The sequence below is a fragment of the Balaenoptera musculus genome, chromosome 1 (assembly GCF_009873245.2).
Source record: "Balaenoptera musculus isolate JJ_BM4_2016_0621 chromosome 1, mBalMus1.pri.v3, whole genome shotgun sequence".
Lineage (NCBI taxonomy): Eukaryota > Metazoa > Chordata > Mammalia > Artiodactyla > Balaenopteridae > Balaenoptera > Balaenoptera musculus.
The window spans coordinates 103978956-104555671 of NC_045785.1; the positions used below are offsets into that span (position 1 = coordinate 103978956).

The 576716-nt window shown below is 38.9% G+C and overlaps 3 protein-coding genes across 4 annotated transcripts; 1 reads left to right on the top strand and 2 right to left on the bottom strand.

The window, feature by feature from the left end:
• Positions 1–73417: 73417 nt before the first annotated feature.
• GDAP2 (ganglioside induced differentiation associated protein 2) lies at positions 73418–145158 on the bottom strand. Its single transcript, XM_036849178.1, has 14 exons — positions 144936–145158; positions 135882–136124; positions 134313–134452; positions 116033–116186; positions 115523–115611; positions 109784–109860; positions 103245–103404; positions 101054–101210; positions 93243–93319; positions 92409–92485; positions 89407–89546; positions 89051–89105; positions 78162–78305; positions 73418–73978 (listed from the first exon to the last, which is right to left on the bottom strand). Exons 2-14 carry the CDS (start codon positions 136055–136057, stop codon positions 73931–73933), a joined length of 1494 nt encoding a protein of 497 aa, XP_036705073.1. The 5' UTR covers positions 136058–136124; positions 144936–145158; the 3' UTR covers positions 73418–73930.
• A 32-nt stretch (positions 145159–145190) lies between these two features.
• WDR3 (WD repeat domain 3) lies at positions 145191–192910 on the top strand. 2 transcript variants are annotated; one of them, XM_036849160.1, is made up of 27 exons: positions 145191–145269; positions 148804–149011; positions 150004–150213; positions 152856–152974; positions 154605–154683; positions 155870–155965; positions 157223–157336; positions 157495–157596; positions 158498–158595; positions 159526–159633; positions 160156–160386; positions 163201–163294; positions 165557–165658; positions 166915–167000; positions 167164–167299; positions 168021–168077; positions 169114–169214; positions 169441–169552; positions 169699–169833; positions 170120–170170; positions 170702–170767; positions 184697–184789; positions 185265–185312; positions 185986–186029; positions 187669–187797; positions 189203–189296; positions 189600–192910. In XM_036849160.1, exons 2-27 carry the CDS (start codon positions 148841–148843, stop codon positions 189753–189755), a joined length of 2832 nt encoding a protein of 943 aa, XP_036705055.1. In that variant the 5' UTR covers positions 145191–145269; positions 148804–148840; the 3' UTR covers positions 189756–192910. The 2 variants fall into 2 exon arrangements, with proteins under 2 accessions (XP_036705055.1, XP_036705064.1); XM_036849169.1 differs by lacking the exon at positions 145191–145269 and adding an exon at positions 145517–145537.
• Positions 192911–196562: 3652 nt separating this feature from the next.
• SPAG17 (sperm associated antigen 17) lies at positions 196563–418625 on the bottom strand. Its single transcript, XM_036865025.1, is given in 51 exon segments — positions 196563–197162; positions 199862–200006; positions 202758–202818; positions 204797–204981; positions 212686–212822; positions 220697–220828; positions 225994–226096; positions 226826–226925; positions 229444–229491; positions 229711–229810; positions 231755–231800; positions 232334–232447; positions 233411–233594; positions 241800–241926; positions 243717–243847; positions 243952–244097; positions 246049–246237; positions 261380–261534; positions 263210–263354; positions 267388–267605; positions 272217–272376; positions 272966–273144; positions 276982–277063; positions 277220–277241; positions 279024–279102; positions 279105–279197; positions 286792–286869; positions 286872–286904; positions 288252–288407; positions 290546–290657; positions 292175–292414; positions 300859–300950; positions 302492–302700; positions 314650–314804; positions 322197–322310; positions 322871–322932; positions 330126–330344; positions 330440–330667; positions 334099–334249; positions 334850–334963; positions 335052–335189; positions 339453–339565; positions 339772–339865; positions 341060–341221; positions 345330–345511; positions 347241–347435; positions 348945–349131; positions 362586–362717; positions 392158–392241; positions 392848–392988; positions 418539–418625. Coding segments are annotated over 51 exon segments (6699 nt in total). The 3' UTR covers positions 196563–197022.
• Positions 418626–576716: the final 158091 nt, after the last annotated feature.

The following is a 576716-nucleotide window of genomic DNA, read 5'->3' on the forward strand; positions in this document are numbered from 1 at the left end:
CTGGCTGAAAAAGAGCACCAAATATTGGACACTGATTCACAGCCTACTCAACCTACTGGAGAACTTTGCCCCAGCCTTGCCAGGTATTGCCACCTAGCTGGCACTATAACTGAGTCTTCAAAAGGTCATTTCATTGTTCTATCAAGCCAGCTGCGTCTTCTCTGCTTCTGAGCCCCGCTCAAAACTAGCAGCTTTTCAAGTCATGTGGTAAATGGACCAAAGCAACACACCCAAGTGAGGAATATGTTGTCCCCAAAAGAGGCCCACTAGGCATCATCCCTCTTTCTGGGCTGTAGATGGGACTGACTGTAACAACTTATCCTTTACTTTAGAAGGTATATCTCAACATGCCCCACACCACCAAATGCCTAGAAGTTTCACTGAAGTAGAACACCCCTACATTTTAGTCAGATTTATTTCCCACACCCTGACACACAAATCTCTTACCAATAAATCTAGAGTAGTTGCTACTTCTTGCTCTTTAGGTCCAATAGCAAAATGTCATCAATATAGTGGACCAGTGTGATATCTTGTGGAAGGGAAAGGTAATCAAGATCCCTGTGAATTAAACTATGACATAGGGCTGGAGAGTTGATATACCCCAAGGTAACACTGTGAAGGTGTATTGCTGGCCTTGCCAGCTGAAAGTAAACTGCTTCTGGTGGGCTTTGTGGACAGGTATGGAGAAAAAGGCATTTGCTAGATCTAAGCTGCATATCAGGTAACAGGGGATGTGTTAATTTGCTCAAGCAATGAAGCCATTTATTGTTATAAATAAACTTGCCTCTTAGAACTGCTTTTGCTGTGTCCCATAAGTTTTGGTATATTGTGTTTAAATTTTCATGTTTCTCATGATATTTTTGATTTCCCTTTTAATTTCGTTAACTCATTGGTTGTGCTGGAGCATGATGTTTAATTCCATATCTTTGTGAATATTCCAGTTTTCCTCTTGTTATTGATTTCTAGTTTCATACCATTGTGGTCAGAAAAGATGCTTCATGTGAATTCAATCTTCTTAAATTTTTTGACTTGCATTGTGACCCAGCATCTGATCTATCCTGAAGAATATTCAGTGCACTGGAGAATATGTATTCTCGTGCTGTTGGATGGGATGTTCTAAATATATATGTCTGTTAGGTCCCTTTGATTTAAAATGTAATAGTTTGGGGCTTCCCTGGTGGCGCAGTGGTTGGGAATCCACCTGCTAATGCAGGGGACACGGGTTTGAGCCCTGGTTCAGAAAGATCCCACATGCTGCAGAGCAGCTGGGCCTGTGCGCCACAGCTGCTGAGCCCACGTACCTAGAGCCAGTGCTCCAAGATGAGAGAGGCCACCACAATGAGAGGCCCGCGCACGGCAATGAAGAGTAGCCCCTGCTCACCGCAACTAAAAAGAAAGCCCACACACAGCAACGAAGACCCAACGCAGCCAAAAATTAATTAATTAAAAAAAAAAAAAAAGAAATGTATTTCCAATAAAATTTAACTTAAAAAAATGTAATAGTTTAAGTCCAATGTTTCTTAATTGACTCTGTCTGGATGATTTATTCATTGTTGAAAGTAGGGTATTGGTCCCCTACAATTATTGTACAGTTGCCTGTTTTTCCCTTCAAATCTGTTAGTAATTGCTGAATATATTTAGGTATTCCAATACTGGGTACATAAATATTTACAATTGTTATATTCTCTTGATGTATTGATCCCTTTATCCTCACATAATGACTTTGTCTCTTGTTATAGCTTTTGAGTTAAAGTCTATTTTGTCTGATATAAGTATAGCTACCCTTGCTCACCTTTGGTTTCTATTTGCATGAAATCTTTTCCTATTCCTTCACATTCAGTATATGTATTCTTAAAGGTGAAGTGAATCTCTAGTAAGTAACCTATAGTTGGGTCTTGTTTTAATCTATTCAGCTACTCTAAGTCTTTTGATTGGAGAATTTAACCCATTTATATTAAAGTAATTATTGGTGCATAAGCGCTTACTGTTGCCATTTAATTATTTTCTGGGTGTTTTGGAGATCATTTCTTCCTCTCTTGATGTTGTTCTTTGTAATTCAATGATATTCTGTAGTGTATATTATGACTCCTTACTAATTATCTTTTGTATATCTACTATAAGCTTTTGCTTTGTAGTTACCATGAGTCTTACATAAAACATCTTATTGAAGACGGCAGTGTGGGAAGATGCTGAGTTAGCATCTCCCCACAACTAGTGTGCCTGCCAGCCGCTGGTGGGGGACTCTGACGCCCAAGGAAATGGGAGGAACCCGTAGTGAACCAGTAGGACGTGGGGGGAAAGAGGGGGGTGGAGAAGTGGAGGCCAGACAGGATCAGTGCCCCTGAGGCCAGGGAGATCAGGAGAGGCAGGTGGGAGGGACCATGCAGGAAGAGCAGGAGAGGAGTGAGGGCAATCACCTGGCCCACTCAGGCACAGGGAGACTGCTGAGCTCCCAGACCAGTCCCCTGTCCTCAAAGGCCCACCTCTCACACCTGGCCGCATTGGCCTGGGGCCATAGGAGGGAGGCCAGGGAGATCAGGAGAGGCAGGTGGGAGGGGCCCTGTGGGAAGAGCAGGAGAGGAGCCAAGGGTGATTACCCCACCCATTCAGGCCCGGGGAGACTGCTGAGCTCCCAGGCCAATCCCCTGCCCTCCAAAACTCCCTCCAGGCTGCGTGGGTCCTTGGGGGAATAAGAGGGAGGCCAGGGAGATCAGGAGAGGCAGGTGGGAGGGACCCTATGGGACCGGAGGAGCAGGAGAGAAGAGGAGGGCATTTGCCCTGCCCACTCGAGCCCAGAAAGCCTGCTGGGCTCCCAGGTGAGGTTCCCTGTTCTCTGAGACCAGGGCTGGAGGGCCTGCCTGGGTCCCTTCTGTTCCTTGAGCCTAAGACCCACCCCCACAGCCCCCATGGCCTTTTCCAGCTCTGTGAATCCTAAGCATAGGCCCCGCCCACCACACAAACCTTGCCCTTGCTTAGGCTCCACCCTCCAGAGCTAAGGCCTTTCCCCCCCACATTTTTTTCTTTCTTTCTTTTTTCTTTTTCTCTTTTCTCTCCTCCTCTTTTTTACAATTGTGGTACTGATGTACCTTCCAGTTGGTGATTCATCTATATTTTTATTTTTATATTCTTTCTAACATATCTGTTAGTTTCCTAGTCTAATATTATTTTTTACTTTGTTATTGCTCTCCTTTTTTCTTTTTTTTTTTTTTTCCCACCGCATGCAGCTTGTGGGATCTTGGTTCGTGAGGTGGGAGTTGGGCTGAAGCTCCTGCAGTGGGAGCTCTGAGTCCAAACCACTGGACTAACAGAGAACCTCAGACTCCAGGGAATATTCACCAGAGTGAGGTCTCACAGAGGTCCTCATCTCAGCACCAAGACCCAGCTCTACCCAACAGCCTACAAACTCCAGTGTTGGAAGCCTCAGACCAAACAACAGGTAAGACAGGAACACAATCCCACTCAGAAAAAAAAAAAAAGAAATGGCAAAAAAATATGTCACAGATGAAGGAGCAAGGGAAAAACCTACAAGACCAAATAAATGAGAGGAAATAGGCAATCTACCTGAAAAAGAAATCAGAGTAATAATAGTAAAGATGATCCAGAATCTCGGAAATAGAATGGAGGCACGGATTGAGAAAATCAAGAAATGTTTAACAAAGATCTAGAAGAACTAAGGAACAAAGAAACAGAGATGAACAACACAATAACTGAAATGAAAAATACACTAGAAGGAATCAATAAGAGAATAACTGAGGCAGAAGACCGAATAAGTGAGCTGGAAGACAAAATGGTGGAAATAACTGGGAAGGAGCAGAATAAAGAAAAAAGAATGAAAAGAATTGAAGACAATTTCAGAGACCTCTGGGACAACACTACATGCACCAACACTCGAATTATAGGAGTCCCAGAAGAAGAAGAGAAAAAGAAAGGGTCTGAGAAAATACTTGAAGAGATTATACTTGAAAACTTCCCCAACATGGGAAAGGAAATAGTCAGCCAAGTCCAGGAAGCACAGAGAGTCCCATACAGGACAAATCCTAGGAAAATCACACCAAGACACATATTAAGCAAACTAACAAAAATTAAATTCAAAGAAAAAATTTAAGAAAAGCAAGGGAAAAATAAAAAGTAACATAAAAAGGAATCCCCATGAGGTTACCAGCTGATTTTTCAGCAGAAACACTGCAGGCCAGAGGGAGTGGCAGGATATATTTAAAGTGATGAAAGAGAAAAACCTACAAGCAAGATGACTCTACCCAGCAAGGATCTCATTCAGATTTGATGGAAAAATCAAAAGCTTTTCAGGCAAGCAAAAGCTAAGAGAATTCAGCACCACCAAACCATCTTTACAACAAATGCTAAAGAAACTTCTCTAGGCGGGAAACACAAGAGAAGAAAAAGGCCCACAAAAACAAACCCAAAACAATTAAGAAAATGGTAATAGGAATATACATATCGATAACAATCTTGAATGTAAATGGATTAAATACCACAACCAAAAGACACAGACTGGCTGAATGGATACAAAAACAAGACCCATATATATGCTCTCTACAAGAGACCCACTTGAGATCGAGGGACACATACAGACTGAAAGTGAAGGGATGGAAAAAGATATTCCATGCAAATGGAAATCAAAAGAAAGCTGGAGTAGCAATATTCGTATTAGATAAAATAGACTTTAAAATAAAGACTGTTAGAGTTGATAAGGAGGGACACTTCATAATGATCAAAGGATCAATCCAAGAAGAAGATATAACAATTATAAATGTTTATGCACCCAACATAGGAGCACCTCAATATATAAGGCAAACGCTAACAACCATGAAAGGAGAAATTGACATGAACACAATAATACGAGGGGACTTTAACATCCCACTTACACCAATGGACAGATCATCCAAACAGAAAATAAATAAGGAAACACAAGCTTTAAATGACACAATTGACTAAATAGATTTAATTAATATTTATAGAACATTCCACCCAAAAGTGGCACAATACACTTTCTTCTCAAGTGCACACGGAACATTCTCCAGGATAGATCACATCTTGGGTCACAAATCAAGCCTCAGAAAATTTAAGAAAATTGAAATCATATCAAGCATCTTTTCTCACCACAACACTATGAGATTGGAAATCAATTACAGGAAAAAAAACTGTAAAAAACACAAATACATGGAATCTAAACAGTGCACTACTAAATAATCAAGAAATCAAAGAAGAAATTAAAAAATACATAGAAATAATGATAATGAAAATATGACCACCCAAAACCTATAGGATGCAGCAAAAGCAGTTCTAAGAAGGAAGTTTATAGCAATTCAATCTCACTTCAAGAAACAAGAAAAATCTCAAATGCAATCTAACCCTACACTTAAAACAACTAGAGAAAGAAGAACAAAGAAAATCCAAAGTAAGTAGAAGGAAAGAAATCATAAAGATCAGAGCAGAAATAAATGAAATAGAAATGAAGGAAACAATAGCAAAGATCAATAAAACTAAAAGCTGGTTCTTTGAGAAGATAAACAAAATTGATAAACCCTTAGCCAGTCTCATCAAGAAAAAAAGGGGCAGGATGCAAATGAATAAAATTAGAAATGAAAAAGGAGAAATCACAACTGACACTGAGAAATACAAAGAATTATCAGAGACTACCACAAATGACTATATGCCATTAAAATGGACAACCACAAAGAAATGGAAAAATTCTTGGAAAGGTACAATTTCCTAAGAGTGAAACAGGAAGATTTAGAAAATATAAGCAGACCTATCACAAGTAGTGAAATTGAAACCATAATTAAAAATCTTCCAACAAACAAAAGTTAGGACCAGATGGCATCACAGGCGAGTTCTATCAAACATTTAGAGAAGAGCTAACACGGATTCTCCTCAAACTCTTCCAAAAAATTGCAGCTGGAGAAACACTCTCAAATTCATTCTAGGAAGCCACCATCACCCTGATAACAAAACAAGAAAAAGATATCACACACAAAAAAGAAAATTATAGACCAGTTATCACATAGATGCAAAAATCCTGAACAAAATACTTGCAAACAGAATGCAACAGCACATTAAAAAGGTCATACACCATCATCAAATGGGATTTATCCCAGGGATGCAAGGATTCTTTAATATATGCAAATCAATCAATGTGATACACCACATTAACAAATTAAGGAATAAAATTACATGACCATCTCAATAGATGCAGAAAAAGCTTTTGACAAAATTCAACACCCATTTATGATAAAAACTCTCCAGAAAATGGGCATAGAGGGAATCTACCTCAACATAATAAAGGCCATATATGACAAACCTACAGCAAACACCATATTCAATGGTGAAAAACTGAAAGCATTTCCACTAAGATCAAGAACAAGACAAGGATGTCCACTCTCGCCACTCTTATTCAACATAGTTTTGGAAGTCCTAGTCATGGCAATCAGGGAAGAAAAAGAAATTAAAGAATTCAAATTGGAAAAGAAGAATTAAAACTGTCACTTTTGCATATGACATGATACTATACATAGAAAATCCTTAAGATGCCACCAGAAAACTACTGGAGCTAATCAATGAATTTGGTAAAGTTGCAGGATACAAAATTAATGCACAGGAATTCCTATACACTAACAATGAAAGTTCAGAAAGAGAAATTAAGGAAACACTCCCATTCACCACTGCAACAAAAAGAATGAAATACTAGGAATAAATCTACCTAAGGAGATAAAAGACCTGTACTCAAAAAACTATAAGACACTGATGAAAGAAATCAAAGACTCAAACAGATGGAGAGATATACCATGTTCTTAGATTGGATGAATCAATATTGTGAAAATGACTATACTACCCAAAGCAATCTACAGATTCAGTACAATCCCTATCAAATTACCAATGGCATTCTTCACAGAATTAGAACAAAAAATTTTACAATTTGTATGGAAACACAAAAGACCCCGAATAGCCAAAGCAATCTTGAGAAAGAAAATGGAGTTGGACTAATCAGGCTCCCCAACTTCAAACTATACCACAAAGCTACAGTAATCAAGATAGTATGGTACTGGCACAATAACAAATATAGATCAATGGTACAGGATAGAATGCCCAGAGATAAACTCACACACATATGGGCACCTAATTTATGACAAAGGAAGCAAGAACATACAATGGAGAAAAGACAGCCTCTTCAATAAGTGGTGCTGGGAAAACTGGACAGCTACATGTAAAAGAATGAAATTAGAACACTACTTAACACCTTATGCAAAGATAAACTCAAAATGGACTAAAGGCTTAAATGTAAGACCAAATACTATAAAACTCTTAGAGGAAAACATAGGAAAAACACTCTTTGACATAAACCACAGCAAGATCTTTTTTGACCCACCTCCTAGAGTAATGGAAATTAAAACAAAAATAAACAAATGTGACTTAATTAAACTTAAAAGCTTTTGCACAGCAAAGGAAACCACAAACTAAACAAAAAGACAACCCTCAGAATGGGAGAACATATTTGCAAATGAAACAACAGACAAAGGACTAATCTCCAAAATATACAAACAGCTCATGGAGCTCAATATCAAAAAAAACCCAAACAATCCAGTTAAAAAATGGGCAGAAGACCTAAATAGACATTTCACTAAGGAGGACATACAGATGGCCAAGAGGCACATGAAAAGATGCTCAACATCACTAATTATTAGAGAAATGCAAATCAAATCTACAATGAGGTATCACCTCATGCCGGTCAGAATGGCCATTATCAAAAAATCTAGAAACAATAAATGCTGGAAAGGGTGTGGTGGAAAGGGAACCCTCCTGCACTGTTGGTGGGAATGTAAATTGATACAACCACTGTGGAAAACAGTATGGAGTTCCCTTAGAAAACTAAAAGTAGAACTACCACATGACCCAGCAGTCCCACTACTGGGCATATACCCTGAGAAAACCATAATTCAAAAAAGACACGTACCACAATGTTCATTACAGCACTATTTACAATAGCCAGGACATGGAACCAACCAAAATGTCCATCAACATGAATGGATAAAGATTTGGCACATATATACAATGGAATATTACTCAGCCATAAAAAGAAATGAAATTGAGTTATTTGTAGTGAGGTGGATGGGCCTAGAGTCTGTCACACAGAGTGAAGTAAGTCAGAAAGAGAAAAACAAATACTGTATGTTAATGCATGTATATGGAATCTAAAAAAAAAAATGGTACTGATGAACCTACTGGCGGAGCAGGAATAAGGATGTAGACACAGAGAATGGACTTGAGGACACGGGGTGGGGAAGGGGAAGCTGGGGTGAAGTTAGAGTAGCATTGACATATATACACTACCAAATGTAAAATAGTTAGCTAGTGAGAAGCAGCAGCATAAAACAGGGAGATCAGCTCGGTGCTTTGTGACCACCTAGAGGGGTGGGAAAGGCAGGATGGGAGGGAGGCTCAAGAGAGAGGGGATATGGGGACATATGTATGCATATGGCTGATTCACTTTGTTGTACAACAGAAACTAACACAGTATTGTGAAGCAGTTATACTCCAATAAAGATCTATTTTTAAAAATCTTATAGTATAGCAGTCTATTTTGAGCTAATAACAACTTAACTTTGATCACATACAAAAACTCAGCATTTTTACTCTCCTCCACATATTTCACGTTTTTAATGTCACACTTTACATCTTTTTATAATGTATGTTTATTTATAAGTTATTATATTTAGCTATAGTCCTTTTTAATACTTATGGTCTTTTATTTTTATACTAGAGTTATAAGTAATTTACCCAGCACCATTACAATAGTATTCTGAATGTGACTCTTAAGTTTACCTTTACCAGTAAGTTTTACACTTTCACATGTTTTCATGCTACTAATTAATGTCCTTTTATTTCAGCTTGAAGAGCTCCCTTTATCATTTCTTGTAAGTCAGGTCTACTGGTGATGAACTTCTTTAGATTTATTTGCCTGGGAATATCTTTCTCTCCCCTTCAATTTGAAGAACTTTTCCAGGTAAAGTATTCTTAGTTGATAGGTTTCTTCCCCCCAGCACTTTGACTATATTATCCCATCCCACCCACCCCCAAATCTGGGTAGTTTTCAGCCATTATTTCTTTGAATAAGTGTTCTGCCCCTCTCCCTCTCTTTTCTCCTTCTTGTACTCCCATAAGGTATATATTGGTCCACATAATAGTGTTTCATAAGTCCCTTAAGCTATATTCACTGTTTTTCATTCTTTTGCTTTTTGCTCCTCTGACTGGGTGATTTCCACTGACCTTTCATTGAGTTCACCAATCCTTTCTTCTGCTTGATCTAGTTTGCTGTTGAAACTCTCTATTAAATTTTTATGTTTGATTATGGTATTATTCAGCTCTATGATTTCTCTTTGGTACTTTTAAAATATTTTCTATCTCTTTGTTGAAATTTTTACTTTGTTTATACATTGTTCTCCTCACTTTGGTGACTGTTTTATGATCATTATTTAAAATTCTGTAATGAGTAAATCATTTACATTGACAAAATTTTAAAACAAAATTGATAAATCTGTCATCAAAGTAGACTTTAACATACCCCTCTCAAATATTATAGAACACACACGCCAAAAGAATATAGTAATGTAGATGATTTGAACACAATTAATGATCTAATATATAGATCACATATAAACTCTGCTTTTCAAGACTAGAGAATCATCTTTTTCCTCAACATTCACAAAAACTGATGATAAACATGTAAAGCAAACTACAATAAATTTTAAAATTGGTACATAGAAAACAAAATTCTCTGACAAGAATATAATTTGCTAAGAGTCAGTACAAAAAGTTTTAAAATCTTCATATATTTGAAAATTTAAAAACACCCTTCTAAATAAATCATGGGTCAAAGAACAAATCATATTAGATATTAAATTAATTAGATCTGAATAATAATAAAATTAACACATATCAAAACTTGTGACATGCAGTTAAAGCAGAAGTTGGAGGGTAACTTATAGCTTTAAATGTTTATTTTGGAAAAGAAGAAACTTGAAATATAATGAGCTTAAGAAAATGGAAAAGAACAAGGGAATAAACACAAAGGAAAAAAAGAGATAATGAAGAGTATAAATCAATGAAATAGGAAACAAGGATACAATAGAGCACATCAAGAAAGTCAAAAATTAAATCTTTGAAAAGGCTAATAAAATTCCTAAACCTCTGTTAATATTGATAAGGAAGAAAAATGAAATGCACAATTAAACAATATTACATATGGTAGGTAATGACTAAAAGGAAAATATACTATGAACTTTATGCCAATAAATTTGAAAATGTAGACAAAATGGACACATTTCTAGAACTGAAAACTGACTCTGGAAGAAATAGAAAGCCTTAATGGTCCTATCCTTATAGAATAAATTGAAGCAATATTTAAAACTCTTTCAATAATAAAGACTAGCTGTACAAGTGAATTCTACCAAATTTTCAAGGGATAGATCATTCCAGTCTTACAGAAGACTTTCTACAAAGCAGAAGACAAGGGAACATTCCCCCAATAAATCCTATGAGGCGAGAATAATCTTAGCACCAAAACCAGACAAGGACAGTAAAAGAAGTAAAATAATAGGAGAAAACCACTCATGAATTTACCCACAAAAACATTAAATAAAGCTAAATTCGTCTGTTTTTAAAAAAGAGAATACAGGGGATTGACTGCAAAGGACATGAGAGAATTTTATGGTGACAGAAAAGATCTACGTGTTGATGGTAGTAATGGTTAACGATTCCATATATTTGTTCAAGTTAATTGACTATACACCCTAAAAGGTGACTTTTGTTCTATGTAAATTATGCCTCAATAGCCTCTCTTTAAAAGAGATTTTATAGAATTCCACACTATTTCATCACAAAATTTTTGTAAATTACATGGATAAAAGACAACATTCTTCCTCTGGTATAGACTCCCTACCAAAAGTTTACATCAAGCATTATTCTTAATAAGAAAATTTAAAAGCATTACCTTTAAAATTCAAAAGAAGACAAAGATGTCCACCATTAAGACTTCTATTCAACATAGTACTGGAAATTCTAGCCAACATGGTAAGACAACAAAAGCAACTAGAGGCATAAGAATAGGAGGAAAATAGAAACAAAACTGATATTTCCAGATATATGTTTGTCTATACTGAAGGTCTCAAACAATAGAATTAGAAATAATAATAGAATTTGGCAAGGTGACTGGCTAAATGAGCAAGAAAAAAGATAAACTTGTATTTTTATGCCAGCAAGAATCAAAACCAATTTAAAAAGGAAACCATTTGTAATAACAATAACAAAATGAAGTATTTAAGAATAAATTTAATAAAAAATGTGCAAGACATCTGTAGAAATTTAAAAGTTTTTATTAGAAGAAAGGAGACAAATAAATGGAGAGATTATCTTTGTCTATGAATAGAATTCAGTATCATAAATATGTCAAGTATCAATATCTCCAAGTTAATTGACTGATTCCATGCAGTTTCAATCAGACTTCCAAGTAGTTTGGAATGCAACAAACTTATTCTAAAAATGTATACTTAAGAACAAAGGAATGAGAAAGAAAAAGAATACGTTGGGATCTTTGCCCTACCAGTTACCAAGACTTATTATAGGAATAGACAAATGGATAAATTGATTACTAGATAAAAATAATAAGCTTACACATACTTGGAACTTTGATACATGATATAGGCAGCATCTCAAAACAGTGGGGGAAAGAAAGACCATTCAAAAATGTACTGGGAAAGTAGATTATTCATATAAAAGGAAAAGTTATATTGGATCCTCAACCCACTCCATACCTAAAGTCAATTCTAGATGTATAACAAAATGAAATCTGAAAGGCTTTAAAAATGCAAATAAAATATGGTGAATGTCTTTCTGGCCTTGGGGTAAGAAAGAAAGTCTTAAGCAAGACAAAATGCAATAACCATAAAAGAAAAGATTACATTAAGATTAAAATTTTGTTTTCATCAAAAGATAGTAAAAAAAATAAAAGAAAGTGAAAACACAAACCACACGTTGTGGTAGTGGAGAATGATACAACTACTTTGAAAAATAATTTGATCCTTCTTATTAGCTGAACATCTATTTATTCTGTAGTTTAGCAATTGCATTCTTGCTTTTGTGCACTAGGAAACAAGTATAAGAACATTCATAGGGACACAATGTGTAAGAGCAAAAACCTGACAACCATTCAAGTGTCTTGTTGCACTTATCCTTCGCTGTGTAACAAACAGCCTCAAAGGTTAGTCACTTAAAATGACAACAACATGAGCCTGCAATTTTAGGAGGGCTTAGTCTCTCTCACCAAGAGTCAGCTAGGGCAGCTGGAAGACTAGGAGCTGGAATCATTTGAAGGCACACTTACACGTCTGGAGGTTGATGCTGGCTGTTTGCTGGGACCTCATTTACTGCTGCTCCATTTCACCTATGAGAGACTTTTCCAGTGATAGTTTGGCTTCCTCATAACATTGTAGCTTGGTTCCAAGTAGGGGGGAGGAAGTGAAGGAGAGAAAGAGAGAGAAAAAGAGAGGGAGAAAGGGAGAGAGAGAAGCGGGGAGGGAGAGAGGGGTAGGGGGAGAGAGGAAGGAAAGGAAGAGAGAAAATTATATAATAAGCAACATTTTACCTAGCTGCAGAAATCATACAGTATCATGTTTGCCACATTCATTAAATATATTCATCAAAGACAAGTTACTAAAGTCAGCCCCTATGCAAGAGAAGGAGAATTACCTTTTGAGAGGAGGAGTATCAAAGAATTTGCAGATATGTTTTAAAAACCACCACTTGTCCTGTAACAGAAGCATAGATAAAATATTTTAACAATTAAATATTATATATAACAGTGAATATAAATGAACTGTAGCTATCTGTCACAATATGGGTGAATTTTTGAAATATAATTTGAATTAAAAAAAAGCAGTCCCAGAAAATTACGTTAAGTATAATAATATGTTCAGAAAACCCAAAGTCAAATAAAAATAAATAGTATATAGTTTAAGCATATTTATATTAATGACAAAACTTATTTTTTAAAAGAGAATAACATAAAATTCAGAGTAGTCCTTTATCTAAGTGGGGAGAAGGAGGAGGCAGAAGGATGAAATGGGAAGAGCAAATAGGAAGCTATATGTTATTGAAGAGTTCTGGATTTTATACTGGTTGGTGGGCTTTCATTATATTACTATACATGATTATGTATGTATATATTTGTTTATAGTTTGCACATTTTTGATAAAAACTCTATTGAATGTACCAAGTATTTTATTAAACATAATAGAGGGGAACACTTAAAAAATAAATAAGGAAATGAAAGGCTGAGATGGGATAGGAACTAAAGAGGGATAGGAACTAAAAAAGTATCTAGTCAATTTAAATGAGCTGAATCTCTGTCCTAGAATGTTAAAAGAATTTTGTAGACGTGGTTGTTAAAAATCTTTAGGAAAATCATGTATGGGAGACATGATAGTAAATTATTTATTTATAGTTAAATAAACATCCTGAATTTCTAGATGCTAGGAAAGGTAGATTTTAAAAAATCATTGCAACCAACTTATTATTGATTTCTGTCACAAATTTCCAAAAGATGATATGTCGGCATTTAGAAAAGAATCATGTGTTCACCAGGAGCTTCATGGGTTATTGACAAATGTAATTTCCTGTTGTTATTGGCCAATTGAACTTGCAGCATGATTAGGGTAGGCATGAACATAGTGTAACATGACCTTAGTAAGGCTTTTGATATCTTGCTTGTTCTTGCAGACAAGATAGAGAGTTACGGGTTAAAAGCAGTAGAATGTTGGGGATATGTTGCTGATTGAACAATCCAAAGGATATTGGTCAGTATCAGCCTGAGTGGAGGTACAAGTGAGCTCTGTCTCAGGCCCACTTGTCTTTTTATGCAACCCTGAAATGTGGAGGGAGAGCTAATACACTGAGTGCCAGAACCAAGACTGAGAAAGACCTGGACAAGATAGAATGAATGTAGATTCAAAACAAAGCTCTCAATTTACATTGAAAATGTACTTGGAAAAACATGGTTTTGAGGAAGAGCTGAATTAGCAGCCATTGTCTGAAAAAAGATGGGGAGAGGCAGAGACAAGAGGTATTTACTCCAAGTTCAACGTGAGGAAATGGTCTGCTAGGGCTGCCAAAAGAGCTGTAAGACTCACATTCTATTTTGCTAATGGTTAGAATGCATCTGGAGTTTGGGTCCAATTTTGGGCACCATATTTTAAGAGGGACATTGACCAACTAGAAAGAATACCATGGAGGGCAGGTTGACTACGTATGAGTCACACCAGAAAGGGTCGAAGGGATTTTAGGATGTTAGGATTTTTTCCTTTCTAAAGGAAAAGCCTTGGGCAGTGATGGCTACCTTTAAATATTTAACCTACTATCATGTTAAGGAAAAGGATTAGACTTATTTAGGCTCCAGAAAAATCTAACTTGGTTTGGTAAAAGGAATCTTCAGGAAGGCAGATTTTCTTTCAAAGGGGGTGGGGGGAGAGAGAGCAAGAAAGAGAGAGAACTTTCTAACAAAACCATCCAAAGGCTGAATAGCTGCCTCTCACAGAAGTGTGTTCCCATAACTGGAAGTGATCAAGCAGTTCTGGATGTTTCAGGGAGAATTCAACCACTGGAAGGAAGGTTTTAGTACATGGCCATCAAGATCTTTACCAGCTGTTAAGGTTCAGGGATTCTCTACCTACCCCCTACCAAAACCCCTCAACCATGCTACTGAAATGATATTAGAAAACACTATTTGACTATCAGTGACTAAAAGTACAATTGCTTCTAGGAGTAGCAAGCTTTAAGCAATTAGCACATAACCCTAACCTAATTTGTCAGAGATTGGCAATATAGTGGTCTTAAAAATCTGGAGAGAAAGAACAAGAAATAAAAAAATATTACTTTTATTAACAAAATATGATCACAATAACTGTAAAGGAATTTTTATGGCAGGAAAAGAAGTCACCCTTGCCCTATTGTCTTAAAACTGATTTTACTTTGACATTTCCTGCCTGTGTTGCTCGGCACACTGGGGTCTTTCTTTCCTCCCTCCCTCCTTTCCTTCCTTCCTTCCTTTCTTCCTTTCTTTCTTTTTCTTTCCTTTTCTTTCTTTCTTTCTTTCTTTCTTTCTTTCTTTCTTTCTTTCTTTCTTTCTTTCTTTCTTTCTTTCTTTCTTTCTTTTTCTTTCTTTCTTTCTTTTTCTTCCTTCCTTTCTTTCTTTCTTTCTTTCTTTCTTTCTTTCTTTCTTTCTTTCTTTCTTTCTTTCTTTCTCTTCCTTCCTTCCTTCCTTCCTTCCTTCCTTCCTTCCTTCCTTCCTTCCTTCCTTCCTTCCTTCCTTCCTATTTTCCTTTTTCTGGGGGGGTGGTACATAGTGGTAGACATATTTTGATGAGAGAAGTTTGGAGGAATAGATTTAGAGTTAAAAGTTAGCAGCCTGATTCAGGGCAGAAGAGCTCCAAGAGCCTAGAAGGAAAGGGCTGGGGAGGCTGAAGGAGGAAAGGAACTGGCCAATTAAGACCCAGAACAGTGCAAAGTACCTGCTTTCAGGTGGTGATTCTCTACTTGCTGGGTCCTGCCTCAACCAGGAGGAATGGCTGCTCCCTCCTTAGGCAAAACCCACATGCCCTGCCCACTCCCACTGCCTCTGATACCCTCGCATCCTCTCTACTGCTCTGCCTCCGGGGCCTCTTCCTGCAGGGAAGCCCAGCCAAGCGAGCCTCCTTTTATTGCAATGTGACCAGATACACTCCCAGTTCCAGATGTTGCTGGCATCAGTTGAGCAAACCTCATGAAAACCATAAAGCCAAGCACAAACCCCAGATTAACTGTTTTAGACGTTTTTTCTTTCTGAGAACTGGGACAGAGGTCTCAATCTTCTTTACGCCTCTCTCAAGTGAAAGCTATGTGGAGGACAAGTAAAAGTCACAATTTTCAACCAATTGTTAATCATGATTGTGTAAGAAGAGCGTAGGGTCCAAGAGAACCTAGTGAATGTTACCAAGGTTTCCAGATATGATGCTGAGGGATCTGGCTCATTCCTGTTCAGCACAGTGGGGCTGTGGTCTAATTGGCCTAGAGGCCATGGAGCTTCTAGAAAAGTGACAAAAAGACATTTTGAGACTTGTTTCCTTAACGAAAGATAATGAAATTCATCAGAGTGAGTGGTGCAGAAAAATATCCCTCAGTTAATGCAAGGACCAACCCATTTCAGGGTTGGATGGACCCACAGCCCATGTCAGAGGCTTTAGAGGAGGAAAGACAGTGCCACAGTGGCACAACACCAGGAATCTGTTTTCCCAGGTAGGGTCTGGTCTGGGTTCCCATGGGGGAAGATGTCACCTGTAATGATAGGCTTCTGATAGGGTCTGGAGCCTTGGGTACATCGTTAGACCCCATAAGTTAAGACAAATATATACTTTTTTCAAATCTCTAACTTGTTCCTATGCCTCTGGGTCAATGTGTACGTTGCTCCTCCTGCCTAGAACTCCAGACCTATCCTAGATGCCTTTGTCTGGCTTCTACTCATCCTTTAAAGTGCTTCTCTATGTCATCCCTCTGCGAAGTCTTCCTGAGACATCACTTCCAAGTCCAAGTTTCTGTAGCTCCATGATTGTGTTATGTGTTTTTGTCTCTCTCCCACCCAGCCTGCAGGCCCCTCTGAAGTCAGGACTGTGTTTGTCCTCTCTGTCCATATAGGAAATACTCAGCACTGTTATTTCAATAAACAAATAAAGGAATGGCATCCTGGCATTCTGAAGAACAGCAGCAATAGTAGCAGAGATATCCTAAAGAGAGTATGACATCAGAAGAGAGTGGTGAGGCTTCTCCCAGGGACCTGAAGACCAACAGTTCCCATCAGGGTCAAGGATGCGAAAGAGAGTGGAGCCCCAAGAATGGCTTGGTGACCATGACATTATTAGAATTGAATAGGCAGAGTGGTGTAGCAGTTCAGAGGCAACTTCCAGAGCAATGATGATGAAGGCTTGTTTTCAGTTATGAAGTGCCTCAAAACAGCACTGGGAGGGGCCCCCTGAGACATCTGAACATGACATTGCCCCAGAGATGCTTCCAGAGCAGGACCAATAGGAGCTCGAGCTGACCTGTGTTCTGTTACCAGATACAGGGCAGCATCCAGACAACCATGGGGATAGTCACTATGGTGTGGGGCCTTGACATGAAAAAGCAACATGTGGGATCTGGCACTATTTTGAGTCAGTCGAGTTGCCATGCATGGCATAGAGCACATAATTCCTGGCAGAGTAAGCCCCATATATGGGAGAATTATAGTAGCCATTATATCATTATTATTATCAAGCCAAAAATTAAAACATCTCAAACAATAAATGGCCAATCATCTGTGGGTGGAGGGGTTGACTTTTTATGGCTCAAGTGGTTTCACTGTGAGATGAAAGGAATAGGAATTAAGTGGAAGCCATGAACTCTACCTACTAGGCTTGGTCATCAAAGGGCTGTGGGAATCTTGAGTTTTACCATTTGATATGTGTCACTTTAGACAAATATCACATAGACTTATGCTAATGGATGACTGTTTAGCTTCCATTACACTTCTTTGGTTTCTGTCCCTGTGGCACCAAGAAGCTCTCACTGAGAGGAGTTGTGAGAAAATTGAAAGGCTTTTTCCTGGAGAATTCTTGCCCTGCTTCAACCAGCAGATAAGGGCTCCTTGCTAGCTCTCTCCCAGAGCAGGAATATGCTCATCACTATGGGGTGTTGTGCTGTTTTGTGGGATCAACAAGGCAATTGTGTCTCCTTTTGTCACCAGCTTTCTGTTGTATGGCATTCACTAGTGTCTTTCAAAGGCTCAAGCAACTTCTGAAGAAAACACCCACTAACCACTTGAACACAGCAGAAACAATCCGGGGACCTTATTCAAACAAGCCTCAGACTAGGCAGGGGATATTCTAGGTCAGATGCTGGCACATTTTTTCTGTAAAAAGCCAGAGAGTAAATATTTTAGGCTTTATGCAGACCATGCCGTCTCTGTTCTGACTACTCTACTCTGTCCTTGAAGCATGAAAATAGCCATAGACACTATGTAAATGAATGGTGTGGCTATGTTTCAATAAAGTTTTCCTTACAAAATGGTGGGCCAGATTTGACCCATGGGCCACAGTTTGCTGACCCCTGAGTTAGATCAACAGAAGGCTGTCATTACTGAAATGGTACTTCCACATTACAGCAGGTTACGAGAGTGTTCTGGGTTCCTCTGGGGAACAAGGCTGAGGATGGTTGACTGGAGGGCAGGAGGTCAACTGCAGGTTAATAGTCCAGGACTATTGTTCTCAAGGCCAACCTGCTGAAGGAAGGAAGAGGAGGAGGGACTTGTCAGGGCATGAGGGGAGGAGAGAGAAGGAAAATTAGAATGGACGGTGAGAAAGGGAACTCTGTCCCCTGGATCTGAAAGAGTGGGACAGAGAAGGGATTGGGGAGAAGTGGGTGGATGGGGACCTCTGCTTTAGCCAATACCCTTTCTCTGGGGCTGGAAAACACCATTGCTTTGGGACACAGCTGACTTCTCCCAGCAGGTCCTAGACAAAACTTCCAACAGCTGGAGCTGAGTCGACCCTCACCTGGTCCATGGTTTTGAGGGGTAAATACCTGGTCCATTCTTTCTGCCATCTCAGTTCTTGCATCCCTCTCCCCCCAAACTCACTAACACATATTTACTTTCAACTGAATGTAATGAAAGAGGCGTGCTTAGGGGTGTCCCACGGCAGATCCTCTTTCACAGGCCTGCTCCTGCTCTCCACCATTGCAGAGCTAATCTTTAGAAGTATTGAGTCCCCAGGATTGTTATGGACTCCCTTTTGGGTGGGAGGAAACACTCAGTATTGTTTTCTTTCTTGTGCTTCTACCTCTTAGAATGCTGAGGATTCTGTTCTGTTTGCTGTTGACAGCTCCCAAATAATGGATGGTAGGGTCATGGGATGACTTCAGAAATGGCAGTCAGCTCAGTGACAAAGAGCAGGTCCTTCCAAGGATGCCTGCATGAGGACTTGGTGGAGGGATGCATGGGGTCTGTAGCTCTACAGTTAGAAATTTTGAACAAATATTGCCCTGGAAGGAAGCATACAGGAGGCTGAGTGGCGTTTTCTTCCCTCTCCCGGTCAAGGTTGTTTTCACACAGACATAGGGGAGAATAGCAGAGTGCTTAAGAAGGTGGGCTCTAGAGTCTGACGATCTGGACCCTAAATCCCTACCTGGACACCTTCTAGCTGTCAGTGACTTTAGGCAAATCATTTAACCCCTCTGAGCTGTATTTCCCTCATCTTTAAAATGAACATACTAATAATATCTAAATTAAAGGACTGATGTGAGGATTAATTGAAATAATCTGTGTGGATTGTTTAGGATAATAAATGCTTCTTTGTCTTCTTCGCCTTCTTGTTATTTTTGCATGGGCATGAATCAAAGGATGTAGACATATTCCCATAAAACCTCCAAACCTGCTCTGAGCCTCTTCTAGCTACATGAATTCTCCACTGGAGATTGCTTTGGATTAAAAGTAAATCTCTCTAGAGATAGAACAAGGTATATCATTACTAGCCATTTATATCTCAGGGAGAGATGATATATTCCTCTATGCATTTTTTTCTTCACTTTAATGAAACACTTTCAAATACATTACCGTGCTCAGTGCTTATACAGTCTTGGAAAAGTAAGGCTAGGGAGGGATCGTTCTCCTCATTTTACCAAGGGAAAAATAAGTCACAGAATCTAAGTCATTCTGCAGGAGGCTGGATAGAAACCAAGTGCTTATTGCACTAGAAGAGTGTTTCTCAGAGTGTGGTCCAAGGAGGCTCCCTGGTCCAGAAGTATTTTGGAGGCTTAGCTAAAAATGCACATTCCTGGCTTACATCCACCTGAGACCTACTTAATTAGACTCATGAGAGGTGGGGTCTGGGAAACTGTATTCCTAACACATTCCTTATGTAATTCTGATATGTGTTACAGCTTTGAAAAATCATTGCTCCAGAGTCTGCACCAGTGGTTCTCAACCCCAGCTAAACATCTAGATTACCTGTGGGGTTTACTTAACAAAATACACTCAAGCGTGCCTCAGCCCTATACTTCAGAACTCTGTTTCAGTAGGTTCAGGGTGGATCTCTGGCATCCATAGGATTCTGATTCTCAAACTAGAGTTGAAAGTTTCTGATCTAAATCAGCAGTTCTAAAACTTGGCTGTACATTAAAATGACCTGCACAGGCTGCACCCCAGACCAATGACACCAGGATCTCTGGGGATAGAACCTGACCATGGGTGTTTAAACATCTCTTCCAGGTGTTCCCAATGTACAGTCATGACTGAGAACCAGTGGTCTAGATCAGGGGTCAGTAAGCTTTTTCTGTAAGGTCCATGTAGTAAATATGTTTTGCTTTGTGGGCCAGGTGGTCTCTGTCACAAGTACTCAGTGCTACCATTGTAGCGTGAAAACAGCCCTGGACAATGCATAAATGAATGGGTGTGCCTGTGTTTCAATAAAACTTTATTTACAAATTCGATAGTAGGCTGGAGCTGGCTCATGGGCCATAGTGTGCTGACCTCTGGTCTGGAGCAATACTTCTCAAACCACCTGTGGTATAGGATCATTATTTTATAAAAATTTCTGGTCTGTGATAGACCAATTTTTTGTAAAATACAATGAAGGTGAATTGTAACAAAAATGAAATAAAAAATACAAAATGTAAGCCCACTGATTACAAAACTGGTTGTCATAACAATGTCAAATTGCTATCAAAGTTTCTGAGTACTTAAAATCAATTTCTTTACTTATCTTGCATGAACTGGCAACAAACATCTCAAGACTAGATCCATCCAGACTATACCTTGAGTTGTACTGATAAAATCACAATGTTTTTTCTATTTAATGGATAAAGGAACAGATCAGATAAATTAATCGGTGTAAACTTTGTAGCGAAAGGACCTTTGAGTCCAACTTTGAAAAAAGCAATGGGCCTTGATAGGTGAAGAAGGAAAGACAAGGCATCTTAGCATAATTCTTGCCACTTAAAATACATTTAGTAAAGTGAGCTGGATTTGAATCAGGCAGGGAAAAGCAAGCTTTATTTGTTAAACAGATAGAGAGAAGTGTTTTTGCCACTGTAAACAGAGTAGTGCCGAAGGACCCCTAAGTGAAAGCACATTGAGGGGCTTTGAAATCAGACAGGATTTGAAACCTGGCATTGTCACTTATTAGCTGAGTTGGGGCCATCATTGACTACACTCAGTGACTGCGTCTATGAAGGCAAGGATTTCACCAGCTTCCCAGGATTGGTGAGGGAATTCAAATCACACACACAAAGTACCTACCTCAGTACCCGGCACCCAATAGATGACAGTGATTGTTACTGAGAGCGCCAGGCCTGTGCAGCCAGGCAGACTTGAGTTCGAATTCTGACTCCACCACTTGTGTGACACTAGGCCATTTAAACCTCTGTGAGCCTGAGTTTCTTTATCTGTAAAACAGAGACATTAATACTCACATTTTAGGGTACACTAAGGATTTAGGGATTATAAAAATATGTAAAGTGCTGGCACAAAAAAATACTCAAAAAGTGGGAATTATTATTTTCCTCATATAATTTTTTATTGAGCTATATTCACATATCATAAAACTCACCTTTCAAAGTGTACAATTCGGTAACGTTTTAGTATATTCACAATGCTGTGCAGCCATCATCACTATCTAATTTCATAATAGCTATGATTTTTTAACTCATTTGACTTAATAACCCTGAAGTCGGCCTCTGCCCTCTCACACTCTGCTGAAGGCTTTACTAAATGAAGCTTGACAAGGGACAAATCGCGCCGTACGACACTCAGTACCAACACTCAGTACACTTTCTTTTTTTTTTTTTTTAACATCTTTATTGGAGTATAATTGCTTTACAATGGTGTGTTAGTTTCTGCTTTATAACAAAGTGAATCAGTTATACATATACATATATCCCTATATCTCCTCCCTCTTGCATCTCCCTCCCCCCCCCCCCCATCCCACCCCTCTAGGTGGTCACAAAGCACCGAGCTGATCTCCCTGTGCTATGTGGTTGCTTCCCACTAGCTATCTATTTTACGTTTGGTAGTGTATATATGTCCATGCCACTGTCTCACTTTGTCCCAGCTTACCCTTCCCCCTCCCCATGTCCTCAAGTCCATTCTCTAGTAAGTCTGTGTCTTTATTCCCATCTTACCACTAGGTTCTTCATGACCTTTTTTTTTTCTCCCCTTAGATTCCATATATATGTGTTAGCATACTGTATTTGTTTTTGTCTTTCTGACTTACTTCACTCTGTATGACAGACTCTAACTCCATCCCCCTCACTACAAATAACTCAATTTCGTTTCTTTTTATGGCTGAGTAATATTCCATTGTATATATGTGCCACATCTTCTTTATCCATTCATCTGATGATGGACACTTAGGTTGCTTCCATGTCCTGGCTATTGTAAATAGAGCTGCAGTGAACATTTTGGTACATGACTCTTTTTGAATTATGGTTTTCTCAGGGTATATGCCCAGTAGTGGGATTGCTGGGTCGTATGGTAGTTCTATTTTTTAGTTTTTTAAGGAACCTCCATACCGTTCTCATAGTAGCTGTATCAATTTACATTCCCACCAACAGTGCAAGAGTGTTCCCTTTTCTCCACACCCTCTCCAGCATTTATTGTTTCTAGATTTTTTGATGATGGCCATTCTGACCGGTGTAAGATGATGTCTCACTGTAGTTTTGATTTGCATTTCTCTAATGAGTACACTTTCTTAATAGTTTCTTTCCAAAGCCTCACACTGGACAGCAGCTGCTCCAATCTAGTCTCTGTCCTGCAGAACTCCATCTTGGCCAGCTCTCCTCCTCACCCCTTTCCCTTCTCTTAGAGCTTTTGTAATCCTTCCCCATAACTTCCATGTGCTTTTTCCTGTTGAGTGATGTATCCCATTCCTTCAGCTTCTTTCGTTTGCCACTGCTGATCATAACTTCGCTGTGTCGGGGTCGGCTAGCTGTTTTTCTGAGATCTGTGCTCCCCTCTCATAATGAGGAGGTCTGGCAGAGGGCTCTCAGTCTGGAGCTACATCTCTCAACCGCCCTTGCATCTGGGTGGAGCCCTGTGGATGAGGTAGACTAGTCTTCATCACTGGGATGTGAGCAGAAATCATGTGTGTCACTTCCAGATCAAAGTGATTAACAAGTGGGTATCTCTCTCCCCTACCTTCCCGTTCCTTGTCTGCCAGATAAGGGCAAAGGACTCCAAGGCCCAAGGGGATAGCTAAGCCTCAAGCAAGGAACACGGGTCCATGAACCACCACATGGGAGACTGTTATCAAATACCTGATTGGGACTGATGGGAGCAAAGAATAAAACTATTCTCGTTATGCTACTGACAATTGGAGGATTTGCTCATTACAGAAGCTAGTTTTGCCTTAACTAGTACACCTGGTCAGCCCAAAGGAAACAAAAGCTCTTTAAACCTCAGAAGCCCCCAGAGGGAGAACGGTTGTAAACATTATGCTTTATATAGATTTTTCTGTTTCATTTCTATTAATCTTATTACACACACCATTCCATTTAAGACTGGGACTTGCCGGAATAATATTAAGATGTCTTCACTGACAAAGAGAGATATTGAGTTGCTCCCCTGGGTGAGTGTTTCTGGAGCTGCTGGTGAGAGCCCTCCGCCGGCTGGGCCCATGTATCTGGGAGGCAGAAACAGTTGGCTGGCAGGTACTTTCCAAGGAGACCCAAGATCTCACGCAGAGAAGACAGGAGACAGGCAGAGAGGCCTTCACACTGACCCAAGGAGTAGAACCCGCTGTTGAATACAGGAAGGGTGGCCTGCAAATTAGTAGCACTATCTGCCTCAGGCTTGGGAAGACCTCATTCTGAGGGTTGGATGATGACTTGGGTGGTGGCTCAGGGAGGTCTTGGATGCGTGGGAAAGAAATGGGGGCCTGCAGGTGAAGCTCGGAAAGCTCAGAGCCTCAAAGGCCATCCATGAAAATCTTGCCCAAATTCCACATTCCCAGTGGTCATAGCAGCAGGGTGGGCATGGGGCACAGCCTCTTTTTCCTTATATACCCCACTCCCTATAGGATCCCTTTTACAATGTCTTTTTTATCCTCCAAGGCTACCTTTCATCCCTCTGTGTCCTTATTTCATCTTAGTGTTAGTGGAAAAGAACATGGTGTGTGAGTGGGCAGAGGATTTGACAAGAGTTGAGGATGTCAATAGCCCATCTTCCACCTCTACTCTAGGATGGGATGCTCTAGCTCAGCTCCCAACTCATTGGGAGCTCCAGTTAAATAGGTCTGTGATATCAGACCTTTCATAAGTCTTCATAAATGCATTTATTCATTTATGCATTTACTTGTTTGCCTACCAGACATCTCCTGAAACCTTACTTTGCAAATAGTATGATGTCAGGTGCCATGGGGCATGGAGAAATGAAGAGGTCATCATCCCTGTCCTTAAAAAGGAGAACACAAAGAAAAATGAGAGCAACGGCTTGTAATTCTCTGTCAAAGCAGTGGCAGCAACCCTCTGGCAGTGTACCAGGGAGGCCTGGGGATTTGGTGGGACCGAGAGAGCTGGAGACCTCTGATGTTCTAGGGCCTGTGGTCAAGAAAGACGAAGTCTTTGGCAGTGGCTGCTCCATCTTGCAGCAGGACTAGGGCGGAGCCCACTGGCATGGTGCTAAATCACAATAATGAGAAGGAGATGCCAGAATTCAGCTGGCCGCTCCGAAGCACTCGGGAGTGGGCTCTGGCTGACTCCAAAGAGAGATGACACCCGTCTCCCCGCAGTTGGCTGGAATAGTCCCAGAGAAGAGCAGAAAACCTTTCTTGGAGACCAGCATTCAGGCTGAATTCAGTGGTCAGGCGCTCTCCCCTTTCCACTTCTTCAGCCCTCAGCTCACTGGCCCCTAAACCAACAGTACGGGTGAAACATCAGCCAGACATGTCCTGTCAGAGAAACCTCCATGGTGTATCACCTGAAAGGAAGCCAGCGTGCCTTTCTCTAGTGTTAGAAGATGAACCTGATGTGTGTGTGTATTTGGGGGCAGTGGGGAGACCCCCGCCCATGAGCAGGACTCCTCTGGGCAGGTGCCAAGCTTTCAGGCCACTGCTACCTCTTCCCTTTCTCCCCAGGAAGGAAGTCAAGAGGGTCATATTTCCGATGGCCCAGTGGGTAGGCAAAACCAGTTTGAAATCCACCTGAGATCTAATCCTGGGGCAGCTCTGGGGCCAAGTCACCCAAGGATTTGGGTTGAAGTTCACAACCACAGAGGGGAACACCTAGTGTTTCCTCCTTACAAAAAGGTGAGAGATGGAATGGGAAATGAACATGGTTCTAGTGTCTCTCCATCTGCCCCTGTGACCAGAGGTTACAGAGCATGGCACCTAAACATTTGTGCTACAGGACTCAGATATCCCCACAGGGAGCCAACCCAAGGCTCACTGATCAGATGTCAGCCATCAAGGCTTCTCGAACTCCTTTCCATCCTGCCCAGTTCTAGACAGACCATGTAGCTCCAGAATTCTCACGTGTCCTGTGGCCAAATATTGCTTCTCTTATGGTCAGTCCCCTCTGTGTGAGATGTTGTCTTAGTGTGCTCATTAAATGACGCCTCTGGGAGAGAGCTTTGCCCAGGGTTTCCATACCTGGTCACCACAATCCAGAGGTTAGCTTTGCCAGTCTGGGAACTTAATTGCATCAGTTTCTCAAAGAGAAGGAGCCTATGGAGAGCTGGTTCCCTAAATAAGAGCCTGAATGACAAGTGAGATACAGACTTATCAATGAGGGGTATCAGGTAGGATCACTGGTACCCAGGCTTTCTTTAGAACGCTCCTAAGAATAATCCCACTGTGGATGCTGAAACATGAAGCAGATATTTTCCAAGAGGACAAAAGTAGAGCAAAGCTTCAAGAGTGCTCTTGTTTTAAGAACTATTTCATCATTCTTACTTGGATAAACTGTGCTTCTGCACTTTGGAGATGTTTCTGGGTAAACAGTGCTGCTTCTCAGAATTAGAGGGCTTATACTCTGGCACACAGAGCCACCTCCATCTGTGATGCCAGCAGTGCCTCACCATAATATGGTACAATTGAGTAGATAACAACTTTCTTTATAAGTGAGTGCTTTCCAACTTTTTGAGCGTCATTGCACCCATACTCAACAGCAATGTCTGTATGGCATACTGGGCTGAACTGATAAAGGGACTCCAGTCATCCCAAGTCCTGTTCTGCCACCCTAAGGTTCAAAGGAAGTAAAAGCCCCCACACATCTCTGACCCACTGTTGCCCATCAGTGGGCCTTAGCACATCCGCTGGAAAACTCTGGTACATACCATGATCTTCTTCACTAGATTTCGGAGTATTTAGTAGAGACGGTAAGTACTCTGGTCTCATCAGCAACACACCTTCTTTTAGGACCTGATTCTTTTAATGCTGTGTCTTGAGGTGTTTTGGTTTTACTTTCAGCTGGTGAATTTTTCTGACCCTACCACCCATCCCCCAAATCTGGAATGCCTTCTGTGGAGAATACTTTTATATTCTCTCCAGATCCATTATTCAGGGTTGATCCACCCAGCTCCCAGCTGCTGATGCCTCCCAACTGTGTCCCTCACTAGGCAATGCCCTTGGCAGATAACTGCCTGGTGCAAAATGAAGGCCCCTCCCAGAGGCAGCTCCCAGCCAATGACTGGCTAATGTAGCAATGTAAAGGTCGGACCTCTTTACTTCAATTGGAAATATTAATAATTCTGAAAGCTTATCCCAGCTCCAGAGCTCCCCATAGGATTGTCTAAGGCCCCAGTTACAACCATATTAGGGGTCAGTTTCTCCCTTTGACAAATTTTTATATGGAAACACACTCAATAAAACGTTTGCATGCAATTTTCTGTCACCAAATCTGCTTTCAGGGAACCCAATCTAAGCTACACTCTCTTTGAGGTCTCTTTAGCATTTTATGCACATAATGCCATATACCTTTTATTACATAAAATGACCCGATTTATATTGACAGACAGATTAAGTTGTTAAAAAAGTTACTTGATAATGTGAGGATTGGTGAGCAGCTAGAATGTCTGGGAAAGGACAATAATTCAAAAGGAAAAATTGAGTTTCCCTGTGGGAAGAGAGGGAGGGCTCAGAGGGACCAAAAGGTTATCTGTCTTCTACATCTTCCAGGAAAAGTCACCTTCTCTCTCTGGCCCTCACTTCTTTCATTCATCATATGGTCAGGTAACCACCTGATTGCTCTGCTCACACTTTCTATGCTTCTACATTGCTCTGTTTTTCTAAAACAGTAGTTCTCACGCTTGAACATGCATCAAAACCTCTTGAAAGACTTGTTAAAACACAGATTGCTGGGTTCCACCTCCATAGTTTCTCACTCAGTAGGTCAAGGATGAGGCCTGAGAATCTGCATTTCTCACAAATCCTTGGTGGTGCAGAAGTTAATGCTGTTGGTCGGGGGTCCACACTTTGAGAACTACAGCTCTCACGGCATGGTAAGGGCTGTCTGTTCTCTCAGATGGAAGAAGGACCATTTCACACATTGTAACATAGTGGCATTATTACTCAAGTGACTTTAAAAGAGCTAATTCAGCTTCTTTATTTGCTGGTGAGAACTTCTCTGTGAAAGAAAAAAATGTTCCCAGCCCAGTAGAGGCCTAACTATCTAAAGTTAGATCTTATGTGAAAAAGAGATCACTTTTTCCAGAGGAGACTACAAAGATCATAAACCAAATAGATGTGGATCCATGGCAAGTTCCTCTAAGCAGGAGAAAGGAGGAAGGGAAGGAATTGTCTTTTCGAGAGGGTCTTTCCTGAAGACCCTTGCCAACTGAACACTGTCTGGGATGCTGACAGCATCAGATGCTGAGCCTTGCTTGTGAGCAAGATCTCGGACTCCAGTCTCCTGGGATTCTGGGGCAAGTGCTATAACCTTCTAGGGTGTGCTCAGTGCCAGCAAGAGTCATCCGCCTAGGGTTGCACTGCTGGAAGCACTCTCCCTTCTCTGGCCCGGGGCCTCGCCACCCAGTCTGTTTTCACTGGACATCTTCGAGGTCTGAGAGTCCAGACGTCAGGGCACTTCCTTAAGAGTGTAGTATCTGGGATGCTGAACCCGGGCCTGCCAGTTCCCATGCATGCTTCCAGGCCATGACATAGCCCTGCTGGCTGGAGGAAGGCAGACTTTGCTGTTCTCACTGAGGATTTGGTGGGACAGTGCCCTGGAACTGTCCTCTGGAAGTACTGGGGCACTGCATGGGATCAGGAAAATCTTTGACTAAATTTCTCCTTTCTCCCCAAAGACAGTTTACCCATCTTTAAAGTATCAGAGGATCTCAGGACTCTGAGGGACCTTCAGAGACCATCCAGTCCAGCTCTCTTAATAATCATAAAGTCCTATTCATAATAATGATGATGACATTTTACAGTTGGCAAAGTTTACAAAGTGCTTCCGTATATATTACGTCTTTCCTCACATGCTACATTGAATCTGTTAGAAAGCCCTGTTGACTCTTCCTCAAAATTATGTCCCATTGATCTGTCTGCTCTTTCCATCTTTTCTGCCACCACCCTAGCCACAGTATCTCTTCAGCATCAGCCTCCAAACATATTTCTCCTTTTCCACTCTTGCTCCTCTACCATCCATTTCCCACACAGCAACCAGAATGATCTTGTAAAATATAAATTGGTGGTGACTGTACAACATTGTGAATGCCCTGAAATGTTCACTTTAGAATGATTAATTTTATGTTATGTGACTTTCACCTCAATTAAAAACGTGTGTGTGTGTGTGTGTGTGTGTAAATCAGAATATGTCATGTGCTGGCAGAAAACCCTTCGATGGTTTGCCACCGCACTTAGAATAAAAATTCAAATTCTTTACCATGAGAATGCTAGGCCTCCGTGATGGGCCTTGCAATCTTACTTACTTCATCTCCTGCCACTCTTTATCACACCTGCTCTATTCCCAGGCACACCAACTTCCCCTTTGCCCAAGCACACTGAGATCATTCCTAAGAACTTTTGCATTCCCCTGTCTATAATAACGCTTCACCCAGATACACTCAATCCAAGGGAGGTTCACCACTCACTATCAGCTCTCTGTTTTGTATTTTATTCACGTGATATTGTCTATTTATTGTCTGTCTCCTTCAACACTGTATCCCCAGGGCCTAGAACAGAGCTTGACTCATAGTAGGTGACTTATTATAAAGGATTGGCTCACATGATTATGGAGGTCGGCAAGTCCAAAAATCTGCAGTGTGGGCCGGCTGGCTGGAGACCCAGGAGAGCCGCTGGTGCAGGTGAAGTCTGAAGGCAATCTGCTGGAGGATTCCATCTTGCTGAGGGAGGCTGATCTTTTTGTTCTATTCAGGCCTTCGACTGATTGAATGAGACCCACCCACATTATGGTGGGCAATCTGCTTACTCAGAGTTCACCAATTTAAATGGTAATCTCATCCCAAAACATTCTCCAAGTTGACACAAATTAAGCATCACGGTGAGTATTTTATAGGTGTTTGTTAATTGAATTATCTAATTTGATCCTTGGAAATTCTGTGATGTAGGGATTACTAGCCCCACTTCATAGGTGTCCATGGAGCAAGGAGGTTAACTGATTTATTTAAGAACATAGAGCTGGAAAAGGGCAAAGGCAAGTCAAGCCCACTCTTCACCACCAAGTCTAGAGCTTGCTTTAACAATTTTCAGTGCACTCTGTATTCACATTGTCTCATGTGCTATTCATGGTAGGACTGCATCCAAAGAGATAAGAATCCTCTCAACTCTTCTCTCTGGAAGTTGTTCCTTGCATTTACAAAAATCATCCTGTTAGGAAAGTGGGCAAGAAGAGGAGTCTGAGAAACAAGTGTGGTGCTTTTCCCTAGGATTCAATGCATTTCTGTTTGTTGGGTCTTTGCCCTCCACCCCCTTTGCTTCAATCAAGTCAATCAACAATACATGCAAGGGAAAAACCAATCCACATTCCCACTCTAGCCCACTACTAGCTAAAGTCGCTACCATTCACCAGATGCCTACTATATGTCAGGAATCCTTAAAGAGTAGCTACTATTAACTCCCATTTTCCAGTTGAGAAAATGGAGGTTTGGAGGATAAGTAACTTGCCAAGGTCACAGCTTGTAAATAGCAAGAAAGATTCAAATCTTGTCTGACTCCAAAATTACAGTCATCTCACTATACCACAGGGCCTCTTAAAAGAAATCAAATCTGTGACTCATTCCCCCTGAACCCCCTCCCTACCCCTTCTCTTCCTCTGCCAAACTGAAGCAGTCTGGTGCAGTGGACAGATCATAAGTCCTGGAGAGAGAAGCCTTGGGCCCTTCCAGGCTGTCTGAACAGGTCATTTGGTCTCTCAATTATTCTACAGTTTATTCATGTATAAAATGAAGAAAAAAGTACCACTGTTCAGAAGAAAAGAGGTGATGTCTGTGATGCTCTCTGGGGACTAGAAAGTGCTGTATATGTCAGTTGGGACTGTTATAATCTAAATACATAGCTTTCTTTCTAGATCTGAAGGAAAAACTTAACTTGCAGGAATCCTTTTCCGATTGACACAAACCCATTTAATCACTTGATTTATACTCCTTGAGAATTAGCAACTAATTATGAGTTCATTTTCAAATAAATTGGGTGTTTGATTTAGCTCTTCAAATGGACTGTTCATCAAGGCAGGGATTGAATTTTCTATTTCTGTTTTATCCTCTTATCTTGCCCAATGCAGGGATCTTCATTTACCAGGAGCTCAATAAGTTCAGGGTGAAAGACTGACTCAAGAATGAGAATTTGTGGAGAAAGTCAAGAAGTCATTTTGCTTATGGAGAGTAAGACATTTGATAAAGACAAGTCTGGCAAATCCAGAAAGCGCAAATTAAATTGGGGAGATATGTCCCTAAATGGGTAAGTGAGAAATAATGGGGCCATGGAGAGGGGCAAAATCCCCAAATCCCAATGCTTATACATTTTGAGAGGATGGATATTGGTTCTTTCTGTTTTAGGGGTGGCCTGGTGAAGTGTAAAAATTACTAAACTAGGAGTCAAAATCCTGGGCTGCAGACTTGCAAGTCATTTAACATCTCTAAGTCAGTTTAAAAATTTGTAACATGATAGGCTGAACTAGATTACTGTCAGGTTATTATTTCTACTTCAAAAATGTTATGAAATCACAGACAAGAGGCTGACTTTCTTAACATATGAAGACCTCCTAAAAATGAAAATTTAAAAGCCAGTAACCTAACAGAGAGGGTGAAGGGTATAAGCAGACAGTTCACAGAAAAAAAAATATAGGCAACTTTTAAACAAAAAGAGCAATGCAAGTTAAAACTACAAAGAAATTCAATGTTTTCAACTATCAGATTGGAAATAATCAGAGTTCCACAACACATTGTGTTGCTGAGTGTAAGCCAATACTCTCAAAAAGTAGTGGGAGTGTATACTGGAATATCCTCTAGGGAGGACAATTTGGTAATTACTATTAAAATTAAAAGTACACTTTAATGTGGCTATTCTGCTCCTAGGTATTTATGCTGCAGATATACTCACACATTTAAGAAACAATCAGTGTAAAAGGGCATTCACTGCAGCATTTTTGTAGTATGAATGGATTTAAAACAACTTAAATGTCCACCTATGTATTGTTATTTAAGTAAATTATGGTATACTGTATTTCCATACAATGCAATTATAGCAATCTTTAAAAAGAATGAGGCATCTCTATATGTACTAGCATGAGCAGATCTTCAAGATATACTGCTTAATAAAAAAAGATAGGGGCCAGACAGTGTGTATAGTATAGTGCTATTTGAGTTATTAAACAGAAAATATATTTATTATATAATATGCATATTCCTTTTTACTTAGAAATACTTTAACACTTACAAAAGTTGTAAAAATAAAGAGTATAAATGACACCCATATACCCTTTAACAAGATTCACCTATTGTTAACATTTTACCCCTTTTGCTTTGTTGTTTGAATATATATATATAGATCTGAAACTATATATATAATTTTAATGTCTCTGGAAACGATCATAAGAAACTTGTAACAATGGCTGCCTCCAAGGAGGGAATTGATTGACTAGAGGCAGGGAAAGACATCTTACTTTTTACTCTCTGCCTTCTTGAACCTTTTGAATTTTGTATTATATACAAAAAAACAAATTTAAAGTTATATGAGCATCTCTGCATATATGAGATCTGAGGTCTGTACCTTCTGAGTAAAGATCACTATTCCAGTGAAGGAAGTCAGATACCTGAAAGGGTGAAAGGGTAAAAATGAAAGCCAAAAGGTAGCCAAGAGTGACCAAATAGTGATGAAGGATAGTTTCTCTTTATAGAAATCTTCCAGGTGATAGACAAAGAAAGAAGGATAAAATTATTTTATCAGCATTTGCAACCCCTATTGTGTCTGTGGATCAATAGCTATTAACACCAAAAGGATATTTATATCTGGATGCCCCCTGATGGAAGTACACACCACTGCCTGTGAAGGATTCATGCCAAAATAATTGATCCTGAATTGGATCAGCTTCTAGATCTATACAGCAGTTAAAGGATACACAGGGGTCAGAGGAACACACCATCCTGGGAAGGCTCACCCCTACAGGTTGTGCTCCCTGGCTCCTGTGTCAGCTGGCTTCTGGTACATTCAGGCAGTGGGAGGTGTGTAGGGGGCTGAAGTTAGGAGGAGGAGAGAAGCCAGGGTTTTATCTATTCCACTGTGCGCCTCATGGGGGCTCCCACACTGGACACCTCTTTTCTTCAGCCCAAGCTCCTGCTAGTTATACCAACATAATTCCCGCTTCCACCTCCTGACTTTGGCCCTTGGACTCCAGTAACACCTCCTCTTCCCTTTGTTCCCTCTGGATTAGGGGTAACCGTTGTTTCCTACTATTGCTAATTTCACTTTTTTGGTTTTTTGACTCCTTCCATCACCTGTGTAATTAATTCCCCTCTTTTTAAATACTCTGAGTGGTGTCTGTTTTCCTGATTGGACACTGACTAATACACATGGCTTTACTGATTAAGTATTTCAAACATATGTACCTTGGGACAAATAATTTCCAAAGTATCAATACTTATTTGTCAGAGCATAGAAAAGAGATCCTCTGGTCTGCTCTATTTTATGAGATTAGCACAATCTTGTTACAAAACCTGTAAAGATGGCAGACTAAAGCTATAAACAAGTCATAAGAAATGGTTGTCATATGGCCACCCGATTTGTGACAAAGATGCCATTGCACTTCAGTGCAGGAAAGGATCGTCTTTTCAGTAAATGGTGTTGGGTCAATTAGAATCCATTAAAATAAAAAAGAAACCTTGATCCTCTGGTTCACCATACCAAAAAAAAAAAAAAAAACAAAATTTTTGATGACCCATAGGCCTATATATAAATCCTAAGGCAACAAGTTTCTTAATAAAACTACAGGGGAATATCGCCATGATTTAAGGTAGACAAAAAATTTTAAAACAAGATGTAAAAACCACTAAACAAGAGGAAAGCTTAATACATTGGATTTCATTAAAATTAAGAACTATTTATCAAAAAACAACATTAAGAGACTGAAAAGGCAAGTGACAGACTGGGAGAAGATAACTTCTCTCTCTCTATGTCTCTCTCTCTCTCTCTCTCTCTCTCTCTGTGACCCCCTCCACCCCATGACAAGGGACTCATCCAGAATATATAAAGAACTACAAATCAAAGGAAAAAGACTTAGAATCCAATAGAAAAATGGGAAAAAACCTGAAGTAGGCACTTAACAAAAAAGGATATTCAAATGACCAATAAGCACATGAAAATGTGCTCAATGTCATCTGATCAGAAAAATGCAAATTAAAACCGTAATTTGATACCACCACAGTAATGCCAAAATCAAAAGGACTGGTTAAGACCAAATGTTGGGGTGGAGACCTTAAAGATGGTGGAGGAGTAAGACATGGAGATCACCCTCCTCCCCCAAAATACATCAGAAATACATCTATAATGTGGAACAACTCCTACCGAACACCTGGTGAATGCTGGCAGAAGACCTCAGACTTCCCAAAAGGCAAGAAACTCCCCACGTACCTGGGTAGGGCAAAAGAAAAAAGAAAAAACAGAGACAAAAGAATAGGGACGGGACCTGCACCAGTGGGAGGGAGCTGTGAAGGAGGAAAGGTTTCCACACACTAGGAAGCCCCTTCGCGGGCAGAGACTGTGGGTGGCGGAGGGGGGAAGCTTCGGAGCCATGGAGGAGAGCGCAGCAACAGGGGTGCAGAGGGCAAAGTGGAGAGATTCCCGCACAGAGGATCAGTGCCGACCAGCACTCACCAGCCCGAGAGGCTTGTCTGCTCACCCGCTGGGACTAGCGGGGGCTGGGAGCTGAGGCTCAGGCTTCGGTCAGATCCCAGGGAGAGGACTGGAGTTGGCTGCGTGAACACAGCCTGAAGTGGGCTAGTGCACCACAGTTAGCTGGGAGGAAGCCTGGGAAAAAGTCTGGAGCTGCTTAAGAGGCAAGAGACCATTGTTTCGGGGTGCACCAGGAGAGGGGATTCACAGCACCACTTAAACCAGCTCCAGAGATGGGCATGAGCCACGGCTATCAGCATGGACCCCAGAGATGGGCATGAAATGCTAATGCTGATGCTGCAGCCACCAAGAAGCCTGTGTGCAAGCACAGGTCACTATCCACACCTCCCCTCCCAGGAGCCTGTACAGCCTGCCACTGCCAGGGTCACGTGATCCAGGGACAACTTCCCCAGGAGAACACACAGCGTGCCTCAGGCTGTTGCAACATCACGCTGGCCTCTGCTTTCGCAGGCTCACCCTGCATTCCGTACCCCTCCCTCCCCCCAGTCTGAGTGAGCCAGAGCCCCCTAATCAGCCACTCTTTTAACCCCGTGCTGTCTGGGTGGGGAACAGATGCCCTCAGGTGACCTACACACAGAGGCAGGGTCAAATCCAAAGCCGAACCCCAGGAGCTGTGTGAACAAAGAAGAGAAAGAGAAATCTCTCCCAGCAGCCTCAGGAGCAGCAGATTAAATCTTCACAATCAACTTCATGTACCCTGCATCTGTGGAATACCTGAATAGGTAATGAATCATCCCAAAATTGAGGTGGTGGACTTTGGTAACAACTATAGACTTGGGGTTTGCTTTCTGCATCTAATTTGTTTCTGGTCTTATGTTTATCTTAGTTTAGTATTTAGAATTTATTATCCTTGGTAGATTTGTTTATTGATTTGGTTGCTCTCTTCCTTTTTTTTAAAATATAGATATAAATATATTTTTCCTTTTTCTCTTTTTGTGAGTGTGTATATATATATATGCTTCCTTGTGTGATTTTGTCTATATAGCTTTGCTTTTACCATTTGTCCTAGGGTTCTGTCTGTCCATTTTTGTTTTGTTTTGTTTTGTTTTTTAGTATAGTTTTTAGCACTTGCTATCATTGGTGGATTTGTTTTGTGGTTTGGTTGCTCTCTTCTTTCTTTCTTTTTTTTATTACTTTTTAATTTTTTATATTTTAATATTTTTTATTTTTTACTTTAATAACTATTTTATTTTATTATTTTTTCTTTCTTTCTTTTTTTCTCCCTTTTCTTCTGAGCTGTGGGGCTAACAGGGTTTTGGTGCTCCAGCCACGTGTCAGGTCTGTGCCTCTGAGGTGGGAGAGCCGAGTTCAGGACACTGGACCACCAGAGACCTCCCGGCTCCATGTAATATCAAACGGCAAAAGCTCTCCCAGAGACCTCCATCTCAACGCTAAAACCCAACTCCACTCAATGACCAGCAAGCTACAGTGCTGGACACCTTATGCCAAACAATCAGCAAGACAGGAACACAACATCACCCATTAGCAGAGAGGTTGCCTAAAATCATAATAAGGTCAAAGATACCACAAAACACACAACAGGATGTGGTCCTGCCCACCAGAAAGACAAGATCCAGCCTCATCCACCAGAACACAGGCACCAGTTCCCTCCAACAGGAAGCCTACAAAACCCATTGAACCAACCTTAGCCACTGGGGGCAGACACCAAAAACAATGAGAATTACGAACCTGCAGCTTGCAAAAAGGAGACCCCAAACACAGTAAGTTACGCAAAATGAGAAGACAGAGAAACACACAGCAGATGAAGGAGCAAGGTAAAAACCCACCAGACCAAACAAATGAACAGGAAATAGGCAGTCTACCTGAAAAAGAATTCAGAGTAATGATAGTAAAGATGATCCAAAATCTTGGAACTACAATGGAGAAAATACAAGAAGCATTTAACAAGGACCCAGAAGAACTAAAGAGCAAACAAACAATGATGAACAACACAATAAATGAAATAAAAAATTCTCTAGAAGGAATCAATAGCAGAATAATTGAGGGAGAAGAATGGATAAGTGACCTGGAAGATAAAATAGTGGTAATAACTACCACAGAGCAGAATAAAGAATGAAAAGAATTGAGGACAGTCTCCGATACCTCTGGGACAACATTAAATGCAATAACATTAGAAATATAGGGGTCCCAGAAGAAGAAGAGAAAAAGAAAGGGACTGAGAAAATATTTGAAGAGATTATAGTTGAAAACTTCCTTACTATGGGAAAGGAAATAGTCAATAAACTCCAGGAAGTGCAGAGAGTCCCATACAAGATAAATCCAAGGAGAAACACGCCAAGACACATATTAATCAAACTATCAAAAATTAAATACAAAGAAAAAATATTAAAAGCAGCAAGGGAAAAACAACAAAGAACATACAAGGGAATCCCCATAAGGTTAACAGCTGATCTTTCAGCAGAAACTCTGCAAGCCAGAAGGGAGTGGCAGGACTTATTCAAAGTGATGAAAGGGGAAAAGCTAAAACAAAGATTACTCTACCCAGCAAGGATTTCATTCAGATTTGATGGAGAAATTAAACATTTACAGACAAGCAAAATTTAAGAGAATTCAGTACCACCAAACCAGCTTTACAACAAATGCTAAAGGAACTTCTCTAGGAAGGAAACATAAGAGAAGGAAAAGACCTACAATAACAAACCCAAAACAATTAAGAAAATGGTAATATGAACATACATATCAACAACTACCTTAAATATAAATGGATTAAATGCTCCAACCAAAAGACATAGACTGATTGAATGGATACCAAAACAAGACCCGTATATATGCTTTCGACGAGAGACCCACTTCAGACCTAGGGAAACATACAGACTGAAAGTGAGGGGATGGAAAAAGATATTCCATGCAAATGGAAATGAAAAGAAAGCTGGAGTAGCAATTCTCAAATCAGACAAAATAGACTTTAAAATAAAGACTATTACAAGAGACAAAGAAGGACACTACATAATGATCAAAGGATCAATACAAGAAGAAGATATAACAATGGTAAATATTTATGCACCCAACATAGGAGCACCTCAATACATAAGGCAAATGCTAACAGCCACAAAAGGGGAAATTAACATTAACACAATCATAGTAGGGGACTTTGACACACCACTTTGACAAATGGACAGATCATCCAAAATGAAAATAAATAAGGAAACACAAGTTTTAAATGATGCATTAAACAAGATGGACTTAATTGATATTTATAGGATATTCCATCCAAAAACAACAGAATACACTTTCTTCTCAAGTGCTCATGGAACATTCCCCAGGATAGATCATAACTTGGGTCACAAATCTAGCCTTGGTAAATTTAAGAAAATTGAAATCGTATCAAGTATCTTTTCCGACCACAATGCTATGAGACTTCATATCAATTAGAGGAAAAAATCTGTAAAAAATACAAACACAAGGAGACTAAACAGTACATTGCTAAATAACCAAGAAATCACTGAAGAAATCAAAGAGGAAATCAAAAAATACCTAGAAACAAATGACAATGAAAACACGATGACCCAAAACCTATGGGATGCAGCAAAAGCAGTTCTAAGAGGGAAGTTTATAGCAATACAATCCTACCTCAAGAAACAAGAAATATCTCAAATAAGCAACCTAACCTTACACCTAAAGCAATTAGAGAAAGAAGAACAAAAAACCCTAAAATTTAGCAGAAGGAAAGAAATCATAAAGATCAGATCAGAAATAAATGAAAAAGAAATGAAGGAAACAATAGCAAAAATCAATAAAACGAAAAGCTGGTTCTTTGAGAAGATAAACAAAATTGTTAAACCATTAGCCAGACTCATCTAGAAAAAAAGGGAGAAGACGCAAATCAATAGAATTAGAAATGGAAAAAGAGAAGTAACAATTGACACTGCAGAAATACAAAGGATCATGAGAGATTACTACAAGCAACTATATGCTAACAAAATGGACAACCTGCAAGAAATGGACAAACTCTTAGAAAAGCACAATCTTCCAATACTGAACCAGGAAGAAATAGAAAATATAAACAGACCAACCACAAGTGCTGAAGTTGAGACTGTGATTAAAAAATTTTCCAAGAAACAAAAGCCCAGGACCAGGTGGCTTCACAGGCGAATTCTATCAAACATTTAGAGAAGAGCTAACTCTAAACTAACTCTAACTAACTCTAAACTAACTCTAAGCTAACTCTCAAGCTCTTCCAAAATACAGCAGAGGGAGGAACACTCCCAAACTCATTCTACGAGGCCACCATCACCCTGATACCAAAACCAGACAAAGATGTCACAAAGAAAGAAAACTACATGCCAATGTCACTGATGAACATAGATGCAAAAATCCTCAACAAAATACTAGCAAATAGAATACAACAGCACATTAAAAGGATCATACACCATGATCAAGTGGGGTTTATCCCAGGAATGTAAGGATTCTTCAATATATGCAAATCAATCAATGTGATAAACCATATTAACAAACTGAAGGAGAAAAACCATATGATCATCTCATTAGATGCAGAAAAAGGTTTTGACAAAATTCAACACCCATTTATGATAAAAAACCCTCCAGAAAGTAGGCATAGAGGGAACTTACCTCAACATAATAAAGTCCATATATGAGAAACCCACAGCCACCATCATTCTCAATGGTGAAAAACTGAAATCATTTCCTCTAAGATCAGGAACAAGACAAGGTTGTCCACTCTCACCACTATTATTCAATATAGTTTTGGAAGTTTTAGCCACAGCAATCAGAGAAGAAAAAGAAATAAAAGGAATCCAAATCAGAAAAGAAGAAGCAAAGCTGTCACTGTTTACAGATGACATGATACTACACATAGAGAATCCTAAAGATGTTACCAGAAAACTACTAGAGCTAATCAATGAGTTTGGTAAATTAGCAGGATACAACATTAATGCACAGAAATCTCTTGCATTCCTATACACTAATGATGAAAAATCTGAAAGAGAAATTAAGGAAACACTCCCATTTACCACTGCAACAAAAAGAACAAAATATCTAGGAATAAACCTACCTAGGGAGACAAAAGACCTGTATGCAGGAAACCAAAAGACACTGATGAAAGAAATTAAAGATAATACAAACAGATGGAGAGATATATCATGTTCTTGTATGGGAAGAATCAAAATTGTGAAAATGACTACAATACCCAAAGCAATCTACAGATTCAATGCAATCCCTATCAAACTACCAATGGCATTTTTCACAGAACTAGAACAAAAAATTTCACAATTTGTATGGAAACACAAAAGACCCCGAATAGCCAAATCACTCTTGAGAAAGAAAAATGGAGCTGGAGGAATCAGGCTCCCAGACTTCAGACTATACTACAAAGCTATAATAATCAAGACAATATGGTACTGGCACAAAAACAGAAATATAGATCAATGGAACAGGATAGAAAGCCCAGAGATAAACCCACACACATATAATCACCTTATTTTTGATAAAGGAGGCAAGAATATACATTGGAGAAAAGATAGCCCCTTCAATAAGTGGTGCTGGGAAAACTGGACAGGTACATGTAAAAGAATGAAATTGGAACACTCCCTAACACCACACACTAAAATAAACTCAAAATGGATTAAAGACCTAAGTGTAAGGCCAGACACTATAAAACTCTTAGAGGAAAACATAGGCAGAACACTCTATGACATAAATCATAGCAAGATCCTTTTTGACCCACCTCCTAAAGAAATGGAAATAAAAACAAAAATAAACAAATGGGACCTAAGGAAACTTAAAAGCTTTTGCACAGCAAAGGAAACCAGAAACAAGATGAAAAGACAACCCTTAGAATGGGGAAAATATTTGCAAATGAAGGAACTGACAAAGGATTAATCTCCAAAATTTACAAGCAGCTCATGTAGCTCAATATCAAAAAAACAAACAACCTAATCCAAAAATGGGCAGAAGACCTAAATAGACATTTCTCCAAAGAAGATATACAGATTGCCAACAAACACGTGAATGGATGCTCAACATCACTAATCATTAGAGAAATGCCAATCAAAACTACAATGAGGTATCACCTCACACCAGTCAGAATGGCCATCATCAAAAAATCTACAAACAAAAAATGTTGGAGTTTTTCACGGCCCAGCAATTACAACCCAGCAATCCCACTACTGGGCATATACCCTGAGAAAACCATAATTCAAAAAGAGTCATGTACCACAATGTTCATTGCAGCTCTATTTACAATAGCCAGGACAAGGAAGCAACGTAAGTGTCCATCAACAGATGAATGGATAAAGAACATGTGGCACAGATATACAATGGAATATTACTCAGCCCTTAAAATTAATGAAATTGAGTTATTTGTAGTGAGGTGGATGGAACTAGAGTCTGTCATACAGGGTGAAGTGAGTCAGAAAGAGAAAAACAAATACCGTATGCTAACACATATATATGGAATCTTAAAAAAAAAAACAAATGGTTTGGAAGAACCTAGGCACAGGACAGGAATAAAGATGCAGACATAGAGAATGGACTTGAGGACACGGGGAGGAGGAAGGGTAAGCTGGGACGAAGTGAGACAGTGGCATGGACATATATATACTACCAAATGTAAAATAGATAGCTAGTGGGAAGCAGTTGCATAGCACAGGTAGATCAGCTCGGTGCTTTGTGACCACCTAGAGGGGTGGGATAGGGAGGGTGGGAGGGAGATGCAAGAGAGAGGAGATATGGGGATATATGTATATGCATAGCTGATTCAATTTGTTATAAAGCAGAAACTTACACATCATGTAAAGCAATTATACTCCAATAAAGATGATAAAAAAAAAAAAGAGCTAATGTTGGTAAGGATGTGTTAGACAACTAGAATTCTTACACATTTCTGATGACGTATAAGTTAGTTTAACCACTTTGGAAAATTGTTCAGTAGGCTTTTTTAAATAGCTCTGAGGTGTGATTCATGTACAATAAATTGCACTTTTTTTTTTTTTTTGGCCACACTGTGTGACTTGTGGGATCTTAGTTCCCCGACCAGGGATTGAACCTAGGCCCCAGCAGTGAAAGCACGAAGTCCTAACCACTGGACCACCAGGAAACTCCTAAATTGAACATTTTTAATGTATGTAATTTGATGGATGAGTTTTGACATATGTATGCAACCATGAAGCAATGACCACAGTCAAGAATATGAACATATCCACCACCCCCAGAAGTTTCCTCATGCCCTGTGGAATCCATCCCTTCCTCTCTACTCCCCACCACCCCATTCTCAGGCAAGCACTGATATATTTTCTATCACTTTGAATTAGTTTGCATTTTCTAGAATGTTATGCATGGAATCATATAGTATTTTGTATCTAACCTCTTTTACTCAAACCATTATTTTGAGGTTCATCAATATTGTTGCATCTCAGTAGTTTGTTTTTTTATCACTGAGTAGTATTCCATTGCACAGCTATGCCTCAATTTGTTGATGCATTCATCTGTTGATGAATATTTTGGGTTGTTTCCAATTTTTTGCTATTACAAATAAAGCTGGTATGAACATTAATGTACAAGTCTTTATGTGGACAGATGACTGTTTTCTCTTAGGTAAATACTTGGAACAGAATGGCTGAGTCAGGTTGATGGATGTGCAGCTTTTAAAAAAAATGAGCAGAAGTTTTTAATTGAACTGAATATACGCATTCCCTGTGACCCATCAAATCTACCTTGGGTATATTCCCAAGAGAAATGAATGCATATGCCTGCCCCAAAATATGTATAAGAATATTCATAGTACTTTATTCACAATACCCAGAAATCGGTCATATGTCTTAACGTCTATGAATAGTAGCCAGGGATCCTCCACCACTGTTGCGTTCCTGAGTTGCCTTGGGCCAACAGCGGTACTTTGTTGTTCAGTAAATCTGACTATCATAATCAGCCCATGACATACACCATCGGTTCGCCTGCCCCCTCTCCTGTCACTGTTCTTGTCTGCCAAACCCAACACTCATCAATCCAGATTTCTGCCTGTTTCCTGCCAGCGCCTGAATAGCTGAATGTGACTGAAGAAAAGCATGCCACCTTGTGACTGGTCCCTAGTGCTTCTCAACTGGGAATGGTTCAGCTCCCTATGGGTATTCGGAAATGCGGTGGGGAGCATTTTTGATGATCACAATTAATGAGGGGTATTACTAAGGGCTAGGGATGCCAAATGCCGAGCAACATGCCTGCCCAAGAGGCCAAGAGCGTCTCCACTGAAAAACACTGCTTGACTACAAACCTAAAGTGTGAGTGCTTTCATAATCATACTCTGATTCTCTCACCCTTTCCCACTCCCCTGGGCAACTTTGATCTCTTCTCACTTCAAACTTCCAACACATTTTCCCTCCTCCTCATTTTCAGCTGAAAATCATACTTCTTATTCAATAGAAAAAACAGAAGAGTTCAGGGGGATTTCCCTGGTGGTCCAGTGGCTAAGACTCCACGCTCCCAAAGCAGGGGCCCTCGGTTCGATCTCTGGTCCCGCATGCCGCAATGAAAGATCCCACATGCTGCAACTAAGATCAGGCGCAGCCAAATAAATGAATAAATAAATAAATATTAAAACAAAACAAAACAAAACAGAAGAGCTCAGGAAAAAACTTCCACATGCTCTTGATATCTACCAGTATATCTACATATATACCCACATACTCAGTGTCCCTTATGGGACACTGTGGGTAAACTGCCCAGGCCATTTTCTAAGCCCTCTTTTTGCATACTGGATTCCATCCTCTCTCACTCAACAACTTTCCTCTTGCAACCGTTGTATCATCAATTTTCCTCTCTCTGCTCTACTATTCTCATCAGAATATAAATATTCCATATAATTGCACAACCCCCAAATATTTTCCCCTGACATCATGTTCCCCTCTACATTTTAGAAGGTGGTAATTTGCAGGGAGTCAGGTGTCCTGGCTCTGCCACCATCTCATCAATGACCTTGGGTGGCTGACCTCTGCACATCTCAGTTTTCCCACTTATAAAATGAAAAGGTGATACTAGTTAATCTCTAAGGTTCCTTCCCTGGTTAACATTTGACACCTTTGATGTATCACCTCACAATGTATATATCTGGCAAGGCACAGAGCAAAGCCAGGCTGTGTAAGAAAGGTGTCAGGCTAAAGAAGCACCACAGGGAGTGCAGGGATGGGTAAGACATTTTTCCACCTGAGAAAATGTGGGGGCCTGAGATAAGAACACAAATAATTCTGACTCCATATTAACAGAGATGGAGAGGCTCTGGGTGAGAGTCAGCCCAAACGTTTGAAGGTTAAGGAAAGGAAAGAAGATGAGGCTGCAAAAATAGGCTGGAGCCATGTTGTTGGGATCTTGAGGTCTGGATGAAAAGCTTGTATTCTTTACTTGCTTCGTGGAAACTAATGCTGGGAAAACTAAAGATGATGGAAACAAATACGTGTTGAAATTCAGCTTGAGTCCTACAGTCCTACATTCAACGTAAAATTGTGTAACTGAGGTTCCAGTCTTCAACGGAGTGAATGGGGCTGGAACAAAGAGAAAATCATCTTTCTGATTAATTTGGGCAAAACACAGTTGGAAATTATCAAAAGAGAATAAATAAGTTACCTTTAAGTATTATTATACAATATATATATATCTTTCTGATTGTATTGATAACTACATGCTGAACTCTGGAAACTGGCCTGGCCATATGAAAAACATTCTTTTCCAAGTTACCACAGGAGAATACCTACTTCTTGGTTCATGACATGCAGTTATTTGGATGGTGTCCAAGACAAGTCTTGTCACAGGAAGAGGAAATGTTTAATGACTGCACAAAATACTCAATTCTAAGACCAAATATACATTTCCATATAGTTGCTAGCATATTCTTGTTTGCTTTGTATAAAGCTCAACATTAAACACTTCAGTGCCTAACAGCCTTTAATATTGGTGCCAGTTGCGAGGTCCATAAAGCCGTGTGGGGAGCCTGAGAGCCTGAATTCCCATTGACCTCACCACCAATTCACAGGGTGTCCTTAGGGAAGGAACTGCCTCTCACAATTAGTTGGAAAGTTGGAAACCTAGAGACTTCAATACTAGGTTCAAATCCTGGCCCTTCTTCTAATGTGACTCAGAGCCTTAATTCTCATTGTGCCTCAATTTCCTCATCTGTAGAGTGGGGATAATAAAAGTTCTAGCCTCACAGGATTCTTGGGAGAATCAAATGTGTTCATATATAGAATAATGCCTGGCACGTGGTAAGGGATTATACGTACTGACTGTTATTATTCACTTCACCATGCTATTTCAGCCTCTCTCTGAGGTTATCACTGCTTACTGAAGATTTTAAGTCAAAAGGCAGGAGCATAGTTTCAGTAAACTCAAATGACTGTGAAACAGAATTCAAGATGCTCAGAAATGTGACCTTATACCTCCACTTCTTCTCCCAGATTCATTGGTGTGTATCCTATGATCAGAGACTCCTGGGAAGAAAGAAAGAAGTTCTATAAGTATTTTTCCTTTGAGGTGGCCATAGACCTCCTCCAATATAGCATGTTCTTCAGGAAAACTCTTCCGCCACCCACAATGTAATCTATTTCCATCTGCCTTCTTCAATGTCTTGTTAGTTCCTTTCCCCTTTTTCCTTTGCTTGGTTCACTGATACCAGTTTCTCTTTTCTTTCCTGCATAGCCCATTTTTCAAGTGTGCTGATGAATATATAAGGAAAACAGAGCAAATGTGCCAGAGGTCAAAGCCTGATAACTTGGGTCAGAATATCAGTTTCTCTCATAAGAGGCTGAGAAAAGAGTGCAGAGTGTTTTGGTTTACCCAGTGAAAGAAAGTGCTTTGGAAACCACGTAGGATATTTTCATCAACAAAATTTCCTATGGAGAACATGCATTTTCTATTCCTGTGTGCTTTCTTCACACTTGGAGCTAAGAGAGTTAAAATTTCAACTCAGGAGTGCCCATAGGAATGCTCTTAAGACACGTTAAAAATTCAGTCGAGTTCAACATACTCCCAGATCTGACTCTCTCTGGAAAATCTCTGCAAGGTCATACCTCTCTAGTACTGTGACCAAACAATGACATCCTCTGTAGCGTGATTACCATGTGGTGTCTCTGGAACAACCTCAAATTCAAATAAAGTTCTAGTCTCCACAAATGCTCACTTGCAACTTTCATACCACATATTCCCAAATATTTATTTGAAAAAAAGTATTAAAACTATAAGACATGAAAGTACTACATACTATTCCTGTCCGTAGGTCACCCAGAACAAAGGTCAGGACTGAAAATTCTCTGCTGGAAAGTGTTTGTTTTCAAGGCTTCACAGCGAAGTGGGATTCTTCAAAAAAAGATAGCAATAATTTGGTATGGAGATGGCCGGATCTCCTGGCCTTTATCACTGAATGCAATGTTCTTGTCTGCTCCAACTCATTCCATGACATATCTGCTTGAGGAATCTTGACATTTTCATCACTTCTTTTCTCTGTCTTCAGGTTGGTTGCCAGCCCTTGCTAACACTGCAGCAGGGTGTAATCACTGATCAAAACTCACAGAACTTTGTGAACTGCTTCTGTTGCACTGTGTTCGTTTCAGGAATTTGCTTGCCAAAGTCCTTGCGTTTATTACATTAGACTTGGGCGGGCAGAGGCCACTGCTAAAAGATATAATTCTAGTAAATCCTTACAATATCCAGAGTCAAAGTGTTGGTCTTGAATTTATAAAGGATGTGACAATGATACTTTACTAGTTGGATATTGTGCTTTACAGTTTACAGTTTATCTTCAGCTACATTTTGAGGTGATAAAGTAAAATTATAAGAAGAGAATAAGGCCCAGAGATAAAGGCCAGATAGATAAGAAAAACAGAGAGGCTGGGGTTTGAACCCAGGTCTTCTAATTTCAGAGCCCATGTTTTTTCTGCAACATTCTATCAAGTTAAGTGCTGTAAACAAGGAAGACTAGAAGAAGAAAAAGCATCTTCAACTCTTAAAACATATGATACAATTAAGCCTTTCTAAACAGGGACAGGCCCTTTCTCACTTACCAAAGAATGCATTGTTGGTGAAAATACATACATCCTTTATGTCTGTACAAATAACTCACACAATACCAAAAGTCATTTAGATATTTAAACAGAGCAAGACATTGGTTTTCCTGCCTCGTCTTCTTCCTACTTTCTCCACACCCCAGATATAATGCATGGCTTTGTGAATAAATGCCTTGTTTTTCATGATCGTATTACAGTATAAAGTCAAGAAAAACGTAAAAATGGGTATGAAACAGTTAAATACTGCCCATATCCCTGGCAACAAGTAGGCTATTCTTAAAATGTAGTGTAGTCAAGGAGTGAATATTTATACTGTCATGTCCAGAAGTAACTATAAAGGGCAGGGCTTCTGATTAATGTGAGAATCCAAGGTAGCACTTAGCCCAATCAGTTAGTGAAAAAAATACATAGTTAGTGCAGGTGTTGTGCTTAGCACTATGTATGCTGGGGTGTGCAAAACATGGTTTGCCCTGCTGCAGAGTACTGCCTAGGTGGGAAGCTGTTGTCTTTCACCAAAACCTACGTGGAAGGTTAATAAAACTCCTTTTGTTACTGCAGCAATGCGAAGGAAATATTTTGTAGCAGTCAGCACCCAAAGGCCTATTTGCAGAATTGACGAAGCTTGGCAAATCTGATTACTGAAAGGGTTTCCCAAGTAGCCAATAGGTAGAGAGATGGCTGCAGCAATAGAAATATAGCTGCTAAAGATTCCACACTTTCAAGGTTGAACTTAGAGCAATTGCTCACAGTGACAAGTAACTCTCTGAGATTAGTTGCTATGTGACAGGAAGGTCACCAGTCTCTTAACAGACCCACGAGTAGCTGCATGATGCAGACAACCACAGTGAGAAAGAATCTAGATAAAAACAGCGCTCTCATGAATCAGGTATTAGCCTCCTGATGATGATATTCTGCTGGGAGAGAAAGGGGTCATCAGGAACCGAATCATCATAAATACCAGTGGGGAGTTGGTGGCTCCCCTTCTGAGGATGGACATGTGGTCCCAAAACACATTCAAAGGATAGATGTTAGTATTTAAAGAAAGATCTCAGCAGTGACATGGAAAGTTCTAGACAAGGAAGATTTTCAGAATGATATGGAAAGTAGTGAAATGCATAGCAAGAGAGTCTAGAATCATGGTCTAGCCCCGATTAAGTAGAAAGTCTTTATGTATCACCATGCAGTAAGTGGATCAATGATTCCATGTGATTCCAAACATTCAAATATCAGGTTTATGACAGTTGTGGAAAATTGGGCAAATACATGGCACACCAGCTTTTACTATTAGACTTCAGTACTTTCTCCTGCTCAGCCCAGGAGGGTGTCACAGTCATTTTCATTGCACTGATGCAAGCAGCTGTGGTCAGAGTTAGTATCAAAAACATAACCTTCTTGCAACACTTGGACTAGACTTTTTCTAGACATCTCTTATGAGTGGGGAAGGACCTACAAACTTGTTGCCTATCAAGATTCTTGTCAGATGCAGGACTGTGAAGGGGAGCTTTCAGGTAGCTGATCACATCTTAGTGCAGAAAGGAGAAGGTCTGTCAGAATAGGTGAGCAAGAACGGACAGTATAGACATTTCCTTAGTCCCTCTGGCTAATAATTTCATCCATCCCGTGTTGTAAGAGAACTGGTCATTAATATCAGATTCATACTTGTCCCGCATGTTTACAAGAAACTTTAAAAATTTAATATCCCTACCAGGTTATAAAATGCATAAAGTTAAGAACTATGACCCTCTTGTACAAGACTATATTCTTGGAGTTCAGGGCATAGTTGCTGCTTGACAAGTTATTTTTTTGAGTAGGTAGTAAACTTGTGTCTATTAACTCTCTAGTAGGACACAGTAGCATGGATTCAGCTGCTCACAACTACAGTTGACTCGTATTACTTTTGGTAGTTATGTTCTATAAAGTTGCTGCAAATGCTAAATTAGTAAATCCTGAAACATTGCTCCTAGGAAAAATACAAGCTGAGGTTCCTTTGAGCCTCTGGTCACAAACTTTTCATCAACCAATCAATCCATAACTTTGTTTTATGTGTGTTTCTGTTTAAAGATCCCTTGTAATGATATATAGTTGATTCATTAACATTGAACTCATGGCCAACAGCACTATAACTGATGCCTGAATAAAGCTTATCTAACATGTTTCTCCATAAAGTACATCACAGCCTTCTTGCATTTAGGAACATGAGACAGCACTTCAGCACCATCCTGGGAGCCATTTTAAACAGAGAAATCAGCAAAGAGCAAAAATGCAAAATACAGAGAGACCTTCAAGATGGCAGAGGAGTAAGACGTGGAGATCACCTTCCTTCCTACAAATATATCAAAAATACATCTACATGTGGAACAACTCTTACAGTACACCTACTGCCAGAAAGCTGGCAGAAGACCTCAGACTTCCAAAAAGGCAAGAAATTCCCCACATACCTGGGTAGGGCAAAAGAAAAAAAGAGACAAAAGAATAGGGATGGGACCTGCGCCCATCCCTGGGAGGGACCTGGGAGGGAGCTGTGAAGGAGGAAAAGTTTCCACACACTGGGAAGCCCCCTCGCTGGTGGGGACAGCAGGGGGGGAGTTTTGGAACCACAGAGGAGAGTGCAGCAACATGGGTGTAGAGGGCAAAGTGGAGAGATTCCCACACAGAGGATTGGTGCTGACCAGCACTCACCAGCCTGAGAAGCCTGTTTGCTCACCTGCCTGGGTGGGTGGGGGCTGGGAGCTGCGGTTCGGGCTTTGGAGGTCAGATCCCAGGGAGAGGACTTGGGTTGGCTGTGTGAACACAGCCGGAAGGCGGCTAGTGCGCCACAGCTAGCCGGGAGGGAGTACCGGAAAAAGTCTGGACCTGTTGGAGAGGCAAGAGACCATTGTCTTGGGTGTGCGAGGAGAGGGGCTTCCTGCTCCATGTGTCCACAGACGACAGAGCACTGCCTAAGCAAGCTCCAGAGACGGGCATGAGCCGTAGTTATCATCCCAGACCCAGAGGCAGGCACGGACTGCTGACCCCACTGCCACCAAGGATCCTGTGTGTAAGCACAGGTCACTACCCACACCCTCCTGGGAGCCTGTGCAGCACATCACTGCCAGGGTTCCATGATGCAGGGTCAACTTCCCTGGGAGAACACATGGCGTGCCTCAGGCTGTTGCAACGTCATGCTGGCCTCTGCTGCAGCCATGCCCTGCACATTCCAATTGTGACTACTGTACCCCTCCCTCTCCCCAGCCTGAGAGAGCAAGAGAGCACTAATCAGCCGCAGCTTTAACTCCCTCTTGTCTGGGCAGGGAACAGAGGCCTGAGGGTGGTCTACACGCAGAGGCAGGGCCAAAATCAAAGCTGAACCCCAGGAGATGTGCGAACAAAGAAGAGAAAGGGAAATCTCTCCATGCAGCTTCAGGAGCAGTGGACTAAATCCCTGCAATCATCTTGGTAAACCCTACATGTGTGGAATACCTGAATAGACAAAGAGTGCTCCCAAAATTGAGACAGTCGACTTTGGGGGCAACTGTGGACTTGGGGTTTGCTTTCTGCATTTGATTTGTTTTTGGTTTTATATTTCTCTTAGTTTAGTCTTTAGTGATTACTTTCATCTGTGGGTTTGTTTATTGGTTTGGTTCCTCTCTTCCCTTTTTCTTCTTTTTTTTTTTCTCTTTTTGGGAGTATGTGTGTGTGTATATGCTTCTTTGTGTGATTTTGTCTGTTTAGTTTTGCTTTTACCATTTGCCTTGGGGTTCTGTCTGTTCGGTATTTTTTTGTTTTGTTTTTTCTTTTTCTGAGTGTGTGTGTATGTTTCTTTGTGTGATTTTGAGTGTTTAGTTTTGCTTTTACCATTTGTTTTGGAATTCTTTGTGTTCGTTTTTTGTTTTGTTTTTTTTCTTTTTTTCTTCCTTTTCTTCCAAGCCATGCATCTGGCAGGGTCTTGGTGCTCTGGCCAGGTGCTGGGACTGAGCCTCCGAGGTGGGAGAGCTGAGTCCAGGACGTTGGACCACCAGAGACTTCCTGGCCACATGTAATATTAATTGGTGAGAGGTCTCCCAGAGATCTCTGTCTCAACACTAAGAACCAGCTCCACCCAACGGCCAGCAAGCTCCAGTGCTGGATGCCCCATGCCAAACAACCAGCATGACAGGAACACAAACCCACCCATTAACAGAGAGGCTGCCTAAAGTCATACTAACTTCACAGACATCCCAAAACACAACACCAGACGTGGCCCTGCCCACCAGAGGGACAAGATCCAGCCCAAACCACCAGAACACAGGCATGAGTCCCCCCCACCAGGAAGCCTACACAAGCCACTGAACAAACCTCACTACTGGGGGCAAACACCAGAAATAAGAGGAACTACGAACCTGCAGCCTGTGAAAAGGAGACACCAAACACAGTAAGTTAAGCAAAATGAGAAGACAGAGAAACACACAGCAGATGAAGGAGCAAGGTAAAAACTCACTAGACCAAACAAATGAACAGGAAATAGACAGTCTACCTGAAAAAGAATTCAGAGTAATGATAGTAAAGATGATCCAGAATCTCAGAAGTAGAATGGCGAAAATACAAGAAACGTTTAACAAGGACCTAGAAGAACTAAAAAGCAAACAAACAATAATGAACAACACAATAAATGAAATTGAAAATACTCTAGAAGGAAGCAATAGCAGAATAACTGAGGCAGAAGAATGGATAAGTGATCTGGAAGATACAATAGTGGAAATAACTGCCAAAGAGCAGAATAAAGAAAAAAGAATGAAAAGAATTGAGGACAGTCTCAGAGACCTCAGGGACAACATTAAAGGCACCAACATTTGAATTGTAGGGGTACCAGAAGAAGATAAAAAGAAAGGGTTTGAGAAGATATTTGAAGAGTTATAGTCGAAAATTTCCCTAACATGGGAAAGGAAATAGTCAAGTCCAGGAAGCGCAGAGAGCCCCATACAGGATAAAACCAAGGAGAAACACTCCAAGACACATTAAATCACACTATTGAAAATTAAATACAAAGAAAAAATATTAGAAGCAGCAAGGGAAAAGCAACAAATAATATACAAGGGAATCCCCATAAGGTTAACAGCTGATCGTTCAGCAGAAACTCTGCAAGCCAGAAGGGAGTGGCAGGACTTATTCAAAGTGATGAAAGGGGAAAACCTAAAACAAAGATTAATCTACCCAGCAAGGATTTCATTCAGATTTGACGGAGAAATTAAAACGTTTACAGACAAGCAAAATTTAAGAGAATTCAGTACCACCAAACCAGCTTTACAACAAATGCTAAAGGAACTTCTCTATGTGGGAAACACAAGAGAAGGAAAAGACCTACAAAAACAAAACCAAAACAATTAAGACAATGGTAATAGTAACATACATATCCATAATTACCTTTAATGTAAATAGATTAGATGCTCCAACCAAAAGACATAGACTGGCTGAATGGATACAAAAACAAGACCAGTATATACGCTGTCCACAAGAGACCCACTTCAGACCTGGGGACACATATCGACAAAGTGAGGGGATGGAAAATGATATTCTATGCAAATGGAAATCAAAAGAAAGCTGGAGTAGCAATACTCATATTAGACAAGACAAACTTTAAAATGAAGACTATTACAAGAGACGAAGGACACTACATAATGATCAAGGGATCAATCCAAGAAGAAGATGTAACAATTGTAGATATTTATACACCCAACATAGGAGCACCTCAATACATAAGGCAAATGCTAACAGCCACAAAAGGGGAAATTAACAGTAACAAAATCATAGTAGGGGACTTTGACACACCACTTTCACCAGTGGACAGATCATCCAAAATGAAAATAAATAAGGAAACACAAACTTTAAATGACACAATACACCAGATGGACTTAATTGATATTCATAGGACATTCCATCCAAAACCAACAGAATACGCTTTCTTCTCAAGTGCACATGGAACATTCTCCAGATAGATCATATCTTGGGTCACAAATCAAGCCTTGGTAAATTTAAGAAAATTGAAATTATATCAAGTAACTTTTCAGATGACAACTCTATGAGACTAGATATCAATTACAGGAAAAAAACTGTAAAAAATACAAACACAAGGAGGCTAAACAATACATTGCTAAATAACCAAGAGATCACTGAAGAAATCAAAGAGGAAATCAAAAAATACCTAGAAACAAATGACAATGAAAACATGATGACCCAAACCTATGGGATGCAGCAAAAGCAGTTCTAAGAGGGAAGTTTATAGCAATAAAATCCTACTTCAAGAAACAAGAAATATCTCAAATAAACAACTTAACCTTACACCTAAAGCAATTAAAGAAAGAGGAACAAAAAAAACCCCAAAGTTAGCAGAAGGAAAGAAATCATAAAGATCAGATCAGAAATAAATGAAAAAGAAATGAAGGAAACAATAGCAAAGATCAATAAAACTAAAAGCTGGTTCTTTGAGAAGATAAACAAAATTGATAAACCATTAGCCAGACTTATCAAGAAAAAAAGGGAGAATACTCAAATCAACAGAATTAGAAATGAAAAAGAAGTAACAACTGACACTGCAGAAATACAAAGGATCATGACACATTACTACAAGCAACTATATGCCAATAAAATGGACAACCTGGAAAAAGGGACAAATTGTTAGAAAAGTACAACCTTCCAACACTGAACCAGGAAGAAATAGAAAATATGAAGAGACAAATCACAAGTACTGAAATTGAAACTGTGATTAAAAATCTTCCACCAAACAAAAGCCCAGGACCAGGTGGCTTCACACGTGAATTCTATCAAAATTTAGAGAAGAGCTAACACCTATCCTTCTTAAACTCTTCCCAAACTCATTCTATGAGGCCACCATCACCCTGATACCAAAACCAGACAAAGATGTCACAGAAAAAGAAAACTACAGGCCAATATCAATGATGAACATAGGTGCAAAAGTCCTCAACAAAATACTAGCAAACAGAATCGAACAGCACATTAAAAGGATCATACACCATGATCAAGTGGGGTTTATCTCAGGAATGCAAGGATTCTTCAATATACGCAAATCAATCAATGTGATACACCATATTAACAAACTGAAGGATAAAAACCATATGACAACCTCAACAGGTGCAGAAAAAGCTTTTGACAAAATTCAACACCCACTTATGATAAATACTCTCGAGAAAGGGAACCTACCTCAACATAATAAAGACCATATACGAGAAACCCACAGCCAACATCATTCTCAATGGTGGAAAACTGAAACCATTTCCTCTAAGATCAGGAACAAGACAAGGGTGCCTACTCTCACCACTATTATTCAACATAGTTTTGGAAGTTTTAGCCATGGCAATCAGAGAAGAAAAAGAAATAAAAGGAATACAAATTGGAAAAGAAGAAGTAAAACTGTCACTCTTTGCAGCTGACATGATACTATACATGGAGAATCTTAAAGATGCTACCAGTAAAATACTAGAGCTACCAATGAATTTGGTAAAGTAGCAGGATACAAAACTAATGTACAGAAATCTCTTTCATTCCTATACACTAACAATGAAAAATCTGAAAGAGAAATCAAAGAAACACTCCCATTTACCATTGCAACAAAAAGAATAAAATACCTAGGAATAAACCTACCTAGGGAGACAATAGACCTTGATGCAGAAAACTATAAGACACTGATGAAAGAAATTAAAGATGATACAAACAGATGGAGAGATATAACATGTTCTTGGATTGGAAGAATCATTATTGTGAAAATGACTATACTACTGAAAGCATTCTACAGATTCAGTGCAAACTCTAACAAACTACCAAGGACATTTTTCACAGAACTTGAACTAATAATTTTACAATTTGTATGGAACCATAAAAGACCCTGAGTAGCCAAAGCAATCTTGAGAAAGAAAAATGGAGCTGGAGGAATCAGACTCCCATACTTCAGACTATACTACAAAGCTACAGCAATCAGGGCAGTAATGTACTGGCACAAAAACAGAAATATAGATCAATGGAACAGGATAGAAAGCCCAGAGATATACCTACGCACATATGGTCACCTTATCTTTGACAAAGGAGGCAAGAATATACAATGGAGAAAAGACAGCCTCTTCAATAAATGGTGCTGGGAAAATTGGACAGCTATATGTAAAAGAATGAAATTAGAACACTTCCGAACACCGTACACAAAAATAAACTCCAAATGGATTAAAGACCTAAATGTAAGACCAGACACTACAAAACTCTTAGAGGAAAACATAGGCAGAACACTCTATGACATTAATCACAGCAAGATCCTTTTTGACCCACCTCCTAGAGTAATGGAAATAAAAACAAAAATAAACAAATGGGACCTAAGGAAAGTTAAAAACTTTTGCACAGCAAAGGAAACCATAAACAAGACAAAAAGACAACCCTTAGAATGGGAGAAAATATTTGCAAACGAAGCAACTGACAAAGGATTAATCTCCAAAATATACAAGCAGCTCATGTAGCTCAATATCAAATAAACAAACAACCCAATCCAAAAATAGGCAGAAGACACAAACAGACATTTCTCCAAAGAAGACATACAGATTGCCGACAAACATATGAAAGAATGCTCAACATCACTAATCATTAGAGAAATGCAAATCAAAACCCCAATGAGGTATCACCTCACACCTGTCAGAACGGCCATCATCAAAAAATCTACAAACAGTAAATGCTGGAGAGGGTGTGGAGAAAAGGGAACCCTCTTGCACTGTTGGTGGGAATGTAAATTGATACAGCCACTATGAGAACAGTATGGAGGTTCCTTAAAAAACCAAAAATAGAACTACCATATGACCCAGCAATCCCACTACTGGGCATATACCCTGAGAAAACCATAATTCAAAAAGAGATATGTACCACAATGTTCTTTGCAGCACTATTTACAATAGCTTGGACATGGAAGCAACCTAAGTGTCCGTCGACAGATGAATGGATAAAGAATATGTGGCACATATATACAATGGAATATACTCAGCCATAAAAAGAAACGAAATTGAGTTACTTGTAGTGAGGTGGATGGACCTAGAGTGTGTCATACAGAGCGAAGTAATTCAGAAAGAGAAAAACAAATACCGTGTGCTAACATATATATATGGAATTTAAAAAAAAATGGTTCTGATGAACCTAGGGGCAGGACAGGAATAAAGATGCAGATATAGAGAATGGACTTGAGGACACCGGGAGGGGGAAGGGAAGGGTAAGCTGGGACGAAATGAGAGAGTAGCATTGACATAAATACACTGCCAAATGTAAAATGGATGGCTATTGGGAAGCAGCCGCATAGCACAGGGAGATCAGTTCGGTGCTTTGTGACCACCCAGAGGAGTAGGATAGGGAGGGTGGGAGGGAGGCTCAAGAGGGAGGGGATATGGGGATATATGTGTACATATAGCTGATTCACTTTGTTAATACAGCAGAAACTAACACAACACTGTAAAACAATTATACTCCAATAAATATAAAAAAAAAAAAAAAAAAAGCAAAATACATGGCACCAAATAGAACACAGAAAGGAAACATGTTTATAGTATGAGACCTGAAATGAGAAGGCGGAAGTAACACTTTGTTCCACCTCAATTTTTTTGCTGTCCTGAGGAGGAAAACACAGAACCTCTTTGTTGTGATTAAGAAGAGTCATGGACCCAAAAGGTAGTTTGTGGTTACCTGGGTGCCCAGAAGTATCCCAAGAACATGGGGCCTGATCAAGAGCTATTTTCATCTGGGGATGGTTACATAGGACAGGAGACATTAGGAAAATGAGTATGGAAGAATTTGGTTTACAATTTAAACCAAACTGCAAAATGCTATGTTTAGCAGGTACTCCTTGAACCTTATAAAGGGCTTATTTAGGAAAAAAGTAGATGATTATCTATCACAGACCAAAAATAAAAAGTAAGAGACAGCATAGGCTGAAACTAGCTTCAGAAGAAGTTCAGGGACGTTCAGAGGTGGCTTTTAAGGACAGGCAGGAACTGGTAGAGAACTCACTGATGTAACACACTGAATATTTTGGATTCTGCTAAAGTGATGTGCAATGCACCTTTTTTCTCTGATTCCTAGCCTGACAAGAGACACATGCCGATGTGGTGCCCAGGTTTGTGCAGGTGTTTTACCTGAGAGTAGCTCCATGGGGAGACAGTGAGCCTCCATCAGTGCTCACTCTTTCTTTGTGTGTGTGTAGAGGCCCAGCTGTCAGGAAGGGCAGGAACAGCTCTGGCCATGTAGGCTTCATGGCTCATTTTAGTTATTATAGGTGACCCAAGTCTCCCCCCATCACAGAAGGCTGCACCAAACTCCTCGGCAAGCCTGCCTCATCACCTCACAGCCTTCTCTCAGGCTTCCTTGCCTTGTTGGCTTAGCTGCTACCTTCAGGTCTAGTATTTGGTCACTAATGAGGCAACTTGGGACCTGAAACCCAATCCTCACTTATATTCACCTTTCCTGGAAAAAAGCAAATTATTACAAGAGTTAATGTTGTGAAGCAAGGCTGCTCACCGAAGGGAAGATCATTTGGCTGTTCACAAAAAAGTTTTACATAGGGATCCACTTGACTCATGTCCTTCCTGCTCCTAGGACTCATCAAATCATTCCCAAATCCTGACTGAACAAGTGGTTCTGCTTTACATCTAACTCCTTTGATACCGTAAGCGCAAAACACTTTTACCTTTCTCTCTTTTTTTTTTTCTTTTTGGCTGCACTGAGCAGCATGTGGGATCTTAGTTCCCCGACCAGGGATCGAACCCGTGCCCCCCTGCAGTGGAAGTGTGGAGTCTTAACTACTGGACTGCCAGGGAAGTCCCTATTTTTTCTTTTAACAATTATTTAAAAGCCTACTACACATCAAGGACTGTTCAAGGAGACATTGGGAATACTGCAATGAACAAAATGGAAATGTTTATGCCCATAGTCATTCATTCATATATATCCATATATGTATTCATATACACCATATATATAGTAATAAATGTTATATTTAAACTGGTATGGCACTGGCACTGACCAGTCAGAAGAGATGCCAGCCATAGTCTTGGAGTGGGGTTCTAGAAAGGCAAGCGGTGTTAACCTTTTAGTTGCTAGACTGTGAGGAGATCCAGGGAAACTGGGGGAGGGATGGGATAACAAAGGACATTTGGAGGGCTCTGGATAGCAGCTATTTACCAACTCATATGGAGTATTCCAGTATTTTTAACAATTGATGTGGCTGAATATGATCCCTAGTAATAAGTACCATGGGGAAAAATTAAATGGCATGACATGACCAAAGTATGAATGGAGTGATGTCCCAGAAATAGTCAAAGAAAAAACTCGAGTTTCAGAATGGGATTTCTTTGGGGGAATGCAATGAAAAGAAAGTGGGAAGGGAGTAGTAGTGAATGTAGTACTTTAATGTTTTTAAGTCTCCATAAGCAACAGATTTTTTTTTAAATAAGTTTATTTTATTTTTATTTATTTTTGGCTGTGTTGGGTCTTTGTTGCTGCATGCAGGCTTTCTCTAGTTGCGGCGAGCGGGGGCTACTGTTCGTTGCAGTGCGTGGGCTTCTCATTGCGGTGGCTTCTCTTGCTGCAGAGCACGGGCTCTAGAGCGCAGGCTCAGTAGTTGTGGCCCATGGGCCCAGCTGCTCCATGGCATGTGGGATCTTCCCGGACCAGGGCTCGAACCCGTGTCCCCTGCATTGGCAGGCGGATTCTTAATCACTGCACCACCAGGGAAGCCCCAGATTTTGTTTTTATAACATTCTGTGAAAACAAAATATCCTTAATCTTACTATTTACCTGGAGTGAGTCATGATCTCAAGGTCCTGATGTAAATGGTAAGGGTATATAAAGAACAGATGCTTTATAGGAGAGAATAAAAATTGGTAACATCTGAATTTAATAATGTTGGAACATTAATATCTCCTTCTCATTGACTTAACAGGAGGCCACGGGGTAGAAAGTAAAGTTGTAAGTAAATGACAAGCAGCAGAAGCAGCAGCAGACCTATTCTGAGTAACATACTGGATTCAGATTTGGTTGGCCTTGGGTAGTAAGGAATAGATAATGCCCTCACAGCTGCATTTCTGAAGGCAAAAAAATGCATGTTAGTCTTTTTTTTTTTTTTTTTTTTTTATGAGTTGCCTGTCTTTTGATCACTGAGTTTACGAGCTTTTTTTTTTTTTTTTTTAACTTTTTGAGTTTATTTATTTATTTATTTATGGCTGTGTTGGGTCTTCGTTTCTGTGCAAGGGCTTTCTCTAGTTGTGGCAAGTGGGGGCCACTCTTCATCGCCGTGCGCGGGCCTCTCATTATCGTGGCCTCTCTTGTTGCGGAGCACAGGCTCCAGACGCGCAGGCTCAGCAACTGTGGCTCACGGGCCCAGTTGCTCCGTGTCACGTGGGATCTTCCCAGACCAGGGCTCGAACCCGCGTCCCCTGCATTGGCAGGCAGACTCTCAACCACTGCGCCACCAGGGAAGCCCGCATGTTAGTCTTAATAGGCTTTGGCTTCTCACTTTTCATGTTGAAGCAACTTGGACCCAATAAAAGTCTTTGGTTTTTTTTTTTGATTCACAGCATTACGTTCTATTTTTTTTTTTTCTATTTATTTTATTTATTTATTTATTCTTGGCTGCATGGGGTCTTTGTTGCTGCACGTGGGCCCCCTCCAGCTGCGGTGAGCAGGGGCCACTCCTCATTGCTGCACACGGGCTTCTCACCGCGGTGGCCTCTCCCACTGCAGAGCACGGGCTCTAGGCATGTGGGCTTCAGTAGTTGTGGTGCATGGGTTCGTGGGCTCAGTAGCTGTGGCTCACGAGCTCCAGAGCGCAAGCTCAGTAGTTTTGGTGCTCAGGCCTACCCGCTCTGCAGCATGTGGGATCTTCCTGGACCAGGGCCCTAACCTCCATCCCCTGTATTGGCAGGGGGACTCCCAACCTCTGTGCCACCAGGCAAGCCCCAAAAGTCATTTTTAAGTAACATTTTTTGAGAAAGTGATATTTAAGGGAATCAAGAGTTTTAAAAATTGTGCCTGGGAGCTATGAGCAACTGTAGAGAAGGAAACATTTTAGGCCTTGTTTAATGCCTTTAATATCATGATTTCAAGGGCAGAAAGAAACAAGACACCTCCAAATCCTGTTTCCATACTTATGGTAAGAATTATCATCAGTATTATTCGGAGTATGTGAACAGCATCTTCTTTCAGTAGTTGGCCAAATATTTAAGGCAAGTTTTCTAAGTCTGAAATTTGTCTGGAGAGATGGTCCAAAACTTTAATTTCTTTCCCAAAGGTATCCCTGATCTTAAAAAAGATTAAGGATCACTGGCATAATGGAAAAATCCATGCATTCGTTAATTCAATAAGCATTTATACAATGCCTATTATATACCAGGTACTAGTCTAGGTACTGGGGATTTAGCACAGAGCAAGTCCAATGAGGTCCCTACTCTCAGGGAGTTTGTATTGTATTGAGAGGGTTGGAGGGTTGATAAGTCAGACACCTGGGTTTAGACACTGGTATTGTAACCTTGAGCAGGTTATTTGCCTCTGAGCCTCCATTTCTTCATCTGTAAAGTGTGGATAATAAGAAGATTGGAACTAAAATGATTCAAAAATCTAGCACAAAGGTATAAATTCAATAAATGATAAGTATTATTAAACTCCCTTCCCCAGGAAGAAATAGGTATAGGTTAGAGAGCTATTACTAGTTCATTTTTATAGATAAAAACGTTACGCTCAAAGGGGTTGCATGATTGTGTTAGACCAGGGAGTGATTAATATAGCTATGATCTGGGCTAGCTAGTTGATAGATCAACTGGCTCTTAATTTTCTTCCTCCACATTGCTTTTCCCTAATGAGAACTTTGCTGGATTCATCAGCTTTAAAGAATCACTGAATTATTTTAAAAAGGGTTGGCAAAACTAAGGCCCACTACCTGTTTTCATATGGCCTTCAAGCTAATTGTGACTTTTACATTTTTTAACTGTTGAAAATGAAGAGAAATAGTATTTTAATATACATGAAAATTATTTAAATTTAAATTCCAGTCTCCATAAATAAAGTCTTATTGGAACATGGGCACACCCATTTGCTCAAGCATTGTCTCTGGCTGCTCTCACACTACAGCAGCACAGCTGAATAGTTGTGACAAGACACCATATGGCCTGAAAAACCTAAAATATTTACTATGTGGCCCTTTCGCAAAAATGTTTGCCAACCCCTGATTTAAAATGTTGTTTCCTCTGGAAGGAGAGACATACCAAATATATCATACGCCTTCTGAATTGGTAATATGCAACAACTTAAAATTAAGGCGCCAAGTGCATGTGATAAGTCTGCAAAGTGAGACACCTTGATCGTAGCAATTAGGATATTTAAATAAGACAACAGCTAATATTTATGAGAATTTTAGAACTATTAAGTCATTTGATCCTCAGAACGACTCTAAGAGGTAAGTACTCTTTACATATGAAAGAACTGAAATTCAAAGAGGTTGGGAAATGAGTCCAAGGTCACAGAGCAAGTAAATGGCTGAGATGTGATTTGAAGAGAAGCCTATGCTTCTATACACCAGACCAATACCGCTAATGGATAGCCCAAGAGTTTAAGAAGCTTTGTAATGGTAGAGTTACCAAATCTTCTCTGCCCTTCCAAAACCTATTACCTGATATTACCTATGGCTTGTTTCTTTACTTCAAGAACCTTTTCCCTTCCTGTAAAGTGGGGGAAATACCTACCTTGCAAGGTTATTGTAAGGATGAGAGATAATATATTTACAATGCCTGGTATCCTGTAGATGATAGCTGCTAGTATTTCATTACTATTGTGTAGGAAACATTTTTGTAAGATGCATGCACAGCAAATCTGCTGAGGCAACTCCGGGGTCAGAGGGAGGTGGTTGCTATATGAGAGAAAAAGACAGTTAAATATGTCCCCTAGTCCCTGTAAGGCCTGTCGATCAGCCCTAGGTTGCCTGTTGCCTAAATTAGGCAGCTTATCCTCCTGGAGAGGGTTTCTGCACCTATGGTGAAGGAAAGGAGCAATAAATGCTGCTGAAGTTCGGATGAGGGGTTGGTAATCCACCTTGGAAGGTCAGCTCTTTACAGCTGATGGACAGTGCGTGCTTCTATGCTAAGTATGGGCCCTCCATGAGACTCAGTATCAGCACGTGGAAAGGAAACAGCTGTCAATGCAGAAACAGGAGAGGCAGCAGTTGTGAGGTAAGGAAAGTAATTGTAAGTTGTACTCTAGAATTCTCTCTTGAGGGAGGAAATTGGGGAGACTGAGGCACAGGAAAGTGCTATGCCACTACTTTTTTTTTTTTAATGAAAGCTTCTTTTTATTTATTTATTTATTAATTTTTGGCTGTGTTGGGTCTTCGTTTCTGTGCGAGGGCTTTCTCTAGTTGCAGCGAGCGGGGGCCACTCTCATCGCGGTGCGCGGGCCTCTCACTATCGCGGCCTCTCTTGCTGCGGAGCACAGGCTCCAGACGCGCAGGCTCAGCAATTGTGGCTCACGGGCCTAGTTGCTCCGCGGCATGTGGGATCTTCCCAGACCAGGGCTCGAACCCGTGTAACCTGCATTGGCAGGCAGATTCTCAACCACTGCGCCACCAGGGAAGCCCTATGCCACTACTTTGAACCCCTAGGGTGGTGAACCAGGGGAAATATCTGCTACCAGATCAGACTTCAGAGCAATCTGGTGGCAGATATTTCCCTTGGTCACACCACCCTAGGGGTTTCTCTTTCATCGATGAATATTAATTGCCTTCCTAGTGTGGGTCAGGCAGTGTGCCAAGTGCTGTGACGGTATTTTCTCCAGTGATTCTCCAACCATCCTGTGAAGCAGATATTGCCATCTACATTTTATGGATGTGAAAACTGAGGGTTAGAAGAGCTAAGTGGCTCTAAACCCAGAACCGCACCGCTCGTGAGCATCAGTCAGGATTTGAATCCAGCCTTTTGACACCGATTCCACTGCCCTCTCAATTACTCCTTAGTTGCCACTCCTGGCTGGTGGCTTCTGTGGGTATTAATTTATTCAATGAATATCTGTTGAGACACTGTTCTACCACTGAGTGCAACATGAAGTGTCTTGGAGAACACACTGCAGTTAAGACCCAGACACAGGAGGGAGGCTGGAGGAGACTGGGAAGGGGGAATGACAGTGAATGGGTATGGGGTTTCCTGTTAGGATGTTGAAGATGTTCTAAAAGTAGATAATGGTGATGGTTGCGCAACTCTGAATGTACTAAAAACCACTGAACTGTACACTTTAAATACTTGAATTTTATGATACGTGAATTATATCTCATTAAAGCTGCTAAAAAAAGGAAAGAGAAAATAAACATACCAAAAAAGGATATACTCCATAAGATTAGAATAGAAATAGAAGTCTTTATATATTCAAAAAGAATATAATGTAGGATTGTATTATATTATAATTTGATTTTGGTACATATTACAATAAATCATAAACATAAAAATAAAACAAATAAAAAACCCCCAGATGCAGAGTGGTCTTACACTGTGTCACTTCACTACTGTGACTAAAAAATGGGATTTTTGCCTTTTCCCTGCTTCTTGTGCAACTCCAATGGGGGTTAGGTGAGGTTCAAAATTGGATTTGCTAAGACAGCACACCAACAAGATGGATTCAACAAGAAAGTGTTAGCAGCTCTTAGTTCTGGCCTGTACTAAGTGCTGTACAAAGAAAACAACATGCAGCATTTTGGACTTCACTTGTCAAATGTTAAGGCTGATTTCTCTATGAATTGGAAATCCAGGTCTAAATGTAGAGAGGCATATACAAATTTAGACTTAGATATTCCTATTTGAAAAAATGCAAGTGGTTCTTGGCTTGCTCCTTTCCTTGAGTGAAAGCCATAATAACTAAAGTCTTTCAATTTATTTTCCAATTTTGAAGAATTTGATGAGCTAGAGTAAACCACCCATAACATCAGTAAACATACCTTAATTAAACTGGAATTTTAAAACTGTAATTTACTTTAAGAGAAAGAGGAAAAAGTCAAATAAGCTGATATTAGGAACTGACTTTAAAGACGCTTTTAAGTCCCAGATTGTATTCTTATGGCGGTACATATTCAGCCCTATCTCTGATAACTTTCTATGCTAACCATATAGGATTAAAAGAAACAGTATTAAAAAGATAAACCCAAGGCATGAAAGATCTAGATATGCTTTCTAAATCATTACATAAAGCAAAAATTAACTTTAATGTGCATATATTATACTTACTAAATGAGGCACAAAGATTATACTACCGAAACACATTTCCAAAAGGTTGAAAACCAAGTTATTTTCTGGTTGAACAAAATTATTTGATATACAAATACTGGTGTTTCCTATTTCAATTAATCTAAGGTTACTATAAATGTTATGACTAAAGTCCCTTAGGAATTTAGTATCTCTCAAGGTTTGGCATATTAGTATATCATTTCTGTGTATACTTTAAAGTTTATACCTTGATAATTCATTGATTGAAATCATGGCTGCTGTCTATATTAGGACTTACTAGGCTAAACACCATTTGCTGACTCTGGAAATGTTTATTTTTTTCTGTGCTTACTCATTTCTAAGGAACACTAAACCATATGAATAAGAAACCCTTTCATCATTTCAAAGGGCTTAAGTCCTTAGTGTGACATAAATAAGGGTTGAAAGAGGATGAGTTCAAATAATTCCGGTTCAAAGAGCTGTGTCTCCTTTATTTAAAAAAATACTTAGCCTAAGAAAATAGCCAATGCTTGCTGTCAGGTGTTATTTAACATTTGTGTACATTATCTCTAGAGAGTACCCCGATATCCAAGAAGTGAAGGGACAGAGAGATCGAGCAATCTGGCTAAAGTCACACTAGTAAGTGCCAGAGCCAGGATTACAACAGTGACTCTCAAAATTAACGTAGATGCCAATCACCTGGGGGAACCTTGATAAAATGTACCGTCTGATTCCATAGTTCTGGGGTGAGGCCTGAGAGTCTGCATTTCTAACAGGTCAATACTCTTGATCCACAGACTTGAAGTAGTAAGGTATTAGTACAAGATTCAGTAAAGGGCATCTGGATGTCCCCCATTCTGTCTGCTCTAGAGCATATGCACATTTGGTGATAGAGGTTCTGGATACTAGGAGCTTCAGTTTACAGATATGTTCTAAGCTATGCCATGGGATTTTGTTCCAGGCAAAGCCGTGATCACGTGCCAATGCCTTTCTCTAACATTTGACATATCTCTAGTGGAGCGTTTCTTTCATTACAGAGTAATTTACTTCTATTTGGCTGGAATATACATATATATATATATTTTTTTTAAAATTGGAGTATAGTTGCTTTACAAAGTTGTGTTAGTTTCTGCTGTACAATGAAGTTAATCAGCTGTATGTATACATATATCCCCTCCCTCGTGAGCCTCCCTCCCCCCCCCCCCCCCATTCCCACCCATCTAGCATGTAGTAGACTGCCTGGATTATTGCCAAAAGCTGGGCACCAAATTCCTATCCTTCTCTTTCTGGGCCCACAGTTAGTCTACATTCCCTACCTCCTGACCTTGCAGTCAGGTGTAGCCGATGACTGAGTTCTAAATAGTGGAATATGAATGGAAATGATATGTGTCACCTCCAGGTCTGGCATAAAAAAATCTTGTGGGTAAGTCCTCCGGGTTCTTTCCCATCTGCCAGCTTGAAGTGGAAAAGCGTGTATCTTTCACATGTTGAAGATGATGGAGCCGTCTCTGAACCAGGACTTGGAGACGAGTGCTTGCTCACCAGTAATATCTGTTCAGGCTTCACGTGAGAACTAAATTTCTATTGTGTTTAAGCCATTATGCATGTTCAGTGTATCTGTTACAGCAGCTAGCACTGCTTTAACGTATAGATCCTTAGTAACTATTTACTAAGTGAGTGGAAGAAGTATAGTATTTCTCTGTATTGTGGTCTTGCTCATTGATTCAGGAACAAATAAAGGAGAGAATTTCTATGCTATAAAACTAAATGTCAGAAAATGGGTCCATAGATAAGAATTTACTTTTTCCTGCAAGAGCCTCCATAATTTTAATGTAGAGCTTATTTTGGCATGCTTTTGGCACTTGATAGGGTAGCAATGCCAAAGTCTGTGCAGTTTTCCAGGTGGTGTAAGATCATCATATTTGGATCAGCATGTCCTCAGTGTTATTTGATTTCCAAAGAGGTGGTTTTAAATGCTGCTTTCTTGTTCAACTTTGCTGGAAGGAGGAATTTTTATTCAAGAGGTGGACAGTGAATGGGAGTGAACGGATGGTTGGGTAAAAAACTAAAACCTCACACCTATAACTTCAAATGAACATTTACCTCCCACCCCCAAATGTTTTCACAGACCCTGATGATGACTGATAACCTCTGCTGTTAATTCCCGAACTTGGTCCTCCCCTGGAACTTGGCTAAGCCAAGTGCAACATAAATAAAAAATAAATGATAAAAAAAATAAACCCTACTTTGGAGGACATAAGAGGGAATGTGAAAGTCAAGCAACTGTGCAAACATAATTAAACCAAAGGGCTCTAGCTACAGATGGCAAGGTCATCCTCAAAGTACCTACAATTCCCATGATCTGGCTATGAGTCCAAGCTGCCTTAACCTGCCTGGGCCTCCATTTCTTCATCAGTAAAATGACAGGGTTCAGTGGTTCTCCACTGTTGGAGAACCAATGCCCCCTTTCATAATAAATTTTAACACCTACTTTACTATAAGAAATAAAATTCATAGAAAACATAACCCACCTTATTTTAAAAAAACAATGTTATAATTCATAATTAGCATTTCAAAATGAAAATGCCAGACACGTCTGAACTAGAAGATATAATTAAACAGTCAAATTCTTTATATACCTACTTATAAAGAATAAATTTGGATTTTAAAGAAGCAAAATATCAGAGGGCATTATATCCAAATAATAAAAGAAAAGTTAACCAGTCTTAAAATGAATAAGAGAAAGAGGAAAATAACTTGAACTGAAGTAGGGCTCACAACCCAAATCAAATAACAGACTGCTACAATGGAGAAAATCAGGTAGAACTGGGCTGTATCTATTATGTGAAGCCAGAAAAATTTTCTTATGCTGTGATATGGGATAGGCAGTGAATAACACAGAAAACATATCTTTTATCTTGATAACTCACATGTATGGAGAGGCATGCATTCATTGAACTTAAAAGATCTTGCTGGGGTTTCCCTGGTGGCACAGTAGTTAAGAATCAGCTTGCCAATGCAGGGGACATGGGTTCGAGCCCTGGTCCGGGAAGATCCCACATGCCGCAGAGCAACTAAGCCCGTGCGCCACAACTACTGAGTCTGCACTCTAGAGCCTGCGAGCCACAACTACTGAAGCCCGCACACCTAGAGCTCGTGCTCTGCAACGAGAAGCCACCGCAATGAGAAGCCCGTGCACTAAAATGAAGAGTAGCCCCCGCTCACCGCAACTAGAGAAAGCCCACGTGCAGCAACAAAGACCCAATGCAGCCAAAAATAAATAAATAAAATAAATAAATTTATTGCTGATGGCAGAAAGAGGCTGGAGTGGAAAAAGGATCAATAATTTCCACAACGTAGATTATTATCATGCTTCTACATAAGATGGCATAAAGGGAAGTATTTTTACAACAGATTTTAATAAAATTCAATGACAGCCTCACATTTCATGTGTCTCCACTACTCTAACAATTTCTGCAAATGTTTTAGTAAGTAGGGAAAGAATTTAAATTTGCTACATACTATCTTTGTTAATAAATGAGTTCCTCTTACAACTCCCTCCTGGTATTTTCTCCCAACACCTAATTAGAAAAAAGCTAAACAATAAATAAAAATTAAAAAAACCCAGCCAACAGGTATGCATGTTCAGTTTTCAAAAGTCCAGATTTTTTTTTAACAGAAAACTAGGAAATGATAGACTTCCTAGAAACTATTTTAAAGGACAGTTAGAACAATTTTTAAAAATATGTTTCACAGGTGAAAATTAAGATGTTTGCATATTATTTCTCAGACTATCAAGGAATATCAGGATAATACTGGTGGGGGGAAAATCATTTTTCTGCAAAAAAGCTATATTGAGATTCAGTGAGAATCTCATGCTACCATTAGTTATAGATCTTAAATGTGCAAGAGAACAATAATGCACAAGTGGAGCCTAATGGTCCTAGTATCTCTTCACTGGACCACAACCTAGCATGACAGCCTTTAAAAGAAACCTACATTTATTCTGTGTCAATTTGATTACATCAGCACATCACACAATCGTTAAAAGGAACCTTAGTCATTTCCCCTCCAGGGAAACATCATTAATTTTATAACAAAAATTTTGAGAAAATACAATTTAACATTAAATAACTTTTTAAATAAGCAACTTAAGTTGATGTTCTATATTAGATTATTTTTTATAAGGGCATGAGTTTTGGAGTCAGACTTGGATTTGAACCCCAGTCCTATAACTCAATATATAAGATAACATATATAAAGAGTTTAGCAAAGTTGAAGGCACATAGTAAGTCCTCAAATGGTAGTTATTATTATTTCTAATCAAAGCTATGGTAGCTACCATTTATAAACACTTACTATGCATGCTTTATTAACATGACTGCATTTATTTCTCTTAATTATTCAATGAGTATTATCATCCCTGAATAATACCTGAAAACAGTGAGGTTCAGAAAATGTTGAGAAACATGCCTGAACCCAGGTGTGTCAGAAGCCAAAGGACCAATGCTGTTAAACACCATGAAAAATCCTTGTTGGGAGGGAGAGAGAGAGAGAGAAGGAGAAAGGGGAATTAAGAGCCTGTGTATGTGTTTGCGGGATGGGAGATCCATGAGTTTACTATGAGAATTAGACATTTTTCATGTTGATGAAAATTCTAAAAAATTAATATTCATGTTCTGAATTATCTGGATAACTACCTTAAAACCAAATATTGCCAGAATGTTTCAGTGACTAGGTCTGCATTTGTCTTTACTTGAAAGTTAAAGCCGGGTTCTGCTTTAGTTGTGGAAAACTTATGGAGAACAGAGAATAACTTAATATAAGGGAAATGATGCATTCAAGCTAGATGAAGACCAAATAACATCACTACGTGCTAAACAAATGTAAGGAATAGTTTGAACAGAGAGAAAGAGTGGGAGAACTGAGTTACCACATAGCACGTGGTAGTAGGTGCATGCTAAACACAGAAGAACCTGTATTACAGTACTCAGTACTGTAATCATGTTACTGCTTCGTTTTGGCAAAACATCATCATCCGTCATACTTAGTTACTGTTATTCTAAACTGTATTAGTTTTATAGTTTTGCTTGTGTCTGATCTGTAAACTTCTTTTGGTTTTATAGTTGTGCGAGAGCTATAAGCATAAGGCATTTACATGTAGCTTTATGTTCATATATAGTTAGGTAACATTATAATAAACAAAACCTGAGGAGCTAAGAGAATTTTTCCATATTAAAAGGGGATGTGCATTATTCAAGTTTGAGAAACACTGGTCTATACTGCGCTGCTTGTGTGTTTGGGCTTCAGCAGCACTTAACCTCTATCACCACCTACCTCACAGGATTTGTAAGAGGATTAAATGAGATGAGGAATGTGTGAGTGCTTGGCCCACAGAAGGAATTACACTGATAGTTCTGTCTGCTTTACTGGAAACAAGGAAAATATGGAAGCTAAATATGGTCTTAGGCTCTTTTACTCTAAGTGTGGTCTTGGAACCAAGAGTATTGATATTTCCTAAGAGCTTGTTAGAAACGAAGAATTGGGGACTTCCCTGGAGGTCCAGTGGTTAAGACTCCACGCTTCCAATGCAGGGGGTGTGGGTTTGATCCCTGGTCAGGGAACTAAGGTCCCGCATGCCTTGTGGCATGGCCCCCCCGACAAAAAAAAAAAAAAAAAAGAAAGAAACTGAGAGTCCCAGGCTCCACCCCGACCTACTGTATCAGAATCTGCATTTTAACATATTCCCAGCTGATTTAATATATGCACATTAAAGTTTGAGAAGCACTAGTCTAGGTCTCCATAGAGATGGTCGACAATAAAATTCACTGCATTTTGAACTGCTCTGTAGGCTAATTTTGGTGGTTAGAGAAATGCCGGGTGTAAATGGCCAAAAAAGACTGTCCTATCCTGGGGTTCAATATAAACATTACCATTTTACTAACCGGTTCTTAATGGCTGTATGTGTATAGGGTGGGACTCTCTTTAAAAGGGATCTAACTTCTAATTCAGAAAGAACAAAGTATATTTTTAAGTGCAAAATATTCATAAAAACTTTCTGAATTTTGAATAAACAAGTTTTAACATCACATCAATCAAAACTTTGTTAGGTCTCTTTTGCCCAATTGCAAAACTTTGTTAGGTCTCCTTTGCCCAATAGCAATTAAAATCATTTACATATGTTAAGCTCTTATTTAAATATTTTGGTCCACAACATCTGGTTTGACAAAGTCTTGGCTCAGTTTATGATGATTGTGTGCTTATACTAACAAAACACATTACCAAAAAAAAATATGATTGTGTATACAAAATGTATTAGTGTTAACTGTTCAACAAAAATAGTAGATCACATTCACCACTTATGATTTTGTCAGTGTAATTCACCTAGAGAATACCTCTGCTTTTCTTCTTGAACTCAGAGGCCCTAAACATTTAAGTCATGTTGTATTTACTTAAAAAGATTCAAAGATACTGTTCTTGGAAGCATAGAAAACAAAGTTAACAACTAATATCCAAGAGAGCCACTAATATTTAAAATGACCTTGATATCATCTGTTCAAGGGTGATTTTGGTAGAATCAAAGCTTAAAGTAGGCTATTTATTGTTTTATGTTCTCTACTTATGGGCCATTTAAACCACATCCAAAGAATGAAAAGCAAAGCAGATTACTGTGTGTAAACATAAATATGTATGTAAATATGTATACATATACGTATATATGGTTAGACTTACTAGGCAATCCTTATAATCTCTGGGTTTATGATACGATTTAGATTACAGGTAGAACCCTCCTCTACCCTTCATGGTCTCAGGAAATAGCAAACCAAGAGTCCATCCCATAGCATGAAGTATATTAGCGCCAGTACAGGTGAAACACTCTAGTGCATGTTGATTATGGTGACCATAACTTAAGAGAACCACAATCTGAACCTCACTGGTTAACTCCAATATTAGAGGTCTACATGCTATCTTGCAGTCCTTTCGGTCCTTATTACACTCAATCCCTGTTCCTAGAACCATACAATTCTTCTCTTTCCAGTACTTCAAATTCCAATCATTTCTGTTCATATATTAAGCAATTTAAACTCTATATACATACATACACAATGTACCAGGGGAAACACAAAGAGTGAGTTTTAGCTTCTAACTACATTTTCTTGCTTTCCTATGAACTGCTGCAAAGAAAAGATTAAACCATTACCTACAGTTTGAATTTATTAAACAATATCTAGGCAAACAGAAGACAGGTAGAAATAGGCAAGCCACGTTTTTCTAATACAGTGATTACACTCATCTCTCTCTAGAAATAGGAGATATTTTAATCATTTTAAACTTCAGATATTTGATCAAAAATCTACATCCATTTATGCTACCAAAAATCCTGTTAATTAGTCTCAAACTACTGCAGATGGATTACTTTGCAAAAAATAAATATAATAGAGCACCAGCCGATGAACTAAGATATATATTAAAGAAAAGAAGATCTTTAAAATATCAACCACTTGGTCTCTAAGGGTTAAGAGTCTAATAAATACTGAGTTTTTTTCAAGAGGTCATTTTTGCTATCAAGAAATAATGAAATAAATATAGATTAATTAAGAATCCAAATATATGCTGAAGCAAGAAACATACTTGTTTTATAATTCACATTATGCCTTGCAAGAACTAATTAATGAATTAAATTAATATTTTGTAAGTAGTTTCTTCCTCAATTCAACTAGCATTTGGCATGACCCAAGTTTAACTAAATTAAGGACTTGAGGGTGCTCTGAATTAACATCAGATGCTAGTGGTCATCTCCACCCCTTTATCCTCCCTCTAATGTGTCCTTGAAGGTGGCATGTGTTACCCAGGCTATCCAACCTTCTGACAAAGGCAGATATATAGTGAACATTACTTTATCATTTCAATATCAAGGTCACTATGTTCCCCTCCTAGGATTTAGTATGTTGAAAGACCTTCATTACATAACACTTCAGACAGCTATAAAAGCATGTACTTGGTCCCATACCAAATTCAGTTTCACTGAGCAGAGCAACCTTATCTTTAGTCACCATTAAATTATAAAATGCAGTTGATATGTACATAGTCCCATACCACTTTTACACCCTAGGACAGCAATTGAACATTCTTGCTTATGTTACTAATCATTAGTATACTGCTGCGAATATACCAAAGGGACATCCTTTCAAAATTATTGCCTATAAGAAATTGTAAAATTTGCTCCCTTTCAAATAGTAAAGTAGCTTGCACCCTCTATTATCTATAGAGGAAATGATTCAGGCCAGATGCCAACGTGAGGTAGCCAAGTCCAGCTTTAACAGAGAAAAGATGGCATATTTCTACAACTGCTCCTAGTGAAACGACACCTCATATATACTGGAGAAGATGAAGCTAATTTTTCAGATTTCTAAAGGTCAAGGCTCAAGGGATGAAAGGAGTACTGTTTGAGATGAAGCTTAATACCAGACATTTGACTGGCTGTCTAGACCTGATGACTTAGGGAACATAACAGGAAGTCCTTAACAAGTAAGTATATGTAAGGAACACGTGGTTTTGATTTCTGGCACAAAGCAAATGTGTCCATTACATGCAAAAGATAAGACTGCTTATCTGAGAAATGTAAAGCCCCTTCTTGCTTATATGGGAAAACAGAGGATGGGGTTAACACAACTATGGGCGGGGGGGTTCTCTGGAATAAATGAAGAAATATGTTTCTTTTATCTCCACTGAAGAATTAATTTGGACATAGGGGAGTGGGACCCTTGGAAGCACCAATCCTGAGCACATTAGAAAAGAAGAGTTCTACTTTTTCTTCTCCGAACTGCCAGTGTACATGATGGGGTGAGAGAGATGGGGAGTGAATGTAGGATTCAAAAGGAATATGAAGAAACCCTGATGGAAATGATAATGGTTTGACCTTAATTCAAGAAGTAGTGTTTAAAACGGCTAACATATGCCTCTTGTTAAAGTGTAGCACTGAAAGAGGAGTAGGACAGAAGACATTCTGGACAAAGTAGGAAGGAGGTCCTAAGGGTTGGCATTTTGCACTAACAGCTGTTGTCCCAAGAAAACGGAAATCACTCAAAAGGTGCCAAAGACAAGAGGAGTGCCTTGTCGCACTCCCTCAAGGATATTTGTTATCATTTAAAAACTAACTAAAGACACCCCACCACACAAACTCTCCTAGCATTTTTCATCCAAAGACGTCAAAAACCCTTTCTAAATGTTATCCTCATGATACCTCTGTGAGGTAGGTAGCATAATTCTAATTTTTATTCAAGCTAAGGCACAAATAGAGCCTGAGTTGCAAAAGTGGTCTGGAATTTTGTTCACTGCAACACACTCCCTTCATTTTGATGTAGGCAACTCAAGACACACTGCTAGGAAATGTCCTTAGAGAAAGCAGACCCAAGAGCCAAACAAAATCATTCATGACTCTGGGAAAGCGGCACTCTCTCTAACACTCACTGATGGCGTCTTAGGAGACGCCCTCCACTTAAGAGTACTAATATGTGCAGTCCTGTTGAATAAGGAGACCAAACCATCTATGATGATAGGAAAAAGGCTGAAGAAACAGTCTTCTTGTTTTCCCCCACTGTTGAGACCAGAACAGTGACAATCTTAAATCATACCATCTAAGGAACTTTAGTCCTTAAGTCTCGGTCTTAACTGGTGCGGTAAAATTCTAAGACCTATATTTTGCTAACGATTTTGACGTTTTTGATCAGATACATTTCTACATCCTTGATCCCAGACAATTCTCTTTTATCATAACTGAATTATCTGTATAAAACGTAATGCCAGGGTCTGAAGCAAACAAGGCATCCATTCAGCATACATTGGTTCCATATATTTTGAGAAACACTTGAGTACACAAAGAAAGCGTGCAATGTTAAAGAGATGATGTGGACAATATTGTGGCTTGTCTAATGGAGAATCCAGTGTCCTTTCAGGAGACTGAAGATACTCAAAAGTTGCTCCCCAATTTCTATTAACAACCCTCGAAAAGTGAACATTTTCATTTGATACAAATATACAAATTTAAAATAAGTGCACAGTTCAGAATGGCCTACCATTTTCAGATTGCTTATGTGCCAGAAAATATACAGTCAATAAAAAAATACCAGAGAGGTGGGGACAAAAGGCTCTCTGGAGCTGTACAGCAAAAATGAATATCACTTCAATAGGTAGTGATCTCTGGAGAAAGTGGTGTCCTTAGAAACCAGCAGCACTGAAAGATAGCAGATCACAAATCTGGTGATGGGGGATAAGATGTATAATAAGGCCCATTTTCCTGCAGAAAGAAAAAAAGACAAGAACATTAAATAATAAGATCAATGTAATTGGGAATGTAAAAGAAAGGGATTTAGAGCCAATGAGCTAACGTATGGAAAATGTCTAGCACATGCCTGGCCCTGAGCAGGCCCTCAAGCCAACAGAGCAGTTCCACTGGAGTCAGTCAGAGTTGGTATAATGTAGGCAGAGGTAATCAGGATGATGATATTTAAAAATATTACCATTTATTGAACATTCTATATGCCAGACACTTAATCAGCACTTTTCTTTCATTATCCTTTTATATCCTCACAACATAATGCCACGAAGTAGGTAACATCCTCATTTTACAGAACAGGAAACTAAGGATCACACAGATGGCATAACTCACCTTAGGTCACCAAGCTGGCAACCAGGAGAGCCTGAATTTTAAATCCATGTCTATCCATATCTAAAGCCCAGATGATGATGATGATTATTTTTTAAACATCTTTATTGGAGTATAATTGCTTTACAATGGTGTGTTAGTTTCTGCTTTATAACAAAGTGAATTTTTTGTTAGGCTGTGTTGTCTTGCTGCGTGCCGAATCTTTGAGTTATGAAACAAAAATCATCATCAAGGAATTTAATAATTACAACTGTGTTGGCAGAAATGAGTCTTCTCCATGACATGCCTGAGTGGCGAGGCTTTTAACAATGACAGTTTTTAGGGCGTTCAAGATCAAGGTGGAGAAATGAATGCTAGAACTTTAATGTCAAATGTAGAAAGCAATAAATCAGTGTAAGGAAATTTTTTGACCTTATTTTGGCTAACTTTATCTTATAAAAGTCAAGACAGTTAGCTTTATGGTAGATAGACCCTAAATTACATTTATGAGACTTAAGATTCATTTCTTGTTACTTAGGAAAGTATTTCTTTGACAAGTAACTTGTTTTTCAGTAAACCATAAACAAAAAATGTTTAATATGAATGTAAGATAATAGTTAGATATGGAGAATGAAAGGTAGGATGAAAACAGCGTTGCTTTAGGGTATATTTACATTATAGTTATGGAGCATTAAATCCCTCCAGTCTTGAACATAATAGGCAGTTAAATGTTATTTGAGTGACTAAGTGAATCAAAAGCTCTGCCATTCTTCAGAGCAGATGCCCTGGAGGAGAAATTGATCCTGGGACCATAACCAGGAAAACAAGAGAATATCTAGGAAAACTTACTTTCTTCTTCTTTTTTTCTTTTCTTTCTTTTTTTTTTTTTTAACTTTCTGATTATAAATCTGACCAGGTTAAAAAAAAAATTTCAGTAGAAACAAATCCAAAGATTGGCTACATTTTAGGATACTTGACAAAAATTAATGAAAACATTTTTTTTTTGTATTTTAGAATTTCCTACCAGGATCTGTTATACTAATCACTCCAGTATCCTCAATATGCATAGAAGCTATGCTTAAGAAACATGCCTGAAGAGAGAAATCTATCCTGAAGTTCAACTGAAAAGAAATGGTTCACGATCCATCTTTAAGATTTCTCCATTCCATTCCACTACGGTATTTTTCTAGGCTTCCTGTATCTACATTAAATTGTGATAAAGTAAGAAGGGAAAATCTAATTCTTAATGCTATGAAATAAAGCTTTTATATTAGTCTCACACTGTGGAAGAGACTGCCGAGCAATCGAATACTTTCTCTATTTCTGGAAACAATCACAGAACTTTGAAGAATTGTTACCAGGTAAATCTCTACACTCTCTTCTTTGACTATAAGAATGCTGACTAGCTCCCTTTCTGAAATGATCTCAGTACCATTTTGATCTAGATAGATAAAAATTACCTTCTAATTACCGTCAAAGATTCCTTTTAATCCTATAAAATTTATGTCACTAAGTCACATAAGACCCAGAAAAATAGAAGCTCACTGCCAACAACCAACCACGTCATACCTTCACCAAGTAAAGGACTATGGGCAAAGCACACTTGAATACGATAATAAAACTGACCAACTCTACACTCGTTTCCTTTTCTCTAATCATATTTTTAATTCTTCCTAGCAAAGGAAAACTTTTCTTTACAAGGTACTATCCAACCACCTTCTAGACTTTCACCTCAGTGTCCCATGGGGCACCTCAAACCTAGTGTGTCACAAACTGAACAGACCACCTGTCTGTTTTCTCCAAGACCCCCCCCCCCCCCCCGCAGTGCTCTTCCTCCAAATTGCCTCTCTGGGATGGTGGCGACACCATTCTCCAAGTCTCCCAAAGCAGAAACTTTGTTAGTCACCTCGGGCTTCTTTCCTCTTTCATTCCTCCCAATGGCTGGCTGCTCAGTCACCATAATGCTGTGGATTCTATTCCCTAAAACGTCTACTTCTAACTATCTCTAAGATCTTCAAACCCTTGCCATTACCACTACCGCTGCCTGGCTCTAGTCTCATTTCTCCTCTGGCTTCCTCTGACAGCCTCTTATTTATCCTTGTCTACAGTTTTACCCTTGTCTGGTCCCTCTCTACACTGTTTCTTTAGCCATCTTTCTAAACAGGAACACAATGGCAGTTCTCCCTTGCTCAACACTCCCCACCAACTACGAAGGAGCCAAAGTACCGCAGCATAATGTGCAAAGCTGCAGTGTATCTAGGGCTCTGCCCTCTGACTGCCCTTTCCACATCATCTCCTGACACCTTCTTCTGTTTCTTCTCTCTTTTTATTCCTCTCTTTGGCCTTTATATATAGATGGCCTGATATCTCAGTTTTAGAAAGCTCTAATACAGGTACAGAAAGGTGATCCAGTGACCTAAGTGTTAGATTGTAGGTTATTTTATTTCACTTTGATTAATCACATTATTAATTAGGCCTGTATTTGATATACAAAATATTAAAAAAAAACACTAAAAACACATACACACAGAACAAAAAAACAAAACCAAGCTTGAGTGTGGTGTTGATATTTAATGAAAGCCTGCTTTGTAGGCCGTTAAGTATATAGAAAACGTGTTGGCTTAAAAACTGGTCTTTTGGGTTTCCTAACCAGTACATCCTAACTTATATATTTCTACACCAGAAAATAAATGATAAATCTAGACATTAGCTTTGAATCATCATTCCAAATTTTTGGTATCAAAATGTGTTTCAGTGCCTTTCACATTTCCAGCTATCCATTTTTTTTAAAATATTAAGAAGAGTGATATATAGTTCAAAAAAATAATAAGGCAATTTTCTGCTCTACCAATCTGCAAGAAATAAAACCGGATGCTCTTTTTTTCTGCCTCCCATATATTCAACAATCTTTGTATTTATGATCCAGCGACTCCAATTACAAATCCTCTTTGTGCAAAAGCAAAACATGACATTTTGTTAGCCATTAGAACACATTAAATACTTTGCTCTTCACATAAAGGGTAACAGAAATCATAACTGAAGTTGTAGAAACGTTAGAGAGAAAATGTCTTGTAGGATATTTACTTTACTGTACCTATGTTGTACAATAATTAAGGAAGAATAACTCATTTTAAGCTTAATATAACCTGCAAATATATTCTCTGATTCATGCATAAAAATATGCAATCAGCAATAATTAAATAAGGCAATTGATAACCTTTTGGCCAAGCGTGTTACTTACTTCTCTGTTTTTAACTACTAAAGTGATAGCGTGAATAAGTACAATGGAATAGAGCTTTGAAGAAATTCTAGAGTAGTCCTTTCTTACTGTTTAATAGATTCATAAATGTATCTGTAAGGAATAATGTATTGGTTGTCACTTATACAAACTTTTAGCAAAATGAAACTTCTCATAGGGGAAAGACTAGGATAGGCGACCTGGCTTACAATTAACGCTGAAAATGTCGGACACCAACAGATTCTTCTGGCTCTATTTATGCAGATGAAAAGCCATTCAGTCTTAACAAAATTAGGGAGAGGTGTATCTCAAAGGTGGTGGAAAACTGACAGCACAAGCAAGGATTGGCTATAAACCTACAGCAGAAATACTTCCCATTGAAAAGTTTACTGGGGGAAAGGCGCCCCCCTTAGAACCAAGCATTTTCCTAAAGTTACCACAGGAAAAGAATGTCAAACGATACTATCAAGTTTATTAAAAGACATTAATTGCATTATTATCATCTCACAATGAAAAGATGACGTGCTCAGACGCACTTGTGCTATAAAATAGTTAAGATAATACAGCAGGTAAGGGAGAATTCCTGCTACTTCTTACCCTGGCATCATATTCAAGGACAAAAGGAGGAAAGTCGATCTGTTCTGGCGAGATGGCAGAAAACAGCTGGTGGAGGCTGTCCACATGGTGGATTTTGTCCTTCAGTCCTGAGACAGAAAAGGTGGTAAAAAACCATGTTGATACCTGATTAATAGAAGAAAAAAAATAATTTAAGCCAGTGGCCTGAATTGGAAATACACACATGATTTTGAAAATTTATGCTAGGTAAAAACTATTTCAAAATTGAAATTGATATCAAAAAAATCTTGTAACAAGCAGTGTTTTTCAAAGTGCAGGTTGTAGTGCATCAGTGGATTATGCAATCAGTTTAGTGGATTGTGAACAGTATTAAAAACAACAGAAAGAAACATGCTAGAGCAACAATTACTAGGGAATGTAGTAAGATGAGCTTTGTCTCATGAAGCTTCAGTTTCTGTTACATGTCTATGTGCTCCAGTGCGTGTCATGTGTTGGGATGTAATATAATATGCTTCTTACTGTGGGCTGTGGTCAAAACCACTGCATTATTTGATGGAAGAACTGATTCACTGGTACTTTGAAAATGGTTAACATCTCCAAATCTCATAAACTCTTTTCATTACTTCAAATGAGACTGAAAATTTTTGCCAAGTTTTGAGACATTTATTTTTCAGTTGACACTTGGCATGCAGTCTCTTTCTCAGTCAAAGTGAATCTTCTGCAGACGTGGAGCCACCTTTGCTCATTTCACTTCATGATATTGCAATCTTTCTATAAAAGCTAGTCTGCAAAATTTGTTGGTTCCAAAAAAAGAGAGAATTCTTGATAGCAAACAATACTGGCATGAGCTAGGCAATAGCTAGAATTTACAAATTCTTGTTCATCTATCCAACCTGACAATCATAATTAGTCATGTTTACCAACAGCTTATACAACAGTTCTATGAGGTAGGTACAATGTTACTGCTATCCTCATTTTATTTGAAGAAGGTAACATATGCATATGAATTCTCAGTGCACTGGCATAGTACATTCCAGTATATAACTGGGTACATTATAAATACAGTACATGCCACTTTGGGCACTTGCCAATCATTTTTTAAATTTCTCTTTGACACCCTATCATGTTTTTCAGTGGTTGCTCCAAACCTTTCACGTATTCCTGGTCCCTAATACAACACACTGTCTTCATACCTACTTATGAGAAAAGGCATGGAATAACAGAGACAACATTACACTTATCTCTATCAGAATCTTATCCAAATTTCCAAGACTCGGTAGAGACTCATCTCTACCATTATTTCTCCCTTACAGCTCCAAACAGATTACCCCCTCTACTGAATTCACATAACCTTATGTTTAAATCTCATTTATAGCATTTATCTTACTTCATAGGAATATAAGTAGTTTCTTATATTCACTTCTATAAGTTCCCTAGTACTTGGCAGACAATCATAGAATGGTCTAAAGTTTTAGAAGGTACAGACAGACCATGCATTCTCAAGTATCTGAAAAAGAATGAATGAATGAAGATAAGGCCTATTTCATACTGAGTTTCATGGCCTGGGTCACTATTCTATTTCGGCTATACGACCAATGACTGGTATAAGGCCTCAGACACTAACATTACCCTCTGTATCCTCTCATCTTACCAAGCTTATTTGGAGGGTAGTGGAGGGGGCGGGGAGGCACTCAGCCTTTCTAGAACCAAGTGAGCTAATTTAACTCAGATTAGATTGTCACTTAATTACACTCCAATCCCCAGTGTTTTACATCAGTTTTTTTTTTTGTTTTCAAAGCACATGCTGTTTTATACCTAATTGATACAAACTTCTGGAAACTAGATTAGGAGCTCTACAACCAGTTAGCTGATAAACTAGTAAGTGCTACGGAGAGACCATGAAGATTTTAGAGACTCTAGGAAGAGTTTAAGAAAATAAAGATTGTAGAGTCAGAACGGAGAAGAACCTTGCGGATGTGTCAGGAGATACACTGTGCAAGGAGTTACACATCTACTGGGAATCTACTATGTGCTAAGCATTGGGCACAGCTGTAGGTGATACAGGGTAACAGTGACCTGGCCATTCCTCTAATGGGGGCTTAGACTCTAGAAAAGGAGCCAGCTTATAAGCATAATAACAACAACTTCCTAAGGCATAAAGTACTAAATGCAATGAATGGCCCAAAGAAACACATGAATACCTATCACAGGCAAGGAGCTGTGCTACGTGGAAAAAGGTATAAAATTACGGAACTAGAAGGGACTACACAGGGTATTTGTGTTCCACTGTCTCTTACCTCAGGACCTTTTTACATGCTGCTCGTTTAGTCCTGAAACCTTTTTCCTCAATTCTTTGCCTGGCTAAGAATTGTCCTTCAGAGTTCAGGTCAGAACTCACCTCTGTGAGGAAGCTTTCACTGAGTACCTACACTCCAGCCAAAGCTGGAGAAGCATCTTCCCTCTAAGCGTTCCAACAACTCCGTGTTTACTCATATTACTATATAACTGACACTCTGTGTGGTAGTAGCTGATTCTCTCAATAGACTAAGTTCCCCTGTGTGGGGATTCTCTTCTTCAATACCATATTTATAGGGATTTATAGGGTCTAACTAATGCTCAACATGAAAAGTAAGCAATTCAACATGTGTTGAGAGAATTAACAAATACTTCTGGACTTATTACTTTAGTACTATTTAGGGATGGTCAAATATTCCTTCATTCTACAAAAACAAGTTGTACTTCAATCTGGGCCTCAGTCTCTTCATCTACAAAACGAGCAAGTTGGACTTCAATGATTTTTAAAGTCCCTCTTAGTTACACAGTTCTATGAAAGGACCCTTGACTATGCTGCATGTACTGACACGGTGAGCTGGTGGTGGTAAATTCAAAGAGAAGACTGGGTTGGGGAAGAATGGGCAGTGATCTTAGGCACACACTCTTTGAAAGACAAACACATTTCTCTGTTGCATTTTCTCCCATTACCTCCTTTACATTCTTTAGGCATGAGCAAGAGAAAATTACTCAAAGTAGACAGAAGTGGAAACCCAGTTAAAAGTTTTCCATTCAGGGAGACCCAAGAGCATTGTCTTGAGTTATTTTCATTTTATTTTTATATAGCTCAGCTTTTAATTTTCAGTTATTTACAACATAAGTCATAGATATATATTTATTTAGGTAAACTTGCTCTACTCAGTATCTACTATTTTAAAAAACTGAAGAAAATTAAAAATTTGAAAAAAAGGCTGCTATGATATTCTGTGAATGCTAGAAATTCTTTCATCCAATTATTCACAAACGCACGGCCAAGAACATGGGATCACAAGACAACATAAACTAGGAAAAGATTGTTCACACATGTATGCACTTAGGTCATCTACTAGAGCCAGAATCAACAGTGGGTTTAAATACTATTAGTTCATGTTCTATTAGTGAACTTCAAGAAAGAAAAAGAGTAGTGATTTATATGAGCAGTCAACTTATCACATTGGGTGGAGTGCCCTGGAAAAGATCTGAGAAGTATGGAAATCAGAACAGTGATTCTATTGTTTTATTATCCCTTGATTTCATCTCATTATTTTATAATTACAACCACTCCATTTACAGTTTTCGACTTAGTATAAAATAATGGCGGATTTCATTACACATGGGTTTTATTTTCTCAATCCTCCATCATTTTCTCCATCCCAAAATATTATGGAAAGGTAACATAATGCTTTTCACTTTATACATCTGCTCTTCAGCCTCTGCCTACCTGCCATTCGCACTGACTTCTACCTGAAGCAATTCCAATGGTGTGACAACCAAAGCTAGTGGCTCTAACACTGAAATTTCTGGTAATGTCTATCCATTGGTGTCGCAGTGGGGGAAAGATAGCTATTCACTGACTCTCTTGTGTGGGGAAGGAGGGGTTAAAAGTCAGATCTTAGCAAACAGTGGCTATGTATTCTCGTAAGTCTGGTACAGAGGAACACTCTTCGGATAAGTCTGAATTTGTGACAAAAGTAAAAAAAGGTTTTTTTCCATTAAAAAAATTATGAAAATGTTCCAACATTCACTAAAGTTGAAAGAATTTTACAGGGAACACTGGTACAGAAATCACTCAGATGATCATTAACATTTTCCTTAAGTTTTCTTCATCACACATCTATCCGTTCCTCTGTGCATCTATTAACCCATCTTACTTTTTTGCTGCATCTCAAAGTAAACTGCAGACATCAGTAAACGTTCCCCAAATACAGCATTCATATCTTTAACTAGAGTTCAGTGTTTGTTCAGTTTGCTATAAAATTTACATTCGATGAAATACACAGATTTTAAGTGTACTTTTGCTGGTTAGACAAATGTACACACTTGTATTAGCAAAACTCCGATTGAGATACAAAACATTTTCATCACCCCAGAAAGTTCCCTCATGCCCCTCTTCCCAGAGGCAAACACTGTTTTGATTTTTTTTCTGCCATGCATTAGTTTTGCCTGCTCTAGAATCTCATATAAGTGGAATTATACAGTATGACTCTTTTACGTAAGGCTTCCTTCACTCAGCATAACGTTTTTAAGATTCCTTCATGCTGCTGTGTATATCAGTAGTATCTATATTCTCTTTTATTGCCAAGAAATATTCCATTACAAGTATACAGCAGAGTTTAATTATTCATAATCCTATTGATGGACACCTTGGCTGGCAGTCACTGGCTGCTATGATTAATGCTGCAGTGAACATTCCTGTAGAAGTCTTTTTATGCTCATATATTTCATTTCACTTGGGTAAATACCTAGTATTGGAATTGCTCAGTCACAGACTAGGTATATATTGAGTTTACAAGAAACTGTCATAACTTTTTTCAAAGTGGTCGCACAAATTCACATTGTGACTTATACTGTAGGAGAATTCCAGTTACTCCACATCATTGGTAATATCTGGTATTGTCAGTTTTTTAAACTTTAGCCATTCTGGTGGCAGTGCAGTGACATCTCATGCGGTTTAAAAATAAAGAAAAAAAAACACGTTTTATTAAGATATACCCGACTTACAATAAACTGCACATATTTAAAGGATAAAATTTGTTTAGTTGTGACATTACGTATACACCCATGATACCGTCATCACAATCAAGAAAATGAACACTGGGAGCTCCCCGGTGGCCTAGTGGTTCGGATTCTGGGCTTTCACTGCCGTGGCCTGGGTTCAACCCCTGCTTGGGGAACTGAGATCCCGCAAGCCACGCGGCGCAGCCAACGACAACAACAGCAAAAACAACAAAAAAAGAAAGAAAATGAACATACCCATCACTCCTACAGGTTCTCAAGGTCCTCTGTAACTCCTCCCTCCCGCCCCTCCTCCCTGTCCACAGATAACCACTGATCTACTTTCTGTAGAAAAATTATACATTAGTTCGTATTCCCTAGAATTTTATATGAAGGGAATTACATAGTATGGACACTCGTCTGTTATGTACACGCTTCTTTTATTCAGCGTAAATATGTTGAGATTCATTTGTGTTGTTGCATGTATCAACGGTTCATTCTTTTTTTATTGCTGAGTAGTATTCTACTGTATGGATATACCACAGTTTGGTTACCAATCCTCTCAGTGATGAGCATATGGGTTGCTTCTAATTTGGGGCTATAACAAATAAAACTGCTATGAGCATTTGTGTACAGGCAATGGATATGCTTTCATTTGTTTTGGGTAAATATCTATGAGTGGAATGGCTGGATCACACAGTAGGTGTATGTTTAACTCTTTAAATAAGCTGCTAAATTGTGTTCCAAACTTTCTATACCATTTAACGTTCTGATCAGCACTATTTGGGAGTTCCAGTTCTTCCACATTCTCACCAACATTTGATACACAGTCTTTTAAATTTTAGCCATTCTAATAGGAATGTAATATCTCGTTTTGGTTTCATTGGTACTTTCCTAATAACTAATTGTGCTGAACATCTTTTCATTTACTTATTTACCATCTGTATATTTTCTTTGGTGAAGTATTTTGCCCAAATCTTTTGTCCATTTCTAAATTGTTTCCTTATTATTAAGTTTTCAGATTTCTTTATATATTCTAAAGATAAGTCCTTTATCAGATAAATGTTTTATTTACAAAGATTTTCTCTCAGGCTGTGGTTGTGTGGTTGTTTTTTCATTCTCTTAGTTATCTTTAAAAGAGCAGAAGTTTTTAATTTTAATAAAGTTCAATTTCTTTTATGGATTGTGCTTTTGGTGTTGTATCTAAGAAATATTTGCTTTACTCAAGGTTACACAAAGCTTTTTCACCTATACTTTCTTCTAGAAGTTTAAAAAGTTTTGTTTTACATTTAGGTCCTTGATCCATTTATGTGATACAAGATATAGATCAAAGTTCATTTTTTTTTTTGGCATATGGATATCCAATTGGTCCAATATTGTTTGTTGAACAGACTATCCTTTTTCCACTGACCTGACTTTGCACTTTTGTAAAAAATCAGTTATCCATAAATACATGAATCTATTTCTGGATTCTTAATTCTGCTCCATTGATCTCTTTGTCTATCTTCATGCCAATACCTCACTGTCTTGAGTACTGTAGCTTTAGAATAAGCATTGAAAGCAGGTAGTGTTGGTCCTCCAACTTTGTTCTTCTTTTCCAAAGTTGTTTTGGCTATTTTAGATTCTTTGCATGTTAATTGAATTTCTACAGAAAAAACCTTGTTGAAATTTTGCTTGGGATTGAATTGAATCTATAGTTTTAGAAAGAACTGACAATTTAACAGTATTCAGTTTTCTAATCCATAAATACAGTATATGTCTTCATTTATTTAGGTCTCCTTTAATTTCTCTCATTAATGTTTTGCAGTATACATAACTTGTACAGTGTATTATACAAGTCTTTCATATCTTTTGTCATATTTATCCCTAAGTACTTAGTATTTTTGATGCTAGTTTAAATTATATTGCTTTTTAAATCTCAATTTGTTTCTTGCTAATATATATAATAGATTTTTGAATATTGATCTTAAACCCTGAAACCGTGCTAAAAGTTACTCATCAGTTCTAGTAGCATTCTTGAGGATACCATAGGGTTTTCTACATAGATAATCATGTCATCTGTTAATGACAATCAAGACAGCGTTATTTACTCCTTTCTAAAACTATATGCATTTTGTTTCTTTTTCTTGCCATATTACACTAGTTAAAACTTCCAGTACAATACTGAATACAAGTGGGGATAGCAGACATTCTTGCGAAGACATGCTAAAAACCGACATACTCTTCTGTTTGTCTCCATTAAAGAAAAAATTTCACTAGCTACTGGATGAATAAAAAAAATAAATGGATGATGAGATTTTGGGAAATAGTCAAGCACTTCTTCCTTATGTGCTATAGAAAGAAAAAATTAGCCACCTGCTGAGCATAACAAAATTAACTTTTCCAATAGTGGGAAGGTTAATAATATATTATCTGATAAGACCATGTAATCAGAACTCAACTGAAAGAAGAGTAGGAAAGACAAAGTGATTTAACTGACTGTTCACACATTTTACTTTATTTTTTTAAGCCTTGCCAAGCAGTGTTCCCATAAGCATAGCACTTTCTACTGTGCTGTTCTAACACTGAGGGACCTAAAAGAAATTTGCAATTTTTAAAAGAATTATTAAAATACTTCATGCAAAATTTAAAGATGGTATTTCAATGACAGACAACAATTTTGTAAACAGTGACAAATCCCAAAGTGGAAAACATTCTCACTGAAGCCTTCACTCATCTTAGTTATGAAATTTAATGAGGACTTTTCACTACTTATCTTACTTAATTTCTCCACAGTGCTTTAAAATAATAACTATTTCTACCATCTCTGATGCTTTTCCCATCCACTGGCTTCCACAGCATTAGCCAATCTTAGTTCTCCTGCTGCTTTTTGATTACTTCTTCTTGATCTCCTTCCCTGATCCCAGGGCTCTGTCTTTAGCTGTCCTCTTTGGTCTAAGTCTGTGATTTTATTCATTAACACTTTTTAAAGAGTTAAAGCTCTATTTACTTGATGATGCTCTCAAATTTACATCCCAATCCATGGTCCCTACATATGATGACACCTGGGAGTCATGGATGACACAGTCCTTTCTCTCACCTGTACTCATTTAATAAATCACTAAATCCTGGGATTTTACACCCAAAAAATAGTCATCTTTTCTCCAAACCTCACTGATATATTCAGGTTCTTCTTTTTTTTCTTAGCCTAGACCAGGGGTTGGCAAACTTTTACAAAAGCCCCTATAGTAAATAGTAAATATTTTTGACTTCTTATATTAATATTATAAGAAAATTTCACTAGGCAGGCCTGAAGGCACCTGGAATAGTGCTATACTGGAGGCAGGACAACGTGAATACTGATTAGGTTTTTGCTGCATCCTTTGAGGTAAGAGATGATGGTGGGATGAACTAAAGTAGAGGCAGTGGGACTAAAGACACAGGCATAGAATTGGACAATAGTAAGCACACAGAAGTGATGCAGTATGATGAGAATGAGGTAAGGCAAGTACCCAAGGATGCCTCCCTTGTTTCTGACTTAGGCATCTGGGTAGACAGTGGTCCCATTTACAAAGATAGGGAATACAAAAAGCAGTTTGGGAGGGAGTGGGAGATGACAACATGAGTAGTTCTGTTTTCAAAATGTTGAACTTCAGGGGCCTGTAAGACATCTAAGTGAAGATATCTGATCAGAAGTTCAACATGCAGGTCTAAGCACAGCAATGATGATGATGGCTAACATTTACTGAGTGTTTATTGTATGCCAGATAATGTTTTAAGCGTTTTACATGTATTAACTAATTTCATCCTTCTGACAACTACACAAGGTAGGTACTACTATTATCCCCACTTTACAGAAGATGAAATTAAAGCACAGAGAGGTTATATAACTTGCCTGAGAAAACAAGTTGGTAACTGGTAGAGCTGGGATTAGAACCTACGTTACCTGAATCTCAAATCCATGCTTTCAAACATTAGACTTTACGGCCTCTCCAGACGTATACTTGGGAATTGCATGTATTTTGGAGGGTTGTTGAAAGCACAGGAATGAAAAAGAAAGTACAGAATGAAAGAAGTCAGAGGATTTGGGGACACTAACACTCAAACGATGAGCAGAGAAAGAGGGAACCGCAAAGGAGACTGAGAAGGAGTGGCTAGAAGTAGAAGAAAAACTAGGCAGGGTAAGTTTCAAAGAAGCCAAGACAAAGTGTTTCAAGGCAGAAGTGATAACTGTGCTTAAGGGTATAGGGAAAACAGAAATTACTGGCATTTTTAGTGTGAGCAGCTTTAGTTGCCATAGTGGGATCTGACCCACACTGGAGTAATTTCAGGTGTATGACAAATGGAGATGGTGCACAGAGGGCACAGATTACACTAAAAAATTTTGGTTGTAAAGGGGAAGAGAGATAAGCGGAGGCTTTAGCATGTTTAAAAAGTGATGAGTTAGATCCAGAAAAATGGGAGATAAGAAAGAGGATAATTGCTGAAGAGAGGTTCCTGAGGACAGGGAAAATATTCAATATATGTGCAGAGAAGAGTGTAGGCTCTGGAATTCAAATGCCTAGATTCAAATCCAGCCTTTGCTACTTTACAGTCGCTTAGTTTGCAAAAGTTATTTAATCTCTCTAAGCATCAATTTATTTGCCTACCCAATGGGAATAATACTACTATCTACTTCATAGATAGATTATAAGGCTTAAACAAGATAACTCATGGGAAGAACTGGCACACAGTAAGTGTTTAGTAAACATTAGCTATTGTTATCACTATGGGACCCAGAGCACAGGTAGAGGGACTGCCCTTCATTAAGAAAGAACACACTTCTGTGACAGAATAAACGGAGGCAATGATAGGGAGAGATGGCATGTAAGTTTGGGGTGGGAGGGAGAAGACAGGGAGCTCCTCAGTGATGTGTTCTATGTTCTCAGCTAAGAATGAGGCAAGGCCATCTGTTGGAGTGAGGAACTGCTGGTAGGACAGAGCTTGAGGGGAGCAGACAGCTGTGCTGGGACACTGTTCAGTGAAGCATCAAAGGACCGCTAGCAGTGAATGCCCCGTGAGTCTGCTGAGAAGCCCAAATTCACATGGCTCTATGATTTCTCCATCACTGCTCAGCAACCCAGATATGGGAGTGAAGAAAGCAGAATGATGGAATAGCTCAAGATCAGGTCTGGATGGGCAAGTGTGATGGAAAGGTTAAGAGGTCATAGGTTATTTTAGACATAGGTTATTTATTGACAAGAGTGGCTGAAGTGATGGAACATGAGTTTTAGGCTGGATAGGGAAGAAAAATAAAGATTAAAAAAAAAAAAGAAGATATTTTCAGAAAAAGTAAAAGGACCAAAGGACTAGATATCTTGATGAAATCAAGATGCAGGATTAGATATTAGGGATGTAATTATGAGCAAGATAGCTATATAATAACTCTCACAGATCTGGCAGGCTAACACATAAGGTAGAAAATTAAACTAGTAATTAGAATTAAAAACAACAATGAAAGAAGACTAGAAAATCTTAAGGAAGTACAATGCAGGAGTACCTACTAGTGGCAGGATTGGTCAGAGAGGTTTGTTTACAGAAAGTAATTGTTGAGTTGAGATCTGAAGGATAAACAGGAGTTAGCCAGGAGCAAGGCCAGAAAAAAGCCCAGATTAACAAAGAGCACGAAGAGGCAAGGACTGAGGGACTAAAGGCCTGTAAAGGTCGCCTACAAAGATACTGGAGTTACATGGGACCAAAATATTAGGACCACAACTCAAGATCACTTAAAAAGGAAGGGTAAACAAAGAAATTAGCAGTCACAACACAATGGTGATAGCAAGAATTAAGATGATGAAATATATCTTATTATGCAGGCATGTAGTGCACTTAAATTCAAGATTTAGCTAAAAAGATAAATACCCTACCTTTGAACGAAATGTTGGATGAACAAAATAAACAGCCTTCAAATTCCTCTTGTACCTGATTCAAAATCAAAAAAAGGGTCAGTATAAGCCATGTCTAAAACCAGTCACCATTATGAACAATTAACTCTTTTTCCAGGTGTTTAAAAGCAGGAAAAAGTTTACATATGAATTTACTTTGATACAAAATAAACTGGAGTTAAGGAGGGCCTATTATTAAAATATCCAATCTAAGTAAAATAAAAATCTTAGTTACATGAACTATCCTTTCACAAAATACACAACGATGTTTGCTATTGCTTAATACTCGGAAAGGAAAAAGCTGCTTTCCCCCTTCATAATTCGAGAAGATAACTAACTTGACGTCAACAACATCGTAGAGTTTCTTCAGGAAGTCAGAGTCCAGGTGATTGTATTCGCTGGTCAGTGTGTGAAAATACACTAATACGTATTCCTTCACAGCAATGTGATCCATTACGTGGATAAAATATAAGAGCGCCTAGAAGAAAAATAAAGATAACGATCATTTTGTACAGTAGTCTATTTCACAGACGCCGAAAGAGAGAAAAAACCCAGAAGATTAACCTAATCTGTGCCCCAGGCACTGCAGAGAGACATCTCAGACTAATGAGTACCTCTTTAAAAAGATCTTCAGGGAAGTGTCTCATGCCAGTGTTTAGTAGTTCACATAATGCTACAGTATGGTCCCTTTCTGTCTTGTTCTAAGTGATGGAGGAGAACCACCAGTCTCCATCCTCTCAAACAACTCTTCATATACTCAAAAGAGCTCTTCAGTCAACTACCAGGTTTTCTCTCTCTGGAATAACGGTATCAAAACCTTGAGAGGGAGAATTTCTAGACTTTTAATTATTCTTGAAGGTTCTACCTGCATTCAGTGAAAGTCTTTGCAGTCTCCACTGAGGAACGGACTCATGGCTCTCACATAACCAAGAATTACTATAAAAGGCCATTAGAAGTGATGCCTCACATGGCTCACTTTGAGGGCTAATTTTGTTAGCATCTTTAACGTTGAACTGAACGAGGAAAATGAGAACAGGTTTAGTGGGCAGACGGCAGCGGGCTGGGCAGCACTTCTCTGCTCTGCCTCAAACTTAATGTGACCTGGATCAGTTAGGGGAATATGCCATTACAAGAAGGATGAAATTTAAGAGAAACATTAAACACAAAGCAGAGACACGATATGGGCAGGGCCAGCATGACCCAGTGGTGTAGCTATAAACCATGACAAAGAGGAAGCTAAGAGGTAACAACTGAAGGATTACTATCAAACAGGTTATTTCCCCATTCCTCCTCAGGGGAGTCCTTGGCATTAACTTGAATGGACTAACGTGGATTAGTTAGCATGGGTCCAACTGCTACCAGAGCAGACAGAGGAGGGCACTAAGGAAACACAGTATCTTTCCAGTTGCTACCTGGTTTGGACCTCACAATATATATGAAATGATACATCACGAACATCCAGAACACCATGCAAGTACACACCAGAATCAAAGGCAGGGGTTTATACTTTTATTGGTATCAATCACATTATGAATGCTGATAATGAATGTCATACTGATTATCAGTTGTTTTTTCCCCTGTGTGTATGTGTGTGTATTTTTATTATTATTTCTTATTAGCTATTTCTACTAGCTATTATTAGCTCTTACCAGACTGCTTCTGGTCCTCTTTCTATCCACTCACCACCTCCTCCCCAAGGCAATCAAGATATCCAATTTCAGCTTCAAACTTCCCGTCTTTAGCTTGAATCTTTTTCATTATAAAGAAGTATAGCCACATGACAGAAAAATGTAGAAAACAAATTCTCCCCAAAACTATGAAATCCATTTTGAGATACTGATATGCATAAACTCACACCATGCCCCCCTCCCCCACAAAAAGGTCAATGTACATACAAGCTGTCCTTTCTTCTCCTATTGATATTATACCATAAACATCTCTCTATAGTACTTGCCTCTATAGCCATAATTTTTCAGGGTCACAGAACATTCCATTTGTGGATGCATAATAATTACCTGTTAGGAATTTAAGTTATAATTTTGGGCCACAAATGAGCCTGTGAGTAACATGCCCGATCCAGGGCTTCCACAATTTTTTTTTACCCAAACACCAGTGACCAGGAGTTTAAGGGCTTAGCCAGATACAACTATCCGTTTTTGCACAACTGTGTTTTATCTTAAAATTGTATTTAATTTTTACACTTTTGAGTACATTTTTTTTTTTTTACTATGGTTAAGAATTATTTATTAAAGTGATTCTCCTCCTTTGCAGTCCATGTCTATTACAATTGATGTTCTAGGAAGATCTACATATTTATCCCGTGGATTCAGCTGTCCCTTGCCCAAGTATTCCAATTTGGGCAATTTCTGGGCCTACAGCTACTTGCAAACCTAGGATTATTTCCTTAGTACAAATTCTCAGAAATGGAATTAATGGGTCAATGGGTGTGACCACTTTGACAGTTTCAATTCATCTTTGGTAACAATGATTATTATTTAAAAGTAATGGCTAATTTTGATGACAGTCCCAGCTTGACCGTGTAGGGACAAGAAAACTCCCCCGCCTGACATGGAGGAGGAAATGATGACAGAAGCGTGACGTCTAGTCAAGAATGAGGAAGAAGGTGGTCTTCTCCCCCTCACCACTTTTCCTTTGATTATAAAACTGTAGCCCACTAAGGTCTCGGGGTGCGGCACCTTCTCGCCCACCCGCTTGTAAGTCTCACAAGTGTCCTATTCTAATAAATCACTTCTTATCTATCAAAAAACAAACAAAAAAACAAACAAAAAAAATAAAAGTAATGGCTAGTTTTGAAGGTGAAAAAAGAGATCTCATTTTAATTCACTTTTTTTTTTTTTACTACTAATCAGGTTGAACACTTTCTTGTTTACCAGTAATACCATTTCTTCTGCTATGAATCATCTATTCCTGTCCTTTACCTCCAAAAGAAGGGATTACGAAATTATAACATCTTGGGTTAACTACTACTTCCCTTCAGAGAGATAAAAGAGTTAATGTTTCAAGAAAAGCAGAATTTGATTATTAGTATAGTTATAATACAGAATGAGTCCAACCAAAAACTTGCCAGTTACATCATATCCAAAACAAAGCAGCTGCGTTTTTGGAGATCACAGTACGGCAATTCAGTATTTCCGTTCCTCCCAGAGCTCAAAACCAAACCCCTTACTGAAATGCTATGTGCCAACTTGCAGAATCAGGGCTGCTACTATATCACAGATACACAATTCTGTCTCATATTCTAAGCCCTGATTCCAAATTCATGTCCTACTTATTTTTTAAATCAACATTATTTATAAAACAAAGCTTTTTTGTGGCTTACCTTGTCCATATCTATTAATGTTACAGGAATGTTTCTTCCAACTACCACCATTACCGTGCGACCACAGTTATCAACACCTACAAACAGGAAATGTAATCAGCACCCAGAAACTTTATTCCAAGAATATTATCTGTCCTGGGCTCCGACCTTATAAAAATATTCTACACAAATGTAAAAGACTGAAAACCAGGAACATAAGTTTTTCAGATTTCATCTTCAGATTTCTTTTACTATGTGGAAAACATCGTCTTTCTTTTTTTTTTTTTCCAGCTTCATGAAGTTTTGATGTCTGCCCTTACTTTTAAGATAAGCCCTCTTACAAGTTTTAAATCAGGGACAGCCAAAGGTAAGGTTGAGGGTAAAGATTTTTTTATAAATAGCTTTTTGTTTAAGCACACTACAACTTTTAATAACATCAGTGATACAGGAAAAACTAAATGGAACTCAAATCTGAAAATTAACAAGTACTGCCTGGAAAAGAAATATAAAGGGGGAATCTGATAACTTGCACTGTCTCCGTTATATATTTATGTAAGGTTTGAATTTTGTATAGCAGGATTATGGTATTTTTAAAAGTAGAAAAAAAATTAAAAGATAGGAAAAGGACATTGAGAAGAAATGAAGTTGGCCAATGTAGAATTACTAGCTGAAAATCTTATAGCTTGAGATGCTATTTTGAAGATCTTGATGATGAGCAAAAACTATCTTCATTGTACAAAAAAAATCTATTCAGAGATAAAATGGACAAAATCAGAGAAAAGTGAAGTCTCTAATAGCATGCTAAGTAAGGTTCTTAATCAGTAAAAGAATAAGTTACCATATCCTTAAGCTCACCTGTTTGGTATAAGGCTTTTAGAGAAGCAATGTCAGATAGATCCTCAGATCTTGCTTGACACAACCAGCGATTATAACTAGAGAAATAAAGGATATAATTATTATAATAAACAGTTGTAAATTTATAAATGAGACCTGTTTTTATCTGTCTGTGTTCCTAAAGAATGATGTTTTATTATAATGAGAAAGGAGTTAAAGAGGCTGTTACACTATGCAGAATCTCTACTTTGTTATTCATTAAAAAAAAAAATGAGTTACTAAGAAAGGAAGGTATTCACACTAGATGATTTTTAAAAATCCTTTATGAGCAAATGAAGACTACTCATATAATTGGCTAAGATATCAAGTACTCAAACTAACATTGTTTTTAAATACTATTATCTTCCCCTACTAAAAAAAAAAAAAAAAAAAAAAATGCAAAGAAGGCCTAAAGCAATAGCAGTTCTCCACAACAGATGTTCACTCATTCAACAAAGACTTACTGAGTGCTTACTACACAAGAGGTATTGAGAATACTCTAGTGAACAGACATGGTCAGACCCTCAAGAAGTTTACATTTCAGAAGAAAAACAGGTAAGTATTGTACATGTTATGTTGGACCACAGAGAAAGTAGGTAATTTTTTCTGGGGAGTCCAGGCTTATTTAATGACTGGCTAATCAAAGTAGCTGTAATGATACCCCATATACCAGATCATAGAGATGGCAGTTTGGTTTTGGCTAAGAGGATATTAAAACTGGAAGAAACGTTAAAGATCTCAAAGAGTGGAAGCGATCTGAAAAAGGTCGAATTAATCTTAGAGTTACCAGTTAATGGTAGAGTTGAATTTGAAGTTGCACTCAGGTCTCCAGTTTGCTGGAAAGGTCAGTACTTTCTCTACTATTTCATACTTACTTTCTGAAAATTCAAAGTGCCACTTACTTGATTGTGAACAAAGCTTTCAAGGTACCTAAATGCATGAAAAGCAACTTTGAAGCATCTAGGTCACATATGGCAACATCCCACAACATAAAAACAAACACACAAACAAACAAAAAAAAACTAAACCAGAAGAGAGGATACTTGGGTCCTCACGCTATCACTTTCTATGCAATATCGGTAAAGTAGTTTCACCTCTATGGACCTCAGTTTCCTCATTTGCAAAACGGTGTTTATGTAGGACACCTTTCAGCTATGAAGTACAATCACACAACTAAGGATATTTAATAGGAAGTCTATTACATATGGATTGTAATCAACAAGTGATATGCCTGCTAGTTTCACAGAAACTGTTATTGTTTGTGAAAACAATACTTAGTATTGCATAGTTCTATAGTCTATGTTTTCAAATTTAGAAACGTCCCCACCTGTGCAAATTGAAGTCAAAGACAATAACTTTTAATTTTAGTTTAAGATATAATTTGCAAGTCAAGAAAGGATCTGTGTTTATTGTAGTTCTCCCTATTCATATGTGCTATTCCATATTTTCACACAGAGCTATCTCCTAGGTTATTTACACTAACTCCCCAATTGTCTTGCTTTCTAATTGTTTTATGATTAAGCCATCTCCACATCAAGACTAAACAGAATAATATGTCTTAAATGTCTTATGAGCACCACAGGTCATGGCACAAAACATGTAACAGGAATTCAGTAAATACCTGTTACTTTCTATAATCTCTGTGTATTCATTAGCTCATTTTCAAAGATTTATTGCATAAATGCAATGCCTGCATCATAGCAAGGACTCAAATCTTTGTTGACTAAAATAATAAACATGAGTATTATTCAAGGTATTTTGGAGGCCTGAGAAGAATAATAAAAGGCCCTTGGCTTCATAGTTTAAGGTTGAATATATGAGATAGACATATTACAAAGACAACTAACATGGTAATAAGACCCAGTGAGATAAGCAATACAGCAGACATCTAAATACTGTATCAATCAAGTATGTATGCTAAGATGGGGATTGGCAGAGGTAGGAGTAGGGGTCGGGGGTGGAGTGAGGGGAAGTGAAGGCAAGGTCCAGGCCTGTTATAGAACTAACTTCTCCCTTCTTTATATCACAAAGATCAGCACAAGGCTTTACCCACTCACTGCAATATTTGCTTCTACTCTGTTGGACCTCAAGATAGGGACTATGTCTTAGTTGTCTCTATATTTCTAGCAAATTTCTAGGGTAGTTCCCAACACTCAGTAACTATGTATTCAATGAACTCTAAAGAAAAAAAATTTTTTTAAACTGGAACTCAGATGTACAAAATAGAATTAATTAACAGAAGCTTTTCCTGACTTCATGCAACTATCCCACACTGGACTTAGTTAAAATCCTTGTTACACACTCTTATGGCACCCTGTAATGTAAATACATTTTTCATACAATAATTAGTTTAATATTTCTCTCCTTTGCAAGACCCTAAGCTCAATGAGGCCTGGGGCTGTATCTGCCTTGCGTGACACTTTATTATGTTTCTAGCTTGGCACATTAGTAAGGGCTCAATAAATATTTAATAATGAATGAGATAAAGTTTTTACTGTGAGAAATGACATAAGAGTTAGAGGCAACTGGATCTTAAGCCAACCAAGGAACGCTAATGAAAAAGAAGAAAGTTCTTGTGAAATAATTTTAAGAGTGATATGCCCAAATTGTGTCACAACTGGATGGAAGACCTGGAGATATTAATCAAGAATGAATTACTCAAGCGAATTATTACACAGAGACAAGGCAATGCTATGAAAGGAATGATCTAACCCTACAGCCGATCCATGTGACCATTAGCTTTGTTACTGAAGGAAGAATTGAAGGCTTTCAAAAAGATAATTCTAACTGAAGATCTACTTACTTCCTAAGAGATTAAAAAAGATATATCATTTGTTCAACTTGATCAACAAACATAACAGAAACCAAACTCAACCTGTGTAAATAAAATCCTGATTTAGAAAGAGTAAGAGAAATAAAAATTTAAAACTACAATCTTAAACATTTAGCCATGGCAGAGTATGTAAACAGATGACTTACAGCTCAGTTATATAGTAAACTCCTAAACGATCAGTCATCAGTTCCCAAACTTTTGAGTCTCAGGACCCTTTCATATTTATGTCAGTTACACCTACCAATATTTACCATTTTAGAAATAAAAAGAGAGATTTATAAAAAATACTTATTAATTCAAAAATAATAAAAACCTATTATGTGAACGCAAATAACTTTTTATTTTTAAATAAGCTATATTTAGGGAGAAGAGTTATACTCTTACATTTTTGCAAATCTCTTTAATTTCTGCTAGATTCTTACATCTGCTTCTGCATTTAACCTACTGCAATATCACACATTAAGCACTCTCTGGAAAACTCCATTGAACACTACAGGAATGAGAATGAAAAGAGCAAATAAGTCTTAGTAAGATTATAAAAAGGGTTTTGCCCTCATGGGCTCCCCGAAAGGGTCTAGGTTTCCTGGGTCACACTTCTGAGCTGCTGACAAGACCTCATCTTTAATTATCACAGACATGGGTCACATGAATAGGAAATCTGAAAATCTTTTGATTCAGATGTAACTTACCACTCAAGGGAAGTGAGTGGTAGGGGTACTACGCCTTTGTTTCTTGGTTCAAGCTCTGGGAACCATAGGCTGTGCTCTTCCCCAAGCCTGTAGTTATGTGTTAACTGGATGTGCGCAACAACCTGAGCACCGCACAGAACACACCATGACATGTGAAGGTAGTGTGGCTCACTCATGAATTTCTAGACTAGAGAGACTACTTTCTTTGTCTGTATATTTCAGTTCTAGAATATTATCTTGTACAGAGAAAATATCCAATGTTTCCTGAACCAACTGGAAACTGTCAACTATGTGACTAAATCATAATCAACATATGTCTACCAAAAAGAAGGACAATGCTTTCTTTACATGCTGTATTCATATTCCTTCCTAGAACCTACCCCTTTGCTGATGACCCCTTTCCAGAAAGCATGGACTCAGTAAATACAGATTCATTTTAAACTGGCTTGAACTAGTCATTATTAAGTGAAACAAATCTCATTAAAAAGAGAGAGAGATACAGACAGGCAAGTACCCAGTCCAGACACAAACAAATGCCACTTTATCTGTATCACTCATGCAGAAATGAAAAAGGGGTGTGTGTGTGTGTGTGTGTGTGTGTGTGTGTGTGTGAGAGAGAGAGAGAGAGAGAGGGAGAGAGACAGAGACAGAGACAGAGACAGAGACAGAGAGAGGGAAAAGAGAGACGAGAGAGTAGGGTAACTGATTTGAGAAAGGTGGTAACAAAGCAGTTCTCTGTATATGAAAACAAAACGTGTCTGGTCCTTTCCCAGCTTCTCTGAAGCTGGTCTGTGTAGGTGCCTGGAGATGGTAGTAGAGAAGGGAGATGAGCTGCAGTAGCCACCTTGAAGGCTCACCCTCAATTAGCTGTAACTCTGGTCAAGTCACTCTTGGTGATCAATTCACCCTTCTATAAATTAGAGGGATCAGACCAGATCAGGTACAAAATCATCTAAGAAATCATCTAAGAAACCTTAGAAGGATGATTCCTGAGCCCTTCCCACAGAGGTTCTGATTCAGGAAGTTTGGTGTGGGGCCTATGAATTTTTAGCAAGCACCCCTGGTAATTCTAATGCTTATACACTTTATACTACATTTCAGAAAACTGTATCACATAATTACCAAAACTCCTTTCAACTATAATGTACTGCTGAGAGACCACAGACCAGTGGTTCTCAAAGTGTGGTGCATAGTCCCAAGACTTTTTCAAGGGGTTTTGCAAGGTCAAAACTATTTTCATAATAACACTGAAACATCATTTGTTTTTTCACTGTGTTGACATCTGCACTGATGGTGCAAAAGCAACTGTTGGATAAAACTACTGCTGCTTTAGCATGAATTCAGGTGGAAACACCAGATTGTACTAGTAGTCATTGTATTCTTAATTGCCAAAATACTCACAGGAAAAAAAAAAAGCCAGTTTCATTTAAGAATGTCTTTGATGAGGAAGAAAAAATTATTAATTTTATTACATTAACCCTTGGAAATACATCTTTTTAATATTAATGTGTCACAAAATGGGAAGAACACACAAAGCATTTCTGCAGACCGAAGCATGAGGTTGTCCTGAAGAAAAGGTCTAATTGTTTGACTTGCAAGCTGAACCAGCTGCTTTTTTTCATGGAACACCATTTTTCTTCAACTAATGACTGGCAGACAAACTGTGGTTATTTAACATGAGTATTTGGCAGATGTTTTGTCAAAAATGAATGAAGTGACCCTGCCATTTCAAGAAAAACAACCAACACTATTTGTTACCAGTGATAAAGTTCGAGCTTTAAAATATAATGTTGGAAAATTTGTATCCACCACCAGAAGCTAACAGTTTCTAATACTTAAGGACATTTCTGACGAGATCAGTGGTGATATTATCAAACATAAATTTCTGATATTGTGTAATGTAATGTGTCAATATTTGGAACTGAATAATTCAGTGAGTCAATATTTTCCAAAAGACCAACACATCATGTTATAAATTCATGCTCTAAATTCCTATTATAAAATCTACTCAAAGTGCAGGATAAAACAACACATTTTAATATAACACATACAAAAATTCATAAATATGGTTTGAGATTCCATACTACAACATTATGAAACTACCGTTTACTGAGTTATGGTGTAATAACAAAGAATATCCCCAACTATTTGAAAAGGCTATTAAAATACTCCTTTTTCCAACTACGTATCTGAATGAGGGCAAATTTTCTTCATATACTTCACCCAAAACAATGTATTGCAACAGTTTGAATGCTGATATGAGAATCCAGCTGTCTTCTATTAAGTCAAACATTAAAATATCTGCAAAAATGTGAAACACTGCATTTCTCACTAACCTAAAAAATAGTATTTTTCATAAAAACATAATGAGTTATTTTTAAATGAATTAACAAATAAGTTATCATATGATAAATATTAGTGGGTGTAAGCCATGTAAAAACAAAAGCTCTTTGGGATCCTCAATAATTTTTAAGCATGCAAAGGGGACCTGAGACCAAACAGTTTGAGAACCACTGCCCTAGTCCAAAAAAAGGTACCCAAGTCTAGTTGTACATGAATCATGATGTGAAAAAGTTTTAAAATATATATAGAGGTCAAATCCCAGTCATGTGAGGGAAAGCCCAGTCACTGTATTTAAAGAAAAATGTTTGCCAGATGATTCGTACACATGGCCAAGTTCAGAAACCACTGAAACTGTCATTCGATTGTGCTTGCCTTTAGAAAAGCTGTTCATTGGTGCCCCCTAGTGGCTAATTAGCTTTTGTTTATGAAAATAAAAGGAGAACTGGACTTCCCTGGTGGTGCAGTGGTTAAAAATCCACCTGCCAATGCAGGGGACACGGGTTCGAGCCCTGGTCTGGGAAGATTCCCACATGCCACGGAACAACTAAGCCCGTGCACCACAACTACTGAGGCTGCATTCTAGAGCCCACGAGCCACAACTACTGAAGCCCACGTGCCTAGAGCCTGTGCTCCGCAGCAAGAGAAACCACCGCAGTGAGAAGCCTGTGCATTGCAACGAAGAGTAGCCCCCGCTTGCTGCAACTAGAGAAACGCCCGTGTGCAGCAATGAAGACCCAATGCAGCCAAAAATTAATAAATAAATTTATTTTTTAAAAAAAGGGACAATAAAGTGAAGACCAGGAACTCAGAAAAAACAAAATTCTAATTCTATAAGGGACTCTGGAGATCGTCTAGTCTGACTCCCACTTTATACATAGAGACTAACGACAACCACACATCATTACAGTATAGTGTGATAAGTGCTAGGCTATGGTTTGGTTAAGTACAGGGTGTAAAAAAAAAAAAAAAAAGGGAAAAAAAAGCATACGGAGGAGGCATTGATTCCAGACTTCTATTCCGTCTATTCCAACTTATCTCCAGGGAGATAAGTTTCTAGAGGCAATCACTTCTGAGCTGAAACCTGGAGAATGAGCAGGAATTGAAGAACGAGAGTGTTCCAGTCAAAAGGGATGGCAAGTACCAAAGCTCAAAGGTAAAATAGACCATAATTTGCTCAGTATTAAAGAGAACAGCAGTGACCAATTTTAAGAGCTTGCTAAGTACCAGGTACTGTGCTAAGCTCATTACATTATCTTATTTAACACTCACGACAACCCTATGAGATGTTACCCCCCTCAACCAACCCTATAAGATAATGAATATTAATCAATTATGGTGTATGATTTTTCCTTTAACATTTTTTGAAAAGCAGCTAGCTTTCCAAGGACTGTTTGTTAATCCTTGGACAAGCTTACCCAGAAGTACAAAAGCTGCTTCTCTTTATGTTTCAAAAAGGAGTTATTCAGAATTGCTTTAGAAAACACCTAAAAGAAATGGAATGGCTTTATAAGGTCCCTGGGATAAATCACGGGGAAATAAAGCTCTTTTAACGTTAATACAACCATAGATTATGCTTTAATTATAAATATAGTAATGTTAAGTAAAAACTTTGTAACTTGGTTTTTCCCTTCCCCTGTTTTCTGCTTTTAGAATATAATCTCACCCAAAGACACTACAATCGCAGTAGAAAGAATAGGAGCTCTGAAATCAGAGATGCATTTGAACGCTGACTTCATCACATACTAATGGTGTCCACTGATAAATTAACTTTGAATTTCTGCATCTACAAAGTGGGGACATATCTTTCTTAGTGGATTGTCATGAAGAATAAATGAGACCACGTTACGTGTAGATCATTTAGCAGAGGTAGGCCCTTTCTTGTTTCTCATGTCCTTATGTGTCTGTCAGTCTAAAGGGGTTTGCCTTACTTTCTTTGATGCTGCTTCTGCAGGGTTGCCTCTGATAACTGTCCTTGAAGGATCAGTCTTCTTTGCTTATCAATATCTCCTTCCATTCGAGCAAAAGCATGAGAGCCAATGAAAGACAGATCAACTCCCAAGCCTTCATCCTCCTCGTCTTGGTTGTCTGCAACAAAAATACTATCAATAGAGATGGCAAAACTTGACAGTAAATGCTACAAACAGATTGTGAATGCTGCTATAGGGATGATTGCGTGGAAACTCAAAAAACCAGGGTTAAGGTTATTTTTTGAGAATGAAACTGAAATCAGATTCAGGCGTTTGAAGAACTGAAATAATGAAAGAAACCACCTGTCCATGTGGGATGGAAGTTTTAGGAACACATGAAATCAAATCAAGGGGACCTAGGTGTAACCTTAGGAAGAAAAGAGTAGAATGTAATAATAAACAAAAAGATAGAAGCAATTATACTGTATGTGGGTTTAAAGATGAACTGTAGCACAACATCTAACGAAAGAGAAATATAAAGAAAAAATGTTTGGGGTCATTTATCCAGAATTGTTTAAGAAGGGAGTCCTTGACTGGCTGGTACATAATCTTCAGTCCTTTTGTCAGGTAACCCCTTAAGGAAGATGGATGGACCAGGATTTCAGGGTGTGATCCACAATCACTAAGATATGTCTTGACGAGCGTTCTGATTTTCTACACTGGTCATGCCTACATAATCATTCTGGTACATAAGAGTTACAGTTCTCACTACAAATTAATGTCACCTTTCTGATTTATCCAGATGATCATTTAACGTTTGGCTAGCAGCCAGTCCCTTGGAAATGGATCATCTCTTAATGTGTTCCCCACTGCCTCACTAGATCTGTTTTAAAAAAAATTCTTTTTTAAAGAAAGAAAAAGCAAACAAACAAAACCCTTGGACCACGGCAGGGGAGCTTCCCAAGGCAATGCCACCACCTGAAGCCGTTCAGCTGGGACCTTCTCACATCTATACCACTGCTCCTCAAACTGTGACAGGCAAGGGCTGAGTGTGCCTTTATTAAAAAAAATACCCATAAATGAATCTTCTCTCAATCCCTCAGGTAAGGCTGATTGTACATCTATTTTAACAGATTCTATATTCTAACTGAAAATATTTATGAACACTAGAGCCTATGAGGTAACAATATTTTCTGAGATATGGATGCAAATCAAGCAGTCTTTGAGGATGGGGGATAGAAGGGGACCTTTTGGCTAATGACTGCCCCGCACTGCCACCTCAACTGATTTTGCTTTTCATTACCCCTTGTCATATAAAACGCATTTTACGCGTTTAAGAAAAATTATATTCTATTGTGGTAGTCACAATTATGAGGATTTCCAAATGATGCTGGGCACATTTCAAGGCTGTACTCTATTGGTGGCTCCCTAAAAGTACATGACTACCCCTCCAGGAAAGCGTGGTTCACAGACATTTTCTGATAAAAATACTGGTGATAAAAAAGAGATTAGTAGCCTTCTATAGATTTTAACTTGATGCTCATTTAAAAGTGTTCACAGCAGGAATCTCACAGTAATTCTTAAACTGCTGAATTTTGAGATCAAGTTCCAGCAATGAAGCTTGTGAGACATGTCTCCAATAACACGTATCCAAGAAGATACATGTCTCTCTTAAACATGTATCCAAGAAGATCAGTACAAGCTGTCATACAGAACAGATTCAGAGGAGCTCCCATCCTACCCTGCTCTACTATCACTTCAATCTACAGGGGTATGTAACCTAAAGAAACAAAACAAAACAGCATTCTTGTTTCAGTATTTAATGTTAGGTATAGCTTTCAGAGGACACAGTTGAAGCTGTTGAAAATTTTAGATGATAATATACTTGATTGCTTCCTCAACAGTGTCCTGCATGAAACTATAAACTTTGTGAGGGTAAAAATGTTGTCATAGCCACCTCTGAATCTCTACTGCCTAACACAGACTTGACATTATATATAAATATATAAATATAATACATATATATATTTTTTAAATTTAAAGAGTAAACCTTAACAAGAATAAGACTCTAAAAACACCTAAGTTGGTCTTGATCTTAGTGTCACGCTAATAGCCTCCCAAGGGTCAGGCTGAACTTCCTACTTCTTTGGTGGCTGATGTTTACCAGAGTCTTTGCTTCCTTAAGAGGGAAAGTAAGAAAAGGAGAACTCACCCTCCGGGGCACCAGGTTTTTCACTTATTCTTATCTGCCGTTCGGGTACCACAGGCTCCCCTTCTGCATTTCCAATATCTGCAGGTAGGTACAGCAATGAGCAACTCTCCTCCTTTAATGACCTTGGAAAGTACAGAGGTAGCAGCTTTTGGTAAGTAGCCTGTGTGAGAAAAGCCAAACATCGTGTGAAAAATAACGAAGTAATGAAGCAGGCACCAGCAGTGCTTAGTGTTGTTCCTTACACCGTGAAGACAGCCTTCATCACGGAGAAAGACCACACCACTTCTAAGCTCAGACTGTATGCTGCCTGGGACCCTCAATCAGTTCTTGTGTTAAGGATCAGGGTTTGTTAGTCACTCAAGTTGAGCATGATTCCCATCCTGGCAGTTCCAGGTCACTGAACCTGGAATGAAAAGTTCTGTGACCCCTGTCCCCAACCCCTCCTTCACCTCACTAGTGATATTTGTCTTTCAAGATTCAGCTCAGACACCACTTCTTTAATCCTCAGTGTGCCATCAGGGTCCACTGGACCCAGGTTTAGTTTTTGAGATTTTTTTTTTTAACAGTTCTAACTCTTTGTGGAGGATTGCTATTTCATGACTTCCATTCTTTCTTAGAGATTTCTCAAAGAATAAAGACATATCTTACTTAAAAAAAAATAGAATAAAACTCATTCTATCTTATAATTTCCATATGGGTTGGTCCACTGGACTCATTCCTAAATCCATGATACATTATAGATACTTAGTGCTCTTAGTTTTCCTATATCTTGAAGCATTTTGCTTTTTCATCATCCTAGAATTATTTTATCGTTATTCATCAATTATTCCCAACTATACCAAAAAAGACTACAACAGAATAATAAGAAACCAGAAGAATGATGGAATTGCCTAGAAGGACAGAGAAATCATTATCTGTCACTTTTCCTATTATGTCACCTGCAATACTGTATCATCTTTCATGTAAATAAGTATATTATATGAGGCACATAAGACTGGATTGTTAAGTCAACTGTACTCAATTAAAAAAAAAAAAGACTAGAGACACCATCTTTGCAGCCTTTTTAAAAAACAGATATAATTCATGTACCATAAAATTCACGTTTTAAAGTATATGATTCACTGGTTTTTAGTATATTCACGAAGTTGTGGAATCATCACCACTATCTAATTCCAGAACATTTCATCATCTCAAATAGAAAATCTAAGCTCATTAGCTAGGTCATTCTCCATCCCTCCCTCCCCAAGCCCCTGGCAACCACTAACATGTCTGTCTGTATAGATTTACCTATTCCGCACATTTCATTAAAATGGAATACAGTATATGGTTTTTGTGTCTGGCTTTCTCTACCTAGCATAATGTTTCTAAGGTTCACCCATGCTACAGGATACATCAGTACTACATTCTTTTCATAGGTTAATATTCCATTGTAGGTATATACCATATTTTGTTTATCCATCTATCAGTTAGTCAGACATTTAGGTTGTTTCCACATTTTGGCTGTTATGAATAATGCTGATATGAATATTTGTGTACAGGTTTTAGTGTGGACATATGTTTTCAGTTCTATTCTGCATACACCTAAGAGCGGAATCTCTGTTTAACTTCTTGAGGAACTGCCAGGCTGTTTTCCAAAGCAGCTGCACAATTTTACATTCTCACTAGCCATGTATGAGGGTTCCAATTTCTCCACATCCTAACTCTTGTTATTGTCTGTCTTTGTAATTAAAGTCACACTAGTGAGTGTGAAGTGCTATCTCATTGTGATTTTGATTTATATTCCCTTAATGGTTAATGTTATAGAACATCTTCCCACGTGCTTGTCTATTCAAAACTTTTGCCCATTTTTTAAGATTTTATTTTTTCATAGCAGTTTAAGGCTCACAACAAAATTGGGAAGAAGGCAGAGAGATTTCCCATATCCCTTCAGCCCTCACACATGCAGTCTCCCTCACTATCACCAACCCCCACCAGAGTGGTACCTTTGTTATAACTGATGAACCTACACTGACACGTCTAATCACCCATAGATTATATTAGGGTTCAGTCTTGGTGTTGTACATTCTACAGGTTTACACAAATGTATAATGACTTGTATCCATCATTATAGCACCATACAGAGTATTTTCACTGCCCTAAGAATCCTCTGTGCTCTATTCATCCCTCCCCCATCCTCCAGCAACCACTGACCTTTTTATTGTCTTGGTAGTTTTGCCTTTTCCAGAACATCAGATGGTTGGAATCATGCAGTATGCAGCCTTTTCAGATAGGCTTCTTTTTTTTTTTTTTAATAAATTTATTTATTTATTTATTTTTGGCTGCACTGGGTCTTTGTTGCTGCACGTGGGCTTTCTCTAGTTGTGGCGAGCGGGGACTACTCTTTGTTGTGGTGCGTGGGCTTCTCATTGCAGTGGTTTCTCTTGTTGCGGAGCACGGGCTTCTAGGCATGCGGGCTTCAGTAATTGTGGCATGTGGGCTCTAGAGCGCAGGCTCAGTAGCTGTGGCATGTGGGCTCAGTAGTTGTGGCTCATGGGCTCTAGGCGCGTGGGCTTCAGTAGTTGTGGCACACGGGCTTAGTTGCTCCGCAGTATGTGGGATCTCCCCAGACCAGGGCTCGAACCTGTGTCCCCTGCATTGGCAGGTGGATTCTTAACCACTGCGCCACCAGGGAAGTCCCAGATAGGCTTCTTTCACTTAGTAATATGCACTTAACGTCCCTCCATATCTTTTTATAGCTTGATAGTTCATTTCTTCTCAGTGTTTAATAATATTCCATTGTCTGGATGTATTACAGTTTATTTGCCCATTCACCTACCAACATATTGGTGTTTCCAAGTTTTGGCAAATATTAATAAAGCTGCTATAAACATTCTTTGTAGTTTTTTGTGAGGACATAAATTTTCAACTCCTTTGGGTAAATACCAACTTTTGTCCATTTTAAAATTGGGTGATTTGTCTTTTTACTGTTGAATTGTAAGAGTGACCGATTTACCTATTTTTATTTTGGATGCTTGTGTCTTTGACATCACATCATATCTAAGAAACCACTGCCTAAGCCAAGGTCATGAAGATTTATACCTATGTTTTCTTCTAACAGTTTTATAGTTTTAGGTCTCATACTTAGTCCCTAGATACATTTTGAGCTAATTTCCTTTATATGGGTGAAGTAGGGGTTCAACTTCATTCTTTTGCATGTGGATAACCAGTTGCTCCAATACCATTTGTTAATAAGACTATTTATTCTTTCTTCATTGAATTGTCTTGGCAGCCATGTCAAAATTCTATTACACTGATCTATATGTTTATTCTTATGTCAGTACAACATAGTCTTGCTTACTGTGCTTGGAGTAAGTTTCAAAATAAGTTAAGTGTGAATCCTCCAACTTTGTTCTTTTTTTCCAAGGTGTTTTGACTATCCTGGGTCCCTTGCATATCCATGTGAAATTCAGGATCAACTTGTCAATTTCTACAAAAAACTCAGTTGGAATTTTGATAGGGATTTTGCTGAATCTGTAGAACAATTTGGGGAATACTGCCATCTTAACAACATTGTCTTTCAATCCATAAACAATCCATCCATTATTAAGGTCTTTTAAATTTTCCTTCAAATATATTTTGCAGTTTTCAATGTACAAGCCTTACACTTCTTTTGTTAAGTTTAGTCTTAAACATTTGATTCTTCTTAATGCTACTGTAAATGCAGCTGTTTTCTTAATTTCATTTTTGGATTATTCTTTGCTAGTGTGTAGAAACACTATTTTTTATATTGATCTTATGTCCTGTAACCCCGCTGAGCTCTATTAGTTCTAATAGTTTTTTTGTCGATGTCTTAGGATTTTTTTATATACAAAAACATAGCTAACATTCCTGGGATAAATTCCACTTGGTGATGTTATATTACATAATCCTTTTATATGTTGCTGGATTCAGTATGCTAATATTTTGTTAAGAATTTTTGCATCTCTATTCTTATGTGTAGTCTGTAATCTGTTTTTAATTTTCATTGGAAAGATTTGAGAATTCAGACTTTTTCATTTTCAGCCCAAAATAGCAAAGAGAAGACAACTGAACAAAGATGACATTTCAGAATTATTAAAGGAATCAAAGGTGAATGTAAAGACACAGACAGCAGCACTTTATTAAAGATGAGGTTAAGATTGATCATATGAAGTGAATCTCAGACACTGAGTCTTCAGAAGACAATATCCTAGATTAATCTTCTCCAATTCAAGAACCTATGAGTCAACAACATATTTCTATGGGCAAAGTAGAAATATGGCATTCTCATTCAGTGAGTCACTATAGGAAGGACTTGACCATACAGGATTTTGTGATAAGAACATTTTACTAGAAAGATGTGACAGTATTCTTTCATCTTTTACGATGTTTGTGCAACAAAATTTACTTGATATAAAAAGGTTGGTTACATTTCAATTCTTACTGAAATACCTTATCAAATTGTTTTTTATTATCCCTTTATTACTCAATAAATTATTCATAAAATGACCTTTAAAAAAAAGTCCATTGGACCTAGATGATAAACGTTAATGACTATTTTTTTCAGGTATACTGCAGGTGAAGAATTTTTCTCTGTTCCCCTGGGTCTGGCTTAGGTGCCCTGATAGACTGCCACAGCACTGTGATGTACACTCCCAGCACAGCACTTGCCACACCTCAGGGTGGTCTTTGTTTCTCTGGTTATCTAACTATTAGTCTACAAACTCCCTAGAACAGGGTATCTTATCTTGGTACCTTACTTGGTATCCTATTCTATGACATGGTCAAATCTCTAGCCCAGACTTCACTCCTCAGCTTTAGATTGAACAAGCACAATGGCCTGCTGATCATTAGCTGAATACACTGATCCCCTAGGATTCAACATGTTCAACATAGAACTTGTCTTCATCCCTTCTCCTCTCTCTAAAACTTTCCCCCCTTTCTACCTGCTGTCTCACTGGTAGCATCATTATCCAGTCATCCTAGCCAGAAACCTAGGAGTCATCCTTAACTTCCCTCTCTCTTTTCCCCTACATATTTGTGACCTACAACTCCAGCTGAATTTGTTTAATATTTTTTTTAAATTTCAACGCCTCCAGTGCCCTTGTTCAGGCCTGATCATTTCTCACTTGGAATATTACAACCGCTTATTATCTCTTCTTGTCATTTGTCACTTGTCTTTCTCCTTCAAAATCATCCTCCACATAGCTAATATACAAGTTAGACCACATCATTTGTCTGCTTGGAGCTCTTCTATGTTCTCCCATTGTATGATTGATAAAGTATGAGATACCAGGCCTTGAGTGATCTTGCCCCTGCCTAACTTTCATTTTTGCCACTCCTAGCCTCACATTTTATGCAATACACTACACCCGTTCTGCTATTTCTTACTTATATGACTGTGCTTATGCTTGTATGACTACTGTTATTTGCCCTTCCTTTGGAAAATTTTAGTTATCTTTTACAATGATTTCAACTTACATATCACCATCTATGGAAAGCATTTCCTAACCCCCTGCCAGGCTGGGGTTGTGTGCTCCTATCCTTCCCATACCTCCATTAATGCCCTTACCACAATTATCATAACTTATCTGACTTGTCTGTCCCCACCAACACAGTGGGTTCCTTGAGGACAATGATCATGACTCATTCACTGGTGTATTCCCAGAACCCAGTAGAGTAAACCTGATATATCCTAGACATTCAATCATAGGTCACTGAGAGAATGAATGAATAGGTAAACCAGGTGAAACAAGAAGAGATAGCAAACATGGTAAATGTGCCTTACTTCAGCAAATTCAAAATGGTTTATATCTCATATATGTACTTACATACACTTTGAATGGCTATTTCACATGTATTAATTCATTTATCACAAAACTCATATGATATAAGTACTGTTAGTATTCATTTTTTATCAAAGCACAGAGAGGGCACAAAACTTGCCCAAGGGCACAAAACTCAGAAATAATACAAGCTGAATGGGACAGAGCACACTAAAGCTAAATAAAACTTAATAAGATTTAAAAAAGAACTTGTTTCCTAAAATGGTTCTAAATTAAATTGAAACATACTAAACCTAACCACACATAACAAACCATAAACCTCACAACTTACTCAATACTAGCCACTAGGCTAGGCTGTCACCTGTTTCCAGGTCACAGAGACAACAGGGCTTTTCCAGCAGTGGTGGTTTTCCAGTTACGCTGCCCAGGCACCCAGTGCTTAGGTCATAAGGCAATGCCTTGAGCTGTCTTGAGAGCTAATATAGTGAATAAATCAGAACAATTCCACCTTATAAGATTTTACTGCATGATAACAGTTTACCAGTGAAAAACATGAACAAAATGCTCCTCTTGACTTGCTTTTAGTCTCCAGTATAGTCTTCTTCAACAAATGATGGTAAGCCCCACTACCAAATATGTGCACAGATAATTAGGATTTGCCTGCTGGCAATTCAGCTAACAGATAATGAAGAGACAGAGGCAAACACTTACAAGTGAAAATAAGATTTAAACAATGCAAGATAATTAGCAAAATACCTCTTCAAGTTCAGAGACAGCAAATACTACTTTTTCAATAGTCTCTCCGTGAATTTCGAGGAATCTCCTTACCGTGCCTAAGGAAAAGAATAGAAAGATTAATTCAATAAATAAGAAATTAATTGTGAAGAAAAATCCAACCCTTCAAAGTTTTATTTCTTTAAGGGATCACTCCTCGTATCATTCAGGTCTGGGCTCAGTGACACCTTATCAGTAAAGCCTCCCCAGGTCACCCTATTTAAAAACTCTTCCCTGATTTGCTTTCCTCCAGAGCAACTATTCTGGACATTTCGTGGAGTTTCCTGTTTATTGTATATCCTCCCCACCCTCCCTGCCCCATCCATTAGATGAAAGCTCCACAACAGCAAGGGCTCTATTTTATTTACTGCTTTATTGCCAGTAAATAGTGCCTGGCCATAGAAGATGTTGACTCCAGACAATTCTCCCTTATCCAGTATATTCTTTTTATTCTCTGGGGCCTCTCTCTCTGACCAGAATGGTCTAGCACAAGTGCCTTTCCATTAATCAGTTACTGTATTAGACGTCCTCCTCAGCTCTTTAGCCCTGTCAATATCCTATTGAACCAAAACTGAATTATTTTTTCTTAATTTCTATCTTATCCTTATTCTTTCTCTATAAACTTCTTAATAATGAAGTGGCCTTTTCTCAGTCCTTAACTTAACTGCAATCTCTCTCTAGATGCCCACACCCCACCTTTTAAAAATATTGTCCACTCCAGGTTTTGTCCTCCATATTTTTAATTTTCTTGGTATATATATTTTCTTGAGCTCACTAATTGATTGTTAGATAATACTCCACATGCTGATGGCTCCCAAATCTTTATACTCTGTTTTCTGAACAAAAGACCTGAAATTTCCTATAGCCTGCTGGGCATATTCACCCAGATAACTGAGACCTCAAACTCAACGTGTCCAAACCTGATCCCAACAGGTCCAAACCTGACTTCCATCTCTCCCCAGCACCTGCTCCTTTACCTGTACTCCTTATTTCAGTTGCACAGCAACATCCAACCACTCACCTAAGCTAGAATCCTGAATTCTTCTGACACTTCCTTCACTTCTTCCTTCATCCTGCATTTTCAATGTGTTATCATGTGCTTTAAATTCTATTGCTAATATTTTTAACAGCCATTCCTTTTCTCTTCCAGCTGCTCTCAGGCTCTCAATGCTAACAAAGACGTTAGCAATAAGTTTTCAACTGTTCTCCTGTTTCTCTTTCCAAGCCTACATATTCACTGTTGCCTGAGTTATCTTATGTTACCCTCCTTACTAACCATTTCCGATGGCTCTGCACTGCTTATAAGTTAAGATCCAAAGTCCCCACAGCATGGTTCTCCACACCCTGACAACTAACCACCCCTCCACCCCTGCCCCTTAGTCCTATTTCCAGCTATTCTTCCCACCTATCTTATGCTTTAGCCATTGGCTTCTTTGCTGTACTTCAAATATGCCACTTACTTTGATGCTACCCTACCTCTGCCTGCATGGTTGCCTTTGACTAGAATGCCTTTCATCCACCATGACCCTCTCTTAGTGAACTCCTACTCATTTTTCATGGCCCAGTCAAAAGCCATCTCCTTTGTATAGAACTCCATCCTTCTGTGTGCTCCTCCTATAATCTTTTAAACAGCCCTCTATTTGTGAACTTCTCATAGCATTTTATATCTAGACTGTGAGCTTTCTGAAGGCCAAGTAAACTTAACATTAATACTACTAGGGCCTTGGGACTTCCCTGGTGGTCCAGTGGTTAGGACGTTGCCTTCCAACGCAGTGCAGGTTTGATCTCTGGTAGGGGAGCTAGGATCGCACATGCCTCAGGGCCAAAAAACCAAAACATAAAACAGAAGCAGTACTGTAACAAATTCGATGAGGACTTTATAAATGGTCCACATTAAAAAAAAAATCTTTAAAATAAAATATATATATTACTAGGGCCTAGCACACCTTAGGAATATGGCAAGGAAATATTCAAAAGTAACTAGTAACTGAATGAATATTTTATGACTCTGGTTATCAACCTATTGCTTGCCTTGTTCATTACTGTGTCTTGAGAGCCTAACAGAGGAGATCCATTTGTTGAAGGACTGAACAAATCTTCCTAATTCTCTTTCTGTCAGGCGACAAATTTTTTCACTTCTCCCTCTATTCTGCTTTAATAATTTTTAAAAAATGAAATTAAAAAAAAAAAAAACAAACGATTTTCTTCCATCCTATTTACTTTGACACCAAGGTTTAATGTTTACACAAAATAGTTTCCCAGCATATAACTGTGGGATTTCCTTTGGAAGACAACATACGATGCCAACTAGTAACCAAGTTGAATTCCTTCAGCAGCACAGTTCGCTCAGAAAAGTAATTCTGCAAAAAGGAGGAAAAAAAAAAAAGAGTGATATCATGGCTATAAGGTTTTTGTACTGTGCACTATTCTCTGCAACCAACTAGGATGCCATGTGCCTAACTTGTAGTAAAAACTCTTTAACTGGTGAGAATGACATGTGTGACATTAAAATTTCCAAACTGGAAACACAATAAGAACAACACCATTGCCTTTTTTCTCACCACTGTATCCTCTTCTATACAGCACAGGGCCTAGCATATAGTAGTCATTCAGAGTTCTGTTGAATGAATAAATAACATGATAAATTTATCTAAATGTAGATGTTTCTTTAAGTTTCTTCTGGAGAAGAACTGAACTGCACATGAACTAAGAAAAAAAAGATAAATAACTTAGTACATCTATCAAGAAGATATTACTTAGATTTCAAATGAAATAAATTTCAATAATAGTTTAATAAGTAAGAAAGCTTTTGGAACTAAGGACTTAGAGTTACAGCCTCAGATTTGTTCTTGGCCAAAGCCTAGAAGCCATTTATTTCCCAGATGCTCAGAAAGTATGTGAGCAAAGGGCACAACTGTTTGTGTGTGTGTGTGTGTATTTTTTAATGAGATGCTATAGTTCTGCTATTAGATTTAAGGTGTAATAAGTCAAGCAGGTCTTATAACATACAAGTTAACCTGCTTATCTTAAAGCTTTACATTTCCTTTGTGCTAATTAAATTTCTAGAAATTGCGTCATCAAAGTCCCTTATACCTACTTTTTTTTTTTTTTTTTGTAATTTGAGGAGAATTTAATTGCGGGACCATTTACAAAAGCACACGCTGGGTTTCTGGTTGACAATTTCAAGGTAGGAAGAGTGGGCTGGCTTTCTACCCTGTGACAGGCAGAATTCTAAGATGACGTCCAAAGAGTCACAACCTGGTTGAATCTCCTGCCCTTGAATGTGGAAGGACCCTGCGACTTGCTTCTAGCCAACGGAATACAGCAGAAGTGAAGAATGTCACTCCTATGGTTGAGTTACATGGTGTGAGGCGCTGGCTGGCTGATGGAAGAAGAGGTTCTCCTGCTGGCCTGGAGGAAGTGGGCTGCCCTGTTGGGAAAGGGTCACGTAGCAGGGAAGTACAGGTGGCCTCTAAGTGCTGCGAGTGGCCCTCGGCTGCCAGGCAGCAAGAAAGCATGGACCTCCAGTCCCACAACTGCAAGAAACTGAATTCTGCCAATAACCACATGAACTTAGAAGTACCCCCCCAAGCTCCAGAGATGAACTGTCTGGCTCACACCTCAGTTGTTGCCATGGAAGACCCCGAGCAGAAGAGTCAGCCGAGGCAGACTCCTGACTCCTAGGAACTATGGCCTTATACCTACTTCTGATCTTTATCTGCTGTTACTACAATTACTGCTCAAAGCTGACTCCTCTGTGGTACCGTATCAAGTGACTTATCTGAGGGCCACACAGCCAGAGTTAGACTGGTAGAACTGGGACCAAATACCAGTCTTCTTGACTCCCTTTTCAGAGCCTATTCTACAAAATGACGGTGTCTCTTTAAATTCTAATCTATATAATTACTTTAATAAAAAATGGAGACATAAAAGGTCTACCTCAAGCTATGAGATATGGAGCACAGGCTAAGCGAAACCAGAGAAAGTTAAGACCTGCCAAAAGCCTTGTCAAGGAGAATTATATCAAGGTAGGAACTTTGCTTTGGTAAGGCACCATTCAGAATACATGCAGGCTAGCTATAACAGTAGTTTCCCACCGAAGCAGTCCTAACTCAAGCATAATGAATTATCTAGTGTAACACATAGGTTACTAGACATGGGAGTCAGAAGGCCTGGATATATGTTCTAAGTCTGCATAACCCTAAGAATATGATAAATTTCTGAGCCTCTTCATTTGTAAAACAAATACCTATAACACTACACTACCTAAAACACAAGGCTGTTGAAGAAGTGAAATGGAATTTCTTTTATCCCTTTTTAAAATACATATTTCTTCAGCAAGGACCATATGTAAAGCATTCCTGACATATGAAAGCATTGGAAATACAGAGATGAAAAGAAAAGATCTCTGGGACATCCCTGGTGGCGTAGTGGTTAAGAATCCTCCTGCCAATGCAGGGGATACGGGTTCGAGCCCTGGTCCAGGAAGATCCCACGTGCCGCGGGGCAACTAAGCCCGTGCGCCACAACTGCTGAGCCTGCGCTCTAGAGCCTGCAAGTCACAACTACTGAGCCGGTGTGCCACAACTACTGAAGTCTGTGCACCTGAAACCCATGCTCTGCAGCAAGAGAAGCCACCACAATGAGAAGCCCACGCACCACAACGAGGAGTGGCCCTCGCTCGCCCCAACTACAGAAAGTTTGCGCACAGCAACGAAGACCCGACGCAGCCAAAAATAAATAAATAAAATAAATAAATTTAGAAAAAAAACCTTTCTATTTCAGATAGTCCTATCTCAAAGGGGAACAAATCTTATTCCTTGTCACTTGGTCTTAGACCTGTCTTCTACAGTTGGAGATCTTATTTACAATCTTTACAAGGATCTGTGAACTTCCTGAAATAGCATGTAAATTCTCTCTATATGTGCATTCCTCTGGGAAAAGGGTCCACAGCTTTCTTTCATCAGATGCTCAGTGTAGTTTATGATGAATTCCAAAGAAGTCATAATAGTTAAGAACTATTGCTCTAAAAATACAGTATGGAATAAGTCCACATGAGACGACTCCATATATTTGGGCACCATATATGCTAAAAGCGTGTTCTTCTTTAGGAGAAACACCACTAATGTTTCAAACTGTTTGCCCTGCAGTTTGTCAGTCTCATGAGATATGACAGCCAGAACTAGATGCAAAATTCTAGGTGTGGTCTGAACCTGTATACAATACAGTGAGATCAGGGACTCCCTCGAGCTGAGCATCATATTTTTATATTACATATACAACATTCTGGCTCATAATGATTGAGCCCAGTCTTTTTAAAATCTAAATGCAGGGTTTTATATTCAAATAGCACATGTGAAAGCTACTGCTTAAACTGATAGTGCTATATCAATCTGATATTACAAAATCTGTTTTGACTTCATTGTTGCTGCCTGCTAAGATTATTCTGAATTATGATTCAAATACCCAATGCATTGGCCATACTTCTCAGTGGTATAATTTTCAAACTTAATAGGCAAATTTTCTAAGCCTTTATTCAAATGGATAAAAATGTCAAACCTAGAAAGTAAACTGAGAGCTCTGCAACTTGTCAACGCAAACTTCCCGCCAGAGTTCCATGATCAGTTAATCAACAAATCTTCTTTGGCTGCAACTATTTAACTAGTGATAAAAAACTTTTTTTAAATTTAATTTATGTACGGTACCCCCAACCTTACTTACGAAGTGCTATGTGTGTTGCATCCTCTAAAGGGTAACCTCGTTTTGCAGAATTGATGACACAGAATCCAACAGAAGACATGGACTGCTCTCTGCAATCAAACAGAAAACACAAAAACTATACTCTAAGCATTCATAATAAATAATAAAAAATGCAGCTTAACTTCTCCTTCCCTCTCCCTTCAATGAATCTACTGTAATATTTAACCCAACTGCACTATGTAAAAATTATATTAATATATAATTTAACTGCACCATTTGGGGGAAATACATTCTGAGTAAAATGGGAGTGAAATGGGAACTAAGTAAAATGGGAATGGGTTAAATTCTCAAGTCACCCAAATGTATTCCTCTTACTCTGCCGCGCTTGAGAAGATGATTAATTCTATCTTCAGGGTCCTCCTAAATTATTTAAGTCCCTCAAAATTTGACTTTCATAGCTAGGTTTCATTTTAAAACCAGGGCCTTTACCAATGTATGGCATGCTATGTCTAGGAACTGAGTTAGCCATACCTTGCCAGCTGAAGTACGTTTCTGTAGCAGCTGTATAGGGAACTCTCAGCGGCTGTGCGATAGCGGCTCTTGTACTTAGGTCCCACTGTGTGAATGATGAACCGGGCAGCTAGATTAAATCCTTTTGTCAATTTTGCTTCACCTGTCCGGCAACCTGGGAACAATGGAGAATATATAAGTCATGGAGCTGTTAGGAAAAAGAAAAACCAGCAAACCAACAGAACAACGCATGAAACAGAGAAAGTATTAAGAACTTTGAGAAATTCCAGTTAAAAATATGGATTGAATACAAACATTTGTCTCTGATCCCAAAATGACAGTGAAGCAACACAATAGGCACAAAAACAGAGACAAAGAGGATGGGAGAGAACATGAAGCAGAAAAGCATCATTAAAATCTTGGAAGGAATAAAGTCAATGGACTAGAAGCAAGTGATTTAGCAAAGCAGAGAAACATAACTGCTTGCAGAAATGGGGTGACCAATATGAAGCAAGCCGGTCTGTTCTGAAAGGCAGTGTTGGATTGAAGACAGACTGCTTTGATTCAAATCCTGAGTCCACCATGTTCCTGCTGTGACCCTTTGGACACGCGCTTGGCCTCTCCATGACTCAATTTCCTATATAAGGGGGATACTAGTAGTACTTACTTCACAGGATTAAATGAGTTAATATATGCAAAGTGCATTCATGCATTAGCTATTACTGTTGTTGTTATTATGACAGAACACTGAAAAGGCTCAGAAATTGGAGGTCCTAAGAACTTCTGAAGGCTATGATGTGAAGTGGGACTAAAAAGAGGAGGCTGAGTTAAAAGTCTGCATAAAAACATTCAAATCTGCAACAACCCCTCCCCCAGCCAGCACAGCAAGGTGATGATTCCTTTACCACCACAGCAACAGGAAGGTTTATTCTTCGGAGATGCTGCACTAGAGTTTCTGGACTCTAGAACCCCAGGCACAGCTGAAGAGAGGGGATTTGATTAAACTGTTATACTCAACAGTAATGGCTGTAGATCTCTGCTCCTAACTGGCTTCCAAGACAGACATCCATGCTTATACCCCTGGAAGATTCCCTTCTAGGAGACTAAGAGGCTCCAACCAAAGGACCTACAGATTCTGATAAATGAGGGATGTTCTCCCAATGAAACAGCAGGGCTCCTGCTCATCATCTGCTTCAAGATCCACCAAGCCCATGCACACAAAGCTTCCCAGTACCTTCTCAATTCCTCTCTCTTGAATATGCTGACACTCGAGGATCACCAGGAAGTGAGGAAAGCCTCTCATAAATGGGGGGGGGGGGGCACAAATGCTAAAAAAAAATAGGCAATTTAGGGAAGGAAACTTAAAAAACAAGCCAAAAAACTCCCAACACCATAATTACTACTCTCAGAGAGGTAAGAGAAGACATAGTATGTCTGAAATATAACCAGAATGTTATGAAAAACAGAATATTCAGAGAACAGGAAAAAGCACTTATCTAATTGTTATAGCCAAGTGAAAAATATGACAGCAGAAATAAAAAGTTCAATAGATGGGTTAAAGCTAAAGTTGAGGAAATCTTCCAGAAAATAAACAGATGGAAAATAAGAGGTAACAGATATAAAACTTGGAGGATGAAATGGGAGGTACAGCATCCAATAAAGTTTCTTCAAAGGCAGAACAGAGAATACAGAGGGAAGGAAATTATTAAACAAATAAAACAAGAAATTTCCCATAATAGAAAGATATGAGTTTCTAGACTCAAAGAGCCCATGGAATAACCAAACCAGACCAAGCCACATCACTTAAGTTGCTTAAATCACTTAAATTTCAATTAAAAAAACATCAGAAATAAAGATGAGATCATAAAGTTTCCAGAAAAGAAACCAGTAACATATGAAGAATCAGGAATAATAACATGAGATTTTTCAAGAGCAATAATGAAAATAGAAAACAATGGAGCAATGCCTTCAAAAATCTGGAAAATAATTTCTAACGTAGAATTTTATTTCCACCCAAACTACCAATTAAGTGTGAAGGCAGAAATAAGATCTCAATAGTTTTACTCCCTTTTATCTTTCTCATGGTAGATTTACTCACAAATCTCATGGTAGATTTACTCACAAAAATGAAGGAGTACATCAGAGAAAGGCATGAGATCTAGGAAACAGGGGGGGATCCAATCCATTAAATAGACAAAAGGATTTTCCAGGAAAGTAACTGTGCAGCAGACACAGAAAGCACTATAGACAGGAAGGAGGATGGGAGGAGAGGATGGGAGGAGAGGCGGGGTGTTCCTGGAGGGCCATTATCAAGAAAACAACAGAGCTGAAGGATAAACAGAAGTGTTTGACTTTACTGAGAGGAGGCTTATAGTTATATTTAAAAGACTGACTCAACGATAGGTACATAGAAAATTAATTAATCAAATCAATTAATAATCTAGAGGAAAAATAGCTGTTCAGAAAGAATACTAATCTGTTTTCTAATCAACTGGGAGCAGTATTTATATTGTCACAATGTTAATGCTGATTTAATAAAAATCTGACAGACCAGTTTGGGAAGGTGGTGAAGGGGGAACAAAATGTTTGAGTGTTGTATGTATATGTAAAAGAGGGGAGTGGATGAAAGAGAGTTTCATCTTTAATTTCCACAATAAGAAGTCAGCAGATAGTGAAAAAAAAAGGAAAAAAAAATTATAGTAGTTTTAACATACTATTTATAAACAGAAAGTAAATAAGACAAGGAACTTAAAGGTTTGAGTATCTGCCCCTGGAGAACAGGAATTAAAGCAGGAAGGGAAGGGCAGGGCAGAGGACTGTGGCTTTCCTTCACACGTTTTGACATAAAATTCTTTGACTTTTAAAACTACAGACATTGATCAATGAAAAGTTTTAAGCACAAAATGATACTCAGAAAAGAGAGAGGCAGAAAAAACTCATCTGGCACCATTCAAGACAGCTATTAAACCAATTATTTATTTTGAAAAATGGCAATTAAAAGAATCAAGCATTTATCCTGCCCCTCTAACAGAAACTACAATTCGAACTAACCACATAATGTCAGTTAATGAGGAAAGGTTCTACTTTACAGAAGAATGGCAGCTCGTAAACATGGATGGAATGATAGATTTTAGAAAAACATAACTTCATAATCTTAACGAAATTACCGATTCAGGTTAGGACTATAAATTGTTGCTAAAACCATTATGTGAATGTACAATGAGGAACTAGATACTCATAGAGCCTAAACACCATCTTATTGATTACTTTTCAGCCACAAAGGATAAAATATAACTGTACAAATGGAAGGATCAAACTGTCATCACTCTAATCTGGAGAGCCTCTTAGTAATGGTCCACTAACAGGTCAATAAGATTTCAGGTATCTTCTAATATGAGACAATATTAAGTACACAACACAACATCACCTATGAAATATTTTAGCCAAACTTGATTCCATTAGATATAACTTTCAGTTTAGAGGAAATACAAGGGCTAAAGCAATAAACTAAATGGCACCTCAGGTGAATCAGATATATCCAGAAGGTGGGATATCTTGAAAAACATCTTGGCCTAATTCACTCAAACAAGTCATATTTCCCTCAAATCTTCTTTTCTCTATGCTAATCCTAGCTCTTTAAACTATTCCTTAAAATAATATGGTTTCCACAACGTCTACTATGCTAACCATTTTCTTTTAGGTATATCCCAGTTTATCACTCTTAAAAAGTAATAACTTTTAGGGAAAGATGAAACTATAAGATGAAGGGGTCCTAACAGGACAGAATAAATAACAGCCTCTCTTGACTTTGATGCTGTACTTTTCCCCTCAGCTTTACTGAGGCATAATTGACATATAACATTGTATAATTATTTTGGTAACCATTTCACAATATATACATATATCAAATGACCATGTTTAAGGTGTACAACATGGTCATTTGATGTATGTATGTATTGGGAAATGATTACCACAATAAGGTTAGTTAACACATCTATCACCTCAAATAACTACTTTTCTTTATAGAGAGAACACTTCAGATCTACTCTCTTAACAACCTTGATGTAATAGTGTTATTAATTATAATCACCAAGCTGTACAACTTTAGTATTCATATTATAGCCTGAAGTTTGTTCCTTTGACCAACATCTCATTTCCCCCACCCCTGTCAACCACCATTCTATTCTGTTTCTATGACTTCAGCTTTTTTCAGATTCCATATATAAATGAGATCATTCAATATGCTTTTGTCTGACTTTATTTCACTTAGCATAACACCATCAAAGTCCATGCATATTGTTGCAAATGGCAGGATTTCCTTTTTTATGGCTGAATAATATTCCCCTGTGTATATTATATATTATATAATATGTACACACACATAGTTTATACATACACACACCACCACTATCACCACCACATTTTCTTTATTTGTTCATCCATCAATGGATACTTAGGTTGTTTCCATGTCTTGGCTATCATAAATAATGCTGCAATGAACATTGGGGTGCAGATACCTCTTTGAGATAATGATTTCATTTCCTTTGGATTTATACCCAGAAGTGGAATTGCTGGACTATACAGTAATTCCATTTAAATTTTTTTGAGGAACCTCCATACCGTTTTCCATAACAGCTAACCCAATTTACATGCTTACCATGAGTGCACAAGGGTTCCCTTTTCTCCACATCCTTAACAGCATGTTATCTCATTTTTTAAATAATAGCCATTCTAACAGGTGTGTGGTGATATTTCACTGTGGTTTTTATTGAGCACCTTTGTATGTACCTATTGGCCATCTGTGTCTTATTTGGGAAAATGCCTCTTCTTTTGCTGCACAGAAGCTTTTTAGTTTGATGTAGTCCCATTTGTTACTGTTCTGATTATTATAGCCTTGTAGTATAGTTGGAAATCAGTAAGTGTGTTGCTTCTGGCTTTGCTCCTCTTTCTCAAGATTGCTTTGCCTATTTGGGGTCTTCTGTAGTCCCATACAAATTTTAGGATTCTTTTATCTATTTCTGTGAAAAATACCATCGGAGTTTTGATAGGGATTGCATTGAATCTATAGATGGCTTTGAGTAGTATGGATATTTTAACAATAGTAGTTCTTTCAATCAATGAACACAGGCTATCTTTCCATTTATGTCTTATGTCTTCTTCAATTTCTTTCATCAATGTTTTATACTTCTCAGTGTACCGATCTTTCACCTACTCACTAAATTTATTAAGAATTTTATTCTTTTTGATGCTACTGTAAAATGGGATTGTTTTCAGAATTTCACTTTCAGGTGGTTCATTGTTACTGTATAGAGATGCAACTGATGTTTGCATGTTGATTTTGTATCCTGCAACTTTACTGGATTTACTAGTTCTAAAAGTTTTTTGGTGGAGTCTTTACAATTCTCTCTATATAAGATCAAGATACCTGCAAAAAGTAATAATTTTACTTCTTTTCTGATTTGGATGCCTTTTGTTTCATTTTCTTCCCTAACTGCTCTGGCTATGTTGACGTATGTTCCCTCTACATTGAACATGTTTAGAATTTTTATCATGAAAAAGGTGATGAATTTTGTCAAATGTTTTTTCTTCATCAATTGAGAGGATTATGTAATTTTCAATCTTCATTCCATTAATGTGGTGTATCACATTTATTGATTTGTGTACGTTGAACCATCCTTTCATCGCAAGGATAAACCCCACTTGATCACAGTGTGTGATTATTTTAAAGTGCTATTGTATTCTGTTTGCTACTATTTTGTTGAGAATTTTTGCATCTATATTCATCAGAGATATAGGCCTGTAGTTTTCTTTTCTTGCAGTGTCTTTTTTTTTCATAGAATTAGAAAAACTTTATTATGCAATCATACATCAATTTTTTCCATATTTAATGAACAAATGAAAATCCCCTGTAAAATTATAACTACTACTGATTCCTTTTATAGGAACGTTATTTTAGAATTAATTATTATTTTATTTAAATATCTTTATTGGAGTATAATTGCTTTACAATATTGTGTTAGTTTCTGTTGCACAATAAAGTGAATTAGCTATAAGTATACATATATACCCATATCTCCTCCCTCCTCAGCCTCCCTCCCACCCTCCCTATCCCACCTCTCTAGGTCATCACAAAGCATCGAACTGATCTCCCTTTGCTATGCAGCAGCTTCCCAACAGCCATCCATTTTACATTTGGTAGTGTATATATGTCAATGCAACTCTTTCACTTAATCCCAGTTTCCCCTTCCCCCCCATGTCCTCAAGTCCATTCTCTATGTCTGGTTCTTTATTCCTGTCCTGCCACTAGGTTCATCAGTACCATTTTTTAGATTCCATATATGTGCGTTAGCATACGCTATTTGTTTTTCTCTTTCTGACTTACTTCACTCTGTATGACAGACTCTAGGTCCATCCACCTCACTACAAATAACTCAATTCATTCCTTTGTATGGCTAATATTCCATTGTATATATGTGACACATCTTCTTTATCCATTCATCTGTCGATGGACACATAGGTTGCTTCAATGTCCTAGCTATTGTAAACAGAGCCACAATGAACATTGGGGAACATGTCTCTTTTTGAATTATGGTTTTCTCAGGGTATATGCTCTGTAGTGGGATTGCTGGGTCATATGGTAGTACTTATTTTAGTTTTTTAAGGAATCTCCATACTGTTCTCCATAGTGGCTGTATCAATTTACATTCCCATCAACAGTGCAAAAGTGTTCCCTTTTCTCCATACCTTCTCCAGCATTTATTGTTTGTAGATTTTTTGATGATGGCCATCCTGACGGGTGTGAGGTGATACCTCATTGTGGTTTTGATTTGCATTTCTCTAATGATTAGTGATGCTGAGCATCTTTTCATGTGTTTGTTGGTAATCTGTATGTCTTCTTTGGAGAAATGTCCATTTAGGTCTTCTGCCCATTTTTGGATTGGGTTGTTTGTTTTTTTGATATTGAGCTGCATGAGCTGCTTGTATATTTTGGAGATTAACCCTTTGTCAGTTGCTTCGTTTGCAAATATTTTCTTCCATTCTGAGGGCTGTCTTTTCGTCTTGTTTATGGTTTCCTTTGCTGTGCAAAAGCTTTTAAGTTTCCTTAGGTCCCATTTGTTTATTTTTTATTTTATTTCCATTACGCTGGGGGGGGGGGTCAAAAAAAAACCTTGCTGTGATTTATGTCAAAGGGTGTTGTGCCTATGTTTTCCTCTAAGAGTTTTATAGTGCCTGGCCTTACATTTAGGTCTTCAATCAATTTTGAGTTTATTTTTGTGTATGGTGTTAGGAATTGTTCTAATTTCATTCTTTTACATGTAGCTGTCCAGTTTTCCAAGCACCACTTATTGAAGAGGCTGTCTTTTCTCCATTGTATATTCTTGCCTCCTTTGTCAACGATAAGGTGGCCAGATGTGCGTGGGTTTCTCTTTGGGCTTTCCATCCTGTTCCATTGATCTATATTTCTGTTTTTGTACCAGTACCATACTGTCTTGATTACAGTAGCTTTGTAGTATAGTCTGAAGACAGGGAGCCTGATTCCTCCAGCTCCATTTTTCTTCCTCAAGATTGCTTTGGCTATTCAGGGTCTTTTGTGTTTCTATGCAAATTGTAAAACTTTTTGTTCTAGTTCTGTGAAAAATGTCATTGGTAATTTGATAGGGATTGCATTGAATCTGTAGATTGCTTTGGGTAGTATAGTCATTTTCACAATGTTGATTCTTCCAGTCCAAGAACGTGGTATACCTTTCCATCTGTTTGTATTGTCTTTGATTTCTTTCATCAGTGTCTTATAGTTTTCTGCATACAGGTCTGTCGCTTTAGGTAGGTTTATTCCTAGGTATTTTATTCTTTTTGTTGCAATAGTAAATGGGAGTGTTTCTTTGATTTCTCTTTCTGATTTTTCATTGTTAGTGTATAGGAATGCAAGCGATTTCTGTGCATTAATTTTGTATCCTGCTACTTTACCAAATTCATTGATTAGCTCTAGTAGTTAACTGGTAGCATCTTTAGGATTTTCTATGTATAGTATCCTGTCAGCTGCAAAGAGTGACAGTTCTACTTCTTCTTTTCCAATTTGTATTCCTTTTATTTCTTTTTCTTCTCTGATTGCTCTGGCTAAAACTTCCAAAACTATGTTGAATAATAGTGGTGAGAGTGGACATCCTTGTCTTGTTCCTGATCTAGAGGAAATGCTTTAAGTTTTTCACCACTGAGGATGATGTTGGCTGTGGGTTTGTCATATATGGCCTTTATTATTTTGAGGTAGGTTCCCTCTATGCCTACTTTCTGGAGAGTTTTATCATTAATGGGTGTTGAATTTTGTCGAAAGCTTTTTCTGCATCTACTGAGATTATCCTACGGTTTTTATCCTTCAGTTTGTTAATATAGTGTATCACATTGATTGATTTGTGTATACTGAAGAATCCTTCCATTCACGGGATAAACCCCACTTGATCATGGTGTATGCTCCTTTTAATGTGCTGCTGGATTCTGTTTGCTATTATTTTGTTGAGGATTTTTGCATTTATGTTGATCAGTGATATTGGCCTGTAGTTTTCTTTTTTTGTGACATCTTTGTCTGGTTTTGGTATCAGGGTGATGGTGGCCTCGTAGAATGAGTTTGGGAGTGTTCCTCTCTCTGCTATATTTTGGAAGAGTTTGAGAAGGATAGGTGTTAGCTCTTCTCTACATGTTTGATAGAATTCACCTGTGAAGCCATCTGGGTTTTTGTTTGTTGGAAGATTTTTAATCACAGTTTCAATTTCAGTGCTTGTGATTGGTCTGTTCATGTTTTCTATTTCTTCCTGGATCAGTCTTGGAAGGTTGTACTTTTCTAAGAATTTGTCCATTTCTTCCAGGTTGTCCATTTTATTGGCATATAGTTGATTGTAGTAGTCTCTCATGATCCTTTGTATTTCTGCAGTGTCACTATTACTTCTCCTTTTTCATTTCTAATTCTGTTGATTTGAGTCTTCTCCCTTTTTTTCCTGATGAGTCTGGGTAATGGTTTATCAATTTTGTTTATCTTCTCAAAGAACCAGCTTTTAGTTTCATTGATCTTTGCTACTGTTTCCTTCATTTCTTTTTCAGTTATTTCTGATCTGATCTGTATGATTTCTTTCCTTCTGCTAAATTTGGGGGTTTTTTGTTCTTCTTTGTCTAACTGCTTTAGGTGTAAGGTTAAGTTGTTTATTTGAGATTTTTCTTGTTTCTTGAGGTAGGATTGTATTGCTGTAAATTTCCCTCTTAGAACTGCTTTTGCTGCATCCCATAGGTTTTGAGTCATTGTGTTTTCATTGTCATTTGTTTCTAGGTATTTTTTAATTTCCTCTTTGACTTCTTCAGTGATCTCTTGGTTGTCTAGTAGCATATTGTCTAGCCTCCATGTGTTTGTATTTTTTACAGTTTTTTTCCTGTAGTTGATATCTAGTCTCACAGCATTGTGGTTGGAAAAGATGCTTGATATTTCAATATTCTTAAGTTTACCAAGGCTTGATTTGTGACCCAAGATGTGATCTATCCTGGAGAATGTTCTGTGTCCACTTGAGAAGAAAGCGTATTCTATTGGTTTTGGATGGAATGTCCTATAAATATCAAATTAAGTCCATCTGGTCTAATGTGTCATTTAAAGCTTGCGTTTCCTTATTTATTTTCTGTTTGGATGATGTGTCCATAGGTGTAAGTGGGGTGTTAAAGTCACCTATTACTGTGTTACTGTTATTTCCCCTTTTATGGCTGTTATCATTTGCCTTATGGATTCAGGTGCTCCTATGCTGGGTGCATAGATATTTACAATTGTTATATCTTCTTCTTGGATTGATCCCTTGATCTTTGTCCTTCCTGGTCTCTTGTAGTAGTCTTTATTTTAAAGTCTATTTTGTCTGGTATGAGTATTATTACTCCAGCTCTCTTTTGATTTCCATTTGCATGGAGTATCTTTTTCCATCCCCTCACTTTATGTGTCCCTAGGTGTGAAGTATGTCTCTTGTAGATAGCATATATATGGATCTTGTTTTTGTATCCATTCAGCCAGTCTGTGTCTTTTGGTTAGGGCATTTAATCCATTTACATTTAAGGTAATTATCAATATGTATGTTCCTATTTCCATTTTTTAAATTGTTTTGGGTTTGTTTTTGTAAGTCTTTTCCTTCTCTTGTATTTCCTGCCTAGAGAAGTTCCTTTAGAATTTGTTGTAAAGTTGGTTTGGTGGTGCTGAATTCTCTTTACTTTTGCTTGTCTGTAAAGGTTTTAATTTATCCGTTCAATCTGAATGAGATCCTTGCTGGGTAATCTTGGTTGTAGGTGTTTCCCTTTCATTACTATAAATATATCTTGCCACTCCCTTCTGGTCTGTAGAGTTTCTGCTGAAAGATCAGCTGTTAACCTTATGGGGATTCCCTTGTATGTTATTTGTTGCTTTTCCCTTGATGCTTTTAATATTTTTTTGTGTGTTTAATCTTTGTTAGTTTGATTAATATGTGTCTTGACATGTTTCTCCTTGGGTTTATCCTGTATGGGACTCTCTGCTTCCTGGACTTGATTGACTACTTCCTTTCCTATGCTGGGGAAGTTTTCAACTCTAATCTCTTCAAATATTTTCTCAGACCCTTTCTTTTTTTTTCTTCTGGGACACCTATAATTCGAATGTTGGTATGCTTAATGTTGTCCCAGATGTCTCTGAGACTGTCCTCCATTTTCATTCTTTTTTCTTTATTCTGCTCTGTGGCAGTTATCTCCATCATTCTATCTTCCAGCTCACTTCTCCGTTTTTCTGCCTCAGTTATTCTGCTATTGATTCCTTCTAGAGTATTTTTGATTTCAGTTTTTGTGTTGTTCGTTACTGTTTGTTTGCTCTTTAGTTCTTCTAGGTTCTAGTTAAACGTTTCTTGTATTTTCTCTATTCTATTTTCTAGATTGTGGATCATCTTTACTATGATTACTCTCAATTCTTTTTCAGGTAGTTTGCCTATTTCCTCTTTATTTATTTGGTCTTGTGGGTTTTTACCTTGCTTCTTTACCTGTAAGATATTTCTCTGTCTTCTCATTTTACCTAATTTACAGTGTTTGAGGTCTCCTTTCCCTAGGCTGCAGGGTCATAGTTCCTCTTGCTTCTGTTCTCTGCCCCCAGTGGCTAAGGTTGGTCCAGTGTCTTGTGTAGGTTTCCTGATAGGAGGGACTGGTGCCTGCGCTCTGGTGGGTGGAGCTGAGTCTTTTTTCCTCTGATGAGCAGGGCTAGGTCAGGTGGTGTGTTTTGGGGTGTCTGTGAGCTTAGTATGACTTTAGGTAGTCTGTGTGCTGATGGGTGGGTTTGTGTTTCTGTCTTGCTTGTTGTTTGTTGTGAGCTGCTGGCAGTTGGGTGGAGATGGGTCTTGGATTCAGATGGAGGCTACCGTGAGATCTCTCAGTGATTAATTTTCCTTGGGGCCGGGAATTCTGTAGTGTTCCAGCATCCTGGACTCAGTGCTCCCACTCCAGAGCCTCTGGCCCAACTTCTGGTCGAGGGACCAAGACCCCACAAGTCACTCATCCTGGCAATAAAGGGGATTAAAAAAAAATACTAACAAAGCCCCAGACAAATGCTATAAAGTAAAATCAAACAATCAGAAACAGAAACAAGGTAACACACACACAAAAGAAAGAAAAATAGAACCAAATAAATCAAATAGCAAGAGAACCACCAGACAAACAAAAGAACCCAAGAATGAATGAAATCAAACAATTAAGAAGAAAGCTAACAAAAACCAAGAAAGAAAACCAAAGCAGAGTGCCAACTGAAGAATGAAGCAAAGAAACAGAACTGACAAAAATGATATAAAAAAAGAAAAAGAGAAAGGGGAAAGAAGACAGAACAACAGAAAAGCAATGTAGAAACAAATATTAAAAAAAAAAAAGTAGAAAGTATATTTAAGGAAAAAAAAGACAAACAAAACCCTGGAGAAATGGTAAAAACAAAATCAAACAAAAAGAGAAACAAGGAACACACACACACACATAAAAGAAACAAAAACAGAGCCAAATAAAACAAAAAGCAAGAGAACAACCAGACAAACAGAACTCAAAAATGAAATCAAACAATTAGGATTAAAACTAACAAAAACACATAAGCTAAAGACAAAACCAAAGCGTGTGACCACTGAAGAATAAAGCAAGGAAACAGAACTTACAAAAATGATTAAAAAATAATAATAAAATAAAATAAAAAGGGAAAAAGCACAGACCACAGAAAAGCAAAGTAGAAACAAACATATATATTAAAAAAAAGGAAAATAATATTAAAGAAAAGGGAAAAAAATTAGGGAAAAGAACACAGAAAAGAAAAACAAAGTAAAAATAGAAATGTATAAAAAAAATAGAAAGTAAAAATATGTTATAAAATATGGAGATCCCAAAAGAGTAAAAAAAAAACCTAAAACCAAAAAAAAGCTAGAACCAAGAACAGAATGAATCAAAACATAATAAAATTAATAGCAATAATTATGTGTCCCTGGCATCTCTGCTGTAAGTGTCCTTGCACACGCCGTGAGCCACAGCCCACCTCCGCCTCCCCAAGAGGCTCTCCTCTGCCTCTGGGCTGGTCTCTAGACCTTCTGTGGGCCCTGTGGGCACCACTCAGACTCTGATCTGGCCCAATTCCTGCATGTGCTGCCCTCAATGTCCACAGCTGCCAGAGCTAGACCATTTTCATTTGTGGGAACACTCATTGTCTACTCAGACATTCCTTAGACGCAGGATCTACCTAGCTGATCGGAGGGATTTAATCTGCAGCTTGTACAGCTGATGGAAGGATTTTTGATCTTCCTTAGTCACCCCGTCCCTGGGGTTCAGCTCTGGTTTTATCCCCACCTCTGCGTGTGGTCCACCCACAGGAGTCTGGTCCTGAGGTTGCCTTGGAGCTCTAGGGTCTGCCCCCATGAGGACCGGGTGCAGAGGTGGTATGACTGCTTGGATCGTGGGAGCCCCGACAGCCCCAAATGCACAGGGAAGCTGGCAGCCACAGGCACAAGAGATATGGCCCTAGTGAGGGCTTTTTCTGGTGCCCGGCATAAGGCACATGAGGGCCAGCCTTAGCCAGGGTTTTTCTGGCACCCGGCAGCAGGCGTGCAAGGGCCAGCCCTGAGAGGGCTTTTTTTTCCCCTTATTTTTTGCCCTGCAGCCAGCATGTGAGGGCCAGCTCTGATGGGGCTTTTTTTATTGCTCAGCAGCCAGCGCACAGAGCCAGCCTTGAGTGGGCTTCTTTTATTGTCGTCAGCAGGCACTGGCATGTGGGGAGAGAGAAGTTACAATGGTGGCTCCTCCCCCCTCTTGTGACTCAGCAATAGCGCCCTGCTTCCATGGCAGTCCAGTCTTCCTCCACAGGCATTCCCTGCTGCAGATTTCCTCCCTCCCGTCCCTTCAGTCTGTCTCCTCACAACCAACAGCAGTTCTCTCTGGGCCTGTTCTCCAATCCCCATGTGCCAGCTCCCAGCCCCCTTGCACACCTGTGAATACACATCCCAGTCCGGGGCACATAGGGCTGAGGTATGGACCATCTGTGTATTTCTCACTCTGCCCCGTCTGCCAGAGACTGGCCACTTCACCTTCTTCTGACAGCCTCAAATGCTGCCCTTCTGTCCCAATCGATTTCCCCGTCGGAGAGGGGGTTTCCCCAAATTCGGGCATCTCTCCTCTGCTTCAGCTCCCCCGACCCAGAGTGCAGGTCCTGTCCTAATTCCTCTCCTTCTCCTTCTCTCTTTTTTTTTCCGTCCTACCAGTTATGCAGGGATCTTTATAGTCCGTTCCGGTGTCCAAGGTCTTCTGCTAGTTTTCAGCCAGTGTTCTGTGAGAATTGTTGCATCTACAGATGTATTCCTGATGCATCCATAGAGAGAGATGAACTCCATGCCCACTTACTCCTCCGCCATCTTGAATCTCTCTTCTTGTAGCGTCCTTATCTGGCTTTGGTATCGGGGTAGTGCTGTCCCTGTAAAATGAATTTGGAAGTGTTCACTCCTCTTCAACTTTTTCACAGAAGAAACTGAGAAGAATTGGTATTAATTCTTCTCTATATGTATATGTATGGTAGAATTCACCAGGGAAGCCATCAGGTTGTGGGCTTATTTTTGTTGGGAAGTCTTTGATTGTTGATTCAGTCTCCTTACTCCTTCCGTCTGTTCAGATTTTCTGTTCCATCATGGTTCAGTCTTGTTAGGTTGCATGTTTGCTAGGAAGTTATCTGTTTCTTCTAGGTTATCCAATATGTTGGCAAATAATTGTTCATAGTAGTCTCTTATAATCTTTTGTCTTTCTATGGTGTTAGCTGTAATATCTCCACTTTCATTTAGAATTTTGAGTCCTTTTTTTCCCCTTGGTTAGTCTAGCTAAACATTTGTCTCTCTTTTTTAAAAGCCAACTTTTTTTGTTGCTTTTTTCCTATTGTCTTTCTAGTTTCTATTTCTTTAATTTCTGCTCTAATATTTACTATTTCCTTCCCTCTGCTAACTATAGGCTTAGACTGATCTTTATTTTCTAACTCCTTGAGGTTTAAAATTAGGTTGTTTGAGCTGTTCTTTTCTCTTAATGTAGTCATTTAGTGATATAAATTTCTCTTAGAACTGGTTTAAAAAAATTTTTTTTTACATCCCATAAGTTTGGCATGTTGTATTTTCCTTTTCATTGTCTCAAGATAATTTCTGATTTCCCTTTTGATTTCTTCTTTGATCCAATGGTTTTTCAGGAGCATATTGTTAAATTTCCACATATTTGTGATTTTTTTCATTTTCTTTTTGTTATTGATTTCTAGTTTCACACGATTGTGGTTAGAAAAGATTCCTGACATGATCTCAGTCTTCTTAAATTTGATAAGATTTGCTTTCTGGCCCAATATGATTTATACTGGAGAATGTCTCATGTATGCTTGAGAAGAATGTATATTCTGGCGCTGTTGGATGGAATATTCTGTATATGTCTTAGGTTCATTTGGACCATAGTGGTATTCAGGCCTTCTGTTTCCTTATTAATTTTCTGTCTGGATGATCTATCCAATATTTAAAGTGGGGTACTGAGGTCCCTAATTATTACTGTATTGCCATCTATTTCTCCATTCAGTTCTATTAGTATTTGCCTTAAATACTTAGGTGCTCCAATGTTGGGTGCACACATATTTACAATTGTTATATTCCCTTGATGAATTGACCCCTGGACCATATAGTGACCTCTGTCTCTTGTGACCAATTCTGACTGAAAGTCTATTTTATCTGATGTAAGTATAGCCATTCCTACTCTCTTTTGGTTTCCATTTACATGGAATATCTTTTATAATCCCTTCACTTTCAGCCTGTATGTGTCATTAAAGCTAAAGTGAGTCTCTTGTAGGCAGCATATTGTTGGATTTGTTTTTCTTTTCTTTTTTTTATCCTTCATCCACTCTGTGTCTTTTCGTTGGAGAATTTAGTCCTTTTGCATTTAAAATAATTATTAATAGGTAATTACTGTCATTTTGTTAATTGTTTTCTGAGGTTTTTTTTTAAGTCTTTTATCCTTTATTCCTCTCTTGCTGTCTTACTTTAATTTTTTTTTTAAAACTGGTATGCTTTAACTCCTTTCTCTTTATCTTTTTTGTATCTATGATAGGTTTTATTCTTTGTGGTTACCATGAGGTTTACATTAAACATCTTATAAATATAACAGTTTATTTTAAGCTGATTACAAACCTTCACTTGTGATGTTGTGTAATGATGCATCTGATACTGTTAGTGTTTTCAGTAGCGATGCATTATCACCTCAGAGTCTAGTCAGTTAAAATCCCAGGGAACTTCTATTTATTCATTTCTCAGCTACTGAAAGGATGCCTTTACTATACTTGGTACTGGGAATATGGAGGCCAGTAAGACATACGGTTCCTGTCCTCAAGGAGTTTAAAGTTTAATGGGGACATAATAATTATATAAACAATTTACAAAATTACAATTGTGTTAAGAGCACCAAAGAGAAGTACCACAGGTTGGGAGCATACACCATGAGCGATTCTGAAGCAAAAGGAAATAGCGCTTTGAGGAAGAGATATAAGCAAAGACTTAAGATTAAGAGTTAAGAATTGAGAGAAAGAACAACAGCACATGCAAAATTGAAAAGGAGCTGGATGACATGGCAATGAGAGATCAGTCTGGTTCAAGTACATTGAGGAAGGTAAAAGGGGACCTGGAAGTAAGTGAGTGAGACCTTGCAAGAACTTGGAGACCAGTTTAAGGAGTTAGGACTTAAAGTGTAATGAGAGGCCACTAAATGGTTTGAAGCAGGGGAGTAATAAGAAGAGATTTACAGTTTAAAAAGCAAATACTTACTACGTGTGGAAAACAGATTCAAGTAAAGAATGGTTGTAGGAGACCAACTGGGAGGGAGGCAATGGCTGTAGTCCAGGCAGGGGATGATGCAGCACAGGCTAGGCTGGAGGTGGTGGTAATACAGAGAGATTCAAGATCTATTTAGGGCTTGATGACAGACTTTATGTGGGGAATAAGGAAGAGGAAAGTGTTAACCCTAAAGTTTTTTTGCATGAAAAATGGAGGAGATGATAATGCCGTTTTACTGAGACAGCAAATTCTTATATAAAAAGTGTTGTCAGACTGGGCTTCCCCATCCTGAACTTGGGTAATTAATGTTTTCAACTTACTGCAAGACTTTTATATTCATCCCTGTTGATTTTTTCATTTCTTTGGCTCATACTTCCAGTCGGTTCGGATGTTTAAAAATCTTTAGTCTATCATCCAACATCTCCTGTAAATCCTCCCAGCTTTTTATCATCTACAAATTTGGTAAGTCATACTTTGTAATCATTTACTAAGTTGTTATTAAGCATGTAAAAAGAGAACAGAATTAAGTACAGTGCATCCTTAATAATCTCTCTTCAGGTTGGCACTGGTTCATTAAGCAATACAACTGAGGTGTGTAACTAGCACCAGCAATAACACTGAACACTGAGGATGTGCCTAGCACTTAATGTCCATTATTTAATTTATTCTTCATGAAGTTAATTTTTTCCATCCTCAAATACTCATTGAGCTCTTGTTATATGTCAGGAACTGAGGTAGGCACTATAATCATCCCCATTTTAGAGATAAGGAAACTCAGGCTCAGAGGTGAAGTAACTGGTCCTAAGTAACACAGTTAGTAAAGGACAGAGTTATAATATGAACCCCAGCTTGGAGACCCTCCAAACACATGCTGCTAAAAATTGAGTTTTTATTTTGTATACTTAAATTTTATATTTTTTTAATTCATAAGTCCAGATCTAAGGTGTAAGTGAGCGCGCGCTCATTAGGAATTTTTCCAGACCAGTTTCTCTGTTACTTATATCAAAGAACTTCTCAGTATTATCTCTAATACATATTATAATTTCTACATATTTTTCATGGCATCACATTTTTAGTTAAACTGAGGGCTTTTTCCCACACCTATCCTCACAAAGTTCAGTTTGTTGATCAGATAATACAATTCTTCTCTCTTCATCTCTTCTTTCATGGTCAGCATTATAAATGATCCTGTTCAAATTCTAATATCTTTATTAGGTTAGAAACCAATTGTAGAAGTCTAAGAAATGAAGATTTTTTTTATATAGGTGGGATTTGCTATTTACATTTTAAGAAAAATTGCTGTATTTCAAAAATATTTTTTATAAAATGGGATAATTGAATTTCACAATATTCCCTTTGCACACAAATAATAATAACAAAAAGTTGCGAAGTTGGTAATTTAAGAAAATAAATGCAAATAAGGTAAACAAGATTCTGAACAAACAGGACTCCTCCTGTCTCCAATTCCAAAGAAATATTCCCAGAAGAAGAATGTTCTGGTTTAAAAAAAAAAAGAAAGCAAGTAAGAATTAACCCAGAACGCACTTGGTTTTTACCAGTAAGTCAATTTCATTTCAGAAGTGTGACACTCTATGTCCAGGAGGTATATAAAAAAATTCTCTGCCAATATCAAAACTCAATAAAAAATTTTCAGTTTAGACAAAGAATAGTTGTTTTATAAGGCTTATCAGTGCAAGACATTATACAGCCAAGAAAATGTTACCAAAAATCTAACTGGCTAGGATGACTGTCATTTTAAAATTCAGGAACACAACAGAGGGGTTTTACCAAGTAAAGTCTCAGCACTCAGCTTCTAACACATTGTAGGTTTTTCAAAGGCTGCATTTATTTAGTTTTAACAACAACAAAAGAGCCACATCTACTTAGTTTCTCACTTACATGCAAAACATACTTCTTCAAACATCAAAATAAATGTTTCCTAAGCACTAACATACCTAAGAAAATTCACTCACCTCTAAGTTTCTGGAGGTCCTCCTTCAAATCAGGCCCTGCCAGCATGAAGATACTTTCTGACACAGGATTCTTATCAGTAAGGCTTTCATTGCTGGTATTCACAATAGCTGTACAGTTTAGTAATGCCACATCTCCTTTCCTGAGGAAAATAAATAAATAAGAGCAAGTGTGGGGAAGAGGAGGCAGATAAGAAAGCTAGTTTCTAATTGTTTCAAAACATTCTATCTTCACTCCCTTCACAACATTGGTTTTACCAGTTCACAGGCTTAAGCAATAGTAAAAAGTTGTTCCTGATTCGGAAAGGCTAATATGGCATCTCAGCTAGATCTTGAACGCAACTGCTATAACCCTGAAACCCACAAAACCATCATGTCATTCCTTTGCTTCTTTCATATTCCTCTTACATTGTAACAGAGTCTTACAGAGCTGAAAGTAGGTGGTTTAAAGAGTTAAAACACAGCAACATTATTCATAATAGCCAAAAAGTGGAAACAACCCAAATATCTATCAACTAATGAACTGATAAACTGAATGTGGTATACCCATGCAGTGGAATATTACTTGGCCATAAAAAGGAATAAAGTACTGATTCATACTACAACACAGATGAATCTTAAGAACATTATGCTAAGTCACAATTGATTCCATTTATACGAAATGTCCAGAATAGGCAAATCTATAGAGATAGAAAGTAGATTAGTGGTTGGCTAGAGCAGAGAGTTGGGGGCGGGGGCATATACTAGCACACAAGCTTAAACAGTAGTAAAAAAAAAGTTGTTCCTGACTCAGAAACGCTAATATAGCATCTCAGATAGATCTTGGATGCAAGTGCTACAACCCTGAAACTCACAAAACCATCACGTCATTCCTTTGCTTCTTACGTAAGAGATGTGTGTGAGATGGGGAGTGACAGCTAATGGGAACAGGACTTTGGGGTGATGAAAATGTTCTAAAATTGACTCTGGTGACGGTTGCACAATTTTGTGAATATACTAAAAACCACTGACTTGTACAATTTAAACTAGTGCATTTGTATGGTATATGAATTACATCTCTAAAGCTTTTTTTAAAAACAGAAATGTACTACTACTACTACATGCAACAACATGGACGAACTTTCAAATAATTGTGCTGAATGAAAGAGGTCAGACTAAAAAAAGAGTACACGATTCCATTTATATAAAGCTCTAGAAAATGCATACTAATCCATAGTGACAGAAAGATGAATGATTGCTTGGGGATGTTGAGGCACGGAGGGGCAGGAGAGAGGGATTACCAAGGGACACAAAAAAACTTCTGGGGTGATAAATATATTCCCTATCTTGATTCTGGTGATGGGTTCATGGGTGTATACATGTCAAAATTTACCAAACTGTACACTCTAAATATATGCAGTTTATTGTATGTTAATTATGTGTCAATAAAGCTGTAAATGTGTATGCAAAGTAATATTTCAATAATGCAAGGGTTCACTAAAAAGAATCTAGAAAAAATTATGAAAAAAAGAATCTAGAAGAAATTATGAGAAAGTATTATTATATCATGATATGATTTAAACAAGGAATTACCAGAGAACCACTTTTCCATTGATATTCTTATTGTAAAGAAAAGGTGATCTAATAGTCTCTTCCTGATATGTTTCAGCTGCAGTATCAGAAGTAGTTAATTGTTCTTCACAAGAATTGCCCCAGCTTGGTAGTGTATCCACATCCACAAACTGGGAAGGTGCACCCAAGGGATCCATGGAATGGGAACTTCAGCTTGTCTTTTCCCAAATTCCTCAGCAGTTCAATATTCACTGTAGACTTTAGCTTAAGAGAAAAGAAAGAAGCATTTTAATAGAGAAGCACAAGTATTACTTTACTTCTATTAGAGTAAAAAACAAAACTCTGCTGTGAAATGCTCCAATAGTACACTGTGTGATTATAGTCACTTAAACAGTCCATTAAAAAATCAAACGTACAACAATGAATTACTACAGCTTTTTTAAAACAGGAAGAAAGAGGGATTATTTAAACACAAATTATTTTCAAAGAATTACAGTCATTTAAATAATCACATGGCCCATCAATTCTACTTTCCAGAAACACAGGACTATTCATTCAACATTCATTGAGTGTCTGCTATTGGCGGGGTAGGGGGAGTGTCAGGTGCTGCAAGAGATACAAAGATAAATACTATGTACAACTTACAAAGTTCAGTCTAATACGGAGGACGAGAAGCAGGGAGGTTACTGCAATCAGGTAGTAAGAGATAAAGGTCTGAACTATGTAGAGAAACAGATGGAGAGGAAGGCATAGATTTGTGAGGCAATATACAAAGGAAAAATTAACAGGATTTGACAATTTATAGACTATAGTATATGAGACACTGATGTGGTATAAGGTTGGTTGTCCAGAAATGTAGAATTAGAAGAGAAGGGTGATAGGAAGACACATAGTGTCAAGTACCACAGAAACTCATGGGAAATTTAACATGATACTTCATTTGGCAATAAGTCAGATAGCTATTTCAGTAAATAGCTAGATTCGTTCATTCAGTAAACGAATGGTAGATTCGTTCATTCAGTAAATCTTTATAAGCACCTATATGTGTCAGGTATTGTTCTAGTCACTGGGGATATGGTGAATAAGACAGAGCAAGTCCCTACCCTTAGAGAGCTGATGCTTCCTTGAAAGCAGATGAAAAACGATAAACAAACAAGCAAGCAGGTATCTAATAGAACGACTGGAGGCAGTGAGTATTATAAGAAAAAGGTTATATCTGAGTAGAGAGCTAAATAAAGTGAGAGAGCAAGCCATGTGAAGCTCTGGAGGGTGCGTCAGGCAGAGGGAATGGCAAGTACAAAGGCCAAAAGGGCAGGGAAGAGCTTGGTCTATTCCAGAAGAGCGCAGAGGCTGGTTTGGCTAGAGTACAGCGAGCTAGGTAATGAGTAGCAGGTGATGAGGCTGGTGAGCCAAGGAAAGGCCAGATGATCTAGTTTGTAAGCCATGGTGAGAAGTTTAGATCTTAATGTAAATGAGGGCGAGCTATTAGAGGGTCCCTATAAGGATAATGACTTAATATAAATATTTGAAAAGATTACTCTAGCTACAGTGAAACTGAGTGGGGGCGAGAGTAAACGCAGAGACCAGTAGAAAACGACTGGAGCAATCTAGGTGATGGTGATGAAGGTGGTGAGGAATGATTAGAATTGGAATGAATTTTGAAGGTAGGGTCAACAAGACTTTCTAAATGCACCTGAGGGGGTGAGGGAAAAGAACAGAATCAAAGGTTACTCCTAGATTTCCTGCTTGAGCAATTAAATAGATGGTAATGCTACTTATAGAGAAGGAAAAGACTGGAGTAGGTTGCAGGTGGAGTAATAATCAAGGTACTTTTTTCCTTATGTTTTGCACATGTTAGTTTGAGATGCCCATTATATGCCCAAGTATGTATATCAAACATGCAGTTGGCTGGCTACATGAGGCTAGAGCCCAGAGGAGAGGTCAGGCTAAAGATGTAAATTTGGAAGTCTCAGCATATGGATGGTATTTAAGACCACCAAGAGAGAAAATGCAAATAGAGAATAGATCCAAGGACTCAGTTCTAAGGCCAAATTTAGAGGCTGGAAAGACGAAAAGTTAAAAAAAAAAAAGAGAGAGAAAAGCATTGATAAGAATGGAAGGAAGATCTGGAAAGTGTGGTACCCTAAAAGCCAAGTGAAGGAAGTAATTTTAGACAGAATGCTCAAGAGGGATCATCTAGGGTTAAATGCTACTGAAAGGTTGAGTAAGGACTAAGAACTAATTAGTCGGTTTGTTAAATTGGAGATCGCTGGTAACACTGAACATACATGAGAGCAGAGAGATGATTAGGGAATGACAGCTGGTATGTGAACTTCCTGAGAAGCTTTTCTGTATGATCCTAATGTTTGTTAAGACTCAAGGAGAAAAAGCATGCCTTTCTATACCTAATTTCTTGCTGTTTCTTGCTGAGAGACATGGGATACTAATTGGAATGAACCATGGATTTGACACAATATTCTAATTCCTGCACCAACACTGTGTGCTAGGAAATGTGCTCATTTATATAACAATTTCAGAAAGGCCTTGTAGATGATACCAGGATAAAACTGTATCCGAGGATTATTCTTATTTGTTACTAAGTACTCCTTTGATATTATTTTGAAATAAAGAAACTAATTTAATCTAGAAGTTGGTGTTTAGTCCCTCCAATTGGCCTTTGAAACTAGAGGCAACCACAAGTCCTGTTGATCTGTTCACAAGTATTCAGCCTGGAACTGGACAAGCTGAACAGAGTACAAGTGAAGGCTACAGTCACTGTCTATGGCTGAACTGCCTTGAGCTCAATGGAATGACACCCTGCAGAAATTCATAATTTCAAAAAATTATCCACAGGTTTTTGGTGACGACTCATGCTGAAATTTCTTAACCATAATATTAAAAATTCCATTAAAAACAAACTTAGTTTTCATTTTGCAAACTTGAATGTCAAATTACAGGACAAAACTACTTCTTTAAAATAACTTTTCTTTCCAATTCTAAGTAATACTCACTTACAGAACATTTGAAAGATACCAAAAAGTAGTTCCTACCTTTTTCTGTGATAGGTAAAATCATAAGGTACGTACAATTTTGAATCCAGTTTCTTTAGTATTTTAAGGTAAATATTTCCATATGCAATTACACTTTGAGGCAGAAGCAGAATGGTAAAAGCTTGGGCTCTGTTATCGGAAGGCCTGAGTTTGGGTTGAGGACCTACCACCTAATAGTCATATTATCCTTGACTCTAAACCAGAGTTTTCTTATTTCTAAAATAGGAGTAATGTACTACTATGGTTATTGTGAGAATTAAATGATATAATCTGTATTAAAATTGCACAGCAGGGACTTCCCTGGCAGTCCAGTGGTTAAGACTCTGCCTTCCAATGCAGGGGGTGCAGGTTTGATCCCTGGTTGGGGAGTTAAGATCCCACATGCCTCTCGGCTAAAAATCCAAAAATACATAAAATAGAAGCAATATTGTAACAAATTCAATAAAGACTTTAAAAAAATGGTCCATATCAAAAGAATCTTTAAAAAAAACTGCATAGCAGAGCACCTGGCACCAAGCAAGGCACAATGAATGTTATGTTATAACTTTCTCAGAGCCAATGTGAAAGTCACCTGCACCACTGTTGAGATAAAGAGATGTTTTCATGTGTGGCAAAGACCAAGACACTCACTGTCAAAGACCCTCTAACGAGCATCAGATAAACCAAAAACAAATTGGTGAATTAAGATACACTCTTATTTATCTCAATGTCTGCCCTTGTAATGACTTGTTAATCCCTAACACCTAGATCAACCCTACATCTGTTTTCTCTGATCTGCTCCTGTGCCAGTAGGGGAAAAAAAAAAAAAATCAGAAGTTATCCTCTCTGCTGTCAAAACAAATACCTGGTTTCCTATGTTAGCTTGGCCCTCCATCAACACTAACAGAAAATTGTTTTGAGTCATTCTTGGATGACTCTATGCTATTCCACACAGCATCTGTGATAGACAGCCTCCAAGATGTCCTTCAATGATACCTGCCTCCTGATATTAATGCCCTTGTGTAGATGCCTCCCATACTGAATAAGGCGGGCCAGTGTACCCAACTGGATATTGCAGAAATGACAGCGTGTGACTTCCAAGGATGGATCATAAAAGATATTGTGGCTTCTGCCATGCTCTCTTGGACTGCTTGCTCTGGGGAAGTGAGCTCTCGTGACATGGGGACACTCATGCAGCTCATGGAAAGGCCCCTGTGGGAAGAAACTGAGAGTTCCTGCCAACAACCAGCATGCACTTCCAGACATAGGAATGAATCACCTTGGATCCTCCAGCGCCAGCTGACATCTTGACCACAACCTCATGAGAAACCCTGAGCCAGAACCACACGACTAAGCAACTTTTGAATTCCTGACCCATAAAAACTGTGAGGTAATAAATGCTTATTTGCCTATTATGTCCCAGGCATTCATTCATTCAAGCACTGTTAAGTGCTGAGTCTCTGTCTAATGGAAGAGATAGCCCCACAAAAATCACACAAAGATATAAATACGTAGAAATACATACAGTTAAAATCTGTGATAAGTGTCCTACAACAAAGAAGGGGCTACTTAAATTGAAGAGGCAGAGAATGTCTCTTGCAGACAGTGAGAGTTGAGACCAAAAGTAGAAGAGTTTTACAGGCTGCGGAAAGGGTACACCTGAGCGCCTTAAGGCAGGAAAGAACCTAAGACACTAAAGGAACAAAAGAAAGCCAACTGTGGAAGTTACAGTGAACCACAGGGTATTAGATATGTTACAAATATGCTTTCTAATCCTTACAATAATCCTGCAAAGTAGGTATTATAACACTTATTTTACAGTGAGGGCACCAAGACCCAGAGGTTCAATTACCAGCTCAAGGTAACAGAACTAGTAAGTGGTACCTTGAGATCCAAATCAAAGACCAGCTGGCACTAAAACCCGTGCCATTTCCATTACATCATATCACATTGCCTTCCGTCTTTTCCTGATGCTCTGAGAAAAGAGAAGTCATTGTTCAAATTATCTTAATTTCTCTCCAACTCAAAATGTCTCTATCTTCATTCACTCTTTCCAACTTCCAAGTGATTTTCGGGTATATTCCACACTTTTAAGCCTGCCAAATCACCTTCATTTAAGCATTTTACTGCACCTGACTAGCTTTCCTCTAAGAGAATGTAATGACATCAAGTATTCCTTCACTACATCTGATCTCTCCTTCCCCTGAGTCTCCTACTCTCAAATTTTTTCCCTACCCCATTTCTTCAGAATACCAACAAACTCCTCTTTTCACCATTTAACTTTAAGAGTAATCTGTTTCGCAGCTCTACTTCCTTTCCCTCCATTTATTCAACCCACTGCAATTCTGCTTCCATCTCTATAGCAATACTAAAGCTGCTTTTTCAAGGTCAACAATAATTCTCCAAATGTCAAGTCCAAGAGCTAATCAAATTTTAGCTGCAACCACTATTGATTATTCCCTCCCTGAAACTCTATTATCTTCTTTGACAGTACACTCTGGTGGTTCTCCTATATGTCCAACCACGTCTTGTCAGTATAGTTTGTTGGATCTTCTTCCAAGATCTTAAAAGTCATTGTGACACACAAGATACTGAGTGTTGAATGAGTAATAGGTAATGTTCAGAGCTCTTATTGTAGAGCAAAATTTAATGGCATTATATGAAAGTGTCATGGCATTTAACAATGAATTCTTTTTCAGCTCCAACTCTAAGCAGAAATGTATTTTTGTCATCAAAGAGATTTAAATCTCCCCCTCCCCCAACACACACACCTTGGCAATAAAGCAAATGGAGCAGCAAAGCCAAGCTAGGCAGGAAAATCTGATCCCTGATCCTTAAGCAACAGTGGTTCTTAACATTCTTGGAGTCACAGACCCCTTGGAGAATTACATGAAATATAAAAACCCTTTCATCACCCAAATTGTGACTACATGAGCTCATACAAGCACAGGTCTGGAAAAAAATCTGAGGGGTTTCCCAGACTCAAATTAGGAATCCCAGTGATAGAATACAGAGTGCTCAGGTAAGGAAAGGAGGAGGGGAAGGCTACAATAATCTACAGCTTTAGTCAGAATTTTGGATAACATTAAAGAGGAACAGGACTTTCCACTGAAAATCAATTGATCAGTTCTGTATTTTGAACAGGTTCATAAGCAAACACAAAACCTTAGTAAAAACACTCCTGAAGCAAGACATTTACGTCCCAGGATCTCAAAGTTTACATGTAACAAACAGAAGGTTGCAGAATCAGATCTATTTCCTTAGCCATACTATCTTAAGGGTTATCATCAGTACCTCCCTAGATGAGGATAAAGAGAATCCACTATGTACCTTTTACAATTCAAATTCATAATGAGTATATAACAGTTCTTATTACACTATAGCTCATCTTTTTTTTTCTCAAAATCTTGTCATCTTCTAGTTTAAGAAGTCCTCCAAATAGTGCTTTATATGATTAATTGGATTGGTTAGAGGGATTAGACTTTTATTGTTCAAGACAGGGCAGAATCAGGCAGAACGTCTTGGATCACTGTCTCAAAAAAATCTGATTTTTTGTCTGAATAAACAGAAAATGATATCATTTAAAAGAGAAAAGAACTTTAAATCTGTTTTCTTATTTTTCAAAATGCTTACGTTGATTAGATAGGCCTGGATAAAAGTACAAAGAGAGCTGGTCCATGCTTTTGATCTGCATTCATTACCAGCTCTATTTCACTGTTTTTGTATAAATTATAGGTTTACCATTCTTTATGTCTTTATGTCTTCGTATTTCAATATTTTAAACTTCAAGGTACTTAAATATTTCTGCACAATACCCCTATCCCAACACCAAATCTATTATATTAAGAATCATTCTATGCAAATAGAAAGAATGACTTTTTCTTTTTAGAAAGTTACTTAGATGGAAAAACAAATGGAAGAAGTCAAATATGTCAACAATAAATACAGTATAACAAAAAGATTTCTAAGTTGTGTCAACAGCCCAGGTCAAATTTAACACCATCATTCAAAACCAGCCAAACACATGCTCTAATGGTGAGTTAGTGGTACCACCTTCATATTAAAAGAACTTTACTGTGTTTCGTCTGTCGATGTCTAAACTGAAGAAGATAATTCCTGTGTACTGGTTTACATGTGTGTGAGTGGCAGATTCTGGGTCTGCTGTGCTGTGTCGTGACTGTCAGTGTTTCTCTAGTTTTGCAGTAATGCCGTGTTGTTATTTACGCTCTGACAGACGTCACGTGGTAGGTTCTTTCTCAGGAACTCAATTTAACTATTATTTATTGATATATCATTGCCTGTGAAACGCTTCTACTGGCACAACTTATTGTTAAAGTTTTGAATCCAAAAAAAAGAAAAAGAACTTTACTATGTTTCAATTATAAAATTAATACATTGAGCAATTCTGAAACTTCAGAAACTAAGGTTATGCTCTTGAAGTAGTGCATTGGGAAGTTATAAGATGCATTATCTTAGCACTCAATCAAAGTTGCTTACAACAACTTTCATTAAAATTATTTTTTCTGGGAATTCCCTGGCGGTCCAATGGTTAGGACTGGAGAGGGCGTGGGTTTGATCCCTGGTCAAGGAACTGAGATCTGGTAAGCCACGCGATGCAGCCAAAACATAATAATAATAAATAAAACAAAATGATTTTTTTCCATTTGTGATTGTCCTTTCCCATAATATTTAATAATGTTAAATTAATTTTTTTAAAAGATAAAATCATGACTCATTCTAATACAAAAATGAACATGGTTCAAGATTTTATTTAACTCACAAAGGAACCAGCCAGATGGTTGATAAAGGGAGTCCCAAAATTGGGCTCATTAAGAGATCAGGAATACTGAAATGAATGTACGTGAGGCAAAACTTCCACTCAACCGCTAAAAGACATGTAGAATTTTCATGTCTACAGATAAAATGATTTAGTATTGACAGTAGTTATCTACAGTTTATACAGCTGTAAAATAACTTTCTTAGAATCAGATAATACAAGGGGTGTCATCGATATGGAATCTAGACTATGTATTAAAGCACGTTTTTTCCTCATATATATACACATTTTTTCGTATATTAGCCATACACGCTCACCTAAATGCTCCCTTCCCCATCAAACTTACTGAAATAAATCTATTGCCACAATTTCCTCCCTTCTCATTCATCCAACCCACCGTAGGCTTGTTTCAAACACCTACACTGTTACATCTATTTACAGCCTGATCATATTAATTCTCTACTCTTGTCATTTTCTTGAATATGGAAGACTAGGTGAACATGTCTTAAAAACTCAAGAAACGCCTGAAGAAAATCAGGTAATATAGATAAAAGTCTATTTTCTAAGCTGGCTGCAGCTATCTTGAAGGCACAGGCTTATTTCTTTTATATACCTATATGTTAGCTTTAATCTTCCACAGCTACAGACATCAGAACTCCTTTCTAAACACTTTTATGCAGCCCAAGAATAAAATCGGACAAAACTGCAAGAAAGAAAAGCTAATTCCCACTTGGTGACAGAGCACCTAAAGCCTCAATTACCAAGCAAGGAGGAGTCAGCCCTGATCACTTCCCCCTCTGGCGACCAAGGAGCGGAAACCCAAAGCCAGACCAATGTCACTCCAGGGACTGCGGAGATCCAGACAGCTCAGCATCCTAGGCTCAGCGCCTACCCAGCCCTGATTCGAGCAGCTCTCAGTCCGTGAAACGCCCAGTCCACACTAGCGACCAGACAAACTCGACTCCTGCACCCCAGGGCGCGCGCCTCCCCAGGGGCTAGAGCACCACTGTCCCTTGTGCCCGGGTCTGCCTATCCTCTATCTTCTGGTGGGTAACTTCTCCCCGACAGCGCCTCGGGCGAGAGGAACCAGACCAACAGCGGGGGTGAGGGGGTGGGGCCTGTGAGCGCCAGGCTCATTTTTGCGGAGAACTGACAAAACCAGCCCTCTATGCCCGCACCCCTAGCCCTGGCCGAGTCCCGTGCGCCTCCCGCCGCGCCCCCGGCCCGCTCCGCCCCGCCTTCCTTCCCGGCCTCCGTCCCGCCTCTCACAGCATTCCGGCGGTCCCATCCGTTAGGTAGGCACGGCGGGTTAAGTTCCTCGTGGAAAGCGGCCGAGCGGCATCCCCAGACAACCCTTGCCAGGAGCTCGGCGGGTAAAGCAAGCCAAAGTCCCAGGAGGCTGGAAGGACCAGCCGCAGGAGCCCTGGCAGGCGAAACACCGCCTTCCGCTCCCGGCCGGCGCTCACCAATCAGAGCCCTGCTCTTACGTCATTTCCCCCAGAAGGCAAACGGAACGTCGGGCGGAAGAGGCTCCTTGAGCGGACCCGGAAGGGGTGGGTTCGACGGGTGAGTCCAATCAGTCCGGAGCCTCGTGGAGGCCAAGGTAGGTACCGTAGGTGCGCGGCGGCTGAGCGCCTTTGTTCTGCTCCTCGGGTTTGTTTGGTCCTGGCTGAGACCTTCCTGGTGCCAGCCGCAGGCAAGGCAGGGGGATTTGGGGCCGGTCTCGAGGGTGGAGGGGCACCTGGGCCACTGCGGGAGGCCCACCGCCGTCCCCGGGAAGCCGGCCGCGGACACCCGAAGCTGGTGCGTGCGGTGTTGAGCTCGTTCACCCGGCGCCTGCAGGGCTCGCCTGAGGATGGTCTGGCAGCGTGGTGGGTGTGCGGAACCCCCACTTCACCCTCTCCTGATTGAAAAATTGGTTTAGGGACATCTGACAGGTCTGTTCCGGCGGTCCAGCCTTTCAGCGCATCATAGAAGCATGTTTTCGGGGGCTGTGGCTTAAGAAGCAGGGATGGTAGGGGCATAGAGGGAGGTTAGGTCGTGAATTCTCTCCGAAAAGCGTCATATACACACATGCGTGTGAGACACAAGTGACCAGTACCAAGTTGTATGGAAGATCGTTGAAGTTTTGAGGCAATGGAAAAGGCTTCCAAAGGAAGTGGGCCTCAGAGGGTAACACTTAGGTAGACGGACGAATGCATGTTATTCTAAGGGAGAGGAACAGTTTGAAGAAGGCAGGGTGACAGGACAAGGAGGGAAACCAGCTAACCTGACAGAAAATTTTATGCGAGAACTGAAGAGGAACAGATAGGTTGAGTTCTTGGGAAGTGCACACAGTTTAGCTCTTAAAGGGTTTTGGGGTAGGATTAGTGCGTTTGAAAAGATTAGTCAAGTAGTATTAATGACTTTTAAAAGAAAAGAATGAAAAACATGGAGGTGGAGGTGCTACATAGTGCAGGAACCCAGTGATAAAGAGCTGGAACAGAAAGTAGTGGAGAGAAAAGGATCCTCCTTCAGAGAAACAGGTAGAAGTAGTTTCTGACAAAAGAGAGGACGGAGGCAAAGAGAAATAGTTTAGTGGTTAAAAGAAGAAATTTTGGAGTTTGGTTTGTAATCTGGCTTTGGCAGTTAAAACCAGCTGAATGACTTTGAGCTAGCTATTTCACATCTCTGTGTCTAGTTTCCTTGTCTGTAAAATAGGGATAAGAATAGTACCTATCTTGCAAGGTAACTGTGAAGGATCCTTTTAAGCACTTTACATGTATTAATCCACTTAATTCAATTAATTATGATTAATCCAATTAATAAATATGAAATTAACTTCATATGTTTACTCGGTTATATACATTTTAATGTATCAGTTACCATATAGTAAGCACTCTTTCAGTATTGGCTGTCTAAATAATATTAATGAGCCAAAGGTTACTACAAGGTTTTGAGCCTGAATGGCTTGGAGAGCTGTGTGTTTTAGAGTCAGAAAAAAATGAGCAGGGTTCAGGAAGCAAGGTAGGTTTGGTTTTATACATGTTAAATGTGATACTGCAAGGTATTCCGATGGGGATGTCTGGTAAGCTCTTGGAGCTATATAGTTAGTATTCAGGTATGTGGGCCGGACTGGAAGTAGGGATGTGATGGGTCCCTGGGCCTAGGCATGCTGTATGAAGCCTCCAAGGAAAATATTGTGGTAGATGGCGGAAGACTACCATGAACAACAATTACAGTTAAGGGGCTGGGGCCAGAGGAGTAAGATGAATTGGTAAAGAATTGATCAAATGGCCCAGGTTAAGAGCGTTTTTGCCATGTTAATATTATCTTCCCTTCACTTTTAACTGGCTTTATGTTGGTTCCTAGGAGAAGAAAAATGAGGCCTCTAAGTGGTCATTAAAAGAAAGTATTAGTACAGGCATTGAATATTTTCCTGTTAAAGTAGACTAAAACATCAGGTTGTAATAGAAAGAGACCCTGTAGCATTAAACCAAACAAACTGAACCAACAACAACAACAAACAAAAACAGCTCCAGAAGAAGGCTGTAACTTCTGTTTAGTATTCTTGTGTTTTTTAAGTTGCACCGGTGTTTGGGGGGAATACCTTTCACATTTCCATATTAAGAGCAGGCAAGCTTAATTTATCTCCTTCACCAGTTGTCTCTTATGGTAACCAAGTGTTTTCAGTGAATTTGATTTAGTGCAGTTGTTAAAACCAAAGCTGGGTCCGCCCCCCCTGTGGGCAGTCAAGCCAGTCTACTGACACCAGGTTGTGGTGAAGGAAAGTGCAGCATTTATTGCAGGGCCCTCAGGAGAAGGTGCAGCTAATGCTCAGAAGACACCCCTCCCACCCACTGGCTTTCAGGGAAAGGTTTTTAAAGTCAAGGTGAGGGAGAGAGGGTGGGGCAAGTGATCAGCTGGTGGGCATTCTTCTGATTGGTTGGTGATGAGGTAATTGGGAGTCAACACCATCAACCTTCTAGTTCCAACTGGCCTGGAGTCTACGTGCCGGTGGTCGGCATTCAGTTAACTTCTTCCACCTGGTTGGGGTTTCAGTATCTGCAAAACAGCTCAAGAATATGGTTCAGAATATTATCTCCATAGCCCTAGAGGAGGAACCTAAAGATCCTTGATTTTGTTTAATGGCTAAAACTATTTTTATTTTGTCTTACTTGATTCCTTTGTTTCTGCATTTTCTCACTTCTCTGATTACATTTGCTCTTTGGAACTCAGGGAAGGCTTAGGAGGCTAAAGGTTTTCTACTAACGGGAGGCAGGTGGAGGACACGGTGCGGGGTGGAGGGGTGGGGGGCGAGGTGGGGGTGGGGGGCGGCGGTGGTGTCTGACCTGGGAAGGCCCTGTAGTGTCCTGCTCGGTTACACAGGAACTATGGCAACTTTGAAAAACAGTGTGCCAAGTTGTGGTAGTAGTTTTTGTGTGCCAAGCGGAGGTGGCTGCCCTGCTTTGGAAGTCCAGGACAGACCTGCACGTATTAGTTACAGTAGTTCTCAAAGCGGGGAACTCAGCAGCAGCATTACTTAAGAACTTGTTAGAAATGAAAAATCTCGGGCCCCACCCCAGACCTACTGAATCAGAAACAGGCCCTGGGGATGTGCGGTGTAGGTGGTTCCCAGCAATTTGTTTTCATAATCCCTTGGGTGATTTAGATACATTCTGGAGTTTGAGAGCCGCTGTGCTCCAAGGTAAGTGCCACAAGGTCAGGGATTTTGTTTTACTCAACACTATATCTCTAGCATCTAGATCAGTGCCTGTCTCATTATTAGTAGGTTTACAATAAATGCTCACCAATAAATATTTTCAGTCTCAGGCTGTCCGTCTCCGTGTAAAAACCTTGATGGTAGTTGAATGGGCAGAAGCAAATTGTTGAGCTGCATTGAGGCCACATGTCAGAATTTGTGAGGTGGCCATGACAGTGTGACCAATGCGAAACTTGAGGAGTGAGAGATTACACGTTGAGTCGGCAGTGAATAAAAAATGGAGATGTCTGGGTATTTTATGTCAGTAATATATTCAGAGTAAATGAAGGTTAAGCAACCACAGGTCATGTACTTTTAACCACATGATACACAGTCGGTGTTTGCCAGCCTAGCAGAACCAAGGTGCCCAAAGAACTCAGTTTTCTTTGTTTGCAGGTGCAGCTGCCTCACTTGTGGTGTCAGATGTTCGAACATGGGGCTCACCAGGCAGTACCTACGCTATGTTGCCAGTGCAGTCTTTGGCCTTATTGGCAGCCAGAAGGGTAATATTGTCTTTGTGACACTTCGTGGTGAAAAAGGACGCTATGTGGCAGTACCAGCCTGTGAACATGTTTTCATCTGGGACTTAAGGAAAGGAGAGAAGGTACGTGAGGAATCACCTAGATTGATATTGATGTATGGGTATTTGAGGGTGGAGGCAGAAGTGGGAGAGCTCTGCTTTGTCATGCACAGATTTTTTTTTTTTAAGTGTGTGCCTCTAGAAATTTTTTTTTTCCTTTGGGTCTAGATAGCCAAGTATCACATTCTATTGTGCTCTTCTACACTAAATTCTGAAAATCACAACCAAAAGAGCTTACCTCTTAGGTATTTATTTGTAGTGATATTTACAGGTAATTATTTGTAATCATTATTCCCAACATGTTTGTTTTTCTCTACTTCACCAGTTCTCCATTTTTCAAGTTATTCTACTTGCCCTCACAACTAGTTATAGAATATTAGGCATTTAAAAGGAATATTGCTGTGTTGACTGAATCTTTTTCTTACCTATGCAGATGAGGCCCAACGGTTGTTAAACTAGCCTTTGAAATTTTGTATGACTCTGAATTCCCAAGCCTACCACTTCTGCCAAACAAAATACAGGCAGTTTGATCTTGTCCACTCACTTTGTGACCTCCAAGAGGTTAATACTTTGATACTTAGTGTCCCCCAGAGTCCCTTGGGGATACATCACTGTAGCACTCCAGTGCCATGCAGGTTGGTTTCTGGGATGGGGCTAAGTTAAATCAAGGATGTGTTTATAACCCCTTTTGGAAAATCATTTGGTGTTGACATAGAATAAGGACTTAGTAATTTATCCCATTGCCTGGGAAAATTTGGCATGTATTATGCTAATGTAGAGCTTTGGAGAAACAGTATAGTATAGCTTTACCTTTTCTTGAATGTTTCATTACCCAGTACAAATAATAATTTCTGTATTAAAGAACTTGAGATAAGTGTCCAAAGTCTCATTATTATTCATAAGAGCGATTTGGAATTATTGATGCTCTTAATTTTACTGTGCCTGATTTTTCCCACACTTTTTCCTTGATGACATGCTTAACTCCTCTACATTGTTTTTAATTCTTATTATTTCAGATTCTCATCCTGCAGGGGCTTAAACACGAAGTCACTTTCTTGTGCCCCTCCCCAGATGGGCTGCACTTAGCTGTTGGTTATGAGGATGGGTCTATCCGAATCTTCAGTCTCCTGAGTGGGGAAGGAAATGTGACCTTCAATGGACACAAAGCAGCAATCACTTCCTTGAAGTATGATCAGCTAGGAGGCAGGCTGGCATCTGGGTCCAAGGTGAGACCTTGAATTAGGTGCCCTGACTTTAATCCAGAAAGGAGTGTAAGGCTACTGCTGAAGCAGGTTATTCACAAACATTGTTGCGTGAAACAGTGGGCACTCGGTGTACAAAATAGTATAGGCAGTAGAATAGAGTGAGAAGGATGGATATGAATTGGGTGGTTCATTTTGTTTCCTGTCAGATTCACTGATAAAAGACTATTAAATACAGGAACAAGATGAGGATGCCCATGATAGTTACTATGTAACATCATTGTGGATATGCTACCCAAAACAGTACACAAGTTGGGGGAACAAAACAAATTGGAAGAGGAGAGTCAAAATGATGATTCTTGGCCATTTGTTTTGGTAAAATCGGTAGCCTTCTTATGTCTCAGTCATCAGAAAATAGAATGTAAATGATTCCATTTACAAAAGTATGTTAAGTAATGGACACAAAAATACTGTGAAACTTGACTAAAGAATGTAACAGAAGACTTGAGTGAATAGAGATACAAACCATGTTCTTGAATGGCAAGACAGTATTGAAAAGATGCTCGTATGTTCTAATTAGTTTATACAGATAAAGCAATTTAAATATCCCAAAGGTCTTTTTGTTGTTTTTTTAGAATATGACCAAATGATTTAAAAGAATATATGGAAAAACAAATGAATAATAAATAGCAGAATTTTGGGAAAAAATAAAAGGGTTTCAGATTTCTTTTTTCAGGGTTAGATTTAAGAAGTTTCAGATATTAAAATGCATTATGAAGTCATAACTTATAATGTGTTATATTAGCCTGGCATTAATACAAAATAGTCAGATAGATTACTGCAACCAAATGGGAATCCAAGAAACAAATCCACTTGATATACCTAATTAGTATATTTTAAAGATGACATTTTTGACGAGTAGAAAAATGATGGATTACTTATGAAACAGGACTTAAACAGTTGGCTATTTGGGGGGAAATTTAAAGTTAAAACTTTACCTCATGCTGTGTACCAAAGAGTCACGGATTAAAGACTTAAATATTAAACCATGATATTTTAAGTAAACTAGAAGATATATAAATAAATATTTATTTGATATCAAGGTGGAAAAAGACTTCAAGCATATCAGCAAGGAAAGAAATTATAAAGGAAAAGACTGATAAATTTGAATGCTTGATATTTGAATATTTAAAACATTTGTGCATTAAAACACTATAAAGAAGTTGTCAAGGGCTTCCCTGGTGGCGCAGTGGTTGAGAATCTGCCTGCCAATGCAGGGGACACGGGTTCGAGCCCTGGTCTGGGAAGATCCCACATGCCGCGGAGCAACTAGGCCCGTGAGCCACAACTACTGAGCCTGCGCGTCTGGAGCCTGTGCTCCGCAACAAGAGAGGCCGCGATAATGAGAGGCCCGCGCACCGCGATGAAGAGTGGCCCCCGCATGCCGCAACTAGAGAAAGCCCTCACACAGAAACGAAGACCCAACACAGCCAAAAATAAATAAATAAATAAATAATAAAAATAAAAGAATTCCTTTAAAAAAAAAAAAAAGAAGTTGTCAAGAGTAAATCCTAAGAGTTCTCATCACAAGGAGAAATTTTTTTTCCTTTTTTTCTTTTTATTATATCTATATGAGAAGATGGGTATTAGCTGAACCTATTATGGTAATCATTTCACAATATATGTAAATTAAACTGTCATGCCGTATGCCTTAAACTTATACAATGATGTATGTCAATTATTTTTTCAATAAAACTGGAAAAAATAAAGTTAAAGGACAATGAAAAAGGGAAAGTATTTAATAGTTCCACTATAAAAGGGAAGGATTAATATCATGTCTTAATAACCAACAAACAAGTAAAAAATAAGACCCAAAGGAAGATAAAAGACATGACTTGGCAGTTCAAAGGAGGTGCAGAACGGCCAGTAATCACCATAGAGCATGTACAGAATTTCTCATTGGTATTTAGAAATGCAAATCAGATAAGCATTGAGACAGCCTTTCAACTTGTGAAACTGGCAGTGTTTTTTGAGCAACTGATAATATCCAGAGATGAAGGGATGGGAAAACTGGCATTGTCATACGTATCCCTGGTGGACCTTTAGATTGGTGCACCCTTTCTGGAGATCACCCTGAATTGCAGACTTAAGATAGAAATACCTTTTAACCCAAGAATTTCCCTTTTTAGTCTTTATTCTGATCAGAGATATGTACAAAGATAGAGGTACAAGAATGTTCATTTCCACATATTTATAATAGCAGAAAATTGGAAACTGCCTAAATGGCTGAAATAGAAAAAATTTAAAGTAAATTATGGTATATCCTTAAGGTTGGTTATTATGTGACCATTAAAAATGAGAACAGTCTGGAAGGACATGGAAATATATTAAATGAGAAAAAGAAGGAGAGTTATACAATGATAGGAATAGCATGATCTCAGTTAACAACATGTATGTATACATAAAGACTAGAATAGTGTACAACAAAATATCTATGGTGATTATATCTGGATGGTGAAATCAACTGGTGTTTGGTTCCTCTGTGCTTTTCTGTATGTTTTCCAAATTTTCTATAAGGACTACATATCAACTTTGTAATAAAAATATTGTGTGTCAAGTTAGGCCTTATGTGGTAAAGAAAATTCTTCTGTATTTGATTCCTTTAGGACACAGATATTATCGTGTGGGATGTGATCAATGAAAGTGGCCTCTACCGTCTAAAGGGGCACAAGGACGCTGTTACACAAGCATTGTTTCTACGAGACAAGAATCTGCTAGTTACCAGGTAAAGAAATAATAAGTTTTGTTTCCATTTCTTTCTCTAGGTGAATTCATTGGAGAGGTTTTCACAGAGGGAATTTGTTTCATTCCTTACTCATATCTCCACACTATACTCAAGCTCATGTGCTAGTTTCCTCTTCTCTCTGCTTTTCCTCTCTCTACCCCTCCCTTCCCCTCCCCTCCCTTCCCAAACAGTGTCATAGATGCTATCCAGAGTTATTTATAGCATTTTTTAATTCCCTTTTCTGATTTGTCATTATTTTCCCCTGATACCAGCTTTTCCATATTCCTTAACTCTTCGACAGACGTTGTATAGGATGAACTGTCTACTTTCTGGATCCCTAGAAAGTCAGAAAAGCCGAATATGGAGGAGTGGGCAGATGCAAATACCAAATGTTTGTTTCAGCCTGCCTCTTCAGAAGAGACATACTCCATACTTAGGCCTTCTGAACATCTCATAGGTTGAACCGTTTGAAATTTCCATTTGTATGGGTTAAAAATGATAGGTCAGATATCAGCAATTTCATATATCAGCAATTTCATATAGTTCAACCTATATAATAGTTATCATTCCTAAGGAATGGCCACCCAGGAAAGTTTGGGATCTTAAGTTTTGCCAGGCAGTAATTAGAAGAACCGTAGTAATTAGAACCACAGAAGAACCAGAAGGCAGTGTAGAGGAGCAGCACGAAATGCTGTACCAGTGGTGGATTTGTTCCTGTGGGATAGGATACAGGGACGTTAGTGTGTCTTGTTCAGACAACACACGTTCTGTGAGGCAATGACTACTGTTCTACTAGACTATACGTACACCTTATAGCTTAGGGAATGTAAGGGAAAGGAAATAACACCGTGAGGTGGGATTATATAGGAAAGACTTCGTAAACTGGGTTTCTGTTTTTTTCCAGTTTTGTCATGAAGCAGGATTATATTAGATTTACATTGGTGAAGAAGCAGGGAACAGACATTTGAGGCAGGAAGAGTAGAGCCCATTGGCAGGGAGATTAAGTGCCAATTAATGGGAAGTTTTGGGAATCGTGCTGAAGAACTTGATTTTGAATCCATAGAGAACCTTGAGTTAGTGCAAATTTAGAAGAGTAAGATTATCTGACAGTAGTGTATTGGATGTGGTGAGGGAACAGAATAGACAAAGAGACCAGATAAGTTATTAAAATAATTTGGGCAGTAGGACCTAACTTCAGGTTTGCGTACAGAAATGGATTGGGAGGAATCAAGGCTTGGAGACTTCCCAGAGGAGGCATTTTCTGGACCTAGAGACTAGCTGGACGTGGGAGACAAGGGAGCAGGAGAGGTCTAAGATGTTTGTGTGTTAGAATGAAGGAATGTTGATGCTGTGGCGATGGAAATGATGGTCAACTGGTCAAGTTCTGTTTTGTAGCACTCTGAATTCAAGGTTATTTTTGTGCTTACAGATGGAACATTTTATTTTTCTACCTGAGAATAGCCATGTAAAGAGTTAGGATTCTTTACTTTTTAAAAGAAAGGTCAGGTAAATAGTAGCATTAGACATCATTGCTGTGTATTGTCTTTTTAAGGCAACAAATAAGTCTTTGATTTTCCTGTTAGTTCAGTGATTCTTCCTAATAATATTTTTTTCCTATTTCTTCTTCTAGTGGGAAAGATACCATGGTGAAATGGTGGGACCTTGATACCCAGCACTGCTTCAAAACAATGGTTGGCCACCGAACTGAGGTATATGTAGGGTCATGGGCCCAGGGAAAGAATAGCAAGGCAGAAAGGAAAAGATGGTTTCTTCCCTGGCCCTTTCATGGCTCTTTGTTTTTACTGCTAAGAGTAATCAACATGTACTGTCTTTAGAGAGAGAAGTTGGAGTGGTGGACAAAGTGCCAACCGTCAGAGCAGATGAATCTGCTCTGGCATTTAGTAGAAATTGGCCTCGGATAAGTTTTTAACCCATGAATATGGGTTTCATCACTTTTAAATTATAAGTATCCACCTTTATGATCGTAGGGAAGTTTAATGATACTGTGTATACAGTGCCTGGCCCGGTGACATGTAAATAGCGAATTATAGCCATTATAATAATTACCTGAACATAGATCTGTTCAATATAGATCAGGGAATATTTTACATCTTTGCATCCTCCTTTGTGCTTTGTTCATACCAGGCATAGGTGAAGGTGATTAAGGGGTACAAACTTCCAGCTATAAAATACGTAAGCCATGGGATTGAATCTACACATAGGGTATATAGTCAATAATATTTTAACAACTTTGTATGGTGATGGATGGTAACTGGTCTTATTTTGGTGATCGTTTCATAATGTATAAAAATATTGAATCACTGTGTTGTATGCCTTAAACTAATTTAACATTGTATGTTAATTATAACTCAATTATATATATTTTTGTATATATATGCCCTAGAATATATGAGGAATATACACACCCTAGAATTAATGAGGAGGAAAAGCAGACTCTTTCTTGATTTGCAACAGTACTGTTATTTTCATTGTTTAGTTCATGGATGTTTGAGGCTAAAAATTATGCTCTGATAGACGTTAATGGAGCACCTTTCATTTGCAAGGCACTGCTGAAATCAAAGAAGTGCCACACTTGAAATCATTATTTTGAGTGGCTTCTAGTTAGGATTTATTCTGAACAGCCATTATCTAAATTTAAGGATAGGAAATTACAGAGAAACTGCTAGTTACCCCATAAACAACACTTCCACCACAGATCATTTTCTCTCTCAAAGTGAGCTTTCTCGTAGTGTATTTTGAAAGGGTTGTCTTAATAGTAGACTTTGCAGTGCCAAAGAGATTTCACTACAGTGTACTTAGACTTTTGGAATGTCATGTCATGCATCCTGGAGTCCCTTAATAACCATATTATTTGAATCTTTTTATACCCTGTAGGTGTGGGGTTTGGTTCTGGTCTCAGAAGAAAAGCGACTCATCACTGGGGCTTCTGACAGTGAACTGAGGGCTTGGGACATAGCTTACCTGCAAGAGGTAATTGCTTTTTTTCTGATCATGGGCAGTGTCATGTTTTAGCAATTTCATAGGCTTGTTGAATTTAGAATCAGATGTAATTTTTGAGTACTTCACATAGTATTGGAATTCTCTCTTACTGAGATTTCTAAACAATTTTTTTCTTCATTCTATGGTCCATTGCCCTCATTTGCACTTGGCAGAAGGATAGCTTTAGGCTGACAGCTCTTGGTAATAATGTTAATGTTTTAGTCTGTAGGGCTCTTAGCTTGATATTCCTTGACCTTTGGGTGTCCACGGATGGACTTCCGAATATCTGTGACCCTCTTCCCTCAAACAAAAATCTATGTAAAATTTGTGTATGTTTATGTAAATATGTATATTCTGAGAAGATCTGTCACATTTTCTCAGATCATCAAAGATTTTGCGTGGATGAAAGGTTATAGACCTTAGGTTTAGCTGGAGTTAGGTGTGTGGTGTTGTGTCCAGTAGCCATTTTGATGGGTTCTTCATTAGTAGGCTAGGGTTTATCTTTTTTTTATTTAAGGAGAAAATGTAACCTCTCTTGCAATGTCTTTGCAATTCGTAATGCCAATTTGAATCTTTCCCTCTAGAATATGGTAGATCTTTCACCTAAGAAGGTTTTAAAATTAATGAGGTCATCATTTTTTCACCTTGTTATGAAACAATAGTCCTTATACTGTGGAAAGTTATTGGAGCTGGTATAATGAATAATGTTTTGTTTGTGTTCTTGATGTGGTCAGTTTTTAATACATTCTGATGAATGTGCTGTCGTTGAAGAGGTTTGGTCAGAGAGATCACTAAATGGAATTTATCAGTGGCTATAAGGACAAGTTTCTAAGTCATTAGGGGTGAAAATCACCTCCTGGAACAAATTATTTCAGCTTTTTTGTTTTTTTTTAAAATTTATTTATTTATTTTTGGCTGCGTTGGGTCTTCATTGCTGCATGTGGGCTTTCTCTAGTTGCGGCGAGCAGGGGCCACTCTTCATTGCGGTGCGCAAGCTTCTCATTGCGGTGGCTTCTCTTGTTGAGGAGCATGGGCTCTAGGCGCGCGGGCTTCTGTAGTTGTGGCTCACGGGCTCTAGAGCGCAGGCTCAGTACTTGTGGCGCACGGGCTTAGTTGCTCTGCGGCATGTGGGATCTCCCTGGACCAGGGCTCGAACCCATGTCCCCTGCATTAGCAGGCGGATTCTTAACCACTGCGCCACCTGGCAAGCCCTATTTCAGCTTTTATTTTCCCATTTTTATAAAACAGATGGAAGACCCAGAAGAACCAGAGCCCAAGAAAGTCAAAGGGTCTTCCCCTGGAATACAGGACACACGTGAAGCAGAGGATGGTACCCTTGAGATGGATGAAGCTCCTGAGGATGTAATTCATTTTTGTTTCTTCTTACCTTCAGTGGAGTTGAGTGGTGGGGAAGTGTTCATTTTAGGGAAGATCTTTGTCACCTGCATTTCTTGGAATCACGTCTTTTCAGGGGTCAACAGAACTATTAACCTTCATCTTTTCTCTTGCTTCCTCTGCAGCGCATCCTTACGTGTAGAAAAGCTGGTTCCATAATGCGGGAAGGAAGGGACAGAGTTGTGAACCTTGCAGTCGACAGGACAGGCAGGATTCTTGCTTGCCATGTGAGTACCAGGCTTAGGAGAAAATAACAAGGACTTGGCTGTTCCTTTAGAGACTTGTTCTTCTTTCGTATTCAGTGTGGAGGTGAATTTTTCTTTGGTCCTGTTAAGATTTCCTTATATGGTATTGTGTGGACCTATATTCCCTAACTTCTGTTAGCCCAACAACAGTAATTGCTCTTATTCTTCTTATTATTAGCAAACATTTATTAAATCCCTGCCTTTCTAAACAATTTAAAAGCATTAACTTCTTTTTTCTGTTTTTTTTTTTAACATCTTTATTGGAGTATAATTGCTTTACATTGTTCTGTTAGTTGCTGCTGTATAACAAAGTGAATTAGCTATACGTATACATATATCACCATATCTCCTCCGTCTTGTGTCTTCCTCCCACCCTCCCTATCCCACCCCTCTAGGTGGACACAAAGCACCGAGCTGATCTCCCTGTGCTATGCGGCTGCTTCCCACTAGCTATCTATTTTACATTTGGTAGTGTTTATATGTCCATGCCACTCTCTCACTTCGTCCCAGCTTACCCTTCCCCCTCCCCATGTCCTCAAGTCCATTCTCTATGTCTGCGTCGTTATTCCTGTCCTGCCCCTAGGTTTTTCAGAACAAATTTTTTTTTTTTAAGATTCCATATATATGTGTTAGCATATGGTATTTGTTTTTCTCTTTCTGACTTACTTCACTCTGTAAAAAGCATTAACTTCCTATTTAGTCTCAGAGTAACATTGTAGAAAGTGGTGAATTCCCACTTTACAGATGAGACAACAATCCCAGCGATTTTAAGTTCTCCATGGTAATACAACTAGTAAGGGAAGAAAGAGAAATGTTCTTACAGAGAAAAAGCTGAATTACAAATTGCCTCTCCTGGACTCACATCAACCTTTTGCCTTTCTAGGGGACTGATTCTGTGCTAGAAGTGTTTCGTATCCTTTCCAAGGAGGAAATTCAGAAGAAAATAGACAAGAAGATGAAGAAAGCTAAAAAGAAAGCAAAGTGTGTTTTCTTAATATTTACTACTAGTCAAGTATCGTGGGTGGGCCACATAGTACTGAAGGAAAAACTATGGCTTCTTTAAAGGAGTATTTACTCTGTTTTCAATTACCATTAAATGCTAGGGAAGATTTTATGGAGCACTGGTAGTCCAAGTTTTTAATTTCTAAATACAGCTTCATAACTATCATATTCCTAGGTCTTGCACTCAGAGCCACACAGAACGAGAAAGGCAGTACAGATATTTAAACATAGCTTCTAAATGATTTAATTCTGAGAGGCTAGCAGTGTGTCTTCAGTGACAGCAGCCTATACAGAAGGAATCCTGGTTGCATAGTGCTGACCTTTGGGACTGTGAGAAGGAAGACCGGTTGGACAGTTACATAATTGGAGTTTGAGGGCAGGTATAACCTTACAATAAATAGGTCATTATAGCTATAGAAATCAGTTTCTCAGTGGTTGAAATTTATCAAGTCTCAAAGAAATAAAGTCACCAGTTTTTAAAATTTTTTATTTGCCAAAGCAAATCTTTTGAGACCTCTGGGTTTTTTTGGCATGGTTGGGTTATAAGTGCAGAGTAATGGATTTTCTGAAAAGTCCTGAAGTTAGAGAAGTTTACCAGAAACACTTCAATGGGATAGTTTGAACTACAAAGACTTGTCCCCAGAAATTTTATGGGCTATTGTATTCAGAATCTGTTTATTGAGGGTACCCATTGGATGGAATAACACTTCATATTAATTGCACTGTGGTTCACAAAGCATTTTTACGTACACTACATTGTTTAATTCTCACAGTAATCCGTGTGGTTAAGTGACTCTTCCAGGTTCAAAAAGGTTGTTGGTCTCAGACCAGAACTTGACTCAAGTAATAGCAAAGCTTCTTCTAGAAAAGTGATAGCATGATAGTCTTTTTTTTTTTTTTCTCCTCTAGATTAAATTCTTGCAAAGAGGAGGAGGAAGACCTTGAAGTCAATGTTGAAATGACTCTGCAAGGTGAAATCCAACGGGTGACGAATATCAAAACTTCTGCCAAAATCAAGTGAGTGAAAATGTAGTAGCTGAAGTATCTGAGAGAAGTATCTGAAGTGTTGCTACAAAATTGTATTGGCTTTTCATGCTATTTGTAAGCAGTCTCTACGAATTGTATGTCTGGAGACAGTGATCGTGGGCCTCACCTCCCACTGCTCACCATGGGCTCACTTGTTCATCATCTCATATTTGTTTTATTATGATAGCTTTTTACCTTTTTACTTACAGTTCTTTGCTGCCAGTTAGAAAGAAAAATGTATACCCCACATTCCAAAAGGATTTGCAGTCACTTATAAAAAAGAATACATGCACAGAAACAAATCAGAGTCAGTATCTGAGCTCAGGTTTCTTGGACTTAAAAGCCTATACTAGACCACTGTCCAATGCTCAGAGCACTCTTATTTGTAAAATCCTTTATACTTGTTCAAACTTTGTATAGATGGAGGGCATTGCAAAGCTTTTCTCCTAGAAAAAAATTAACCTTGTGAGCTAAGATGGTTGCTGGAACATTTATGAATATTTTCTCATGCAGATCCTTTGACTTGATTCATACTCCTCAAGGAGAGTTAAAGGCTGTCTTCCTGCTGCAGAACAACTTGGTGGAATTATATTCACTGAATCCATCCATGTCAACTCCTCAGACTGTCAGGACAAACAGAATTACCATCGGGGGTCATCGCAGTGACGTGCGGACTTTGTCATTCAGCTCAGACAATATCGCTGTCCTTTCAGCAGCAGCTGATTCCATTAAGATATGGAACAGGTTTGTGAAATGATGCTTTCTATAGCTTTATCCAATAGTGTTTTCTTCCCTTTGAGTTAGTTTTTAATACTCTTGATGGTTAGTTATTCTTAGGGCCCTAAATACAGTTCCCTCAAAATGTATCTTCAGTGCATTTTGACTGTAGGCCTGTGGAGTTTAGGGTAGAAAAAATTGCCTTTTCAGATTTGGTACAAAAAATGTAAGTTTATTCCATGTCTGAAGCTTATTGCTGTACTTGGCTAGAGAAAAACACAAGCATACTTCCTACTCTAAATTCAAATAGGCTCTTAGTGCTTTCCAGGAATTTTACCATGATTTCTCATTCCCCACTTTCCTAGATGACTATTTCACATGTTCTTACCTCTCCTCACACCTCACACCTCACACCTCACACCTCACACCTCACACCTCACACCTCACACCTCTAGCCCCTTTAAGCTGATGACCTTGCTTCCTAGTTCACTGAAGAAATGGAATCATCTAGAAAATGTTCATATGCTTCCACCTTAGCTGCATCTGTATCCACATAATCTTTCTTCCTATGACTGTTGGTGCTCCTAACCAAAAGGTAATCACAAGCTGTATTTCTCCTTCTAGCAATTTTCCTCCCTCTCTTGCATCATTAATCTTCCCTCTCCGTTGGGTCGTTTGCATCAGCATACAGATATGCTGTAATATCTCCCATCTTGAAGGAAATAATCCTGTCTCATCCTTATCTCTCTCCTCAATTATCTCCCCCCATCCTCTGACTCCTTTTCTCCATCAGGCCTTTATCCCCACCATTTCACCAAAACAGCTCTTGTCATCTCATCAGTGGTGTTCATGTTTCTAAATCCAGTGACCTATAAGCTTCGTTTGACACTCTCTTTGAATTGATAACTTTTCTCCTCTTTGAAACAGTATGAATTTCATTACTTCCTCTTTCTCTGTGGGCTGTTTTTTTTTTCTCAGTCTTGGCTAGACCCTTCTTATTTTGCTGACCTCTAACTGTTGGAATACTTAAGGGCAGAGTCTTTGAACCTTTTCTCTGTCTACCCTCACTTTCTTTGATCTCTGGTCAGGTGGCTTTCTATATGCTGATGACGCTTAAATTTCTATCTCTAGCCATAGCCTCTCCCTGAACTTCAGACTCATATGTCCAAATCTTTTGTTTGTATCACCCTTGGATGTCTAATTAGGCATCTCAGATTTTTATATGTCCAAACCATACTTGTGATCTTCATTTCTTCAATAGTCTCCCCACCCTCTGTTCCTACAGACTTCCCCATATTAGTAAATAATTACTTTCTGTGGTTTTTCTAGCCCAAATCCTTGTAGCCATTCTTGATTCTCTCATGTCCAGTGCATTAGCAAATCCTATCAGCTCTACCTTCAAAACTTCCCTGGTGGTCCAGTGGTTAAGAATACACCCACCAATGCAGAGGACACAGGTTCGATCCCTGGTCCGGGAAGATCCCACATGCCACGGGGCAACTAAGTCCGTGTGCCACAACTACTGAGCCTGCGCTCTAGAGCCTGCGAGCTGCAACTACTGAGCCTGCCTGCCACAACTACTGAAGCCCGCGCACTCTAGAGCCTGTGCACTGCAACTCCTGAGCCCACATGCCGCAACTACTGAAGCCAACGTGCCTAGAGCCCATGCTCTGCAACGAGAAGCCACCGCAATGAGAAGCCCGCGTGCTGCAATGAAGAGTAGCCCCTGCTCGCCACAACTAGGGAAAGCCAAGATGCAGCAACGAAGACCCAGTGCAGCCAAAAATTAAAAAAAAAAAAAAATGAGTATTTAAGAAAAAAAAAACTTACCTGGAATTCAACCACATCTCATCACCTGCACTGCCACGACCTGGTTCAAACTACCAACATCTCTTATCTGTATTGTAATAGCTTTCTGACCGGTCTTCCATGCTTCCTTACTTGCCCCTCTGTGGTCTGTTCTCAACACAGCAGCCATTGTAATCTTTTTATAATGGAAGTTATATCACTTCCAGGAGCTCCATCTCACAAGGACTAACTACAAGCCACAGTCCTTACAGACATTGTCTCTTACCACTCTCCCCTTCTCCAGTGGAGCCCCCCTGGCCTTTTCATTATCCCTTACAGGCGACAAGAACATTCCTGTGTCATGGCTGTTGTGCTCCCTTTCTGCGTGGAACCATCTTCCCCTTTTGGCTAAGGCTTTCTCCCTCTCTTCTCATCACATGGCCATCCTGCTATCTCCTTCCCACCCTTGTACTCTTGGTCCCCTTCCCCCAGTGCTGTGTTTCTCCATAGCACCTGCTAGCACCTGATACACCAATATTTGTCTCATTCCCAGAGGATGTTAAACTTTATGAGATTTGGGGCCTCTTCTGTTTAATTCACTGTTATATCTCCAGCACCTAGAACGGTACCTGGCATTCAGTAAATGTTGAAGGAAGTGGGCATTTGATATCTGTTTGTTGCGTGCATGAATGTTTATGGTCCAATAAAATGAACTTTACTTGTAAGGATACAGTATGCTAATTGGACTTGCAGTCCTCTGGCCTCACTTCTTTGTAGTGGCAGATCGGGGTCTGTTGAGCCCAGCAGATGCTTTTCTCGGCTCTTTTGTAGAATCTGTTCTTAGGATTGGGAGCCGCTATGAAAGAAAACAAAGTTAGGTGCCACTTACTAATTTCTCCCTTCACTGTAATAAGCCAGGGTTATTCAGACTTTATCCTTTCTCATATTGATCACTCTGTGTGGCTAAGTGTGTATGAAACGTACATGCTGACCTCTCAGATGGAGAAGCAGGTTCTCATAACATACAAGTTCTTTATTCCTTCTTTCTCACAGGTCTACACTGCAGTGTATTCGCACGATGACCTGCGAATATGCACTTTGCTCATTCTTTGTACCTGGTGATCGGCAGGTGGTCATAGGAACAAAGGTAAACAGGCTTTTCCATGGATTTGGGGGACTTTTTCTACTCAGTATTCTTAAAGTTGTTTGAGAAATCTGCTTCCTTTTTTAGCATATGGGAAACGTATTAGAGCCAGATAGTATGAGAGGGTGTTAGTTCATTGCCCTTTTTTTTTGAGGTTTTTATTTTTATTTAATTTATTTATTTTGGGCTGCATTGGGTTTTTGTTGCCGCGCGCAGGCTTTCTCTAGTTGCAGCGTGAGCAGGGGCCAATCTTCGTCACGGTGCGTGGGCTTCTCTCGGGCTCTAGACACACGGGCTTCAGTAGTTGTGGCTCACGGGCTCCTGAGCGCAGGCTCAGTAGTTGTGGCTTGCAGGCTCTAGAGCGCAGGCTCAGTGGTTGTGGCGCATGGGCTTAGTTGCTCCGTGGCATGTGGGATCTTCCTGGACCAGGAATCGAACCCGTGTCCCCTGCATCAGCAGGTGGATTCTTAACCACTGCACCACCAGGGAAGTGTGAGGTTTTTATTTTTAAGTTTTGTTTTCTTTGTGTGTGTTTTTTTTTAAACCAAACCTTATGTCAAATTATGAAGAAAATTAAAATCATGACCTTGAGATAACTGTCACTAACATTTTGGAGATCAGCCTTTCATGCATCTTTTTATGAGCACACGTGTAATTGTGTTTTGAGAAGACTGATGATAAAAGACATTAACTACCAGCATCATGCGTGGCAGATAGAAGCATTTGGTAAAGACAGCCTGACTGATGAAGTCTTCAGCTGCTAATCAGATTGGGAGATAACCATGAGGGAATAAGCAGACGTGGATTTGGATTCAGGTTCTTCCCCTTACGAAATGGGTAATTTGGAACAAGTCATATAACTTCTCTTAGTGTGTTTCATTATCTATACAATGGAATGGTGACACTTGCTTTTTGGCAGAGCCTTCTGTGCCAGATGGGCCTAGGTTTGAATCCCAGCTCTTCCACTTACTGGCTATAAGACCTTTTGGGCAAGTTACTCAACCCTGTGAGCCTTAGTTTTTTCATGTAAAATGATGTAAATAACCTGCCTCACAGTCTGCAAAGCACTTAGCACAGAGACTGGCTCCCAGCAAGTAACTAATAAATAAGAACTGGTAGCAGAAGTAGCACAAATGGTAGTAGTCGGGGTGGTAGTGGGAATAAAGTGGAGTAAGGTCTATGGAATATTTTGAAAAGTGCTTTGCAAGTATTTGTCATTATTATCCCCCTAAACTAATGCCATGTGTGCATGATTATTTTATTAGAAAAACCTATGTTATCATAATGGATATTTTTGGTCCAGCAAAAAGTGTAAAATAAGCTGGAGAGATTTTAGGGTCAATGTCAGTGAAAGAACATTAAATTTCAGTTAAAAGTTTTCCTCATTTTTCATTCATTCTTTTAACAAATGTCCATCCACTATCTGCTATTGGGAAAACATTTTGCAAATTGCTTCAAAGACTATTTGTATGACTCAGACAGAACCCCTAGCCTAGTCTCTGTACCATGCTGCTGACATACATGATCTCATTTAATCCCCACAACAGCTTAGAGGGGTTGGTGATATAAAGTCCATTTTTCAGATGGAAAAACGGGCTCATGGAGATGAATTTACCCACAGTCAGAGTTAGAGAGAGGCAGCCCTGGGATTCAAGTCTTCCACTTACGTTCTTTCCACCACACGTGCACAGGCTTGTCATAGAGCAGGCGTTGCCACTGTGTGTGTTCCGTGCTGGCACCATGACCACAGCATATACATGGTCTAAACAGGAAGCGTGGCTGATAGTTTTCTAAGCTACTGTGATTTGTTTTTTTCAAGTTCATTGCCCTCCCTAGCATTGTAGGTAGTATTTCTCGTTATCAGTGTATTCTAGAGGGGGAAATCAAGAGTTGGTTAAGCCAACTACCATAGAGGATAGCCCACTTAAAGGATTGATTAAGTTTTTTAAAGGTTTTTAAGTTCCCCATTTGCTCTTACGTTTATTCTGATATGCCTGTGGCCATGCTATTTCCCTTTTGAAGTTGAGGAAACCAGTGGAAGTGACAGTAGTCCTGTACTACAAGGTTGTACTGTTCCTTAGTTGTACAGTATAGCAACCCTGCCAGGATTAACCCAACATGTCAGTAGGGGATTTAACAACATTTATTCACAGAGGAAGTACAGAGCATGGACCGTGGAAGCCCGTTTCCTGAGCAGTTAGCTACATTGTTGCTGCTTGGCTATGAAACGGTGTAGGTTGTGTGTTCATTTTGTGTCTTCCAAAGACAGGAAAGCTGCAGCTTTATGACTTGGCCTCAGGAAATCTGCTGGAGACAATAGATGCACATGATGGAGCTTTATGGTCCTTGTCGCTCTCTCCAGATCAGGTAACTAAACCAGATGTTAAGATCTGGGCTTCAGTACTCTGGCTGTACTTCCCATTTCTTATATCAAGTTCTACTGCTGCCTAACAGGGATTTCTCTCAGGGTTTCTTTAAAGAAAGCCCACTTTTGTCTAATCTCTAGATTTTATGTATGGTGCCGTATCTTGTGCCTGATAATATGAATAGCTGTCATTATGATTTGAGTTCTTGTTCAGCTGCTGTTGATCATCAGCTCCATGACATCAAATTGCTTACCCTCCTGACTTTTTACCAGTGGTTTGTGATACTTCTTAAGAGGAAATACTTCCTGGGGCAACACAATGTGGAGGATAGAGTAGACTTTTCTGCTCCCCTTGTAGTCCATACATCTCTGACTATATAAATCTAGTGATTTTTTAGTAAATATGTGAACCTTTTCAAGTCAATAACAGTGTATTTCCCTTCAAAGGAGTCACCCTGGAGAACCGTGTACTTAATTCCAGTAATGGTGCTGTTGCTCAGAGCATTTTGAGATATTTTTTTGACAACACCTTAAGGGATTGTGGCCCATTTATTTGAATACTCCCAATGGTGGCAAACCTTCATTCATTGAAAGTAGATATTTTTGGAAAAAAACGGAACCTGGAATTTAGACTGGGTAATGCCACTTGGGGTCAGAAATGAAACAGCATTTAAAATTTAAATAGTAGTAACATCTAGCGTTTGTAGAGTGTTCTCTTTTCCAAAGTGTTTTCACATCCATCATGTCATTATTGTTTTTTTCACAATGATTTTATGAACTAGGTAGTCTTTACAACTGCACCAACACTGAGGGTCATTATAAGGTTATTTTCCCATGTTACAAATCTCTGAAATGGCAGAATAGACATTTGAGATCTAGTTTTCTGACTCTGTGGTCCTTATAGTTTACACTAACACTAAAATGTGATAAAACCAATTGAATACTTCATAGCAAATTCTTTTGACTGTTGCCTTACCCTGCAGTGTTCACTGAGTCTTTCTTCCTGATGCTGAATGAAAGTATAACTAGAACTTTACACTAGTTATCATCTGACTACATTAGTCTCTGCTAGGAGTTCTCCAATAGGATCTGTGGTGGCATCCCCTAAAGAGCAGTGAAGGGAGTTAAGGAAAAACCACATATCCTAATTCTTACCCCATGCCATTAAATAAAAATGGTCTTTTATACTATTTTGAGGTGTCTTATTAAAGTTTCTGTACTAAGATTTTTTTTAACGGAAATGTCATTTGATTTTCAGCGTGGCTTTGTGACAGGTGGTGCAGATAAATCTGTCAAGTTCTGGGATTTTGAGTTGGTGAAAGATGAAAACAGTACCCAGAAGAGGTGAGTGGACATTTTTTATTTGTGTTCATTTTTGGGGAGCGAAAATGGGGAACCATTGAATGGGTTTTTGACGTGTATTGATATTTCTGTTGAGCTCCAGAGGGTTTTTGGAATTTTTTTGTGCCTTTGTACTCATTTTTCTTGATGCTTTCTGTAATGCTAGGCTTTCTGTGAAGCAAACCCGAACCTTGCAACTAGATGAAGAAGTTCTGTGTGTCAGTTACTCTCCCAATCAAAAGCTGTTGGCTGTGTCTTTGCTGGACTGTACTGTGAAAATTTTCTATGTTGATACTTTAAAGGTACAGTGGTTATGCCTATGGATATTTGCTTTCTTTCTGACTGACCTTGGGTTGAGACTATAAAGAAGTGGCTTTGACTGTTCCCAGCAATAGTATGTTTCTAAAAATTTGTGAATCAAAACATTGCAAGTGCACTGGGAAGGCTAGGGTTTTAAAAGAATCCTTTGGTTCATAAATTTTGTTTAAAGCAAGTTGTATTTCATATGTTCAGAAAATCTGTGGACAGAAAATCCTGTCGTAGCCAGTAGTTTTAAGAGCATTGCTAGGTGTCTTAGGCAGTGATTCCACACTTGGCTGTAAGTCAGGATCATTTGGGTTGCTTTTAAAAATATAGATTACTGGGCTCTACGCCCAGAGTCTCAGTGGGACTGGATTGGGCCTGGAAATATTGTTGTGAAACAAGTGCTCCAGAGACTTTTCAGCTAAGAGATCCAGAGAACATCTCTGTTCCATATTCTGACTGAGGGAATAGGCTTCTGCAGCAGCCCTGGCTCCACTATATTGCAGCATTCTTGGCAAGTGCATGCAGGGGTTGTATGCTAGATATGGGTACAAGTCGCCTTCAGTGGTTTGACTGTCTTCTTTGAAACTACAGACATAAAGCAATCCAGAACAGTCTTAGCATTGTATTTAAAGTTATATTTTAGATCTACAGGTAATAAATTATGCCTGTATTTTATAGACATGAGTTATTTATATTCTTTTTTTTTTTAATGTTTAGTTTTTTCTCTCACTATATGGACACAAACTGCCTGTCATATGCATGGACATCTCTTATGTAAGTAAAATTTAAATAGTGTCTCAGTAACAAGTTGTCTTTTCTAAAATGCTATCTTAGTTCTTGGCTTGATAGCTTCATTTTAGTGTTTTTCAGTTTGTTGTATAACTGACTATCCTAAAAAAAATTATAAAAATATATATTACAATCATACCTTAAATATATATATTTCTTTAATGCTTTTAGAATATTTTCACAGATACCTGAATTAATCCTCATAACCAGCTCCCTGTTTTGGATTCCCCAAATAGTATTTTCTTGTAGAAAAGTAATATAATTGGTAGAACACCCTAAAATATGAAGAACTTTCAAAAAGGCAGCCCCCTTTGTTCTGAAGTATAATGTTCGTAAGGAAAATGGAACTTCTCAATATTTACGGTATTTTGCATTATGTATACTTCCAGTCTCTTGACCAAAGTCATATTTTTTGCAATGTCTAGTTATGTTTAGGAGTGGCAATATATATTTAAAAACAATGTCTAGTCTGTGTAAAAGGAATTGGCCCCTGCTCTAGCTGTCTGCACTCAGTGCATTAACAGAATAAATTGGTGTCAGAAAATATTTTCAGTTTTCTTGTTATGTTGACAGCAATTTGAACTAGGTGCTAAAACAGGAAAGATAAGAGAATCAGTGATAGGAGACATGGCATAAAAAGGGCTAGGTCGTAAACATTCTATATAGTAGATTCTTTCCCAGCCTCATTTTTCTCTTTCCCTCTTCTCTCCCCCCAAACTCTATGACAGAGATTAGAGATTCTTTATTCTATCTATTGAACAAAGTAAACATAACCTACATCAAGGCACAACACTGTCCTGTAGCAGGACCAAAACATCTAAGCCACAGAGTTCTAGCTCACTTACAAGCTTTTTAAGTAGATCTGTAGGTAAAAGCAAGGATGTAGGTGCTCTTGGTAAAGAGATGAAATTAATTTTTTGGCATTAATGTTTTTGAAAGAAATGGGATACATGTTCTGGTTAGCTTTGCTCCAATTAGAGTTTCAGATAATCAAGTAATGTTTTACTTCTCTTCCTCCTAGGATGGAGCGCTGATAGCAACTGGTTCTGCCGACAGGAACGTGAAGATCTGGGGTCTGGACTTTGGGGACTGCCACAAGTCTCTGTTTGCACATGATGACAGGTAGGTGTCATCTCTTCAAAGACCTCCCGTTGAGTCACCTGTAGGTATCATTTCCCGGGAGCATCTGTGTCTATTATTTAGTGTTCTCAGATAGTCAGAAATGAAAAATTCTAAAATGTAAATAGTCAGACACTCTAGAACTAGCTGTTCAAAAGCTATTTATGTGTATAAGACTCTTTAATGATGAGGAATTTGATGACATTTGAGTACTTCTCTCACTTTTCAGTGTGATGTACCTAAAGTTTGTACCCAAGTCTCACCTCTTCTTCACTGCTGGGAAAGACCATAAGATTAAGCAGTGGGATGCAGACAAATTTGAACACATACAAACTCTGGAGGTAACCTCTTGCCTGCTTTGCTTGCTCGGTACTTAAGAACTTCTTTTAAGATCAAGTGTTGATTTCCCACTAACGTAAGCAGTTAGCGGTCTATGAATAAGGTATTCTTACTCAGGATTTTTGGTTTTTGTCCTTTCTCTCCGCAGGGGCATCACCAAGAAATATGGTGCTTGGCTGTAAGCCCCAGTGGGGACTATATTGTATCATCGTCCCATGACAAATCTCTGAGACTTTGGGAGAGAACAAGGGAGCCTCTTATTCTTGAGGAAGAAAGGGAGATGGTAAGGAGTTCAGCCTTGGTTACAAATGTGCTGGTGGGTGTCAGTATCTGACACGCTGTCTCAGCTCGAGCTTCCTGTCTAGTGCTGTCACACCTCAGTCAGTGCAAGTCCATTGAGCTCCAAAAGATGTTTCCAAGACTGCTGACACCACTTCGGCAGCCAAGCGGAGACAGAGATGCCATAAGGGGGTTGGATTGTGAAAGAAGCAGCTTCTCACTGTCTCATTTCACTTCACATAGGGGTCATGTTTTTTCTTTGAAATTAATTCATATCTATCTCTTGTCAGCAAAGGGAAGCAGAATATGAGGAGAGTGTGGCCAAAGAAGACCAACCAGTAGTAAGTCAATCTTTTGGGACCCTCAGACTGTGTCCTGTAATTATCTTATTGGAATTTACTGTGATTTCAAGAATTTCTAATGGGATTAGAATTGGGACTAGATGCCAAAGTCGTCCACAGCTGATATGGGAAGGAATCTGTGTAGTCCTTCTTAATCCAGCTGTATATCCTGATTTTATGGGACAAATGATTGACCAGATTTGGTATTGAATGATTGTCGTTCTGGCTTTTTTTCTTTAAGGAGGCTTTAGGCAGTTGTTTCACTGTAAATGAGAAATCAGAAAAAATTTGAGAAATTGGGCATTCTCTTTAAACATGTGTTGTAGAGCAGGGTATTCTTCTGATAATGCATATAACACATTTAACATAGTGTCTGGCACTTACTAAGTACTCAGTTAATGGTAGCTGATAACACCATGTAACAGTCATTGTAACATAGTAATGTCTATTCTTTTCTGGATATAAGATTAATTTATTGGCTCTTTAACACCTGTCAATGATATTGTTAAAGGATCTCTTTGTTCCTGGCAGGTTCCAGGAGAGACTCAAGGTGACAATTACTTTACTGGAAAGAAAACTATTGAAACGGTCAAAGCGGTAAGTTGATACTAGAATTCAGTATCTCATTTTTATTTTTATTTTTTTATTTCCAAAAAGTATTTTATTAAAATCTAAAGAAAAACACAAAGGAAACAATTATAAGAAATAAAAACAGCATGAAATTGCCCTTTTCCTAGATTTGACCCTAAAATCACCAAATAAGTGTTACGAGCCCCTATTCTAATCTCTTCACTTTATGGCAGTAGTTCTCAAAGTGGAGCCCCCAGACCAGAAGCATCAGCATCCCCTGAGAACTTGTTAGAAAAGGAATTTCCCAGGCCCTAGCCCAAACCTGCTGAATCTGAATCACAGGGGTGGGGTGAGCAATAAGTGGGGGTTTTTTTGTTTGTTTGCTTTTTTGATTATAGACTCTTTTTTTAAATTGAAGTGTAGTTGATTTACAATGTTGTGTGAATTTTTGCTGTACAGCAAAGTAATTCAGTTATATATACATTCTTATAAATTCTTTTCCATTATGGTTTATCATAGGATACTGACTATAGTTCCCTGTGCTATACAGTAGGACCTTGATGTTTATCCATTCCATATATAATAGTTTACATCTGCTAACCCCAACCTTCTACTCCATCCCTCTCCCAAAGCAGCCACAAGTCTGTTCTCTATGTCTGTGAGTCTGTCTCTGTTTTGTAGATAGGTTCATTTGTGTCATGTTTTATTTAGATTCTACATATAAGGGATATCATATGGTATTTGTCTTTCTGACTTCACTTAGTATGATAATCTCTAGTTGCATCCATGTTGCTGCAAATGGCATATTTTGTTCTTTTTTATGGTTCAGTAGTATTCCATTGTACATTTGTACCACATCTTTTTTTTTTTAACATCTTGATTGGGGTATAATGGCTTTACATTTTTGTGTTAGTTTCTGCTGTATAACAAAGTGAATCAGCTATACGTATATATATATCCCCATATCCCCTCCCTCTTGCGTCTCCCTCCCACCCTCCCTATCCCACCCCTCTAGTGTACCACATCTTCTTTATCCATTCATCTGTTGATGGACATTTAGGTTGTTTCCATGTCTTGGATATTGTGAATAGTGCTGCTATGAACATAAGGGTGCACGTATCTTTTTGGATTAGAGTTTTGTCTGGATATATGCCCAGGAGTGGGATTGATGGATCATATGGTAATTCTAGTTTTAGTTTCTTGAGGAACCTCCATACTGTTTTCCATAGTGGCTGTACCAACTTACATTTCCACCAACAGTGTAAGAGGGTTCCCTTTTCTTCACATCCTCTCCAACGTTTGTTATTTGTAGAGTTTTTAATGTGGCCATTCTGACCACTGTGAGGTAGTACCTCATTGTAGTTCTGATTTGTATTTCTCTAATAATTAGCAGTGTTGAGCATCTTTTCATGTGCCTATTGGCCATCTGTATTTCTTTGGAGAAATGTCTGTTTAGGTCTTCTGCCCATTTTTCGAATGGGATGTTTGTTTTTTTGTTGTAGAGTTGTATGAGCTGTTTGTATGTTTTGGAAATTAAGTCCTTCTCAGTCACATCGTTCACAAATATTTTCTCCCATTCTGTAGGTTGTCTTTTCGTTTTTTTTATGGTTTCCGTTGCTGTGCAGAAGCTTGTAAGTTTGATTATGTCCCATTTAATTATTTTTGTTTTTATTTCTATTGCCTTGGGAGACTGACCTAAGAAAACATTGGTACTATTTATGTCAGAGAATGTTTTGTCTGTGATCTCTTCTAGGAATTTTATGGTGTCATGCCTTATGTTTAAGTCTTTAAGCCATTTTGAGTTTATTTCTTTGTATGGTGAGCGGGTTCTAACTTCATCAGTTTACATGCAGCTGTCCAGCTTTCCCAACACCACTTGCTGAAGAGACTTTTTCCCATTGTATGTTCTTGCCTCCTTTGTTAAAGGTTACTTGACAGTAGGTGTGTGGGTTTATTTCTGAGCTCTCTATTCTGTTCCATTGATCCATATGTCTGTTTTTGTGCCAATACCATGCTGTTTTGATTACTGTAGCTTTGTAGTATTGTCTGAAGTCTGGGAGGGTTATGCCTCCTGCTTTGTTCTTTTTCTTCAGGATTGCTTTGGCAATTCTGGGTCTTTTATGGTTCCATATAAATTTTAGGATTATTTGTTCTAGTTCTGTGAAAAATGTCATGGGTAATTTGATAGGGATCGCATTAAATCTGTAAATTGCCTTGGGTAGTATGCCCATTTTAACAGTATTAATTCTTCCAGTCCAAGAACATGGGATATCTTTCCATTTCTTTTCTTAAAAAATTTATTTATTTATTTATTTATTTATTTATTTATTTATTTATTTATTTATTTCTGCCTGCATTGGGTCTTCATTGCTGCATGCGGGCTTTCTCTAGTTGTGGTGAGTGGGGGGCTACTCTTCATTGCAGTGCATGGGCTCTAGGCGCGCAGGCTACAGTAGTTGTGGCATGTGGGCTCAGTAGTTGTGGCTTGCAGGCTCTAGAGCGTGGGCTCAGTAGTTGTGGCGCATGGACTTAGTTGCTCCGCGGCATGTGGGATCTTCCTGGACCAGGGCTCGAACCCGTGTGCCCTGTGTTGGCAGACAGATTCTTAACCACTGTGCCACCAGGGAAGTCCCTATCTTTCCATTTCATTGAATCATCTTCAATTTTCTTTATTAAGGTTTTATAGTTCTCAGTGTAGAAGTCTTTCACTTTTTTGGTCAGGTCTATTGCTAAGTATTTTATTTTTGGGTTGTGATTTTGAAAGGTATTTTGGTTTTTTTGGATGTAATGTCCTGAAAATAGCAATTAAGTCTAACTCTTCTATTGTGTCATTTAAGATCTCTGTTGCCTTGATTTTCTGTCTAGAAGATCTGTCCATTGATGTGAGTAGGGTGTTAAAGTCTCCTACTATTATTGTATTGTCAGTTTTTCCCTTTATGTGTATTAGTATTTTCTTTTTATTTAAATTTATTTTTTTTTATTTTTGGCTGCGTTGGGTCTTTGTTGCTGCACGTGGGGTTTCTCTAGTTGCAGCGAGTGGGGGCTACTCATCGTTGCGGTGCATGGGCTTCTCATTGCGTTAGCTTCTCTTTGTTGTGGAGCCCAGGCTCTAGGTGCACAGGCTTCAGTGGTTGTGGCACCTAGGCTCAGTAGTTGTGGCTCGCGGGCTCTAGAGCGCAGGCTCAGTAGTGGCGCATGGTCTTAGTTGCTCCGCGGCATGTGGGATCTTCCCGTACCAGGGCTCGAACTCGTGTCCCCTGCATTGGCAGGCGGACACTTAACCACTGCGTCACCAGGGAAGTCCCTGTATATTAGTATTTGTTTTATATATTTGGGTGCTCCTATATTGGGTGCATATATGTTGATGAGTGTAAACTCCTTTTCTTGTATTGATCCTTTTATTATTATATAGTGTCCTTCTTTATCTTTCTTTATGGGCTTTGTTTTAAAGTCTGTTTTGTCCAATATGAGTATTGCAAACCCAGCTTTCTTGTCATTTCTGTTTGCATGAAATATCTTTTCACATCCCCTCCCTTTGAGTATTTCGTCTTTGTCCCTTTTTCTTTGTTTTTCCTTTTGTGGTTGATGATTTTCTTTCGTATTATGTTCTTTTTGGTTTTTGTGAATCTGTTGTATGTTTTTCATTTGAAGTTATCCTGTTTTTCAAGCATGTTAACCCCATCCTATATCTACTTGCCTTAGACTGGTAGTCATATAGGCTCAAACACATTCTAGGATATGAAAAAAAGAAAAATCTACCTTTTCTTACTCTCCTCACCCACATTTTATGATTTTGATGTCCTGTTTTACATCTTGATGTTCATGCTTTTGCTGTTCATTGTGATATCATCACGTTCACAAATATTTTAATTTTTTTTTTAATCTGTGTATTGGCTTATTTATGTGAGTTGCTTTCCAATTGTGGATTTTCTCTTTCCAATATATTCTTCCTGCTTTTTCTGCTTAGAGAGTACCCTTCAATATTTGCTTTAGGATAGGTTTAGTATTGCTATATTCTTTTAGTTTTTGCTTGTCTGAGAAATTCTTTATCCCTCCTTCTATTCTAAATGATAATCTTGCTGGCTAGAGTATCCTCGGATGCACATTCTTCCCTTTCAGGACTTCACATATATCTTGCCACTCCCTTCTGGCCTGCAGTGTTTCTGTAGAGAAATCTGCTGATAGCCTTATGGGGGTTCCCTTGTAATTAACTGGTTTTTTCTTGCTGCCTTGAGAATCCTCTCTTCGTCTTTAACTTGTGCCTTTTTTTTGTTTTTTTTAACATCTTTATTGGAATATAATTGCTTTACAATGGTGTGTTAGTTTCTGCTTTATAACAAAGTGAATCAGTTATACATATACATCTGTTCCCATATCTCTTCCCTCTTGCATCTCCCTCCCTCCCACCCTCCCTATCCCACCCCTCTAGGTGGTCACAAAGCACCAAGCTGATCTCCCTGCGCTATGCGGTTGCTTCCCACTAGCTATCTATTTTACGTTTGGTAGTGTATATATGTCCATGCCACTCTCTCACTTTGTTACAGCTTACCCTTCCCCCTCCCCATATCCTCAAGTCCATTCTCTAATAGGTCTGTGTCTTTATTCCCGTCTTGCCACCAGGTTCTTCATGAGCTTTTTTTTTTTTTCCCCCTTAGATTCCATATATATGTGTTAGCATACTGTATTTGTTTTTCTCTTTCTGACTTACTTCACTCTGTATGACAGACTCTAACTCCATCCACCTCACTACAAATAACTCCATTTCGTTTCTTCTTATGGCTGACTAATATTCCATTGTATATATGTGCCACATCTTCTTTATCCATTCATCTGATGATGGACACTTAGGTTGCTTCCATGTCCTGGCTATTGTAAATAGAGCTGCAATGAACATTTTGGTACATGACTCTTTTTGAATTATGGTTTTCTCAGGGTATATGCCCAGTAGTGGGATTGCGGGGTCGTATGGTAGTTCTATTTTTAGTTTTTTAAGGAACCTCCATACTGTTCTCCATAGTGGCTGTATCAATTTACATTCCCACCAGCAGTGCAAGAGTGTTCCCTTTTCTCCACACCCTCTCCAGCATTTATTGTTTCTAGATTTTATGATGATGGCCATTCTGACCGGTGTGAGATGACATCTCATTGTAGTTTTGATTTGCATTTCTCTAATGATTAATGATGTTGAGCATTCTTTCATGTGTTTGTTGGCAATCTGTATAGCTTCTTTGGAGAAATGTCTATTTAGGTCTTCTGCCCATTTTTGGATTGGGTTGTTTGTTTTTTTGTTATTGAGCTGCATGAGCTGTTTGTAAATTTTGGAGATTAATCGTTTGTCAGTTGCTTCATTTGCAGATATTTTCTCCCATTCTGAGGGTTGTCTTTTGGTCTTGTTTATGGTTTCCTTTGCTGTGCAAAAGCTTTTAAGTTTCATTAGGTCCCATTTGTTTATTTTTGTTTTTATTTCCATTTCTCTAGGAGCTGGGTCAAAAAGGATCTTGCTGTGATTTATGTCATAGAGTGTTCTGCCTATGCTTTCCTCTAAGAGTTTGATAGTGTCTGGCCTTACATTTAGGTCTTTAATCCATTTTGAGTTTATTTTTGTGTATGGTGTCAGGGAGTGTTCTAATTTCATACTTTTACATGTAGCTGTCCAGTTTTCCCAGCACCACTTATTGAAGAGGCTGTCTTTTCTCCACTGTATATGCTTGCCTCCTTTATCAAAGATAAGGTGACCATATGTGCATGGGTTTATCTCTGGGCTTTCTATCCTGTTCCATTGATCTATATTTCTGTTTTTGTGCCTGTACCATACTGTCTTGATTACTGTAGCTTTGTAGTATAGTCTGAAGTCAGGAAGCCTGATTCCTCCAGCTCCGTTTTTCGTTCTCAAGATTGCTTTGGCTATTCGGGGTCTTTTGCGTTTCCATACAAATTTTGAAATTTTTTGTTCTAGTTCTGTGAAAAATGCCAGTGGTAGTTTGATAGGGATTGCATTGAATCTGTAGATTGCTTTGGGTAGTAGAGTCATTTTCACAACGTTGATTCTTCCAATCCAAGAACATGGTATATCTCTCCATCTATTTGTATCATCTTTGATTTCTTTTATCAGTGTCTTATAATTTCCTGCATACAGGTTTTTTGTCTCCTTAGGTAGGTTTATTCCTAGATATTTTATTCTTTTTGTTGCAGTGGTAAATGGGAGTATTTTCTTAATTTCACTTTCAGATTTTCCATCATTAGTGTATAGGAATGCAAGAGATTTCTGTGCATTAATTTTGTATCCTGCTACTTTTCCAAATTCATTGCTTAGCTCTAGTAGTTTTCTGGTAGCATCTTTAGGATTCTCTGTGTGTAGTATCATGTCATCTGCAAACAGTGACAGCTTTACTCTTCTTTTCCGATTTGGATTCCTTTTATCTCTTTTTCTTCTCTGATTGCTGTGGCTAAAACTTCCAAAACTATGTTGAATAATAGTGGTGAGAGTGGGCAACCTTGTCTTGTTCCTGATCTTAGTGGAAATGGTTTCAGTTTTTCACCATTGAGGACGATGTTGGCTGTGGGTTTGTCATATATGGCCTTTATTATGATGAGGAAAGTTTCCTCTATGCCTACTTTCTGCAGGGCTTTTATCACAAATGGGTGTTGAATTTTGTCGAAAGCTTTCTCTGCATCTATTGAGATGATCATATGGTTTTCCTCCTTCAATTTGTTAATATGGTGTATCACGTTGATTGATTTGCGTATATTGAAGAATCCTTGCATTCCTGGAATAAACCCCACTTGATCATGGTGTATGATCCTTTTAATGTGCTGTTGGATTCTGTTTGCTAGTATTTTGTTCAGGATTTTTGCATCTATGTTCATCAGTGATATTGGCCTGTAGTTTTCTTTCTTTGTGACATCTCTTTCTGGTTTTGGTATCAGGGTGATGTTGGCCTCGTAGAATGAGTTGGGGAGTGTTCCTCCCTCTGCAATATTTTGGAATAGTTTGAGAAGGATAGGTGTTAGCTCTTCTCTAAATGTTTCATAGAATTCTCCTGTGAAGCCATCTGGTCCTAGGCTTTTGTTTGTTGGAAGATTTTTAATCACAGTTTCAATTTCAGTGCTTGTGATTGGTCTGTTCATGTTTTCTATTTCTTCCTGGTTCAGTCTTGGCAGGTTGTGCATTTCTAAGAATCTGTCCATTTCTTCCAGGTTGTCCATTTTATTGGCATAGAGTTGCTTGTAGTAATCTCTAATGATCGTTTGTATTTCTGCAGTGTCAGTTGTTACTTCTCCTTTTTCATTTCTAATTCTATTGATTTGAGTCTTCCCCCTTTTTTTCTTGATGAGTCTGGCTAATGGTTTATCAATTTTGTCTTCTCAAAGAACCAGCTTTTAGTTTTATTCATCTTTGCTATCGTTTCCTTCATTTCTTTTTCATTTATTTCTGATCTGCTCTTTGTGATTTCTTTCCTTCTGCTAACTTTGGGGGTTTTTTGTTCTTCTTTCTCTAATTGCTTTAGGTGCAAGGTTAGGTTGTTTATTTGAGATGTTTCCTGTTTCTTAAGGTAGGATTGTATTGCTATAAACTTCCCTCTTAGAACTGCTTTTGCTGCATCCCATAGGTTTTGGGTCATCATGTCTCCATTGTCATTTGTTTCTAGGTATTTTTTGATTTCCCCTTTGATTTCTTCAGTGATCACTTCGTTATTAAGTGGTGTATTGTTTAGCCTCCATGTGTTTGTATTTTTTACAGACCTTTTCGTGTAATTGATATCCAGTCTCATAGCGTTGTGGTCGGAAAAGATACTTGATACAATTTCAATTTTCTTAAATTTACCAAGACTTGATTTGTGACCCAAGATATGATCTACCTGGAGAATGTTCCCTGAGCACTTGAGACGAAAGTGTATTCTGTTGTTTTTGGATGGAATGTCCTATAAATATCAGTTAAGTCCATCTTGTTTAATGTGTCGTTTAAAGCTTGTGTTTCTTTATTTTCATTTTGGATGATCTGTCCATTGGTGAAAGTGGGGTGTTAAAATCCCCTACTATGATTGTGTTACTGTTGATTTCCCTTTTTATGGCTGTTAGCACTTGCCTTATTTATTGAGGTGCTCCTATGTTGGGTGCATAAATTTTTACAATTGTCATATCTTCTTGGATCGATCCCTTGATCATTATGTAGTGTCCTTCTTTGTCTCTTGTAATAGTCTTTATTTTAAAATCTATTTTGTCTGATATGAGAATTGCTACTCCAGCTTTCTTTTGATTTCCATTTGCATGTAATGTGTTTTTCCATCCCCTCACTTTTAGTCTCTATGTGTCCCTCGGTCTGAAGTGGGTCTCTTGTAGACAGCATATATACGGGTCTTGTTTTTGTATCCATTCAGCCAGTCTGTGTCTTTTGGTTGGAGCATTTAATCCATTTACATTTAAGGTAGTTATCGATATGTATGGTCCTATTCCCATTTTCTTAAATGTTTTGGGTTTGTTATTGTAGGTATTTTCCTTCTCTTGTGTTTCTTGCCTAGAGAAGATCCTTTAGCATTTGTTGTAAAGCTGGTTTCGTGGTGCTGAACTCTCTCAGCTTTTGCTTGTCTGTAAAGTTTTAATTTCTCCATCAAATCTGAGTGAGATCCTTGCTGGGTAGAGTAATCTTGGTTGTGGGTTTTTCTCCTTCATCACTTTAAATATGTACTGCCACTCCTGGCTTGCAGAGTTTCTGCTGAAAGATCAGCTGTTAACCTTATGGGGATTCCCTTGTGTGTTATTTGTTGTTTTTCCCTTGCTGCTTTTAGTATGTTTTATTTATATTTAATTTTTGATAGTTTGATTAACATGTGTCTTGGCATGTTTCCCCTTGGCTTTATCCTGTATGGGACTCTCTGTGCTTCCAGGACTTGATTAACTATTTCCTTTCCCATATTAGGGAAGTTTTCAACTATAATTTCTTCAAATATTTTCTCAGTCCCTTTCTTTTTCTCTTCTTCTTCTGGCAACTCTATAATTCGAATGTTGGTGTGTTTAATGTTGTCCCAGAGGTGTCTGAGACTGTCCTCAGTTCTTTTCATTCTTTTTTCTTTATTCTGGTCTGCAGTAGTTATTTCCACTATTTTTTCTTCCAGGTCACTTACCCGTTCTTCTGCCTCAGTTATTCTGCTATTGATCCCTTCTAGAGTATTTTTAATTTCATTTATTGTGTTGTTCATCGTTGCTTGTTTCCTCTTTAGTTCTTCTAGGTCCTTGTTAAATGTTTCTTGCATTTTGTCTATTCTATTTACTAGATTGTGGATCATCTTTACTATCGTTATTCTGAATTCTTTTTCAGGTAGACTGCCTATTTCCTCTTCATTTGTTAGGTCTGGTGTGTTTTTACCTTGCTCCTTCATCTGCTGTGTGTTTTTCTGTCTTCTCATTTTGCTTATCTTACTGTGTTTGGGGTCTCCTTTTCGCAGGCTGCAGGTTCATAGTTCCTGTTGTTTTTCATGTCTGTCCCCAGTGGCTAAGGTTGGTTCAGTGGGTTGTGTAGGCTTCCTGGTGGAGGGGACTAGTGCCTGTGTTCTGGTGGATGAGGCTGGATCTTGTCTTTCTGGTGGCCACGTCCACATCTGGTGGTGTGTTTTGGAGTGTCTGTGGCCTTATTATGATTTTAGGCAGCCTCTCTGCTAATGGATGGGGCTGTGTTCCTGTCTTGCTAGTTGTTTGTCATAGGGTGTCCAGCACTGTAGCTTGCTGGTCGTTGAGTGAAGCTGGATCTTGGTGTTTAGATGGAGATCTCTGGAAGATTTTTGCCGTTTGGTATTACATGGAGCTGGGAGGTCTCTTGTGGACCAGTGTCCTGAAGTTGGCTCTCCCACCTCAGAGGTACGGCCCTGATGCCTGGCTGGAGCACCAAGAGCCTTTCATCCACACGGCTCAGAATAAAAGGGAGAAAAAATAGACAGAAAGAAAGAAAGAGGATAAAATAAAAGTAATATAAAAAAAGTAAAGTTATTAAAATAAAAAAATAAAAATTATTAAGAAAAAAAATTTTATTTTAAAGTAAAAACAAAACAAAACAAACAAAAACGGACGGACAGGGGCTTCCCTGGTGGCGCAGTAGTTGAGAATCTGCCTGCCAATGCAGGGGACAAGTGTTCGAGCCCTGGTCTGGGAAGATCCCACATGCCGCGGAGCAACTAGGCCCGTGAGCCACAATTGCTGAGCCTGTGCGTCTGGAGCCTGTGCTCCACAACAAGAGAGGCCGCGATAGTGAGAGGCCCGCGCACCGTGATGAAGAGTGGCCCCCACTTGCCACAACTACAGAAAGCCCTCGCACAGAAATGAAGACCCAACACAGCCATAAATAAATAAAAATAATAAATAAATAAAAATTAAAAAAAAAAAAACAAAAAACGGACGGACAGAACCGTAGGACAAATGGTGAAAGCAAAGCTATACAGACAAAATCTCACACAGAAGCATACACATACACACTCACAAAAAGATGAAAAGGGGAAAAAATAATATATCTTGCTCCCAATGTCCACCTCCTCAATTTGGGATGATTTGTTGTCTATTCAGGTATTCCACAGATGCAGGGTACATCAAGTTGATTGTGGAGCTTTAATCCACTGCTTCTGAGGCTGCACAGAGAGATTCCCCTTTCTCTTCTTTGTTCGCACAGCTCCCGGGGTTCAGCTTTGGATTTGGCCCCGCCTCTGCGTGTAGGTCGCCTGAGGGCGTCTGTTTTTCGCTCAGACAGGACAGGGTTAAAGGAGCAGCTGCTTCAGGGGCTCTGGGTCACTCAGGCCAGGGGGAGGGAGGGGTACGGATGCGGGGCGAGCCTGCGGCGGCAGAGGCCGGCGTGACGTTGCAGCAGCCTGAGGCGCGCAGTGCGTTCTCCCGGGGAAGTTGTCCCTGGATCACGGGACCCTGGCAGTGGCGGGCTGCACAGGTTCCCGGGAGGGGCGGTGTGGAGAGTGACCTGTGCTCGCACACAGGCTTTCTGGAGGCGGCAGCAGCAGCCTTAGTGTCTCATGCCCGTCTCTCGTGTCCTCGCTGATAGCCACGGCTTGCACCCGTCTCTGGAGCTCCTTTAAGCAGTGCTCTTAATCCCCTCTCCTCGCGCACCGGGAAAAAAAGAGGCAAGAAAAAGTCTCTTGCCTCTTCGGCAGCTCCAGACTTTCCCGGACTCTCTCCTGGCTAGCTGTGGTGCACTAACCCCTTCAGGCTGTGTTCACGCCACCAACCCCAGTCCTGTCCCTGCGATCCGACTGAAGCCCGAGCCTCAGCTCCCAGCTCCCAGCTCCCAGCCCCCGCCCGCCCCAGGGGGTGAGCAGACAAGCCTCTCGGGCTGGTGAGTGCTGTTCGGCACCAATCCTCTGTGCGGGAATCTCTCCGCTTTGCCCTCCGCACCCCTGTTGCTGCGCTCTCCTCCACGGCTCCGAAGCTCCCCCCTCTGCCACCCTCAGTCTCCGCCTGTGAAGGGGCTTCCTAGTGTGTGGAAATATTTCCTCCTTCACAGCTCCCTCCCACTGGTGCAGGTCCCATCCCTATTCTTTGTCTCTGTTTTTTCTTTTTTCTTTTGCCCTACCCAGGTACGTGGGAGTTTCTTGCCTTTTGGGAGGTCTGAGTTCTTTTACCAGCGTTCAGTGGGTATTCTGTAGGAGCAGTTCCACGTGTACATGTATTTCTGATGTATCTGTGGGGAGGAAGGTGGAGGAAGGTGATCTCCACATCTTACTCTTCCACCATCTTCTCCTCTCTGCCTTTTTTATTATAATATGTCTTGGTGTAGGTCTGTTTGGGTTTACCTTGTTTGGGAACCTCTGTGCTTCCTGTACCTGCTTATCTGTTTCCTTCTTTAGGTTTTGGAAGTTTTCAGCTGTAATTTTTCAAATACATTTTCAATCTCCTTTTCTCTTCCCTTTGTGGAATCCCGATTATGTGTAGATTGGTACACTTTATATTATCCCATAGGTCTCTTGTATTGCTTTCATTTTTTCTCATTTGGCTTTCTGTCTGCTGTCCTGATGGGTGATTTCCATCATTCTATCTTCCAGGTCAGTTATTCGTTTTGCATTATTTATTCTGCTGTTCATTGCCTGTAGTTCAGTTTTTGTCTCGACAAATGAGTTTTCTAATTTTTTTGGTTCCTCTTTATTGTTTCTAGTTCCTTTTTATAGTACTCTACATTTCTGTTGATAGCCTTTCTTAATCCCTTCAGTATTTTCATTATCTCCTTTTTGAAATCAGTGTCTGTTAGACTGAAGAGGTCTATCTACTGTGGTCTTGGGGGGCTGTTTATATCTGGGAGCATCGCTGTGTAGCCTGCGTGGGTTTAATATTTTTGGTGCAAGGGCTCATTTTCGTATGGATGCCTGTTGCCTCTTTTCTCAACGTGTGCTGGCCATTATCCCCTTAATAGAGGGTGTGCAGATGCAGTGGCTGGTGCCTGGTCGTGGGGTTCTCAGCAGCAGTGGTGGCTCATGTGTGCCCCCGGAGCACACGATGGGAGCAGAGGCGGCTCGTGATCACTCCTGGAGCTCATGTAGGTAGGCAGTGTCCTGCTGCCTGAGAGCTCGCTCAGGGAAATCGGCTGCAGGGTGGCTTCCGCGCCTCCCCTCGCACACTGCCCACACAACAGCACCTCTCCAAAGCCCAAGTTTTCCCACCCAGCCCTCGCCCATACTGGCAGACGTGTCTCAGGCTGGGGAGTGTAGAGCAGTTGCGCTGACCCTCTGTGCAGGTCTCTATTCTAGCTGCTGCAGATCAGTTGCTGTGTTCTTCTCCAAGGCTCTGAAGCTCTTCCTCTGTCCTGGCTGATCTCCCTGCCGGTGAGGGGACTTCCCAGGGTGCAGGAACCTTTCTTGTTTCACAGCTCCCTGCCTGGGGCGCAGGTCCCAACCTGATGACTTCCTTACTTTCTTTTTTTTTTTTTTTTAACTTCTGTCCTACCTGGTTACATGGAGATTTTCTTGCCCATTCAGGGGTCTAAGGTCTCCTGCCAGCATTCAGTAGACATTCTGTGAGAACTGTTCGACATGTAGATATGTTTTTGATGTATTTGTGGGAGGGGGTGAGCTTCACGTCCTTCTACTCCGCTGTCTTGATTGTTCCCCTGTATCTCATCTTTAAATAGGATCCCAACCAGATAGGCCTTTTGTGGCAAAAAGTTGATGAAATTTACAAATGAAGAGCATAACCTCTGTTTTCCTCCCTTGTAACCAAGGACAGAAGTAGTGCTGAATCTGTTGGATCAGCGCCTGGTTTCTAGAAAGGAAGGTTTGATCTCCTGAAAGTGGCGCCTCTCAGGTGTTCCTGGGAGTTGCCCTACTCAGTGTGTCCACTTGTAGTCTCACCTGAATCCATGACCCAGTCTCCTTGTAAATTAAAAAACAAAAATCAGGGACTTCCCTCTGGCACAGTGGTTAAGAATCCGCCTGCCATAGTAGGGGACATGGGTTCAGTCCCTGGTCTGGGAAGATCCCACATGCTATGGAACAACGAAGCCCATGCACCACAACTACTGAGCCTGTGCTCTAGAGCCCACGAGCCAAAACTGCTGAACCCCATGTGCTACAACTACTGAAGCCTGCATGCTGTAGGGCCTGCATGCTGCAGCTAAGCCCGTGTGCTGCGACTACTGAGTCCACACAGTTAGAGCCTATGCTCTGCAACAAGAGAAGTCACTGCAATGAGAAGCCCACGCACTGCAAAGAAGAGTAGCCCCCACTTGCCGCAACTAGAGAAAGCCTGTGCGCAGCAACAAAGACCTAACGCAGCCAAAAATAAGTAAAATTTAAAACAAAACAAAACAAAACCCGAAGACATCTTTGAATGCTGTTTGGCACACTGTTGGCACATCTTTATTAAACTGATTCAAGCAATTTCATTTGGTAACTTTTCATCAGGCCTTCCATTTGCAGTGTTGTGGGATGGTGAGTTTGTTGTGATGATTTCTGTCCTTTGCCATCATCTGTGTAGGCTGAGAGGATCATGGAGGCTATTGAGCTGTACCGAGAAGAAACTGCAAAAATGAGAGAACACAAAGCCATTTGTAAAGCTGCAGGGAAAGAGGTAAGACAGTCCATTAAGTTACGGTCTGAGAAACATTTATAAATGGAGACAATTCCTGAGGGAAAAAACATCATTTGGGGATTTATTAACTCAGGAAATGAGATAAATGTAGTAAAATCTTTTCTAATTCAAACATTAGAAAGAAGGAATTGAGAAGCTTTGTCTTAATAAAAAGCCAAGGATAGTTAATTTGAGATCATGGTGATTATTGTATTGAGTTAAAAACTCAGATTCCTGCTTTCGTTTGGGAGGCAGGTAAACATTTCAGATTTCTAGATGAAATGTATTGCCCAGACTCATTGATAAATAAGCACTATTGAAACTAAAAGTTGTTATTAAATAATTTAATAATTCTTTAGGGTCAGTTTTTAGGGTCTCTCTTTTCAAAACTGTAAAATATTGTTATGACCCTGCCTGTGATAAGCACTATCAAAGGCTTGTTTTTTAATGACTTGATTTAATAATTTCTTCGTAGGTTCCTCTTCCCATCAACCCCATCCTGATGGCTTATGGCAGTATCTCTGTGAGTAGACTAATGGTTTCCCCTTGGTTATTCTAAGGTTACTTTCAGGCACAAGAGAGGAGTGAAGAGGCATTTTGATTTTAGAATAGACGTATTGGGAAATACTTTGTCATTAAAAATCTCTTGAATGCTGGAATCCTCTAAGACATTTTGTATTTCAAAAGGACCATTTTAGTGTAACTTCAGGTCATCCTTTCTGGTTGGACTGGACTGGCATTCTTTTTTTAGTGCTTATTTATGTTTAGTATCCACAGCCCTCTGAAGATTCTATTCATTGAAACTGAAGTTTTTGGAGGAAAAGTTGATATAAATTAGTCAGATAAAAGAGGAGAGAGGGAGAATACTGGGACAATGTATGCTTTTAGTGATCTTTAATTACTCAATACTTTACTTGCATGTTTCATTCATCACAATAGTAATGTGAGTCAGTGTGTCTTCATTTTATAGATAGGAGACTGTTCTGACTTACAGATTGAAGGGAACATAGTTGATAAGTGGCAGAGCTGGATTGTGAACCCAGATCTGACTCAGTCTAAGCCCATGCATGTAGTGCCATTTTTAGAACAGTTTCTCATAAGAAGGAGAGATATCCCTGGTTTTTAGGAGATGGAAATTAGAGAGCTTCAGTTAAGAAATCAAGAGTATCACTAATGCTGTCACACTTCCTTTATAGCCTTCAGCTTATGTGTTGGAGATTTTTAAAGGAATCAAGTCAAGGTGAGTGCCGGTGCACAGTTATTACAGCTAATACCATTTACCGAACATGAGATAAACAGACATTATAATTGATGGTTATCTTCTTTAGAGGCTTAACTATGTCAAAATTTTGATGGAAAATAATTCATTATAATGTTCTTTTTGAATTAGAACTAGAAGGTTCCTCCTAAAATATGAAGGGAGATATTGAATAGTTTTAAAAAGGACAAATGAAGGGCAGTGCTACTTTATATCCTAGGTAATGAAATCATCTATAATTCAGTCACAGGTACCAACTGTTAACATTTTTTGTTGTATATTTCCTTTGGCTTATTTTCTGTGTACATACACAGTTGGAATCATATGTATACATTTTTATATCCTGTCCTTTTTCACAGAATATTTCCTGAGCACTTGCTCACTTTAGTAATATTCTTCAAAAACACATCATTGAATTAGTTCAAAATATTCCATTGTACGTATAGTTACTATTGGGTGGTGCATATGTGTTTGGCTGTTATCAATACTGCTTCAGTAAACACCTTTATATATAAATCTTTGTCGTCATCATTGATTATTTTTCTTAAGGGTCCTATCAGTCTATTAACTAATCAATGGACATGAGCTTTTTAAAGGTTTATGTTGCTTAATTACTGTCAGAGTGCCTGTAATGACTTTTACCAGCTTTTAAAAAGTTCTTTGCTGGTTTGAGAGGCAAAAGGTGGTACTGTGTTATTTTCCTTTTTAATTAACAAAGTTAAAATTTTATTATATTTGTTGGCCATTTGTAGTTTTTCCTGTGAATTTTTACTTTCCCTTTCTTGTGCTTTATAGTTGTTTCTCTTACCATTTTTTTAAGAATTTTTTTATATCTTTTGTCATTCATTTTTGGAATAATATCTGAGTTTGATCTACTGAGAGTTATCATTTTTTAATAACAAATCACAATATCTGAATATATCCCATACAAGAAACAAACAGGACCTATCTAAGATAATGAAACTTTGCTAGAGAAAGGTAAAAGAAAATTTAGAGTAATGGAGGTACGATGTATTCCTAGATGGGAAGATTCTGTGTTTTAAAGATTTGGTTTTTCTTAAACTAATCTGTAGGTTTGTGATCCCAATTGAAATCCTCTTGAGAGTTCTAGTTGGAATTGATGAAATAATAGAACTAGCTCAAGAAAAGTAAAACAAACCAAAACCAGAACAAGAGGGAGCTGTTCTCCTAGATTAAAAAACTGTAAAAATGCAAAATTAAAACAGTACAGGATTGTTGTCAGAATCAGTTATCAAAACAGACTCTAGAGCCCTAGAACACTCTATGATATAGAAGGACTCAATAAATGGTAAAAGAAGTATCATGTAAAGATGGGATATACAACAAAAGGCTTTAAAGAAATTGGTTATCTGAAAAAAAAAAGTTAGATTCTCCTACCATGCCATGGACCAGAATGCATCAAGTAGGTTAAAATACTAAATATAAAAAACCAAAATGTTGAAAAGAGAGAACCATTCATAATACAGATGTATGTTTAACTCTGGATGGGTAAGATCTACTCAAGTATAAAAGTAGAAGAAAAAAATAGGAGAGGAAAAGATTTTTAAATTGACCATGTTAAGAAACGTGGCATTTTTAATGTTTATTTTTTCCTCTTCAGTGAGCTGGAAGAATCTCTGCTTGTGCTGCCTTTCTCTTACATCCCAGACATTCTTAAGCTCTTTAATGAATTCATCCAGCTGGGCTCTGAGGTTGAACTTCTATGTAGGTGCCTCTTCTTTCTCCTCAGGTAACGTCCTTTCCAAAAGTATATCATGTCTCATCCGCATAACTGCTCCAGTAGTGCCTCACCTGAAGCTGTCCATGCTTTGGGATTAAGAAATGTGATGTTCCCGTTTCAGAGACTGTTGGGAATTTCAGTGCTGCCTGACATAATTCTTATCCTTTGGAATCAGTCTCGCTCGTAAAACGCAGATAGTGATGACCCAACTCTTTAAGTAGCATGAGGTACTATGTTGCTAAGGCTGCTCAGGCAGGCAGAGGTCTCCAGGTTACAGTCTAAGGTAGCAGCTCCGGTTCTAGTCAGTTTGCCGAAAGCCCATCTCTGAATGGCCAGTCTGCCTCGGTGTTTCTTTTTGACTACTGAGTTTAAACTAAATGGTTTTGTTTTCATAACAGCATTTTAAGGAGTAGTCAGTTTATTTCCCAGGTCTCTACAAGTACAAATAGAAGAATAGGGGCATATTTGGAGGGAACTAAGAAACATAAAGAAAATGTTCATTAGATTATATTCTAGGAAGAATTCTTATTAGTATGTAACAGAGGGAAAATATATTTACAAAGGCGTGATATATTCTTATCTCCCACTCTGTCCCCCAGTCTCAGGCTGTTATATCAGAGGACAGGAATAGAGGCAAATTTGAACATTCCTTAAAATGCTATTAGGAAAACAGAAACTGCTCAGCCAATACCAAATAGTTAAAAAGAAGAAAACAGGTGTATTTGGTGAACTGGCCTTTTTTCATGATCAGTAACCCTTCATTCCTTTATTTCTTTCAGGATAGTAGCAAATGAAGAACAATGATATGTTTATATTATTCTGTTGTCATATTTACAGTTTATTTTTTATTGCTATGGCATATGTGCTATTGAATCGGGGTTACTGATTCTAAGAGAAACACAGTGAATATTTCTAGCATATTGGGATGGTAGATGGGTGCTACCTCTACCAGGTAGATATGGCAGGTCACAACTGAGGGTGAGGGTGAATGTGGAGGTTAAAGGAGCATGAATCATCAAGGGCACCTTGGTACTCTAGGTCAGAGTTTGATCATCTCTTTTTTTATGGCTGAAATATTAATAAATCTTTGAGTTAGCAATTCTTAGAAGGCTCATTTTCCTCTGATCTTTCCATAGAATACCATTGTCAAAATCTGTGGCCACCTGGTAGATTGCAAAGTCAGCTTTGCAAATGAGTTGAATGTTAGGATAGTATTTTAAAAATTGTTATTGGATAGAACTGAATAGTAGGAAGAAACTTCTTTAGTTTTTTTTCCTAGAAGCATTTCTGTATTTCCATGATTGGCGAAATGATTTTTTTTTGGATATTTTGTCTGTTTGCTAGTTCTAGAAGGGATAGGTAGAGCTAGAACCACTATCCTTCTTTGTGACATGCCTGGTTTTATTTTTGTTAGGATTCACTTTGGCCAGATCACTAGCAACGAAATGCTTGTGCCAGTGATTGAAAAATTAAAGGAAACAACTATTTCAAAAGTCAGCCAAGTCCGGGTAAGTATCATCTTTGTAGAGACAGAACAAGGAGGGGAAAATTCTAGTGTGTATGTTACTTACAAGTAGCATAGTGTGCTATGCCCTGTCTTTGGTGATATTGACCTGACATGCATGTGTATTTAAGATGAGGTTTTCGTTGGAGCTAGTAGACATAAGGAAAACAAACAAACAAACCAGGAAAAACCTTAGGGAAGGATGAGTAACAACACATGAAGCTTTGGTTCCCCTGACTCACATATGCTGCGATATTGAACTGAATTGAGAGGAAGTTTATTTCATCTCTCTTGTATTCTTTCTCAGGATGTTATCGGCTTCAACCTGGCAGGTCTTGATTATCTCAAGAGGGAATGTGAGGCAAAAAGTGAAGTTATGTTTTTTGCTGATGCTACCAGCCACTTGGAAGAAAAGAAGAGGAAAAAGAAAAAGAGGGAGAAGCTGATTTTAACATTGACTTAGAACTGAAATGTGGTGCCTTTTTCAACTTTTTCTTGAAAAGGACTTCCAAACTAAGCAGCAGTAGAGTTGGTGTAATCTTTGAAATAAATAAGAGGTTATCATGTTGCAAAAGAAAGATCCTAGGATGTGTTTCCTAACTTTGCCTGAGGGAATTCCAACATAGCAGTATGGGCTCCATTTCTTGGCCTGAAACACAGACTAGTTTAAAATCTGTGCTCTGAATGGCAAGCCCTGCAGGAGTTGTTCCCTTCTAGCAGGAAGCAAAGAACTTTTTAAAAATCAAGTATTTGTTTCACTAGAGTTGAAATTAACATTTCAGAAGTTTTCCTTATTTCTTTTATGTCAGAAGATTTGTTGGGTAATTTGTTGCCTCTCTGTATTAGGTTTTACTGCCTACTGAGACAATCAGGTATGTAACTGATTGCCCTCTGCCCATAAATGCAGAGTCTTGGACTTACAGAACTGAAAGGGACCATAAAAGTTATCTAGAACAGCCTCTTTAAACTTAACCTCTTGTAGGTGGTTTTATCTGTGTATAAAAAGCTCCTAATTAATTGCTGTTTATACTTCTCTAAGTAGTTGTTTCTAATTAAAGAGTAGTCAAGTAGAGATGCCTTGCTGTGCACTAATCAAAGAGAAGGGGAACTTACCTCAGATAAAGTGAAATGTACAGTAAGTAACTGAGCTATATAGCTTTTGGTCAAAGTATCTGAAACTCCTTACCTAAAGGTTTGAGGTTAACAGGTGAGTTTAAAAAAAAATTCTAAGCCAAGCTAATTTCTAGTCATTAAGTCAGAATTTATTGGTTTAGCCAGCCATTGGCTACATACAATCCTTTGTACTGAAACCATTTAATGAATAATCTCTTGCAAATGATGCATTGTTACCTATGGAAGCCTGTAATGCCATAAAGAGGAGGCTCATGAATGGTTTATTAGGAGTATACCATCTAAGCTTAACTTAAAATAGAAATAAATAAATCTCCATATGTCTATATATATTTATTTCAAATAAGCTTAGATGGTATACTCCTAATACGAAGTATATGCTTAACAATTTGAGATTCCCTGGCTAGAAGTTAGGTGCTTAGTGTAGTAATTGTATTAATTAAAGTGTTTCTCTGTGACAAGTATCATAAGTCATATCTCATCCCAAAGAAGTCTAGCAGAGCATCTAGGACAGTGACCAAGGAGACAGTGGCGTCTGTCACTGGCATGTAGGGTTCTACTCACCTATCCGTCAGTGCAGCCTTTCCAGGCCAGACCAGGCAGGAGCTTAGGAGGAAGCCACCTGGCCTACAAACAGTATCTACAATCCATCCCCTTTCCTCATAATCTAAGAGCCTTAGTTTTGAGATAGGACTGAGGCTCTTAAGGATAACATCACCTTATATTCTAAGTCCTATCTATCTCTTTATTTCTGAGGTTGTGAGATGCGAGCAGCTCTGATGTGTACCGCAGTCACTGGCCCGATCCTTGGTAGGGCCGAGTGCTAGCTGCCCTTGTATAATCCCTACCCACCCAAGCGTAGGCTGGGCCTAGTGACCTGCTTCTAAAGAATAGACTACAACAAATGTAATAGGATATCTCTTCCAAGGTTAGGTTATAAAACCCTGAATTCTGCCTTGCTCGTGCTCTCTCAGGTCTTCTTGATCACTCTGGTAAACACAAGCTGCCATGTTGTGAGATGCCCTGAGGGCAATCTCCAGACAACAGCCAGTGAGGGACTGAGGTCCTCAGTCTAACAGCCTGTAAGAAGCTGCATCCTGCCAACGACTGCTTGAGTGAACTGAAAGCAGGTTCACCCCTAGTTAAGCCAGAGTACCCAACAGCTCTATGCCTGGATTCCTGACCCACACAAGCTATGAGATCATAATGTCTGTTGCTTTAAGCTTACTGAGTTTTGGGGTAATTTGTTACGTAGCAATAGATAACTAATACAGCTTCTGTAGAGCAAATTACCTAACCTGGTTATGTTTCAGATTACTCATCTACAAAATGGCATGATGCTACCTACACTGAAGTTATTATAAAGTACTTACCACTGGCTCAGAGTAAACACAGAATATGTTACTTTTACTGTGTGAGACATACAAGGTATAAACCTATAGAATGATTCCAATATATACATAGATAAGATTGGAAAGAAATGGACTAAAATGTTATCTGTCAGATATTACAGAGAATCTTTACAATAGATGTCTAATATGAGTAAGTACATTGGGCATCTTGTAATCTCATTAACTCTGATAATATGAACAAAGAGGCATAAAGACAACATCACTTAAGACATTTCTTCTATTAGGTACATTCATGTTGTTACTTTTTTTTTTTTTTGAGTGCTTATTCATTCTTTACTTATTTCCAAACCTTCCCAGGGTTGAAAAGATATTTATTCAGCTATGGGACAGTTTAATCTCTAGTTGGCTAAGGTTACTGGAACAGTAATTCATACTCATGTTACAGTCACCATCGTAGACAGGCTAAGGAAATAGTCCTACTTACTGGTCAAGATTTTGAGACTACAGAGGAGATATAGGGACTAAATTAACCCATGTCATTCTTTCTGAAGCATATAAGGATATGTTTAGTTCTTTTTCAAAACTATTTCCTATATCAGTAGGAGACTCAAAGATCATACCTCTTCCAATTCTTTCATGTGATTTGGGTAACAGGAATCCTATATTTGCACTCAGGTTTCAGTTAACTTCTCTCAATTCTTGATTGAGTTCTGAACTTCTTTAGCAATGAGTCACAATTTTGAAGCATGTTATTACTTTTGATAGATTGGTGCCAGCAGACATTACGAATATTTGAAAGCTCTTCTGTAGTTTTCAGAATTGTCCAGCTAGAGTTTCAAACTTCACCACTGCTTAGTTTAAGATAACTTCTGAAAGGCATGGACTAGAACCGAGATAAATCACATCTTAATCAGTGGTTCCCAAAGTATATTCCAAGACCCCTAGGGGTCTGAAGACTCTTCCGAGTAGTCCACAAGGTCAAAAATATTTCAAAACAATAAATTTAATAATGTCCTCCAGGAATTCATGTCCACCCAGAGCCTATGAATGTGACCTTATTTGGAATTTGGATCTTTACAAATATAATTAGTTAAGATTAGGTCATTCTAGATAAGATTAAATCCAATGATTTGCTTTTATAAGAATGCCATGTGATGGACAGCTACATGTAAAAGAATGAAATTAGAACATTCTCTAACACCATACCCAAAAATAAACTCAAAATGGATCAAAGACCTAAATGTAAGGCCGGACACTATAAAACTCTTAGGGGAAGATAGAGAACACCCTTTGACATAAATCTCAGCAATATCTTTTTGGATCCACCTAATAGAGTAAGGAAAATAAAAACAAAAATAAACAAATGGGACCTAATTAAACTTAAAGCTTTTGCACAACAAAGGAAACCATAAACAAAATGAAGAGACAGCCCCCAGAATGGGAGAAAATATCTTCAAACGAAGCAACCAACAAGGGATTAATCTGTAAACTAAACTATACGACAGCTCATGCAGCTCTACGTTAAAAAAAAACAAACACAAGAGGCACATGAAAAGATGCTCAACATCACTAATTATCAGAGCAATGCAAATCAAAACTACAATGAGGTACTACCTCACATCAATCAGAATGTCCATCATCAAAAAGTCTACACACAATAAATGCTGGAGAGGATGTGGAGAAAAGGGAACCCCCCTACACTGTTGGTACCACCACTATGGAGAACAGTATGGAGGTTCCTTAAAAGACTAAAAATATAGAACTACCATATGATCCAGTAATCCCACTCCCGGGCATATATCTGGAGAAAACCATAATTCAAAAAGATACATGCACCCCAATGTTCAGTGCAGCACTATTTACAATAGCCAAGACATGGAAGCAACCTAAAAGTCCATTGACAGATGAATGGATAAAGAAGATGTGGTACATACATACAATGGAATATTAGCCGTAAAAAAGAATGAAATAATGCCATTTGCAGCAACATGGATGAACCGAGAGATTATCATCCTAAATGAAGTAAGTCAGACAGAGAAAGACAAATATCATACGATATCACTCATATGTGGAATTAATTTAAAAATGATACAAATGAACTTATTTACAAAACAGAAACAGACTTACAGATATCAAAACAAACTTATGGTTTCCAAAGGGGAAATGTGGCGGGGAGGGATAAATCAGGAGCTTGGGATAAACATACATACACTACTATATATAAGGTAGATGGCCAACAAGGACCTGCTGTATAGCATAGGGAACTCTACTCAATGTTGTGTGATGACCTGTATGAGAAAAGAATCTAAAAAAGAATAATACACGTATATGTATCTTAATCACTTTTCTGTACACCTGAAACTAACACAACATTGTACATCAACTATACTCCAGTAAAATTAAAATTAAAAAAAAAAAAAGAAAATGCCATGTGAGGACACACAGGGAGGGAGGCCACGGGACAGCAGAGGCAGAGATTGGGATTGGAGTGACAGCAGCTACAACCCTAGGAACACCAAGGATTCTACCACCAGAAACTAGGAGAGAGGCATGGAACAAATTCCCTCAGTGCTTCCAGAGGGAACTAACTCTCTAATAGGTCTTGGTTTCAGACCTCCTAAACTGCAAGAGAATAAATATCCATTGTTTTAAGCCACCCAGTGTGGTCATTTGTTAACAGCAGCCTCAGGAAACTGATAACAAATTTTGGTATCAGGAAGTGAGGTACTGCTATAGCAAATACCTAAAAATATGGAAGTGGCTTTGGAATCAAGTAATGGGTGAAAGCGGGAAGAATTTTGAGCTACATGATAGAAGAAAGTCTAGATTACCTTGAGGAGACTGTTGGTAGAGATAATGAACAGTAAAAGCACTTTTGGTGAGGGTTCAGAAGGAAGTGATGGGGAAAGTAAAGAACACTTCAAGCGTCTTAGAGAATTCCTACATCATGAACAGAATGTTGGTATAAATATGAACATTAAAGGTGCTTTTGCTAAGACCTCAGATGGAAATGAAGAACATGTTATTGGACAGTGGAGGAAGTGATCCTTGTTACGAAGTGGCAGAAAACTTGGCTGAATTGTGTTCTGCTTTTGGGTAAAAAGTAGAACTTATAAACAATGAAATTAGATTTCCAGCTGACGTTTCCAAGCAAAACATGGAAGATGTGTCCTGGTTTCTTGCTGCTTATAGTAAAATACAAGAGGAAAGAGATAAACTGAGGAAGGAAATGGTCAGCAAAAAGGAACCTGAACATGATGATTTGGAAAATTCACAGCCTGTCCATATTGCAGGGAATGCTAAGGCATGCTCTGGAGAGTTCATCAAGGGTGCAGCTGGAAAACCTAGTGGAGAAATTAGGTTTGTGACCATGAGTATAATCAACCATCTCAGCAGAAGCTAGGAACAGAGGTGAGACTATCCAGGAAGGACCTGTGGAGAACCCTCACGTCTAATGGCGTGGATCTCCTTGACATCCACGAAGACTGATGGCTTTTGAGAATGTTCTATCAGCAAAAACTGCCTGCTTGGCCTGGGGGACAGAGACAAGAAATGAAGGAAGGCTGCCAGACTTCTGGGCTTCTGTAAGCAGGAAATGGGCTGCCCAGAGGATAAGACTGTATCCCAGGCTAACAACTGAGAGGGTGGGGCCCACAAGGCATCTGTGGGTCTAGAGGGGGGTGCTGATGAAGCCTCTGGCCCAGAGGGCAGATCAAGACACAATTATGCTCAGGTTTTGAAACCTTAGGAAATCCGCCCCTCTGCACTGCAAACAAACACTTAAATCGGTGACTCCTTTATTCTTTCCATTTTCTCCTTTTAGAATGGGAATGCCTTCTTATGCTATTTTGCAAGCTGACAACTTGTTTCTAGTTTCACAAGTCCATAGATGGAGAGGGCACCATGATAGGTGAAGACTTTGGGGAATATTGGGATAGAGTGAGTGCATTTTGCATGTGAGATGGGTATGAATTTTGGGGAACCAGAGGGTGGACTGTACTGAGTTTATCCCCACAAAACTCATGTCTACCAGGACTTATGAATGTGATCTTATTTGTAAATAGGGTCTTTACAGATGCAATCAAGTTAAGATGAGGTCATTCAAGATTAGAGTAGCCCCTAAAACCAATGACTATTGTTCTTATAAGGAGAGGCATACAGAAATACACAGGGAAGAATGCCATTGGGGACAGAGGCAGAGATCAGAGTGAGTTATAAGCTAAGGAACACCAAGGACTGCTGGCAACCACCAGAAGTTAGGAAAGAGGCATAGAACAAATTCTCCCTCAGAGCCTCCAGAAGGAACCAACCCTGCTGACACCTCGATTTCAAATGTCTGGCCCCCCAAACTGCAAGAGAATAAATATCTATTGTTTTAAGCCACCTGGTCTGCGGTACTTTGTTATGGCAGCCTCGAGACACAAACACAGATTTATTACAGCAGCCCTAGGAAACTAATGCAAGATGCTATTTGCCTTTTTCTCTCATGAGCGTACAGTGGAGTTTTCCAGAGACTATGTGATGTGTGATATGGTGACAGATTGAATACAGAGCAGATGTGAGAATCCAGCTATGTCCTATTAAGCCAGACATTGAAAAGATTTGCAAAAATGTAATACTCCCCTTCTTATTAATTTTTGTTTGGAAAAGTTATTTTTCATTAACAATTTATTTATGGTAATATACTGGGTTTATTTTTTTAATAAATTATAAGTTTTTCCCAGTTTTAATTCTAATTTGGTAAATATTGATAAATATGACCCACATAAACGAAAGGTTTTTGGGATCCTCAATAATTTTTAAGAATACATGAGGAGTCTTGAGTCCAAAAAATTTAAGAACCACTGGCCTAACTAAATTCTCAAGTCCAAAAGGGCATCCTGCTGTTTGTGTTTGTACCCTTGCTTTTTGGAGAGTCCGATCAACATCAAAAATAGCACTTGAAAGAGTGAACTTTAGAATCACATTGAAGTAGGTTAGATTTTTACTTCTTCAAGATTCTCTCAGCCTCAGTTTCCTTATTTATAAAGTGGGAAAAATATCTATCTTGTAGATAGTATGAGGATTAAATAGTTTATGACTATGAAGGGGTAGTTGTTATAATTATTAAAAACAAATATTTTCATTCCACCAGACTAAGTGGCTCATTGGTTGCTGGCTGTATGAAGATGGGAACAAATGCAAGGTCTAAGGCCTCAAGTTTGAATGGATGACAATCAAATTACAAATTTGTTACTTACCTAACACCTAATGTGGAGAAACTTTACGAGACATGAAGACTCCAAGTGCAGAGGAAGAAACTGTAGAAATCTTCTGGACCATAGGATTTTCTTTTCCCTGGGGAAAATCTTTTGGTCTCTTATCATAATTGCTGCTTGTTAAAACTGGTAAAATACCCATTAAGGACTATTATTTTCATGAACAAATGATTTGTATATGCAAACTCAGATAACATTTTAGAATTAGAATCTCTAGCACATTTAGCTCAATTGTAGGTATTTTCTGTCTAATGCAAATTCTACACACCAGGTTTAGGGGATGAAGGATGGCTATTGATCTCCTGTAATTTCTTCTGTTCCCCCTAGAGTATGTTTTCTGCTAAGGGTGACTGGCCTTTCTATAGGTGCCATCAATCACCATAACCAGGTCCCAGACCACATCAACATCCAGATTTCATGGTTTTTTGGTGGGGAGGGGCAGGGGAACAGGCCTTGGGAAATGGACTGTGAACTATCATTGTTGTCATTGGAAGTAGAGTAAGGATTTAATAAAACTCTTTTCCCCTCTCTCTGTGCCTGCCAGATGGTCTCTATAAGCAAGGAAATAGAAATTTTATTAACATAAATGCAAAATTATTTAATTGCTGTGATCAGCCACAGGGATTCAGTTAGTCTGGATCAGCATCTAATAACTTGTGTGAAGAGGATTTAAGAGGACTTGATTTAATTCCCAGAGTGGGGAAAATTGTTCCCAGTGAGGTCTTTCGTGACCACCCTGCTATAAACTGCAATCCTTAATACTCCCTATACTTCCTTTCCTACTTTACATTTTCTCCCTTGTACTTATCACCATTGTAGTCCATGTTTCACTTCTTTTGTCTACTGTCTGTCCTCCCACTGGAATGTTCAGTTTACATAAAGGCAGAAATTTGTGTCTCTTGTTCATTGCTGTATCCCCAATGCCTAGCACATTAGAAAAACTTATGATCTTTGAAAGAATGAACAAATGAATCCAACTCCATTTCTATCGAAATCAATGTCATCTGACACAAGTTCCCCTAAATTTCTTTCACCTCAGAATGTCTGGATCCTTAGCCACCTTTGTTCTCTCCCTTGCCAAGACTAACACTTCAGCTCTATTCTTGATTATTCTCTTGCCCTCTTGTGGATACTGCTGGTTCAGTCCTCTCATTCATATTTCTAATGTTTCTCTTCTGCTCTACCCTTTCCAGCCCACAAACACACTAAACTGAAAATCTCTCCTTTTCTCTGTTGCCTCCCTGAGGTACTCTCTCAGGTACCATATACTCTTGCTCTTTCCTTTAATAATAAATTGAAAATGTATCCATACTCAATATTTCTGCTTTCTTAACACCCAGCCATTCTTCACGTTCTGCAGTTTGGTTTTTGTCCCAACCGAATCTAGTGATTCTATTTAAATCTGAAGTCTCCTTGATATCTCTATAGCATCTTTCAACTGTGTCCATAGTTTCCTTGAAATTCTTTGAGATATTTCATGTTTTGCTAATTGCTTCTTCTGTCTCCACTGGCGCCTCTTTTTTTCTCCTGCTCCCTAAACAGACTCCAAATTTCTTCTCCTTCCCCATACCTTCTATCATCACCTCTGTAGCTGACACTTAAAATTATTATATCTCCAGCTCTGACTTCTCAATTGAGATCCACTCCTGAATCTCCATGTTTCATTACCTGAGCCCCAAACCTTTCAGATGAACTCTTATGTCCTCTTACCTCCTTTTCTCAATGGGTCCCACCTTAGATTTTACAGTACCCCCTGGCAAATGTCTTTCATCCACGTCCCTCTTTCCTAACTATAGTTGCCACACTATAGTTCTTATCCTTACACTTGGCCTGTTGATGTAGCCTTCCAATGGTTCTTTGCATATCCAGTAGCTCTTCTCCTTCAGCATATCCTGTACAATAACACTGGATTCATTTTTATAAAGATATGCTGATTATATCACCCACTGGATCAGAATTTCAGTGATTCACTGTTGCTTATATAATAAAGTCAAGCCAAGGATTCAAAATCTCCCATAACTTGATTCCAACCAACTTTCCCACTATATTACTAATACTCTAATCTCTCAACAAATTGAACTCCCTGCTTCCCCTCCTGAACACCTGGAGACTTCCTATTGCTACACTTTTGTTCATTCTTCCTATTTTAAGTCTCCTTTCATCAAAAGTTTTTGCATTCTATAAGACCCAGCTCAAATATCAAATTGATATAACTGTAACACAAAGTAGTATATGATTCATGCTGTTGGAGTACAATATAGGAATCAAGTGTGAAAACTTTATTTCTGCTACCAGACTATGTAAGTCTTTTAGGATAGAGTCCAATTTTCATTTTTATATTTGATAAAATATTTCATACAGTACCTTGCATATAATAGGTTCTCGATATCTGTATATTCTATCTGCAAGAGACACCAGTATGAAGGAATGTATTGTAATTCAGTGTATATCCATTCAACTTCTATAATAAGGTATCTCCTATCCCCCAACAAGATTACAAGTTGTTTTTTATTTTTATGACAAAGACTTGCTTTTTAAAAAAATTCTGATTGTCTGATACCCCATAGATGGCCAATAATATTGAGATTTATCCAACTTACAGTCACATGTACTATGTTAGCACTTTGCTAGATGCTTTCAAAGATGAATGAAGATACAAGTCTTTGTCCTAAGAAATTTAACTCTATGGTTTTAAAAATAGAATAAATGAAGCTACAGAGTACAGATGTGAGGGGATTAGAAAATAGCATTTTGACTTTTGTATTCTCCTTGCTCAAATGTAATTTTTGCGCTATATATGACTACTCAAAGTGAACTTTAAAGGATATTTGCTTCCACAGGTAAGAACAGGACATCATGCTCAGTCATAATCTCTATATTGTGAAAGATGTGTGCTGATCCCTTGGCACCATCCTCTCCAACAGCCATGGCAAATAACTCCACTTTCAGTTCTGCCTGCAAACCAGCCGCCACCTATAAGACACAATGTAGCTTTAGAATCAGACATGTATGAGTTCAAATCTTGATTTTTAACATGACTGTGGGCAAGTTACTCAAACTCTCTAATCTTGTTTCCTCATCTATAAATTTGGCACAAATGAATGATTGCTGTTCTAGCATTTAGAAGAATTACTTCATGGATTAGTTAGGTTGAATTCCATTGAGTAAGTGGGACCCAGGAAAAATTGCTGAAGGAGAACATCAGGTGCTATTTAGGAAAAAGCATAAGGAAACTAAATGCCAGGATGCTGGAGGGCAAACTTTCATGATGTCTGTAACTGTGCTATTTCTTGAATATCAGTAGCAAGTTTCTATTTATTGTCATCCTTGTAGATAAAGATAAATTTAATCTGAGATAAATATAAGTTTCATCTTAAATTTAATCTAAGAGACTGGGTGAATCCCACAATTCCCCTGCCCTGCCCCTTGGTTTATAGTATTCCTAATGTAGGACCTGCAACGTGGCAAAGCCAGTAGAGGGAGACAGAATTAGTTTAAATGCCAAACTGCTTAGATCTGAAAGCTACGTGGAAGAGGTTTGTACCAACAAAAAAGAAACCTGATATATAAAGAAGAAGAAACAGCAAGGAATAGGCTTCTTGCCTTGCTCCTTGAAAAGAACACTAGCCAGGAAAGAAAGAATTGTTTATGTTTCTAAGCTGCCTCTCTAGGAGGTGGGTTAAAAAGCAGACTTGAGAACAGTTATCTGGAAAAAATAAATCAGAAGAAACTACCACATGGAAAGCAGTTAGGTACGAATGGAATTTTTTTTCTTCAATAGAGTTTTATAAATGATAGAATTGAAGAATGTTTCAGTTTTTTCAACAGTGTGCTTGTGAGCATCTATCTGCACACTGGAGAGTATCCAACAGCTCTGTTCTGAGACCCGGGCCCTTAGCCCTCCAAGCCCAACAACCAGAGCAGGGCTGGGGAATGACGACATTCTGCACAAGGGCAGCTGGAGGACTGTTATCACACAGGTTTACCCAGGCTTGGAGTACATTCATTCAGTGTTGGCAACGAACCAAGCTGAACAGTGGTGAGATTTAGATATGGAGAAGTCTAGAGGTTACATTCTTTGCCAGAGCCAAAACCTACTATCAAAAAGAAAAATAAATAAATAAATAACAAACAGTATAGAGTGAGCTTCGAAGAATACAAGCTGGGTTTTTAGTACGTATCAAGGTTCATCCAGCAGTCGTTTGGCTTTTGGCTAATCCCTACTTTAAATGAAAAAGATTTGCTAACTTCCCAGAACAGTGGGAGAAAAGCTTGCTTTAACTGTGTTTTTGCTTTATGTTGTGAAGATTCTGAAATTTCGACACAGTACAATGATGAATTGTTTCGGAGAGGTACTCATGAATTAGTGGATCTAATCCCAAAATGTATTTCTGTTTGGAAATTGCAGCCTGCATACTACAATTTTATATAGATCATAAGATACTGGAGCTGGAAGAGGGCTAAGAAATCATCAGTCTAAGCTGCTCCTTTTATAGACGAGGAAAGCAAGGTGCAGAGGATTAATTAACCAAAAACATCACTGAGCTGCTTGGTAGCATAGTCAGGACAAGAAGCCAACTTTCTTTGCACTATAGCCAACCGATGCTTCTGTGTCAACGTATAACAACTGTGGCTGCTTTAAGATCTTGGGATTCAGTGAGCACTGTGTGCTGCTTATGGGACTGAACGCCCTTGCTCAGAGTTCCCATGAGCCTTTGGGAATCTCTGGGAACTCCCATGAGTTCCCAGTCCCCATCTGTGACGAATGGTTCATGTACCTACCAGACTTCCTCACATCATCTGTCACTCAATCACACATCTCTCGAGTGCCCACCATGTGTCCTGCTCTGTAAGCTCCTTATGTGTCTCACTCATCTTTAACATCCCCTGTACCCTGGCACTATCACTGGCATATGGGAGGAACTCAAAGCTTGTCGACTGAAATGAAAGGTGTGTTAAAGCAGCAAGACGATATACTGACCAAGAAATAAAAGTTAAGATTGAAAGTGTGATTTTATTATCTTTTGAGACAACCTTTTGTTTATAACATACTACACTTCTGAAATTCTAATTTGAAGTAAGTGGCAGTGTACACATTTTATGCTAAACACCCTATTTGGGGGAATGTATCAAATAAAATCAGAACAGGTTGACATTTTAAAATTTGTATTTTCAGAGATTTTTGGAGAAATGAGACAGATGGTGACTTTAAATATACTACTATTTCTTAATATGTTATTAAATAATATTCTCTGACAAATACCAAGAGAACAAACCAGATTTACATAAAATGTAAACAATGAAATATTTGTTTTTCAAGTGAGTTTTCACTTTGCAGAAGGATTTGTCACAGGATATCTTTAGGTAATCAGTTTACCAAGTGCATGTTAAATCGTATTTAATGTTTTAAAAGGTATTTTCAGACAATTGTATAGAACTGCAGTATTGGGACAAGTGAAGTGAACTTCAGAAATGGTTCCATAGCTGGAAGTTTAACTCTGTTTACACACAGATCTGCTCATGGTTGTTACATGAAGTAAGTGACATCAAGCCAGATGTCGAACCAATACCAGGAATCTTTTGTTTATGATACTAGAAAAAGTAGACTTAAACATGGTTTAAACTGAAACAGGTAGAACGACTTAAAAATCACTTGACTGGAAACATATACATATTTGTATGCACACACATGGACACACACAACAGATAGCACATAGGACTTACAGGGCCAGGTTTGTAAGTCACTTTCAGTCCTGTGCTGGGTGGGGGCTGCTTCACCCTAAACCTACCAGGAAAAAAGATGGGAATAAATTGATGCCATAATGAAAAACAGCACGAATGAACTGGGAAGTAATAAAATCAGGAAGGTGTTAATATTCCCTACACAGGAGCAAGGGGTCCAGACTAGTAGAAAAACAACCTAATATCCAGTTGGAAAAAGAATCTGGGGCCTGTTTCACAACTGCCTTTCCAACAGTTTTCATCGGCGTCAAACTGACTCCAACCTGAGTTTCCACCCTTTGTTATCGGATGCTGACGAGCAGCTCGGGTCTGGGCAGAAGGTGGCGAAGGTTTGGCTGGCGCGTGCACTGCCGCGTAGCTGCCAGCGTGAACACACATACTGACTGCCAGGTCATTAAGCTGAAGAATAAAGGCTCCTTTGGAAAGCAGCGGAGCATGGGAGACAGTCTTTCTCTGCCGTGGTATGGGGTTTGCAAGTTTGGGGAGAAGAGAAACAGAAAAGGCTCAGAAAATGTTGGTTAACTTGAAAAGCCCAGTGCTCACACGTGGTGCCTATTGATCTCTTCCTCTTCCTGTGGTTTGTGGGTTCTGCCTGAAGGTTAAAGACCTGGAGTAAATTAAAATGCCAAGGGAAGCCTACCTCCATCTACCCCACTCCCTCTACCAGCCACTTTGCTGTCTGCCCTGTGGTGGCTGAGTTGAACAAGCTGAGGATTGAAATCTATAAAACTAAAATTCTGTACTGGACACACAGGGTCTGCATGGGTGGTTTTAATTCGTTTGAGGTTGACTCTCCATTTCTCCCCACCCACTTTGTGGCAACAACCTAAAAAAACAATAATGTCTGATCTGGCGGCTTGGGTCCCTCAACAGGTTGTTTGTGAGGAAGTAAATGTGATTCCTGAAGTTGAGAATTCACCTCAATTAAAATGGGACGGTGATCTTTTCAATCAATCAGATGCTCCTGTAGCTTTGCTCCATCTGACTTCCAATCCTGAATTTAGAATCACAAACATTCTCAAACTTGCTACTGACCCTGAGAATAACTCCGCACTTGAAATAAACATGTATCCCATTTTTATGGGGGAAAAAACTCGAAATAATCCTGAAGCTTAATTCAAAATAGTATAGAGAAGATTTTGTGATTGGGAGTTGTCTTGGCATAGAAACATGGTATATTGACCCAGTGGGAAGGACTGATCTCCCACAAGAAGCAGTGACCACAGCTGTGTTGATAAAGCAAGGTGCTCCAATGAGCTGGTACTCAGGAGATCTGAGATCTACCCTTGCTGTAGCCTACAAGACCTTAAAACAAGTTACTCAGTTTGTTCCTTTATATAATAGTCTCTAAGGTTCTACACACTCTAAAATTCTATTGGTTTTGATCTGAAAATGAAGGGCTAAGGTGACTTTCTTGTAACTTAATGCCAGATACAGTATAGTTCTTATTTGGAGTACAGGCTGTGAGTTAAGGTACTTGTTTATAATTCCAAGTCACATCATCAGAGTCAAAATGACCCTGATGATTAAGGGTTAATTTTTTTTCCTTTTTGCCTCAATTATGCAGAATTAATGTAATTAAAATCATGTTTAGATCACAAAGTGCCAACCAATGTTAGCTGGTATTATAGTTGGTGGTAGATTTGAGAAATAGACTTTCAAGTTTTGTGCATTAGTTATTGTTTTGTGTATTAGTTATTGTAACACTGTACAACTTCCCTTTCATTTTTTGCTAGTACAGATCAGGTCTTGAGGTGCTTCTAACCAAAGTATGGATAAAAATTAATGGAAAGGCAATGAAATACCTACTCTATAGTTGAGGCTTGGTAAGTACTAATATTTTGAATAATGAATGAATAGATGAATTAGTGAGTAAATGATTGAATGAATGACGTTAAGATTCAAGAGTTCAGGTGTAATTACAGTTCAGTTCAATAAACATTCACTGATGTTGGCAACCAAAGAAAAGCCACAGAGTAGGGGAAGGTGATCTGAGCATACACTTGGAGCCTTGGCCTCACCTGCAGAAGTCCACTCCAACATTCTTGAGCTTTACAGTGGTTGCATAGGTGTGTCCTTCTTCAAGCACTCCAAACGTCACTGAGGGTGGGAGAAGATGGAATCCAAAGGGGGATGAATTTACATTATTAATGGCAGCAGATGCAACAGAGGATGTTTTCACTCTTCCTCCAACAGAATCTTGCACCTTGCATTGAGAAAAAAAGCAATAAAGCATAATAAAATGGTTCTATTTTGCATTCCCAAGATAATAAAAAGACTCTGACCCCACACATCACCCAACTAGACCATGCAGCAAAGCATGCAAGAAACTTACCCCACCCTCCAGCCAGCCTACAGCCACTGCACAAGGCAAGGCCTTGCAGCCAACCAAGCCAAAGCCGGCTTTGCCCCCAGCATGCCCACAGTAGTAGACTCTACCACAACAGAAAGGCACCTACAGCCCACATAAGGGCACCCCTTGACTACACAGCTCTGGTGACCAGAGGGGAGCATGCTGCTGGGCCCATGGGACATCTCCTACATGAGGCTACTTCTCCAATATTGGGCAATGTAACCATCATTAGAAATAAACACAGAGAATTGGGAAAAATGAAGAGACAGAAGAATATGTTCCAAACAAAGGAACAACACATAACCTCAGAAAAAGAAGTAAACAAAGTGGAGGTAAGCAATCTGGCCAATAAAGAGTCAAGATAATGATCATAAAGATGCTCACTAAACTCAGGAGAAGAATGAATGAATATGGTGAAAATTTCAATAAAAAGTTAGAAAAATGAAAAACCAAACAGAGCTGAAGAATACAATAAGTGAAATAAAAACTGCACTAGAAGGAATCAACAGTAGATTAGATGTACAGAGGAATCAATCAGCAATGGATCAGAGGAATGGATCAGACAGTAGTAAAAAAATCACCTAAACTGAACAGAAAAAAGAAAAAACAATTTAAAAAAATGAAGACAGTTTAAGAGACCTCTGGGACAATATCAAGCACACTAACATTTGCAAATAGGGGACCCAGATGGAGAGAGAAAGGGGCAGAGAATTTACTTGAAGAAATAATAGCTGAAAACTTCCCTAACCTGGGAAAGAAAACAGACATTCAGGTCCAGGAAGCACAGAGAGTCCCAAACAGAATTAACTCAAAAAGTCCACACCATGACACATTAAATGAAATTAAAATGGCAATTAAAATGGCAAAAATTAAAGATAAAGAGAGAATCTTAAAGAAGCAAGAGAATAGCAACTAGTTATGTACAAGGGAATACCATAAGGCCATCAGCTGACTTTTCAGCAGAAATTGTGTAGACTAGAAGGGAGTGGCATGATATATTCAAAGTGATGAAAGGGAAAAACATACAACCAAGAATATTCTACCTGTTAAGGTTACCATTCATGTTTGAAAGAGAGATAAACAGTTTTACAGACAAACAAAAGCTAAGAGAGTTCAGCGCCACTAAACTGGCTTTACAAGAAATGCTAAAGGGACTTCTCTAAGCAGAAAAGGCCACAACTAGACATACAAAAATTATGCAAGGAAAAATTTCACTGGTAAAGGCAAACTACTACAGTAAAGGTAGTAGATCAACCACTTATAAAGCCAGCAGGACAGAAGGTCAAAGGACAAATGCATAAAATTATATATATCCACAATGAGTAGTTAAGGGATACTCAAAACAAAAAGATGTAAAATATGACATCAAAAACAATAAATGTGTGTGGGGGGAAGATGAAGAGTTGTTAGAATTTATTCAAACTTAGGAGATTATCAACTTAAAATAATCATATACATGATTATATGTTGTTATATATGAACCTCATGATAGCCACAAACCAAAAACCTGTAATAGATACACACACAAAAAAGAGAAAGGAATCCAAACATAACACTAAAGATAGTAATCAAATTACAAGGGAAGAGTCTAAAAGAAGAAGGAACAAAAAAGAACTACAAAAACAACATGAAAACAATTAACAAAAGGTCTATAAGTACATACCTATCAATAATTACTTTAATGTAAATGGTCTAAATGCTCCAATCAAAAGACAGAGAGTGGCTTAATGGATAAAAATCAAGACCCATATATATGTTGCTTACAAGAGACTCACTTCATATCTAAAGACACACACAGACTGAAAGTGAAGGGATGGGAAAAGGCATTCCATGTAACTGAAAACAAAAAGAAAGCCCAGGTAGCAATACTTATATCAGAAAAAGTAGATATTAAAACAAAGACTGTAACAAGAGACACAGAAGGACATTATATAATGATGAAGGGATCAATCCAACAAGAAGATATAACAATTGTAAATACATATGAACACAACATAGGAGCACCTAAATACATAAACAAATATTAACAGACATAAAGGGAGAAATTCACAGTTACATAATAATATATAATAATAGTAGGCAACTTTAATACCCCACTTACATCAATGGACAGATCATCCAGACAGAAAATCAATAAGGAAACACTGGCCTATATGACAAGTTATAGTGGATGGACTTAATAGATACATACAGAACATTTCATCCCTGAACAGCAGAATACACATTCTTTTAAAGTGTACATGGAACATTCTCCAGGATAGATCACATAATAGGCCACAAAACAAGTCTTAATGAAATTGAGAATACTGAAATCATATCAAGCATCTTTTCCAACCACAACACTATGAGATTAGAAATCAACTACCAGGAAAAAACTGCAGACAGCACAAACATGTAGAGGCTAAACAACATGCTACTAAACAACCAATGGATCACTGCAGAAATCAAACAGGAAAAAATACCTAAAGACAGATAACAACCACACAACGATCCAAACCTATGGGACACAGCAAAAGCTGTTCTAAGAGGGAAGTTTATAGTGATACAAGCTTAACTCAGGAAATAAGAAAAATCTCAAATAAACAACCTAACCTTACATCTAAAGGAATTAGAAAGAGAAGAATAAACAAAACCCAAAGTTAGGAGAAGGAAAGAAATAATAAAGATGAGAATGGAAATAAGTGAAATATAGACCAAAATTTCAATACAAAGACCAATGAAACTAAGAGCTAGTTCTTTGAAAAGATAAACAAAACAAGCCTTTAGCCAGACTCATCAAGAAAAGAGAGAGAGAAAGCCCAAATAAATAAATTCAGAAATGAAAGAGAAGTTACAACCAACACCACAGAAATAAAAAGGACCATGAGAGATTACTACAAACAATTATATGCCAATAAAATGGACAACCTAGAAGAAATGGATAAATTTCTAGAAACATAATCTCCTAAAACTGAATTAAGAAGAAATAAAAAATATGAACAGATTGATTACCAGTAATGAAACTTAATCAGTAATTTTAAAAATCCCAACAAAAGTGCAGGATCAGATGGCTTCACACGTGAATTCTACCACACATTTAAAGAAGAGGTAGCACCTATCATTCTCAAACTGTTCCAAAAAGTTGAAGAGGAAGGAATGCTTCTGAACTCATTCTATGAGGCTGGCATAAATCTGATGCCAGAACCAGACAAAGATACCACAAAAAGAAAATTATATATCAATATCACTGATAAACATAGATATAAAAATCTTCAATAAAGTATTAGGAAACCATATTCAGAAATACATTAAAACACTCAAACATCATGATCAAGTGGTATATCAAATTATATGATCATCTCAAAAGATGCAAAAAAGCTTTTGGCAAAATTCAACATCTACGTTTATGATAAAAATTCTTAACAGAGTGAGTATAGAGGCAACATGCCTCAACATAATAAAGGCCATATATAACAAGCCCACAGTTAACATCATACTCAATGATAAAAAGCTGAAAGCATTTCCTCTAAGATCAGGAACAAGAAAAGGATGCCCACTCCTGCCACTTTGATTCAACATAGTACTGGAAGTTTTAGCCACAGCAATCAGACAAGAAAACAAAATAAAAGGACTCCAAATTGGAATGGAAGCAGTTAAACTGTCACTACTTGCAGATGACATGATACTATATATAAAGAATCCTAAAGATGTTACCAAAAAACTATTAGAACTTGGTAATGATCCATATCTTAATAAGAATTTGAGTTACATGAGTATATGCATTTATCAAAACTTAGCAAATACATGCTTAAAATTTGTGCACTTTATTGTATGTATGTATATTATATATCAAAGGAAAAATATAAACAAATATTGAACTCTACTTAGTGATATGTATGTTAGAATATTTAGAGATAAATGTAGTAATCTCTGCAACTTACTTTTAAGTGCACCCAAAACAAGATGGATTAATGGATAGATATAAGGATAGATATGTGATAAAGCAAGTATAATAAAATGTTACTGGTAGAATCTAGAAAAAATTACGCACTATTAGGACTGATAACTTAATTCAGTGAAGTTGAATGTTACAAAATTAATATACAGATATCTGTATCTGTTGCATTTTTATACACTAATAATTAACTATCAGAAAGAGAAATTAAATAAACAATCCCATTTACAATTGCATCAAAAAGAATAAAATACCTAGGAATAAATGTAAACAAAGAGGTAAAAGACTTGTACTCTGAAAACTATAAGGCACTGACAAAAGAAATTGAAGATGACACAAATAAATGGAAAGATATACTGTACTCATGGATTGAAAGAATATTGTTAAAATGACCATACTATCCAAGGCAATCTACAGATTTGATGCAATCCCAATCAAAATACCAAAGGCAATTTTCACAGAACCAGATCAAATATAACTAGATGATTTAATTCTAAAATTTGTATGGAAACACAAAAGCAATCTTGAGAAAGAACAGAGCTGGAGGTATCATGCTCTCTGATTTCAAACTACACTACAGAGCTATGGTAATGAAAACAGTATGGTACTGGCATAAAAAGAGACACATAGATCAATGGAACAGAATAGAGAGCTCAGAAATAAACCCATGCTTTTATGGCTAGTCAATCTATGACTAAGGAGGCAAGAATTACAATGGGAAAAAGATAGCCTTTTCAATAAATGGTGTTGGGAAAACAGGACAGCTCCACGCAAAATAATCAAACTGGACTACTTTCTCACACCATATACAAAAATACTCAAAATGTATTCAATACTTAAATGTAAGACCCGAAACCATAAAACTAGAATAAAACATAAGCAATAAGCTCTTTGCCATCAATCTTAGTAACTTTTTTTGGATCTGTTTCCTCACACAAGGGAAACAAAAGCAAAAATAAACAAATGAGACTACATCAAACTAAAAAACTTTTTGCACCATGAAGGAAACTATCAATAAAATGAAAAGGCAGACTACTGAATGGGAAAAGATATTTGCAAACAATATATCTGATAAGGGGTTAATAACCAAAATATACAAAAAACTCAAACAGCTTAACATCAAAAAACCAAACAACCCAATTAAAAAATGGTCAGAGGACCTGAGTAAGATTTTTATCAAAGACATAAAGATGGCCAACAGACAACATGAACAGATGCTTAGCATAAAAACATACAAAAAACTCAAACAACTCAACATCAAAAAGCCAAACAACCCAATTAAAAACTGGCCACAGGACCTCAATAGACTTTTTTCAAAGAAGACATACAGATGGCCAACAGACACATGAAAAGATGCTCAGCAGTAACTAATTAGCAGGTAAATGCCAATCAAAACCACAGTGAGATACTGCCTCACACCTGTCAGAATGGCTATCATTGAGAAGACAACAAATAACAAGTGTTGGCGAGGATGTGGAGAAAAGGGAACCCTCAGGCACTGTTGATGGGATTGTAAATTGTTGTAGCCATTATGGAAAACAGTATGAAAGATCGTCAAAAAATTAACAGAAACTACCATATGATCCAGCAATTTCACTTCTGGGTATTTACCTGAAGAAAACAAAAATACTAATTAGAAAGAATATATCCACACCAATATTCATTGCAGAATTGTTTACAATAGCTGATGTATGGAAGCAACCTATATGTCTAAATGTCCATCGATAGATGAACGAATAAAGAGGATGTGATATATATGTGTGTGTGTGTGTGTGTGTATGTGTATACAGAATATTATTCAGCCATAAAAAAAGAAATCTTGTCATTTGCAACAACATGGATGGATCTAGAGGGAATTATACTAAGTGAAATAATTTTATAAAAAGGCAATACTGTATGATCTCACTTATATGTGGAGTCTAAAAAACAAAACAATCAAAACAAAACGAAAACAGACTCATAGATACAGAGGACAAATGGGTGGTTGCCAGAAGGGAGGGGATTAGGGGGGGACGAAATAGGTGAAGGGGATTAAGAGGTACAAACATCCAGTTATAGAATAAATAAGGCACAGGGATGTAATATAAGGAATATAGTCAATAATACTGTACTAACTTTGTATGGGACAGATGGTTACTAGACTTATGGTGGTGATCATTTCATAATGTATGCAAATGTCAAATCTCTATGTACACCTGAAACTAACATAATATTGTATGTCAACTATATTTCAATTTTAAGAAAAGGTTCCGTCACCAGAAAAAAATAACTGCTTGGTTGGGAGAGGAAATGAACATTTATGGTCTATGTAATCCTTACCACAGCACTGTAAGGAAGTATGTTAGGCTTTGTTTTAAGGATAAAGAAGCTCAAGTTCAGAGAATTGAAAGACAGCTAACTTGCTCAAGTGTTAAGTGGCAAAGTTTCAAACTCAAGTTTGCCTGATTCTAAAGTTTGTACCCTTTCTTCTGTGCCAGTGATGATCAAACTTTAGCTCCCATCAGAATCACCTGGAGGACTGGTTAAGACACCAACTGCCGACTCCACTCCCAGAGTTTCTCCATTAGTAAGTCTGGGATGGGGTGGAGTAGAAAGTAGGTAGGTGGGGAGGGGAAGTGTCTACAAAGATAAAGAAAACCTGCTCTGGAGAGGAGCACAGTCTAGTGAGGATTCCTTAAGACACAAATTGCTGACTCCAACCCCAGAGTGTCTCCATCAGTACATCTGGGATGGGGCCCATGAATTTGCATTTATAACAAGTTCTCAGGTGTTGCCAATGCTGCCAGTCAGGTAATCATGCTTTGAGAACCATTGCCCTATGCTGTTATTTCCTGACCTCACCTGGGAGCCTGTTAAAACTGCAGAATCTCGGGCCCCACACCAGAGCCAATAAGTCGGAATCTATATTTTAACTAAGTCCCCAAATAACTCACGTGCACATTAAAGTTTGAGAAGCACTTCTATCACATGTCACTTATATACATTGCAATACCTTCTCTGATGTAATGAACACAGTGTGCCATGAAATTTCTAAAGGATAACTACCAAAACTTGATTGGTGGGCTCAAGGAAACCTTTACAACAGAACTGAGATGGAATCTTAATCTTAGAGGCTCTGAGGAAGGAGCTTGGTGCTTTCAAAGAGCTAAGAGAAGTCCACAACGGGTGAAGTGTAGTGAGTTTGAGACAAAGTGAGGGTAGAGAAGCAAATGGAGCCATGCCTTGGAGTCATGCTAGGTCATCTGGATTTTATCCTAAGAGTCACGAGAAGGGTGCCCAACGATCCCCTCAGCCAACAGTGTGCTGGTAAACTGGCTCTCAGAAAAGAGCCTTTATCAGTAGCATTTGCCGATTTCTATGGCATAAGAACTCCCAGCATGGCTGACTGCAAGCTAGTGATGGTTTAACAGCTGGCTCATAAAGTTTCTCTCATGAGTGTATATAAGCTGGCTCCAGCAAAGCACTGCCCTGGTTTATCTCTGTGTGACCTGAAGGGATTCATGCTGAGATGGTTCTTGTATTAAAGAGTAGTACACAGTGGCTGGAAATCAATAGCCTCAATCAACCAGGAATACATAAAATGCTAACTGGCTCTGGGAAATTTCTTCCCATGTCTGTTTTACCTTTTTGAGAGGTTGAGACTTGGGCTTGGAACTCAGCAAATAGTGAGGTAACCTCACTTTCTCTTTTCTTGCTTGTCCTGCCACATCCTGCAGCAGTGACTGGGTTGGAATTTTCAGAGGCACACACGATTCTGGTTCTGTTAAGAGGGAACATTGAAATTACACCACGTGGGTGTTGCTTCCAAAGACATTCAAGATCATACCAGAGCATAGAAGAACATAGAACCAACTTGGGAAATTTTCTTCTTTCCTTCTTAAAGAGATTATTTACAGGAATAAAGGCGTTTTATTAATTCTAGTGTTCTATCTTTGCATTTTACAAAGAGATTTTACCTAAAATTAGTCTTCACAACAATCCTATGAGATGGGCAGGGCAGATGCTATTAGCATCACCTTTTTTTTCAATAAATGAGAAAAGTCAGATTCTAAGAAATCGAGTGACTTGCCTGTAAATCAACAAGGTACAGTTCAATAAAATGTTGACTCTCAAAGATTTCTTAAAACTAATGAGGAAAAAAATCTTAAGAATTTCTTTGTTTCAACTAGTAAATTTATAGTTCGAAAAAGTGGTGTAGTAATCATAGATAAATTAAGCCAAGGAATTAAATCCCCAGATCACTAAATTTAGTGGAGGGAGTAAAAGTAGATAATCTACACAGCTGCAATTTTATGTATTTCTCCAAATATCCAGGAAGTTTAATAAGAATTGTGTTTTAGATCAGCATATTTAAACATCGTTTCTTGAATTTAAATCATCAAGAGAGGAAAGGGAAGGGAACCAATATCTGAGTGTCCACTGTCTGCAGGCAAGCACCACATGCATGTTTTTACATTTAGCATCTGACTTAGTTCTCATAAAGTCCTCTGAGCTGAAGGTAATGGTAACTGTAATCTTTGTATGCTGAGCGTTCTCCCCATTGCCCACCTCCACACCCACCCCTAGCACACACACTTCTAGTGCCACAACATCCCTGGCCCCAGCCATCAGGATGGTACACGACCCATGCAAAGCCAACATACGTCCTTCACCTGGATATTTCCTGAAGCTGACCAGGATGATCCCATCTTGTCCATTGGGTTATGGGTCTGGAAGAATCAGAACCTTGGACCTCTCTGATAATGTCCCTGCCACATGGGCATAGCCTGTCCTTTGTAGGAGAGGATAAAACCAAACAGGGCAGCAGTCCCTAATGTTTTGGCACCAGGGACCGGTTTTGTGAAAGACAATTTTTCCATGTACGGTGGTGGCGGGGGTGGGGGGATGGTCGGCGGTAACGCGAGCGATGGGGAGCGGCAGATGAAGCTTCACTCGCTTGCCCGCCACTCACCTCCTGCTGTGCGGCCCGGTTCCTAACAGGGATTTGGGGACCCCTGAAACAGGGACAAGTAAGGATGTGACAACACAGAGGCGGGGAGGATGCCCAGAGAGACAGACAATCAGATGCAAACACTCCCCTGAAAAGCCTGAGTGCCCACATCCAGTCATCCCTGGGCTAGCACCATAGCCACTCTTCTGTGGTTTGCTTCTGCGCATCAATAAACACCACCCCACCCACTGGCTTTTTTGTTGTTGTTCAATGGGTTTGAGTTTCAGTTCTCAAACTGAAGAGTCCTGACTAATACAACAGTAGTATCTCTTTTCTACAGATGAGGAGACTGAAGTTAAAAAAACTTGTCCTGGAAACTGAAAAGTGGCAAGGTGGGACGTATACCCAGGTGTGTCAGATTCCACAAGGATCACACTCCTGATAGTGTAAGATAATAGAAAATGAGTATTCGTCTCTGCCCCTGGTTCCTGGCATGGCACTCCTAAATCCCTTGTGATTTCCTAAGTGATAAGAGTGTTAGAAGTATCTTTAAATATTTGGTCTTTGACCCTGATTCCTGACACAGAGCTCCTAAATCCCTTGGAAATTCCTGGGTGATAGGTGTGTCTTTTGACCTGAATGAAGTGACTCTTGGTGGGCTCCTGGATAGCTTCAGGATGGGGGCTGGTCATCAGGAAAACCAAGCCATGATTAGAAGCTTGGAACTTTCAGCCCCACCCTGCCCCCATCTTCTGGGAAGGAGAGGGGACATGGAGATGGAGTTAATCATGCCTACATGATGAAGTCTCCACAAAAGTCCCTACAGCACAGAGTTCGGAGAGCTTCCAAGTTGGTGAGCACATCCACAGGCCGGGAGGGTGGTGCACCACAACACCACAGGGACAGAAGCTACCGTGCTAAACCCTTCCAGACCTTGCCCTGTGTACCTCTTCCTCTGGCTATTCATCTCTGCCATTTATCATGTCGCCTATTATATAATAATATATGAGTTCTGTGAACTGTCCTAGTAAATTATGGAACCATAATAGGAGGTCATGGGAACCCCAATTTATAGCTGATTGGTCAAAAGCACAAGTGACAACCTGTACCTGTGGCTGGCATCTGAAGTGGGTGGTGGGCAGCCTTGTGAGACTGAGCCCTTAACCTGTAGAGTCTGTGCTAACTCTGGTTAGTGTCAGAATTGAATTGTAGGACACTCAGCTGGTGTTGCAGAATTGCTTAGTGTGAGAAAAAAACATGCATATCTGGTCACAGAAGTGTTCCATATGAGTAGTGAGTTTTTTCTAGACAACTACCCAGTGTGTCCCAAATTCACCTGTGCTTCATAATCCCCTGGGCTGACTCCGATAAAATAGAGATTCCCTAGCCATATACCAGATAAGCTGTATTTCAGACCAGAACAGAATCAGAATCTCTGGGAATGGAGCTCAGTGATCAGTGTTCTAATGTATTTATTCTCTTTGGTCACTACTGCCTACATAGGCAACCATTCTAACGACCTGATGTGTCTTTTTGTTTGTATTCTTAGCATATGCATATTACTGTCTTATATGAATGCATTTTACCAGTCTAATGGGTACCAAATAATCTCTCATACTATTATTATTAATAGTAAATACTGATATGGAGTTTCTCATGTGCCAGGCACTGCTGTAAGCATTTTACATATACTAACTAATTTAATCCTCACAACCCTATAATGTATATACCATTATACCCCCTTTACAGAAGAGGAAACAGGAATATATAGAGGGGTTAAAGAGCATGCCCACTGTAACATAGTTATTATATGAGGAGTCAGGTAGAGCCTTACATAGGTTATTATATAAGTCATATTATATATATGTCATTACATAATTATATATTATATAAGTCATAAGCTATTATATAAGGAGTCAGGTAGAGTCTTAGCTCTGCTGTATACCATACTGCCTCCCATAATAGACGGATTATTATCCACTGAAGCCTACCCAGGGCTTCCCTAGGGATGGGGGGTGGAGGAGGGAGTACTTGAGGGGCTTGGAACAGCTGCTGGTCACCAGCTGATACAGAAGTATTTTAATACTTAAACAACTGGGTGACTTCCCTGGTGGTCCAGTGGTAAAGAATCTGCCTTACAATGCAGGGGAAGCAGGTTCGATACCTGGTCAGGGAACTAAGATCCCACATGCCATGGGGCAACTAAGCCCGCCCGCCTCAACTACTGAGCTCGCGAGCCTCAACTAGAGAGCCCACATGCTCTGGAACCTGCGTGCCACAACTACAGAGCCCACACGCCCTGGAGCCTCCACACCACAACCAGAGAGAGAAAACCCGCACGCCACAACTAGAGAGAAGCCCGGGCACCACAACGAAGAGCTCATGTGCTACAAGGAAAGATCGCGCGTGCTGCAACTAAGACCCAATGCAGCCAAAAATAAATAAATTAAATAAATAAATAAACAAACAAATAAATAAATAATCTTTAAACAACTGGGATGGTCCAACTAGTGGAATCATCTGAAATTATGGCTGAATCCGACACAACTGAAGAACAAGTAATGGTTCCCTGTTTCTATGCTGAGGTCGACTGTGGTATTTATGCACAATAATGTTTTGGTTTTGGTTTTTTGCTTCCTCTCAGAGCATAGCTTTATTTACTTCTTCTCTGAGCACAGCTTCCCTGTAGATGGAGTGTATTTCTCTGCCCCGTTGACTCTGAGCTCAGCCTTAGGACTTGCTCTGACCCATAAATGTAGGTGGAAGCGGCTGCGCCAGTTCTGAGCAGAGGCTGAGAGCGGCAGCCCGCAATCCATCTCTCTTGATCCTCCTGATTCACCTCTCCTGAGCTCCGACCCTGTGTCCTGAGGACAGCCAGCCACAGAGGGTGGGGCTCCTTCAGCTCGGGAGTGGAATACACCTGAGCTCTGCCTGCGGCCGCGGGTGTACTGAAGAAAAGCTTAACCACTGCCTCCCTGGAGAAAAACCGCCCTGGTTGGTACACTTTGCAAGTGTGTGGCATCGGCTGATTTCTCACGGTGGCTGACTCACGCTCTCAACGTGGTGTCATTGAATGTGGGGCTGGGAAGAGACAGATCTCAGGGGCCTGGTGCCGACTCCAGCATGTGCTGCCTGCAGTCTGGAGCAGGCTGCACAATCAGCTCACAGCCCCCAAAACTGGTTGTTTAGCCACTATAGGATTTATGCAGTGTTATCATAGCGAATGCTGACAAGTTCATTTTTATTTCACCAAATCCAAACCTCCTCTGACTCTCTTTTATTTCCCAAACATTTCTTGTACTATTACCAAATAAGAATACTCTGATCTACTTACAATGGCTCCCAGTTCATTTCTACTCAGGCTTTTGAACACATTCTTTCTTTTTTTTTTTTTTTTTGTATAAAATACTCTTTTCTCTTCCCTACATCTGGAGGGTAGTGTAGTAAACTATAGAGAATTCAGAGTCAAAAACTCATTTTCTGGCCCTGGCGCAGTCCCAGATTTGCTGTATGATTTTAGATGTTGCTTGACTTTCTCTAGGTTTCAGTTTCCTCAAGTGAAATGAGGGTTGTCTCAGGTGATCCAATCTTAAACTTTAAAATCTGTGCAATTGTATTTATTCTTTAAGACCACCTCTCCCATAAAGTTTTCCCCACTGCTTGTGTTCATCTCTTCCTACCCTGAACTTCTTTAAACTTCATTGTTTATATCAAAATTTAATTCACCACTTATAGTGGAATCACATTATTTTCTCTTATTAGCTCAAGTATTTCAGCGTGTAGGGGTGCTGTAGGTGTCCCTCTTGTTTCAAAACAATTTTTTTCCTCCTTCAAACACTCCCATTCCTTTGAATCTCAAGCCATCGTACTGTTTTACCTACGACATCTCCAAGTAGTTGTCATTTACTGACCTTCTCAATCATTCCCTTGATTCATTGCAGATCTTGACATCTTGGATGGTCTTCCACTTCATGGCTCTTGGTGACACCCCCTGGATGACCCATCCAACACCCTGTCTGCTCTGATTTTTCCACCACCCTGTTTCTTCATCTCTTCCTCTTCTCCATCTCAGAAACTCCCATGGTCATATCTTTGCCCTTGGCAACACCAATAATTTTACCACTTTCCAAATCTGTTTCAAGCTACCCTCTCTAGACCACTACTTCCTATTCTTCTAGCTTATTACTCTATCATATCTGTCCAGCAATTATTTGACCTTTTTGAGACCTCTAATCAATGGACACTGTCACTTTAAACAATCAGTCACCCTTTCTTGTTTTGCTTTCCTGTTTCTCTGGAATGGATTTTATACTCTTATCGTTATATCCACTCCTTTGCCATCACACTCATTCATTTCCCCAATACCATGTATCTGTATTCTTTCTCCTCTCTCCTGTCACTGTGGATAAGGTGACCCTACTCACATCCGAGGTCAAATCTGCCACTCAGGGTCTGCCCCAAATGTCATGTTCTCTCACCTTCTTTAACACTTTGCTATCCTGCAATCAGGCTCCCTTCTCCTGCATCATAAGTTCTCTCTTCCTACAGAATTATCATCATTTGCAAATCAACATGCTCTAGTATGTCTAATTTTCAAAAAAACCTCTCACTTGGCCACACACCTCCCTCCAGCTGCAGTCCCACTACTTTATTCTTTTCCGCAAAACTCTTGGTTACATCTATGTATTCCTGCTGCTGCTGCTTCCTCTTTAGCCATTCTATACATAAGCGGCTTCAGTTGGCTTTGGTCTCCCCCGTGCCCTGGAACTGCTCTTGTCTAGATCACCAGTGATCACTATTGCCCAATTCCATGGTTATTCTTTATCTTACTCGACTTTTGAGGAGCATTTAATATACTCGAAACACTCAGTCATTTTCACACTCCTATTTTTCATCTACCTTGCTGGCTTTTTCTTCTTAGCTGCCTTAACTGGTTCCTCCTCTGCCTGATTTTTACATTCTAGAGTTTGCCTTAGGTTGGTTCTCAAAGCATGACCCTGTTTCAGCAACATCTGCCCCATCTGGAAACCTGGTACAACTACCAATTCTAAGCCTCACAACTGGTCACATTAGTTAACTTAGGAATCACCCTTGATTCCTCTTATTTCTCACCCTCATGTCCAGTCAACCAGCAAGCCCTGTTGTCTCTACCTCCAGGATATATTTCCAATCAATTTGCTTCTCACCGTCTCCACCTCGAGCTCCTTAGTCCAGGTCTCTGTCCACACTCACACGTATCTTCTGTTGTTTCCTCCCTTCTTCCACCTTCCCCACTTCTCCCTTCCCTTGCCACGAGCTATTGGCCACACAACTACCAGAGGGATCTTTTTCAAATATAAATTAGTCAGGTAACGACCCTGCTGCTCAAAACCTTCCAGTGGTGTTTGACTACAACTCCACTTAGAATAAAACTCAAAGTTCCCTATGCAGCATCACGGGATCTCACTGCTGTCCCTCTCTCTGACCTCATCTTCTACTTGTTCTGATGCCCATTTTCTTCCAGCTCCATGCCTTATTTTCTGTGTCTTCTCTCCTCAGGGCCTTCATATTTGCTGTTCCCACTACCTGGAATATTCCTTCCCCCCCAGTCTTTGAATGGCTGCCTCCTTCTTGTCCCTCTTGTCTCAGCTCAAATGTCCCTTCACAGAGGGGCCTTCAAACCCCCTAATGGAGTGCTGTCTCTCTGCCTGAGACACCCTCCATACATTATACTGTTACATGATGTGACACCATTTATTATAATCTGAATTTGATGTGTTTACTTATTTATTGTCTAGGTTTGCCCATAGCATGTTCAGCTGCATATGTCTTTGGCTTTTTAATTGCTGTATTTCCATGCCTAGAACAACGCCTGGCATTGAGTAAATCACCCCCTAAATGAATAAACCTTATAAGAGAGATAAGATTAAAGTCATGAAGGCAAAAGGCTTGTACAAGGTAAATCCCTAATTCACCCATAAATGTGGCAAGATACTCCCTCTATAAGAGGTAACTAAGACCCATCAGCAGATTCCCAGCTCACTTTCAATATGGAACATGCCCACAGGAATCAAGGGGTGCAAAGTATCTACACAATTTAAATTACTCTGTTTTTCTTTCTTTCTTTCTTTTTTTACCACCCATATTTAGTTGAATTAACTGCTGTGAAATCAGTGTAATATGACTTCACGGGAACTAGATATTATTCTGTAGTATTCCACACTTCAGTTTCTGCTACCCCAATAAGACGATGTGCTGTGCAAGACAGAGACTACATCTTACGTTTCTCTTCTAGCACCTGCAGACCAAGGAAGTAATAGGTAAATCTAAGTCCAACTACCAAATCACTGGCTGCTCAAACAAAGCTACCAGGTTCCTGAGTTTCAGTAAATCACACAAGCTCTTAGAACCATGAGGGATAAAATAAAATAATAAATGAATCAAAATAAAATAAAATGAAGAAATAAAATAACAAATATTAAAAAAAATTTTGTCATCTCTTTCCTTCAATGTGGGACTTGTAGTCATTCTCAAAATAGTTTTTGAGATACTTTGATGTGCTAAGAAGCCTTACAAAGTCCCATAGGTTCAGGATACATGACCCTCTAGAATTTTTTCTGTAACCGCCAACCATGCCCTCAGCTCCCAGGGCCATTTCCCATACTCCAAAAAGACATGATGTTCAGTGTTGAGAAACAATGAGATGAAGCAAATGACTGCCATACCTTTGATAGATACTGTTAAATTTTCAGTTTGTTTCTGGCTAGCAGACTCCTTGGTATTCGCAAAGTTCTCCGATTTTGGAAGACTAAGTGTATCTGAGGATTCCTGTTCTGAAACTTTATTTTTCTGGGAATCTTAAAAAAAAAAACCCAGAACAAATATTTTAAAGTGATATTCTGGACAATGATACAATGACTACTAATGTTTGTATTTTGTATTACAATGAACAAGGGGCCTTTCCCCCCACCCTCTTTAGAAAGACTAAATGGAAGAAAGCCATGAAGAGGCTGGGATTATCATTATATGACAAATGTTTGCCATTAACAAACAGGACAGTATCTGTAAGACTCAAACTCCCAAGGAGCTAGCTGGTTCTTTCCGGGTCTTATGACCACATAATAGTTGTTACCTTGTTGGCTAATGAAACAGGGACCAGGTAATTTGGCCTACTTTTACTTGGCAAGAGTAACTAAAATGTGATATTTTTTAAAAAGTTTCCACTCTTAAATCCATTTATTACTATGAACATGTAGCTCTTTATTAAAATGCACTCTAAGAAATCAGTGCAATATGAAACAAGTTTTAAATAAATATATCAAGGACTGGGGATGCAAACACATTTCAACTTGTGTGTACGCCAACCCTGGTTAAATGGTGGTGGCTGCCTGGAGGACTGTGTTGAAAAAATTGTGGCCTCGCCCCCTTTCAAGGGGAGAGTGGGTTTCATTGGTTAGTGTCGTCTGCCCAGGGTGCAGGTGGCAGCACAAGCACCATCAGACTTCATCCCTGATTTAGCCCCATCACATCTACAAGCCATTGTTCCAGCCTTAATCTTTGCTTTGCAAACTCTGTGGTAATTGGCTGTGCTCATTCCAGGCAGCTGAATTTGTGGTATTGTACAGTAGAAAATCCCTCTATCTGGGCATTTTAACCACCCAGTTTGTTAAAGAGAAGCACTAAATTTCATTTCATCCCTAAATTCTTCAACATGCATCTCCTGAAATGAAGACATTCCCCTACACGTTCACAACACCATCACCAAACCCGAAAAAACTTACAGTAATCCAACAATGCCCTCTCATATAGAGTCTCTAAATCAAACTCATGTAATTCATCCAAAAATTTTCGATAGCTGTTTTTTTCTCAATCCAGCATTCAAAATGTATGTATCACAAGTAGTTTTTATGCCTCTTTTGTCTTTTTTATTAGAGAACAATCACCTCATCTTCAAAAAAATTTTTTAATGACATTTACTTTTTTTTTTAACATCTTGATTGGAGTATAATTGCTTTACATTGTTGTGTTAGTTTCTGCTATATAACAAAGTGAATCAGCTATACGTATACATATATCCCCATAAACCCTCTCTCTTGTGTCTCCCTCCCACCCTCCCTATCCCACCCCTCTAGATGGTCACAAAGCACTGAGTTGATCTCCCTGTGCTATGCAGCTGCTTCCCACTAGCTATCTATTTTACATTTGGTAGTGTATATATGCCAATGGTACTCTCTTACTTTGTCCCAGCTTATACTTCCCCCTCCCCGTGGGTACATCTCTGGGCTTCCTATCCTGTTCCATTGATCTATATTTTTGTTTTTGTGCCAGTACCATACTGTCTTGATTACTGTAGCTTTGTAGTATAGTCTGAAGTCAGGAAGCCTTATTCCTCCAGCTGTTTTTCTTTCTCAAGATTGCTTTGGCTATTCGGGGTCTTTTGTGTTTCCATACAAATTGTGAAATTTTTTGTTCTAGTTCTGTGAAAAATGCCATTGGTAGTTTGATAGAGATTGCATTGAATCTGTAGATTGCTTTGGGTAGTATAGTCATTTTCACAATGTTGATTCTTCCAATCCAAGAATATGGTATATCTCTCCATCTGTTTGTATCATCTTTAATTTCTTTCATCAGTGTCTTATAGTTTTCTGCATACATGTCTTTTGTCTCCTTAGGTAGCTTTATTCCTAGGTATTTTATTCTTTTTGTTGCAATGGTAAATGGGAGTGTTTTCTTAATTTCTCTTTCAGATTTTCCATCGTTAGTGTATAGGAATGCCAGAGATTTCTATGCATTAATTTTGTATCCTGCTACTTTACCAAATTCATTGATTAGCTCTAGTAGTTTTCTGGTAGCATCTTTAGGATTCTCTGTGTATAGTATCATGTCATCTGCAAACAGTGACAGTTTTACTTTTTCTTTTCTGATTTGGATTCCTTTTATTTCTTTTTTATCTCTGATTGCTGTGGCTAAAACTTCCAAAACTATGTTGAATAATGGTGGTGAGAGTGGGTAACCTTGTCTTGTTCCTGATCTTAGAAGAAAGTGTGTTCTGTTGGTTTTGGATGGAATGTCCTATAAATATCAATTAAATCTATCTGGCCTAATGTCTCATTTAAAGCTTGTGTTTCCTTATTTATTTTCATTTTGGATGATCTGTGCATTGGTGAAAGTGGGGTGTTAAAGTCCCCTACTATTATTGTGTTACTCTCGATTTCCTCTTTTATGGCTGTTAGCATTTGTCTTATGAATTAAGGTACTCCTATGTTGGATGCATAAATATTTACAATTGGTATATCTTCTCCTTGGATTGATCCCTTGATCATTATGTAGTTTCCTTCTTTGTCTCTTGTAATGGTCTTTATTTTAAAGTCTGTTTTGTCTGATATGAGAATTGCTACTCCAGCTTTCTTTTGACTTCCGTTTGCATGGAATATCTTTTTCCATCCCCTCACTTTCAGTCTGTATGTGTCCCTAGGTCTGAAGCGGGTCTCTTGTATACAGCATATATATATGGGTCTTGTTTTTGTATCCATTCAGCCAGTCTGTGTCTTTTGGTTGGAGCATTTAATCCATTTGCATTTGAGGTAATTATCGATATGTATGTTCCTATTACCATTTTCTTAATTGTTTGTTATTGTAAGTCTTTTCCTTCTCTTGTGTTTCCTGCCTAGAGAAGTTCCTTTAGCATCTGTTGTAAAGCTGGTTTGGTGGTGCTGAATTCTCTTAGCTTTTGCTTGTCTGTAAAGGTTTTAATTTCTCTGTCGAATCTGAATGAGATCCTTGCTGCATAGAGTAATCTTGGTTGTAGGTTTTTCCTTTTCATCACTTTAAATAAGTCCTGCCACTCCCTTCTGGTTTGCAGAGTTTTTGCTGAAAGATCAGCTGTTATCCTTATGGGGATTCCCCTGTATGTTATTTGTTGCTTTTCCCTTGCTGCTTTTAATATTTTTTCTTTATATTTAATTTTTGATAGTTTGATTAACATGTGTCTTGGCGTGTTTCTCCTTGGACTTATCCTGTATGGGACTCTGTGTGCTTCCTGGACTTGATTGACTATTTCCTTTCCCATATTAGGGAAGTTTTCAACTACAATCTCTTCAGATATTTTCTGAGTCCCTTTCTTTTTCTTCTCTTCTTCTTCTGGGAGCCCTATAATTCGAATGTTGGTGCGTTTAATGTTGTCCCAGAGGTCTCTGAGACTGTCCTCCATTCTTTTTTATTATTCTGCTCTGCGGCAGTTATTTCCACTATTCTATCTTCCAGGTCACTTACCCGTTCTTCTGCCTCACTTATTCTGCTATTGATTCCTTCTAGAGAATTTTTAATTTCATTTATTGTGTTGTTCATCATTGTTTGTTTGCTCTTTAGTTCTTCAAGTTCCTTGTTAAACATTTCTTGTATTTTCTCCATTCTATTTCCAAGATTTTGGATCATCTTTACTATCATTATTCTGAATTCTTTTTCAGGTAGACTGCCTATTTCCTCTTCATTTGTTTGGTCTGGTGGGTTTTTACCTTTCTCCTTCATATGCTGCATATTTCTGTGTCGTCTCATTTTGCTTAACTTACTGGGTTTGGGGTCTCCTTTTAGCAGGCTGCAGGTTCATAGTTCCTGTTGTTTTTGGTGTCTGTCCCCAGTCGGTAAGGTTGGTTCAGTGGGTTGTTTAGGCTTCCTGGTGGAGGGGACTGGTGCCTGTGTTCTGGTGGATGAGGCTGGCTCTTGTCTTTCTGGTGGGCAGGACCGAGTCCTGTGGTGTGTTTTGGGGTGTCTGTGAACTTAGTATGATTTTAGGCAGCCTCTCTGCTAATGGGTGGGGTTGTGTTCCTGTCTTGCTAGTTGTTTGGCATGGGGTGTCCAGCACTGGAGCTTGCTGCTCTTTGAGTGGAGCTGTCTTAGCATTGAGACGGAGATCTCTGGGAGAGGTCTCGCCAATTGATATTATGTGGGACCAGGAGGTCTCTGGTGGTCCAGTGTCCTGAACTCAGCTCTCTCACCTCTGAGGCTCAGGCCTGACACCCGGCCAGAGCACCAAGACCCTGTCAGCCATACGGAATTATCAAGATAGTGGTCACTGGCAAGTGAAACCACAAGAGAATAGGCCCATGCTGTGCCTGGTTCTGCTGAGCAATTTTCAGACATCAGCTCATTCTGGCAACAGGGCGACTGGGTCAGTGAGGCAGGATGGTGTCTGTGAGGTGGGCGGCGCTCAGCAGATGCGAGGCCTGAGGGGCCCTGTTGAAGCCCTCGGGGAAGGCCGACGGCGGCCAGGACTCCGGTCTCCTGCGGCTGCGGCCTCTTTAGCATCTCCTTCCCGGCGTCACGTTGCTCTCATTCCTGCTTTGGTGGCCGTGCCTTTACCCTGAGGTTCTTCATGAGGTAAGCGCTCCCTGAGGTGATGCGTGAAAAGTGCGGGCCTCGCTGAAGCGTGAAAAATGGGAGTGGAGTCATGGGGCCAATGACATTGACTTTTTTGAAGAGTCTGGGTCAGTTGTCTTATTAAAAGTCTACATTCTGGTTTATCTGATTGTTTCCTTTTGATTAAATTCAGGTTAAGGATTTTTGGTGAGAATTCTACACAGGTTCTAGCAACAATACTCATAATGCATTATATGAGAAAACATCTAATGCTAGGTTGTCTCACACATGGTAGAAGTTTGATCACTTGGTTAAGGTGGAAAATGCCATCTCCCTCCATTGTAAAGGCATATTCTACTCCTCATAATTAGCATGAAATACATGAGGTGATACTTGGAGACCATGTAAATGTCCTGTTCTCCAACAACCTTTCATTACTCCCTTGATTTTTAAATTAGTCAGGTCTTCTTAATGCTTTTAGGTAAATTTTAAGCACACAGGATGAAAACTAAATTTTATTTACATTTTAGTTTCCTCATATAACTCAGCCAAATCTATAATATATAGGTCACACTGTGTTATGTCATTAGCTGTTACTGAGACAAAAAGTGGTAGGAACTAGTTATGTTCTACATTAACAGGAATAAAAGCTACATGAACATATTACCTGGAGGAAGACTGGATGTATTTTGAAGAGCTGTTTTGCTTGCATCCTCGTCTTTCTTGGTAAAAGAAGGCAAGTTTTTGGAAAGGGTGTCCAGATAATTAAACTTAAAGGAAAAAGCAAAGATTTATTTTAGACTTACACGTGGCTGAAAGGCAAGTGCTACAAGCATGCTAAGTTGGTAAGCAGTGATAAAAGCATATTTTTTAAGGTCCTGAAAAGAAAGTTTGCAAACTACAAGTTGTTCAAGAAACTGATTAACTCAATTCTGGATTTTGTTAATTAGTCATAATTTCCCATAATTTCTTGTCAGGCAGCCTCTGGTTAATAAAAACATCTGGAATTTTCATAGAAGCACAAGGAGTTCTCAACACATGAAAATCCTCCCTTTGCTTGAGAGTTTCAAGGTTTCATAGGAGAGGAGAGCCATGCTCTCCTTCCATGGGCTTCCAAGAACTCACAATCTCTCAGTGTTGCCTCACCAGCTGATGGGTGAGGACATTTTAATAGAATAAAAACTTCAAAATGGGATTTTTCAGTGGATAATCATCAGTAGGGATAATTCAACCCAAAAAAGAGCTTAAAATAGATGGGAGAACGTAATTAATAGTGATAATGCAAGGCAGGGAGGTAGAGCTGTAGGAATACACTGGCAAAGAATTTCCCTCTCACATGCTAGTGAGGACATGATTTGGAGAGTATGGGTTAGTCAATTGGGTTGATGCTTGAAGCAGGAAAGAAACAACATCAAGATAGATAGGTTACATTAAAAGCATAGGCATTGTATCAACTTTTATGAAGACTCATTCAATTTTTGTTAATTACATTCAATTACCTGAGACTGATATAACTTGCTTAGTTCAGATTTGCAGTAGGGCGATATTGTTTTGTTCCTAATTTCCTTTAGATAGTTTTGTGTCTTTTCAATTTCCTTCCTGGTGGATATTTCCATAACGATGTAAAACAAGACACAGAACATTAACAAAAACTGTTATTTTCTTTTGTTTCAGCTCTAAATCCCACAGAAAATGGGGATCACTAACAAAACTGATAAGAATTAACTCAGGCATTTTTTTGTCAACTTGTTTCAGTTCATTTTCTGCTTCTTCTAGAACCAGTCACATTTCTGACCTCAGAAATTAGACTTTCATGTAAGATAGGAAATAATGATACCAGCTAGTAGTCTGGTTTTACAGTTGATCTCAAAAGGCTACAAACCACATGGATGACCTTTTTGCATGTCTTTCCATTTCTCTGAGGTTTGAATGGCTTATGGATAATGCAATTAATGATCACAAAGTAAAATAAAAACAATCATAATCTTGCTAGCTGACTTTTCATGTTAGAAAATGTACTGGGGAGGCAATAGTCCAGCTAAAAACTACACTTCCCAGCCTTCCCTCTATATACGGATAGCCAGTAAGATGTAAACTGAAGTCACTGGGTAAGACTTCAGAAAGCTTTTAAAGAGGGCTAACTCAGCTGGAGGGCTTTCCCTTTGTCCTTGCTTCATCTCTTTTCCTACTTCCTAAAATATGAATGAAATGGCTGTAGCTGCAGCAGTCATTTTGCAACTATGAAGCAAACTTGAGGATGGAAATCATGTGCTAAGAATGATGGAACAGAAAAAAGGAAGGAATCTTAGTTCCTGATGATGATGTGGCACTGCCTGCCGTGGACTGCCCACTTCTGACTTCTTTTACATTAGGAAAAATAAACTTCTTTCTTGTAAAACACTGATTTGGGGGTTGTCCGTTAAATGCAGCCAAACCTAACCCTATCTGAAATAACTTTCATTTTTAAGTGCTTATTGCATGCCAGGAAAACTTTGCAAAGTACTTTACATTTAATCTTACAATAACTTTATGAGTTACTATTGTTATCCCCATTTTATTTGTCAAAAATTCAAGGCATAGAGAAGTAACTACTAAGAGGTAAAGTCTGAATCAAAATCCAGGTTGCCTGCACCAAAGCCCGTGATCTTGAGAAGTGCTTATGCAAGTCAGCTATTAGTGAACTGACAGAGATCTTAGATACTCGGTGGTCTAATCATCCTCATTTTATAGATAAGCAAACCGAATTCCTGAAGTAAATTTTACTGAAGTAAAACAACCAGCTGGAATCATACAGTCTGCAAATAATCAAATTGGAGCTGATTCTAGGTCTGCTGGCTCTAAGACCAGTGCTCTTTCTCTTATACTAGATGGTCTCTCTGGAAATACTGGCTGAATGAAAATCCTCTTATTTAAACAACTTGAATTTCTCATTAAATATCTCTACTGCATCACTGGATTCATTCATCAATCTATGGCAGTCTGGCTACTGCCTATCACTCTCTTAAAATTGTTCTCACAAAAGAAATCAATAAACCTTCCAACCGATAAGCACAAATTCCTCTTTTCATTCTCCTTTCTGATTCTTCCATGGCATCTGACATTTGTTGACTACCTTCTATTTCCTTGAAACTTTCTCCTTCCTTAACCCTCCTCCCTTGTGCATTTTCCATGTTGCCAGACCTTCTCTTTCTAGGACACATATCTAATTATGTGTTTCACTTTCTTCTTCAAAAACTTTTGTTGGCTTGCCATTCCTACCTATGGGTTAAAATTCGAAATTGTTAATGTTTCAAAAAATTTTAAAAATGTGAATGGATAACACATGCAAATGTAATTAATTCAAAAAGTAGAAAAGAGTACATAATGAAAAGGAAGTCCATCTTGCACTATCCCCTAACCTCTCAGTCTCCTTCTCCACAGGCACCCACTGTCACCAGGCTCTTGGATATCCTTTCAGGGATATTCTATAGGACAGTATATACTTCTAGTTTGACCTTGTATAGAGGGGTGGCCCATGAGACCTAAGGTCTTATCTCACCACTTCTCCAACACATTCCACAAGGTAGCCCAGACGTTTTTATTAAGAAGCATATTCATCCTGGGAGTCATTCTGGAGAGGAGCCATGCAAATGTGTACAGTGGTACCATATGTACTACTATACACTCTATAAATATATCTGGCTTCCTTTCTTTAGGGCAAGAGGGCTGGGGTTGGAATCCTCAGCTAGGATTGAAAGGAAACCAGAGCACATAATGCTTAGAGAACATTCCTCGTGTGCATTATAAGAATCCTTGCATGTTTACAACTATGCTCTGCATTAAGTTCTAGAATATTTATTAGTATATTAGAATTACCAAAGCACAGAGAATACCTGAGAGCTTCCTTGCTTATGAGAGAGAGAGGATCTACCTAATGGTCAAATGGGCTTCCTCAAGAGATAATAACGTCACTGCCCAAAAGATGAATGACTGCTGGGCAGAAATGTAGTAGAATTTAAAGAACATCGGGTAGCCTGAATGGTAGGACTTTGCAACCCACCCCATTCTAAAATTCTATGACTCCACCAAACTGGGTCTTTCACATGCTTATTTTATGTATAGTTCAGGGTAGAATTACCTCTTTTGAGCTAACTTTTCTTTCCAGTGTTTTGTTGTTTCTTTGTGCCTGTGTAAAAGGAAAGGAAAAAAAATATGATGAAAAAGGGCAATGTTCTCAGCTTACAGATAATAAAAGAAAACCCACCCCTGTATGATAAATTGTTAACAGCATGGAAGATGAAAGGCTAATTCCTTGATGTAGTCACCCACTGTATGACACCCGCACCTCTCCATTTCCTCATCATTTCCTTAATACTGATTGGAACACATTATTGGATCAGCTTACCTCCATTTCTTTTCAGAGAAATCTGTCTCAAAGGTTTCTGGTGGACATTCTGTAGTATTAGCCAAAGACTGCTTGAATAAATCGGTTAGGTGGGCTGCAACTTTAAAAACAGATGCATTTAACTTTTATCCTCACTTCTTGACAGCCCAACACACAATCAGTACCCAATTACTCATTTGAGATGTTTTCTAAGAGCCTATATTGAGTCTATCAAGTGATTACTAGAATTTCCATGACCAAGCTATAATATAACAGGAAACCAGGTATCTCTATGAAATACCCTCTTAGAGAATACACATCTTATAGTCAAATGTAAAATGTAAGTGACACCTCATTGTCCCACATCACTGGGGGCATCAGTGTTCTACCTAACGGAATTTCTTCACATCTGAAGCACCAAAGCTCAAAAAAATTAAACACTTTATTGAAATTGTTTTTCTAAAAAAATATCTAAAGATCTAAATCAAAGAATATGAATATAATACAACAGTTATTTGATAATTCGGGCAGTGGTTCTCAGAGGTTATTCCAGAGAACATGGTCTTGGCGGGATGTTTAACAGGAGATTAAAAAAGAAAGAAGGTTCCATGTTCCATGGTTATATGAGTTTGGGAAACACTGATTTTTACAAGGTTAAATATGTTTCATTACTGTAGAGTTTTTCTGGACCCTTAATTAGTTCATGTACCTTGTGGCTGTCTAAGAAAATAAGGCAATATGCAGCATTATGCAAACTTATGTTAGCATAGAACTCACTTTTTTTTTCTGGAGCTGTCTCATAGACTAGTGTTTTAGGAAGTAATTTGGGGAGCAGTGACTTAGGATCACCACTATTAATGTGTCAGGGGCAGCTGTAAACATGCAAGACTCTGTTTGATTCCTGCATCTGTTTGTCTGTTTGAAAAATACGTTTGATTTGTCCTTCACTATTAGGCAGCCTGTGCATTTACCTTACAGTGATTGTTCCCTCACACCAGAGGTTAAAAATTCAAATGCTACAATGTAGGGTCACCAGATAAAGTATAGGGCATCTAGTTAAATTTGAATTTCAGATAAACAACAAAAAATCTTTAGTATAAGTATGCTCCATGTTATTTTGGGACATACTTATAACAAAAAAAAATTGTTGTTTGTCTGAAATTCAAATTTAACTTGGCCTTCTGTATTTTTATGTGCTAAATCTGGCAACCCTAACATAAGAGGCCACCCAGGAAAAAGAGTGACAACAGAGTGTAAGGACAGGAGACACCGGTGGCTGTGATGGATTCTTTTGTTCATGGCAGTTCTAAAGGGGCAGCTGCTAATCATCTTCAGCTACATGTCACTGTGTGGTAATGGGACATTTCAAGATAAGGAAAATTCAGATTCAGAAACAACTAAAGCAACTGTGCAAGACAACACTGTGGGGGACACATAAACACATATGTGGGCTGAATGGAGCCCGTGGCTGCCAGTTTCTGACTTTTGTCATATGACCAAAATAGAAAAGAAAACCCCAAACCACAGAAATTCTCCACTGCTTGTCTTCTGTGAACTATGGAACCATATAACCAAGTTTGTTGGGGCTGTATATATCCCCAAATAATAAGCTTTCCAAGAGTAGACTGCTTGGGCCACATATAGTGCAAACAGTGCAAGGTTTTGGTGATACCTGTGTAGTTGCTCCAAAGTTCTGTGTGTGTGTGTGTGTGTGGTGTGTGTGTGGTATTGGGAGTAGAGTGTTGGTTGGTTGACTGTTTCCTTCCTGTATGTTTGCTATGTTTAAATGCAAGTTGAGGCTAACTTAAAAGCCAAATGTCAACTTTTTTCATTCAAAATGTGATAGTTAAAGATAAATTAGAGGCAATCATGGTTTGAAGGATCTCACAATTTAGGCAGGGAAAAAATATATAAATAAATCATTACAATACAACATGGCCAATATGACAACAGAAATATGTACACGGTACTTTGCTATCAGATGAGAGAATAACTGAGAAGTGTATTTAAGATTGTTCCTTTGCAATCTGTAACTATTTTGCAGAAAAATATTAAATGTAATTACCTTCAGTAACACAACTTTTTGTAGTTTCCTCCATTTTAGGGAAAGACTGAAATGAAGACAGAATTCCTTAATGATGATGATTATATTACATACAAAATTTACTTTGTTTAGAAGGATTCCGTATGTGATCAAATTGATCTTTTATGGAACTTACTATAAAATGAATTAGTTTTTTAATGCCAATACAAAAGTGACTTGATTTTTTAGTAATTTCTTTCACTTAGCAAATTTCTAAAAATGGAAATCATTTTAAGTGTAGAAAATTGATTTTTCTTCCTTCTTCCTATTCATTCATTAATTCATAAGACATTTCAATGAATGTCAGTTTCTCTGAAGACAATAAAAACTTTTACTTAAGAGCCTTCAGAATTAGTTATGATTTAAGGAAGAGCCTAAAAAGCTTTTGGAAAATTCGATATATATAAGGGATCAGAGTTCCACAGAAATAAGAAATTATAAGGAGGGAGAAAATGCTTCATAGAAGTGGCAGAAACAGCTATTATTTACAATATTTTGTCTCGAAGCATTTAATATTGAAACAATAGTAAAACCACTAGAGTAAAAACATTTCTTTCTCACCATAACTAGCTTGAGGAGATCTGCAGCATTGGCTCTCTCCTCCTCAGTTCTGGAATCTTTAACTGTCATTTCCTGTAGCTCATCTTCTTTCTTTAGAATATGGTTTATATAATCCTAAATCAGTAGAATAAAAGAAATCAATAAAATGCAGAAATATGGTAGAGAGAGACACAGAATAGTCAACATCAGCTTGAAATATTACAAAAAGGTTAAGAATATGTAAGTTCACAAGGCTCAACAACCAGTTACTGGTCAAGCAATCTGGAAAGGCTTTTCATTAATACATTAATAAACAAAGACCTGAAAAGTCCAAAAGCAAAGCTTTAAGAGCCACAGGACATTATAATTGTCTGAGGACCTCAGAGAGGCCCAACTTCTCATTCAGTGCTCCAGTGTCCTCATTAATAAAATGGAGAGAGTTGGCTTAGATGATTTCTAGAGTCCTTTCCAGGTATAGCCTTTATGATGAGATCTATGAATGTAAGTTACTCAGTTCATGCCTTTGCTTCCAAGAGAAATATACTTTACCTTTTGCATAAATATTTGATCTGTTTTCACAAATAACGGTCCCCTGCTGTAATGCCAGGTATTGGGTATATAACCATAAACAAAACACATATGATACCTGTTCTGAGAGAGCTGACACACTTGACAGTGAGAAGTTATAGATATGCTTATACAGTTAACTATATATGTACAAATTCTTAGACTATTTCCAAAAACCAACAATCCTTTTCTTCCTCAGACAAGTATCAGGTTAATATGCAGTTCTACCTTTTTCCAGAGGTTACTAGATCAGTTTTCCATATAGTGAGAGAGGAGGAGGATGATATTGCAATCACAAATAAAAGTTACTTATCTTCTCAATGTCTTTGGGGCCTCAATACTTCCTATACCTTATGGGAACCATTAAGCATTTTCTGCCTTTCAACCTCTTACCCTCTAGAAGATTGACATTTACGTGTTTCATTAGATAAATATTGGCAGAATTACATAATTTCACGTTCCTCAGGAAACCAAGAAGAATGATTGCTCTGTTCCTGATTCTTTTGGGTCAGGTTACCTGAATTCCATTACCTTCAGGGAAATCTGCAGTTTCAATTTCACCTCATTCTTAATGACCTCGTGCTGGATGAACTGGCGTATCTGTAGCACACTGGGGCTCTTCCGTATAGGGGCTGGGGCGCTCACTAACTGTTTGGACCCAACGTCGAGGCCCTTCCAAATCTGAGTGCCAAATGGAGGTCCTGGAGTTTTTTTTCTATTAACAAAATAAAGCAAAACAACCACCAAACAAATGAGAATATTTTACCATTAGAATTTTTTTTTCCACCGAGTACTTATTATGTAGACACTGCATGCTAGGAACCACTCATTAGGGAATACCACAGTGAAAAAATGGATCCCTGCTCTCAAAAAGGTTTGCAAATATAAGGGAAATTGGGAACAGAACTGGGCAAGTTTTCCTCTTTAAATATGTTACTAAGAATAAGGATATTTAAAAATCCTGTTGCCTGATGTCCCACTGGATAGTGTTTAGGGGAATGCTAAGCCATGCTGTTGCCATGGTGATGCAGCAGCAGCATCGTTTATGCCAAATGCATGCAACTATTCCTTAAAATCCACAGGGAGCCTAAGACACTTGGAATTAACAATCTTTAACTTTTTGGTTCCATGTTCATTTTGACCTGGAGAGATCCTTTGAGAGAGAAATCATCCCATAGATCTGGGAGGTCTTTGAGCTCTTTCTAGATTAAGCATGCCACTAGAATCTTCCCAGGATCTCTTGGGCAGAAACATGTGCCTTGAGCAGACTCACATCTCTATGTTCTCCTTGTAATTGATTTTCAGGAGTGGTGTGCTTTGATGTGTTTCATTTTAAATTGCTCTTCAATTTCGTTCCTTTTTATAGCTGAGTAATATTCCATTGTATACATATGCCACATCTCTTTATCCATTCACCTGTTGATGGACATTTAGGTTGCTTCCATGTCCTGGCTATTGAAAATAGTGCTTCAATGAACATTGTGGTACATGTATCTTCTTGAATTATGGTTTTCTGAGGGTATATGCCCAGTAGTGGGATTGCTGGGTCGTATGGTAGTTCTTTTTTTAGTTTTTTAAGGAACCTCCATACTGCTCTCCATAGTGGCTGTATCAATTTACATTCCCACCAACAGGGCAGGAGGGTTGGGTTCCCTTTTCTCCACACCCTCTCCAGCTTTTATGAAAAAAATAAAATAAAATAAATTGTTCTTCAGTGTCAAATGCCTGGTCAGTGATAGCTACTCAGAGGCTTGCCTGGGTGGCCACTCCACTGGGCATAGAAGGTCATAGCTATAGGAGCTGTGAAGGAAGAGAATGAACTTCCTTCATTAATCTCAGGTGTGGTATATTATTTCTCACAGTGCAGTATTTTCAACTTGGAGATAGTTTTAGTAAACCATTTGGTGTGGTCTTTTCATTTTTCAGATAAGGAGTTAGACATGCAGTGTGACTTTTCCCAAATCCCACATTAATAATTGATAGAGCCAAGACTAGAATTCAGATCATCTTCATTCACCATGTTGATTATAGGCACCAAACTGAAATATAGGGTCCTGTGTGCAAGCACAGGTCACTACCCACACCCTGCCGGGAGCCTGTGCAGCATGCCAGGGCCAACTTCCCCAGGAGAACACACGGCACGCCTCAGGCTGTTGCAACGTCATGCCAGCCTCTGCTGCCGCAAGCACTCCCAGCATCTCAATTGTGACTACTGTACCCCTCGCTCTCCCCGGCCTGAGTGAGCAAGAGAGCCCTAATTAGCCGCTGCTTTAACCGCCTACTCTCTGGCCAGGGAACAGATGCCTGAGGGCAGCCTACATGCAGAGATGGGGCCAAAACCAAAGCTGAACCCCAGGAGCTGTGCGAACAAAGAAGAGAAAGGGAAAGCTCTCTGTGCAGCCTCAAGAGCAGCAGACTAAATCCCTGCAATCGACTTGGTAAACACTGCAACTGTAGAATACCTGAATAGACAACGAGTGCTCCCAAAATTGAGGCAGTGGACTTTGGGGGAAACTGTTGGCTTGGGTTTGCTTTCTGCGTTTGATTTGTTTTTGGTTTTATGTTTATCTTAGTTTAGTTTTTAGTGTTTGTTTTCATTGGTGGGTTTGTTTATTGGTTTAGTTGATCTTTTACTTTTTTGTTTCTCTTTCTGTGAGCGTGTGTGTGTTTCTATGTGTGATTTTGTCTGTTTAGTTTTGCTGTTACCATTTCTTTTGGCATTCTGTTTGTTCTTGTTTTTTTTTTTTCTCTTCCTTTTCTTCCATGCCGTGTGGCTGTCAGGGTCTTGGTGCTCCAGCTGGGTGTTGGGCTGGAGCCTCTGAGGTGAGAGAGCCAAGTCCAGGATGTTGGACCACCAGAGACCTCCTGACCCCATGTAATATTAAGTGGTGAGAGCTCTCCCAAAGATATCCATCTCAACACCAAGACCCAGCTGCACCCAACAGCCAGCAAGCTCCAGTGCTGATGCCCATGCCAAACACTAGCAAGACAGGAACACACCCCCCATCCATTAGCAGAGAGGCTGCTTAAAGTCATACTAAGTTCACAGACACTCCAAAGCACACCACTGGATGCAGCGCTGCCCACCAGAGGGATAAGCTCCAGCCCCAACCACCAGAACACAGGGCAATGGTCCCTGCACCAGGAAGCCTACACAACCCACTGAACCAACCTCACCCACTGGGGGCAGACAACAGAAATAAAGGAAATAGGAACTGCAGCCTGAGAAAAGGAGACCCCAAACACAGTAAGTTAAACAACATGAGAAGACAGAGAGTATGCAGCAGAAAGGAGCAAGGTAAAACCCACCAGACCAAACAAATGAAGAGGAAATTCAGAGAATTTCAGAGTAATGATAGTAAAAATGATCCAAAATCTCAGAAATACAATGGAGAAAAATACAAGAAATGTTTAACAATGACCTAGAAGAATTAAAGAGCAAACAAACAATGATGAACAACACAATAAATGAAATTAAAATACACTAGAAGGAATCAATAGAAGAATAAGTGAGGCAGAGAATGGATAAGTGACTTGGAAGATAGAATAGTGGAAAATAACTGCCACCTAGCAGAATAAAGAAAAAAGAAGAAAGGAATTGAGGACAGCCTCAGAGACCTCTGGGACAACAGTAAATGCACCAACATTTGAATTATAGGGGTCCCAGAAGAAGAAGAGAAAAAGAAAGGGACTGAGAAAATATTTGAAGAGATTATAGTTGAAAACTTCCCTAATATGGGAAAGGAAATAGTCAATCAAGTGCAGGAAGCACAGAGACTCCCATACTGGATAAATCCAAGGATAAACATGCCAAGACACATAATCAAACTGTCAAAAATTAAATATAAAGAAAAAACATTAAAAACAGCAAGGGAAAAGCAACAAATAACATACAAGGGAATCCCCATAAGGTTAACAGCTGATCTTTCAGCAAAAACTCTGCAAGCAGAAGGGAGTGGCAGGACATATTAAAGTGATGAAAGGGAGAAACCTACAACCAAGATTACTCTCCCCAGCAAGGGTCTCATTCAGATTCGACGGAGAAATTACAACCTTTACAGACAAGCAAAAGCTAAGAGAATTCAGCACCACCAAACCAGCTTTACAACAAATGCTAAAGGAACTTCTCTAGGCAGGAAAAACAAGAGAAGGAAAAGACCTACAAAAACAAACCCCAAACAATTAAGAAAATGGTAATAGGAACATACATATCCATAATTACTTTAAATGCAAATGGATTAAATGCTCCAACCAAAAGACACAGACTGGCTGAATGGATACAAAAACAAGACCCATATATATGCTGTCTACAAGAGACCCCTTCAGATCTGAGGAAACATACAGACTGAAAGGGAGGGGGTGGAAAAAGATATTCCATGCAAATGGAAATCAAAAGAAAGGTGGAGTAGCAATTCTCATATCAGACAAAATAGACTTTAAAATAAAGACTGTTACAAGAGACAAAGGACACTACATAATGATCAAGGGATCAATCCAAGAAGATATGACAATTGTAAAAATTTATGCACCCAACATAGGAGCACCTCAATACATAAGGCAAATGCTAACAGCCATAAAAAGGGAAATCGACAGTGACACAATCATAGTAGGGGACTTTAACACCCCACTTTCACCAATGGACAGATCATCCAAAATGAAAATAAATAAGGAAACACAAGCTTTAAATGACACATTAGACCAGATGGACTTAATTGATATTTATAGGACATTCCATCCAAAACCAAGAGAATACACTTTCTTCTCAAGTGCACATGGACCATTCTCCAGGAGAGATCATATCTTGGGTCACAAATCAAGCCTCAGTAAATTTAAGAAAATTGAAATCTTATCAAGTATCTTTTCTGACCACAATGCTATGAGACTAGATATCAATTACAGGAAAAAAACTGTAAAAGTACAAACACATGGATGCTAAACAATACGCTACTAAACAACCAAGAGATCACTGAAAAAATCAAAGAGGATATCAAAAAATGCCTAGAAACAAATGACAATGAAAACACGATGACCGAAAACCTATGGGATGCAGCAAAAGCAGTTCTAAGAGGGAAGTTTATAGCAGTACAATCCTACCTCAAGAAACAAGAAAAATCTCAAATAAACAACCTAACTTTACACTTAAATCACTTAGAGAAAGAAGAACAGAAAACCCCAAAGTTAGCAGAAGGAAAGAAATCATAAAGATCAGATAAGAAATAAATGAAAAAGAAATGAAGAAAACAATAGCAAAGATCAATAAAACTAAAAGCTGGTTCTTTGAGAAGATAAACAAAATTAATAAACCATTAGCCAGACTCATCAAGCAAAACAGGGAGAAGACTCAAATTAACAGAATTAGAAATGTAAAAGAAGTAACAACTGACACTGCAGAAATACAAAGTATCATGAGAGACTACTACAAGCAACTATATGCCAATAAAATGGACAATCTTTAAGAAATGGACAAATGCTGAGAGAAAAGTACAACCTTCTAAGACTGATCCAGGAAGAAATAGAAAATATGAACAGACCAATCACAAGTAATGAAATTGAAACTGTGATTAAAAATCTTCCAACAAACAAAGGCCCAAGACCAGATGGCTTCACAGGTGAATTTTATCAAACATTTAGAGAAGAGCTAACACCTATCCTTCTTAAACTCTTCCAAAACATAGAAGAGGGAGGAACACTCCCAAACTCATTCTACGAGGCCACCATCACCCTGATACCAAAACCAGACAAAGATGTCACAAAAAAAGAAAACTACAGGCCAATATCACTGACGAACATAGATGCAAAAATCCTCAACAAAATACTAGGCAACAGAATCCAGCAGCACATTAAAAGGATCATACACAATGATCAAGTGGGGTTTATCCCAGGAATGCAAGGATTCCTCAATATATGCAAATCAATCAATGTGATACAGCAAGCATATTAACAAATTGAAGGATAAAAACCACCTGATAGTCTCAATAGATGCAGAAAAGGCTTTTGACAAAATTCAACACTCATTTATGATAAAAACCATCCAGAAAGTAGGCATAGTGGGAACTTACCTAAACATAATAAAGGCCATATATGACAAACCCACAGCCAACATCATTCTCAATGGTGAAAAACTGAAACCATTTCCTCTAATATCAGGAACAAGACATTGGTGTCCACTTTTATCACTATTATTCAACATAGTTTTGGAAGTTTTAGCCACAGCAATCAGAGAAGAAAAAGAAATAAAAGGAATACAAATCAGAAAAGAAGTAAAACTGTCACTATTTGCAGGTGACATGATACTATACAAAGAGAATTCTAAAGATGCTAACAGAAAACTACTAGAGCTAATCAATGAATTTGGTAAAGTAGCAGGACACAAATTAATGCACAGAAATCTCTTGCATTCCTATACACTAGCAACAAAAAATCTGAAAGAGAAATTATGGAAACACTCCCATTTACGATTGTAACAAAATGGATAAAATACCTAGGAATAAACCTACCTAAGGAGACAAAAGACCTGTATGCAGAAAACCATAAGACACTGAAGAAAGAAATCAAAGACGATACAAACAGATGGAAAGGTATAGCATGTTCTTGGATTGGAAGAATCAACATTGTGAAAATGACTATACTACCCAAAGCAATCTACAGATTCAATGCAATCCCTATCAAACTACCAATGGTATTTTTCACAGAACTAGAGCAAAAAATCTTACAATTTGTATGGAAACACAGAAGACCCCGAATAGTCAAAGCAATCTTGGGAAAGAAAAACAGAGATGGAGAAATCAGGCTTCCTGATTTCAGACTATACTACAAACTACAGTAACCAAGACAGTATAGTACTGGCACAAAAACAGAAATATAGATCAGTGGAACAGGATAGAAAGCCTAGAGATAAACCAATGCACATATGGTCAACTAATCCATGAAAAAGGAGGCAAGAATATACAATGGAGAAAAGATATCCTCTTCAATAAGTGGTGCTGGGAAAACTGGACAGCTACATGTAAAAGAATGAAATTAGAACACTCCCTAACACCATAAACAAAAATAAACTCAAAATGGATTAAAGACCTAAATGTAAGGCCAGACTCTATAAAACTCTTAGAGGAAAACATAGGCAGAACGCTTTATGACATAAATCACAGCAAGATCCTTTTTGATCCACCTCCTAGAGTAATGGAAATAAAAACAAAAATAAACAAATGGGGCCTAATGAAAGTTAAAAACTTTTGCACAGCAAAGGAAACCATAAACAAGATGAAAAGACAACTCTCAGAATGGGAGAAAATATTTGCAAACTAAGCAACTGACAAAGGAGTAATCTCCAAAATATACAAGCAGCTCATGCAGCTCAATATCAAATAAACTAACAACCCTGTCCAAAAGTGGGCGGAAGACCTAAATAGACATTTCTCCAAAGAAGATATACAGATTGCCAACAAACATATGAAAGGATGCTCAACATCACTAATCATTAGAGAAATGCAAATCAAAACCACAATGAGGTATCACCTCACACCGGTCAGAATGGCCATTATCAAAATATCTACATAGGATAAATGCTGGAGAGGATGTGGAGAAAAGGGAACCCTCTTGCACTGTTGGTGGGAATGTAAATTGATACAGCTACTATGGAGAACAGCATGTAGGTTCCTTTAAAAACTAAAAATAGAACTCCCAAACGACCCAGCAATACCACTACAGGGCATACACGCTGAGAAAACCATAATTCGAAGAGTCATGTACCACAATGTTCATTGCAGCTCTATTTACAATAGCCAGGACTTGGAAGCAACCTCAGTGTCCATCGACAGATGAATGGATAAAGAAGATGTGGCATATATATACAATGGAATATTACTCAGCTATAAAAAGAAACAAAATTGAGTTATTTGTAGCGAGATGGATGGACCTAGAGTCTGTCATACAGAGTGAAGTAAGTCAGAAAGAGAAAAACAAATACTGTATGCTAACACATATATATGGAATCTAAAAAAAGAAAAATGGTTCTGATGAACCTGGGGGCAGGACAGGAATAAAGACACAGACGTAGAGAATGGACTTGAAGACACGGGTCGGGGTTGGGGGAGGGAAAGCTGGGACGAAGTGAGAGAGTAGCGTTGACATATATACACTACCAAATGTAAAATAGCTAGCTAGTGGGAAGCAGTTGCATACCATAGTGAGATCAGCTTGGTGCTTTGTGACCACCTAGAGGGGTGGGATAGGGAGGGTGGGAGGGAGGCTCAAGAGGGACAGGATATGGGGATATATGTATACGTACAGCTGATTCACTTTGTTATACAGCAGAAACTAACACAACATTGTAAAGCAATTATACTCCAATAAATTTGTAAAAAAATGAAATGGCAAATCTGGCAAGATGCAGGACTTTATGATTCTTCTTGCTTAAGATATTTTTCTTTCACTCTTTAAAACCTCAGGTGGGGCCTTTCTCTAAGCTGCCACAATTACAATGCTTACTTTTTAACACGCAGTTGCAAGTCCCTGTATTTAATATTTCACATTATTCTTACATACTCAGTTTGTGCATTAATAAATTAAGACTAAAGGGGAAAGTGAAAGACCTAAGATTGTGTGTTAAAACTAACAAATAAATATTGGGAGAGGGAAGGTTTCTGTATTGCAAAATATCAGTAATGGGTTTACTCAAACTGAATATTTTTCATACTATAGGAAGACGTTCAAGCCTGCAATGTAGGCTAAAAGAAATAAAACTGAGATAAACTAGTCAGGGTATATTTCTCTAAAATCTACAAATATTAAAACTCCTTGAGCCCATTAACAATTTACAAAAGAAGGAAAATATGTGAATATACAGGAGAAGAGCTGAACTCTGGTCCATAGGTAGATGGATATGCAAATATAGTTACTTTATAGCAGAAAAATTTATACCTCAACCGAGGGAAATGTCTCCCATGTCCTTGACTGGAGATTAGGAGGAACAATTGTATCTAATTCTTTCTTCATTAGCCATGGTGAAGCTTCATGGAAAGGGCGAAGCACAGTGATGCTCAGGGCACCTGGTTCACAAAGAGTTATCAGAGGATCATTTCTCTTTGAGAAATATTCTGAGAAATTCAATAGGTATTCACCAAATCGAAAACTTTTGAGAAGCCAGACACAATGACCATGCTTAAGGACCTTACAGTCTAACAAGAAAGGAGAGTCTCAGTCATGGTAACACCTAAAAAAGCTGGATTTAGATCGCCTGAAAGTATTAATGGACACTTCACTGTCCTTCGGAAACCACATCCAAGTCCTGTCAGTTCTACCACTAAACATTTCTTGAGTTCATCTATCTCTTCCCCCTCCAGTGACCCTACCTTAGACTATTCCCCTCAGAGCCATCCTGTTTTGGACTACAATGACAACTAACTTTTCTGCCCACACCTACTCTGAATGAACCTCCCTCTGCAGTCAGGGTGACTGATTATGCTAGCCCATGATGTAAAATCTTCTTTGAGTTCCCATTGCTTATGGGATAAAACAGAGGCCTTAACGTTTTCTCACCCCTGACTCAACTTGCGCTATTTTCCCTTCTGTACTTTGGCTACTTTAGCCTTTTTTCCCCTACTCTCTAAAGCTTTAAGCTTCCTGCTTTGTATTCTCTCTTCCAAGAAAGCTCCTCCTCCTATTTTAATTAATGCCTACTTATCCAGTAGCTCTTGGCTCCAGTGTTTTCAGGGAAGCCTTCTAGACTATGTCAGGCTCCTCTGTTAGATGTTCTCACAGAATCATATTCCTTTACTTCATAGATCTTATCCTAATTTATAATGATACAGTTATTTGTGTGACTATACATTTAATGCCTATCTCTCTCATTAAAGTCTAAGCTCCGTGAAAGCAGGGTCCATTGCTGTCTTAGCTCACCATTGTATTCCTAACACCCAGCCAGTGTTTGGCACATGGTGGTTTTTCACGTAGATGCTAGTTAAACAACTAACAAAGCAATTTGAGATGAATTCCTATTCTCTTACAGTTCCACACACAGACTGCACAACCAGTCAGAGCTCCCCACTCCCCATATTCACACAGAAAGAGCAAATTTATAACATCACACAATGTACATTGACACATTCAAAGATACAATTGTACATAGATGCAGACATATTCATAAATGAGCACAAAATACATCCCACCAACCAGAGAAAAGATAAAAAGGAAACACACACATAAACCTAGATATAGCACATTGCTTTGGTACACAGATAACATGAAAGTTTTTTTTCTTCCTGTGTTTAAATACACGTTACATATACAGTGGCTCTTGCTTAGTGCAATATATGTCTCTAACCTTTAATCACACACTAATTTCTTTCAAATTGATGAAAACATGTAAATGCCCAATGAATATAATATGTAACTTATCCTATATTTCAGGTTGATTTTCTAACTGACACGTGAAATGTACTTTCTCCTCTCGTTGTACTAAATTCACCAAGGCAACACATTCAAAATGATAAAAAGTGAACTTATGAAAGATAACTCACTTTTGTTTTTCCCTACCAAGATGAAACAAACACATAAATAGGAACCTAGGTACATAACTAAACATAACTAACAGATATAAATGCAGATACAAATCTGCTTATAGGTAGGAGGGGGACCATACACAATTTACATAGGTTGATGCTTAGATAAAGCGTGGTACAAACATAAATCACTGTATAAATAGGTTGACATGGCCAGGTGAAAAGTAGAGTTGAAAAGCGAGCAAAGGGGAAAAAGTAGAGATGACACCGGGGTAGATTGGATAAGGAGGATGAGAGCTGGGAAAGGGACACAGCGAGTTCCAGTCTGGATTCTCTACCTGGCTGTTCCTGTACTGGCTCTTGAAGAACGACGGTAGTTGATTCTCCGTATGCCAAGGAGAGGTATTCTTCTATGTCACTGTCCCGAAGAAGTTCCACTCCTGATCCATCAGCATAGACAACAAAAAACCTGTTTGAAGAAATAAAAATCTAATCCCTTGACGTATTCAGCTAAAATGCTCCTTGAACTTGGAACTGAAAATAAAAGTCATGATGTTATTTTTATCGTATTACCTGGGGACATGTTCACCATAGATTTGCAGATGATTCTTATGAAGGTGAGTGGATGATAACGTGTCATAGCCTTCAGCTTTTGCATTTAAATCATCTTCCAAATTGTTTTCAGGTAGGATAGTTGATGCACTACCATCAGCCATGACCTAAGGGACATAGTATATAAGCAACTAAGAAAAGAAAAATGCCATAAACTTGCATTTCTTTTGATCTCATTTGAGAAAGCAGGTGATCTTTTGGATACTCAGAAAATCAGGGATATTTCTTTGTAAGGAACTGAGCACTAAGCATAGATTGCATTAATAAGAGTGAAAACCTAGTAGCACATCTCCACTTACAAACCACACCTAGACTGTGAAAACAAACAGGAAGACAAACCTGAATACATTCAGAGGAAGGTGACTAGGATGGCAGGGGACTCACTTATCTTCTGAGGATAAGTTCAGGGAACTGGGAATTTAAACATGGAGGGAAGGCTATTTATGTGACGGTTGTCTTGAAATATTAAGAGTGACAGTATGGATTCTAAGCACAGAATTAGGACTCATGGATATATAGGGAGACAGATTGAGTCTCACTATAAGAACTGTTCTAGCCGTTACTACTGTCTAGATATGGTGTGGTCAGGCTGAAAGGCCACTGAAGGGAATGCCCAAGAAGAGCATCAATGTCTAGAATAACGTTTGGCTTGCGTGTTTCAACTTAGAGGGTTTGGCCTTTAGTTTTCAATTTCAATTGATCGCACATTGAAATCTCTTAGCAGCCTGAACTCATGCTGTGAAGTCTTACTGACTTCGCACAGAAAAACTAAGTTGGATCAGGGCTTGTCTGAATCCCAAACAAAGTTGGGGACTCTGTGGTACGGTTCCAAATCTAAAAAGTAACTTCACCACCCGCCAGCCAACACATGAAATTCCACCGCTGGGTGAGGAGTGAAAAAAAAAGTGCCTAGAGAAGGGGCTGGCAAACATCTTTTTGTCAAGGGCCAGATAGTAAATATTTTAGGGTTTGTTGGCTGTAGAGTTTCTGTTGCAACTACTCAACTCTGCCATTATATGCAAAAGCAGCCAGACATAATGTGTAAACAAATGAGCGTGGCTATGTTGCAGTAAAACTTTATAGTGGCACTGAAATTTGAATTTCTTATAATTTTTATGTGTCATGAAATATTCTTCTCCTTTTGATTTCCTCCAACCATTTAAAAATGTAAAATGCAGTCACTCTGCATTTTTACCTCATGGGCCCATATAAACAAGTGGCCATGGTTTGCCAATGCCTGGCTTAGAGATAAGAGGAAGGACAGAGAAACAGAAGATGGAGCTCTACCACTGAATAGCTAAGCACCTCTCCAGGCTTCTCAACACCCATCCTCAGCCCTACTGGAACCCTCACACTAACTGATAGTTCTCAGTTTGGATTCTCTGCCTAGTGAAGCAGACTTGCCTGCTGCCCCATGTAATTTCTCTCACTTGAACCCAGATACAGAGCATTTATATCACTCCTCTTTGTTGGCATTCTTTTTAGATGGTTAGTAACTTTTTTCCCTTTTGTTCTAATTACTTATTTGGCTTTAGCATTTCAACCATCCTCATTGTTGGACTTGCTATCTCCTAATGAAGTACACTTGAGAATTGAAGATACTGACATTCATTGCTGCTGTTCAAAGTATTGGCAGTCAGTGGATAACTAATCCCAAGGCAGCGAAGATAAAATGCTATAGGGAGGGCTTCCCTGGTGGCGCAGTGGTTGAGAATCTGCCTGCCAATGCAGGGGACATGGGTTCGAGCCCTGGTCTGGGAGGATCCCACATGCCGCGGAGCAACTGGGCCCGTGAGCCAAAATTACTGAGCCTGCGCGTCTGGAGCCTGTGCTCCGCAATAAGAGAGGCTGCGATAGTGAAAGGCCCGCGCGCTGTGATGAGGAGTGGCCCCCGCTCGCCGCAGCTGGAGAGAGCCCTCGCACGGAAACGAAGACCCAACACAGCCATAAATAAATAAATTAATTAATTTAAAAAAAATGCTATAGGGAGCTCTCTTGTGTGAAATATCTCAAAAGCAAAGCCATAGCCTCTCTCTCCGTAATAATGATGCACTTTACCTGAAAGGTGTTTCCTTCGGGATCCATGACCTCACAGATAACCTCTGATGTGTGCTTCATGATGTACCTGCTAGCTCTCAGCTGCTCACGTTTTTGAAAAGGATGGTATATATCACTGCTTGATTCATGGCAATATATAGCTGAACAGTCCCTATCAATATGAAGACAGCCTGTGTTTGGAGGTAACACCTGGAAGGGTAACAGGAAGAGAGATATTATTAAAAATTTCTTGTTTGATTTGAGGGATTTATAAAATCATTTAAGGAAAAAATTATCCATAGAACCCAGACACAAACTGTGTTTCCAGAAAGAAAACAAGAGAAGACTTAAGTTTTGGGAAGGACTACTTAATAAGGAGTCAAACTGATTAGGATATAATTGCTCCTGTGTCTCATATTTTATCTACTCACTTTAATATTTCTTCCAAGTAATTGCTTCGTGCCTTATTTCAGATGTTTAACATAAAATATTAAAACATATTTTAACTTAAGTAAACACACTTGGCACTATTCAAAACAATTGGAATCCTTTTATGTTCTTCGGCAAGAAGCATCTCCAAGAGAGTAAAAGCTATGGGACAAATGCTTTTAGAAGCTTTTATTTATTGTTATTCCTATGGTGGTTGACACAGTCCTTAAGTAATAGCTTTTGTATAATGACTTCTGGTTCAGATAGACTCTTTTTTTGAGATATAATTCACATGGCATAAATTCACTATTTTAAAGTGTATATTCAGTGGATTTTGTATATTCAAAAACTTGTGCAAACATTATCACTAATTCCAGAACATTTTCATCACCCCCCAAAGAAACCCTGATTCCATTAGCAGTCACTCTGCATCACTCCTGCCCCTGACAACCACTGATCTGCTGTCTCTATGGATTTGACTATTTCAGACATTTCATATAAATGGAAGCACGTGATATGTGGCCTCTTTTGTCTGGTTTCTTTTACTTAGCATGATGTTTTCAAGATACATCTATGTTGTAGCATGTATCAATACTTCATTCTGTTTATTTTCACCTGAGTTTAGATGTGTGAGATTTGGAAGTTTTTCTGCTAACATATCCAGATCTCCATAGATTCTATTGTCACTGAGCTCAAGCTTTTTCAATTTAGGTAGTTTGCGGAGATTTGAAACTGAAATCAAGCCTACATTTATTAAACTGAGGAACTCTAAGTTCACAAATTCAGCCATTAAGCCCTCAATTTTCCCATCATTTGATTTGAAGTTGTCCCGGACAAGTTCTTGAACAGCTGCCGGCGTTCAGTTCCTCAGCTCCAGATGGATCTTCCTCTTCATGTCCGTGTTTCTCTCTTCCCCCCTCTTCAAACTTAACTTTCCACGGTGGGGGCAGAGCGGGGAGAGGCGTCCCAGCCTGAGCAGCGAGGGCCGTCGGAAGGGGTTGGCTTGTGGCAGACAGATCAAAACTACAATGAGGTATCACTTCACACAGGTCAGAATGGCCATCGCCAAAAGTCTACAAACAATAAATGCTGGAGATGGTGTGGAGAAAAGGGGACCCTCCTACACTGTTGGTGGGAATGTAAATTGGTACAACCACTATGGAGAACAGTATGGAGGTTCCTTCAAAAGCTAAAAATAGAACTACCATATGATCCAGCAATCCCATTCCTGGGCATATATCTGGAGAAAACTATACTTCAAAAAGATACATGCACCCCAATATTCACTGCAGCACTATTTACAATAGCCAAGACATAGAAACAACCTAAATGTCTACCAACAGAGGAATGGATAAAGAAGATGTGGTACATATATAGAATGGAATATTACTCAGCCATAAAAAAGAATGAAATAATGCCATTTGCAGCAACATGCATGGACTTGGAGATTGTTATACTAAGTAAAGTAAGTCAGACAGAGAAAGACAAATATCATTTATATGTGGAATCTAAAAAGAAGATACAAATGAACTTATTAACAAAACAGAAACAGATTCACAGACTTTGAAAACAAACTTATGGTTATCAAAGGGGAAAGGTTGGAGGAGGGATAAATTAGGAGTTTGGGATTAATATATACACACTAATATATATAAAACAGATAATAAACAAGGACCTACTGTATAGCACAGGGAACTCTACTCAATATTCTGTAATAACCTATATGGGAAAAGAATCTGAGAAAGAAAGAATATATGTATATGTATTCACTTTGCTGTACATCTGAAACTAACACAATATTTTAAATCAACTATACTCTAATAGAAAATAAAAATGAAACTATAAAATAAAAATTGAATTAAAATCAATAAAATCTAAAAAGAACTTCATTCTGCTTTATGGATGAATAATATTCCATTGTATGGATATATCAAATTTTGTTTATTCATGAGTTGATGGACATTTGAGTTGTTTTCACAGTCTTGTTATTATTAAAAATGCTGTAATCAACATCTGTGTATAAGTTTTGTGTGGATATATGTTTAATTTCCCTTGGATATCTACCCAGGAGTAGAACTGCTGGGTCGTATGAGAACTCTATTTTTAATTTTTGGCAGAACTGCCAAACTGTTTTCCAAAGTGACTGCACCATTATACATTCTCATTAGCAATTAATGAGGGTTTTACATTTCTTCACATCCTCACTAACACTTATTACTGTCTGTCTCTTCTATATTTTGGAAGAGTTTGTGAAAGATTGTTCAGTGTTAATTCTTCCATAGATGTTTGGTATAATTTACCAATGAAGCCATCTGGGCCTGGGCTTTGCTGTCTGCCAAGTTTTAAAATTATTAATTCAATCTCTTTACTTGTTTTAGGTCTATTCTGATATTTTATTTTTTCTCGAGTTATGTTAGGTAGTTTGTGCCTTTCCAGAAATCTATCCATTTTATCTAGGTTATCTAATTTGTTGATGTATAACTGTTCACAGTATTTCTTTATAATCTTTTTTATTTCTGTAAGGTTGGTAGTAATGTCTTCTCTTTCATTTCTAATTTTAGTAATTTGAGTCTTCTCTCTCCCCACCCCTTCTTTCTCTTTCTGTTTGTCTGTCTATCTCTCCCTGTAAGTCCAGCTAAAGATTTATCAGAGAACCAACTTCTGGTTTTGCTGATTTTTCTCTATTGTTTTCTATTTTTTCATTTATTTCTACTCTAATCTTTACTATTTACTTCCATATGCTTGCTTTGGGTTTAGTTTGCCTTCTTTTTTCTAGTTTCTTAGGGTGGAAAGTTAGGTTATTGATTCAAGATCTTCATTTTTAATATGGGCATTTTGACATTTAAAGCTACATATATATATATACATATATATATAGAGAGAGAGAGAGACATTTAAAGATATATATATATATGTATATATATAGACATTTAAAGCTATATATATATATATAGCTTTTGCTACTTCAATTAAGTTTTGGTATGTTAATTTTATTTTTAGTCATTTTTAGTCATCTCAAAGTATTTTTAAATTTCCTTGTGATTTATTCTTTGTGTTATTTTTCACATATTTGTGCATTTCCCAAACTTCCTTTTGTTATTGATTCCATTGTGTGTTATTTCATTCCACTGTGGTAGGAGAACATATTTTGTATGATTTCAATCCTTTTTAATCTATTGAGACTTGTTTTGTGGTGTAACACATGGTCTTTCCTGGAGAATGTTCCATTTACACTTGAGCATAATGTATTCTATTACTGAGTGGAGTGTTCTATACTTGTCTAGGAGGTCTGCATGGTTTATTCTGCTGATTAAGTCTTTTATTCTCTTGATCTTATCTATTCTTTTATCCATTACTGAAAGTGAGGTACTAATGTCTCCAAATATTATTGTTGAATTGTCTATTTTTCCTTTTAAATATGCCAACTTTTACTATTTAACTGGACATTTTAATTTGTATAGTGCACAACTCTGGAAATACACATGTGTTTTGGGCTCTGTTGTTAGTGTATAATATGTTTGTAGTTGCCGTCTTCTTGATGGAGTAATCTGTTTATTATTATAACATACCCTCTTTGTTTCTGGTAATATTTTGTTGTAAAGTCTATTTTGTCTGATATTTGTATAGCCACTCAAGTTCCCTTTCAATTACTTATTGCAGGTATATCTTTTTTATCCTTTTACTCTCAACTGATTTGTGTCTTTGACCATAAAGTGTATCTCTCGTTGACAGCATACAGCTGCATCATGCTTTGTAATCCATTCTTCCAATATCTATATTTTGATTGGGTTGTTTAATCCATTTATATTTAATGTAATTACTGATTAGGTCAGATTTGAATCTTCCAAATTTCTATTTGTTTTCTATTTCTTTTTTTTTTAACATCTTGATTGGGGTATGATGGCTTTACATTGTTGTGTTAGTTGCTGCTGTATCACAAAGTGAATCAGCTATATGTATACATATATCCCCATATCCTCTCCCTCTTGCATCTCCCTCCCACCCTCCCTATCCCACCCCTCTAGGTGGCCACAAAACACTGAACTGATCTCCCTGTGCTATGTGGCTGCTTTCCACAAGCTATTTTACATTTGGTAGTGTATATATGTAAATACCACTCTGTCACTTTGTCCCAGGTTTCCCTTCTCCCACCCCGTATCCTCAAGTCCATTCTCTACGTCTGCATCTTTATTCCTGTCATGCCACTAGGTTCATCAGAACCATTCTTTTTTTTTTAGATTCCATGTATATGTGTTAGCATATGGTATTTGTTTTCTCTTTCTGACTTACTTCACTCTGTATGACAGACTCTAGGTCCATCCATCTCGCTACAAATAACTCAATTTCATTTCTTTTTATGAGTGAATAATAGTCCATTGTATATATATGCCACATCTTCTTTATCCATTCATCTGTCAATGGACACTTAGGCTGCTTGCAAGTCCTGGCTATTATAAATAGAGCTGCAATGAACATTGTGGTACATGACTCTTTTTGAATTATGGTTTTCTCAGGGTATATGCCCTGTAGTGGGATTGCTGGGTCGTATGGGAGTTCTATTTTTAGTTTTCAAAGGAACCTACATGCTGTTCTCCATAGTAGCTGCATCAATTTACATTCCCACCAACAGTGCAAGAGGGTTCGCTTTTCTCCACACCCTCTCCAGCATTTATTCTTTGTAGATATTTTGATAATGGTCATTCTGACCGGTGTGAGGTGATACCTCATTGTGGTTTTGATTTGCATTTCTCTAATGATTAGTGATGTTGAGCATCCTTTCATATGTTTGTTGGCAATCTGTATATCTTCTTTGGAGAAATGTCTATTTAGGTCTTCCGCCCACTTTTGGACAGGGTTGTTAGTTTTTTTGATATTGAGCTGCATGAGCTGCTTGTATATTTTGGAGATTAATCCTTTGTCAGTTGCTTCGTTTGCAAATATTTTCTCCGATTCTGAGGGTTGTCTTTTCGTCTTGTTTATGGTTTCCTTTGCTGTACAAAAGCTTTTAAGTTTCATTAGGTCCCATTTGTTTATTTTTTATTTTATTTCCATTACACAAGGAGGTGGGTCAAAAAGGATCTTGCTGTGATTTATGTCATAGAGTGTTCTGCCTATGTTTTCCTCTAAGAGTTTTATAGTGTCTGGCCTTACATTTAGGTTTTTAATCCATTTTGAGTTTATTTTTGTGTATGGTGTTAGGGAGTGTTCCAATTTCATTCTTTTACATGTAGCTGTCCAGTTTTCCAAGCACCACTTATTGAAGAGGATGTCTTTTCTCCATTGTATATTCATGCCCCTTTTATCAAAGATAAGGTGACCATATGTGAATGGGTTTTTCTCTGGGCTTTCTATCCTGTCCATTGATTTATATTTCTGTTTTTGTGCCAGTACCATACTGTCTTGACTACTGTAGCTTTGTATTATAGTCTGAAGTGCAGGAGCCTGATTCCTCCAGCTCCGTTTTTCTTTCTCAAGATTGCTTTGGCTATTCGAGGTCTTTTGTGTTTCCATACAGATTGTGAAATTTTTTGTTCTAGTTCTGTGAAAAATGCCATTGGTAGTTTGATGGGGATTGCACTGAATCTGTAGATTGCTTTGGGTAGTATAGTCATTTTAACAACATTGATTCTTCCAATCCAAGAACATGGTATATCTCTCCATCTGTTTGTATCATCTTTAATTTCTTTCATCAGTGTCTTATAGTTTTCTGCATACAGGTGTTTTGTCTCCTTAAGTAAGTTTATTCCTAGGTATTTTATTCTTTTTGTTGCAATGGTAAATGGGAGTGTTTCCTTAATTTCTCTTTCAGATTTTTCATCATTAGTATATAGGAATGCAAGAGATTTCTATGCATTAATTTTGTATCCTTCTACTTTACCAAATTCATTGATTAGCTCTAGTAGTTTTCTGTTAGCATCTTTAGAATTCTCTATGTATAGTATCATGTCATCTCCAAACAGTGACAATTTTACTTCTTCATTTCAAATTTGGATTCTTTTTATTTCTTTTTCTTCTCTGATTGCTGTGGCTAAAACTTCCAGAACTATGTTGAATAATAGTGGTGAGAGTGGGCAACCTGTCTTGTTCCTGATCTTAATAGAAATCGTTTCAATTTTTCAACATTGAGAACAATGTTGGTTGTGGGTTTGTCATGTTTGGCCTTTATTATGTTGAGGTAAGTTCCCTCAATGCCTACTTTCTGGAGAGTTTTTATCATAAATGGATGTTGAATTTTGTCGAAAGCTTTTTCTGCATCTATTGAGATACTCATATGGGTTTTCTCCTTCAGTTTGTTAATATGGTTTATCACATTGATTGTGCATATACTGAAGAATCCTTGCATTCCTGGGATAAACCCCACTTGATCATGGTGTGTGATCCTTTTAATGTGCTGTTGGATTCTGTTTGCTAGTATTCTGTTGAGGATTTTTGCATCTATGTTCACCAGTGATATGGTGGCTTGTAGTTTTCTTTAATTGTGACATCTCTGTCTGGTTTTGGTATCAGGGTGATGGTGGCCTCGTATAATGAGTTTGGGAGTGTTCCTCCCTCTGCTACATTTTGGAAGTGTTTGAGAAGGAGAGGTGTTAGCTCTTCTCAAAATGTTTGATAGCATTCGCCTGTGAAGCCATCTGGTCCTGGGCTTTTGTTTGCTGGAATATTTTCTTTTTTTTAAAAACATCTTTATTGGAGTATAATTGCTTTACAATAGTGTGTTAGTTTCTTCTTTATAACAAAGTGAATCAGTTATACATATACATATGTCCCCATATCTCTTCCCTCTTGCATCTCCCTCCCTCCCATCCTCCCTATCCCACCCCTCTAAGTGATCACAAAGCACCGAGCTGATCACCCTGTGCTATGCGGCTGCTTCCCACTAGCTATCTATTTTACGTTTGGTAGTGTATATATGTCCATGCCACTCTCTCACTTTGTCCCAACTTACCCTTCCCCCTCCCCGTATCCTCAAGTCCATTCTCTAGTAGGTCTGTGTCTTTATTCCCATCTGGCCCCTAGGTTCTTCATGACCACTATTTTTATTATTATTATTTTTAGATTCCATATATATGTGTTAGCATATGGTATTTGTTTTTCTCTTTCTGACTTACTTCACTCTGTATGACAGACTCTAGGTCCATCCACCTCACTACAAATAACTCAATTTCGTTTCTTTTTATGGCTGAGTAATATTCCATTGTATATATTTGCCACAAATCACAGTTTCAATTTCAGCACTTGTGTTTGTTCTGTATACATTTTCTATTTCTTCCTGGTTCAGTCTTGGAAGGCTGTGCTTTTCTAAAAATTTGTCCATTTTTTCCAGGTTGTCCATTTTCTTGGCATATAGTTGCTTGTAGTAATCTCTCATGATCCTTTGTATTTCTGCAGTGTCAGTTGTTACTTCTCCTTTTTCATTCCTAATTATGTTGATTTGAGTCTTCTCCCTTTTTTTCTTGACGAGTCTGGCTAATGGTTTATCAATTTGTTTATCTTCTCAAAGAACCAGCTTTTAGTTTTATTGATCTTTGCTATCGTTTCCTTCATTTCTTTTTCATTTATTTCTGATCTGATCTTTATGATTTCTTTTCTTTGGCTAACTTTGGGGTTTTTCTGTTCTTCTTTCTCTAATTGCTTTAGGTGTAAGATTATGTTGTTCATTTGAGATTTTTCGTGTTTCTTGCAGTAGGATTGTATTGTCATAAACTTCCCTCTTAGAACAGCTTTTGCTGCATCCCATAGGTTTTGGGTCATCATGATTTCATTGTCCTTTGTTTCTAGGTAATTTTGATTTTGTCTTTGATTTCTTCAGTGATCTCCTGGTTATTTTGTTTAGCCTCCATGTGTTTGTATTTTTTACAGGTTTTTTTCCTGTAATTGCTATCTAGTCTCATAGTGTTGTTGTTGGAAAAGATACTTGATATGAATTCAATTTTCCTAAATTTACTGAGGCCTGATTTGTGACCCAAGATATGATCTATCCTGGAGAATGGTCCATGAGCTCTTGAGAAGAAAGTGTATTCTATTGTTTTTGGATACAATGTCCTATAAATATCAATTAAGTCTATCTTGTTTAAAGTGTCATTTAAAGCTTGTGTTTCCTTATTTATTTTCATTTTGGTTGATCTGTCCATTGGTGAAAGTGGGTGTTAAAGTCCCCTACTATGATTGTGCTACTGTCGAATTCCCTTTTATGGCTGTTAGCATTTGCCTTATGTATTGAGGTCCTGCTATGTTGGGTGCATAAATATTTACAATTGTTATATCTTCTTCTTGGATCGATCCCTTGATCATTATGTAGTGTCCTTCTTTGTCTCTTGTAATAGTCTTTATGTTAAAGTCTACTTTGTCTGATATGAGAATTGCTACTCCACCTTTCTTTTGATTTCCATTTGCATGGAATATCTTTTTCCATCCCCTCCCTTTCAATCTGTATGTTTCCTCAGGTCTGAAGAGGTCTCTTGTAGGCAGCATATATATGGGTCTTGTTTTTGTATCCTTTCAGCCAGTCTGTGTCTTTTGGTTGGAACATTTAATCCATTTACATTTAAGGTAATTATCAATATGTATGTTCCTATTACCATTTTCTTAATTGTTTTGGGTTTGTTTTTGTAGGTCGTCTCTTCTCTTGTGTTTCCTGCCTAGAGAAGTTCCTTTAGCATTTGTTGTAAAGCTGGTTTGCTGGTGCTGAATTCTCTTAGCTTTTGCTTGTCTGTAAACGTTTTAATTTCTCCATCGAATCTGAATGAGATCCTTGCTGGGTAGAGTAACCTTGGTTGTAGGTCTTTCCCTTTTATCACTTTAAATATGTCCTGCCACTCCCTTCTGGCTTGCAGAGTTTCTGCTGAAAGATCAGCTGTTAACCTTATGGGGATTCCCCTGTATGTTATTTGTTGCTTTTCCCTTGCTGCTTTTAACATTTTTTCTTTGTATTTAATTTTTGAGAGTTTGATTAACATGTGTCTTGGCGTGTTTCTCCTTGGATTTATCCTGTATGGGACTCTCTGCAGTTCCTGGACTTGATTGACTATTTCCTTTCCCATATAGGGAAGTTTTCAACTAATCTCTTCAGATATTTTCTCAGTCCCTTTCTTTTTCTCTTCTTCTTCTGAGACCCCTATAATTCGAATGTTGGTGCATTTAATGTTGTCTCAGAGGTGTCTGAGACTGTCCTCCATTCTTTTCATTCTTTTTTTTTATTCTGCTCTGCTGTAGTTATTTCCACTACTTTAACTTCTAGGTCACTTATCCATTCTTCTCCCTCAGTTATTCTGCTATTGATTCCTTCTAGAGAATTTTTAATTTCATTTACTGTGTTGTTAATCATTGTTTGTTTGCTCTTTAGTTCTTCTAAGTCCTTGTTAAACGTTTCCTGTATTTTCTCCATTCTATTTCCAAGATTTTGGATCATCTTTACTATCATTACTCTGAATTCTTTTTCAGGTAGAATGCCTATTTCCTCTTCATTTGTTTGGCCTGGTGGGTTTTTACCTTGCTCCTTCATGTGCTGCATATTTCTCTGTCTTCTCATTTTGCTTAACTTACTGAGTTTGGGGGTCTCCTTTTTGCAGGCTGCAGGTTTGTAGTTCCTGTTGTTATTGGTGTCTGCCCCCAGTGTGTAAGGTTAGTTCAGTGGGTTGTTTTGGCTTCCTTTTGGAAAGGACTGGTGCCTGTGTTCTGGTGGTTGAGACTGGATCTTGTCTTTCTGGTGGGCAGGACCGCGTCCAGTGGTGTGTTTTGTGGTGTCTGTGAACTTATTATGACTTTAAGGCAGCCCTCTCTTTAATGGGTGGTGTTGTGTCCTGTCTTGCTAGTTTTTTGGCATGGAGTGTCCAGCACTGGAGCTTGCTGGTCGTTGGAGCTGTGTCTTAGCATTGAGATGGAGATCTCTGGGAGAGTTCTCACCGATTGATATAACAAGGGGCCGGGAGGTCTCTGGTGGTCCAATATCCTGTCCAGAGTGCTCAGGCCTGTCCGGTGTCAGGCCTGAGCTCTTCCACCTCAGAGGCTCAGGCCTGACTCCCGGTCAGAGCACCAAGACCCTGTCAGCCACACAGCTTGATGAAGAAGGCTGCAACACGATGATGGCATGAATGTAAGTCTCTATTTGTTTTCTATATGTCTTATGTCTCTGGTTTCCCCTCTATTCATCCATTACTGCTTTCTTTTGTTTTAAATAGATATCTTGAAGTGTGCCATTTCAATTCCCTTGTTTCTTTTATATATATTTTTGAGTTGTTTTCTTAGTTTTTCTTGGGTATTACAAACAACATCTCAATTTATAACTATCTAGATTAAATTGATACTAAGAATTTCAATATTATACAAAATCTTTGCTCCATATAGCTCTATTCCTCTTCCCTTCATGTTATTATTATCGAAAATTTCATCTTTATACATTATAAGCACATAAATATACTTTTATAATTATTGCCTTATGCAGTTGACTTTTAAATCCAAATGAAAAAAAAGTCACAAAAATACATGTATACTGTCTTTTATATTTACCTATGTAGTTACCTTTACCATTGCTCTTTATTTATTTGTGTGTATTTGAGTTACTGTGTAAGGTTCTTTCATTTCGGCCTGAAGGATTCCCTTTAGATTTTCTTGTAGGGGATGTCTAAGAGCAATGAATTTTCTCAGTTTTTGTTTTTTCTGGAACTATCTTGATTTTTCATTTTTAGAAGGATAATTTTACTGAATGAGTTTTTGTTGATGATTTTTTCTTTAAGCATTTTGAATATGTCATCTCACTGCCTTCTAGACTCCATAGTTCTGATGAGAAATCAGCTATTAATCTTATTGGAGATCCCTCATATTTGATGAGTCTTTTCTCATTGCTTTCAAGATTCTCTCTTTGTCTTTGACAGTTTGATTATGATGTGTTTAGGTGTGGAACTCTGAGTTTATCCTACTTGAAGTTTGTCGAGATTCTTGCATGTATAGACAGTTTTTATCAAATTTGGGAAGTTTTAAGCCATTATTTCTTCAAATAATATTTCTGCCCTTCTCTCTTTTCCTTCTCAGACTCTCAATACGCATGTGTTAGTAGGCCTTATGGTTGTCCCACAGGTCTCTGAGGCTCTGTTCATTTTTCTTCATTTTTTTTTCTCTCTCTTCCTCAGATTGGTTAATCTCAACTGACCTATTTTCAAGTTTGCTGATTATTTCCTCTGGCAGCTAAAATTTGATGTTGAGCCTCATTAGTAAATTTTTCATTACAGTTATTATGCTTTCCAACTCCGAATTCTATGTGGTCTTTCTTAAAAAAAAACTAATTTCTATGTTTGATATTCTATACTTGGCGGAAAAACCATTCTCATACTTTGCTTTAGTTTTCTTACACAAGGTTTCTCTCAGTTTTTTCAACATAACAGCTGACTTAATTTCTTTGTCTATTTAAGTGCAAAGTTCTGGGTTTCCTCAGGGGTAGTTTCTATTGATTGCTTCCTCACTCCCCATCCTGTTTATGGGCCATAATTTCCCTTTTTCCCCCCCATGTCTCATAATTTTTTGTTTGACAAACTGGACATTTCAAGTAGTATCATGCTACAACTCTGGAAATTAGATCCTTTCCCCAGGGCTTGTTATTGTTGCTTTGTTGTTGTTGCTGTTTATTCAGTGATTTCCCTGAACTATTTTTTTAAAGTTTATGTTTACTGTATGAGTGGGCCTAATAGTTTGTTTGGTTGCTTAGAGGTCTGCTCATAAGTGGGCAGATATTTTCTTAAGTACTTTACACTAATAGGTCTTTCAGCTTCTGCTGAGGGCTCCATTTGCATATTGACGTATTTTTTCAGTGCTCTAGCAGGAAGTTTGTAATTCCACCTTAGCTTCACCCCCTGCTTGTGCAGAGCCTCTTGATCAGCAAGAGTGAAAGATCAGGGCTTTCTGAGTTCTTTTATGGGCATGCACACAGCCCTGCACTTGAGTATGGCTTTTCAGATTCCAGGGAATACCTCAGAGCTTTTCAAAGACCTCTGTGGACTTCTTGTTCCCCTTCTTTTCCTTTTAACTCTTTTGTTCAGCCTCTTGTTTGTTATTGCCACTTCAACAGCTATAATGTTAAGTAATTATCTCTGTTTGGGGAAAAGGCTGCTTTTAGGGAGTGAGCTCAGAGTCGGATCAGATAAAGACTACCCCTGTGAGTGGGTGTTTCCAGGGAACGGCCAGACAGTTCAAACACTGACAATATTTTGTGGAGCTCTAAATCTTTTCTTCTTCTTTCAGTGGCTGCTGGCTTGATGGCTTTCACTGCTATTTTGCATGTAAGAGCATTGATTTTCAAGGCTACCATGGAGCTGGGGGAGGGGAGGGGAATATGGCAAGTGAAATCACCACAATTCTTGCTGTTCTTCCCAAGATTCAGTCTTTTTCTTTTCTTTTTTTTTTTGTCTTTAAATAAACAATCCTCAGAATATTGTAATCCTTTGGTTAATTTCTAGACTTCTGAAAAAGTTGATTTTGACAATACTTCCAGGTTTCTAGTTGTTTTTAGGGAGAGTAGATTTTCAGAAGTCCTTACTCCACCCTTCTGGAAGTTTCTCAAATTGACTCTTCACCATTCTCCAGGCCCAGAGAACTCCACTGGACCTTGATGAGTTCTGAGGCTTCTCTGTGGTTTCAGGCACATTTTAGAGTAGGCACTGGTGGCTGGTTAAATTTTCAGTTTTCCCAGCCTCCACAGGTCCTCATCAAAATGGATCCAAACTGTCAGATTGACTCTGTAATTTACTGAAAGCTGCTCTGGACAGAAAAAGATGGCCTATAACTTCCACAATTAAGACATACCATAGGTGAAGGAACCATATAGAAGAGCCAAAAAGAAAACCTATAAAAAGGAGATGCCCTGCCTTCTAGGAAGTTAATCTGGGGAAACAGCTGTGCTGAAGCATAGAGACTCAACATGAAAAATACAGCAATGACTCACATATGTATGTATGTTAGCAAATAAAATTCTCATGGTTTTACATACCTATATGCTCAGAATTTACTATAAATTTGCCTCTTTCAACTGATTTCACACACTGAGTAGAGGACAAGGCACCCTCCATTATGATGTTTGTTTGTGGTAGTACTGATAAAGACAAGGACTTTAAAGTCCTTTTCAGTAGTATTCCTAAGAATGCTCCTTACATTTCTCTATCTTCCCCCAAAGGAGTCAGGATCAGACTGGTATAGAAGAGTTAGTCAAAGCTTAGTCTAACACACGCACACATACACAGACACACCTTTCCCCAGAAGACAGTAGGTCTTCTGGTCTAGGGAAACAGGTTTTAGTTCCTAAACCCAGGACAGAGAAAGATTTCCCATGGGAGATAACAGACCCATTATTTGTCATCTTGTCTTCTTGAAACCCTCCAGCTGGGTGGATGTTCCCACCCCCACTTGTGGCACATTATAATCATAGAAGTAAACAATTGTTATACCCCCCTCCTTTCTTTCTGATGTTTTGAATAATCTTTTTAGTGCTGCCAAGGTACAATAGTGGCCAATATCAAGCTCTACTCTCTCTTTCATACATTGCCCTAAAATCCGGCCTCCCTCATCACACTGCCCAATATTCTCATGCTGGTGAGTGAGGAATAAATGACAAATGTGCCAAGTCCAACAGAGGACAGGCAGAAGGTATTTTTGAACGTCAGCTTTCAATTCTATAAAACCACAGAATTACAAAATAGGTGCAGCTAAACTTACTTAGAGGTTTTTTTTCCAGTTGGGAACTAAGATATGTGTGTTTCTCAATAAGGAGCCATCAAGGTTGATCCTTCCTTAGTCTGTGTTTCAGGAGATTGGGCAAACAAGCGGCTATACAATAGTGTCAGGCACTGAAGGTCTCCAAGTTGGATCTCTTTTCTGTTATGTCTCTTCGTTCAGTGGTAACTGTCATTGGTGCTAAAATTCCTTTGCCCCCATAGTTGTAACGATTAGAGTCTGGGGCCATGATAAAAATAAGGCCTCATCACAGCATCTTAGGAGAGTCCCATCATATCTGGTAGGACATATGATACTGGCACATGGATGCTGCCTAAAAAGTTGGACGTTCTGAATGCTATATAGGAAAAAAAGCACCCCCTTCTCCAACTGCAACATTTCACAGTCATCTCTCACTTTCAGCACCTTCCTTGCCACACAAGGATCTGCACAGGGTAAAGACGGGGTAGGATAACATTATCGGGAGAGATGGGAGGGATAAACTGGCTTCAACAGCTTTCACAGCAACAAACATTTGTCACTAAGGTCTTTGTCCATCATCTTCTGGCTTCGAGCTCTCAGTATCCTATGACCTTAGATGCGACACCCTGGCACTTGTGTTCCTTCTCCAGCAAGTGGAAAGGCAAAGGCAAATCCTTCTAAGACTGAAGGGACTGCAGGCTGAACCCGGGTGATTGTGTTTAATGGGGAAATGTAAGGAGGCAGAGGAGTTTCTAACAGTGCTCCTCCCCAGCCCTCCAAAGACAAAGCTGTGCTTCAGCTGGGCTAGCTGTCCTTCCATCCTGTGGGGACATGAGGTAGAGTGGGGACAGACTGGAGGTGGCAAGGATGGGAGAGAGAGAATGAATAAGAGGTGGCAGGAGGTGAAGCTGGTCTGGTAGGGACAGGCCAGCACTGAATGCTTCTAACACCCACGGTGCCCATCACCTACCACATAAAGGATCCCCAGCAAATACACTCTGGTTTATAAGCTTGATCCCCAAATACCCAAGAATTTAAAGACAAGCAGGACTATGTTTTTCTGGAATGGATTGTAAAAAGACAGTGAATAAATGAAAAGAGATTGAGAAGTGTGTTCTCAGATCCGCTGAGACAAGAGAGCAACAGTCGTGCACGTGGCAGGACTGGTCACTGCCCCCCGAGGAGTGGGTTTTCTTAGTCAAATTGACACTTACCTTTGGCACCCCTCATCCTCCCCCAGACCCACCTGGTACGTTCCCTGTGGCTTTGCAATGATAGACGTCCCATCCCCAAAGGTGGTGCAGCAGCTACTGTCCTCGCAGTTGGTGATGACAGTGGCGTAGTGTGAACTTTCAATCCGCATGCACTTCACCTGCCTAGTGATCCTCGGAGGACCTTCGTCTGTGGGCAAATGCAAGGGAAGCAGGTCTGATAGGACGCACACATGGGGAACATGCCTGCCGTCTGACTCTGACTGCGCTCCTGCCTCCTGGCTACCTGGACTCGAAGTCATCCAGTGCTGAGAACTCACTCCATGGGGCTGGAGTGCGGGCTACTCTCTATGTCAACGCAGTCATTCTTCCAGAATATCTCTTAATTTAGTGTGCTCTTTTGTTCTCACCATTCTTTTTATTTTGAGAAATTGAAAACATCCAGAAAAGCACAAAATATAATTTAACTATTCATGCTCACTAACCAAAATTAACACTTGTTAATATTTTGCCATATTTTCTTCATTTTTAATATGTACATAAGAGAAAAAATACAGATAAAGTTGAAGTTTACTGCTCTCCTTATCTCTGGGTTTATTCCTTTTTCTCACAATCCATTTTTATACTTTTATAAAAATGTATGTATCAAAAACAACATATAGTATTTTGTACACTTTAAATTTGCATAAGTTATATATTACTCTATGTATCATTCTACACCTGAATTTTTAACTTAACAATGTTTTGAGACCTTTAGCCATCTTGATATATATATGTGTGTGTGTAAATAGGTGCATGTATGTGTGTACTTCATTTCCTTTAATTGCTATATAGTACTCCTTTGTAAGCATATACCACATTTTATTTTTCTATTCTGCTGTTGATGGACATTTGTTTTCCCAATATTTTAATATTAAACTTGGTGTTGCAAGTAGCACCCCTATACCTGTTTCCTTGTTCAAATGTATAAGAGTGTCTTTCTATATATACCCAGAAGTAGAGTTAGTGTATCATATGATATGCACATTTTCAATTTACCAGATATTTTAAAATTGCCCACCCAAGTGGCTCTTTTAATTTTCACTCTAACTAGCAGGGTGGAAAGGTTCCTCTTTTTCCAGTCACTTGCCCATTTGTTGCACTTAATTTGGCAATGAAGCATTTAAACAAACTCTGGAATTAAAGAAAAGTGAGTCGGAATAATTTTTATTTAAAAATCTTTTTAAAACTTAGCTTAGGAAGGGTGGTAGGCTTTTAGATAATATGAAAGACTCTGGTTCGTTAGTAGCTGCTGCTGGCTTTTCTCTTATATCACCTTTCTGATAATGAGAATTGTCAGAAAGAATTGAAGGAGGACCTACCTGAGGTCACCTATGTATGCAAATTAGATTCCTTAAGGATCAAAGGAAACAGGTCTGAGATCTAATGTGCAGGACAGTTGAGTCATGATTATTAACTTTTAGTTGCTACCAATCCAGGCTGTAAGTTTTTAGTGGTAAAAATGGAAAAGGCACTATTACTATCCATCAGCTAACTAGAGCCGTTATCACTTCCACGTCAGCTTAGGCTAAAGAGCATAATAAAGGGCCTCATTTGGATTGCATGAGTATTCTTTGGTTGACGTGAATTCTTCAAAAAAATTATTTTTCTTATGTGTATTTTCAAAAATCAGTGAGGTTTCTACCTACCTTATTGTAAAGACATAGAATATTGTAATCTACTGGAAAAAGAATTTGAAAAAGAAGAGATACATGTATATGTATAACTGAATCACTCTGCTGTACACCTGAAACTAACACGACATTGTTAATCAACTATACTCCAATATAAAAGAAAAATTTTAAAAAAAGAAAAAAAAAACTTACCTGTCTCTTGATCATCCGGAGAAATAATCTGATCTTCATAAACTTGATAAAAGGTTGTGATTCTGGTACCATCAGCATGATCCACTATCCGAGTACCATCTTTCTTTTCAATGATAATCACTTTGTCTTCTCGAGTTGTCATAACCTGAACATACAAAGGCAGAACACCATTAGTTGGTCAGGTGGTTAATCCCAAGTGTGCTTATTTTTACACCCCATTGATTACCATCAAAATCCTGGTTATTTAGAAGTAAAAGTTTTATCTCATCTACTTGATCTAATATTTATAACAATCCTGGGAGGCAGGCAACGATATCCCCATTTTATGGATGAGGAAATTCAGGCTTAGAGAAGTTACGAAACTTGCTGAAGGTCACTCAGCACGTGCCAGAGCTGATGCTGTACTAAGACTGTCTGACTTCAAAACTGGTGCTTCTTCCATGGTCGCACATTTGACATACCTGATCTGACCCAGGTATGTCCAGGAAAATTGTCCCAGGTCCTGCTCCCTTGGAAACTACAGGTTTAAGATAAGCAAGGGACCACTGGTGTCTGTAGTGAGGGTTCTGATGTGGTCTGGTCTCCCCTGAGGAAGCAATGCCAGAGCTTGGATTTTGTGTGTCGGTGCAGGGGGCGCAGCATGGGTGAAAGGGGTACTAGACACAAAGGACCCCAGAGAGCAATGGGCAGAGCGGTGAGAGCAAGGTTAGGAGTGAGGGACCAAACTGGGAAGATTATTAAGGACACAGTCTTTATCCCAAGGCAGGCAAATCAGTAGTGAAGGGTTTTAAACTTAATGTGGACTAGAGTAAGAAACACAGAAAAAATTCATTTAGTCTTAGCAAGTACTTCAGTCTGAAAGAACACTCAGACCTTTGTATCCTGTAGCTAAATGGTTCACCAGAGAAGCTCTAAACCCCCAGATGTGTATGTGTGTGTGAAGATGTGGCAGGCATGGAGATGCATAGCCCAGATCTTCCTTCAAGACAGGATTTGCTCCCCAGCTGTGTGGAGTGAAGTTGGCAAACAGCCTCCAGATGTCAGCTCTTCCAGCATCTGCCTCAGCTGCAGAGAGATGCTTTGCCTGACTCACATTGTTCCAGGTGAACTGGGCCCAGTGACTGAGTGAGGCAGGGGTACACTGATATGGTTCCTGCTCCCAGACTTGGGACATTGGGACAGATGACACTGGCTTCTGAGCTCCTGCCAGCTAACCAAGGCTTTGTGGGGTCTGCATCACAGCTCAGCTTCTCCCTCTGTCCAATCCTGCTGTCTCCCCATTCCTTTCACAAATGGTGTCCCTTATAAATATCTTGTACCAAAAATTTCATTTCAGTGTTTGCTCTGGAGACCCCAACTGTCAACAATGTATTAAAATATCTTTTTATAGTAGGCAGAAATCACTATAAGAGAGAAGTGCACACTGATCATTATTTTAAGTTCTTATCTTTGGCACTCTCAGCCAGTGGTAGATACAGATATGTATATCTGTCTATCTATCTATATCTATCTATCTATCTATCTATCTATCTATCTATCTATCTATCTATCTATCTATCTATTGAATATGTATAACGAGAAATACTGCTGTAGAATGCAGTGACTGAGAGCATGGACTCTGCAGTTAAGCTGCCTGAGTTCAAATTCTGGTTCCACAGCTGGCTGGGTGATTTAGGCAAGTTGCTTACCTTCTCTGGGCCCTAGTTTCCTTATCTGCAAAATGGAGCCAACACTAGTATTCCTCAGAGATGTTATATGGATTAAATGAGATAATGCTGGTAAAGTAATTCACACTTAATTGGTCATCAAGTTAGCAATGATAAATACTAGCTCTTTAACTCATTTATTTATTTTGGCTGTGCCGCATAGCTTGTGGGATCTTAGTTTCTCAACCAGGGATCGAACTTGGGCCCTTGGCAGTGAAAGTGCAGAGTCCTAACCACTGGACCGCCAGGGAATTCCCTATCTAGTTTAGATATTCACAAATTATTACTTAGAATTATTCCAACATTTTATAACACCACATAACATTGACATTTTCTGATCACCATAGGGTAAGATAATCATTATTTTTAGTGGTGGCAAGAACACAATAGAAAGAATATTTACTGAACACCTGATGGTGCTAAATCTGGTATTAATCTTTTCAACTATTTTAGGTAATGACTATTATTTCCATTTTAGGAGTAAAGAAACCTAGATTAGAAACATCCAAAGTCATATATCTAGTAAGAAGTGTGACTTGGGGTTCAAACCCATGATTGCCTCACAGCAAGGTCAGTGCCACTCCTCTAAAATGTGATACTTCATGTCAGATATCATGAAAACACACATCCATTCTCAATTTTGTTTCATATGATTATTGCCCCTTATTTGCATAATGGTTAAGCATATGAGACCTAGAATACAACCTGGGGGTCCACATTCTGAATCTACCACCTGCTGTGTGATCTTGGAAAAATTATTTAGCCTGTCTGTAGCTTAGTTGTCTCATATGTAAAATGGAAACAACAATAGTTTGTTGTGAGAATTAAGCAAGTTAGGATGTGGAAAACACCAAGAACAGGGCCTGGCACACAGTGAGCGCTCAATAAATATTATTACTATTGTTGTGATTGCAATTTCACTATTGGGTGTCTATGCTTGAATCCAGGCTCCTGGATCTTGGTTTGTGCTTCCATAATGGTGCTAGGTATCAGTAAAGGAAATTGAGTGTCATTAACTAAGAAATATTAATCAAATTTGCATATTAAGCCAAATAATCTGTATCAGGGCTGAATTAAAGTGAGTCATTTAGGGCTTCCCTGGTGGCGCAGTGGTTGAGAATCTGCCTGCCAATGCAGGGGACACGGGTTCGAGCCCTGGTCTGGGAAGATCCCACATGCCGCGGAGCAACTAGACCCGTGAGCCACAATTACTGAGCCTGCGCGTCTGGAGCCTGTGCTCCGCAACAAGAGAGGCCACGATAGTGAGAGGCCCGCACACCGCGATGAAGAGTGGCCCCCACTTGCCGCAACTGGAGGAAGCCCTCGCAGAAACGAGACCCAACACAGCCATAAATAAATAAAAAAAAAAAAAAAAAAAAAGTGAGTCATTTGAAGTGACCAAAAAAAAACCATCCTGAGATGATATGTATCTTGAGTCTCACAACAAAGAACTAGCAAACAATGTAAGAGATTATGAAATTATTTCAGAAGTAGGCTGAAGAAGAAAGGAAAACACATTTGGTTAGATAATGGAATTTATCTCAATAGCAAGCAGACATTTTGCTTTCGACTATCAGCATGTGGTTGTAAACAAGTGCTGGAAGTCCAGAAACCAGAAATAAGGCATGCAGGAAATTCTTTGTCTTGTTAGATTTAGAGGGTGCTGCAAAGCTCCACATAAGATATTAGAGGAATAGCTGAGGAATGGAAAGAGCCCAGTTTTTAGTCCCAACGACTGGTTCTAAACCTGGCTCCAGCACTTCCTGGTTACATTACTTAACTTGCTGAGGCCCAGCTTCCTCATCTGTATAATATACACTGGTGTGAGGCCTGAATGAGAGAATGTATGCAAACCCCCTAACAGAAAGCCTATAGAAAATGCTATTGTGCATCCCAGGGGTTTCAATTTCACATCCACTTGACAGATAAACAAAACCATTATTTACTATACCACTCATTTGTCACTTTTTCTTAAGTTATAAATAAAATCTTTTTTATAGTTGCTTTGTGGTGGTGTTGAATTTTTGAGTTATTTAATGTGGGCATCTCATTAAATATACCATAAATTATTTGAAGTCAAGGATCATGAACAAATTTCTATAATTCATGTCAGGTACACACAAAAAGTAGGAATAAATCATAGCCCCTCACTTCTAGAAGATAAGACATATAAACAAATACATTCAACATAAAGAAATATAGGATATCATTAATCATATGTCCTAAAAGTGGAATAGAAAATTCATGATTTGTCTCTCACTTCAAGAATTAGTATTTCATGATACACTATGCTGGTCAAATGAACCACACAATATTTTTAGATTTGGAAAGATGGATCCATCCATTCATCCATACATCCACTACTTAACAAATAGTTATTGAAAATTTATTATTTGACAGGTATTCCTCCATGGGTTGTTTCAGAATCCTAACGATTTAGAAAAATTTGTAATATATAATAGTTTGCCATACCGTTCCATTGACAGGATCTGTGGTTTTAAAGGATAAACATGGGGCCAAGTCTGCTATTCTTTCTAATCCTTTGGTGCCAATCCGATTTCCTTGAGGTGTAGTTGTAAACCAGGTGCCTAAGTGAACCTCCATAGGAGTTACTGTTTGAATTGTTTCTGGGGGAGGTTCATGGCTTTCATTTTTATGTGCCATTGATGACTGATTTTTCTGACTTTTTCCTGTGGAAGTTCAAGTAAAATCAAATACAACAAATCAATTATACTCCAACAAAAATTTTAAAATTTTTAAAAAAATTTAAAAAAATCAAATGCAACAATATAACTATAATATCGCTTATATAGAATTATTCATTAAGTTTTAATACAGTGTAGGTTACCTCAGACACATAGAAATTCTAAGTGGTATTCATCAATTATATTATTTCTCAAGAAGCAAAAATTTCAGGTTATAAATATCTTAATCTTGGCACTTGAACCTTGGCTGGATTCCCATCACCTTCCACAAACATACACGTGCATACACAGCTCACTCTCCATGGCACAATACCCATTCTTGTCAATTTCTGTACACTTTTAGGTCTTGCTTACATCTCCCAGATTCCAGATTTGGGGTCCTGTACCCTGGTTTTCAAAGCCTCCATTTTCTCCTGTGTATCTCTGAAATTTTCAGATTCCTTTTTTTGACTTATTATATTCTAGTATAATAGGGTATAATTTTAACTCTTCATTCCTCTGATTTTGTCATTTTTTTCAGTCACAGGAAACATCTTTCTTCAGCCCTGGATCTGGAGAACATTACCAATCAAGCATATCCTTGGCCTCTCATATGGAGAGGATTTGTACAGTTTAATTACTACATTGATAATCATCTGATACACATCCCCCTGTCAACCCCTCCCCACACCCATTCAATTAGAACAGGAAGATAGAACTGAAGAAACCCTCATGGAACCCTGTAAATATTATCTCAATCCCTCTATCAAGGTAGATTTACTCCATTTGTATGAATAATAATGAGTAATCTGTAGGCAAAATTTGCCAGTGTTGCCAAGCCTCGATGATGAAGTAAACTCAGACTGAGAAAAAAATTGCAAAAAATATAGTAAAGGATTGTTGTCTCCGGGAGGATCCTTTAGATTCAGACCATGAAATGTGCATCGGGGCATGGATCTTGGTGTAAGATGCAGACTCAACTAATTGGGGGAACCAAAGAAGACAGATATATTTAGCTAAGCCTTTCCATTGCCCTAAGATTTAATTTGGACCTATTTGTATTTCCAGAGCATTAAAAGAGAACTGAAAGATAGACCTGTAGAAATTATTTAGAATGAAGCTCAGAGAGCCAATGTGATAGAAGTAATGAAAGAGAGGTAAAAGCTCTCTAATACACATTTAATTGGAATTCTAGAAGAAGAGAAAGAAATGGATCATAAACAATATTTGAAAAGATAATATTGAGAAAGTTCCACAAGGAAAGAAAGATACTAATTTACAGATTCAAGAAGCCCAATGTATTCTCACTTGGATAAATAAAAAGAAATCCACACCTAGTTAAATCATATTGATATTATAATAAAAAAGAAAATATTTTAAAGGCAGTTAGATTGTCTAACAACAATTAGACTTACAGCCAACTTTTCAACAGCAACAGTGGAAGCAAGAAAAATATGAAGAGTTATTGTCCACATACTGAGAGAAAATACCTGTCAATCTAGAATTCTACACCCAGTGAAATTATTTTTCAAGAATGAGGACAACATAAAGACATTTTCAGAAAATATCTGTTATGCAATAAATAGCTTAAAACTTCCAGTTAAAACACAAAAATGTCTAATTTTTAAAACATACACCTATATGCTGCTCACAAGACACACTTTTAAACACAAACCATAGAAAGTAAAATAAAGTGTGGAAAAAGTTATACTGGAAAAGTATTAAACAATAGCTGATGTAGCTATAATAATATAAGCAAAATCAACATTAGAGTAAAAAAGAATCCTAGAATAAAAAGTCATTGTGTACTGATAAAAAGTTAAATTCCCCATGAAGATAAAACAATTCTAAATTTGTAAGTATCTAAAATCATATCCTCAAAATATATAAAGGCAAAGCTGAGGACTATAAAAAAGACATAATTATTTCAGAGAAAATAAATATGGATTAAACTATAAGGAGTGAAGAGGCTATTCTACCCTTTCAGGAAATTTAAACATACTTCTGCTGAATAAGTTGACATTGTACATTAAAAAGTCCATAAGGATATAGAATAAGAAATGTCAAAGTTTGAATGTGAGGCAAATATGGCCTACTGTCTGTTTTTGTACAGTCTGTGAAGTAATAATTCTTTGTACATTTCTGCATAATTAAAAAATCAAAAGAATAATATTTTGTTATGTATGAAAATTATATTAAATTCAAATTTTAGTGACCATGTAAAAGTTTTATTGGAACACAACACAGCATGCTCATTTGATTATGTATTTTCTAAGGCTACTTTTACACTACAATAGCAGAGTTAGTAGTTGTGATGGAGACCATATGGTTCGCAGTGTCTAAAATATTTACTATCTTGCCCTTTACAGAGAAGTTTGCTGAACCTGGATATAAATTGGACAACACAACTAACAAATTTGATCTAACAGATATAAAGAGAACTCTGTAACCTGCTGCATAAATATATATATATAAATAAATAAATTAAATTAAATTAAAAAAAGAGAACTCCGTACTCAATAGCTGCAGGATATATGCAGTTTTCAACTTTTCAAACACAGACAGAATTTTTTTAAAAACTTGACCATATCCATTCCTCTGTCAATGGACATTTAGGTTGCTTCCATGTCCTGGCTATTGTAAACAGTGCTGCAATGAACATTGGGTACATGTATCTTTTCGAATTATGGTTTTCTCCAGATATATGACCAGGAGTGGGATTGCTACTTCATACGATAGTTCTATTTTTAGTTTTTTAAGGAACCTCCATACTGTTCTCCATAGTGGTTTTACCAATTTACATTCCCACTGACAATGTAGGAGAGTTCCCTTTTCTCCACACCTTCTCCAGCATGTATTGTTTGTAGACTTTTTGATGACGGCCATTCTGACTGGTGTGAAGATGTCATACATGTATACCATGGAATATTACTTAGCCATAAAAAAGAATGAAATAATGCCATTTGCAGCAACATGGATGGACCTAGAGATTATCATACTAAGTGAAGTAAGTCAAAGACAAATATCATATGATATCACATATGAAAAGATGCTCAACATTCCTAATCATCAGAGAAATGCAAATCAACCACAATGATGTACTATCTCACACCTCTCAGAATGGCTATCATCAAACAGAACACAAATAACAAATGTTGGAGAGGATGTGGAGAAAAAGGAACACTTGTACACTGTTGGTGGGAATGTAAATTGGTGCAGTCACTGTGGAAAATGTTATGGAGGTTTCTCAAAAAACTAAAAATAGAACTACCATATGACCTAGTATATCATTTCACTAAATTTTGAGTTATCAAAAAAAGAATTCACTTTGCCTCTATACAATGTTACTGGATATCGTGGTGAGATGTGTGAATCTGAGAGAAAAAGACTAAATCTTAGTCTCACAGATCATTAAAGCCATGTGAGAAATTGAGAAAAATTTGTAATGCCTGAGAGACAGTGTAATTTAGGGGTTAGTTGCCCAGACTCAAATCCGAGCTTTACCACTTACTAGCTGAGAGACTTCAAGGAGGTTAGTTAACCTCTTTGTGTCTCAATTTTCTCATCTGTAAATTGAGATTATTAAGATACACACCTCACAGAGTTGTTGTGAGTATTCACTGATTTAATATTTTGAAGTATCCAGAATTGTGCCTGGTACACAAGCACACGTCTCCTATACATACAGATCTCTTAAAATGAAAATGATGAACATCCCACAGTAAACCAAGGAAAGATGTGAATAGAAAATTAACAAAAAGAAAAAAAAAAGCAACAAACATCTTTAAATGTTTAATCTCATCAGTAATCAATGAAATGCAAATTAATATAATAATAAGATGCATTAATTGTCTATCAGACTGAGTAACATGAAAAGAATGACAATACCCGGCATTGGCAAGGGTATGAGGAAGCAGACATTTTCATACTGTGCTGGAGGTAGGGGTATAAATTGCAAGTGTCGTGGAGGGGAGCAAGTCTGTAATTTAGATTATGGCAGACATGGTTGATTGCTTACACGACTCTTCTCCACCTTCCTTTTTCCTTACTAGTAGTACTCATCTCCTGAGAAAAAAGCCAAAAGTTTCAGATGCTGTTTTCCCAGCCTAGGTCCCCAACCAGGTCTAGTCAATGACATATAAGAGGAGACCCACTGGGGGTGGGGGAGACTGGTGTAATCTGGGGCTATTTTCCTTCCTGATAAAGAGAGACACTTGAAAGCTCTTGTGTTCACCCTCTTTCCTTTCTGCTTTGGAAGTTACGACATGAGGCCCTCGTGCCTGGAGCTGATGTGGCCCTCTTGCGATTTCGGGGAAAAGAGTAGGACAGAGAAGCCTACACAGAGACTTGATATCACTGATCACTCACCTAACCCTAAAAGAGTAGTGTAGGCATTAGAGCTAATGTCGTGTCAGAGTACATGATGACGTAGGAAAATGTTTGCTATTTATTACATAGAGATAAAAGCAATTCATGAAACAATGTGTAATGCTGTGATTCCCACTGAAATTTGCATGTATTCAATGAAAAGATAAGTGTAATAATAATAATATTGAGCATTTATTAAGCCCTTGGATTTATTAAATCCATGATAAATTGAGAGGCTTCGGTTATTACCTTTCTTTGTGATGACAGTCTCTGATGGTGCTGTTTCTGATTTTTGCTGAGAAACCGTGTCCATCAAGTCCCCGCTGTGAGGGCTTGCTGGTGCATCAGCAGGAAGACCAACAGGCCCTGAATTGGGACTACTGCTCACAGTACCATCTGCGAAGAGAATCTGAAGAAAAAGCAAAAAATTTCAGCATTCTCAGAAACGAGGAAGAAACTGGTTAACAATACTGTGTGTCAAACTGAAATAGGTTAAAAATAACTCAAAGGAATGCTATTTGCCGACATCCAGACTCAGCAGCATAAAGCATGTTATAGAAGGGTAGATTTGGAGCTCAGAGACAACAGATTAATAACCAGCACAATAATATTACTTTGTTTTCCATTTACTTTCTATTTTGTTTCATTTCCTATCTTTTATCAGATTGACTTGTTTTACGTTTTCCCATTCTTCACCCTTCCCCTATGTAATTGGGAAATTATTTACCCTATTTCAATTTTTCTAATGACTACATTTAAAACTTTATCACGTATTTAAACATTTAGTTTCTATCAATATCTATCTAGTATGTATAGTATGTATAGCATCTAAGGCAGTGTTTTTTCTTCCAACTATATTATTCTTTGCCATTTTAAGGCATCATTCATTTTCAAATGAGTTGTTTCTCTTCTCTGTCATAGTACTGTCCCTCACCTTTAGCTTGTTTGCATTTTATTTTGCAGCAGGAAAGAGTAACTTATCTAACATATTCTTTTACCTGTGTGGATCCATCCAACAGGTATTTGACAACAGTGCCTTGACTGGTGATAACTCTTGATGCCTCCTGCTCCAGAGGTGGCATCACTGTTTTACAGAATTCATAGTGTTTCACCTTCTGGGGGTAGCTCTGTCGGACCATGATGTCCCAAGTGGGTTCCTCGTCTATAACATATTGATCTTAAAAAGAAAAAAGAGCTTACTGAGAACTGTGCAATGCTGTATGCCTGGGATCTTATCTTCCTGCTTCATTGTTTTCATTCTTTTGTCTACATCTGGTTACTAGGGCAGTTTTCATGTCATGACAGATGGCCCAGAGTACTGGTTCTTTGCTGCCTTTCTTATAGTCGCATGTAGTAAATAAGGTCATTTACAAGTACTTAATACATACTTTCTCCATATATAAGCCAGTGTTTCTAATGATGTCCAGAACATTTCAGGGCAAAATTAGGAAGGGAGAGAGTTATTCTGTCTTAGATGTTGCCTTTTATCCTCATTGGTATTTTTCTCTCACCCTGGATGCACAATGTTCCCCTGGGGTCCCCCAGTTCCCTGGAGCCCCAGGGGAAGTCCCTCACTCAGGCTTGCCCTTCTTAAATCATTTATCATCTTTCAAAGTTAACACGACCCTCTCATCTCTAACCAAGTCCAGATTTTTCTCAGAGTTCTACTCTTAGCTGGCAATCAAGGAGAAAACACCTAATAAATTCCTCCAAAAGAAAGTATTATTATTGAGAATTTCTGGTACACAGCAGCTACTCAGATTTCGCTAACTGAATAATTTCCTCTTCTCCATTAAAAAGTGGTTTAATAACATAAAATCCAATGTCTGTCAGTGATGGAGTCTATTAAAAAATCACAGTCTATTTATTTATGAGATGTTATCTAGATTTTAAAAGAAATACATTCGATAAATGTGTATCACCTTGAATATCCAAAATAGAGATTGAATAAAAAGGCTATTTGCAGAAAAATATTTACAATAAAATATAATTTATGTAAATTTTGCATTATCTACAACTTAACATTACTTGTTATTTTGAAGGCATACATATAGCACATTTGTATAAACCTATTTGCACAAAAATCTAAGTCTTGTTAGTGTTCACTATAGGAGAAAGAGAAGGAATAGACTGTAGAGGGAAATTTGGGGTTACAGCCGTGTCTGTAATTTTAAAAATATATTTTGATTAAAGTATGACAAAAAGAAATCTTTATTTTGTCTGATCAGCACATCAGTACTTGTTATATTATGTATTATATTTTTCTGTATTAAAAGTTAAAATAAAATGGCATTGGTTCAGGAGGAAAAAGAAGTGGTTTATTAACATGAAATGATGGTATTTCAAGGACTATATCAGGCTGGTGGGAAAATATTTTGGAATAAGCACACTTCATGGTACCCTTCAAGTCACAGAAGTAATAATAAAATAATAAACATTTGTTGAGATATTTCTATATGTTAATTGCTTTGTGTATTTATTTTATTCAGCCCACCTCAACAACCCTTTAAGGTAGACACTTTCATTTTCCAGAGTTTCCCGATGAATAAATGGAGGCTATCTTCTCCAAGGTCACACAGCTGGTAAGAGCAGAGCTGAGATTTGAACCAAGTCTCTGTGCTTAACTATTTTCTTATGCTGTAAAAACAACCACTGCTACCATGACCAAAAAACAAAAGCAAAAACCTAACACTGGAATAATACTTTCCAAATTAGAAAGTATTTTCTCATTTAATATTTATAGCAACTCTGTTTAGTAGATGACGTTATTTTATAAATGAAGAAATTCAGGTGGGGAGGGGTTATGACTTGTCCAAGGTCACCCTGGCAAGAACTCAAATCTAGGCTCTTTCTTCTTACACCCTGTGACCTTCTCTCCCTTGCCCAAGGCTGACCCTATGAAGACAGTGCTACTTTGATATTTATGCTGTAATTATATTCAGACTTGAATTAGGATAATCATAATATATGGAGGGTTTTAAAAAGATTATTTGTTACAGAGTTATTATTATTATTATTTTTTAAAGGCTCCAACAGCATTTTTAAAAATTTATTTATTTATTTATTTATTTTTGGCTGCATTGTGTCTTTGTTGCTGCACGTGGGTTTTCTCTGATTGTGGTGAGCAGGGGCTACTCTGTCGCGGTGCGTGGGCTTCTCATTGCGGTGGCTTCTCTTGTTGCGGAGCACGGACTCTAGAGCTCAGGCTCAGTAGCTTTGGCTCACGGGCTTAGTTGGCACGCGGTATGTGGGATCTTCCTGGACGAGGGATTGAACCCATGTCCCCTGCATTGGCAGGCGGATTCTTAACCACTGCACCACCAGGGAAGTCCCCAGGCAGAGTTATTATTAACCACATTGTCTACCCTGACATAAAGGTGAAAACATCAGACTAGGAAATGAAACTAATGGAAAGACCGGTGAAACAAGTATTAAGCTGTGGTTTTGCTAACAGAATCAAGAAAACAAGCAGAGAAACAAATATGTACTTAAACTTAAAAAAGAATATCCCTCTCAGTTCCCTCATAGAATCTGACCTTTGGAAGACTGTCAGTGGCCTTCAGTCTTAGCACACACAGTTGGTCCCATCATGGAAAACCTGGATCACTAGGAATCCATGGAAATAGAAACAAGGGTTCATGGTCTATTTTTAAATAATTCAGAAAGCCCAGTGAAAAGAAAAATTGAGATGAAATAGATCGACTGCAAACATTAAGTTTCTTCTCATTTGGCTGGCAAGTGAATACAACATTGAAATATTTTCAATAAGCATACTCTTTTTCTTTGATACACTTTTTAAATATGGGGTAGATAAGGAAATTATAATAAAGATAGATTTGGTTGTGAAAATAGGATTCCACTGATATAATGTAACATTTATCAGATGAAAGAACATGGTCCAAAGACAGTAAGTTACTCTGAAAGGGCCCATACAGTCCAATTAGAACTCAAGTCCCGGCTCCGTGCTTGCTTTGTTGCCTCTCCTACTTCTACTGAAAGAGGGGTCTTCATTTAAATGATGTTCAAATCAATCACCAATGTGGATGCCCCCCTGCATCAGGTTAATTAAAGGAGTCCTGTTGTACTTATTTATTCATCTTAATAGGTTAGGAGCCACGTACAGAATCAACAGAAGTAAGAGACCCTATAAAAGTATATACTGGGGCTTCCCCGGTGGCGCAGTGGTTGAGAGTCCGCCTGCCAATGCAGGGGACACGGGTTTGAGCCCTGGTCTGGGAAGATCCCACATGCCGCAGGGCAGCTAGGCCTGTGAGCCACAACTACTGAGCCTGCGCGTCTGGAGCCTGTGCTCCGCAACAAGAGAGGCCACGATAGTGAGAGGCCTGCGCACCGCGATGAAGAGTGGCCCCCGCTTGCCGCAACTGGAGAAAGCCCTCGCACAGAAACGAAGACCCAACACAGCCAAAAATAAAAAAAAAAAAAAAAAAAAAAAAAAGTATATACTGATACCTGGGAACGAGACTGGTTTTCTTCATCCATTTAACCTGCACTTATCTTTACCTACTCTGTGCTCACTGTCCTTTGTTTTGATCAGACCAGCAAAGTTCTGTTCCTGTGGCCCTTTGTAGAGGAAGGACACAGGACCACACAGTAGTTATTAAGAGCATTGGCTTTGCCACCACTGGACCAAGAATGGCATTTTATCTCTGCCACTTAGGAACTGAGTGACCTGGGGTAAGTTACTGAATCTTCTGATGCCTTGATTTCTTTATTTTGTGAAAGGAAATTATTAGGACTTAGCTTATAGTAGTTGTATTTTGTCATGTATGTTAAGTATTTAGATAGTGCCTGGCCCATAGTAAGTGCTCAAAAATGGTGGTCATTATTATTATTAGCCTATTATTCATTATCAACAAGTTTATTTAACTGGTAGGAAAATACACAATTTCAATGGTGATTGAAGTGTTTTCTATATGACTTTTTTCCCCCTGCCTCCTCATCCTCCTGGCCAGCACTCACCTGGGGACTCTTGCCAATGAAGGTCACTTGGAGCCCATTGGGCAAGACACGTTCAGGTTTTGGAAAGTGGGAACATAAAGAGTCTCTTGTAAAACAGGTTCTGGTTCTACTTCTTCCTGTAAATAGTTCAACATTAATAATTTCCTGTCAATTTTCTAAATGAGATATTGATTTATTATGACTAAACAAAGACTTGCTGAATGCTTAGACTATGAATTGCCCAGGACTAGTGAGCCCTGCAGTGGAGCCCATAAGGATGCATGAGTCTCTACCTTTGTGCAATTGATCTTTTGCCTGTAGAATGGCACCCAGAACATATGAAACAGCTAAATACCAGTACCAAATGGTTGGCACATCTTTTCCTCAGAAAAGGGAGATATCAAAGTTAATGAGACTAATTAGGAAAGGATCATGGAAGAGCTGAAGCTTGAACTAGGCCTTGAAAGATGCCTCAGTTTGGACATGTAGGTGTAAGGGCTGACCAGATCCCCACCACCTTCCTTGTGTGATTCTTACAGTTTGGATGCTAGAGACATTATGCTATTAGGATATGTTCCTTTATTTTTCTATAATGAGCATACATTGACTTTTGTAGTAAGTAAAATAATAAAAGACAATAACAAAGATTATTATAAGTTTTAATGAGGGTTTGGTTGTGTCTACTTAACAAATTCTAAATAATTTTATGCTCACTATGCCTTGTTTGGTTATATATGTACTCCAGGATGAAAATTATTCGGTATATTCCAACCCACCCCTAACGATAATCCTTTCAGTTTTTCCAGTTGACTTGCTTAGCAGCTCGCCACTAAAATCATTCCAACTGATCCCCCAGTGTTGCATCTTTAATTTATTCTCTCTAGTCCTCTATTGTTGATCATTTAGGTTGTTTCTGCCTTTTGTTATTAATAGAGAATAAAATCTGGATCATTGGCTGAAAATCAATTAAAAACACAAAGCAAATTAAGAGGTAAAATCTTATGAAATTCTGTAAAATGAACAATACTGCTCAAAACACAAACACGCCATGACAAATCTATCATTACACTCAAAACCAGTAATTATCCCCCACCCTTTCATTGTCATCAATTTAGAAAAATGTTGGGTGGACCAATGGGTTTGCCACCAAATTGCTTTCAGCTAAATTAATGAGTTACCTGGGGATATTCTACTCAGTACTTGAACATTTCTACTTAAGGGTCAAGTGTCCTAGCTTGAGAAAACTCATCTAGTAAGCTGTGTAAATATGGTGCGGAGGCTAAGTACATTCAAACCCCATAACTTTCAAAGGGTCAGGCTCTGAAAGCCAGGTCCCTGATCACTTTTATTACACTTTTTTTTCCTAATAAGTTGAGAATTTGTACATTGTACCAACCTGTACAACTGTACTGAGTAAAACTGGAAGAGTCAAGATTTGATCAGTAGGTTTCCTTCTTGTCCTTCTTTTAGAACCTCTTTTGATCTATTTACTTCTATTAGGAAAATGTTTAGAGTCAAAGAGCTCTCAAGTGTGTGAGTGTGTGTGTGAGTGTGTGTGTTATGTGTGTGCTTTGTTTGCATAGGTGAAGGGTGAGAGGTAGAGGGTGGACTGCTCTTTAAACTGGAAGTGGGTTGTCCTTTAGTCTTGCTGAAGTCTTAGTAACATCAATATCTAAGTCCAGATCTACCTAACAGAAGTGTTTTCCACTATTTAGTTAGAGATCCTCCCCTTCCAATTGTTGTTTATCTCAATGGAATTAAATTGCAGTATTGAAAATAAGGAATGGTAGGAACTTGACCATCTAAGCAAAGAACATCCAAGATCCAATGTGGAAAATGTTGAACTACGTTATCCTGAGTTTGAAGTGAATGACCTGAGATAGTTTGTTTAAGACAGTATGTCTCCTGGTGTGGGAATTCAACTTCTGTGTGCAGACCTCTTCTTGTCCATTCAAAACCGAAAGTATAAGGAGTGTTACTGATCTGCACAGTAAAATATACACACTGTAATAATACTATTGACATAACTCATGATTAATTAAAAATCTTAACACTGAGCGAGCAGAGTTCGGGAATACATGGCAAGGTCACAATTACCTTTTTCTCTTCTTCCTTTGGCGCTCCTCTTCTTTAAGAGATTCTTTGGGTTTTTCTTTGCTTATTGTTTTCCCTTTTCCTTGCCTTCAGGAATACTCACTATAACAGGAATTACTGTTGGAGTATGTGCTGATGGGATATTCAACATTGCTTCCAAGTTAGGATCCTTATCCTCTATAAAGAGAAAGAGGAGAAATCAAGTAAATTAGACATTTATATTTGATATGTTTGTTAAATAAATTTACATCTCAAACATTTATACCACTTGGCAATTTTTACCTTGCTGAGTAGGACTGATTGGTTGGATAGGTTTCAGGGGTAATGTAGTTGATTTCGAAATCAAAATTGTAGCTTAGAAATTTGAGGCACTTAATACTTTGATGTATTTGATTGAGTCATGATTTCACACACTCTTGCCTCCCTATCTAGATTGTCTCCTAATGATAGGGCAGTAACCATCTCTTCATTTTTTTGAGAAATATTTATTGAGGCTCATATGTAAAACGTGTGGAGCAGTGGATAATAATGAAAAAGAAAAATAAAGGACCTTATGAAGTCAAAATAGTCTAAATAAGATCTGTACTCAAATAGTTTCAATACAAGGACATATTAAACAGAAACATCAAGGGATACAAACAAGGAAATTTAGAAAAGAAATAGATTATTTCTGGCTGAGATGATAAAAGAAGTTTTCTTATTGAAGACTGATTTTATTCTGGGTTTAATGGATTGTCAGAATTCTAAAGGAGAGCCAATCCATGAGAAACTATGTTGGAAACTTCCAAGCATCCCTTACGTCTTAGGTTATATTTCTCTTCTGGGTTCCAGGGTAACACTCCCACCTGGATCTCCTCTTACCTCTTTGGTCATTTTTTCTCAGTCTCCTTTACTAACTCTTCCTCTTTGTTAAATGTTGGTAGGTCCCAGTTTTTTTCCCCCTCTCATTACACAACAGATGTCTCAACTCTGGCTGCCCCTAATCATTTTTCATGGAATTAAACGAAATGCTCAGGCCCCCACCTTGACTCTCTGGGGATGAGGCCCAGGCATTTATAGTTGTGAAACACAATCACATGTGATTGTGATACACATTCAGGGCTGAGAGCCTTTATTATCTCTATTAGATCTGAGTATCTTGTTGACTACTGGGGCTCCAGCTGTCATCTACATTTGAATGACTGCAAAATTCACATCTCCGGGCACAAGCTTTCTTCTCAGCCCCAGATCTGTATTTCCAGCTGCTCTTACACATCTCCCCCTGCTTGTGGTACTGGAGACATTTCAAAATCAGTAAGTCTCTCCTCTTCCAAGCAGATACCCTCCCTCCTATGTTCTCAACCTCAGTCAATGCCATGACCATCATGCACTTTGTTTCTCAAGTGAGACATTGAGATTGTATCCATTTTCTCTTTCTGACTCACCCTATACATCCAACCAGTCACAGAGCCTCAGAAATTTCTCTCAAATCATGCCTCTCCTATGTATTCCTACCACCTTAGTTCATATTCTTATTCTCTTGCTTGATTTTTTGTAGCAGTTTCCTAATACCACCACCTCAGTGTACTTTCCAAACTACCACTATGATTATGTTCCTAAAATGAAATCTTTTCATGTCACTTCCCTTTTCATACTTAAAAAACTCTGGCGCTCACAAATCTTATAGACACACAACGCTCACCCTCCTCCACTCCAGTCACACTCAACTTCTCATTTTTCTGTAAAGATGTCATGCTTTACCCAATTGTGTATTTATACAAATGGTTCTTACTGTCTAGAATTCCCTTTCCTTGCTGCTTGGTCAGGATAGTTCTACTCATCTACAAGTCTCATCTCAGATGCTATGCTTTTCTCTCTCAAGTATTTTCTGGCTGTCCCTAGTACTTGGTTTGTATATAATTTCTAGCACTTATGCAGTTATTTCACTATTTATGGTTTCTGTTCCATTAGACAGTGAATTCTTGAGTAGATGTAACATGGTTTTATTCATCTTAGTGACTCAGTGCCAGCAAGATGCCTGACTCATAGCAAGTACAGAATATAAATAGTGAATGGCATCTAGTTAGAGGCAGCTGGAAACTCCTCCCTCTCATCCCCATCCATTTACTCAATCAGTAATATTTACTGAGTACCTACTACTATGTACCATGCATTGGGTAACCAGTGATGAATGAGACATCAGGAACTTGTAATGTAATGAGAAGTTCAGATGAAGAGAACCTCAGGTATTCAGTGTCGTGTGTTAAGTCTGTGATAGGAAAAGTACAGAGCGACAGGGGAACCCAAAAGAAAGGCATTTGCCACAAAAACACTTCCATACAAGCTGTACTTTATACAGTTGTCCTTCAGTATACACAGGGGGTTGGTCCCAGGACACCCCATGGATACCAATATCTGTGGATGCTCAAATCCCTTATATAAAATAGTGTAGTATTTATTTGCATATAACCTATGGACATTCTCCCATATACTTAAATCATTTCTAGATTACTTATAATACCTAATACAATATAAATGCTATAAAATAGTTATTATACTGCATCATTTAGGAAATAATGACAAAAAATAATGACAAAAAATTACATGTTCAGTACAGACAGAATCATGCAACCATCATGGGCTTAACTACATGGTACACGTCAGCAACAACATAACATTATCTGTCTTTCAACACTTACGGATGGCTTTTGCTTAATGACCCAAAAGAGAAATACATGGAATAAAACACAGAATATTTAAAATACATACAAAAAATATAATCATAGAGAAATTATTAATTAATTAATTAATTCTCTCTCTCTCTCACCCACACACACACACACACACACACAGTGTTAACAATCACCAAAACCCTGGTTCTCCTGTCTTGATTACCCTTGTAGGATGATGATGATGATGATGATGATGATGATGATGATTGCTATATGGTGTCTATGGTACCAATGTGGCAAGGCGGTGAGATGTGTGGCACTCTAGGTAAGTGGGGAGACATTAGGCTGAGTTAAGTCTTCTGACAGGATGTCAGAAGGATTATCTAGTCAGGAGAACTGGGTTCCAATTGCAGACACTGTCACTTTGGAGGAGGCTCAATAATACTAATGTCAGGATATCTGGAGGTTGAGGGCTGAGGATCTTCAAGCATTGAAGTTCTAGGCTTCACAACTGCAGATGCTTTAGTTAGAAACACTGTTATAGGAAGCTGTTTCTTCCTTTTCTTTGCATCATCAAACAAGTCTTGCAATGATTGTTGGCATACTGCTATACCTTGGATACCACAGAGGCTTCAGTCCGTCAAAGGATTGTACTTGACGATCATATCCTTTAACACTTGCACCTATTGAAAAACCACTGCAATATTTTTCACGTGTCCAAATTGATGGCTCTGCTTCCTCTAAATTTCTGTATTATCATAATCATCTGTAGATGACTTCAGCAGATCTTTGAGTTCCTTGTTGGTAAGGATTCCTCTATACTCTTCTATGTGCTCCTCGATGTCACCCTAGATCATGTCAAAGAAGCCTCTTCCCCCCCAACTTCCCTTGCAACATTCAAGATATTACTGATTTCTACATCAATAGTGGGGAAGCCCCTGAGATCATTGACTACCCTCACTCCATAATGGCTTCCAACATGCATTGACTGTCTTAGGCTTTAGGGCACATACAGCCTATGTGCAGTAAGCACAGTTCCAACCACAATTGTGAAGCTCTTCCATAATCCACTATTTTTTTAAATAAATTTATTTATTTACTTATTTTTGGCTGCATTGGGTCTTTGTTGCTGTGCGTGGGCTTTCTCTAGTTGTGGCGAGTGGGGGGCTACTCTTCGTTGCGGTGCACAGGCTTCTCATTGTGGTGGCTTCTCTTGTTGCCAAGTGTGGGCTCTAGGCGCATGGGCTCAGTAGTTGCAGCACGCGGGCTCAGTAGTTGTGGTGCACGGGCCTTAATTGCTCTGCAGCATGTGGGATCTTCCTGGACCAGGGATGGAACCCGTGTCCCCTGCATTGGCAGGCGGATTCTTAACCACTGCACCATGAGGGAAGTCCCTAAAATCCACAATGTTTGCAATCAGGGTTAGCACCAAGGGCAGCATGAATCTTCCTGAAGGTGAGGCAGGTATAAGTTCCTTAATGTCCTTGATGATGCCTTGATTGAGTGGCTGCAGCAGTGATACAGTGTTAGGAGGCAGGAACATCACTTCCACTTCCTTTTCAATGAGGCAGAGAAATTGAGTTAGTTGGGAGCATTGTCCAATTATGAGGAGCAACCTTGAAGGGTAGCCCCTTCTCTTTGAGGTATTTCTTCATTTTGGGATGAAGCACTGTGGAACCAATTCCAACAACAAAAGACGGCTGTCACCCAGCTTTCCCTGGTGTGCTGCCAGAACAGCATAGGCAATTTTGTTTTTGTTCTTTTGGGCCCAGGAGTTGTTTTGCTCATAGACTAGGCTTGATCATGTAGACCTGCTGCATTGCCACATAGCCCGAGAGTAAGGTAAGCTTTCCAGTCCTTGAACCCCAGGGCCTGCTTGCATTCTGATGATTAGGTACGACTGGCATCAGCCTGTTTTATCACAATTGAAGACTTGCTCTAGAAGGTAGCCTTTCTCTTCTTGAGCTCTTCTGGACACTGATATTGCTTTGGCACTGGCTGATGTTGATTCTCCTGTGATCTTTAAGTTCTTGAGGGTGTAGCATTTTACCAGCTAACCATCCATCTATTAGTACCCTTAACTCCTTCCTCTCACTCTCCTCACCCTCACAACAGTGCTCACAGAGGCTAAGTGCTCTTTCATGCGTAATTTTGCCATCCAAAGGGACACGCTTCTGGAACATGTCCCCCTAGACACATACAAAATACAAGCACTTTGTAAGCACTTTGTCATGAACCTGCGAGACCATTTTTGGCCACATTGTAGGGGCAGTTCTAACCCTTCCATGAATTTCGGCTTCTTTCTGCTTTAACTGTGAGAAGTTCCATTCGTTCTTTTTTTTAAAATTTTATTTATTTATTTAGTTATTTATTTTTGGCTGTGTTGGGTGTTCGTTTCTGTGCGAGGGCTTTCTCTAGTTGAAGCGAGCGGGGGCAACTCCTCATCGCAGTGCGCGGGCCTCTCACTGTCGCGGCCTCTCTGGTTGCAGAGCACAAGCTCCAGACGTGCAGGCTCAGTAGTTGTGGCTCACGGGCCTAGTTGCTCCGCGGCATGCAGGATCTTCCCAACAGGGGCTCGAACCCGTGTCCCCTGCATTGGCAGGAGGATTCTCAACCACTGCGCACCAGGGAAGCCCTCCATTTCGTTCTTAGTGACCTTACATCCCACTTCAGCCACGCCCACACACGCCACTTTTCGAAGATCAAGATTTGTATTTTCCTTGTCGAGAGACAGCACTTTTCTGCTCCCTCTTGGCATTTGAGGGATGGGTTTGACCACTTAACTGCTTTTTGGGAGCCATTTTTCACAGAAACCAAGCATGAACACACAATACCAGTAGCAAACGAACAGACACCAGACCAGCAATGCTCAGACAATGAGCACTGGAGAGAGTGCAGATCTGTGACGTGGTAGGCGGCCACAGTAGGGTGTGCCTACACATCACTTCATTCACGTGGCTTCAGCATAGTGATCGGCATGGGGCAAATTTGGGGGCAAAATTTTGCTTTTTGCAACTTTCTGGAATTTTTTTTTAAATAATATTTTCAATTCAAGGTTGGTCGAATCTGCAAATTCAGAACCCATGGACATGGGATACAGAGGACTGACTGTACTGCACAGTTTGCTTTTCCACAAACGTGTCATGCTTTTATACTACTGAGCTTTTGCACATGCTATTCCTGGTAGAGAATTCCCTTCCTTTGATTCTTTGCCTAAGCAACTTCCACTCACCTCCAAAGACCCAGTTCACATGGGTGAAGCATTTCTCAGAGCAAGTAACCTGTAAGCTGAGTCCTGAAGTACAGGAGGAAGTTCATTGTTGAAAGTGGTGATATACGTAGCAAGAGAAAGAATTCTGAGCAAGGGGCACAGCATGGGCAATTGGTCAGAGATAAGAGAGAGCACAGTTCATCAAGGAACTGAAAGGCACAAAAAAGACTAGGGTAGCCAAGAGCTGGAGATAACCTAAATGTCCACTGACAGATGACTGGATAAATAAAATGTGCTGTATACATGCAGTGGAATGCTGTTCAGTCTTAAGAAAGAAATTCTGTAATGTGTAACAATGTGGATGATCCTTGAGCACATTATGCTAAGTGAAATAAGCCAGTCATAAAAAAACAAACACTGCATGATTCCACTTATGTGAGGTATCTAAAATAGTTGAATTCATAGAATCAAAGAGTAGAATGGTGGTTGCCAGGGGCTGGGGAGAGAAGGCAATTGGAAGCATAAATTAATATCATAATCAACGGGCATAAGTTTCAGTTAGCAAGATCAGTAAGCTCTAGAGAGCTGTATATATTGAATTAAGAGGGGGGAATTGAATTGGAAATTTGTTTAGCCGCTAGCAGATAAACGTTCTTAAATATTAGTATTATATGCATCCTTAAGGAATTTATAATATATTTTTTACAAAGACTCATGCCTTCAACTTTTTTAATATACAGGAAGTGAAACATTACTTATTATCTACACTATAAACATTTTCAAATGCAGTACCTATAAACTGAAATTAGGAACATCTGTATTAAATGGAAAGATTACATATTAATTTAAGGATTAGATCAAGAATAAGTAAATCACTTAGGAAATAGCAGCAACACAGTTGATAGAGAGTAGAGTGTAAATATCTTAATGTAAAATAATGATAACCTTGTTCAGTAGGGGTATGGTTGTTAGTGATTGTGTGTGATTGTGGATTTTAATACATAATTTTTAGGCAAGAAATGACTTTTCCAAGTGCTGGATTAAAATGAATCAACTACAAATAAAGTCAAAACCCCAAATAAAGGAAAAATACTAACAAATTTAATGGGCTCTTTAACTCACTAAAGTACTACAATACTTGGCACAAGGTAAGAAACATGGATTAATGATCCATGGGAATATTGTCTCTAGAGAAATGAAACTACATAGTACGGCAGATAATTGGATCACCACAATTCACATGTAGTTTAAGGTCACACAACATAGGGATTACCTTTTGATTTTATAAAGCTTTTTTTTTTTTTAATCTCTTATGGTTAGATCCCTGTAAAATGCATGAGAACCCACAAGATTTCCTAACTGGTTCTTGGTAAAGTGACAGGTCATTTTGTGGTTTGTAAGGAAATAGCTTCCAGTTGGAGAATTTATTTATTAAGAGTAGGGTAAATAAATCCTTCAGATGTCCAATGAATGGCTCCTTTAAGATTAATGTTCTGAAGCACATTGAGGAGTTCCATAAACACAGGATTCATAGAAATATTATTCTGTAGAAAATCAAGAGGATTCTTTGGCAAATCATGTTTTTTTCTGGTACCAACTAACAGACTTATTTTCATGGGTTTAGTTAACAAAGATAACTTATATGGTATGTACATGTGGTTATATGTGAGATTATATGTATGAAAACTGCTGTTTAAAATGTCAAACTATTGTTATTTTCTACTATGAAAGATTATATATGGTACATACATATGTACACACACATATGTAGGTACACACACATATATTTCCACTGCTCAGGAAATGGAGGGCATTAAATCAGAACATGTTTATCAACAAGTAAGCTGATGGAGGGTGGGCAGCTGCCCTTGGTCACGGACACTTATCCTTTCTGTTGTGTTTAATTCACCTGGCGCCATTCCCTCGATCCATAGTAACTTATTGAGAGGGCAGATTCCATTTTCCAAGGTGGCATAAAAAGATCCAACTTGCTGACAGCTTTATTTCTCTGCATTGATTCTTCTAAAAGATAAATCAAATCAAGGACATTTTTGTTTTTATCAAAAAGAAATGTAAGCAAACTCAGTGTGAAGTGGAAATCACCCAAAGATGTAAAAGCATTGATATGATTAAGTAAATTATGATATGTACATATACCAATTAATTATTATGAATCATTAAAAGTCTTGTTTTTTTAATCTTTAGATATCTTTTTTTTTTAATCAAAGTATAATTGACTTACAATATTACATTAGTTTCAGGTACACAGCATAGTGGTTTGATATTTTTATAGATTATGCACCATACAGTTATTATAATATTATTTTTAAAAATATTTAATGAATAGGAAACTGATCATCATGAGAAAGTGAAAGAAATATACTGTGAATAGTGGTTACTGCTGGGGTGGTAGAATTATGAGCAACTGTCGTCTTTTTAAAGTATTCCTATATTTCCTAATTTTTATACTAAACCATATATTTTTATATCAGATAAAACAAAGAAAAGTAATTTTTAAATTTCTGTTTTTAAGTTCTTGGGTACATTCAAACTTGTCAAACATTGTATTCTTACCTTGAACGTAGAAAACACTGTGACTATAACTAAATTTATTAGCAAGATTTAGTTACTGATCTTATTACTTATTATAACTTGAGTCCAAAAGCATTTTATTAATTAATTCATCTCCATTTGCAGGTATAACCTACACTGGGCAAGAAGCAATTAATTTTTCCAGCTGGTATTGCCGGGACATGTTAAATGGTGTTATCAGGAAGTTTCATGGTGTATGATCAATGGACATCCACTTGGAACTCTCATCTACAAGCAGGTAGAGATGCTCATGGCCAAATTTAGGATTTTTTTATTGTTCTTGCAGTTTAAGAAAATTGATACTACATGGAGATCTAAGTGATAGAGCATAGATAGAAACCCTATCATTCACAGTCAATATTGCAGAGAGGCCAAACCTTCAGTAGGAATCAATTAATGAGGACCTGAGTCCTAGAGATTGCACTTGGTACAGTGCATAAAACAAAATTCAGGCCAGAAAGGACATTGCAAACTCTATGTTGCTACAAAAAGGTAGCCAGGCGAGATAGACTCTGCATGTCAGCTGGAATCAAGAGCTGGGTTCCCAGAGGAGGCAAAACCAAGTAAGCAGCCCACTATAGATGGGCTATGTATACGATGTATATCCCTTTTACATTAAGGAAAGTGTATATAAACAAGATGGCAAAACACTTCAGTTATCATCTGTAAGAATTACACATGCTACCTGCCAGGGATGCATGTGTTTCTGTTAGGTGGATAGGTTTGACCTATGGCAGAAGAACTGATACCCACTGCCACAAAGATGCAGCTGCTTACCTTTTTCAAAATGTTGCTCTCCTTCTCTTTCTTCTTTCTCATCTTCTAAAGGATAATCCGCTTTTTCCTCCTTTTTCACAATTTTCTTAGGGTCTCTTAAATGAATTAAAAAATTGTGCTTGTCCTTTTTCACTTTCACTTTGATAAAAGTTGGGCCTGCAGAAGAATCATAGGATAGAAAATGGGCTGATTTTGATGCCCCAATTAAGCTCTGTGATAAGACCGTTAAATAATGCAGCATAGCATTTAAGTCAGGGACTAGAAATACCTAGGGATGTCACCACTTTTATAAAAAGATACCTAAAAGAATAAAGTGATGGTGGAATTCCAGGAAGAAACAGCAGGTGGATCAGGGAGATGTTTGCAGACTTTCTGCTCATACCTAAAACCAAATTACAGAAGGGAGAGTAAATTGGCTAAGGTATACCTATACTCAACTTTATGATCAATCACACATGATGGTTAATGTGAAAGGATTTTGTAATTGATAAAGAGTTGCATAAATGTTAGTTACAGTAGTTATTATTGTTAGTAGGAACATATAAGAGTTTCCCAAACAACACATTTTCTGCTAGTGTTCTGACTCATTCTTTGTCTCCTCTTCCAGCTTTTTTCTTTTTTTTTTTAAATCCAGCCTTTTCTTTTCAACATTCGTTGAATGATCATATCTCAAAGTTGATAGAATTAAGATAAAAATATACTTACTATGAACCATCTGAAACATATATATTATATGCATTTGCAAATATTGATAAGAGTAAAGAATGGTTACTGAAAATAGAACATAGCGTTTTAAAACTTGAGTCCAGTGCTTTTCTCAGTTCTGTGATTCTGAGTTCTATTTTTAATTACTACTATTTGTACCCTACACCCAGGGTTGATATTCAAAATATTAAATATTTAAAAATATGGTAATATAAATAAATATGTACACCTATCTATTAATAAAAATCCCTTTCATGTTTTAAATGTCTTTATTTTTATTTTTAATTTTTGGCTGCACCAAGTGGCCTGTCGGATCTCAGTTCCCTGACCAGGGATCGAAGCCCCGCCCCCTGCAGTGGAAGGGTGGAGTCCTCACCACTGGACCGCCAGGGAAGTTCCCCCTTTCATGTTTTAAATAAACAAACCTTATATAATACAACAGTCTGGCATTTGATATGAGTTGTACCACAAACCATTCTTTAAATAATTTGAATAATTTGTAGGCCTTTTTATTTTAAAAATCATTGGTAGGATCTTTTGTTTGATGTGGCAGTTACTATCTAATGATGCTTGAGCCATGATTCCACATAGGGAATAGCATTCTCACTCTTGTAATGATTTCCTCATTAAATTGATAGTCATTTAATGATAGGAAGGAAGGAAGGGAGGGAAGAAGGGAAGAAGGGAGGAAGGGAGAAAGGGAGGGAGGAAGGGAGAAAGGGAGGAAGGAAGGAAAATTAAGAGAGGGCTGGAGGAAGGGTAGGGAGTGAGAAGGGGTGGGCTGGTGTCACAGGCAGAGTGTGGGTGGGAGGAGCCCTGGCGTCCCCTGTTGGGTTGCATAATCTTGTGGACATTAAACAGGATCCTGCTCACACCACCTCCCCACTGACTCTTCCCAGCTCTCAGAGACCACAGCTCCCTACTAGACAATAAGCTGTCAAATAAAACCCAGGTTCTCAAACCCATCCTAAGAAATCTTTAAAGCACAGTGAAAAGAGAAGCTCTACAAGATGTCTCCAATAAGGTCCCCAGAGCCCAGATCTGCTCTTCCCCTGGTGAGAATGAAGCATTTCCTTTTTCCAGACTAGGTCCTCCTCAGCTCATGTCCAAGACCTCCCTCCCACTTACTGACTTCTGAATCCAGAGGCAATTTCTTTATAGCAAAAATAACTGGATATCGGCAGCAGGCCCCCAAACTCTGTGCTCCAGAAACCAAATCAGGAATTTGCTCTAAATTCACAGTATGTGCTTAGTTTCTGAGATAACACTATGTGTTGTAATTAACATTATTAAGTAACGATTTGCTTATTGCAGTTACTATTATACTATTTTCCAATCCTATGGAAATATTTTAACAACTGGAATGTTTGTCTTGGTGTGCCCAGGTAACCTCACGGCTGGCCTGTGCCTTGCAGAGGCTATTATAACAGAAGAGTGTGAAGTCTGAAAGTGGGGAACATTGTGCATAAATGAATCACTGGGGGCACATTACTACTCTCACCTATCATACTCAGGAGTACAAGGCCCCAGGATTATCTGAAATAGTTTAATATCTTCCAAACCATTAACCAGCTGCTTTCAAAATGTACCTTTTTCAAATGTTGTCTTTTCTACTTCAATCTGCCCTCCATCGGAAGGATACAGATAATAATTTGTTCCTGAGATTTGGACTGGTGTTTCTCCCATGTTGTATCCACGAAACTAGAAAAGAAAACATCATGCTTTGAGTGTGGAATGGCAATTGACAAAAATTAGGTCATCCATGTGAGCCAGTTAAAGCTGCCATAAGCCTAATTTCTGCTAAATGATTTGTCTGTCACTTTGTAGACTCAGAGGCCAGTGTCCATCTTATCTTTGGCACCTCCTGTAGTGTTATAATGACACGTAGAATTAAAGGAGGTCCATGATTTTAAACTCTGTTCATTGGAGCATCCTCATAACCCAGTGCAAATCAAATCATTGGACTATTGCCAAGGCAGTGTGAAAAGTTATCAATTTCTCTTTCATTGGCTGTTAATTTTCTGTTTAAAGAGAGCTAATATACTGAGGAGTATTGATACTTTATATTTTAGAAGGTCATATGTTAAAGACTTCTTTTTTTTTTTTTTTTTTACTAAGTGTTGCTTATAGAGCTCCAAGTGATACTGATGCATGCTAAAGCTTGAGAACAACTGGCTCAGAGTAGTAACTAGAAATGACAAGGGCTGTTACTTTTTTTCCCATCTTTTCCTGATTAGGTTTTTCTCATAAAATGGCTTGAGGGAGAGACTGGCAAAGGGAAGGTTTCACAAAAGCATACAGGCAAGAAACGTGGGTACATACAGAGAGATAACCCAATGTACTCAGCAAGTCCCATCATCTGAGACAGAAAAAGCCAACCTCTTTGTCCACTATTGTAACTGAGCAGGACCCTATGGGGCCTTCCTGGGACAGACCCCTCCCCCATATCCTCTGCTTTAGCTCCTCTGAAGTACCTAGATAATAGTATTTGAGGCACATTTCCTGAGTTGCCTTACAGATACTAAAACCAGCACCAAATGGAAGAAATGAACTATTGTACTTGATGACCATGAGCACCATAGCCCCCAGACCTACTGGTGCCTAAGGATTGATAATGTTAACCCCTGTGACACTGCCCTGTTACCTCACCATCAACCAATCAGAGAATTCTTCAGGAGATGGTCACATACCCTGCGACTTCCCTCCCTCACCTGGCCTTTAAAAATGCTTTCCTGAAACCCATCGGGAAGTTGGTTGTTTTGAGCACTAGCTACCCAGGACTCCTTGCTTGGTGCCCTGTGATAAACGCTGCACTCTCATTCCCCACAACCCGGTGTCAGTAGATTGGCGTTACTGTGTGCAGGCAAGTGGACCCAAGTTTGGTTTGATAACGTGTTGACCTATCACAGTTGCTTATTTACATACACCTAAGTGAATACTTTTGTGTCAAATTTCCATCTTTACCACCCCTAGAAACCTGGTTTCATGGCACTCAAGAAAAACTGGCCTAAGGGTGTTCCTGTCTTGGTGATCGGCTGCGAAGAAGGTCCTAGGTATCACAGGGTGGACTGCAGGTCTGAGATCTTCTATACTAGAAGAAACCCCAAGCCCTCTGTGGTGGCAGTGAAGACTGAAAACCTTATGTTTCCACAGAAGCTGTGTTCTTCCCCAAACAATTAGGAATGACCCAAAGGAGCTTTTTAGAAAATTGATTTTACCGAGTAAACTATCTCAGGTTCTGGTTCCTGGAGGGGATCCTCTGTTATTTCCGGGATCTTTATTTGCTCTTCTTTCAATTTCTCCTTTAAAAAATCTTTTCTCTTGAAATTCCTACTATCTTCTTTCTCTAGTTTTTCCTTGCCTTTCTTTTTACCAGATTCCTTACTCTTCTTTTCTGCTTTTTTTTCTTCCTTTAAGCATTCTTCTTCAGCTAACCTATCTTGTTCATCTTTCCATGCCTGTAAACACATTTAAAAAAAATTAATAGGATTTTGAAACAAATCTGATCCTATTCAGGTTCACTTTGGAGAATATTTAATATGATTTTTATACACTGTATCTCTGATGGATCAAAATACTGAGCTAGAAATTGTGGTGTCATCCTTGACTCTTTCTCTCACCCAACTTCTGTATGCTAAACACTGCCAATGCTCTTCAGAGATCTCTCTTCACTGCAGCTTTTTCTCTCACCCTCTGTTGAAATTTTCTTTACTTCAGGTCTTTTTATCTTTAACCTGAACTATTGCATCAGCCTCTTAGCTGGTCTCCCTGGCTCTTATAATTTTCCACAAGAATCCAATCCCCAGTTTAGGTTCTAAACATGGTTAATCAGCAGTATGGTAGACTAGATGTCCAAAGAAACATTCCTGGCATAAAATATTTCAGAAATGATGGATAAAATATCAAATCATCATTGTAATGCATAGCAGTGCTGGCAGCAAAGTAAAAAATATGAGAAAGCACTAATTCAATGAGGGAAGGAAGCACTGAAAATAGCAGTTTCCCAGGGCTATCTGCCCATCTCTGGAAGCCAAGAACTTGGGTTTTGGGAGTTATAGGGACTAGAGCCAGAACCCAGGAGATCAGAGACCTGTGAATAGCATGGGTATTTTTTTAAAATGACACCTTCACTGAGTGAAGTAGAAAAAAATCTTGCCCCATAGAATAAAATCATGAAATCTAGCCAGCTTCCCTGGCCCTGAGTTAAAGTAGGAGCAGAGAGGGCAGGAGGAAATTGGCCCTGAGAACTCTTAACCACAAGCCTGTCCTCACATAGATTTGTGGCCAAAATGTACATCACCTTAAAAGTATTCTGAAAAGATTGTGGGCAAAATGTGAGTTCACAAAGGAAAATCACAAAATGTGAGGAACTAAGTCAAAATCAATAACCTGAAGAAACAAGCTCTGAAATTATACTTGCAAAGACTGCAGATATTGGAATTATCAAACAGAGAATATAAAATAAGTATTTTAATATGCTTAAAGAAAGAAAAGGAGGCATCAAAAGTATCAGTAAAAACAAGAGAGTATCAAAAATCAGTGAGTTTGAAGGCCCTATTGGAAATGGAATAGGATTTTTGAAAAGGCAGTATTTGAATAGATAATGGATGAGACATTTCCAGAGCTGATGAAAGACACTAATCCTAAGATTTAGGAAGGCCAGTGAATCAAACCCAGGAAATGATAGTGGTGTGCTGGACCTGGGTCATATTGACTTGGAAGAGTTTACTGTTAAATTTTCAGGAATTTTGCGAGCCAGTTTTAACCACATCCATTATTAAAATCAAATGATACAAATGCACAATAAAATACCATTAAAAACAAAGGCAATAAATACTCAAAACTTACCACTTTCCTAACTATTTTGTTACATTGAACTATGATTTATGCCAGCGGTCCCCAACCTTTTTGGCACCAGGGACCGGTTTCGTGGAAGACAATTTTTCCATGGACAGGGCTGGGTCGGGGGTGGTTCAGGCGGTAACACGAGTGACAGTTCAGGCATTAATATGAGTGATGGGGAGTGAAAGGGAGCAGCAAATGAAGCTTCCCTCGCTTGCCCGCCCACAGCTCACCTCCTGCTGTGCGGCCCAGTTCCTAACAGGCCGCGGACCAGTAGTGGTCCGCGGCCCGGGGGTTGGGGAGCCCTGATCTATGCCCTTGGGGTTATCTATGTAAATTGTATCTGTATGGTAGAACTATAACAGTGTGCTACTGCATATTGTTTCCAACTCCGCATACAGTGACATCTTATCAGTAGCTTGAAGTCAGCCATGATGGGAGTATTTACACTACAGAGATCAGCAAATGCTACAAATCAGGGATTTATTGACTACTCGTTGATTATATAGACTTTAAAAAATGATGGAGAAGATGTTAATAATGCAGTGTGTTGTGTTTTGAGATGTTACACTGTAAGTAGCACAAAAAAAAATTGAGGAAATATTCTTCCAGTATTTAAAAACTATTACCTGATTCAGCAAAGCAGTTGCTAATGTCATTGGTGAATAAGCAAGACATATCCCTCTGTTGTTCACTTTTGTCTTACTTGTTCATGTAAATGAAAATATCAATCAGCATTCATTGTGGAATTACACTTGTTTGTCAATTGCAACTATAGGCTGGCTAAAGATGTAAGAGCTTAGTAAAAATCAATGAAAGCAATTCTGTGAGAATCAACTGGCTAAATGGAATTTACAATAAAGAGTATTACATATTTTATTATTTGTAAATTGTGTGCTATACATACCATATATCAGTAAAATTTAGAATAAACTATCTATCTATACAGAATTTTTTTTCTTAGAGAGCTAATGCTAAACATTTACCAGCACACCACTGCACGTTTTCAAAGCATCTAGAGAGAAAAGATGAACTGTCTAAAAAAGAATGACAAGTTAGATCGACAATCAATTTATTGGGTTGGCCAAAAAGTCTGTTCCATAGCAACTTATGGAAAAACCTGAACAAAATTTTGGCCAACCCAATATTAACAACTACAACATCAGGTACAAAAATGTGGAACAAAATCTTGAGAGTATAACAGGATACAAAAAAGTCAACCAAGAATTTTATAAATTAAAACTATGTTTAATGAATAAGGGTAAAGTAAAACCATTTTTCAGACATGTAAAACTGAGGTCCATTAGCAACAAACCCCCACTAAAGGAAGTTCTAAAGGAAATACTCCCAAAATAGAAGATGTGAGAAGAAATGCTCAACAAAACAAATGGTAAGCATGGGGCTAAATCTCAATAGCATTGACTGTATAAAGCAATGACAATAATAATGTCTAATTTGTGGGAACAAAAAAAATCAAGATAAAACAAACACAGGTTGGGAGAGAGGAAGCAATTTTAATAATTCCTTGTATTGTTCTGTAAAAAAGATATTTTATTGAGACTTCATTAAATTATATATATAAGTTGAAAATCTAGAGCAACCACTAGTAGAATACAAATAAAGTGTATACATTATAAACTTTTCCTATTAAGGGCCAGATAGTAAATATTTTAGGCTTTTTGGGTCAAAAGACAATATCAAGGATATTGTGTAGGTATTTATGTAACAAGCAAGAAAAGTAATTTCCGAAAATATTTTATTGACAACTCACTGAGTACAATTTTTCCCCATAATACAGTCTACTAATACGAAAAATAGAATTCTTCGGGTGAGGGAGGATAGCATTTTACTTAGAGTTAAAATTAGTGTTCCCTATCATCAAATTGATTGCAAGTAAAAAAGAAAAAAAACATACAAAAGAAAACAAGAAGAAAGAAAAAAGGATCACAGAAAAGGTAGGAAAATAGAAATCAGATTGAAAATCGAAAATAATCTATATGTCTTAATATATAGTTTATTAGAATAGATATAAATGGATTCAAGTCTTCTGCTAAAAGAAAAATCATCAGTATAATTTTTTAAAAAAATCTAGTTTATAATCCCTGTTTACAAGAGACACACTTAAATTATAAAGCCACAGAAAGGTAAAAATAAAGAGATAGAATTTGCCAGTAAAATACTATCTGAAAGACAGCTCCTATCCCTTTGTTTTTCTTTATTAATTTTAGAATCAGCTTTCCAAGGTTCATAAAAAAACTGCTGAAATTTTGATAGGAATATATTTCTATTTCCCATTGTGGTCACAGTGACTCTAGCCCTTGGTGTTATGAGAATGGTGAACAAAAGGGCCATTGTGAAAAAACTACCTATTGTTGAAACTCTGGGCTGCTGTAACATGATTTGTTCAGATAAAACTAGAACCCTGACAAAGAATGAAATGACCGTTACCCACATATTTACTTCAGATGGCCTGCATGCTGAGGTTACTGGAGTTGGCTACAGTCCATTTGGGGAAGTGATTGTTGATGGTGATGTTGTTCATGGATTCTATAACCCATCTGTTAGCAGAATTTTTGAGGCGGGCTGTGTGTGCAATGATGCTGTAATTAGAAACAACACTCTAATGGGGAAACCAATGGAAGGAGCCTTAATTGCTCTTGCAATGAAGATGGGTCTTGATGGACTTCAACAGGATTATATCAGAAAAGCTGAATACCCTTTTAGCTCTGAGCAGAAGTGGATGGCTGTTAAGTGTGTGCACCAAACACAGCAGAAAACAAAATCAACCAATGTAACTAACAAAACCCAAACCCGCTGACCTAACTCAGGATCTAGAAGAGGTCAGCCTGGCACAGATATGAAAAACGTACCAATTTAAAAACAACCCCACGGGACTTCCCTGGTGGTGCAGTGGTTAAGAATCCACCTACCAATGCAGGGGACACGGGTTCGATCCGTAGTCTGGGAAGATCCCACATGCAGTGGAGCAAATAAGCCCATGTGCCACAACTACTGAGCCTGTGCTCTAGAGCCAGTGAGCCACAACTACCGAGCCCATGTGCCGCAACTGCTAAAGCCTGCGTGCCTAGAGCCCTGCTCTGCAACGACAAGCCCACACACCGCAAAGAAGAGTAGCCCCTGCTCGCCGCAACTAGAGACAGCCCGCAGGCCGCAACGAAGACCCAACGCAACCAAAAATAAATAAATAAATAAATAAATAATTCTAAAAAAAAACAAAAGAAAGTATGAGTATATACTTTTAAAGGTATATGAGTATATTTCACATCCTAAACTGTGTCTTTTCATCCATGACCATGGTATATTTTCCCACTTATTCAGGTGTTTATTGTCCTTCAATAATATGTTGTAATTTTCTCCATAAAGAAAAATCTTTTATTAATTTATTTTTCTTGGCACCTTATAGTTTTTGTTGCTCTTGTGAATGATATTGATTTTATGTTACATTTTCTAATCGGTTATTGCTGGTGAATAGGAACTCCAGTGATTTTTTTCTATGTTAATCTTGCATAGAGTAACCTTGCTGCACTTCCTTAATTCATTTTAAAAGCCAACATGCACCCCAATTTCATAGCAGCATTATTTAAAATAGCCAAGATATGGAAGCAACCTAAGTGTCCCTCAACAGATGAACAGCTAAAGTAGATGTGATATATATATATACAATGGAATACTACTCAGCCGTAAAAAGAATGAAATTTTGCCATTTGCAACAACATGGATAGACTTGGAGGGTATTACGCTACGTGAAATAAGTCAGAGAAAGACAAATACTGTATGATATCACTTACATGTAGAATCTAAAAAATACAAAAAAACTAGTGAATATAACAAAAAGAAACAGACTAGACTCACAGATATAGAGAACAGATTAGTAGTTACCAGTGGGGAGAGGGAGGGGGAGGGGCAATATAGGGGAAGGAGATTAAGAGGTACAAAGTATTATGTATAAAATAAACTACATGGATCTATTGTACAACACAGGGAATATAGCCAATATTTTGTAACAACTATAAATGTAGTGATTTTTTTTTTTTAGTTACAGTCAGATCTTTATTTGAAAATCTCATCTGCCAACTTAGTGCTTTCCACCAACTCGGGGTGCAGAAACCTTCACAGGCTTCACAATCTTTTGATTAGGTGCTGCCTTTGTAGTAGTCATTGCTGTCTTTATAAAATTGTGAATCACTATATTGAACACCTGTAGCTTATATAATACTGTACATCAACTATACTTAAATTAAAAAAAAGAGCCAATACATGGTGTCTCCCTGGTGGTCTGGTGGTTAAGATTCCACGCTTCCACTACAGGAGGCGTGGGTTCGATCCCTGTTCAGGGAAAGTTCCACATACTGTGAGGTGCAGCGCCCCCCCACCAAAAAAAAGGAAGCCAACATAACCTTAATAGTAATGCTTGTTAAGAACAACACAAAAGCCTATCATTTCATTCATCATAGACACAAAAATTCTAGATAAAATACTATCAGAACAAAGCCAGTTGTTTATTAAAATAATTATTAATTAAATATTAAATTATTAATTAAAATATTATTAAAATAATAACATTCCATGAAAAAAATGGTGCTATAATTTTTAATCAATAATGTACATAAAGATGGACCCAGGGGCTTACTAAAAATTAAAATTCCTAGGTTCTATTCCAAATAATAGATAGAATTTTAATAATTCCTTGTATTGTTAGGATGGAGTGAAAACATGTATATTTTAAGTCTCTCCTCCCCCCAGAGATACCTAGGCAATTATGGCATATGTGGTTTTGTGGGATAAGGACTAAACTTTAGGAAATGCTGAAGAGAAGTTTGTTTTAGAAGTACAAAGGTTATTCATATTATTAAATCAATCTCCATAATTCAATATATCTCCTAAATAAAGGGGAAAAAACCCCAATAGATATTAGTTTCAATACCAACAGACACTTTAAAAATTTAATAAGATTAAGCAGCAAATAATAATAAACTTAAAGATTTGCCATGTAATTATCTTTACCATTAATACCAAGAAGTCAGGGAGGCTCACCAATCTTAACCAATGCTGTTTTGAGGGTTACTGCATACTGATGGAGGTGGGGAAATCAGCTCCTGCCTGCCCAATCTATAAGCTTACAACAAAGCTACTGTGATTAAAATAGTATGGTACTCGTATAAGAATAATTAAGTGGGTGACTGAAACAGAATACAGCGTTCAAAAATGGTTTAAAATACCATCACATTGGGATTAGGTTTTCAACACATGAATTTTGAAGGACACGAACACTCAGTAGACACTATAGTGTTCAGAAGAGTTCAGAATATCTCTTATCATTTTATAGGGATCTTTAAAAATGGATTAAAAAAATAAATGGGTACCTAATATGTGACATACCAACATTACAATTTGTTTAAGGGGTGGGGATTAATATTACATTTAATTAAATGGTACTAGTAAAACGACAGTCCATCTGGGCAGAGAAAAAGACCCTTACATTATGCTACAAAACATGTATTTCAGATAGATTAGATCAAGACCCTTACATTATGCTACAAAACATGTATTTTAGACAGATTAGATCTCTGAATATAAAAAGAATGTCTATGAAAATATTCTAAGAGAGTGCAGGAAAATTAACATACAAACTCAAGGTGGAATCAACCTGATGGAACCAAAAACACAGAAGCCCTAAAACCATAAAAAAAAAAATGACCGATTTTTAAAACCCTTTTTTTGACAAGCTGTAACATACATACAAAAAGAGCACAAATCCTAAGTGAACAGCTGAATGAATTACCACCAAGTAAGTGCTCCTGTAAAACTACCACCAGGTTAAGAAATAGACGATCTCCAGGTCCCCAGAAGCCCTCCTCACGCTTCTCCTCAATTACCACCCACTTGTACTGCCCCAAAGGCAAACATCATCCTAATTTTTAATACATTAGTTTAGCTTTGCCTATTTAAAAACTTATGTAAACGAAATCCTACATAAGGTATATAGTCTTTTAACTTTCTCTTCTTTTGCTTAACATGTTGTGTGTGAGATTCATCCATATTTCTGTGTGTAGCTATATGTCATTTATTTCCAGAGCTGCATAATATTTCATCACATGAACCATTCTAGGCATTCTACTGATGAATCTTTGAATTGTTTCCAGTTTGGGAGAATTAAAAATAATGCTGCAAGAAAAACTGTGTCCATGTGTCTTGGTGAACACATGCATGCATAAGTATATTAGGTATATATATAGGAGTGAAACTATTTGGTTAAAGAGAAATCATATGCTTAACTTTAGTAGCTATGTCCAATTTTCCAAAGTAGAAGTACCAACTTATACTTCAATCAGCAGTGTATGAGAATTTGCTTTACTTCACATCCTTGACAAAATCTGGCATTGTGTCTTTTAAATTTTGGCCAAAGATGATTGATTTGACTACATAAAAGTTAAATATTTCTGTATAAATAGAAAAAATGGTATTTATTACTGAGGAAATTGTTTAATAAATTAAGGTACAACCAAATCATAGACTAATATAATGCTGTGAAAATAAGTTAGATCTCTAGATATTGTTCGGAAGTGATATTCATGATGTGTTGCCAAGAGAAAAAAAGCATGTAGCAGAGTTAAAAAGAAACATACCAACCTAAACCAAAACCAACATGAATACTCTCTTTATATTTGTGCATGCATGCTTGTATGAGCATAGAACATGCGAATCATTAATATTTCTGACTTCAGGGTCTTAGGACAGCCAGGTTAAGTGTGAGTTCTTATAAAAGCATGTATTACTTTTGTTATTAAAATTCCAATAAAAATGCAACAAAAACAACTCCCTGCAGCAGATGCAGACAGTTTACCAACTATGAACAAGGCACTGCCCTGGATTTGGCACAATTTCCTAAAGGCTTATCATCTGGTGGAGGAGACAGCTTGGTGGAGAGACTGTCATTTCAAGTTTAGCAAAAGATTATTTCCTATTATACCACACAAACTAGCACAAAATAACTTTGAACTTGTGATTTGTCAGTGTCATTTGTCTTTCCTTGGATTACCTTCAGAGAGCCTTCTAAAATAAAAGGAATCTTTTCCTTCTCTTTTTCTTTTTCTTGATCTGATATCTCTGTTTTGCTCATTCCTTTGTTACCTATAACCAGAGAAAATTAAACTTCTTAGTAAAACTCTCTAAAATAAGGTTTCATAGAAGGACCAAGCATCTGGCTTGTAGGGGATCCCCATTCACTCATCTCTGAATTCTTTTTTTGCCATCTCTAGAGCGGACATCTGAAGTGGAACTGAGCTCTTTTAGGGATGAACAACTCACCATCTGTGGAGGCAGTACATTCCATTCTCAAAGTGTTGAGATTTTCAAGATCTTAGTGAACTGGACTCTCTCTCACTAGAGTTTTAACCTAATTAATCCTAATTTAACCCCTTAAGACCACACAGGACAAATTTAACTTTTCTTTCTATACTGAAGCCCTCCTCTTGCCATTATAGTTATTCTGTTGTGAAGATTTACATCTGTCCTGACTTGAGAGGCCTCAAACTGAATGCAATACCTACCAGGTGTATTCCAATCCCAATTCCAAATAAACCATTTTCTGAATTTGGCCCATAGACACCCAGATAATTATTAAGCTTTTGGTTCTGCTCAGAAGCAGAATAAAGAAAAGGCAGTCAACCCACAATTTTTGTTACTAACAGTAAAGTATGGCCTGGACACGATTGTGAGAGGGCAGCCCTACCTGTCTTTTTAGATAGTCCCATCGAGTATTCCAATTACCTAGTACTGTCCTGCTGCACCCCCATCAGGAGGAAGGCTGAGTTGATGGATGGATTATGTAACCATTTTGGTGAAAGGTGAATGCTTCATCTTTGACTTGGTTTTCCAAGTTTTATTTTAGAATCAACCAAGCACAAATTCCTTTGGTAGTTTACAGAGGTTGCAAAAACTTTGGAAATTATATAGTTTTGCTTCTTTATAGGAAATCACTCTCAACTTGGTTATCAGAAACAATGAGTATTATTCACACAGAGTTAATTTCCTTTGTATGAACCCAGTGAAATATCTTTATTTTCCAGATGAATTACCTCGACATTTCACTTATTTATCAAGTATCCTTCCTCTTTTTCTCACCCTCTTCTCTCTGACTGACAGCATCAAAGCCATGAAAATTGACAACAACAAAAATGAAAATATCTATTGATCCAACATCCTGTTGAGTCCATGTCACAGGCCCCCAATAATCCGTTTTTCCTTCATTTTTAAATTCTAACTCCCAGTTAGTCTTGGGACTCTTCTGTTTATTCTTCTAAGGAAGGTCTTGTTTTAATCTCACTTTGGAAGCCATAATGATTCTTATGGAGACATACTGACTCTGAATCTAACTCATGTATGCCAACAAAACTTAGATAGGCAACCTATCAACCCCAGCAAAATAAAGACACTTGGCATTTCTCAGCATCACACTGGCTCTGAATAGATTGAATCTTCAGATCTGCAGGAAGTGTGGTCAATATAAGACAAGTATCAATCAATATACAACAAATATTCTCATCATATTTAGAATGCAGCTATTCTATTTTTTAGGGAAAGTGAAGAGTCACAGAAATTTTGTGGACAACTCTTTTTAATCCTGAAATGTTCACTGTCTGATTAAATTAATAAATAGAATGTCTTTGGACTTATGTATAAGTTCAACTGGTACTTATTTTTAGATTTTTTAATAGAATAAATTTTGCTAGTAGAAGAAATTTTGGTACCAGCAGAAGATTTTATTTCCAGCTCATTCTTGGTCCTACTGATTTCCTCAGCCATTTTAGCTTCCTGATATACAGCTTCTTCTTTTATGATCCAATCTTGAATGGATTTTGCAACAAGTTCCAAATAATTCCTAAAAAAAAAGCAAAGAACAGCAGGTGACAATTGAGTTAATATTAGTTAAAGTAAACAAGTGCTTAAGATACTGATTGTGCAAATAACTTTTAAAAAATGAACTGATTCTAAATTGCCCATGTAACAAATGTAATAGCAATATATCCTAGAATATATTTTGTACAAATATATTTTGTACAAATATATTTTGTATATTTATATATATGTCATATATAAATATCCAATAAACATTTGAAAAGTTTTCAGCTTCCTTCATGATTAAAGATGTATAAAATTAAAAATTAGATATTTCCATCCAAACCAAAGATTAAAATGCTTGATAATACCAAGAGTTGATGACGGTTTGGAGAAACAGTCATTCTCAATGTTATTAATTGGAGAGTTATATGGCAAAATCTCTTTTCGGGCAATTTTATAGCACAATAGGTACTATCTTAATTGACTGACAGCTAAGTGACTCACTGGATTAGCTGAAACACTGCACTCTTGCTATAAAACTTACTGGCCCTTGAATACCCACATCCTAATACTACACCCTAAGCTGCTTGTGCATTTATGTAACATCAGCATCTTATTGCTTACCAGGATTCAGTAATATTTGCTCCCAAATCCATTTATTCTATTTATACTGATTATTGTAATTATTTTAACTAAATGTTATGTACACTTACAATATATGAATATCCAAAGAAAGTTGTTGCTAGGGAAAAATGTTGAAATATTTAGGCTTGACAATAAAGATTAGTTAATGTCAAATTGTATGAAAGTGAGGAAAAAAGTTCTGAAAAAATAAAACTAGGTGAATTCTATACTCAAGTTGCTTCATTATTTTCTTTAATTCTTGATCTCTTTTAAAGAAAAGAAATGCAAATTGGAAAAGAAGTAGTAAAACTGTCACTGTTTGCAAATGACATGGTACTATACATAGAAAATCCTAAAGATACTACCAGAAAACTACTAGACCTCATCAGTTAATTTGGTAAAGTTGCAGGATACAAAATTAATACACAGAAATCTGTTGCATTTCTATACACTAAAAACAAAATAGCAGAAAGAGAAATTAAGTAAACAATCCCACTTACCATTGCATCAAAAAAGAATAAAATACCTAGGAATAAACCTACCTAAGGAGGCAAAAAACCTATACTCCAAAAACTATAAGACACTGATGAAAGAAATTGAAGAGGACACAAACAGATGGAAAGATATACTGTGTTCTTGGATTGGAAGAACCAATATGGTTAAAATGACCATACTAACCAAGGCTATCTATAGATCCAATGCAACCCCTATCAAATGCCCAATGGCATTTTTCACAGAACTAGAACAAAATTTTTAAAATTTGTATGGAAATACAAAAGACCCTGAATAGCCAAAGCAATCTTGAAAAAGAAGAATGGAGCTGGAGGAATCAGGCTCCCTGACTTCAGACTATACTACAAAACTACAGTCATCAAAACAGTATGGCACTGGCAGAATATAGACCAATGGAACAGGATAGAAAGCCCAGAAATAAACCCACACACTTATGGGCAATTAATCTATGGCAAAGGAGGCAAGAATATACAAAACAATGGAGAAAAGATAGTCTCTTCAATAAGTGGTGCTGGGAAAACTGGACAGCTACATGTAAAAAGATGAAATTAGAACACTCCCTAACACCATACACAAAAATAAACTCAAAATGGATTAAAGACCTAAATGTAAGGTCAGACACTATAAAACTCTTAGAGGAAAACATAGGAAGAACACTCTTTGATATAAATTGCAGCAATATTTTTCTGGATCTGTCTCCTAGAATAATGGAAATAAAAACAAAAATAAACAAATGGCTCCTAATTAAACTTAAAAGCTTTTGCGCAGCAAAGGAAACCATAAACAAAATGAAAAGAAAACCTATGGAATGGAGAAAATATTTGCAAACTATGTGATGGAGAAGGGATTGATTTCCAAAATATACAAACAACACATACAGCTCAATAAAAAAAAAACAAACACCCAATCAAAAAAATGGGCGGCAGAAGATGTAAATAGTTATTTCTCCAATGAAGACATAAGATGGTCAATAGGCACATGAAAAAATGCTCAATGTTGTTAATTACTAGAGAAATGCAAATCAAAACTACAATGAGGTATCACCTCATACCAGTCAGAATGACCATCATCAAAAAGTCTACAAATAATAAATGCTGGAGAGGGTGTGGAGAAAAGGGAACTCTCCTGCACTGTTTGTGGGAATGTAAATTGGTACAGCCACTATGGGGAACAGTATGGAGTTTCCTTAAAAAACTAAAAATAGAGTAACCATAAGATCCAGCAATCCCACTCCTGGGCATATATCCAGAGAAACCATACTTTGAAAAGACACATGTGCCCCAGTGTTCACTGCAGCACTATTTAAAATAGCCAGGACATGGAAACAACCTAAATGTCCATCAACAGAGAAATGGATGAAGAAGATGTGGTACATATATACAATGGAATATTACTCAGCCATAAAAAGGAACAAAACTGGTCATTTATAGAGATGTTGATAGACATAGAGAGTATCATACAGACCGAAGTCAGAAAGAGAGAAACAAATATCATATATTAATGCATATATATGGAATCTAGAAAAATGGTATAGATGATCTTATTTGCAAAGCAGAAATAGAGACACAGACATAGAGAACAAATGTATGGATACCAAGGGAGAAAGGGGTGGGGTGGGAGGAACTGGGAGATTGGGATTGACACATATACACTATTGATACTAGATATAAAATAGACAACTAATGAGAACATACGGTATAGCACAGGGAACTCTACTTAATGCACTGTGGTGACCTAAATGGGAAGGAAAATCCAAAAAAAGAGGGGATGTATGTATATGTCATAGCTGATTCATTTGCTCTACCAGCAGAAAGTAACACCACATGGTAAAGCAACTATACTCCAATAAAAATTAACTTAAAAATAATAAAAAAATTTAATAATACAATACCTTATTTGCCTAAAAAAAGAGAAAGAAATCAACTGAAAATTGTAGACTATGAATTATGGTTACACAACATCTTCATTTGGAAGGTAAAAGATATCTCAAACTCAACATGCCCCAATCAAACCCCTGATCTTCCACTCCAAACGCTCATCAAGCCCTTTGCCTCTTAGCTGATGGCAAGTCTGCACTTGTCATCAGGTTGTGTTGAATAGGTCAAATACCCTGAAGTTATCTTTGACTACTCTTGTTTCTCATGTTCTTCTTCCAATATGTCAGGAAATCCAATGATTTTTTAAAACATATTTGAAATACATTCAGAATCTGATCACTTCTCACTCCCTTTACCACTATCGTCCTGGTCTGTCACTACCACCTTTTGCTAGGATTGCTGCCATAGACTCCCAACAAGTCTCCTTGTTCCTACCCTCGACCCCCTGTAGTCTATTCTAGAGAGAGCGAGTAGGAAGATCCCTTTCATCCTTAAGTCATATCATGTCTCTCTCTTTGCTCAGGACATTTCAGTAAGTCTGCATTTCAAACAAAAACCCAGAATCATTAGTACTAATCTGTGATGAGAGAACACAGATATGTATATTTCAAATGAGATAACAAAATAAGGAATATTTTAGCATTCAATGATTCAGGAAATTTTGCCACCCACAGATACTTTCTGAAAGAATTACTCACAAATGTATTCCAGCTGCGTTAAGAAAAAACATCCAAGACAACACGGGATATAAGTAAGAGTTGAGAAATAATAATACTTACAATTAAATGTAGGTAACTATGTATGCCACTTATTTTATGATTAAAAAATATTACTTTACAATTGGAAATAAAATTTTTCGGCAATTTCTAAATGGGAGGTAGGAGATTTGTTGGGAGTAAGTGAAATATGTTAAAGATTTTAACATTTTCTGTGAAATGATATTAATATTCTTTAAACCCTAGCTATTATATAAAAATGTTTAAATATGTGATTTAAAAGGATAAGTGTAACTTCTAGAAGAATATAAATACAATGTATGACTTTTAAAAATCACATGCTAAGAATGAACTAAGAAAATTGAATCTAACAAAAGGAAGGAAAGGGATTAATCCTGAAGTAAAAATGTGTGTTTATAAATTAATGGCAAGACACGGCCCCCGGCTGCCATCTTGGATGCAGTGTCTTTTGTCTCACTTCTACAGACGGCCTGCCTGAGCTGAAGTGGTGGTGGCAGCCATTCGGCACTAGGAACTCTGGTCGGAAGAGCTGGGTGCAAGGCCTCTGCACGTGGCCCCCTGTGAGCAAGGGAAACCTGACTAAGCACAAAGGAAAAAAAAGCCATCTCAGAGCTGTGACTACTTTCAAGGCTATTGTTTTTCTCTGTGGAACACTGCCTTTGGGCAAAACAAAGAAGCAGCAGCTGATTCTAATGTGCAGCGCAGAAGGAGAGACACTGCAAGCCAGCTTCTCCAACTCTGAAGGCACTCAACAGCCGTTGGGCTGACAGGGTCTTGGTGCTCCGGCTGGGTGTCAGGCCCTGACCCTCTGAGGTGTGAGAGCCAAGTTCAGGACACTGGACCACCACAGGCCTCCTGGCCCCACATAATACCAAATCGGTGAGAGCTCTCCCAGAGATCTCCATCTCAATGCTAAGACCCAGCTCCAATCACGACTAGCAAACTCCAGTGGTTGGACACCCACGCCAAACAGCTAGCAAGATGGGAACACAACCCCACCCATTAGCAGAGAGGCTGCCTAAAAATCATATTGAGTTCACAGACACCCCAAAACACACCACCAGATGTGGTCCTGCCCACCAGAAAGGACAAGATCCAACTTATACCACCAGAAACACATGTACTAGTCTACTCCCACCAGGAAGCCCACACAACCCACTGAACCAACCTTAGCCACTGGGGGCAGACACCCAAAAACAACAGGAACTATGAACCTGCAGCCTGCGAAAAAGAGACCTCAAACACAGTAAGTTAAGAAAAATGAGAAGACAGAGAAAACACACAGCAGATGAAGGAGCAAGGTAAAAACCCACCAGACCAAACAAATGAGAGGAAATAGGCAGTCTACCTGAAAAGAATTCAGAGTAATGATAGTAAAATATGATAAAAAAATCTTGGAAACAGAATGGAGAAAATACAAGAACCACTTAACAAGGACCTATAAGAACTAAAGAGCAAACAAATAATGATGAACACCACAATAAATGAAATGAAAAATTCTCTAGAAGGAATCAATAGCAGAATAACTGAGGCAGAAGAACGGATAGTGACCTGGAAGATAAATAGTGGAAAAAACTACTGCAGAGCAGAATAAAGAAAAAAGAATGAAAAGAATTGAGGACAGTCTTAGAGACCTCTGGACAACATTAAATGCACCAACATTCGAATTTATAGGGGTCCCAGAAGAAGAAGAGGAAAAGAAAGGGACTGAGAAAATATTTGAAGAGACCATAGTTGAAAACTTCCCTAATATGGGAAAGGAAATAGTCAATCAAGTCCAGGAAGTACAGAGAGTCCCATACAAGATAAATCCAAGGAGAAACACGCCAAGACACATATTAATCAAACTATCAAGAATTAAATACTAAGAAAAAAATATTAAAAGCAGCAAGGGAAAAACAACAAATAAAATACAAAGGAATCCCCATAAGGTTAAGAGCTGATCTTACAGCAGAAACTCTGCAAGCCAGAAGGTAGTGGCAGGACATATTTAAAGTGATGAAAGGGAAAAACCAACAACCAAGATGACTCTACCCAGCAAGGATCTCATTCAGATTGCACGGAGAAATTAAAACCTTTTCAGACAAGCAAAACCTAAGAGAATTCAGCACCACCAAACCAGCTTTACAACAAATGCTGAAGGAACTTCTCTAGGCAGGAAACACAAGAGAAGGAAAAGTCCTACATAAACAAAACAAAACAAGTATGAAAATGGTAATAGGAACATACATATCGATAATTACCTTAAATGCAAATGGATTAAATGCTCTAACCAAAAGACACACACTGGCTGAATGGATACAAAAACAAGACCCATATATATGTTGTCTACAAGAGACCATTTCAGACCTAAGGAAACATATAGACTGAAAGGGAGGGGATGGAAACAGATATTCATGCAAATGGAAATCAAAAGAAAGGGTGGAGTAGCAATTGTCATATAAGAAAAAAGTACACTTTAACATAAAGACTATTACAAGAGAAAAAGAAGGACACTACATAATGATCAAGGGACCAATCCAAGAAGAAGATATAATAACAATTGTAAATATTTATGCACCCAACATAGCAGTACCTCAATACATAAGGCAAATGCTAACAGCCATAAAAGGGGAATTTGACAGGAGCACAATCATAGTAGGGGACTTTAACACCCCACTTTCACCAATGGACAGATCAAGCAAAATGAAAATAAGTAAGGAAAAACAAGCTTTAAATGACACCTTAAACAAGATGGACTTAATTGATATTTATAGGACATTGTATCCAAAAAAAAACAGAATACACTTTCTTCTCAAGAGCTCATGGAGCATTCTCCAGGATAGATCATATCTTGGGTCACAAATCAAGCCTAGGTAAATTTACGAAAACTGAAATCGTTTCATGTATCTTTTTTGACCACAACACTATGAGACTAGATATCAATTACAGGAAAAGAAACTGTAAAAAATACAAACACATGGAGGCTAAACAAAATAACCAGGAGATCACTGAAGGAATCAAAGACGAAATCAAAAAATACCTAGAAACAAAGGACAATGAAAACATGATGACCCAAAACCTATGGGATGCAGCAAAAGTAGTTCTAAGAGGGAAGTTTATAGCAATACAATCTTACCTCAAGAAACAAGAAACATCTCAAATAAACACCTAAACTTACATCTAAAGTAATTAGAGAAAGAAGAACAAAACCCTAAACTTAGCAGAAGGAAAGAAATCATAACTATCAAATCAGAAATAAATGAAAAGAGATGAAGAAAACAATTACAAAGATCAATAAAACTAAAAGCTGGTTCTTTGAGCAGATAAACAAAATTGATAAACCATTAGCCAGACTCATCAAGAAAAAGAGGAAGAAGATTCAAATCAACATAATTAGAAATGAAAAAGGAGAAGTAACAACTGACACTGCAGAAATACAAAGGATCATGAGAGATTACTACAAGCATCTATATGCCAATAAAATGGACAACCTGGAAGAAATGGACCAATTCTTAGAAAAGCACAACCTTCTGAGACTAAACGAGGAAGAAATAGAAAATATAAACAGACCGATCACAAGCAGTGAAATTGAAACTGTGATTAAAAATCTTCCAACAAACAAAAGCCCAGGACCAGATGGCTTCACAGGTGAATTCTATCAAATATTTAGAGAAGAGCTAACACCCATCCTTCTCCAATTCTTCCAAAAAATAGCAGAGGGAGGAAGACTCCCTAACTCATTCTACAAGACCACAATCACCCTGATACCAAAACCAAAGATGTTACAAAAAAAGAAAACTACAGGCCAATATCACTGATGAACATAGATGCAAAAATCCTCAACAAAATACTAGCAAACAGAATCCAGCAGCACATTAAAAAGATCATACACCATGATCAAGTGGGGTTTATCCCAGGAATGCAAGGATTCTTTAATATGCGCAAATCAATCAATGTGATACACCATATTAACAAATTGAAAGATGAAAACCATATGATAATCTCAATAGATGCAGAAAAAGCTTTTGACAAAATTCAACACCCATTTATGATAAAAACTCTCCAGAAAGTAGTCATAGAGGGAACTTACATCAACATAATAAAGGCCATATATGACAAACCCACAGCCAACATCATTCTCAATGGTAAAAAACTGAAACCATTTCCACTAAGATTAGGAAACAAGGTTGCCCACTCTCATCACTATTATTCAACATAGTTTGGAAGTTTTAGCCACAGCAGTCAGAGAAGAAATGAAATAAAAGGAATCCAACTGGAAAAGAAGAAGTAAAGCTGTCACTGTTTGCAGAGGACATGATACTATATATAGAGCATCCTAAAGATGTTACCAGAAACTACTAGAGCTAATCAATGAATATGGTAAAGTAGCAGGGTACAAAATTAATGCACAGAAATCTCTTGCATTCGTATACACTAATGATGAAAAATCTGAAAGAGAAATTAAGGAAACGCTCCCATTTACCACTGCAACAAAAAGAACAAAATACCTAGGAATAAACCTACCTAAGGAGAAAAAAGACCTATAGCAGAAAACTATAAGACACTGATGAAAGAAATTAAAGATGATACAAACAGATGGAGAGATATACCATACTCTTGGACTGGAAGAATCAACATTGTGAAAATGACTATACTACCCAAAGCAATCTGCAGAGTCAATGCAACCCCTATCAAATTACAAATGGCATTTTTCACAGAACTAGAAGAAAAAATATCACAATTTGTTTGGAGACACAAAAGACCCCGAATAGCCAAAGCAATCTTGAGAAAGTAAAATGGAGCTGGAGGAATCAGGCTGCCAGACTTCAGGCTGTACTACAAAGCTACAGTAATCAAGACAGTATGGTACTGGCACAAAAACAAATATAGATCAATGGAACAGGCTAGAAAGCCCAGAGAGAAACCCATGCACATATAGTCACCTTATGTTTGATAAAGGAGGCAAGAATATACAATGAAGAAAAGACAGCCTCTTCAATAAGTGGTGCTGGGAAAACTGGACAGCTATATGTAAAAGAATGAAATTAGAACACTCCCTAACACCATACACAAAAGCCAACTCAAAATGGATTAAAGACCTAAATGTAAAGCCAGACACTATAAAACTCTTAGAGGAAAATATAGGCAGAACACTCTATGACATAAATCACAGCAAGGTCCTTTTTGACCCACCTCCTAGAGAAATGGAACTAAAAACAAAAATAAACAAATGGGACCTAATGAAACTTAAAAGCTTTTGCACAGCAAAGGAAACCAGAAACAAGATGAAAAGACAACCCTCAAAATGGGAGAAAATATTTACAAATGAAGCAACTGACAAAGGATTAATCTCCAAAATATACAAGCAGCTCATGCAGCTCAATATCAAAAAAACAAACAGCCCAATCCAAAAATGGGCAGAAGACCTAAATAGACATTTCTCCATAGAAGATATACAGATTGCCAACAAACACATGAAAGGATGCTCAACATCACTAATCATTAAAGAAATGCAAATCAAAACTACAGTGAGGTATCACCTTATACCAGTCAGAATGGCCATCATCAAAAAATCTACAAACAATAAATGCTGGAGAGGGTGTGGAGAAAAGGGAATCCTCTTGCATTGTTGGTGGGAATGTAAATTGATACAGCCACTATGGAGAACAGTATGGAGGTTCCTTAAAAAACTAAAAATAGAACTACCATATGACCCAGGAATCCCACTACTAGGCATATACCCTGAGAAAACCATAATTCAAAAAGAGACATGTAGGGCTTCCTTGGTGGCGCAGTGGTTAAGAATCTGCCTGCCAATGCAGGGGATACGGGTTCGAGCCCTGGTCCGGGAAGATGCCACATGCCGCAGAGCAACTAAGCCCGTGCACCACAACTACTGAGCCTGTTCTCTAGAGCCCGTGAGCAACAATTACTGAGCCAACGTGCCACAACTACTGAAGCCCGCGTGCCTAGAGTCCGTGCTCCGCAACAAGAGAAGCCACCGCAATAAGAAGCCCGTGCACTGCAACGAAGAGTAGCCCCCGCTCGCCGCAACTAGAGAAAGCCTGCACCCAGCAACGAAGACCCAACACAGCCAAAAATAAATAAATAAAATAAATAAATTTATTTTAAAAAAGTAAATAAAATAAAATAAAATAAAAAGAGCCATGTACCATAAGTTCATTGCAGCACTATTTACAATAGCCAGGACATGGAAGCAAGCTAAGTGTCCATCGACAGATGTGGCACATATATATAGAATGGAATATTACTCAGCCATAAAAAGAAACGAAATTGAGTTATTTGTAGTGAGGTGGATGGACCTAGAGTCTGTCATACAGAGTGAAGTAAGTCAGAAAGAGAAAAACAAATACCATATGCTAATACATATATATGGAATCTAAAAAAATAAAGAGGTTCTGAAGAACCTAGAGGCAGGACAGGAACAAAAACTCAGATGTAGAGAATGGACTTGAGGACACGGAGAGGGGGGAGGGCAAGCTGAGACGAAGTGAGAGAGTGGCATTGACATATACACACTACCAAATGTAAAATAGATAGCTAGTGGGAAGCAGCCGCATAGCACAGGGAGATCAACTCGGTGCTTTGTGACCACCTAGAGGGGTGGGGTAGGGAGGGTGGAAGGGAGACACAAGAGGGAGGAGATATGGGGATATATGTATATGTATAGCTGATTCACTTTGTTATAAAGCAGAAACTAACACACAATTGTAAAGCAATTATACTCTAATAAAGATGTTAAAATAAATAAATGAATAAGTAAATAAGTAAATAAATAAATAGAAAACCCAAAGAGTCTAATAACCATGACAGACGTTGTATCAGTAATTAAACATTGTCCCAGGTCCAGATGTTCTTATTTGGAAGTTTTACCAAATGCCAAAGGAACATATACCTTAGTCTTGCACAAACTCATTCAGAAAATCAAAATATAGAAATGAAAAAGGAGAACATCTGCCCATTAATTTACGAGGCTAATAAAATCCCAATATGAAAGCCAGACAAGAACGTTTAAAGAAGGGGAAATTATAGCTGAGTCTTACCCACGAATACAGATCCAAATATTGTAAATAATCTATTAGCAAACCTAATGCAGTAATTTATAAAAAAAGATAACATAATGGACAAATTGGATTTTCACAGGAATAAGGTTGAACACTAGAATATCTATTAATAAAATTCAGCACTTTAACGAATAAAAAAGAACACCTAAATTGATGCAGAAAAATCATTTGATATGATTTAATAGTCACTTATGATTAAGAACTCAGAGCAAACTAGTACAGGAGGAACTTTTCTAACCTAATAAGGAGTATTTACATAAACCCTACAGCAGAAAAACAAAAGCAAAAACATACTTAATAGATGAATATTCAAAACCTAGAGCAAGACAATGATGTTCTCAAAAACTGTATTGGAAGTCCTAGTCGGCAAAGAAAATGAAAAGTATAATTACTGGAATGAGAAACAAAACAAAGAAAAGCACAGTTTAAGATATTAGCTTGGTACATCTGTTGTGTGCCTTAATTTTGAAAAATCATCTCATGACTTTAAAATGTGTGTTCCCGTGTATGCATATATGTGTGCACACAACCTGTTTCCCCAATTATTCTATAAGACCATGTTCGTCCTCTCTATTTTTCTGTATCCCTTAGACTAAAACAATTCTATACAAATAATAAATACTGAATATACATTAACCAGTATTGAAAAATAATTAAAAGTCCTCATTATTAATAAGAAGAGAAAGCAAAATTTTAAGTTAGCAATGGAATAAGGATCTGGGAAGAAAAAAAAATCACTGATTCCTAGAGGCCTCAGTTTGCTGGGAACCTGACTGCATGTGTCACTCAGCTGCCCTACTTTTGAGTCTTCCCTAGATCAAGTGGAGTTACCACAAACCAGCATGCGGAATGTCATGTTTTGTAGTTCCTACTTTAAATCTTTCAGAGGCTGTTTTATTGGAGTCTAAATGAATCAAATGTAATTTAATAATATCCCCACTAGATCCAACGGGATAGGGAATGACGTCTGTCTTCCTCAGGGAGATAGTTTCAATGCCTATCACAGTGCCTGGCACACACGTTCAACTTGGTGAGCTGAATTGAATCTATAGTATCACACAAATGTTTTTATCAAGTTGAACCACCCAGCTTAGGCTATAAGAACTAAAAACTAGGTAACTAACAAACTAAGCTAAGACAACTAACTAAACAAACTATCTAAGTTGGTTACCTGAATCCAACATTAGAGTGAAGAGCAATGTTCCAATGTTCACAGCGCAGACGTTGCAAATTCATTGGATTATGAAAGACCAACAGTAAAGAGTTATCTTGGGTGTGGTAATAAGAATCAATACACCTGTATTGCTCATTGGCTTCTTGAAGAACCTGAAAATCAAAACAATCCATTGTTGTGTCTTTTTTTCCCAAGAGAAAGGTCTCCTGCTAGGGCATTTTCTCTGCCCCCTTCTTTTTTCTCCACTTATCTCCATGATGTTAGTCAAGGTGAGAGCATAGATGGCAGACGTTTTCAGGAGCATTTTAGCAACTTTTAAAGAAAAACAAATCCTAGGCTCCAGGCATAGAGGCATTTGCTCAAGTGTTCTTCATTAACGCTGGGAGATAATAATTAAGTCTAGGAGTTATTTATTTAACGTTTTCCATGCCTTCATATAGATCATCTCATTTTGTCATCATAAAAGCCCCAGATAAATAGGTATGATTATTTTTTCCATTTCAAAATATTAAAAGCTGCATTTTTCAGCATCAGTTGTGGCCAAGAGGGGATAAGATACTTGTCCAAGAATATGGAGTCCCTAAGTTCTGGTGCCAGGGCTCATACCAGTCTTTCGGCTCTACATGTCACATTTCACACTCCACACAGTGCTCTCCACTACACCACGCTGTAGTACAGAGACATGCTGTGAGTGGTCCTCTTGATACATATTGTTTCTACACAACTTCTATCCCTGGCCCTTTCCAAAACATTCTATCTTCAGCATTGCAATTGCAGCCACAGAGGGGCAGAGTAGGCAGCTCGCTGTCCTGTTGCCTTTTCCTTATGCCAATCAACATAAAGAAATATGTGCATAGGGAAAGCAATTAGACAGCTGTGGGTTTTTGTTTTTGTTTTCCTTGTCCATATCAATTCGGTGGCAGCAGCTTTCTGTTCTCTACCTTTTGGATGATCTGAAGGCATGGAATTGCGTATTAGGTCAGGAAAGGACTGCTTTACTTTTGCTTTCAATTTTACACTGGTAGCATAACGAAAATGATACATGTACTTCCCCAATCTAGTCCCTTCTATGAGTGTCTTTATGAAGTGGAATTTAAATTTTTACATCTGTTCCCTGAGAGCCAACACAAGAAACACACATGTGGTAAATATTTTTGCGTTAAAAAAATTTTGCTATGTGGGGTGCTATCCATTACTTTACTTTTTTGGCAAATTCCTTTCATATTTTAAGTCCAAAAAACAAATATTTTTATTTCTGATGAACGTGTATTCTTCCTTGTATTAGAGAGCTCCACAATCTTTGTGTTTTCACATTTACTTTGACTGCTGGGGTAGACATCTATTAAGTATGTTTTTGTTTTTGTTTTTTTGCTGTAGGGTTTATGTAACCTAATACTCCTCATTAGGTCAGAAAAGTTCCTCCTGTTACTAGTTTGCTCTGAGTTCTTAATCATTAGTGACTATTAAATCATATCAAATGATTTTTCTGCATCAATTTAGGTGCTCTTTTTTATTCTTTAATCTGTTAAAGTGTTAAATTTTATTAATAGATATTCTAGTGTTCAACCTTACATTCCTGTGAAAATCCAAATTGTACATTATGTTATATATATATATATTTTATAAATTACTGCATTTGGTTTGCTAATAGCACTAAGTTTCTCAGAGCTGTAGTTGTTCTTAATATTTGATAAGCTTTCATACAATGTATTTCCTGTCGTTTTTAGAAACTTGGCCACAACACTGTAAATCAACTATACTCCAATAAAATAAATTTTAAAAACTTGGCTTTTACCTATTATTCTGCATTAATATTGTTGTTCTCATTAACTACTTTTTTCATTAAAAATGAAGACCTACTATGTGCCAGGCACCATGTAGGTTCTAGAAAAACAAAATGAACAAGATAGGTAAGATTCTTCTCCAAAATCTGATTAAGATTTTTATAGAGAATTCTGGAGTTCAGAGATGTGTGTCTAAGAAGATGAAATTGATGGAACATCTGATATGGACAGAATGGATTGGCATGGACCAAGAGTGGAGCAGGCTGATGACTAGGAGGATATTACAGTAGATGGAGAGGATGGTACTTGAATTAAAGTAGCAGCAGTGGAGATGGTGAAGAGCTTGAAGATATATTTTGAGGTTATACCCTCGAAACTTGATGGATCAGACATGCAGGACAAAGGAAAAGCTCAAGTAAGGAATGACTTAGCCTTTTGGCTTGATGGTGACATTTTCTGAGATGGATGAGGGGAGAAACATGCTTAAGGTGGGAATATTATCTGCTTCATGTGGGACACTAAATATTTAAGAGGCCTATCAGAAATTCAAGTGGAATTTAGAGGTAGGTACACTAATGTGGAGCTCAAGATAGAGATAATTTGGAAGATAAAATTTTATGAGTCATTAGGGTTAGACATATATAATAGATGAAATCATTAAAAGAATGTTTACAGAGGAAAGAAGACAATTCAGGACTGAGACTTGAGGCATTTCAATATTTAGATATTAGGTGGAGGAGAAGTATTCAACAAAATTCCAAATGGAGCACTGAGGAGGAATCCAGTATGGTGTCTTGGAAACCAAGAGTGAAGAGTGTTTCACAGGGAATTGATCAGCTTTGTGATGAAAAGGTCAAGGAAGATGAACAGAGGTAAGTGTTCATTTAGGTTTGGCAGGACAATTATGTGTGACCTTGAAAAGTGAAGCTTCATGGAGTGGGAAGGACAGAGCTAAATTGAAATAAAGTCTGAAGTGAACTTCCAGTTAAAAATGGAAGATTAAACACATGTACTCTTTAACCCCTCAGTAAAGGAACTGTAAAAATTTTGAGTTTTAATATCATGAAGTTGAAGGCCACAGAAGAGGAGACAAAAGCAACAGCATTTTAGAAGCTAGAAAGCAGAAGGATAAGTGGTAACTGATTTAGCAGAACATGGAAAGCCAAATCCTAAGAGTAGTTTTAAGAGAGACCAGACGGAACTTTATTTGTGTGCAGAAATACAGAAAGGCTCAAGAAATGGCAGAGTGAGGTACCTCTGAAAGTGGAGTGAAAGTGGCATTGAAAATAGGAAGATTAAAGTCTTTTAAGAAGCCTCAATAGTTCTGAGCAGCCGGGGGACTGTCCATCTCCCACCTCAGCAGAAGGGAGGATTATTACCAACAGAAGGTGACCCTGTGGATTCTAAGAAGAGGGACCCTAGCCACCACTGAAGGGGACCTATACCACAGAAAAAAGAGAATTCTGTAAAAGTCTAAATTGGCATGGTCCAAGAGAAATATAAGGTAATCCACAAATGTGAGCCATGTGTGTAATATAAAATTTTATAGTAGCCATATTTTAAAAGTTAAAAAAAGGTAAAATTATAACTGTATATTTTATTTAACCTAATATGTCAAAAATATATTATCATTTCAATATGTAATCAATGTAAAAATTGCTAATGAAATGTATCACCTTCTTTTTCAACTAAATCCTTGAAATCTGGTGTGCATAGCGTTTATATAGCTATACTTATGTAGTGTATAGCCTACTTAGAGCCCATCTCACTTTAACTCGCAACATTTCAAGTACTCAGAAGCTACATGTGACTAGTGGTTACCACATTGTACAACGCAGATCTGGAGGCTGAGTGGGAAGACACCTTAAACTCTTTCCCTCTATCACTCAGCTCCTAAAACCCTACTGGTAAGTTATATCTTGAAGACAGGAGATTAGATTTTTCTTTTTTTCCTGGAGACTCTAGATGGCCCAAGAGTACAGAACTCAATATATCAACACTGATGGGTCTCCCAAGAAAACCCCCCAGCCAAATCACCCAACAACGAAGTCCGGTTATTGACAACTTCCCCCCACCCTGACCTCAGGTAGCACTTCCTATCATATTTTTAGTATCTCATTATTAATATGAACAAAGAGGCAAATATCACTAGATATTATTCTCCAATATGAAAAATGAAGATCTCCCCTCCTCTCCCCAAAAAACAAGAAATTCAAAAAAAAATTTGAGGAAAAGAGACAATGCAGGGAGAAGACACTATGACTTCAAAGGACTTTAATATCCTCATAGAGACAAGAGAAGATATGGTACCAGAGAATGTGAACAGTATGCTCTATAAAGGTAATTTTTAATTATAAATAGAACTTTAGGAAATTAACATTATAACAACAGACACAGAAGATGCAATAGAAAAATTGAATGAAAGCAGAGCCATATTTCCAGAATAAGAAGAAAAGGTGTTGTAAACTAGGAGGTAAAAGGTAAAGAAACTGGAAGTTCAGTCCAGGAAGTCCAACACCAGAATAACAGGAGTTTCAGGAAGAAAGACTAAAGAAAACAGAGGGGAGATGATTATTAGAGTGATGATTGTATAACATTTCCCAGAATATAAAGACAGGAGCCTCTGGATTATACTGGGCTCCCCAGTACAATATGAGGAATAGAACCACACACCAAGGCACATCAACAGGAAATCTAGAACACTGGAACAAAGGGAAAATCTTAAAAACCTCACAGAGAGAAGAAAAAAAACAAAAACAAAAACCAGACTCAAGTGATCAGGAATCAGAATTTCATTGTTTTTTCTCAAGGACAATCTGGAAAGGTAAAAGACTATTGAGGAATGCCTTCAAAATGTCAAAGGAAAATATTTTTTAACTTAGCATTTTATATAAAGCCAAACTGGCAGTCAAATGTAAGGATAGAATTAAGATACTTTCAAACATCCAATGCCTCAAAAATCTATGGAAGCAACTTGAAGAGACGGTCCCCTACAAGAAGAGAGTAACCCAAGAGAGAGGACAACATGGGATTCAGAGGACAGAGTATCTAACTGGAAATAGAGGCAAAGGATGTGGCCATGATAGTGAAGGGAGATCGCAGGACCACAGCTGTGCAGCAGGCTTTCTCTGAAAAGTGGTAGAATTTTCTTTGCTGCTCTGTAGCTTCTGGCAGTAGCCATCAATCCTTGGCGTATTTTGGCTTACATCTGCATCATTCTAATCTCCGCCTCTCTGGTCACAAAATATTCTCCCTGTGTGTCTTTGTCTTTACTTGGTATTTTCTTCTTCTTACAAGGACGTCAGTCATATTTGATTAGAGCTCACCATAATGCCCTCATCCTAACTTGATTACATCTTTTAGACACCCTAATTCCAAATAAGGTAACACTTTTAGGTCCTGGGTGTAAGGATTCTAAAAAATCCTTTCAGGGACACTGTTCAACACATAACAATCCACACTGCGGCCTCTCAAATTCATATCCTCCCCATATGTAAAATATATTCACCCAATCCCAATATCCCTCAAAGTTTTAACCCTTTCCAGCATCAACTCTAAGGCCCAAATTTTATCTAAATATCTTCTAAATCAGTTATGGGTGAGACTCAGTTCCTGGTCCCTCCTTGGGCAAAATTCCTATTCATGTGTGACCCTGTGAACCCAGAAGACAAGTAGAGAGCAAGCAGAGGTTGAGAGCACACAGGAAAGGCATTGCTTAGACAACAAAACTGATAGAATACCTGTTAGGTTTGAATGTATTGAGAGGAGATTTACTCTTTGGTAGAGAATTTGGGGGGTAGTAATGATAAATGCATAACAAACTAAACAAATGAAAAGGAAATGTAATCATAGAATACTATACAGTTCAGTTGTGAATAGTTTTTATATAATTGAAATAAGGTAAATCTTGAAATCTAACCAAAAATTATCATATAGTTAACAGTGTTGGAGAATGGCAAGGAGAAATGCTGCTGTGAGTGTAGGAGTGTATGAGTGAGTGTATGTGCATTTGCATGTGTGTGTGTATGTGTCTGAGTGTGTGTTATATGCGGGGTGGGCAAGCTGTTTTCTCAAGAAGCAGTTAATTGATGATGATGCCCCAAACTAAAACTAAGACTAAATATACTTGTTATTTAGAGACAATTAACTAACAAAAGAAACAGGTAAATACCTTGAAGATTTTTACCTCTGGGAATTTTGGCATGGGAGTGGGAGGGAGCTTCTATTTTTCGTAAGACTCTTTATACAATTTTTTGGCTTTAAAAATATGTGGATGACTATGGAGAACAGTACGGAGGTTCCTTAAAAAACTAAAAATAGAACTACCATATGATCCAGCAATCCCACTACTGGGCATATACCCTGAGAAAACCATAATTCGAAAAGAGTCATGTACCACAATGTTCATTGCAGCTCTATTTCCAATAGCCAGGACATGGAAGCAACCTTAGTGTCCATCAACAGATGAATGGATAAAGAAGATGTGGCACATATATACAATGGAACATTACTCAGCCATAAAAAGAAATGAAATTGAGTTATTTGTAGTGAGGTGGATGGACCTAGAGTCTGTCATACAGAGTGAAGTAAGTCAGAAAGAGAAAACAAATACCGTATGCTAACACATATATATGGAATCTAAAAAAAAAAAAAAAAGGTTCTGAAGAACCTAGGGGCAGGACAGGAATAAAGACGCAGACGTAGAGAATGGATTTGAGGACACGGGGAGGGGGAAGGGTAAGCTGAGACGAAGTGAGAGAGTGGCATGGACATATATACACTACCAAATATAAAACAGATAGCTAGTGGGAAGCAGCTGCATAGCACAGGGAGATCAGCTCGGTGCTTTGTGACCACATAGAGGGGTGGGATAGGGAGGGTGGGAGGGAGACACAAGAGGGAGGAGATATGGGGATATATGTATAGCTAATTCACTTTGTTATAAAGCAGAAAGTAACACACCACTGTAAAGCAATTATACTCCAATAAAGATGTTAAAAAAATATGTGGATGTAAAACTTTGATAAAAGTAAAACTGAAATTAAAAAGATAAAACAAAAGAGTACAGGTTTTTGCATAAAACGTAAAAGCAACAAAAAGAGTTCATTTTAGCGTTACTCATTTTTTGGCATAGTGGTTAAGGGCACAAGTTCTGGGGCCGGATTTCTTGGGTTCGTATCTTGCTTCTCTCACTCATCAGCCATGTGACCTTGGACAAAAGTTACTGTTGGTCAAGGTGCCTCAGTTTCCTACTATTTAAATAGTTTCTACTTCACAGGATTACTGAAGAGATTAAATAAGCTAATAATACATATTAATCATTGACTAGCATATGGTAAGTGCTCAGTAAATGTTAGCTATCACAGCTTCCATTGACCTGTTAATTGTATCAGAAAATACCTTGAAACGTTGTGAAAACTGAAGAGAACTGACAGGCAATATGGGGAAAAATAAGGTTGCTTCCCAATGTCTTACTTTTATTACTATGTTTTTTAAAAAAAAAAAATGTGCAACAGTCATGCATATATTTTTTTTTCCCTTAAAAGACTTTATAAAAAACATCCTTTTAGAAAGTATATTTTAAACTATTTTGGGCATGCAAAGCTCAATCTGGGATTAAACTTACTTTATAGGTGAAGTAAATGGGAATATTGATCTGAACTAGATCTGAGAGTGACCTAGAAGTGAACTGTTCTAAATCACACCATGCCTCTCCAGACCCATCTGACCGTCTTCCAGAGACTCACAGACCATTAATACCTGAAGCAGAACTTTTGGCTTGAAATGTTCAGTAAAACTCCAGTCCATTAGATTGCGTTGCTGCATTTTCTTTATGTCCTGTAACTCTGCTTCCACAGTCATCTTCTTGGGTTTCTAAAAAATCATAGGAATCCAATTTCAGCCTTAATTTGTTTAAGTCCAAATGGAGCCCTCTTGGACTCCATCAACTAACCAGCATGCACTCCATCTAATTGGGGAAATCTGCATATGTATAAATCCATATGGCAACACTTTAAGAGAACTGCTGCCAGAAAGAGTATGCCTTTGACTTTTTTTTTCATGGGCAACATAATCTAAATATTTTTATTGTTAGGTTATACTCTTCTGAGTCCTGTTAGCAATTATAGGCAGGTTTTCTGAACTCACTTCAAGACAGCATTAGTTCTACATGGCTGTATGGTCAGCAGGTGTTCGTGACGTTGCCAAGCCACACTGTCTAGAGAGGAGCATGGAGCCTGGAAGTTTTGCTTGAGCGGCTGGTGAAATTAACTCCTTTCTCTCCAGCTGGAGCTGGTCAGGGGATGTCTGAATAGTCCTTTCTCCTCTAGCATCAGCATTCTCCTGCTAAGTTTCTCTCTCTCTCCTTTTTTTAGTTCATGGTTTTCTCAGATCATCTTACTTGCATCTACACGTTTAGAATAATAATTTCCTACCTTTTCAAGAGGATCAGCATTTGTGACCGCTTTATCTTTGATCTCATTGTTCATGGTCTGCTCTGTAAATCAAAGACACCAACATCCAGTTGTGTTTGGGCTTTGTTCTCATTTTAGTCAACGTTGTGCATTTTTGTTGCCATATGATCTAGGTTTCTGTGCTGAAAAGGTAATTCCTAAAAGGCATGTTTCATGCCTCCAAAAAGGTGTCTGTGTCAATAATTCTAAACCAGTGTCTACCTAGAAAATTTATGCTAAGTCCGTTGAAAAGAACCCAGCTTCCTATACAATACATTCCTAAATCATGTTAGATAGTCTGCCTTCAGACTGTATGGCTCAGTTCTAACAATGTACCTTTACCTTACAAGCTGCAAATATTTACTGATTAAACTATGTCACCTGCTCACTACACACTGTTGTATCTTGTCATGCTGGCAACTATCACAAAGGCTTTTCAAACTTCTTGGTCATATCTTATGGGTGACAGACTAGGACAGGGGCAGGGGAGGTATGGAAAGGATAACTACCAGATAAAGGCAACTCCTACCAGAAAAAATAATACTATACACCATCCTGTAAAGCTTTTTTTCCATTCATTAATCATTTATTAATTTTAAACCCATTTAGTGGGCATCTGCAGATTTATAGAGTTTTTAAAAGTTAAATGAATAAAATGAATCGGGAGCTGGACTCCACAGCCCCATACCATGGACCAATGTGAGTCATGCACATTAGTTCTCCCTGTGACCAAACAGTAGACTTATACGATAATTGGGATTGTGATATCCTTCTTGAGTACCGAGCAAACAGCCATATAAATGGACAGAGAGGAAACAGAATCATGCTGTTGATTTCTGAATCACCATGCTTCAGTAATTACTAAAGTTAACAAATGTTACGTAGAAGAGTTCCAGGATATATGTTTCACACGGATAGACATCTTTACTGTGACTGTCTCAGAGTTTGTAATGGCTCTTGTGACTGTGAATCTCTACAAAGCAACGGAAATACATAGCATAGCATATTCCAAATTTGACCCAAGTAATAGAGTAAGGGGATGAATCTTGTAACATACCTGTCATTCTGCTGAATAACAGCCAGCCAGACTTTTTAGCACCCTTAGAATAATAGCAAATTAATCCCTACAAAGTCATATATGAAATGACTCCAGCTTAACTCTCCAGTCACATCTCCTTCCACTCTCCCTTGCTCATTCCACACCAGACTCACTGGCTTGCTTGTTGTGTCTTGAAGTTTTTGAACTTGCTTTTCTCTGTCTGGCATGCTTTGCCTTAGACAGTCATCTGTTTCAAACCCTTACTTCATTCACATTGCTGCTCAAATGTCACCTCCTCAAGAGACTTCTGCTTCTTACCCTGCTTTAGTTTTGATCATGGTGTTTATCAGTGCCTAATAATATTTGTTTATGTCTGTCTCTCCATATCAAATGTGAATTCCTGGAGAATAAGAACTTTATCTTATTTCCCCTAACTGTATTCTGAGCAACCAACACATGGTAGGAACTCAGTAAATATATATGTTTTTTGATCGAATGAGAGAAATCTATACCATATCCTGAAACTGGAAATAAATATAGAGCCATATAGAGAGAGCAGAAAGGTGGAAGAAATCCTACAACAAAAGCTTATTTGGGGGTAAGCATAAGATTTAAGTTTTCATTCTGTGACAAAGAGAACCATATCTGGGCTTCTAGAGGGAGTAGTTAATTACGTCTAAGCAGGATAGGCCAATGTTTTCCTTGCTTTTAGGAGCATAGCTACATATATTTTTGCTACTAGTTCCACCTTGCCTTGGGCTGGTGAGGGTGACAGCATGAATGTTCCATTTTGAGTTAGAAGAAAACTATAAAGACAATTCAGTATTTATATAAATACAGCCACTCAAGAGGAAACTCAGGCCAACTATAACTCTAAATAGACCATGATGTCCCATGTGTCCTTGAAGCAATTGATATGAAATCTGTGGAATAAAAATTATTCTATTCTGTGGGCTGCCAGATTTCCGGGAGATTTGATATTCCCTCTTGCGTCTAAGGATCCAGCAGAAAAAAGTCTCCAGTTTAAAAAATATGTTCTAAAAATTTGTGCACCAGTTATTTCGTCAAAGGAAAGAACATTCTAAGACTAATCTAAACTCTCTATTTAATAGTAAAGCAAGAGTCATTTTTTCTTTCTTCCTGATTTCTTCCTTCAACCGCATAATCCCTTGACAGTGTGATTCAGTAGTTTTTGACACATCTGGAAAGGGATGCATTCTCATCCCTTTGAAAAACAACTTTCCTAATCTGTTTTACTTTAGAGATAACAAGATCCCTCTGCAAAGCAGTTACTTTATTAAAAAAACACCCAACAAGCATAAAGGACACATCTAAACCTATAGCCTCACAGTTATCAACTCTCAGGTTTTTCATAAATATCCAATAGGCCCTGTCAAGTTCAAAAACAGTCTCAGATGGATGTTTGGTTGAGAAAAGCACAAATACTCACGCCCTTCATGTCCAGGAACAGGCTTTTATATATCTGATGTTAAGGTGGTTGTGCAGGAAATACATGAACAATTTCTGCTTTGTTTAAAGAGATCTAAAGCCGATGCTTTAGAAATGTGACTCAGGGTTAGGGGAAAAAGCAAAAAAAAAAAAAAAAAAAAAAAATTTAGCAACAACAAACAAAAATTCCCTTACATATAACAGCTGCAGTGAGGCACCAAGGCTCAGCTGCCCTCCCCCACCCAAATGTAACAGTTTCTTGATGTAGGCCAGCCTACACCCTGTAGAATCCCTTACAGGCCAACCCTTACAGGGTTCAGCTCTCAGGATTGCTCGGCCTCTAGGATACATTGTCCATCACAGCATTTTCAGTCTTGATGATTTAGGGAGCTGCTGTAGACATTCACTTTGCACCAGGATTCAGAACACCAACTTATGTGGTTTGACCACCAGGTGGCAAAAGTTGCCTGAGAAAAAACTATATACCAACTGCTCTAAAAAAAAAAAATTAAAAAAGCAAAATAAAACAAAAAACAACCCTCAGGCCTTATATCTCTCCTGGCTTATACTGGCTCTACATTAACTCAAAATGACTTCTTTGGAACTTCCTTGGTGGTCCAGTGGCTAAGACTCTGCACTCCCAGTGCAGGGGGCCCAGGTTCGATCCCTGGTCAGGAAACTAGATCCCACATGCTGCAACTATGAGTTCGCATGCCCCAACTAAAGATCCTGCATGCCGCAAGGAAGATCACAAATGCCGCAAGGAAGATCCTGCATGCCACAACTAAGATCAGGTGCAGCCAAATAAATAAATAAATAAAGTATTTAAAAGAAAAAATGACTTCTGTGTCATACATGTACATTCCCATAGGATTCACTAATGCCATAACATCTCAGGCTAACTTATTTGGTTTAATTTTTTGTGAGCTAGGCTAATAGGTAAGGGTATTTAGAACAGAGAAATAGGGAACCAGCCCTAATGGTAAGGAACCAGCCTTAGGAAGACCCGAAGGCAACAAAATCAGGTTAAGTATTACCATGAAGAAGAGACTATGAATATGGCTAAACTATCAGATGCATCACAAGGAATTTCTGGAACTGAGGAAGCCACAAGACACAGTGGAGGAAGCACTGATTTGGAGTTAGATAGTCCTCTTTGGAATCCTGACTTCCTGCTTGTATGTGGTTGAAAAAGTTACTTAACCACTCTGAGTCTTTGTTTCCTTGTCTTCAGAATTAGGCTAATAGTAACTTCCTCATAGGCTTGATGTTTATATAAAGTATTAGTTAATATATGTAAAATAGCACAGTGCTTGGAATATAGCAGGCAATATTAAATAAATGTTATCTCCCTCCCTCCTCTGTCCCCCTCATCCTCACTTAGCTGCTCTGCTAACAGGCAAGGAGATTTTCCCTAATTCCACTCCATTGATGACTTTCTCATCTACCCTCATTTAAGTAAATGAAAATGGTAAGATGACCATTTAGTCAATACTGACTTAACACCTATTCTTCTGTGACACTGACCATTTTTTAATGCTTTTTAAAATTATGAAATATAACAACACAGAAAAGTACAAACAACATAAATGCTTGGTATAATGAATAATGATAAAGAAAAGTCCCAGCACTCCAGACATCTTATGCATGTTCTTTCACAATCACACTTCTTTATTAAACTTTCATATTATTCCTGATTTTTTTTTGTGGATTATTTTGGGTTTTCTACATACACACTATTTACAAATAATAACAGTTTTGTTTCTTCCTTTTCAACCTTTACAATATTATCTTTTTCTTGCCTTACTGAGTTGGCTAGCATCTCCAGTGTAATCTTAAATATGAGTGTTTATAGTGGATAGCCTCCTGATCCAGGGAAATCTTTCAACTTTTCATCTTGATATATAATGTTTATTATAGTAATTTAAAAAATAACATTTGTAAGGTAGAGAAATTTTCTTTCTATTGCTAGTTTGTTAAATTGACTTCATAAATTGCTGTAGAATTTTAAGTGCTTTTTCTACATCTATTGAGATTATATTTTTCTTACTGTGTTAATTGATAAATGGTGTTGATTTTACAATGTATGTTTTTTCCTTCAATCTTGTATAAAAACTTATACTTGATTATTATCATTTTGTATATTGCTAGATCAGTTTGCTTATGTTTTATTCAGGATTTTGGCCTATATGTTCATGAATAACTTTGATTTATAATTTTCTTTTATCGTACTATCCTTGACAGTTTTATTATAAGGCTGATGTTAGTTTCATAAAATGAGTGGGAGAGAATATCCCTTCTATAGTTCCTGGAATTAATTTTTGTTAAGATTAGAACTGTTTCTTTTTTTGAGTGTTGAATATCACTAGCCAATGACATTATTTGGGTTTAGCATGCCCTATTTGGGAAGATTTTAAATTATTGATTTAATTTATTTAAATAGTTACAAGACTATTCAGGTTCTCTATTTCTTCTTGAGTGAATGTTAGTAAGTTATACTCTTCTAGTAATTTGCTCATTTCATTTTTAGACTTAGTGGAATAAAGTTGTTTATATCCTTTTACTGTCTTTTAAATTTCTATAGTATTAAAAGGAAGCCCATTTCTTTATTCCTAATGATTTTTATTCCTGATACAGCTTTATTTCTAATATGGCTATTCATGCTTCTTTTTGTGATCAGCCTTTTGTAAAAAAAATTCTCAATTTAAAAAATCTTTTCAAAGAACTGAACTTTTTCATTTTATTTGCTCTACCTATTGCATCTATATTTTCCATAATTTCTTTGTGGTTTGAGAGCACACTCTGTAGTTTTGATCTGGGAAAATTTGTTTTAGGACTTGTTTTCTGATGTAGTATATGATTAATATTTTTAAGATAAACATACTTATGACCTCTAAGAAGCTATAGTATTAAGGAGGCCTTAATATAGGAATATATGAATAATGGTAGTAAATAGTAGGAAATGATAACTGATGCCATAAAGGAAGCATAGATTAATTATGACCATGGGAATGGTAAGGGAGGCATTTCCTGGTGAACACATGTAACAAAGCTTCATGGAGGTGCCATTCAAGCCTAATAATAATCAAAGAGAGAACTCTCGTTGGAGGGTATTGTGGGGAAAAGTCACAGAGATTGAAAAGAGCAGGCTGCCTAGAGGAAATAGGGCCTAATTCTGTTTGGCTAGAGCATAGGATAAGTGAGCAAAAGGGAAAAAGTAGAAAGGGTTTGGGAAAAGTAATTTGGTACTGCTGAAGAAGCACGTAAAGCAGGCCAAGAAGTTGGGTTCTATATTGCAGGTAGCAGGGAGCCACTGAAGGTTAGAAGCAGGGTCATAACAGAAGTGTATTTTAAGTAATTAATCTGACAGTTGTGTGTAAGATAGCTCAATAAAAATTTAGCCTAATATTCTTCTATGCTTCTATACCTCCTAATATAACAATATTTATTATGCTTTATTCTAGAATGAGAGTAACTGCCTAAGCCATGAGGAGGAGGGAAGGGAACTGATGTTCATTGAGCACTGATTTTGTACCAAGCTCTGCACTGGGCAGTTCATTATGTTACTGCAGGTAATTTTTAATAATTTTTGCAAATAATCACAATAGCCTTGTGAAATACTAATGATGAAAGTTTTAATTATGTTCACTGTACTACATTTATGAAGGTAAGAGTGGACTAAGAGGCTTTATGATATTTTGGAAAATAAAGGGTTGAAATAATGAGGACTTACTCTACAAATAATAAATGCTGGAGAGGGTGTGGAGAAAAGGGAACCCTCCTACACTGTTGGTGGGAATGGAAATTGGTACACCCACTATGGAGAACAGTATGGAGGTTCCTTAAAAAACGAAAAATAGAGCTACCATAGGATACAGCAATCCCACTCCTGGGCATATACTGTATCCAGACACAACTATAATTCAAAGAGATACCCGCACTCCTATGTTCATAGCAGCACTATTTTCAATAGCCAAGACGTGGAAGCAACCTAAATGTCTATTGAAAGATGAAAGGATAAAGAAGATATGTATACACACACACACACACACGGGAATATTACTCAGTCATAAAAAAGAATAAAATAATGCCATTTGCAACAACATGGATGGACCTAGATCATATTAAATGAAGTAAGTCAGACAGAGAAAGACAAATATCATATGATATCATTTATATGTGGAGTCTAAAAAATGATACAAATGAACTTATTTACAAAACAGAAAGAGGCTCACATAGAAAACAAACTTGGGGAGGGGAGGAATAAATTAGGTGTTTGGGATCAACAGATACACACAATTATATATAAAATAGATAAACAACAAGGACCAACTGATAGCACAGGGAACTATATTCAATATCTTGTAATAACCTATAATGGAAAAGAATCTGAAAGAGAATATATATATAATATATATATATATATATATATATATATAATATATATATATATATATATATATATAACTGAACACTTGTTATATATCAGAAACATTGTAAATCAACACTACTTCAATAAAAAAAATTTTTTTTAAATAATGAGGACTTACTAACAACACTCAGTAACAAAGTTTAATTAAGCAAATAATTTAGATATTAAACAGTTTTTCAACTGAAATAGGGAGGCATTTAAATAATGCATCTTGAATTTTTTTTTTTTCGGTTTATACATTCTCTAGTAGCGTCTATACACACGCACGCACACACATACAGACACACATACACACACAGAGACACAAGTTTACTTACTCAAAGGCTGAGGTTGGAGCTGCGACTTCAAGCTGTTCTCCTGCTCTGATGGTTCTCTGTAATCGGAGTCTAAGGATTTCCTATTATCCAGGTCAGAATACTTCATATTGTTAGTATGAGGCTGACTAGGATCGGAAGGTTCTTTGTTGATCTCATCATCTTGCATAGATGTTGACCAATTCTGATCCAGAAATAAAATTCTGTCTTTGATTCCACTATCTAGGTAGTGTAAAGAGGATCCATAAGATACAATGCTAGACAAATGGACAATCATACAATGCGAGAATGCTTTTTGTTCCTTCCAGGCAGTGTACCTGTTTGCTGTCTGGTCTCTTGGGTATTCATTTTCATGATGTATTTTTGTCTTATCTGTTTAGCAAATCTGGCAGGGTTGTCCCATGGTATGTTGAACATCTCAGAATCTGTCCCATACATCATTCTAGAATGCTTCAGTTTCCCTTCTTCATCAACCTCAGAGAGTTTCAGGCTCTCAAAAGTAAACACTTTGAAGGCTCGTTCTACTTCATTCCAGCTCAAGACTTCTGTAAGAAAGTAGGACAAGTGCTGCTAGGAATGCTCTTTATTACCACATGGTACAGGGCTAAAAGAGGGACAACCAGGGAGTCAGTCCACCAAAATGACAAAGGAGTCACGCCATGATGGGTGTTGACCTGACTTTACACACGGGCTCCACAATTCTGCAACAAATACCAAAGGTAACTAATAATAAGAAAGCTGCACAATCAAGATATAATTTATCAAGATAATGCTCACAAACTGCTTCATAGCTGAATGAATATTAGGTGTCCAGATTAATTCACATGGACTTTCTGGGGTATCACATTGGTTGAATATATTTAAAACTTGTCATTTTTCATAGAGAGCAGACTTGTGGTTGCCAAGGGGGAGGGGGTAGGAGAGGGATGGACTGGGAGTTTGGGGTTAGTAGATGCCAACTATTACATGCAGAATGGATAAACAACAAGGTCCTACTGTATAGCACAGGGAACTACATTCAATATCCTTGGATAAACCATAACAGAAAAGAATGTAAAAAAGAATGTGTGTGTATAACTGAGCCACTTTGCTGTACAGCAGAAATTAACATAACATTGTAAATCAACTATACTTCAATAAATAAATTAAGAAAACGTCATTTTTAAGCAAAAGCACCTTTTGCTGCTGTTGTAATTTAAAACAGAGAAATCACTCACTCGTGTCTAACATAGGCTGTTATGTTCAGTAGGCTTTTCTGTTCACTCAGGCTAAGAAAAGGCCTCTTTCCACCCAATGAACTGGTACAGTACCTTTCATAATTTTACTTTAAAGGTTATGAGCCTTCCAGGGGCTATATTAACTTGTGTATTTATTCTTCTATAGCATTTATTCATGCGTTCAATTACTCACCTGTTTTTGTTTTCTATGTATTAGGCTTTGTACTCTATGTATTTTTCTTTGCCTGAGATTCAAAGAAAAGATTTGGTTCTTGTGCTTTAGAAGTTCAAGATAGAGAGGTGGGAGGTAGGTGTTAACAAATAACCATTGAATTCAGTGAGGGAAGGTGAAATGATAGTGACAGATCAATGAATCAGAGGTCACCTACACTTCCTCTCCAACAGAGGTGAGGGCAGCGGGAAGGTTCCTTTTGGAAAAAATACAAGGAAATTCAGAAGAGAGACAGGAAGGAGGTAAAAGTGACAGAATTAAGTTTGTTCATTCATTCATTTCAAAAATATTTTTTGAGCACCTACTAGTTGCCAGTGACTTTAGTAAAGGGACCACAGCAGTAAACAAATCAACGAACTCCTGATTTTATGGAGTACCCATTGTAGCAGTTAGAAACAGAATAAACAGGTAAGTGTATAGTGTATCAGAGATGATAAGAAGAATAAAGCCAGGTGAGGGGATAAGAAGTGATAATGGTTGGGGAGAGGCTTCTATTTTATATAAGGTAGCCAGAAAAAAGCCCTCTGAACAAGTAAAGCAAAAATGTGAAAGAAGTGGGGGAGCCATATCGATATCTGGAAAAGAGCAAATGCAGAGATGGAGGCAGGGGTGCAAGTGACTTGTCCAAGGAATCACAGTAAGGCCAACTAGATAGAGTGGAGTAGAACAACGAGAGCTTGACAGATGATGAGCTCCAAAAGTGGGCGGCAGAACAGTTTAGATTTTATTAATACTTTGAGGGAAATGGGTGATCACTAGAGGGTTTTGGGCTAAGAAGGCACATGATCTGACTGACATTTTAGAAGGGTCATTCCCATTATTGTGTGAAGAAAAGACTGTAGGTAAAATGGGGAAAGCCTGGAGACCAACTGCAAAGCTACTGAAATAGTCCAAGTGAGAGGTGGTGCTGGACTGGCCTGGTAGTGAGGGATGTGGTGGGATTGGTTGTGGGGCGTGAGAAAAAAGAGGAACCAGGGATGACTCCAAGGTTTTGGTAGAAAATAGACGCCATTTACTGAAATAAGGAGGACCACGAAGGGACACGTTTTGAGGAAATCAAGAGCTTGGTTTTGGACGTGTTAAGCATGAGGAAAGAGAAAAGGAGAAGAGGCAGAGGGACAAGGGTTTGGGATGGGATATGGGAGCAGGATATGTGGGCAGTTTCAGTGGTGGCAACACAAACAAGAATCTTGTGTATTGTATAACACAGGGAATATAGCTCATATTTTGTAGTAACTGGAGTGTGACCTTTAAAAATTGTATAAAAAAGAATGTGTACATATTCTCCCATAAAAGACAAAAGCAAATGTGAGCATACGAATCATACTCTTCTTATCTTTTGTTTCCTTTCCTTTTATAACTTAATTATCTGGGAGACTGTTCCACATCATGATATAGATATGCCTCATTGTTGTTAAGTCGCATGATTTTGTACCACATAGGTGTCTGATATTTTAATGAGAGCTTTTGATGGACATTCAATTTGTTTCCAGTATTTTGCTACTGTAAAAAAAATGATTCAATAAATGTGCTTGTTCATATAAAAAACCCCCAAGAATCCTGTGCTGTGGAGGGTAGAACTGAGGTGGAGAGAGAAGAAATCATATCACGGGGCAGAAGGAGAATAGGAGTGTGGCAGGATAGAGGTAAAGGCCAGATGTTCTCAGGACACCAGGAAGAGGGTGATCATGTAAACAATAGACATGACATACCCAGGCCCACTAGGCTACACCCCACATTTCCATGAGGTGAAGGCATGGCAGTATTAAAAATTTTAGCTTTTTCTATTACTAAGCCTACTAAAAAAATGAGAAAAGAAATCAAGATTAAAATATTTCATAATTTGCTTAGAGTTAGAAATGAAAGGAGAAGGAAGAATCTGCACATGCTTTTTTCTTTTCTAGGTCAAATCAAGATGTCTATGTAATTTCATATTTCTTCTTATAAGCAGGAAGGTATTTGCATATCGCCTCAAGTGGAAATAGGATATGTTTTAGGAAATGACTGTCTATATCATAAAATTCCCATGAACTCTGCAATGAGAAGCTGATTTTTGATATTTTTAATGACCCCTCTTTCCATTGTCCTCAAAGAGCAGAAAATGGCCCTTCCTGTTTTGAGAGGAGGTGAACTAGTATTAACACTCTCAGCACCACACCACAGGGGGTACTCTAAGTTCTCCTCTTAACCAGGATGGGGACCACCATGTCATCTCCAATGATGTCAATGAGGGGATGTGGGATTTGGGAGGCGGGGAGGAGGAATAAAGAAGGGGATTATGCTTGTTGTAGAAACACAGTGGAAAGAAAAGCCAGGGCATCAAACTGAAGAATGTTATGCATCATAGCTATCATCCTATTGCTAATGACATTATTCAAGATAAGAAAAGTGCAGTCAATCAAAATACTCACCACAGCCTCTGAAAGGTCAATAATCAAAATACTTTTTGCAGATGGGGGTGTAATCGTTAGAGGCACACGTGACCATAAATGAATGAATTTAAGCTACGATAAAGCAATGTACTCACCACTTGTACAAAAGTGCATGAGCTCATGAATTGTAGCTAGACGTTTCGTGCTGTTCCATGGCGGGGGCAGAGGGAATTCAAGGAATTCCCACAGTGGCAACTTAGACTGCATCTTCTGCTCAATTTGAACCAGGTCAAAATTCTTTAGGTCCTGATGAAAAAGAGCAACATGACAGAAGACATTAAAATAAGCTGTCAAGTGCCTTATGCATATGGAGAAGGCAAAACATGATACCCTTGCTCTCATTATTTGGGAACAGGGGAAATCAATGGTAATTGGGGAAGACAAACTGTTGGTATTTTGCTGAAGGTCAAAAAAGCTAGTTCTCACTTTGCCAGAGGTTCTTGGTGCACACAAATGATGGATTCCTCATTCACAGTGACAAACTGCCAAAGTCTCAAATGTATTCCTCCCTCCCTTCTGAGATCCTTTTCTGGCCTCCACTAGTTTTTTCATATTAGCAGATGTATAAAGCAAATAACTACAAGGCTTTAATGCGAATTTGGTGTAGTCGCAATCAATTTAATGGTCCATTGGACCTCTGTACTTAGGCCAGTTTTCTTGGCTGATGTAATTTCTCCTTTATTCATTTCCATTTTCTGAGATCTTACTTTGCAAGCAGGTATCTACTTCGTACATTACTGGTTATTAGCATTGGTAAAGCTATCTCATTAAGATTTCTTCAACTGAATAATTACTAATGCGCTTTTTTGCATCCATTATCCTCAGGGTAACCTGGTTACTTATTACCTTTAGCACGTATTTCTTGTGGGCGAGGGCATCGTGATAGTTCAGTAGGAGAGGGCCTCTGGGCACTGGTTTGCTTTCATTTTCCTCTTCAGATAAGAATATTTCATGGAGATTCTGTTCAAATTAAAACAGTATTGATGTAAAGAGACAGTTCATACTTTTCAAAGCACGCACACTTTTTGGTTTTCTCACACCATCTGACCTTTTTCTCCCTCTCTGTCAGACAGAGAGAGGGCAGGATGGACATGATGTGAGCTGCGATTCTGTGGTCCAGCCCATCTGCTCTGGGAGGCGGCTCCACCAGACTCGGTGGGACAAGGTCTTCTTCACTTGCCACAACCTGTTGATATAAAGAGTTGGGAGGAATCGGTTTAATGGTCAGTTCCTTACTGATAGTCATGTATTTCCATTGCTTTTAGTAAAAACAAGGCAGTTTCTACCAAAAAGTTTGGTGATTATACAAAGTGGCAGTATAATTACCAGTGACTACCAAAATAAAAGGGAAAACATTTATAATCCATTAAAACATTAATTTATATATAAGTATATATATATTAAATTATTAATGTATATATAATTTTCATACATGTACTAGAATAGATAACACAAAATGCAAATGGTAAACAGGAAAATTTACCATGGTAGAAATCAAACTAACAATATTAATATAATTTTCCTTAATGATTTACTCTTTCTTTTAAAGCACTCAAAACTGTGCTCTCACATCTTTGGATTCAATAAGTATTTATTGAGTGCCTACCACATGCCAAGCACTGTGTGGGCCACCCTCACATACATTATCTCATAAGCCTCACAGCAATATTGCTGAGTAGCTATTATTTTCCATTTTACAGAAATGGAATTAGGGTGAGGGAAATTATGTGACTGCCCCAAGCCCAAGGCTGCTTACCAGGAGGAACTGGGGTTCAGGTCAAGTCCTTAAGATAGAAAAGTTATACATGGTGAGATCAGTGAAGGGTAATATTCCCCTTAATATGGAGAAAATGAGGCCTAGAAAGATTAAATGCCTTGTTCAATTTTACGTGGTAAACAAGAAGTTGAAATATAATCAAGATAGGCACCTAATTTATAATTGTTCTCTTCACCTTAAATACCAAAATCATCCTCTATGATTTCACACCACTCTACAGGATTTTTCAACCTTGAAATTTAAAGACATTTGGACTAGATTTTTGTCATGGGGGCTATCTTGGGCACTACAGAATGTTTAGCAGCATCCCTGGCCTCTACCCATTTGATGCCAGTAGTACCCCTCCAATTGTGGCAGCCAAAAGTATCTCCAGACGTTGCCAAATGTCCTCTGGGAGGCAACCCCCCCTGTTGAGAACAATAACAAAATAGTCGTATACTCTTCACTGTTTATCAACACATTACTTTTAAAAGAGGCACTCCTGTCTCCACTTTCTCTCTTCCTACCATCTCTTGGACCCTCTCCAATCACAAGGGACCATGCAGAACTGTTGCATCTCTGAAATGTTAAACTATAATATCCCCTCCTATAAAATCCCACCTGATTCCTCTTATATTTCAATTTTTCATCCCTGTATTATTAAGCACTTATTCAGTCAACATGTATCTCTTATTGGAGCCTTCTATGTGTCAGGCACTGAGGTCATCAACTGTCCCCTTTGGTACACAGAAAACAGTAGATGGTTAATAAATATTTGTTGCTTTGAGTTGAGTTGAATAAAATAAGTAAGATTAAGATAAATAAAATGATGATACTGTAAGCCATATAGGGCTATTAAACTTTTACAAATTTATTGATATAATAAAACTATTGGTCTTCCAAAAGCCTTACAGGGTAATAATTAAAGGCAAATATGAGTGTGCTTACCTAATTGGTTAGAAAACTAAAGAAGTCAACAGCATAAAAATGTATGTTGGAGGGGGCTTCCCTGGTGGCGCAGTGGTTGAGAGTCTGCCTGCCAATGCAGGGGACGCGGGCTCGAGCCCTGGTCTGGGAAGATCCCACATGACGCGGAGCAAGTGGGCCCGTGAGCCACAACTGCTGAGCCTGCGCGTCTGGAGCCTGTGCTCCGCAACAAGAGAGGCCGCGATGGTGAGAGACCCGCGCACCGCGATGAAGAGTGGCCCCCGCTTGTCACAACTAGAGAAAGCCCTTGCACAGAAACGAAGACCCAACACAACTAAAATAAATAAATAAATAAATAATTAAAAAAAAAAATGTATGTTGGAGGTAACAGATGATTAGAGTCTAAAACTATTTTAATATTCAGTGAGATAAAGGAATATGTTACATACATGAAATAAGAAGGACAGTTATTAAAAGAAATTAGAGAATTTATAAATTAAAAATGTTACTGTTGAAACAAAACTTCAGTAGCAGACTAGACTCCACCTAAGAATAAATTAGTTGGAAGTTAAGCTGAAATTCCCAAAGGGGTAAAATTGAAAGAAAATTTAAAATACATGGAGGAAAAAACTAGAAATTCCAACATCTGTCTAATAATAATTAGGATAAATCAAAAGAAATAATATTTGAAGATATAATTTAATTGAACAAATATATATTCAGGGTCTACTATGGGCTAGGTGTGGTTACTGTGTGCTGAGCAGAGAGCAATGAACAAGACTAGATTAGGTCCCTGCTTGCATGGAGCTTACCTTCTAGTGAGAAGAAGGTAATACATAAAGCAAATAAACATTCTTTTTTTTTAAAGAGCAGTTGTTGATAAGCAAATAAAACAAGGTGAAGTGGTAGAGAGCACTCTGTGTTGTTGTGGGCCTTCTTTAGATCAGGTGGTCAGAGAAAGCCTATCTCAGACATGCCACTTTCACTGGGGACTGAATGACAAGGAGTATCTACCAGGCAGACAGACATGTGGGAACAAAACTTTCTAGGAAGAGAAGTTAGTGTAAAAAAACTAAGGTGTAATTAGTGAATGTGAGGAAAAACCAGAAGGTCTATGTAGATGACCAGTAGTGAGAGAGAGAGAGAGAGATGTGGGGAGAGAGAGAGAGAGATGGGGGGTAGGAGATGAGATGACAAACATTCCAGAACCATAGTTTTAGGGTCTTTATGGACCAGCACAAGGAATTTTGATTTAACTCAGAATGTGATCAGAAACCAGATTATAATCCTTTAGATCACAGAGGCAATGAAAAAACAAAGCCATAACTATACGTAGCCTTGGAGGGAGGAGATATGGGGATATATGTATATGTGTAGCTGATTCACTTTGTTATAAAGCAGAAACTAACACACCATTGTAAAGCAATTATACTCCAGTAAAGATGTTAAAAAAAAAAAAGAAAAAGAAAAAACTCTAATAACTGCCAGAAAGAAAAAATAGATTACCTACAAAGGAAAAAGTATCAGATTGACATCAGACTTCTCATGAGCAGCGTTAGAAGTGAAGACCACAACAGAGCAATGCTATCAAAATACTTTTCCACTTAGACTGACGAGGTTCAAAAGCGGTTTCTGTCACTTACTACTTGGATAATTTACTTAACTTTTTAGGCCTCAGTTTCCTTATCTGAGAAATGAGGGATAAAAATAGTTCCTGCTCCATAGGGCTGTTCTAAGGATTAAATGAGTTAATTAACAGCAAATTCTTTTCAAATGCATATACAGTACTCACAAGAATTGACCATGTACACCAGGTCACACAGGAAGCCCAGGAAATTAAAAAATATTTTTAACATCCAGATCATGCTTATTGACCATAATGCAATAAAATTAGAAATGGACAATAAACAGTGGAAATTAAAAGATTTAGAACTGAATACATTAAAAGCATCATGATGCAGCCAAAGAAATACTCAAAAGGAAATGCATAGCCTTAGGTAAAGTGAAATAGACTAAAAATAAACAAAGTGAGCTTTCAGTAAAAGTGAAATACGAAATAAACCCAAACAAAGTAGGAAGAAGGAAGTAATAAAGATAAATGAAGAAATTCATAAAATAAAAAGTAAAAAGGAGTGGATCGGTGAAACAAAATGCTGGTTCTTTGAAAAGACCAATAATCGATATACAATTGACATCCATGATCAAAAAAAAGAGGGCACCAATAAATAACATCAGTCATAGGAAAAGAACATAACTAGATACAGAGGAAAACTTTTCAATGTATATTAGTGAATAAAGAACTTTTATGATATTGAAAACAAATAAAATGGACATGTTCATTTAAAAATATGAATGACTAAAATTGCCCTCAGAAATAGAAAAATCTGATTAAATCTACAAGTGTAAAAGAAATTTTAAATGCAGTTGAGGACCATTAACCACCCCACCCACCTGCCCAACTCCTTTCTCTTTCATTAAAACAACACCTGATGGTTTTAAAGATATGCCTACCAAAACTTCAGTGAAAGTTATATAAAATCATTCCAAAATGTAGCAAGAAAAAGAGGATTGAAGCTGATAAAGCAGATTTTAGCTTTATCTAAAATGTTGTAATCTTTGCAAAGGAGAATGCATTCAGGTATTATGAGCGTAATTTTAAAACAGTTTAAAAAAAAAACAAAAAAACCCCAGAAGCAAAAGAGAGATGAAGTGATTGACTCAAGGTTGCCCACCTGGGAAGAAAGCTTCAGCGTGTAATCCACTTACCTGTTCCAGCATACAATGCAGTATCAAGGGCACAGAAATGAATTCTTCTGGAATTGGATTCAGCAAATCATTGTAATATCGCATGTCTACTTCATTTGTGATGACGGAAGCCACTGTAAAAGATACAAATACCGCTGTTCAATTAAGATGTGTTCTCTGTTTCTCCCATCAAAATTTCATCCACAGATTCAAACTCTGATCATGCACTGATAAATGTAGGATCTTGAGGTGGAGAGAGATGTGGAAAGCAACACCAAGGACAGTCATTCCTCAAAGCACCAGCTCCTGGCCTGATCCTCCAGGCAACAGGTTTTCATACATGCCTGGTGGTGGTGGTGGTGGAGCTGGAGCTTGCAGCTCTTCATATTGTTGTGTTTTCTTCTTTCAGGGGTTACAGCAACAGTTTGTGGGGGCTAAAATAGAATAATTATAAAAACAATTGAAACATCCAGCTGAGAGATGCTTTCATTCAATGCTGGTATAATGGGACTCTGACGGGATTCCGGGATCTGAGATTGTATGATTATGTTCACACCACAAAATCATTTGCTAATATTAGGATCAAATAAATGGGTTTTGTCTGAGGAAGGAAGAGGTTAATGTATGGACACTTTTCAGTTTTTCCTAACAGAGCCCACTGAGAAATTGCCAGGAAAGAGATGGGAAGATGGGGCATCTCTCTTCTCTTGTGTGTCACCCCGGGGTGACACAGAATCATGCCTCTAAGAAGCCTTCAATGGTTCTCCCACAACCTTCAGGATAAAACCGAAACTCTTGAGCTCAGCACCAAAGAACATTCTGGCTCCCGCCTTTCCAGCTCGTGTTGCTGCTCTCCACTTTGCATGTATGACCTGAGAGCACTGCCCTACACCGTGGTGTGGTCCTGGACGCAATACTTCTTTTCTTTGACCTCCATGTCTTTGTACGTCTTTGCCCTACCCCACCCCCCTTCTTGAGAATAACACTCTGTCCCTCTCCCCAGTCAGGTTTTGCCCAGGCAATTCATCCTCAGCCTTCAGCACATTACTTACCCTGCCTGCTAACATCTTCCCGACTCCCGTCTCTCCATCCTACTCTGCTCAGGAGCAGGTTAGGTGCCGTATTTATAGCTTCTCCTGCAAGCTCAGTTGACTGTCCTCACAGCGCTCATCATGCTAAATTGAAACCACCTTTGACTTGACTGCCATTCCCCTTTAAAGGTTAACCACAATGAGGAGGAGAGAGGATGGGTCTTGTTCATTACAGTATCGCCAGCACCTGCTACAGTGCCAGCACACGGTAGGTGCTAAAATAACATGGTGATTAACTTATCAGTAGCCCTCCTTGTTCCAGATGTTATTTATTGCTCCATGGCTGAAAAGTGGGTTCTATCATCCCCTCTGTGTGTGGCAGGTAGTTGGGGGTTTCATAAAGCCCCCATCACATGGATGCCCTTTAATGCTGTGCCTGGGGGCCTGGATCCCACCCTCACCCATTAAATCCCAGCAGGCAGTGTTCCCTTGCTACCAGTATTTATGTGATTTTTTTTCTTCATGTTTTATAAACGTGAAAATTAAGTTGTTCAGCAAATCATTCGGCCAACTAAAGACATTCTAGCATATGCCTACCTCAGAAGTCAACGTAGCTTCTAAGACAGGTTTCTCACTAACCACCTGTGGGACGTTAATAAGCTGCATGTTTTCCAAATAGTGCTGGTGCTGCCTTTTCCAATCCAGGCTGTCGTACATCAAACAGGCAATATTTTCAAAAATGTTGGTGCCCAATTCCAGCTACAGGTGAGAGAATTCATGACAATTAGTCCTTAGTTTCATATTGTTGGAATCAGATGCATGATTTATATCTCCCTTATAGCCAAACCTATCACTTTTTACAGGGAAGCCCTTCCCCAGCTGGTCCCCAAACCACTGAATCCCAGTCATGGAGACCAAGTCTTCATTTGCTGAACCCTTCGGGCCCTTCTCGTTCACCACAATGAGACTGTTCCCTTTGGAGGGCCTATGGCTGCCTAGTATTGTTAAGAGCCTAATTAATGCTTCAACGAGGTGAAAAGTGCCCTATTCATTCATTTCAGCAATGTGGCCTATTTTCTAGGTATCTCCATTCCTAAAGCAACTCATGAGATAGGTAATTTCCATATCCTCAGCCCAAGACAAGCTGGGGATGAGCTCTTGCTTGGCGACAGACACAAGAATCGCAATGGAAATCACCCTCTCGGCTTTGCGCACCATCCCCACAAGTCCACTGCAGTATGTGTGCAATCAGGATTTCTTCCTTTCCTCACCTGTGCTACCTTTAGGGAAAAAAAAACCCCTAAGACATCCTGATAGACTAGTACTACTATAATACCCACAAGTTTTATGATCTGGCAAGCGGGTTATGGATCAGATACTTCTATTACCTAGGCTTTCATTTCCAGAAGTGGAAAAGCACTGTTATCACTAGGTGTGTCTGCTTGAAAGCAAAGAAGGACTAAATAGGCTCCTCCTATGTCCGAGCCGCAGCGGTAAGGTAGGGCGAGAAAGCACCTGGTGGGAGCCAGTGAATCACAGTCTGGCGTGAGACCAGGCAAGTGCCAAACCTCGCCCATCCTCACAGCACAGCTGTCAGTCTGGACTTCACGAGTCCCCTCTAAGACTGAGAATTCTTCAGTTAAGCTTCAAGCTGATATTCTTTGCCCACATTCTGGCATATAAACACCTTTTGGTTTGTTCGTATTTATAAGAAATATAGTAAAAACTTCTGCCCTATTATCTCTTAGGGTAACTAGCTAATGTCTTTTTAAATCAAATAGCAACTCGCATGTGAAAAGCCAGAAAATTATTTCAGCAACCAAGGGCTTAACTTGAGATGTCGCAGATGTCGTTCATAGGTGGTTAGCACTTCTTGATGGGCATTTATTTGATATAAAGCTTTCGTTACCTGGGTTCAGCAGAAATACAGCTTGCCTGCCTGCAGCCAAGGGTACTAATGCTTTCCTTCTTCCAGAGAGGAAGAAGGACTACGAATACTTGGCTGGCTCCTGGCTCGGATATGAGGCCATTATCGACTTACAGATATAGTGGAGAGTGCGACACCATGTATCTACACCATGTATTTAGGCTACTGGCATTAGAAATAGGTTTATTACTTTTATATTTCGTAAGTAATCCCAAGTTTAAAATGAATTTTGACCTTCAATATTAAATCCAATGGCCTTTTCTTCTGTAACCCAAGTCTATTACTGAATCACTTTCAAGGCTTTCTTTCCCCGTCATCCTCCGTGCTGGGCTGTTCACTCACAAACCATACCTTACAGAGGCATGCCTTGGCCAAAAAGTCTACTGCAGTTGGACCCAGACTGCAGCCCTGGCGTGAAGGAGATGTTCAATAAATATTTGCAAAGTGACCGATAGAAGATCGGTGTGTTCAGTTGGGCAGCATAGCTAAATGGTCTCATTCCTCAGTTACCTTCATGGCCCAACTAGAGACCCTAGACATTAATCCTCTAGTTCTGAAGTCAGTATTTCAACGAAGCTGATACTATTTTTTTCAACATGAAATTTATGAACTTTAATTGCCATTTAAACTCTTCCACTCTCTATTTTTAAAAAGGAAAATATAGTCACATTTATTGTCTTTAAAAATGGAGGGATTAAAATCTTCTGATGAACACTAAGTTGTTAACACTGGAATAAGAAACAGGATGCTGGGAATGGTGCTGGGTCTTTTGGAGCTGCAATTGTGTGCCTTGCTGTTCACATCTATGTACTGATGATGCAACAGAATGTCTTCTACCTTGGGCTCAATGCACATCAGCTCTTCTCAGTCTATGCCTGGGGAGTAAATAAGACACATGGAAGGCAGCCCTAGTTAGAGCAGGAGCAAAAGGTTCTTGGTTTGAGGTTGCCTTAGAAGACTCTTGGTATTGCCTCCTCTGAATTAGGATTCCAGATCTGTATGGCTGGGATCTCCTAGGCCTTATTGAACCAAAATTGCATATAAGTTCTTTACAAGGTATGTGGCCAGAACTTGGCCCAAATGAGAGGAGGACTGTTTCCACAAAACTTAAATTTGTGGATGTGGGTTTTTAAGTTAGGCATAGATTTTTATGTTCTCGGGAGAAGAGCTGGTCTATTATAGAGCAAGAGTAGAAAGCTGTCTTTCAGATGGTGTTTCAGGATCCCAGGGATATGACCTCTTTCTCAAACATATCTCACGTTTGCTGGGCATAATCTGGAATTCCAATAAATAGGATGGAATAGTCATGGTATGACGGTACCTGGTATGCCAGTATCTCTGGGATAGAGAAACACGGCCCAACTTAACACGAAGTAGTAGAGGACAGATGGACTCTTTTCTGAGCTCAGGTTTAGAGGCAGGGGAGTGAAAGACAAAGCAGGAAAGAGGAAGGTATCTAGATGAAGGAGTGGGACGACACAAAGCAAAGGGAGTCCACAGTAACCGGTTTTGCCTACAACAAGCTCTGCCTTCAGCCACAGCTTTTCTATGTTCAGCGTTGCTTCCACATATAGGTCAAGGCTTATATTTATTCTTACTATTGCCAAGGTATCAGACTTAAGTGTTCTGTTTCTATGTGGTGACCTCTAACGCCTTATGTTGACAGTCTTTGTAACTCAAACTGATCTCTCCATTGCTACTAATTCAAATCCTGCCCATCCTTCAAGGTCCAGATCTAGGCTTCCCTCCTCAGTGTTTTCACTTACTTCACCCGGTGCACCTCCATTTCAAGGTAACAGAATCAGGGACTCTCATAGTGAGAACTGTCCACGCTCCAATCCATGGCCGTGGGCAGCCTACCCTTTGGCTCGGAAACTGCTCCCGGCTTTGGTGTCGTTCTCCTCCTCTTACACAGCCAGGTTTGGTTGTTTGTTTGGCAGCTACCCACAGTCATTGCCCACAGACACCTATCCCCCTCCTCCACCCTGCTTTTCCCGGCTCCCTTCACGGCACACTTGGTGTGGTCCATCTCCAAGACTCTGCTTTCGGTTCAATTCCCTTTAATGCTGATATATATCACCCTGCAAGGGATTCAACACTCCTGGGCCCCTGTTTGTTGGGACAGGGGGTCAACCAGAAAGAGAGCTGAGAGGTTTCTTTTTTTTTTTTTTTACAACAGGAATGCCTGGATAACTTCCCCAACAATGATAAATAGTTACTCAATGTTCTTTTTAAAAACACCCTCATGTATTTAGCATTTGTTACTTTTCAAAGCATCCCATGTCTTCTTTTTCTGGATTAACAGGAAACTTAGAGCGTGTTTCACATAACACATAGGTGCGTGGCACTTTGAACACTGCCTCTCTGTTTCACGGTTTTGGTCTTGCCTCTCTGGGAGCACCTCAATAGCAGGGGCCAATAAATACTCTCAGGAAATGTCTGCTAACTGTTGGGCTGGGATCAAGTCATTCTATTAAGATAGACCTTGCTGGGAAAATACATGAAAAATACAATTTTGGCAATAAAAGCAAGGGCCTAGAAGAACAATGTTTTGAACTGATACATAAAAAAAAAAGACAATGTAATTTGACAAACTGTAAAATTTACTATCTTCACAATTAATGTATATTAAGACTCTGTTGCCTAGAACATTGTTAAGGTATGAAGCAAAGCCACGTCACCAAATAAAATAACTACCATCCTTTATCTTCATCTCATCTTATTCCTTTATCATTAATTCATACACTAAAAGCTGAAGAATCAGGCTATAGCCATTATGGGACGTTCAATGTGATCACTGTCTTGGAGATAAAGGAACCTAACACAAAGCCTTCTCTGTAGACAGTGATTAATAAATATCTGTGGAATGAATGAATGGAGTAAATGGAACCACAGTGTCACATGTTCAAACTAGTCACTCTCATTAATGCGTGTACTAACCAACATCTCGCTGTCCGACCAGTAGGAAGGAAACTTGTCAGCCTTGACTATGTATTCAAGCCGAGCGACATCAAAGAGATTTGTTTCCGGTTTCTCATTATTCAGGATTGGTTCCAAGTACTTCCAGAAGATTTCAAGTTCTTTTATGTCATTCTCTTTCTTCAATTTTTCAGCTTCTATATCTAATAAGAGCAACATGTTTATACTACAAAATGAGAATGTCGAATTTCTTCCCACTTTAAGTGTTTGTGGTGAGTCATATGCATTGCACGATGTCTGTACAGTACCAGAAAATGCAAATAAAGAAATGTAATTTTGGGAAGTGTTTGGACCTAGACTATATAGCTAAATATCAGAGGATTTTACTCCTGAAATTGTTATTAACTATGAGCTTTTTCCACCCCTTTATTTTATAGTTGAGGCCCAGAAAGATTATAAGGTCACACATTTGGGGAGCTAAATACGGTCAATACTTCCATCACTCTGAGATTGTATCTATATAGGAGCAGTTTTTCTGCCAGATCACTTTTTGACTATTTTAGCATTTGTTTGCTGCATAACTGGTTAGAAATGCAGTTGATCCAGTTCTCCTTCCCACGTGGGTAAAAACAGACTGGATCCATGATTTCTGCTTCAGTTAACTTTTGGTCACATTGAAATAGTTACTGGCTTCTCTGGGCATTTGTGCTCTGACTGTATAAAATAATGACAGTTTTCCATAAAGTTACACTTGACAATTTGTCTGACATGGTTTGGTTTTTCCATCTGTAACTAAATAGGTTCTACTACTAAGATCTCACTATTCTACTGTAAAGTCTCTTTTTCTATGATTTTATTTTTATATATTAAATATTTTTAACATAAAGACTATGGAGCTTATGCAGCATTTTCTCACTGGCTTCAATAATAAGTTATTGAATGTTACAACTAGCCTTTGAGATAGAAATAGCTAGGTTTGAATCTCAACTCTTTTACATAATAGCTGCCTCTAGACAGGGTCGTTTTTGGTAAAATGGAAATAATAAAACATACTTCCGAGGGTTGTCATGGAAACTACATGAATCAACACACTTGAAGCCCTTAGCATTGAGGCTAGTCCCAAGGCCTGTGCCCAATAAATGGTAGCTATTATTATTATCAGGGGTAGCCATTTCTAACCTGGAACAGCAACTTAAAAAATGTTGTGTTATAGAAATCCAGATGCGGCTGTATAAGTTACAAAGCCCTGTGAAAGGATATTACTAATAAATGACAAAAAAGCACAATAGCATATGGCAAAAAGAGCTTGGACTTCCAGGTCACACAGGCTTATACTGCATCCTAATTTTACTATCTGAAGTAGACAGTAGACTTTGTTCCCATCCCACAGAGGGAGTCTAGTACGATTCCCTTAGATGAAGACCCTGAGGTCTGAATAGTAGTGTAGTGGCTGAATAGTAGTGTAGTTGGGACTTCATCCCACAGCTTCCTGGTCTAAGGCCTGGAAGATAAGCGTCCCCTCTGATTTATCAGAATAAGCCAGTAGCAAAGCTGAGCAAGAATCCAAGGCTATGACCTCCCTTGGGCCATTTGGTGACTGTGGCTTCTGGCAGAATAGATTATCTACAGATGGTCCATCCCATTCACGCTTTAGGTAAAAGTTATAGAGCAAAGTTCCTGAGAAATATAGTTGGATAACCAAGTCTATGTTCTCTGTGGCTACACAGGGATAGAAACACAGGGTATGATTTGAATTTGCAAAATTTACAACACCTGGCTAGTGCAAGTGGCATAAATAGCAACTCAAAGTCTCGAAAGGATTTAATAATGTATGTATTGTATGACTATGGTTTGGGCAGAAAATTGTATTTGTACCTTAAGGACAGTGGGTAATATTGAAGGATTCAGTAAGTTGTGTAGCAGACTGCATACCTTCTGGCTGAAGAAAACTTTCCTGCTGCTGGCTAACTGCTGCCAGGTGTGTCTGCAGAGGTTCATAATTCTCTGATGATATTTTAATCACGCTGCTTATGGGAATGCCCAGCTCAGTCATGATCGCTAATAACTGAGGATTGTTGAAGCCCACAACTATAATGTAATGCTGGGCACCGTCATCTGGCTCATCGTCTGTTCAAAATACCGTAGAGAAGAGCAGCCGTCATTTTAAAAGAGAACAGGTTGCACTCAGCCAGTTCAATGGCTCTATACATTATGCATGCGTTTGTCATCCCTCGGGCTTGCCAAAAGCAGTCCGGTTGGCTGGAATGCAGTCATGTTGACTGGTTTTCATTATTGCCCTTCCAGTAAGAAGGCTGCGGCCATTTTACAAAATATTAAATCACTTTTGCAAATGAGACATAGGCGTAATAGGAGGACAAACATACAGAGGGCCTGTCGTCATGGAAAATGTGTGCTTGGGTTTTTCTAAAAAAAAAAAAAAAAGTCTAGGCTGTAATTTTTCTTGGTTCTAATCTCTTTTGAGCAACATCTGGCTTTACTCCTGAATTACAAGTAGCTGCAGCTTTGTGGTATTTTATATGCAGAGGTGTTTACAGAAGAGGGAAATATTGACTATGAACAAACTCCCTACCAAAGCATTCTGTGTGTTTATGCCAATAGGTGTGCATGCTGAGTATGGGTTATGTAGCAACTATATATTTATTGTATTCAAATTAAAAAATATATATTGCTCACTTTCCTAAAATTTTTCTCCTCGATTTTGTCCTGGCTATACTGTTCTATAAGTGTCAAAACATGAGTTTATATTAGAATGTGAGATACTGGGGGGTGACAATAATTGTTGTACTTTAATATCAATACTAGATGGTACACAAAAACATGATGTCTCACAATGGTTCATCAAGATCAATTTAAAAATAGAGCAACAGATGCACAAACTTTTTATCTTCAAGCAGTGATTTTTCTTCAGCCACTAAAACAAATCAGTATTGATACTGCTCACGGAATCCATAATATAATTGCTTCTATGTCTAGTGGGTTTAGAGCAGAGATATATTAGGGGAGTCAAACTGTCAAAGGATGTGAAGAGGTGCCATCTCATTTAAATACGATGCAAATAAAAAACAGCAGCTCCACTTGGGTTCATGGGAAGGTGGCAATGAATTACTCATAGCTGCCCAAGTCAAATCATTTTTTTATATGAATAATCTAAATGAAAGAAAATTCTGGTTGTTCTATCTAGGACAGACGGTGGGAGAAGCTGAGGTCAGGAAGACACGTGCTCTGAGTCACAAGTTAACAGGTCTGATTTTATTACCACTGTATTACACTCGTGACAATAATCACTTTTTACTTTGCCTTATAAGTGTTTCTGACTTTCTCAAATGTTCCCAACAAGATAGTAAGCTCCTCGGTGGCACAGTCAGCTAGTTAATTCATCTTTTATCTGCACTATGAAAATGTGCCTATAGAAAGACACATGCTAAAGAAATATTGGCTGAAAACAAAAATGTATTGCAAATAGAAATATTTTTCTATTAGGGTGTCATGGGGAGTATAGGATTTATGCTTTTAGAAAGGTGAAAAGGCTGGGGAAGATTAAGCATAGTGTTTGGAATGATGAATTTTCAAGTTTGTAGGTCATCAGGCAAGAAGTGAAAGGAGCATCTTACTGACCAATGTAATGTTTGGTGTCATCCTCTTCTCCCCTTCTTACTAACTGGGTGGTCTTTTTTACTGCTGTGTTTGCCTCAGGCTGGTCCTTTCCCTTTCCTTTGGCAACCTTGGCCACTGGGGACTTTTTCTCCTTGGGAGATTTTGCTTTCCCTTTATCCTTTTCTACCTTAAATCTGTCTTCTATCACCTGGAAAGACAGAATACTTTTGATTAAACCATACAGTGAGCAGGCAATGGCTTTTCTACTGTCAGGTAAATTAAATCTTTATTTCATTCAATCACTCCTTTACTCACTGATTCATTCTTCAAGCCAGGATAGTGGAGATTCCAGGTTGAGCCTAAGCTGTGAGAAGGCACATCAAGCACAGAGACGAGAGGGGTGGATGCTAGGAGACTGTCACACACACACATCTTTCTGGAAGGGAATTCATCTTAAAGGAGCCCCCCTTGGCCTAATAAACAACCTCAGTTAGTGGCTGGCAGGGAGAGTGGTGGGTTCTGAGTACATTGTGATGGCAGGGACTTAAGTTTATCAAGTAGCCTAACCCTGGGGTCTCTATCTGTGTCTAACAAAGGTTTTCCTTTCAAACAATTGCCAAAACCTTTGTACATTACGTCATAATGTAATTACACTTTCCATTCATGTGTTATAAATACATATAGGTTGAGTTCATTGAAATGACGTGGTAGTATTGGACCATACAGAAGATCCAGAATATGCTTATGTTATTTATTTTTCCCATGTTCAACAAAGTTGGGCACAAAAATAACTAAACTAAATTACTGTAGCAACATTGAGGGTTCTGTATTTTCCTGAGGTCGTGAAACCAAATTTGAAGAACTCAGTCCTAAGACGTTAGAGACAAGGAAAGTAGAAGATATATTGCTTTGGCACCCAGCTAACAGAAGGTAGCACAGGAGGGGAGAGAAGCATCTGCCTCCTGTACGTGGCTTCTGGATGTTGACGGTTCCAGAGAACCCAGTTGTTGTTTTTTTTTTTTAATCTTTTTCACCACTCCGCGTGGCATGTGGGATCTTTGTTCCTTGACCAGGGATCGAACCCATGCCCCCTGCAGTAGAAGCGTGGGGTCTTAACCACTGGACTGCCAGGGAAGTCCCAAACCCAGTTTAGCTGTAGCACCCGGAGGAAGCATCAGAGGTGCCCATGGACCCTCCGTGCATGCCTGGCACCTGTGGCTCCAGTGGTGGGGAAACTCGACCTCCCCACCACCTGCTCCTCAACAGAGGGAAATATCAGTGGAGGCTGCAGATGTCACTAATAGCCTTGGATAGAGGCAGCAAGGAAAGCACAAGGGAAAGTACAGAGGTATGAAAAGCCCCAGTGTTTCTCTCTGCACCAGATACAAATTGGCCCATAAAAATAGGGTTGGCATATGCTAATGCATATATATGGAATCTCAAAAAACGGTACTGATGAACCTAGTGGCAGGGCAGGAATAAAGATGCAGACGTAGAGAACGGACTTGAGGACACACTGGGGAAAGGGGAAGCTGGGATGAAGTGAGACAGTAGCATTGACATATATACATTACCAAATGTAAAATGGATGGCTAGTGGGAAGCTGCTGCAGAGCACAGGGAGATCAACTCGATGTCTTGTGACCACCTAGAGGGGTGGAGTAGGGAGGGTGGGAGGGAGGCTCAGGAGGGAGGGGATATGGGGATATATGTATACATATAGCTGATTCACTTTGTTGCACAGCAGAAACTAACACAACATTGTAAAGTAATTACACTCCAATAAAGACGTGAAAAAAAAATAGGGTTGAGCTCTATCCCCTTGAGTTCCTACTCTACTGGGGAAGAAAGAGATAAAAGCATATGAACAGAGAAACAAAAGTATGATTGAAAATTTTCATGAATTTTATGAAGGATAAAACCCAATGTAGTAATAGACACACAATTCACCACTCGCTAGTAAGCTGGTGATGGAAGGCCTCTGAGGGAGTGACGTTTGAGTGAAGACCTCAAGGATGAGGAGCGTCCATGTGAGAAGCAGGGGAAAGGTGAAGTGTGTGCCAGAGGCCCTGAGTTATAAAGGAGATGGGTATGCGCAGGGAACTGAAAGGAGGTGAGTATAGCAGGAGAATAGTGGGCAAGGGAGAGAGTGGCCAGGATGAGGCGGGGAAGGCAGGGCATGGGCCAGGTCATCCAGGGCTTTGGTGGGGGCTGGTTCACAAGTTTATATTTTATTAAAAGTGCACTGGAAAGACCATAAAGGGTTTAAATGGAGGACTACTGTGATTTTGCAAGACAGGAAACCAGAAGACCGGTAAGGAAACTCTAGTAATAGTCCAGATAAGACCTAACAGTAACTCAGTTTAAAGTGTTGGTAGAGTGGAGAAATGTAGATGGATTTAAGATCTATTGTGGATGCTGAAATTACAGGGGTTGAAAGATTAGAGACAAGGAATGAAGGAGGAGGCAACAAAGATAATGCTCTGGATTTAGTTTGAATAACAAGTTGGTTGATGGCGCCACTCACAGAGACAGAAGCATTGGGGTGAGAAATAATGTTTACTTAAGGTGGGCGGACTATTCAGAAAGATCTTGTTAAATCCAAGATGCTCCTGAGATGACAAGGAGACAATTGAATACACATGTTCTCCTCTCAGAAGAGAGATGTGGCTGGAGTTACAAATTCAGGTGTGGGTAACATAGAGATAGTAGTTAACTGTACAGGAAGAGATTAGACCCCCTGGGGAAAGAGGTCTCAAGAAATATGAGAATTGAACCTGGGATCATGCTGGAAACTCCAATACTTACCAACTGGGTATAGGAGGGGATGTGGGTAAAAGAGAGAAGTGACTTAGAAGGTAGGAAAAATTACAGAGTATGCAGCTAGAGAACCAAGGGACTGAAAAGTATGGGGAGTTATAGGCGACATTATGGGAGCAGTTATGGTGGAGTGTGGAGGTAGTGAACACAGAGGCAGGAACAGTTGGGCAACCACTTGTGTGGACAACGGTTTCAAGAAGTTTCCTTGTGAGCACTATGCACAATAGCCAAGACATGGAAACAACCTAAATGTCCATCAACAGATGAATGGATAAAGAAGATGTGGTGCATATATACAGTGGAATACTACTCAACCATAAGAAAGAACGAAATAATGCCATTTGCAGTATGGATGGACCTAGAGATTATCATGCTAAGTAATGTAAGTCAGAAAGAGAAAGACAAATACCGTATGATATCACTTATATGTGGACTCTAAAATATGGCACAAATGAACCTATCTATGAAACAGAAACAGACTCATGGACATAGAGAACAGACTTGTTGTTGCCAAGGGGGAGGGGGTGGGGGAGGGAGGGAGTGGGAGTTTGGGGTTAGCAGAGGTGAGCTATTATATAGAGAATGGATAAACAACAAGGTCCTACTGTATAGCACAGGGAACTAGATGCAATATCTTTTGATAAACCATATTGGAAAAGAATATTTAAAAATGCATGTATATATGTATAACTGAATCACTTTGCTGTATAGCAGAGATTAACACAACATTGTAAATCAACTATACTTCAATAAAAAAGTAAAAAACTAAACTAATGTAAATGCATCAAAAAAAAAAAAAGAAAAAGAGAACAGCCTTAAAAGAAAAAAAAAAAAAAAGACGTTTGCTTGTAAAGGGGAACTTGGGATCTGAGATTGTTCAGTGGATGAGTGGGCAGAAGGGGAGTATAACATCAAGCTATGTATGTATGTAAGTAAATTCAGGAGATATTGTGTTTGCAGGCTGATGGAATGATCCAGCAGAGAGGGGGACACTGAAAACATGGGGGAGACTAAAGTCCTTGAGGAGAAAAGATGGGATAAGATGAAGAGAATGTGTCAATAACTGGACTTTGATAGGAAGAAAGGCAGTTTCTCAGTTTAATGAAAGGAGCAAAGAGGGGATGAGTGGCTGGGTGTAGGTGCAAGAAAGAGAGAGGTCTTGATGGTGTTTGGGGAATGTTTCAATGTTTTCAAGTGAAGGATGAGGCAAGGTTATCAACTCAAGATGGGCAGGTATGAGGTAGGAGGTTTGACTAGAGAAGATAATGTGAGTCATCTCAGAAAGTGGGAGAGCAAGCTTACTGAAGAAATATGGTAGAACTCTCTGCCAACGTGGAGAGCTTATTGGAAATTTTGAGATTGTTCATTGAAAATGAAACCAGAGCCCAGATCAGTGCCCCTGACTGCAATCAGCTCGGAGGTACCGGTGAGACTCGTACAAGCAGGCGCTCTCCCAGCCACACCTTGGATCATGGTGATTCCACTAGAGGGAAAAACACCTGTGCAGCTGTGAGGTGGACAGCTAGCCTCACCACAGAGAAGTCCCAACTTGGCCAAAAAAAATCTGCCAGAAACTTCTACAGCTATCATTTGAAATAAAATCTCAGGGTGATCTTTAGAACTGAAGAGAAGAAACTGTTTTAGATTAAATTATTGTGAAGTTCACCTTCATTCATTTCATTCACCTTTATACATGCATTCATATTCCATCATTCCAAAAAACATTTCCTGACTGCAGGGGACATTTGTGTCCCAGTAAGGCAGTAAAAGGGCCCTCTGGCCCTGCAGGGTCTCCTAGGTGGGGTGTAGGACCTGTGCAGACACATAGCTCTCATTCCTTTGGAGTCTCTCTAGCAAAGATTGGGGTTCTATAAGGTAAGCAACTTCCTGAGCCCTTTCTCCTGTAAGGTTTCTTAGGATCCTAGAGAAAGCAAGGCTGATCACAACCAAAATTTCAAAGTAAGTGGTAACTTAGCAGAGACACAGCTATACAGTGTGATACATGCTTTCCAGACGTCATCGTCTTTAATTTGTTCTCACAAAGCAACATGCCAAATCGGTAATTTTATTCCCATTGTATAAATTAAGACCCACAGTTTCCCTCACAAACACACAGCTGTGGTAGAGACACAAGTTGGTGTGACTCCAAACCTCAAACTCATTTTATTTCCATGGTTCTCCTGTAATCTCAGCCTTCGACGTCCTCGCAACCTTCTTTACCATGCTTGTCTGCCCTCTCTCTACTCCATCTTTCCAAGGGCTGAATAATACTAGCTGAATGCTCTTCTGTTTCTCCGTGTGCTTCACCTCCCTCAGCTCCTTTTTCTGCTCCGTGCCCTCTTTCCCTCTCTTTCTTTTTGCTTTTGTATTCCCTTAGCAAGGCCACACTTGGTACCCTGGAGACAAGCATCTTTTAAACTAATTTCCAGTAACACTGAAATTAGCAATATCAATCTCCCTCCTTTCACAAAAGCATTTAAAAAGTACTTCTAGACCTACTAGAGAATGGACTTGAGGACACAGGGAGGGGGAAGGGTAAGCTGGGACGAAGTGAGAGAGTGGCATGGACATGTATACAGTACCAAACGTAAAATAGATAGCTAGTGGGAAGCAACCGCATAACACAGGGAGATCAGCTCGGTGCTTTGTGACCACCTAGAGGGGTGGGATAGGGAGGGTGGGAGGGAGACGCAAGAGGGAGGAGATATGGGAACATATGTATATGTATTACTGATTCACTTTGTTATAAAGCAGAAACTAACACACCATTTTAAAGTAATTATACTCCAATAAAGATGTTAAAAAATTTTTTTTAAATAAAATAAAATAAAATAAAAAGTACTTCTAAATTCTGATTTACTTCTTTAAGTATGTTTTTAAATTCTAAAAATAATCATTATTGAAAAATTGGAAAAAAACATAGAGAACTTACAAAAATCACAATTCCACCATCCAGAGAAGATGAGTGAAGAGGCTATTATAAATGCATTCTTTCAAATTATGTTTAGGCATCATTTTAATGTAATCGTTATTGTTGTCTCTATATAACCTAGTGTTCTGCATTTTCCATTTAACAGTGGATGTATGTTTAATTGGTAGCATATCAAGAAGTATTGCTATGTAAAGTATTTCTCATAGCGACTATATATGCGATTTCCTGGTGTGCAGAGACACTAAATGGTGGAGAACAGAAGCAAATGGAAGCACCTGGGTCCTCCTGGGTGCCAGGGGCAGGCAGAGAAGTCCTTGGTAAATTTCTGAACATGTTCTTTGCCTTACCCAGTCCCCACTACTCCCCTGTGCCTGACTCTAGTGGTGGTCTCCCTAATCCTCTCCTGTATCCAGTCTGTATCTCCCAACCTCCACACCTGAGCTGAACCAGGACAGTCCCTTTGTTCCTCTGCTTCTGAACAATGATTGACTACTTGGCCCCTTAGAATTCTACTCTGGTCAAAAGGTCCATCCTTTTCTACTAAGTCCCAATTGCAGGAAAATCACCTCCTATCTCCTTCCCTTTCCCTCTCTTCTCTCACATTCTGAATAAGCCCCTCCCCTCTATGGGTTTACGTCTTGGGATTTGAGGGCGGGAGTGGGGAGAAGTGAACCAGGTTTGCTGAGCCCCCTCCTAAATCATAAGCTAAAATTTGTTCAACACCAACCTCTTTTGCCTTTCTTGCTTTTGGGTAGCATAACATGCGTGTTCCCATTTAGGGTCATCTACTTACAACTGAAAGAACTCAGAGGAAACTCTTGCCAATTCGAGATAAAAATTTAGGAGGTGTGTATCTAACAGGCCCCTCTTTCTACCGTGTTTGGGGAACACATGCTCCCCAGCATATGAAGGGAGAGTCAAGTTCCTTACAGAGTACATTTTCTTTAAAATGCACTGTGTACCAAAAGCATCTGGATGCCTCCTCGTCCTGTGGGAAGGCTTTGGGTAGGCACGGAGGTTTCTTACCAGTTAAGCTACATAGCAGATGTGGGGCTCTTGTCTTAGCAACAAACAAAAATGTATTAGGGTTTCACACACTCGCTTGAGTATTAACGTGACACCTACCTAGAATCCTTAATCTTGTTATTCCCACCTCTTAAAGGGAAAAATACAAAATTCTCCCTCTCTGGAATTGGGCAACCTAGTTATTTGATGCTTCAAAAATATTTTAGACTGTATTTTATTTCTAAATTACTTCTTAATACCAAAATTCAAATACCTCGATGGGTATTCATTCTGTTGTTCTTCACAGTGAAAGGGAAGTAAATGGTAAAAGTCAGTGGAACTGGTGGTAAATACCTATACTTCCTCTTACTTTTATAGATAATAGCACATCTACATATTTGTGTATAACTTTGTGTTTCATATATGTTCTATCATAAGATTCCCACAATAATATTATTAAGGATATAGATAAGAAAAGATGTCACGGCAGTTAAATGACTAAGTCACTCCACTATTATGTGACTTATGAGAAACAGGGTCTATCTTCTGAGTGCTACTCAGTTCTCTTTCAAGATATCACTCTATCTCATAAACAATCTATTGGTCACAGATGATGAGAGGACAATAGATGGACTAAAAGAAATGTATGGTGTCAAGTAAGTTTGAGAGACAATAGATTAAACAATATTAAAGAGATTTGTTTTCATGAAACTCCTCCATCTTTAATAAGCTAATATAAAGTTAATTTGAACAGGGGGTCATTTGTTATCTTTTTTAATGGAGAACTGGGTCTAAATGGTTCCAGAACCTATTTTGGAAAGAAAAGGTTGTGGAACATTTGAGGACCCAATTAATCCATTTCTATAAACGTATGCTAAGGAAATTATCCAAAATATGAAGAATTGTATATGGTAAGGTTGTTCATCACAACATTGTTTATTATGAAACAACACAGAAATAATGGAAATGTTCAACAGTAAAGGAACTTTAAGAAAAGTATGGTAGTCAATAGAATGTCACCTAGCCAATAACAACGATAGATGTGGATGCTGTGATAATGAGAAAAAATCATGGTGTATTTTAATTGAAAAAACTGGATTAAAATTTCTTTTTACAATGATTACAGCTATGTAAAGAAATCCACAGAAACAAAGGAAATATACCAAAATGTTAACATTAGTTATAACAGGGTTATGGCATTATGAACATTTTGTTTTTCCTTTTCTATATTTTCTACTTCTTTCCCCTCCCTGCTTACCTGCCACATAGAAAATATAATATATGGGATTGAGTTAGGAGCTTGCTTTTCTAGAGAGTGGCTGAGGTGTAGAAAACGTAAGCCTACGAATATACTGGGTTCACTTGACCAAATGATGCAATCTAAAGATTGCACAAAGTCCTGGGGTGCCACATTGCCATCTTCAGGGTGCAATTCTTCATCCACAGACTCTGAACATGGCCCTGTCTGTGTGTGGTGGTGGTGAGGGGGTGGGTCTGATGTCTACCTGATGTCTGTCTCCCGCACGATCCTACGTGATTTAGAGGTTTTAGCAGCGGATCAGCCAATGCTATCCAACTTCAACATCCAGAAGGGCAGAGAGAAGGGCTAAGGATGTTTGAAATAATCCCAGGAAGTCTCTTTCTAAGAGATTCCCCCAGAGACCAGCTCATTTCTGGGCAGGGGGTTGGGACTGGCCAAGAAGTCAGGATTCCCTTGGGAATTGGTGGTTGGTTAGCTCAGTGGCCTTTGTCTTTGGTGGGCTTTGTTCCTTTCTTTGAAGAGTCCCCCCCGCTTAACCTCAGGATGTTTTATGCAACATGGAATTACGTGATATAATTAGCGAGTTGGTAGATCCCACTGAGCAAAGCCATTTGCTCCTTTAAAGAAGCGTCCCTGGGAAGTTCTCTACTGATTGTGAGCCAAGAGTGCTGTTTTGCGTAATTATTGAGACACACTCAGAAGGGGTATGTACAGTGGTTAAGAACATAATCTTAGAGTCTGACGGTTCTGGATTTAAATCCTGAGTAGCTATTTAGCCTTGGGAAAGTTACTTAGCTTTTCACACCCTCAGTTTCCCCATCTGCAAATTGAGAATAATACTCTGTAACTCATAAAGTCATTTAAAACATTAAATGTTAAAGCATATGTAAAGAGCTTAGTATAGTGGCAAGCAGTCAATAATGGTAGCTAATTACTATTATTAGCTGCTGTTAACTGTAGCTATTTGTATTTCAAAATACTGCTCTAGGGCTTCCCTGGTGGCGCAGTGGTTGAGAATCTGCCTGCCAATGCAGGGGACATGGGTTCGAGCCCTGGTCTGGGAAGATCCCACATGCCGCGGAGCAACTAGGCCCGTGAGCCACAACTACTGAGCCTGCGCGTCTGGAGCCTGTGCTCCGCAACAAGAGAGGCTGCGATAGTGAGAGACCCGCGCACCGCGATGAAGAGTGGCCCCCGCTTGCCGCAACTAGAGAAAGCCCTTGCACAGAAACGAAGACCCAACACAGCCAAAAATAAATAAATAAATAAATAAAAGTAAATAAAAATAAAGGAATTCCTTTAAAAAAAAATACTGCTCTATTTTAAATGTGTGTGTTTCTTTACATTTTTCCTGAAGTCTGTAAAAAGGTTTCATTAATTAATAGCATCCCAATTAGGAAAGCACTGCTCTAGTTTACAGATAAGCCAGCCAGGGAATCAGTTATAATTTACCCTGAATTGTTGAATTTTGTAGCTCTTCAGATCCAACAGTTTTGTTGGTAGTATCCTCATTTCGATAATCCAGCCTCAAAGAATTCCATCCAGTTAGTGAGGCAAGTTATTCCTTTCCTGAAACCACACGGGTCCCTCTAAACTGAGTTTCTGCTCTTCCTCTATTTGATTTCTTAGAATAGTTTCTGAAGATTTTAACCACAACTGAATCAAAACTAACCAGCCTGTAATTTCCTGGTATGTCCCTATGGCCTTTCTTTTAAAACAAAACACACATACAAAATGGCATTACATTGGCTGGTTTCCAGTGTTTCGGGGTTTTAACTGGAGTAAGCTGGAAAACGTCTGTGAAATTTACCCTAATTTCTCTTTGTCGGTCCTTTGGAGCAGGCTCTGGGTTGTTTGGGCTTCATCATGATATCTGATCAAATTTAGGTGCTTTTAATTTTGAGATGTTTTAAGAAAAGTTTACCAATACCATCTGTCCATATTCTTTACTGCCTGTCTTCCATCTATTCAATTCTAGGACATTGAAAAATAAGGCAACTTGTACTAAGTAGATAAGCCAGAAAGAGAAAGAACTGTTCTGCTTTTATATAAAAGATATGCTAAAAATATCCAAGAAAATATGGACTGGTTATTTGAATTCACAAATTAAAAGCACAGTTAGAATATATTTGGATCTTTTCCTAAAACCTATCCAAATGTTCTGAACTCAACTCAGAGGCACAGACTAGATTTAGTTTGGCTGATTATTTAAATGGGTTAACTTTGCTTGTATTATAGCCATTTTTAATTTTTTGATGATTAAATGTTTTCTTTTAGCTGAATTCTCAATATATTTTAAATATTTTGATTCACAATGAAGTGTTTTGGTTTTAAAAAATGTTTATAATTAATATATAACGTAAAAGTTGGAGTTAAAAAGAAGTAAAAATGTGAAAAATACTGTAATATTCAGATAATGACTAAATTAAAACATGGTCAGAATAGAAACCAAGCAGTTTATTTTAAAGTTATAATGAACCTTACAAAAATATATGTGCCCAATACATTGTTTCTCTAAATGTTTGTTAAGTTAATGAATTAACAACAAATTGATAATGATATAACTAAAAATGCAGAATAAATGTTGAGATAATGATGTGCACAAGGAAAACTTATTTCTAAACAAAACACTCTCTCATTCAGATTTTAAGATATAATAAAATCTAATTCGGGATTAATTATATGAAAGAATCATATTCAGAAGTTCTGAAATGCTGAAATACATTTCGAGAAATAAAGTGTATTTTCTTCACTATATGTATATTTGGAAGTAATCCACAAGATGCTTCTGAATATATAAAAGTTTTGAAATATATTCAACTTATTACAATTAGAGGCAGGGATTTGCCTCTCAGAAATTTATATGCTAAAGGCTTCTAAACTGTACTTCTAAGAAATATCTTCCTTGTGTTATTTTTTATAATATTAATTATCCAGCAAACTTTCTTCATGGACAAAGCAAATGCAATGTTAAGCATAGCCCGGACTAAAGTGTTATAAATTATTAAAATTAGTGGAATCTAAAATAATGATATTTTCACTGTATCTGGCTATTGTAACTATATTCTTAAGAAAAGTTTTGATGGTTAAAACAGAATCAAATATGTAGTATACATTACATTTTTTTCCATTGGGTTAAAAGGACAAGGACGTACTCATATTAGTAGCTTTTGTCCTCACCGTCACCCTAGTATTTTCTGTAATTACTGCTATGGATGTTTTTCAAGCATTCATTTTTAAAAATTCAATTCCAAAAATTCAACAGAGAAGATACAAAACACTCTGGGTTGTACAGATGTAGACATATAACTAGTATTTGAGAGAAAGCAACCACATATATCTCATGTTGATGTTAAAAAGCCGAAGAGACAGTCACTCCCTGTGCAGGAATCTCAGAATCTCACCCGGGGTTCAGAAAGAGGAAGAAATTGGGTAAAGTCCTCTTTCCTTTTTTTCCATTTTCTAAACCACAGCGTGGTGTCAGTTTTACATACTTTATACTTATTTTGCTTTCTGCTAAACTCCCTGGCTGAGAAGCATTAACCTCCGTTGTTCCAAATGACCTGCTGGGCAGTGTTGTTGAAATGAACACAGATTATATCATCCCTCCAACAACTCCCTTAGTCTTGCCTTTACCGAGAATATTTTTCTGGAGAGTTCTCCCTTCCAATCAGTTTTCATCAATTTATTTAGTACTGACTCGTGTGGTTGCAACTCAGAGATTTGGGGCTGGTGTTTTGGGAACCCAATCTAATGAAGACATCAAATTAGATTATGTAATTGCTGGCTCTTAATTGCTCAAAGAGTCCTCTTATGCATCTATTACTTTTTTATTTTTATAAATCTAAAATTCAACTCCCAATTCCTTAAGACTCTTGAATTTTCAACAAATAAAGATTATTTCCGTATCTTCAGCATCTCATAACTGTATTATATTGTTCACATTTCAAAAAAAAATGCTGAGCAAAATAACAGTGCAGAAATATCTTTATACTGTTAGTTTTAAAAACGTTTCCTCGGTTGCCAGGATATTCCATTTATTGTTACTTAAAATTTGTTAACTGAAATCTAAAACCTACTCCTATTACAAACAATTACCGACTTAAAGCAGGTGGCAAACAAAGAAATTGACACTCTTAATGTGTTATGTATATTTGTAGGTGCTGTGGGAAAGCACAAAGCAAACACAAGGTGCAAGAATTTTTGCAGGACTCACAGTCTACTTTTTGTAATTCAGATTCCCATGTGACATTTGAATTTTAAAAAGACAAGAAAAGATCTTTCTATACTAGTTTCAAATTTTCCAATTTTTCTTCTGCCAAGTCTTAACGTCCCTGAGTATTTTTTAAGGTATGAATCTCCTGTATACGTTGGAAAGAGCTTCATATAGATGGAAAACTATACCATCAACTATTTTCAAATAAGTAGAATTTTTCTGGGGACAATATACACCACCCTAGTAAGATGCTAAATGCGGAATCTCTTTGAAAAACATAAAGCCCTATATTACAAATTTAAGGTGGCATTATTATTTTTTTCTACAGTTACCCTGTCAAGAGTTCAATTCAAATAGGAAAGCCAGATTTGGGGGGTTCTTACAAAGGGGAAGTAGGTATTATTGGAACATGTTCACTTTTCTCTTTCTTCTTCCATGACTTGGTTTTGCCTCTCCCACTTAGAGGCATAAAGAAACAATTTACTTATAAATCCGTTTCATACATACACACGCACACATACACATTACACATGTACATACAGAAGCATTTGGCTTTCCAAAAATATTTCAGCATGATTTGGAAAATAAGAAAAACATCTCTCATTTTGACTAAGGTTAAATAGTAAATGGACTTGAAACTGGCATCACTTTGCTAAAACTATTTTAAAATATTTTTTCAGATGAAAAATACAAATCTTTGATGGGGAGGGTGGGAGGGAGGGAGATGCAAGAGGGAAGAGATATGGGAACATATTGTATATGTATAACTGATTAACTTTGTTATAAAGCAGAAGCTAACACACCATTGTAAGGCAATTATACTTCAATAAAGATGTTTAAAAAAAAAAAATACAAATCTTTGGAAAACACACAGATTGATTTCCATAGGCAAATTAAACGAAAAATCTACACATGAAGAAATAAGCAGGTATATAATATAGGAGTAGAAGTAATGGAGCGCTGCTGAAATATTTAGATTATTAGGAAGGTGCAGATGTAGCCCATTATTTTAATAGGTACTCCTATTGAATATCATGTAAAATATTTAAAATAGTTAGACCCTAACTTTGTGGGGTTTTCTCACCTTTTTATATTTACTTCTCCTGACTCTGTGTCTCTCCTTTGGTCCCCTAATTTGTTCCTAACATATAAATAGACTACCATAAAAACAACCTCAGCCACATGCCCTGGGATACTGTCACATTTCTGCATAGGAGCACTTATTTTTAATGGGTTTGTCTTTGAGAAAATGTAATTCCTCCAACAGCTCTTTGGATAGGCTTTTCCCTAAAAAGTTGAGGCAACAGTTAAATGTGCTAGGTAACACATCGTGGCAGGCTTACGGAGAGAGGAAGTGCCCCAGAGAACCTGGCTGCAGTTCACTCACTCCTTGCCGTCTTTAGAAAACCCACCATCGCCCTCCCAGTACCTTCTTCTCGTTTTCCCGTCGCTGTTGGTCCTTCAATTTAACCTGGAGAAGCTGAAATTTCAAGAGTTTCCCTATCAGTGGTAAGGTGAATTTCTCTCCGCTGTCCATAATTGCTTTTGCTGCCGTTAAAACCTATGAAGAAACACAATTATTAGGAAAGTGGCATTTTATAACCTTTGGCATGTCTGCCAGTGATGAAAAGATGAAATGGTATTTTGAGTTTTGTAATATTTGTCTTGCCGCAAAGGTGCCTCATTGCGGGCCAAAAAAATTAGGGGAAAATGCCCCAATGCCATAAAGAGAGGCATTTACCCTCTACTCTAAGTAGATTGGGTTGTCTGAAAATGAACTTTTTCCAATAAGTGCTTCCCATGATGGTGCTAGACTCAGACTCCCAAACATGGGTGGAGGAAAGACAGGTGGAGCTCTGTGTTAGGATGACCGGTAGGTCAGTTTCATGCTACAGAAAGTCTGTTGTTTGGCACAGCCAATAGTCCAAACTGTCAAACCCTGACTTCTTAGGACGCTATAAATTAAATAGGGTTTTATAAAAATGGAAATGGCTATGTTAGCAGTCTTTCATTTCTTGGTGACCAAATTCACATGAAAGATAAAAGCTGTTTGACACAGAGGTGCCCTGCGAACGCTGCTCCCCCACCCCCTTGCAATTTAAGGTTGATCCTGTTGGTATGCAGCCTAATTGGGGTGAAATAAGGTTACTGAGTTTTCTTTGGGTGACGACAGCCACTAGGAACATACAGCTGTATTGTCCAGATGTGTGGCACTGACAGCCTGTTTTATAACTGCATTTTTTACAGCTTGTTTCCTCTGAATTTCACACAACTTCTCTAACATCTGGGCCCTTTTCCTTGGAGCCCTAGAACCACTTTATTTACTGCAAAAAAATAAAAAATAAAATCATGTAAAATATACCGTAAGAAGTTGTTATGTATTTCTCTTTCTTCATGTTGTCTCCCTAATAAAGTTCACCTCGGCCAGAAGCACTGTCACAAAAGTAATCTAGTCAAACTGTTTTTCGACTTTTGTTTTCAAGCAAGCATCAGATTTATTTATAGCCTCGGGATGAATTAGGTGTTACTAAAATGTCCTGACATGTTGCTTTTCTCCCCCCTTGGTGCAATTACTCCTCCGGGCGCATATGGTGTCAATTTCACAGCCTCAGTCTCAGATAATGACGGCGCACACTGCATCTCATCCGGCTGCGTCTTGTCTGAGGTTCATACCAGCCCTTGGTCTAGGGCTTTCCTGACCAATCCGGTTCCTTATGACTTTTCACTTTGCCAAGGGAAATAGCTGAAAGAAAGGGAGATGGCTATTTTGCTTCTAACTGCAGATGGCCCTGTGGATTATCATATGCCAAAATGTAATCGGACCGCCTCGAGACCACATCGGGGTTTCCTGCATTGCAACGCAGGAGGGAAAAGCCAGGGAAAGGACTCCTTTAAAGCTGCCGTTTCCAAAAACCAAAGGAACAAACCAAATGTCAGAAAGCTTTGCATGTGTCTAAGCAAACACCCTCCATGAAACAGAGCTCTTTGCTTTTTATGGCAGTTCTGCTCCTGCTAACACGATTTAGGGAAAGGGACATGGTGGCTATGATTTCTGGGAGCTGGAAAACATAAGGGTACACCTGTAGAATCTCACCACTTAATGATGACCAGACTCAAGAGAGAAGGGAATCCTAAGGGGACGGACAGTCACACATAAAATGAAAGCTGTCCGATTGGATCCAGCCTCAAAGGGTAGGTGTATTTGGTTTGAAATGTTATTTTTCAATACCAGCTAAACAGTGTGTCGACTATCAGGCTTCTCTGTGACATCTGGTTCAAAATACACAGTTTTGAGTTTCGAAGCTCACAGCAGTCTAGTATGGGGCGTCTCCCTGTGATACAAATATAATGACAGCGTTGAAGGGAAGTCAACACTGGACTGGGTCTCTTTTCCTGATGACCTGTGAAAACAGAATATTTACCTATGTCTCGGGTGGTGTGGGTGAAGCCTGCCTGCCGTCACGGTGATGGATGGGATGTCTCTGGAGTTGTTTTCTATCCCTGTGTACCTATTAGGCTACGAATGTTACCTCACTGTGTTAAAATGTACTCAAAGCACAACAAAATGTCCCAAGAGAAAGGTGTTTTGCGGGCCATAAATGTTATTTCTGGTCAATCGAAAACTGTCCGTAGAGAGCTGGGTTTAAAACAAAAATCTGGCACAGCCTCAAAATAAGAATGATACCCTACTGTGAAATGGGGAGATTAGGAATAGCTGGGCACCCGTGATCTCATGGACACAGAGCCAGTAAGAGCAGTGGCGGGGCGAGCCCGGAGGACGCTCCCTCCTCCCTGAGCAGCCCAGGGCGGCCCAGTCGGAGGCAGACTCAGTGCCGATGCCCACAGTCCCGGAGAAGGGCACAGCGCTGCACGTGGCACTGTGGCAATGGCAGAAACCGGCACGCTTGTCTTTCTCAGAGGAGGTTGCTCGGAGGAGGTTTGACTGCCACGCATGCCATTTTCTCTCTGTGCTTCTCCCGAAGGGAATGGTAATGTGAATCCTTGGGATAATTAATGTAAATGAAAGTCTCTGCTGAAAAACATCTTAGACTGAAATTTTTTAATGGAATGTGGGTCATCTCCAGGAGAGGCAGAAAAAGAAAAATGTTTATAAGTGAATTTCTACTGAAAAGTCTTTCTTCTCACACCCCCTAGTTCACACTTCCAGCCAGTCAACAGCCAGTAGTTTGGGCTCAGATGAAAAACAAATCCTTAGAGGGCCTTTGTTTGAAGGATATGTCTTTGAGGGAAGAAAAATCATCTGCAGAAGACACAGATTTTAAGAGGTAGTGCAGCTTCTCACGTGACATTCCAGAAAGGCTTCCCTTCCCTTGCCTTACTCGTATTAACTGAGATAATAATCAAATCTTCAACCTTCCAGCATTGTAAGGGTTACTTGTCCAGTATCTAGTCCATGTGTGTGTGTCTCTGTGTGTGTCTGTGTATCTGTACATCTCTGTGTGTGTCTGTGTATCTGTACATCTCTGTGTGTCTGTGTGTATCTATGTGTCTGTGTATCTTTACATCTCTGTGTGTGTCTGTGTATCTGTACATCTCTGTGTGTCTGTGTGTATCTATGTGTCTGTGTATCTGTGTGTCTGTGTGTCTGTGTATCTGTGTGTCTGTGTGTCTGTGTATCTGTATGTCTCTGTGTGTCTGTCTGTGCATCTGTGTGTCTCTGTGTGTGTCTGTGTGCCTGTGTGCTGGGGAGGCAAGCCGACAAGGGCAGTAGGTCTTGGGAGGATGAGGGATACAAGAGAAAAAGGGAGCTGTGAGCTGATCAGGGTTGAGGAGTAATTAGACAAACCCCAAAGTTTCCAGAACTAGGCAGAAAAACAGCCCTAAGTGGGTTAAAACCTGGGTACTCAACAAGCCAAAATACCAAATAAATGAGCCTGGCATGAGTCAGAAACTTAAAAAATACATCTTATGGGCAAATGAGACTTATTAAATGGAGAAAAACTGTTCCCAGACGAGGCCTGTACATGTCTCCTGGACCTACTCAGGCCAGGCCTCGGGGCCTGCCAGGGCTGGGGGACATCCAGGCCAAGCTACCCGAGGTGCTTAGTTCTGGGAAAGACTGGTGTAGGAGGAAATTTAGCATCTAAGAGTGCAGCTGAGGCAGGAAGACACGACTGTAAAGATCTTATTTTGAGGGTGGATGCCCTTTGTCTGTTCGGAAGTTTGTGATTCTGAGCACACTAAGAAATAAAAACATTTCTCTCTTTATCACTGACCTGATTCAAAGACTTATGTCATATTTACTATCTAATGATCTGATCCAACAAAAATACACCAAATGAACCAAATTCTTTCCTTGCCTGGGGATCAGGCCCACCCACAGACACTAATGCCCTCCCTTCCCCTCTTCCATCCTCCTCTCTGTGGATCCTCCCCACATTAGTAGTAAGCACGGCATCGGTTGGGACAAACACTTAGAACTCCTCCACAGATTCCCATGAAGACCAAATGTATGTGTGTGCACAAGTGCATGTATACATACAGACATATAAACACATATGCATACCTATATGTATGTGTATACATGATACATAAATAGATAGATGATAGATAGATAGATAGTTAGATAGTTAGATAGATAGATAGATAGGACTTCCATGAGGTCTGCAGGTCTGCTGCCTGGCTTCCCTGGTGTGCTTACAACGAGGCACAAGGAACAGCTTGAATCGTTGCTTAACCTGCTGCATGTTCAATCCAGGTGAGTTCTGAGGAAGGGTAAAGATTTTGGATCTGCATTTCTCTTGCCTGGAACAAACCAGGGAAAAGAGGTGGTGGAGGAGAGGGAAAGGTGTGGTTATGTGGGGCAGAGAAGGGAAGGATGATGGGAGAGGGATGGGATGAGGAAAGGCTTTTCCTCCAGGAACTCCAAATATAGTCACCATTTTTCCTAAAAGTCTTTTGGTTTCAGGGCCCTCCTTGAGGGTCCATGGTATTTGTTACAGTAGCTGTAACAATGCATAAGATATGATTTCACATTTAACCCATTATTCTTGGGTCAATGACTTAGGATTGGTTTGGATATGTAAAGACCTCAGCAAATAGGAACAGAATCCATAAACTTGGCTCAGTCCGAACTAGCCTAGGGCTGAGCAAACAGGTTTTTGACATGCAGATCTAATTCGCTTTGTTTCTTTCTTTGTTCATTCATTCATTTGGTACCACATTCTTTTGTTTCTCTCATTTCCTTAATATATGACCAAGTGCAATAGTTCCTCATCATGGTAAAAAGTGCAAGCAGTACCAGAAGGAAGTACAATGAAAAGAAAATGCTTCCCCAATCTCCTGCATTCCATTAACCAATTCTTGTGTATCCTTACGTAATTTCCTATGCATATATAGACATATATGTATATCTTTTTATATTTTAATACAAATAGTATCACACTTTCATATTGTCAAGTGGTTTGTGTTTTTACATCCAAAGTTATCTAGGACACCTCTGTATGAGAGAAGAGACCATTTATTACTCATAGCCCAAAGGTAGCTGTGTATGTGTTTATGTGTCTTCATGTATAAATAGTCTTTGCATAAATGTAATTATGACTGTTAATAGAATTCAGGCCAATCTCAAGGTAAAAATCAGTCTTACTCACTGACTGAGTAAGTGAGTAAGTACATTATATTTGGGTTTCTTGAAATTATATTCTAAAACTAAGAATTAAAGTATGCCCAAATAAATATGTTTTTTAAAAAAAGTTATCTAGGACAGCTTTCTGTGCTGACACGTATTGTTTACACATGTATTTTTAAATTATTGGCATAACCTCCTATTGTATGGGTGTTTGGTCATTTATTTATAACCAGTTTCCTATTGATGGACATTTAGGTAATTTCAGGGTTTTTTCCTACTAAGTGCATGTGTATTTTAAATATTTATTGATACTTCCAAATTGACATTTGAAAAGTTAGCAGCATTTTTATTTCCACCACCACTATACGAAAGGGTCTGTTTCCCCACCGCCCGCATTAACGCTGGATATTCTCCAACTTTTCTTTGTCTATATCACTGCTGACAGATCTTCCTGTGATCATGGAAGTGTTCTTTACCTGTACCGTACGAAAGAGTAGCCACCAGCCACTCGTGGTTATTGAGCACTTGAATATTGCTAGTGTGACTGAGGAACTGAAGTTTTAATTTTATTTTTTAATGGATTAAATTAAAACATAAATAGCCACATGTAACTAGTGGCTCCTGTTTTGGTCAGAACATGTCTGTGTGATAGTGAAAAGTGATTCAGTTTTATATATATATACATACATATATATATATATATATATATATATATATAACTGAATCACTCTGCTGTACACCTGAAACTAACACAATACTGTAAATCAACTATACTTCAATATATAAAATAAAATAATGTTTGTTTAATCATCCTATCACTTTGTCCCTTAGATTTTATGCCAAAACTGAAAGGAAAGATATCCTATTTGGCACCATCCTTGGCAAAGTTTATTAATGTAGGAAATGCTTACCTGCCTTATAAAATAGTAATGGTGCACTCAGATATTACACAGTGAAACGTAATGGAAATCTGTGACTTCCAGGCTAAGACATTTTTTCCTGGTCATTTAAGAAATGTGCCCTTGTATAGGTGAGGATAAGCAGGGCTGGTCCAAGGCAAAATTCAGGAAGATACAGAGCACCTTTTTGCTTTCTAAATCCCTCCTGCTGCTAAAATAGAAAAGATTTAACTTGGTAACTCACTTTGAATGAATTTTACTCATACCAGTGAGTAAGCTGTATTATAAAATTTTATCCCTTATTTATAGAATGAAAGGGACTAGCAACTGATGATAGAATTTCAAGCAATAAGTCACAGATGTGGCATTTGAGAACTTAGGACGGGAGGTAGCTATTCTCTCTAACCTGAAAGCTTGCAATGCCTAAGGCTGGCTCTGAAGATAAATATGGTTTCACCTTTGTGGCACTGGGAGGCTGCAGTGTGACAGCAGTCTTGCGGCCATGACTAGTTTCCCATGCATCCAACTCCAAGTTCACTGCCTGAAGTTGCTCTTATACACCAGGGCTAGGTCATTCTGAGGAAGGGCTCTGAAGGGAAAATGGAAATACCCTTCAGATTACTGTCAGAGGAGAAGCATCAGAGAGGGTGAGTGGGTAGGTGGGGCAGAAAACGGGTGAGACAGCAGCTCTGTATTGTGAGGGAGGAGTAAAGGCAAAGGAAACTGCTCTGGGGGGTAAGACCAGGGACTTGTCTGTGTGTGATTGTGTCCAAGTGTGTGTGGCTATGTGGTGTGTGACTGTGTGTGACCACGAGACTGTGCACAGACTCATGGGTCTGTGTACATGCATGTGCCTGTGTGTGCATGTCTGCACAAGAGTATGTGTGTTTTGGTAGCTGCCTTTGGGGATGATTAAGATTATTAAAAGATACTCAGTTTCTCAAAACATTGGCAAAACTGAGATTGTAGATACTGAAGAATTAATAAAAAGAGAAGAATACTAACATCTTTGATTGACACCTTAAAAGTAATACTGCTGTTTACCATTTTTAGCTAATTATTCTGCAGAACACAAGTGCTTATGTTTATCATTAAACACATGTCAGATTAAATATGTATAATCTATTCATCAAACTGTAACTATATATGCCATCTTCAAAGTTTGTTGCTTATGCATTCTGCTTTTGTCTTATATATGCTATATCTGCTTATAAAATGACAAAGTCAGAGGAAGTATTGCCCCAGAGTGTGTGTGTGTGTGTGTGTGTGTGTATGTACGAGTGTGTTTTTCACAAAATTTTCAATGTTTAGAGTGAAGGGCTGCTTTAGATGGGACTGATTCTGCATATTTGATGAAAAGGATGGATGAGCAGGTGATTTCAAGTGACTGAAAAGTGACATATGGAGATGCCCTCATAGGAAAAGATTCCTGTTGGGAATTTTAGGTCCTCTGGTACAAGGGATGATGAACCAGCTGCTGAAGCCATAACTACTCACGGGCAGCGTAAAGCAGAAGCACAGGCTGCGTCTGTATTCCAGTCTTCTCAAATACCACTGGGTGGCCTTGGGAAAGTTACTCAACTCCTTTAAACTTCAGCTTTTTAAGCTACAGCAGGGTTTCTCAACAGTGGCACTATTGACATTTTGAGCCAGCTAATTCTTTATTGCAGGAGGTTTTTGCATGCACTAGAGGATGCTTTTAGCACATCCCTGGCTACCCCACTGTGACAACCAAAGGTGTCTCCAGACATTGTCAAATATCCCTGGGGGACAAAACTGTCCCTGGTTGAGAACCACTGATGTACAGAAAGAGAATATGAAGAGTGCTGATCTCACAAGACTGTATCGAGCACCGCATGAAGAAACACATAAAAAGACTTAGCATGGAATGGTCTATGCACAGTAAACCCTCACTAAAGTGAGCTCTTACTGTTGTTATGCTTACATCCAGGGCAGGATTGGAATTCTTGAAGACCTTTCAGCTCAGGCTGGGGGAAAGACAAAAGTAATGGAGAGATGTGCATTTGGGCGGGCAGAAGGGGAACCTTAATTTATTATCAGCTGGTGGTAACCTGGTTGCTTTCATTTAACCCTTTCTCTGCTCTGACAAGGACAGATCAAGATGCATTTAGGGAAAGCAGAGATAAAAAGAAAAGGTGTAAAACAGATTCCGTCATGGTGCAGTGTATTCTGGGAGGGGGAGAGGAGGAAGTCTGTTATTCTTTTTGTTTTAAAGGAATTCCTTTATTTTTATTATTTATTTATTTTTAGCTGTGTTGGGTCTTCATTTCTGTGCGAGGGCTTTCTCTAGTTGCGGCAAGCGGGGCCACCTCTTCATCGCGGTGCGTGGGCCTCTCACTATCGCGGCCTCTCTTGTTGCAGAGCACAGGCTCCAGATGCGCAGGCTCAGTAGTTGTGGCTCACAGGCCCAGTTGCTCCGCGGCACGTGGGATCTTCCCAGACCAGGGCTCGAACCCATGTCCCCTGCATTGGCAGGCAGATTCTCAACCACTGCGCCACCAGGGAAGCCCTGTTATTCTTAATTTCTTCTAAAATGAGACAGAGTAATGATCTGAGTGTTCTGCAACTCCTCAGCGTCCCTTCCTGTTCCCTCCACTCTCTTCCCTCCTTCATTCCTCCTGCATTTACTGGGTGCCAACTACATTGCAGTCATTGCATTGCTTGATCCTTTATGTGTCTAGTCTATCCAGTTCACATTCTTTAAGTAATGAATAATTTCCAATGAGGCATAATTGGAAAAACAGCTGGAAGGAGCAGGGTAGCAGTGAGAGAAGGCAATGGAGAGAGACAAGAGGAAAGAAAAAGAATAGGAATGACTGAAACATATTTTCTCACTTTGAGCAGAGGAAAAGAAAATAATCAAGCAATATGAAGCTGTCCCTACATCAATTTCAAGGTGACAGAAGATCTGGGTTCCATGTAGGTCATCCTGTCTGTCGAACGCAAATGGAACGTTATGAAAGGGCTCAGACAACAGCTTGGTGAGAAGTTCATAATGATGATAAATATCCATAGCAGGTGACTCCTGGATCATTTTCAGCTGTCCATAATTAAACTGGTATCCATCTCTCGACAATGTCAGGGCTGTGAAATAATTCCAGTCATTGGACCCCTTACATCTGGGCTGAAATGAAATAATATTTGGCAGTAACAAGGAGTCACTGAAACTAAATAAACAACCCCTTTCAAGACTATATAAAAGTCGGTAACATAATAACATTTGACAGGGATTAAGACCTCTTTGGGGCCATAAGGAAGTTTCAGAAGCAGCAATAACAAATACGTAGAAGGTAGAACAGATCTATGCTTTAACAGACATGTATAATTTGAAATGTGATGAATTTCCCAAGGGAGAGGTACATTTTGAACATCTAGTATGCTCATGTCAAAAAGCACAGGACTTATCTTAGAAACGTTTGTTGGACTTACTCTTCCAAAGAAGGAAAAAGCAAAAACTTTCCTTTTTTTTTAATTTAAATTTATTTATTTTTTATTTATTTATTTTTGGCTGCATTGGGCCTTTGTTGCTGCGCGTGGGCTTTCTCTAGTTGCGGCGAGCGGGGGCTACTCTTTGTTGCGGTGCACGGGCTTCTCATTGCCGTGGCTTCTCTTGTTGCGGAGCACGGGCTCTAGATGCACGGGCCTCAGTACTTGTGGCTGTCAGGCTCAGTAGTTGTGGCTCATGGGCTCTAGAGCGCAGGCTCAGTAGTTGTGGCACACAGGCTTAGTTGCTCCATGGAATGCGGGATCTTCCCGGACCAGGGATCGAACCCATGTCCCCTGCACTGGCAGGCGGATTCTTAACCACTGCGCCAACAGGGAAGTCCCTAAACCTTTCCTTTTTTAAGTAGCATTTGGGTTTTTGTATACCCACAAAATAAAGGCACATGAAGCTGAATGTGATAATATGGGGAAGGATGATATAGAAAGTTCAGATATATATTAGCTTTAGGTGTATATTAGTAGCATATGATTCTATTATCATGGTAATCCTTTTTTTATTTTAGATCAAGCTCTTTTCCTCAGTCCCAAGATGCCCCCACCCCTCTGAAGTCATTCTTGGTTCTTTCAGCTTGTCATGAAAGCTACAACTGAACAACCTTATGATTTTTGAAACTTCCCTAAGGGAGTTGGCTCTCTTGTTTTGGAATTATTTGTGTGCAGGGTTTGTAATCTCTAGGAGCTTGGAAGAGCTGATCCTGATCTGATTCATCTGTCTCCAACCCCGCATAGAATCGATGCACATGTCATTCAATAAATTTAAAATGGCTTTTGGAGTTATTTCTTGTTTGACTTGACGTTGGGTGTTTTCCAATATTCATAGCTACCATCACAAAGGTCTAGGAGTAGACTGCAAGTAGCAGTAGGTTCTCAGGCTAAATAAGTAACACATAAGCAGCTACATAGCACACACTGTGCCAGATAAGGACTGTTCCAACAGTGGCACTAAAATAATCTAAGGATTGCACTTTAGATAGTCTACCTCATTTAACTTTCACCTTCCCTCCGAGGTGGGGACTCATCACCCCATTTTATAGATAAAGAAACTGAGGCCTGGTGATCACAAGTAAGTAGTAGCTGTGGGATCTGAACTCAGGCCACCTAGTTCCAAGGTCTTACTCCTCATCACCATATTCGGTGGCCTCACAGAAGCCTTTTCACCCCTGAAATGGAGCTACCGGGCTCCCACCTAGTATCCCAGCCCCTCCCCAGTTTCTATACCCAGTCCCCATCTTAGCTGGAGGGATGTAGAGCTTTGTAGCTTTGTAGCTTTTTTTTTTTTATGTTTAAATACTCTTGACTCTCTTACTAGTTTTGTCTTTACCTGGTGCCTCCACTCTAGAGAGCTGTCCTTCTTTTTTTTCCTGAGACCTAGTGGGGATCTGAGACCCCTCAGATCCTAAAATAGCTCTGAAAGGTAGCAGAATGTGCCACTTTGGCATAAGGATTATTCTGAACTAAAGGCACTTGAAAAACGGCAGATGCAAGAAGGGCATTCTAATCTCCCTTTTTCTTCACGAAAACAGGAGATAAAAGCTTCCATATGAAAGATGCCCTCCCTGTACCAGAAGGAAATTAACATCATCGTCACTGAGGACCAGAAGTTGACACAGAGAATTCTATACATGAAGACCTTGCTAAAATAATTCTTAACTTCCTTTAGCCTCCTCACATAGTTTACCTACTTTTCCACACTGCCTCTCTCTGTTCAACCCAATATAAAGGTCCATAGTTCTTGCCATTTCTTTGGGAGTGGGGCTTCATTTCCTTACGAGGGCTCCTGTGTCAGGTAAAATGTATGCAAATTTGCATGCTTTTCTCCTGTCCATCTGTCCAACGTCAATTTAATTCTTGGACCCTGCCGAGAAGAAGCCTAAAAGGGTGAAGGTAAAAAGTTACCTCCCCTGTACGTCATCTGTCTCTCGTCCCCTGGCCTGAACTCATGTCTTAGAAACTTAGAAACTCAGGCTGGCATCCACCTTCCTTTCCTAGTCATCTTCTCCTTCGATCCTAGACCATTCCCCTAAAATCCTGCCTCAGTCTGAGTCCAGTGACTGATACCCTGCTAGTCACTGACTGGCCTAGATACCCGAGTACGGCTGGTCCCCGAACTTCCTGCACCCCAACACCAGACCACTAGGTGAGTCATTTGCCATTTAGTTGGATTCTACGTTCCACTTCCTAGACTGGAGGTTGCTGGGTGCCCCACCCACACCTTCCTTCCTTTCTGGGAGAATCTGACCCTTTTTAGGCATTCACGCCTCTCCCAATTGGCTTGTGTGCCTCTGGGGACTTGCAGCTCCAGGGGTGGACCCCTTTGCACTAGAAATAATCCTTACCTCCCTGGTCCAGGATTGGTTCCGGATGAGCTTGTGACCTAGTTCAGGCCAGTGGGCTGTGAGGAGTTGTCTCCTGGGGTTGCCGGATCCCATTTCCTCAGTCCTGACGCTTTCGGAAGAGGCTGCAGCCATCCCAACTCCATAGGAAGCTGGAGCCGCCACACAGATGGAGGAAGGGTCGCTCCTCACAGATGCAGGAAGTGGGGCTGGAGCCTGCGGGCTAAGCTGACCCCAAAACCTGTCTAGACTTCTAGTTACACAAGCCAGTACACTCCCTTTTGTTTAAGCCAGTTTTAATTTTTTTCTGGTGAATTTAGAAGTAAGGTGACCAAGCTGGTACCGATATGGTGAGATTCATGCCTTCAAACTAATAGGGACTTTTTTTAAAAACCAGTGATTATGTGTCTTTCAGGTCAGCAGCATCAGCATCACCTGGGAACTTGTTAGTTATGCGAATTCTTGGGCTCGGCCCAGACCTGTTGCATCTGAGGCTCTGGGGGTGGGCCCAGCAGTCTGTGGTTTAACAAGCCCTCAGGTGATCCTCATGTACTCGAGGTTTGAGAGCCACTGCTTTCTGGTTTCTTTGGTGGCCTTTCATACTAACGTACTTAACTCACATAGTATCAGCACCGCTGCGTCCCTTGTTCTTAGTAATGTGCATCTATATTGCTTAATTTTTTATATCTATCTTTCTAAAATATAGAGTCACCAAGCTGCTCATTTCAGAGGACAGCCTGGAGTGGGATTTCTGCTAATGTCCTGCTGGGCAAAGAATGTATTCAGTGTGTCAACTGTCTCCTCTTTCTCCCTCAAATCTCTACTCCTTTGCAATTATAAAAAAGGTGTAGTGTTTCTCTAGCTTGGTTGTGGACAGTATTCTTCAAGGCTATTGCTGCCTCCTAACTTTCAATCGATTCCAAACCTGTCCCCTAAAGAGGCTTGCTTTTTAAGTTTCCCGTGTCCTCTCCTAATCTCTTGGACTCATAGAGGAAGCATACAGGGTACTGATGTCTCCTGGCTGGCTACTGGGAGAGCCCTTTGTGCGCAGACGGGTGCTGCCTAGTTTCCCATAAGTGTTCCTCTGTGTGCCCTGTGGACCACCTGCCCCATAATCCCTGGGACCCTAGTTAAAGATACAGATTACCAGGGATCTACCCCCAGAACCACCAAATCAATCTCTGGAGGTGAGGTTCTAGGAGCATAAAGTTTCAACAAGCATTCTAGAGATTCTTAAATACCCTTGAGTTTAAGAACTGGGGCAAAGGTCATTTACATATTGACTCTAGGATGACTAACCGAGGGTTTTCCCAGGGCTTGGTACTTTCAGTGCTAAAACTGAAAGTCTCTGGCACCCAGGACAGTTGGTCACCCTAAGATAGCAAGTTCTCAAGGCGAACCATTCTGAGACTGTCAGAGCTAAGGCGATAGTGTCATTAGTCTGACTTTATACCTTGCTTTGCTTTCCCCAGTCTTTCTAGCCCATAGAACAGTTGTGTATTCCGGAAACTGAGAGTGATTGAAAGCACTCGATGGGTGTGGGGGGCCAAGAGTGGCAGGTGGGGGGACGGGGAGGGGAGAGAATTAGGGGAAACTTGACATTGAAGACGTAAGCAGGGGTGAGACCACCAGCTGCTCAAATAACGTACTACAGGAATTTGGATTTTATCTTGAAAGTGATAAGAAGACACAGTGCTTTAAGCAGGTAAGAGACATGATCAGATGTATAGAGGTCTCCTTCTGAGTCCTGGCGTTTCATTTATCTTCAGTGACTGATTTTATGCAGCAAAAACTCCAGGCTTTCTTAGATGTCTTGGTAACGCATGGCAAACCTCAAAACCCTTGAATGTGTATTTCAGGGCTTACACTCTGTACCCTCCGCCTCCAGCTTTGTTTGACTGTCATTTGCTCCTAGCGCTAGAGGCATGTATGTTGATCAGAAGTATTCTGATTTGCTCAGAGGCTATAGACAAAGAAGTGGGCAGGCAGGCAGTACCATCTGCCTTGAAGAGCAGGGGAATGAGCAAAGCATGAACATTCTCTGGCCCTTCTCAGATCACTGTTACTTTGGCAGAACTCAACAGATTGGAGAATGTAAATATCCTAAAGGCAAGGGCCTTCAATGGTACTTCTGTTTCTCCAGCTCTGGGAACAGTGCCTGGCACAAGTGCTCAAAAGTGAAAGAATGGATGGATGCATGAACACTGGGCAATGGAGAATGGGAGGAGGAGAATAAGTGGGGCCATTGTCCTGTTCTGGGTGGTGGCGAGGGGGAGCCAGAGTACAGATGGAGAGTTCACCTTTGGGGAGGATGGCCCCTCTCCCGGCCCCGTGAGCAGCACGTGGACACAGGTGTGGCTGCGTCTCTCCAAGTGCAGGCTTGGGAGTGCCGGGATGCTTGTTGAGAAGGTGTGTTCCTGGACTTTCCTGAAGACACCCCCGATCCCCATCACTGTGGCTGGGATCTCGCATAGGCATTTTTAAATGAGCTCTGCAGGTGATTTTGAGGCTTGCCACTTTGAGGACCACTGACACAAGAGGCAAGAAGAGGTTTAGCAGTCGGAAGGGCTCACACCAAAGGCCTTCCTGCAACAACCCTTCCCAGATTCCCCTGTCTGAGACAATTCTCCCTGGTCCCGCTCCCCGGCCCTTGTTCATATTTCCATCCAGTCCCCTCCTGCAGGTGCGCCTGTATTAGCAGCCTTGCATGTGTGTCCTTTACCTGCAGGGCACCTTGAGCTTGGTAGGGCCCCCACTGATGGCTTCTTCCTTTTTGTAACCCTCACAGCATCTAAAATCTGCTTTGAAATCAAAGCAAATATTCCTCATTCTGAGTTTAGACAACAGCGGGTCCCCTCCCATTATCACAAGAAATCCGAAAACAAACTTACATAATCATTTCACTTTCACGAATTCCGTAATCACAAAACACAGCTAATAAAAATATGATTATGAGGCTTCCCTGGTGGCACAGTGGTTGAGAATCTGCCTGCCAATGCAGGGGACACGGGTTCGAGCCCTGGTCTGGGAAGATCCCACATGCCGCGGAGCAACTAGGCCCGTGAGCCACAACTACTGAGCCTGCGCGTCTGGAGCCTGTGCTCCACAACAAGAGAGGCCGCGATAGTGAGAGGCCCGCGCACCGCGATGAAGAGTGGCCCCCACTTGCCGCAACTGGAGAGGGCCCTTGCGCAGAAACGAAGACCCAACACAGCCATAAATAAATAAATAAAAATTTAAAAATATATATGATTAAATGTTTAACCCTACAATTTTTGCTTATCAAATTGACTAAGATAAAAAATACAATGTTGAAGAGGGTGTGGTTAAATTGGAACTGTTAGAAGGAATGTAAATTGGCACAAATTATCTCGAATGCATTTTGACAATGTATGTCAAGAGTTTTACAAAGATGTATATACTTTGACTCAGTAATTACACTTCTTGAAATTTTTCATAAGGAAACAATCAGGGTCCTCACTATTGGTAAACAGTCTAAATTTAGCAAAAGGGGGAGTGGTTAAATGAATTATTGAATAGAGACATGCTTTCTATTATACAGACACTGTATATGGATTTAGAAAAAGGCTAATGTCATAATATATGAAAAGGATATGATAGAAAGTATATATAGTTCCTATTTTTTAAAAAGAAGCATTCATCTCTGAATGGTGGAATAGTCTACAGATACTTAAGCGCCTACTACTATATGGGCTATGCTCTTTCTACATTTCCCAAATTTTCTACAATTAACATGTACTGTATTGCTTTTTTAATAAAACAGCTAATAAATGAAATATACAATGTAAATGCTATACAGCAATGGACTGTTTTTAATAGTGCCACCCTTCCATCCTCCTGCAGAATTTTTCCTGCACGTTGATTCTAATATCTTCACCTCTCATATTACTTTCCAGCTCAGAATTCCTCAATGGATCCCATACCGAAAGGATAAAGTGTTCACTCCTTAGCAGGGCACACCAAGCCCTTTATGACCTAGTCTTGACACACTTGTCTGGCCTCGTTCCTAGCTGCTCCTTCTACTTTCCCTCCTATCCTTCAGGGATGCCCACTATTTGGAATTTCTTGGTTATGCTGTGCTGTCTATGTCTGCCTGATTTTGCCTGGGCTGATTCCTCTGCCTAGAATTCCCCCTCCTCCTTCCTTACTTCATAAATTCCCCATTCAGCTTTCTAGCCATTTTCCTAAAACCTTTCCCTCAAAACTTTAGAGAGATTTAGGCATTGCTCTGTGCATTCAATGTACCCTTAACAACTTTGTTGTTATCATATGGTAATAAACTGCTCATTTCCATATCTGTCTTTTAGGTTGAAGGCTGGAATTAACTTTATGATGGGCACATGGTAAACAACCAATACAATACATGCTGAATGAAAGAATCAGCACACAAATCACAAAGCCCTTCACAAACATCGTGCAGGTTGTCCCTTGTAAAAGGGTACCCTGTGATGGCCAGCCAGCCCTCCTCTTGCGAAGCCAGTGTGCTCAGAGGCTGGGAAAACACTTGGCACTAGCTCACTAATTGAGAAAGTGACTGATGTCAGGGGAAGTGCCTGATGTGCCAGAGACTCATTCCACAGACCCATTGCACAAACATTTATTGCGTCCAGCCAAAGTGCAAAAATCAGTGGATTCGGTCTCCAAATGCACCCCTGGGCATGAGCAAGACTATCCACCAAGAGGGGGGAAAATATTAGAACCCCTGATTGCATTTGCCTTTATTTTGTCCTTTTTAATTCTTAATTTTGAGGATGTTCCATGATATTTGTAATATGTTCATATACACACACACAATGTACACGGAACAAACGCTTAATTTTTTTTTTGAACTGATGGGATATGTGATCAAAATAACTTGGGATTGCTAGCCTAGAGCGCTGGGGTTTTAGTGATGAATAACACATGTCCTCTAATGCTCATGCCATTCACTACAAAGTAGGGGGAGGCAGATACAAACAAATAACCACAATATAACACAGCAAGATGAACTTTGCCTGCGGGAATCCAAGAAGATTTCACAAAAGAGATGGCATTTGAACAGGGTTATTTGGCTGCTAAATGGGAGCATATAAGTCTAAATTTTACATAATTCTATTTAACTCGGTGCACTTTGCACTTACTGAGGAAGGAGTATAAAGTGAATGAAGTGCAAAATGGCTAAAAAGGGATGAGCTAGAGCCGCTACAAAACTGTGGCTTCATCACCTAAAGGGATGGAGATGTGTGGATGTTTGCTTACGGTGCAAGGTAGACGTGATTTGATACAGAAATGCTAGATTTACAGTCACTTCATCATTCTTGATCAAGTTCTACCCCAACCTTTTATCTCCTCAAAAAAACCCCAGGTCTCAAGGGCTCTAGAGAAAATCCTAAGTTAATATCTGCCAATTCGTATTTGTATTTTCCCTATCTAATTTGGTTTATTTATTTTACAACTTTGTGCAGAGGGGTCAGGTGTTCTAAGTGGGGAATGTCTTTAGCCCTGGGAATGATGTGAATGACTGATAAAGTCTAATCCAAAGTCTGAGGCCAAATGTGTGCCTGCAGAAGCCTGTGTTTGGCACAGTTCTTTTAGAAACTTTAAGACCAGGGGAAACACTTCCTCGGTAACAGCACTAGAGAAAACTCCCAGAGAGTTTGCTCCTTTGTTTAGGTGAATTACTAAGCAGGTTAAACTTAACTGTCAGCTCCTTGACTGTAGGGACTGTGTCTCAAAGAGCTTGAAGTAACAGGGTGAAGCCTGAATTTGGAGCCTGCGTTCCAACATGGGGCTCTGACATTATCAGCTGCGGGCGCAAGGCAAGTCACTTAACCTCTTCGAGACTCTTTGCTCGTTTGCTACATGAGAATAATAAGATGTAAGTCAGCTTCACAAGGTTGTCGGGATCAAATCTACATTGTGTGTGAAAAGTACTTTATACTCTAAAAGGCATCTTCCAAATGTGAGTTGTTGTTATTATTCTTGTTAATGAAGTCCCAGCAAAAAGCATTGCCTGTTTGAGAAAATGTCACATTCCATAAAATACTGATTCAAAAAAGACTGACTGAGTGAATGAATGTGGAAGAGGTTTAGTTTCAAGAAACTCACTCAATGGTGATGCAGAAATTGCTTCTGGGGACTCGCATTGTTACCCCACGCCTTGGATCTTGCTAACTCCTTCCCCTACTCTCCCTGTCCAAATGAACATTCCCTCCAAGGTCCAGCTTTTATTTCTGATAAATAAACGCATGCTGATAGGATAACGGTATAATGGGTTAGCATTCTGAAAATGCCGTTTCATTTCATCTGAACCAGGGTTTTACTGACCCTGCGCCTGAACCCAGGCCTTGCGGGGGCTATTTTTGGACAGGCAGAACTTCCAGCACCTCTTAAATCATATCTCACGGCAACTGCCCTCTCCACCTACACACAGGGTGGGCCTGAATACATAAAACAGGACACTAAAACCTCTTTCTCCCATCTGATGACTAATCTTCGTCTCTGCTTTCGGAAAGGGAAAGCACCATACGTAGACTTGACCAATCCAATACATTTTCCTTTGCTTGCTCCAAAAAGAGGAGAAAGAGTATGTGTGTGTGTGTGTGTGTGTTTGTGTGTGTGTGTGTGTGTGTTCCTCCAATGACTGAGGAATCCTGAAATGAACCTCTATAAGAAACCCCTGACAATGTTCTGTGGATGGTTTTGCACATGGAATTGAAACAAGTTGGCAGGAAGAAGAATTCTTTCTGCATAATTCAAAGCAGACATTTTACTAGGGGAAAAGCAAATCAGAAATTTGCTGTCAGTCCTTGAAATTTTATTAGTTACAAAAAGTAATATATTAGCCCCTTGCATTAAATCCAGATAGGATCTACCTTTTTTTTTTTTTCCCCCCTCTCAATGATATTCCTAAAATGAATCTTGGAGAATGTACTACAAGACTAGCTCCTCATAAATTCGTAGGCCTCAGCAGTGGTGGCCTGTGACTGTGTTATATGTTATTAGCTTCTCCTCTGCTTCTCTGCAGCTCCAGCGATAAAGGATAATATTATAAGACTTGAGAATAACTGAACTAATTACATGTTCCTTCCGATGAAGAGGATAATCTAATTAAATATTTCCCCATGAGTGAGTGAGCCCCGGGTGAGTTTATCTTTTTCATATCAATTCTTGATCAAGGCTAACATGGATAATCACAAACTTGTCTGTTTGGGAATGTTTGACGTAGTACAGGGTAATCTGCAGGGCATCCTGTTGGCCTTGCTCACTATCAGCACTCCACAGATTTCAAATGGTTATGAGCACTGTAATCCAAATAAGTATGAAGCCGAAAGATGCAATTTTAAAGGAAGGGGTTTATTGAACAATTTCACTTTTTCTGGGTAAGAATTTTTGTAGGACTGGTTTTCTATTTTTCAAACCTCTAAACTTGCAATGATATATTTTAATATATTCTGGAAGCAATATAGAGATCATATCTCAGTTAACTTACATTATCAGGCTACTTAATTGGGTTTGAGGGATTTTTCAGCCAGTCAAGTTTGTGAAATAGAAAAATGGATGGACTTCAATACATAAATATCTATCTGAAATTCACTTATTCAAATTAATATTCTGTGAATTAATATGCACAGTAGCTTTTCAGTAAATATAAATGAATTTCTATCTAATAGTCAATTCTCTCACCTTTAGTTTGGTATTTCTTCTTCCTTTCCTTGCTACCAAAGGTGGAGGAATGAGTTAGAATTTCAGAAATAGAGGTCACACTAAAAATATGTAGAAGCATGAAAATTGTTACCATACTTCAATGCCAGCTACACATTCTCTCCCTCGCAGGAAGCAAGGCCATCTATATCTTTGTTGCATCTCTGACTGTTTGGTGACGGCTCTGCCCCGCCCTCTCTCCTCTTTCCAACATACCCTGTCTGGGGACCATTACCCTTTTGGCTGAAAGTTGTGAACAATAAGTGAGGTCAGCCACAGGGCTCAATGAAGAACAGACTCAATTATAACCAAGGATTAAATCTATAACTTTTACATCAGACTTGCTACAAAGTATTAAAATGTCATGAAATAGCAGGAAACAAACATATTATTTACAACATGATGGACTACCAGCTCTTGAGGGCAGAGACCAGGTCTACCTGAATCTTGTGCCCGCTCTCCAGCCTGTAATAGAAACTCTGTAAACGTCTGCTGAGTGAGGACTGAACTAGGATGACTGTCTACAATACCCTTTACTCCAGGGAGATGCAAAAGGAAGATAACACAAAATAGGTTTAGAGGACTCTAAGGTATTGGTTTTTCAAACTTTTTCGGACCTATATTTACAGCAAAAACTGTTTACATCACAAACCACACACATACACACACAGTTGCCACCAACTAAATATCTGTGTAAACCACTGGGTTGTAACCCACAATTAGAAAACCACCATATGGGATATGGAACCAAAAAAAGAGAAAACAGAAGGGACCAAAACTGCTAGTACCCAGGAAATATTACTGAACTGTCATTGTTGAAATGGTCCAATGTGTCCTGCTTGTGGTCTTTACCAGTAACTCTCACTAGTCCTTCATTAATAAATTAGTTTTTTCAGACAGCAAACACCTCTTCAATACTTATTATGTACCAGCACCACACCAGGCACGTAAAGATACAAAAAATGAAAAAGACTAAAAAATCTGACTTCCGGGCTTCCCTGGTGGCGCAGTGGTTGACAATCTGCCTGCCAATGCAGGGGACACGGGTTCGAGCCCTGGTCTGGGAAGATCCCACGTGCCGCGGAGCAACTAGGCCCGTGAACCACAATTACTGAGCCTGTGCATCTGGAGCCTGTGCTCCGCAACAAGAGAGGCCGCGATAGTGAGAGGCCCGCGCACCGCGATGAAGAGTGGCCCCCGCTTGCCGCAACTAGAGAAGGCCCTCGCACAGAAACGAAGACCCAGCACAGCCATAAATAAATAAATAAATAAATAAAATTAAAAAAAAAAAATCTGACTTCCTTTTTTGACGTCTCTCCTCTTAGAATATCTCTCAGACATATCAAATTTAACCCAGGCCAAACTGTACTTCCACATCTCCCCCAAATTTAATCTTCTTCAGTTTCTTCTATTGGAAGATATTTTTACTCAGTTTCTCAAGTCAGAACTTTGGAATCACTCCTGAAACTCACTTCTTCTCCCTCACCCCTCACATCTGACAGTGGCATCATTATGCTGATTCTTCCTCCTTAATATACTCTGAATCTGCCTGCTCTCTCCATCTCCACCTGGGTACCCCAATGACCTCCTAACCGGTCTCCTCACTTCCATGTTTATCTCATGACCCCATCCCAATTTATATTTCACTCTGAAGTAGGAAAATATTCTGAAAAAGAACTCAGATTGTGTCACTTTCCCCTTTAAAAGCCCTGATGGCTTCCTATTTCCTAGGAAGTAAAAATGCAAACTCTTTCTTAACAAGGACATACTAGTTCCTGCAGATCTGGCCTCTGTCCTCTGTCTCACACTCTCTCTCTAATTAAATTCTAGTCACACTGGCCTTTTTCATTCCTCTGAGAGGTTGACATCTTTCCCTCCCACCTCAGACTCTTTGCACGTGCTGTTCCCTCTGCCTGAATATTTTCCCCACTCTTCTCACTTGGCCTTTTTTTCATCTTTCAGTTTATCTCCAAACACTCAGCTTAAAGTATTTTCCCATGTAATTCCATCTGATTTAAAGCAATCATCACAATTTTAACTGTGTATGTATTTGTTTGCGTCTCTGATTTTTGCTTAATGTCTGTCTGCCTTCCCCATTCAAATATAAGCTCTGTGAGGGCAGGAAATTATATCTGTTTTATACACTAAGATAAACTCAACCATAGATTTGGTACATGATAAACATTCAAATATTTGTGCAATGCATGAAAGTGAAGCATTTCTTAAACCTTAGTTATTGTCACTTGATCATTTAGCCAAAGCCGTTTATCTGTGCATCGATGACTGAATAGATAAACAAAATGTCATAGGCACATACAATGGAATATTACTCAGCCTTGAAAAAGAAGGAAATTCTGACATATGCTACAATGTGGATAAACCTTGAAGACATTATGCTTAGTGAAATAAGCTAGTCACTAGAGGACAAATACCGTACGATTCCACCTATATGAGGTACCTAGAGTTGTTTAATTGTTAGAAACAGAAGGTAGAATGATTGTCAGGGCTAGGGGCAGGGAATGAGGAGTTGTTTACCGAATACAGAGTTTTAGTTTTGTAAGATTAAAAAAAGTTGGGAAGGTTTGCTGCACAACAATGTGAATATATTTAACACTATGGAACAGTACACTTAGAAATAGTTAAGACTGTACATTTTATGTATTTTTTTTACCACAATAAAAAATTAAAAATAAAAAACCCTGCTCATAGATGTTTCTTTTCTTTCCTGCTTTTTAAAATACAAAACTGTAACAATCACTGAGACTGAGAATAGAAATTTTAAAAAATAACATTAATTATAATAGCTAAACCTTATTGGACACTTCCTCTAGGTCAAGAACTATGCTAAGTATTTTATATTTACTGTTTCATTTAATCATCATTACAGCTTTATGAAGTAGATAGTATTATCAATGCTGAGTTTACAAAGAACTGAAGTACAGCAGAGTTATGTAACTTGTCCAAGATTACATAGCTAGTAAGTAGTAGAATCAGCATATAGCCCAGGCAGTCTGGTTTGGATCAGTGCATCTAACTCCTGGGTCTAGGTCTCATCAAACTAGCAGAAGGCACTCTGAAAGACTCGGTCACCTTAACCATATAAATCTTAACTCTAAGAATTAAAAATTCCTGTTTATCCAAACATTTGAGCAGAAGCCACTCATGAACATGGCTCAAAAATAACTAAAATTGTTTGACACCTTCATTATCTGCTGATATACCTTCACTATTTTCGCCTGAGTAGTAGGAAAAGTAATAACCATATCACAGAACTACTGAGAGATTTCCAGCTTAATTCTAATTACTAACAGTAGCTTGTATTCAAGAAATGTGAAACCACAACCACCACTTGTAGAATCTAAACTATTCTAAATTTTTGTGTAAAGACAAGGAGAAGGAACAAAGGCTTCCAAATCAACCAGTTACTTAAACTTCCTGAGCTTCACTTTCATCATTAGTTAATTATCTCCTGGCAAGTTGTTGAGAAGATTAGGTTAGCTAATATATACGAGGCACCCAGCACACAAAACTTGGTATAAACTAAGTGTTCAATGAATGGTAACTATTATTACCATATATAAAGGGGGGTTAGTCACAGTCTTCGATACAGGAATAGGATGAGATCGTCTTCATGATTCTTTCTCCAGTATCCTTCCAATCATGGTGGGAGTGTAGTGTAACATGTTGGAGAGGCTCCGAACCCGACCCAGTTAAGACAGCGATGGCCACTCTTCACTAGCTGAACCTTGCTTTATTCTTGTGGCTGCTCCTCCACTGATATCTGTGTGTCCTGGAATTCTTGACTAGATTCCTGCCTTGCCCAGCAGTTCTCCCACTGGTCAAAGGTCCTAGCCAGCACCCCAATCCTTGCACGGTGTGCATTTCGTGCTGATGAATCCCGGGGTCCTCAGCTTCAGGTACCATTCTTCCCCAGTGACTACTGGCCTCCCCCTGGACTGTTGACTATTTGCCACGTGGGCTTGGCCAGCCGCCTGTGCCTCAGGGTGGAAAAGAGCTGGGGGCACGATTTAGATGTCTCTGAATGCCTTTGCTTGAGTTGTGCTTTTCTCTGAAAACAGAACTCCAGGTTTCTGACATGAGAAGCAAACATACTGCACCCCAGGAGCCCTGACCTTCTGCTCCTCAGTGACTAGCTTGGCCTTACTTTCTCTGCTGGGCTGCTCAGGCCTCCTCCAGAAAGAGGAGGCTCAGGGTTGATAACCCATCTGACTGCTCTTTTTCCCATTTCGACAAAATTCATTCGCTTGCAACTCTTCATAACGCTTTATAAACATTTCTAGCACTGTGATTTCTCCTCGTTTTTCCTTCTTTGGGTGAGAAATGCCTCCAAAGCCCAGCTTTTGACACAACAACTCCCAGATTGTTTTTATAGTCCCAACGTAGTACTTCTTTGTTACAGCTCAATATTCCTAAATTTTGTTCCAAGTCATTATTTTACATTTATAAATATCAGGTTGTATTAATTGGTTCCAGCTTTAAAAATGTTCCATCAGAGGTTATTTTCTTCTATTTTGATAGTGGTTTCTAAACCTGGAGCGCCAAGGCCCTGATGTGGGCCATGTTCTGCAAGCATCCCTGAAGGACTGATGTGGAACAGAAAAGATACTCAGACCCTGGGCCTCGCTGCGTTCTTTGAAGACTGTACTGGCCATAATAGCTTCAAAGAATTTCAACAAGTTCCTAAGACATGACCTTCCCTTTCCGAAAACCACGTTGGCCAGGCTTGTCTTAATCAAGCTGTGCTTTTCTAAGCATCCTTTTACTTGATCTCCTGCAGCAGTTTTTAATACTTTCCCTACAAGTGAAGTTAAACTAACTGGTCTGTAATTTCCTGGTGTGTCCCTAAGCTCTATGAAATAACGGCATTAGGTTGGCTACCTTCCAATTCTTCCTGACTTTTTTTGTTTTGTTTTAAAACGCAGGACTGAAAAGGCCAGAGAATGCTTCCTGTCTCGCTTTCCCTTCGTTCCTTCCATGACATACTGCTCTTTCTGTTCCCAGTAGATCTGCCATTTTAATAACTTCAAACCTCTTAAATGTGTTCACTTATTATTCGTTCCTATCTCTGAAGCATGAGCTTTCCATTCTTCATTTTGACAAGGGCCACCCCCAAAAATAAGGGTTTACAATTCTACTGAATAGATTATTAATTTGAGGCACTGTTTAAGAAATGTTTCATATTAGGAATCTGGAAACGGGAGGCAACTAGATAATAATTAAGTCTGTGTTCTTACTTGTGAGTTATTATAAACACATTTTGGGGAAAGAGCTGAGAAATATGTCTACACACCCAGGAATAGGAACCAAAAATGGAACTATTATATCTGGGAATTCTAATCCAAAGTACTAGCAAAGTGTTTTTAAAATGTGGTGAAACAAATTTGATCAGAAGATATAAAATTTGCATCTTATATCTGTTTTAACTGCATTTGGTTTATTACTCTCATATCTAATACCATAAAAGTCTTTCCACATTTAATGATCTCCCAGAATTATCTCCCAATGGAAAAGCCCATTTTAATACAATATTTTAATATTTAAATAAAAAGTTTTATTTTTTACTGAGAGGAGCAAAGAGGAAAATTAATAATTATTTGTATTTGTAAAATTGCAATGTATCACATAATCTTTAGGATTGTCCAATTTCTTTATTGGATAGAATTGACTATTCTTTGAAGTAAGTGAGACATAAAAGAGGACATAAAAAACTTTCTTCTTTAAAGATGATTTTTGTTTCAGCAGACTATTGGGTTTTGTTTGTATAGTGACCCAATTTGTCTTTTCTGAATAAGTCACAGACAGGCACATAAACCACAGCCTATGTGCGGATAGAGGCCCATTTCCCGATAGGGAGGCATGACGATCACCCTTATGGAATGAGAACTACGCAGTGGAATATATAACTTTTAAGATTGTAGACTCTGATTTCGGATAAGTTGGAGAAACAACCCCCTTGCCCAGCTGGTAGTTTTTTCTTTCTAATTTATCAAAACTACAATGTCAAAGTCTGAAAATTTTACATCTCTCATAGTGCTCACATACCATGTATCAGATTTAACCATAAGAGGGATAATCTTTGCACGTATGATATACTTAGACCTCTCTCATAGGTAACAGTTCAGTTGGCTTTGAATGACCATTAATATTTTCCTTTTTGGTTTTGGTCAGGACTGAGTATACCTGCAAATGAACAGGTCAGATTATCTATGTGGACCATAAAGCACACACAAAAATAGTTGTGCATATTTAGTTAATGAAAGTGCAGCCATGAATCTTAAAGCATGGATTTTTTTCCAGTGTTTGAAATGTTTTCTCATAGATTTCCACCTTTAGGATCTTAAAGTCGTAATTAAGATATGTACATGGTTCACCTTTCCTATTTCGTATATATTGTACCATGTAACTACAAATTTCGTACATATGCGTTCAGTCTTCTCTCCCACTCCTATGCCTTTGCTTGAGCTGTTCCCTTCTCAGAGGATGTGCCTTCTCCCACATTTGAAAGTCAAGACCTATCCATCCAAAGGGGGAACAGCTTTGAGCCCAGTGAAAGAGTACTGGGTTTGTGGTAAAGTGGAAAAATCTGAGGCTATGTATTTAACTATGGTTAAATCCAAGTTCTTCAGTTTTCTAATTAGCAAGCTTCCTACCTTCTCTATGCCTCCATCTTCCCCTATGTAAGGTGGGGATATATACATTTCCTTTTAGAACTGTGATATGGGTCAATTGGGATAACATGTTTAAAAGATCAAACTTGTCAGCTTCCCTTCTTTTCCAATGCCACCTTCTCCGCAAAGCTCCTCTAGATCTCACCCTTCCCCAACCCACCCAGGCTAACAGTAACCTCACCTTCCTTTAAATGTCCAGAACACTCCATCTCTCCCTCATAGACTTCCCTGACTATTTTCTGCATTGTTACTCAATTTAACAAACATTTATTGAACACCTACTATGTGTCAGGCATATATATATCTCTTTTTCTTTTTTTTCCTAACTAGTCCTTAAGCTTCTTGAGGTTAAAGTCTTTATAATATTCATATTCCCCTCCCTCCATTGTCTAGATAGTGTTTGACACCTAGTGCTTGAACAAGAATGTACTGGTTAATTGTTTGGTATCTGGTAAAACTGGTCACTAATAATTCAGGCAACATCTGTATATCCATTCTCATATGTGTACACTTCTTCAAATAGGATTGCATGGTGAAAATTATGCTTATAAGTAATGCCAGTGTATGGGATCATAATCATATTCCTCCTCATTAAATGCTACTACTATACCTACTACTACACTACTACTATTACTATAAGAAAAATAAAGTGATAGCTAATATTCCTGAGACTATAGGCAAAGGGGAAACTTCTCTTCCCATTCCCACATAGGTCCTTGGAGTAGTTCCTGCTAGAGCAAAACTTGTTTCCAAAAAAAGAGGGTGAAGGAACACATGGGTAGCTATGTCTCTGTGGAATCACATTAGCACAAATCTAAGCAGGTTTTCAAAGAACTGTGGTTTATAAATAAATATTCTCTCATATATACAATACCATGGCTAGATGAAATTCTAAAGTTTCAGGGGAAATTACACAATTTCAAAACGAGGCTGTGTGTACACAGGACCAAGCCATCCAAATGAAAGCTTGAGCAAATCATTGTGGAATGTGGTCTTTGCTAGCCCAGACATTTCAAGTCGTTATTGGAAATATGTAATGCGGTTCTGACACTCTTTTACTACTCATGGATCAACTGCACTAGAATGAAGTTTCACTCGAATTCTCTGCTCCTAATCGACCGCAGGCTGAGAAACCAGAAAGCCAAATTGGTTAGAACTGTGTTTAAAGTAAGAACGACGAGGCTCTGATCTAAGGCCAATGAGAGTATCCTACAAATAGAAGTCAATGTAAGTGAGCGGCCTTTATAATATCTATTTTGAGTTCTCCTTCCTCCAAAATGGAGATCTAAAAGGAAACAGAACTCTATGAATTTCCCATGTAACATAAGTAATTTTGTTGGATTCTCTTTTCTTCCCCCATCGCAGAGTTTCCTTTGAGAAGGAAAATATAAGACTTCCTAAACAGGCATCTGAGGAATTCACCTATGGCCACTGTCCTAGTTGCTACAGACCATGCAAGATTTTAAGCAGAAATAGAGTCAAGAGCCGGCTGTCTGCATGCCTGGATAGTCCAGAGGTCCCCAAAGAGTTTGGCTTGTGGGTCTCTTTCATGGCCACACTCCTAACTGCCTTGGGGCTCTCAGTAGGCACTGCTTGTAGCTTTTCACTTCTCTTGGGAAAAGGGACCAAAACGGGTCCTAAGTGTGCAGGGACTGAGGTGGGATACATGCCCTTCTTCTCCAGATGTGCATTCTGGCCTTGGCTGATGCTGCCCAGGAACCCAAATTTGTTTTATGTTTTTGATCCATTTTTGCTACAGTGATTGACATGAATGCACGTCTGGTGCACCCCAGGTCCATCTCTGTGGTGCTCCTGCTGCCTTCCCTTTTCTTCTGGAACCATTCAGAAAAGGGTATGTGAGCGGGTGTGGGAGGTTTATTGCCCAAATGCTCCACTGGAAGAATGCAGGGGAGCCAGATGTGAAATGGACCTCCCCTGAGTGAAGGCTACGAGGAGTCACAGCACATATTGGAGAGGAACGGCTTTCTAACCGAACTCTGGATTTGTAACATCGGGCTATCCCACAGCCAAGTCAAAATGCCTGTCCACATCAGATGTCAAAACTGGCCCGTTATCATCTCTGATTTTCACTGAGCAACTCTGAAGAAGAAAGAGTCCTTTGGAGGCGGGGGCTAATTGATCCCAGGCCTGAGAATTGGACATGGATTTCTATGGCTACTTCAGAAGAAAACTTCCAATATTTTAAATCCAGGTACCACATAATGTTTCAACTGGGGCATGCACATGCAGGACATCATAACAAAAGCTAGAAGGCTCATTATTTGACTTCATCAGTGCAGAATGAGTTTGCCATGATAGCGAGAGTAGTGTAGCAAGAGTTAATGCTATAAAATCCACAGTATTGGCAATTGTAAATAAGTCCAATGGAACTTGTTCAGATAGTACTTCAGGCAACACTACAGAGTCCATTATGAAATCACCCAAGAACCGAGACACATAAAAACTTTATTAGTTATCACTGAAATAAAGTACAAACAAGTTCGTCTTGAAAGATCCCCAAATCTTTATGCTTTCGGTCTGCAGAGTCATAAAATAGTGCCTGACAAATTTTAAGTGATATTCTAATTAATCACTGGATTTTTATAGTTTCTTGGAAGCTGTAAATTGGATATTAACAACACAGCATAAGAGGAAAGCCCCTGTACTGAGCCTGAGTTCTAAGTCCTTTGCACAAACCCACTGGTCAGCCAGGCCAGACTTTTGCATCTGCTAGAAACGGAATGGACCATTAATCTGAAGATTATCCTTACTTTCACACTGATTAAAGTAGAATGTAAAATGGACACAAAGTTCACAAATGGATGGAAAATTATTCCAGTTGTTTCTCTGTCATGTGCAGGAAGCACCTTCTGGGGCATTTTTACGTTGTTTGGTAAAACTAACACTTTGTAATACACTAATAACACAACCCCCTTTAATACCATCACATACTCAGTAATTACCATGAAAAAGTATGATCCAACACTTTCGTATACACACATTTCTGATTTATATTCTTCAATTGGATACAGTGACAGTGTAGACAATCTGGGGCAATTTTGGTCCTAAAGGGGGATTTTGTTAAAAGGGAAGCAGATTTTTTACACACTCACCATCAGGAACAAACAGCTCCAACAATGAGTGGGGATTTGCTTTCAAAGAATGAATTAAATTTTTAAAAAAGTGACTATAAAATTATTACTTCAATTCTTGTTTTCTAAAAATTACAAAAATCTCTTCAATCAATACGTTCACCTACCTCATAATATAAGGGTGCACTACCGCCTACAGGTTTCTTTGCCTTTTTAGATGTACTTCCAAAAAGTGCACTTGTTCCATTGATCTGTAAGAAAATTCATCTATAATGAAAAAGAAAGGCTTTCTTAAAGAATCCTTAGATATATGTAACTTTCAAATACCTCGGTGACTTGAGGGGTTGGGGAACCTAGCAAGGAAGAGATAGTCATCAATTAGTTCAAATATTTACAGTCACTTTGGCAAGCTGTTAGTAATTATATGAGGATGTGCCATCTGACAGAACTTTTCTGTGTTATCATTCCCCTCTAACCTCTGACAGCTAGGATTCTCTGGAGGCTTCATTTTTCCGGTTAGTTATGGGCTTCCTTGGAATATTAAATAGTTTTTTTCTTTTATTGTTATTGAGTCTTTTATTAAATAATTCCTCACAGAACCTAGCATGGAGCCTCGTATGACCTCAGACATTTTTGTTGAATGAATGAATGTTGAAAGGGCAACATTCACTGACAAAAACATAATCCTTCCAGATTAGATGATTCAAATTTATTCTAGCTAAGTGCTTGTGCAAAGTAATGCACCAAAACTTGCCAAACAGCCCAAGAATATAATAGTTTTATTTATTTCATTATTTTATTCTATTATTTTAAGAAGAAAGTCTCCAAGGGGCTTAGGGGTGGGAAGAGACAGGTACCTGCTGGAGAATGTCTTGCCAGGAAACCAGACTGAAGGGTCTGCGCTGAGGAACTTGGACAGCGAGGGTGAGGGCTCGAATGAGAAGTTCGTCCTCAACTCGGTTTCCAACGACAAAAGCGATGTAACTCTTCCAGTCATTCTGTGACAAAATCAGAAGGCATTAGATTCTAAGTACTCCTGGCTAGGTAATTTTGTATCAAAGGATTCCATTGAAGAGCAGGATAATTGTCCTATAAACCTTACCTTTAAAGACAGAGTGGACCTTAGAGTGTACGTGGGTTTCTGATTCAAGCAGCCGCAAGGCGGCAGTATTGTGACAAATTTCATGCAACTTGCCCAAAAAGCAATTTTCTTGAGAAACGAGGCCTTTTATTTTAAGGAAGACAATTAAAAAAAAAAAAAAAAAAAAAAAGACAGGCTTTCATTAGAATGCTGTGCAAGAATAATTTGGTGTTGGAAAGTAATAGTTCATTCATATGTTACAAATGTACATGAAGATACAATCTCCAAGGCAGAAATCTTTGTTTTGTTTCCTGATACATCTTAAGACTCTAAATACTGCTAGGAACATAGTAGAGGCTTGATAAATATTTGTTGATTGTTGGGTGATATTGAACGAGTTGCAAAATGGGCTTTTTTATAGGAGGTAAAATTCAATCCCAGAGTTTTCGTAAAGCACAGAACTAGAACACATCTTTTCCTCCTAATGTAACACAAAATTCTCATTGCTAATTCACATATGGGTTCTTTCCACTGTCAAGAAATAGGCTGCAATATTAAACTTGGACATGAAATTCTTTGTCAAATAGTGTAAAGAAATAAGTTTCTAAAAAACAATATTCTTATTCAGTAATCCCTTTCCCTCTATTATAATTTACGTTGGGAAGAGGCAATTCTCTGGAGGAGATTAAGAATGGAATTTACTGACTTTCCCATTGTGTGGTGCTGAGGAAGACCAAACTCATGCAAATCAGGTCTAGTGCTGCTGAACACCCACCACCTTATGGGAAGATGGACCAAGCAAACATGATACAGACAACAGGAAAGAGAGATAATAATAAGGGAGGGCACTCTGGCCCTGTGACCTCTTTAGACCTTAGTTTTTCCAGTTATAAAATAAAGGGGTGGGACAGGGCAGGATGTAACCTTCCCTCTAGTTCCGCTCCAGAGATCTGATACAAATAGAGTAAAACTCCCCCTTGGTCAATTCCAAAACAATGTCTAAGAGGATTTGGAAAGACTTTACACAAATTTAATGAAATGCATAATTTTACGTGGTTCTCTCTGGTTTCTGTCCAATTCATAGTCAGGGTAATGACAGAACTAGAGTATAGATGGGAGGAAAGACCTTAGTACAAATTCTTCCTTACCATCAAAGGTAAGGAGGAATTTGTCCTTAAACTTAAGAATTTGTTCTTAAACTTCTCTTACTTCTCTCCATGGAAACTCACTAACCCTAACTACCTAACAAAACCCACACAATTTTCAATGCTGTCACCAAAACAAAAAACACACATAAAAGCATAAAAATGTCTATTTAATCTACAAAGTATGTATTTGTGTTTGCACACGTGTACACGCATGCATGTAGGCGTGGCTCTGTGTTTCCCTCTGTTATACTGAGTTTAAAATCTTTTTTTGTTTGTTTACTAATTCACCATAGGAAGACTGAGCATCTGTTTTTCAAATAGCCTGATTCTGAAAAGCAAGTATGATATTTGTAACACAGTCTTCTGAAAAAAAATTCCATGATCACAAAATGACCTTTCCCCACACTGGATGCCTTTCTTTTCTCTTGTCTGCTCCCTCAGTCAAACCTGCTATTACAATCATCATTAAAGAACAAAAGTCTTTCATTCCATAATAAAGTAGATGTGGTTCCTGAACAGTCAATACCTTGAAGTTCCTGTCAGTTACAGTTTTCAGCACTGAAGATTTTAATGACCACCTCTACCCCCTTATCCCACTCCCTCTTGCAAATTTCCTTGTCAATATTCAAAAGCTAATAGTGGGACTTTCCTGGTGGCACAGTGGTTAAGAATCCGCCTGCCAACGCAGGGCACACGGGTTCAAGCCCTGGTCTGGGAAGATCCCACATGCCGCTGAGCAACTAAGCCCGTGTGCCACAACTACTGAGCCTGTGCTCTAGAGCCTGCGAGCCACAACTACTGAGCCCACGTGTCACAACTATTGAAGCCTGTGTGCCTAGAGCCCATGCTCCGCAACAAGAGAAGTTACTGCATTGAGAAGCCTGCGCACCGCAACAAAGAGTAGCCCCCCCCCCCGACGCAACTAGAGAAAGCTGCACAACAACAAAGACCCAACGAGGCCAAAAATAAATAAATAAATTTATATAAAAAAAAAAAAAGCTAATAGTGACAAGCAATGGCTGCCTCTCAGCTCTTTGGGGGACAATTCAGAAAGAGGGCATCGTAATCCACCATCTACGCATTAGTATCTGGTATCCAAGATGGGCATTGACTATTTCAGTCCAGAAAAAAGGGGTGGGGGGGGAGGAGGAGGTAGGAACTAACAATTATTGAAATCTGCCATGTGCCAGGCATATGTTATCTCATTGAATCCCTAAGTAATCCATTTAAATAGGGGCACTAATACTTTATAGATGCAAAACCAGAGGCCCAATGAAGTTAAACACCTTGTTCAAGGTCATTTTGGCAGAACTTCATGGAGACCACATACATGGCTCACAATTTGGTGATCGTTTCAGAATAGTTTTGAGAGCAAGCCTTTAGGGTCAGAATGCCTTTCCATAATCCTTAAATTGCACCTAATGGCTACTTTGGCCACAGTAAACCTAATAGAAGAAGATTTAGATCACATGTTAAAGTGTATAGAACCTTCAAAAACAGATGAATGTATTAAAACCTTAAAACGTCTAAGATTACTTTTTATCAATAGTCGTTTTACAAAGGCTAAAAGAGTTTGAGGGAATTTCCCAAGGTTGTCTCTCTCTTCAAGCCCGTTGCTCTTGCTACTTTGCACTCTAGGAGTGTATCTTAACATAAGATCAGTTCCTCTGATTCTTGGCACTGTACTGAAACTTATGGGCTCCCTGAGATCACCCTGAGACAGTCTGCCTGCATTAGAGCAGGTCCAGATTTGTTCATGTTCAGAGCTCTCTACAAGGCCCATTGGGAGCTGGGCCACGTCTCCCCATTGGAAGGGGTCTCAAGAGTCCAGCCCACTTTCCCATCTGTACTCTCTAGCCCACCAAACTCCTGCTCCAAAAGTTAGATCTATTTGACAAAATAGGACCCATGGAGGACTCTGTTGGAGCCGTGGATTAGTGTTTAATCACATTGCCAGAACCCAGTGAAGCATGAAATGGACTGATCAGACAGTAATAACGCAGAGATTGCTTGCAGGGAAGGATGCGCTCACTGGCATGTTGCACTAGGGGGCAGCGAGATGCCAGGAAATGCACAATATTCTCATAACGGAGAGCAAAGTCACTTCTCTGTGTCTAACTAGGGAGACTCGTTAAGTAAATGACACTCTGCAAATATAACTTTTGGGCCTTTTTCTTAGTATTTCAGGATAAGGGTAGATGCCAAATCTCTCCTAACTGGCAGCAGTTTTAGAAATAGGAAATTATTTTGGAAAACATTCAACCCAATTTAAATTTGGCAAAATACTATTAAAATACACCCTTCCACCCATATCGCACTCCAACATGCAGCTAAACACAGCCTTTAAATTTCAGTTCACAGGGCAGCAAGAGAAACGAGTACAGAGAAAACAAATGTTGACCAGAGGGGAGAAACGAAAGCATATGGCACAGAACCTGATTCATCACACTCGTGAGTCCTGCAGGGCTCCTACCTGTGTGTGAATTTGTTTAAGACAGTTCAAGAAGCTTGGGTGTAATTAGTAGCATAAGCCTAGAGAAAGAAAACATTAATCATTTCAGGAAAACTACACACTAGATGTATCAGTGAAGGAAGAGGGTTTTAGTCTGGCATACCTCAAACACCTTAGGAAATAAAATCAGCTTTCTATTGCCTGGAGACATCTACTGTACATGGTTATTGCTGAGTCTTGCCCTCTAGCAGTTATCGATAAAATCACTCAAAGGATGGAATGAAGTCGTGTATGGACACAATCCATTACCTTTTATTTACTTTATCAGCCTCACCTAATTTGAAGCCTGGCAGGAGGGCATCCTAACCTAAACACTTACACCCTAGACTTCTATGGCAAGAAAGTACTCACGTAAATGCAGAGAATCTGGCTGGCTCACGGGAGCCCACTGTCCCAGAGACACAGGGTAGACCCATAACTATTTTTCTTTCATACACTGCAAAGTCTCCAAATTTTACTTAGGCGTTCCTATATTCTAATAGAAGTACCAAAACCCTCTCAAAAATAAGTGAAACATTGCACAGGGAACTTTATTCAATATCCTGTGATTAAACCATAATGGAAAAGAATATGAAAAAGAACGTATATATATGTATAACTGAATCACTTTGCTGTACAGCAGAAATTATAATAACACAACATTGTAAATCAAAAATACTTCAGTAAAATAAATTGACAAGTGAAAAGTAGCTTTTGGATGATGAGAGTGAGATTGCTTCCTTCTATTAGCACAAATAATCAGCTGATACAGGGGAAGACAAGGGCAGACACGTATGTCTGCTCTCTTCTGCTGCCTTTGCTAGCGTGTCAGGGGGTCTGTTGCCCTGGATGATCAGAGGTGAGATTCCCACGGTCATCTACCCTGAACTGATCAGAGCCTATAGAGCTGTATGAAGCAAAAGCCCCTATAAAAGCCCCAAATAAAATCAATGCAACATTGAAAAAGTCAGGTTCTGTCAAGAGTTATTTAATACCGTGCAGATATGCAAAGCTGTACTTTGTCAATATTCTGCTGAAAGGATAACCTTTTTGTTAAGTAGATTTACTGCCAAATGGACAGGGATTTGTGAATGTCTTTCTCATACCGGGTTTTTCCTTCAAAAGGAGTCTTGGATCTCCATCAGCAAAGGAGTGTTAGTATGGGCTGTTGGCCAGCAGAAGAAATATTTTTATTACATTGAACTGGCTGCTCTAATCGTATTTGTTAAAAAGGGATTCTAACTGTAAAATGAGTCGGAAATATGTTTTTAAAATGGGTACACATTACGTTAACAAACAAGAACAATATAAAGGACCAGGATATGCAGTTTGACTGTCTTTACTAAATAAGTTCTCATTATAGACTCTCCTTTAATTATAGGTTCCTCACAATTTATTATAAAGACTATTCTTTGATGTATCATCATCATGCTGTTATAAGTGCTCCTTATTTAGGAATTAGTTCACATGGCTGTCACATTTTCTCAACGAGATTGTAAGCTCTTTAGGTTGGAAAAATTGTTTTATGTGCTTTTGCAGCTCATAGTGTCCAGTAGTGAATGGAAAACAGAGCAAGGCTCTCTATGTAAATATCTGTTGTTCAAGAGAGAAGATGCTTAGAATGACAATTTTGACCCTGGGAATCATAAGGCACTAGCATGTCAGGAAACTGAGCAGGGCATACATAGCCTTGAAGTCCTTTGGGAGGAAAACAGACTGTATCTGATCTAACATGGTTCATACCAGGGTCATTAACAAGGGTGTGAAGAGTTAGACCCTGTTAAGCCATTCCTCTGCTAAAACATGTTTCCTGGGAGTGACTCAGACTAGCAACCAGACTGGCAACCAGGGGAATGAGGCATCTCTTCCTGACAGTAGGGGAAAGCCAAGGACTCACATACACACATGTGTTGATTATAAAACCATTCCTCCCATCTCTTTCCTTCTTCCTTCTTTCTCCCATCTCCCATCAAGAGATGATGTCCTGCTCCCTCTTCCCTTCCACCTACTGCCTACGGGCTGCAAATTCTATGATTCCTTTCTCTTTCAAGACCCCTTTGATATTCTTAGAGCTTGATTCTATGGTGGAAGGTATCAGGGTAGGGTGGGGAGAGAAGGAGCCACATATAAAATGAGCCCTCTAGGTCCAGAATCTGAACCTGACCCTTGCCCCCTGCAGCAACACTACCACCAGGTCTGTCTACCCTGATCTGACCTCGCCCAAGAGTGTGCTGGATCTGACTGCCCACAGCTCTTCCTGACTCTGTTCAGTGGGGCTGTGTTGGTAACCTGAAACTTGCTGTGGTGGGAGCATATAAACTAAGGCAATGGCAAATGCTACCAATAAGAGCTTTCCTCCTGGAGAGCAGGTGATTAAACATTTACCAGCACACTGAGGGCCCCCATCCCAGGAAGGCCTGTTGGTCTAAGGCTGACTTAGAGATGAATTTGATTTAAAAGGCCAAGGCTGTCTCTGCGAAAATACTGAGGGCAAAGCAGATTCGCTCCATCTATTGCCCCTCCCAACCCCAATACACATTGTGCAGCAGTGTGCTATGTGAATTCATAATTAAGTGTCTGCTGATGTTGTTTCAGGTGTGGCCCAGCCTTAAGCACTATCCTTCAAAATGGGCTCTATAAAAACAGGTGACAAGGTAAGGACAGAGAGGTCACTGTGGGAAGAGCAGGGCCAACCTACTCCAAGGTTCTCCTTTCCTCTTGGCCACCTCAGGGGTCTACTTCCACACGCAGGATCTGAGCACTGGGGTCATTGCCATGGGAGGGCCCCAGCACCCCTTGCCCATAGGTGACGAGGCTCCCTCATATTTTGGTGGCCCCTTGGAGAAGCACAGGTCATTGTGGCATAGTAATTAAGAGCCTGGACTCAGGAGACAGAATGCCTGTTTTTGAATCTCAGCAAACCAGCTGTGTGTCCTTGGGCAAGTCACTTAACTTCTCTGTGCCTCATGTATAAATGAGGGTAACTACAGTACCTACCTTTTGGGATTGTTGTGAAGATTGAATGAGACAATCTACAGAGAATCTTTCTGAGCACAGCACTTAGCAACAATCATAGCCATCATGATGGATATTATTTTGGGGGCTTCTCCTTGGGTTAGTCATTAGAACAAACATGGTTGTTCCATACATGCTGTTTCAAGCGTGGAAAGTTTAGGGGTGAATGAAGAAAAAAAAATTCAGACAGAGTATCAACAGCTGCCTCATGAGTGACAGTCAACTTGTAAAATAATTTTCTCTTTGATAACAATAAACTTGTTAACTAATGTATTTTTAAAATATTTTAGGTCTTTGGAAGAGAGGCCAAAAATCATGAACACAGGATATTTAAAATGCTACAGGTAAAGAATTCTCAGAGCTGTGGGAGAGGATGTGAGGGCGAGGCAGGAGGGAACTTTAAATCCTTTTGCACCTGGTGCAGGTTTGTCAGCGATGTCAACCCATCATCGACTGTGAAAAGACATCAATTAGAGCTAAATAAGGAGTACAGAGGCTGACTAAGGAGACGATGAGTTCTGAGGTAGCCACACAGAGGACCAGCTACCAGGCTGATTTTCATTAGAGATGGGGACCTGCTTACTTGGTTTTAAACAAATAAGAACTTGGCTTTGAAATATATCAGGTAGGGCTAGTTCTTAAAAACAAAAGCAAAGTGACTGAAGTTTATTCTTGATAGAGAGCCTTAGTGCATCCCTCTCTCCAGATAAGATGGGCTACCTGACCTGCTGCTATATCCTGGCTTCCCTGGGCCCTTACAGGTGAATTTCTAGAATTCACCATCCCCTTCTCCTGGGTAGAATAAAATTTATCCACATCACCTCCTATTCAACTCAGGGCCTTAATAGTTGATTTTGGCAACTGGATGAATAAATATACTTCAAGGCTTTACTGAAATTTAGTATTTAAAAAAATACTTTAAAAAGTATTTTTTTAATTAAAAAGTACCTTTTTCTTTCCAAACTATCTTCATTTTCTAAAAGGAATCCCAGTGACTCCTGGACTAACTCAAAGGGATGCCCTGCTAACGAGAGTCTTTTAGGCAGTGGGCTGGGCCAGTGTAAAAGGCTCCCCTAGAATCATACCACCTGGATAACTTCCTACTTTGCCCATGTGCCTGGCATATAGTAGCATTCAATAAATGTTTCTGGAACTTAGCAGCCAAAACCACACACTAAAGAGAAGTTTTACACATGCTTAGTATGAGAATGCCAACTAAGTATGTGGCATTTTATCGGCTACACTCAGCACTTTGGAAGGAACCATGTCTCTGAATCACTGAGCATTTGAATGAAAGGAAGAGCATATTCTCTTGACGTTCAGACAACACTGTAATGTCTTATATTCACTGATGAGAACTCAGAAGCCTAGAAGCATCTTTACTGTGTATGCACATACTACCTGTCTGGCGTTCCTTGTCTTCATGAATATCAAAAGTGATCACTAATTAAAATTACTGAAGTTCTGGTGTAAAGATGCAGAGCTCTGAAGTGGTATTGAACTCTGCCTCTGTAGTTTCTCTGCTAAATGACCTTGGATCTATCTTTGTGACTCAGTTTTCTCATTTATAAAAATGGGGCTAATAATAGAAACTTCCAAAGGTTGTGGGAAGTCTCTAATGATAAAATATATATATTGAAGCATTTTGTGAATTGTAAAGCTACATGCAAAGGTAAAATATTAATGCATGCAAAGAAAAGATTACGCTTCTCCTTAGAAAATTTTGCAAAAAATGGGTTAAAACAGGTGATTATTTCTGTAATTTTGAATCTGGATATGTCCTGAGGATCTTCTTTGGACAGTTTAGCCTCTGAGCTTAGGCTGCTTGATTGTTTGTCTTTTGTTTTTCAGGGTTCTTGGCTCATCCCAGCAATCTAGTACATGAGTCTAATTCGGTTTTGCTCCATGCATCAGAGAGTTTTAAGACAGCTATTAAAACACCACATGGAAAAGCTTTGCAGGGAATTCTACTCCACAGAGAAACCACAGAAACCACTACACACCTTAACTATCTCCCCACCCCCAGAGTTGGCTAAAATTACAGCTCCATTATGTTAGTACAATCCAACCAATTTTATTGCTTGGAGCAAAATCTGAGGTCCAAAATGAACTTCAGAACATAAAAAGTAAGGCAAACCTCAAAAGGAAACAAGCTTCTTTGGGTTTTCAAACAAATATTACATATCAGAGGCATTCTTCTAACGGAGGAGACCAAGCAAAGCCAAGAGGAGTCCTGCTAATTGCTCCACGAATGTAAAGTTGGAATCAGGGACTCACCCCAAAGAAAGGAGATCTCTTTTCATCATCAGATATTAAAGGCTACAACCTTTCATCAACTCCCTCCTCAGACATGAGACCCCTTTGTGCCTTCCTCGAGTCCCTTCAGTGTTGAATTACTATCTTCCACGTTAAAAATTAAGATATATTTTCAAGACTCAATATGAGCTCATTAGTTATCCTAATTTAGCCCTTTCCTCTTTTTTTTCCCCCACCTTCCTTTGTCTAATTAAATGGCATTTTTTTCGCTAAGCATTGTGACATAGTCCATGAACTCGTATGGCTTTGGCACTACAGCTGCACAAAGGAAACAAAATAACCAACCAATGCTCTTTCTAATGAGCCATCCATGCTCCATAGCTGCTGCTTGGTTTGTTACATCTCACTTGTCATTTGTTCACTACAAAGCCACCGATACAGTTTAATTTCTACATTCATCTTGAGTGAGTGCGGAACACCCAAGGATACTTCTGACTATCACAAGGATATAAGACCGTCCTGATTACAAGCACTCTATCCTATTTGCCCCACATTCAATAAAATGTCTAAGAAATGCCAATATTTTGGTTACCATATTTCATTCCCCATACGGTCTCTAATACCTGGAAGCAGAACAAAAATTCTTTGTCTGACAACCTGCTCTGATTTTTAGGTCTAAAGCTATGGTCTTCAAATTATGATGTGGGAAAGAAGGGACATCCAAGGATGATCCCAGGCAGTATCCGATCTTCTAGATACCTGAGTTTGTGTCACGTTAGTAGGGAACGATGAGACTATCCAAACACTCCCTGAGGGTGTCAGAAAAACTATGAGCGTGTACCTTGAGCAAGAAGTGTGGTAGAGAATCTGTGTTCTGCCTCAATTCAACAAAAAAAAGAGGCGGAGTTCAACTCAACCAGCATTTATTAAATTACTCTGGTTAAATGTCCGAGATGTAACAAACTGTAAAGGGTACCCAAAAATGACTAAGATAGGAGTTTGAAAGTGAGCAAATAGTGCTTATACATGAAAATAAGTTCCTTAAAAGGTCTTTTCCTTGTGCAAGCTACTTGGCCACCCAGTTGCTTTGACTGGCCTGTCAAAGGAGTTAGGGTGCGTTGCTCCCCAGAGCTCGTTCTGTGCAGCAATCCTGACTTTTCCAGCTGCCCAGGACCCAAGAGTTGCTCCAGGGACGCAAGAGGTGATGGAGATCTGCCTCTGAGTGAGGAAACTGGGGTAAAACCTCCAAACCGTCAAGTGAAGGGTTAAATGTATTGATCGGTACCAATCAATCCTAGTGGGAGGGCAGATTGGAGTGTGGGTGGGTATCTGAGGCAGTTCCTGAGATCTTTTTCCTAGACTGCTTGTAATTCCTTCAGATCTCCACTCAACTGTCCCTGTTGTAGGGAAGGGTTTCTAGGAAGTGGACAAGGTGAGGTGAAGGAGAGCCAGGAGGGGAGGTGTCACTGAAGCCAGAAGAACAGTGGTGTATGGCGTCAAAGGCAATTAGAAGGTTACCATTGACCTTAGCAAAAGCAGTTGTACTTGAGTGAAACTGCTTCCTGCTCATTCCTTCACTCCTGCGTATACGCCCTCATAATTCACATATCTCCTTTATAATATGAACCTCACATGGTTTAAGGACCACATGGCAATATATTCTAAGTTAATGATTATGATAAATTTCAAGCCCTAGACCTGGTTATGCTTATTAATGTTCCCTAGCTACATAGGTACATGGAGTCTATTTATTGGTTACATCAGGGCAGTAATTCATTATAATTAGTCCTTTCCTATTGATTCCCTAATATAGTCCTTACAATAGCTCTTTCAATGTTATAATGAAAAGACCACTGGATTTAGTATCAGAAAACCTGATCATTAGTCCTGATTACAACCACGTGGTCTTGGAAAAACACTCATGTACTCAGAACCTGGACCTTAACAAAATAATACTTACAGTAGGGAGTCATTCATTCATTCAATAAATATTTACTGAGGAGTTACTATGTGTCAAACATTGAAATGGGCATTAGGAATAGAATGCATAGGCATAAGGCATAATCACTACCCTTAAATAGCATCAGCCTGGGGAAGAAAAATCCACAAATAACAGAGAAAAGAGATTATAGTTAAAAGTATTTCATAAGAAAGTGCTGTATAAAGTATCCATTTCTTTTATTATATTGTTTATCCTAATTTATTCACTAATAACTTTTGCTATGTGGGTACCTATGCTATGCTGGAAATGAAGGATGCAAAGATTAATAAGACAAGGGAAATTAAAGGAAATGAAATAAATCTGTATTTCTCAGCATGGTTAGACTTCAAAACATAATAATGAATTTAAAAAAAGATAAATTGCAGAACTGGTAAGTACAATATGGAACCATTTGTATAAATTAAAAAAATCATAAACAATATTACATAATATTCATGGATATAGATAAATAGATACATAGATAGGCTCAGAGGATATGCATTCATGACAGTGTGTGCTCCTAGGAAGGGAGAGAAAGGAATGGAACAGGGGCTGGGGGTAAGGACAAAGTGTTCTTCCATTTTTTTCCCAGTGTTTATTTAAAAAAAAAGAAAGAGAAACTAGCAATTGTCATGATGGTACAAAGGTCCTTGTTATATTACCCTTTGTGCTTTCCTGCATTAAAAAAGAAGGAAGTCTCTGCTCTCAAAAGACCCACATTCTAGTAAGGGAGGCAGATATGTGCACAGTCATAACGTAAAATGATACGGGTTTTACTGTAGACCGCATCTCTCCCTGCGTCTTATGTCCCTGCCTCATGGGCAGATGCCGCTTGAAGAAAGAGTCGAAGGAATTCTTTGCCTATGTCTCTTGCTTGTCAACCTTCTGTCTACACAGTGGCCACACCTCCACCTCCTCAGAAGAGCAAGGCTCTCTTGCTTAGGTTTCTTCCCCTTTTCACATTTTCATCTCAGTATGTCCTTCACCAGTCTCAAGAACTTGCTCCTTTTTCTCAGGCTGAGGGAAAGATTCTGATCCTTTCTCTTTTGTACTAGAGAAAATGACCCACTTTCCTTTGACCTGCCTTTCCAGATTATTCCATCAATCCTATCTCTCCCCCTCCAGTTTTCAATCCCTTCCTCCCCTCTCCTCTCTATCCCATTTCACAAATGCACAGCTATCTTCACCTAATCCCAGTCTCCCTGCTAACCATTCTCCATAGGATCTTCTTTTCTCCATAGTCAAACTCCCCAAACATGGGACCTAGCACTTGAGGCCCTGGATCCTGATAAGCCACAGTATTGCTCCCACCTCCTTCCCTCACCTCCACCACCATTCACTCTATTGAAACTGCATCCTTTAAGATCACTAATTGTGTCCTCATCACCAAATATGGTTGCCTTGCCCTGTTCTCCCTAGATCTCCATAGGTGGGGACTTCAAATGCCACTTCGTGCCCTTCTCCCTGGCCTGATTTCCATGACACAGCACTGTTCTCATTCTGTCTTTATTCCTTTGGCTGTTTCTTCTCTGACCATCAGGCTCTTTCCTTTCTTTCTACCTCGTAAATGAGGACCTTTAGATATTCCATAGAATTCTGTGCTCAACCTTCTGTTCTCCTGCTGGCACATTCTGTCTATTGGATATTCTAGGTCCTCCCACAGCATCCACTCCGCTTCTCTGCTGACAATCCCTAAGTCGATGTCTCCAACCATGGACTGTGCATTATGGTCCGTGGACTTCCTGATGAATTTCTACTTTGATGTTCTACCATCATCTCAAACTCAGAACGTCTGAAAGCTGAGTCCTTTACCTCTCTGTATACCCTAAAAACAAAACAAACAAAATCCCCCCATTACAAACAATAAGAATCATCCAAGTTCATTTAACTGAATTTGTCAGTTTCTGAGACTTTCCATTTTTCCCAGTCATCATACTTCAAATCCTCCCTCATTCTCCTTTTGTATATGCAATCACAGTTACTTTCTTTCTAGAATTTCTTGGATCTGTCACTTCCTTTTTATTCTCATGGTGATTCTGCTAGTTCAACCTATAACTACCTCAAACCTAGACCACTGAAAATACCTTCTACAGGGTCTATTCGAGCCTCCAGCTTCTTCCATCTCTAACCTATTAATTTTTTCTAAGACATCAATTTAATCATTTCACGCTTCCCTCACAGAAAGTATTTTAATTGTCTAACTCTTAGACTCTAATGGGATAAGTCCAAACTCTATCTTACTAGAATTCAAAATCCTTTACATTCTCTTCCCCACATATTTTAAACACCGTATCTCCCATTATTTCTAAACTCTCACAGCTCTCAAATTGTTCTATGTAAGTTCTTGAGCCTTAATTTTCCCATGTAAATGGGAATAATATTTTTAGAGCTGTTGTGAGGATGAACCATGATAGTGTGTGTAAAGCACCTAATCCAGTGCCTAGCGAGTGGTTAATTATGTATCACAAACATGTCATGTGTTTTCTCAGCTCTCTGTTTGCTCGGCATGGTCCTTTTATACAGAATTCCTTGCTTCCAGGTGAAATTCCTGCTTCATCTGTGGCTCTTTCCCTAAACATCTCAGCCCAACAGTGACCGCTGTGTCCTCTGCTTGCCTGTGAAAACTCATTATCAGTACAATACTAGTAACATAGTACTTACACTGAGGTCATGATATTAGTGTGGGTCTTCAGCTTTAGTGTGCATCAGAATCATGTTTGTTAAAGTACAAATCTAAGTACAAACTAGGCTCCACCCCGAGTTTCTGATTCAGTAAGTCTACGGTGGGGCCTGGGAATTTGCATTTCTTATAAGTTCCCAGGCAATGCTGTTGCTTCTGGTCCAGGGATTACACTTTTAGAATCACTGGTGTCTATGTTTTCTCAGATTAGCTCTAGGTGGCAGGAATGCTGTATTGTTCCTTTTTCCATTGACCCATCCTCCCCTTTCTATACATCCCAGGTAGTACATAGGGCAGTAGTTTAATACAAAAGGAACAAATGTTTTTCAACTGAATTTAATCACTTACTGAAGCTATGGTCAAACTCCATATTCACTAGCTGGTTGTACTCAGTCTTAAACCATTTCCAATATTTAAAAATCTACTAAAGGAGAATGTCTTAGTGATGGCAGGTAAACGACATATTATTTGTGTATAAAAACCACATTAGATATAGATATAGCCTCAAGCTTTGATTCTTCATGTTAGTAGAGAGGTATATGGACTCTAGGAATTTAATAAAGAAAATTATTTCTATTTTCCTTTGGAATGCATTTTTAAAGTTATATTTTGGGATGGGCCCATCTTACATTCTAGAAATTCATAATGCTTTAAATAATTCCCCTTTGAAAGTATGTTTCTGTGTCAAGGACCACTCTCTGCTTCCTCTGAAGCCTAGAGCTGGACTGGCGATGAGGGGGATTAGAAGGAAGGTGTCCACACCAAAATAGGACAGAGGAAGAAAAAGAGGGAGAACTTTCAGAAGACATTAAAAGGGTAATTTTGTCCCCAAATCTGGGGAAGATAATGGTTGGCAACTTAGTAATTGCTATTCTCCCCCTGGCTCACCCATGACTCAACTGCTACTGGGCTAAAGAAACATTACAGAAAGAAGCTCCAGCTCCACAGCTGACAATGTTTAGGGCTTGGAATTGACCAGTGGGGTACGTCTACTATAGACTTACATAAGGAAGATCTAGGAAGGCATCCATCTTTCCTAGCTTGATTTTATTTTAATCCCACTTTTTCCAGCTCAAACTGAACAATTCAAGATGAACAATCTTTCCTACTGAATTCATTTAAAACATTTAAATACAGTTCTTTTGTTTCAAGATGCTTGTTCGTTTGACTGAAAATTTTCATTGACCAAATTAAGTTGGATAATTTTAAAGACTTTTTCTAGCAGCTAAAATTCCAAAGTAGAGAGGAAACTTTCAACCTCCTTGATTTTGGAGGAACACTGGCTTCTATAAAATAAGACTAATTAGAGATGCTGATGAGGTCAACATGGACATAAAGCTAAAGAAAAAATGCTGCCAAGGAGGCTGAGAACAAACTTCCAGTGAAGCCACCAATAGACTCTCTGTGTGGTATACGCTGTGTAAAATGAGAGAATTTCTTCAGCTGCTTTGAAGACAGTACTGATGAGGGTATAGCTAGAGGTCCAGTTCCCATATGGACTTCACGTGACCCCAAATTCTGCTCCACACGACCAAAATCTTTGGTCTCTAGACAGGATTGCTCTTAATTATTGAACACAAGAGGGACTAAGCAAAAAAACTTTCTTCAGAAAAACAGATCATCATTGCTTTAAATATGTTTTAAAGTGTATACCCTTCTGAGCAAAAGTGACATCTTCATCACAAAGAATAAAATAACACATTCACAGTTATTTCCATCTCAAAGGTTGAAAATATGGTCCTAATAAGTCATTTTTCCACAAACATTTTCCTAGGTTGGTGCTAAATCTATAAGATATGCATGACAAGTTAAACTATAAACATTCTCTAATGCTTCACCTTTATGATTACAATAACAAGTGTGAATAATGAAACGTTTTCTATCCTTGCTCAGCCATCTAAATACTTGATGTGAAGACAGAGGTAGCTGACATAATGGAAAAGAATATGAGAAAGATTGTGTGTGTGTGTGTGTGTGTGTGTGTGTGTGTGTATAAAACTGAGTCACTTTGCTGTATAGCAGTAATTAACACAACATTGTAAATCAACTATACTTCAATAAAAAATTCAAAAAAAAGACAGAGGCAGTTGAAGTTAATATTCCTAACCTTAAACTAGTTTAACCAAAACTCAATTATTAAATACATATATGGAGTCATAGACAGTTTTAGAGATCACTTGATTTTTCATTGGTGCTTATATAATTTGGTGGATTTCCTCTCCATTTCTATTCAATATATCCTGCCTGAGTAACTGTTATGCTGTCTGTACCACCCAAGGCCACACACTATAGTCATATTTAGCAGAAAACACAATAAGAACAACACAAAGAATCATGATTGTGAGGGGTGAGGACAAGGGGAAGCCAGGAAACAATTTATTTAATTTTAGAAAGCATTTCACAAGTTTACATACCAAAAACATTGAGTTACCATGGAAGGAGAGGAAATGTTTTGTCACAGAGAACTGGCTAAAAAACAAAGGCGAAGTTAAGCAGACATCTCTCTGGATGGAGAAGTGTTAACAGCAGGGAGCCCTGGGAACCTTCCTTGTATATGTCTTATTTAACTGCCTTTATACAAAATACATAAATAGTTACAGTGAAACACAAACTTTCAGAATTTAATGCTAGGCGATTTCTTTCATTGCCATTTAGTCCAATTCCTTCATTTTGCAGATGAGGGTAAAGAATCTATGACATGGAGACTTGGTCAAGGTGACACAGCTAGCAAGAAGCATGTCCTGATTCCTAGACAATGGGCCTTCCTCTGCCACCCTGCCTTGGCTTCACTGGCAGATGTTGTGACAATGACATTGTGCCAAGGGGACAATTAAACACTGCAGGGAGATTTCACAAAGCCTTCTGAGTTGAGCAAGCATGTGTGTCAGATGAGATTCAGTGTGGAAAATGTAAGTAAATGTGTTGAAGAAAACATAATCTAAACTCCAGTCAGAAGTTTAGAGGCTTTATATGACCCAGCAATCCCACTTCTAGGCATATATCCGGAGAAAACTCTAATTTGAAAAGACACGTGCACCCCAATGTTCATTGCAACACTATTTACAATAGCCAAGACATGGAAGCAATCTAAATGTCCATCAACAGAATAATGGATAAAGAAGATGTGGCATATATATATATAGAGAGAGAATACGACTATATTAGTAGAATACTATTCAGCCATAAAAAGAATGAAATAATGCCATTTGCAGCAACATGGATGGACCTAGAGATTATCATATTAAGTGAAGTAAGTCAGAGAAAGACAAATACCGTATGATATTACTTATATGTAGAATCTAAAATATGATGCAAATGAACTTATTTACAAAACAGAAACAGACTCACAGACATAGAAAACAAACTTGTGGTTACCAAAGGGGAAAAGGGGTGGAGGAGGGATACATTAGGAGTTTGGGGTTAGCAGATACACACTACTATATATAAAATAAACAACAAGGTCCTACTACACAGCATAGGGAACTATATTCAATATCCTGTAGTGAACCATAATGGAAAAGAATATGAAAAAGAATATAGATATATAACTGAACCACTTTGTTGTACACCAGAAACTAACACAACATTGTAAATCAACTATGCTTCAATTAAAAAGAAAGAAGTTTAGAAGCTTTGATGATCAGTTACAGGAAAGGTGCCTATATGTAATCCTTCCCCATAACCATCAGCTTAATGTGCTGCAGTTCCATTGAAATGCCTTGGCTCACCAGATCTAGAAAAAAAGTGGGAACAAAATAGAAAACATTACCCTACAACTGTACAAAACCAGAGGGTCTAAGTACTTGGAAAGTTGTGTTGAGTTTTAGGCATAAAACCTAAAAAGAGATTGAATAGCTGGAAAGAGTCACAAAATGGCAAATAAACTGGTCATAGGAAAGGAGGGACTTCACTGGGAGGACTGACTGAAACAAATTTAGGAGAGAGAGGGGAAACTATTACTATACAGTAATATAGTACTGAGTACAGCCACAACTACTGAGCCCACACGCCACAACTACTGAAGCCCACACACCTAGAGCCCGTGCTCCGCAACAAGAGAAGCCACCACAGTGAGAAGCCCGCACACCGCAATGAGGGGGAGCCCCCGCTCGCTGCAACTAGAGAAAGCCCGTGTGCAGCAGCGAAGATCCAATGCAGCCAAAAATAAATAAATAAATTAATTAATTAAAAAATAAAAGATAACAATCACTGAAGCAATTTAGTGGAAGGAGAAAAGTCAGTAGGGACCAGAATAATGTGATTAAGCTCCCTTCTGGAAGATATAAGGGAGGGTTTTAATGAGAAGGAGTTGGATGAAGGCGGGGAGATCTTCAGGCCAGGAAACTACATGGGAAAAGTCAGTATGTGCCTGGGGATACTACAGAGACCACTCAACTGGAGTAAAGGAAGATAAAGACAGATGGGCAGAGAAAGACCAAATTAGGCAGGGCCATAAAAGCCAGGCAGAACATCTTGCATTTTATCTTGTGGGTAACTGGGAGCCAATGACAGTTTCTATGGCTAGAGCTGAAACATGGTCAACATTCACCATTTCTTAACATTTCCCTAGTATGTTGCCAAACTCATACCGGCAACACTTACGTTTTACTTGTATTTAATATTTTTCATTTGCTATAAAAGCGATCACGTATAACATCTAGGTAGATATTTTGACATGCGAACTCCCTTTGGTTCCAAACTCATTCAAATAATACATTTTTGCCTAAAAAGAGAAATTATAATGTGAGGTTATGAAAAGTCCATTTCCCTCTTAACATTCTTCCTAGCAACTCAGTTGTTTTCATTGGCCTTTATTAAAACAACCTTTGTGTGAACTGGCAATTTGTTTGGTAAATATCAATGAAAGCATATTTCAGAAAATATAGTAATAAAAACCAACCCAATTTCAGAAATATGCTTGCTGCCAGACATCAGTCTTCAGCTCATATTATGAGTATTTCCAGTAAGTCTTATACATTAACATGAGAAATAGCTTACTGTTTAAGATCAAAAAAGTTGAAAAACTCTTCACCGCCTCTCAAAAATTATTCAGGGATTCTGTCCATAAAATGTATTTCTCTTTTGATAAACTGCATTTATAATGGTTTCAAGCACTTCAATTCAATTGAACATTTTTCCTCCCAAACCTACTGAGACTGCTTATTATCATCCTAGTATCTATATACTTTACAACTTTAACAGGTCTGGAATATTAATATTTCAGCAATACCTATCTGGAACCCTTATCTACTTTCCAAACCTTTATAAGATAGAAGCTTTGTTCAAGACTCCAAGGAAATTCTGTTACTATTTTTCAAGTGTGTACAACTCAGTTATTGTCACTAAGCTACATTTAATAAGAGAAAAATATTATTCCTCAGCTGAAGTATAATGAGGAGGAGAAACAGCTAGCTATATGTTCTAAAGAGCGTTCACTTAAACGCCTCCTGGTTGGCAGATAAAATATCTCTGTGAAGTGAAATGGAATCATTGCATAGTTCTTTTGGGGGTACTGTTACAATCAGCCTATATATCTGCCATGATGCTTTTTTATATAAATGTTTTCTGTCCCTTCCTCTTCTTTTAGAAAACATCTCCTCAGTCTAACTGTCCTGGTTTCTACAATAAAGGTTTCTTCATATTTCAAAGTAAATCAGTGAATTAATTTCGTATAGAGTTTGAGTGTGGTTCTGTGTGCCTATAAACATGCTGGTCGTTGTGGAGTAGATATAAGGAGTATAAGATATGATTTTTCTGTGAAGCAGCTCACATTACATCAATACTTGTGCTCTATAAAACATGAAATGATAGCAAATAATTCAAGGCATTCTCACAACCAAGGACTGAGCTGTAAAAGACAGAGCCTAGATCCAAGGTGGGGGAAGATAAATGTGGGTTAGGGTATTTAGGAAAGCTCACTGCAAGGCATGGCTTTATGAGAGTCTCGAAGAATGGGTCTGACAAGGGGAGGGAAGGTGGAAATTCATTTCAAGCAAAGAGACTAATATGAGTGAAAAAGCAGGATGCAGGGAGTGAACTCTCTTACTGAAGGGTTATTAGATGCCAGATGTGATAAAATATTTATGAAAGAAATAAATATCATTTACTCCTCACAGCAAATCTTTGAGGTGGATATTATTATCTCCATATGACAAAAGGAGAACGAGGCTCAGAGAAGGTAAGACATTTGCTCTAGGTCACCCATTAGGCCTTTCAAAATCAGGATTCAACACCTAGGTCTACCTGGCCCCAGAGCTGGGGCTTTCTCCAGCAGCTCATTGCCTCCTTTGTGTGTCTATGCTTCAAGGAAGATAATGTCTTGCCTCTAGCAATTCAATGTGATGGTTAAATGGGAGCCAGTTTAGGGCTTCCCTGGTGGCGTAGTGGTTAAGAATCCACCTGCCAATGCAGGGGACACGGGTTCGATCCCTGGTCCGGGAAGATCCCACATGCCACGGAGCAACTAAGCCCGGATGCCACACTACTGAGCCTGTGCTCTAGAGCCTGCGAGCCACAACTACTGAGCCCATGTGCCACAACTACTGAAGCCTGCATGCCTAGAGCCCATGCTCCACAACAAGAGAAGCCACCGCAATGAGAAGCCCGCGCACCGCAAAGAGTAGCCCCCGGTAGAAAGCCCGTGCAGCAACGAAGACCCAACATGGCCAAAAAAAAAAAAAAAAAGAATCATTATTTTAAAATATGTGGATATTTATATTAAAGAAGAGTTGAAGGCTTAATCAAGAAGCAAAATCTTAATGATAAATATAAGGCAAATGACAATGAGTAGCCATTCCCTTAAGCTGGGTATTAGGGACCTAAAATCATCATTACAAAATGAAATCAGTGAATTGGAATAGTGAGGCTGGCTGGGTTAGGGAATGTGTAGATTGCCATAGTTTTTTTTCTGGTTTTTTTTTTTTTTTAACATTTTCTATGGTGGGTCGCAGTAAGTGAATGAAATAATTGCTGTGCCAATAGTTGGTCTCACAAGTTATGGCTGCCTTCTTGCTACACCTAAAAAGGAGAATTTAAACTTGGAACAAATGAAAAGAAATAACCATCTTGGATAATTTGAAAATATGGAAGTACTTAAGAATTAAAACTAACAAAATCCCAAACCAAATCAACTCAAACAAACTTTGGAAAACCCTCAAATTCTGAAGAGCATATTTGGGACAAAAGTCTATAATACCTTAAAGAGAAAAAGAAAAGGATTTGTATCTGGCTTCTGAATATTCACTATACTGGTATCATGCTGTCACTTAACGCAGATAACATTGTGAGGATTTTCCCCACTGTGTTAACACAAAAGTCTTGATCATAACACAAGATTCCATTTGAAACACGTAGCTCACTCATTTTGAAGCCACGTGACGATCTGTAGGCTTCTAAAAGGAATGGCTATGCTGTTTGAACAATTTTGGTAAATGTTCCTAAATTTTCGTGAGCAAAGCTTCTACTAATCTCCCCTTCCCCAGCATCACCTGCTATGTAGGTTTGTAAGAAATGGAAAAAATCAGAGTTGATTACAAAATCTCTCAGACCACAGTAAGATCAGCAAGATGGCCAACTAGAAAGCTCTAGGCCCTCTGTCCTTCACAGAAACATTCGAAAAACAACCAGAGATTGACTAAAATAACTTTATAGGAGCTCTGAAACTAGTCAAAGATCTAAAGCAACCGAATGAATGCCCAATCAATAAAAAGCCACATTCAATATGGTAGGAAATTTTGTGGCACTTCTACTCTCCCTTGCCCCACCCTTTCTCTGGAGAAAGGACAATCTTTTCAATAATTCGTGCTGGGAAAACTGGATATTTACATGCAAAAGAATGAAGTTGGACTCTTACCTCATACCACAAATAAAAAATAACTAAAAATGGACCAAAGACCTAAATGGAAGGCAGAAAACTCTTAGTAGAAAACATAGAGTAAAATCTTCATGACTCTGGGTTTGGCAATGATTTCTTTGATATGACACCAAATGCATAGTAAACAAAAGAAAACTTAAACTGAACTTCATCAAAATTAAAAACTTTGTACATCACAGTACACAAAGAGTAAAACAGCAACCCATGAAATAGGATAAAATATTTGCAAACCATGTATCTGATAAGGGATTAATATCCGGAATATATTAAAAAAAAAAAACTCAACAATTTAACAATACAAAACCAAGCAACTTGACTAAAAATTGGCAAAAGAAGATACACAAATGGCCTAAAAGTACATAAAAAGATGTTCAACATCAAAAATAATCAGGGAAATGCAAATCAAAACCACAGTGAAATACTACTTCACACCCATTAGGATGGCTGTTATATAGAAGTATATAAATAAAAAACACAGATTGTTAAAAGCATTTGGTGAGGATGTGGAGAAACTGGTGGGAATATAAAAATGTTACAGCTGCTATGGAAAATGGTATGGCTGTTTCTCAAAAAATTAAACATAAAATTACCATATGATTTGGCAATTCTACTTGTGGATGTACACTCAAAAAATTGAAAGCAGGGACTCAAACAGATTTTTGCACACTCATATTAATAGCAGCATTATTCACAATAGCCAAGAGTTGGAAGCAACCCAAATGGCCATCAACGAATGAATGGCTAAATAAAATGTGGTCTATACATACAATGAAATATTATTCAGCCTTAAAAACAAGGAAATTCCAATACATGCTACAACCTGAATGAAGCTTGAGGACATTATGCTAAGTGAAATAAGCCAGTCATAAGAAGACAAATACTGTATGATTACATTTACATGAGGCACCTAGAGTAGTCAAATTTGTAGACACAGAAAGTAGAATGGGGGTTGCCAGGTGCTGGGGGGAGGGAGGTGGGGGAACTAGTTAATGGATGTATTTTCAGCTGGGGAAGATGAAAGAGTTCTGAAGATGAAAGGTGGTGATGGTTGCACAACAATGTGAAGATACTTAATGCCACTGAATGGTATATTTTAAAATGCTTAAAATGGTAAATTTCATGTTCTGTATATTTTACCACAGTAAAAAACACAAATAAGAATATCTTAGACCAAAATGTTTCCAGATAGCACTTTCTGTCACTGAGCACCTGGGTTAACATATCCTCCTCTCACTGTGGCCAACAGAGGCCGCCTTGAGAGTTTCATGAAAAGATTTTAATTTCTATGACACCACAGTATCTTTAACTTCTTAATGCTGCTAGATATCATAAATATGTCTATGTCATATAAAGCCCACACTAAGATGCATTTTTATAATCTTGTACCTAAATATTTCCTGTATATCTAATTTGAGGTGTGATATTTGGCATATGTTAATAATACAATATACTCACAAATAATATTATTTATTCACATATACAATAATAAGCTAAATATTTGACACATGGATAGCAAAGTTAGTAAATGACCATTTGATTGACAGAATTAATTTATGAGCAATGTACCCCCAGGAGCCGTCTAACCTACATTTTCCTCTCTCTCAATTTAAGTGTCCCAGATTTATTTAAGGCACATGCTGGTCTCCTTTCCTAAAATAATTGTCCTCCTTCCTTCTACCCACTCAAATTCTACCTATTCTTTAGAGCTCAGACAAAGGAAAGTGTTTTATAAAGCATTTCCTGGCTATCCCAGCCCACTTTCATCCTCCTAACGTCTAGACTCTATGCTTAGTAATAGACTGCCTTGTATTATTTGCTATCATTTTATGTTTTAGAACCAACTAAAATGTACTGAGAAATTGATGATTATTCTAGCCTGAAAGGACAGCCCAAAACAGTGATACAAGGTACATTCACTAAAAGCAAATTGTGAACTTGCTTATTCTCTGTCAACTCTAGTGCAGCTCAATATGAATATGAGTTCAAAATCACTATTGATTAGGATTACTAAACTGGCTTATGGAAGACTGGGAGGAAAAATTCCCTCTCTGCGACCCCCAATACACACGCAACACACACACAGTAGCACACACATACTCAACCACGTACACTGGAGCACAGTTTGCACAGAAGTAGCAACTTTATGGAAAGAAACTCTGGAAACTAAAGCAGTAACATTTTTTGAGCACCCAATATGTGCAAAGCACTTTGCTGAGCCCTCTGAATAAGGAATTCACACATCTATAGTCATCTTTAACCAAAATTCAGAGTCTATTACATTGGCGGTTAGGGCATGCTTCTGGGCATTGGCTTAATCTGGGAATTTTCCTCTTGGATCAGACATGAAACCAAGCTGAGAAAAAAATATGAGAGGAGGTGGAGGGTAGTTGTCTTCCCCCTGCAATAAAGAACCCATATTTCAACAAACTGAAGAAGTTTACTTGTTGTAGTTAAAACTACATATTGCTTTGAGTTCAAATTCTTTCTATTAATATATAAGATTTATTGAAATTATATTGTTTAAGCAGGAACAAGAAAGCTGAAAATTATTTCAGGTTTTCAAGCCATAAGGAAAAATAGTGCCTTTAGGTTTTCCACTCAACTAGGAAAATTATAGCTTCATATTTGCAGCACTAAAGCTAATGCAATGTCAGCAGCTCCATCAAACTCTGTTGTTCAGCAGTTTATAATTCAAGCAGAAATGTTCACTCCAAGCCCAAACTTGGCCTACACAATTTCAAAGAAAATGAAGAAAAAATTATTTTGGCTAGTGCTAACTTATAAAAGCAAAAGAGAGGGTGCTTTTATAGAGTATTTCAAAAAACATCTAAGAATTTGAGAACGTAACTGAGAATTACTGAGTTGACATCCTTCATTCCTAAGGTTATAGAAATAACCCCAAATTCCATGACATCATGTCAGCGTCGGCAGTATCTTAACTATTTTCATGAAGTTCTTCATCTGGTAGAATTTCATATCAGACAGAATTACTGTTCATAGGGAAAAAACAATTATAGTGGAAAATAGGACAAATAGGTAGACATTTCTCGTGAGGGCATCATAAGACTTTACATGTATTTTTCCTTTAAGTACTAACTCTCTAGTGAAACATACACACACATAGAAAATGAAAAAAAAAATTCTAGTTTTTAAAGTGTTTTGCAATGGCAGGCTGGAATTCCCAGAATCTAGCTTCCTCCTTCCAAATGTCATCTTAGAAACAACTTAGTGTTGAAGTGAATTTCTGGCAGCGGACGACAGGAACTATTGGGCTGACCAGCTCACTGGAGGTGGGTGGGTGTGAGTGAGGTGGGGAGCTAGTCAGTTCTGGGACGGCAATTTGAAGTCATGTGGCAGGTGGGTTATAGACTGCCTTTGTGTCATCCTACAGATGAGTCTAGCAGCCAACCCCGCATTACTCTGATCTCCTACAGTACCTTCAAAATACATCAAAACTTTTGATATTGTGGTATCAGGGCATTACATAAGAAAGTCATCCTTTCCTATCTGTAGAAGGCTCACTTGTATTAAATATGTTGATACCTTAGGTACTGCATGTCTGTTTTCATACAGCATTTATTAAAGCTGTACTATGCACCAGGCTACAGATGATCCAACAGGATTTCTTTCTTCAGGAGAAGTCAGGAGGAAGCGAGCAGTCCATAAAGACAACTCCAGTACAGTTGTGGAGTGCCATCTGGATGACTTCGCTGAAAAGGATGCTGAGGTGTCAGAAGGACACCTCGTCTCTTCACCACCATGCACCTTTCACCACCTTTTGAAATCCGCTTCCCCTTCCTTCTTCCCTTAACGCTCATTTGGTCAAGCACTCCCTGCGGATGGGACCCTGGGTCGTTTTGTGTGAAACCATCAGGCCTGGGAGAGCAGTACCAAGCACAATTTTCGGAGGGGACAGCGGTGGCGTCTGGAAGGGAAGGCTAGCCTGGCAGAGTTGCCTGCAGGGTCTGCTCGGGCTTTAGCATTGCGGGGGCGCAGAGAGGATTTACGGGGTTCTGGGCATACCTGGTTGAAGGGTGCGGCGATGAGCGAGGGTTCCCATATCTTAGAACCTGTGGTCGCCGTCCCGCCTTTCTCTTTTTTGGGTGCCATGCCGAGAACGGGAGGAGCACTGGCCTCTAAACAGGTCTTAGGCCTGGACTAAGCGTCCCCGCTGCCATAGTAACCGAAGCCACGCCCAGTTCCTTAAGGAATTGTCTCCCCTCTGCCAAACCTGTTCTGCATCCTCAGGTCAACCGCTTCTGTCGCCATGGCAACCGAGTTTCCTGGAGCGCGCTGCAACTTGTGGGCGGGACTCCAGTCCCCTTGGTGAAATCTTAGGATTTCCCAGCAGAAGGAATGTGCAAGTGGAGAGGGAAAGGACGAGGCTGGCCTCGAGCTGGTCAAGCTTTCTTTTAGTCACTTCTACACTCTGCTTCTTCTTAGAGCCTTCTCTGGCCCGAGGCATTGTCTTGAAATTCAAGGGCTTCCCTGGTGGCGCAGGGGCTTCCCTGGTGGCGCAGTGGTTTCCCTGGTGGCGCAGTGGTTGAGAATCTGCCTGCCAATGCAGGGGACACGGGTTCGAGCCCTAGTCTGGGAAGATCCCACATGCTGCGGAACGACTAGGCCCGTGAGTCACAATTGCTGAGCCTGTGCGTCTGGAGCCTGTGCTCCGCAACAAGAGAGGCTGCGAGAGGCCCGCGCACCGCGATGAAGAGTGGCCCCCACTTGCCACAACTAGAGAAAGCCCTCGCACAGAAACGAAGACCCAACACAGCCATCCATATAAATAAATAAACAAACCAATAAATAAACAAACCAATAAATAAACAAACAAACCCTGGAATCCCGTCCAGGACTTCTTCACCAAGATTTCTTTCACCCTGGGTAACCTAGAATGAAGAACTGACTCTCCTCAGAAGACAGCCCATGCCAGTTTTCTCTTCCACTCTAATCTGCCCAAGAGGCTTCACTATGTGAGCCAAATTTGTCTCCCGACCTCCATCCTCTGCTTTGGTCTCAGTTCTGCCTCCCAGGGCCTTACTAAACAAGTCCAATCACTCTTCCACAGGACCCTTTATATAATTATAGTTAGGATTACTGTCTTTATAAACCTTTTTCTCTGCCTGAGTAGCCCCAGTTATTTTACACTGTCCTCCACTGCTAACTAGAGTCTTTTTCCCCTTTCCCCACTTGCAGCACCAATATCTAAAATATCCTGATCAGACAGAGTTCCCAAAGTAATGATAGTAATAATAATAATGGTAATAACAACGCTTGTTTTTTGAGCACTGGTTATATGCTGTACAGAGTTATATTATTTAATTCTTAAAACAACCTTGTTCCAAGTCCCATCGTGTATCACTGATGGCACCAGATTTAGAATCCAGGATTATCTGAGTCTAAATTGTAATTTAGCAAATGATTTTAAAGAATTAAACATTTTAAAATTCAAAAAATGAAGATTTCAGGATGGAAGAATGCACTTCCAGTATAATCTTTTATGGATCCCTTTGTAAAGTCCCACCAGGATAAATTTAAATATAGGTTTTCCAAAATTGATTTAGAGAATTGAAAATAAAGGTTTTATTACAGAATGCTTTTTGCCAGTTTTGGCCTGTTTCATTATTCCAGGGAAAGTGGTACTCTAGATAATTTATGATACAAAAGGGGAAGACATTATCAGTAACCAAATTTATAGGGAGTTTCATCTTAGAATTGGTCTGTTTAATTTCAGAAAATAGGTGTGAATGACAATGTTCATAGTTTTAAGAAGCAAAAGCCATTCAGCTAAAAGGGGACCCTGGCAAGAATAGAAAAAAAATCATTACCATCTGTCATACATTTATGCTCTTTTGGTATAATAAATTGTTTCCCCCACTAAATATAAGTTGAAACTTTATAAGCATATACTTTACTACATAAATTTTCCCATATGTCTGTGGCTGAAACAAAGCTATTTGGAGAATTTTCTTTCACATTGGCAGAGTCACTCCTGGTTTGTTTCAGTTTTTCCAGTAAGATTTTGCATTTAACATTATTTAGCTCACCAAGGATCGTCTACTTTTAGGGATGCACTGTTTCTTTAGGAAACAGTGATTACGGAATTATTTTTTTCAAGTTTTACACTTTGATCTTATAGTAAGTTCAGTGAACTCTTATTCAGGTGTAAAGTCTGAGGCATGACTCTCATACATGAAAGGTTCTAGGCAGCTATTGATGTGTCCAGTGTTTCCACTGTTACCAGGTAACATCAGGAGCTATGGACCAATTTGCTTCTAGGCCAAGATTGCAGGCATTCAAAGGACATTTAGCTGCAGCAACCTGCTTGCCCTCAGCTCAGAAGGCCTCACAGATGTCCTCTGGTTTCTCAGATTGGCATCCTACATCTAAGAACACCTTTCACTATCTGGTTGTGCTATTTACCATCATGATTACTGTGTTTCTAACGTTCCAAATAGAATGTTATAATGCATTGTCCTGGAGTTTTTATTGTGTGTGATGCAGAGGGCTTGATCTCTTTCAGCTACAAGGTCCAAAACATATGGAGAATATTACACCTGCTTTCAATGGTCAGCATTAGCTTCCTATTCCGTCCTGAGTGCAATTTAAAGTGCTGACTTTAATCTTTAAAGCTCCTCATTGTTTAGAAGCCAGTTACTCCAGATATCACGTCTCTCCTTATGCATCATTGTGGCAATTAAAATCAGTTGCAGTGCTTGCAGTTCATAATCCCCAGTGAATTGTGGGGAGCCTGGGAGTAGATCACTTTATAAAGAGGAACTTCCTAGGAACCCTGTTTCGGTCAATGATAAAAGCAATATTCAAAGTTTACCGTTTTGGCCTTGAATGTCTTGTCATATAACTATACATCTCTGGAACCATAATTAAGTGCTGCTGATTTAATTTTTATGTTATTTTATGTAATTTGTGGCCAAGCATTTAGAATATCAATCTACGTTTTAATGAATCAGATAAATAACAGTTGTATATATGAAAAAATAGGAAAAGCTACAATTCATCTGTTTCATATTTGTTAGTGTGGGAGTTTTTACTCGAGTATTCTCTCATTCAAGTTTTTCTTTGAATCTAATTTTAAATGTCTTCAGTGAAGGGATTTGCTAAAAATCCTTTGGGGACTATTTCAAAATCCATAACTCATGGTAAGTCATTTCTCTAAATGCTTAGCTAAATGTTTGATTTCTTAATGTTTTATCAGATGTCTGTTACTTATATATTTGCACTGTATTAAATAATAACTTTTTAAAATTGTGGACAAAGTTCAAAATCTATGGTTGAGGGGAACCTATACCAAAGTGTATTATGCCAGATCATGGAGCAATCATTTAGGGAGAAAAGATGATTTGTCATGGGGTTATGAGGAGCTGGGAGAATTATATATGGTGGTTTAGACAAACAGTGGTATCTGCTGCCCCTCCTTCCTCAACTTCTATCTTTCTCTTTTCCAGCTTGACACTCTCTCTCAACCTTCCTAAAAAATGCAGGGTACCACTAGGGAGATGTCTGAATGATTTCCAAGGAAGTTTGTCTCTGACTATGATCTTGTACATCTTAAATGCAACTATGCAGAGTTGCTTTTTTCTATCTTATACATGCCACTCCTTGTTTCCATGAATTAAAATCTTGCATTTGCTGGCTTCCAACTTTTGTGTAACATTCTGCTGTCAAATGCACCCAAATTAAGACTATCTGTAGGCACCATACTGCTCCACTTACTGAGAAAAGGGGTCCTGTTCAGTGGGACGAAGCTGCTTCATTTCCTCTTATATTTCAAACTCATAGATCATTTGTTTATTCAATGACTTCTAGTGTGCTTGCTTAGGTTTCTTCTGCCCTCCAAATGTGGTATTTTATAACATATCCATCTCTATGAAAGAATATGAATTTCTCTGATTAAATATCATTTTATTTCACTGGTTGATTGGTGTTTTTATTTATAGGGATAGGGAATACCAGAAGAAGAAGGGTCTGGGAGTGGGCTGGTGAGGAAATTAGGACTTTGGTTTTTAGAGAAGTTCAGTTTATATACACCTGAGACATCCAAACATGTAAAGTAGGTAACTGGATATGTGGGCCTGGTACTCAGAGCAGGGGTAGACATGGGTGAGTCATTTACTTATATGTAGCAATTGAGCCTGAGTGGATGAGTTTGCCTGGAGAGACCACCCAGTGAGCAGGGGAGCAAGGCCTAAGGCTGAGCTTTAGGCGTCCAGTGGTCAGTGGCTGTGAGGAAGAGGATGGGCCTGGGAGTGGAGGTGTGGCCAGAGAGGAAGGAAGGAATCCCACTGGGGCTCGAGTCACTGGAGCCAAAGGCTGCAGGTATTTCCAGAATGAGGGAGTGCCCAATAGTCCTGACTGCTACTGAGAAGCCAGGTAAGAGAGTCTGAAAAATGCCTGCTGGATGTAGGAACAAAGAGGTCAGTGGTGGTTGGCTGCTTTACTTCGAAGTCTTCGGAAAAGTCCACTGATAGACGAATGGATAAAGGAGATGTGGTAGATACAATGGAATATTACTCAGACATAAAAAGTAAGATTTTGCTATTTGCAACAACATGGATGGATCTAGAGGGTATTATGCTAAGTGAAATAAGTCAGAGAAAGACAAATACCTTATGATATCACTTATGTGTGGAGTCTAAAAAAACAAAACAAAACAAAAACACACTCATGGATACAGAGAACAAACAGGTGGTTGCCAGAGAGGAGGAAGGAGAGGGGAGTGAAACAGGTGAAGGAGTGATTAAGAGGTAGAAACCTCCAGTTATAAAATAAGCCACAGGGATGTAATATACAGCATAAGGAATATGGTCAATAACATTGTAATAATTTTGTCTGGGGACAGATGGTTACTAGACTTATCATGGTGATCATTTTATAACGTATGCAAATGTTAAATCACTATGTAGTACACCTGAAATTGTATGTCAATTACACTTCAATATAAAAAAAGAAAATAGCAGCAGTGTTCATTTGAATGTAATTCCTATACAGGTAATTTTTCTTACTGTTCTTGGATCAAACTAATTGTGGTGGTTGTTCATATGTCAACTTGACTGGGCTAAGGGATGCCCAGATAGCTGGTAAAATACTATTTCTGGCTGTGTCTGTCAGACTATTTCTGGAAGAGATTAGCATTTGAATCGGTAGACTGAGTAAAGAAGATTGCCCTCACCAATTCTGTGAGCATCACCCAGTTGACTGAGGGCCTGAATAGAACAAAAAGCAGATGAAAGACAAATTTGCTCTCTGCCTGAGCTGGGACATCCATCTTCTGCCCTCAAACATCAGTGCTCCTGGTTCTCAGTCCTTTGGTTTTGGAATGAAACTGCACACCACTGGCTTTCCTGGGCTTCCCGATTTCAGAGAGCAGATCATGGGACTACTCAGCCTCTAAAATCTCATGAGCCAAACTCTCATTTTTTAATATCTATCTATCTCTTTATCTATAGATATAGATATAGATATAGATCTCCTATTGGTTGTTTCTCTGAAGAACCCTAACACATTAATCTTTAAGACTGCATTTTTTAAAAGTTACATTTCCTATGGTTTTATATGCAGAGAGTTCTTTAAAAATCATGTCAATATGCAGTTTTTATTGTGTGCATTTTTTTGACCTTTTTTGATATCGATTAGTATTGGCTTCTATGTGAAATATAAAGAAATATTTACAACACTGGCATCTTTTATGTTTTTAAGAAATTTAAGAGGGGATTTCATTGAAACCTAAAGATTCTTTCTAGTAAGAATTTAATAGAAAAAACACCATCTTACTGAAATCTACTTTAACTATATTTGTGAAAATGTCAGCCTAAAAAAGGAAGAAGGATTCCCTGATGTTAGGAAAACGTCCTACACCGAATTTCTGTCCCCTTCCAAATACATATTCTCAGAAAACTTCCAATGAAAGCTCCATCTTATGGCTGATGTAAGTGGATATAAGGAAAGAATATGAGGAAAAAGAAAACATTTGAAGTCAGATATTAGGAAGAAAAGGAAGACTATAAGAAAATACTCATTCAAAAATAAAATAACTTCAGCCGATGCACAAGCCAATCAGCAGAACAAATATTGCTTTTAAAGGTCATATTAGGGGTTGCTTTCTCTGCCTTACTCCATTTCTGAATGAATCTATTCAGTTCTTCCACTATTTCCTTTACGGGAGCCAACCATTTCTAACTTCACCTACCAAAATAATGGTTTCATTGACTCTTATATTTCAACTCTTTGCTATATTAAACAAAACCTCATTCTTTGTTATGCTTTGATTGTTACACTTTTTCTTTTGTGCATAGCAGTGCCTTCTTTATGCTCCCATAGTTTCCCCGCCCCCCCCCCCTTAGGCTGGCTATTAATCTCTAAGCTTCTATTTTTGTTCACAATCAAGTTATACAATTTGTCAATCATCCACATTTTAAAACTTTTATGATTATTTTTGCCTAACAGTATGCACGCCCTCTGAGCCAGCTGTCTTAATCCTTTAGAGTGTGGCCATTTTTCTCTACTATACTTTTGGGTAATAACCATTGCCAATTTATCCTGCTAAGTAAATTCCTCATTTTATTGAAATTGTTTATATAAAGCTTTTTTTTAAAAAAAATTTATTTATTTTTGGCTGCGTTGGGTCTTCGTTGCTGCGTGGGCTTTCTCTAGTTGCGGTGAGTGGGGGCTACTCTTCGTTGAGGCACGAGGGCTCAGTAGTTGTGGCTCGTGGGCTCTAGAGTGCAAGCCCAGTAGTTGTGACACACGGGCTTAGCTGCTCCACGGCATGTGGGATCTTCCTGGACCAGGGCTTGAACCCGTGTCCCCTGCACTGGCAGGCGGATTCTTAACCACTGTGCCACCAGGGAAGTCCCTATATAAAGCTTAAGTTACTCACATGAATGCCCATAATCTCTTCTCCCTCCCACTTCACTCTGGTAGAAGTCTGAAATCTTATTAATCTATTTATTATCATAGTTTCCCAAACTCCTCCATATTAGCTTTCTGACTTGCCATACTCTCCTTCCTCGATACAACAGAGGCTTATTAAAAATCAGAGAATCAAATCGTGTGCCAAGAGGCACTTTCAGAGATCATCTTGTACTGACAGGACAAAATTCTTTTTCCTGGTTCACTCTCTGCTGGCTGTGTCACAACCTTGACCAAATCACTTAGCCCTTCTTTGCTTCAGTTTCTTTTTGAAATGGGGATAATCATGTTTGCACTACAGGGTTGTTGTGAAGATTAAAATAGTTAGTAGATATAACTGCTTAGTACAGTTCATGGCATATACTGTGCCCTCAATATATGCTAGCTAATATTTTTCAAATAAACTTTTTATTTTACAGTAGTTTTAGATTCACAGAAAAGTTGCAAAGCTAGTACACAGTGTACCCATATACCTCACACCCAGTTTTCCCTACATCTTAAATTAGCATGTTAAATTTGTCACAACTAATAAATCAATATTGATATGCTATTATTAACTAATGACTTTTAACCTAATGTCCTTTTTCTGTTGCAGGATCCCATCCAGGAGGCTGCAGTCCATTGAGATATCGTGTTTCCTTAGGCTCCTCTAAACTGTGACAATTTCTCAAACTTTCCTTGTTTTTGATGATTTGACAATTTGGGGTTGTAAAATATTTTGCAGAATGTCCCTGGATTTTGGTTTGTCTGATGTTTTTCTTATATTGATACTTAGGCAGGAGTCATGGGATTTGGGAGAAAGACTGAAGACATAAGGTACCATTCATGAGAATCACATCACATCAAGAGTACCTGCTCTCAACATGCCTTATCATTGAGGATGTTAATCTAGATCACTTGGCTTAGGTTTCTCCACTATAAAGTGTCCCCTCCCCCAACTTTCCACACTATATTCTTTGCAAGGAAGTCACTATGTGCAGTCCCAGCCCACATTTAAAATCTGGGGAGTTATGTTCTACCTCCTTGAGGGGGGCAGTATCTACATAAATATTTGAAATTCTTCTGTATCAGAAAATTTCTACTCTCATTTATTTTATTCAATCAATCAATCATTTATTTACATCAGTAAGGATCATAAATATTTATTTTATCCTTTGGGTTACAATCCAATACTACATTATTTATTTTGGCACTTAACTCAGTTGTTCCAGCTTTGGCTGTTGGGAGTACTTTCATTTGGCTCCTGGGTCTCCTTGATATACCCCCTCATTGTTTTTCTTTTTCCTTTGAGCACTTCCTTACTTCCTGGCATTACAAGATGCTCCAGGCTCATGTTGCATATTCCTGCCCCAGCCCTAGAATCAGCCATTTCTCCAAAGAGCCCTAGTTCCTTATATTGGAGAATTGCATTAAAAACCCAGATCTGGGCACTGGGCATGCTCTTTGCTACTGGAGTGTGTTTTGTTTCTAGGCTCTCTCAGTAGAAAGAATTAAGAAATAGCACATGTATATACACATACACACAATTATTTCTATATATACATATGTGTCTCTATTAAGGTAAACATGAGTTCATACTGATGCTTACCACTCTAATCTAATACCACACAGTTCCTTCTAGCCTGCTAATATTTTATTAGCTATTCATTCATTCAACAGATTTTGTTGAGGCTTATTAGATGCCAGGCCTTATGCTCAGGACTGAGGAATAGAAAGTATGGTGGATGCTGTCCCTACTCTCATGTGGCTTAGAATTCAGGTGACAGCTTAAATTTTTACTTTAGTTCTTTGGTACTACCAAGGATTGACATCACTCATAATAGTCTATTTTCACATCTCTCTGTTTTTCCCACCATACTTCATTCCCCCACTTCCAAGACTGTACTACTTTCTAGTCACCTATTTCCCTCTCTACCCTCATTTCTCTTCCAACTCCTTGTCCTCTGCAATTTTTCATCTCATAAAACACACTCCAGCAGAAAAGAGACTATAATATGATAAGCATATTACTACTTCCATTCCAAAGCTCTTTCACATCTCATTTTTGACTACAGAATTCCTTGAAGAAGATAAGTTTATTGCTAAGGTGTTTTGTCTATAGTGGTATCTTATGATTGCTACTGACATGTATGAACTTGTATGGGATGCTGCACAGAGGAGGCCCCAAATGGTCATGTATTTCTGTGAGAAACTGCAGGGCACAAGCTATTCTACTGGGCAGATAGATGATCTCTATTCATGCAAGACACTATAGGGTCACTGATTTTAGTGCCTTTCTTTGCTGCTTACTGAAAAAAGTTTAATGACATTTTTATAGATTCTTATACTTAGTAAATATTTTCTTTTATGTTAAATTCAACCCGATCCTTCTCACCACTTGAGGGAAACTAAGATTATCTCTGTCCATGAAGGAAACTCACTTGTAATTTTCTTTCTCATACTGTCCTAGTTTCATTTGGATAACAAATTTATACTAGCCTGTAAAATGGACCGTGCCATATATTCTTTTTTCCGTTTGCTGATGGAGTTTATATAAGACTGGAATGAACAATTCCTAGATTATTTAGAAGAGATCACCTACAAAACTATATGGGCCCAGTGATTTAAATTTTTTTGTTGTTAAAAATTATTCAACTACTGATTTGATTTCCTTAATGGTTTTAACATTATTTAGGTTTTCTAGTTATTCTTGAGATAGTTTTAGCCAGTTACACTTCTCTAAAAATGTTTTCATTTCTTTTGTTTTAAAATTAATGATATAAGGATGTCCATTGTCACCACTTTTATTCAACATAGTTTTGGAAGTCCTAGCCACAGCAATCAGAGAAGAAAAAGAAATAAAAGGAATACAAATTGGAAAAGAAGTAAAACTGTCACTGTTTGCAGATGACATGATAATATACATAGAAAATCCTGAAGATGCTACCAGAAAACTACAAGAGCTCATCAGTGAATCTGGTAAAGTTCCAGGATACAAAATTAATACATAGAAATCTCTTGCATTCCTATACACTGACAATGAAAGATCAGAAAGAGAGATTAAAGAAACAATCCCATTTCCCATTGCATCAGAAAGAATAAAATACCTAGGAATAAACCTGCCTAAGGAGGCAAAAGACCTGTACTCAGAAAACTAAATTACTGATGAAAAAAATCAAACATGACACAAACAGTTGGAAAGATATACCATATTCTTAGATTGGAAGAATCAATATTGTGAAAATGAATATACTACCCAAAGCAATCTACAGATTCAATGCAATCTCTATCAAATTACCAATAGCATTTTTCACAGAATTAGAACAAAAATTTTACAATTTGTATGGAAACACAAAAGACCAAGAATAGCCAAAGCAACCTTGAGAAAGAAAAATGGAGCTGGAGGAATCAGGCTCCCTGACTTCAGACTATACTACAAAGCTACAGCAATCAAAATAGTATGGTACTGGCACAAAAACAGAAATATAGATCAATGGAATAGAACAGTAAGTCCAGAGATAAACCCACACACTTATGGTCACCTAATCTATGGCAAAGGAGGCAAGAATTACAATGGAGAAAAGACAGCCTCTTCAATAAGTGGTGCTGGGAAAACTGGACAGCTACATGTAAAAGAATGAAATTAGAACATTCTCTAACACCATACACAAAAATAAACTCAAAATGGATTAAAGGGCTTCCCTGGTGGCATAGTGGATAAGAATCTACCTGCCAATGCAGGGGACACAGGTTCGATCCCTGGTCCGGGAAGATTCCATATGCTGCGGAGCAACTAAGCCTGTGCACCACAACTACTGAGCCTGCACTCTAGAGCTCGCAAGCCACAACTACTGAAGCCCGTGTGCCTAGAGCCCAGGCTTCACAACAAGAGAAGCCACCACAATGAGAAGCCTGTGCACCACAACAAAGAGTAGCCCCTGCTCACCACAATTAGAGAAAGCCTGTGTGCAGCAACGAAGACCCAACACAACCAAAAAAAAAAAAAAAAAAAGACATAACTTCAAAAAAAAATGGATTAAAGACCTAAATGTAAGGTTGGATACTAGAAAACTTTTAGAGGAAAATATAGTGAGGACACTCTCTGACATAAATCGCAGCAAGATCTTTTTGGATCTACCTCTTAGAGTAACGAAAATAAAAACAAAAATAGACAAATGGGACCTAATTAAACTTCAAAGCTTTTGCACAGCAAAGGAAACCATAAACAAATGAAAAGGAAACGCTCAGAATGGGAGAAAATATTTGCAAATGAATCAACTGACAAGGGATTAATCTCCAAAATATACAAACAGCTCATGCAGCTCTATGTCAAAAAAACAAACAACCCAATCAAAAAATGGGCAGAAAATCTAAATAGACAGTTTTCCAAAGAAAATATACAGATGGCCAAAAAGCACATGAAAAGATACTCAACATCACTAATTATTAGAGAAATGCAAATCAAAACTACAATGAGGTGTCACCTCATATCAGTCAGAATGGCCATCATCAAAAAATCTACAAAAAATAAATGCTGGAGAGGGTGTGGAGAAAAGGGAACCCTCCTACATTGTTGGTGGGAATGCAAACTGGTACAACCACTATGGAGAACAGTATGGAGGTTCCTTCAAAAAATGAATATATGGGGAGGGTGGGAGGGAGGGAGATGCAGGAGGGAGGAGATGTGGGAACATATGTATATGTATGACTGATTCACTTTGTTATAGAGCAGAAACTAACACACCATTGTAAAGCAATTATACTCCAATAAAGATGTTTAAAAAAAAATGAATATAGAGCTACCATGTGATCCAGCAATCCCACTCCTGGGTATATATCCAGAGAAAGCCATAATCCGAAAGTATACATGCACCCCAGTGTTCATTGCAGCACTATTTACGATAACCAAGACATAGAAGCAACCTAAATGTCCATCGTCAGAGGAATGGATAAAGAAGATGTGGTACATATATACAATGGACTATCACTCAGCCATAAAAAAGAATGAAATAATGACATTTGCAGCAACTTGGATGGACCTAGAGATTATTATAGTAAGTGACATAAATCAGACAAAGACAAATATATGATATCACTCATATGTGGAATCTAACTTAAAAAGATACAAATGAACTTATTTACAAAACAGAAACAGATTTACATATATCAAAAACAAACTTATCGTTACCAAAGCGGAAACGTGGAGGGGAGAGAAAAATTAGGAGTTTGGGATGAACATATACACACTACTATATATAAGATAGATAACAAACAAGGGCCTACTGTATAGCACAGGGAACTCTAGTCATTATTCTGTGATAACTTATACATGAGAAAAGAATCTAAAAAAAGAATGAATATACGTATATGTATAACTGAAGCACTTTGCTGTACACCTGAAACTAACAAAATCAAAATCAACTATACTCCAATAAAATTAAAATTAAAAAAAAGAATGATACAGTGGCCCATCAGCCTGGTCTCTAAAACAAATCTGAAAGAAAATAACAAAGAAGAATTTTCATGTCCTTTGGATTTATACTTTGCTTTCTCATTGGGGAAGACTATTATCTAAATAAGAAGGGACAAGATAACTACAGTGGTCAATTTTAGGAACAAAGATTGGTGGAAGAGTAAACAAAGAGACAATACAGTAAATAATTTGGGAAATTATGTAGGAAAAGAAGAAAAGAGAAGAAGAGGTAGACAGGAGAGTTATTCAAACAATATACAAAGAAAAGAGTTAGGGCTTCCCTGGTGGCGCAGTGGTTGAGAATCTGCCTGCCAATGCAGGGGACACGGGTTCGAGCCCTGGTCTGGGAAGATCCCACATGCCGCGGAGCAACTGGGCCCGTGAGCCACAGCTACTGAGCCTGCGCGTCTGGAGCCTGTGCTCTGCAACAAGAGAGGCCGCGATAGTGAGAGGCCCGCGCACCGTGATGAAGAGTAGCCTCCACTTGCCACAACTGGAGAAAGCCCTCGCACAGAAATGAAGACCCAACACAGCTAAAATAAATAAATAAATAAATTTATAAAAAAAAAAAAAAAAAAAAAGAAAAGAGTTAGATTTAGGGGTTCAGATTTAACAAATATTCTTTAGCCTCTATTATGGGCCTGCCTATATTTTAGGCTTTAAACAAAATGTAAAAGACCTCTGCTTTAAAGGAACTTACATTCTAGTGTTATCTATCAGTTAAGATTATGTTGTCTGCATTAAAAAATGTTTAAAAAATGACAAAAATCACATTTTCCCCTCTAACATAAAAAAAACTGAATATAAATAAAATTAATGATATAAAGTTGTTATAATATTCTCCATTATTTTTATCACTGAAAGAATGTAATTATATCTCTTCCTTCATTCTGAAGGTTGTACATGTATGCTTGCACTCTTTCGTCTTGAGTAATCTTTCCAGAGGTTTGCCAATTTTATTAGTCTTTTCTAAGAACAACTCTGAGATTTTTTATTTTCTATTGTATTTTCTTTTTTATTATTTTTTGCTCTTTGTTATTTCCTCTATTTTCTATGTTGTATTTGATGTTATCAAATTTATAAAGTTGAGTGTGTAGTACATTAATTTAACCTTTTCTATTTACTAATAATTTAAGCCCTCATATTTCCATCCAAGTGCTATTTTAGCTTTATATCACAAGTTTTGATTAGTATTTTACTACTGTTATATTTTCTAATTGTCATTGTAATTTCTTTTTGACCTGTAAGTTATTAGAAATGTGATTTTATGTTTCCAAATGTATGAACTTTTTAATATTTATTTTTAACTTAATTGTATAAAGATTAATTTGTTCTAAATGATATTTATTCTTTGAAATTATTGACATACACTTAATGGCCAAATCTGTGTTTTATTTTGGTCAATGTTTTATGTGTACTTAAAATTGAGTATTCCTCAATTGGTGGAAGCAATGTCCTGTGTAAAGGTAAGATTGAGCTTGTATTTTCATTTTTTTCAAAATTCCTGCTGATATTTTTGCCTGGTTAATCTATCAATTATTTAGAAAGGTGTTAAAATCTCTCTCCTTAAAGGTAAAATCTCTCCTTAAAAGGTAAAATCTCTCTCCTTAAATTCATCCTTGAAGTTTGATCATATTTTGCTTTATATATGTTATATCATTTGACTCATACAAGTTTAGAATTATTATGCCTTATTATTATTTTCATATTAGTGATATTGTCATATCACTAGTTAGTAGTGATATAAAACTTTCTATCATTATGTAGTGATTCTGTTGCTTTGCAGAATGATTTTTGCCTTAAAGTCTATTACTTTTTATGTTAGTAAGGCTAATCAAACTTTCATTTGGATAGTTTTTGCCTGTTTCACCTATTTTCATCCTTTTCAAGCTTTTTGTATTCTTTTTGTTTAATAGCAAATAATCATTTAAGAAATTCAGTCCAGAAGTCTTTGTCTAATTTTAGAGCATATACACTGATTATTATCAACAATTTATTTAGGTTTATTTCTACCATATTATTTTGTACTTCTCTTTGTTCTGCTTTTCTAGCTATCTGTAGTTTTTTTCCTCCTTTCTTGGCATTTTATTTTTATTATGTTTATTTGCTGAGGCTCTTCTTGATTGCTTCATTTTTACCCTCTACTAGTATGCAAGTTATACACTCCATTTTTATTCTTTTAAAGGTCACCTTAGACATTTTAACATGCATACTTGAATTATCAATGTCTCCTCCCAAACAAAACAAGGACTTTAGACCACTTTAAATTTCATCAACCCTTTGTCATTTGTACACTGCTGTTGGGCAGTATTTAATTCCATTTTGTCCTCTCCCCAACAAGATTGTCAATGTTTGTTTGCTTAGATACTTAGATTTATGCACTATTTGGGTTATTCTTTTCCCATCATTTCTTCTTTTTTTTTTTTTTTTTAAATTTTTATTTATTTATTTTTGGCTGTGTTGGGCCTTCGTTTCTGTGTGAGGGCTTTCTCTAGTTGCGGCAAGTGGGGGCCACTCTTCATCGCGGTGCGCGGGCCTCTCATTATCGCGGCCTCTCTTGTTGCGGAGCACAGGCTCCTGACACGCAGGCTCAGTAGTTGTGGCTCACGGGCCTAGTTGCTCCACGGCATGTGGGATCCTCCCAGACCAGGGCTCGAACCCGTGTCCTCTGCATTGGCAGGCAGATTCTCAACCACTGCGCCACCAGGGAAGCCCCATTTCTTCTTTTAATTCAGATCTTTCTTCTTCTATTTTCCCTTCTTTGTGCAGTTCAACCCTTATAATTTATTTTAATGATAATCTGTTGGAGATAAAATAGATTTTATTTGTATGAAAAAGTATTTATGTTACTAAATTCTTAGAAGATAATTTCATTTGGCATATGATTCTAAGCTGATGATAACTTCCTTTCAGAATGTTGAAGTAATTATTCTTCAGTTTTCTGATTTCCATGGTTACTGACAAGTCAGCAATAAGATTATTTCTTGTTTCTTTGTATGTAGCTGTTATGCCCTCTCTGGTTTTATCAAGATCTTCTCCTCATATTTGATTTTCTACAGTGTCATTATGATATATCTAGTAATGACTGCTTTTTATTTATCCTGCTTGGGATCCATTCTGCTTCCTGAATCTGTCAATTAATATCTTTAATAAATTATGGAAATTTTCTCAGCAAGTATGTCTTCACATATTTCCTCTCGTCCATTTTTTCTATTGTTTTCATTTGAAATTCCAAGATGTATGTTTGATCTTCTTACCCTATCCTTACATTTATTACTTGTCTTATATTTTCCATATCTTTGTTTTTCTTTGTAGGCATACCTCAGAGGTATTGGGGGTTCAGTTCCATACTACTGCAATAAAGCAAATATTGCAATAAGCAAGTCATATGAATTTTAAAACTTCCCAGTGCATATAAAAGTTGTGTTCACACTATACTGTAATCTAGTAAGTGTGCAGTAGCATTATGTCTAAAAACAATGTACATACCTTAATTACAAATAGAGCTACCATATGATCCAGCAATCCCACTCCTGGGCATATACCCAGAGAAAACTATAATTCGAAGAGATACATGCACCCCAGTGTTCATTGCAGCACTATTCACAATAGCCAGGACATGGAAGTTACCTAAATGTCCATTGACAGAGGAATGGACAAAGAAGATGTGTATATTCCATATACAATGGAATATTACTCAGCCATAAAAAGAATGAAATAATGCCATTTGCAGTAACATGGATGGACCTAGAGATTGTCATACTGAGTGAAGTAAGTCAGAGAAAAACAAATATCATATGATATCACTTATATGTGGAATCTTAAAAAATGGTACAAATAAACTTATTTAAGGAACAGAAATAGAATCGCAGATGTAGGAAACAAACTTCTGGTTGCTGGGGGGAAAGGGGGGGGAAAGGATAAATTGGGAGACTGGGATTGACATATACACACTACTATATATAAAATAGATAACTAATAAGGACCTACTGTATAGCATAGGGATCTCTACTCAATACTCTGTAATGGCCTATGTGGAAAAAGCATCTAAAAAGAGTGGATATATATGTATATGTATAACTGGTTCACTTTGCTGTACACCTGAAACTAACACAACATTGTAAATCAACTATACTCCAATAAAAATTAAAAAAAAAATACTTCATTGCTAAAAAATGCTAACCATCGTCTGAATCTTCAGCGATTTGTAATTTTTTGCAATAGTAGCATCAAAGATCATTGATCACAGATCACCAAAAAATTATAATGATAATAAAAAAGTTTGAAATATTGTGAGAATTACCAAAATGTGACACAGAGACAGGAAGTGAAAAAATGCTGTTGGAAAAATGGTGCCGATAGACTTGCTCAACACAGGGTTGACACAAACCTTCAATTTGTAAAATACATAGTATCTGAGAAGCATAATTAAGCAAAGTGCAATAAAACAAGGTATGCCTGTACTAAATTTTCTGTAATTCATTCAGATTTATCTTGTATTACACTAATTTTCTCTTCATCCATGTCTAACTTGCTGCTTAATATTTCATTTTTATGAAAATAAAAAAAAACTATGCAATTTTTTTCGTAAAAAAATCTATGTGATTTTTTTTTTTAAATGTGCCTGGTAATTTGTTTGAGTGTCTTATTTATTCCTTGATCTATTCAATACTCTTTTATTCCTTTTAACATAGTATGCATGCTTATTGTATATTCTTACCTGATAATTCTACCATTTGAAGTAGTAAGTGTCTCTGAATACATCTTTTGTCACTCATGGAGCATTGTTGCTTTGGGCATTTTATTATTATTACTTTCTTTGAGTACATATTACTGAAATATTTAAGGCCTGGGTTGGAGGTATCTTTCTCTCATAAGCATGTGTATGCTATTTCTAGATTTGAAATTTTGCGGATTACAAAACTACAAACCTTTGAGGGTGGGCTTGCAGTTTTAAAGTCTCAGAGAGATTTAGTTTTCACCCTCTGCCAAGGCTAGGACAAGCAAGTTTCTTTGCTGTCACCCTCTCCGGAGTGGACTTTATATACGCACACATTTGGACTATTTCAGCAAAGCTGTACTCCCTTGCAGTTTCAGCTTTATGTGGGGGCCTACTATTCAATGACCCACCTCGAGTAAGCCCTAGGCATTCTCCCTCGTCCTTCCGCTCCTCACGGGATTGTCAGAATGGAAGCGCATGGTCACTTTGGTGCTTCCTTACCTTCCTGGTTTCCTGCTTTTACAGATACTTTGTTTTTGGCCTCTGAGGATTTCTCTTACATTCTTATCAGCTCAATAGTATACTTTAATATATTTTAAAATACAACTTTAGTCAGAATTTTAAAGTTTTTGTAAGGAGAAGGTTGTTCACTGTACTTAGTGTAGCATACTGTCAGAAGTATTATAATCCATTTTTAAATAAAGTCTATTCTAGACAAGGCAGCTTTCAAAATGAAAGTGCAACAGGTAACCTCTTTCCTCTTAAATTATCCCTGCAGTCAAGAACTCCTGTCTGATCAGTTGGTGGACGTCTGGCAATTCTGCTTCAACACATGCAGTCTCATTAGTATTTGTATCTTTTAGGAAGAACATTCTTTATGTGAACAAGTTTTAAGAATTTATTTTCCTGAAATTGATATTTATTTTTTGCTTATATGTACCAAAAATGAACATAACCTATTCAGTGATAGAAACACTTGAATATAAAGGAGAGAACCTATGTGGGGTGGTAAAATCTCTAAAAAATAGGACCATTCAAATATTCTCAGGAAGAGCCAAAGGTAATGTCCTTTACCCTAATCCCCCCACAAAGACTTTGAAAACTAGTGTAAGCCAAAAACGCAACAGAAGGATCTTCTGAGAGTGAGACGGAATAAATCTTCCAAGCATGGAATAAATGTCATTGCAATCAAAGGCATTGTCTACCACATGAGAGGAATACTGAGCACATATGCAGAGCATAGGAAATCCTCTAGTCAAAGGTCACACATTAATAGGCAACAAACTGTACAAAATCACTTACTGGGGGAACAGCATAGATATAAAATGCAGATTTGAATGGAACCACACCCTACATTTACTCCTTTTTCCTGGTGTACAAGGCCCTATATTGCCCTTGGGAAATGAACAATGCACTAAGAAATATTAAGGAGGGGCTTTATGGATGGAAACAGATGGAGTGGGCTGCTGGCGGTATAACGGCTCTGTGAATTGCATTTCTTGAGCATTTTGAAGTGGGATGGGGCAGAAGAGGCAAGCACAAAGAACAAGAGGAAAAAGGTACGGGGCTTAGGTTTTCAACAGAAAGACTAGTTGTGGCAGCCAGATGGAGAGACGTCTGGGGAGCTTGTTTGGATTTTCTTTGGTTCTTTAAAGGGAAAGCAATTTTGGCTCTGAGATTCAGAGCCTCTTTATAATTGTAACTCCCCTCACATTTTTATCCAGGGACAATATGGAATAATGGAAGAACTTTATATGTAACTTCCTGTCAAACTGCTTTAAAGAAAAAATGACTTTTCTCAATGAGTTACATTTCCAATGCCCATGGAAATGCTGATGCAAAAGGATCTGTTCTGAAAATAATCAACTTGAAAATCACAAGTATAATAAGAATAGTTTTATACTAATTAAATTCTATTTAGCAGCCCAGGAAAGGAGAAGGGGTAGATATTTTCCAAACCTCCTAAGTTAAAATTCAGAATGTTATCAGATTTACATGAAGTAGAATTTTGTTTCTATTTTACTTATCTTTTTCATTCTCATTGGAATATTAAGATAGGCATTTGTCTGAAAAGATGACATGTACTTTACACAACTTAATCCTTGCTGATTGGAATTCAAGCTGAAATAAATACATGTGCTGAAACTTTGCAGAAATTCCAAACACTTAACATTCAGCTCAAATATCCGATCTAGAATGTTGTGCCTCTGAAATCAAGAGTTAATTATCCCCTCCCCATGCATTACATATTGTCACCATGATTCTGATTAAAATCATAATTCTGATCATAGTTGATAGTTACAACGAGAAGACTTTTTTGTGTTGGCAGAGAGATACAATCACCGAAAATGAGACAAAATTACTGATTCTTGCTCTTGTAATTATTCCCACAAAGACTCATGTCATGTACTCGATGGTTCCAACAACAGAGCATAAGAAGTCCCTGTAAAATCAACGCTAGCACAATGATTGGCACATATAAACATCAATAAATGGTAGCCATTATGGATTTCATTTTCATTATTATGATTATTGGCCTTATAGAATAGATGTTACCAGTAACTTATAACATCTTTGTGCTGATGGTCTCTGATAAACAAAAACCAACTCACTCATATAAAACACCCATGGCTGTTTTCCCTATTATTTTATTCTGGCCACTAATGCCTCTGGTTCATCTGTAATATTAGAAACCTTGCATATTAATTATATCTCCTTTCTTGACCTCTCACCCACTGGAATCTTTTAACTTATTTTTCTGCTGCTGATGTTGTCTTAATGTTAGGAAACAGAAAGGGTCCTCCCCTTTCTTCAGCCCAGGAAAGGAGAAGGAATGGATATTTTCCAAATCTCCCAAGTTGAAATTCAGAATGAACTTCCCTTAGAAACAAAATCCAAGTGGAAGTAACCAAATGAGTCAGCGACTTTCAGGCCTGTGAAATGTTTTCCATGCTATGACAATAAAGAAGCTAGTCAATGAAAGGAGCAGGTGAAGCTGTCCACTGATTCACAGCAAGGAACCCTTAAACCTGGCCATTTCAGACAAGAGTTGGAAAGCACCTGGATGAAGAGAGAGAACATTATAGGTGAGAGAGTGGGCAAAGGCAAAACATCAAAAAGGAAAACTCTGTGCTGTGTGTGTGCATGTGTGTGTATGTGTTATGTTGGTCAGTTGGGGTGGGTTGGGGGGGCTATAGCAACAAGACCAACAAGACTGGAATCAAGAGTGTGTTAAAATAAAGATGTGCAGGATATAAGGTTGGTAGCCAGTATTAAGCCAGATTACAGAGGCTCTCCTTAGAAAATTTCAGAGATGTGAATCATGATCGGTTTGACTCTTGGGTCTTGAACCTCATTAGGTTTTCCAATAAATCAGTCTCATCTCCATCCATAGGCTCAGTCCTGACCCATGTCAAGGGACAGGCAGTCATGCTTCGGGGCCAAACTGATTTTGTACTCTGATTCAATCATCAAGCTTTTGCCTTGTTTCTAGTTCTGAACTCTGCTGCTGTGCCCTGATCCTGTTATTTGGGTTTCTACCCTGTTTCCCATTCCTGGGTTCTCACCTTGTCCAGATTCTAGGTGATGATGCTTTCGTCTCACGTTGGCATCCTTCCTCCCCCTTTGGCATCTCTGCCCCTTATTCTGGCCCTCTTTATCTCTCTACACATTGGATTCTTTCCATGAAAGCTAGTTCCTGTCACTCACACTAGAAACCTTTTATATAGATTTCTTTGAAAATACTACCTGTAACCTGCCCTATGTACTATCCTAATAACCACACTGCCACCGTAGGTGGGTCTGTAACAATTCTCTTGCCCTCTCATTTCTTCTCGGTCTGCTGCTTAAGAGATTATAGCTATGTGGAAATAATTTTTTATTTTGTCACTACTTCACTCAAGAACCATTTTTAAAAGATTTTTAGAAATTTCATGTAATATCTGAAACAATTATATTAACATATTTCCACACAAATAACCCAAAGAAAGATTAGTATTAGTTGTTTTTTGTTTGTTTGTTTGTTTATACTGCAGGTTCTTATTAGTCATCAATTTTATACACATCAGTGTACACATGTCAATCCCAATCACCCAATTCAGCACACCACAATCCCCACCCCACCGCGGTTTTCCCCCCTTGGTGTCCATACGTTTGTTCTCTACATCTGTGTCTCAACTTCTGCCCTGCAAACCGGCTCATCTGTACCATTTCTCTAGGTTCCTCATACATGCGTTAATATACGACATTTGTTTTTCTCTTTCTGACTTACTTCACTCTGTATGACAGTCTCTAGATCCATCCACGTCTCAACAAATGATTCAATTTCATTCCTCTTTATGGCTGAATAACATTCCACTGTATATATGTACCACAACTTCTTTATCCATTCGTCTGTCGATGGGCATTTAGGTTGCTTCCATGACCTGGCTATTGTAAATAGTGCTGCAATGAACATTGGGGTGCATGTGTCTTTTTGAATTATGGTTTTCGCTGGGTACGTGCCCAGTAGTGGGATTGCTGGGTCATACGGTAATTCTATTTTTAGTTTTTTAAGAAACCTCCATACTGTTCTCCATAGTGGCTGTATCAACTTACATTCCCACCAACAGTGCAACAGGGTTCCCTTTTCTCCACACCCTCTCCAGCATTTGTTGTTTGTAGATTTTCTGATAATGCCCATTCTAACTGGTGTGAGGTGATACCTCATTGTAGTTTTGACTTGCATTTCTCTAATAATTAGTGATGTTGAGCAGCTTTTCATGTGCTTCTTGGCCATCTGAATGTCTTCTTCAGAGAAATGTCTATTTAGGTCTTCTGCCCATTTTTGGATTGGGTTGTTTGTTTCTTTAATATTGAGCTGCATGAGTTGTTTATATATTTTGGAGATTAAGCCTTTGTCTGTTGATTCATTTGCAAGTATTTTCTCCCATTCTGAGGGTTGTCTTTTCATCTTGTTTATGGTTTCCTTTGCTGTGCAAAAGCTTTGAAGTTTCCTTAGGTCCCATTTGTTTATTTTTGTTTTTATTTCCATTACTCTAGGAGGTGGATCAAAAAAGATCTTGCTGTGATTTATGTCAAAGAGTGTTCTTCCTATGTTTTACTCTAAGAGTTTTATAGTGTCCGGTCTTACATTTAGGTCTCGAATCCATTTTGAGTTTATTTTTGTGTATGGTGTTAGGGAGTGTTCTAATTACATTCTTTTACGTGTAGCTGTCCAGTTTTCCCAGCACCACTTATTGAAGAGACTGTCTTTTCTCCATTGTATATCTTTGCCTCCTTTGTCATAGATTAGTTGACCATAGGTGCGTGGGTTTACCTCCGGGCTTTCTATCTTGTTCCATTGATCTATGTTTCTGTTTTTGTGCCAGTACCATATTCTCTTGATTACTGTAGCTTTGTAGTATAGTCTGAAGTCAGGGAGGCTGATTCCTCCAGCTCCGTTTTTTTCCCTCAAGACTGCTTTGGCTATTCGGGGTCTTTTGTGTCTCCATACAAAGTTTAAGATGATTTGTTCTAGTTCCATAAAAAATGCCATTGGTAATTTGATAGGGATTGCATTGAATCTGTAGATTGCTTTGGGTAGTATACTCATTTTCACAATATTGATTCTTCCAATCCAAGAACATGGTATATCTCTCCATCTGTTGGTATCATCTTTAATTTCTTTCATCAGTGTCTTATAGTTTTCTGCATACAGGTCTTTTGTCTCCCTAGGTAGGTTTATTCCTAGGTATTTTATTCTTTTTGTTGCAATGGTAAATGGGAGTGTTTCCTTAATTTCTCTTTCAGATTTTTCATCATTAGTCTATAGGAATGCAAGAGATTTCTGTGCATTAATTTTGTATCCTGCAACTTTACCAAATTCATTGATTAGCTCTAGTAGTTTTCTAGTGGCATTTTTAGGATTCTCTATGTATAGTATCATGTCATCTGCATACAGTGACAGTTTTACTTCTTCTTTTCCAATTTGTATTCCTTTTATTTCTTTTTCTTCTCTGATTGCCGTGGCTAGGACTTCCAGAACTATGTTGAATAATAGCGGTCTTGTTCTTGATCTTAGAGGAAATGCTTTCAGTTTTTCACCATTGAGAATGATGTTTACTGTGGGTTTGTCGTATATGGCCTTTATTTTGTTGAGGTAGGTTCCCTCTATGCCCACTTTCTGGAGAGTTTTTATCATAAATGGGTGTTGAATTTTGTCAAAAGCTTTTTCTGCATCTATTGAGATGATCATATGGTTTTTATTCTTCAATTTGTTAATATGGTGTATCACATTGATTCATTTGCGTATATTGAAGAATCCTTGCATCCCTGGGATAAATCCCACTTGATTGTGGTGTATGATCCTTTTAATGTGTTGTTGGATTCTGTTTGCTAGTATTTTGTTGAGGATTTTTGCATCTATATTCATCAGTGATATTGGTCTGTAATTTTCTTTTTTTGTAGTATCTTTGTCTGGTTTTGGTATCAGGGTGATGGTGGCCTCATAGCATGAGTTTGGAAGTGTTCCTTCCTCTGCAAGTTTTTGGAAGACTTTGAGAAGGATGGGTGTTAGCTCTTCTCTAAATGTTTGATAGAATTCACCTGTGAAGCCATCTGGTCCTGGACTTTTGTTTGTTGGAAGATTTTTAATCACAGTTTCAATTCATTACTTGTGATTGGTCTGTTCATATTTTCTGTTTCTTCCTGGTTCAGTCTTGGAAGGTTATACCTTTCTACGAATTTGTCCATTTCTTCCAGGTTGTCCATTTTATTGGCATAGAGTTGCTTGTAGTAGTCTCTTAGGATGCTTTGTATTGATGTGGTGTCTGTTGTAACTTCTCCGTTTTCATTTCTAATTTTATTGATTTGAGTCCTCTCCCTCTTTTTCTTGATGAGTCTGGCTAATGGTTTATCAATTTTGTTTATCTTCTCAAAGAACCAGCTTTTAGTTTTATTGATCTTTCCTATTTTTTTTCTTTGTTTCTATTTCATTTATTTCTGCTCTGATCTTTATGATTTCTTTCCTTCTGCTAACTTTGGGTTTTGTTTGTTCTTCTTTCTCTAGTTCCTTTACGTGTAAGGTTAGATTGTTTACTTGAGATTTTTCTTGTTTCTTGAGGTAGGCTTGTATAGCTATAAGCTTCCCTCTTAGAACTGCTTTTGCTGCATCCCATAGGTTTTGGGTCGTCGTGTTTTCATTGTCATTTATCTCTAGGTATTTTTTGATTTGCTCTTTGATTTCTTCAGTGATCTCTTGGTTATTTAGTAACGTATTGTTTAGCCTCCATGTGTTTGTGTTTTTTACGTTTTCTTCCCTGTTATTCATTTCTAATCTCATAGCGTTATGGTCAGAAAAGATGCTTGATATGATTTCAATTTTCTTAAATTTACTGAGGCTTGATTTGTGACCCAAGATGTGATCTATCCTGGAGAATGTTCCATGCGCACTTGAGAAGAAAGTGTAATCTGCTGTTTTTGGATGGAATGTCCTATAAATAGCAATTAAATCTATCTGGTCTAGTGTGTCATTTAAAGCTTGTGTTTCCTTATTTATTTTCATTTTGGATGATCTGTCCATTGGTGTAAGTGAGGTGTTAAAGTCCCCCACTATTATTGTGTTACTGTCGATTTCCTCTTTTATAGCTGTTAGCAGTTGCCTTATGTATTGAGGTCTTCCTATGTTGGGTGCATATATATTTATAATTGTTATATCTTCTTCTTGGATTGATCCCTGGATCATTATGTAGTGTCCTTCCTTGTCTCTTGTAACATTCTTTATTTTAAAGTCTATTTTATCTGATATGAGTATAGCTACTCTAGCTTTCTTTTGATTCCCATTTGCATGGAATATCTTTTTCCATCCCCTCACTTTCAGTCTGTATGTGTCCCTAGGTCTGAAGTGGGTCTCTTGTAGACAGCATATATATGGGTCTTGTTTTTGTATCCATTCAGCAAGCCTGTGTCTTTTGGTTGGAGCATTTAATCCATTCACGTTTAAGGTAATTATCGATATGTATGTTCCTATGACCATTTTCTTAATTGTTTTGGGTTTGCTTTTGTAGATCCTTTTCTTCTCTTGTGTTTCCCACTTAGAGAAGTTCCTTTAGCATTTGTTGTAGAGCTGGTTTGGTGGTGCTGAATTCTCTTAGCTTTTGGTTGTCTGTAAAGCTTTTGATTTCTCCATCAAATCTGAATGAGATTCTTGCCAGGTAGAGTAATCTTGGTTGTAGGTTCTTCCCTTTCATCACTTTAAGTATATCATGCCACTCCCTTCTGGCTTGTAGAGTTTCTGCTGAGAAATCAGCTGTTAACTTTATGGGAGTTCCCTTTTATGTTATTTGTCGTTTTTGCCTTGCTGCTTTCAATAATTTTTCTTAGTCTTTAATTTTTGCCAATTTGATTACTATGTGTCTCAGTGTGTTTCTCTTTGGCTTTATCCTGTATGGGACTCGCTGCTCTTCCTGGACTTGGGTGGCTATTTCCTTTCCCATGTTAGGGAAGTTTTCAACTATAATCTCTTCAAATATTTTCTCTGGTCCTTTCTCTCTCTCTTCTCCTTCTGGGACCCCTATAATGTGAATGTTGTTGCTTTTAATGTTGTCCCAGAGGTGTCTTAGGCTGTCTTCATTCCTTTTCATTCTTTTTTCTTTATTATGTTCTGCAGCAGTGAATTCCACCATTCTGTCTTCCAGGTCACTTATCCGTTCTTCTGCCTCAGTTATTCTGCTATTGATTCCTTCTAGTGTAGTTTTCATTTCAGTTATTGTATTGGTCATCTCTGTTTGTTTGTTCTTTAATTCTTCTAGGTCTTTGTTAAACATTTCTTGCATCTTCTCGATCTTTGCCTCCATTCTTATTCTGAGGTCCTGGATCATCTTCACTATCATTATTCTGAATTCTTTTTCTGGAAGGTTGCCTATCTCCACTTCATTTAGTTGTTTTTCTGGGGTTTTATCTTGTTCCTTCGTCTGGTATATAGCCCTCTGCCTTTTCATCTTGTCTACCCTTCTGTGAATGTGGTTTTTGTTCCACAGGCTGCAGGACTGTAGTTCTTCTTGCTTCTGCTTTCTGCCCTCTGGTGGATGAGGCTATCTAAGAGGCTTGATGGGAGGGACTGGTGGTGGGTAGAGCTGACTGTTGCTCTGGTGGACAGAGCTCAGTAAAACTTTAATGCACTTGACTGCTGATGGGTGGGGCTGGGTTCCCTCCCTGTTGGTTGTTTGGCCTGAAGCAACCCAACACTGGAGCCTACCTGGGCTCTTTGGTGGGGCTAATGACAGACTCTGGGAGGGCTCATGCCAAGGAGTACTTCCCAGAACTTCTGCTGCCAGTGTCCTTGTCCCCACGGTGAAATAGAGCCACCCCACCTCTGCAGGAGACCCTCCAGCACTAGCAGGTAGGTCTGGTTCAGTCTCCCCCGGGGTCATTGCTCCTTTCCCTGGGTCCTGATGTGCACACATCTTTGTGTGTGTCCTCCAAGAGTGGAGTCTCTGTTTCCCCCAGTCCTGTCGAAGTCCTGCAATCAATTCCCACTAGGCTTCAAAGTCTGATTCTCTAGGAATTCCTCCTCCCGTTGCCGGACCCCCAGGTTCGGAAGCCTGACGTGGGGCTCAGAACCTTCACTCCAGTGGGTGGACTTCTGTGGTATAAGTGTTCGCCAGTCTGTGGGTCACCCACCCACCAGTTATGGGATTTGATTTTACTGTTATTGCACCCCTCCTACCATCTCATTGTGGCTTCTCCATTGTCTTTGGATGTGGGGTATCTTTTTTGGTGAGTTGCAGTGTCTTCCTGTCGATGATTGTCCAGCAGCTAGTTGTGATTCTGGTGTTCTTGCAAGAGGGAGTGAGAGCACGTCCTTCTACTCCGCCATCTTGGTTCCTCTCCACTCAAGGACCTTTAATAACTCTCTCTTGCCTACAGTGTGGAATCCAAGTTCCCAAGACTGGGAGCAGATAACTTTTGATGAAAGGACACCATGATTTATTCATTTTTATTTATCCCTGTGGTTTAGCACATAGAAGGCACTCAGTAAATCTTTGTTAAAGGGATGGATTTTGTTTGCTTTCTAAGTCTTCCTCTATAACCTGGTCTCATTCTACTCACCCACTTTTTCTTCTTCTTTTTAATACAAACACTATATTCTAATTAAACTTATCTCTGACTAGCTTTCCCCACCCTCCTCCTCATCTACCCACAAAATCATGGCTAGTCATTATTTCCATGTCTTAACTCATTATGACCCACCACTGAAATGATCCCTTCTCCTCTGTAAGTTTTTCTTAGATCAAGCCTTGCCTCCTTTAGGAAAGTGTCATTAATTCTTCTAGCCAAATCTAACAACTTCATTTCAATAACTGTTTTATGTCTCTTAATAGGGTTCATGCTTAGGCAAAGGATCCCCCAGACATATTCTATTTCTCTTTTAGTTTCCACTGTGCCTAGGTCAGTGTTAGACACACAATGGAATTCGGGATTTACTGTCCGTTATTGACTACTGGAGGCCTTTGTCTCAAGCACAGAAAAGATAGTTTCCTTCCCACTGGACTTTCATGCACTCTCTCTACGAGCTTTGCACTTTCATGTCTGCCTTGCTGGCAGGGTCTTGCACTGAGTAGGTACCAGAGGATTTGGAGTCAAGAGGCCTGTATTCAAATTCCAGCTCTAGCTATGTGTATTGGTCAGGGTTCTCCAGAAAAACAGAACCAATGGGAGATATATGTGTATATATATATATATATATATATATATCACATTAAGGACTTTAAAAAGCACACAACAAATACAGATTTATATATATATATTTGATGAATATATATGTATACATATATTATATATATATTTTAAAGAGATTTATTCTAAGGAATTGGCTCTCACAATTCTGGAGGCTGAGAAATCCCCCAGTCTGCCACGTGTAGCTCCAGTCTAACCCGAAGGCCTGAGAACGAGGAGAACAAACGTAAGGTGTAAGTCCGAGCCTGAGGGCAGGAGAGGACTGATGTCCCCACTCACACAGTGGAGCCAAGAGCACAAATTCTCCCTTCCTCTGTCTCTTTGTTCTGTTCAAGCCCTCAACGGGTTGGATAATGCCGCCCCACCCCACATTGGGGAGGGCAATCTGCTTTATATCGTCCACTGATTTAAATGCTAGTCTCTTCCAGAAACGCAGGCACAGACAGATCTAGAAATAACGTTTAACCAAATATCTGGGCATTCCACGACCCAGTCAGGTTGACACATAAAATTAACCATCACAGTGTATGCTTCTGGGTAAGCTACTTCAGTTTGTTAGCTTCAGTTTACTCACAAATATTAAGTAATAGTAATAATTGCTCCACATGATTGTTTGAGGATAAGATGTGATAAATGTGTATGAACAGAGTTTTATAAACTATAAAGTGCTTGGTAAACATCAGTTAGTTTTAGGGGCTCAATAAAACATCCTTGAATGAATGTGTCGGAGAATTACTCATCATTCCTCGTGTGGTGCCCAGATGCGGAGGTTCATGACAAAACGGTTTGACAGAAAACTCATAGGATACCAGCCACCTCATCTGTATTTGCTGTGTTATTTCTCAAGGTCCTTCTTAATGTGTTATTTTCTAAATTTCTTTCTTCTTCACTTTAATTAGCATACAGAGGATTCTCCAGCTATCTTCACCATTTTAATAAATACTTAAGACATACTTTTCTGTTTATCTCTATGTTTTTCTCACTTGGATTATTTTACACGGTCTCCCTATCCTAAGTGAGGTTCACCACCTTCTAAGGAGTGGCTTTGCTTATCCCCTCCCCTGAATTCTCCAAGGAGATGCTATGTAGGTTAATGGGCAGGTTAGCTTATAGGGATCCCCCTTATACCTCTCCCTCCAGGACCTTTTGCACCTCCCACTTCCTGCTGTCATTCCTTTGGTAGGAATTCCAAATAGGAAGGGGCCCCATGTTGATGAGACCAACTGCTGAACTGCAAACGATAACTCATTCTGATGTGGCATTGATAGAGGAGAAAGGCTGAGGGAGGCGTGCACCTGAGCAGTAGGCGGTGGCACTGGTCCAAGGAGAAGTATCTGGACAATCTTTGACAACAGCACATGCCTGGCTTAGGATGGTTTTTTTTTTCCTCCATTTATTATGATCAGGTCTAAGAATAGGGAAGAACTTGGCAGAAAAGCCCTAGAGGGCAAGCTGTTCCACTTAATATCCCTAATGATCAACAAGTGAGATACAGCAGTCCTCTGTTATCCATGGGGGGATAGGTTCAAAGACCCCAAGTGGATGCCTGAGAAACCACGAATAGTACCAAACCCTATATATACTATGTTTTTTCCTAGACATCCACACCTATGATGTTTAATTTATAAATTAGGCACAGTAAGAGATTAGCAACAGTAACTAATAATAAAATAGAACAATTATATCGATATACTGAAATAAAAGTTATGTGAATATGGTCTCCCTCTCAAAATACCTTTTTGTACAAATTTAATGCCTTTTCCATCTTAACTAACCTCAAGCTTAACTAACCTTAAGCAACCACAGCATGTGATTTTTGTTTCTCTCCCTTTTAAAGTCAAGAACTTTTACCTTTTCACTTAAAGGAAGCACTTTACAGCTTCTCTTTGGCAAATCCAAGTTCCTGGCATCACAACTCTAGTGCTTTGGGGTTTTCATTAAATAAAATACGGGTGACTTGAACACAAACACTGTGATACAGAATAGTCGATCTGATAACCAAGATGGTTACTAAGTGACTAACGGGTGGGATACACGAGACAAAAGGATGGTTCACACCCCAGCAAGAAGCGTGTGAGATTTCATCGCGCTACTCAGAACAGCACACAATTTAAAATTTATCAATTATTTATTTCTGGAACTTTCCATTTAATATTTTCGGACCTCAGTTGACCGCAGGTAACTGAAAGCATGGAAATCAAAACCATGGATGAGGGGGAATCTACTGTACAGTCCATTTATGTTTGAGCTACACTGGAGGGTGTGGATGGTGGATATGTGTAAATTTCTTACCTTTCGGCCAAGTGATTTCAATTCTAAGTTGTAAACAAAAATTCAGTTATGATGTTCATCACAGTGTGCTTATAGTAGGTTGGAAAATAATCTAAATTTCTGCCAATAGGAAATTGATTAATTCATTAATAATGGCTCATAAATATGTTGAAATTTTATGCACCTATTAAAATGATGTTTCAGAAGAGTATTAAATTACATGAAAACTTTTCTAGGTATATTATTAACTACAAAAAAGCAAGTTACTAACATAGTTTGTACAATCTGATCTCAAGTTTATGTGTGTGTGAAGCAGTAGATCTTAAAATAAAGCACATTCTTAAGAGTTACGCTGCTTTGGTTCAAATCCCAGCTCTACCACTTAATATATGTATGGCCTTGGGCAAGTCAGCCTCTCCTGCCTCAGTTTCCCCATATGTTAAGCAGAGGTAATAATTATGCCAATCTCATGAGATTGTTCTGAGGGTTAAAATTAATCCACATAAAGTGCTTAGACCACTGCCTGCTCACAGCATTTATGCAGTAGATATTAGTTATTGAAATAGACAAATATACAGAGGAGAGAAGTCTTATGGAGAACTCTGAAGAATGAGGCTCTCAGTGCCTGAGTGAAAAAGAGAAAGGACCCACATAATATTGTAAATCAACTATACTTCAATTTTTTTTTTTTTTAAAAAAAGGGAGAATGAGAGCACAGTCACATCTTTGATAGACTGGGGAGCATCTTGGGTTGAGTATGGGATGGTAGAAGTCTTGTCTGCTTTGGAATCAGAAAGATCTGAGCTCAGTCCTTATTACCCTCTCCCTTTATTACCTTCAGTCCTTCTCTCCTCTCCCCTCCCCTCCCCTTCCCTTCTACTTTTCTCATTCTTTCACTTATTCAACAAACTTTCTGAGCTCTGCTTTGTTTTAGGTATTATGGTAAACTTTGGGAATACAAAGTTATGTAAAATACGTTGTGTATCTTCAAGGGGGATAGGGTCTGATGGTGGTGATGGTTACCTCAACAGACAATTACATAATGGTGTGCTCAGTGCTTTGGTTTAGATATTCATCAGGTATTGCAAGAGCAAGAGGACTGGTAATTAAACCTGATTTTGTGATGAGGGGTTGGTGGTGGGACATGTGGGGTCAGGGTGCTTCCCAGAAAAGGGGCCACAAACTGAGTTGTAGGAAGGTAAAAGTAGATGAAGATGGGAAGAGTGAACAGCACATACGATGCACACAGGGTTGAGACACTGGCTTGAGGAACTGAAAAGAGCTCCATATGGTAGGGGAGATTGGCGTCAATGGAGGAGCAGTAAGAAAGGTGGGCAGGAGACAGACCATGATGGGCCTGGTGTGTTAAGATGAGGATTCACTTTTATTCTGAAAGCATGGGAAGTTCTGAGGAGCTCTTTATCCTGGTAAGTCATGGAAAGTAACTGATAGATTTTGGGCAGAAAGCATCAGAATCATTTCTGTGTTTGGCTATGTGATCTTGGGTAATGTAACCTTTATGAGCCTCATTTCGGTAATGACGCTTGTAAATCTTCAAGCTAACAATATTAAAACCTACCTTGTTGGACGACTGTAAAAATGAGAGAATGTCCATAGGGCACATAGTATAGTAGCTGGGTTTATACTTATAATATGGTGGATAGCTTCAAAAACAAAAAAGGAGGGCTTGATAAATCAGAGAGAATGCTGGACTTGAAATAAGAATCTGTCTTTAAATCTTGGTTCTGCCACTTCCTGGTTCTGTGACCTTGAGTACCTCACTTGACTTCTCTGAGCCTCAGTGTTCTCACTTATGAACTGGAAACAAAATCTCCCTCATATTAAAGTAGGATAGTGCTTGCCATTAAAAAGTTCCCAGTACAAATGATTTCTCTCCTCTCTCTTTTTTTTTTTCTCTCTCTCTCACTGTCTCTCTTTGTTCTCTTTCTTTTGAGGCTGCAGGCTTTTGTAAATTAACCCTCTGCTTCATGAGGAAGGACACCCTCAGGTGGGATCTCACATCACCAGTACCTTGACTTGTAAACCAGCATATTGGGAGCACCATCTGGAGGTTCCTGAAGCCAGGGGAAGGAGGAGAGGCAGTGGCTGGCCTGCCAGGGAGGTGAGCAAGTGTGTGCACAGAGCGCAATCTCACCTAGCGGCCCGCTGAGCCATTCCTTGAAGGCCTACACGGGTGTAGACCAAAGTCAAGGCCTACATCAAGGAAAAGTATTACCACATGTTCCCGCACGGAGACTAAAGGAGAGAGGGCTGCTCATGGCAAGGTGGGGAGGAGGGTAGAGGTGGGAGTGAGTAACCAGGGGAGGAAGGGAGAAAAACAGAAGAGCTGCCAATATAAAGAATTCATTAGAGGAGAGTCATGTTGTGACCTCCAAGATGAAGATGAGTGAAAATTCTTGTATAATTTAATACTCTCTGGAAATACACCAAACCACATGCTCTCTGAGCAGGTTGCGTCTTTCACCTCATTTCAGGGAAGTCCTACTCCCGACTACTCTGCATATTGCTTACTTAGTCTGAGCTTTTTGAAACGTGCTGGCAAGTTAGAGGGAGAGGCGGCAGTTAGAGAAGTCTGGCCAACAATCTGTGTGAGGGAGGGAAGCGTCCTAGCAGAGTGCCACGCGGGCCATCAGGCAGCCTTACCTCTGGGGACAGAAGTGTCATCTGTCTATGTCACTTTCTCCAGGTCGCTCAGGTAGTTAGATGAGTCCAGTGGCTTTGAAACGTTAAAAAAAAAAAAAAAAGTATTAGAAATGTGTTTAAGAACTCTTATGAAGTGATGGCACCCCTTTGGAAGAAAACCAAACAAACCAAACATCTGCTCTTAAATCTAATACATTAAAAATATATACATATCTGCCCTGGTTGGAAGTTAGAATGGGGTCCTGGGGCCTTGCCCACGAGCTTCCCTCCCCTGTGCAGATCAGCCCGGAAGGCTTCACAAAGAAAGTGTGAGCACTGTAGTTCCCGTCCTACTCCTCCAATGTGTGGATGAGGAAATGGAGACGCTGGAGATGAAGAAACTTGTTCAGCTCCGGTAATTAACTAGGGGCTGAGTTAGGGTTGAAATCACATTCCTCTGGTACCCATTTCAGTGCATCTTCCCAGCCCTAGACGCATAGCTATTTGCTTTCAGAAGACAGGTGGTTAAAGTGATCTTGCGTCTAATCAGCTAGTACAGATCCAGGAAGGAGTGGGAGATTCGAGGAACCTGATGCCCTCCCCTCTGCAGAAGCCCTGGGGGAAGCCTCCACACCTGGTTCTCCCTGGGCACAAAATCCACATCTGTTGAAGCAAAATGAAATGCTGTGGTCTTAGGCAAGAGTCCCTGGGAGTCCCCACAGTCTTAGACGTTCCCTGTCTCCAGGGGACTTGGACTCTGAAGACCCGCCTCCTCCCAGGAATGCTCTGTGCTCCTGGATATGGGCTTTAGACTCTGCAGAAAAACCTCAAATTGCTAGTTTATTGTTTAGACAAGCAAGTTCATAACAACTTATCGCATCTCTCATGTGTGGCAAAGAGGACCGAGCAAAACCCACCTGGGGATTTTGTTGAGTTATAAGTCTCCTTCCTGGTCACAGAACTATTGGTTTGGCACATTAGTATTTATTAACAGTAAAAAAAAAAAAAAAAAAAAAAAAAAAGTTGTTTGAAGATTCTTGTTGAGCTTCTGATTTCCCCAAGGCAATAAAGGATCGGGTCCTTTATTTCTCCTTAACCCTGCTGGGTCCCCTGACTCTGGTATGCCCTGAAACATCAAGAAACACTGATGCCTACCGAAACCATCATGGTTGTGATGAGACTGGGGTACTCACCAACATTCCATCCGCTTCCTCACACTTGCCAAAACCCTTGCAGATAGGTGGAGCTGTGAGACTAGTTCTGACTAATGAAACGTGAGCTGAGATGATGAAGGCCCAAGTACAAATCTCCAGACACTCCTTCACTGACACCAGCATTGTCCAGATGAAGCCCTATCAGTCTGGAACCTGAGTAATTTTGATAAGCAGAGTACCCTCCTGCAGTGGACCCATGCTGGACAGGCATCATGAATGAAACATAAACCTTTGCTGTTTTGAGCCACTGAGAGTTCAGGGCTAATTTGTTGTGCAGCATAACCTCGCTAATCATGGCTAATATAGAGGAATTTGGGTTGGAAGCAAGGAGGGCCTGAAGATCTGCTCTGGCAGGAGCGACACAGAAGACTTCTCTTCAGATCAGGCAGCCCCAGGGTTTCAAGCAGTGGTGCACTGGAGCTGCCTTGCACTGGCTTTGAAAAGCTGACTGTGCACACATCTTTTCCCAACTCTGCAATCTGTGACCTTGGTGACTTGTAATGGGCCGTGGTGGGAGTATTTACAACACGGAAATTGGCAAATGCTACAAATCATGGCATTGTTTTCCCCTGACAAACTGGCTGTTAAACATTTACCAGCACACCAGTGGTTTCAAGTCTCTACAGAGAGATTCAAGGTGGGAGTAGGAAATGGGACAGGGAGATCTTCAGTAAATAAGAACCCCCTCAGGTACTTAATTGTTGCACATTTTCTGTAAAGGGAAAATTTGGTAGAGAGATGGCCTGCTAGATATGGTTTTCTCCACATCATATAATAAGTGGTAAAATAAAGTTTATGTCAGCATCAAAATTCTAAGCCCATTTTATTTCAACAGTTATCTTGGCACAGGGTAGAAACGCCAAAATCATCTTTTACCGTTAATTGACAACAAATAGCAGGATCCTGTGCCTTTCAGATTTTCAAGTGAGGCAGCTGATAAAGAAGCTTTTATTATGGCTTTGCTAATTGCTGGCATGTACACTGGAGAAGGTTCTCAATTTAGCATTATTATTTCTCCAGCATTCTGTTTTTCTTTTTTTTTTTAAATATACTTTCCATGTATTGAATATTTCTTTCCCCTTTCTCACCACTATCCTTCTTCATGAATATAAAAAAAACAGATTCAAGTTTGATTTGTTTGGAGTTTGATATTAAATTTCAAAGCCTAATGAATTATCATTTTGTTAAATGATATTTAGCATAACTGCTTGAGCGCTCCAAGTATGAAGAATTTAATTCCTTAATATATTATCTAAAACTTCATGTACAGAAATAAGTACCACCTAAAGAAACTCCTTGCCTTGACTGCCCACTCATGACAATCCCCACTCCTTACAAGTTCATGGCTCTAAGAACTTTATAGAGGAGATGTTCAAGAGATTGGCAGTGCCATCCGTCCTCTCCTCTTCAGAAGTTGAGGGAAAGGTCTTGCTTAGTAATACTAAGTATTACTTAGTATCACAAATTAGTAAACACTCTTCTTTCTAGTTGCATTTCTACTTATTCTTTCTAACATTTTCCCAGTTGTTCAACTGTGAAATGTGGGTGGTTTGGAGGGGGGAGGCTAACTTACTGACTTAAGAAAAATATCTCATGAAAACTTGATTTAATTTATTTTATAAGGAGTTATAAGATCATTTTGAGCGCCATATTACATTATTTGGCTTGAATATTAAATGTCATTGGTGAATAGCTTATGCTTCACTTCACTGACAACTCATATCTGCTAAAAATAAAATAGTAGAATACTTTTCCAGCTTATGTCATTCTGAGAAACAGTCTTGCCCTAAGTTTCTTGACCTCAACTTCTTCATTTGTAAAATGAGGGGTTCAACCTGATGATTTATGGGGTCCCTCTCAAGTCAAATTTTCTTTGATTCTATGGGTATGCTGTCATATCAAAGACATACAGGGCTGAAAGTATATTCATTTATGCAAAGCACATTAATTGCCTACTATTGTCAAGCGCTGTGACAAGGAAAGTTATACAAGGTCCCTGCTCTCAAAGCACTCACAGCTTAATGGGGAAGAAAAACAAGCAAAAAGCAATTACAACACAGCAGAATAAATGTTACAGTACGGGGGAATAGTGGATGCAAATGGACAAAGTAGGAGAGGCACCTAATCCATTTTGAGGAAAGAAGATAATATGGATCAGGAAGAAAGTGACATTAAGTGTACGTAGGGCTGGAACTAGGGTAAGGCAAGAAAGTCACCTATGGTGTAAAATTGAAGCAGGCACCCACTCTTGGGGTCATGCACGTGTACTCTTAGTCCCACACCCTGAGTATGTAATGTGACAGTATGCTTGAATTCAGCCATTAGAAGCTGTTCCAGGCAAAGAGAACAACATGTGCAAAGGCTTAGGGGCAAGAGACAGAAATATAGGAAACTGCAAATGCCTTAGTATGTCTGGATTTGGGAGTAGAGTCATAGATGTAAGAGTTATAGCCGTGAAAGATGAGAGGTAAACAGGGCCAGCCCATGAAGTATCTTGTATTGATAGAATATGTTAAGGTATTTGAATTTTCTTCTTAGGTTAATAGATATCCATCAGGGAATTTTTTGAAAAGGGTTAATATGACTAGACATGCTTTTGAGAATATTCTCTTTGGCAGCAGTGTGGAAACAAAGATGGAGAATTAGATAGGGAAAAAGATTGGGGGGCAGACAGACCAACTGGACGGTGGTGGAGGTGGGGATGGAGAGAAGTAAACCAAGCAGCTTCTAGAGGTGCTTACAAGTAAGAACCACCTGGAACTGATGACTGATTGAACAAGTTGTGTGTCGAGAGAGGGAGAGAAATAGGATGCTCAGAGTTCCTGGTTTGAGAAAGTGAGTGGAAAATGGTGCTGGCCACTGAAATATGGAGCAAACCAGAATAAACTGGGTTGAGAGGGAAGGTGATGAACTCAGGCTTTGACTTGTGGGGTTTGACGTCTGAGGGGAGATTAGGAGGTTAGGTGGTTGCTGTATGGGTTGGCACTCAGCAGAGAGACATGGGTGTGAATATGGATTGGTCAGTCATTTGCTCATAAGTGATAAGGAGAGCAATGGGAATGGATGAAATTGCCCAGGGAGGGAAGGCAGTGAGAAAATAAGGCCTTGCGGGTATTGAGACCTCCTTGCCACCCTTCAGTAAAATTACAAAATATCGATAAAAGCACATCTTCAGAGTCATCACTGGGATGTGAGAGAGGAAAGGATACGTAAGCATCTGCGTTGCTGTGCCCTTGCTGCAATGGATTTCCAAAGCCACTAAGAAATTTGTGTTAGTTTGTGGATACAGAGACTGTTAGCTGCAGCTGGTGATTCTGTGCTCTCCCTGCAAAGAAGGAGCACGGGGTCCCCCTCTGCCTTGTGGTTCTGGAGAGCACAGCGCTGCTCACTCCTGAGGAGAGGGGGGAAATTGGGAAGATTTAAATTTCTCTTTCCCTCTAAGTTGCAAAAGCACAAAATTAGTGACTTTTTTGGATGTCCCCATCAAAATGTTCACACTTGAGAGAAAATTGCTCTCTCCAGGAAGTAAGTAATAAATCTCTCTCACCAATGGAAGTCACTACATCCTGAAACAACACTCTTCAGCTGAAAAGGAGAAAAAAATAAAACATTCCTTCCCACCATGAAACCCTCTTTCTCCAAACATGTGTCCATCGGACTATATAGAGCACCATTATGCAGGCATCTCAGACTTCTTCAGGACTTGCCCAGAAACATAATTGGCTGTGACCAAATGACCATGGCAAACTGCCCAGAGTGTGAAAATGTTTAGTCAGGGTCATGGCTGGAGGGGCTCTGCTGGGTAAGGCAGGTTGAATGAGCAAACCAGGCCAAGCGTATGCAGATGTGGCCAACATTTAACGTGAAGAGAGAGTGGTTGGGGAGGGGAAGTGGAGGGAGATATTTGGACACGTGCCCTTTACATCATTTATACATCTTCGTTTTGCAGGCTGTGTGTGTGTGTGTGTGTGTGTGTGTGTGTGTGTGAGAAACGCCTGAGTGTGTTACTTCTTATCCTTTACCTGTGTTTTGCCCTTATTATCAGGCTTTCTAAATTTTCCCCTCCCTCTCGCCTTGCTTCTTTCACATCCATCTTCCAAACTGTTGCCAGAATGAAATGACCCCCAGAACCTGCTCCAGACTTTGCCAGGGCTCCCCTGCTCCTACCACTGTGAGTATATATACCCTGAATGCAGAAGAGAGGACATGCCTGACTCTCAGGAGACTTGGGGCAATTCTCCCAGAAAGGGTAAATCTCACTTTTAATTTAAAACTTCAATGGAACTTCTTTGATTCATTCCATAATATACTCATGTTTGTTTTAATAAAAAGTATTGCTTTAAACTACTTATCATTGAGGAAAAAATAATGCCCCCCAGGAAGATACACCACTTTGTCCCTAAAGAAACACAGCCCTGGGGGAACCAGTCTCAGCTCCTATCCAGGGCTCCTTCAACTGGCCTCCCTCTACTTGAAATTCTACAAATTAACCTAAAGCAAGTTCCTACATGGACATGTGGCGAGGTATTTATTTTCTGATCAATTGTGTCTATTAATATATATCTGATTTATAGATGAAATCGTTCTGCTTGATATTAACGTGGTGTAGCACAGAAGTTAGGAGAGAGCTAAGCAGTTCTAACCTTGATCCCTTGCTCTGTCATTTACGAAGTATACAACTTCATGGAGCCTCAGTTTCCTCATCTGTAAGATGGGCATTATAGTGACAATTAACTCCCGAGGTTGCTGTGAGGATTCAACGGGAGGTCTGTAAAGTATTGTGCATATGCCTGTGTTGACTTAAAAAGAATACACAATGTGAGAGTTGCGAGTTAAGTTTTATCCGGTGCAAAATGAGGACTGCAGCCCGGGAGACAGCATCTCAGATAGCTCTGAGAAACTGCTCCAAAGAGGCAGGGGGGGAAGGTCAGTATATATGTGATTTTGGTGAAGGGGGAATATATGCAATCAGCACTTATTTTTTACAGAAGTTTTCTGCTAGTCTCATGCAGGTTACTGCTAGTCACGAGGAGCGGACATCACCATGAAGGATTTTAGTGCTTTTCTAGATATGAGAAGATACAAGAATTTGGCTCATAAAATCGGCTCCTGAAAATATCTAACTATCTGAAGACCTGTTCTGCCAGTTTTTCTCAGAGCACAGGATGCCTCATTTCCGTCCTCCACCCTGAACTCCTTTCAGGGGGTGTTGAAAGTCAGCAGCTGCAGCAGCAGATGATTTAATCCTTGTAGAGGTAGATGGCAAGTGCCAATGGAAAATGCCAATTTGTAGTTGACACCTGTCACAGAGTAAGAGTTCAATACATATAAACAATTTTGCCATGGAAATAATCTTAGAGGTAATTCAGATACACAGTCTGCTCTCCATATCTTAAGGTATCATATCCACGGATTCAACCAACTTTGGATCAAAAATATTTGGAAAAGTCCAGAAAGTTCCCAAAAAACAAAACTTGGATTTACTCCACATCAGCTCTATTTACCTAACATTTACACTGTATTAGGTATCGTAAGTAATCGAGGGAGGATTTAAAGTATACGGGAGGGTGTGGGTAGGTTATATACAAACACGACATTTTATAACATGGACTTCAGCATCTGAGAGTTTTGGTATCTGTGGGGGGTCTTGGAACGAATCTCTCTGGATACAGAGGGAGGACTGTAGTTACAGGCACTAAATGATCACAGAGAGATACAATTGGTTTGATTATATTAGACAATTTGCAGGAATGAAACAATTTTAAAAAAGCTACTTTGCATTGTGCCAGTGGATACTTCAAGACTACTAAGACTTAGAATATGAAATAAGAAAGGATTTACGAACTCGTTATAAGTATGTTTTTAAGAAATTATAGAACATATCACTTTTTTTGTTACGTTCAATTCTGGTGAGCACACTATTTTGACATTCTGTGTAATATAGTTTATTGTACTAATATGTCTTTCCCCAGAGCAGAAATATCTCAAAAACTTAAGCAAAGAATATAAATAAATAAGAACATCTGGTAGAGGAACTGAAGCAGATGTGAAGATTGAGGTACATCAAAGAAAAGCTCGTTATTATCTTAGTGACTGACTAGTCCTGCATAATATAAACAACTTACAGAAATGGAAATTAATGGTCCAGAGGTGTCAGCTCATATAAAATATATCCTCAAAGCAAGAAATCTTATTTAAACAATAAATGATTACAGTGTATGTAGTTAGTGCTCAGATTGATAAAGGGCATCAATAGAAAATGCATTTAAGACAAAGAAATACCAAATGTCTGGTTCTGTGTACAGGAAAATGGTTTCCTTAAATGTGGAGATAAAAGCATCTCTCTGAGATTTTCTCACACAGCACTGCACATGCTGGATAGATTACTGTTCCTGAATTGATAGGTTACACGTGGTGATTAACTGACACATTTAATGCTATTCTGTACACACAACTATGTATCCGTGGGATTGCAGAGTGAGAATGATCATGCAACATGCCACTTTTTAATTCAGGAAGCAGTGGAATGGCCTTATTCCCAGAGTGATTCTGTCTGATGTCATGTAAGACAGAGTTAAAGACCTTCAAGTCTGAGGTCAGAAAATTGGACAGAATAATAACAGGACTTCAGATTTATTGATAGAAAATCCAAATATATTAGTTTTCTTTGACATACTGCAGAGAGGAAAGGGTAGTGTGCCCACTGTTGTGAGTAGTTTCTCTAATATCTTATTGACTTTTATAGATTCTTTCTGAAATCCTCATAAGCAAGTTATGCACCAAGTACAAGGTGTGATGTCTTTCTTCTGATGATTTTAAAGGTGACAAAAGGTCCAAACCCTGAACTTTGGATAGGTGGAAAATTACCTTCAAATGCACTGAGTCTTCACTGCAGAGGAAAGATAAAAGCCAGCCCTTCAAACGTGAATCTTGCAAGGTCAGTGTCATGGAGTTAGCAGTAGAGTCTAAAACTCCTTCTTCAAATGTCACAATCTGACTGTGAAGGCTAAGCACAGTGCCAGGAAGTATTAGATAAAATAGTTGCAACCCAAATAAACTTGGGTATCCAGAGGCACAGTGCAATATCCCTAAGTGCCACAAAGACTCCGTAAAACATTGAAATAGGGCTTCCCTTGTGGTGCAGTGGTTGAGAATTCGCCTGCCAATGCAGGGGACATGGGTTCAATCCCTGGTCCGGGAAGATCCCACATGCCGTGGAACAACTAAGCCTGTGTGTCACAACTACTGAGTCTGCGTGCTGCAACTACTGAAGCCCACGCGCCTAGAGCCTGTGCTCAGCGACAAGAGAAGCCACTGCAATGAGAAGCCCGTGCACAGCAACAAAGAGTAGCCCCCGCTCACCGCAACTAGAGAAAGTCCGCGCGCAGCAAAGAAGACCCAACATAGGCAAAACTAAATAAATAAAATAAACAAATTTATAAAAAATAAAAGAGGTGGTTACTCTTATTATAAAAAAAAAAAACAACATTGAAATATAGCAGGAGGCTTCTACTGAAGATTTCTTGAACAGGTAGCAAAGGAGAGTTTTTTCAATTCAGAAAACTTCCTAAAATCTCCTTTACTTCTCTCTATCAAACTCTAGACCAGCTGGCTCTCCTATTTAATTCATCACCAGCCCCTCTTTCTCACCCTCTTTTTCCCACTTTCTGGATCTTTCCTTCTGTTCTCAGGGTATAATAATGTTTTTCTTATTTATGTAGCGTGACCTATAGCATCTCTCTGCTTTTTAAGTTCCGTTGCGACTGTGCTCAGCACAGTTAGGGCTCAACAGTCAAGCAATGCAGTTAAGGATCTTCCCGGGAAGGGAAGGGAAGGGAAGGAAAATAGTGTCCATACCGAGGGTTTTTTGTGTTCATCTACAACATTACAATGTCACTTAATAAAACAACAGAAGAAATGCCACAAGATCCTATATAATAAGTGCCAAATGGGTGGCCTAGGCAGGCAGCAAGAGATTTAATTCTTCATTTTCATCCAGGGTGATCAAGAAAGAATTGATGGGCAAGGTGAACAAGAAGTGGGTTGAGCTTGGACTGGGAAAGAGAAAAGACCTAAAGGATTCTTTAGGTAATCAAATATTTTAAGCATGTATACTCAACATTATGCATGTAAGCTCCTTGAAGGCAGAGGAATTTGAAAAATTCTTGACACGTACAGTAGCAGAAAATAAATATTTGTCAAACGAATATAATCTGCATTTGTGGAACGGACATAGTATATGAAATAAATTATATGTATATGTTTATGGAATGTGTAATTTCAATATAAACTTAAGGAAGACCTTAATCCTTCTGAGATACTCTCTAGAGCAGTGCTCTCCACACTTTTTGGACTACCACCACAAGAAATGCATTTTAAATTTGTACATATAGTCTATGCACGTGCATGCATGCACACTCATATACATGTGCACACACAGGTATGCACACAAGGTCGAAGTTTTATAAAATACGCTTACCTTTATCTTGTGATGCACTGCTAATTTCTACCTATTCTAGTTTGTGGAAAACAATGCTGATCCCAGACCCACTGAATAGATTTCACAGCCTCTAATGACTGGAGACTGGCATTTTAAAAAATAAACTGCTCTGGAATAGAGATCAAAGCAAAACCAAAATAAAACAAAACAAATAAAAATGTACATATAAACCAGTTACTATAAATTTGTTAATTTGCCTGGGTATGACAAAAGCTGGACTGTGGATAAACGGACATAATGTATGACCCTTGTAAGGACATTTAAAATGTCTTTAAAATAGGAACAACCATAATCACAGCAAAACAAGTGCAAAATAAAACAAAATGTACTGTGTAAACCAAATAAAGCTAGTCTGGGACTAATTTGACCCATGGTCACTTGGTTTGTCACTTTTTGCTCTAGGGGGTAGAATGCAATTTCAGAAATTTTAAACAAATCACAAATGTCTTAAATGTGAGGGTTTAATTTCACTCTTAGTCACTGAGTTTCCTCATCTACCTTCAATTTCTTCTCTCTTCAGGCACATTAGCAGTGATCAAAGGAATAGGACCTTTTAATAAAATAGAAATGACTATTAAGTTTTGAAGAGATGCACAGATCAATTTATCGAATTAAAAGCTACTCACTGACAACTTTCCCATTCAATGCTGTGTGTATGTAACTATCGTTGTCATTATCATTATTATTATTTTGTCTACAGCTCATGTTTGAAAATATTTGAAATTTCGAAATCTGAGTTTGTCCTTATGATATGAAAATATCTTTTTTTAAAAAATGTTCAATTAGGGCTACATATGATCTTAAATTCTGCTTTCTTGTCCCATATATACACCCAGAGGCTGGTTTTTATTTTGCACAGAAATAAATTTTAACTTAAAATAATTTCCACACCTACTTTGTTTAGTTAAAGAAGAGCTACGAAACATTAAATTTAATTTATGAAGCCCTCTATTTGTGTTCCAGTTCTCTGCACATACACACTGTGGTAATGCTGTGTCTCTATATGCCAATGACATTAGAGTTTCTGGCAAAACTCAATATGTAATCAATTATCACCTGTCATGAATGACTTTTAAGATCCAGCCAGATATTTTAGAAACACCGCTTAGCTCCACTGAGAAGGGAAATCTCCCTCTGAAAGTGGTATGGCCCTCACCCTTAAATCTCTTATTCAAAGGAGTTTGGACAACTTTCAGCTTAGTCAATATGAAATAGAGTCCAGCAACTTACATCTTAAAAAAGCATTTCAGCTATTTCAAAACTGCTTCAAGAGTATGCTTGTTGCTTAGAAAAGAAATGATAACAAATCTTTAATCATTTTTTTTCTCTGTAGGGGAGCAAAAATCTTACATGCACCAGTTACAGGCCAGCACTTCCTTTTTCACCCCTTGCTTTAATGCTTGTTTTGATTTCAAACTCACCAATTGAGAAGAACTGGAATCTGCCTCCTAGGATTCCAGTAGTGTTGTACTTTCTTTTCCTTTTCTTTTTCTTTAATTGGTTTTCTCAGAGAAAACAAAAATCTATCATTATCCTACCAGCCAGAGACAATCACTAATATCCCAACAAAACAGCTTTTCTAGGCTTAGACGCATATTTTTACTTTCTCAAATATTATCAGATGGCTTTGTGACCTGCTTTTCTCCTAATTAATAACATAATGTGATCATCTCTTTGTGTCACATTTAATTGACTCCTATCTCTATCAATAGCAGGGAGCTGTAATGAGGAGAGTTTCCACATGCTCCCCCCAAATTGCACAGATTTTCACATGCAGTGAGATAACTCAGGGTGGTCCATGCTCATCACTATTTACCCTCTCAGCCTCACACACTCATTCCTACATATTCAGCAAGTGCCCATATTCAGCATGAGCTGTTTGACTCCGCTGTGTAGAGTTTGGGGGAACCAGTTGGCTGAAACTGATTATGCAGAGATACAAAAAGCATGGCCTGTTTACTTGCATTTGCCAGAAAATAAAGAGGTCAGAGGATTACTGCTTTTAAACATAATCATTTTCATAGCACCAGAAAGTTGAGCAGCTACTTTGGATAATTTATTTCCTGAATTTAGGTATATTGGGATTAACAGGTTAGTTATAGTGATCAGGAAGCAAGCGACTAATGGATAATGCCAAACTCATTGTCTTGTCTGCAGTAGATATACAATAAGTGCCATCAAGACATGAATTATCTTCCTGAACAATCTGGATACTAATAGATAAACTTAAAGCCCTTTTTCCCAGTTTCAAAAGCTGCAGTAAGTTCCCTGATGAGAAATTTACTATGAATCCCACTGTCTTGCATTGCTGGGAGGGATCTCCGAAAATGATTGCATCTGTGCTACTTGATTCCCAATGTTGAAGCTGCTCTATCCTATGTGAGGGGTCAGATGATCTCTTCCAGATTCAATATCTGAAATGCCTCTCTGGCCTGCCTTTAAGGGAACAGGCTTTCTTAAACCTCCAGGGGGCAGCCCCATACCAGTTGTGATGACGGATAGGGTTGGACTGTCGGGAAGAAGAGGTTAGAATGTCTACCCTTTGTTCAGACAGACAGCAGGCTGCACAGAGACCTGCTGACATGGACATTTGCCTGAGATTCACAGCACCTTCCAGTGACATGGCATGGGGTAGGGTGAGTGTGGGGCAGAGGTGAGTTGTCTTTACTGGTGGCTAAACAGTCAAGGCTCCTAGCTGTGAGTCTCAGTTCTGACACTTTTAGATATGTTCAGTGAGTTCTTGTGAAGTGTGGTAGTTTGTGTTCACAAAGCAACTACGGGTGACTGATCACATTACAGCAATCTGTTTCCCAGGGTTTGAGGACATAAAAAGCATGTGTATTCACTGTAAATTTGTATGTGTGAGTGTGTGTTATTAAACTTGGGAAATTAATAAATATTAATCAAATATCTGTTTGAATACATACCTGAAGTTCTCTTAACTGTCCATGGCTCAAGGCCAATCAAGGCTATACATCCACCAAAATTTCCCCGCATCTGACGTTGCCCTCCCCACCAAAAAATAAGAAAAAAATGCAGTGATTTAGATGCTTATTTTGTGCTCTTGGATTTTCTGCTGAAATATAAACTCACTGAAAGCAAAAGAGACTCACTAGTGTTTTTGAAGCCTCTACTGGGAAAGCTTAATTGTCAAAGTTGGTCAATGGCAGGTTCTGGAATCTACAGGAGCCAGGGGTTTGTGAGGAATTAACACTTGGCTTGGTTCATTTTTGGCTCGATAGATTTCCATTGCTTTCTTCAGGGAGATAAGACCAGAATGGATTCTCTGTTGATAGACCAACATTTTACAGTGGATCACACTGTAGAAATACTTGTTAAGCATTTCATGGAGGGGTTTCAAAAACACTAATGAGTCTCTTCTGCTTTCAATGAATTTATTTCAGCAGGATATCCAAGAACACAAAATAAGCATCTAAATCACTGCATTTTTTGCCTTTTGGGGGGAGAGGTGTTGGATTCTGGGGAGGTTTGCAGGATGTAGCTACACTAAGAGAGGCCTGTTCTAGAGAACAATGTTGGAGGTGAATTGAAGTTTCCCCTCTCCCCCTGGTGCTTGGAATCCCTGGTTCTCAGCTGTAGGAGAAAAACATCAAGCAGAGTATCAAAAAGGTGGATCACAATTGTTCCCAAACCAATTCTATACAGAAGTAACACTCTATGTTTTGCTGATCATTTAAGGTGAGGCAAAGGTTAAATTTTCAGCATTCCTCACGCCCATTTCCCTGAGAAATACTTCCTAGAGGGATGCACTCATTTATGAGTTCCAAGGACTGTCAGAGCTGCTTGAGTAGTAGTTGTGTGTTTCACACGGACACGCACAAGCACACGCATGCACGCATGTGCACAATAGCTTGCTAAGGTGGTCCCACTCGAGGAATTCAACTGTGGGGAAGCACCTGATTGATGCTATCTTTAAAAAAAACAATTCGAATGTTCATTACTGCACGTAACAAGAAGTCTAGAGAAAAGTCAGTTCTTAGAGGGAACCTCTCTTGGAAGATGCTGCAGAAGAGCAGCTTAAATTCTCCTCTTCATAAATCCCATGGTACCTAACATGTGCCCCTCATGACTGCCCTCTACTGGATGGAAGCCGAGCCAGCTAGTCTTGGAGGTCTCCCAGCTGAGGGACAGAGTGACAGCTTAGCAATGGGTCCCTAGGCTGGACAAAGTGAGATTTAACCTCTCAACTAGTATTATCCATCTCTAAGTTGAAAGTTCATCCATCTATGATTTTGTTTCATAACATTATTTAGTAATACTACTTAATGCTCAGCATTTTGAACTCATTATGTAATTTAACCCTCACAACTACCCTGTTACGGTATTATTAACTCCATTTTCCAGAAGAGTAGGCTGGAGCTCAGAGTGTTTAAATTTCCTGTCCTATGTCCCACAGGTGGAAAGAGGCAAAACCTGACCTTGAGCTCGGGGGTACTTTTCACTATAAATCCAATGTTCTTTCCCCTGCATCATCCTAAATGCCCATAGGCCTGTTCTGGATATAATTTCTTGGTAGGTTATCATAATGTGTACATGAACCCTCAGACAAAGAATGGCCATGAAATATGATTAATCAAACAGGCGCATTAAAAATTATCCTCACCACCATATGGTCACACCTATACACATACTTAGCCGACACTCTTTGGAGCTGTTACCTACGCTCACTGTTAGTGTGTTTATGTGATTCCCTAAGAATTCGGATAAACATTCCCTGTCCCCGCCCACCTCCTCCACCATGGTTCTCTAGGCCCTGAACAGCTGGACCCACATTCCACCCCAAACACAGCATCCCCGACCTTGGTACTAGAGACTGTCAGGATTTCTCTCTTCCCTCCCCATACCCCTGTATCTCAGTCAGATGGGGTGTCCAAGACTCCCAGGTCATTCCTTGTCACCAGACTCTCTTCCCCTAAACTGACCCATTGGCACAGATGTCTTCAACCCCCGACACATTCACCCGGAACTCACTGTCTGTCTTCAGCAAAAACCTCCAATCCTCAACTCTTTCCTGCTTTTATCTTAATCCAAACCTGGCTCTTCCCTGAGGGTACTCTCTCTATAGCCCTCTCAGGCAGTGCCTGTTTCTTTCCTATACCTGGAGTGCTTGAGGTGTTCCCCTTACTCTTCATTCATTGGCCTTCATCGTCTCCTCCAGACCATTCTCCTGCCCCCTCTCTACCCTCTTCCCTGCCCAGCTTATTGTCATGCTCTCAGGCTCTACTGTCTACTACTCTTTCTTGCTGCAGTCAGCTACAGACCTCTAGGGCTCTCCCCTTTATCCCTTGAATATTTCAACACCTTGCTAATACCCCACTCTAGAAAACAATTCCTGTAATATATTCATGATGTTTTCAAATCCCTAGGGGCAATGAATGCCCTGAAGGATCTGTTCTTTGGCTCCTCCTACTCTTACTAAACCATTCATTCTTAGTTCTACTCTCATTCTGGAGTTCTACCCCAGTTTCGTCATGACCAAGAACTGCAGCTACTCTAGACCTCATTTCAAACGTTCCCCTCCATGACTAGCATTTCCTATCTTTTAAACTCACTCTATCTAGTCTCCTGTCTCCAATAGTTCCCCAACTCCACAGAAAGCTACAAACCTATGGATCCTACTCCATTTGCACTATCAGTCATCCTTCCTTATCTCCTCTGTTTCCTCCCACCTTTGATTCCATGGTTCATCATCATAATCACGACCTTGTACACAAACTCAGCTCTTTCATTCCTCTCTCCCATCACCATACTCATCTAGCAAAACTGCAACTTTAGTTAAACTAAAATCTCTACTCCATATCATTCCCAGGAAGCTGAACATAACAGGAGAAAAAAAGCTCTCAATCTCATGGATGGAGCTCACATTTAAGCCATAGCAACTTAGTTCAGGTGGGTCCTGGTGCTGCCCCGCAAGTCTACTCTATTTCCCTTTACCAGTCACTCCACCGCTCTCCTAGATGACTGCTTTACCTCTTTTCCATTCTTCTTAAACCTGCAACATCTCCTCCAACTTCTCCCTTGGCCATTACCTGGCTTCTTATTTCATGAAGAAAACACTAAACCAAGGAAACTCTGTATATCTGTTCCCATGTTTTCTTCCTTCCAGCCTCTTTTTATGGATATGCTAAAAGCTTCTATATATGCACTTCAGCCCATCCCCTCTCACCTACCCAAGGGCATCTGTTATGGGCTGAATTGTGTCCCTCCAAAGTTCAGATGTTGAAGTCCTAACCCCCAGTACCTCAGAACATGACTGTATTTGGACATAAGGTCTTTAAAGAGGTAATTAAGGTTAAGTGATGTCATATGGGTGGAACCTAATCCAATAAGACTGGTGTCCTTATAAGAGAAGATTAGGACACAGACAGGAACAGAGGGAAGATCATGTGAAGACAATAGAAAACAGCCATCTACAAGCCAAGAAGAGAGGTCTTCAGCAGAAACCAATCTTACCAACACCTTGATTTCAGACTTTTAGCCTCCAGAACTGAGACAATAAATTTCTGTTGTCAACCACCCAGTCTGTGATACTTTGTTATGGCAGCCCTGGCAAACTAATATAGCACCTCTCCTGAAATCCTTTGTATGTTTCTATATCATCTACTTTTTCCTTTCTACTAAGCTATTCACATCACAAACAAGCTAAATACTGTACTCCATTGTCGAAAACAAAACAAAACCCTGCCTTGGCCTCACACTGCCTTCCAGCTCTGCTCCTTTACAGGAAAACTCCTCAAAAAAGTTGTCCTTATTCACTGCCTCCATTTATTATCCTCTTGGGGGCTTCCCTGGTGGCGCAGTGGTTGAGAATCTGCCTGCCAATGCAGGGGACACGGGTTCGAGCCCTGGTCTGGGAAGATCCCACATGCCGCGGAGCAACTAGGCCTGTGAGCCACGACTACTGAGCCTGCGCGTCTGGAGCCTGTGCCCCGCAACAGGAGAGGTCGCGACAGTGAAAAGCCCGTGCACCGCGATGAAGAGTGGCCCTCACTTGCCACAACTAGAGAAAGCCCTCGCAAAGAAATGAAGACCCAACACAGCCAAAATAATAAAATAAATAAATAAATAAATAAATAAATAAGTCAGGAGCTCTTAAAAAAAATAAATAAATAAATACATATTATCCTCTTGGACTCCTCTCAACCAACTCTAGTTGGGCTTTCAGCCCCATCACTCTACCAAAACAGCCTCTTCCAAGTTCAGCTATGACCTCACCTTGCCAAAACAAGTGGGCTCTTCTCAATCCTCATCTTTCTCACTTATCAGTATATCTGACATGATTACTTTTGAAAGAATTCTCTTGGCTTCTGGTACAATTTTTTTCTGGTCTGGTTATTCTGTTCGCTGTCTAGTACTTCTTTTCTGTATTTGTGCTTGTTTCTCCTGATTTTTGCTACCGCTTTTTATGTTATGGTTTCCAGGGCTCAGTCCTTAGATGTCTTTTTCTAATATCTATTTTTTTTTTTTTTTTTTTTGGGTATGCTACACGGCTTGTGGGATATTAGTTCCCCAACCAGGGATCAAACCCGGGTCCAAGGAAGTGAAAGCACCAAGTCCTAACCACTGGACTGCCAGGGAATTCTCTTAGATGTCTTTTCTGACTACACTCAACTCTTAAGTAAAATATCATCCTGTCTTAGCTTCAAGTGTCTTAGCTTCAAAAGTCATTTCTATGCTGATGATTCCCAAACTTGTAACTTTAACTCAGACTCTTCCCTGAACTATAGACTTCTCTATTTGGATGTCCATAACGTTTTGAACTTGACTGGCTCAAAACAGAACTCTTAAACTGCCTTCCAACCTTGCTCCTTCTATATTCTTCTTCATCTCATAAATGTTGTTCCTGTTTCTCAGGGAAAAACCATGGAGTCATGCTTATCTCCTTTCTTTCAATCATATCACATCCAATTCAAAGCAATTTCCTGAAGGTTCTTCCTTCAAATATACCTGGAATCCAACAACACCTCAGCACCTCCACAGCATCTCCTCTGGTCCAAGCCATCATCTTCTATCCCTTGGACTAGTGAGGTTGTCTTCTGCAGCTTACCTTGCTTCCATCCTTGTCGCTAATGATCAGTTCTATAACCAAAGTGGTACTTTTAAAACTTGTCAGTCCATCTCCCCCCATGGCCTGGCAAATCCTTAACTAGCATCTCATCTCACTCAGAGGAGATCCAAAATCTTTACCACAACCTAAAGGTGTGATGTGATCTGGCTCCTTGACACCCCTCTGACGCCCTGTCTCCCAGGCTCCCCTTGCCTGTTCTGTTCCCTTCACATGGGCTCTCTCTGTTCCTACAACATGCCACAAACCCTCTTGCTGCAGGGCCTTTGCAGGAGCCATTTCCTCTCCCTCTAATGTTCTTTTGCTGATTATCTTCATAACTCTTTCTCTCATGTCTTTCAGGTCTTTCTTTTTCAATTGTCTCCTTAGAAGAGAGACCTTGCCTGTACTCTGTGTCTAAAATTGTTCCCCTCTCTCTCTATCTCTATCTCTCCCTCTCTACTCTGCTCTGTCTTCATAGGACCCATCATCGTCTAACTTTTAATGTACGTATTTGTTGACTGAATAAAAAAAATAGAGATATTTATGAAAATAATTTTGGTATCTTTATTTCATATAATTTTATAAAAAGAAGAAACATTTCCTGAACACTCATTTCCCTTAGTTAATGATTGCTGAGAATTCTGTGCTTGAGAAAATAGGCCCTGATGCACTCCCCAACTTTGGTAGAAAAATTATTTTGAAATATAAAGGGGACACAGCTCCTTCTTTATGGCCAAACTCCTATACATTTAACACTGACTTAAATGACAAGGAATCTAAAGCTAAAGGCTCATGTTGACGCAGAAATCAGACCAAGTCTAACGATATTCAGGAAACAGCTGAAATCTTTAGACCTTTATTCAGTCTATAGTGAAGAGGAAATGTAACAGTAATGTCTCCTATGCTTCATCTCAATGCTCAAAGCTTTCTACACTACTTTCTAGCTCTTCCTGGATTTGCTTTACTATGAATCTATAATTATAGGGAATGTTCTGTAAATAGATGCTCACTTTTATTAGATTTGCAATTTAAAAAAAAATGGACAGAGAAGTAGAAATTCCTAGTAGTAGTAGTAGTAGCAGCAGCAGAAGGGTGTGGCACAGGTGAATGTAGGCAAGGCCAAAACAAAATTAGCGAATGTCATTTTTGTAGGCTTGGTGAAAACACACTGCAAAGTGACTTGCAAGAACATTTCAAGTTAGGGGGTTCATAAAAAAAATGAAGAAATTACTAAGTAAGGGAGGAAAATACTTACAGAGGAAAGTAGATATTTTCTAAGGGATTTCTGAAAAACTACTGTTGACAGAGATAAAAATCACTATGGACTTGTCCACTTTATCTTTAGAGAAGAAATGAACCTTCTGTATGTATGTCATAAATATTAGCGACAAGGAGCCCAGGAATAACCTTATGACTAATCACCATTAGTGATTGTTATTGTCTTTTTATTGAAAAACCAAATTTAAATCTCATCTAGTGACCATTTACTTTCCAAAGCTGTATGCCTATGTCCAAACTCATCAAATTGTATATATTAAATATGTACAGGGTTTTTTTGTACATCAATTATACCTCAATAAAGCTTCAGTTAAAAAGGAAAAAATCCTTAGGGTGTAATACACTTCTTTTTTAAACATTAATAGTAACTAATCTTCTGAATTCCTATTTAAAACTCTATAGAGTAGGATAACACTCTGGTGCATAAAGAATATATTTGATGCCTTTGATTATTCTTTGTTGTTAAAAGATTTCTGCCACTTTAAAACTTTGTAATTTGGGGTCATCTTTTCCTTGTAAATAAAGAATATTTAATATTTTTATCATAATGCATAAATAATGTTTTCACCATCACTTCACCAACAATACAAGAATATTTTACATTCACCTGGTTCTTCTGAATGCTGCAGGAACTGCAATGGTTCCTAATCCTTTCTTGGACATAATAACAATAGAAACTTGGAGAAAAGGAATATACTCCTTAAAAATATACCCTCCAAGAATCCCTCTGCATAATAAATAATAGTAATAAATTGCTACAATAATAATACATAGCTTACATTCATACAATACTTTATAATTTACAAAGTCCATCATTAATGTTTTGTCAATTGATCCTCATAATAATTATATGATGTATGGCGTAGATACATTTTGTAGACAATGAAATATAAGTTCACAGGCTTAAGCTACTTCTTAGAGAAACACAACTAAGCAGAACAAAGTTACAATCTGTACTTATTCTGTTTATCTGTAGAGGTTGTACCCCTATAATTTTCCCACCTACTAGAAAGTAACCTAAGAAGTTATAAGTCCTAGGCTCATGTTGCCATCAATGTGTTCAAAGTAGGCAGGAAGTGGAAGGACAAGAAAGACTGTACTCCCAAGACAGAAGCCCAGATGGGAACTCCAAATCCTGGGGTAGCAGCAGCATGAGAGCAAAGGGGATGGAGTTAGGCAGGGAAGACATTTAAAGACAGGCATTTGCTCTCTGAAATGTTTGATTTTTAGACTTGAGCTCAAAAGCAATGGAAAACCATTACTCAAATCCTGTCTTTCATCAAGTTTCAAGTCTCTGAGATCAACAATTGCAGGGCTCTGACTTTCTACTTCTAGCTTGGGGTACTGTATAAATATTAGTTTCCAACTTCCACCTCCCTCTGACAAAGCCTCACAGATGAAGTGTAAAACTGAGGCTCTGGCCATTTGTGCTTAATAAAGGCTCCCTGGTACCTTTTACAAGAATTGGGTGATTAACATTCACAATCTTGGTCTATTTCCAACAAGGAGAAAGAAATTGTACTTCAACATTGCAGGCTTGCTTGCCCCTGTCGATTCCACTGGGTGAAACACAACACAGGAATTGCAACCCAGGTAGCTTAGTCAGGGTAGAGTTGTTGTGAAAAACCCATTCTCACTCTGTTTAATTTAGGACATATGAGGACCACCTGGATTAAGGAAACCAAATTTACCACTGCCTTCAAAGGAGGGGAGAATCAAGGCTTTCGGAGTAATTTACTTCAATCAATTTCAACTTCACTTCCCTGGGCTGTTTTTCTCCTCACTCTGAAAGACACTGGCCCTGGGCAAGGATCAGATGCATGTTTCAGAACACCTGGTAGATACACACCACCTATAGCTGAGTCTTCCGCTCTGGGTTCTGAACGGCGGCTTCAAGGCTAACATATCACACCCATATTTTAGCTTGGAAGTAGATGGCACAAAATAACTCATGACTCTAAGTTACTGCTGCAAGTGTGGAGGAGGGGAAGAGAGTAGGCAAAGCAGGAGAGAAATTTTGCTCTCTCCTGCAAAAGTTTTGTTTGTGCTTTGTGTTTCAAACCTTCCGGTATTCTGGTTGGCATACCCTTGGCAAAAAGGCAAATCACTCTCCCTAAAATGCTTGGTGGACATCAACTGGACCTTATGGAGTGACCTACGAGTTGAGTGCAAATGGTCTGAAGCATATAAGTTTCAAATGATCCAAAGTTCACAAACCAAGAGAAAACAATCTATAGAACCTGGAAAGAACCTAAACATATTCCTAGGAATAAGGTAACCCCTTGGCTGTAGTCAGTAAAGTGTTCACAAAAAAGCATGGGCAACCCTAAGGCTTTGACTTTGGAAAGTAAGTGGTCACTAGGAGAGGGTCTAATTTGTAGACACTAATAAGAAAGACTGACGGTGGTCAGTCAGGGGGTTAACTCCCTGGGCTTTTTCATTGCCAACATTTATGAAATACATACAAAAAGCACATTTCTTCTCTAAAGATAAAAAAGTGGACAAATCTACACTGCTTAAAGTCTTAAAAACATGTTAGGGTCTAAGGCTACAGAGGGGAGGCAGAGACAAATGTTTGGAAACATAAGTGAAATAAAAGAGGAGAACAGGTTTGCGGATTAAGCCATTGCCGCCCATGCTTCCTTAGTCTTTTTAGGGCGAGGCCTAGCTATTCTTGATTCTGAGGGGATTCTATTTCCTTTCATTTTCCAATCACAGGCACTGCCTAACACCACTTAAGCCAATAACTCTCTAGATCTTACCCCATGGCCCCAACTTCTCGCAAAGCCTATTCGTGCCACTCTTCTGCTAGGCGTTAGGTCATTTTAGCCATTTCAAAGGCCAGAAGAGGTTGCAGATGTATGGCGAGTCATTAATTACTCAGAAATTGGTTGTCATCATAGAAGAAAAAACAGCAACACGGAAACAGGCCCCAAATAGCTGATTTGGTCATAGAATATGAATGGGAAAATTTGAGTAGACATAGTCATAGGCTGGACAAAATTAAAATGTTTTTCATACTATTTCTCTTTTCTTCATGTTCCTATATTCTAGTGAAAGGGCCAAAGGAAAGCTTGGTTGAAAAAGTGAAGGGGCATCTCTCTTGTGTCCCAGAGAACTACCATTGCCTATTAATGCTCTATTTTTGGTGCTTTAATTAATTAGTCAAACAGATATTTCTTGAGCAATTACCATATTCCAGGCACTTTGTTAAGTGCTGGGAATATAATGAAAAGCAAAGACAAGACACAGGACACTAGAGAAGGGACCATTTGGGACAGGCATGGGCACCAGGCAGCTCAGAAACAATCTCTAACAAGGTCAGCAGAAAGTTGAAAGTAAGAAAACAGGATTTTACCCGGCTTTTCCCCAGAGCAACAGCTGTGGCCTTTTGCAAAGCAACTAAGCCTGTGGCTAGCATTCCAGTTCAATCTCATGTCAGCAGCCTGTAGCCTTGGAACGTTCTTGAAGGGAGACTCTTAATCGATTGCATTCCTTTGTTTTTGCCTTGGCATCTCAGATGGTGGCATTCCCAAGGCTGATTAGCTTGGAGTTCCTTCCCTGTGAAGCTAAAGCCACCATGTAATTTCCATTAGACCTGAAAATGATCCTGATTTAAGACATAGATGGAGCCCGTAAGCCACTGTCTAATCATACTTAAGAATTAACTGGCCTGGGTTGCATGTTCTTCATTTCTCTAGCAGTAAAATTATTCTTAAAAATATGCATCACTCTTTGGGGACAATCAAATAAGCATGATGACAGCCTAGTTTAGAACTGAGTACTGTGCTAAATGTCATAACTCTGATGCTGAATTGCTGTGTGACTTTGGGTAAGCCACTTAACTTTCCTCCTTGTGTTTTCTCTTTTCTGTTCTTTTAGTATCTTTGATGTGCCAATCTTTAAAACTGGACTTGGGGTGGGTTAGAGTGTAGGTAGGCAGGGAGGGGAAGGGTCTACAAAGATAAAGAAAACCTGCCCCCTGCTCTGGAGAGGAGCGCAGTCTACTGTGGAAGTTGACTTCAACGTCAATAATTAGAGCCCCACGGTCCAGGACTGTCACTGAGGTGTATGCAGGGTACTGCAGGAGCACAAAGGAAGGAGACTCACTGCTTCCGGGAGACTAAGCAGGGGAGTCTGACAAGATGTCCAAGAGGTATTACCAGTTAGCTGAATTTTGAGGGATGAGGAATTCCCTGCATGGAGAAGGGGGAAAGACACTCCTGCTCTATCCCTGAAAAGGGATGATAGTCTTTGATTCTGCTTACCTCTCAGAAATATATTGACAACATATACATAAAACACAGAAGACTTGGGAGTCCAACTCCTCCATGAATGCCAAAGCACTCAAGCCCCACCAGAAAAATGATGCCACGTGAGTCTTTGGAACTTCGGAAGGCTTCTCTGCCCCGTGTCAGGAAATGCTTGTTAATCTTTTTTCCCTTGGCGAGTGAGTGAAGACCTGCTCACAGCCGGCTCCTTCATCCTCTCCTGGCTCACGCCGACGCTGGGACTGACACAGCTTGTGGCAATGATGGCTCTCAGAACTGCTGTGGGAGACGCAGTGCAGCGCCGAAGGGGTGAGCACCTCCCTCCCAGGGGCGAGGCTGGGACCTCCTTCTCCCACCATTACAGTGGGAGGCCTTTCTTACACAGCTTTCTAGAAGCACTCTTAGCTGTTCAGTTAGCTCGAAACTCTCTACCCAGTATAAGTCCCCATATAGCCCTCATGAGCTTATAGCTGCCATGACACTCATTGCCTCTGTGTGTGCATAGCTTCCCTGAGGATCAAAGGCACATCGGTGTAGTGGCAAAAGAACACTATTAAGGCCATCCAAAGCCTCAGTGTCATAGGGATTTTGTGTCTAATCAGTCAAAAGTGAAAAGAGCAAATATCAGGTAATGCCAGCTGGGCCCTGCCATGGTACTCAAAGCTATGCTAAGCACTGGGGTTCCCACGAAAAATCTAGCAAACGAGAAATGGGAATGCTGCCCATATTGCACCCCATGCCATGTGAAATCCCTGGGCTTCTGCATCCTTATTTAAGACGTGATAAGGAGGAGAGGACTTAGATTACATGATTTTTCGGAGCTGTGATTCTCTAACTTCACAATATATGTAAGATTCTCAAGCCAGGAGAAGACTATGGTTATTGTATGCGAGTGGGGATTTTAAAGACTGATGGAATAAAACATGGTCTAAGAAAGCATATATAAAAAGGGTGTTACATTTAATATGCTATATTGGTGAGTACTCTAGTCATCTTCATAGACACTATTATCAATATTAACTTTATTGTATAAAAGTGGGAATAAAAGGGTCACAAGTAGATTAAGTACAATGTGCATTACTCAAAATGGTGTAGTGCTAATGTCTCCCCTTCCTACCTACTGCAAAAACCACAATGGCTTCAAGAATAAGCATCAAAGAAAATGTAGGAAGCAGCTGGATTGAGAGATACCATTGGTTTATGAGGCAGGGAGATCAGGTTTTCAGTTTCTTTTTTTCTTTTTCCCCTTTCTGACTGTTTTGTGACCTACAGCACCTTGTCATTACTTTTAGGGCATTTATTTCTACGCCTCACAAATTAAGGGTGGCAATGCTGTCCTCCTATGGATGTCGTAGGGACAATTTAAGAATAATGACAGGTGTGCATTAAGGGCTCTTCTGAAATAAAGGTGCAAAGGGGTGGTCCACACTCTGTCTTGGGGCTGGTGGGGAACATATGTTTAGCTGTGGGGAGATGTTTCCCTGCATGAGGCTGTCGTGTGTAAAGCTCAGTAGGGCTCATTGCTCATGTAGGAGCCTCAGTCATTATTCCATTGTTGCTTTAACCCCAGTGGGGAGCAACCTCCCTGTCCCTTGGCTGCCACCCTCACTCATACTGCCTGAGGATCTCAGAGCATAGGAACTAGGCTCAGTTTGGCTTCTTCACCAGGGCAGGTATCCTAAACCTCCTTTCTTTCTCCCCATCTCCCTTCAATTCACCTATTCACTCACCCAACAAATATTTATGAAGCCCCTGCTATGTGCTAGGCTACTGTTCTGAGCAGGGAGCCCCTGCTCCTTTGGAACATCTCCTATCATGGGGAAGACAGGAAACAAACAAATGGATGATACCACTTCAGATCATCATTTATGTGCAGAGAAGACAATACATGGGATGATGTGAGAGAAAGTGACTGGGGAGGTAGACTATCCCACCTACAGAGATTCAGATTCTCTGTATCTGAATGGGGTCCAGGCATCTGCATTGTTAACCAGAAGGTCAGGGGATTCCACTGAAGCTGGTCCCTGGATGACCCTTTTAGCATCACTGCTCTAGGGAATGTTCTGAGTGCATGACCTTCAGGGTTGTGGTCTCCTTTGTGAGTGGTGCGAGTGGAGTGGGGCGTGTTTCAGGGTGAAGGTTAATTGCTCTGTGCGATTCCCACCTGGAGCTCCCTTTTCCTGGCATCCTTCCTCACTCCCAGCAGCTGCGTTCTGTGCAGGAATGGGCCTTGCCACCTGTTGGCTACAGCCTTGCTCTCAGAGGATTAATACGTTCTTATCTGAAATGACAGAAAGAGGAGGAGAGGGAAGCAAAATTGTTAACATGGTTCTCCTTATCTCTCCTCTCCCAGATCTTTTTCTGATCCCCCCTTCCTGGGTTCTCCCCCAACCCTGTCAAATCCGCTGTGAGCAGCTGCTGACCTCCTGGCCTGATGGGCCTCCTTGCCAGCTGTCTGACGTCACATGTCAATCTTCCATCTTTAGTGCAAATCTCTACTGATCAAATTTCACATTTCCAGGACTCTGGTCATAAAGCCCCTTTCTCTGGTATAATTAGTAATTAGAGGAAAAATGTTAGCTAACAGACACTCAATCCCCATCTGTCAAGTGAGGAAATTCCCATTCAAGTGAGGCCTGACCACTCCATCCAGGTGATGGACCCCTCATGGTCTGCTCTTCTGAACTAAGCAATTCTAAGGGAATGAGAGAGCTACATTTCCAAGTGTCCATTTGGCTGTGCACAAATCTCTCTGTATCTGTATAATTTAATTCATAACTTAAAAAAAATCCCTTCTTCCCTTCTCTCCTCTTCTTTCCCACACTGCGTTTAATATTAAGTCAATGGAAACATTATTAAAAGAAGTTCCTCTTACTAAGGCACACTTCCTATGCTGTCACTGGAACCTCCTCATGATTCCCTCCTGAAAAGCTGGCTGCAGCTTCCAGTTGGTCGATGAAGGGTCCTAACTGTGAAAATGTGAGGTTTAGGAAAAGCCCTGTGTGAGGCCGATGTGATACTTGCAGATTTGCCTAAGTGGAGACAGTTTTAGTTGAGGGTAGTCTTTCCTTATTAATTGTTTCTGTCACTTATAAAAGGATCTCATGAAATATTCCCCAAACCATGCTTTGCAGAGGTTTAGTTATTATTTAGCTAAACATGGGCCACTGGCACAGTATGGATACCCCAAATAAACACACAAATAAAACTCCCCAAATCAAATGTGTTTCCAGAGAGAGACAATAGTTTGCTGTTCTTGGTGGTGGTGGAACCACATCCGGCTGGCTGTTCTGAGGCATAAACTGAATGATGACACAGAATCACAGAGGTGGCTCAGAGGCCAATCATCAAGAAGGTAAAAGACTTTTAGACCTCATCATTTGAAGAATGGTTGAAGAATTGGAAGATTCAGAGAAGAGAGGCCTCAGAAAGAATGTTAGTTGTGTTCAAATAGTTAAATGGTTTGCATGTTGTAAGAACTTGGACTCATTCTGTAGCACCCAGAAGTCAACATGGGATTACAATTATAGGCAGTGGGGTTTTAGCTGCATGTACAGGACACTGGAGTCAGGTCTGGGATTGAATTCTGCTTCTGCCACTTATTAGCTGTTTGATGGTGGGCAAATTCCTTAACCTCTATACCTCAAATTTTTTCTCATGTGTAAAATGGGAATAATAATTGTACCTTATGGGGCTGTGAGAATTAAGTGAGTTAATACATATAAAGCATTGCAACAGTGTCTGACACACAGTAAGCACTGGCTATTTACATCACTACAAGAAGGTGTGGCATGATACGCCTGGTCTAGAAGCTCAACATATCTCAAAGAATTTTCCACAAACATGACTCCCCTGAAGATGCCTCATGAGAAAAGAGTTCTGAAATCAAACTGCTCAATCCCCAGCCTGAGATTCATGCGACAAAGGACAGTAAGAGAATGCAAGTACTTTTGTTTAACTAAGTATTTCCCATTTATTTCACCATGGAACCCTCCTTTAGTGAGAGAATATGGGAAATACAGTGTTACACAAAACACATTTGAGTGAAGACTAAATCACAGAATTGACCAATCAGTTGTGCCTGTGGGAGAGTGGTTACGTTTTGATGGGCTGGGTAGATCTGATTTCTGGAAAGGACATCTGCTGATAAAGCATCAGGTTTCTGAGGGGAGCAAGTGAGGCATTTTAACATCAATACTAACAGTGTGGAAAGACCACATGCATCACCTCCCCAAATCGCTCTGCCTTGAAACAGAAAGAAACTTAGGAAGTGAGAGGTGGAGAGGAAACAAACCACTTTTTCATTTAACATTCATGGAAAAGATGTTTGCTTATCTCAGGCCTTGCGATAAGCAACGGAGACACCAAGATGACTAAGACACCATCCCTTCCATCCAATGTAGGGATATGACCACAGGAGCTGAGCACAGGGGCTTGCAATATGGTATGATCATTGCCTTAGTGGAAATTTAGAAATAAAAGGCCCAAGAAAACAGACAGGAGGGAAAACTAATTCTGTTTGAAGGAGAGAGGTTTCTGGAGGTGGGGGTGACTCCAGATCTCCTCTGTGAGGGAAGAAGAGGTACATATTATAGGTAGAGACATGGGCCAGGGGAGGGTACTCATTAGAGAAAGGAAGACCAGGGAGAGGGACCTGGGGGAAAGGCACCAGAACAAAGAATGAATTTATGCTCAAAGATAAGAAGATATCAAAAGTGACGCCACATTCAGAAATGGCCAGGTTAAGGGCTTAATAACCAAGAGCTCAGAGTTTTCAAATTTACTTCTATTGCTTGAGAAATCACTTTAATCAACTACACCCTTTTTTTAACTATTTGAGTTGGCTTCACTTGTAAAACGTGGGAGGGATGCAGTAGGTTTCTAAGACCCCCTCCTTCTCCAATATTCCCTGATTCCATGAAAGTTTATAAACTGGGATCCACCATTTTCCTATCAGAGCCTGATACCAGCCAGCCCATTCTGTGAAATTTCAAAATCTTCGTCTTAAATCAACCACCTTTAATTACCTAATTATTAGTTTTGCACTTTCCTGACCTCTTCGTTTTTCTTTCTCATCCTTTACTTTCAAAGAGAGAGACCTGAACTCAGAATTCCAAGTGTGGCCTCCTCTTGGGGTAGAGAGATCACCTATCTTCTTCTTTTTTTTTTTTTTTTTTAATTATTTATGTATTTATTTATTTATTTATTTATTTATGGCTGTGTTGGGTCTTTGTTTCTCTGCGAGGGCCCTCTCCAGCTGTGGCAAGCGGGGGCCACTCTTCATCGCGATGCGCGGGCCCCTTACCATCGCGGCCTCTCCCGTTGCGGAGCACAGGCTCCAGACGCGCAGGCTCAGTAGTTGTGGCTCACGGGCCCAGCTGCTCCGCGGCATGTGGGTTCCTCCCAAACCAGGGCTCGAACCCGTGTCCCCTGCATTGGCAGGCGGATTCTCAACCACTGAGCCACCAGGGAAGCCCCCTCACCCATCTTCTATTCACCAGCACGATGATTCTGTCTTGAGTTAATTTGGTTGCCACAAAACATTGCAGACTCGTGTGTTTCTGGTTACTTGCTCCCAAATGCATTACTTTGCATTTTTCAAAGCTGAATACCATTTTACTTTTTTCTACCCATATTTCGATAATATCTTAATATCATTCATGTGTTCAGTGCCTGCCCACACTGGGGTCTCCTTCTTCTAGTCTGGTACCATCTGCATGTTCTATTAATCTTTTTTAAAAAACACTGGGTGTAATACTTTCTCCCATGTCTTTTACCTATATTACCTCACAGTCAAATGCCTGTTCTGGCATTCAGATCCAAGGCTGCCTTTGCCTGTTAGTCAGAAACATCACTTCGCAAATGCAGTTAAAAATTCTAAATGCTGCTTCTTTATCTAACAGTTGCTCAGTTCTTGTGGATTTTAACATCTTGTAGTTGGATGATATTATTAAAATAATATTATCCAATACCCCCATTTTATGGATGAAGAAACAGGCCCAGAGAATTTAAAAGTGCCATTGGCAGGGCAGGATATGGGAGAAACCAGCACTTAAGGTTCCCATCTTCTCATTCGCCCCAAGATGCATTCACGGTGCATGTACTTATGCCCTCTCCCTTTCTATGAGCCTCTAAGAGGCCTGAAGAGGGGTGGGGCTTATCCATCCTCAACAGTTAAAGAGCCAGGTTCTAATGAAGAATAATGTTCAAAATCCCTTTCCGTCTTTCCTAGCTTGGTTTAATAGTATTTATTTTTAGAAAAATTCCTGGGATTCTTTTCCATTCTTCATTAGCTTTCAAAATATTGGAAGTGGTTTCTTCCATACACTTTTTCATGCCTCACATTGTAGTTTATGGTTTTCTGCTAATCTTTGTGCATTGAGGATTTCCAAATACCCACAAAAATTATTTACAATTCATCTTACTTTGAACCATTTTTTGGCTTCCTAACTTATCAATCATTTGCCTGAATTGTGTAAGAGGTATAAGAATTTAGTTCGTTATTTTCTGTTGCCTGGTCATTACTCACTGACTTACTCATAAAATATTTTTTTCCCCACTGTCTTCTCACGTCATGACAATCATAAATGAAAAATACTCATTTTTTTAGACTGTTATGCTAGCATTAAATCATTCTGTTTTTTTTCTGCCAAGTTTTTTTCTCCAAGTTTTGACTGAAACTGGGTCTACATGATACCAAAACATCCAAATGAAAAAGAAAAATTCAGTTGAACCACTCAGATGTTTATCCACCAAATCCAGATATTTGGCAAGTGTGGATGATACTTCTGGATAATGAGTGATTCCCCCTAGCGTCAACATTTTCATCTTAATGCTTCAATAAATAAAGATACAGCTTGATTATACGTACTCTGTAGAGGATGGTAGTTTCTGGTAGACTCAACCCGTGTGTGAAAAGAACCTCTGACTCACTAGTCTGTCTAGGTTGGGATGAAGTTGTTTGTCCCGTGTGGATGTGATGGGCTTGTTACCATGAAGAACTGTGGGTTAGGAAGTGGGCATCTATCCCAGCATAAACTAATCCAGATGCAACAAAAAATTCAAGGGAGAAAGAATCAGGAACTTGAATCTTCCTTGGCTGTAGAATTGTGGTAAATACTTCTAGATCTCCATACTACCCAATTCTTTTAGTTTGCATAATTTGCCTAACTTGTCCCTTAATATAATTAAATGAAAAACACATATTTTGCATTTAGACATTGTCATTCTGAAAGATTTTACATTCTCTCAATATTCCAGTGAAAAGAGTTTTACTATCTTAATTGATCAAATGACTAGAGTGACGCTTAGACAGTTTCACATAAAAGGTAGAAAACATTTGAAGACTAGACCTGAGTCTAGGATTATAGATTTGAGGGACTTTAAAGGTCTTTTAAGGAAAATCCCCATCTAATGCTTCAAGCTGCTCCCCGTTTGGCACACGTGTTGAGGGATATCAAGGCAGTTCTAGAGACAGGGAATGGCGTTATTATTATTTTTAATTTTCCCAAGAATCTACCTCTCTGTGGCTTCCATTTCCCGAACGCTGACTTCCTCCTTGAAGCCCCAGGACAAGTCACGCTGTCTTTTTTACATCATTGATATCTGAAATAATTTGTCTCATCCTTTACCCCTGACCACCTACTTGTCCTGAAATTTCAACCAAGACTTCTCTTCTCCGGCCACCTCTGCCCCTCCTATCAGGAGGTCTGATGTTCTTCCCCGAATGTGTTCCAGTTTGTTTGGGTTTCTCTTCAAGCACTGGACACAGGGAGACTGTGCTTCTCCGAGGCTCCCCTCCCCCGAGCTGCTGACTGCCTGGAGTCTGGCGGCATACCACCAAGGTGGGAGGGGGCCTCGCTAGCCAGACGAAGATGGCTTCCACCCCGGCCTCTGTCTCACCTCCGAGTTCATCCTCACATCGGAGGCCTGACTTTTTGATGACAAATAGAAACTTGAGTACTGCCACCCTCCACCACAGCTAACTGCTCTTCACAGCAGTAGCCACTGCCGCTCAGCCCCTCCTGGCAGGGCTCCGGCACAAGGTGAGGGCTCTGAAACTTGTACACAGCACTGTATAGGTCAGGGGCTCTGACAGGTACCCAGGCCACCTAATGACGGAACGTTTGATCTGGCAGGCAGTTAATCAGCAGCAATGATCCTGGCTCTGAGGGCAGAGTGGAAAAGCAAATGCCCATGCTCCCTCTTTGCGGTGGTAGCGGGGGGGTTGCCCCTTTTTCTCACCTGAGCTTTGCTGAGGCTCCCACACATCTGTAGTTTCTTTACAGCTCCCAGCAGCCATTCTTGAGGCCCCAGTGGTGACTCTCCGGGGAAAAACACTGAACTTTCCTCCCACCTTTTAGCCTTTCTCCAGGTACAGTGTAACACTGCCTGGTCCAGAGTTGAACTTCTTTGAATTGTGGTTTGTACCACTAGCGCCCTGGGTTTATAAAAAAAGGGTAACATTTCTGCCTTGTACTGTGGCTATAAAAACCATTAACCTAATTTTCCAGCTGAGCCAATTTTGAATTAAATGGCTTCATGTCAGGAACATCAACATTTGGACGAGACTCTAATAGATCCTGTGATAAATGAGCAGCTGCTGTGGGTGAAAGGTCACTCTAATTCCAGATTCTCTGCCTGGAAAACGCCGAGACAATAAATTACCACACAGATTCTGTAAAAGCCAGAAGGGGTTCACATGGGAGACTGAGGCGAGCAGGACGGTCTTGGGTGGCAAAGTGGACAACCTCTGTGACGTTGCTGTTAGCTTGAATGAGTTGATGAGGGTGCAAACTGGAGGTGACTGGGCAGCCTCTGTTCTTAGTCTCTGCCCCCTCACAGCAGAACCCGGCACATCACAGCACTGCCCCAAAACAGATCCAATAGATAATATTCGAAAAGACTTGATGGGGGAGGTGGTGGGAAAGAAACTGTCTGACAAAGCTTCATAAAATCCTGTTTAAACATCTCAGCCAATTCCCAAGAGTTCCCTCTGGGCCTTTGTCACTTCCTCTTTCCTCTCTTTCCATTCCTCCTCAGGGCCAGCATCTACCTCTTCCCTTCTCCCTGGCTCCTACTCTCAGCCAAGGTTCCAGCCCTACCCTGGACTATCCCAGGTTTCCTCTCCATCCTTTTCTTATACAGAGTATTGCCACACCTTCTCAGTTTCTAATAGGCAACTCCATACCCATGGTATGCTGCAAGCTAAGGACTCTTCTTAGGGCCCACTCATCTTCCATGGGAGGGATGGGAGTGGGCGTGGTATTGTTGCTTGCAAAACACTTTCCTAGACACAGTTTTTCCCTGACATGTGGGTAAATTATTTAGGACTGTATCTAGCACATAGTACATGTACCAAAATGGTAGATTCTAGCATTGCTAGTAAGTAATATTATTTTAGAGGGAAAAAAATCCTCTGATTCTCATTCATCTATTCTCTTTGGACTTGAAATTCTGTTGATTTTCAATTTTAAGGGCTTCGATTCTTTGTAGTTCCCAAACTCTGGTGTTCCAAAGAATAACCTAGTGAAGACCTCACAAAGGTTCCTGCAAGATTTTAATTCTGTAGATCTGGTCAGGGACTCAAGAATCTGTATTTTAACAAGCTCTGCAGGTGATTCACATGTAGGTGGTTTATGGCCCACCTTTGAGAAATACTGTCTCAGGACTTCCAATTTCTTCCTACTACCAATACATTCCTTCATCCATCTCTACTACCCGACCAATTTTCTTGAAGCCCAATTCTGCTCATTTCTGTGCCCCAGTCCTGTGCACTCTTCCTTCTCACTGTACCTTACTACGGCCACCCTAACCTCTCGCATGTCTCAACAGAATTATCCCAAATCACTCCCAACCACCCTGATCCTGCCCTTACCTCACTGCAGTGAATCCTCAAAACAGTAGCCTCAGGTGCCACAGAGGCACCCTTTAGTAATAACATTCAGGTATTTCTCCTCGGCTCAGAATCCTCCAGTGGTTTCCAATCTCACTCAGAGTAAAAGTCCTTACAGTTACCTCCAAGGCCCCTGTCATCTGGCCCTGCATCTCTCTGGCCTCATTTCTCACCACTCTGCCTCCCTCACTCTCTTCCAGTCACAGAGGCCAGGCCAGGCACACCGTGCTTCCTGTTCCCTCTTGTTCCTTGAATAGAGGAAGTGGGCTTTGCCAACAAGAATGAGATTCTTAGATGTAGAGCATCATGTGAGTGTCTGAGAAAGCCATGGGAAGGTATCAAGTCAAAGCCTTACCCCAGACACAGCTGTATGGCCACGGGGGCTTTGGCTGAGTTTCTCAGCTGCCCTTGCTAGACTGTGAGCTTTCTAACACTGATACTCAGGTCCAGTGCTTTTGTCCACCATTACGCTTCTCTTCTCAGTTTATGTACAACACAAGAGTTCATAAATGTTTGTTGGGGAAGTAATGATGTTATTACTACATAAAGAGACTGCCCTGTTCTGTCATAGTGTAACTACCTTTTAATAAAAGCCTTTCCTAATTTTATGCTGGATTCAATCATTTGGAGACTACTGAATGTGGTTCAAAGTATAACAGCCACTGTCAATTTATTTGCACTACACCAAGATGGTACCCTTTTCCTCTATGTGATGAGAATGTACCTCTGTCTGGAGCAAAGGCCACCCACAGTGCATGGTTGAAGCTGTAGTTCTGAGTACCCAGATAAATTTAAGGGACTCAGCACTAACCAGAATGATGGCTACATTGACTAGAGGTGTTTAAGAAACAGCTGTTATAAGACTTCCCTCCTTACCTGTCAAGTTTGAATTGCATTGACTTTCTGGTTCCAATGATGAGAGCTAAGATTTTGACTGAGACTCCTTCATTTTTTGATATCAGATGCACAAGGACCACAGCTTTGCTAGATTTCAGTACATTGTGCTGGCTCCTTGAAACGTTTACTCCTGGCTGACATCATTGAGTATTAGCTCTAGAAAGCTTTGTTGGGCTAAAGTTGTAAGGTGCAGGAGAAAACCACTGGTCTCTACAGCAGTTCCTTATCACGTGGATATGCTGCCAATCACCAGATTTATATCAAGCCCAGACTCTGCTGTTGTGTTTCAGCATTCTTAAGGACATTGTTGTCTGTATCATGCAGGATACTTCTCTAAAGAAGGCACAGAGTAAAATTTCTTAGGGCACAGGGAGAGAGATGCTCCTCTTGAGCACTGATTTGTTCTTAATAGACCCTGTGACTCCTGTAATGGATTATCTTTCCCTCTTTTTTTTTTTCTGATTTCTAGGAAGCTCAGAGTCATATTTGCAGCAAATATACAGGATCTTATGGCCTTCATGTTCCATATTAATCATTTTCTACGTTAATCATTAACCATCTCCTTGCTCTACATCGCTTTTTCTTTTTAATTAATTTTCTCACTTTAAAAACTACCTTCTTATAATCTTCCTAAAATCCTTTTAGAATAGGGCAGAGTTTAAAAAAGTCATAATTCTTTCCTGTAACAGGTGTTCCCACTGTGCTTATCACAACACCAGACACTATCTGCAGAGAATCCAGAAAATCCAAGGGCCTAGAGATGTAGGGTTTCTCTTACTGAGGGAACAAAGAAACAAGACCAAAGCACTTCTGCAGACTATAGCTAATAAGTGGTACAAATGCCCAGAAGCCCACCCAGAAGCCTGAAATGTGGGTAGACTTCCCAGGGTTACAACTACTTAAGGCAAAGTTAGTAGTAAGACAAGCCCCACCCCCACCTGGGTGTTTTCATTCTATGGATGTAGCTAGATGCTCAGCTGGTCCCAACTGGCACAGGTGTCCCCAGCTGGGGACTTGAGTACCACATAAGCCAGGAGCTGAGGAGAAAGAGGCACCGTAGCTTGACTACCTCTGCTGAGAAATGCCATCAGCTTTAAACACCTCTTTGGCATAGGGAAGTCTCCAGACACCTTGGGCTCATCACTAACTGGCTTCCCACCATGAGTCTGGCATTGTGATAGGAAGTCAAAGAAATACAAACGTGGGTGATACACAGACTTCAAGGTAAGCAAAATAAGTCTGATACATAAATAGCCCTAATATAAGGCGTAAGTGTCAAGTGCCAAAAAAGTATAAGTAAACTGCTACAGGAGTTGAGAAGAGGGAAGGGTACCTTTTAGCTAAGAGATCAGAGAAACTTTCAAAGAGTTTTAACTGCATCCTGAAGTGGGCAAAATTTGGACCGTATAGGCAGAACCGTAAGAGCAAAGCTATGGAAGTGTTTAAGTGCAGGGTATGTTTGCAGAACAGTAATTAGGTCAGTCTGGCTGGGTGGAAGTTGGGTGAAGATAAAAGATGATAGGGGATAAGGCTGAAAGTGGGATTGGTAATGGGATTGTGCTTTATGGGAATTAACCCCATAATGACGGTCAGACACTAGAGATGGAAATTCTAACAAGGGAACTGCCATAACAGTCTAAGCAAGAGGTAACACTAGGAAAACATGCTAGTGATATCTCAGAGAAATGTGAACAAAGTGTGAACAAAAGTTTTGTCAAAAAGACAGATGTTGTCAGTCTCTGCCTTATGCTACCTCCTCCGCTTCTCTTCCACCCCCATGTACACTTTCACACAAACTTGCAAATAATTCCCACTGTTTGTAATCACCAATGAAGCTAGTTGCTCACAAGCTGCCAAACTTTCTTCCTTGGAAGGGATGGATTTTCCCAAAGTAAACTGGAAAATCAAGGCATTTATGCAGGGAATATGTTGGGGGAAAATCTAAAGAATTCAGATAAATTTTTATTACTTTTAAATTTAATAAATCACTTAATTACTTCAACTCTTTCCTTTTTTACAGATAGAGGCTGAGTAGTGTGAAGCAGGCCCTCCATTATCCCTGATCCAAATGCAATAGCAGTGCTGAGATGAATGTGGCCTTGAGCTCCTATAAAAGGTTTACTACCACTGCACTTGGGAAGGGACTGATCCTTTTCTTTCCAAGAGTTAATAGCCAGGTTGATTCTGGATTCTTCTCTCGATTGCATCACTGTTCTGCAGGACCAGGGAATCTTAGGTGTAACTGAAGCTTTAGATCCTCAGAAAGGCAGTTTCAACCTCTTGAGTGGTGTCCTAAAGCAACCCTGATTTTTTCACGACTAAGAGTGATCCATATTCCTAAACTTTAGCTGGCCCTTCCCACAGCCTCATTTCTTGCCATGCCTCCACCCTGCCCCTCAATCTTTCAGAACAACTTGAAGTTCCCCAAGCATCTGCTGTTTCCCATGTCTATTCATATACATACATTTTCTCCCATGCGAAGAAGGCCCTTTCCTGTCCTACCCAGCATGCTGGGTCCTCCTTGTCTTCAAGTTCAGCTCACCTTCTCCTTCCTTGAGAAGTTTTCTCTCACCTCTTATCTCAGTTAAATGCCTGTCCATGTAATCCTATGTCACCCAGGTTTACCTCTATCATAGCACTTTGTTCATTCATTTCTTAAATTAATATTACTGAATGACTGCCAGATACCAGGTACTATGCTGGGTCTTACAAACATCATAGATATATATATCTATATGGAGGAGACCTATTAAAAAATGGTGATGAGACCCAGTGAATTACACTCTAACTGTTGGCTTTCTTTCCTGATTTTCCTGCTCTGCTGTGAGTTTCTTGAGGGCAAGAAAATAGCTCAGTGTCTCTTACTTATCAAGTGCTTAATAAATACTGAAAGAACAAATGGAAGTTGGCTACTAGTAAGGAAGACTCAGCAACTGTAGACGTCAGGTCATAGAATTACAGTGAGGTAAGCAGTTGTTTGACTCTGAGTTATCATCAGATTGGAGTCCCTGGGGCTTGGAAGGGGCCTTAAAGGGAATGTGACTATACATCCTGGTTTGCCTGGGACAGTCCCAGGTGACACCTGTTCTTCAGCATCTGTCTGGGTTAGCATTTATTCTAGATTTTTCTTTATTTCAATGACGTTATTATTTTATTAAAGTAAGTTGGGATGGATTTGCTAGACCTGGACTCTTTATTCTCAGATTCTGCCCCAGGGAAAGGGGCTGAAGATGGAGTTAAATCACCCATGGCCAATGATTTGATCAATCATGCCCATGCAGTAGAGTCACCATAAAGCCCCACAAAGACAATGTTCTGAGATCCTTCAGGTTGGTGAACATATGGAGATCTGGGGACTGAGGTAGCGCTCTAGGAGAGGGCATGGAAGCCCTGTGCCCTTTCCCTACACCTTGCTCTGTGCATCTCTTCCATCTGGCTGTTCCTGAGTTATATTCTTTTATAATAAACTGATAATCTAGTAAATACAATGTTTCTCTGAGTTCTGTGAGCCACTTTAGCACATTACTAGAACCCCAGGAGGGGGTTGTTGGAACCTCCAAACTAGAGCAGGTAGGTCAGAAGCACAGGTCATAATCTGGATTATGACTGGCATCTGAAGTGGGGGGCAAGCAGCGGTCTTGTAGGACGGAGCCCTTAACCTGTGGGATCTTACACTATCTCCAGGTAGATAGTGTTAAATGTGAGATGAATTGCAGGACACCCAGCCGGTATTGGAAAATTGTTTGGGACACCCAGCTGGTATCGGAAAATTGTTTGGTGTGGGGGGAAAAACCTTTACATATTGGAATTGTAGATGCCAATGTCAAAAATAATAAAAGTAATAAATATAATACCTTTTAGATAAATAATAAATGTAATGATGCATTTTAATAGTTTCTACTAATATCCCACTTTACTATAGACAATTGAGATCTTCCTGGTTTTGAGATCCTATTCCATCACAAGTAAGAGCGTAACCTTAGGTAAATTAACTCCTTTGTCAGTATGTCTCCTCACCTGTGACACATGCATGATAATAGGCATCTAGCTCACAGCACCTAGCTCATATGAGGCTGTAATGAGTTAAGCATTTAGAAGAGTCCCTAACACCTACTAAGCAATAAAGTCTGTATTTATTGTTCTTGTTGCTATTGTTATAATACTTATTATTTTTTAGCATATATTTACTGAAATATCTGTGCCAAGTCCTGCAAATACCTGGATGATGAGTAAGAAACTAGTAATAAAAGAAAAGCCTAACAAGAAATATCCTCTGGCTGTGTGGGAGGACCAGCCACTTTTTCACTTTTCACACTCTGCGTAATCCTGGCCTGAGCAGTGTAGGTGGAAAAGCTCTGGGCCCTGAGAATACCATGGAACTAGGTACTGTTCCTGACTCAGCCACCAGCTAACCTCAATTTGCTCATCCAATAAAATGCAATTAACAGTGCCTACTTTGCAAGATGGTTCGAAAGGGATTATATCGGACCATAGTTGTAAAGAGGCCAACATAGTGCCTAGAAAATCTAGATGCAAAGACCTTTAAAACATGTTTGAATCCATGAAGTCCACCTGTCTTCCACCTGGACAAAACTAACTTGGTCATTTCTGACATGGGCAGGCTCTTTGGCAGGAACAGCTGAGCGAACAGTAAAGCCAACGGTATAGCTCTTGATGAGCTCATGGTGGAGGCCATTCCAGGCAGATTTCTCCAGTCACAGCACCATGGGTTAAAGGAAGGAAAATATTGATGTTTTATTGAATTACTCCTATAGGTCAGATCATGTATCACTGCTGTGATCTAAACAATGAGCCGGTGCAAGAGGAATGCACAGCTGAGACTGATGAGATAAGCCTTCCCCAGCCCTGACTCCTCCAAGAGTCAGTAAATTGCTTCCTTTATTTAATTACAAATTAATTGAAAACACTCCCACGCTGATAAAACAATACTAGTCCCCGATTTGTTGATAATAGCCTAATCCTCCTGTAACAGTCCCATAGACACCATCGCATGATTATGTCATCAATTTTACACTTGCGGGGTCTGGATAAACATGGCTGCCTGAGGTTCAGGAAAAGGATAAACACGCAGAGAGGTGCACTTTAGGAAGACCAATTTAGAGGTAAGTTTGGTGTCAGATGATTCTGGGTCGATTCCCAGTTCTGCCGGTCACTAGCTAGGAGGCATTTTGAAGCCCTTGGAGCCCTTGAAGATGAATAAATATATAAAATGTCTAACACTAGGCTTGTCACATAGTGCGGGACTCATTAATGTTAGCTGCGTTCTTTTTTCTTCTCTCCTCCTCTATGCACTTAGGGAAATTCCTGCTTTTCTTATCAGTTCAGAAGGCTATCTTAGTCCCAGGAGGTCAGAAACTATAATGATACCCTCTCCAGCATCCAGAGCCCCTTATCAATCTGGTCTTCTGTACTCACCAGGGCAATTTGCACCCCATGATCACCCCTTCTTGCTTACTATAACACTTGCTTTTGCTCGATCACCAGATTGTCTCATCTTTCCAGAGTGAGCAGTGTATCCTGTTATGTGAAGTGGGCACCAACATTGCTGGCTAGCAAAGCACATGTGTTGGGGACACTACTCACTCCTGGGTAAGGCAACTACAGAAATGTTACTGCAGTTAAGGACAGGCACACATAATAGAGAGTAAAGCAGCATTTCAAAGCATAGGACTCATTTTAAAAGAGCAAGTAAGAATTAGTTAATGTTAAAGCTCAAAGGATTTTGGAGGCCAGGCCATTTACTAGCACAAGATATATGGTCCCTATTACAACAAGAATCATCTCTCCATTATGACTGTCAGAATAAGATTCTACCAGGAAGAGTAATTAATGTTCATGCACTTTTGTATAAAGCAGAAATCAAGACTCTGTGTCTTTATTTCAGCGGATGAAGCTTTGAGAATAGGGCAGAAGAAAATCAGACACTGGCTTTGCCTGTATTGAGAGGATGAACTGGTCTCTCATAGTTTTCATCTTCAAGACAAAAAAAGAAAAAAGGGGGCTTCCCTGGTAGCACAGTGGTTAAGAATCCGCCTGCCAATGAAGAGGACACGGGTTCGAGCCCTGGTCCGGGAAGATCCCACATGCCGCAGAGCAACTAAGCCTGTGCGCCACAACTACTGAGCCTGCACTCTAGACCCTGTGCGCCAAAATTACTGAAACCCACGCACCTAGAGCCCGTGCTCCACAAGAGAAGCCACTGCAATGAGAAGCCCGCGCACCGCAACGAAGAGTAGCCCCTGCTTGCCGCTACTAGAGAAAGCCTGCGTGCAGCAATGAAGACCCCAAGCAGCCAAAAATAATAAATAAATAAATTTATTAAAAAAAAAAAAAAGAAAAAAGGACATGGTCATGTCCATAAAGCAGAGAGGTACACTTCTATGAGCCTGGCCCAGGAACACTAAGGATTCATAGTTTCAGAGTTCTCAGACCACTTTCTACTTTCTTACCGAACCCCACACACCCAGTCCCTGGAAGAAAGCCAAGAGAGGAAGGAAGTTCTTTCTCAAGACAGAATCACAATCCTTATTATGTGTTCATGTCATTTTTGCAGGAGTCATTTCTGAGCCTGTCTAATTGCAAAATGAATTGGTGTGGAAAGATGAACAATATTTAAGTAAACCCTCAGTCAAAAAAAAAAAAAAAGCCTACCTTAAAGCAGGAGTTTAGGGACTTATGAAAAGTCTTCACATGGGATCAAGAAGAATGATTTGCTCCCTTCTCCTCTGCAGCACATGGCTTACACCCTCTCACTGTGCTTTTCTCCTGGCATGCCTGACACTCCTCTAGGTATGAGAACTCTGAGGGTAGGTTATGGGTCTTGTTCATGGTTGAATTTCCTTCACCCAGTGAATGTCTGATGCACAGTACAATATCAGTAACTATTTGCTTTGTGAAACAACTAGAGGGAGAAAAAAGGAAAAGCAGAGGAAAAGAGACAAAAGAATGAAAGTTCTTTCAATCATAGAGCTATGTTTGCTTCAAAGCTAATCAGAAAGTAAAAGCTGATTTTGCATGTATTATAAGAAAAGACAATGTTTTTGGATCTGAAAGTTGATAAGTCAGTATCACCTCATATAACTATTGAAGCTACACACAGACATCTCTGTAGTCAGAGCCACAACAACTTGCAGTCAGAGCCACAACAACTTGTAGTGCAAACAATGGTTTCACCAGGTGAAGATAAAGTAAACTTCTCAACTTCAAAGCATGTTTAGGCCAAGCCTATCACCCTGACCGAGGGACTAATTTGCTGTACTGAATAAGATCATCTAATTGGCAAAGCCGAGATAAAATACTGATGGCAGATGTCAGTAATCCAGTTGTCTGCTAGATCTCATCCTGCTAAAACTAGAGAAGACATCAGATAAATTTTTGATTAGGATGTCTTGCTGATAACTTCACTTTTTTTTTAGTGTATAGGAGTCAATGAAGGGACTTAGCCCAAAGTTTCATTCTGATCAACCAACAATAATGGATTTATATCAATTAGAATGTGTTCAACCACAAGTACATTAATATCCGTATATTATTAAGGAAATGCATTAGCTCACATAAATGGAAGAGCAAATACAGTGCAGATTTCTCAGTTGGTTTGTCCAATGGCTCAATGTGGCCATCAAGAATTCTGAGCATTCTCTTCTGCTGAGCTACTGGCCATGTCAGTTTCACCTTAAGTCTAGTTTCTTTCATGGCAATGGAAAGGCTGCTGGTAGCAACTGAGTCTACTATCCTTTTCACATCTAGTGGAAGAGAAAGAAAGGCCTCATTGGCTTTCTTTTAAGACAAAAGAAAAATATTTCCCCAAACTTGCAGCAAATCCCGCCTCACATCTCATTGGCTAGAATTAGGTAATATATTCATTTCTGAATCAATTACTGGCAAGGACTTGGGATTTCTCTAAGACCCATCAGACCCATCCTTGAAACTAAAAGGGGAGACTGCTTCCCCTAAGTCTTATTAGCAGTGTGAGAGAGGGAGAAAGACTTCAACCTAGACCATATATATATATTTATATATTATATACACTGAGAAAACCATAATTCAAAAAGAGTCATGTACCACAATGTTCATTGCAGCTCTATTTACAATAGCCAGGACATGGAAGCAACCTAAGTGTCCGTCGACAGATGAATGGATAAAGAAGATGTGGCACATTTATACAATGGAATATTACTCAGCCATAAAAAGAAACGAAATTGAGTTATTTGTAGTGAGGTGGATGGACCTAGAGTCTGTCGTACAGAGTGAAGTAAGTCAGAAAGAGAAAAACAAATACTGTATGCTAACACATATATATGGAATCTAAAAATACAAAAAAAAAGGTTCTGAAGAACCTAGGGGCAGGACAGGAATAAAGACGCAGATGTAGAGAATGGATTTGAGGACATGGGGTGGGGGGAAGGGTAAGCTGGGATGAAGTGAGAGAGTGGCATGGACTAATATATATTACCAAATGTAAAATAGATAGCTAGTGGGAAGCAGCCGCATAGCACAGGGAGATTAGCTCGGTGCTTTGTGACCACATAGAGGGGTAGGATAGGGAGGGTGGGAGGGAGACACAAGAGGGAGGAGATATGGGGATATATGTATATGTATAGCTGATTCACTTGCTCTAAAGCAGAAACTAACACACCATTGTGAAGCAATTATACTCCAATAAAGATGTTTAAAAAAATAAAAAGTTTGACATAATGTAAGAACAAACTATTTTTGGAGACTTTCGCTGTTAGATTACTCCTGAGGTAATACTGCTCATTTGTGACATTATATAGGTACCCACTATTAACTAAGGTCAGTTGGAAAAGCAAAATATTGTTTGGCAAGCTTATGTTAGAAATATTTTCTATCTTTCTAATAGTAACTAAGATGAAAATTTACCTTTTCTTTATCTCCTGAACTTGAAGATTTGGCCCATGATTAGAACACAGACTTGTTGAAGCAAATCCCAACTGAAGCTTTGTGCACTGCTTGAAGATACTTCCTGAATATTTTCAGAAGTAGACTTCGAGTGTTCTTCTTGTTTTTCATTTTATTTTTAATACTTCTGTAATCACTGCTTTTCCCGATTACTTAAGATTTTTTTCTTTTGATCTATTATTGTAGCAATGGAGCTGTATAACTAGATTTCAAGATAACCTCATGGCTCTGCCTTTTCATCTATACCTGCTTTCTTGGCATGCATATGTGTTAAAATCATAGCTGAGTTGAGTGATAGGGGGCTCTTTACCACAGGATTCATGAAAGAAGAAATACTGCACACTCAAGGCACATCAGTCAATGACTTTGCAGCAGGCTCCCACAAACTACTTTCTTTAAGCAATCTTTGTTTTTGCTAAGCTCTGCTATGTAAGTACTGCCATTTACACATTATGAAGTTCAGGCTTGTGGTGGTGTTGTTGGAACAGACTTCTTAACTTGTGCTTTCATTTTATTTCAACATTTTTAATATTATAAGGTACTTATCAAATCAATTAGCTGAGAACAGTGACCCCCTGTCTTTCTGGGTCAGTCTGTTATTCTGTTACATTATGCTGTGCGGTAATTTCTGCCTGAACACCCTGTTGAAGGGTGTGAATAAAACGTCTTATGTTTGTGACTCCTAAATTGCTTCACCTGATTGTTCCATTGTCAATGACAATTGTATGACATTTTATCAGTCTGTAATTACTTCTCCAATTAGATTTACTATGTTGCTAGCTGTGTAAGACCCAAAAATCTCCTGGCAGAATAATAAAGCAATAGTGTGGTTTAATTCATCTTTAATCTCCCATTCTGTGAAAAGTTAAACAAAGCTTGTGTTTGCATTTGCAAACTGTCTAAGCAGTATGAAGAGTTATTACTAAAAGTGCTACTACTTTGTCATGTAATTAGATTTTTGTTTGACTAATGTGTCAGATTTTCTTGAACATTAAGACTTTCAATAATAAACACATATCATAGTATTCATAAACATAACAAAATATTAATAGTATGTGTTGATATACTTCATCATTTCTACATTAAATTCTAATAATTCCCAGGATTGAAAAGGCACTTTCACTATGACGAGGAACAGTTTTTCTATCTTAAACAAGCTGAAGTTTCAATATTGGGTCAGATTCAAGAGAAGAATATGGGACTTGGGGTTGTAAATATCTAGGATGAGTCTACTGGTGCCACAGGTGACCATGAACAAACTACAGGACATCATTGTGCCATCTTGGTAGATTAGTCATGATTGGATGAAAATACCAAGTTACAGTTATTTTATTTTATTTTTTAATCAGTCATCAATTTTATATACCTCACTGTATACATGTCAGTCCCAATCGCCCAATTCAGCACACCACCATCCCCACCCCACCGCAGTTTTCCCCCCTTGGTGTCCATACGTTTGTTCTCTACATCTGTGTCTCAACTTCTGTCCTGCAACCCGGTTCATCTGTACCATTTTTCTAGGTTCCACATACATGCGTTAATATACGACATTTGTTTTTCTCTTTCTGACTTACTTCACTCTGTATGACAGTCTCTAGATCCATCCACGTCTCAACAAATGACTCAATTTCATTCCTTTTTATGGCCGAGTAATATTCCATTGTATATATGTACCACAACTTCTTTATCCATTCGTCTGTCGATGGGCATTTAGGTTGCTTCCATGACCTGGCTATTGTAAATAGTGCTGCAATGAACACTGAGGTGCATGTGTCTTTTTGAATTATGGTTTTCTCTGGGTATATGCCCAGTAGTGGGATTGCTGGGTCATATGGTAATTCTATTTTTAGTTTTTTAAGGAAACTCCATATTGTTCTCCATAGTGGCTGTATCAATTTACATTCCCACCAACAGTGCAAGAGGGTTCCCTTTTCTCCACACCCTCTCCAGCATTTGTTGTTTGTAGATTTTCTGATGATACCCATTCTAACTGGTGTGAGGTGATACCTCATTGTAGTTTTGATTTGCATTTCTCTAATAATTAGTGATGTTGAGCATCTTTTCATGTGCTTCTTGGTCGTCTGAATGTCTTCTTTGGAGAAATGTCTATTTAGGTCTTCTGCCCATTTTTGGATTGGGTTGTTTGTTTCTTTAATATTGAGCTGCATGAGCTGTTTATATAGTTTGGAGATTAATCCTTTGTCCGTTGATTCGTTTGCAAATATTTTCTCCCATTCTGAGGGTTGTCTCTTCCTCTTGTTTATCGTTTCCTTTGCTGTGCAAAAGTTTTGAAGTTTCCTTAGGTCCCATTTGTTTATTTTTGTTTTTATTCCCATTACTCTAGGAGGTGGATCAAAAAAGATCTTGCTGTGATTTATGTCAAAGAGTGTTCTTCCTATGTTTTCCTCTAACAGTTTTATAGTGTCCAGTCTTACATTTAGGTCTCTAATCCATTTTGAGTTTATTTTTGTGTATGGTGTTAGGGAGTATTCTAATTTCATTCCTTTACATGTAGCTGTCCAGTTTTCCCAGCACCACTTATTGAAGAGACTGTCTTTTCTCCATTGTATATCTTTGCCTCCTTTGTCATAGATTAGTTGACCATAGGTGCGTGGGTTTATCTCTGGGCTTTCTATCTTGTTCCATTGATCTATGTTTCTGTTTTTGTGCCAGTACCATATTGTCTTGATTACTGTAGCTTTGCAGTACAGTCTGAAGTCAGGGAGTCTGCTTCCTCCAGCTCCATTTTTTTTCCTCAAGACTGCTTTGGTTATTCGGGGTCTTTTGTGTCTCCATACAAATTTTAAGATGATTTGTTCTAGTTCCATAAAAAATGCCATTGGTAATTTGATAGGGATTGCATTGAATCTGTAGATTGCTTTGGGTAGTATACTCATTTTCACAATATTGATTCTTCCAATCCAAGAACATGGTATATCTCTCCATCTGTTGGTATCATCTTTAATTTCTTTCACCAGGGTCTTATAGTTTTCTGCATACAGGTCTTTTGTCTCCCTAGGTAGGTTTATTCCTAGGTATTTTATTCTTTTTGTTGCAATGGTAAATGGGAGTGTTTCCTTAATTTCTCTTTCAGATTTTTCATCATTAGTCTATAGGAATGCAAGAGATTTCTGTGCATTAATTTTGTATCCTGCACCTTTACCAAATTCATTAATTAGCTCTAGTAGTTTTCTGGTGGCATTTTTAGGATTCTCTATGTATAGGATCATATCATCTGCAAACAGTGACAGTTTTACTTCTTCTTTTCCAATTTGTATTCCTTTTATTTCTTTTTTTTTCTCTGATTGCCGTGGCTAGGACTTCCAAAACTATGTTGAATAATAGTGGTGAGAGTGGACATCCTTGTCTCATTCCTGATCTTAGAGGAAATGCTTTCAGTTTTTCACCATTGAGAATGATGTTTACTGTGGGTTTGTCGTATATGGCCTTTATTATGTTGAGGTAGATTCCCTCTATGCCCACTTTCTGGAGAGTTTTTATCAGAAATGGGTGTTGAATTTTGTCAAAAGCTTTTTCTGCATCTATTGAGATGATCATATGGTTTTTATTCTTCAATTTGTTAATATGGTGTATCACATTGATTGATTTGCATATATTGAAGAATCCTTGCATCCCTGGGATAAATCCCACTTGATCGTGGTGTATGATCCTTTTAATGTGTTGTTGGATTCTGTTTGCTAGTATTTTGTTGAGGATTTTTGCATCTATATTCATCAGTGATATTGGTCTGTAATTTTCTTTTTTTGTGGTATCTTTGTCTGGTTTTGGTATCAGGGTGATGGTGGCCTCATAGAATGAGTTTGGGAGTGTTCCTTCCTCTGCAATTTTTTGGAAGAGTTTGAGAAGGATGGGTGTTAGCTCTTCTCTAAATGTTTGATAGAATTCACCTGTGAAGCCATCTGGTCCTGGACTTTTGTTTGTTGTAAGATTTTTAATCACAGTTTCAATTTCATTACTTGTGATTGGTCTGTTCATATTTTCTGTTTCTTCCTGGTTCAGTCTTGGAAGGTTATACCTTTCTACGAATTTGTCCATTTCTTCCAGGTTGTCCATTTTATTGGCATAGAGTTGCTTGTAGTAGTCTCTTAGGATGCTTTGTATTGATGTGGTGTCTGTTGTAACTTCTCCGTTTTCATTTCTAATTTTATTGATTTGAGTCCTCTCCCTCTTTTTCTTGATGAGTCTGGCTAATGGTTTATCAATTTTGTTTATCTTCTCAAAGAACCAGCTTTTAGTTTTATTGATCTTTGCTATTGTTTTCTTTGTTTTTATTTCATATATTTCTGCTCTGATTTTTATGATTTCTTTCCGTCTGCTAACTTTGGGTTTTGTTTGTTCTTGTTTCTCTAGTTCCTTTAGGTGTAAGGTTAGATTGCTTACTTGAGATTTTTCTTGTTTCTTTAGGTAGGCTTGTATAGCTATAAACTTCCCTCTTAGAACTGCTTTTGCTGCATCCCATAGGTTTTGGGTCATCATGTTATCATTGTCATTTGTCTCTAGGTATTTTTTGATTTCCTCTTTGATTTCTTCAGTGATCTCTTGGTTATTTAGTAACGTATTGTTTAGCCTCCATGTGTTTGTGTTTTTAACGGTTTTTTTCCCTGTAATGCATTTCTAATCTCATAGCGCTATGGTCAGAAAAGATGCTTGATATGATTTCAATTTTCTTAAATTTACTGAGGCTTGATTTGTGACCCAAGATGTGATCTATCCTGGAGAATGTTCCGTGCGCACTTGAGAAGAAAGTGTAATCTGCTGCTTTTGGATGGATTGTCCTATAAATATCAATTAAATCTGTCTGGTCTATTGTGTCATTTAAAGCTTCTGTTTCCTTATTTTCACTTTGGATGATCTGTCCATTGGTGTAAGTGAGGTGTTAAAGTCCCCCACTATTATTGTGTTACTGTCAGTTTCCTCTTTTATAGCTGTTAGCAGTTGCCTTATGTATTGAGGTGTTCCTATGTTGAGTGCATATATATTTATGACTGTTATATCTTCTTCGTGGATTGATCCCTTGATCATTATGTAGTGTCATTCCTTGTCTCTTGTAACATACTTTATTTTAAAGTCTATTTATCTGATATGAGTATAGCTACTCCAGCTTTCTTTTGATTTCCATTTGCATGGAATATCTTTTTCCATCCCCTCACTTTCAGTCTGTATGTGTCCCTAGGTCTAAAGTGGGTGTCTTGTAGACACCATATATATGCGTCTTGTTTTTGTATCCATTCAGCAAGCCTGTGTCTTTTGGTTGGAGCATTTAATCCATTCACGTTTAAGGTAATTATCGATATGTATGTTCCTATGACCATTTTCTTAATTGGTTTGGCTTTGTTTTTGTAGGTCCTTTTCTTCTCTTGTGTTTCCCACTTAGAGAAGTTCCTTTAGCATTTGTTGTAGAGCTGGTTTGCTGGTGCTGAATTCTCTTAGCTTTTGGTTGTCTGTAAAGCTTTTGATTTCTCCATCAAATCTAAATGAGATCCTTGCCGGCTAGAGTAATGTTGGTTGTAGGTTCTCCCCTTTCATCACTTTAAGTATATCATGCCACTCCCTTCTGGCTTGTAGAGTTTCTGCTGAGAAATCAGCTGTTAACTTTATGGGAGTTCCCTTGTATGTTATTTGTCGTTTTTCCCTTGCTGCTTTCAACAGTTTTTCTTTGTCTTTAATTTTTGCCAATTTGATTACTATGTGTCTCGGCGTGTTTCACCTTGGCTTTATCCTGTATGGGACTCGCTGCTCTTCCTGGACTTGGGTGGCTATTTCCTTTCCCATGTTAGGGAAGTTTTCAAGTATAATCTCTTCAAATATTTTCTCTGGTCCTTTCTCTCTCTCTTCTCCTTCTGGGACCCCTATAATGTGAATGTTGTTGCATTTAATGTTGTCCCAGAGGTCTCTTAGGCTGTCTTCATTTCTTTTCATTCTTTTTTCTTTAGTCTGTTCCTCAGCAGTGAATTCCACCATTCTGTCTTCCAGGTCACTTATCCGTTCTTCTGCCTCAGTTATTCTGCTATTGATTCCTTCTAGTGTAGTTTTCATTTCAGTTATTGTATTGTTCATCTCTGTTTGTTTGTTCTTTAATTCTTCTAGGTCTTTGTTAATCATTTCTTGCATCTTCTCGATCTTTGCCTCCATTTTTATTCCGGGGTCCTGGATCATCTTCATTATCATTATTCTGAACTCTTTTTCTGGAAGGTTGCCTACGTCCACTTCATTTAGTTGTTTTTCTGGGGTTTTTTCTTGTTCTTTCATCTGGTATATAGCCCTCTGCCTTTTCATCTTGTCTATCTTTCTGTGAATGTCTACAGTTATTTTTTAAGCAGAAAAATGAGGCGAGGCCATAGGACCTCTGTACTATGATGTGTAAGATGACACTACCACAGGCATTGATGTTTAATTATCAAAGAGAGATTTTTCAATTAGCTTTTCAGTACCTGCTTGAAAAAAAAAAATGATACTACCACAGGCACTGATGGGCTACTGGGCCTCCTTTATGTCCCCTAACTCAACAAGTCTATATCCTTAGATGGGTTCAGTTTCATATCTTGTGTCCCTAGGTTCAAATTAGCCTTCTCTCTAGTTCTGTAACCATATTTAAGTTTATTACCTGATTTAGGTAGACAGAATTCCAAAAACCCCACCCAGACTGTCTTCAATTAGTTTATTTGATGTGCATTTGAATTCTTCATTCTTTTCATCTTCTTGACCAGTTCTGGTCATAATGATAAAGACATTTTAATGTCTTTCATTTAGCTCTGGCCAGAACTCTAATATCATTCCACTGAATTGTGAGTTTCTGTACTTTGGCTCTCCAGTGAAAACTTTAAAGACAGAAACCCTAAAAATCAAGAAAGCGTAATTTCTAAGCAAGTGAATGTTGCAAACAATTATATATTTTCTCCTTTGTAAATGCATAGTCTGTCCTCTAGAAAGGACACACTGATTCTTATTGTACTTTATGTAAGAACAATACTATTTTTGGTCCATCTCGTTCCCTCGATAAAGGAAAGATGTTGATGTCAGGCAGCTCAATGTCAATTTACCAAAGGACAATTCCCTGAAAACCAATTTGCCAAATGGCTAATTCACAGAATTGCTAATTCTAGATTTGACTTTTAAAAACTATTTATAGTGTTTATAATAATTCATAACAGCTTTTGGAAACTTCTGGGAAGATGTTTTGATTGATTTGTATTCCGTACTCGTAGCAGCGTGCTGAGGAATGTTCAATTTGTTCCTGGCCAAGTCCCTGGGTGTAGCTGGAGGGAGCTAGGACATATTAAAGGGATCCTCTGCAATGAAAAAGTCTGAGAAAAGAGCAACAACTCAGAGTGGGCTGTCAATCCTAGAGCAGGAGGTGCCTGAGGGTGGGACTATAGGGCAGGGAAAGGAGAAGATGGAGGGACTGGTGTTGGATTACCCTTGAATATATTCTTTTCTTCACTTTTAAGCTTTATTGAGGTATAGTTGATGTAATAAACTGTGCATATTTAAAATGCTCAATCTTAAAAGTTTTGGTATATGGGTATATCCATGAAACCATCACTGCAGTCAAGATCATGAACATAGCCATCATTCCCCCAGTTTCCAATTTTATATATATATATATATATATATATATAGCCATCTGACGTCATCCTACAGATCACTGATATTCTGTTCATTTTTTCAATCTTTTTCTCTCTGAGTTTCATTCTGGATAGAATATATCACCTGTGACAGCCATGGGGTTAAAGAATGAGATAAACAGACAAGCCTAAGATAAGTCCTAACTTTTCAGTCTGGAAGATTGGGAAAATGGTAGAAACGTTAAGAGAAATTAGAAGTCAAGAGAGAAGCAGGTCCAGATGCTGATCTGACTCCTAAAAGACAAGATTCTTTTCAGGAAGATTGAATCAGGGAAGCATCTTGGCAAATGCAGTCTGGTCATAAGAGGTCAGAACCAGAGTTAGACTGGGAACACCATTAACTCAAGAGTGTTAGGGAGGCTAATTAGGATGAACCTGGCATTGAATCCCCGGGGCGGGGGGGAGCTCATACATGTAGGGGACACAAAACTTATGACAGGTGTTTCAGTTTATGACCCATCTCAAAATGAGAATAATACACACAAAAGATGGTGTAGTGCAATGAAGAAGGCACAGGCTTTGCAGTCGGGTAGACGAGAAGCCTTGTACCAACTGGCCTGTCACCTGTAGCCCAGACTCTTTCCTTATTTGGGCCTCACTTGCCTACCGTTTCAGCTTTGGCAAGTTTCTTAACCTCTGATGTTCAGTTTCTTCATTTAAAATGGGAATTATAATAGCTAAGCATAAAGTTATTGTGCATATTAATCAAGATAACAAAGTATACAAAATCATAAAGCAACCCTTTTCCCCCTTGTTTCCTCCTGTCCCTTTAATTTTAATCAGTGAGGCAAGTTTTCCCCCTGCCCCTCTATGAAAACTTGAACATATCCCATGTATTAGTCTGCTATTGCTGCTGTAATAAATTACCTCAGACTTGGTGGTTTAAAACAACACACATTTATTATCCTATAGTTCTGGAGGTTAGATGTCCTCGTGGGTCAGCAGGCCTGTGTTCCTTCTGGAAGCCCTGCAGGAAAAATCTGTTTCCTCACTTTTTCTAGCTTCCAGAGGCTGCCTAATTCCTTGGCTCCTGGTCCCATGCTCTGTCTTCAAAGCCAGCAGTGTAGCATCTTCTGATCTCTCTCTCTCTGCCCTTCTGCTTCCACAATCACATTGCCTCCTGTGTCTGTGACCCTCTTACCTCTCTCTTATAAGGACCCTTTGGATGACACTGGGCCAACCTGGAAACTCCAGGATAATCTCCCCATATCAAGATTTTTAACTTAATCGAATCTCCAAAGTCCCTTCTGCCATTTAAGGAAATGGATTCACAGCTTCTAGGGACTAGATGCGAACATCTTGGGAGGCCATTCACCCTGTCATATCCCATTACTTCTCCAGTTGCTCTCAGGTAATATATGTGCTACATCGTTTCATGTCACAAATATAATTTCAATTCAGGTATTAAAAAATGTGGTTTCATGTAATAAAGCTAATTTTATTTAAACTTGATGCTTCTGCTCTTCTGCATCTAGTGCCTCTTTGAGCAGCAAGTGTGCAGTCAGTCCTAGAAAGAAGGTACAATTGGCTACTTTTTTCTTTCCTCATGGAGTCGTCTTCTTCTTTTCTAATCAGTGCTTCTGATTTCTGCAGGGTTAGAGCAGCAGGCGGGAATGCAGAGGTAAGGAAATAGGAAGTCTGGGGTGGTCTAGAATCAGCAGTCTCTGGACCTGGTAGATATTTAAATGATTCTTCCATTTTCTGGATGCTTCTGGGAAGTCTTTGGTGACCGCACCCTCAGCTGTCACTGGGTCTCTCTCACCTAAAGTTTCTCCCATGCGCCAATACTTGACTTCTTGCATAACCTCTAGGCATCCAGGAGTCCTACCTCCAGCTTCCCTGCTGCTCAGGTCCTCTTGCCCCTCCAAGAAGTTCTCTCCAAACAGCTGGTTCACAGGAAATACACAAGCCTTTGCCCTGACTCTGGAGTATATTCAATTCCATACCTCTGTCCCCTACTCTGTTTCAGCCAGCCTCTGCTTGTTTATATTTTTCAGATGTGGCTCAAACATCAACCATTATGTCCCCCAAAGTCAAGGAATTATATTAAGATCTTGAATTAGTCGCTTCAAAATTCCTCTCTCTCTGGATTTGGTTTAGGAGGTGGTACTCTCATCCCTCTCTCCCTTGGAGGGGCACGGTAGGAGACACACAGTACTGCTCGCTCCAAAGAAAATCTCTTCAAATATGTACCTATCTTGACCTTTTATGTCCTTGAGTGGGGTGAGTGATTGAGTCCTATAAGAGTTTTTGAACATCTCCTTTGCCAATTGTTGCAAATTGAATTAATTGTTTCTTGGTGTCTCAGCATCAAGCTCCATTTTACCATCCTGTTACATTTATCAAATAGCTACCACAGTGTCTGGCATAGAAAAGCAGTGAATAAACGTTCATTTCCTTCTTTCTAAGGAAACTAGCAAAGCATAATTACAGATATATAATTAAATTAGTCAAATATTTTGAGATTTTCCAGATGGAAACACCAAAGAAGGTGTAAAGCACTATTCTTAGAGAAATTTTCATCCTCTCTCTTCATTCTGGGCAGCTGGCAGTCTTCTTACATGGAGTGCTGACACATTCTGATGTGTCTTTCTCTGGGACCAATTTTGATGACAGGCAAATACAATTTGACATTATTCAGATCTTTAAAATTCTGCCTTTCTCCAGGAAACATGTATGTCAAACTGATCATCTAGACTCTTTTGTGCCTCTTAATATTTTAGAAGCACAGCAGGTAAACTGGATTTTTAGTATGTATCATTGATTACTGGGAAACAACCTACCACTACACATATGGTGTGCCATGATTTAATTGACCCCAGATGAGTAAATTGCATCATTTTACAAAGCCTCTGTGATGGGCAACTGCAGAGCAATGAATGGTTGGATGATCTAAGTTTACTGGTGAGATGGCTAAGATATAGTTTAAGGTCTGGCTATTTCAGTCACCTGATGCTTGAATTGGGTGGGTCAGCCAGGGCTTGATTTGATCTTTTTAGAAGGTCAATCCATTAGTTTCTGGACATTCAAGAGCAACTGGACCCTAAAGACCTCTGCTTCTATCAAAGCTGTCAACACCCACCTCAAAGCTCTTCATGCCTCCACATGAAATAGGAAGCATAAAAGAAAAGACTGAATGGTCAACCAACTAGGCTTTCCCTACATGGGGATTATTTCCCTACACAGATCGATGGGAGTTTCTTCTACAGTACTCCAACAGTTGTTTACCAAGATTTAACAAACTTTAGCCTCAGAGTCATAATTTACATGTGCATATAATTCTGGAAGCTATTGATTGGGGAGGCTGCATTTCCTCTCCATCTTATCTTCTGTCTCATTTCTATAAATTCAGTATCCATGCTGAAGTTTCTTTATTTACATGGATTAAATGGTTGGATGTAGAACAACAGGATCAAGGAATCCATATGTATCTTTCTTTAAGTTTTTGAAATATATTTCTCAATTGTCCTCCAAGATGGTTGATACCAAGATGTACTTCCTCTAGTAGGGGATAAGAGTGCTTGGTTTCTCAGGTTTTTATTAATACTGGTAAATTCTGTTGGCTCTTGACTTTGCGAGCTCCCATGTGCTCTTACACTTGCACATTGTTCCTTCTGTTGTGATAACTCAGGAACTGATGTCAGCCATTGGTTTCTATATCCATGACCTTGCTTTTGATTCATGTATTAAGGTTTGATAACATGCTAAGATTTTATTTATTTTTTGGATCACCAATCTATCCTTCGTCTCATTTAGTCACTCTTATCTCAACCCCACACACTTATCGTGACTGATGTGTACCTCATGGCCACAATAGACTAGAATTGAGATTCTGGGAAGATTATCATAGGATGAAGCCATGATGAACAAGGCAGAGACCCACTTCTCAGGCCTGGTTTATATCCTGGATTAACTGCAGAGGTGAATGAAAGCTTAGAAAAGATCCAGAGCTCCTTAAATTTCCCTAAGGCCAAAATTGGTCCCAGAGCTTAGAGGAGGATTGAACCTGTTGGAAGTGGGAGGAAAGAGCAACTGGCTCTATGGTGGAGATAAAGGGCAAGAATTTTAAAAGTACAAATTCCCCAAGTTTGTTTCATTGCCCTCCTCCTCTTCTCTCTGTAAAATCTCACCTTATCCACTCTCATCATTTCAAATATCAGTATGTACAAATGACCCTTAAATGTGTTATCTCTAGCCCTGACCTTCTCCGAACTCCAGCTGAGTTAACAACTTCTGATGAATATATATATATATTCACATGTTTTAAAACTTTCAGTTTCAACATGCATAAAAATAAAATTTTCTGTTTCTTTGCTTTCTTTTACAGTGAAAGAAAGAAAGGGCTTACAAAGATGAGCTAGCACAGTTCCTGCCCATAAGAAGCTCACAGGTTGGTAGGAACAACAGACAAGTACAATAAGACTCCAGTACAGTGTGGCAAACGCCCTTGATTTGCCACAAATCAAGTGGGGCCATAGGACAAATTGGAAGTGGTGCTGGTGATGAACTGTACATGAGCAAATTAGGAAAAGTTTCACAGCAGGCCTGACATGGAGTTAGGCCCTTGTTTCCAAGAGGTTTAGGAATTTGTCCTCAAGAAGAATGAATAACCAACCACAACTAATTAATATAAGGGATTCATCTTTAGGGAAACTGGAGGTTGGGGATGTAAATCACTCTGGGTTCTTTCCAGGACAGGGCTGAAGCGCAAGCCACAGGTAGGGGGGATTTCCAGTCCTTTTCTCTGGTGATGATACCATCAACAAGGATGACAGCAATCACAATAGGAGTGATGACTAATAAATACACAGCGCTTAATATGTGTCAGGAGCTGTGTTAAGTGCTTTCCATGGGTAAACTCTCATAAGTACAATAGGTGGTTGTGGGGTGGGACCTTGGATAAGGGTTCCTGCGTTCAGGCAGGGGCTAGCCTGGCTTGAATCTCCCACTGGTGCCAAAGGAGGAAGCACCCGGCTTCCTTATCCACTTGTCCAGGAGTCGGACCCAGGCGGAGAGGTGTGAGTGAGGCTTAAACACTGTCAGCAGTCCAACATTACAAAATGGAGTCACACTCTTTATTACAATTCACCCCTGATGTTTGACTGGTGACTGAAAAGTGCCATTTTTCAGTTAATTGAATTTGAACTTCTTTAAGTAAGCTATTAGCCTACTCTACGAAGCCTGTGGCCTGAAGTCAGTAAAAGAGATGATGAAAGTTCCACTGAATGCTTCCTTCAAGAATGCAGCATCGTGTCTGCTAAGAAGTGAAATGAATGCCTTGGTCACTATCAGTAATGTCTGGCACTCTGAAGGAGATAAAGAGTGTCCTGATGAGACCTTGTGTCATGGTTGGCAACTGCCACGCTAAATGGCATATAGCATGTGGCTTTCTTAAGAATACCTAGCAATTTTCTTCAGAACTACTCTTCTATTAAATACACTTTAGACAAGATGACTATAACAAGTGTTTATGGCAATCTTTAAAAAGGTTCTTTGCATGGTGTCTGGCTTATAGTAGGCATGCAATAATTATGTAGGGGAAAAATCCTGAGATTCAGTGATTCTATAATTTAAAAAGTTAATGTTTGGAGGCAGACATTTCCTTAGGATACAGAAAGCATTACCAGTAACACTTGATACTAACTACATGCAACTCATTGGAATAAATTGGTAAATGTGACCTTAGGCCTCTCTCTACCTCTCTCCTTCTCGCTCCACTCAACGAATCATACCCGGACCAAGAATGGGCTTGAACCTCTGCTCTTACAGTCTCGATTTCTTCCTTGGTTAGTGTGGTGCTGGAGACAGTTTCAGACTGAAGTCACTGAAGTGAAGCAGAATTGTTTTTGTTTTATTCTACCCTCCCTTCTTAAACATCACTCAGTTGTAAGCATTTTCCAGAGAAGAACCATGTCTTCTACCATTACATTCCCCATTCCTAGCACTTTGTCCTGCACTCAGAAGGTGCCCAATAATGTGAGAAGATTACAACCACTGAAACTCACTCTTGGGGGCTGAGCCTGTCAATCAAGCTTCCCCAGCAGATGAGCCCAGAGCTCTTGCCCTTGAGCCTGTGGCCTTGGGCCAGGAAGGTTCTACTGTGCTGCCGTCAAGTTTTCCACTGTGTCCTCAGTTCAGCCCCAAATGGCTGGTATTGCTGTCCTCACACTATTTTTAGTCATAGATCAGTTATCCCTGACACACAGCGATGGGGATTAACAAAATGCACCCATATGCATCTCTGAAGGCTGAGCGTGTGTGTCCCCAGCCCAAAGTAGTCTTGGGCAGTTCTGGGTAGGATTAGCAGGCTTAGTTTTTTTTTTTATTGTCTCTTTCTACTGCTCCTGGCAGAGAGAGATCTGGGCCAGAACCAGTCCTAATTTGTTTAAGGAACTTGGTAGGAGACTATTCTAAACTACACATCAGACCTCCATTTTTCACCCTTCAGTACCTTGCAGCCCCTGTAGTGGTTGGGCGAGGCTTTCCTTCCGCTGAGGGGAAGGGGCCTGTTGAAATCCATCCTGATTTTATGAGAACACACAGTAACAGGTCATGCAGTGGGGATGTCCCCACCAATCTCTCATGTGGCGAAGGTTCCACATGCCTGGGGCAGGGAATTTCAAAATGCCCCATGCCAGCTGGGAAGGCTGTACATGACAGAGTGAACACCATCGTAATCACATCATGTCCTGAAACTCCAGCCCTGATTACTCTGATCTTTATCCTCTTTTGACCTGAGATGAATGCAAGGAATGGTCTTTAAATGACCCCGCTGTTTTCAAGTTCTAGTACAGTGTTTGACTTGGACTTCCCCAGTGGCAGCAAATCACACCAGCTGACTCGAGCTTGCTTGACTTATTTATTTAATAATTTTAATTTTGGGGGTCTCTTCACTTCATCAAATCACCGTTGATTTTTATATAGCAGGGAGGTAAACTTAGTGCATTCAAGAGCTTATCTGAGTTTTTGTAAAATCAGTTGTCTTCCTTGAGAAATTCTTCCCTGCTTGGTACTTACACATCAGTGTTTATTTCTCACCCTTTTGTTCTCTGCAGAGACTTTGTGGTCAGCTTAGAAATACTGGGTTGGGGGACAGAAGCCTGACATGACTGTCTTAGACCTTGCAAGTTATGCCAACATTATTTTAGGATCCTTATTCAGATAGCTAGAATCTCTTGGGAGATCTCAAAAGTCAACCTGCCATTCTCCTGTCTCTGTAATTCCTTACTTGCTGTGGTTGTCTAGGGTTCCCAGCAGGAAGGCAATTGGAGCCAGTGGTTTTAGCTCTACTTAAGGATTTTTATTCTTTTACCATCCTTTCCGCCGCCTCCCTCCTTAACTGTCCCCTCCGTCATGATTTCAAGGCTCTAGAAAAATAGTCATCATCATCATGTAAATAACAACCACAACTACCAAGAAAAAACACCAAAACTGGACTTCCCTGGTGGTGCAGTGGTTAAGAATCAGCCTGCCAATGCAGGGGACACAGGTTCATGCCCTGGTCCGGGAAGGTCCCACATGCCGCAGAGCAACTAAGCCCGTGCGCCACAGCTACTGAGCCTGTGCTCTAGAGCCCAGGAGCCACAATTACTGAGCCCGCACGCCACAACTACTGAGATCCCTGTGGCTAGAGCCCGTGCTCCGCAACAAGAGAAGCCACCGCAATGAGAAGCCCGCGCACCACAACGAAGAGTAGCCCCCGCTCGCCGCAACTAGAGAAAGCCCACGCACAGCAACGAAGACCCAACACAGCCAAAAATAAATAAATTAATTAATTAAAAAAAAAAACACCACCAAAATCTTTTTTGCTAATCAGGCAATAATTATTTACTGAGTACCTAGTATATGAATAGCAACAATGGTTTTGTCTGCCTCCCCTCCGTGAAAATTCTCTAAATGTAACTTTTCCTACTTAGGATTTATCTGTAGATGAGACCTTTCTCCATACTTGAGACAAATCTGGCTTGGGATGAAAGCGCATACTAGAACTTGCTTTATTAGGTCTCTCTTTTAGCATTAAATAAGAAAAAGAGATCTTTAACCTCTAGTGTAAAAGCTTCTGATGAGTGACTGTCCCCAGGTAAGCCAGGGTATTTCTTAGGTAGTTTCTGGACTCAATCTCAGCCTGGTTACATGCTGCCCTTACTCAACGGGTCTCCAGGGTCTGACATCCTGATCCCTCCTACTGGCCGTGACCACAGAAATGCTTAGTGTACTTATTTCCTCAGTTCCCTGCCACCTGTTACCAAACCTCTCTAATAGCACCTGTCTGTTCACCTGTTGACCCCCCCTCACTTATGTCTCCCCTGCATGTGAAGCCTTGCAGAGCCTCCACCTCTCCTCTTCCTTCTGCTCTCCTTATCTTCTGGGAATTGGCTTCCCATTTTTATGTCCCCGGATTAATACATCCTTGGTCTCACACATCTTCAGACACACCAGTACACTTGGTCTTTGCAACCTGTCAAGTGCCCAGTTATGATATCAGACCACAATAGCTGTGGGGTTTTTAAAAATTAAGGTGAACTTCTTTATCTTAAGGTGCTTGTGACCTAGGTAGAGAGGGAAGATAATTCTATATGACGACTGCCTAGGACAATTGAGTACAAAATTTTGATTTTCTGCTTTTAGTAAGAGTTCAGAGAAGCAAGATTTGGTGATGACTAACACAGTAGAAAACAGACTCAAGGAGTTGCATGGAAAGCAGGTTGGAACCTGAAGAATGGATAGGTAGAGAGTAGAGGAAAGGTGTTCCCGACAGAGAAGAACAGCATGAACTAAGGCACAGAGAGAAAGAATAGGAATGGTATGTTCAACGTGTATAAAGAGATGGAGCTGGTTAGAACTAGGGGTGAGTCCTGCAGTCACTGGTGAAAGGTCTTAGTGCTTTCATCACTTGGACACCTGAATGAGAGATGCCTCCTTTGCTTTTCTCATCAGACTCTCCAGGCAGAAAGAAATGCTGCACAACACAGTCTTCTTTCTAGTCCAAGTAGTTGTTTCCTCTGATCAGACATCTAGGGGGCACATTCTTTTAGGGAGTCATCTGGCAAAGCTAGGAGCAAGTGAGACTCGAAGCCTTGGCCAGAGATAGGCCCCTCAACTGCACAGATACCCTCATGAGTTTTCCCCCTTTACTCCTTCTAGGTGAAGTTACCATTTTGTTAAGCACATTAGAGGAAAAAAAGGGGGGAGAGACAACCTAGATATACAGCAGTAGAGAAACACTAAGTAGATTTTGATCTTTCATGGGATGAAATATTATGCTGCCATAAAAATAAAATCTACCAAAAAATTTTTTTAAAGATAGAGATGTTTACTATATTAAACGAAAACAGTAGGATTCAAATAGGTACATACACTCTGATTTCAACTTTCTAAATAGTTATACAGATAGACATTTGGCAGGATAGATTAAAATCAACGGAGCCCGACAGATTGCTCCTGAAGGGCATACGAAATTGAGAGAGAGGATCTCAGGAACAGGATGCAACTACCTGAGGACTCTACAGACCTCAGCTGAGAGGAGGAAAAGGACAGAGATTGTCTCTCTTAATGGCTCAGAGACTTGGCAGGCCAACAATCCCTGGAGTCGAGGATTTGAAGGAGAAAGTGTTACTGCATCCTAGGCTAGGTGTGATGATAAAAGCCATCAGTTTTTAATATACAGGTTGACAAAATGGAGTAGACCAAAGTGTTCAGTTGGAGCTGAGAACTCCCTGGGAATGTTTGAATTACCACTTAATAAGGAGCATTCAGAGCTGATCTACTTTCTGAAATGTCACCGTACAGAGAAGCTTCCACCAACACTCTCAGCCAGGTATGCCCTGGACTGGAGATAGCCCTCAGGTCCTGGACAGCCTGCAAGTTCCATAAATCAGTGCTAAGTCATGCAATCAGCTGTCTCCATGGTGTTTGCATGATACCATCCCAGGAATCCAACCTAGGATTTTCCTGTAAGCTGCAGGGGTTTGGGTTTCCCAGGGAAGTTGGTGTCCCCTCCACTCTTCCCCTGTAAGTGCCAGAGACATCATCATCATCGTCTTTTATTGAGTGTCTACTATGTGTGAGGTGCTTTACAGATATTATTTTTTATCTTCTCCACAATCCTATCGAATAGGCATTATTACCCCAATTTTATAGACGTTGAATTGAGACACAGTATGATCAAGTAACTTGCCAGAGACAAAATTAGTAAGTTTGAAACTAGATGTCTGCCTCTCTCCTTCCTGTGATGCCTTTCAGCTTCTAATTTGCCACTTTGTGTGTGTGTGTGTGTGTGTGTGTGCATATGAGTGAGAGAGAGATATAGATGTACTTTTGAGTCTGAGTGTTTCTAAATTGTACTTATTTCCTGGGCACTGTTTTATTTCTCAAATGTTTCTCTCCAACACATCCAAAAAATGATCTATCTTAGTTCTTATTTGTCTCTGTCATAACTGAGTCCTAGCCACAAGTGGAAACTGGATCAAAAAATAATAGTAATTTTTGAGACTAAAATTTTGGCTAGAAAGTAAAATGAGACTTCTAGTCTCAGGACAACAGAAAAGCTCATATGTAGGTTAGGAGCAACCTAAGATTAACGCTAAAGGTACAACAAACAAACTTCAGAAGTCCTTCACTTCATGTCCAGCAGAGCCCATGCTCAGACCCTTTGATGCCACTGCTTCTCTGACATACAAGGAACCATCACTTGGTGTTAGCATTCCAGGCCAGAATTTGAAGAAGTTGTCTTTGTGTTTATCTAGGTCAGATCACTGTGGATCCAGCAATACTGCATCCTTTTCTCCCTCTTCCTTTCTTCAAAAAATATACACCTAAAGCCAGGCACCATGCTAGGGAACAGCAGGAAATAATGAACACAACAAGCATGGTCCCTGCTGCCATTGGGAGAAAGAGACAAACGAGGAATTAAGATATAGTGTGGTAATTGATATGATCAGGAAACCAGAGGGTACTCAGGGGGACAAATTTGGTCAGCGAAGGCTTCCTTGACCAAAATACATCTGAACTGAGACCTGCCAGAGAGGGAGGCATGCTATGCCCAGCTTAGCTGTCTGTCTCATTCTGTCTGTCCACCACTGTACACAAGTGTGGAAGAGGATCTATTGGGTTTGCTTTTAACTTTTTTTTTTTTTACTTTTTAAATTAAGAAGTGTCAGAATTCAAGGAATAACAGAATTTCTATGGTCTCTAAGAATTTCACAAAAACACTGAGGTAAGGGGAAATTCCACAGAGGAATCATAAACCTCAGCTTGGAATTGCTACCTGCGGGGGAATGCAACACCAGTTTTCTGGAAGGATCTTGGGTCCCACTGAGGGAAAGGCTGTGTGGTGAGGTTTTATTCTGTACCACATTGGGTGACACTTTCTGCAATAAAACCAAAGCACTCAGCGTGTCAGGCTGAGTCTAATTCAGGGCTGTGACTGTGAACTCTGCCATAGAGGAGGACTAGAAAAATAGCCATGGGTTGATCTTGATGATAAGAGCAGCAATGATTCACGCATGGAATAAGATTTAGCACATGACAGCTTGTTTTAGCCACTTAACAGTATAAAGAAACTGCAGTTCAGGATATACAGCCTTCAAAGACAGCACCTGAGGACTTAGACACACTAAATATTTGAGCCCTGGCCTTATTCCAGGGGCAGTGCCAGGATGAGATGGACCGGCTTTAGGTTTATCGAGATTTCAAACACACAATTTGTTACTAAGGGTCTAATTATATAAGAAACTCAATATTAACATAAGGCTCAAGGTTAATTGTCAGGGCTTCAAAAACAATGTTATTAGAACTCTTTCTTAATCATGTAAGTTCACCATGTCATGAATTTCTTTTTCTTCTTCTTCCTCTCCCTCCCTTCTCCTTTTCAGAAATAATACATAAAAATATATGTCATAAGTTGAATGCTTAGTATTGCAATTATAACAGGAGCTAAGGCTCACTCTATCATGTAAATCACATAACTGCTCTACGGAGTAGATATTATTTCACTGTTTTTAGAGATGAGGAAACTGAGGTTTAAGGAAGGATAATTAACATGTTCACTACAAATGGACACACAGATAGTCACACAAAAGGAGAGTGTCTGAACTGGGATTTAAACCCATTTTGTCTGAATTCTCAAGTCTGCTCTCACTATCTGTGGTTGAGCAATGAAAATAGACATGCTGGCCGCACTGTCTGCCTGCCACCCCACGTGCTTTCTCCACTAGAAGCCAGGGACCAGTTTTCCTAGTTCTTCTCTTTGCCGACTACACTAAAGCACAGCATGGAACATGTGGTAGGACATCAATAAATGAGGGAAGGCCTGGTCTAAATTTATCCCTGCCACACAAATTGCAGGATTTTGTATCACTCTGTAGCTCATCTTATAAGGACAGGCCTTCCTCCTGTCCGAGGCCTGAGCACCCGTGACAGAGCACTCCCTGTCACTGTGACAATAGGAAGCAAGGCAAAGGAAAGCCATAAATTAGGCCAGGGGAGAGAGGCAGAGGAAAACAGATACAAACTGCTGACAAGATTAATATGCAGTTGACGGGAGCGCTTTCACACCCGAGTGCCAACAAATAAACACAATTCAGAAAGCTCATCCCTGCCTTACCAGAGGAGGCAGATTCCTGAGCCAAAGAAAGGGAACAAATGAGCAAGAGAAAGAGAAAACGAGGACTGCATGCGCACGGGGCCTGGTTTGCCAGGAATCCCTCCCGCATCCTCAGATAGCTGAGGGATGATGCAAGCAGCGGGCCCTCCGATGATACACATTTTCTGACCAAAACCAGGGAAAGGAGAAGCAGGGCCAGGCCCTGTAGGGGAGCTGGGCTTGAGGACACTGAGTGCAAGCTGAAGACTGGTGCCTTCCCTGGGCATGGCCTGCCCTGTGCTGCCAGCTAAGGCAGGTGTCATTTCTCACAGGAGTCAGCAGACCTGAGGGGCCTTTGGCTAGACTCCTGGTGGTAATGAATGAGACCTCAGCAGGCTTCAGCTGAATACTTCAGAGATAAGAACTGATTCTTCTATTTTTTATTAGGTTGAACCATATGAAACTGCCATTTTGAAGCTCAAGAGTACTTGAATATTGGCAGTTTCACGTGGTTCAAGATAAGAGTAAAGCTGGAGATAGTTTTCAAACCCAGGAATCAATTTTAAAATTGAGGCTCTTCAACTGTGCATTACCAGGGTACAACACTGAGTAATTGAAAGCAATGGCTACATATTAAAAAAATAAAATAAAATAAAATAAAATTGAGACTCTTAACCACTATGCTATAAGCACTGTTTTGCCAGGTAATTCTCCTTGTTTGAACATAAAATCCAGACATCAAGCTCGCCCTAAAAGAAATTTCATGATCTGATCTTTGCTTAGCTGGCTAGTTTCTCTCTGCAGCAAGACTACACTTCTAGCTATTCAACTGTTACTTCAGGTTGCTGATTCTTTACATATACTCTTCCCTCTTCCTGGAATACTCACATCCCCCTTTTTTCTCCCTGATGTTATCATTCCATCCTTTGGGCCTTTGCTATCATAGCAGTTATTGGGCTATATTGGAACCTTCATGCAGTAAGGAACTGTTGGTCTTGTGCCCTATTGCTTAGCATCTAGTTAAATGCCTGGCACAGAGATGGATGGATGAATAAATGGATGAGTGAATGAATTACTTGTACCAACACTCTCCAACACACACACAAACCCACACACACACACTCTCTCACTCTTTCTATGGCTAACTTGGTATTCCAAATTAAATAATTCCCTGTCTCATCACATGGATGTCCAGTTTCAGAAAAACCTCTTGACTTTGGCTAACGCTCTGCTACAGAGTTTGCTGATGAATAGAATGCAAGCCAAGAAAAGTTAGGAAATTCAAGAACATTCAAGCATACCCTGAGGACCTAGCTTAGCTCTTGGTTTTACATACAATACAGTAAGTTTCTCATTTTTGCATTCTGTTTTTCCTGTGGAGCCTGGCTTTCCCTGGCAGAATTTTCCAGAAGTACCACTAACATATACAAATAAAACCTTTTGGAGGCACTTATCAGAACTAGTTACAGATTCTGATGCTGCTTACAGATGTTGGGGCTGTTATTGCTGGTGATTGGGAAAAGCTCAAATTATTTTATAAGCTTTACTTAGTTGGATTTACATAACATACTTCCCCTGAAGAGAAATTTATGGAAGAAAATGGCTTCATAGCAATGAATCACTTCTAACGATCAAATTTGCCCCCTCCTGTTTCTACTAAAGCAAGTTGACATAGGTCTGTGCTGTGCAGACAGAAGAGTTTTTAAACTAGACGTGCTGTACAAAGATTCACTGAAACTGGGTAAAGGAGGTGTTAATGAGCTCCCTGACAGTAGAAGCCCAGGATCAGATGCTGGGTATTATCTGTCAGGCATGTTGGGATAGGCACTTCTGGAATAAAACACTTCTAAGAGTCCTTCCAACCACAAGATTTTATGATTCTATAGTCATAAATTCTACACCCAGCCAGTTTTTGCTATTAGCTTGGTATATAATTTTAATATAAATATATAATATACATATACATATATGCATTTAAATAGAATCATATTTAAATGCTATTTGTAAATATTTTAATCATGAATGTATTTCCACGTCAATCTATTTATTCCATAATTTTGTTTTTAATGGATCTATACTATTCCAATGTATTTCATAATTTAACCAAGATCCTGATTTTTACCAGAATGGGTTTTTCCCCTAATTTTTGATATTATAGATAGCATCAATGAATACCTCTGCCTACATTTTTGTAAATATGCTTATTTATTTTATTTAAACTGTGAAGCCAGAGTGTGTCACATTTTTCAGGATTTCGGTGACTATTGAGAGACTGCCTTTCAGAAAGATTGTATAATTTATACCCCACCAGCAGTCATACCATGACTCTTGCTGATGACTTTCTGGCAGTATAAATCTGTCACATGAGAAGTCCCAGGACACTGGGGTTGCCTGTGTTAGATCCTCTCTAGGACAGTCTCTCCTTCTTCAGGGGAAGAGAATTAAAGGAAGGCAGGAAGCACACTCGTTCATGAAATGCACAGACTTAAAGTTCGAATTTGGTTCAAACTCTGACTCCACCATCTACTATTTCAACAACTTTAAGTGAGTTACTTAACCTCTCCTAACTTGATTCCTCACCTGTAAAATGACAGATTCTACCTTGCCGGGTATTTCTGTCTTTTTCATGAAGGTGATATACAGAAAGGGCCTAACACAGCAGCAGATATATAGTAGCTGCTTTTTAACCATTAGCCAATATTTTTAGTATACTATGCCTAGTCATTTGCTCCTTGCAACAACTCTTTTTCCTGACGGTGAATGGAAGCATGAGGTGGGGCAAGAAGGGAGAAAGGGAGATGAAGGACTTAAGGCTGTTCCAGGAAAGTTTTCAGGGTGGAAATATGTCTTTATCTTGTTGGACAGCCTCTACACTCTGAGCCCCACCTTTCCCTCTAGAATTCACAGCACTTGGGGAAAGTCCTCCACCTGCCATTGTCGCCTGGGATTTCACTGGTTTTGCAAGCTTTCTGCTTGTCGCCTCTCCTCGCTCTGAAGGCAGCTCTGCTGACCTTGAGGGTCCAGGATATAGTGTTGATCCCAGGAAAGACAGTAATAGTTTTGTTGACAGACACTTTTCAACAGCTGTATGGTATCTGTAAGGCTGAGAGAAGAGGTTGGAGGAGAGTGACTCAGGGTTAACCCCTTCTTGGCCCCAACACCCCAACAGTATTCCCTTCATAAGAAACCCTTGTAATGATGGAATTTTCTTTGACTCTTGAGAACTGGATTTTTAAAAAACAGACCCTCTTAGTCATTTTCTTACAAAAGCAAAGTCATGTTTATGGTTCAGAAACACACGACACAAAATTTTAAAGCATTTGAAAGCATTATACTAGGGAGAATACAGAATAAGGGGCCACTTTTGAGAATGAGATGACCCTGAAATGCCCTGGGATTCTATCTTCTTGCACCTTCAAGGCACATTTGAAGTGCAGAGGATGACATATGGGTCCTTAATTTAGGAGAGAGAACATGATTTATTTTATTAAGTTTCATTCCAGTGTTCATAGCAGATAATATTCACATGTGAATATTTACATAGTTATTTTCCTATTTATTAACCATAACATATGTGGTATCATAGCCAAGGCCTCTTTTTAAAAAGTATCAAAGTGCTTTAAATGCATGACATTTTAAGTGCTAATCCTGTGAGTTTATAATGTTAAGGGATAAGACTAACAACCGCTTGCAAGCTGACTGGTGTCAAACTTTGCCCTCTGGCTTCGTATATTTTAAGGGCAAATATATCTAGAATGTCTGAGTCAGTCTAATAACTAGATATACAATAATGAGATTCTACAGAAAATTAGTCTATTTCATAGCAAAAATTCATCAGTGAGACTACAACTATTTTCATTTGGTTTTTATACACATTCACTAAGAATTTACTGAAATACACAACTTAAGCATCCTAGGGAATACTAAGCACTAATCACCTGTTAGGATCCCTACCCTTGAGAAACTGCTCCCCAGAGACAGAGCCCAAATCATTTAGAATTAGCTGTAACACAGGCAGAAAGTGGTGATTCTCAAAGAAATAACAAGCAATGGGAGGTCTGAGGGGGTTGAGGTGTCAAAGAGGAAATATTATAGTTTAGGCTTTGTTATTAGATTTGGTTTTGGTTCCATGCTCTGTCCCTTATTACCTAACTTATATACTGTATTTAACTTTTCTGAGCTTTATTTGCCTTATCTGACAAATGGGCATACCTAACTTATGGTATATTTGTGAAACTGTATGTGTAAAACTTCTAGTAGAGTACATAGCACAGAGCAAATACTCAATAAATGATAGCTAAAAGTGGCAGGTAAAATTAAAGGAGGTATTGTATAGAGGTACTTGACTTCGGAGAGATATAAGATTTGAGCTGGACTAGAAATGGGGAGGGGGCATTCCAGGTGGCAAGGACGCATTATCAGTGGTGTGCAAGGTGATGAGGGCACACTGGGCACCTTTAGAAACTGAGAGTTGAACTGAGGGGCTGAAATGTAGGGTGCACAGTTTGGAAATGAAAACTTACCCAATAATACTCCAACTGATTTCATCACTGTGAGACAGAAAGGTAGTCTGGGAGAGCCGATAAAGGACCTAGACTGTCATGTTAAGAAGGTGGGGGGCGTTATTTGGTTGACAATGGGGAGCATGTCTGTGTTTTAAGGGCTTACTCTAGTGACATGGAGGCTGGATTGTGGGTGGAAGGAAGAAATTAAAGGCAGGCAATTCTAATAATCCAGCCAAAAGGTAAGCCCAGGGCTCCTTTTACTACAGCAAAATAAGAAATATCACCTTTGGCTTGAAAGGGCTGTTTTTGAAGGTAAGAGTTAATAGGCCTTGTGCAATTTGCTCTTTGTTCTGATGGAATCAATCATTCCCCCAGGGTTAGGATTCCCCTTCTTCACTTCACATATCTCCCCACAGACAATTGCTTATTTATATTATTGCTTTATAACTTTGTCATCCTGAGAATATCACCAAGAAGCAGACTCTAGGTCACGGTAACTGAGCCTGGCTTACCGCAGGTGGCTTACTGGAAATACAGAAGCCTGAAACCTCTGATCTGGTAGGTCTGAGGTGAATCCAGGAATCTTCTTTTTCTGAAAGTTGCCCAGATGATTCTATGATCAGCCAGGTTCCAGAACCACTGTGCTAGGTTTAAACTTGCTCAGCAAGCCTGTTTCTCATTCATTTTTGAATCTATAGGACCTATCACATTATCTAGCCCCAAATAGGTGTCCCATGAATATTTAGCTCATAGAACTGAAGTGTTACAACAAAGGTAGAGAGAGACACTCAACTTTAGGGAAATAATAGCTGCATAATGCCTAGCTGGGAACTCAGGGCAATCTCTGAAAAGAGCAATTTCTGCTTCTGTTCTGGCAGGGGGCAGGGCTGGAAGCCTAGAGTGGCACTTTCCTTGATTGATTGCCCTGTAACTTGAGGCCTGACTTTTTGACCTGAGGGTTAGAGCACTGAGTCTGACAACTTGCAAATTATTAAAATAGTGTTAAGGAGAAAGCAGATATTATCAGAGAACTGCATTTTTTTTCAGTGAGAGGATTACAGTCTGATTTCTAAAGTCAGTATATCCTTATTAGTAATTAAAGAAATGCAAATGAAAATAAAGATACTTCTAAGTTAGTAAAAACATTTTTTTAATGTTAAGAACTAAGGCTATTAACACTGTGATGAGATCACAATGACCCAACCATTTTGAAGAGCAGTTTAGTATTTTATATCAAGACCCCTAAATAGTTCATTTCATTTGACTCAGTGATTTCATGCCTGTGAATGTATCTTAAAAATTATCTGAAATTTGAAAAAAAAAGATAACTGCACAAAGATGTTTATTGCAGAGTAATTGATAAATGTGAAGTAACTAAAAGTCCTGCAATAAAGGAACAGTAAATAAATTGATAAAATTTTACATGGCCATTAAAAAATGATGTGAAGTTTGGTCCCATCATGGGAAAAACTTATGATATAATGTAAATGAAATAAGTTAAATGAAAATTTTTTATGTACTTTAGAATTACAACTACATAAATAAGAAGCATATTTATGACAGACTGGAGGCATGTGCACAAAAGTACTGCCAGTGTTCATATGGTAATATTATGAGTTATTCTTTCTTCTCTTTCCTAAAATTTACAGGTTATTTGTGGTACTTTCATACTTTAAAATTAAAATATATACATATTCACAAACACACACTAAAGTAGGTGATTGGATCACAGTCACCCAATGAGCCAGTAGTAAAATTGAGGCAGGAATCTAGATAAGCCAGCAGAGTACAAGCCCCCTTCCTCCATCCCTCAGGGACCACCACACTGTTTTTTGAAACAATGGCACTTGGTTTTTGTTATACAAACTCCTTCGAGTTTAAAAGAACAAAACAAAAAACAAAAAACAAATTAACAAGAAAAAATTCCGCAGACAACTCTATTTCTCCTCCTCACCATTTTCTATAGGACTTGTATCAGGAGAGGTTTTTCAAACTTTTTTTGTTTTTTTTTTTTTGTTTGCTTGTTTTCTCTTTTGGGAGGTCTTTTCCTGCCTTACTTGAAAATGACATATATGTACTACCCGGATTAATATCTAGATCTTGGTGGACTATTCAAAGAAATCTAGGAGAAAGAAGCTTCTGAGGCAAGCGTGTAATGTTAAATAAGGTCATGCTTGCTGTTGTTGGTGATCCCGCCCACATGACACGGTCCTATTTTTAACCGAGACAATTGGTGAATGACTCAGGAAGACCTCTGAAGCCAAAAGGCAGCTTGGAGGAATAGAACTTGCTATTAACCAAGGAGAAAATAACTAATGTAGTCAGCTGAAAATGCCCATTTTCTGCTTTCCGTATATCTGGCAACCCAATAATGCTACAATAAACCCAGTTTAAAAAGCCTCACTTCAGATATTGGTATGCTGCTGGTTAACTACTTTTTACTTTCCTGTTTAGAAAATAACTACTGTGGGAAAATAATTTTGGAAAATATTGAACAATAAATACCCCTCTTGGATGTTTACAAGGTAAATTTCTTCAATAAAGTCTGTCTTTGAATGGATTTCACTGCAGATTGCTCATTTTTCTGGAGGTGGGAGTAAGTGGGGTTAGGGGAGCAAAGTAAGTGGGGGCGGGGGAGCAAAGTAAGTGGGATTAGGGGAGCAAAGTAAGTGGGGGCGGGGGAGCAAAGTAAGTGTGGGTAGGGGAGCAAAGTAAGTGGGGGCGGGGGAGCAAAGTAAGTGGGATTAGGGGAGCAAAGTAAGTGGGGGCGGGGGAGCAAAGTAAGTGGGGGCGGGGGAGCAAAGTAAGTGTGGGTAGGGGAGCAAAGTAAGTGTGGGTGGGGGAGCAAAGTAAGTGGGGGCGGGGGAGCAAAGTAAGTGGAAGCTGGGGAGCAAAATAAATGGGGGCAGGGGAGCAAAGTAAGTGGGATTAGGGGAGCAAAGTAAGTGGGGGCGGGGGAGCAAAGTAAGTGGGGGCGGGGGAGCAAAATAAATGGGGGCGGGGGAGCAAAGTAAGTGGGATTAGGGGAGCAAAGTAAGTGGGGGCAGGGGAGCAAAGTAAGTGGGGGCAGGGGAGCAAAGTAAGTGGGGGTAGGGGAGTAAAGTTAGTGGGGATATGGGAGCAAAGTAAGTGGGGGTAGGGGAGCAAAGTAAGTGGGGGTAGGGGAGCAAAGTGGCGGTAGGGGAGCAAGTGGGGGTAGGGGAGCAAAACGTATAGAATATGCTCCAAGAAACACACTCTGGGAAACACTGAGCTAGTGTGAATAGAGACATAGGGTGTTCTAATAACTTGCCTATGAGCACCTAGCTGATAAAAAATGCAAGAACTGAGGCTAGAACTCTATTGCATTTTCCCATAGCACCACGCTGTGTTTATCTTCTCACACAGACTCTGTCTGTTGTTACACAGAATCCACAGTAGATGTGTCATTAGATCTGCAATGGGTGTGTCCATTAATATTGTTACTATTATTCTTATATTTAATTTTCTAGTTAACATCTTCAGTCTTCTGGAATTCTCAAAAGTCCTCTCTGCCACAAACATATTTGTTACTCTTTGAATGGCAGGTGCTTTCTATAGATAGGTTATTTTATTATTATTATTAAGGTCCCATGGCAAGTAAATCACAGAACTGGGACTTGAGACAGAGGTTTTACTGCCACATTAAGCTTTCTTTCTGAGCTTATTTTAAAAGCAGTGAACCCCTTTGTGGTAACTAAGGGAATTTCAGGCTGGGGTTGGGCAGGAGAGGAGACCTGCCTCTTCTAAACCTAGGTGAAGTGATCCTATAGAGCGGGAAAGGAAGAGACCATACCTATTGCTGCAATAATGGTAACCACAATAAGTTTAACTTTGAAAAAGCACTTTAACTTGTGTTATGTCAAATGACTGCTTTAAATATCCAAGGTGTAGTTTCACTGCAGTGAGCCAGATGCGGGATCCTTTGTCTGGAAAACTATCGTTTTCCAGCCACACTAAGTGCACGTTGTGACTCTTTTTCTTCAAAATCCTGGTCAGTGTGGAAGAGCTCACAGGTCTGAGGGTCTAGTTGAGTGCAGCAGCACATCAATTTCACATTGCTTTTCTTTGGTAAGAGACAACCTCAAGGACAAACTCAAGGGCACAGCATCTCAGTAAGGGCTTTGGGTTAGGGCTTAGAAAGGTCATGTGTCTTACTTTCAGAGAGGGAAAAAATGCTGAAAAGCAGGTCAATAACTCAGCTGTAAGAAGAGTGGCTGCTTCTAGGCAGTAAGTTGTAGGGGCTGCTGTGCATGGGGGTGGGGAGCACTCTTAATTTAGGCCTAGAGTCATCGTTATGTATTAAGTGCCTGTAGACTTTCGTCTAAATTTTAATAAGCTACCTAGATGTTTGGCTGAGTTGATTGAATCCACCTGAATAATTTCCTGCCTATTTCAGCAGCATTAATCATATGTACTGTTTCCTGACACTTTTACCAATGTGGTATAGGACATGGACAAAAGCTGTAGTTTCATTCTTTTTGCTGTGCCTAAAATACCCATATATACTCGTATGGATATTGGCATTTGAAATAGAAAAGAAACTATCAATATATATTTCTATATTAAATGGCCAGGATGTAGGTGAATGCTACTCTGAGGCATGTTGGGAAAAGGATTAATTGAATAATCTAATTGAGTGAGAGCAATCAAAAGATGTCTCCCTTAGTCCTCATAAAAACACAATAAGGAAACAGATAAAGCTCAGAGAGACTAAATAACTTTTCTCGAGGTCACATAAATAATAAAGATGACGTCAGAATTCAAATCCAGTCTGAATTTTTTCACTCCACTAAGCTCTGTGAAAGTTAAGTTCTTCTGAGCATGGCTTTTGTCTTTCAGTGAAGATTCTGCAGACACTTCAGAAATGCTCAGGACCTCGGATGACTGCACTGAATGTCAAGTATTGTGTTACGGATATATTCACATATACATCTATATGTGTAATATGTATTGTATGATTTTGTATTTTTAGCATAAAACTGCTTATTATTTACTTTCATTAATAGAAATTTGTATTACAAAGAATTTTCAGCGTCGATAAAATTCTAGATTGTTCACCCCAGGTAAACGAAGGTATAGTACTAACTCAGAATTTGAGAGCCTTTAAAAGTCACCGTGAGACCCTTGCCTTCATTTGTAAGGTTAGGATAACAATATTTGATCCTATTTGTGGTGCCATAGTGAGAGATGCTATGAAAGTACTTTGGGCTCACATGAAAACAAAACAAACCTGTTATGGTAAAAAGCATCCCATGAGTTTTTCGAGGGACCAGTTTTTGCAAATTTCCCAACCTGGTAAACTTCTTAGGAGTCATGAAAAATGCATATAAAAATGGGGATTAACATTTTGAATGTGCCTGCAGAAATACTTCATATGGGAAAACGTCTTAGTGGTTTTACTGTGTCGAATAAAGCCAAAGAAGGATTATTTTTACATAAAGTCTCTCACCTAACTAGGACCACCTGGCATACAATTTTGTCCCATAAACCAGTGATGTCCCAAATCCCCTTCCAAAACAAAAGTCACATTGCTGAGGTTAATTCTGTTCTAATTGGAAGGCACAGTCAGTTCTCCTTTTATGCTCTGGGGGGCTGCGTGCTGCAATCTTTAAAATGTACAAGCCCAGCCACTGCTTGGCCACTCAACTTTCCACTATCGTTCTTTCCTTTTTCTAGCTTGTAAAGTGATTATTAAAATATTAATATCTTACCAATGTGTTGAGCTTCTCAAAGAGCAGTCTCTATGGATGTTGACACCTAATGTGTGTAGCTGGTGAAGAGACTTTAATTTTACTGACAAACTTCTACTAGCTACTGTGAATTTCATGGTATAAAATGCCACAGGCATTATTAGCAATGACAAATTAGAGGTTTGTCTGAGGTTTCTCTTAATAAACAAAATACTCAATTAGATACTTCTTAAAGCAGTTAAAAGTCTCTTAAAGTTTCCTTTGTACATCTGATCAAAATTATGTATCCTCTACCAGGAAAAATGTATGTACACATGTTTTCAGGTGGTCCTTAGTCTTTTGAAAGCCCATCACTCCATTAACCATTGAGAATTCCTGCTGTACACACAGCAAGAATACACATTTGCAAAATTATCAATAACTAACATTTATGCATATTAAACTTGGCATAATGTGGTGAAACAGTCAACCTCAAAGATCTAAATGTTTATATTTAAAAAAAAGGTCAAACAAAAATAAACTAATGGGACCTACTCAAACTTAAAAGCTTTTGCACAGCAAAGGAAACCTTATCAAAGTGAAAAGACACCAGTGGACTGGAAGGAAATATTTACAAATGATGCGACTGACAAAGGGTTAATTTCCAAAATATACAAACAGCTCATACAACTCAATATCAAAAAAACAAACAACCCGGGGCTTCCCTGGTGGCACAGTGGTTGAGAGTCTGACTGTCAATGCAGGGGACACAGGTTCGAGCCCTGGTCTGGGAAGATCCCACATGCCACGGAGCAACTGGGCTTGTGAGCCACAACTACTGAGCCTGCGCGTCTGGAGCCTGTGCTCCCAACAAGAGAGGCCACGATAGTGAGAGGCCCGCGCACCGCGATGAAGAGTGGCCCCCGCTTGCCGCAACTAGAGAAAGCCCTCGCACAGAAAGGAAGACCCAACACAGCCAAAAATAAATAAAATTAATTAATTAAAAAATTAATATAAAAAAAAACAAACAACCCAATCAAAAAATGGGCAGACGACCTAAATAGACATTTCTCCAAAGAAGACAAATAGATGGCCAATAGGCACATGAAAAAAGATGTTCAATATTGCTATTTATTGGAGTAATGCCAATTAAAACCACAACGAGGTATCATCTCATACCAGTCAGAATGGCCATCATCAAAAAGTCTACAAATAATAAATGCTGGAGAGGGAATGTGGAGAAAAGGGAACCCTCCTGCACTGTTGGTGGGAATGTAAACTGGTACAGCCACTATGGAGAACAGTATAGAGGTTCCTTAAAAAACTAAAAATAGAGTTACCATATGATCCAGCAATCCTACTCCTGGGCATATATCTGGAAAAGATGAAAGCTCTAATTAGAAAAGGTACATGTATCCCAATGTTCATAGCAGTACTATTTACAATAGCCAAGACATGGAAGCAACCTAAATGTCCACTGACAGATGAATGGATAAAGATGTAGCGTGTGTGTGTATATATATACACACACACACACACACACATACACACAATTACATGCACAATGGAATATTACTCAGCCATAAAAAGAATGAAATAATGCCATCTGCAGCAACATGGATGAACCTAGAGAATATCATACTAAGTGAAGTAGGTCAGATGGAAAAAAGAGAAATAGTATATGATATCATTTATATGTGGACTCAAATAATACAAATGAATTTATTTACAAAACAGAAACAGACTCATAGAAAACAAACTTATGGTTAGGAATATGGGATTAACAGATACACACTACTATATAGAAGACAGATAAACAATGAGGATTTACTGTATAGCACAAGGAACTATATTCAATATCTTGTAATAACCTATAATGGAGAAGAATCTGCAAATATATATATAACTGAATCACTCTGTTGTATACCTGTAAATAACACAATATTATAAATCAACTCTACTTCATTTTTTTAAAAAGGAGCATTTTTTTAAAAAAAGGACTTCTGGTTTGAGATGGACAACTTTGTAGACAGGAGTCTCCTTCATTTTTCCTCTGTGTGGGGTTATCTGGGTGTGTTTATGTATAGTTGTGGGTGTGGGTGTATATATGTGTGGGTACGTGTATGTGGATTTACCAAGGATAACATTTTGCTATCATTACTCTCTCCATATATACACAAATGTGTGTATAAACATATGAATATGAACACTTCTTTATAACCACGACATCACCCAAGAAATGTAACATATTGAAATTTCTGCAACTGTCTCAGAATGTACCTATAGATATCTTTCTCAATTCCAGAGTTCAAACAACTGTAACATATTGCATTTAGTTGTACTGTCTGTTTAATTTCCTTTACTCTAGAAGCATTTCCTGATAGCTTTTATTTGTCTTTCATAACATTCATATATTTGAAGAGTCCAGAGAAGTTGTCTTGTAGAATGCTCCACAATCTCCTTATGATTAGATTCAGGTTAAACCTTTCTGGTAAGAAGGCTCCACAAGCAATGTGGGAACTCACTCTTAAGCACACCTCTTGATGTTTTTGGAGCACTCACAATGAACATAGTATCAAGTTCCTCACCCTTTAGGTACTGTTAAGACAACATTAATCGCACATCAAGATATCACAGAGACATACACACACACAAAGTACGCACATAAGATATCACACAGACATACACACACACAAAGTACGCACTCAAAAAGATCAGATTTTTAAAATGTATCTTTTTAAGGTTTGCCACAGATCCCATGTGGATATTTTGGAAGGCAGTATGAATCCATTATTTCACTGGCCCCAGCCTTGGAAGGTTTTCATTAAAAGGGAGGGGTTCACCAAGAGGATTAAGGTGTCTGGAGGCCTATGGACTTCAGTGATAGATAACCTGAAATCTGTGGTGGGTCAATATGAACAAAGAAGAACCTGATCAAAGGAAAGAAAAAGGCAAGGAAACCAGGGAATAGCTGAGAGAGGTGACACAGACCAGGGTAGACTGACAGAGGACTTTGAAATTCAAAGAATTCTAGCTGCAATGTTTAGTAAATCTTTTGGTAGTTTACTACGATTTGCCCTTGGAAAACTATATCTTTTTGTTTCTCAGAAATAAAGAAAAGGAGGAGAGGGCTTGAAAAGCCTTTTGGACAGAAAACGGCACTGAGAGAAACAATATTTTGATGAGTTAGTGCTAAATGAATTAGAAACATGTGGACTGAATTTCCCTTGAAATACAAATGGATTGAATAATTAATGGAAAAAGCACTTGGCAAAATGTACTTGAGGTTTTTATTGAACCCAAACCAAAAGATTTGAAAATATTTTGAAATATGTGAAAAGTACAATATACATCTGGATTTGCCCAACCCTAGTGAGGATACAGGAAATATTATTTTTATTTAACATTTATATGATAGCTGCAGTGTGTGTGCCTCAATCCTAAGGTATTTCTTACAACAGCCCCGTGGTCTAGGTCGTAATTATTATTTGCATTTGGGGCAAGAAATTTACCAGTACTTGCCTCAAGTGGGCTTCAAGTACAACCTTGTCTTGGTCTGTGTTCTTTAGAGATTTTTGTTAGTAGGAACACTGGACCAGCAGACACAGAACTTAAGTCCAGGTCCTGGGTTTAATTTTTTTTTTTTTTTAGATTGATTGATTGATTGATTGATTGCTATGTTGGGTCTTCGTTTCTGTGCTAGGGCTTTCTCTAGTTGCGGCAAGCGGGGGCCACTCTTCATCGCGGTGCGCGGGCCTCTCACTATCGTGGCCTCTCTTGTTGCGGAGCACAGGCTCCAGACGCGCAGGCTCAGTGGTTGTGGCTCACGGCCCTAGTTGCTCCGCGGCATGTGGGATCTTCCCAGACCAGGGCTCGAACCCGTGTCCCCTGCATTAGAAGGCAGATTCTCAACCACTGTGCCACCAGGGAAGCCCCCTGGGTTTAATCCTTATTGGACCAATCACATTGTATACCTTTTTGGTAGATCTTATTATAATGTAGTTTCTCCCTTTTCCCTAAAAATATATTTTGACTTACATACTATTATGCCAGATAGTAATAATCACTATACCAGCTTTCTTTGGTGACTATCGGCCAAATATATCTGTAGTAGGAAAAACGATCTCCCAAAGATGGCCCTGCCTAATCCCTGAAACCTGTGAATAGGTTATACTACAAGTCAAAGAGAAATTAAGGTAGCAGATGGAATTAAGACTGCTAATTAGATGACCTTAAAATAGTGAGAGTATCCTGGGTAATGTAATCACAATGATCCTTAAATGTAGAAGTGGGAAGCCAAGGAAGAGAGTCAGAGAAAGAGACGTAATGACAGAAGTCAAGTCAGAATGATAGGATAAGAGAAGGACTCAACCAGTGTTCTTGTCTTTGAGGATGGGGAGGGAGGGTCATAACCCAAGGAATGTGGGTAGCCTCTAGAAGCTGGAAAACGCAAGTAGCCTCCAGAAAGGAATGTAGCCCTGCCTATGCCTTGATTTTAGCTAAGACCCATGTTGAACTTTTAATCTACAGAACTGTTAGATAATAAAGTCGTTTTCCTTTAAGCCACTAAATTTGTGTTACTTTGTTACAGCAGCAACAGAGAACAAATATATATCTTATTAACAGCTTTCATTTTGAACCATTCTATGCATCTTAACTATGTTTCTTATAAATAATATTTAGTTTCTTAAAATCAATTTCATAATTTTTGTCTTTTAGTGGCTATGTAATTCCATTCACATTTTTGTGATTCTTGATCTATTTGAACAATTTCTGCCATAGTATTTTGTCTTTTTTTCCATCCTATTTTTTTTATATCTTGTTTCTTCCTTTCTGCTTTCTGTTGTTTAGTCATTTTTTATTCCTTTTCCTCTTTTACTGGGTTTAAAAATTATACAATTTATTTATATTATTTTGGTGGTAAACTTACAATAAAAAATAAACTACTTTTTATTGAACTAGAATACACATACAGAAAAATACATGTCATAATTATACAATGAAATGAAGTATCATAAAATGAATACAGCCATGTAATAGTCAAGTAACTATCATCAAGAAATAGAATATTCCTCATACCCCAGAAGTCCTGGGAGCCCCTCCAAGGCACTACCCCTTCCTTCCTGCTCAAAAGTAACCACCTGTAACTTCCAAAAAAACAGTAAGTTAGTTTTGATAGTTTTAGCACTTTTTAAAAAATGAGATTAAATAGAGTATATATTCTTTCTTGTGAGATTAATCTACACTGTGAAATGTATTTCATTCATTTCTGCTGCCATATAGTGTCCTATGTGCATCCAAAGAGATGCACAAGAATATGCATAGGAATATTATTCATAACATCCCCAAACTGGAAACAACCTAAATGTCTAGCAACAATATAGTGGATATATATACATAGTATATTCATGCCTTTACATTTTTAAACATGCATAATTAAAGTTAACCAATATCTTTATGTGTGTTTTTAAACAACAGAAGAACTTTAGGACAGTTTAACTCATATTATTACTGCCTAGAATTTTAATTCCAAATTGATTTGAACCTAATCACCATTGGTCATTATAATTTTTAGAACAGATACCAAATATTTAGACTTAACAGCATGGTGAGCTATTTCTTTGCCTACCTGTACGTTTTATTTTTTCTATTCTTTCTTTCCACATTAAATTTTCATTTTGTCAAAGTATATCCTTTTATAATTCTCTTAGCACAGATCTGGGAATAATAACTGCAGTTTTTTTTATGTCTGAAAATGTCATTATTGTGTTCATTCTTTAAGGATGTTTCAGCTGCTTATAAAATTCTTGGTGAATTTACTCTTTCTCATCCCCTTTGAGATATTTATTCCACTTTAAACTTGCATCTGCTGCCGTTGATGAGAATTCTGCTGTCCCTCTATTGCCATTCCTTTGTAAGTAAACTGTTGTTTATCTCTGATAGATTTTTGAGGGTTTTGATGTGGATTTATCGTTATTTATCCTGCTCAAAACTCAGTGTGCAGGCTTGCTGAATGGATACAAAAACAAGACCCATCTATATGCTGTCTACAAGAGACCCACTTCAGACCTAGGGACACATACAGACTGAGAGTGAGGGGATGGAAAAAGATATTCCATGACAATGGAAATCAAAAGAAAGCTGGAGTAGCTATACTCATATCAGATAAAACAGACTTTAAAATAAAGAATGTTACAAGAGACAAGGAAGGACACTACATAATGATCAAGGGATCAATCCAAGAAGAAGATATAACAATTATAAATATATATGCACCCAACATAGGAGCACCTCAATATATAAGGCAACTGCTAACAGCTATAAAAAAGGAAATCGACAGTAACACAATAATAGTGGGGGACGTTAACACCTCACTTACACCAATGGACAGATCATCCAAAATGAAAATAAATAAGGAAACACAAGCTTTAAATGACACAATAGACCAGATAGATTTAATTGATATTTATAAGACATTCCATCCAAAAACAGCAGATTACACTTTCTTCTCAAGTGTGCACGGAACATTCTCCAGGATAGATCACATCTTGGGTCACAAATCAAGCCTCAGTAAATTTAAGAAAATTGAAATCATATCAAGCATCTTTTCTGACTACAAAGCTATGAGATTAGAAATGAATTACAGGGAAAAAAACGTAAAAAACACAAACACATGGAGGCTAAACAATACATTACTAAATAACCAAGAGATCACTGAAGAAATCAAAGAGGAAATCAAAAAATACCTAGAGACAAATGACAATGAAAACACGACGATCCAAAACCTATGGGATGTGGCAAAAGCAGTTCTAAGAGGGAAGTTTATAGCTATACAAGCCTACCTCAAGAAACAAGAAAAATCTCAGGTAAACAATCTAACCTTATAACTAAAGGAACTAGGGAAAGAAGAACAAACAAAACCCAAAGTTAGCAGAAGGAAAGAAATCATAAAAATCAGAGCAGAAATAAATGAAATAAAAACAAAGAAAACAATAGCAAAGATCAATAAAACTAAAAGCTGGTTCTTTGAGAAGATAAACAAAATTGATAAACCATTAGCCAGACTCATCAAGAAAAAGAGGGAGAGGACTCAAATCAATAAAATTAGAAATGAAAACGGAGAAGTTACAACAGACACCACATCAATACAAAGCATCCTAAGAGACTACTACAAGCAACTCTATGCCAATAAAATGGACAACCTGGAAGAAATGGACAAATTCGTAGAAAGGTATAACCTTCCAAGACTGAACCAGGAAGAAACAGAAAATATGAACAGACCAATCACAAGTAATGAAATTGAAACTGTGATTAAAAATCTTACAACAAACAAAAGTCCAGGACCAGATGGCTTCACAGGTGAATTCTATCAAACATTTAGAGAAGAGTTAACAACTATCCTTCAGAAACTCTTCCAAAAATTGCAGAGGAAGGAACACTCCCAAACTCATTCTATGAGGCCACCATCACCCTGATACCAAAACCAGACAAAGATACCACAAAAAAGAGAAAATTACAGACCAATATCACTGATGAATATAGATGCAAAAATCCTCAACAAAATACTAGCAAACAGAATCCAACAACACATTGAAAGGATCATACACCACAATCAAGTGGGATTTATCCCAGGGATGCAAGGATTCTTCAATATACGCAAATCAATCAATGTGAAACACCATATTAACAAATTGAAGAATAAAAACCATATGATCATCTCAATAGATGCAGAAAAAGCTTTTGACAAAATTCAACACCCATTTATGATAAAAACTCTCCAGAAAGTGGGCATAGAGGGAACCTACCTCAACATAATAAAGGTCATATATGACAAATGCACAGCAAACATCATTCTCAATGGTGAAAAACTGAAAGTATTTCCTCTAAGATCAGGAATGAGACAAGGATGTCCACTCTCACCGCTATTATTCAACATAGTTTTGGAAGTCCTAGCCACGGCAATCAGAGAAGAAAAAGAAATAAAAGGAATACTAATTGGAAAAGAAGTAAAACTGTCACTGTGTGCAGATGATATGATACTATACATAGAGAATCCTAAAAATGGCACCAGAAAACTACTAGAGCTAATTAATGAATTTGGTAAAGTTGCAGGATACAAAATTAATGCACAGAAATCTCTTGCATTCCTATACACCAATGATGAAAAATCTGAAAGAGAAATTATGGAAACACTCCCATTTACCATTGCAACAAAAAGAATAAAATACCTAGGAATAAACCTACCTAGGGAGACAAAAGACCTGTATGCAGAAAACTATAAGACACTGATGAAAGAAATTAAAGATGATACCAACAGATGGAGAGATATACCATGTTCTTGGATTGGAAGAATCAATATTGTGAAAATGACTATAGTACCTAAAGCAATCTACAGATTCAATGCAACCCCTATCAAATTACCAATGGCATTTTTTACGGAACTAGAACAAATCATCTTAAAACTTGTATGGAGACACAAAAGACCCCGAATAGCCAAAGCAGTCTTGAGGGAGAAAAACGGAGCTGGAGGAAGCAGACTCCCTGACTTCAGACTATACTACAAAGATACAGTAATCAAGAGAATATGGTACTGGCACAAAAACAGAAACATAGATCAATGGAACAAGATAGAAAGCCCAGAGATAAACCCACGCACCTATGGTCAACTAATCTATGACAAAGGAGGCAAAGATATACAATGGAGAAAAGACAGTCTCTTCAATAAGTGGTGCTGGCAAAACTGGACAGCTACATGTAAAAGAATGAAATTAGAACACTCCCTAACACCATACACAAAAATAAACTCAAAATGGATTTGAGACCTAAATGTAAGACCAGACACTATAAAATTCTTAGAGGAAAACATAGGAAGAACACTCTTTGACATAAATCACAGCAAGATCTTTTTTGATCCACCTCCTAGAGTAATGGAAATAAAAACAAAAATAAACAAATGGGACCTAAGGAAACTTCAAAGCTTTTGCACAGCAAAGGAAACCGTAACAAGACAAAAAGACAACCCTCAGAATGGGAGAAACTATTTGCAAATGAATCAACAGACAAAGGATTAATCTCTAAAATATATAAACAGCTCATGCAGCTCAATATTAAAGAAACAAACAACCCAATCCAAAAATGGGCAGAAGACCTAAACAGACATTTCTCCAAAGAAGACATACAGATGGCCAAGAAGCACAAGAAAAGCTGCTCAACATCACTAATTATTAGAGAAATGCAAATGAAAACTACAATGATGTATCACCTCACACCAGTTACAATGGGTATCATCAGAAAATCTACAAACAACAAATGCTGGAGAGGGTGTGGAGAAACGGGAACCCTCCTGCACCGTTGGTGGGAATGTAAATTGATACAGCCACTATGGAGAACAGTATGGAGGTTCCTTAAAAAACTAAAAATAGAATTACCATATGATCCAGCAATCCCACTACTGGGCATATACGCAGAGAAAACCATAATTCAAAAAGACACATGCACCCCAATGTTCATTGCAGCACTATTTACAATAGCCAGGTCATGGAAGCAACCTAAATGCCCATCGACAGACGAATGGATACAGAAGATGTGGTACATATATACAACGGAATATTACTCAGCCATAAAAAGGAATGAAATTGAGTTATTTGTTGAGACGTGGATGGATCTAGAGACTGTCATATAGAGTGAAGTAAGTGAGGAAGAGAAAAACAAATATCGTATATTAACGCATGTATGAGGAACCTAGAAAAATGGTACAGATGAACCGGTTTGCAGGGCAGAAGTTGAGACACAGATGTAGAGAACAAGTGTATGGACACCAAGGGGGGAAAAACCGCGGTGGGGTGGGGATTGTGGTGTGCTGAATTGGGCGATTGGGACTGTATGTATACTCTGATGTATATAAAATTGATGACTAATAAGAACCTGCAGTATAAAAAAACAAACAAATAAATCAAAAAGTAACTAATACTAAACTTTCTTTGGGTTATTTGTATGGAAATATGTTAATATAAATGTTTCAGACATTACATGAAATTTCTAAAAATCTTATATGTTCTGGTATAATGTTATAAGTCATAATTCTAGTTATTACTTTAAAATGTATATCTCAGAAATAACTAAATTTCCTTGTCAATTGCATTATTATGAACTTTCATCAAATCGTTAACCGTGGTCATTTTTAAGTCTTTTGTCATTTACAGACAGTTCTGGGTGTACTCTGATGCTTTTGCAAATATGTTCCTATAAAAGGGTTTCATCTTCAAGGAATTCATGGAAAAGAGTCTGACAAGTACAGGTTTCTGGTAACTGACTATACTGCTAAACTGAATGAATAAGCATTTTCAGAACTCTAATGGCAAACTGATGAATTCATAAAAGTGCTAACAAAAGATCAAGATAAAAAAAAATTAATTACATGGGACTGAGTGAACTGATGAGGATGATTATAATTTTTGTGACTTTCTGTTTGAATTAAAAAAGAAATCTCACAAGGACTCAGAAGCAAAAAATACACAAATCAATTTTCACTGCAAAGTAAAGGAGCTGTTATAGTGGAGGATTACTGGACTGAATGTCAATATTATGACATAGTATGAGTGTGTTTCGTGTTTGGTAATTGCAGTCATTGTTGATTTTGTTGTGGTCATCCATTTACAATGCTTGGTGTCAGTTTATTTATCTCTTGTAAAAATAAAATACAGTGTGTGTGTGTGTGAAAAAAAATGGAGAAACTGAGAAAAAAAATTACAAAAAAAACCACAAAAAACTCAGTGTGCTTCTTCAATCTATGGAATCACATCTTTCTTTAATTCTGGAAAATCATATTCATTGTCTTTTCCAAAGTTTTCTCTTTATTCTTTCTCTTGTTTCCTTCTGGAACTTGAATAAACATAACAAAATTTTAATTCTTTTCTTTCTTCTTTTTCTCTTAATTTCTCCTTCATATTTTCTATCCCATTATTCTTTCCCTGCTGATTTTCTGTGTGATGCCCTTAGATTTGCTTTTTTTAAAAAAATTAATTAATTTTTTTTTTTGGCTGCACTGGGTCCTCAATGCTGCGCACAGGCTTTCTCTAGTTGCGGCGAGCAGGGGCTACTCTGCGATGCGGTGCGTGGGCTTCTCATTGCAGTGGCTTCTCTTGTTGCAGAGCACGGGCTCTAGGCACATGGGCTTCAGTAGTTGCAACACGCGGGCTCTAGAGCGCAGGCTAAGTAGTTGTGGCGCACGGGCTTAGTTGCTCCATGGCAAGTGGGATCCTCCCGGACCAGGGCTCGAACCTGTGTCCCCTGCATTGGCAGGCGGATTCTTAACCACTGTGCCACCAGGGAAGCCCTAGATTTGCTTTTTAAAGCACCAATTTTATCTTTAGCTGCATCAAGTTGTTATTTAAGCCACACATGCAGCTTTTCATATCAATGACTATATTTCCCATTTATAGAAATCTATTTACTTATTTCTCAAATTGTTTTTCTTTCTTTCTTTTTAAAATATTCTGTTCCTACTTTGTTGCATTCATTCCTTTATATCTGTGACCATTTTAGATGTACTTATAGCTCCCTTCAGATTGTTGTATTATCTGTAGTTTTTTAAAAAATAAATTTATTTATTTTATTTTACTTAGTTTTGCCTGCGTTGGGTCTTTGTTGCTGCGTGCGGTTTTTCTCTAGTTGCAGCGAGTGGGGCCTACCCTTTGTGGCACTGCGCGGGCCTCTCATTGTGGTGGCTTCTCCTTGTTGCAGAGCACAAGCTCTAGGTGCGCAGGCTTCAGTAACTGTGGCATGTGGGCTCAGTAGTTGTGGCACACGGGCTCTAGAGCGCAGGCTCAGTAGTTGTGGCACGCGGGCTTAGATGCTCCACGGCATGTGGGATCTTCCTGGACCAGGGCTCGAACCTGTGTCCTCTGCATTGGCAGGCGGATTCTTAACCACTGTGCCACCAGGGAAGCCCTAGATTTGCTTTTTAAAGCACCAATTTTATCTTTAGCTGCATCAAGTTGTTATTTAAGCCACACATGCAGCTTTTCATATCAATGACTATATTTCCCATTTATAGAAATCTATTTACTTATTTCTCAAATTGTTTTTCTTTCTTTCTTTTTAAAATATTCTGTTTCTACTTTGTTGCATTCATTCCTTTATATCTGTGACCATTTTAGATGTACTTATAGCTCCCTTCAGATTGTTGTATTATCTGTAGTTTTTTAAAAAATAAATTTATTTATTTTATTTTACTTAGTTTTGCCTGCGTTGGGTCTTTGTTGCTGCGTGCGGTTTTTCTCTAGTTGCAGCGAGTGGGGCCTACCCTTTGTGGCACTGCGCGGGCCTCTCATTGTGGTGGCTTCTCCTTGTTGCAGAGCACAAGCTCTAGGTGCACAGGCTTCAGTAACTGTGGCATGTGGGCTCAGTAGTTGTGGCACACGGGCTCTAGAGCGCAGGCTCAGTAGTTGTGGCACGCGGGCTTAGATGCTCCACGGCATGTGGGATCTTCCTGGACCAGGGATTGAACCATGTCCCCTACGTTGGCAGGTGGATTCTTAACCACTGTGCCACCAGGGAAGTCCCTGTCTCTAGTTTTTGGTGTACAGACTTCCCCTCTTGTAGTAAGTGTCTGTTGTCTCTCCTGAATGCTAGTTTGTTTAACCACAAGATTTACAATAACATCATCTTTTGGCACAAAATGCTTTCTATTGGAGTTTGGTGTGTCTGGGGATGTGGGAATGCTTCTATAAACTATTCTGCAGGAGCCCTATGATATCCCTGGACTCACTCCAGTTTTCAAGTTAATTTCTCATTTTTGGATGAATTTAGCCATGTGGTTCCCTGAACTTCATGCTCACCATACTATATAAGCCTGGGTTTCCAGTTCTCATATATTTTCTACTTATGGTTCTAACTGGATTCTAAACTTCCCTGCTGCTCATTCCCTCCCTGGGCCAGACTCCTGAATTCTCCTCCTCCGTGCATTTCTTTGCGAATTTCCCCTGAGCCCCTCAGCATTTGTACCACCTTTTTGATTTAAGAAAATCAAGAAATTTTCTCATCCTTTCTGGCAACTGGGGATTTTCTTTTCTTGACTGTATTTAGTTGTCCTTGCTGTATTTGGGGAGGGGGGAATTCGATGAGTTTGTTGTGGGAGTCTGCCTGACTGATGAGAAGTCTGGACAATTCAGTTAATCTCTCTGGACATTACATTCTTCAAAGGTAAAATAGAGTGGATTATATCTGTTATATCTATTTTATTATATTGTATCTATTATATCTATTTTCTTGTGTTATTAAAATGGAATCATATATTCAAAAATTCTCTTTTTTACATTATAAAGCATCATACAAATATGCTAAGAGAATAAATTAGTATGCCAGAAAATTCAGGCTCTTTGGACAATAACTTTCAATAACACAGTCACAAAAGTATATGATTATTTGTCCTGAACTTAGCAGTTTAGCATTCAAATGACTGTATCAGTGTTGGGGAAAGAAAAGAATGGCTTGGTGAAGGTGTGTTTGAGGGTGAGAGATTGGAGAGCATCCTTTCACAAAATGTTGACATGATTAGGATTATTACCATAAGTGGCATCCAAAATAGGAAAAGAGTTTTTGTTAATCTTATTTGAGAAAAAGTTCAATAATTCTGTTATTGTAATTATCATCTCATATTTGTGTACAACTTTTATTGATCAAGTAAATGTCAATGAGCTGGACGCTTTATAAATTACTTCTGATGCCATTTACAGATGAGAGTTAAAGCTTTATACTACGTCTGATAGGAGTAAGGTAAATACCATTGTCCTCAGAGTACATAGCTGTGAAAACAGAGGTCCAGACAGCTCAGGTGACTTGTATAAGGGCCCACCCTTATAAGAAAGGGCAGAGCTGCAAGGTACTCTGTGCCTCTTTTATCACCCAATTCCCTTTCCAATGTAAATTTATATCACTTTTGCCCTTATTTTCTGTGCTGTTTCTTATACAGACCAAGTCTGGGATTTAAAAATCACTTTCTAGGAAAGAATTACATTAATGTCTATACTTCTGTTTCTGACCCTGCTAGAACCATTCTTTCTGTCTTATTGTTTTTTCCTATTTTTTAAAATGATCTTTTGTGTCATTGCAATTAGTCTCTCTTTTTCAATACACAATGTTGAACACGGAAGTACTCATTTTACTTACCCACTCTATCTTTTGGTTAACAGTAAATGCATACACTCAGTCAGCCAATGTCTGTTGTTTACTCCCCAGCAAAGGTCTTAAAACATTTTCTCACACCATATACAAAAATAACCTTAAAATGGGTTAAAAACCTAAATGTAAGACCAGAAACCATAAAATTCCTAGAAGAAAACATAGGCACAACACTCTTTGACATAACTCATAGCAATATATTTTTGGATCTGTCTCGTAAGGCAAAGGAAACAAAAGCAAAAAAATAAATGGGACCTAAGTAAACTTAAAAGCTTTTGCAAAGCAAAGGAAACCATCAACGGAACACAAAGACAACTTACTGAATGGGAAAAAATATTTGCAAATAATATGACCAATAAGGGGTTAATATCCAAAATATGTAAACAGCTCACACAACTCAATATCAAAACAAACAAACAAACAAATGAACGAACAACCCGATTAAAAAATGGGCAGAAAACCTGAATAGACATTTTTTAAAGAAGATATACAGATAGCTATATCTGTATATAAAAGATGCTCAACATCTTTAATCAGAGAAATGCAAATCAAAACCACAAGGAGATGTCACCTCACACCTGTGCTATCATCAAAAAGACCACAAATAACAAATGTTGGCGAGGATGTGGAGAAAAGGGAACTCTTGTATACAATTTGTGGGTATGTAAATTGGTGCAGCCATGATGGAAGACATTACGGAGGTTCCTCAAAAAGCTGAAAATAAAACTACACATGATCCGGCAATTCCACTCCTGGGTAGATATCTAAAGAAAACAAAAACATTAATTTGAAAAGATGCGTGCACCCCAATGTTCCTAGCAGCATTATTTACATTAGCCAAGATATAAAAGCAACCTAAGTGTCAAACAGATGAATGGATAAAGATGTGGTTTATATATACAATGGAATACTACTCAGCCATAAAAAAGAATGAAATTTTGTCATTTGCAACAACATGGATGAACCTGAAAGGTATTATGCTTAGTGAAATAAGTAAGACAGAGAAAGACAAATACTGTGTGTTATCACTTATATGTGAAGCTTAAAAAATAAAACAAAAGGATGAATATAACACAACAGAAGCAGACTCACTGATATAGAGAACTAGTGGTTACCAATGGAGAGAGGGAAGGGAGGAAGGGCAAGATAGGGGTAGGGGTGGAGGTACAAATTACTATGTATAAAATACATAAGCTACAAGGATATATTGTACATCACAGGGAATATAGTCAATATTTTACAATCTCTTTAAATGGAGTACAATCTATAAAAAATTTGAATCATTATGTTGTACAACTGAAGCTAATATAATATTGTAAATCAACTATACCTCAATGGAAAAAAAAAGGTCATGGCCACCAGAGGCCTTAAGATATTTTCACAACCTCTTAACTTTAAAGTATATTGGAAAGCCACTGCAGACTCTTTATTTTCTCTCTGTCAAAATGCATTACTCATGATCATGAGCAAAACTCTAGTATTATATTCAAATTCTGGCTTTGCCAACTTATTAGCTGTGTGATCTTGGGCAAGTTGCTTAACCTTTCTGTGCCTTAGTTTTCTCATCTGTACAATGGAGATAATAGTAGTATCTGTGTATAGGGTTGCTATAAGAATGTTTAGAATTTGTAAAGCACTAGAATGAAGCTTTCTATGTATGTGTTTATTAAATAAAATGAATTAAAGCTCCATATTTCTAGACTTCAGCCACCAAAATCTGTTAAAGTCAGGGCTGGGCTTGGTGATCCCTAAGGTTCTTTTCAGGTTTGAAGTGTTTCAGTCTTTTGCTCAACATCATAACTGATCTGAATGGATGTCTAGACTGACCTACTTTTCCAGGGATGATCATAATAGCATCTCTCATTAATATGCTTCAACAATCCAGTTTTCCTTGGATTCTAGTAAATCTAATTTTCAACTGTGTATGTAAATACTAGATGTTGAACAGAATTTACTTTTTCTTCAAATAGAAGTCTGGATATCATGCAGACACAGTCTTTGATTCAAAGCATTTTTCAAAGCATTTTGGCTTCAAGTACCTAGATTTTTTAAAAACTATTATTGTTAATGATTTATATTTTAAGAGATTACATATGTTATGATCTTTGGGGGTTATTTAGGTAATACGGCATTCCATTAGTTGGAAATAGGTTAAACAATTACTTTTCCCAGTATGTGATAACATGCGCATGGACTGTTAGAGCTAGAGTGGACCTAAGGGATCATCTAGTCTAATCATCTAATTTTACAGCTCAGGAACTGAAAGCCCAGAAGGAGAGTTGTTAGTTGGCCAACTTAGGTCTAGAACTCTGGTCTTCTGACCGACATGATGGTGCTCTATCTACCACTCAGCAGGATGGTAACTAAAATTCATAATAATGACTTTGAGATACCACAAGATCCCCAATTACCTCTGCCATAACAAATAATAAAAATTTCAATACAGTTTCGGTATTAAGAATATTTGGCTGTATTGCAATTTCCTGAAAATCAGTGATTCACATGTTGTATAATGCAATTTGCTTTAACCAGTACCTCTGATTAATCAGAACTTTGCTCTCTAACTCCAGAAAATAGGACATTCAATGTAAAATTTTTGATTTTTGGAAGTGATGCTAAGTGCTAATGTTGATAGATAAGAGATGTTGGTCTTAGATTTTATTGATTTTGATAAGCTATTTAAGAATCTTCACCATCATCATCAGTTGCATTTCTTGAGTATACAAAGTAGCTTAAAGCTTTATATTACATGGTAACACAATGTCTATTCTTTCAGTGGAGGTATGAATACAAAGAATGAAAAAAAATGAGTCATCATGGTCACTTTGTTTTCAATTGAGGTGAATTCATCGGATACTAAGCTTAGGGAAAGCCAATGCTTCTTCTTCCTGGCAAGTTCACAGAAAATGCAGAGAAAAGAAACTTCAGGGAGGTAATTATTTAATCATAAATAAAGGGAGAAATACTTTGGTAGAAGTAAAGTGTGAGATTCTTCAACTTTGTAGAGTAATAGTTTCAATAGGGAAATGAGAAAAAAAGCCTAGAAGGTAAGAAACACGGAAAGAAACAGACAAGCAAACAGGCAATAGGAGACTTGGAATTGCAAAATAAAAACCTTGGGGTATATCTGGAGAGAAAATCTGATGCTAATGAATGTCTAAATCATCAAGATGGATGATCTTCTCTTTTCTCCTTGATGATTTATAAAGAGTTTAAAATCTCTTTCTTTACACTACTCCAGTATCCAGATTGGAATTTCCTTTTTCCTGTTCCACAAGAATCTCTGGTGTCTTAATTATCTCTCACCTCCTTCAGTGCCTGGTAGATAAGGCCAACTAAAGAACATTATCATCATAGATATTAACCTTGAATTTGTTTAAATACTATGAAAGTAATGTAATCACTTTTATACTGATCACCATGGAAACACATTTCTCTCTCTGTCTCTTCCTTTCACTTGTATCTTCACTGTCAAAACTTTTAAGAATGAAAACATTCACAGGCTAAGCTGGCTATTCTCTTGAAGAACCTGCAGCAAGTTGCATCTAAAAGACTTATTATTATTATTATTATTTTGCTAGAAAAGAAACAAGCTTCAATGCTCAATGCCCACCTTGTGCAAATTGTTCTTCCAGGTTCTGGATTTTGGAGTCAGTAGAAATCCACATGACTAGGTTGTGTGTGTGTGTTGTTTAAAGAGATTCCCAGTTCTAGTAATAGAACAATTTACAACTACAGAACGCCAGGAAGCAGCAACCACCACAACTGGTCCTCTCTTCCCAAAGCCTGATGGCCCATGAGTCAGAGTTTCCCCTCTTCCAGTCTGAAACAATAAACAATATCTGTCTCTCCCTACTCCTAGCCAGTCTGGCAATCATCTGACTTGTCAGAGGGCCACAATTTATTGGTGGAGAATCTGCTGGGATGTTCCTGGGAGGTTTGCCAACCACTGGATCACACTTTTCAGATGCTGCCTCCCGAGAGGCTGGTCGCAAGACTGGTGGTGTCTGTACTCGTCAGCTATGCGTGGAGCTGCAGAAGTACAGAGGCAGCTCAGACGTGATGCCAGGAGTCTTCTTGCAAAGGGTAACCCTGGGCACTGTCACTCCAGCCAGAAGTACTCACCCCCAGACTACAGTTGTTGGCAAAGGGCAAGATAAAAATAAACACAGCAATGCAACACATCTGCACCAAGCATCTGGGTGAAAAGACAGAATGAAGCAGAAATGCTTCTGTCTGAATTAACAAGTCTATCACCATTACTGTAGCATTGTCATCTGCAGATTCCCTTGCACCATCCAGTCCGGAACACCTCCCTTCACCTATTGGACTAGGTATAGATACTCAGATAGTAAGACAGATATATAGAATTAAAAATAGATTTCTAGTAATGATAGAATGTGTTGCCATTTACCAGTTGTGTGATGGCCTTGGGCAAGTTACTTAAGATTTCTTCATTTCAGTTTTCTCTACTGTAAAATAGGAATAGTAATAGTTTATGTTTTACAGTATTGTTTGTCTTTGGTTCAAGCTAGGAATGAGTTCATATTTGTAAATTATTTAGAACAGTATCCAGAACATAGTAGGTGCTTAACAAATGTTATCTTTGTTATGTTTCTTACTATTATTATTTAGATTCACTGATACTTTTAGATTTCACAGCATTCTGCGCTCAAAGGACCATGTCTTACTCAACTGGGTATTCTCATTACTGAACATGATAATGGGAGATAGTAAGTTCCTCCCTAGTGCTATGCTTAACGCATTGTGTTTGCCTGTGATATCAATTTCTCTTACAATTTGGCCAGGTAAAGATTATTATCTGCCAGAACTAAGGAGTAAAGCACTGCAAAGACAAGATTTCAGTATTTTGCACTCCTCAACCGTACCCCATATTTTCTAAAAATACATCACTTATGTGCTTTGCCCCTTCAAAGCATTTATTTCCTCTGAAAACTCAGTCTGATTTTTTTCTTCCCCATCCAAAGAAAGTTTGGAATTCTATCAGCATAGGTTTGGGATACATATTGCCCAAATACAGATTAAGTAGAAATTTTCTTTTGAAATGCAAACACCTTTGCAAGTAGTAACACCAAAAGTCAGGAAACATCATGTGAATGAGTTTACCAGACCTGTTTTTTAGCTAGACAAGACTTGTTAAGGGAGTGTGACTCGTGTGTGTGTGTGTGTGTGAACGAGAGAGATAGAGGGGAAGAGAGAGAGATGTGATGGGAGGGGAGTAGTCAACAGTACTAGCCTCCTGATTCCAAGGCATGGCACATCTTCTCCCTTCTGTGGTCATTTTCAACAGTGGTTGAATTAACAAGTCTATCACCATTACTGTAGCATTGTCATCTGCAGATTCCCTTGCACCACCCAGTCTGGAACACCTCCCTTCACCTATTGGACTAGGTATAGATACCAGTGGGAGTGGTACAGCTGGAAGATTTTTCTTTATTGGAAGCCAACTGTGGATGCTCTGGGGACCATTCTACCTTACCAGACTTGGGAGTAGTACAATGGTTCTAGGGCAGAATTGAGTTTCCCTGGGTTTTGTCCTTGCCATTTTTCTGCTCTTAAGCAGGGACGTGAGGTACAATACAATGGACAAGAGCCCTAAGGACTGGAATATGAGGCAGAGAGCTGCTCTCAGTTTATACTCCCACATGCTGATTATGGAAGTGCTTATTTCCCTATAGCATTGCTAACACTGGATATCATCATCTGAACTTGCTTTTATTAACTTGTTGTGGGAAGCTGATACCTTTATTCTTTTAACTAGCATTTCTTAAAAATCCTTGTGAGACTGAACATTTTTAGTACGTTTATTTGTCATTTTTATTTCTTCTTTTTTGACTTGTCAGTTCATATGCTTAACCCATTTTTCTTCTGGTGTTATCATGCTATTTTTATGTCCAAATCTGAATTTGTTATCCTTGGTAGTTTCCTGCATACTGGACGTAAAGTTGAATTCTCACCAAAAGCACTATTGTCAGAAAAATGATCTAACAATTGGAGACAGGCCTCTAATTACAGGATATTCTTTCAGGAAAGTGCTGGCTGTGACTTTCTATTGATTGTCTATTTGACAACTCTTTAGGAGCAAGTGTTACCCACGAAAATGTTTGCCCAGTAGAGATACAAATAATTACTGACTGGTAGAACACACAACTAAAAGGTTTATAGACCTGTTGGACATTAACCAGTTTTGCATCTAACCCATCAATTTATTAAATTGCCTATATATACTCAGATTCTCAAATAAGCTTAAGACCAATTTTAGGATCTTACTGGTTCCCTCATTAACTAATGAGTTAAATAAAATCTTTGACATATGTTCATTTTATATTTGCCTGAAAGTCATGAGTTTACCTTTTCAAAAATTACATCTCAACACCATTGGCTTTGAAAATTTCTCCCCAACTCCATTGCCATTCATTGCTTTTACTGAGTACAAAGGAGGTTTAAAGTTCATATTCCCAGAATTAGAAAAGACACATGTTGACCCTTTCCATACTCCCCTAACTCATCTCACTTTAAGTTCAAAATTGAAAACTCCAAATCAAAAGAATCCAGCTCATGGTCCTTCTTTTTTACTGAAAGTACAGGGCTCCTTCCCATGAAACCTGCCAGGACTCACAAACCTAACATGTTCTGTTTCCAGGTGGCTGCGGCGGAGTTTTTACAGCTCCACTTTCCATCTTACTCAGCGTAATTTTAATGGCTGCCTCTTTCCGGGGGTCTTAGTGAACTGTTCCAGGAAGGGTTAGAACCTACATTAAATAATAATCATTAAACAAGAAAGACAGGGAAAATAAATTCCTTCTGTTTACACATCCCAACCAAAGGTCATTGTGAATAGGCTTCTTGGCCGACTGGAGAAAGACATTAGTTACCCTCATAATTTCCTGCCTAGGTTTCTGCAACAGCCTCCTAAGTGCTGTCTCAGCCCCACAGTCCACTCTGCCTCACCCCTCACAACCACCAGCAAATACATTCTCCATATACCACTGATTTGATTTTATTTAGAAGTAACTGTAATCATTTCATTCCCCTAATTAAAGTCCTCAGGGGCCCCTCTCACTGCTGTGGGGTAATTAAGGATAAGCCCCTGCGTACGACTAACACGGCCCTTCAGCTCTGATCTCTCTGTAACTTTCCAGACTTACCATGTACGGCATCTGCTCACGCTCCTTTCTTTCTGGCTGTTCTGACTTATAACCCCCGAATGTCCCAAGCACTCTGACACCTCCATGCTGTCGAGTATGTTTACTTTTGTCCAGGATGCCTTACCCCTTTTCTAGTTAATTCTGACTTGTCTCCTAAGACTTAGCTCCAGCTCCATCTTCTCTTGTAGGAGCTCCAGCTTCATCTTCTCTTGTAGGCAAATCCTGATATCCTCTCCCAGACTGAGTTAGGTGCTTTTTTGAGCTCCTATGGCAGCAGCCAATGAACAGCCCCACTGTAGCCCTTAATACACTGTTTTATAATCATTACTTTTATTCTGTGTCATTTTCAGGGGACTAAGATTTACCCCTTTTTGTATTCTTAGGATTTATCCCATAGGCTTAATGTGGGGAATGCTCAAAAGAAATTAAATGTATGACCTCATCTTATGACTTACATCCTTTTGCAACAAAGAAGTTCCATAAGAACTGTATGGGAAATTTTAGACATCTTTAAAGTGCCCTAAATTATCAAACTGAGATGTTTTTAAATGTGAAAGAATTTCCAATCACCCCCTTGTCATTAAAAACTTGTTCTCTGAATATTGACCAAGCTTCTCAGTGTGTGTAGTGCTTCCAATGAAGTCATAGGATAGACGTACAGAATATTTGACAAATCTGTTTGTGTGAAGTACTTCAGGGAAGAGAGAGTATCTTGGGTTTCTCTTAAATCCCCATACAGGACCTAAAATATAGCTAGCCATTTACCAAGAGCTTAGGTAAATACTTGTTGTTGATTGACTGTTTTGAAATATATACAGTCAGTGCTGCCAAGAAACTCCCATTCTAATTTATTAAGTGGTGACAAGTTAGTGGTGCAACAGGGAAATTTGGGGATTATATCATAGCAGCGTAGCATGGTAATTTGGGAAGCACGTTACCGGCACTCATTTTTGTCCGTAGACTCTGTAGTCGAGAGAATGGGCCATTCATCTGCCTCATTTATACAATAACATTCACTTCTAAAGTTTTAAACCTTTTCTTTTTTTCCATTTCTTTCCACCTGACATTCTATAGCTTCAACATATAGTTATACAACAATGACGTACACCTCCAGCTTAATCTGTCTCTTAAATACAGACTATATTTACAACTACAGAACACCTAGACTTGGAGTTTGGCAAGTACCTTGTACACCACATGCCCAGATACGAGCTCATTGTCTCATCCTTCTCCTCCATCCACTCTCTAGGTTATTGGTCGCTAAGCTCTCTGTCATCTATAAATTTGTGACTGTGGATAAATTACTTAAACTCTCTAGGCCTTGGTTCTTCTGGCCTGTAAATTAATATAACATTAAGTTTCTACCTCATAGAGTTGTTGTAAGGATTTTAAATGAGTTACTATATGTAAACCATTTAGAATGGTTTCCTGGCACATTTAACTCTCAGTGAGTGAGTATTTGCTGGTATATTTTTTCTTAGTCTCACAACTTCAAGTGTCAGAGCTGTCCTCATTACCACCATCTCCTTTACTTCCAAATCCATGGTCATTAATTCTTGTACATTCTCCTTTGTACTGATTCTCTCTCTTGTGTTAATTCTCCTATTGTCCAGTCAGGAAAACAGACACCGCTCCAGCTGTATCTAACAGAGAGGCTGTAATTTAGGAAACTGGTTTAAGAAGGTAATAGAAGAGGGACTTCCCTGGTGGTGCAGTGGTTAAGAATCCACCTGCCAACGCAGGGGACACAGGTTTGATCCCTGGTCTGGGAAGATCCTACATGCCACAGAGCAACTAAGCCCGTGCGCCACAACTACTGAGCCTGCGCTCTAGAGCCTGCGGGCCACAACTACTGAGCCCATGTGCCACAACTACTGAAGCCCGTGAGCCTAGAGCCTGTGCTCCACAACAAGAGAAACCACCGCAATGAGAAGCCTGAGCACTGCAACAAAGAGTAGCCCACACTCTCCGCAACTAGAGAAAGCCCGTGCACAGCAACGAAGACCCAACGCAGCCAAAAATAAATTAAATAAAATAAATTTATATTAAAAAATAAGGTAATGGAAGAGCCGAGAAGCAAAACAGAAACATTTAACAAGAGCAGGATGCCACAATCACTCATAGGGCTAGGAGGACAATGGGACAACCCTGGCTTCCTCCTCTTCTCAGTCTCCAGCTTTCCTCCAGTACCTCTTCTTGGCCAAGACCATATGGAAGCTAGTCAGCAAATGAGACCAGGAAAGGAAGTTAGTTCCTTGTAATATAAAGCAGAGCAGAGGAAGGGACAGTTAGTTGTGCCCCATCAGCTCACTCTCTGCCCCGCTCCTGCCCTTGTTTAGACTGTCATGACCTCATGCCTGGACTGTTTAGCCTCCTCACTGGCCTTCCTGGCATCAGCTTCTTCCTACTGTAGTACCTACTCCAGATCTCCTCCAGTGTTAATCCTACTATAAAACAATTCCACGCATGTCATTCTGACTTAAAAGCTTTGGTTTGCTCTGCATTTCCCATAAGATAAAGCTTAACTTTTCCATAGGAAAGCCCTATAAGATACTTCATTCTCAGAATCCAAGTTACTGTAAGTCGAAAATCGTTGAATAGAAGCTTTTTCTTATGGTTTAAACCTAAAATCTCTCTGGCTGTATCCGGCATCATTTCTATGCTACAGGCAACTAGAAATTTTATACAAGTCCTTTTCATGTTCCTTAATCTGCCTGGAAAAACTTAAATTTTTCTTTCAAGAAATATCACCTTTGAAACTTTTCCACGGGCCTCTGAAGTTAGCTGTCCCTTTCCTCTGTGCTCCTTCTGCATCACTCCCTCACTCTGTTCTAGCACTTTTGCTGTAACATTGAATTGTCTGCTTTCTTGCCTGTCGACTCAATTATTTTCCTCCATGCACACTCTTCCTGAGCAAGCTGAACAGAACTTCATGGGATCTCTATAAATGTTAAATAATTATTAACACTGCATATATTCACTAGCTAGTATTTGCCTGACTGAATGATTCTCTGTGGGTTCCAACTGGAGTCCTGTGAAAACTGCTGTGTGAGCAATAGCACCCTCTCTCTTTTGTCAGACCACATAAACTCATAGGCTAATTTATTTCACCAGATCTTCCAGTCAACCTAGTGTGAATACTGTGAATGGAGATTCAATCTGAAAATTACTTTGTGTCCATCACTGAAGATTGAAGTTTTCTCTTTGCATCTTTTCCAATTTTCTGACCCATAAATTCTCAAGATACACCTGGCCATAAAAACATAGCCACCACACACTAGGGTGTCCTAAGCCCTTGACTGATGAATCTAAAATATTTTTGGTATGATGTTTTTCAAGGAGCAGAAAATTTCTCTTATATGGTAAATACAGTCTAAAATCAGTTCCACCTTTTTGGCTTGTATCATTTTGTCAGTCCTCTGAAGGAAAAATGTTCATGCTGCTACAGCACTTGACAGTTGACTTTTCTTTTTCAAAAGAGGAATTGGCATTTGTCACAAGGGAACAGGAAGTATGTTTTCATAATTTCATTCTAGCTTACTGTGCCTAGTTTGGATGCAGCCCCCAAAGCAGACAGCATGACTTTGTATAATCTTTTCATCTATGTTGTGAATAATCCAAGCAGACCCATGGGGCTCCTTGTGTCTTTGAAGGGTTTGTTGGAGATGTCATCTGAAAGTGAGTTAAAACTGGATAGTTCACGAAGAATAACTTATGTAAGCTTTTTAATCAATGACTGCCTGGAAGTTTTAGGCACAGAAGGGAGAAATCCTACCTTTCGGACCAAGTCTAAAAGCAGTCCCACCTTGCTCCTGTTGCTGACCCATGACCATATGTCTATAATATTAAGCGCTGCAATGGAAGCACAATCAAGGACAAAGCAAGAGCAGCTCAACAAGGTAAGGTGGAGTTGGGGATGAGAGAGACAGGATGCATGTCAAACGAGACAACAACTAAGATCTTCTAAGACAAGAAGACACGAGTCAAGCAAAGAATCTGGGAAGTGGCACAATCTTTTAGTTGGGACAGTAGGGTTGATGAGGTGATTTTATCAGAGGTAGCCTGGTCTGGCTGCTTCCCTTGTTTTCCCTTGCCCTGCCTGGGAACATACCAACTAGAGAGTAAAAATGAAAATTGGCAGCAGTGATCCCACTTTTAAAAGTACACCCTTATGGGACTTTCCTGGTAGTGCAGTAGTTAAGAATCTGCCTGCCAATGCAGGGGACACGGGTTCAAGGCCCTGGTCGGGAAGATCCCACATGCCATGGAGCAACTAGGCTGTGAGCCGCAACTACTGAGCCTGTGCTCTAGAGCCCCATGAGCCACAGCTACTGAGCCCGCGTGCCTAGAGCCCGTGCTCCCGCAAACAAGAGAAGCCACCACAATGAGAAGCCCGCGCACTGCAACAAAGAGTAGCCCTCGCTCGCCGCAACTAGAGAAAGTGTGGGCTTTCTCACACTTCATTGCGTGCAGCAACGAAGACCCAGCGAAGCCAAATAAATAAATTTATAAAAAAAAAAAAAACACCCTTAGCTTATGAAGACCTTGAGGGAAATAATTAGCATCAGTGACTCAAGTGTCTATTTTTCCATTGCAACATAGTGTTTTTAATATGTGTATGTATATATATATATATATATATATATATATATAAAATGTGTGTGTGTGTATATATATATATGTGTACATGTCTATATCTTCAGTAATTTAAACATTTCTCAGGGCGGGAACATGATGTTATTCATTTTTGTACTAAGAGTCTTGCACGGTGCCTGACCTTGACACATGATGATTCAAAATATGCTTGTGGAATAAATTATTGGACATATGGGGAATGTAAGGAAATCATATACATGGGGTGAATCCTAAAATAAGATTCTTCATTGTTCTGATTTCTGGTACGACAAAAAAATGGATGAATGATGTGAGAAGGAAAGTTTCTTGGATTCTTCCTTGAAGACTAACTATGACCCAAGTTACTTGTTGCAGGACAAATACAGGACGTCTAAATTGTGTAATTTAGCCAGCGATGGGGTACCAAGAGCTCAATATTTAAAGATGCAGCATTCAAGAGAAACTGGTTTGATAGCAATGAATGGATCTAGAAGATGAAAACAGGAATGCAAGGGACAGAGCTGGCCACATAGAGATAAATAGGACTAGTTCAGAAGCTAAAAAAGCCAGATTCCCATTGAGGTCAACCATTCACACACAGCTTGGCAGCAGGTACTCCAAGGGGCCAAAACAGACTGGATAGAACTGTGAAAACTAGCCACTAACTCATGGTAGATTAGGTCTCTATCTACACAAGCACTTCTCACTGCTCTTCATATCAAGACACACATGGAAAATGATAATTAAGTGTCAGCACACCTGTAACTCATAACTAGAAATGGTTGGAAGCTCTGTTCTATTCAGTTCCTCTATGAAGTCTGTCTTTGGAGTCTTAGGTAGCCGATCATCAGTTCTGTAAGTATTAGTCAAGTAAAGCTGCTAGGTGTACGGAAAATAATTTCTTTGAACATGTATTTCACTGAAATATTATTTGTGGTAGAAATGGAACAAACTCAGTTAATGACAGAACAAATTCTAATTGCTACTAAATGCAGTTACCCATTTGAGACACAGAGCATGGCTTGACTGATACAGGAAAAGGCCTCTATGGATTGAGTTTTTACCCATAATTTTCTATTAATTTCTAAGTTTACCACTATCACCAGTTAGTATTTATTAAATTTTCATGTTAAAGAAAAGGCAAAGTTCTATCCTCGGGATTGTCATAAAACACTGAGAAATCCACAGCCCTACTATGTGAGTACTTTCTAAACAACGTGTACAAAGGTGAAAAAAAAAAAAGCACTCTCATTTTTAATTAGAAATATTGTATTATGATAATTAAAGCCAACTTACAAATCTAGACATTTGGTATAAAATATTTAGTTATTTGGTTGATCCTTTTACAATATAAATAAATTCTAACATTTATTGAGTCTTAAATATGTAACTCAGAATGCTAAGAGTATTGCCAAGAGTATGTCTATGAGTTAAGTACTATTGTTAGCCTCATTTTACAAGTAAGGCTAATGTTAGTTCTCAAAATCACATAGTTATTAGGGAGTGGCAGAGCCCTGACCCAAATTCATATTTCTCTAGTTCCAAAGCCCATGTTTTCACTAGGCCATACTGAGTTCTCTCTTCCAATAAAATGAAATTCATTTAACACCCAACAAATATGTATTAAGCATCTAATATGTACAAGACACCATGCTAGCTTATTTAGGTATGAAGATGAAAAAGATATGGCCCCTGTCAGGTTTTGTGGGGACTGAAGCTTATTTAATTTGGAGGCCCTCTTTAAGAGAAAAAGAATAGATAAAGTAATAATATACATGATAAAGGGTAATTATTTGATGGAGATCCTTAAAATGTATGATGGCAAGTTTGGAGAAGGAGGCCCTTGGAAAAGCCCAGAATGCTCCACACAGGAGCCTGAACAGAGCTTGGCTAGAGGTAGAAAGGTAGGAGGCCATTCTGGCAGAGGAAACTACTTGCCAAGGCTTAAGAGATGTGCCAGAGGCAGGGCATCGCTGGAGGACTACAAGTAACTCACTATGTCTGAGGCAGAAAATGTGTATCCAGAGAAGGTGGTGAAAAACCAGGCTAAAACAAGGAGGCACCCAGAGGCTAAACAAGGGGAAGATATTAAGGAGTTTAGATGTGGTCTTTTAGGCACTAGGGTGTGACTGAAGACTTCTGATCAGGGCATCAGATTTTTATTTTGAGTATAGTCTTGTCAAGGAAGGAGCAGAGTGAGTCAGGGATGGAGCAAGAGTGATAAATAAGGGAGAAATGATGAGGATCTGAACTCAGGGATGTAAAAGAGAGAACTGGAAAGACAAAACATTTTATATAAGAACAATGGAAAAGGGAAGGCAATCAATAATATTCTAAGTGCTCATCCTAATCAATGGAATAAATGCTCATATATTTTCTAAGATTGAAAGTTATATAAATAAGCATTTTTAAAGAGAAAAAAAACATAAAATGTGGTTCTTTTCTTATAAATTAACATGCAAATTCTTAATAAATTTTAAAAAAGATACCCCCCCCCCCCAAAAAAGAGAAAGAGTTAAGAGAATGATAAATATAACTTTTTGGTTGATTAGCTAAGCAGGTAAGAGAGGAAACGGTCTAGGTTGATTCCCACATTTCTGTTTTGGGTAGGTACCTGGATGCTAGAACCATAGCAGAGGAAGAGAGTTTCTGGGGGAAGGACTATCTTCTTTCTTTGATCAGTCTTGACTGCTGAGTATGAGGATCTGGAGGACATTGAGATAGAAAAGTCTAGTAGCAGTTGGATATGTGCTTTGAAAGATTTGGCCTGGAGGTTTAGATTTGATAACATTAGCCTGCCTTTGGTATTTGATATAGTGTGGATGCCCGTGCCAGGGATTGTCTGTAGAGTGTGAATAGAAGAGGGTAGAGGGCAGAGCCATGGGAGAAACAGGCATTGGAGAATGGTGAGGTAAAAGAGTCCACAGAAAAGTCTGGGAAGAAAGTACTTTCCATTTCTTAAGTATTATCTGAGTTTGTTAGTGTCTTTGAATAATCACAAACAAAATTTCAAATTTTCACTTTGAGAATCTCTATCCTAATTCTTACAAGGCTGCCCCCCTTGCTTCAAACATATTTGGACCTACTGCCTTTTCTATGCTTATTCAGTGGTCCTTAACCATGGTTGCTAATTAGCATCACAGGGAGAACTTAAACAAATAACAAATAATGGAAATAGTGCCTTAGATCTGAGATTCTCATTTCTTGACTCCAGATGGGCCCCAGGGCAACAACAGTTCTTCAAGCATCTTCAGAGCATTTTAGTGTGCAGCTCGTGTTGAGAACCTTAGGTGATAATGTCCAGTCCCACTAATTTGATTGACAACTGTAAACTAAGGATTTCTAATTTCATATACCTCCAGCCTTGACCTCTTTCCTGAGCTCAAACAAGTATACATTTGCTGTTTGATAGTTTCACTTCTAATAGGTATTTCAAAATGACATGTTCCCAACAGCATTTTCGTTTTTTCCTTCAAACCTGTTTCTCCCCAGGTGCTCCCCATCTCAATAAATAGCATCATTTACCCACTCAGAACCTGAACCCAGGAGTCATACTTAATTCCCATTTTCCCCTCACATTCCATATCTAATCCATCAGCAAGTCTGACTGCTTTACTTTCCAGATATTTCATGACTCCGTCCACCTCTCACCATCTCAAACACTATAACCCGGTTCCAAGCCACCATCACTTCCTGTCTAGGTGACTGCAGTAACTCCTAAATCGTCTTTTAGCTCTCACTCTTCTTCCCTTAAGGTCAATTGTCCACACAGCTGCTAAAGTGTGGTGGCTCTAGTTATGATTCAGTTTAAGAACCACTGGCTAGAAATAAAAGAAGCCAGTAGAAGAAGGTCTTGTCTTCATGTACCCAGAGACTGAGGCCTTCCCAGTTCACCCGGCAAAGCCAGCTCTTGGCCTAGACTTGACACTTCTTCCAGCCTGCTTCACCTCATGGTGCCTTCAGAGTTCACATTATAGCCTGATAGCCAACCCATTCCCCATATCCCAATTCTACATGTCCAGCTGCTCACTGATATTTGGACCTGCCTCATATACTCTTGCAGGCTGGAAATAGGACTTAATATTTCCATTCACCTTGGGACTTGCTTAAACTAGTGGTCCCTCAGTTGTTTCCCACACTGCCTTCTGCCTTCTACCTAGCCTCAGAGTACTTCAAGGCTGATCTGACAAAATTATGCAGTAGCCTAAATTAAATCATTTAATAGTCATTCAGTAAGGCCTCTTAATTGAAGATGCTGAAGATGTGTCCTTGTTCAGCTTGCTCTGCTGCCTGAAATTCTCACACAAAGTCTTTTTGGGGGAGAGATGGAAGGGAGGAGGACAGTTAGTAGCTGTTAAAATGTGTATAAGTTAGGCCTCTCCAGAGAAACATAACCGGTAGTAGTGTGTGTGTGTGTGTGGAGAGAGAGAGACAGAGACAGGGAGAGAGACAGAGATAATAGCTGGAGACAGAAAGGCAGAGATAGAGAGATATAGAGAGAGAAACAAAGAGATTTATTTTAAGAAACTGGCTTACATCATTGTAGAGGCTGGCAAGTCTAAAATATACAAGGTAGGCGAGCAGACTGAAGACCCAGGGAAAAGTTAATATTGTAGTTCAAGTCCATAGGCAGTCTGCTGGCAAACTTCCTTCTTCCTTGGGGGAGTTCAGTCTTTTTCTATGAAGGCTTCCAACCAATTGAATGAGGCCTTCCCATATTATACAGGGCAATCGCTTTATTCAAAGGCTACTGATTTAAATGTTAATATAATCTAAAAATACTTTCACAGACATCTAGAATAATGTTTGACCAAATATCTGGGTACCATGGCACGGCCAAGCTGACTTATAAAATTAATCATCACAAAAGGTAAATGTCATTTGGAAGAGGCAATAAACCCATCATGCAAATTATGTATGCTTCTATATAAATTATAGTGTTCCCATTTAAGTCAGTAAATGCTCTTCAAGTACTTTCTCATGTTACTTTTTATTTCCCTCAAAGAAAAGTTATTTTAGGTATTATATATAGGTACATTAAAAAGAGATTTGATTTTGATAAAAGTAACTCATGGTTCCCAAGTAAATAACTGAGTAGACAATTCAAAACAGAGTTGTAAACTCCATTCTAGAAGTTGCTTTTTAGGTATTACGGTAAGTTTGCATCAAAAGCACCTCAGAAGAAAGTTGCTGAAGGATGTGGGGGATATTATGGATGTCCTCTAACCTGTAAGTGCTAACAAACCCAAAGTCTTGTCTATCTTATTCCCTATTATCTCTAGCACAGCATCACAGGTACTTTGTGGACATTCGACAAATGTTTGTGGAAGGAATAAGTGACCCTATAGGTTCTCAATTAAAATTGGTTTTATCTTTTGCATTCTGTATATGGTGCCTCTCTGGGGCCACAGAGTGTATGACTCTTGTGATGTCTCCTGGCTCTTTTTTTTTTTAAACAATAGAGGTTGGTGAAAGGAGGACAGTATAGGGTATAGTGACAGCATGCATAGTCGTTGGACTGTCTGAGGTCATATCCTGATGCCACCACTTACTGTCTGTGTGATCCGGGACAAATTACTTAACTTCTTTGTTCTTCAGTTTACTCATGTGTAAAATGGGGATAATGACAGTACTTATCTTACACAGTTAATGGGAGAACTACATGAGAATTCATGTGAAGTGTTTGATAAAGAACCTCACACATGGTAATATTGTTAAGTATTATCATCATTATCATCATCATCATTATTATTATAGTAGTAGTGGTGGTGGTAGTGGTGGTGGTGGTGGTGGTGGTGAGGAGGAATAGTTGTTGTTTAGTGATTTTACTGTTGTTTAATTAAATGCTTCTTTTTTAAAAATTATTTAGTTTTGGCTGCATTGGGTCTTTGTTGCTGCATGCGGGCTTTCTATAGTTGCAGCAAGCGGGGGCTACTCTTCGTTGCAGTGCATGTGCTTCTCATTGCGGTGGCTTCTCTTGTTTCAGAGCACTGGCTCTAGGCGCATGGGCTTCAGTAGTTGCAGCATGCGGGCTCAGTAGTTGTGGCTTACGGGCTCTAGAGCACAGGCTCAGTAGTTGTGGTGCACGGGCTTAGTGGCTCCGCAGCATGCGGGATCTTCCTGGACCAGGGCTCAAACCCGTGTCCCCTGCATTGGCGGGTGGATTCTTAACCACTGCGCCACCAGGGAAGTCCCTAAATGCTTCTTAAAACAGATAACCTGTAAAGACTTATCTCATTGCTCTGGGGTAAAATCATTGGCTTGGTGAATTACTTATACCTCAGTTAAACAGAGTCTTCAAAGTTGACATTATGGTCCCAAACCACTTTTCTGGCTATGATCCATATCCTCGGCTCCAAACACTGGATACTTCCTTATTTTGGGGTGTCTCTCTAATGTCATGAAGGCAGTAAGACTAGACACTCTGGTCATTTTTCATACTTTCACTGTACCTCAGTGATGTTTCTGTTCCTTCTAAGGTGACATTAGCTAAACTCAGCAGGTGTGAGATGAGTGGCCCTTAGTTTTTACAATATTTTACTGTTACTCCCTCATGTTATTTAGAGTTTAGTGTTAGTCTTAGGAGGACATTTCTTGGTGTCTGGGCGCCCGTGGAGCTTAGAGTCAGGCTGTTGGTGGTCACAAGGACCCATGCTTTCTGGGGAGAGGAAGGGTGTTAGCCAGGTGTGCTGGCCAGCTTCCAAGTTTGGCTTAGTGAATTTTACCTCCTGAAATTCCCTCCTGTCCTTTCAATTGGATATGGTATTCCTCTTGGCTTCCTGTCCAAACTGAGGTCCATGGATTGTGGTGTGGCTGCAGAACAGCTGCTGCATTCCACCACCATGGTGCTGTGCATGGGTTCCAGTGGTGGATGAAGCAAGAGGCTTATGCACAGTTTGGACGAAGTATCAGCTTGCAAAATATTTGGGAACCCTCTGGGATGAAGGACTCTGGGCAGAACAGAGATGCTGTAGTGGTGACGTGCATTGATTCATTGCTATCTCCAGGAATGTCATGGGCCTTAGCAGTGTGGACATGAGCCCATGTGGTTACTTGTTCTGCCAGCCTAAGAGCCAGTGGGAGAGGAATGGCTGCATGGTGCTCACAGCAGGATGCAGTGATTGACAGGAGTGGGAAGCCCCAGGGGTGAATTTCAGCTGCTAGATATGGCCAGATGGGAGAGGCCTCCCATGTGTGCTGGGATGGGGATAGGGGCTTGTAGGATATCTAGCCCACTGAATTACCTTGCATTTCAGAATTTATATTTTTTGGTGGAATGCTAATGGCCCATAACTGGGAGGAATGTGATAAACACAGTAATGACAACAATGAAATCCTACACACTGACAGAGAAATCAAAATACTTGCCTGGTGTGAGCCTCCCATGACTACACATAGGGAAGGAAAAAGAGAAAAGCAAAATATTTGAAATATCTAATTTTATGACAACAACCAGGGCTCTACTTTATCAAAAAAAAAAAAAAAAACCTAAAAATATCAGTTTCAAGTCACGGGAATAATAGAAAGAGTGTATTTACTGTACCTTCTGGGAAATCGCAGACCTTGAAATTGTGCAGAGAACCTCCCCTCCCCCACTATTTCACACATTTCTGAGTCTAGCCTAGGATTTCAAGATGAATGCCCCAGTGGTTGTGGAAGAAATGATCCAGTGATTACTTGTCATTCATATGACCATGGAGACTGGGTTTGGGAAAACGGAACTAATTTGTTCCAATGAAGTCAGGCAATGACTTGAACTTGAACCACAAATATATGAAAAGTCCTGGAACTATACGTAGTTTCTCTCTTCTTTCAGCGTCCTTTTCTTTTCCCCATAGCCTTCCTAGCTTCATTTGTTTTCTCTGTTTGCGCCAACATTTCTTTTTTTCTATGCACTTTGTTTCACCCCAATCCCATGGTTGAGGAAGCTGAAAGCAGTGATTCAGGTAGATAGTGAACTAGAAAAGGCTCTGTTCTTCATTTCTAAATCAATCCTATAGAAATCACAGAAACCACAAGAAAGGTGGATTTTAGGAACTAACTTAAAATGGTTAGAAAGAAATCCCTGGGGAGATTGCCCTGGTGGCAGAAGCCCTGGGAAGAGGCAAAATGAACACTGGGGAATACTTCAGATCTCTTCTTTCCTCTCTGCAGTGCTGCTTTGAGAGAATGCCTGCCCCATCCCTTCTCAATCAGTCAGTCCTGAGTCAACAAGAAAATTCAGGTCAGTGCCAAAAGCCTCACTGTTGAGAAAGACTGCTGAGAGCAGATATTCTCTTCTTTAGCCCCTTCTTCTCCAAACCTTTAGGACTTATCCTAGGAGAACTACTGCCTCCCGTGTCTACTCCCAAAAGCCCAATCACATGCCTCTTCCCCAGAGTTCTTTGTCTTACATTTTAAATATTTTGCTCCTTCCAGACTCTGGACCAACCACTGAAACGCCTTGTCACAGCTCAAGAATCCATAAAGGCTCTATCTCAGGCCACTTCTCCTTCCACACAAATTAAATCACCAAAAGTAGACCTTGAAGTTTCGCATACTGTGGGATTTCTCTTCACCACTATTTTTGAGAGACTTCCCAGAGTGCAGCTGTAGTATGAAAGTAGTTCATTTTTGGTATTATGCTAAGTCATCTGTGAGCCTGAGATTTTCCCTGCTTTTTCAATTGGTTGTAGAGATCTGCATCACAATGCAGGCCCAACAGTTGAGGGAGAGGAGTCCATGGGCTCTCGGGAGTGTTGAACCATTTGTTCATACACTTTACTTGCACCTTCTTGACCCTCTCAGGCCCAGTGTCGAATGTTCTGTTTCCTTTGTTCAATGGATTGCTGCTGCTTTCTCTTCACTAACTTGGTGGATCTGAAAATACCTAGGCCATGGCAAAAAGTTCAGGTCACATAGCCACTTGCTATCCTGTGGTCAGGCTCTCAGTCTCTACTAGGGCCCACAGTTGTTTATCAAATGGTAGATAATGTCTGTTGCAGGGACATGATTTGTTTTAGAATTCTAGGAGTCTGCCCTGAATGTCTCCCAGTGCAAATTGCTGGAGGCCCCACATAGCATCCTTAACCCAGTACCCTAACCACCTTAAATACCTCTAGCACTGTTGTCTCTGCTGGGTCATATGGCTCAACCTGCAAGCAAACCTGTTATGGAGCCTTTCGTGTTCTGGGGTGTACTCAAGACTAACACCCTTCTGAGTTACCTGATAAATGGATTAAAACATTATTCCCAAGTATGATATATACTACATTCCAATTTGAAAGAGGACTACCAAACACTGTGCCTCTTTCTTAGTGATGGAGGGTTCAAGATGCAGTAATTTGTACTTTACCGTAAAGAGGATATCTCAGCATGTCCCTTACCATTGCACCCCTAAAAACTTCATTAATTAACTTCTATTAATGCTGAAGGCTCCTGAATTTATCTGAGGTTATCTCCAACCCTCTGGCTTACAGGTGTCTAATTATGGAATCTATATCCTGTTCACTACATCCAATGTTAGCCTCATGGTGATTAAGGAAATGCAAACAAAACGAAAGTTTTCCCACCTATAATATTGGCAAAGTTTACAAAATGATTTAATGATTTACATTTCTTGAGTTTTCCAGGATTGGTACTTGTAACCCTAAGCACTGATAATGAGAATATAAACTGGTACACTTCTATAGGCAGTATAGCAATATCTATATTTGATGTCTATGATATGTATACACAATTATATGCATACATAATGTATATATTTATATAACTTAATAATAATACATATATAATGTGTGTGTACATACATATAAAACATAACTATAAAACCTTCATAACTTCTGATCCAATGATCTCATTTCTCTTTCTTTATCCTAAAGAAATGTAAGTAAGGGCAAAAAAAAATGCATACAAAAGAATTTCCATTGTAGCACTGTATATAAGAGAGTAAAAAAAGGAGACAAACTGAATGTCTACTAATAAAGTCTTGCAAATAAATTATAATACATACATAATTTCATACAATGAAATATTATGCCACCACTGAAAATGATAATGTAGAGTTATTTGACATGCTGTACAGTAAAATAAAATCATTTATAAAAATCACTTCCTCAGGAAGTCATCCCTTACTGCTTAGGCTAAGTTAAATTCCTTGCAATATGCATAGCACCCTGGACTTTCCATACAACAACACTAACTTCTCTTGAAAGTCTTGTGAATATCTATCTTCACACTTAGTAAGCTTTAGGACAGGGGTTGCTTATACCTGCATCTCAGTTCTTAGAACTGTGCATGTTAGATTCAATTAAATGGGATGTGACTTTAATAGTATATTCCCATTTATATAAAACGTGTGCCTATTTGTGTATATGCATAGAGAGAGGCTTAGAAGAGATGTTCACTAAAATATGAGCAAGGCTATTCTCCGGTTTTAAGTAATTACTATTTTCTTTTTATACTATTCTGTGGTATATGAACCTTTAAAATTAGCACTAACCACTTTCCACAAAACAATTAAAATCATTCATTCTCTTTTACAAAATTCTCAGTAAGTATTTTTGATGCTATAAATGATAGTGCTTTTCTCACAATAAAATATATTTAGGGTGATCCAACATTTAGTACAATCCAACACATTTTCCTTTCTCTCCCACACATGTAGCGACTTGGTATCAGACCAAAACAATGACACCAGGAAATAATAAGTCCTGCTGAATCACTTCTCCTCTGTCACTGCCACAGCCAGCTTAGCTTAAGAGATTCTCTGAGTTGGCTGCTGAGCCAACAAGGGGGTGGGTAGACCACCATGTGTCCTTTATTGAAAGTACACTGTCTTTAAGATTCCAACAAAAATCCAAACCCAGAAGCTCTACCTCTTTCTCTCATCTGTTCTATACTCACACCTGCAAAATAGAATTTAAGTAGCTATATCAGTCAGGACAAGCTAGATTATACTTCAGTGACAACTCCAAAATCCCAGTGACTTAAAATGACAAAGGTTTATTTCTCTTTCTGACAACACATCTGTCATGTGTCGGCTAGAGCTCTTTGCATCAGTTCAAGAATGATGGAACAGCTTCTCTCTGGAGTATTGCTTTCACCCATGGGAGACGGAATACTGCACCCAGCTCTTAAAAACCCTCCCCAGAAGTAACATTATTTTACTCATATTTTACTAGTTAAAATTTTCTATGTGCTCGAAGGGAGAACCAGAAGTATTTGTTTTCCCGCCAGTAACTGTCACAGTAGCATAGCCTCCTACACACTCAAGCTAATTTTAATTCACCACCTTATATCTAGGTCATGTTAACGATGCATTCATTAAAATAATTTCCTGAATGCTACCATATGGTTCAAGTCTACGCTATCTGCTAAGAATATGGGACTTGATAGATGCACAGTCTTTTAGTAATACTTGCTTCATCACATGTGATCAAAAAACTTCATACATCTTTTCAAAGCAGTTGAGAATACTAGATTATAAATAAAAGTTGTAAAATCAACTTAAAAGCCTCTGCTCTGTGTTTTTCTTTAAAGGGAAACTGCCAAGAGAATGGACCAAAGTATAGGGCAAAGAGGTCTGAGTCGGAATTACACATATTGAATGTAGAGAACAAAAAATGCCAAGTGCCAAAAAGTCCATTTCTGGCAGATATGTGTAAGGGAGCAAAAGCTGTGCTGTCCTTTCTGGTGGCCCCCACATTCTCACTTGAGCTGAGAACCGGCCTTTACAGCCATTGTACATCTGCTGCATCAAATGCAGAGGGTGGGGGACCATGTCCTCATTGGAGTCTGGAGGAACAAATGCTGAAAAATGGCTGAACATTTCCTCCTGGCTCCAGATCAGGCCCATACCCTATGGTATGGGTACCAGGGTACCAGGGGGTACCCTGTCTTGGTCACTGCTTTGGGCTGGAAGGTCCATTGCAAGGGTAGAGCAGCCACATTTTCAGCCTGTGAAAATTCTGTTGTCCAGTGGAAACTTCTGCTAGGTCAATGAATAAATCCTTATGTGTGGCTGGGAGGCCACCTCCCCAAAAGGCTGGTACACATCTTCTGTTAGAAGTGTGATGGGTAGGAGGCTTGGGTAGCACTGTCTGTCCTAAGAAGGTTATGGTTTTGTCATAGATGGAATGAGATACGGTGAGTCAATTTACAGTTTATTCATATACTTGATTACGTGGCAGTTGTACCTGATATTCATATATCCTGTGAAAAACTGTGGTGGAAGCTGTGTAGCACAGGTGTGGGGATTAAACCCCGGTTTTTGTCCTCAGTTCACTCAGTGGGCAATGCTGCTCCCTTTGTCAACATCAGAAGCCTTGTTTCCAAATTCACAAATGGTTGCATAGCTTAATGACTTGATGAGTATGGACTGTCATTTCTTAGGAACAAAACGTTCTCTCTTTCAAATTACATGAGAATGAACTGCCAATGGCTGCTCTGGGATTTTTAATGGGAATAGTTAAGCCCTGTAATTACTATTCTGGACCACTGTCACCCACCCGCTCTTTTGCCAAGTTGACTAAAGGTCACCTAATTTTTCATCATCAAAACACAGTGTCCCAGAAAAGTGGAAATCGTTGCTAAATGAAAATCAGTTAAAAAGCGCAGGCCAAAAATTGTTGGCAACCTTCATGCTGAATTATGCAGTTTGCACATTGCAGGCGGCCTGTGGGTCCTGAGGCTGTCACAAGTAACAGGGGAATGTGACTCGTTCTCCCAACAGAAAGGGCCTCTGCCCAGTAGTCTGGGCCCTGGGCCACTGCTGCACCTTTTGCTGCTCACAGTGAAAGCTCTCCATTTCACCCACAGGTGGAACTGTTATGATGTGGAGAATGCATATTTACTAAATTAGTTTTTTCTAAGCATGGAACAGCCTGGCTCTTCACAGGTCCGCGAGCTATGTCTTTATTTCTCACGATTCACAATGGTGAAGGCTGTTCTCAGTGTCAGTGCTCCCTCACGGTGCTCCCCATGCTCTTCCAGCTCTCCCGGGTACCCAGTGTGTACGTGGTGCCCAGGCTTCCCAGCAGAGCCTCCCGGCAGTACCCACACTATGCTCCCTTCCATCTCTTCTTCCACTTCTGGTGCCCAGACCCTGGTCTTAGAGCTAAGAGACCTGCCTTGTTGTGATGAATTAGATCTTCATCATGCATTAGGCATTAATCCAAACTGGTAGCTCAAAGTGAGTAACGGTTTACTCAAACGATGTATTTGTATTATGACAAAGTTCTTTAATATTTAATCCAAAAGAAGGACAAAGAGTGGGAATTCTGGGACAAAGGATGTGGAGACTTTTAGCCTTGGGATTGGTGGCAGTTCGAGGACCCTTCCAATCAAACCACAAAGGTGGCTGCTCTTCTCACCTAACTTTTAGGTTGGCACTGCACATAGGTGAGGTTGATGAAAAAGAACAGTGCTGTTGTTCTTGGGTGTAGGCTTCCCTATCATGAGCATGCTTGCTCAGGAGAAATGCTTTGCTTTATTTAGTTGTTTCATGTACCATACTACATACTGTCTCAGAGTAGCCACTGGGGTTGTACTACAGATCTTCCCCTGCACTGACTACTGTGAAAGAGGTATTAGAATTTTACATAGCTTAAGGAGGGAATTAGACAGTTTCTAAACCACGCGGGCCTAGGGAACCACTGTAATGTTTTGTTTTCTGTGGGCCTACCTACAAATTTTACTTTGGTCTATAATGCTTGGCTCAAGAAACCTGGCTCAGGAATATCCTGCCTTGATATTTCCTTTCTATCATACGGGGGGATTCTACTGCCTGCCTGCCTCCTTCCCTCCCTTCCTCTTTCCCTTCCTTTCTTACTTCCTTTCTTTATTGCATAGTCTTGGGACCAATTTAATATGAGGATCAAAATCAACATGTGGCAATGAAAAAAACAAAACAGAACCAAAAAACCTTCCAAATTCATTGCATGCAAATTTTCAGGTTACAAAGTTTTATTATAGAATGACATCAACAATGTAAAAAACTATATATGTAGATCAAAAATTCTGAAATATCAGTAAAGCTTATCATTGGGTGATTTAGATCTTCTTTATATTAATCTTTATTTCCACACATTCCAGAATAGGTTTAAGTTAAAACAGAAAACACATGTTGCGTAAAAATAAAAAGCATTGATTCTGGAGTTAATGAGAGCTTTGCTCAAGTCCTAGGTCCATTGAAAATGGATTTTAAATGTAAAACAGTTGATTTCAATGAGACTATTCTGAGACTCAAGTGAGACAAAGGGTGCAGAGACAAAAGCTCTGTAAAAAAAATATATAAAGGGATTATAAGCAGTCTCTCAAACATCCCAAAGGGCACATGGTAGCAAAGCCAGAAGTGAGTCCTGTGCTTAACTACCTGCCCCTGGATCAGTAGCACGTGGTGGGTACTGGTTCTCAGAGCAAAGCAGGAGTCTAGTTGCTAGAACTAAACTGGAATGTCAGAGCAGGAAATGCAAGGTTTATGTAGGGCTGAATTTCTTGAGCTCACTTACTCTCTCCCTACCCTTGACAAGGCTAGCTCCAGAAAAGGGACCCAGATTGAGACTGCAAAAATGATTTCTCAGCAATGAGACTGGAGAATTATCGGAAAAAGGCAACCAGTAGATTATTATAAAATTTATAAATTTTCTTTTTAAATAATGAGATGTTGCAGACAGTTTCCAATGATGTTTTTTAGCTTAACAGGACTCTTATAGGCAATTTCAATACTTGTGTTTTAGGACATAAACCTGCCTTTAGTTTGTATGATAATGAGCCATGCTGTGACAAATGTACCTTGGCAGTCCTCTTAGACAGTGGAATCCCAGTGGCAAGTACCAGCAGGAGCAGCAGGTGTACGAATGATCCAGGGATCAAGCAAAGCAAGTGATCCATCTGGCAGTTTCTCATCATCTAGAAAAACAAAATTACTGATGAGAGGGGGTGTGGAGTATGAGGGTCAGGGAAAGAAAAACAAGCTCTAGGGTTATGATTCATGAAGCAGGATTGCCTAAAAGCCCAGCTTGAGAGCAGTGCAGTATTCTGGACACAGTAAGGAAAGCAAAGCAGTCCGTTCATTGGTTCAGCTTGCTCCCCCATGTGCTTTAGTGATGCCATTAGCAGCAGTAATACCAAACTCAAGCCTAAGAGCACTTTTACTTCCCTTTCCCTCCTTTCCATGGGAGTATGCATCTTCAGCCTCATTTGGCTTTAAAGAACTAGGAGCTGTTCAAACTGTTCCAGGCAAAGAAGGTTTTCTTGTAAGACTTCAACAAAGAACTCCTGAGAAGCTAAGAAGAGGAACTGCAGTAGAGTAAGGCTTTATAGGCAATCTAATCAGTACTAAGACAAAACAGTCTTGCGATTCATCATGACATCCATATTTCTTTCTATGCCTATTTATTTCTATACTCTGATCTCTCAATATACTTGCACTGCTTATTCACAGCTTTTGGGTAATCAAATTTCAGCTTAAACATGGCTCTGTCTTATCCTAGCCACCTGGGATGTGGGTAGAACAGATGTGCTTGAAAGGGATGTGACCAGGATAGTCAATAACTACTACTCGCTTTGTTCATTAAAAATTGCAACCTACAATGGGGAAATTGTTAGAGTCAGGAGAGTATAGACTCCATTAGGACAAGAACCATTCCATCTTGTTCATCATGGTAGCCACAGTACCTACAACAACATCCAGCACATAACAGCTCAATGGTTAAATGAAGAATTTCAGAAAGCATTTCATGCTCATCCCTGTATACAGAGTATTGTGTTTTGTAGTAGAGGAAAAGGATAAAAGATAATTTTAAGAATTAGAATCCCTGACTTTAAGGAGTTCTAATCTAATTGAAAAAAATATGTCATGCAGATACAAAATCATACAGATATAATGGGTTTATCAGTAATGGTCCTAAGAAAAGTAAATGCCATACTTGATGGGACAATTGAAGAAACTTTAATTAAGGGATTATTTTTTAAAAAGTTAAGGGAAACAAACAAGGGATGGTGTTATCACTGGAGAGGTAGCAGGAGATCAGAATGTCACCATCCCTAGGTCTGAAGACACAAAAGGAGGGAGAAGTTACTAGAATGGTAAGAATAAGCTGTGATTGTGCAAGAGGGCTGCTGGACAGGAGCTGTGGCCTTTGGTAGACGTAGTTGGGGAGATGGGAAAAAAAAAAACCTTGCCTTAATTCACCTCCAACCTCTGATTTCTTACTTGTGCCTCCCACTGACTGACTCCCAACCTGAAGACAAAAGGCAGGGGAGCTCACGGCAGAATATAAAGTTACTCTTCTGGGGCATAATTCAGGGCAGAGAAGGATGAAGAATATATCATATGAGGAAAACAGTAAATATCTAGTAAAGGGGGATAATATGTTATTCTTTCGGTGTTCTGAGACTCAATTTCCAATGTTGGGGAGGGGGTTCCCCTCACACCAAAAAGCAATTCTCAGAAACCAGCACAGTGTCTGAGAATTCAACTCAATTCTGACACTCTCTACCCAGAGATAATAACCCAGATTCCACAGGTTCAGTCACACAAGACTGTCCTCTGCGGGCCCCTTTCACCCGCCATCCCCCCCACCATTCCACTTCAGATACCAGTCACAAGTCCAAGTGGTGACCTGTGCTTCTGATCAACTGGCTACAGAGTGGAGGTGCCAACAACCCCCTCCAACTTAGGATGCCAACTGCAAGTCCAAGTTGTGACCTATACTTCTGACCAACTGGCTATAAATCAGAAGTTCCCATGACCTCCTCCTTGGGTTCAATTAACTTGGTACAGTGGCTCACAGAACTCAGAAAATATTTTACTTACTAGATTAATGACTTATGATAAAAGGATATAACTCAGACACAGCCAGATGGAAGAGATGTGCAGGGCAAGGTATGGGGAAAGGGGGGCAGAGCTTCCATCCCCTCTCCAGGTGAGCCACTCTTCTCAAATCTCCACATGTGCGCTAACCTGGAAGTTCTCTGGATCCTATCATTTTGCGTTTTTATGGAGGCTTCATTACATAGGCATGATTGATTAAATCACTGGCCACTGGTGATTCATTCAATCTGTAGCCCCTCTTTTCTCCTTGGAGGTCAGCTGATTGGACTGAAAGTTTTAACTCTCTAACCAAGTGGTCTGCTCCACTGGCAAGCAGCCCCCATCCCTGGGTGCTTTCCAAAAGTCACCTCATTAGCATAACAAAACATCTTTATCACTTTCAATGTTTAGCAAATTCCAAGAATTTGGGGAGCTGGAAACCTGAAACTGTGGAGGAAGACTAAATACATAGGGGAAATATATTTTGGTCATCTGGTATTTCTCATAAATTCTTATAAATCACAACATTCTTATAATCACAATATTGCAATTATTAATGTGATTTTTATCTTTTCACTTTATTGAATGTGGTTAATTCCTTTTCCAGCCAGAAGCAGACTGTTAAAGCAGAGAAGCAAACAGAAATAGGCCATCTTTCTGCTCTCAGTCTCAAGGCTGATTCTTAGCCATGGGGAATGTATAATCTTGAGAGTCAGGTTTTGAGAACAAAGAAGTTCTCAATTCCAAAAGTTACCTGTATAGTTAAAAAATGAATCTTAGAAGTTGGAATGCTGAGTTTTGCCATTATCAATAATATAGAGAGGAAGGAAATTTTTTTCCAGTAGAGGCTGGGAAGAGAAGAGAGAGGAAGAAGCAAGAGTCAGAATTCTCACTTGTTAAACCACTCCCTGCATAGCTGAACCATAATGGAGGACATTGTGGGGAAAACATTCAAATAAATTTGGGGGTACATCTCAGAGTTTGACAGAGGGAGGATGGCTTAGTTTTTACACTTCCCAGGGTACAGGCAGAGAGTATTTTGTAAGCCCTGTGGCAAAGAGCTGTATTTAGCATAATAGTACAGAGGAAAATGATGGCGCCCAGATAGTGGCTCAGAAATGTGTGAGAAGTTTTCCAAGTGGGTAAACCAGAGGACAGCTTCAAAGGGCCCGGTACAATTAAGCATAGTGTAGGGAAGTCTGCTGCAATTCCTAGGCCTTTAAAGGTATCCCCCAAATTAGAAGAGGCTGAGGGTGGAATGAGTGAGTGGGCCACCATGAGAGGAACCTTATTATCCAAGGCTGTGGTCAGAACTGCAGAGCCTAGCATCATGCTCTAAAAGTTAGATTCAACCAGTTGCACCTCAGAAAATACCAGGACAAGAGGCCCAGATACAAGACATGATCAACCAACTAACATCAGAGACCAGTGAAGGACACAGAGGAGAACATAATGATATGAGCCCATCTCTCAATCTCTGTGAGATCATATAAGCCTTCTTATGTGTGTGTGTGTATGTGTGTGTATGTTTTCATGATACATATATATCACGACCAACACAGTGGGGACCGGAGAGAAAACACTACTTTCTCCTTGACAACCTGAGTTAACCAGAAAAATATTTTTTAAGAAGATCCTAAATTTCCTTTAGTGGGAAAGTGTAAAACTCTACCTCCACCAGTATTTTTCTTCTCTGGAGAAACAGAGAGAGATTTGATAAATATTTAGAAAGTAAAAATAATTGATTAGATTGGAATGATGGAGAAGACAGAGGTTAAGATTTCTAACTAGCTTCATGATTGGTTGGATGGTGGAAGGACCAAAAGAGAGAATATAGAAGAAGTAGCATATTTAGGTAGGACGATGATGAGTTCAAACACAGACACATTGAGATTGACTGTCTGTGGGACATCCAGACATCCAGATGGATATTAAGGCTTAAAGCAAAGGTCTAGGCTATGATTATAGACATGATAGTAGTTAAATAGCTATAATGAATAGTTGCCATCAAAGAGTACTTATTTTGTGGCAAACCTCATGTGAAGCACTTTGCAAATGTTGACCCAGCTGATCACTACCAATAAAATAGTTACATTCAGGTTCAGAGGGGTCCAATCTCCTACATAAAGTCAAACAGCTATTAAATAGTATAGCTTAAGCTTAAAGTCCACTTTTATTCCAAACTCATGTTTTATGTAATACCTCCAGACCTGAGAAACCACTAAGAGCAGATGTGAGGAATGAGGGGACTGGTGGGACAAGGGTAAATACCTGTGAAGTACCAGCATTTAAGGTGTGGGAACAGGAATAGGTGGCAATGAAGGAGTCAAGAGGAAAAAAAGCCAAAAAACCAAAGAAGAACCAGAAAAGTATACACCAAGATAATAGCCTTTTTCAAATCAGAGGTCAGAATCAAGGTTGTCAAATTCAATAAAGAGAAACTGGACAAGCCCAGCAGCAATAGATCCTAAGATAGAGATGGTACATCCTAGACTGAGCTTGAGAACGACTAGAGAACACAAGCAACCTACATGAGCAAGAATCCCAGACCTTCACTTTTTTACTTACCATGGGTATACCAGTGCCCCTCTCAGCTCCCACCTATGGCTGAAGGAGGAGGAGGAAAAAGCCTGAGCTTGGTTAATGGATGGATGACTTGAAACAGGGGTAAAAGACAAAACTCGATGACGGCTGCACTATAGCTTCACCTGGGGGTGGTTTGAGAGACAGTGGCAAGGAAATCTGCTCAAGAGACTGAGCTATAGATGATGCAGTTGGTGGAAGGAAAAGTGTTCCTAAGTTAGAATATGCATGGACTAATCAGCAGTGGTGAATAGCCTGATCAGCTAGCTGCTCTGGGACCTGAAAGGAGAAAAACTGGAACATCAAAACAAAGAGGCTTGAGGACGAGGCAAATGGATGGAAATATGAGAGTGAACACGAGTGCGAAGATCATTGTATCATGTGTTAACACCCACCAGAGAGCTTCCATAATGGAAGAGGCTCTAAATAATGAAGTAGACAAAACTATTTGGCCAGCTAATATTAGACAGATTTTGCTAGTTGCCTCCCTAGTGCTGGCATGATGAGCACACAAACCAAGTGGCCATGGTAGCAAAGATGAAGGCGACACTTGAGTCAATGTGAACACCCACTTACAAGGCCAATTTAGTTATATCTGCCTCTAAACTCCCACCTTGCCAGCAACATAGACCAATACTGAGACCTCAAAATGTCCCTATATCTTGAAGAAACCAACCAGCCACTTCAAGGCAGGCTGGCACCAAAATAATAGACAGTTTCAAGTAGTAGGCCAGGAACAAGACCATCAAATTCAGCAGAGAAAAATCAGGCTCCTTCTGTCCTAAAAGGGCCAGCAGGAATAGACGTCTATTCTAGGTCTGAGTTTAGTTGGCTCAACCAATACCACTATGTGGGACTTATACAATGCCTGGTCCTCAGGCATGGAATCCCACACAATATCCCATCTGATCAAGGAATACACCTTCCACTGAAGGAGGGGTTGATATGGGCCTGTGACCACAGTTCTACCGGTCTTTTCAGATACTGCACCACCTAGAAACTGCCAGCCTGATAGAGCAGTGGAATGGCCTACTAAAGATGTTGCTGATGGGCCAGGTCAGACCTAATACCCTGAGAGGTGGGGTACCATTCTTCACGATGCAGAATATGCATTAAATCAGAGTCTTTTATATGGTGCTTTTCCTCCAGTAGGAAGTATACATGGGTCTATGAATCACTTACCATCACCTAATAAGCCACCTTGTGCTTCCTACCCCTGTAACCCTGGGCTCTGCAGGACCAAATGTTTTGGTCTCCAAAGGAGGTTCAAACTACAGCCGCTACGTAGATACTCTGGAATCCTTGTGTTCAGAGACCAGGAAGCAAGAAGAGGAATCACCATCTTGTTAGGGATAACTGGTCCCAATCAGCAAGAGAAAGTAGGGTTGTTGTTATACAATGGGGACAGGGAGGAATGAAATATGTGCAAAGCTCAGGTGACCCAGTTGGGTGCCTTCTGGTACTCCTATGCTCAACTGCAACTGTGATTAGACGAGTGCAGTAATGCAGTCTGAGGAAGATATGGATACCAGAGGCTCAGACCCCTCAGAAATGAAGGATTTGGTCATGCCACCAAGAAAGCAGAGGTGGCAGTTGAGAGTAAGGGGAATTTGAATGGAGAGTGGAAGAGGGAAACAAGTGCCAGTTGCAGCCCCAAGACTAACTGCAGCAGTGGGGGCTTTAGTTTGTTCTGCTGACCTCTCTCTTCTGAGTTTCCTCTCAGAGCCCTGAAGGAGCTGCTGCTCCCCGTGTATGTATAGAGAAGTGGATCTGGATGGCACAGGGTGTGGATTGTAGCAGACGTGGAGATAAGCTGCCCAGATCCCCCTTGGAGAAAGTACCACCAGCTTCTAGGAGTATGGTAGCTGATAGCTTCCAGCTCTTAACTTCTTTAGGATCTGCCTAAGTCTTGAGCAAAGGACAAGATAGTCACCCAGCCAATGACTGAACAAGTTCGTAGTACAAGGGCTTAGCCTTTTCTGTCCAAAGCGGCACTTCTCTAATGGTCAATCTTTGTTCTAGGTCTCTCTGTTGGGCTGGCAGAGACTTTTGTCAGGTTTGTATTGCGGTCTGACAATTTCCTCACCCAATGCTGCCTCCTTCTTTTTCTTTCGTAAGTGTTACTTCCCCATAAACCTTCTTTACTCCTAGCTCAGCTCAATGGCTGCTTCCCAGAGAACTCAGCAGACAAGAAGGGAGGTGGCCTCTCTTCTGCTTCCTGCCTCCTTGCTTAAGCACCCATTAGACATTTGCCTGGAGGCCCGAGCTCTCTCTCAATCTGAATTCTTCTTGTGACTGAGTTTGTAACACAGGTCCACAATCTTCCTGGAGAAATGGACTCACACTTGTCAAGGTAAGTCCAAACCTCACACTTGCCAAGATAAGTCCCAAGGTCTAAACTGGGGAAGTAGCAGGAAGCTAGTTGGTCCTGAGGACCCACCTTTGTTTTCCAAGTGAGGGTTACTTGGGAACCTTGTCCTGTAGGAGTTATTGGGCACTTACTTCCAGTTTTAGAGCTGATACTTTGATCATCATGTGTTTTTTGTTTATTATCAACTGACTTAAGGGCTGAGAGAATAAATTAACTGGTATTCCAAACCTCTAACAACAGACGAGTAAAATACTTGTCTCAGCTCTTCTCTGGTGTGTTATATCTTAGGAACTTTAGATTAGCTTGGATGAGTTTGGATCAAAAGTCCTTTTAATTATTCAAGAGCAGTTAGCTTTTGGATCACTAGTGAGAGATGTCTCACCTGCACCGTTTCATGCTTAGCCCTGGGATTCCTTAGTGTTCTTGTTTTCTCTCTCTGTCCATTTTCCCTCTTTCTCAGCTAACCAGGTGAAACTCCCAGTGAGAGAAAGCGTTAGCATGTTCTTTTCTAGTTTTCTTTTCTGCTCAGAAGGCCAGAAGCAATAGCCTTTCACTCTCATCCTCACTTTTATTTACTCTTGAACAAAAATGTCTGCCCTCTTTGTATCAATTTCCAATTTATGTAGAAACTTTCTCTATTATGCTTTCTCTAAAATGATTCGTATATCATCCTGAATGAAATAGTTTGAATACACTTAAAAATTAATTTTGAGCACAGATTTAAAGTGGTTTCATGAACATATGGAAACCTGTGAAGAGATACTTGAAAAGTCCAAAATTCATTAGTTTACCCTCCCTCAAAGATCTTCATTATCCATACACTTGATTCACCAAATGCAAAACTTCTCTCCCTTTCCTTCAGATCCTCTCTCCATAGTCAACAGCAAATTCCTCCTCGGCTCTTCTGAAACATATGGTGGGGGAGGGTGAGGAGGAGGGAGAGAAAGAGCTTTGCTTCTGCATTCCAACCATCTGAAGAGCTTCTGCCTGGATCTTTCCCCAGCATAAAAAAATTCTACTTACATCTGTGTTCAAAAAATAGAGAAAATGTTCTGGAGTTGGAGAGTTGGAGAAGCTTACTACAGAACATGCAGAGAGGAAACAAAGTGTAAAGTTGAGCAAGCTTTATTGAGTCTCATCACTCTAGAATCTGGTACCTAAATGAAACAAATATTTGTCTTTGTTTCTTTTCCACACTACAAAAGAAAAACAGACTAAATGAAAAAAACTTGTGAAGAAAAACCCAAACTATGCATTATAATAATTTAATACCTGTTTTAAATTGTATGATTTTTATTTCCAAAGCTTACTAGCAAAAATTAATAATTTCTTTTTTAACTTGTTAGTTTTAATTCTTTTAGTTTTTCTTTTATTAACCTTCCTATTGATCTGTAACATACATATAGAAAATTGCATTGCAATATACATACAGAAACATATAGGAATATACAGAAACAGGTATAGCTCAAAGAATTTTCACGAAGTGAACACACTCAGAAAGTTGTCTCATGCCTGCTTCATTCACTGTCCTCCTCCCCAAAGGAAAACTGCTATCCTGATTTCTAACATCATAGGTTGGTTTTGTCTATTTTAATATTTTATATAAATAAACTCAAACTGTATGAATTCTTTTCTCTTTGGTATCTTTGGCTCGACATCATGTTTGTGACCTTCATCCATGTTATTGCATGTAGCAGATAGTTTATTTTCATTGCTAGATGTAATGGTAACGATTGTGTATAATAATTGATTATATTACCCTTATTTATTCCCAAATTTGTGATTTTACACTCTTCATATGTCTTTTGGTGCATATATATGGACACAGTCTTGGGTATATATCTAGGAATGTAATTTTTGTATAATTAGGTATGTGTATCAACTTTAGTAGATAATGAAAACCAGTTTTCCAACATGGTTGTACCAATTTACATTCTTACCATTAATAAAAGAGATATTCAGTTATTCTGGTGAGAACAGGAGAGGAGAGTTTGGGGCAAAAAATATTGAAGTAAATAATGGCTGAATGTTTTTCAAATTTCATGAGAACTATATATAAGCTTACAAGTCTAAGAAATCTGATATTCCCCAAGCAGCAGAAATGCAAGGAATATCACATGTAGGCACATCATAATTAAGTTGCTAAAAAACAACAGGAAAAAACTAAAAGCATCCATTCCCTGCAAAAAAACCACTTTAAAAACAGGAGAACAATAATAGGAACTACTGCTACATTCTCAAAAGAAACAATGAAAGCCAAAAGGGAGTGAGGAGACATCTTTTTTGGTTAAAACCTCAGAATTCCATAACCAGTGAAAAAATTCTTCAAAAATCAAGGTGGAACAAAGACATACTCAGACAAGTAAATTCTAAAAGAGTTTGTGGTCAGCAGGCCTACACTGTAATAAATATTACAGGAAGTTCTTTAGGGAGAAGCCAATGGTAGTAAACGGTAACTCAAATTTACACACAACATGAAAATTTCCCAAAAGGTAAACATGTAAGTAAGTCTAGAATAACTTTATGTTTCTCCTTGAACTGCTTTAAAAGATAACTGACTCATTAAAGCAATAATAATAATACATTCTAGAGTTTATATAAATATAGAAGCAAGATGCATGACAGCAATTGTACACAAAGGTGGGAAGGGAGCAAAATATATACTGCTATAAGTTCTTACTTTCTATGTGAAATGATATAATATTAATTCAAAATAAACTGCTATTAAATAAAGGTACAGATAGTAAATCTTAGATCAAACATTAAAAATAAAAAAGAGGTATAATGAAAAAGCCAATATAAGATATAAAATGGTACAGAGTAATGACTGCTCCATTAATGAAAAAAAGGCAAGAAAATAGAGGAAAGGAATAAAGAAAAGATAAGAGAAATAAAAGACATACAGTAAAACTAGTAAACCTAAACTAAACAATATAAATAATGATATGAAATGTATGTGAACTAAACACTCCAACAAAAGGGCAGAAATCATTAGACTGAATAAACAAACAAGACCCACCTACCTATTTATAAAAGCTGCACTTTAAATAAAAAAGACACACATGCTTTAAAAGTAAAAGAAAGAGAAAATATACACTATGCAAATGCTAATCATCAGAAAGCTGGAGTGGCTATAGTAATATGAGACAAAGTAGATTTCAGGCAAAGGAGAATTATCAGAAGGAAAGAGGAAATTTTCATAATGAGAAATGGGTCAATTCATCAAAAATATGTAATAAACCTACATGTATGTACAAGTAATTACAGAGCTTCAAAATGCATGCAGCAAAAACTGATGAAACTAAAGGCAGAAATAGACAAATCCACAATTACAGTTGATGATTTTAGCTCTATTTCCTAAGTAATTGATAGACAAAAAGACAAAATTTAATAAGGATGTAGAAGATTTAAACATTACTACCAACCACATTTGACAGTTATAAAACTTTAGACCACAATATGCAGAAAACACATTATTTTAAAGTGCCAGTGGAACATGAACCAAGGTTAGATTATATTCTAGGTCAAATCTCAATAAATTCAAAACAAGTGAAACTATGTAGAGTATGTTTTCTGACAACAATGATATGAAATCACAAATCAATAACAGTAAAATTATCTGGAAAATGGCCAAACATTAAGCAACACATTTCAAGATAACTGAAGAGCTAAAATAAAAACTAATGAGGGAAATTAGAAAATGTTTCAATCTGAAGGATAATTAAAATACAACATATCAAAACTTGTGCAATGCAAGTTGCATTGAGGGAAATTTTACAACTTTAAATACTTGTATAAAGAAAAGAGAAAATATTTTAAAATAAACTTCTCTCTAAAGAAGGAAAGATAAAAGCAAATTAAACTCATTATAAATGGAGGGAAATAAAAAGATATCAGTGGACATTCATGGCATTAAAAATAGACAAACAATAGAGAAAATTAATGGAAAAACCCATCTTTGTAAAGGTCAATAAAGTTGATAAAATATTAGCTAGGCTGTTCACAAAAAGAGAAGGAGAAAGAAGACACAAACTACCAATATTAGAAAGGGTTGAAAAATACAATAAAGGAATATTATAAATAATTTTATGCCAATACAGTTGACAACTTAAAGAGAATGACAAATTCCTTAAAATGTAAATAATCAAAACTAAAAGAGAAGAAACAGAAAACCTTAATAGCCTTGTAACTACTAAAAATTGAATTCATAATGAAACACCTTCATAATTAAACACACACACACACACACACAAACTTAACTGGTGAATTC

Coding starts and splice junctions, on each gene's coding strand:
- GDAP2 (XM_036849178.1), bottom strand. CDS start 136,057: ATGGATCCCTTGGGTGCACCTTCCCAGTTTGTGGATGTGGATACACTA. Junction 93,320..101,053: donor CAGAAGCAGCATCAAAGAAA/GTAAGGCAAACC, acceptor TTATTTCTCTAG/TTATAATCGCTGGTTGTGTC. Junction 92,486..93,242: donor AAAAGCCTTATACCAAACAG/GTGAGCTTAAGG, acceptor TCCTGTTTGTAG/GTGTTGATAACTGTGGTCGC.
- WDR3 (XM_036849160.1), top strand. CDS start 148,841: ATGGGGCTCACCAGGCAGTACCTACGCTATGTTGCCAGTGCAGTCTTT. Junction 157,337..157,494: donor TGGATGAAGCTCCTGAGGAT/GTAATTCATTTT, acceptor CTTCCTCTGCAG/CGCATCCTTACGTGTAGAAA. Junction 187,798..189,202: donor TGCCTCTTCTTTCTCCTCAG/GTAACGTCCTTT, acceptor TATTTTTGTTAG/GATTCACTTTGGCCAGATCA.